This window comes from Hyla sarda, chromosome 5, assembly GCF_029499605.1.
Source record: "Hyla sarda isolate aHylSar1 chromosome 5, aHylSar1.hap1, whole genome shotgun sequence".
Lineage (NCBI taxonomy): Eukaryota > Metazoa > Chordata > Amphibia > Anura > Hylidae > Hyla > Hyla sarda.
The window spans coordinates 96,272,768-96,849,483 of NC_079193.1; the positions used below are offsets into that span (position 1 = coordinate 96,272,768).

Here is a 576,716-nt window from a genome sequence, read left to right on the forward strand (position 1 = left end):
GGAAAAGGCATCAGCAGTACACAAGAGGATTTCATAACCCCTAAGATTGAAAGATCAATGTTGAAATGTCAATTGAGCATGTATGTAAGCTAGCGCAAAACATCCAAAAATGTAAGGCCCAAGCCCAGAAGCATCAATAAGCCAAGTAGTTCCTGAAACACACAGTCAGGCGCATGCATCAGCAGTATCCAAGAGGGTTTCATAACCCCTTACATTGAAAGATCAATGTTGAAATTTCTATTAAGCATGTATTTAGCTCATGCTAAACATCCAAAAAATGAAGGCCCAAGCCCAGAAGCATCAATAAGCCAAGTGGTTCCTGAAACACACAGTCAGGAGCAGGCATCAGCAGTACATCAGAGGGTTTCATATCCCCTTACATTGACAGATCAATGTTGAAATTTCTATTAAGCATGTATTTAGCTCATGCTAAACATCCAAAAATGTAAGGCCCAAGCCCAGAAGCATCAGTAAGCCAAGTAATTCCTGAAAGACACAGGAGCTGTCAGGAGCAGGCATCAGCAGTACACCAGAGGGTTTCATAACCCCTTACATTGAAATATCAATCTTGAAATCTCAATTAAGCATTTATGTTAGCTAGTGCTACCAGAACATATTTGGAGTTAATATCCCAGCCCCAGTAGTACCAGAAAACGATAAATTGGCTGAATTACACAGCCTGGAGGTAGGGAAAGCATAAGGAGCCCATATAGTGTCTTAATGGTACAGCCTGAAGGTGGCTGAAGCATGATGAGACCATAGAAATACAAGAATATTAAATAGAAATCTAAGATTTTGAAATTGAATTTGATGATTTTGAAATTTAACTGTTAGCTCCCAAGTTTTAGCGGCCTGGGCCCCGGCGTGTGGGTACAAAGGAAATAATCTAACAAGGAGTCCCATGGCACATTTCTGCACAATGACAGAGCCTGAAGGTGGCATCAGTGGGAGGAGACCACATAGTGTCTGAATGGCACAGCCTGGAGTTGGCTGAAGCACGAGGAGATCCCAGTGCTTCACAAAAATTGTCAGAATACCACCTGACATTCAAAATTATAAAATTATAGATACGTTCTCTGAAGAAAAGATCCTTCATTAGATGACAATATGAGTATTGTGTGTTCCAGTGACATTAGCTCATGGAGGAACAGGAAAACATGATACAACTTAATTCTGCAACTGAAGAACCACAACAAAGAATGAACAAATTAAAGCCTACTGGAATTGAGAAACTTCAAAATGGTAAATCTACCACCTGGGATAGTCAGTCAATTCCAACAGCCGGTGCTCGGTATTCACAGTTCCCTGTTTCTGCTAGTCCTTGGCAATATTCCTTTTATTACTGGTCTGGTATCAACATGACAATAATGCTGGGGGTGTAAATCATGGATAGCCACATGTTTCCCACAATACACAGTCAATATATGGAGACCATGTAGTGTCTGAATGGCACCGCCTGGAGGTGGCTAAAGCATGAGGATACCATATAGTGGCTGAATGGCACAGCCTGGAGGTGGCATCAGGAGTCCTGAAAGTGACCCTAATGCAAGGAATTTCTGAAACTGGGGACCAGCACCTTAATTATGTTTTGCAGTATCCATGGCAGCACAATGAGAGAGCCTGGAGGTGGTAGCATCAGCATGAGGGGACAATAGAGCAGCACAATTATAGAGCCTGGAGGTGGCAACATCAGCATGATGAGACCATAGAGAAGCACAATTAGAGATCCTGGAGGTGGCAGCATCAGCATGATTAGACCATTTGATGGCACAATGACAGTGCCTGGAGGTGGTAGCATCAGCATGAGGAGACCATATGGCGGAACAATGACAGAGCCTGGAGGTGGTAGCATCAGCATGAGGAGACCATATGGTGGCACAATTATAGAGCATGGAGGTGGCAGCATTAGCATGAGGAGACCATAGAACAGCAGAATGATAGAGACTGAAGGTGGTAGCATCAGCATGAGGAGACCGTATTGCAGCACAATGACAGAGCCTGGAGGTGGTAGCATCAGCATGAGGAGACCATATTGTGGCACAATGGCAGAGCCTGGAGGTGGCAGCAGCAGGATGAGGGCCATGCCAACTGAGGGTTGAGTGTGAGGAACCCACTGACTGTTGACTGGGGGTGTCGAATGTCACTTGAGATGAAGTGGATGACCAAGTGAACCGATCATTCACAGTTGCTGGTCGCGACATGACTGCTAGCTGACACAGGGAACTCAGACCTCTTGCTGCGACTCCTGCTAGCACACACCCCTACTCTGCTGCGACCTGTGGCTGCGCCTGATGAATTTAGGCCTCTGCCCCTCCTCTGTGCACGTCCTGGCAATACTCTTCCTGACATACTTATTGCGTATATGAGGGGAGTACAATACACTTCACTACACTTAATACAGTATTTGTGTAGAACAGCAGCAGGTGTGCACTATTGGCTGTCCTTTCACAGTTTCTAGGCCCTTGACAGATTTACAAGTACAAAATAGTACACTACTTAGATGTATGTATGTGGTTTGCACTGATGAGGGTAGAAAAATACACATTAAAAACTAAGGCGCTACAATACACATTAAAAACTTTGTATATTTGTAAAACACAAGCCGGTGAGTACTATCGCCTGGACTTTCACAGTATGTATGCCCTTGACAGATTAACAGGTGCAAAATGGTACACTACGTAGATGTATGTATGCAGTTTGCACTGATGAGGGCTTACTTTTGCCTGGACTTTCCCAGTATCTAGACTTGTTACAGATTTACAGATACAAAATAGTAGACTGCTTTGATGCAGGTATGTGGTATGCACGTATGAGGGCAGACAAATGCACAACAGTCCGCTGAAAAAACATATTTTTGCACAGCAGCAGGACACAACAGTGCAGCACCACAAAAAAATAAAATAAAAGGGGGGATTAAAACCTAAATTGCACTCTGTCACAGAGTGTTAAGAATGGTGTGAATTGGTTTTTTTACCGTCTACAGACTAGTGTAAGCAGCAGATTATTTATAGTGGAAAAAATACACAGAATTGCGCTGAAAAATCATTCCTGCCTCCTGTGATACGGTTCATGAAGTTTAGGCAGCTTGTTGATATGTATGAGGCAACGAAAAGCCATCTGCCCCTCTGATAAAATGCTGAATGAAGTGACTGGGAGCTTAATGGCAGGTGTCAAAATCCTTCTCAGTGACAACAAGCAAAGCACTGCACTGCTCTCTGTCCACAACACTGATGTAACTAGCAGTTGGCAGTGGAACGCTGCCGTATGATCAATTCAGCGTCTCTGTGTAACACACACAGACATGCAGTCCATCCTATCTCTGCAGTGTATATGGCATGAAATGAGCAGCCGCAAAATGGCTGCTGATTATATAGGGCTGTGACATCACAAGGGTCAATGAATGCTGATAGGCTGCATCCCGCATGTGATTCAGGGTCATCACGCCTACCTCCCTTCCCACCTCACATTCCCGCCTTCCCAGCATCCTCTGCCCCATGCAATGACATGTGGCTCCGCCATTTTAGGTGTCCTGGAGCCTGGAACGCTGTAAAATGCAGTTTAATGAAGCGATTTGCGCAATAGAATCGCAGCAATATTTGCATTCGTTGCTGATCGAATAAATACTGAAATTCGTAGCGAATTTGGGTTCGTCTGCCTCGATTCGCTCATCTCTAATTATCTCCATACATATTACCGCCATACTGTTAGTGACCATATCTAACCAAAACTAAGACCAATCACGGGTGGACTGACAGTTAGGGCACTCGGACACTGTCCGAGTGTCCGCTCCTGAGTGAGGGCCCGTAGCGGACAGTATTTTATATATTTATCTTTTTTAATGCTAGATCTTCCCCCTGCATCATGCAGGTCTTGGTCGGCAGTCGCTAAGAAGAAGGCATCTCCACACACAACATAATGGAAGTGACTGCCCAACCATGACCTGCTCTGTACCTTACGAATGCTGGATGTCTCAATCATGGGACTTGTGGGGGCGGAGCTAGCTAAAAGTTGTGCTATCTGGAGCAGCCAGGAGAGATGTGTGCATGGGGAGTTCTTCCTGCAGCCTGCAGTTTGACTGTGTATGAAGTCACTGTAAAGAGCAGTGTTTCCTAACCAGGGCGCCTCAAGCTGTTGCAAAACTACAACTCCCAGCATGCTGGAGGCACTCTGGTTGGAAGACACTGATATACAGCATATACATCTGTTACACTGCAGAGATGCACTCACTATTCTGCTGGTGGGGTCACTGGGGGAGATTTATCAAAACCTGCCCAGAGGAAAAGTTGCCCAGTTGCCCATAGCAACCAATCAGCTCGCTTCTTTCATTTTTAACAAGGCCTCTGCAAAATGAAAGAAGCGATCTGATTGGTTGCTATGGGCAACTTTTCCTTTGCACAGGTTTTGATAAATCTCCCCCAAGGTGTACATACATTACATTACTTATCCTGAGTTATATCCTGAATTATACTCCAGAACTGTACTCACTATTCTGCTGGTGAGGTCACTGTGTAAATACATTACATTACTTATCCTGCACTGATCCTGAAATATATATTGTATTATACTCAAAAGTTGTACTCACTATTCTGCTGGTGAGGTCACTGTGTGCATACATTACATTATTTGTCAGAGTCATGATGTCATGGAATGATGTCAGCTGTGGTGTCAGTGAGCACTCAGGGGGTTATGTAAGGGGCGATGTTAGGGGCAATATCAGTGGTGATGTCAGGGGGAGATGTCAATGAGCACTCAGTGGTGATGTCAGAGGGTGATGTCACGGGGAGGGATGTCAGTGTGTACTCAGTGGTGATGTCAGTGAGCACTCAGTGGTGATGCCAGGGGGTGATGTCAGTGAGCACTCAGCGGTGATGTCAGGGGCTGATGTTAGTGAGCACTCAGTGGTGACGTCAAGGGGAGGGATGTTATTGAGCACTCAGTGGTGATGTCAGTGATCACTCAGTGGTGATGTCAGGGACTGATGTCAGTAAACACTCAGTGGTGATGTCAGGGAGTGATGTCAGTGAGCATTCAGTGGTGATGTCAGGGGCAATGTCAGTGAGTACTCAGCGGTGATGTCAGTGGTGATGTCAGTGAGCACTCAGCGGTGATGTCAGGGGTGATGTCAGTGAGCACTCAGCGGTGATGTCAGGGGCAATGTCAGTGAGTACTCAGTGGTGATGTCAGTGGCGATGTCAGTGAGTACTCAGCGGTGATGTCAGGGGTGATGTCAGTGAGCACTATGTGGTGATGACAGGGAGTGATGTCAGTGACCACTCAGTGGTGATGTCAGGGTGGGATGTCAGTGTGCACTCTGGTGATGTCAGGGAGTGATGTCAGTGAGCACTCAGCTGTGATGTCAGGTGGTGATATCAGTGAGCACTCTGTGGTGATGTCAAGGGTGATGTCAGTGAACACTCAGCGGTGATGTAAGATTGTGATGTCAGTGAGCACTCAGCTTTGATGTCAGGGGGGATATCAATGAGCACTCAGCTGTGATTTCAGTGATCACTCAGTGGTGATATCAGTGGTGATACCAGGAGATGACATAAAATATATATATATATATATATATATATATATATATATATATATATATGTATATATATATATATATATATATATATCTCAAAGCCCAGAATTGCTGATTTTTGGTCATGTCATATACCATAAAAAATTTAAAGATTGATCACAAGTTCCCATCTTAACAAAAATGAAACTGATAAAAACTACAGATCACTGCACAAAAAATTATCCTCGTACATCTCTGTGGCCGGAAAAATCTCAGTGTTATAGGGGTCAGAAGAGGACAATTTTATGCATGTCAATTTTCTCACAAAAAGTAGCAAAATAAAACAAAACCTACATAAAGTGGGTATCATTGTAATCATATGGACAGTAAAATATACTGTGTAGAAACGATCCCCCCCCCCCCAAAAAAAAAAAAAAATGGGGTTATTTCTTTTCAATTTTATTAATTATTTTTCTATATTCACTTTATGAATTTAAATATTTATTTATTGTATATGGGTGTGGCTTACACATGGGTGGGTGCTTGGTGGGCCCCATGATCCTCTATTGCCGGGGGTCCCTTGAGCTGTCAGTCCACCCCTGAGACCAATATTACCAATAATACCAGTACATAAAAAATGTTCAGCATCTCCAAACAAAATGAAACATGTGCACACATGCTAGTTTTGTGTGTTGCCAGTAGGAACAAATAATACCACCATAAAATGACCACCACCACCATTACCACTGACCAATAACACTATATTTGTTACTGAATAAAATAAACTATACAAAAGACAATATTCCCAAATACATTCACCATACAGAGGTAGATACCTGCTGTACACAGAATCTGTAAACCATGTGAGTGATTATATACAGGACCTTATAGTGGTAGATACCAGCTGTACACAGGATCTGTATACCATGTAAGTGATTATATACAGGACCATATAGAGGTATATACCAGCTGTACACAGGCTCTGTATATCATCTAAGTGATTATATTCAGGACCATATAGAGGTAGATATCAGCTGTACACAGGATCTGTATACCATATAAGTTATTATATACAGGACCATATAGAAATAGATACCAGTTATTCACAGTACAGAAAGACAAAAAAAAGTAACAGCACAACTCCAAGGTTTCAAATCAGGGATGAAGATTCATTGCACCTAAAACAAAGCACTTTATGTTATATGGTGCAATAAATCTACAGCCTTGATATGAACACTGAAACCTTGGAGTTGGACTCCATAAGGGATTAAGGGAACGTTCACACCTGCATATTTTCTGCTGGAGATTGGCTGTAGCAGTTTTTCCTACCGCTTAAAGGGGTACTCCGCCCCTAGACATCTTATCCCCTATCCAAAGGATAGGGGATAAAATGTCAGATCGCCGGGGTCCCACTGATGGGGACCCCGGGGATCTCTGCTGCAGCACCCTGCTATCATTACTGCGCAGAGCGAGATCGCTCTGCACGTGATGACGGGCAATACAGGGGCCGGAGCATCTCTACGTCACGGATCCGCCCCTCGTGACGTCACGGCCCGCCCCCGTCAATACAAATCTATGGGAAGGGGGCGTGGCGGTCATCACGCCCCCTGCCATAGACTTGCATTAAGGGGACGGGCCATGATGTCATGAGGGGCGGAGCCATGACGTCATGCTGCTCCGGTCCCTGTATCGCCCGTCATTACGCGCAGAGCAAACTCGCTCTACGCAGTAATGATGGTGGGGTGCTGCAGCGGCGATCCCCGGGGTCTCCAGCAGTGGGACCGTGGCGATCTAACATATTTTCCTTTGGATAGGGGATAAGATGCCAGGGGCGGAGTACCCCTTTAAAGTCAGTGGGCAGAAAAAAATCTACTAAAACAAATCTGCCTCAGAAAATATGCCTGTGTGAACTTAGACATTAAATTACATCTAGGGACTCACAGATGGTGTCTTTTCTGATCTTCTGCATTCGGATCAGACCATCATGACGTCTTCTTCCAGTGATCTCTCATCTGCAGGACAAACATGTTAGATTTCGCATTTTTCCGGTGCCCTCCAATGCCAGTGCCCTGCACTACACAATCTCCGCATCTATAGGCCTCCATACTATAAAAACTGCTCCCTTGGTGTCCTGCTCAGTAAACATGGGCACATAGGTAGCTAAGTAGTCAGGTATGTAGGTAGTCAACTAGCCAGGTAGTTAGGTAGCCAGTTTTTTTTTAGGTAAGTAGATAGGTCGTCAGGTATGTAGCTAGGCAGGTAGATAGGTATGTATGTAGATACAGTGGGGCAAAAAAGTATTTAGTCAGCCAACAATTGTGCAAGTTCTCCCACTTAAAAAGATGAGAGAGGCCTGTAATTTTAATCATAGGTATACCTCAACTATGAGAGATGTAATGAGAAAAAAAAATCCATAAAATCACATTGTCTGATTTCTAAAGAATTTATTTGCAAATTATGGTGGGAAAAAAAAGTATTTGGTCACCTACAAACAAGATGTCCGGCTCTCACAGACCTGTAACTTCTTCATTCAGAGTCTCCTCTGTCCTCCACTCGTTACTAGTGTTGAGCGGCATAGGCCATATTCGAATTTGCGATATTTTGTGAATATATGGACGAATATTCGTCACATATTCGCTAAATTCGCAATATTCGCGTTTTATTTTCACATATGCGAATATTTACATATGTGAAAATTAGCATAAGCGAAAATTTGCATATGCGAAAATTAGCATATGCACATTTTCGCATATGCGAAAATTCGCACGTCAGTCTCACACAGTAGTATTAGAGCCTTGTTTACACCACACAAGCTGGAAGCAGAGAGGGGTGATCACTGTGATGTTTACTGTGAAAAAAATAAATGAAAAAAATAAATAAACGAATACTCGTAATTACGATCGTAATATGCGATATTCGCGAATAAAATTCGCATTGCGAATATTCGCGAGCAACACTACTCGTTTCCTGTATTAATGGCCTTAGGTCATGATGGTCATTCAGACCGGCTGTACATAATGCGTCCAGTCTGAGAATCCTTTTGGTTTCATTTTGAAGTAGCGTTTTATGTCGGTCAACTCCGTATTTCCGGCAGTCCACTCTCTACAACCCGGCAAACTTAAGGTATGTTCCATCACTTCCGTGACATTCACGGACATGCGCAATAAGTCTCGGGACTTCTTTGCCCGTAATGATGGATCTTAAGTGTTTGCATACTCATATATAGGCAACTGATGGTATTTCCTACGTATACAAGTCCACATGGGCACATATGAGCACATAGACCACAAAATTGGTCTTACAGGTGATGAACTGATAAACTGTATGCGTTATGCCTAGGGATGAGCGAATCGAATCTGACAAATCTGAATTTGTTACGAATTTCTGGAAAAATTCCATTTGCAACGAATGTGAATATCGCCCCGATTCGATCACGCGAATCACTTCATTAAACTCCATTTCGTGCTGTCCCGGCTCCAGGGCATCTAAAATGGCGGATCTACATGTGAGGACATGGGGCAAGGAATCCTGGGAAGACGGGAACAAGGGTAGGCAGGATGACCCTGAATCACGCGCAGCATGCAACCTATCAGCAGCCAGCCACCACTGAGATATCACAGCCCTATATATAATCGGCAGCCTTTTATTGCAGAGAGAGAGAGGGAAAAACAGCATTGTGTGTTGCACAGAAAAGCATTTTTACAGCAGCGATTCACTTCCCAGTCACATCAGCGTTCTATTGCAGAGAGGGACAGAGAGCAGTGTGTTGCACAGAAAAGCTTTTTTACAGCAGCACCTCAAGCCCAAAACCAGCCTAGAAGCACTGGTAGGGAAAGGAGTGAGATTGAGAAAGAGAATGCAAATTTGAGTGTAGTACAGAGCGACTGTGTGCTGTAGCACTGGTGTGTACAACAAATGAAAAGCTAATAGTTGCCAGTCAGTAGGGGTGAGCAGAGCACTAAAAGCATATTGTCCTCTATTAAGTGTAACCTGTGCGTACATCTAAGCGGTGTATCATTTTGTTCCTGTTAAAGTCTGAAGGGCCTAGATACTGTGAAAGGCCAGGCAAAAGTACATACCTGCTGGTGTTGTAGACAAATACTGTTTTAAGCATAGTGGAGCGCATTGTCCTCCCCTCATAAGTGCATACCACATGCGTACATCTAAGGGGTGTACTATTTTGCTCATGTTAAAGTCTTAAAGGGATACTCCACTGAAAAACTTTTTTTTCTCTAATCAACTGGTGCCAGAAAGTTAAAAAGATTTGTAAATTACTTCTATTAAACAATCTTAACCCTTCCTGTACTTAGCTGCTGTTATGATCCACAGGAAGTTCTGTTCTTTTTGAATTTCCTTTCTGCCTGACCACAGTGCTCTCTACTGACAGCTCTGTCAATTTTAGGAACTTTTCAGAGTTGGAGCAATTCCCCATAGAAAACCTATTCTGCTCTGGACAGTTCCTAAAATGGACAGAGGTGTCAGCAGAGAGCACTGTGGTCAGACAGAAAGGAAATTCAAAAAGAAAAGAACTTGGCAGCTGGGTGCAGAAGGGGCTTCATTGTCATCAGGAGAAGAGGGTTGCAGGTTGCCCGGGAGGCAGCTGCTGAGCCAGCAAGGTGGTAGCATGGTTGGCAGTCAGCATGGTGGCAGAAGTGGAAAGTCTGGAGTCAAATGTGCCCGGGGAGACCACATGTTTTGTGGCAGCCAACCTTCCTGGAAGGTAGTGGAACAGGGGTTCCTGGAGTCGACGGCAGTAGCAGTCAATCAGTGCGGACTGTTGACGGGAAAATCAGCTACTAGACGATGTGGCAGTTTTTCCATCAATGATGATGTCCCATCCCGGGAGCTGTGCATGATGGGAGAATATCCCCATAGGAACTGCACAGCTCCCGGAACGTGACATCATCATTGAGCAGTTAGACAGAAAACAACAACTCAACTTCAGAAGCTAATAACTATTGGAAGGATTAAGATTTTTTAATAGAAGTAATTTACAAATCTGTTTAACTTTCCGGAGCCAGCTGATATATAAAAAAAGTTTTGGCCTGGAATACCCCTTTAACCTGGCCACATGCAAGATGTGTCGGCAGAAGGTGAAGCGTGACCAGGGTCCCAATATTGGCACTACGGCCCTGCGTCAATATATGCAGCATCACCAAAAAGCAGCCTGGGAGAAACGTGGCTCTGATGTGGTGGGCCAGCCTGCTGTATCACCAAGTGGCACGTTGCTCCCTGTTTCAGCCAGCCATAGTTCCACCACCTCAGCCGAAGGGAGCTGTGTGTCACACCCATCATCTGTTGCTCCAGATGCTCCTGGTACTCCTACTTCGAGTCAGTCATTCTGCCTGCAATCCATCGGTGAAGCCATGTTCAAGAGACAACTGTATGCGCCCAATCATCCAATGGTGCAGAAGCTGCATGTGCTCCTGTCTAAGTTGCTGGTGTCTCAGTCCCTCCCTTTTCAAGTGGTGGACTCTGCACCTTTCAGAGAACTGATGGCTTGTGCTGAGCCGAGGTGGAGAGTCCCAAGCTGTCATTTCTTTGCGAAAAAGGCAGCACCAGCCCTGCACAATTTTGTGGAACAGAAGGTTGATCAGTCCTTGAGCCTGTCTGTGTGTACTAAAGTGCAGGAGATGTAACTATGATTAGGGACAATACATGTTCTTTATGGCTCACTGGGTGAATGTGGTTCCTGCACAGCGACAACACCAACTTGGACAGGTCACACCGCTTCCACCTCCACGTTCTCAGGCCGTTGGTCCTGTGACAGTGTGCAACGGTGGTGTCACACTGTTTTTCACATGGTTTGCCTTGGCGAATGGAGTCACACACTGCTAAAATTCATTCATCAAGAAATTGAATCATAGCTTGCTCCACAAAAACTGTAAATGGGAACCATGGTGACCAACAATGCTAAGAACATCTTGTCTGCGCTGCGACCAGACCATTTTTTGGAAATTTCCACATTTTTTGTATAATTACCTGTTGCCTGGGTCGGGTCCGCGCTGCTTCAGGCCTTTGGTGTGCGTCCCCTGCGTCGTTGCTATGCGCTGCGAGACAAAATGACGAGTGACGTGCAGCGCATAGCAACGACGCAGGGACGCACACCGGAGGCCTGATGCAGCACGGACCCGACCCCGGCAACAGGTAATTATATAACCGGGGATGGGGGAGGCAAGGGGGCAGCAGCGTCGGCAATGGGTGCTGCTGCCCCTTCTCTCCCCATGTCTGTTGGCGCCGCTGCCCCTTTGCCGGCACAGCTTCTCTCCCCCTGGCTATCGGCGCCAGCAATGGGGCAGCGGCACCGATAGCCAGGGGAAGAGAAGGGGCAGCGGTGCTGATAGCAGTGGGAGAGAAGCGGCGGCAGCAGGGCTCTAGACCCCAGGAAAGGCAGGGGGAGAGAAGCGGGCAGCGACGGCCTCTCTCCCCTGCCTTTCCTGGGGGCTTCTGTGGGGTCAGAAACAGTGTATCGGGGTATACACATGCACACACACGCACCCTCATTTTACCAAGGATATTTGGGTAAAAAACTTTTTTCACCCAAATATCCTTGGTAAAATGAGGGTGCATGTTATAGGCCGGGGCGTGGTATACCTCGATAAATACGGTAAGTATTGAGGATATGCATTTCCTAAAACTTAACTTTTAATAATATTCTTAGGATAAAAATAAAATATATGTACCCTAAATTTTTTTGAAATCAAACAAAAGGAAAGGTGTGCAACAAACACCATGTGCCAACTACACCACCAAGTATTGATGTGATGCAAAAACCTCTAAAAGGTGGAAGGGAACAACGCATGGTTCATTGTAACCGGTTGGGGTAAAAACCTCCCCTGTAAGGCCCTACTCTCGCATTATTAATTCCCTTCTTGGCAAGTGTTACTCGCCCTAAAAAACAGCAGCCCCACACAGGAGCCTCTCCCTATTTCCCCCTACAAACACTGCCATTTCCCAGGGTTTTTAGGTAGAAAAAGAGAGGGTTTCCTGTGTGAGACGGCCCTTTTTAGGTTGAGTAACACTAGCCAAGAAGAGAATTAATAGGGCGAGAGTAGGGCCTTACAGGGGAAGTTTTTACCACCACCTGCTACAATGGACAATATGTTGTTCCCTTCCACCTTTTCGTGGAAAGTGGTACTCGTCTTAAAAAGGACACACAGGAACCAATCGCTATTTCCACCTAAAAACCCTGAGAAATGGCAGTGTTTTTAGGTGGAAATAGGGAGAGGTTTCTGTGTAGGGCCGCCCTTTTTAGGGCGAGTAACACTTGCCAAGAAGGGAATAAATAATGCGAGAGTAGGGCCTTACAGGGGAATTTTTTACCCCCACTGTTTACAATGGACCATACGTTGTTCCCTTTCACCTTTTAGAGGTCTTTGCATCACATCGATACTTGGTGGTGTAGGTGGCACATGGTGCTTTTTGCACACCTTTCCTTTTGTTTTATTTAAAAAAAAAATTGGGTACCATATATTTTATCCTAAGCATATTATTAAAAGTTACGTTTTACGTAATGCGTATCCTCAATACTTACTTGTGCACACTAACACTTTTACAAAAGAGACTGTTTTCTTATGCCTAATTGCCTCAACTACTATTCTGATCCTGACACCTGCTTGATGCCACACATCTGATGCCAAGTTCTCCATTTTCACCCACCTTCATCACCAGGTACTGGTATTGCCACCCACCCCACCAATCTGTCACTGGGTCACTTTCAGGACTCCTGATGCTGCTGCCACCTCCAGGCTGTCTCATTCTGTCACCATATGTTCTCCTTGTGCTGCCACCAACTCCAGGCTGTGTCATTCAGCCACTATATGGTCTCCTCATGCTGCCGCCAACTCCACACTGTGTCATTCAGCCACTATATGGTTTCCTTATGCTGCCACCACCTCCTCACTGGGTCATATAGCCACTATATGGTCTCCTCATGCTGCCGCCAACTCCAGGCTGTGTCATTCAGCCACTATATGGTCTCCTCATGCTGCCGCTAACTACAGGCTGTGTCATTCAGCCACTATATGGTCTCCTCATGCCGCCGCCACTTCCACGCTGTGTCATTCAGCCACTTTATGGACTCCTCATGCTGCTGCCACCTCCACGCTGTTTTGTTTAGCCACTATGTGGTCTCCTCATACTGAAGCCACCTCCAGGCTCTGTCATTGTGCCCCTCTGCAACAGTGATTCTAATAGCAATGCCTCTAATCTGCATGTCATACTGAATAACAGTCTTATTTCACTAACCCAGCATACACCCCATGCACGCTACAGCAAGGCAAAGTGTTCTTCGCCCCTATTGAGGCTCTCTGTAGACCAGAAATAGTCACTTTCAATAGTGATTCACTGCAAATAAATTTGGACTGAAACTAATTTTGGGGGGAAATTGTGCCAATTGGCCGAATCAAAGTTTTTTTTTTACAAAATCGCTCATCTCTAGTTATGATCCCACTTTTCTGTTCTAGTGAACAGGTTTTCTGGCCACTGATATTTTCCCTTCGGTGTATAAGTATCCTGCCAACTTCCATTATTTTTCATGCTAGCAGCAGCATATCTCCTGAAAATGTTGCCTAGTATAGTGCTTCTCCTGTATGTAATGAAGGGTTGGTTAATAGCTATATCAGAAATTAAAGGATCTTTCTTGAGCATGTACCAGTTGTGTATTATGGCAGTGTTAATTATAGTATTCATGTTGCTGTTAGCAAACACACAATGAAACCGTTTCTGTGTGTTGGTGGCATATGTCTTGTTCTTTTTCTTAGACAGAAGCAGAAAAGACCTGTCTACTGTTTCAACACTTTCAAAGCATGCATCAATTAGCTTTGCTGGAAATTGCTGTTCCAGGAATCTGTTCTTCAGTTCAACAGCTTGCTCATAGTATATATTAGGGTCATCATTGATTCTTTTAAGCCGCCAAAATTGGCTGTATGGAATTATGTTATGGACATGCAAAGGATGAGAGCTGTTGATGTTGATTATAGAATTCCTTGCGATATCCTTCCGATATCCTAATGTAACAAGACTATCATGTTGTACTTGAATTTTAACGTCTAAAAAATCTAGAAATTGGTATCCATACACAGAAGTAAATAACATATTCATTATATTAGACGTATTCAAGTATTCAACAAACTGTAAGAACTCAGTTTTCTCCCCCTCCCAGACCAACAAAATGTCATCGACCTAGCGCAGGAACAATTTGATGTTGTTAGCGAACGGATTATTGGATGTAAAAGTGTATTTATTTTCAAAATTGGATAAGAAAAGGTGTGTATATGTTGCATGAGATTGGAGTCCCCATGGCTGTTCCCCCTATCTGTTTGTACCAAGTGTCATCAAAGATGAAGGTGTTTTGGTAAGGACCAATCATAGGGACTCACAGCTAAAATTGTTGTAGGCTTGAGTGTTTTCATTATGAGAAAGAGACTCTTTGATAGCCTGTAAACCCACATCATGTGGGATGCGGGTGTAAAGGCTCTTAATGTCCACAAATGCAAGGTGGTACAGTGGGGATCAAAAGTTTGGGCACCCCAGGTAAAAATTTGTATTAATGTGCATAAAGAAGCCAAGGAAAGATGGAAAAATCCCCAAAAGGCATCAAATCACAGATTAGACATTCTTATAATATGTCAACAAAAGTTAGATTTTATTTCAATCATTTACACTTTCAAAATAACAGAAAACAAAAAAAATGGTGTCTGCAAAAGTTTGAACACCCTGCAGAGTTAAAGGACATCTGCAGTGCTGGGCAAAAAAACTTTTTTTTACCTCATTTAATAGGTCTTTGAAAGACCTTTCCAACGATGTCCCCCCCATCAAAATTGGCCCAGTCTTTCTCCCGTTATCAGCACACGAATTACGGAGGAGAAGTGAAAACAAAACTACATCTCCCATCATGCCTTGTGCTTACTTCCTGTAAGCTGCTGCCCTCCCCCTGTTCTATCCCCCCGAGCAAATTATTATATTGTTACGCCCACATCTCCCTTCCCTATGCATACACCCTCCCCTTCTGCTCATCTCCCCCTCCCCATGCTGGCTCTAGGCCAGTGATGAAGCAGCTGCCTCCGTGCTCACTGTAGTGTGGGCACTGGAGAGTGAAAGTAAAAATGGTAAAAAAAAAAACATAATTGTTTGTCTATAAAACTGTCCTGATAGGGGTCCCTCCATCTTTTTCACAACTACAACTCCAAGCATGCCCAGTTATTTTATATGCTGTTCGGGCATGCTGGGAATTCCAGTGGTGCCTCCAGCTGTTGCAAGACTACAAATCCCAGCATGCCCTGTCAGCTTTCTGCTGTATGTGCATGCTTGGAGTTGCAGAGGTGACTCCAGCTGTTGTAAGACTATACATCCAAGCATGCCGTGTCAGCTTTCTGCTGTTTGAGTGTATAAAGGAGTTGTAGTTCACCAACACCGCTACTGTATCAGGAGACTCCTGGGAGTTGTAGTTCACCAACACCTCTATTGTATCTCTGTAGTCTCCTGGGAGTTGTAGTTCACCAACACCTCTATTGTACCTCTGTAGTCTCCTGGGTGTTGTAGTTCACCAACACCTATATTGTATCAGGAGTCTCCTGGGAGTTGTAGTTCACCAACACCTCTATTGTATCTCTGTAGTCTCCTGGGGGTTGTAGTTCATCAACACCTATATTGTATCTCTGTAGTCTCATGGGAGTTGTAGTTCACCAACACCTATATTGTATCTCTGTAGTCTCCTGGCTGGGAGTTATAGTTCACCAACACCTGTATTGTATCTCTGTAGTCTCCTGGGAGTTGTAGTTCACCAACACCTATATTGTATCTCTGTAGTCTCCTGGCTGGGAGTTGTAGTTCACCAACACCTGTGTTGTATCTCTGTAGTCTCCTGGGAGTTGTAGTTCACCAACACCTCTATTGTACCTCTGTAGTCTCCTGGGTGTTGTAGTTCACCAACACCTATATTGTATCAGGAGTCTCCTGGGAGTTGTAGTTCACCAACACCTCTATTGTATCTCTGTAGTCTCCTGGGGGTTGTAGTTCACCAACACCTCTATTGTATCTCTACAGTCTCCTGGGGGTTGTAGTTCACCAACACCTATATTGTATCTCAGTAGTCTCCTGGGTGTTGTAGTTCACCAACACCTCTATTGTATCTCTGTAGTCTCCTGGGAGTTGTAGTTCACCAACACCTCTATTGTACCTCTGTAGTCTCCTGGGTGTTGTAGTTCACCAACACCTATATTGTATCAGGAGTCTCCTGGGAGTTGTAGTTCACCAACACCTCTATTGTATCTCTGTAGTCTCCTGGGGGTTGTAGTTCACCAACACCTCTATTGTATCTCTGTAGTCTCCTGGGGGTTGTAGTTCACCAACACCTATATTGTATCAGGAGTCTCCTGGGAGTTGTAGTTCACCAACACCTCTATTGTATCTCTGTAGTCTCCTGGGGGTTGTAGTTCACCAACACCTCTATTGTATCTCTGTAGTCTCCTGGGGGTTGTAGTTCACCAACACCTATATTGTATCTCAGTAGTCTCCTGGGAGTTGTAGTTCACCAACACCTCTATTGTATCTCTGTAGTCTCCTGGGAGTTGTAGTTCACCAACACCTCTATTGTACCTCTGTAGTCTCCTGGGTGTTGTAGTTCACCAACACCTATATTGTATCAGAAGTCTCCTGTGAGTTGTAGTTCACCAACACCTCTATTGTATCTTTGTAGTCTCCTGGGGGTTGTAGTTCACCAACACCTCTATTGTATCTCTGTAGTCTCCTGGGGGTTGTAGTTCACCAACACCTATATTGTATCTCTGTAGTCTCCTGGGGGTTGTAGTTCACCAACACCTATATTGTATCTCAGTAGTCTCCTGTGAGTTGTAGTTCACCAACACCTATATTGTATCTCTGTAGTCTCCTGGGAGTTGTAGTTCACCAACACCTCTATTGTATCTCTGTAGTCTCCTGGGGGTTGTAGTTCATCAACACCTATATTGTATCTCTGTAGTCTCCTGGGAGTTGTAGTTCACCAACACCTATATTGTATCTCTGTAGTCTCCTGGCTGGGAGTTATAGTTCACCAACACCTGTATTGTATCTCTGTAGTCTCCTGGGAGTTGTAGTTCACCAACACCTATATTGTATCTCTGTAGTCTCCTGGCTGGGAGTTGTAGTTCACCAACACCTGTATTGTATCTCTGTAGTCTCCTGGGAGTTGTAGTTCACCAACACCTATATTGTATCTCTGTAGTCTCCTGGCTGGGAGTTGTAGTTCACCAACACCTGTATTGTATCTCTGTAGTCTCCTGGGGGTTGTAGTTCACCAACACCTATATTGTATCTCTGTAGTCTCCTGGGAGTTGTAGTTCACCAACACCTATATTGTATCTCTGTAGTTTCCTGGGAGTTGTAGTTCACCAACACCTATATTGTATCAGAAGTCTCCTGTGAGTTGTAGTTCACCAACACCTATATTGTATCTCAGTAGTCTCCTGTGAGTTGTAGTTCACCAACACCTATATTGTATCTCTGTAGTCTCCTGGGAGTTGTAGTTCACCAACACCTATATTGTATCTCTGTAGTCTCCTGGGAGTTGTAGTTCACCAACACCTCTATTGTATCTCTGTAGTCTCCTGGGGGTTGTAGTTCATCAACACCTATATTGTATCTCTGTAGTCTCATGGGAGTTGTAGTTCACCAACACCTATATTGTATCTCTGTAGTCTCCTGGCTGGGAGTTATAGTTCACCAACACCTGTATTGTATCTCTGTAGTCTCCTGGGAGTTGTAGTTCACCAACACCTATATTGTATCTCTGTAGTCTCCTGGCTGGGAGTTGTAGTTCACCAACACCTGTGTTGTATCTCTGTAGTCTCCTGGGAGTTGTAGTTCACCAACACCTATATTGTATCTCTGTAGTCTCCTGGCTGGGAGTTGTAGTTCACCAACACCTGTATTGTATCTCTGTAGTCTCCTGTGGGTTGTAGTTCACCAACACCTATATTGTATCTCTGTAGTCTCCTGGGAGTTGTAGTTCACCAACACCTATATTGTATCTCTGTAGTCTCCTGGCTGGGAGTTGTAGTTCACCAACACCTCTATTGTATCTCTGTAGTTTCCTGGGGGTTGTAGTTCACCAACACCTCTATTGTATCTCTGTAATCTCCTGGGAGTTGTAGTTCATACACCAGTGTTTCCCAACCAGGGTGCCTCCAGATGTTGCAAAACTACTACTCCCAGCATTCCCTGGTTGGGAAACACTGGCATACACACACACATAACAGGGACTACAACTCCCAGCATGTGTTATTCAGTAGTCCCCCCCCCTCACACACAGAATCATCTCCAGTATGATATTTATTCCCTGTAGTCTATACACCACCAGCCCGTGCAGTGTAATATGTCTCCTTCACACACACGTCCTCCCCCCTCCCTGCTCTGTGGTTTGCTCTGTGTTTCCCCCATTAAAACTTGAATCCTCCCCGTGATAAGTGAGGTCCTATGTAGACAGAGCAGGGGAGGGGGGAGGAGCTGTGGACGTCCTCATTCTCCCCCTGCTTGAATCTTACAGATAGGGGCGTTTCTGAGGATGAGCCTATGGCTGCCTCAGAAAGCACCCGCTCATGCATATGCATAAGCAGGGAGGACCTGACAGAGGCTAGGGGGAGCACAAACACTGCTGGGAGGAAGAGATCTCCGTCCCCAAGATGGCGGCTGCAATGTAATGAATAGGGGACGGACGCAGGACTACTGGGCTATGCTGGCAACTCTAATATCTCAGAAACGGCTGCATATAGGTAAATAGAAATAATTCTCTGAATTGTATAACTTTTGTTTGGGGAACATTTGGGCAGGGATTTTTGACCACTACAGTTGTCCTTTAATATCTTGTACTGCCCCCTTTGGCAAGTATCACAGCTTGTAAACGCTTTTTGTAGCCAGCCAAGATTCTTTCAATTCTTGTTTGAGGTATCTTTGCCCATTCTTCCTTACAAAAGTCTTCCAGTTCTTTGAGATCTCTGGGCTGTCTATCACGCACTGCTCTTTTAAGGTCTATCCATAGATTTTCAATTATGTTGAGATCGGGAGATTGTGAAGGCCATGGCAAAATCTTCAGTTTATGCCTCTTGATAGAATCCCCCGTGGATTTCGAGGTGTGTTTAGGATCATTAGCCATTTGTAGAAGCCATCCTCTCTTTAACTTCAGCTTGTTCACAGATGGCATCAAGTTAGCATCCAAAATGTGCTGAAATTTTATTGAATCCATTTTTCCTTCCACTTGTGAGATGTTCCCTGTTCCACTGACTGCAATAAAACCCCAAAGCATGATTGATCCACCCCCATGCTTAACAGTTGGAAAGAGGTTCCTTTCATTAAATTCTGTTCCCCTTCTTCTCCAAACGTACCTTTGCTCATTCCGGCCAAAAAGTTAATTGGTCCACAGAACTTGTTTCCAAAATGCATCAGGCTTGTTTATATGTTCATATATGTTCATATATATTTCTTAATTACATTCCAAACAGAGGATATTGACATCTGAAAACGTTTTGCTATCTTCTTATAGCCTTCTCCAGCTTTGTGAGCATCAGCTATTTTCAGTTTCAGATTTCTCTCGACAAATGCTTAGAAGAACCCATGGTGCTGATTGTTGGGGCAAGGTCAGATGAGTCTGGACATTTAAAACCTTTGAGATTGACATCACCTTCCCAGATGATGATTGAGAACAATCCATGACACTGGCAGGTCTCATCTTTGCAAAGGGGGCAGTGCAAGCTATTATTTCTGCAGGGTGCCCAAACTTTTGCAGACGCTATTTTTTTTGTTTTCTGTTATTTTGAAAGTATAAATGATGGAAATAAAATCTAACAATTTTTGACATATTATAAGAATGTCTAATCTGTAATTTGATGCCTTTTGGAGATTTTTCCATCTTTCCTTGGCTTCTTTATGCACATTAATACAAATTTTCACCTGGGGTGCCCAAACTTTTGATCCCCAATGTAAGTGGAATGCCATGTGAAATCAGACAGATGTTGTAGGACAGGGGTCCTCAATCTATGGCCCGCGGACCATATGTGGCCCGCGGAGTGCATTTACCTGGCACGCCGGGTGTTTTTACCTTGGGACTTCCCTGTGTTCCGAAAGATGCTTTCGGAACACAGGGACACCTCTGTAATGTCCCTGCGGCCCCACATTTTCTTTAAAAACGCGTGGACTGCCGGGAGCTAGCGCACGCCGGGTCGTTGCTGATGTCTTATGTGTGTGCGCATAGCAACGGAGCGCGGAGGAGCCGGAAAGAAGGACGTGCTGGCAGTTGGTGAGTGTTTACAAGCGGCGCGTCAGCTTCAGTGTTCCTACCACCGATTCTCCGGTCCTGCTATGGCCGGAGCGGTGGGCGGAACACTGAAGTGCGGGAGTACACAGGCATACAGCCTCCAGCCATACTGTATCGCTGGAGGCTGGAGGCCTGTGGGGGAACATACTGCCAGCCTAATATAGGGGGACTATATTGCACCTAAAGTGGGGGAACATACTGCCAACGTAATGTGGGGGACTATACTGCCAGCCTAATGTGGGGGACTATATTGCACCTAATGTGGGAGGACTATACTGCTAACGTAATGTGGGGGACTATATTGCACCTAATGTGGGGGAACATACTGCCAGCCTAATGTGGGGGACTCTATTGCACATAATGTGGGGGGGACTATATTGCACGTAATGTGGGGCACCTGTACTGCCAACGTAATGTGGGGGACTATACTGCCAGCCTAGTCTGGGGGACTATATTGCACCTAATGTGGGGGGACATACTGCCAATGTAATGTGGGGGACTATATTGCACCTAATGTGGGGTAACATATGGTCAACGTAATGTGGGGGAACATACTGCCAGCCTAATGTGGGGGACTCTATTGCACATAATGTGGGGGGACTATACTGCACCTAATGTGGGGGAACATACTGCCAACGTAATGTGGGGGACTATACTGGCAGCCTAATGTGGGGGAACATACTGCCAGCCTAATGTGGGGGACTATATTGCACCTAATGTGGGGGGACTATACTGCCAACGTAATGTGGGGGAACATACTGCAAACATAATGTGGGGGACTATACTGCACCTAATGTAGAGGAACATACTACCAACGTAATGTGGGGGACTATATTGCACCTAATGTGGGGGAACATACTGCCAGCATAATGTGGTGGACTATATTGCACCTAATGTGGGGGAACATACTGCCAGCCTAATGTGGGGGACTATATTGCACCTAATGTGGGGGGACTATACTGCATCTAATGTGGGGGAACATACAGCCAACGTAATGTGGGGGACTATATTGCACCTAATGTGGGGGAATATACTGCCAGCCTAATATGGTGGACTATATTGCACCTAATGTGGGGGAACTACAACCTAATGTGGGGGAACTACAACCTAATGCGTCCCCGCATTTGCTTTAAAAACGCGGGGACTTCCGGGAGCTAGCACACGCCGGGTCGTTGCTGATGTCCCATGCGTGCGCGCATGGCAACGGAGCGCGGAGGAGCCGGGAAGAAGTAAGAAGGACGCGCTGGCAGTTGGTAAGTGTTTACCAGCGGCGCGTCAGCTTCAGTGTTCTGACCACCGATTCTCCGGTCCTGCTATGGCCGGAGCGGTGGGCGGAACACTGAAGTGCGGCAGTATACAGGCATACAGTCTCCAGCCATACTGTATCGCTGGAGGCTGTATGCCTGTGGGGGAACATACTGCCAGCCTAATGTGGGGGGACTATATTGCACCTAATGTGGGGGAACATACTGCCAACATAATGTGGGGGACTATACTGCCAGCTTAATGTGGGGGAACATATTGCCAGCCAAATGTGGGGGACTATATTGCACCTAATGTGGGAGGACTATACTGTCAATGTAATGTGGGGGACTGTATTACACCTAATGTGGGGGAACATACTGCCAACATAATGTGGGGGACTATATTGCACCTAATGTGGGGGAACATACTGCCAGCCTAATGTGGGGGAATATACTGCCAGCCTAATGTGGGGGAACATACTGCCAGCCTAATGTGGGGGACTCTATTGCACCTAATGTGGGGGGACTATACTGCACCTAATGTGGGGGAACATACTGCCAACGTAATGTGAGGGACTATGCTGCCAACGTAATGTGGGGGACTATACTGCCAGCCTAATGTGGGGGAACATACTGCCAGCCTAATGTGGGGGACTATATTGCACCTAATGTGGGGGGACTATACTGCCAACGTAATGTAGGGGAACATACTGCCAACGTAATGCGGGGGACTATACTGCACCTAATGTAGGGGAACATACTGCCAACGTAATGTGGGGGGCTATATTGCACCTAATGTGGGGAAACATATTGCCAGCCTAATTTGGGGGACTATATTGCACCTAATGTGGGGGGGATTATACTGCACCTAATGTGGGAAAACATACAGCCAACGTAATGTGGGGGACTATATTGCACCTAATGTGGGGGAATATACTGCCAGCCTAATATGGCGGACTATATTGCACCTAATGTGGGGGAACATACTGCCAGCCTAATGTGGAGGAACTGTACTGCAAACTAAATGTGGGGGAAATATACTGCCAACCTAATGTGGGGGAACTACAACCTAATGCGGGGGGAACTATACTGCCAATCTAATGTGGGGGGTCTACAACCTAATGTGGGGGAACTACAACCTAATGTGGGGGGAACTATAATGCCAACCTAATGTGAGGGGAACTATACTGCCAACCTAATGTGGGGGAACTACAACCTAATGTGGAGGAACTACAACCTAATGTGGGGGCAGCTATACTGCCAACCTAATGTGGGGGAACTCTACTGCCAACCTAATGTGGGGGGAACTGTACTGCCAACCTAATGTGGGGGGGGGGGGGAATTATACTGCCAGCCTAATGTGGGGAACTATACTGCCAACCTAATGTGGGGGAACTATACTGCCAACCCTAATGTGGAGGAACTACAAACTAATGTGGGGGATCTATACTGCCATCCTAATGTGGGGGGAACTATGCTGCCAACCTAATGTGGGGGGAACTGTGCTGCCTACCTAATGTGAGGGGAGCTGTGCTGCGTACTTAAAGGGGTAGTCCACTAATAAGAAATATAAGTGTGCATAGGAATTTGTTCATATTTATTTTATTTATTTTTTAGCTATAGTCCGGCCCTCCAACGGTCTGAGGGACCGTGAACTGGCCCCCTGTTTAAAAAGTTTGAGGACCCCTGTCGTAGGAGATGGTTAGTATCTTTCAGGTAGGTGAGAACTGATGGTAATAGTGGTCTGAGCACCCAGTCGATGTATTGTGATAAGGATTCGGTTGCAGTGCCAATCCCATTAAGGCGGCCAGGAGGTCGGCTCTGTGATCAGTAACACACTACGTTGCCAGGGACCCAAATCATGCAGTGCCAGACGTGTCCCCCTGCTTAAGCCTGTACATTTCTGGGCCAGTCTGAATTTTGCTAGAGAGCATTTGGATGATCCAGAAGAGTATTGGGAGAATGTCATATGGTCAGATGAAACCAAAGTAGAACTTTTTGATAAAAACTCTACTCGTCGTGTTTGGAGGAGAAAGAAAGCTGAGTTGCATCCAAAGAACACCATACCTACTGTGAAGCATGGGGGTGAAAACATCATGCATTGGGGCTGTTTTTCTGCTAAGGGACAAGGACGACTGATCCATGTAAAGGAAAGAATGAATGGAGCCATGTATCGTGAGATTTTGAGTGAAAACCTCCAAAGTCATTGAAGATAAAACGTGGTTGGGTCTTTTGTAGCATGACAATGATCCCAAACAAACTCCCCAGGCAATGAAGGAGTGGCTTCGTAGGAAGCACTTCAAGGTCCTAGAGTGGCCTAGCCAGTCTCCAGATCTCAACCCCATAGAAAACCTTTGGTGGGAGTTGAAAGTCTCTGTTGACCAGCGACAGCCCCAAAACATCACTGCTCTAGAGGAGATCTGCATTGAGGAATGGCCCAAAATACCAGCAACAGTGTGTGAAAACCTTGTGAAGACTTACAGAAAATGTTTAACCTCTGTCATTGCCAATAAAGGATTGAGATTAACTTTTGTTATTGACCAAATACTTATTTTCCACCATAATTTACAAATAAATTTATAAAAAATCAGACAATGTGATTTTATGGATTTTTTTTCTCATTATGTCTCTCGTAGTTGAGTTATACCTATGATGAACATTACAGGCCTCTCTCATCTTTTTAAATGGGAGCACTTGCACAATTGGTGGCTGACTAAATACTTTTTTGCCCCACTGTAACTTAGGTAGCCCGGTATGACAGTGGGTTCTTTCAGCTGTTGAAAAACTATAACTGTCAGCATGCTCAAATAGCCTTTGGATACCTAGGCATGCTGGGAGTACTAGTTTTGTAACACCTGAAGGCACTCTGGTTGTGGAACACTGCCTTGGAAGCCTTTCAATGCAGTGTTTTTTTTTATTTTTTAACAACCAAGGTGCCTCTAGATGTTGCAAAACTACAACTCCTAGCAAGATCAGTCTGGGCATGCTGAGAGTTGTAGTTTTCCTACATCTACAGGTTGCAGTTCCCCCACAATAAGTAGGCAGCATAGTTCCCCCACATTAGGTAGGCAACATAGTTTCCCCACATTAGGTAGGCAGGATAGTTTCCCCACATTAGGTAGCAGTTTCCCACATTAGGTAGCAGTTTCCCCACATTAGCATAGTTTTCCCACATTGGCATAGTTTCCCCACATTGGCATGGTTTTCCCACATTGTGTAGCAGTTTTCCCACATTAGCATAGTTTTCCCACATTAGCATAGTTTCCCCACATTAGGTAGCAGTTTTCCACACATTAGGTAGCAGTTTCCCCACATTAGCATAGTTTTCCCACATTAGGTAGGAGTTTCCCCACATTAGCATAGTTTCCCCACATTAGGTAGCAGTTTCCCCACATTAGCATAGTTTTCCCACATTGGCATAGTTTCCCCACATTAGGTGGGCATAATTTCCCCACATTGGGTGGGCATAATTTCCCCACATTGGATAGCAGTTACGCCACATTAGCTAGCAGTTTCCCCACATTACCATTGTTTCCCTACATTAGCATAGTTTCCCCACATTAGGTAGCAGTTTCTCACATTAGGTAGCAGTTTCCCCACATTAGCATAGTTTTCCCACATTGGCATAGTTTCCCCACATTGGCATGGTTTTCTCACATTGTGTAGCAGTTTCCCCACATTAGCATTGTTTCTACACTTTAGCATAGTTTCCCCACATTAGGTAGCAGTTTCCCCACATTAGCATAGTTTCCCCACATTAGCATAGTTTTCCCACATTAGCATAGTTTCCCCACATTAGGTAGCAGTTTCCACACATTAGCATAGTTTTCCCACATTAGGTAGGAGTTTCCCCACATTAGCATAGTTTCCCCACATTAGGTAGCAGTTTCCCCACATTAGCATAGTTTTGCCACATTGGCATAGTTTCCCTACATTAGGTGGGCATAATTTCCCCACATTGGGTGGGCATAATTTCCCCACATTGGATAGCAGTTACGCCACATTAGCTAGCAGTTTCTCCACATTACCATTGTTTCCCTACATTAGCATAGTTTCCCCACATTAGGTAGCAGTTTCCCACATTAGGTAGCAGTTTCCCCACATTAGCATAGTTTTCCCACATTGGCATAGTTTAGAAGGAAGGATTGTCCGGCACCAGGTATGCTCTAAAAGATTTCTTTTATTCAAGCCATAGCAAGGAAACAGACATCACAGGACTGTAGTAATCTGAGATTACTACAGTCCTGTGATGTCTGTTTCCTTGCTATGGCTTGAATAAAAGAAATCTTTTAGAGCATACCTGGTGCCGGACAATCCTTCCTTCTATACGCTGTTGAAGCCGGGGCGGGACCGGCGGGTCCGTGACAGCACAGGTGTGCCGGAGATTCGGCTCCGGAGGTGAGCGGACACCATTGCATTTGGACATTGGCATAGTTTCCCCACATTGGCATGGTTTTCCCACATTGTGTAGCAGTTTCCCCACATTAGCATCGTTTCTACACATTAGCATAGTTTCCCCACATTAGGCAGCAGTTTCCCCACATTAGCATAGTTTTCCCACATTAGCATAGTTTTCCCACATTAGCATAGTTTCCCCACATTAGGTAGCAGTTTCCACACATTAGGTAGCAGTTTCCCCACATTAGCATAGTTTTCCCACATTAGGTAGGAGTTTCCCCACATTAGCATAGTTTCCCCACATTAGGTAGCAGTTTCCCCACATTAGCATAGTTTTCCCACATTGGCATAGTTTCCCCACATTAGGCGGGCATAATTTCCCCACATTGGGTGGGCATAATTTCCCCACACTGGATAGCAGTTACGCCACATTAGCTAGCAGTTTCCCCACATTACCATTGTTTCCCTACATTAGCATAGTTTCCCCACATTAGGTAGCAGTTTCCCCACATTAGCATAGTTTCCCCCCATTAGGCAGCAGTTTCCCCACATTAGCATAGTTTCCCCACATTGACATAGTTTCCTCACATTAGGTAGCAGTTTTCCCACATTAGGTAGCAGTTTTCTTATATTAGCATAGTCCCACCCATCACCCCACCCCCAACGCAGACACACACAGAAACACAGACAGACACACACAGAGACACAGACAGACACACAAGCCCACAGACACACTCACCTGGCTTATCTCCAGCAGCAGCGGCCTGATGAGTGACGTAACTGATGTCCTCCTGCGCAGGTCTGCAGAGGAAGGTCCCTTGCGTGACGTCCCACGTCAGACCCGGGCCAACCGGTGGGCTCACTATTTTACCCCTTAAGGACTCAGCTCATTTGGGCCATATGGACTCAGCTAATTTTATTTTTGCATTTTAGTTTTTTCCTCCTCGTCTTCAAAAAATCATAACTCTTTTATATTTTTATCCACAGACGAGTATGAGGGCTTGTTTTTGCGCGACCAGTTGTCCTTCACTCACTTTACCATAAAATGTATGGCACAACCAAAAAAATACTATTTGTGTGGGGTAATTTATGAAAAAAAATGCAATTCACACTGAACAATTTACTGTACAAATTACATGTTTCCTTTATTCTGTGGGTCAATATGTTTAAAATAATACCCATGATTACATACTCTTCTATTATTGTACTGCTTTAAAAAATCTCAAACTACCGCTTTAAAAATATCTCAAACTTTTTAACCAAATTAGTGCATTTAAAATCCCTCTACGACACCATAGCAGCATGGCTTTATGAGGGATCGGTCCTGTCAAACTATCCTGATCAGCTTTTATGAGGAGGTGAGCTCCAGACTGGACAAGGGGCAATCGCTGGATGTCGTATATCTGGATTTTTTCAAAGCATTTGATATGGTGCCACATAAAAAGATTGGTGCATAAAATTAGAAGGATTGGGCTGGGGGAGAATCTGTGTAAGTGGGTAAGTAAATTGTTCAGTGATAGGAAACAGAGGGTGGTGACTGGTACTAGTGGGGACCCCAGGGGTCAATCTTGGGTCCTGTTCTATCTAATATATTTATTAATGACCTTGTAGAGGGGTTAAATAGTAGCAATCTTGGCAGAGGATACTTATCTCTATAAAGCAGTAAACACATTAGAGGACAGTGCACTGTTACAAATGGATCTAGATAGGTTGGAGGTTTGGGCTGAGAAGTGGAAGATGAGGTTCAACACTGATAAATGTAAGGTAATACACATGGGGAGGTAAAATCTGGGACAGGGTTATATATTAAATGGGAGAACACTTGGGATGACCTACGTGAAAAAGGATTTAGGGATCTTAGTTAATAGTAAACTTAGCTGTAGTGACCAGTGTCGGGCAGCTGATGCCAAGGCAAATAAAATCACGGGGTGCATCAATAGGGGCATAAATGTCCACGACAAACAAATAATTCTACCGCTGTACAAATCACTAGTCAGACCACACATGGAATACTGTGTACAGTACTGGGCACCAGTGTACAAGAAAGATATAGTGGAGCTGGAGAGGGTTCAAATACGGGCAACCAGAGTAATACGAGGAATGGGAGGACTACAGTACCCAGAAAGATTATCAGAATTGGGGTTATTTAGTTTAGAAAAAAGAAGGCTTAGGGGAGACCTAATAACTATGTATAAATATATCAGGAGGCAGTACAGAGATCTCTCCCATGATCTATTTATACCCAGGACTGTATCTATAACAAGGGGGCATCCTCCACGTTTAGAGGAAAGAAGGTTTGCACACCACCACAGACGGGGGTTCTTTACTGTAAGAGCAGTGAGACTGTGGAATTCTCTCCCGGAGGAGGTGGTCATGGTGAACTCTGTAAAAGAGTTCAAAATGGGTCTGGATGCATTTTTGGAGAATAATAACATCCCTGGTTATGTATACTAGATTTATAGGGACAGGACGTTGATCAAGGGATCTATTCTGATTGCCATATTAAGAGTCGGGAAGAAATTTTTACCTCTAGTATGAGTGTTTTTTGCCTTCCTCTGGGTCAACTCAATAGGGACTCATTAGGGATATAAGTTGAACTAGATGGGCTTTTTTCAACCTTATGAACTATGTTACTATGTTATTTTGATGACCTAAAACTCTTTTATTTTTCTGTGGAGTGGAGGTATGAAGGCTAATTTTTTGTGCCATGATCTGTACTTTTACGTGATACCACATTTGCATATATAAAATTTTTCATTAATGTTTTATTCTTTTTATTTTTAGGTTTGCTATGGGGATTTGCTCCTGCTCTGGATATGCCCTAACATGGTCAGAAGTGTCAACAGAGAGCACTGTTGTCAGACAGAAAAGAGATTCAAAAAGAAAAGAACTTCCTCTGTAGTATACAGCAGCTGGTAAGTACTGGAAGGATTAAGATTTTTAAACAGAAGCAATTTACAAATCTGTTTAAAGGGGTACTCCGCCCCTAGACATCTTATCCCCTATCTAAAGGATAGGGGATAAGATGTTAGATCGCTGCGGTCCCGCTGCTGGGGACCCCGGGGATCGCTGCTGCAGCACCCTGCTATCATTACTGTGCAGAGCGAGATCGCTCTGCACGTAATGACGGGCAATACAGGGTCCGGAGCATCGTTACGTCACGGCTCCGCCCCTTGTGACGTCACGGCCCGCCCCCATCAATATAAGTCTATGGGAGGGGGCGTGGTGGTCATCACGCACCCTGCCATAGACTTGCATTAAGGGGACGGCCCGTGATGTCATGAGGGGCGGAGCCATGATATCACGCTGCTCCGGCCCCTGTATCGCCCGTCATTACGCACAGAGCAAACTCTCTCTGTGCAGTAATGATGGCGGGGTGCCGCAGCAGCGATCCCCGGGGTCCCCAGCAGCGGGACCACGGCGATCTAACATCTTATCCCCTATCCTTTGGATAGGGGATAAGATGCCAGGGGTGGAGTACCCCTTTAACTTTCTGGCACCAGTTGATTAAAAAAAAAAAAAAAAAAAAAAAAAAAAAATATATATATATATATATATATATATATATATATATATGTTTTCCACCCGAGTACCCCTTTAATGTTTATGATCCATGATACATTAGGGATAGCCATTACTAATTGCTGAATTGACCTGTTAAATATTTGCTGATGATTCATTTTAAAGTAGATAATTACATTTTATTCATTGTTTTAAATATATTTGTAGTGGCCATCAGAAAGTTCAGAATCCAACCAGCAAGTACATTATACCAAGTAATAAAATTCTAATTAACAAGTTCTTTACATTTACTAAAGCGACATATAAACTGTTTGGCATTCATATTAAGCCTTTGGTAACCTAAGGCAAACGGAGTCTGTGTTCTCCAAAATGATCTTTTAGAATTCTGCTTGGATGAGCAGATTTATAATGAATAGATGTTTAGTGTTTTTAGTCTGCTCCTTGCTTATCAGTCAAATATCACCAGTGATTGATGTTCTTATTGAGTTATATAAATCAATTTACTTTTAACATTATACTTGTCATGGAGGTAATGGGTTTTTACAATAACCATGATAGATATTTTGTTGTACATTTTACTGTAGAGGAACCAAAAGAATGATAATTTTTCCAGCAATAATTTAGTACATTATTCATGTTATTTTAGTATTTAAATTCTATCCTTGTGGTTATTAGAACATATAGAAACCTAAAAGATTGTTGCCAAAAAAGACCCCCTGCTTCACTTAGTCTGCTTTTATATTATTTCCTTTTCATTTGTATCTCAGGATAGATATTTGTTTATTGCAGACATGCTTACATTTACGTACTGTGAATTTACAGACCTCATCTACTCTTTTAGTAAAATAATATTTTCTCATGTTGCTTCTGATCTTTCCACCAATCAACCCCTTCCTGACATTTGATGTGTATGTATGTCAATTGTCAGGTCAAGATGTAGTGGGTGAGTTTCAACTGCTAACTGCAGCTGACACTCGCTGTTAGCAGCCAAGATTGGAGTTAACACAGATCCCAACCATCTAATTACCCAAGATGCCATGACCAATTGTGACTGTGGAATTAAGGTTCATGTCAGGCATCTATTACACACTCACTGGGTGTCAACAGGCTGTCATGGAATTTTTCTGCTGCAGCAAGAGGTTAAAAAATCAAAGCTAAGTTCTGTCACACAAAGCCTCTTTAACCCCTTAAGGACCCAGCCAATTTTCACTGTAGGACCCGGCCATTTTTTGAACATCTGACCACTTTCACTTTAAGCAGTAATAACTCTGGGATGCTTTTACCTTTCAGTCTGATTCCGAGATAGTTTTTTCGTGACATATTCTACTTTATGTTAGTGGTAAAATTTTGTCGATATTTGCATAATTTCTTGGTGAAAAATTCCAAAATTTTATAAAAAGATTGAAAATTTTGGATTTTTTTTTTACTTTGAAGCTCTCTGCTTATAAGGAAAATGAATATTCCAAATAAATTATATATTGATTCACATACAACATGTCTACTTTATGATTGCATCATAAAGTTGACATGTTTTTACTTTTGGAAGACATCAGAGGGCTTCAAATATAGCAGAAATTTTCAAATTTTTCACAAAATTTTCAAAATTGAAATTTTTCAGGGACCAGTTCTGTTTTGAAGTGGATTTGAAGGGCCTTCATATTAGAAATGCCCCACAAATGACCCCATTTTAAAAACTGCACCCCTCAAAGTATTCAAAATGACATTCAAAGGGTTTGTTAACCCTTTAGGTGCTTCACAGGAATAGCAGCAAATTGAAGGAGAAAATTAAAAATCTTCATTTTTTACACTGGCATGTTCTTGTAGACCCATTTTTGGAATTTTTACAAGGTGTAAAAGGTGAGAAATCTTCCTAATATGTGTAACCCAATTTCTCTCGAGTAAGGAAATACCTCATATGTGTATGTCAAGTGTTCGGCGGGTGCACTAGAGGGCTCAGAAGGGAAGGAGCGACAGAGGGATTTTGGAGAGTGAGTTTTTCTGACATGGTTTTTGGGGGGCATGTTGCATTTAGGAAGCCCCTATGGTGCCAGAACAGCAAAAAATACACACATGGCATACTATTTTGGAAACTACACCCCTCAAGGAACGTAACAAGGGGTCCAGTGAGCCTTAACACCCCACAGGGGTTTCACAACTTTTCGTTAAAGTTGGATGTGTAAATTAATTTTTTTCCACTAAAATTCTAGTTTTCCCCCAAATTTTACATTTTTACAAGGGTTAATAGGAGAAAATTCCCCCCAAAATTTGTAACCCCATCTCTTCTGAGTATGGAAACACCACATATGTGGAGGTCAAGTGCACTGCGGGCGCACTACAATGCTCAGAAGAGAAGGAGTAATATTTGGCTTTTGCAAATCAAATTTTGCTGAAATGGTTTTGGGGGGGCATGTCCCATTTAGGAAGCCCCTATGGTGCCAGGACAGCAAAAAATCCCCCACATGGCATACTATTTTGGAAACTACACCTCCCAAGGAACGTAACAAGGGGTACAGTGAGCCTAAACACTACACAGGTGTTTCATGACTTTTCGTTAAAGTTGGATGTGTAAATTATTATTTTTTTCACTAAAATGCTAGTTTTCCCCCAAATTTTACATTTTTACAAGGGGTAATAGTAGAAAATGCCCCCCAAAATTTGCAACCCCATCTCTTCTGAGTATGGAAACACCACAAATGTGGATGTCAAGTGATCTGCTGGCGCACTACAATGCTCAGAAAAGAAGGAGTCATATTTGGCTTTTGCAAATCTAATTTTGCTGAAATGGTTTTGGGGGAGCATGTCCCATTTATGAAACCCCTATGGTGCAAGGACAGCAAAAAAAAAAAACACATGGCATACTATTTTGGAAACTACACCCCGCAAGGAACGTAACAAGGGGTTCAGTGAGCCTTAACACCCCATAGGTGATTCACGACTTTTCGTTAAAATTGGATGTGTACATGATTTTTTTTCCCACTAAAATGCTAGTTTTCCCCCAAATTTTACATTTTTACAAGGGGTAATAGGAGAAAATGCCCCCCAAAATTTGTAACCCCATCTCTTCTGAGTATGGAAACACCACATATGTGGAGGTCAAGTGCAAAAAAAGAATCTGGGTAGTAGGCGATGAACTGCCTGGCATACAGATTCGTCTGCTCCACCATTAGATTGACCAGGCTGTCACTGAAAAAATAACTGAAATAGTGAAATTCAGTGAACCCAGCCGTGTCAACCCGTGGCTGATAACCCTCTGGGGGTCTCCAGACAGGTTCACCGGAAGGGAGCTCCGGTAAAATCGCCTGGGGGGTCGGACTCCTAGTACGAGTGGCATCACCACTCGCACTAGTGCCAGCCACTGGGGCACTTTCATGGGGATTGTGTTGCCTCGCCTGGTGGCGTCTCCGTGGGGGGGGGCTTTGGAGTGTGTAGTGAGTGCTTGGTGTAACTATGTATAACAGTGTGTGATCAGTAATCACACACCGTTATATGGAAAAAAAAAAAGAAAAACGCTGTGGCCCCCCAAGAAAGGGGGGGGGGGCAAATCGCAGCGCCCTGAACCCCTAATAGGGCCCGGGTCACACTAAAAAAAAAGTGGCATACTCTTAAGCCCTATTAGGGGGTCGTGGAGGTTACTTTTTTTTTTTTACTTTACTGCATGGATTTCCCTACCTTTCCCTCTGGTGGATTCTGTCCCTGATCTAGGGGATCTTCGGGTCTCCTGAGGTGATCCGATGGGTGCAGAGGGGAGGTCCCTGGCTCCTCTTGCAGCTCTGACCGCTGACTGAACCCAGCTAACGGTCAGTGCTGCAGAGGATGCCGTTTGACCCTTCCCCCGCCGCCTGCTATTGGCTGGACGTCCAGCCAATAGCAGCTCTCCTGGGGGGGGGGGGGATCGCCACCTCCCCATAGATACAGTAGGTGATTGGGGGTGTATAGGGCTCTATGACATCCCTCTACTAAAGCTTACGAAGATATGTCTGTAGTCAGTTATTTGCATGTTTTGAAAATGTAGAACAGGGTTATACAGAAAAACCAACATCAGTAATATGATTAATTGCTAATGTTTTTTGTGCAAGATAATATAACACAGGACATTTTTAGAGGTCTTGTTAAGTCCATGCCTTAAAGGTTTAAAGCTGTTCTATGATACTATGATACACTAATAAATTATATGATATACCAGGGATGACATGTGGTATCATAGCTTTAAAACCAGCATGAGACCTACTGGACATGACATAAACAACACATCAATCCATATCAAACCATATAACCAGACTGAAACAGACTGGACAAGACCGAGACACCAGGAAAGTTACATCACTAAACAATAAATCCAGCAATATGGCCAGCCCTGAAAAGCAGTACAATGATCTATTTTATAAACAAAGGAATCACCTAAAGAAAAAAAAACTGTCATGGACCAAAACTGATGCCAACAAGTGAGTAGACATAAAAGCAGAAGAAGATGACATGGCAGAACAATTTCTGACATGTGTAACAAGAAGTACCCACTAAAAATAAGAACATCTTAAAATATCATTCATTTCATTGTATATTTCACTTTCTGTTATGTGAAGCAGAAAAACCTTTCAAAAAGTCAATTATATTATACTTTTTTTTGTGGCTTTGCAATAACATGACCTTAAGACACATATTTTTCCACTCTACAATTTACCGTATGCCAACATGATTTAACTAAGTGAATTAACTTAAACAAAGAGCTCCTTAAAAGAATATAGAAAGTTAAGCATGTGCTTGGGGGATATTGTTCCAGCCAACACAGAAATGCAGTTTTAATTATGTTGTCATTTATTTAGAGTAGATAGAGCTGAGCCAATATTTCAGATTAATTTTCAAAAAGAGTGTTATTTGTGTATGTCTGCAATGATTACAAACTTTCTCTTAATTATATTGTTTAATTACCCTTAAAAGTGGTCAATTGCTCCATTTTTTACAATTAAATATAGATAAAAGATTCATGAGTATTAAGCCATAGCAACCAACATTGTTGATGAAAAATGTCTTCAAAACAGAAGAATACCGGAGAAAGCGATGAGAGAAAATTGGCTGACATTCTGTATAAACATCATTTTCTAAATAATTCTTCTGATATAAAAGTCAGCCCACATTAAAACAGAAATGGAAAATAATATATTTTGCTTACAAATAAAGGAGATAGAATCATGGATAACAAAAATGTAAAGATAGTCAATGAGACATTAAATATGTTTTCTTTTTTTTATGAATTTTATATATTGGCCATTTATTTAGAGTGCTGGGTTTTCTACCAGTTTAAAATGTTATTTCAGACTTGCAGGATACCTGTCTACTTACGATAGGGATTCACAGATTTACAAGTTGGGAAAACTTTCTGATCATCAGGGAAAAGGGGTGTGTCTCTAAAAAAAAACTACATTTTCTGAAGAATATTACAAATTTACTAATGTTTCCACATAAAATTTTGTGGATTTGAGCTTTGGAAAAGCAAACAGCTCAAAGCATGTGTTAACAGAGCAAAATGTAGGGAAAATTACCAAACACAAGATAAAATAGTAAATATCATGGAAAAATACCTGTCAGAAACAAAAACTTACAAAGAAAACTACACTCCACTCTTGGTAAATGAGGCCCACTATGCGCCAAAATAACTTGGAAAAACCTGACTAAAACTAGTGAGTTTTAGCTTTGTAAATGAGGCTCATTGTTTACTACAACATGGTGATATACAGTACATGATAAAACAGGTGACATAAGTTACTTAAAACTGAAGCTGTTGTTTTCACAACTGAATATTTGGAATACATGGAAAAAATTTTAATGGTAAAAATCTAATTATAAATTGTAATATTACTACTGATTTATAAATGATATCATCTTGATCAAAAAAATACATGGTACCCATTACAAAGCAATTGGTATAGTTAGCGGGAACGGGGTGGGGGACTCTTACTGGTAAAGTAAGCGCTACAGGCGTTCGTTCTGGGTGGCCAATCACATCTGGCAGGTGTAGATAAGTTAATTAAGTTTCAATAAAACTAGGAATACATACATATAACATACATTTTAACAATCCTTTACTGCTTGTAATAACAAAGCTAACTAGGAAACTAGTATTAGAAAAAAAAAAACTATAAAAATGTATAAAATAATTACAGTAATATTATAGTTGTGATAATAAAATAATAACCCTCTAAAAGCAGAGACCTAACATTAAGTTTGTACAGACATTTAAATGCTGGTACAGTCTAATGCATTGTGGCATTCGTATGAAACAAAGGCCACTAGAAGTGGCCTTAGCAGCAAGATATTTTACACAACACTCCAGGGGCAATGTATTTCAGTATTTTTGCTTATAAGGGTTTGTGCAGACAAATTAGTGACTTTGTGATGTCTTATATCGTTTTCAAAAGTTAAAAAAAAAAATAGATGCGGCTTTACAAGAGGGGTGTGGCCTCTGCGACCCAAGAAATTTCCTTTAATTTGTTCCAAATAGTAGGCGTGAATTGGCAAAATCTATGCCAGATTGCAAAGTAAGAATAATGGACTGAAAAGAGGTCCATGGGAAATTTTGGTCTTTAAAAAACTCTTCCTAATATGTACACCAAACAGCCAAAACTGTAATACCTCATATTGTGATGTTACCCCTTGTGCCATAAGTGCAGCTCCTACCCATCAGTGCATGGACTGCACAAGCCTTCTGGAGATATATTGTGGTGTCAAGATGTTAGCAAGAAGTCAATTAAAAGTGTATTCCCAATTTGAACATTTATTATTTATCCACAGTATATACAATAAAAGTCTAATAGATGCTAGTCACAGAGGTGGGTTGGCACTTACTGTATGTAAAGAAGAAGGGTTTTGGACTCCTGACCTGCCTCCTAGTGAAAAGGCCACTTGTAGCCTTCTCAAGGCAGACAATGAATAGAGATGTAGCTATGCATGTGTTCTTCTCTTTCCATTAACTTTGGACTTGTTCTTTTATTATTTCATATTGACATCTTTAAAGTTTAACCCGTGGTCGGATATTAACCTCTTAAGGACCAGGCACGTATGAGTACGTCCCTGCACCCTGGGTCTCAAGGACCAGGAATGTACTCATACGTCCGTGGGAATTTCGGTCCCTGCCGCACGCTGGGCGGGGACCGGACCGGGGTGACTGCTGATATCTATCAGCAGGCACCCCGTGCAAATGCCTAGGGGGGTCATCAGACCCCCCCATGTCTGCGATCAGCGCAAATCGCAAGTGAATTCACACTTGCGATTTGCGCAATTCCGGGTCATTACGGGTCTATGGTGACCCGGAATATAAGGGGGATTGCGGGTGTCTAAGACACATACAATCCCCCTGAAGAGATAGGAGTGAGGTGGCAGGAGTGCCACCCCTCCTATCCCTGCTATTGGTGGTCTAGACGCGACCACCAATAGCAGATCAGGGGCGGGGGAGTTAACTTTAGTTTTCCCCGTCCTGCCCACCCACAATAGGCGGGGCAGAACGGGTAAACGACGGGGATCGGCGCCAGAGTCCACTTACCGATCTGCGGAGGCTGCGGGCGACGATCGGTGTCAGAGATCGGCGGGCGGCGATGTCGTGCAGAAGGCTCCCTGGATCCGAAGGAAGCCGGTAAGTTGCCTAGCAACATCTGGAGGGCTGCAGTCCGAGACCACTATATAGTGGTCTCTATACTGTAGCACTCCAGATGTTGCAAAACTACAACTCCTAGCATGCCCAGACAGCTGTTTGGGCATGCTGGGAGTTATAGTTTTGCAACAGCTGGAGGGCTACAGTTTGAGACCACTATATGGTAGTCTCTGAACTATAGCCCTCCAGATCTTGCAAAACTACAACTCCTAGCATGCCCACACAACTGTTTGCTGTCTGGGCAAGCTGGGATTTGTAGTTTTGCAGCATCTGAAGGGCCACAGTTTGCAGTGGTCTCTATACTGTAGCTCTCCAGATGTTGCAAAACTGCAAATCCCAGCATGCTGGGAGTTGTAGTTGCGATCCCTCCAGCTGTTGCATAACTACATCTCCCAGGATGCCCTTCGGTGATCAGTACATGCTGGCAGTTGTAGTTTTTTAATATTGAGGTTTTCCAACCAGTGTGCCTCCAGCTGTCGCAAAAGTACAACTCCCAGCATGCATGGTCTGTCAGTACATGCTGGGAGTTGTAGTTTTGAAACAGCTGGAGGTTTGCCCCCCCCCATGTGAACGTACAGGGTACATTCACATGGACAGGCTTACAGTTAGTTTTCTAAGTATGATCTACGGGAATTTTTTTGCCGCAGCGCAAACTCCTAGCAGGGAACTCACTGTAAACCTCCGCCAGTGTGAATGTACCCTAAAAACAATACACTACACTAACACATAATAAAGGGTAAAACACTACATATACACCCCTTACACTGTCCCCCCCCCCCCCCCCCAATAAAAATGTAAAACGTATTGTACGGCAGTGTTTCCAAAACGGAGCCTCCAGCTGTTGCAAAACAACAACTCCCAGCATTTCCGGACAGCCACTGTTTGTCCAGGCATGCTGGGAGTTTAGCAACAGCTGGAGGCACCCTGTTTGGGAATCACTGGCATAGAATACCCATATGCCCACCCCTATGCAATCCCTAATTTAGTCCTCAAATGCGCATGGTGCTCTCTCACTTCGGAGCCCTGTCGTATTTCAAGGAAACAGTTTAGGGCCACATATGGGGTATCTCCGTACTCGGGAGAAATAACACTACAAATCTTAGATTTTTTCTCCTTTTACCCCTTATGAAAAGGAAAAGTTGGGGTCTACACCAGCCTGTTAGTGTAAAAAAAAAATGTTTACACTAACATGCTAGTGTTGCCCTTTACTTTTTATTTTAACGACAGGTAAAAGGAAAAAAAGACCCCCAAAATTTGTAACGCAATTTCTCCTGAGTACGGAAATACCCCATATGTGGGCGTAAAATGATCTGCGGGCGCATAACAAGGCTCAAGAGTGAGAGCGCACTATGTACATTTGAAGCCTAAATTGGTGATTTGCACAGGGGTGGCTAATTTTACAGTGGTTCTGACATAAACGCAAAAAAATAAATACCAACATGTGACCCCATTTTGGAAACAACACCCCTCACGGAATGTAAGAAGGGGTATAGTGAGCCTTAAAGGAAATCTGTCATCAGAATCACCCGCACTAAACCTGTTACACAGGCTTGTAGTGCGGGTGATCCTGATTAAAACGCTCCTTACCTGGTTAAAAATGGTTCAGCGCTTCTTAAGATATCTATATTTTTAGTTTTCTGTTATTCCCTGGCTTGGGACTCAGTGGGAGGTGTTATCATCTGGGACTCGGCCACACGTCATTCTAGCTGGGCGGAGCTGCCGCCCGGCTCATGAATATTCATGAACTTATCCTCCTGGTCTAATTCTTCTTTCTCGGTCTGTTTGTGAATAAATACACCCTCCGTCCCTCCCTTCCTCCCACCCCCGGCTTTTCACTTATGCAGCCCGTCTTCTTACTTGTATAGGGCCGCAGCTTGAGTGAAGCCAGGGGGAGAACGCCGCTTCCGGGTGTACGGAACGCGGCGCATGCGCGGCCCTCCACACCAGACCGAGAAAGAAGAATTAGACCAGGAGGATAAGTTCATGAATATTCATGAGCCGGGCGGCAGCTCCGCCCAGCTAGAATGACGTGTGGCCGAGTCCCAGATGATACCACCTCCCACTGAGTCCCAAGCCAGGGAATAACAGAAAACTAAAAATATAGATATCTTAAGAAGCGCTGAACCATTTTTAACCAGGTAAGGAGCGTTTTAATCAGGATCACCCGCACTTCAAGCCTGTGTAACAGTTTTAGTGTGGGTGATTCTGATGACAGATTTCCTTTAACACCCCACAGATGTTTGACAAATTTTCGTTAAAGTTGGATGGGAAAATGCAAAAAAATATTTTTTTTCACCAAAATGCTGGTGTTACCCGAAATGTTTCATTTTCACAAGGGAAAATAGGAAAAATGCCCCCCAAAATTTGTAACCCCATTTCTTCTGAGTAAGAAAATACCCCAAATGTGGATGTAAAATGCTCGGTGGGCGAACTACAATGCTCAGAAGAGAGGGAGCGCCATTAGGATTTTGAAGAGAAAATGTGTCCGGAATTGAAGGCCATGTGTGTTTACAAAGCCCCAATAGTGCCAGAACAATGGACCCCCAACATGTGACCCCATTTTGGAAACTACACACCTCACGTAATGTAATAAGGGGTACAGTGAGCATTTACACCCCACAGGTGTCTGACAGATTTTTGGAACAGTGGTCCGTGAAAATGAAAAATTTAATTTTTCATTTGCTCAGCCCACTGTTCCAAAGATCTGTCAAATGCCAGTGGGGTGTAAATACTCACTGCACCCCTTATTAAATACTTTTAGGGGTGTAGTTTCCAAAATGGGGTCACATGTGGGGGGTCCACTGTTCTGGCACCACGGGGGCTTTGTAAACGCACATGGCCCCTGACTACTATTGCAAACAAATTCACTCTTCAAAAGCTCAATGGCGCTCCTCCTCTTCTGAGCATTGTAGTTCGAACGCAGGGCACTTGACGTCCACACATGGGGTATTTCCATACTCAGAAGAAATGGGGTTACAAATTTTGGGGGGTATTTTCTACTATTAACCCTTGCCAAAATGTGAAATTTAGAGGGAAACACATTTTAGTGAAAAAATCTTTTTTTTGTTTTTTTACATATGCAAAAGTCGTGAAACCCCTGTGGGGTATTAAGGCTCACTTATTCCTTGTTACGTTCCTCAAGGGGTCTAGTTTTCAAAATGGTTTGCCATGTGTTTTTATTTTTTGCTGTTACGGCACCATAGGGGCTTCCTAAATGCGACATGCCCCCCGACCAAAATTTGCTCTCAAAAAGCCAAATATGACTCCTTCTCTTCTGAGCATTGTAGTTCACCCGTAGTGCACTTCAGGTCAACATATGGGGTACCTCCATACTCAGAAGAGATGGGGTTACAAATTTTGAGGGGTATTTTCTGCTATTAACCCTTGCAATAATGTGAAATTTGGGGGGAAACACATATTTTAGTGAAAAAAATATATATTTTTTTACATATGCAAAAGTCGTGAAACATCTGTGGGGTATTAAGGCTCACTTAATTCCTTGTTACGTTCCTCAAGGGGTCTAGTTTCCAAAATGGTATGCCATGTGTTTTTTTTTTTGCTGTTCTGGCACCATAGGGGCTTCCTAAATGCAACATTCCCCCCCCAAAAAACCATTTCAGAAAAACTTACTCTCCAAAATCCCCTTATCGCTCCTTCATTTCTGAGCCCTCTACTGTGCCCGCCGAACACTTTACATAGACATATGAGGTATGTGCTTACTTGGGCTACAAATACAAGTATAAATTTTCTCCTTTTACCCCTTGTAAAAATTCTAAAATGGGTCTACAAGAACATGCAAGTGTAAAAAATGAAGATTGTGAATTTTCTCCTTCACTTTGCTGTTATTCCTGTGAAACACCTAAAGGGTTAAAACGCTGGTCAAAATGTCATTTTGAATACTTTGGGGGTGCAGTTTTTATAATGGGGTCTTTTATGGGGTATTTCTAATATGAAGATCCTTCAAATACACTTCAAACCTGAACTGGTACCTGAAAAATAGTGAGTTTGAAAATTTTGTGGAAAATTGCTGCTGAACTTTGAAGCCCTCTGGTGTCTTCCAAAAGTAAAAATTTGTCAATTTTATGATGCAAACATAAAGTAGACATATTGTGTATGTGAATCAATTTTTTTTTATTTGGAATATCCATTTTCCTTACAAGCAGAGAGCTTCAAAGTTAGAAAAATGCAAAATTTTAAATTTTTTCGTAAAATTTTGGGATTTTTCACCAAGAAAGGATGCAAGTTACCACAAAAATTTACCACCATGTTAAAGTAGAATATGTCACAAAAAAACAGTCTCGGAATCAGAATGATAACTAAAAGCATTCCAGAGTTATTAATGTTTAAAGTGACAGTGGTCAGATGTTCAAAAAACGCTCTGGTCCTAAGGTGTAAAATGGCCTGGTCCTTAACCCCTTAATAGCAGAAAATACCCCCCAAAATTTGTAACCCCATCTTTTCTGAGTATGGAGGTACCCCATAAGTTGGCCTGAAGAGCACTACGGGCGAACTACAATGCTCAGAAGAGAAGGAGTCATATTTGGCTTTTTGAGAGCAAATTTTGCTCTCCTATGGTGCCAGAACAGCAAAAAAAAAAACACCACATGGCATACCATTTTGGAAACTAGACCCCTTGAAGAATGTAACAAGGAATAAAGTGAGCCTTAATACCCCCACAGGGGTTTCACGACTTTTGCATATGTAAAAAAAAAAAAAAAAATTGCAGAAAATACCCCCCAAAATTTGTAACCCCATCTCTTCTGATTATGGAGGTACCCCATAAGTTGGCCTGAAGTGCACTACGGGCGAACTACAATGCTCAGAAGAGAAGGAGCGCCATTAAGCTTTTGGAAAGAGAATTAATTTGGAATGGTAGTCAGCGGCCATGTGCATTTACAAAGCCCCCCGTGGTGCCAGAACAGTGGACCCCCCCACCTTTGACCCTATTTTGGAAACTACACCCCTCACAGAATTTAATAAGGGGTGCAGTGAGCATTTACACCCCACTGGCGTTTGACAGATCTTTGGAACAGTGGGCTGTGCAAATGGAAAATTAAATTTTTCATTTTCAAAGATCACTGTTCCAAAAATCTGTCAGACACCTGTGGGGCGTAAATGCTCACTGTACCCCATATTACATTACATGAGGGGTGTAGTTTCCAAAATGGGGTCACAAGTGGGGGGGGTTCATTGTTCTGGCACTATGGGGGCTTTGTAAACACAAGTGGCCTTCAATTCCGGACACATTTTCTCTTCAAAATCCCAATGGTGCTCCTTCTCTTCTGAGCATTGTAGTGCACCAGCAGAGCACTTTACATCCACATATGGGGTATGTTCTTACCCAATAGAAATGGGGTTACAAATTTTGGGGGGCTTTTTTCCTATTTTCCCTTTATGGGAAAATTTATGGGTAACACCAGCATTTTAGTGAAATTTTTTTTTCTTCTCATTTTCCCATCCAACTTTAATGAAAATTTGTCAAACACCTGGGAGGAGTTAAAGGAGAAGTCCCATGTAGAAAAAGTGTTGTGTTTTAAATACAGAAGCAAAAGTTATATCACTTTGTAAATCACTGACTTTACCCATCTTGTAAGTAAAACCTGTTTTTCTAGCTTCTTTGTTCAGAGAGGAAGTTCAGCAGCTCCCTGTTCTGATGACTTGCGACCCCCCCATTGAGCTGCATTATGCTGGGGGCCGTGATGTCACAATTTCCCATAGTTCTGCAGCTTAGCCAGCTCTGTGCACGGCAAGGGAACCTCCCAAGTGCAGCTTCAGCCAATCATAGAAGCCCCAGTGAGCTGAGCAAGCGTCTTCATCTCCTCAGCAGGGAAGCATCTGACAGCCAGCTCAGTGTTTATAAGAGCAAGAACGATGTCCCAAAGTCCCGAGAAGAAGTAGAGGGGGAGGGGGAGATCCCTGCTTTCCCCTGCACTGATCACAATCTGACAGCAGGTCAGTCTGAAAGAACAATGTCCTGAGAATAGAAGCAGGGAGAGGGGAAACACTGAGCCTGCTGTTAGGAAAGTGATCAGTGTCTAGGTCAGTGTATCCCAATCAGGGTGCCTTCAGCTGTTGCAAAACTAAAACTCCCAGGCATGCTGGGAGTTGTAGTTTCACAACAGCTGGAGGCACCCTGGTTAGGAAGCACTGGTCTAGGCTGGGCTACTTCTATGATGAACTGAAAGGCATTATGGGAGACAGGAAGTAAGGGACCTCCATGGACCAGGAAGTACTAATCTTTCAGAAGGGATTGCAGGAGAAGGGAGAGGGTGAGATACATGAGGAGCAGATTGTCAGAATGGTGAGCTGATGCACTTTCACATGATATAAAAAAAAATGTGTGACTTGGTCCATGATACTTCTTCTTTAAGGCTCACTATACCCCTTGTTACATTCCGTGAGGGGTGTAGTTTCCAAAATGGGGTCACATGTGGGTATTTTTATTATATACATAGTGCACTCTCACTCCTGAGCCTTGTTGTGCGTCCGTAGAACATTTTACACCCACATCTGGGGTATTTCTGTAAAATTTGGAGGTCTTTTTTTGCTTTTATCGCTTGTGAAAATAAAAAGTATGGGGCAACACCAGCATGTTAGTGTAAAAAAAAAAAAAAAAATTTCAACTTTTCCTTTTCATAACGGGGTAAAAGGATAAAAAGCCCCCCAAATTTGTAGTGCAATTTCTCCCGAGTATGGAAATACCCCATATGTGGCCCTAAACTGTTTCCTTGAAATACGACAGGGCTCTGAAGTGCGCATTTGAGGACTTCATAGGGATTGCATAGGGTTGGACATAGGGGGATTTTATGCCAGTGATTCCCAAACAGGGTGCTTCCAGCTGTTGCTAAACTCCAAGCATGCCTGGACAGTCAGTGGCTGTGTGGGCATGCTATCAGTTGTAGTTTTGCAAGATCTGGAGGTGCACAGTATAGAGATCACTGTGCAGTGGTCTCAAACTGTAGACCTCCAGCTGTTGCAAAACTGCAAATCCCAGCATGCCTTAAAAGCTCTCTGGGCATGCTGGGAGTTGTAGTTTTGCAACATCTGGAGGGTTACAGTTTAGAGACCACTATCATGGTCTCAGATTGTAGCCCTCCAGATGTTGCTAAGTAACTCACCGGCTTCCGTAGGATCCAGGGAGCTGCATCGCTGTCCTCTTCTTCAACCGATCGTCGCCCGCTGCCGCCGCCGATTGTCGCCCGCTGCTGTCGCCGATGGGTGAGTGGACTTCGGCGCCCGGTGCCTGTCGGTTTCCCCGTCCTGCCCCGCCTATTGTGGGTGGGCAGAACGGAGAAACCGAAAGTAAAGCCCCCGATCTGCTATTGGTGGTCGCGTTTAGACCACCAATAGCAGGGATAAGAGGGGTGGCACCCCTGCCACCTCACTTTTATCTCTACAGGGTTATCCTGGGTGTCATGGACAACCGCGATCCCCCTTCTATTCCGGGTAACCGGGTCACCATAGACTCGTATGACCCGGAATGGGCGCAAATCGAAAGTGTAAATTCACTCGCGATTTGCGCCGAGAGCCGCCATGGGGGGGTCTTATGACCCCCCTCGGCAATTGCACGGCATGCCTGCTGAAGGATTTCTGCAGGAATGCCGTTCCGATCTCTGCCCAGCGGGCGGCAGAGACCGGAGAAACACCAGGACGTCCAGGGACGTCCTTGGTCCTTAAGGCACAGGATGCCAGGACGTCCCCGGACATCCTTGGTCCTTAAGAGGTTAAGGGGTTAACCCCTTAGATCGCCGCTGTCAAAGTTGACAGCGGCGTCTAAAGGTGTCTGTGTCCCGTCCCTGGCTGTCCAGTGGAGTGGATCACCCCCCCCCCCCCCCCCCACAGCTGCGCGATTGCAGGGAGGCGATCCACTGCTGAGGTAGCCTAAGGGCTTACCTCTCCTTCTGCGGCAGCTCCGATGCTCAGAATGATAAAACCTGGCATGGCCAGCCTTTATCAATCAAGCGCAGAGCACAAAGATCAATGGGATTGTATGTAACTCCATTGATCTGTATGAGCAATCTAATGAATCTAATGATTCCTCCTAAAAGTCCCCTAAGGGGACTAAAAGTGTAAAAAAAAAAAAAAAAAGTAAAAAAAGTTTAAACACACACAACCCCTTCTTATTAAAAGTTTAAATCAGACCCTTTTCCCAAATTCCATATCAAAAATAGATTTTTGGTCACTTTTCATACCATAAAAAAGCAATAAAAAGCGATCAAAATGTCCGATCAAAACAAAAATGGTAGCAATTAAAACTTCAGATCACGGTGCAAAAAATTTGCCCTCATACCGCCCCGTACCTGAAAAAATAAAAAAGTTATAGGAGTCAGAAGAGGACAATTTTAAATGTATTAATTTTAGTGCATGTAGTTATGATTTATTCCAAAAGTACGCCAAAATCATATGGACCTACAGAATAAAGATAAAGTGTCATTTTTACCGAAATATGTACGGTGTAGAAACGGAAGCCCCCAAAATTTACAAAATGGTGTTTTTTTTTTTCCACTTTTGTTGCACTATGATTTCTTTTTCCATTTCGCCGCATCTTTTTGGGTAAAATATCTGATGTCATTGCAAATTAGAATTGGTGGCGCAAAAAATAAGCCCTCATATGGATTTTTAGGTGCAAAATTGAAAGGGTTATGATTTTTAAAAGGTAAGGAAGAAAAAACGAACAGAAAAACGCTTGGTCCTTAAGGGGTTAAAAGCGAATTCCTTGAACTGTCTGACATGTTTCTAAAACTTTGTATCTAAAAGTGCACTGCTAGTAGGGAATATCATTGCAATGGGTGTATTTGGGTGTATTTGATCTATTTTTTTTTTTAGGTAAGTGAATGCCAAGAACTATGGTTCCTGGGCTGGAGATTGCTAAGGGCATCAAACTGTTAATTTATGACTTTCCCATAATACATTCTGGTGTCATACCTTTCCCAGCTGAGGAATGAGGAATGAACATGCACCAGGCTATCCACATAATATAATATAAAAGGTTATTTATCAGGCAAGGTCATCTTCTTCTACTTCTTTATGGTCCAGTTGTAATTAAAGGTGTTATCCGGTAAAAAAAAAAAAAAAAAAAACTGGCACAGCATTGATCAGTGTATGCAATCAAAAGATTGCCTGGTATAGCCCCATATGGGCACAAAAAAAGTGTTAACCCCTTCCTAATAAAAGTTTGAATCCCCCCTTTCCCATTTTTAAATAAAATAATAAAATAAAAATAATCACATGAGGTATCTCCGCGTATGTAAATGTCTGAACTGTTCAAATATAAGTTTAGTTAAACTTGGTGTACAGTGCACGTGAAAAAAATATCAAAGTCCAAAATTGTGCATTTTTTGGTCACTTTAAATACCATAAAAAAAATCAAAAATCCCATCAAAACAAAAATAGCACCAATAAAAACTACAGACCATGGCTCAAAAAATGTGCCCTCATATAGCCCTGTATGCAGAAAAATAAAAAAAGTTATAGGGGTCAGAAGATGAGAATGTTAAACATGCAAATTTTGGTGCATGTAGTTATAATTTTTTTAAAAGTAGTAAAGTAAAATAAAACCTACATAAATTGGGTATCCTTGTAACCGTATGTATCTACAGAATAAATACAGGTGTCACTTTTACCAAAAAATTGCACTGCATAGAAACAGAAGCCCCCAAAAGTTACAAAATTGTGTTCTTTTTTTATTTCAATCCACAAATAAGTTGTTTTTTTTCTACAGATTATGTTATAAAATAAATGATGTCAATACAAAGTACAATTGGAGATGCAAAAAACAAGCCCACATATGGGTCATTAGGTGGAAAATTGAAAGCGTTATGATTTTTAGAAGGGAAGCTTTCACGCCCCATCCCATAGGCTTGCATTGAGGGGCGGAGCGTGACTTCACACGGGGGCAGAGGTGTGACGTCACACGCCGCCTGCCCAGTGGTCGCTGGTAATCAGACACGGAGCTCCGGAGACTGATTTTAACAGGAGTGCTGCGTGCAAGATCACGGGGGTCCCCAGCGGCCAGGCAACTTATCCCCTATCCTTTGGATAGGGGATAAAATGTCTAAGCGCCGGAGTACCCCTCTAAGGTCATAATGGGCTTCGACCCCAAGGGGTTAACAGGTGAAACACTTTGACCTCTTCAGGACGCAGGGCATATTCATACGCACTGCATCCTTAGTCCTTAAGGATGGAGGGCGTATGGATACGCCGTGGGATGTCCGGTCCCCGCCGCTAGCCAGACGGGGACCGGACCGGGATGACTGCTGATATCTATCAACAGACATCCCATGTATATGCCCAGGGGGGTCCTGAGACTTCCCCATGTCGGCGATCGCCGGAAATCACATGTCAATTCAAACCGACAATTTTTGGCGGATCCAGGTCATACTGGTGTCCAGTGACCCGGAAAATCAGGGGTGTCCAAGACACCTCTGCTCCCCCTGAAGGGATAGGAGTTAGGTGTCAGGGGTGCCACCCCTCCTATCCCTGCTATTGGTCATCAAGAAGCGACGACCAATAGCAGATCGGGGGTGGGGGGTGGGGTTAAAGTTTTGTTCCCCCGTTCTGCTCACCGACGGTATATATACAGTGGTCTCTAAACTGTAGCCCCCCCCCCAGATGTTGCAAGGCAACTACTCACCGGCTTCCGTAGTCTTCACCAGGGAGCCACACGTCATCGCCTCCCGCCGCCGCCGGTCACGCTACAGTCGCTACAGCAGACAGCCGTTTGGGCATGCTGGGATTTGTAGTTTTGCAAGATTTAGATGGCTGCAGTTTGGAGATCCCTGTGCAGTGGTCTCTAAACTGTGGTCCTCCAGATCTTGCAAAACTACAACTCCCAGCATGCCCACGCAGCAGTTTGCTGCCTGGGCATGCTGGGATTTGTAGTTTTGCAACATCTGGAGGGCCACAGTTTGGAGATCACTGTGCAGTGCCCTCCAGATGTTGCAAAACTGCAAATCCCAGCTTGTCCAAACAGCTGTTGTAGTAGCATACCTCCAGCTGTTGCACAGCTACATCTCCCAGCATGCCCTTCATGGCGATCAGTACATGTTGGGAGTTGTAGTTTTGCAACAGCTGGAGGCATCTTGGTTGGAAAATACTGAGTTAGGTAACAGAACCTAACTGAAGGTTTTCCAACCAGTGTGCCTCCAGCTGTTGCAAAAGTAGTTTTTAGGTTTGCCCCCCCCCATGTGAATGTACAGGGTACATTCACACAGGCAGGTTTACAGTAAGTTTCCTGCTTCAAGCAGCGCAAACTCCTAGCGGGAAACTCACTGTAAACCTGCGCCAGTGCAAATTTACCGTAAAAACACTACACTAACACATAATAAAGGGTAAAACACTACATATACACCCCCTTACACTGCCCCCCCCCCCCCAATAAAAAAAAAAACATCATGCTGCAGTTTTTCCAAAACAGAGCCTCCAGCTGTTGCAAAACAACAACTCCCAGCATTTCTGGACAGCCACTGACTGTCCAGGCATGCTAGGAGTTCAGCAACAGCTGGAGGCACCCTGTTTGGGAATCACTGGTGTAGAATACTCCTATGTCCACGCCTATGCGATCCCTATTTTAGTCCTCAAATGCGCATGGCGCTCTCTCACTTTGGAGCCCTGTCGCATTTCAAGGAAAAAGTTTAGGGCCACAAATGGGGTATTTCCGTACTCGGGAGAAATTGAGTTACACATTTTGGGGGGCTTTTTCTCCTTTTACCCCTTATGAAAAGGAAAAGTTGGGGTCTTCATCAGCCAGTTAGTGAAAAAAAAAATTACACTAACATGCTGGTGTTGCCCCATACTTTTTTATTTTCACAAGAGGTAAAAGGAAAAAAAGACCCCCCCAAAATTTGTAACGCAATTTCTCCTGAGTACTAACATACCCCATATGTGTCACGATGCCGGCTGGCAGGTAGTGGATCCTCTGTGCCAGAGAGGGATTGGCGTGGACCGTGCTAGTGGACCGGTTCTAAGCCACTACTGGTTTTCACCAGAGCCCGCCGCAAAGCGGGATGGTCTTGCTGCGGCGGTAGTGACCAGGTCGTATCCACTAGCAACGGCTCACCTCTCTGGCTGCTGAAGATAGGCGCGGTACAAGGGAGTAGGCAAAAGCAAGGTCGGACGTAGCAGAAGGTCAGGGCAGGCAGCAAGGATCGTAGTCAGGGGCAACGGCAGAAGGTCTGGAAACACAGGCAAGGAACACACAAGGAACGCTTTCACTGGCACTAAGGCAACAAGATCCGGCAAGGGAGTGCAGGGGAAGTGAGGTGATATAGGGAAGTGCACAGGTGAACACACTAATTGGGACCACTGCGCCAATCAGCGGCGCAGTGGCCCTTTAAATCGCAGAGACCCGGCGCGCGCGCGCCCTAGGGAGCGGGGCCGCGCGCGCCGGGACAGAACAGACGGAGAGCGAGTCAGGTAGGGGAGCCGGGGTGCGCATCGCGAGCGGGCGCTACCCGCATCGCGAATCGCATCCCGGCTGGCAGCGGAATCGCAGCGCCCCGGGTCAGAGGACGTGACCGGAGCGCTGCCGCGGGGAGAGTGAAGCGAGCGCTCCGGGGAGGAGCGGGGACCCGGAGCGCTCGGCGTAACAGTACCCCCCCCCTTGGGTCTCCCCCTCTTCTTAGAGCCTGAGAACCTGAGGAGCAGACTTTTGTCTAGGATGTTGTCCTCAGGTTCCCAGGATCTCTCTTCAGGACCACAACCCTCCCAGTCCACTAAAAAAAAATTTTTCCCTCTGACCTTTTTGGCAGCTAAAATTTCTTTGACCGAGAAGATGTCCGAGGAGCCAGAAACAGGAGTGGGAGGAACAGATTTGGGAGAAAAACGGTTGAGGATGAGTGGTTTGAGAAGAGAGACGTGAAAGGCATTAGGGATACGAAGAGAGGGAGGAAGAAGAAGTTTATAAGAGACAGGATTAATTTGACACAAAATTTTGAAAGGACCAAGATAGCGTGGTCCCAACTTGTAGCTAGGGACACGGAAGCGGACATATTTAGCGGAGAGCCATACCTTGTCTCCAGGGGAAAAAACGGGGGGAGCTCTTCTTTTCTTATCCGCGAACTTCTTCATGCGTGATGAAGCCTGTAAGAGAGAATTTTGGGTCTCTCTCCATATGATGGAAAGGTCACGAGAAATTTCATCCACAGCGGGCAGACCAGAGGGCAAGGGAGTAGGGAGGGGGGGAAGAGGGTGACGGCCGTACACCACGAAAAATGGGGATTTGGAGGAAGACTCAGAGACCCTGAAGTTATACGAGAATTCGGCCCATGGGAGGAGATCTGCCCAGTCATCCTGGCGGGAGGAAACAAAATGTCGCAAATAATCACCCAAGATCTGGTTAATCCTTTCTACTTGTCCATTGGACTGGGGATGATATGCAGAAGAAAAATTTAATTTAATCTTGAGTTGTTTACAGAGAGCCCTCCAGAATTTAGACACGAATTGGACGCCTCTATCCGAGACAATCTGCGTAGGCAACCCGTGAAGACGAAAAATGTGTACAAAAAATTGTTTAGCCAACTGAGGCGCAGAAGGAAGACCAGGAAGAGGGATGAAATGTGCCATTTTGGAGAATCGATCAACGACCACCCAAATAACAGTGTTGCCACGGGAAGGGGGTAAATCAGTAATAAAATCCATACCAATCAGAGACCAAGGCTGTTCGGGGCCAGGCAGAGGATGAAGAAAACCAGCGGGCTTCTGGCGAGGAGTCTTATCCCGGGCACAGATAGTGCAGGCTCGCACAAAGTCCACAACATCCGTCTCCAGAGTCGGCCACCAATAGAAGCGGGAGATGAGTTGCACAGATTTCTTGATACCCGCATGACCTGCGAGATGGGAGGAGTGACCCCATTTGAGGATTCCGAGGCGTTGGCGAGGAGAAACAAAGGTCTTTCCTGGAGGAGTCTGCCTGATGGAGGCAGGAGAAGTGGAGATCAGGCAGTCAGGTGGAATGATGTGTTGCGGAGAGAGTTCAACTTCTGAGGCATCCGAGGAACGAGAGAGAGCATCGGCCCTAATGTTCTTATCGGCAGGACGAAAGTGAATCTCAAAATTAAATCGGGCAAAGAACAGAGACCACCGGGCCTGGCGAGGATTCAGCCGTTGGGCAGACTGGAGGTAGGAGAGGTTCTTGTGGTCGGTGTAGATAATAACAGGAGAACTTGATCCCTCCAGCAGATGCCTCCATTCCTCAAGTGCTAATTTGATGGCTAGAAGCTCTCGATCCCCGATGGAGTAGTTCCTCTCCGCTGGAGAGAAGGTCCTAGAGAAAAAACCACAAGTGACAGCATGCCCGGAAGAATTTTTTTGTAGAAGAACAGCTCCAGCTCCCACTGAGGAGGCATCAACCTCCAATAGGAAGGGTTTGGAAGGGTCAGGTCTGGAGAGGACGGGAGCCGAAGAAAAGGCAGACTTGAGTCGTTTAAAGGCGTCTTCTGCTTGAGGAGGCCAGGACTTGGGATCAGCATTTTTTTTTGGTTAAAGCCACGATAGGAGCCACAATGGTAGAAAAATGTGGAATAAATTGCCTGTAATAATTGGCGAACCCCAAAAAGCGTTGGATAGCACGGAGTCCGGAGGGGCGTGGCCAATCTAAGACGGCAGAGAGTTTGTCTGGATCCATCTGTAGTCCCTGGCCAGAGACCAAATATCCTAGAAAAGGAAGAGATTGGCATTCAAACAGACATTTCTCAATTTTGGCATAGAGTTGGTTGTCACGAAGTCTCTGAAGAACCATACGGACATGCTGGCGGTGTTCTTCTAGATTGGCAGAAAAAATTAGGATATCGTCCAGATATACAACAACACAGGAGTATAACAGATCACGAAAAATTTCATTGACAAAGTCTTGGAAGACGGCAGGGGCGTTGCACAGTCCAAAGGGCATGACCAGATACTCAAAGTGTCCATCTCTGGTGTTAAATGCCGTTTTCCACTCGTCCCCCTCTCTGATGCGGATGAGGTTATAGGCGCCTCTTAAGTCCAATTTAGTGAAGATGTGGGCACCTTGGAGGCGATCAAAGAGTTCAGAGATGAGGGGTAAGGGGTAGCGGTTCTTAACCGTGATTTTATTAAGACCGCGGTAGTCAATGCAAGGACGTAGGGAGCCATCTTTTTTGGACACAAAGAAAAATCCGGCTCCGGCAGGAGAGGAGGATTTACGGATAAAGCCCTTTTTTAGATTCTCCTGGACGTATTCGGACATGGCAAGAGTCTCTGGGGCAGAGAGAGGATAAATTCTGCCCCGGGGTGGAGTAGTGCCCGGGAGGAGATCGATAGGGCAATCATAAGGCCTGTGAGGAGGTAGAGTCTCAGCTTGTTTTTTGCAGAAAACATCCGCGAAGTCCATATAGGCCTTAGGGAGACCGGTTACTGGAGGAACCACAGAGTTACGGCAAGGGTTACTGGGAACCGGTTTTAGACAGTTCTTGGAACAAGAGGACCCCCAACTCTTGATCTCCCCAGTGGACCAATCCAGGGTAGGGGAATGAAGTTGAAGCCAGGGAAGTCCAAGGAGAATTTCCGAGGTGCAATTGGGGAGGACCAAAAGTTCAATCCTCTCATGATGAGATCCGATGCTCATAAGAAGGGGCTCCGTGCGGAAACGTATGGTACAGTCCAATCTTTCATTATTTACACAATTGATGTAGAGGGGTCTGGCGAGACTGGTCACCGGGATGTTGAACCTGTTGACGAGAGAGGCCAAAATAAAATTTCCTGCAGATCCTGAGTCCAAGAAGGCCACTGTAGAGAAGGAGAAGGCAGAGGCAGACATCCGCACAGGCACAGTAAGACGTGGAGAAGCAGAGTAGACATCAAGGACTGTCTCACCTTTGTGCGGAGTCAGCGTACGTCTTTCCAGGCGGGGAGGACGGATAGGACAATCTCTTAGGAAGTGTTCGGTACTAGCACAGTACAGGCAGAGGTTCTCCATACGGCGTCGTGTCCTCTCTTGAGGTGTCAGGCGAGACCGGTCGACCTGCATAGCCTCCACGGCGGGAGGCACAGGAAAAGATTGCAGGGGACCAGAGGAGAGAGGAGCCGAGGAGAAGAAACGCCTCGTGCGAACAGAGTCCATATCTTGGCGGAGTTCCTGTCGCCTTTCGGAAAAACGCATGTCAATGCGAGTGGCTAGGTGAATAAGTTCATGTAGATTAGCAGGAATTTCTCGTGCGGCCAGAACATCTTTAATGTTGCTGGATAGGCCTTTTTTGAAGGTCGCGCAGAGGGCCTCATTATTCCAGGACAATTCTGAAGCAAGAGTACGGAATTGTACGGCATACTCGCCAACGGAAGAATTACCCTGGACCAGGTTCAACAGGGCAGTCTCAGCAGAAGAGGCTCGGGCAGGTTCCTCAAAGACACTTCGGAATTCCGAGAAGAAGGAGTGTACAGAGGCAGTGACGGGGTCATTGCGGTCCCAGAGCGGTGTGGCCCATGACAGGGCTTTTCCGGACAGAAGGCTGACTACGAAAGCCACCTTAGACCTTTCAGTGGGAAACAGGTCCGACATCATCTCCAGATGCAGGGAACATTGGGAAAGAAAGCCACGGCAAAACTTAGAGTCCCCATCAAATTTATCCGGCAAGGATAAGCGTATCCCAGGAGCGGCCACTCGCTGCGGAGGAGGTGCAGGAGCTGGCGGAGGAGATGACTGCTGAAGCTGTGGTAGTAACTGTTGTAGCATAACGGTCAGTTGAGACAGCTGTTGGCCTTGTTGCGCTATCTGTTGTGACTGCTGGGCGACCACCGTGGTGAGGTCAGCGACAACTGGCAGAGGAACTTCAGCGGGATCCATGGCCGGATCTACTGTCACGATGCCGGCTGGCAGGTAGTGGATCCTCTGTGCCAGAGAGGGATTGGCGTGGACCGTGCTAGTGGACCGGTTCTAAGCCACTACTGGTTTTCACCAGAGCCCGCCGCAAAGCGGGATGGTCTTGCTGCGGCGGTAGTGACCAGGTCGTATCCACTAGCAACGGCTCACCTCTCTGGCTGCTGAAGATAGGCGCGGTACAAGGGAGTAGGCAAAAGCAAGGTCGGACGTAGCAGAAGGTCAGGGCAGGCAGCAAGGATCGTAGTCAGGGGCAACGGCAGAAGGTCTGGAAACACAGGCAAGGAACACACAAGGAACGCTTTCACTGGCACTAAGGCAACAAGATCCGGCAAGGGAGTGCAGGGGAAGTGAGGTGATATAGGGAAGTGCACAGGTGAACACACTAATTGGGACCACTGCGCCAATCAGCGGCGCAGTGGCCCTTTAAATCGCAGAGACCCGGCGCGCGCGCGCCCTAGGGAGCGGGGCCGCGCGCGCCGGGACAGAACAGACGGAGAGCGAGTCAGGTAGGGGAGCCGGGGTGCGCATCGCGAGCGGGCGCTACCCGCATCGCGAATCGCATCCCGGCTGGCAGCGGAATCGCAGCGCCCCGGGTCAGAGGACGTGACCGGAGCGCTGCCGCGGGGAGAGTGAAGCGAGCGCTCCGGGGAGGAGCGGGGACCCGGAGCGCTCGGCGTAACAGTATGTGGGAATAAAATGCTCTGCGGGTGCACGACAAAGCTAAGTATGGGATAGGTAGCTGGTAGCTACAGAAAAAATGGCGGTTTTTAGTGGAGGCGCTGCTGTATGTGTATGAAAGGACGGAGAGACTCAAGCCAGCACAGGTAAAACTTGTTTATTTTGCAAAAAGGAGTGGACAACGCGTTTCGGCACACTCAAGGTGCCTTCCTCAGGTCCAAAGAGTACAATACTCAGAACCTTGTCCCGTCCTGACTGTACAGTAACAAGTGAGGGGTGAGATAGCCAACCCGTGGGCGCGCTGCGCGTCATGTGATACGGGAAGCACGTGCGGAGAGCAGGCCCCTACACACACAAATTTAACAAAAAGTCGTCAAACACCTGTGGGGTGTTACGGCTCATTGGACCCCTCGTTACGTTCCCTGAGGGGTGTAGTTTCCAAAATAGTGTGCCATGTGGGTGTTTTTTGTTGCTGTTCTTGCACCATAAATGTGCCATGCCCCCCAAAACAATTTCAGAAAAACTCACTCTCTAAAATATATAGTGCACCCACAGAACACTTCACATCCACATATGAGATATTTCCTTACTCGAGAGAAATTGGGTTACAAATTTTAGGAAGACTTTTCTCCTTTTACCCCTTGTAAAAATTCAAAAACTGGGTCTACAAGAACATGCGAGTGTAAAAAATGAAGATTTAGAATTTTCTCCTTCATTTTGCTGATATTCCTGTGAAACACCTATAGGGTTAACACACTTACTGACTGTCATTTTGAATACTTTGAGGGGTGCAGTTTTTATAATGGGGTCATTTTTGGGATATTTCTAATATGAAGGCCCCTCAAATCCACTTCAAAACTGAACTGGTCCCTGAAAAATTCTGATTTTGAAAATGTTGTGAAAATTGGAAAATTGCTGCTATACTTTGAAGCCCTCTGATGTCTTTAAAAGTAAAAACATGTCAACTTTATGATGCCAACATAAAGTAGACATATTGTACATCTGAATCATTGTCCATTTTCCTTATAAGCAGAGAGTTTCAAAGTAAAAAAAAAAAAATGCAAAAAAACTATCTCGGAATCAGAATGAAAAGTAAAAGCATCCCAGAGTTATTAATGCTTAACCTCTTAAGGACCCAGAGTACGCTCCCGATCTATAACGCGGGGCCACGGCGTGTCATAGCGGGTCGTGCCCAGCCTCTAACAACGGCTGTGACCCGTGGCTAATTGTGCGCGGCATTGATTGCGCTGCCTCGCGCTATTAAGCCTTTAGACGCGGCGTTCAATGTTGAATGCAGCATCCCGAACAGCTTACAGGACAGCTGGAGGGTCCCTACCTGCCTCCTCGCTGTCCGATCGCCGAATGACTGCTCAGTGCCTGAGATCCAGGAATGAGCAGTCAAGCGGCAGAATCATTGATCACTGGTTTCTTATGAGAAACAAGTGATCAATGTGAAAGATCAGTGTGTGCAGTGTTATAGGTCCCTATGGGACTTATAACACTGCAAAAAAAAAAGTGAAAAAAAAGTGAATAAAGATCATATAACTCCTCCCGTATTAAAAGTTTGAATCACCCCCCTTTTCCCATAAAAAAAAAAAAAAAACTGTTTAAATAAAAATAAACATATGTGGTATCGCCACGTGCGGAAATGTCAGAATTATAAAAATATATCATTAATTAAACCGCACGGTCAATGACGTGCGCGCAAAAAAATTCCAAAGTCCAAAATAGTGCATTTTTGGTCACTTTTTATATCATGAAAAAATGAATAAAAAGTCCTTTCAATGCAAAAATGGTACCACTAAAAACTTCAGATTACGGCGCAAAAAAATGAGCCCTCATACCGCCCCATACGCGAAAAAATAAAAAAAAGTTATAGGGGTAAGAAGATGACAATTTTAAACGTATAAATTTTCCTGCATGTAGTTTTGATTTTTTCCAGAAGTACTACAAAATAAAACCTACATAAGTAGGGTATCATTTTAATCGTATGGACCTACACAATAAAAAGAAGGTGTCATTTTTACCGAAAAATGTACTGTGCAGAAACCGAAGCCCCCAAAAGTTACAAAATGGCGTTTTTTTTTTTCAATTTTGTCTCACATTGATTTTTTTCTTCCGTTTCGCTGTCGATTTTTGGGTAAAATGACTGATGTAATTACAAAGTAGAATTGGTGGTGCAAAAAATAAGCCATCATATGGATTTTTAGGTGAAAGATTGAAAGAGTTATGATTTTTTAAAGGTAAGGAGGAAAAAACGAAAATGCAAAAAACGGAAAAACCCCGGGTCCTTAAGAGGTTAAAGCAACAGTGGTAAGATTTGCAAAAAAAGGCCTGCATCTTCAAGGTGAAAATGAGCTGCGTCCTTAAGGGGTTAAGAATGTTTTTCCTCTTTTAAAAACACATTTGCAATACTGTAGCACATCACAAAAGTGTGGCGATTTAAAGTAAAAACTGTTTTTACAGTGTAGCTTTTCTGTGAACAGCACAATGCAAAGAAATGTGAAGAACACAAACAAATGCACCATATGAGCCCCACCATGTCAATGTGGTATCCCGGTGCCGTATTGCATACCGTACCTTGGTTAGGGGTCCCCAAAGTCAGAGTTCCTAGTAACTGTGGAGTTCCGCTTCTTTAGTCATCCTCTAGTCACCCCTCATATAGTTAATATATTGCTAAAATAAATGTAAATACTGTATAGAAAGTGTATACTTACCTTGCATAGCGTTGCAGAACCTGCGGGTCATGTGACTGTGGTTTAGTCTCTATGGTAGGTAAAAGGATCTTTGGAGTTTCATGGGTCAGGTGATTACCCACAATGCCTTGTAAAGCTGATTGACAGATGGTGTGGACCAATCCTAAAGCAGCCAGCCCCTGCCCATATAAGGGAGCTGCAGCCAATAGACGCTCTCTTGTTCCGTGCTGCAAAACAAGCAGCATCTCTTTGCTCTTGGGTTCCGGATCGTTGGAGAGTCAAGATATGCGCAACTTACAACGACAAATACTAGGCCACAGCCTGCCGGCCTCGGCCTGAAACAAAACAGTAAGTTCTTATAAACTTCCCCGCTACTTCTAGCAAGGACCCTGGACCTAAACATAACCCTAAATCCAGCAGATCTGTGCATACTAAATCCTACTAAGCTAAAGAACTTACAAAAGTACCAACCATACGACAATCTCAGCTAAGCTGTTCATTGACTCTTTTACAAAGACTGTTGCTTATGTTCGCAAAGCTCTGGTTGTGGACAATACTTTATTCTGCATCTAGCTATCGCTCTTGGAAAGGGGGTCAATAGGCCAAGCCGTACAGCATTTAACCCTCACCCTGGCATCACAACTGACAAGAGTTAATTATAACCGTGATATACCTCACAGCAGCACCCCAACTGCCATACACCCCCTTCAAGGCACCACATCAATGAATTGGTTTGTTGCTACTGATGATTCTTATTATTAACATAAGTAAGGCTGGGTTCACATAAATCAGTTGTCTGGCACAGTTTCACTACGGCGTGCACCAGAGGGAAACCAAAGGTAGAATTGATCCCATTCATATGAATGGGACAGTTCACAATCATCCAGCATCTAAATTTTGCTTGGACACGCCGGAGGGCACCGAACAAGGGAAAGAAGCTTGCTGTGGTTCCCTATCCACTGAAAAGAAACAATGGATGCCGGATGCCATCCAACTGATGGCAACTGGTCATCAGTTGTGGCATCAGTTGCGTCGAGATCAAGAATGATTTCACCCATGCCAGATGCAAGACATATGTGATCCCAGCCTAACTGAGCAATGTATCAAGTACATATTCTATAATGTTAGAGAAAAAAATTAAATTGCTATTGACTTAGTTTTCTTCTTTGTATAAATTTTATACACTGTTGTAAGTATAAATGCTCTGTGGAAGCTTCCACCTCAGCTCTACCTTGTCATTGATCATTGTGAGATAACTCATCTCATACCTGATGAATCTATTTCTATGTCTGTACTATCAGTTTTATGAGCAGACCCAAAGTGTGTGTCTATACAAAATACCAAAACGAAGAATTTACATACTCTATCTTATTGATCTACAATCAGGAAACCTCAAGACTCTTGTGATCTGCTGAGGTTATCAAAATGTCTTTATTCTGACTGATAAACTAATCAATTTAAATTGAAGCACAAAAATTCTATATATTTGCACAAGACCAGGAACAAAAAAATAGAAGTGAGATTTCTCAGATTGAAAAGTCATAAGTAGATTTTCTGGGGGAGATTTATCAAAACCTGTCCAAAGGAAAAGTTGTCCAGTTCCCCATAGCAATCAATCAGATCGCTTATTTCATTTTTCACTGGCCTTCCTGAAAATGAAAGAAGCGAGCTGATTGGTTGCTATGAGCAACTGGGCAAGTTTTCCTCTGCACAGGTTTTGGTAAATCTCCCTCAGATCTGTGTGTATAATTTGGTGTCTGTTTTTCGGAAGGTTCCCTACCTTTACACTAACATTTCATTTTATAAACCTTTCTACAAATTCCCATTCGAGGTACATGCACACATACAGTATTCTGCACATATTTGATGTGTAGGATTTAAAGTATCAGATTTATTGTGCAGATTTCAATGTAGACTAGTTGACTGCACATCAAATGTGCGCAAGATACTGTATGTGTGAATACACCCTAAGGATAGGGTCACACAGTGTGCATGTACATGTTCCAGATTATCAAAGATTCTGTATTAGGGCAGGGTCACATGGGGCGCATCCTCAGCTTTTTTCATGCTGCGGATGTGCCAGCAGCAGTCACAACGGGACTGCGGAGCAAGCTCCCTGCTGCGGCCTGTAGCTCTATGTGTCCGCTTGTAGCGGCAGATTTCAAATCCGCCACTACAAGCGGACACACCGAGCTTTCTCTGCAGTCGGTGAAATACGCTGTGGATGTGCCCTGCATGACCCTGCCCTAATATAAATGTCCTGATAATCTGGAGCCTGTACTTTAAATCTAACACAAGTTAGGTAATACTTTGATCCAGTATACTGTAAATATAAACTATATTTACATATTAAAATGACAGCAAAAAATATGATTTGAAATATGTGTTTTAAAACAATACGAGCCATAAATAAAAGTGTAAAAAAAAGTTCATAAAAGTGAACTAACCCCTTCCTAATAAAAGTTTGAATTCCCTCCCCTTTTCCCATTTTTTTCATAAAATAATGTAATAATAAAAAAAATCATATGTGGTACCACCGTGTGTGTAAATGTTCTAACTATTAAAATATAAGGTAAGTTAAACTGCACGGTCGATGGTGTACACAGAAAAAGAAAAAAGTAAAAAATTGCTAATTTTTGGTCACTTCTAGAGATGAGCGAATCGAAGCTGATGAAACCGAATTCGTTACGAATTTCAGGAAATTTCAGGAGATTTGCAAAGAATGCGAATATCACCGCAATTCTATGGCCCAAATCACTTCATTAAACTCAATTTACTGCGATGCAGGCTCCAGGGCATCTAAAAGGGCGGATCCACATGTCAGTACATGGGGCAAGGAACGCTGGGAAGGCGGGAAGGCAAGGCGGGAAGGGAAGTAGGCGGGATGACCCTGAATCACTTGCAGGATGCAGCCTATCAGCAGCCAGTCACCCCTGTGATGTCACAGCCCTATATAATCTGCAGATATAATTCCGGCTCCTCACTTCATTACCATACACTGCAGAAGGCTCATAGGGCGCAGAGCCTGTGTGTGTGTGTGTTACAGCAGAGAAAAGTGCAGTCCAGCAGCGTTTAATATCCTACTAGTCACATCAGCGTTCTCGTGGACGGAGAGCATTGTTTTTTTTCACTGAAAAGGATTTTTACTGCAGCTGTGTGTTGTCTCATACATTTCAACAAGCTGCCTCAACTTCATAAACCTTAGCAGAGGAGGCAGGAATAATTTTTCAGCACAATTCTGTGTCTTTGTTCCACTAAAAATCATCTGCTGTAGACATCTGCTGTAGACTAGTCTGTAGAGGGTATAATATCCAGCAGTGCATTCCTAACAGTCTGTGACAGAGTGCAATATTGTGTTTAGTACACAGCTTTTTTTTTTGGCTGCAGCACTGTTGTTTTTCACTGGTGTTTTACAAAAATATGTTTTTTAAGGGTACTGTAGAGCATTTTTGTGCCCTCATAAGTGCATACCGCATACGTACATCTAAGTAGTATACTATTTTGTACCTGTTAATCTGTCAAGGGCCTACATACTGTGAAAGTCCAGGCAAAAGTAATCATCGGCTGATGTTTTACAGCAATATGTTTTTTTAAGGGTACTGTACCACATTTTTCTGCCCTCATAAGTGCATACCACATCCGTACATCTAAGTAGTGTACTATTCTGTACCTGATAATTTGTCAAGGGCCTACATACTATGAAAGTCCAGGCAAAAGTAATCACTTGCTGGTGTTGTACTCAGATACTTTTTTAAGTGTACTGTAGAGCATTTTTCTGCCCTCATCAGTGCATACCACATACCTACATCAAAGTAGTGTACTATTTTGTACCTGTTAATCTGTCAAGGGCCTAGATACAGTGAAAGGCCAGCCGAAAGTGCAAACCTGCTGCTGTTCTAGATAAATACGGTTTTAAGTATACTGAAGCGTATTGTACTCCCCTCATATGCGCACTAAGTATGTTAGGCAGAGAAATTCCAGGACGGGCACAGAGGAGTGGCAGAGGCCTAAATCCTACAGGCAGAGGTCACAGCAGACTAGGGGCGAGTGGCAGCAGGAGTAGCAGCGAGAGGCCTGAGCTCCCGTTATCAGCTAGCGGTCATGTCTCGACCAGCAACCCATCTGCTGTCGTTGATTGGTTAACACGGTCATCCGCATCATCACAAGTGACATCTGACATCCCTAGTCAACAGTCGGTGGGTACCTCAGACACAACCCTCAGTTGGCATGGCCCAAGAGCAGTCCCTTTCCTCCCATTTCCTCCTACGCTGTTCCCTCCCCTAAAGAAGTATCTTTTGCTGTGGGTTCCGCTCTACTTTGCAGTGAGGACGATCTAATAGAGAATAGTCAGCAGCTACTGCCCAGCCAAGAAGTGGAGGAGACATTTGAAAATTCCCCCGCTAGGCGGGCAAGTAGTGATGAAGAGAGGGACGTGGAAGCTGGTTTTGCCAGCATTCAGGGTCCTGAAGCAGACACAGTTGAGGAACCTGAGAAGGACATCAGTGATGTGCAGACATTTGTTGATAATGATGAAGTCGATCGCAATTGGGAGCCGGGTGCAGAAAGGGCTTCATCATCATCAGGAGAAGAGAGTTGCAGGTTGCCCATGAGGCAGTAGCTGAGACAGCAAGGTGGTAGCATGTTTGGCAGTCAGCATGGTGGCAGGAGTGGAAATTCTGGAGCCAAACGTGCCCGGGGTAGACCACCTGCTTTGCGGCAGCCTACCTTCAGGGGAGGTAGCGGAACAGGGGTTCCTGGAGACAGCGGCAGTAGCAGTCAATAGTGCAGACTGTTGGTGGGAAAATCAGCTACTCGGCGGTGTGGCAGTTTTTAATCAAGCATCCGGAGGAGGTACACATAGCCACATGCAAGATATGTTGGCAGAAGGTGAAGCGTGGCCAGGGTTTCAATGTTGGCACCACGGCCATGCGTCAACATATGGTTTGCCACCATAAAGCGGCCTGGGAGAACCGTGGCTCTGATGTAGTGGTCCAGCCTGCTGCATCACCCAGTGGCCCGCCGCTCCCTCTTTCAGCCAGACAAGGCTCCACCACCTCAGCCGAAGGGAGCTTTGTGTCATACCCTCCTTCTGTTACTCCAGATGCTCCTGCTCCTCCTACTTTTAGTCAGTCATTCCGCCAACAATCCAACAGCGAAGCCATGTCCAAGACAAAACAGTATGCGGCCACTCATCCAACGGCGCAAAAGCTGAATGTGCTCCTGTCTTTGGTGCTGCAGTTACTCCCTTTTCAAGTGGTAGACTCTGGACCTTTCAGAGAACTGATGGCTTGTGCCTAGCTGAGGTGGAGCATGCCAAGCCATCATTTCTGTGCGAAGAAGGAAGTACCAGCCATGCACAATTTTGTGGAAGAAAAGGTGATCCAGTCCTTGAGCCTGTCGGTGTGTACTAAAGTGCACAACAGTGCCGACATCTGGAGCTGTAACTATGGTCAGGGATAATACATGTCCTTTTCGGCTCACTAGGTGAATGTGGTTCCAGCACAGCCACAACAACAACTTGGACAGGTCACGTCGCTTTCTCCTCCACGCTCTCAGGCCGTTGTTCCTGTGAAAATGTGTGACCCCGCCTCCTCATCCTCCACTGTGTCCTCAGCCTCCACTGCCCAGACATGTCTCAGTGGCCCTTCAGCATACCATATGTGCAGGGAACAGCAGTGTCACGCTGTTCTTCACATGGTTTGCCTTGGCAAAAAGAGTCAAATAGGGAAGGAACTGCTAAAAGTAATTTGTAAAGAAATCGGAGCATGGCTTACTCCACGAAGACTGGAAATGGGAACCATGGTGACTGAAAAAGGGAAGAACATCTTGCATGCACTGCGACTGAGAAGGCTGAGCCATGCACCTCTCATTTGCAAGTCATTCTAACAATGGGAAGGAAACTTTGCATGCACTTCAGCCACTCGTACACCGCAAAGCACACCCTCCTTGAGCTGCAGCATCAGAACGGTATCCCCCAACATAGTCTGATTTGAGATGTTGCCACACGTTGGAATGCCACCCTCCATATTTTGGAAAGACTGGACGAACAGAGAAAAGCCATTACCGATTTCTTGATGATCCTAGCGAATAGGGGTACTCCCCTGTGTAACTTCAATGTGAACCAGTGGCAGCTCATACGGGATACCTGCCGTCTGCTCAGGCCCTTTGAGGAAGCCATATTATTAGTAAGTCAACAGGATTACAGGATGAACAATGTCATTCTACTTCTTCATTTCTTACAACACGTGTTGGAAATGATGGCTGGTCAGGGCACTGGAGACGTGGCGCCTACATCTCACGGCCACATGAGCCCTGTGGGGGCTGAACTGGAAGAGGAGGGGGAGGAGGGGCACAGTGGAGCACCGTTTAGGTTTCTCCAAATGGGCGGTTTTCCTAATAATCTGACAAGAGAGGAGGAGCAGGAGAAGTCAGAGGAGCTTGAGGGTTATGAAGAAGGCAAGACAGAGGACCCAAACACACCGTGGCAGTTTGCAGTGGAGATGGAGGCAGGAAGTCACTCCGAGTCACTTGCACAAATGACACGATGCATACTCACTTGCTTGCGTAGTGACAGCCGAATTGTCACCATTCGGCAGCGGGATTACTTCTGGATTTTCACCTTATTGGACCCTCACTATCGCCAAGAAATAGGGGCCTTTTTTACATCCACTGAGAGGGAGGACAAAATGTCCTACTACAGAGGCAGTTGGCGACATCGTCCATCCTTCGCAGGTCTGAATCGGACAGCCCCCTGTGCTTACCTTCCATTGCCATGGCTGCTGGGGGGGGTCGAGTAGCTTTCTTCACCCGCATAGTGAAACAACTCATCAGCAGCAGGTACACCTGGAGCAGGACCTGAACCAGCAGGTGGTGGCATACCTTGACATGCTCATGCCAACACACCTTGAAGATCCGCTGGACTTCTGGGCAGCCAAACTTGATTTGTAGCCGCAATAAGCAGAGTTTGCCCTGGAAAAGCTGTCCTGCCCGGCCAGTAGTGTGCCATCAGAGGGGGTGTTTAGAGTGGCGGGGGCCATAGTCATCCCAAGGAGAACTCGTCTGTCTAGAGACTGACCTTTATGAAGATGAATCAGGCATGGATCAGACAGGATTTCCAGCCACCAATGCCTGATGCATCAGAGTAGATTGACCTTGGTGCCACACCAACACTTCACAAATATGGATAGTGCCAAACAGATTTAAGAATGTTTTTCACCCACCTTCGTCACCTGGTACTGGTATTGCCACCAACTGCTCCACCCTTTCACCGGGTCCCTTTCAGGACTCCTGATGCTGCTGCTGCCACCTCCAGGCTGTCTCAATCAGCCTCTATATGGTCTCTTCTCATGCTTCAACCAACTCCAGGCTGTGCCATTCAGACACTATATGGTCTCCCCATGCTGCCACAAACTCTAGGCAGTAATTGAGCCACTATATTGTCTCCTCATATTGATGCCACCTCCAGGCTGTCTCATTCAGCCACTATAAGGTCTCTTCTCATGCTTCAGCCAACTCCAGGCTGTGCCAATTAGCTACTATATGGTATCCTCCTACTGATGCCACCTCCAGGCTCTGTCATTTAGCGGCCATGTGACATGTGACTCCTTGTTAGATTTGGTCCTTTGTACCCACACGCTGGGACCCGGGACATTAAAACTTGGGAGTTAAAAAATCTTAAATTTCTGTTTAAAAAATATTTAAATTTCTATTTAAAATCTTACATTTCTATTTAAAAATCTTCAATTTCAATGGTCTCCTCATGCTTCTGCCAACTCCAGACTGTGCCATTCAGACACTATATGGTCTCCTCATGTCTCAGCCACCTCCAGGCTGTGCCATTCATATGGTCTCTAGTGTTGAGCGACATAGGCCATATTCGAATTTGCGATATTTTGCGAATATATGGACGAATATTCATCATATATTCGCTAAATTCGCATATTTGTAATATTCGCGTTTTATTTTCGCATATGCGAAAATTCGCGGATGTGAAAATAAGCATACACTAAAATTTGCATATGCGAAAATTAACATATACAAATTTTCGCATATGCGAAAATTCACACACCGGTCTCCCACAGTAGTATTAGATCCTTCTTTACACCAAACAAGCTGGAAGCAGAGAGGGATGATCACTGTGATGTGTACTGTGAAAAAAAAAAAAAAAAAATTCGTAATTACGAATATATAGTGCTATATTCGCGAATATTCGCGAATAAAATTTGCATTGCGAATATTCGCAAGCAACACTAATGGTCTCTTCATGCTGCCACAAACTTCAAGCTGTGCCATTCAGCTACTATATGGACTCCTCCTACTGATGCCACCTACAGGCTATGTCATTGTGCTGCAATGTGAAATGTGACTCCTTGTTAGATTTAGTCTTTTGTACCCACACCCCAAGGCCCGGGACACTAAAACTTGGGAGTTAAAAGTTACATTTCAAAATCCATAATTTCAATTTCAAAATCTTAATTTTAAATTTAAAAATCACAAATTTCAATGGTCTCCTCATGCTTCACCCAACTCCAGGCTGTGCCATTCAGCCACTATATGATCTCTTCATGCTTCAGCCAACTCCAGGCTGTGTCATTCAGACAATATATATTTTAATTATTGCTGTTGGGCATGGGTCTGGGCCTCAAAAAATTTTATGGTAGCACTAGCTACCCTAAATCTTCAATTTAAATTTCAAAATTTGTCCTTTAGTCTTAGGAATTGTGAAGCCCTGGTGTCTACTCATGCAGCTGCCAACTCCAGGCTGTCCTATTAAGACACTATATGGTCTCCTCATGCTTCAGCAAACTCCAGGCTGTGTCATTCGGCCAATATATGGTTTACTGATGCTGCTGGGCTTGGGTCTGGGTATAAAAATTTTGTTATGGTAGCACTAGCTACCCAAAATCTTCCGTTTAAATTTCAGAATTCATCTTTTAATCTTAGGGATTGTGAAGCCCTAGTGTCTACTCATGCTTCTGCCAACTCCAGGCTGTGCCATTAAGACACTATATGGTCTCCTCACGCTGCCAGCACCTCCACTCTGTGTCATTCAGCCACTATATGGTCTCCTCATGCTGCCAACACCTCCACGCTGTGTCATTCAGCCAATATATGGTCTCCTCATACTGATGCCACCTCCAGGCTCTGTCATTGTGCCGCTCTATGACAGTGATTCTAAAAGCGATGCCTGTAATCTGCATGTCATACTGAATGACAGCATTATTTCACTACCCCAGCACACTCCATATGCGTGTTAGAACACAGCAAAGTGTTATATACCCCTATTGAGGCTCTCTGTAGGCCAGAAATAGCCTTTTTTAATATAGATTTGCCGTGAATAAATTCGGATCAAACCAAATTTGATCGGCCGAATCAAAGTTTTCAAAAGTTCGCTTATCTCTAGTCACTTCATATACCCAAAAATTTTTTTTTTTAAATAAAAAGCGATCAAGAAGTCCCACCAAAATAAGAATTGTATCAATAAAACTACAGATCACAGCACAAAATATTAGCCCTTATATGGCCCCGTATGCAGAAAAATAAAAAGTTTTAGTTGTCAGAAGATGACCATTTTAAACGTACTAATTTTGGTACATGTAAAGTGGGGATCGAATGTTTGGGCACCCCAGGTAAAAATTTGTATTAATGTGCATAAAGAAGCCAAGGAAATATGGAAAATTCTCCAAAAGGCATCAAATTACAGATTAGACATTCTTATAATATGTCAACAAAAATTTTATTTTATTTCCATCATTTACACTTTCAAAATAGCAGAAAACAAAAAAATTGTGTCTGCAAAAGTTTGGGCACCCTGCAGAGTTAATATCTTGTACTGCCCCCTTTGGCAAGTATCACAGCTTGTAAACCCTTTTTTGTAGCCAGCCAAGAGTCTTTCAATTCTTGTTTGAGGTATCTTTGCCCATTCTTCCTTACAAAAGTCTTCCAGTTCTTTGAGATTTCTGGGCTGTCTGTCACACACTGATCTTTTAAGGTCTATTCATAGATTTTCAATTATGTCAAGGTCAGGAGATTGTGAAGGCCATGGCAAAACCTTCAGTTTATGCCTCATGATGTAATCCTCCGTGGATTTTGAGGTGATTATCCATTTGTAGAAGCCATCCTCTCTTTAACTTCAACTTTTTCACAGATGGCATCAAATTAGCATCCAAAATTTGCTGAAATTTTATTGAATCCCTTTTTCCTTCTACTCCTTCTACTGATTGATCCACCCCCATGCTTAACAGTTGGACAGAGGTTGTTTTCATGAAATTCTGTTCCCCTTCTTCTCCAAACGTACCTTTGCTCATTCCTGCCAAAAAGTTCAATTTTAACCTCATCGGTCCGCAGAACTTGTTTCCAAAATGCATCAGGCTTGTCTATATGTTCATTTGCAAAGTTCAAACGCAAATTTTTGTGGTGAGGACGTAGAAGAGGTTTTCTTCTCATGACTCTTCCATGAAGACCATATTTGTACAGTTATCTCTTTATAGTGGAATAGTGTACCACAACTCCAGTGTCTGCCAGATCTTTCTGGAGGGATTGTGCAGTCAAACGTGGGTTTTGAATAGTTTTTCTCACAATCCTGCAAACTGTTCTGTCTGATATTTTTCTTGGTCTTCCAGATCTTGCTTAAACTTCCACTATTCCTGATGACTGACATTTCTTAATTACATCTGAAAACATTTTTCTATCTTCTTATAGCCTTCTCCAGCTTTGTGAGCATCAACTATTTTCAGTTTCAAATTTCTAGACAACTGCTTAGAAAAACCCATGGTGCTGATTGTTGGGGCAAGGTCAGATGAGTCTGGGCTTTTAAAACCTTTGAGATTTACATCAGCTGGTCTTCCCAGATGATGATTGAGAACAATCCATGACACTGACAGGTCTCAGCTTTGCAAAGGGGGCAGTGCATGCTATAAATTCTGCAGGGTGCCCAAACTTTAGCATTTTTTTGTTTTCTGTTATTTTGAAAGTGTAAATGGAAATAAAATCTACCGTATATACTCGAGTATAAGCCGAGTTTTTCAGCAAGATTTTTCGTGCTGAAAACACCACCCTCGGCTTATACTCGAGTGAACTCTCCGCCCTCAGTGGTCTTCAACCACTGGGAGTTGTAGTTTTGAAACCTCTGGAGGTCCGCAGGTTGAAGACCACTGCGGCCTTCGACATCATCCAGCCCCTCTCACCCCCTTTAGTTCTGTACTCATCTCCCCTCGGCGCTGGTCCGGTGCTGCAGGACTGTCCGGTGGGGAGGTCGTCCGGTGGGATAGTGGTTCCGGGCTGCCATCTTCATCGGGGGGGGCCTCTTCTCCACGCTTCGGGCCCGGAATAGTCACGTTGCCTTGATGACGACGCAGAGGTACGTTCATTACCAACGTCCCTCTGCGTCATCGTCAAGGAAACGCCTCTATTCCGGGCCCGAAGCGCGGAGAAGAGGCCCCCCGGTGAAGATGGCAGCCCGGAACCACTATCCCACCGGACGACCTCCCCACTGGACAGTCCTGCAGCACCAGACCACCGCCGAGCGGAGGTGAGTACAGAACTAAAGGGGGTGAGAGGGGGCTGGATGATGTCGAAGGCCGCAGTGGTCTTCAACCTGCGGACCTCCAGAGATTTCAAAACTACAACTCCCAGCAAGCCCGGACAGCCGATGGCTGCCCGGGCTTGCTGGGAGTTGTAGTTTTGAAACATTTGGAGGTCCGCAGGTTGAAGACCACTGTATCAGACATTGACAAGCGGTGATGATGATGACATGTGGTGATGATGACAAGGGGATGATGAAGGGGGGTGTGGGATGATGACAAGAGGATGATGAAGGGGGTGTGTGGGATGATGACAAGGGGATGATGAAGGGGGGTGGGGATGATGACAAGGGGATGATGAAGGGGGTGTGGGATGATGACAAGGGGATGATGAAGGGGGTGTGTGGGATGATGACAAGGGGATGATGAAGGGGGTGTGTGTGGGATGATGACAAGGGGATGATGAAGGGGGGGTGTGGGATAATGACAAGAGGATGATGACAAGGGGATGATGAAGGGGGGTGGGGATGATGACAAGGGGATGATGAAGGGGGTGTGTGGGATGATGACAAGGGGATGATGAAGGGGGTGGGGATGATGACAAGGGGATGATGAAGGGGGGGTGTGGGATGATGAAGGGGGGATGATGACAGGCGGTGATGATGAAGGGGGGATGATGAAGGGGGGATGATGACAGGGTGATGATGATGAGGGTGTTAATGATGATGACAGGGGGGGATGATGTATTTCCCACCCTAGGCTTATACTCGAGTCAATAACTTTTCCTGGGATTTTGGGGTGAAATTAGGGGCCTCGGCTTATATTCGGGTCGGCTTATACTCGAGTATATACGGTACTTTTGCCTGGACTTTCACAGTATGTAGGCCCTTGACAGATTAACAGGTAAAAAAATAGCACACTACTCAGATGTACATATGTGGTATGCACTTATGAGGGCAGAAAAATGTGCTACAGTGCGCCTAAAAACTCTGTATTTTTGTAAAACAGCAGCTGGTGATTACTTTTGTCTGTCCTTTCACAGTATGTAGGCTCTTGACAGATTAACAGGTACAAAATAGTACACTACTTAGATGTACTTATGCAGTATCCACTGATGAGGGCAGAAAAATGCGCTACAGTATGCCTAAAAACTCTGTATTTTTGAGAAACACCAGCCAATGATTACTTTTGTCTGTCCTTTCACAGTATGTAGGCCCTTGATAGATTAATAGGTATAAAATAGTATACTACTTAGATGTATGTATGCGGTATGCACTGATGAGGGCAGAAAAATGTGCAACAGTGCTGCAGCCAAAAAAAGCTGTGTACTAAACACAAAATTGCACTCTGTCACAGACTATTAGGAATGGACTTCTGGGTATTATACCATCTACAGAATAGTATAACCAGTAGATGATTTTTTGTGGAACAAAGACACAGAATTGCACTGAAAAATTATTCCTGCCTCCTCTGCTAAGGTTTATGAAGTTGAAGCAGCTTGTTGAAATGTATGAGGCAACACACAGCTATCTGCCCCTCTCTGTAATACTATGTCGAATAAAATGACTGGGAGGTTAATGCCTGCAACTTCAGTAAAAGTCCTTTTCAGTGAGAAAAACAATGCTCTCCGTACACGAGAACGCTGATGTGACTGGAGGATGTTAAACGCTGCTGGACTGCACTTTTCTCTGCTGTAACACACAGGCTCTGTGTCCTACGATCCTTCTACAGTGTATTATAATGAAGTGAGGAGCCGGAATTATGGCTGCAATTATATAGGGCTGTGACATCACAGGGGTGACTGGCTGCTGATAGGCTGCATCCTGCATGTGATTCAAAGTCATCCCGCCTAGCCTTCCCGCCTTCCCAACGTTCCTTGCCCCATGTACTGACATGTGGATCTGCCCTTTTAGATACCCTGGAGTTTAAATGAAGTTTAATGAAGCGATTTGCACAATAAAATCGCGGCAATATTCTCATTCGTTGTAAAACTAATATTTCCTGAAATTCGTAACGAATTCTGGCCCATCAGCTTTGATTCGCTCATCTCTAGTTAAGGGGTTAAGGCTATTTTTATTTTGACAAAACCTGAAATCCATAATGAAATTATGTTTACATTAAACCCTATGCAGTTTTAATATTGTAGAGGTTGTAGCCATTTTTGTTTGATTACTGTTCATATCAGCATTTAAAAGCTACAGTCTAGAATGGCACAGAATCATTATACTTTAATAAACATATCTCAGATAATTTTTTAATTGAGCAAAAATGTGCCATTTGTGGAAACTGAATTTATACAGGAACAGTAATTGATGTGGTTCAACTACTGCATACTGTAGGTTTAAAGTGTCGATAAAAAAATATATATATTGACATCTCAAAAGTTCTAAGGACATGTCAAAAGTTTTTATCGGTCAAGGTCTAAGTGTTCTCTCCCCATTCTGTGTTTATGCACCCCCAAAGACTTAAAGTGAAATTGTCATCAATATTTACCCCCTAAAGCTATTCACAGCATGTAAACGCAGTTATGGAGACATATCTTTCATTGCGTAATCATTGGCTTTATGACTGTAAAAACTGCTTTTAATCAGTCATGTTGGAGAGGCGTGGCAGGGGGTCTGCAAAGCAATGCCTCTCTTGAACACAACATCTCGGCCATGTAAGCGATATATATATATATATATATATATATATATTTATATGGCTCCTCCTCGCATGGTCTCTGCCCAATAGGAGCAGACGTTGCATGCGCGGAGGAGCGGTATATCGCTCACATGGCCGAGATGCTGCAATGTTGTTCAATAGAGGCGTCATTGCTGACCCCCCACCACGCCTCTCCGACTGTGCATGAGTCTTTCTACAGTCATAAAGCCAACAATTACTCAATAAATGGTATGTCTCCTTTACTGTGCTACACAGCTTTTACGTGCTGTGAATAGCTTCAGGGGGTAAATATTGATAACAGTTTTGCTTTAAATTATGAGTCTATTCAGATCAAGTGACACAGATCCGGGAGAGAATGCACTAAGCTATCAAAAGTTTTTCTCTTTATTTTCATGACGGTGCCCATTTAACACTGACCGAATATTGCTATGTGTATCTAGAGACCTATTAAAAAATCTGACATTGTTCACAAAGTGTAAATGTTATGTCCAACTGTGAACACAATCGTAAAATTCTGGAGACTGTAGCTAAAACCTACCTAAAAATCTGAGCAGCTATGAAAATACTTAGCATTACTTATTTTATACCAGTGCTGCAGAGTTACAGCCTGCTTGATGCTAGAAGAAAAAGGCATCTAGCTTGTTGTCTGACACAACCCCTGGGAGCTCAGCAGAGCAACTACAATGCAGAGAGGCATTTCTTATTTCCTACAAAAGATTATTGTACAGTTTAAAGTCTTGTTTCCCAGAATGCAAATTACCAAAACAAGCTCTGTACAGACACTTTTCCCACATGGAATGCTTGAGTATTTTCTTGCTGGATCCTGGAATCCATGCAAGATAAGTAAAGCAGTGTATTTACAAAGTTATATATAAAAAAAAGTTTTGGATAAGAAAATGCCTTGTGTATGCCTAGCTTTAAAGGGGTACTCATTTTTTATACAGATATATATATATATATATATATATATATATATATATATATATATATAATTTGTCTCTTCCGGTGCCTCTGGTATTGCTGCTCCTGTCCCCGGTGCGATCCCTTTCCTGATGCCAGGGTTTTATGCGTCATAGTGCAGCAAAACAAGTCGCTGGTATCAGCAGTGTTTCACCTTTGCCAGAGATTGGCTGAGCAGCAATTTGACATATTCAGCCTAGGCACCAGGAAAAGAATAATGGCCAGGGCTCAGTATGTCACATTGCTGGACACTGCTTTGGCCAGCGATTCTCTGAGCTGCATTGTGATAAATCGACCTCCGGCACCAGGAAGAGGACTGTACCAGGGACTGGAGCAGAAGGACCAGAGGCACTGGGGGAACACAAAAGTTAAGTAAAGGCTAGGATTTTTTCTTTTTTTTTTTCCTTTTTTTATTTAAAGGAAATAGGCTGTGCATCTATATATATATATATATATATATATATATATATATATATATATATATATATAAATATATATATATATATATATATATATATATATATAACACGCTTCCGCTGCAAGTCTGCAATATTAGATATTAAAGGAATTGTCCGAAATTACAAACAGCATCCCTGTTGTTTATAGACTAGTCAGGGATTGCAACTCAGCCACATGGAAAGGAGATGAGTTGCAATACCAGACACGGCCCATAAAAAAGAAAAACCCTTTGTGCTCACTCTCAGACAACACCCCGTCTTGTTTTTTTTTTGTTTTTTGCAATTGTCAAGGCTGGGATAAAACATTTTGAAAAAATTGCAGTATTTGCCCGATTCCCTATTGCTGCTGTTCTGAGGTTGCCGATCCCTCTTTGCTCATCACTTCCTGTATTTTATATTAACACATGGTAGTGCCCACTCAGCCAATCTTTAGCTGTAGCAGTAACCCATCTGTAGCCACTTCTTTGTGTTAAGATGAGGACCAGGAAGGGTCTTATACCATAGAAAGTCAGTGATAAGAGCTCAGGCAGGTGAGTACAGATTTTATTTTTTTTGTGCCAGTTTTGACCATTTGAAGCAAAACAAAAAAATGCTGGACAACCCCTTTACATCTACATGTAACATACATATAAATAGGCTTTGTAATTGCGTTTTCTGTTTCATAAATAGACATGAAATTATTTATTTCACTCATATATTTTTATTTTTATTCTATTACAATAAATTATCCCTTTGTATCATCTTCTTAGAAAACAAATATTTTTTTATTGAGACGAATAGATTGAAAATTTAAAGGAACCATTTTTAAAAAGCAAAAAAAAAAACTATATATAACTATTTTGAGATAACAGGAATATCTTTAAACATGGAATGTATTTTCATTTAAACATATCCCTTATGACAGTTACATTGCACTGTTTCCCTGTTAAGAATCTTTTAACAATGACCTGATTAACTCCCACTATGGAAAGCTAATGTAACAGCTCTTCAGCTTTAAACCCCATAGAATATTCATTAGAAGCTTGTACCAAGAAAATTTGAGCAGCAGAAATAGTCTGTGCATTAATACAGAGAACAATCACATACAGAGTTTTTTTTTTTACATTACCCATACATTTATGGCACATATAATACATTACATACTGTATTTGATTGTTTATCAAAAACCCAGAATACAGCAGTAAACATATTGAGAAAACACTACATTTCCTTCCCTTTTAAAATATTAAATGTCCTGTATCAAAGTGAAACATAAAAATCTCCCACAACAATAGTTGGCAAATTTTCGGTTTTGCTACCAATTGTGGTGAGCATGGTCTTTGTGTTTTCTGTCTCTTGAGTCTAAACAAGAACAATGTATAATTTTTATGAGATATCCACAGTATGAAATGATTCGGAAATACCCAGTTTGCGCTTTTTGTGTGAACATGGAGCAGGGTGTTATTCACAGTGTTTCTGCTGTGGTTTCTTTATCTTGTTTAACTGTAATATGTTTAAACCTTATATGGCTGTTTATATGCTAGCATTTTTAAGCTCCATTTTTTTAAGGACAATGACTAAATTTTCCCTTGGGAAACATTTTATTTTCCTCTTTGCTGAAATACAATATCCATGTGAAACCTCAAAGGAGCATCTTATGGGAAAACCTCAGCCCTACTTGCTATAGATGCTCCTACCTGAACACTGGCCTGTGTAAAGATGCCAGCAAACAGGAGGCGAATGAGAAAATGTTTATTTGTCAGCTAAACGCATATTTTATGCAGCCATTTAAATAATTGTTATCAACTGCACATCGACCTATATAGATGGGTGATGTTTGGCTAACAATTAAAAGGGTTATCTGGGGACCAGAGATGGTGGTGACTTGGTTGAATGATGCTAGAAAGGGGGCATGTATTACAATACACTTGATCTGACCATAAGGGGACAAAATATTAATAATTTTTGCTATATGGAGTACCACTTTAAGTTAAACTTCATCTGTCACCTAAAATAGGCTTATGCACACACAGCGTAGTAGGGCTTCACAAGCCTTCTCTAGCCATTACTGTGCTGAGAAGTTAGACTGATTTATGTCCAATTAAAAATCATTTTGTAACTCATCTAGGAGTCAGCCAAACAGTAAAGAGGCAGATCCAGGGGTCTGCTATACTTCAGGCCTGCAACACCTTTTTCTGGCTACGTCACGCCTGCTCTTCACTGGTGCATGTGTGGTGTAAATGGAAAGAAGAAACAGACATGACGTAGCTGAAGGAAGGCATAGAAGTCCCGAAGCATAACGGAACCTGGGCCCCACCTCTCTGACTGTTCGTCAGACTCCTGGACAGTTGCAAAATCATTTTTGATAGATATACAGCATCCTAAATTCTTAGCACAGGTGCGCTACTGCATTGTGTGTGCAGTTTCACTTTTGTGTGTGTGTGTGTGTGGGGGGGGGGGGAAGCAGTTTCTTTTGAGTTTTAATACTTAGATAAATCAAACAAACTACATATATACTTGCGTAAATATCTTTTTTTTTTTTTTCTTTTCAAACAGTTATTTACTTGGAGCATATATCCGATATTGGTCTGGCACAGGTTACCTGTTTAATTGTCCCAGAAACTGAGACTTGCTAACTGCTGAAGCGATAAGGATACAGATTTGCAGGAAGTCCCATACAAGTCTATGGGTCTTCCAACAAATCTATATCCTAAATACTTTAGTTTTTGGCAATAAAGTTGCCGGAAGATACAAACAGGTAACCTACTGCTGGCCCAACATTGGAGTTATGCTTTAAATGCGGAAGTGGGTTACTTCTCCACATTCTTATAGGGGGACATTTATCAAAGCATTCAGTGGCTTTTTTTTTGCTCAAAATTGTCACAAAAAGTCTCATCTAATTTTTGTGCGACTTTTTGTGCAGTTCCCTAAGCAAAAATAAAAAGAAACTTTCTTACCAAAGCAAAAAGTGACTTTTGACTTGCAGTGGTCAGAGATTTATCAAGTGAGAAAGTCGCAAAAAAGTCACAAGAAAAAACCTACAAAATTTACTCCAGCTCAAACATGGAGCAGAAAAAGCCACTACCAAATCAAAAAAAAAATAATAATAATTGCTTACGAGTAAGAAAAAAAAGAACTTAAAAAAGGAGTACATAAGCAAACATTGATAAATGTCCCCCATAGTGTCTTTTGACAATATTTTTAAAAGGTAGGTTTTAAAGAATTCAGCAAATATGTCATATTCAGATGTAATATCTCTGGCAGAAATGTTCTGAATGCTCTCGATCTCCTGAACTTCCTACAATGGCCCTGATTAACTATTGTAAACCTGACCTGTTTAAGTGAGTTGTGTGCCAAAATGTGCCACAGTGCACCACAAAATGTGTCTGTGCCAGAATTTGCGACCAAAAAAAAAAAACCCGACCGAGTCCTGATTTTACTTAGAGGACCCAAAAAGAGCGTGTCCACTGTGGCCTCAGCATTTTCAAAAAAATCCCCAAATATTTACTAATGTTTCCACATAAAATGTGGTGAATTTGAGCTCTGTAAACCCCCAAAGCAGTTGTAAAAATAAAAAGGTAGAGAAAATCCTAGGGAAACATTAGTAAATACAGAGGAAAAATACCTGTCAGGAATCAAAACCCACAAAGAAAACTTCACTCCACTCTTATTAAATCAGGGCCAATGTCTTTCTTTTCCTGATGAGACATCTGAAATTGACCCCACTTGCCATTTGTTGAAATTCCTGGCTCAACATTATATTGGAAGCGTGACACTTCCTCCAGAAAAGGTGAGAAATGGAGCTTAAAAAAGCTGGTCTGGACAAACCCTAAACCAAAAGTTTACAGAATAATGTTTTGTATGTACACTTGAAATGTATAATGCCCGTAACAAACTTTACAAGGATGGGATGCTGGAGGTTGTCTCATGTAATTTAAAGGGGTATTCCAGGCAAAAACTATTTTATATATATATATATATCAACTGGCTCCAGAAAGTTAAACAGATTTGTAAATATATACTCGAGTATAAGCCAAGTTTTTCAGCACAATTTTTCGTGCTGAAAACACCCCCCTCGGCTTATACCCGAGTGAACTCTCCACCCTCAGTGGTCTTCAACCTGCAGACCTCCAGAGGTTTCAAAACTACAACTCCCAGCAAGGCTTGCTGGGAGTTGTAGTTTTGAAACCTCTGGAGGTCCGCAGGTTGAAGACCACTGCGGCCTTCGACATCATCCAGCCCCCTCTCACCCCCTTTAGTTCTGTACAGTACTCGCCTCCGCTCGGCGCTGGTCCGGTGCTGCAGGACTGTCCGGTGAGGAGGTCGTCCGGTGGGATAGTGGTTCCGGGCTGCCATCTTCACCGGGGAGGCCTCTTCTCCGCGCTTCGGGCCCGGCCCCAGAATAGTCACATTGCCTTGACGACGACGCAGAGGTACGTTCATTACCAACGTCCTTCTGCGTCATCGTCAAGGCAACGTCACTAGTCTGGGGCCGGATGAGGAGAAGAGGCCCCCACGGTGAAAATGGACAGCCCGCAATGACTAATCCTCCCCTCCGGATGGTCCCTGCAGCATAGATGGCCCGGACAAGCTCACCCTAACTTCCCGCCGAGGGGAGGTGAATACAAAACAAAAGGATGGAGGGCGGGGATGGATGATGATGAAGTCTGCAGTGGTCTTCAACCTGCGGACCTCCAGAGGTTTCAAAACTACAACACCCAGCATGCCCGGACACCTGATTGCTGTCCGGGCATGCTGGAAGTTGTAGTTTTGAAACATCTGGAGGTCCGCAGGTTGAAGACCATTGATGAAAGGATTGACAGGCGGTGATGATGAAGGGGGGGGATGATGATGGGGGTCTGGATGATTACATGGGGAGATGATGTATTTCCCACCCTAGGCTTATAGTCGAGTCAATAACTTTTCCTGGGTTTGTGGGGTAAAATTAGGGGCCTCGGCTTATATTCGGGTCGGCTTAAACTCGAGTATACACGGTACTTCTATTAAAAAATCTTAATCCTTACAATAGTTATTAGCTTCTGAAGTGGAGTTGCTGTTTTCTGTCTAACTGCTTTCTGATGACTCACGTCCCGGGAGCTGTCTAGCTCCTATGGGGGTATTCTCCCATCATGCAAGGGATATTCCCCCATTAGGCACAGCTCCCGTGACGTGACATAATCATTGAGCAGTTAGACAGAAAACTTCAGAAGCTAATAACTATTGGAAGCATTAAGATTTTTTAATAGAAGTAATTTAGAAATCTGTTTAACTTTCTGGGGCCAGTTGATATATAAAAAAAAGTTTTTGCCTGGAATACCCCTTTAAACTACAAAAACATCTGAACTGATGGGGGCTCTTGGTGATCCTAGCTGTACTAAGATAAATTTGTAATATATATATATATATATATATATATATATATATATATATATATATATTTTTTTTTTTTTTTTTTTTTGTTTTTTTGTTTTTTTACTAAGCAGCAAATATTTATTTTTGTGTCTTTAAAGAATTGTCACAGATGAAATAACCCATTCCTGCAGTTGTCTAGGGAAGCACGAAATGAATAGGGAGGACATTAATGGATAAATGTTTTATTAACATTAACAAACAGTGAGACATCTGCCTGACGTCACAACCCTTATATGCTACCACCGAAATCTTATAGATCTGGCCAGTGGCACATGAGCAGTGAATGCCAATCCTTCCCATGTAGTGCTAGTCATGTAGCGATAGGTGATTTTCTTTAGTCACAACAATAATACAGCAGAATTACTTTACACAAAGTAATGCTTTCATTTAGGAAATAACAACCGTTCTTGTCTCCAGCAGTTTTAACTATGAAAAATTTCTGGCTTATGTTTATCTCAAACTAAAAATAAACACTGCATAGTTCTTTTATTTCTTTATTTGTGTCTTTTTTTATTTTGTTTTGAAAAAAGAAATTATTGCAGTACAACTATCCCTGCTTAGTGTTCAATAAGGAGCAAACAATACAGGTGTGTGGGTGGTCCGTATTGGCCCTGGAGCTGGCCGCAGAAGTGCTGAATGAAGTGCTGAAGTCTGAAAAAGCGTAGCTGCTGATGTAGTTCGGAGATTAAATGGTGAATTCACAGCAACTGCAGCGGCTGCTGCTGCCGCCGCCAAAGGGTTTGGTAGTATCTGTGTAGTTAATGGCTTTAGACGTTGTTTAGAAAAGGCTAATTTTATCTGTGGAAGGAAAAGGACATACAGTTTAATAGTTTGTTATGCATACAAGAGTTTATAAAAAAAAATTAGTCAGTGCTAATAAAGTTTAAATGCCAGAAAATCAAACAGATGTGTAAATTACTTCTATTAAAAAATCTTAATCCTTCCAGTACTTATCCATTGCTATATGGTCCACAGGAAGTTCTTTTCTTTTTGAATTTCCTTTCTGTCTGACCACAGTACTATCATGCTGACACCACTGTCAGGAACTGTCCAGAGCAGGATAAGTTTGCTATGGGGATATGATCCTACTCCGGACAGTTAATAAAATGGATAGAGGTGTCAGCAGAGAGCACTGTGGTCAGACAGAAATGACATTCAAAAAGAAATGAACTTCCTCTGTAGTATACAGCAGCTGATAAATACTGGAAGGATTATGATTTTTTAATAGAAGTAATTTACAAATCTGTTTAACTTTCTGGCACCAGTTGATTTAAAAGAAAAATGTTTTCCAGCCGAGTACCCCTTTAAGACCTACATCAAAGGTCTTTCTCCCAGCCAGACAATACACTGATCTGCAATAATGATGGGCTTAACCCCTAAAACTGCTATCTTCACATGGGTTCTCTTTCTATTGGAGAAGATTTTGGTTAGGCTTATAATGCCCTCCCATGTTTTAAGGCTCTTTAAGGGGTCAAGCCAGGGGTCAAGTCCTGGAAAAAAAAGTGTGGGAACTTCTTTTCTTTTTGAATTTATTTTCTGTCTGACCACAGTGCTCTCTGCTGTCACCTCTGTCCATGAACGGTCCAGAGCAGGAGAGGTTTTCTATGGGGATTTGCTCCTACTCCTAGTAGTTCCTGACATGGACAGAGGTGTCAGCACAGAGCACTGTGGTCTGACAGAAAAGACATTTAAAAAGAAAAGAACTTCCTGTGGAGCATGTAGCAGCTGATAAGTACTGGAAGGATTAAAATTTTTAAATAGAAGTAATTCACAAATCTGTTTAAGGGAGTACCCCTTTAATCCCTGGGTCAAGCATTGTAAGGTAATATTTCTGCAAAAAATGTGGAACTAATTTTTGCTTCTACAACTATTTTGCATCTACAGGAGATCTAGAGTACTGTATATACTTATTTATCCCCCAGGAAGCATTGCTTGGCCTAAAAGACTTTGTTATCCAGCTTGGTGATCTTCCCTAAGGACACATATCTTCATTTAATGGATGTGGACTGCAAACAGAGGTGTAGCTTGTAGCTTATGGACCCCGATGCAAGATCTGCAACAGGGCCCTAAATGCCAATACTACTGGTCTCTTATGGGGCAGATGTGTTTTGGGGCCCCCTTAGGCATCAGGGCCCCGTTGCGACTACTACCTCTGCTACCTCTATAGCTACACCCCTGACTACAAACATATAGTGTAAAAGTTAATGCAAAAATTGTTTATTATTTTAAAGGGTACCTCTCATCAAAAAAACTTTTGATATCTTATAGATTAATGTATGCAGAATAACTTTACAATTGCATGTTATTAAAAAATATGCTTCTTTCTATAAAATTTTCCACTTTGAAGAAATTACCACTAGGGGTCTCCCTACCAGTCCTGGCAGCAAGCATTTCAGACTCATGCTGGAGTCCTAAACACTACGAGCTGCCAGTCTGCTTTGTTCACAAAGGAGAACACTCAGAGCTGCCAGCCTGCTTTGTTCACAGCCTGTTTGACTGTGAACAAAGCATGCTGGCAGCTCTGAGTGTTTAGGACTCCAGCATGAGTCAGAAATGCTTGCTGACAGGACTGATCAGGAAAAATACAATAGAAAGAAGCATATTTTTCATTAACATGCTATTGGAAAGTTATTCAACATTCATTAATCTAAAATATATCAAAAGTTTATTTGATGAGAGGTACCCTTTAAAACCAGCTAGATCCAAATACTAAGCAATGATCATGGTTATACAACAAGAGTTTCCATTTAGTTGATCATCTATACAAATGCTTAAGAAAATGACTTACAGAATGGTTTTAGTCTTTTAGTAAAAAAATTGTGTGCAATATCAATCTGCATTAGTCATTTTTTTTTATATATGGACCATAATGCCCTAAATACAGTAGTGAGGACTGAAGAGTTTGTGGCATTTGTTCCTAGATGAAAACACCCAATGAGATATGGCGTTACATTTTTCTGAAGTAGGGGAAAAAATGTTGCAAAATGAAAACGCTCATGTAATCTATCAATAAATAAAATGAGTATTCTACTAAACCTTCACTTCACCTTCACAAGCATTATATTAATTCTTAATTCAAGGAATACATAACATTTCTGCACGTTATATTATTATGAGTTCATTCTGACTACACACTTGCTTAGTTGGCATTTAAAAATATCCGACTTCTGTTAACAAATCTAGTTCTTTACTCATTGCACAGAGGTGGAATAAGACTTTGATAAATTTCTTATGTTCTCTAAGATTAATGAACAATTTAGAAGAAGTAAAAGGAGCAACACTAGCGAATAAAACTAATAAAACACTGAGAATAAAAATAAAGAGAGTGTAAACTTGAACATGGAATTCTCTGGTTCTAGGCAAGAAAACTTTATAAACTAATAAGTACTGTATGTCTTAATTATTAGATTGTTTAATGAATTTACATGTATAATAGAATATAAATAAGTTCAATAATAATGTATATCAATATATATGTTTATTCCTTTGCAGCAGGCATGCTGTATTTAGATAAGAGAAAATGGTTTTATGGAGAGCTTATCTCAATTTTACAGTGAAACACCCTGGAGGACAAAATCCATTCTTCTAAGCATGTTTTAATAGCTGTAGTTACAGTACTTTCATGGAATGACAGAGAACATTGAAAAGATGTTCTTTCAAGATAATAATTTCTATCAAAGGAGCTGCTAATTTCAAGAAAAACAAGCTTACAAACAATTACAGAAACTCAAGTGGAGTTAACCAAAGACACTGCTGGAAACTAAATGGTAAAAAACATAATGCAATATTTATACATACTGAAGTTGGCTTATATTGTAACCTCATCCCAGTAACGGAGATATATGAACCATAGGCGTAGCTTGTATCTTCCGGGTCCCAATGCAAAATCTGCAACAGGGCCTTATGTGCCATTTATAATACAGGTTTCTTATGCGGCAGACATGCTTTAAGGCCCCCCTAGGCACCAGGGCCCCTGCACGACTGCTACCTCTGCAACCCCTATAGCTAAGCCCCTGGTATGAACACATATTAATGAATTAATCTAATGCTGCCATTAGTTTAGCCCTGAAATATTATTTGTTTATTAACAAAAATATATCATTGTAAAAAAAATAATGAATTAACAGTTATAGGGCTGGGTTAACATAACACATTTAAGTTTATGCATCGATTTTCCCAGAAAATGTGCAGGGCACTTTTTCCAGGACAAATGGTGCAAATATGCACCACATTTTAAGCTGTGTGAACCCAGCCTGCCATTTAAGGGGTACTCTACCCGTGATATCTTATCCCCTATCCAAAGGATAGGGAATAAGATGTCTGAGCATGGGGGTTCTGGCCACTGGGACAGCTCATTATCTACGGGTGGCAACTGGCATTCTAAACATTTTTGTTCAGAACGCTGGGTTCGGGCGGCCGTGGTCATGATCCCATGCCTCGCCCCCCCATTCCTGTTTATGGGAGGGGGCATGATGAGCCCTGCCTCCAGACAGCTTATCCCCTATCCTTTGTATAAGGGATAAGATTCCAGGGGCGGATTACCCCCTTAAGTTCATTTTCAAAGATCATTTAACAAACATCAACAATCTTTTGGAGTAAGATTTTACTGTGTGGTATGTACTTCCAGGTGTAGGTGTACCAAAATAGGAACAATTTAAGGCTATGTTCACTCAGTCTCAAACAAATAAATCCAAAATGACACCTCCTACTATTTATCATCACATATCCATTGTGTCTATCATGATCATATATATAATAATAGGGGGAACTCTATGGTTAAATATACACACTGAAAAACTGAGTTCTAAGAAACCACTTGTATAATAAAATAAATTACACTTTATTTAAACATTACTCATACTGATCATGTTTCTCTGCACCCCTATGCCATTTCGTGTTGCCACTGAGCGGCCCCTTGAGAAAGTGGCAACACGAAATGGTGTAGGGGTGCCAAGGAACACAATCAGTATGGGTAAGCACATAGGCACCTTATGACTTGTATTCACATATGCACTTAAGGTGTTTCCCCTTTGCCGACATGCAGTAGTTTGCCTGCATACTATGTAATAATTGAGTCTGGTCGGAATAGCATACCGATAAGAAGATATTAATGCAACCCCACTGATGGGCGAGAACCCCAGACCCTATACCAGTTATCACATTATTGGGAGGATTAAGAAATGGTTGGTTACTGTTTAGAATAAGAGTGCTCTTAGCTGTAAATGATTCCTCTCTGGCGGCCCTGACTTTGCCCTTGAAATGTGTCCAGATTTCGAGTGCTGTTTTTTCAGAGAATGTTTCAATAAAGTGTTATTTATCATATTATACAAGTCGTTTCTGAGAGCTCAGTTTTTTCAGTGTGCATATTCTGTTCACACAGTGTAAAATGAATAGCAAAATCCGTAAAATGCGGATCTATTTTTAATCTAATAATGTTCACATCGAAAGTCTATGTAAAAGTGACTCTCATTGCACACTGTTTAAAAAAAAAAAACATCCATTATTTCAATGTAAGAATTACAGAAGCTTGTTAACCCCCTTCAGGACATCTGGGTTTTTTAAATTTGCCACTTTCGTTGTTTCCACCTCATCTTCTAAAAATTATAATGCTTTCAATTTCTAATTAGGTTTAAAATTCTAACATAGTCTCAGCATGGTTCCATAAACATAGTCTCAGAATGGTCCCATAATATTTCCAGAAAGATAGTTTGATCATGTATGACCAGTTTAAAAAACTTTTAACACCCAATATAGACTCATTTGTGTATGGCTGTATCTGGAAAACGTTCCCCAGACAATAGATTGTTCAACAGTTGTTCAACTAACAATCTACTTTTATCTAATGTGTACAGATTAAAACACCCTTGTCTCCATGTTGGAAGTTTTAGTCTGGATTAGAAACCTGGTAATGTTGTCGCCGCCCAGTGCTACGCCATTTTATGCTAGGGATGTTAGGGAAAAACTCTAAATAGGTGGCCTTGACGTGGCGAGTGGACTTGTACTTTTTTGATCAAAATGTATACTAACAACCTGTTAGTTTTTGAATTTATGGCTGAGAAGCAAGTAGATCAAAATACAAATTGTGGATTTGCGTCCATGTCTGTTTTCTTCACTTAAATTCACATTGTGATCTCTATAGTTTGCTTGCATGATCATGTCATATTGTCAATTTTAGCCTGTTGATTATTATTAATCATAATGCACTGCATATATTACACACCAGTCACCATATGTAGCCATCTCTATATATAAGCTCCTAATAGAGGGTGTTGGCCAATCATAAATGCAGGACTCAGCTCAGATCCTCCATAGAAGTTGCCATTGGGTTTTTTAGGCATTTAGGAATAAACCAAGGCTTGCATGACAGTTTTCTTGTGTGCAAAGGTCACAGATGTTTGCAGAAGCCTAATTTTTCTCAACATTTTTAAAATTATCCTCAAGAAATGAGAGCATTTAAAACTTATGCCAGTTCTCTTGTGGAAATATTCATAAATTCCCCCTTAGTGCCTCTTGTTAGTCTCTTTGAAAAAGTTATGCATTTTTTTAGCAACACTGTGGGAAAACATTTGATTTATTTTTAGTTCATACATTAAAAGTTCAACTTTATTTATCCTCTATCCACTTCAGTGAATTATCAATTTATCTAGGGACCTTTGGTTGATTCATAAGCTGTGAGTTCTCAAATGCTGTATGTGTTCCTATCTGAAAGGTATATTGTATGAGGGGTATATAGGTAAACTGTGCTGCCAATACTCTTTTGACCCAATTTGTATAATCTTGTACTAAAGTGCAATTTTAGTATACATTTTCATTTAATTTTAATATTTCATTTCTATCTAAGATTTACACCACATTACAACATTTTGATGATTGGAAACATAGGCTTAATGTAATAGTTTGGACAAGTATGAGCTCAAAATATTATTACCCAAGTGACCTGTAGTAACTACTATTTACAAATCTCAAGCGCAAAAGTTTTGGTAAGTTTATTTTAAAGGGATACTCCACTGGAAAAAAAATTTTTTAAATCAACTGGTGCCAGAATTACTTCTATTAAAAAATCTTAATCCTTCCAGTACTTATCAGCTGCTGTTATGATCCACAGGAAGTACTTTTTGAATTTTGTTCCTGTCTGACCACAGTGCTCTCTGTTGACACCTCTGTCCATTTTAGGAACTGTCCAGAGTAGGAGTAAATCCCCATAGAGAACCTATCCTGCTCTGGACAGTTCCTAAAATGGACAGATGTGTCAGCAGAGAGCACTGTGGAAATTCAAAAAGAAAGGGACTTCCTGTGGATCATAACAGCAGCTGATAAATACTGGAAGGATTGGAATTTTTTAATATAAGTAATTTGCAAATCTGTTTAACTTTCTGGCACCAGTCGATTTAAATTTTTTTTTCCAGTGGAGTACCCCTTTAACCACACACAGTTTTGTGAGCTTTTTTTTCCCCATAAGGTTTTTTGGACATCTTGTGCATATGTCTTTTATTTTATTTTTTTGTTAGTAGCGTATGGCTTAAAATGAGGCTCACAAAATGGTGTGTGAACATAGTCTCATAATAATTCCTAAAGAGGATGATAAAATAAGAAATACTGGCATAGCCCCTCCCTACCAACCCCTGTTTGGTCTATTCCCTTGTTCTTATTGCACGCTGCTTATGGTGCATATTATTCCTGTTTGTGTTTCGGACCTCGGTCCACTTTGCATTTTTAATACATTTGCTTCTCCTGTTTCTATTTGTGTTTCTTGAAATAAAAAACTGTTAAAGGGGTACTCCAGCCCTGAGACATCTTATCCCCAATCCAAAGCCGCTGGGGACCCCCGCAATCTAGTATTCGCCACCCACCTGTTTGAGCTGCATGCCGCGGTGCCAGCTCCCAAACAGCTGGGTAGCCACCATGGGGCCGGAGTATCATGATGTCACGACTCCGCCCCTGTGTGACGTCACCCCCCGGCCCCACTATGCAAGTCCATGGGAGGGGACGTGACGGCCGTTACGCCCCCTCCCATAAAATTGCATAGCAGGGGTGGAGGCAGGGGGTGATGTCACATGGGGCGGAGTCGTGACGTCACGATACTCCGGCCCCGTGGTCGCCATCCGGCTGTTTGTGAGTTGGCACCGCGGCGTGCAGCTCAAACAGGATACAAGATTGCGGGGGTCCCGCCGCTGGAGACAAGATTGCGGGGGTCACCAGCGGCGGGACCCCCGTGGTGAGACAGCTTATCCCCTATCCTGTGGAAAGGGGATAAGATGTCTCAGGGCCGGAGTACCCCTTTAATGAGAAATAAATACTGGCATATCTGGTACACATTTGAGAATCACATTGAGGGACATTTACTATTCTTTGACTATGTTTTTACCCTTTTTTTTCTACTTCATTTTTGCTTACGTGCGACAAATTTACTAAATTGTCGCACGGCGTTAATTAATTTGTCGCACGTAGTCAAAAGCGGGAAATTTACTTCATGTAGTTGAAAAAATTGTCATTTACTAGTTTCTGCTGTATGACTTGGTCAGGCAGTCTGTTCTCTCTCTGGACTTTCTTTTTTGGTGTAGATCTCTGTTTTTTTTTAACCCATTTTACTCAATCTACTACAGGCTTAATTAAATGGCTCATATTAGTGGGAAGCGTAAGTCCAAAACCCGTAATGTTGCTCAACCTACTGCTGCTGAGGTATTATTGGAAAATATGTCTGGCACAACTGTTAATCAGGATTTTGATGCTGGCTCTTCGCTTCCCCCTTCCTCTGAAGTTTCGGATGGTGAAGGCTCAGTGGCGCCCGCAATGCAGCGTATGCATTTAAAACAACTAAACGCACACTTGAACAACAACCTTGATTGCTATGGTTTGTGCATAGAGCTTTTACCTATAAAAAAGGGCGGCGATGTTAACCATCACCGGATCTTCTGAGTTTTGTTACTTTATAGCCCACCAATTTGCAGATATTCCAATTTTGCAATTTTTGAAGCACGTAAGATTGCAATGCCCATTCCCTCTACGGGAAACTGCTGTAATTTTAAAAAAGCAAACCCAAAGAGGATGTTGTATTCGAAAAGTATTGACCCTACTGTTTTAAGTTTTCCTTAAACCAAAAAAAGCAATGAACCAAAAAGGAGAAAAAAAAGGTAAAATCACTTTTGCTTTATTTAAGAGTTTCTGACAGCAGATTATTTCAAACTATACATATGTGTTTAAATTTGAAAAATAAACAACATTTTTGTTTACAAAAATGCACAACGACTAATGGCCTATTCTTTGCTTACATAGTTCCGTTTAGTATTCCAAAACTTTGGTGGGGTACATTTAGTCAAGTTTTTTAGCCTTTGTGACTTTTTTGCGACTGTCGCAGTTAATAAATTCGTGACCACTGCAAGTCAAAAATCCAAACTAGCTTAACCCCTTAACGACGCAGGACGTAAATGTACGTCCTGGTGCGGTGGTACTTAACGCACCAGGACGTACATTTACGTCCTAAGCATAACCGCGGGCATCGGAGCGATGCCCGTGTCATGCGCGGCTGATCCCGGCTGCTGATCGCAGCCAGGGACCCGCCGGCAATGGCCGACGCCCGCGATCTCGCGGGCGTCTGCCATTAACCCCTCAGGTGCCGGGATCAATACAGATCCCGGCATCTGCGGCAGTGCGCGATTTGAATGAATGATCGGATCGCCCGCAGCGCTGCTGCGGGGATCCGATCATTCATAACGCCGCATGGAGGTCCCCTCTCCTTCCTCCGTCCGGCTCCCTGCGTCTCCTGCTCTGGTCTATGATCGAGCAGACCAGAGCAGAAGATGACCGATAATACTGATCTGTTCTATGTCCTATACATAGAACAGATCAGTATTAGCAATCATGGTATTGCTATGAATAGTCCCCTATGGGGACTATTCAAGTGTAAAAAAAAATTTAAAAAAATGTAAAAGTAAAAGTAAAAAAAAAGTGAAAAATCCCCTCCCCCAATAAAAAAGTAAAACGTCCGTTTTTTCCTATTTTACCCCCAAAAAGCGTAAAAAATTTTTTTATAGACATATTTGGTATCGCCGCGTGCGTAAATGTCTGAACTATTAAAATAAAATGTTAATGATCCCGTACGGTTAACGGCGTGAACGAAAAAAAAAAAAAAGTCCAAAATTCCTACTTTTTTAATACATTTTATTAAAAGTTTTTTATATGCAAATGTGGTATCAAAAAAAAGTAAAGATCATGGCTCAAAAAATGAGCCCCCATACCGCCGCTTATACGGAAAAATAAAAAAGTTATAGGTCATCAAAATAAAGGGATTATAAACGTACTAATTTGGTTAAAAAGTTTGTGATTTTTTTAAGCGCAACAATAATATAAAAGTATGTAATAATGGGTATCATTTTAATCGTATTGACCCTCAGAATAAAGAACACGCATCATTTTTACCATAAATTGTACGGCGTGAAAACGAAACCTTCCAAAATTAGCAAAATTGCGTTTTTCGTTTTAATTTCCCCACAAAAATAGTGTTTTTTGGTTGCGCCATACATTTTATGATATAATGAGTTATGTCATTACAAAGGACAACTGGTCGCGCAAAAAACAAGCCCTCATACTAGTCTGTGGATGAAAATATAAAAGAGTTATGATTTTTAGAAGGCAAGGAGGAAAAAATGAAAACGTAAAAATTTAATTGTCTGAGTCCTTAAGGCCAAAATGGGCTGAGTCCTTAAGGGGTTAAATCAAGCGGGGAAAAAAAAAGTGCTCTTCAAGCTCTTCCGAGAGAAAGTTACACGAAAAATTGCGTAGTCGCAATAGCGACAATTTAGCGACAAACATAGTAAGAAAAAAATGACTAAACCCATTAGTAAATGTCCCTCATTGTTGTGCTATTCTGTCTTTGTTTATTTACTCTCTATTGATGACATATTACATTTGAGTGTGTATGATATTTCCATGTTTATACTGCATTGCTTAGTTTTTAACTTACCCCAAGCGGAGAGGCTGTTTTCTGGATTTTATTGTAGGGGCTGTATTTAGGTTTTGGTGGTTTTCCAGCAGCTCTGTCTTTGTGCCTTCGACTACTTATGTGCTGCAAGAGATGAAAAGATAAAGAATGTTGCTATTCATTTTGTTAGGATTATTTATTATTTCTTTAAGCTTTTTAATTACAAAACTGGTCTTGTTGCCCATAGCAACTAATCACAGTACAACTTTTTTTTTCAAGGCAGTTTAAACAATGAAAGCTGAGTTCTTATTGGTAGATATGGACAAAAAAAGGTTTTGTGAGGAGAAATCATATATATATATATATATATATATATATATATATATATATATATTTATATTTACTAGAGATGAGTAAATCTCCTGAGATTCATGTTTAGTCCAGTTCAGTGAATCTGTCAAAGGCCGGAGTACCTGCTCCAGTACAGTGCGCTGAGCATCTGCACCTAGCCCAGGAAATGTAGTAATGTAGTGATGCATATGCTAACCTCCGGGACACTGAATACAAGAGCTGGAATGAAATATATCCAAAAGAATAAAGGTAGCATGCTTAAGGAGGTACTCTACTTGTTTAAATCAACTGGTGGCAAAAAATTAAAAAGATTTGTAAATTACTTCTATAAAAAAAAATCTTAATCCTTGCAGTATTTATAAGCTGCTGTATACTACAGGAAGTTGTGTAGTTCTTTTCTGCCTGACCACAGTGCTCTCTGCTGACACCTCTGTCCATGTCAGGAACTGTTCATAGCAGGAGCAAATCCCCAGAGCAAACCTATCCAGCTCTGGACAGTTCCTGACATGGACAGAGGTGTCAGTAGAGAGCACTGTGGTCAGACTGAAAAGAAAAAAAAAAAAAAAAAAGAATTTCCTCTGTAGTATACAGCAGGTAGTCCTGGAAGGATTAAGATAATTAAATAGAAGTTATTTACAAATCTGTCTAACTTTCTGGCACCAGTTGATTTAAAAAAAAATATTTTCCACTGGAGTACCCCTTTAACTCCCTGGCTCACAGCATTCTATGTCCTGCTTCACTAGACTTCTAATTGGGCCACAGGGTGTAGATTGCTGCATGTCAGGGAGTAAAGTGGAACTACCGTTTGCTTTTTCTTGCTTCTTCTGATTGGTGGGGGGTCTCACCACTGAGACCCCAACTGATTAAAACTTTTTACATGTTCCTGTGACATGTCAAAGGGCATTTTAAACATTTCTGTACAGTTTGGGTGCAGTGTTATTGTTGTATGTGCTGCTTGTACGGTACAAGGATGTGAGGAACCATTGGAGATACACAAAAGTATAAAAATGCATGGGATTTGATAGTTTCAGTGAATATTTTTATATTAGCATAGAAAATATTCTCGCAAATCTTGAGAACAGCATTTATGAGTTCATGCAGCCGTATCATTGTGTATTCCCATACATTTTATAATATAAAGATGAAATTTCTCATGGGCAATCACAATGCATTGATACATACAGGTATAAATAGTTACTATCACAGTTCCTCTATCTGTAGCATTACAAATCTTTTCTGAGGCAATGTTTCCAATGAACCCTGTTAATGAAAACTTTAGAGGTTTGTGTGCCTACACATCTCTATAGGAAAATGTTATGTGGAGGATCTCCTGCATGTTATAAGACAGGTTCAGGGAGCCCGAAGGCACAAAATAATATGTGAATATCAAGCTTAGACTACAGTGAGAAAAAACAACAGGATTTATATCCAGCAGTTTCACATTATTAGGATTGCTGTCTTTCTGCCTTAGAGCTGAGTTTAGTGGTGCCTAAAGAATGCTGGCATTAAACCTATAAAGAGTAAAAGGTGGTAAATTATAGCTAAACCTCTGCCGTAGCTACAGAGAAAACTGCTAAAATGTACACTGCTTTTTAACAATGTATTTCCATTCCACAACTACAAAGATAAAACAAACAAAAAAGAAATAATATAAACAACTAAATAAATAACTTCTGAAGCTGTTGTGTTTGGTAGTCATCTTCTATCTTTACAATTAAATTTCCATCACTGGATTAACTATTGCAAATGTAAGAAATGTCTGGCATAATTTTCTTAAATGACTTAAGTCACATTTATTATGACATCCAATTAAAAAGCAAGACTTGTATAATACAATTTAAAAATCCAAAAGCATAAACCGTCAATAAAAACATACAGTGAAACTCTGACATGTTTCAAGCTGAACATAGCTATGTTTAGCTTAAAACACCATAGACTTGCATTGAGGGGGCAGTGTGTGACATCATGAGGGGGTGGGGCTATGACATTACAAGCTCCCGTTGCCGGCTCCAGCGTTCAGAACAGTTTGTTCCAAACGCTGAGCAACGGATTACCCCTTAAATGCATTGGTCACGAATTGCGGCCAACCCTGTATTCGTTGTTTCTCCTCCTTCATGATTGCTTCTAATCCAATTGGGGACAGGTCCGACAGCAAAACCACCCATCTTTTAGACTGTTTATGATGGACCCAATCTAACATTAATGTAAAAGTTGCAGCTTCGTGATACCTCCTAAGATCAGGTAAACCCACTCCTCCCCACTCTTTCTTTTTAGTCAGGGTACTCCATTTAATTTTTGATTTCCCTTTACGCCATATAGTCTATATAAAAGAATTAGACAGTTTTAGTAAATGTAGGCCTATGTGTCCATAAAGAATATTTCTGTTGGAACACTGAAACATTCTATTGTAAAATAGCGAGACAACATTGGTACTCTACAACTCTCTCTAAGAAAAAACATATATATATATATATATATATATATATATATATATATATATATATATATCCGTATATATACCCATACCTACTTTATTGTGTATATATATATATATATATATATATATATATATATATCACTCGCCATTTATCTTATAAGTTCCCTTATTTTCTTCTTAAAACCAAACAATTCAACATTTATGAGTTTGCTCTATCCATCAATATAAGGGGCTTAACACAATTTTCTCCAGTAGAGTAAATAATAATTAATATATTCAGAGTAAGAAAGAATTGTCAGAGTGAGATATATATTTGCCCAAAAGGCACACTAAGGTTTTTGCCTCCTCATCTGCTGCATATTATAGGATAACAATATTCACAGCTGTTATACACATGAATAGACAATAACTATGCACCACTGCTCCCCCCCCCTGTTTCTTTCTTCTTCACTTGTTTCTTAAAACTCAGCTTGATCTGTGAACTTTTTGCACAACCTAAAAAGCTGACATCAATCACAAATCTCTGAGATTTTATTTTGCGATCACTTTCTTCTCTAAGTGTTGTTTGGTGTTTATAACATTTTTAGCTATTTTAGTATTAACAATGTATTAGTGTCTTGGCCAACACCTGTTCCAGTCTCTCCCATGCACAGCATACTTCAGCTCAAGAAGTTACATGGTCTGTAGATAATTCTAGCTTAGGTTAAAATAAAACCTGGGCCAGACTTTTACACATTTGAGTCTAGTTCTGTTTGTAGACAGTAATTCCCATACATTGGCATACATTTTGATATGTCTGAGCACATTCAATCCAACAGTTACTAGTTCACGTTGGCATTACTGCCTTATCTAAAGATTTTTTTCATTATTGACCTCATGAGAATGTATTGAGGTTCTCAACCCAATATTATTTTTGCAGAAGTATTTATCACAACAGTAAGATTTAGAGAATGGAACAGCTAATGTGGCTGAGACACCTTGCCTCTTCTCTGTCTTCACTTCAATGCTAATCCTTGGATAGACTGGTTTCTAGGGATGTACTGCTCGACAACCCTACAAAGAGTATAGGGTTGATATGCAGTAGATTCCTGGCAACCAGACTGCCAAACACAAGTTTCATTTAAAAGCTGAATTGGAATTGTCCTGGCAAAGTAATAGGTAAAGCAGTTTGGCTACAATTCCAATGACATTCCCCATCTAAGGATTAGAAATGAACCATATATTAAATAAATACATTATTGCTTATATAACACTTTGCATGCAAATTAACTATTTTATACCAGCCAAACCACAATCATGTCCAAAATGCATCAAAATTAGCAAAGATGTATCCGAAAATGAAATAATTCTACCACTGTACAAATCACTAGTCAGACCACACATAGAATACTGTGTACAGTACTGGGCACCAGTGTACAAGAAAGATATAGTGGAGCTGGAGAGGGTTCAAACATGGGCAAACAGAGTAATACAGGGAATGGGAGGACTACAGTACATGATCTATTTCTACCCATGACTTTGTCTATATCAAGGGGGCATCCTCTACGTCTAGAGGAAAGAATGTTTCTACACCAAAACAGATGAGGATTCTTAACTGTAAGAGCAGTGAGACTTTAAAACTCTCTAGCAAAGGAAGTGGTCAAAGTGAACTATGTCTCAGGTACTTTTTTTTAGGTGCAAAGCTACACCACCTACCAGTAGGCATGAGAATAATTTATACCTTCCACAATTCAACATTTAACCTCTTGTGGATGACAGCGTCCCACTCCCTTTCTATGAAACGTGCTCAGGAGCTGAGCGCGGGTCATAGCTGAGTGGTCCTGGTGGCTATCTGCCACCAGGATCCGTCTCTAATGCCAGACATCACCAGTCACGGTGATGCCCGGCTTTAACCCCTTAGACACCGCAATAAATTTGATTGTAGCGTCTAAAATGCAAGTAAAAATGTCCCGGCAGCTCTGTGAAATTCTTGATAAATAAGATGCATGCTAGTCAAACCCACCACTCAAATAAACGTGGGATCACCACAGCAGTACCCATAGGGGAAATGACTCAGAGTCCGTTTCTAACAGTCTTCCAGACCCCAGACTAGAAGCATCTGTTCCCATTGGTGCTGTTCCATTGTTGCCATAGTACTGTGTCTGTGGGGGGAGGGGGGGGGGCGCAGTCCATAGCCAGGTACAAGGTTGAGCAGTATTAAGAATGCTCAGACATTGTTTTTTACCCCCAATGGGCAATGGTGGTGGTTGCTTCCCAGCCATATGCCATTTTAAGTTAAGGACCTGCTTTATCCAGGTGGCCGTGATGTGGTGAGCGACTACATTTTTATCATAATGCACCATGACCTGTTAGTTTTATAAATATGTTAAGGAGCAAATGATTTTGCTTAGGGTTTTTTCCTTTTTTGTTTGATGAAATAATAATTTGTAAAGATGTATGAAGAAAGAATAAAGATATCTAAAATAAAAAATTAAAATAAAAAAAGGAGCAAATTATTTCTATACAGGATGTGGATGTGCAGCCTTGTCTGGTTTTCTACATTTGTGTCACATATTTTGTAAGCTGTTACCTGTTTGAGCTGTGTCTCAGAGTTAACATGGACATCACAAATTTCACAGTGAAAAGTTTTGTTCTGAAGACCAGTATTCCCCTTAGTTAAAGGTCCCCTGCCTTTTACACCTGCTCGAGGAAAGGCTTTAATTGTTCCGCTTCCATTCCTGGCCTCCACCATTGTTTTGTGCTTTGTACCTGCAGTTATTCAGATATAAAAAGGAAATGTCTGTCACAATGCTTGTGTAAAGCTGTTTATTTGATGAAATATCATCCAACACATTTTCACATTCTAAAAAGTGCAGCATTTTTTGTTCAGTTATGAAAGAAGTTAAGTTTACACAGGAGAATTCTTTTATGTCAACCTTAACCCCATGAGGACGCAGCAATTTTTCATTTTTGCATTTTCATTTTTTCCTCCTTGCCTTTAATAGCCATAACACTTTTAGTTTTCCACCTACATAGCCATATGAGGGTTTGTTTTACGCAGAACCAATTGTACTTTGTAATGACATCACTTATGTTGCCACAAAATCTATGGAGAAGCAAAAAAAATTATTTGTGGGGTGAAGTAATAAAAATGTGGCATCTTTTGGGGGATTCTGCTTCTACCTAGAACACTTTATGGTAAAAGCAACATGTTATCTTTATTTTATGTCATTGAGAAAAAAACTAAATTTCTGATATTTGAAACGACCAGAAATGACCAATTCTGGTGTTTTTTCATTTTTACTTTTATACCATTTATCATGTGGTTTCAATAAACCAAACAGTGAGCACGCTTCATACACTCGGACCATGACCAGGGAGTATCTTTACACCCTTTATTGCTAACAGGGGTATCCTGTCACAAAAAATACACCCAAAAAAGTGGAGTACATTATATTGATACTACATATCCTTATCTCTGTGCTCCCAGACCATTGTCAAACATATGTCAAAGAATGTTTTTTGTGTATATTTAGCCTGTATACATATTTGAATAAACTGCTGCCTCGAGTTTTCTGGACTTTACTTTACAATACAATTATATGCAAAAATATATGAAAGTTATATAATAATTCTTCATTTGAAAATAATTCTTCATTTGATTTAATCTTCACTTCATACTTTTTGTTTCAATCATAGATTTTAAGTTCATGTGAGCAGGGCCCTCACTTCTCTTGAATCGATACTTAGATTGTTACTGTGTAATGTCTTATTTTGTTAGTAATCTACGACTGATTTGATTATTTAGGAGAAAAATACTACACCTCAGATGAAAAGGGATTTATCATACTGTTAAATAATGTTGTACTCTGCGGCTGAAGCTCAGTATAAACCAGTAATGTAGAAACAATAAATCTTATTAAGCACCAAATGGCAAAGTATTTATCAGAACACAGGTCTACAATAGATTGGATTACATAGGGAGATTAAATATTTGACACAGAGTTGTTTATATGGCAGACAGGTTGTAAATATATTCTTACTGCCCACACTGAACCTGACAGTTTAGAACACTTGGAATAAATGGTACAGTAAAATTTAACTCTGAGATGCAGTACAACACTTGGGCTGCATATTTTTCGTACTGGTTATGCAGTGTTCTATATATATTGTTTACATAGAAAATACACCAATCAGCCATAATAGTCCACTTGCCAATTATCATGTAGATTCTTCGTGTGACATCAGAGCAGCCTTAGACCATTAAAAGAATGTCAAGACCTCCAAATGTGTCCTATGCTATCTGGCACCAACACGTTAGCAGTAGCCTCCAAAGTTAGAGTTGCTGTTTCTTTTATTTATTTTTTTAACACATCCCACAGGTATTTGTCATGACTTTTTAATATCATTCCCTCATAGTAGGCTACCAATATCTGAGTGGTGGGGTACAAACACCTGGACTTTGGGCTGCATTCACTGTGTACTTCTTGGCACAATGGAACCGATGGACAGTTGGTTGGCAGGGACATTGGGCGAGGGAACCCCACCAATCAGAAATTAGCAGTATAGAGTAAAAAAATTATTGATACCGCTTTAAAGTCTGTGAATTTTAAAGCCAGGTCAACACTTCTGATTCTCACCTAACCATATTTAATGCTTTGGGCAGCAAACAGGAGTCAGAATGGGCATGATTGGTCTGCAGCTAATAGTGTCATATGTAGAAAGTAAGCATTAACTTGTTACCTATATTTGATACAATAGGTGTTTTGTGGGATTGGATTAGGTGAGCTAGCCTTTGCCCTCTACAGGCAGCAAAAATTCATGCACCTGTTGTTCCTTGGGTCACTTAGGTGGGTACTTATTACACAAGAGTGGAAACACCCTGCAGGACCTGCTGTTTCAGATATGGTCTCTGATTGTCTGGCATTTATAATTTGGCCTTGTCAAAGTTGCTCAGATCCTTATACTTGCTCAATGTTTAACTTCCTGCCTTTATCTCATAAAGATGAGATAATTAAGGTTATTTACTTGACCGGTGATTTTAATGCCATGGCTGATCGCTGTGCATATATACCATATTTATCGGCATATGAAACACACTTTTTAAACTAAAATATTAAGCTAAAGCCCTACCTGCGTTATATGCCGATAAATCCTACTCCGGTCATTGCAGACGCCGCTGGTCACTGTTTTAAAGTGGCATTGGCCGGACTGTAGATCCTGAACAAACAGCCGGTGCATTTCGGCAGGCTCAGGTTCTGCTGGCATCTGGGGCTGACAGGTGATGTCCCTGATGCCACACAGAGGACATCACCCGTCAGTGCGCAGTCTGCCCCAGATACCACCGGAACCTGAGCCTGCCAGAGCGCACAGGCCAGGTAAGGGGTAAAAAACCTAAATACAAGTGGGGGATCAGTGGGGGTAGATGTCCTGACAGCCATCGCCGGTCAGTGATTTAGAGTGGTCGCAGCACCGGCTGTTTGTTCAGGATCTGCAGTCCGGCTGCTTTAAAACAGTGGTGGCTACAATGACTGGAGCACGCAGACCAGGTAGGGGAAAAAACAAAATACAAGTAGGGGATCAGAGTGGTACAAATGATGTGGTACAATCAGCTGGGGGAAAGATGTGTGAGGAGTAAGATGTGCTGGAGATCAGTGAGGGGAAAGATGTGTGAGGAGGGGGGATCAGTGAGGGCAAAGATGTGTGGGGGGGATCAGTAAGGGGAAAAATGTGGGGAGCATTGAGGGGAACGATGTGTTTGGCACAGGGATAATCAGAAGGAGGAAAATTATGTGGCGCAGAGCCTGATAAAGGGGTAGGTCAAGTTTAGAGTTTCCAAGACATTTATGTTAAATTATGTTTAAAATAAGGGTGCGTGTTATATGCCAATGCGTGTTATATGCCGATAAATACGGTAAACAGTAAGTCTCCAAATATATAATGGTTATCCAGCAACTTGACTTGTATATTAAGTACAAAAATAGCTAATGTTTTTATCCCTCTGGCATACATTTTGGCAAGACAGAGAAAAATACTTTTGGCTAGAAGGTTGTGTCATTTTTTCCTTAAATAGGCTTCCAGCTGAATTTAGAAATATTAATGATGTGTTTGATAACACAGTCCAAATCCTTGTGTTCTGAGATGCTGAAAGCAATAATGTTCCTTCCTTTTGAGATGATGAAACATGCAGCGTTTACAAGCAGAGGCCAAGCTGTATTTAGGGTGAATATGAGGATGGAGGCTATAAAGTAGCAGAAAGCTAGAGCCCTCATATGGCAGATACTAAGGTATTTTAGAGGAATGGATGAAGGCTTTGCTTACAATTACATTATGGCTTCTGTGTAAAATTAAATCTGTTGGCAAGTCCAAATGGCAATTGATGTAATCCTCTAGCCTGGGATCCATAGGATCCATTGTGGTGACAGAAACTCAGACAAAATTATTGACAGAATGTCAAAGCATGAATGAAAGGCCTATATTAATACTTTTCTCTATACAAGTATAGCAGGGGACTATCTTTTTGTAAACTGTAAAATGCTAAAGCGATCACTGATGATCTCATATAATAGACTATATTATGACCTTTATGATGCCACTACTGGTCAATAATTAAGGAGCCATATAAGTGACACAATGGTAAAATATGGCACACTGAGTGTAAAAATTCCTTGATAAGCTGCACTGACCGGAACCAGCTCAATAAAATGGTACGGTCCTGATCCATTGTTAGGACAGACAGAGGTCTCCTACCTGGCCTCTTCCTGCCCAATTAAAACTCTATCTGTGCGGGATGCCTTGGCAGCCTGCACAAATAAAGTGCCAATAACACTGATCAATCACAGTGTGTTGCATATTTTGTAATCATATGGCCCTACAGAATAAAGATAGTGTGTAATTTTCTATTTCATCCCTTAAATATATATATATATATTTATTTTTATTTATTTTTTTTTTTTTCTGGTTCAGGTGGCAAAATTAGTGAGTTCATTACAAGCACTGTATAATTGGTGGCAAAAAAAAAAAAAAAGCCGTCATATGGCTCTGTAGGGGGAAAATGTAAAGCATTATGGTTCTTAGAAGGCGAAGAGGAAAACTTGTAAGTGCAAAAAGGAAAAATCCCTGCATTCTTAAGGGGTTAAATTAGGACCTTAGCTCAATTGCCAAGAATATATTTTGTGTAGCGTGTGGAAGAGCTGTGTAAAATGTCATCCACTCTACTGGTACTGTAATATACTGCTGAACTTGCAAAATAAAGACACCAACATAAGGGCGCTGCATGGCATAAAAAAAAAAATAAAAAAAAACTACCTCCTCCTTTTTGTCATAGCCATAAAAGGAGAGGTAATGTGAAAGCACCAGCAGGGGGAGGGTCCTGGTCAAATTTGCAGCAACCTTGTTATTTTCATCATTTTCATTTACAATTATAAAAAAAATTCTGACAAATCAAAAAACTAAAAAGCTCTAAAAACATACACATAAAATTAAAACAGTTATCAGACTCTTATTCATGTCAATTGCTAAACCATGTGCTTAGGTACCATTTTTCTTTGTAAATGTTCGGTAGTCCCGGAAGTTTTATAATAATTTTTAATGAAAAAAAAGTAGCACATTCCCTGTATTATTCAAGTGTCTGTCACCATTAGAATAATATTTTATAACTTTTTTTTTTCTGATGAGGGACATGTAATGAACTAGGGTCCTCGATTTATACTAATGGACTCTGTAAAGGACTATGTAAACTGTCAGTGTAGTATTTAGTCACCTTTGTCTCCCTATACCAAAATTATATGGAAATTACATACATAATGGAATAGCAAGAAAATTGCAGCATCTTACCACTGTTGTGAGCCTCCAGCTGGGAGGCAGAGTTGACAGCGACTTTGCATAGTGAACAATAAAGAAGTCTTTTAGCCTTTTCCTCTTCCGTCTCCCCTGAAGGGCATATATTGCTGCTGGATACCAGAGTGATTTTCTTGTCAACTTTTGCTGTGGTCTCTGTTGTCATAACACAGATTTTCTGGATTTGCAATGTGGCACTGGTTGATATTGTTGGAATTCCTGTAGCCAATTCTGAAAAAAATAAAATAAAAGCAAAATGTTTACTAGAATCAAAAATGAAATTATTTATTGCTTCACAGTATGAAGAAGGTGGGCTGATATTGCCTAATGCTTATAATGGGAACAGTTCTCTTGCTATTATACTTTATTTAGCATTGATGTTCTGTTTTCACCTTCCTTGTGTATACCTCTTTGCTCTTACTTCTCTTTTTACTTTAGGTTTGTTCATACCAGATCTCCATGCGTTACACCAATATGTTGCTGGTATACATCAGAAACCTTTAAAAATTAGATTGCTGATACATACCACAATGTTCTTGCAATGGACTCATTCACACTAACAATCGTGCCTTCCCTTTACCTGTCTGTACTTTAACTGCCCCATAACTGCTGAAGGTTGGAAAAACCTTCTCATAACCCCTCCCCTCCCTCTCTGGCTTTGCTTGATTGACAGTAAGCTGGAAGCAAAGCCCCGTTTCCAGATACTGTGCCTGAGCACAAATTGTGAGCACAGCAAAGGAAAGAGATGGAAACAAACAGGATGTAAATCTAGAAGGGACAGGGATGGAAGGGGGCATGAGGAGACGTTCCAGCACTCAGCTGTTTGACTTTTTGAACATGAGAATCAATGCATTTTTCTATGCTATAAAAGCATAGACAGATACATGAAAGGCAACATGTGTCTCCTTGTCCCAACAGCTATCTAACAGTGTCAGAAGTATGGAATGCAGATTTCCTTATAATATGACCTTAACCAAGCTTCACTAAACTTTTTGTAAACAAAGCACTTCAAGGAAACCATGCAATCCAAAATAAGAATGCTACAAATAAATCTTGTCCACAATTTTCATGATTTTTTTTTTCAGTAGGACATCTGGAAGTATTTTTGGATTTTTTAATATCTATTTCAAACTCTGAGAACAAACTAAGATGAAAGTGGATTGCAATAGGAAGGTCAGCATATAATAAGGGAATGACAAAGTAAACTGACAAAACAGATGAAAATGTCTACACAGGCCCAGATTTATCAAAGTATTTCTATGGTAGAGCTATTATCCCACGTTTATTTGTGCGGTGGATTTGACTAGCGTGCATCTTATTTATCAAGAAGCAGCAGGATGATACATTTTGTGCAGCTCTGCTGTGGTGGGAAAGGCTCTACCACATACACTTTTTCTAGATGCTTGTGAGGGAGTGAAGTAGATACTTTCCGGGTCCTGAATTTGGAAGGTTAGGTGTTTTCACTTACTTTCACAGAGCTGCCAGGACATTTTAGATGCTACAATCAAATTTGATTGTGGTGTCTATGGGGTTAAAGCCAGGCATTACCGTGATCAGTGATGTCTGGCATTAGAGATGGGTCCTGGTGGCAGATAGCCGCCAGGACCACCCAGCTATGACCTGCGCTCAGCTCCTGAGAGTGTGTCATAGAAGGGGAGTGGGACGCTGTCGTCAACAAGAGGTTAAAGGATGAATTGTGGAAGGTAGAAATGATTCTCATGCCTACTGGTAGGTGGTGTAGCTTTGCGCCTAACGTCGCAAATTATAAATACGCCACCACTGCATGGTCAAAAAGAAAAAGTTCTGCAGGTAGGCAAAAAGAGTGAAACTCTCTATATCAAAAGACGCATAAAAGTCATTAAATATGCGGCTTGCTCATGAACTGCACCAGAATATAGACAAAAAAATGCTCTAAAAGCAATGATAAATCTCCCCCATCACTTTTTGCTGGCAGATGCCTGCCAGGGTTAAAATGCACTGGCAATAGCTTTTTTCAAGTGTTCCAAAAATTCTTCTTTTTTGGGAGTTACAACAGGATTGGTGTCCCAAAATAGATAAAAAGAAATAGCCTTAGTATGAAAAGCCAAAAAAAAAATAATTATCCCTTTTTGGCGATGTGTTGCATTTGTGCAGGTCTGGCCTGTAGTAGCAGCCGCAAGTGTAGTGATAGATGCAGATAGTGGTGGACTTGTGGGAGTTGGAGTAGCCAGTGGACAAGACAGAAGGCAATGGTGGACTGCTCAGTATACAGGAGCAGAGACTATTGTCAAAATAACAGGGGTTCTTATTCCTTCACTCCTATTGATCTGTTAATACTCGCTAGGCCAAGGGCAGAGCACCGGACACAGTTAGCATCAGAGTGTAAGTGGCATCGCCATATAACTCCAGGTAGCAAACAGTCACCGGGCCAGGTGCTATTCACACTGCATGGTAAATATGTAATGGGCAGCAGGCATACAATGTATGCCTTACAGCTCAGTAAGTTAAAAGAAATCTGTCATCAGTTTCACCTGCCCCAACCTGTCAGTACAGACAGGTAGTGCAGGTGACACTGATGACATCAATACCTTCCTGGTCCCGTTCTGTGCACCGGTTCTCCGGCTATCCTCTTTGGTATCTTGCGTTCTGGGACCAACTTGAAGCATGGGCGAGGCTTCATGACGTAACTGCTGCTGTTTGATTGCAGCAAGACCTAGCAGAGAACAGCAGAGAACAAGACCCAGGTGACATGACTAAGCTCCGCCCATACTCCAAGTCGGCCTCGGCACAGAAGATACTGAAGAGGATAGCTGGAGAATCGGATCACGGAACCACACCAGGTAAGTATCGTTGTCACCAGTGTCACCTACATTGTACCGACACGTTAGTGCAGGTGAAACTGATTACACATTTTCTTTAAGGAGCATTAAGTATAGGAGCAATTAGTTTTTGACATTAGTCTTACTCCTAAATAGATTCACCGAAAGCAAATATATAGACATTTGGATTTAGACAAATCTAATATTTGTGCACTATTTTGAACCAACTTGATTTGTTCTGAATGGATCTGCTCAAATGTAGTCATAGGATTCCAAAACATAACTGCATGTATCATCCGCATTTATGGTAGGAATGTTTAGCATGGCATTAGATTAAGTATTGGTCAAATAATATACCTTATATGAAAAATGTATTGTCCTGGTATGTGTTAAGCTAACTTCTAAAACAACAATGATTATGTATCAAATTCTGTAGTATTAGATCGGTGGATAGATATTGATATGGCACTATATTATGGTAATGGCTTACAACACAGAAATAAGAAGGGTGTTGTTTAATTAAAAGCAGACTTAATTTGACTTGTTATCTAACGTATAGGATATTTTAATTAGTGTCCAGAAATCAACATATTCATTACTTTAAATAGAAATGTACTTAGAAGAATGCTTGTGTGAAGTACTTAAATCTGGCCATAAGAATGATATAGCTGTATAGCACAGGATACATAATCACTTAAATTATAATATTAAAAACATTTATCTATAGTTTTTCCGCTGTTCAGCTCTGCTTTCACATTCCATTGTGAAGATAAAGGGCACACAATAATTCATTAAAATACACATTAATGTCAAATTTCCAGCACAAATATAGTTGAGAAGTGTACAGCTAAATAAAATATAATTTTTGGGCCTACAAAATACATTTAGAACTAATATGCTAATATGTCATATTAGCGATTTCTCGTGAAACCACATTATGGTACTATAGAGTAAGAACAATTTCCAACAAGACAATCTTTCTATTTCTCACATAATTCAACCTATTTTAAATTGTATTTTTCTCTATATTTCCTAAGAGGCTCAGTACAATGTAAAAAATTAAATACCCTAATAAATGTCAATTTATTAAATAATAGTCTGTAACATTTAATAGTCTTTTCTACAAAGTTAATTATTTCTCATTGGACATTTTACCATATCAATTGAAAAACTGGGGGGTAAAAAAAGTTATTAAAAGTTAGATATTTATAGCTAGAATCAGAAGTGTAACTTATTGATCCTGGACCTCTATGCAATATCTCTAAATCTCTTAATAAAATGCAGCAGTCATCAGTTGAAAAAAGGGCAGCTTTGGGTGCTCTCAGGCACCATTGCCCTGATGTAGCACCTCCCTATTGCTATGTCTGAGGTCAAGATGACCCACAGTACTGTACAAAAATTGCCACCGTTAATATCAGCCCCTGTCCTTATTGAGGCTTGTAATTTGATTTCCTTACCAGACACATACTAGGGCAATTTTATAGGAAGTCTATTAGCTTGTGTGAAGAAGTCAGACTGCCCTAAGAAAACCTACTCAAATGTACAAACCCCATGGAGATGTTACACTTGGTTAGATCTCAGTGTGACTACAATCTCTGTAACACTTACAGCTGCTTCATGAGTCTTAGAGTCTTGGATTGTTTTAAACAGAACAGAAGGTCTTCCTGCTTTCAGAAATGATCTTTGTGATATATTTCACACAATACATTAAGTTACTGAAGTAACTGTTCCCTTAAACGTTAATGTTTTCAGTGAAATCATTTGCATTGTATTTTTGAAGTTTAAAGAATACTTTATTTCCAGACTTCTAGATACATTTTCTAACCATTATAAATATATTTTTTTTATTTTTTTTTGTCCAGTAGTATGTGCAATAGTCTGAATAAGATGTAATAGGGACAGTAGTGACCAGACACATAGCTAGGTTTGGGCTGAAATGGCATCTTCTTTGGGTCACTTTCCATTGTCCAGATGTCACGTCCAGGATAGGGATCAGCGCAAACTAGTGCTCCCCCCAAACACTGCACTTACCTACTTGGGCAACCTTCCCTAAACAACGGCCCCCAAATGGGCAATGGTCCCTATACTCACTAAGTGCACAGGGCATCAGAGATATCAGACAGGTCAGGGGGAATACACACACTGGGAATATGGTGGTCAGAAATGCTGATGTCGGGTCAGAATCTCAATCATGGACCACTAAGTGAGCAGCCTGTTTAAATCTCCTGCTTCAGAGAGATGTAAATGCCGGTGTTGCAGCTAATTGGCCCAGCGCTCCTACCTCCTGTTAGGCTGGACAATCTGCCCACTTGTGAGTCCTACTTTGCATGGAGTTCAACCTTGGCTCACACCATTCTCACTTTCCTTTTATGTTTTGCAAACACATTCATTTCACTTTAGTGCAGAAAAGAGCTAATGCACAGATCCTGAACAGAAGCACCCAGAGTCCATAAGGGTCTGTGTTATGTTATATGTTGTCTCCAAAAGGCAGCTTATTTTCATTTAGAAAACATATACCTCCATAATAACATTTTGAAACAAAGTGAATTTATTTTGAATTAGAAATAAATCCACTTTTTTTTTTTTGTGATTTCCTTCTGGGGTGAATCTGTACATTAGCAGTCACAGAGCATTTAGTGAGCATCACCCTTGCATGCCAACACCCCCCGCTCTATACTATGTATTGCTGCTTATTGTTCTTGGGCACATAGTGATAAGTCATACTATAAGTTGTCACCAAACTCTTTACACAATAACATTGAGCTGGAGAGTTATAATGTATGCCTCCTGCTCAGTGCGTAGTTTCAATGACACTCTATAATTTTGATAAAATTCCCTACAGTAAGCAGCTATATGCTATGCATTGCTGCTCCCTGTCTACCTGTGTGGCCCAAGAAGGTAAGTAGCAATGTTGTCCACTCTGCATCTGGCTTCATGGAGGTAGGATCAAATCTGAATGGAGAATGGATTATGAGTGAACTCAACAACCGATTTGGGACAAACCTACTGAAATAGTTTTTGGGAGCTTTGCTCTAAGATGGGATATATTTAGGGGAATTTCCTATCTGTTAAATGGTTTTCCAAACAATAGAAGTAATCACCCTCCCAAAGATAGTTATAAGTTCCATAGAGAGTAAATGGAGTGGTGTTTGAGCATGTGTGCTGCTGTTCAATTCACCTAAGAGTCAAGAGACTCATTTTTATTATTTGGGCCCCCACAGATTTATCTTGTTTTAACTATTTTAAGCTGTGTTCTACATTTGTTTTAGTTAACTGAAATTATTAACTTATACTAAAAGGTTAGCAGAATCCAAAAATATAAACAAATTTTATTTACTTTATAACTATACCAGGCATTTAAAGCATAAGTGTCCTATGTGCTGTATGAAAAGAAAGAAAACATTATATTCATAGCTTGAGATTTTTTGAACAGGTAAAACCTGCCAGAACAGCCATTTGTTAGAGATGTCTCCACTTTCTTACTGAGGCAGAAAATGACCTTCTTTACAAAGTACCCGGGCAACGTGGATGAATAATGATTTGGGCACTGTCCTATATGTAACATGTCTACAACACTTGCCTCCGAGCCATAAGACGTGTCCAAAAAATAATGAAAAACTTCTTCACATTACTGTGATACAATATCATGTGTGCTATGGGCGACAAAAGAAACATCGATATTTACTGTGTTATTATGATTATAGAAGTTTTCTGTAAACCTAAAAGGTTTCACAAAAACATAAGAAGGTTTCTGTAAACCATTAAATTAATCAAAATGACTCTAAATGGTAGATAATATTGAAGCTAAACTCACAATGCTTTTTTTTAATTATTATTTCTTTTTATACAATACCCTTGGTTCCAGTGCACCTTACGTTTGATAAGAGTTAAAACGCATAAAACAAATGCAGGGACAATGAACATGACACACATTAAAGGGGTACTCTCCCCCAAGACATCTTATCCCTATCCAAAAGATAGGGTATAGAGTGTCTGATTGTGGGGGTCCATCCGTTGGGATCCCCCACAATTTTAGGGTCTGGAAGGGTTTACAATCTAAAAGGAGAGAGGAAGGAAACAGTAGTTTAGGAGGTTAGCTGGTCAATTACTCAAATGGTTGATACTTTCTACAAATAAAAACATATATCTATATTGGTGTTGACTAACCCGGAGAACCTCTGGCTCTCCGGGCATGCTGGTAGTTGTAGTTTTGCAAGAGCTGAAGGCACCCTGGTTGGACAATACTGATTTATATAATATATATTATTGTAAAGCAAAATGTATAAAAAATGTTTTATTGTTTCCCTTGTGTGCTCAATATCTTTAAATGCCTAAGCTTTTTTTCCCCCCTTTGTTTTGCTTTCATTCTCTTCCCTTTCCTCTGATAATTTTCCTCACCTGTTCTGCGACATTAAAATAACTGCTCAGTTTCCTTCTTCTCGGAGCATTTTATGGCAATTGAATCCACAGAATTCTTGTCGATTCGCCAAATATGATCAGTCATTCACTTCTACTGATTTGGAAATGACAATTGGAACGACTACATTTTCGGACTGATTAAACTGGCAATGTATCACATCACAGAACAAGTTCTACCGGCTGACACATTTATTCTAGCCGTTCTAGGCAGCAAAATGTGTTTTAGTTTAGCAAATATTATTGTCTGACCTTTACTTTCAGAGATGTAACTGTGATGTATTCAGATCACACATCATCTTACCAATTTACATAACATTTCTGCAATGTAATCAGACTTCTATGAAATGGGAGATTTGTAAAAAGAATTGTATCTCTGGTTTTATTTACTGTGGGACTGTGATGGCTCTTTTTCGTCTTTATATCTTTGTTTTGTTTGTATTATAGTGAGAGGAAAATGCATTCAGTGTTTATATCAGCATTAAATGGCAGCAATAAGTAGTAGCAATTGTGGTAAGATAATATTCTTTCTATATGCCATTGCAAAAATGCAACTCTTAAAGAGTTAGTCAGCCTCTGCACCGACGGCAGGATACATTTACCATCAGACACTATTGAACTTCCCAGAATCCATCTGATAACGAGTCTCGGAAATTTACCCCTTAAAGGGGGTACTCCGGTGGAAAAAAAATTGAAATCAACTGGTGGCAGAAAGTTAAACAAATTTGTAAATTACTTCTATTGAAAAATCTTAATTCTTCCAGTACTTATCAGCTCCTGTATGCTCCAGAGGAAGTTGTATTTTTTTCTTGAGTTCTTTTCAGTATTACCACAGTGCTCTCTGCTGACACCTCTGTCCGTATCAGGAACTGTACAGAGCAGGAGAGGTTTGCTATGGGTATTTGCTTCTACTCTGGACAGTTCCTGATACAGATGGGTCAGCAGAGAGCACTGTGGTCAGACTGAAAATAATTCCAGAAAGAAATGCAACTTCCTCGGGAGCATACAGCAGCTGACAAGTACTGAAAGGATTAAGATTTTTAAATAGAAGTAATTTACAAATCTGTTTAAATGTCTGGTTACAGTTGAAATAATTTGTTTTCCACTGGATTACCCCTTTAAGGACATTGGATGTAATTATATACGTCCTAGTGCCCTGACACTTAACACACCAGGACATACATTTTTGTCCTTAGTTTAATTCTGACTATAAAACAAGGGTAGGAGCTGTACTTGCTTCTTAGACTGTCAGTGATCATTGCTATCAGCAGCCGTGCACTCACAGTCAATGATGGACATCTGTCCCACTGTTATCTGTCATTAACCCCTTAAGTGCCATGATCAATAGCAATCATGACACTGAAGAGCTGAAACCCCCTAACCGATCAGCACCCTATGTAACATGTATGTGGGGGCCTTTTTAAATATCCACCGGGGGTCTGTTCGCTTGAACCATGTGGATTCCAGATACAGTCTGCTGATAAAGCTCTATTAACATTATCAGTGAAGAAAATATAGGGATACAGTACAGTGTTATGAGGTCTGATTAGACCTAGCACAGACCTGACAGCTCCCCAGCAGTACTTTTTTGAAAGCTAAATGTCTGATTTATTTAAAACTTGTAAGAAAAGACAATGAACCTGATTAACATGAAACTAGACAGTTTAAAGGTGTTTTCCAGGAAAAAAAACGTTATATATATATATATATATATATATATATATATATATATATATATAGTGTACATCCTTGATGTCGAGGAATTAACACAGTGTTAAGTGACATTGAAGCTGCACTCGCTTCATAGTGGTGAGTGTTAGCTATTATCAGTAACCCTTTAGACACTATGAACAATTCCCATCTCTGTACTTAAAGGATTAAATCATACATCCTGGCTAGCTCAGGGGACTCTTTGGAAATGGCCACAGAGGGTCTTCTTACCACCACCATATCACAGATTCACGGATGCAGCCAGGCTGTAGTAGTGGAGCACCAATCTCCCTGTATAATGCGATGCAATATATTTATTTAGTAACCTGGTACCCTCATTCTAAAGGAGAAAGGATGATCTGCCAAGGGTTAGGAACAACATATCCAGAGATCAAAAACAGATCAGATCTCTGACTTTTGCTAAAGGTTTGAGTAATACATTTTGTAAACTTGTGGCAGAAAACAATGTCTTGATAATGATGTACTAATGCTTAAATTCTTAAATTGATACTGGAAGGCAACTGTTGCATAACATCATGATTTGCAATGCCTTAAATATCTACAAGCTTTGCACAATATATGATTAATAACCCCCCACCCTGCAGTACTTGTCTAAACATATTACATCTGCTATTGGAAAAGAGGAGAGGTAAAATATTTATCCAAATGCTGAACTAATGGAATTCAGTAATATAGTCGCAGCATGAAATGCATCAGCTCTTTGCCAACTGGTAATTTTTTTTTTTTTTTTTGCTTTAGCTAATAAAAGAAACCTATTGTAGTTCCTAGAAATTCCAATCAGTACCAGTAAGAAAGACCACATTATAATTGAGAGCTTTAATATTTCAAAAATGTTTATGGTAAAATAATATTTTTGTTCATTAAACCAATAAATTAAACCTGTCCACCATGTGATTAATATTACCCAACTTTGGCCATGGTCAGTCATACACTACAGATGTGCAAAGCATGATGCTATGCAGAGGGCTCTGGACTAGTAATAATACAGATTCTGACTTTGATTTAAGACTATTTTGAGAAAAAATATTACAGTATGTAAATCTTTCAATATGTTCCATGAGCATAGAAGCTCCAATACAATCTTGTATGACAATGTTCTACAATGTGGATCCACTATAATAATGTAATGCTTTAAATTAATATTATATTTTACCATTTCTTAACCCATTGACTAACTCTCCTCCCATTAGTTACAGTAAAGGTATGGGCCTAGATGTCCTTGTTTTTGTCCTTTCATTGTCAATAAGGCTAGGGCTACATGGCGACTTTAGTGTGTTAGTGAACTGGACCCGTTTGCGGGATGCAACATATCGTGACTATGAAACAGCAATCACAATAAATCCATTTCAATGTGTTGTCATAGGTATTTTAGTTTCACAACTTTCTGTCATGTGACTCGTCTTGTAGCTCTAGTCTAAGGTCAATAATCTTTGCAACAGGCAATTTTTGTAGAAAGTGGGATACAGTTACTTTTAAAGCTGTCAGTAATCTCTATAAAATACACAAAACACTATACGCAAAATTACACTTGAATGAGTCAATAGCTTTAAGTTGGCTGCCCTACTGAGCTGTATAGAAAATCAGTGAAACGCTATTTTAAAGGTGATTTGTAACATTCTAATTTTCTTTCTTGTTAACAGGAAAGGCAACATTAGAGAAAATGAGTTTGCAAAAAAGTTAAGGCACTTAAGTTATAAAAAGTTCTCTTCCCCTCTATTCTTGTGCTGTTCCCTCATTCTGGTTCCAGATGGTGCTCTGGTCTCTTTAGGAGGGGAGTATTTTTATGAAAAAACAGAGGTATGTCCAAAATACACAAAAGGTGAAAATCTTTACAATATTAGTTTTAGTAAATTCATTTGGTTTCGGTAACCAAAATGCAGTGAGTGCACAATGCCTCCGGGTGTTTTTACAGCCTAATTTATGGCTCTTTGCAGCCCAAAACTGACTAGTAAGAAACAAAAAAAAGAAAAAACTCAAAACTGGGTGCTAACTGGAGTTATAACATATAACATAATACCTCCACCACAAGCCAAGTGCTCACTGAACTCTGGCAGTGCTTCCCACAAATTATTTTCTACTCCTCTCACCCTGCTCTACCAATGGTGATCGTGAATACAGAAGTGCCAAGGACAAAAAACATGCAGGTTTCAAACGGGAGCCTTTTTTTTTTTAACCATAAAATGCAAAATGAACTAGATGTTTTCAGTGGTAAAATTCCTGAGGTCCGGAATATACTGTCCAAAAAACAATCATTGTAACAATAACCACATGTGAACTAATTCAAATAAATATACAATTATAGCAACAAGAAACCCTGCATAAATATATTTATCCTATAAATATTGTGTCCTATAAAAATCTAAAAATGATGGCATGGAAAAGCATATGACCTAATACAAAAACACTCATACCTACATGTCTATAAAATGTATTAAATGAGGTAATGCCAGTGGACCACAGGACACTTAAAGTCATCAAAAGGTATCGTTGTAATGGTTGAACATTCTGAATATCCTGGGTCAGACTTACAAAAAATTAACTAAGAAAAAGGGCCAAAAAAGGCCTTAACCTGCCAATGTGGAAACATTCAACCCACAAAGAAGTTTCCACAAGGAGAGAATGCTTTCTTAGGCTATGTTCACACAAGGGAATTTCTGTGCGGAATTCTGCATTGGAATTCTGCATGGAGATTCTGCAGCTGTAGCAGGGTACCATTGATTTCAATGAGATTTTGCTGCGCTGTTCTCATAGCAGAATTTCTGTGCTGGAAACACATCGCATGGAATTTTAAAATGAGGTTTCCTCACAAAGAATAGACATGTCTATTCTTTCTTTGGACAATGCACGGAATGCATTGCCTTCTATGCGACAGCACATTCCCGATTGGTCCTATTGCTTTTAAAGGGGTACTCAGGTGCTCCAGTGTTCTGAACATTTTGTTCAGAACACTCAGAGCTAGAGGCCGTGATCGTGACATCACGCCAAGCCCCCTCCATTTATGTCTATGGGAGAATGCGTGTCGTCCGACAAACATAAGGTGCTGCACCGGGTGCTACGGGCGATCGTGGGGCCCCAGCAGTGGGACCCCCACAATCAGACATCTTATCCCCTATGCTTTGGATAGGGGATAAGATGTCTAGCAGTGGAGTACTCCTTTAAAGATATCAAATAAGGCTATTTGTTTTAAGGCATCTCTACAGCTGGAAACCTTTGTTTGTTCTCTGCTATTGCTATGGTCTTGCTCCAGACCATCTGTGCAGGCGGATCCTTCCTAACTCAGGCGAGAGCTGGTTTAGGATGAGTTGATGGTGTGCTTTGGGATGAGTAAAATTGCATGGTCAATATCAATCTGACTACTGCTTTCTTTTGCAATAAACTGGCAAGTTGGTTTGGCTTTTATGTTGCCTGTGGCAAGTCATGTGATTATAAGAAATCTGGGCAAGGGTGGAACCAATAAGAAATATTCAAAAGCACCTACTTTGTAAAAATATAAAGATACATTTCAGCTTACCATAAGTTACTAACAGATATAACACAATAGACCACATCATCACAGAAAACACAATAGACCTTAACATACTGTTTAATTTTATGATGCATAGTCCAGAAAAAGAATAACTGCATTCTGTTGACAGACGGTCTTCAGATATTTGTGTGATGAGTAATTTCACCAAAGTAAAGCCTACAGTCATAAACTTGGTAACATCTTAAAGAGAAATCTTGTAACAGAAATTGTGGCAATAAGTCACTTTGACTCAGGTGTACCCAATGCCAAACAGTAGATTCACTTTTTTTTCAAACAAAATAAATGTTAACATCTTCATTGTAACTTAATGCTAGCAGTAAAAGGTTCTACATCACAATATTTCAATTTTCTCTACATGCATCATTTTCCCACTTAACACAGTGCCAACATACAGGTATTTGTCTGAAGAATTTGATATGCAAATGGAGCAGCTTGTCCACAGCAGCAACATTGTGCCGGGTTTTACATTTCATATAATTACAAGCCAAGAGAATCTATGCATTTGTAAATTGCATTAAATGAGGGTTAGCTTAGCTAACATCATCTCCTTCGATATTCATATTACCTGCTTGGGCTCTAGATCACATCTGCTCAGACATTGCCGACTACCATCTCAAATGTAAAAACGCATCAGTATATGATTATGAGAAAATATAAATATGCATAATGCTTTTTAGTGGGAATTTGTCAAGCAATAAACAAAGCTCATTTTCATACGCTTAAACTACTTAACAGCCACCAAATCTCCTTTTGTATAGTATTTAGATCCAGAAAATATAACTTTTAATGCAGTAGTTTTCTGCTAGAGTAAAGACTAGGCCATAGGCCATAACTTGTTATCACAGTAAATACTACTTGTGATGTCTTCCCTGCAGGAACAAACTATGAGAATTAGATACTGATGCATATTTATTTCACAGTACAGCAACTTCCCAATGTTCAAGGAAACAAAGCTCTGGCATATAGAACCCTTTTGAGGATAACTAAAGTATTTTATATGGTTTAATTAGAGAAGGGCAATTTTTTTTAAATTCGATTTGGCCGATTCGGCAAATAAATAAAAAAATCCATTTCATCCGAATAAATCATCGTCAAATTTTTATATGTATTTTTATTAATGTGTTTAATAAAGTGTGGGTGTTTCACTTTTTTCTCTATTTTTTTATTTATTTTTAGGTAGTACTACTACTCCCAGCATGGAACAAACTGTTCCATGATGGGAGTAGTAGTACCTTTGCTAACAGACAGATATCCCGGGTGTCACTCCTGACACCCGCTGCGATCGTCCTGTATAATGTATAGATGTAGGCGGTTTCTCGCATCTAGATAGGATGATTGCTTTGGGTGTCTGAAGCGACACCTGCTGTGATCTGTCCTCAACTGCAGGTACTACTGCTCCCAACATGGAGCAGACTCTGCTCCATGCTGGAAACTGTAGTACGTGCATTAATAGACAAATCACAGCGGGTGTCACTTCTAACACTCAATGCAATTGTCCTGTATACTGTATAGATGCGGGCGGCCGGCCTCTCTTCACTGGTCCCACTGTAGTTTGAATATATGCCATATATATATATATATATATATATATATATATATATATATATCCATCTGGAACCATCTGGCCAATCATAGCTCTCTACGGGAAATATGACTAAGTGATGTGAATTCTATTCACATCACTGGCCGGCCAGAGTATAGTGCAGAGATGAGAGCACAGGAGAAAGCTGCTTCATCTCCGCAATAGGAAGGACAATCGCCTCGGGTGTCAGGAGTGACACCTGGGGAGATCGGTCTATTAGTACAGGTACTAGAAAAATAGTGAATGTACAGGGAACCTTAAAACTTAGCTTTTATTATACTTGTAAAATATGCTTGTACAATATGCTTTATTATGCTTGTATAAAATAGCAATAATGTGTCAAAAATCAAGAAAAAAAAGCAAAAGACATAAAAAAATATTTCAAATCTGATAGGTCACCATCAGATTTCTGTCCTTCATTTATAGCAGTGCATCCATCTTAGGATACCAAAGTCTATGGATGCTTCATTTATAGAATATGTATGGCTCAGCACAAGTTCACACATTAAGCATCACCACTTAGCTTGGGGATCCATTACTGTTGCGTAATATCCGGATCCATCCCTATGGAGAAGATTTTCTACAATTGGCAAGACATAATTTGCACAGGATGCACTGTAATAGTCCTACTGTAAATACATCAAGTATATATCTTCTAGTGCCATTTACAATGGCATGATGATGCCTGGATACAATTCACACTGATATTGCATTTTCTATTATTTACTCATGCTAGGTAGTTCCGTTCACAGATTCCAAACACAATCCACACTACCAATGCATTGATTATTGCAATGACCACAGCATATATTATCGACACAGTTTACACTGATATAGCGTTTTCAATTATATGGTGATATTATGTTATTTATCTTCACAACTTATAGAAGTAGTACACACTGCCGAAATATTACCGCAATAAACACTCAGGATATAGTTCACAGTCTGTGCTTAGCGTAGCATGTACTTGGAGCATAATACATACAGATATTGCATTTAAATAAGATGGCCACAGCATATATATGTTGAACACGATTTTCACTGACATAGCGTTTCCAATTCTAAGGTGATGTTATGTATTTTTATTATTATTCCCCCACTCAATACGTAATTCACACTGCTGCTCTGTCAGTGCTTTCACTGACCACATTATTTACTCCGAGATAAGTTCTCAGTCTGTGCATAGTATCGCATATACTCAAGGCATAATTCACACTGACCTTGCATTTGAATTCAAAAGTAGAAGTATTTACAATCACTGTTGGTGAATTTTAAATACTTACAGTATTTAACCCCTTAATGACCACGGACGTAAATGTACGTCCTGGTTTGGCTGGACTTCCCGCACCAGGACATACATTTACGTCCTGTGTATGACCGCGAGCATCGGAACAGTGCTCGCGTCATACACAGCAGCCGGGGACCCGCTCGTAATGGCCGACATCCCTGATTGCGCGGATGTCCACCATTAAACCTTCAGATGCCGTGATCAATACAGATCACGGCATCTGCGGCATTGGGGTACTTTGATTGGATGATCGGATCGCCCGCAGCGCTGCCGCGGCGATCTGATCATCCAGCATGACAGCCAGAGGTCCCCTTACCTGGCTCCGGCTGTCTCCTGGAATCTTCTGCTCTGGTCTGTGATCGAGCAGACCAGAGCAGAAGATCACCGATAATACTGAGCAGTGCTGTGTCCTATGATTAGCACTGCACAGTATTAGCAATCAAAGGATTGCTATAGATAGTCCCCTATGGGGACATAAAAAGTGTTAAAAAAAAAGTTGAAAAATGTAAAAATAAAAAGTTTTAAAAAAGTGAAAAATCCCCTCCCCCAATAAAAAAGAAAATTGTCCTTTTTTCCCATTATACCCCCAAAAAGCGTAAGTTTTTTTTAATAAACATATTTGGTATTGCCACATGTGTAAATGTCCGAACTATCAAAATATAATGTTAATGATCCCAGAACGGTGAATGGCGTAAACGTAAAAAAAAAAAAGTTAAAAAATGCTGCTTTTTCGTCACATTTTATTTAAAAAATTTTATAAAAAATGATCTAAAAGTTTTATATAAGCAAATGTGCTATCTAAAAAAAAGTACAGATGACGGAGCAAAAAAAGAGCCCTCATACCACCCTATATACAGAAAAATGAAAAGGTTATAGGTGGTCAAAATAGGGCGATTTTAGATTACTGATTTTGTACAAAAAGTTTTAGATTTTTTTTAAGCAGTACAAAAATATAAAAGTATCTAGCCATGGGTATCATTTTAATCGTATTGACCCACAGAATAAAGAACACATGTCATTTTTACCGTAAAGTGTACAGTGTGAAAACAAAACCCTCCAAAATGTGCAAAATTTGGGTTTTCACTTTAATTTCCTCCCTAAAAAAATCTTTTTTTGGGTTCGCTGTACATTTTTTGGTAAAATGAGAGGTTTCTTTACAAGGTACAATTGGCCACGCAAAAAAAACAAGCCCTTATATGGGTCTGTAGATGGAAATATAAAAGAGTTATGGATGTTAGAAGGCGAGGAGGAAAAAACGAAAAAAAAAAAAAAATTGACCTGGTCCTTAAGGTGAAAATGGGCTTGGTCATTAAGGGGTTAAAATTCACCAACAGTGATTGTGAATACTTCTATTTGAATTCAAACACAAGATCAGTGTGAATTATGCCCTGAGTATATGCTATGCTATGCACAGACTGTGAACTTTTCTCAGAGGATATTTTTGAAAAATGTCGGCCAATTCGCCAATTCGAATTTATTTGCGGTGAATTGCTATTAAAAAAGAGCTATTTCTGGCCAACAGAGAGCCTCAATAGGGGTGTAGAACATTTTGCCTTGCTGAAACACACATAGGGAGTGTGCTAGGTTAGTGAAATAATTCTATTATTCAGTATGACATGCAGATCAGAGGCGTCGCTATCACTGTCGCAGAGCAGCACAATGACTGGAGGTGGCATCAGTATGAGGGGACCATGTAGTGGCTGAATGACACAACGTGGATGTGGCAGCAGCATGAGGAGACCATATAGTGGCTGAATGACACAGCGTGGAGGTGGCGCCAGCATGAGGAGACCATATAGTGGCTGAATGACAGTGTGGAGGTGGCGGTAGTATGAGGAGACCATATAGTGGCTGAATAACAGTGTGGAGGTGTCGGTAGTATGAGGAGACCATATAGTGGCTGAATAACAGTGTGGAGGTGGTGGTAGCATAAGGAGAACATATAGTGGCTGAATGACACAGCGTGGAGGTGGTGGCAGCATGAGGAGACCATATAGTGGCTGAATGACACAGCCTGGAGTTGGCGGCAGCATGAGGAGAACATATAGTGGCTGAATGGCACAGCCTGGAGGTGGCAGAAGCATGAAGAGATCGTATAGTGGCTGAATGACACAGCTTGGAGGTGGTAGCAGCTGAGGAGAACATTTAGTGGCTGAATGACAAAGCCTGGAGTTGGCGGCAACATATAGTGGCTGAATGACACAGCTTGGAGTTTGCAGCAGCATGAGGAGACCAAATAGTGGCTGAATGACACAGCATGGAGGTGGCGGTAGCATGAGGAGAACATATAGTGGCTGAATGACACAGCGTGGAGGTGGCAGCAGCATGAGGAGAACATGTAGTGGAGGAATGACACAGCCTGGAGTTTGCGGCAGCATGAGGAGACCATATAGTGGCTGAATGGCACAGCTTGGAGGTGGCATAAGCATGAGGAAAACATATGGTGGCAGAATGAGACAGCCTGGAGGTGGCAGCAGCAGCATCAGGAGTCCTGAAAGTGACCCGGTGACAGAGCGGTGCGGTGGATGACAATACCAGTACCTGGTGAAGGTGGGTGAAAAAAGGAAAACTTGTCATCAGATGTGTGGCATCAGGCGGGTGGCAGGATCAGAATAGTAGCTGAGGCAGGTAGGCAGAAGAAAATGGTCTCTTTTGTAAAAGTGTTAGTGTGCACGAGTAAGTATTGAGGATATACATTACGTAAAACTTAACTTTTAATAATATGCTTAGGATAAAATATGTGGACTCCAAATTTTTTTTGAATAAAGCAAAAGTAAAGGTGTGCAAAAAACACCATGTGCCACCTACACCACCAAGTATTGATGTGATGCAAAGACCTCTAAAATTTGGAAGGGAACAACGTATGGTACATTGTAACTGTTGGGGGTAAAAACTTTCCTTGTAAGGCCCTAATCTCACATTATTAATACCCTCCTTGACAAGTGTTACTCGCCCTAAGAAGGGCGGCCCGACACAGGAACCTCTCCCTATTTTCACCTACAAACATTGCCATTTCCCAGGGTTTTTAGGTGGAAATAGGGATTGGTTCCTGTGTGGGGCTGCTCTTTTTAAGAAGAGTAACACTTTCCTCGAAAAGCTGGAAGCAAACATCGTATTGTCCATTGTAGCAGGTGGGGGTAAAAACTTCCCCTGTAAGGCCCTACTCTCACCCTATTAATTTGCTTGGCAAGTGCGGGCAGCCCGACACAGGAAACTCTCTCTATTTCCACCTAAAAACCCTGGGAAATGGCAATGTTTGTAGGGGGAAATTGTGAGAGGTTCCTGTGTGGGGCAGCCCTTCTTAGGGCCAGTAACACTTGCAAAGAAGGGAATTAATAATGCGAAAGTAGAGCCTTACAGGGAAAGGGTCACGATCACACCCTATCGGTCCAGCCAAGACGCTAGAGAGAGTGTGATGGTGCAAGGGTTAAGGCCACCAGACCTCTGGGTATACACTGTTAGTCCCAGCAAGTCACCAAATTAACCCTTAAATAAACGTGTTTTACCAGAGCCTCCTTCAGAAAGGTGAGCTCATATATTTAGAGATCAAAGACCAGAGCTGATTAATTAAACATTTAATCTGATAAAAGGTATCACAGTGCTAAATATATAAAAATACAGGAACAAATGACATACAGGTATAACAATATATAAAAGAGTTTAGCAAGGCAAGTTCAGAAAACAAAAGATGAACTTCTTACAGCATGATGGTACCAGCCCATGAGAGTGAGTTCCAGCTGTTCTTAGGATGGTCTTGTCAGCTTGTAGCACAGCCTTGAACACCCTGAGTCTAGCATTGTTTTTTAAATATCATATCTGCTTTCTTGGGAGGGAGACTCCATTCCCCCCTCCCCTCTGATCCCACCAGGGGGTCTTCTCTCTCCCTGGCCCCTTATCTGTTTGATTATAGGATGGCACCAGAGTGCATGACTTCAAAAAAGTCTTTGACTTCAAAGGAGATGTAAACAAACAGTCAGACCCCCCAATAAAATACAATACACAAACCCACAGTCTGAATGACCTCTCACCCATGGCTTGGATAATACATCACACAGTTATAATTATAATACACATATAGGTTATTAATAATCAGGGCTTGGGCCTGACAGAAAGTTTTTACCCCCACCTTTTAGAGGTCTTTGCATCACATCAATACTTGGTGGTGTAGGTGGCACATGGATTTTTTGCAGACCTTTCCTTTTGTTTGATTTAGAAAAGATTTTGAGTAAATATATTTTATCCTAAGAAAAGTTAAGTTTTAGCTAATGCATATCCTCAATACTTACTTGTGGTCTGATGGCGAGGAATGTCTGTAACTGGGGAGCAGCACCTTAAATATGTTTTGCACTATCCATATTTGTGAAGTGTTGGTGTGGCACCATGGTCAATTTACTCTGATGCTTTAGGCATTGGTGGGTGGAAATCCTGGCTGATCCATGCCTGATTCATCTTCATAAAGGTCAGTCTCTCCACATTTTTCATGGACAGACAAGTGCTCCTTGGGGCTACCATGGCCACCGCTGCACTAAACACCCCCTCTGATGGCACACTACTGGCCGGGCAAGACAGCTTTTCCACGGCAAACTCTGCTAGTTGCGGTCACAAATCAGGTTTGGCAATCCAGAAGTCCAGAGGATCTTCAAGGTGTGTTGGCATGAGCATGTCAAGGTATGCCATCACCTGCTGGTTCAGGTCCTGCTCCAGGTCTACCTTCTGCTAATGAGTTGCTTCACTATGCGGGTGAAGAAAGCTACTCATCAGTGACTGTAGACTCAGGCTGCTGTTGATGGAGCTGGTACTGCTCCTGCCACCCCACCCCTCCCCAGCAGCCATGGCAGTGGAAGGTGAGTGCAGAGTCAGACCTGCGAGAGTATGGATGATGGCGCAGATAGGCATTGGCAAACTGACTATGTAGGATGTCTCTGTAGTAGATCAGTTTGCTCTCCCTCTCATTGGGTGTAAGAAAGAGCCCCATTTTGTGCCGGTAGCGAGGGTCCAATAAGGGGAAGAGACAGAAGTCATTCCGCTGCCGAATGGTGATAATACAGCAGTCACTACACAAGCATGTGAGTGTGCATCGTGCCATTTGTGCAAGTGACTCGGAAGGACACACTGCCTCCATCTCCACTGCATACTGCCTTTTTGAGTCTGGGTCCTCTGTCTCGCCTTCCTCATAACCCTCTAGCTCCTCTGTATGCTCCTGCTCCTCCTCTCCTGTCAAATGACTATAAAAACCACCCATCTTGTGAAACCTAAATTGTGCTCCATTGTGCCTCTCCCCCTCCTGCTCCAGTTCAACCCCCACAGGGCTCATGTGGCTGTGAGATGTAGACACCATGTCTCCAGTGCCCTGACCAGCCATTTTTTCAAACACGTTGTATAGTAGATAAAGCAGTGGAATTACGCCATTCCTTCTGTAATCCTGGCGACTGACTAATAATGTGGCTTCTTCAAAGGACATGAGCAAACAGCAGGTGTCACGTATGAGCTGCTACTGGTTGACATTGACGTTACACAGGGGAGTCCCCCTATCCGCTTGGATCATCAAAAAAACAGTGATGGCTTTTCTCTGTTTGTATAGTCGGTCCAACATATAGAGGGTGGAATTCCAACATGTGGAAACATCGCAAATCAGACTATGTTGGCGGATGCCGTTCTGATGCTGCAGCTCAAGGAGGGTGTGCTTTGCGATGTACCAGTGGCTGAAGTGCATGCAAAGTTTCCTTCCCATTGTTAGGATGTCTTGCAGATGGGGGGGGACACTTCAGGAACCGCTTGAAAAACAGATTGAACACATGTGCCATGCAGGGCGCATGGCTCAGGCTTCCTTGTCGCAGCAAAGACAAGATGTTCTTCCCATTGTCGGTCACCATGGTTTCCATTTCCAGTTTTCGTGGAGTAAGACATGATTCTATTTTTTGATGAACGACTTTTAGCAGTTTCTCCCCGTGTGAATCCATTCGCCAAGGCAAACCATGTGAAGAACAGAGTGACACCACCATGCCCTGCACACATGGTATGCTGGAGGGGCACTGAGACTTGTCTGGGCAGTGGAGGCTGAGAACACGGTGGAGGATGTGGAGGCCGAGTCTCACACTGTCACAGGACCAATTGCCTGAGAGCATGGAGGCGGAATCAGCGTTACCTGTCCAAGTTGCTGTTGTGGCTGTGCAGGAACCACATTCACCCAGTGGGCCCTAAAGGACATGTATTGTCCCTGTCCGCAGTCACAGCTCCACATGTCGGCTCTGCCGTGCACTTTGGTACACACCGACAAGGTCAAGGAATGGCCCACCTTCTGTTCCACAAAATTGTGCAGGGCTGGTACTGCCTTCTTCATAAAGAAATAATGGCTTGGGACTCTCCACCTCAGCTCGGCACAAGCCATCAGTTCTCTGAATGGTGCAGAGTCCACCGCTTGAGAAGGGAGGGACTGCAGCACCAGCAACTTAGACAGGAGCACATTCAGCTTCTGCACCATTGGATGAATGGGCTCATACTGTTGTCTCTTGGACATGGCTTTGCCGATGGATTGCTGGCAGAAGAAGAAGGAGAAGAAGGAGCATCTAGAGTGACAGAAGATGGGTATGACATACAGCTCCCTTCGGCTGAGGTGGTGGAGCCTTGGTTGGCTAAAACAAGGAGCGGCGTGCCACTGGTGATGCAGCAGGCTGGACCACCACATCAGAGCCACGGTTCTCCCAGGCCGCTTCATGGTGATTCTGCATATGTTGATGCAGGGTCGTGGTGCCAACTATGGGAGCCTGGCCACGCTTCACCTTCTGCCGACACATCTTGCATGTGGCCATGTTAACCTCCTCCGCATGCTTGATGAAAAAGTGCCACACCGCCGAGTTGCTGATTTTCCCACCAACAGTCCGCACTGATTGACTGCTACTGCAGCCGACTTCAGGAACCCCTGTTTCAATAGCTCCCAGGAAGGTAGGCTGCCGCAAAGCAGGTGGTCTACCCCGGTAACGTTTGGCTCCAGACTTTCCACTTCTGCCACCATGCTGAAAGTCAACCATGCAACCACCTTGCTGGCTCAGCTGCTGCCTCATGGGGAACCTGCAACCCTCTTCTCCAGATGATGATGAAGTCACTTCTGCACCCAGCTCCCAAGTGCGATCAGCTTCATCATTATCATCGAGTTGTGTCTGCATGTCACTGATGTCCTCCTCAGGTTCCTCAACAGTGTCTGCTTCAGGAGCCTGAGCGCTCGCAACACCACCTCCCACGCCACTCTCCACATCACTACTTGCCCGCCTAGCAGAGGAAGCAGCAGATGTCTCCTCCACTTCTTGGCTGGGCAGTACCTGCTGACTTTCCTCTAGATCGTCCTCACTAAATAGTGGAGCTGAACCCACAGCATAAGATACTTCTGTGGGGGAGGGAACAGCATAGGAAAGAGGCAATGGGAGGACAGAGACTGCTCCCGGGTCATGCCAACTGAGGGTTGTGTCTAAGGAACCCACCGACTGTTGACAGGTGGTGTCAGATGTCCCTTGTGATGAAGTGGACGACCGTGTTAACCAATCGATGACGGCAGATGGGTTGCTGGTCGAGACACGCTGTTTGTCCCTATCTATCTCTCTGCAATGAAAGGCTGAAGTGACTATATAGGGCTGTGACTTCAAAGGGGTGACTGGCTGCTGGTAGGCTGTATGCTGCATATGATTAAGGGTCCTCTTGCCTACCCTTGTTCCTGCCTTCCCAGGATTCCTTGCCCCATGTCCTCATATGTGGATCTGCCATTTTATATGCCCTTGAGCCTGGACTGCACTAAATGGAGTTTAATGAAGTGATTTGCGCAATTGAATCGCACTGATATTCGCGTTTGTTGCGAATAGAATTATTCCTGAAATTCTTAACTAATTCAGATTTGTCAGACTCGATTCGTTCATCCCTAACTGTGGTAATTAAATGCACTGACAGAGTAGCAGTGTGAATTACGTATTGAGTGGGTGAATAATAATAAAAATACATAACATCACTTTAGAATTAGAAACGCTATGAGCTTGCTCTTTCTGAGTGTTGCTGTGTAAGAGGGGGCGTGAAAGAGGAGTTTCAAAAACTGTGATTATCTGTTGTGCGGAGTGAATCTGTGGAGTGGGTGCGACTGCCTATAGCCCACATTCATATTTTGGGGGGAGGAGGAGTAGATTGGGCACAGGTGTATAAATCTTAGCTTGGGACTCTTATTGAGAGCTTGCTCTTTCTGAGTGTTGCTGTGTAAGAGGGGGCGTGAAAGAGGAGTTTCAAAAACTGTGATTATCTGTTGTGCGGAGTGAATCTGTGGAGTGGGTGCGACTGCCTATAGCCCACATTCATATTTTGGGTAAGTTTTTCTCTTTTGCACATAGTGGGATAACTGTTAGAGTTTAAACACCCTTTTTCATTTTTTTTTTTTTTTTTTCTCTGTTCCACCTCTAGGGGGAGGAGGAGTAGATTGGGCACAGGTGTATAAATCTTAGCTTGGGACTCTTATTGAGAGCTTGCTCTTTCTGAGTGTTGCTGTGTAAGAGGGGGCGTGAAAGAGGAGTTTCAAAAACTGTGATTATCTGTTGTGCGGAGTGAATCTGTGGAGTGGGTGCGACTGCCTATAGCCCACATTCATATTTTGGGTAAGTTTTTCTCTTTTGCACATAGTGGGATAACTGTTAGAGTTTAAACACCCTTTTTCATTTTTTTTTTTTTTTTCTCTGTTCCACCTCTAGGGGGAGGAGGAGTAGATTGGGCACAGGTGTATAAATCTTAGCTTGGGACTCTTATTGAGAGCTTGCTCTTTCTGAGTGTTGCTGTGTAAGAGGGGGCGTGAAAGAGGAGTTTCAAAAACTGTGATTATCTGTTGTGCGGAGTGAATCTGTGGAGTGGGTGCGACTGCCTATAGCCCACATTCATATTTTGGGTAAGTTTTTCTCTTTTGCACATAGTGGGATAACTGTTAGAGTTTAAACACCCTTTTTCATTTTTTTTTTTTTTTTCTCTGTTCCACCTCTAGGGGGAGGAGGAGTAGATTGGGCACAGGTGTATAAATCTTAGCTTGGGACTCTTATTGAGAGCTTGCTCTTTCTGAGTGTTGCTGTGTAAGAGGGGGCGTGAAAGAGGAGTTTCAAAAACTGGAGTTTGAAAGCAGGAGGTTGAGATCGCTGTGAGTTTTAATTTTTGAACCCACAAGGTCTACAAAAAATTTTAAGTGTAATTTTGACTGTCTGTTTTTTCCTATACATTTGTGAAATCCCCATAATTAGATGGCCTCCATGTTGGAAAATGCAGTCCAATGTACATCCTGTTCAATGTATGCAATCCTTGAACAACAGTTTGAGGGTGCATATTGTTGTGCGAGATGTGTGCTAGTTGTCCGTTTGGAAGCCCAGATCCTGCATCTAGAGGGGCGACTGGCAACAATGAGAAGCATTAACAACATGGAGAGGAGTCTCCTGCTCACTGAGCAGGCACTCTCGGGAATAGAGGTGGGGGAGGACAGTGGGACGGAGTTGCAGGACAGTCAGGCAGTTAGCTGGGTTACAGTTAGAAAGAGGGGTAGGGGAAAAAGTGTCAGGGAGGCTAGTCCTGAACTGGCACACCCCAACAAGTTTGCCCGCTTGGCAGATGAGGGGGATGCCATTACAGAGCTAGCAGAACTGCAGCAGGATACCGCCTCTGACCGCCAGGGTGGTGTCTGCTCCAGTAAGGAGGGAGGGAGGAGTACAGGGCAGGCCAGACAGGTACTAGTGGTGGGGGACTCAATTATTAGGGGGACAGACAGGGCAATCTGTCACAAAGACCGGGATCGCCGAACAGTGTGTTGTCTGCCTGGCGCACGAGTTCGGCACATCGCGGATCGGGTTGACAGGTTGTTGGGCGGGGCTGGAGAGGACCCAGCAGTCATGGTACATATTGGCACCAATGACAAAGTAAGAGGTAGGTGGAGTGTCCTTAAAAATGATTTCAGGGACTTAGGCCGCAAGCTTAAGGCAAGGACCTCCAAGGTAGTATTTTCTGAAATACTACCAGTACCACGAGCCACACCAGAGAGGCAGCGGGAGATCAGGGAGGTAAACAAGTGGCTCAGAAGCTGGTGTAGGAAGGAAGGGTTTGGGTTCATGGAGAACTGGGCCGACTTCGCTGTCGGTTACCGGCTCTACCGTAGGGACGGGCTGCACCTCAATGGGGAGGGTGCAGCTTTGCTTGGGGAGAAGATGGCTAGAAGGGTGGAGGAGTGTTTAAACTAGGGACTTGGGGGGAGGGAACCTACAGCAAAGAGGGGGAAGATAGTGTAGATAGAGAGGTGGGAATTATAAATGTACCTGGGGGTGGAGCGGAGGGAGGGGTTAGAATAGTTAATAGGAATAGGCTTCATAGGAAAATAAAACTTACACCCTTGAATCCCATTAACCCCAATAACATAAAGGATGGAAATGTAAAGTGTATGTTCACAAATGCCAGAAGCCTAGCAAATAAAATGGGGGAGCTTGAGGCCTTGATACTGGAGGAACATATTGATATAGTTGGGGTCACTGAGACATGGCTGGACTCCTCGCATGACTGGGCTGTCAATCTGCAGGGGTTTATATTGTTTCGCAAGGATAGAATGAACAGAAAAGGTGGTGGAGTCTGTCTGTATGTAAGAAGTGGTATGAAAGTCAATGTGAACAATGCCATAGTGTGTGATGATTCTGAGGATGTGGAATCATTGTGGGTAGAATTACAAAAGGAGGGAAATACTGAAAAAATTGTATTTGGTGTAATCTACAGACCCCCTAATATCACTGAAGAGATAGAAGTTCGGCTTCATAAACAAATAGAGAGGGCCGCCCGGGCAGGTACAGTGGTAATAATGGGAGATTTTAACTATCCAGATATAGATTGGGGTCCGGGGTTGGCTAAAACTACAAAGGGGCGACAATTCCTAAATTTATTGCAGGATAATTTTATGGGCCAGTTTGTGGAGGACCCAACAAGAAGTGATGCCTTGTTGGATCTGATCATTTCCAACAACGCAGAGCTGGTTGGTAATGTAACTGTGCGGGAAAACCTTGGTAATAGCGACCACAATATAGTTACTTTTGACTTAAAATGTAGAAAACAAAGACAGGCGGGGAAGGCAAAAACATATAACTTTAAAAAGGCAAATTTCCCTGGGCTGAGGGCTGCACTACAGGACATAGACTGGGGGGAGGTGTCGTCAAATACTGATACAGAAGGTAAATGGGACATCTATAAATCAACTCTAAATAACTATACAGCTAAATATATACCAATGGGGAACAAATATAAACGATTAAAATTAAATCCTACATGGCTGACAAATGAGGTTAAAAGAGCAATAAACAACAAAAAAATAGCCTTCAAAAATACAAATCTGATGGGTCAGCTATAACATTTAAACAGTACAAGGAGCTTAATAAAATCTGTAAAAATGTAATAAAAACAGCAAAAATTCAAAATGAGAGACAGGTGGCCAAAGAAAGCAAAACTAATCCTAAATATTTTTTTAGATATATAAATGCAAAAAAAACAAGGACAGAGCATGTAGGACCCCTTAATAATGATAATGGGGAGGTTGTCACAGGCGATCAAGAGAAGGCGGAGCTACTGAATGGGTTCTTTAGTTCTGTGTATACTATGGAAGAAGGAGCTGACATTGGCCAGGTCAGTGCTGGTAACACATCATGTAATGTACTGAACTGGCTTAATGTAGAGATGGTACAAGGTAAGTTAAGTGATATAAATGTAAGCAAATCCCCAGGACCGGATGGACTACACCCAAGAGTTCTTAGAGAGGTAAGTTCAGTAATATCTGTACCCCTGTTCATGATATTTAGAGATTCTCTGGTGTCTGGTATTGTGCCAAGGGACTGGCGCAAGGCGAATGTGGTGCCAATCTTCAAAAAGGGCTCTAGGTCTTCCCCAGGAAACTATAGACCGGTAAGTTTAACGTGCATTGTGGGTAAATTGTTTGAAGGACTTATAAGGGATTACATACAGGAATACATAGGGGATAATTGTATTATAAGTGATAGCCAGCATGGGTTTACTAAGGATAGAAGTTGTCAAACCAATCTAATTTGCTTTTATGAAGAGGTGAGTAGAAGCCTTGACAGAGGAATGGCTGTGGATATAGTGTTTCTGGATTTTGCTAAAGCATTTGATACTGTCCCTCATAGACGTCTGACAGGTAAGTTAAGGTCTTTGGGTTTGGAAATTTTAGTTTGTAACTGGATTGAACACTGGCTCATGGATCGTATCCAGAGAGTGGTGGTCAATGATTCGTACTCTGATTGGTCCCCGGTTATTAGTGGTGTACCCCAAGGTTCAGTACTGGGACCGCTGTTGTTTAATTTATTTATCAATGATATAGAGGATGGCATTAACAGCTCTGTTTCTATCTTTGCAGATGACACCAAGCTTTGTAGCACGGTACAGTCTATAGAGGATGTGCATAAGTTACAAGATGACTTGGATAGACTAAGTGTCTGGGCATCCACTTGGCAAATGAGGTTCAATGTGGATAAATGTAAAGTTATGCATCTGGGTACTAATAACCTGCATGCATCGTATGTCTTAGGGGGGATTAAACTGGCAGAGTCACTGGTAGAGAAGGATCTGGGTGTACTTGTAGATCACAGACTACAGAATAGCATGCAATGTCAGGCTGCTGCTTCCAAAGCCGGCAGGATATTGTCATGTATCAAAAGTGGCATGGACTCAAGGGACAGGGACATAATACTCCCCCTTTATAAAGCATTGGTACGGCCTCACCTGGAATATGCTGTTCAGTTTTGGTCACCTGTCCATAAAAGGGACACTGCGGAGTTGGAAAGGGTGCAGAGACGCGCGACTAAACTAATATGGGGCATGGAACATCTTAGCTATGAGGAGCGATTAAAGGAGTTACAATTGTTTAGTCTTGAGAAGAGACGTTTAAGGGGGGATATGATAAACGTATATAAGTATATTAATGGCCCATACAAAAAATATGGAGAAAAACTGTTCCAGGTTAAACCCCCCCAAAGGACGAGGGGGCACTGCCTCCGTCTGGAGAAGAAAAAGTTAAGTCTCAAGGGGCGACACGCCTTCTTTACCGTGAGGACTGTGAATTTATGGAACGGTCTACCTCAGGAACTGGTCACAGCAGGAACAATTAACAGCTTTAAAACAGGATTAGATACATTCCTGGAACAAAATAAGATTAATGCTTATGAAGAAATATAAAATCTCATCCCTTCCCCAATATCGCGCCACACCCCTACCCCTTAATTCCCTGGTTGAACTTGATGGACATATGTCTTTTTTCGACCGTACTAACTATGTAACTATGTAACTATGTCAGTGTAAATTGTGTTCGACACTTATACGCTATGGCCATCTTATTTAAATGCAATATCAGTGTGTACTATGCATGCTACGCTAAGCACAGACTGTGAACTATATCCTGAGTGTATATTGCGGTAATATCTCGGCAGTGTGTACTACTTCTATAAGTTGTGAAGATAAATAACATAATATCACCATATAATTGGAAACGGTATATCAGTGTAAACTGTGTCAGTAATATATGCTGTGGTCATTGTGGAGTGGATTGCGCTTGGAATTTATTTACAGAACTACCTAGCAGAGTAATTAATAGAAAATGCAATATCAGTGTGAATTGTATCTAAGCATCATCTTCTATAGTAAATGGCACTTGAAGATATATACTTGATGTATTTACAGTAGGACTATTACAGTGCATCCTGTGCAAATGAAGTCTTGCCAACTGTAGAAACTCTTCTCCATAGGGATGAATCCGGATATTACGCAACAGTAACAGATCCCCATGCTAAGTGATGATGCTTAATGTGTGAACTCGTGCTCAGCCCTTCATATTCTATAAGTGAAGCATCCATAGACTTTGGTATCCTAAAATGGATGCACTGCTGTAAATGAAGAACAGCAATCTGATGGCAACCTAGTCTGAATATTTTTTTATGTTTTTGCTATTTATTCTTTATTTTTGTAACATTATTGCTACTTTTATACTAGCATAATAAAAACTAAGTTTTAAGGTTCCCTGTACAGTTACAATGTTTCTATTACTTTATCTAGGAGACCTAATTTACCTATCTAGTAATATCAGTGGCCCATATTAGTACAGGTACTACAGCTCCCATCATGGAACAGTCTATTTTACTTAAAATGTTTTTTTTTTTTTTTTAAATAGAGAAAAAAAGTGAATCACATACACACACACTTTACTAAACAGAATATTAAAATACATTACTAATTAAAAATATATACTACAAATATTATATTATTTTTTCGTTTAAATGGCCCCTTTCTACATTTTTATTATTCTTGGCTACATTTTTTAGGTCCCTGCCTGCCCACTTAAATTGATCAATGTTTACAATTTAACATTAACATTTTTTTTTTTTTTTGTCTTTCAATTTTCAGGAGTGGGCAGGGACCAGAAAATTCAGTGCTCAATGTTAAAAATGAATGAGGAATTTTTTTTTCTAGTTTTTGTTCTAAATCATAACTTTTTTTATTTCACTTAACTTTTTTAGCCCCATTTATTGAATTTTTTTGCGCATTTAGATGTGCTGCTATGAATAATTGCGGGGGTCAGAAAGGAGCCGAGGACAGGGACATCAGTAATATGTATAATACAGTAGGCAAAAAAAAGTTTCCATAATTTACCAAAAATCCATAAATCCAAAAATCAGAAATCAAAGCTTCTTCAAATTGTAATTTGCAGAGGCAGATGGCCAGGTCAATAATTTATGTATTTAATGTAATTGTGAATTACAATGACATCGTCCTTCACAATTACATTAACTACATACATACATTATTGTCCCAACCATCTGCCTCCGCCTTTTTTTTGCCTACTGTATTATACATATTACTGATGTCCCTGTCCTCGGCTCCTTTCTGACCCCCGCAATTATTCATGGCATCACATCTAAATGTGCAAAAAAATTCAATAAATGAGGCTAAAAAAGTTAATTGAAATAAAAAAAATTATGATTTAGAACAAAAACTAGAAAAAAAAATATGAAATGCACTCCTCAATAATTTTTAATATTGAGCGCTGAATTTTCTGGTCCCTGCACACTCCTGAAAGTAAAAAAAAAAAAAAAAAAATGTTAATGTTAATTTTTAACCCCTTAACCACTTAAGGACGCAGGGCGTATGGATACGCCCTGCATCCCGAGTCCTTAAGGACGCAGGGCGTATCCATACGCCCGTGGGAATTCCGGTCCCCACCGCTAGCCGGTTGGGGACCGGAGCCGGATGCCTGCTGAAATCTTTCAGCAGGCATCCCGGCATATCGCCCAGGGGGGTCATTATGCCCCCCCATGTCGGCGATCGCCGCAGATCGCTGGACAATTCAGTCCAGCGATCTGCGGCGATTCCGGGTCAATCGGGTCTCCAGTGACCCGGTGACCCGGAATAACTGGCTGTTCGGGGCCGTCTCTGACGGCCCCGAACAGCCAGAGCCTGCAGGGGTGAGGTGGCACTTGTGCCACCTCACGATCGCCCTGATTCGTCGGCCGGATTACCGGCCGACCAATCAGGGCGCCTGCTGCGGGTGTCACTCCCGCACCCGCTCCGCCCCTCTTCCGGAGGGCGTGAGCGGGTGCGGGAAGACGACCCCGGGTGCTGGGGACCCCGATCCCCGGCGTTAATGTTGGGATCGGGGCCCCAGGAGCGACGGCGGCGGCGTGGGACAGCCTGCGATGGAGCAGCAGCAGGAGGTGAGTTACAGCCTCCTGCTGTTGCTTAGCAACAGCTCCCAGCATGCAAAAAGGGCATGCTGGGAGCTGTAGTTATGCAACAGCAGGAGGCAGACCACCACAACTCCCAGCATTCCCTTATGGGCATGCTGGGACTTATGGTTTTGCAACAGCTGGAGGCACATTTTTTCTATGGAAAAGTGTACCTTCAGCTGTTGTATAACTACAACTCCCAGCTTGCACAAACAGCTAAAGTGCATGCTGGGAGTTGTAGTGGTGCATCTGCTGGTTGCATAACTACAACTCCCAGCATGCCCGTTGGCTGTCGGTGACTGCTGAGAGTTGTAGTTTTGCAACAGCTGAAGGCACACTGGTTGTGAAACTTAGTTTTTTTTTACCTAACTCATTGTTTCACGACCGGTGTGGCTCCAGCTGTTGCAAACTACAACTCCCAGCAGTCACCTTACACGATGCACCGTACATGCTGGGAGTTGTAGTTTTGCAACAGCTGGAGGCACACTGGTTTTGAAACACTGAGTAAGGTCACAAACTCCGTGATACATAACCAGTGTGCCTACAGCTGTTGCAAAACTAAAACTCTCAGCATGTACAGTCTCTCAGCGCATGCTGGGAGTTGTAGTTTTGCAACAGCTGGATGTCCCCCCCAATGTGAATGTACAGGGTACACTCACATGGGCGGAGGCTTACAGTAGGTATCGGGCTGCAAGTTTGAGCTGCAGCAAATTTTCTGCAACAGCTTAAACTGCCAGCGAGAAACTACTGTGAACCCCCGCCCGTGTGACTGTACCCTAAAAACACTACACTACACTACAATAACAAAAAATAAAATAAAATGTAAAAAACACTACATATACACATACCTTTATACAGCCCCCCTCCCCTCCCCAATAAAAATGAAAAACGTCTGGTACGCCACGGTTTCCAAAACGGAGCCTCCAGCTGTTGCAAAACAACAACTCCCAGTATTGTCGGACAGCCGTTGACTGTCCAGGAATGCTGGGAGTTTTACAACAGCTGGAGGCACCCTGTTTGGGAATCACTGGCGTAGAATACCCCTATGTCCACCCCTATGCAATCCCTAATTTAGGCCTCAAATGCGCATGGCGCTCTCACTTTGGAGCCCTGTCGTATTTCAAGGCAACAGTTAAGGGTCACATATGGGGTATCGCCGTACTCGGGAGAAATTGGGCTTCAAATTTTGGGGGGTATTTTCTGCTTTAACCCTTTGTATAAATGTAAATTTTTTGGGAAACCAAGCATTTTAGGTACATTTTTTTATTTTTTTTTACATATGCAAAAGTCGTGAAACACCTGTAGGGTATTAAGGTTCACTTAACCCCTTGTTACATTCCCCGAGGGCTCTAGTTTCCAAAATGGTATGCCATGTGGTTTTTTTTTGCGGTCCTGGCACCATAGGGGCTTCCTAAATGCGGCATGCCCCCAGAGCAAAATTTGCTTTCAAAAAGCCAAATGTGACTCCTTCTCTTCTGAGACCTGTAGTGCGCCAACAGAGCACTTTTCACCCCCATATGGGGTGTTTTCTGAATCGGGAGAAATTGGGCTTCAAATTTTGGGGGGTATTTTCTGCTTTAACCCTTTGTATAAATGTAAATTTTTTGGGAAACCAAGCATTTTAGGTACATTTTTTTATTTTTTTTTACATATGCAAAAGTCGTGAAACACCTGTAGGGTATTAAGGTTCACATTACCCCTTGTTACGTTCCCCGAGGGGTCTAGTTTCCAAAATGGTATGCCATGTGTTTTTTTTTTGCTGTCCTGGCACCATAGGGGCTTCCTAAATGCGGCATGCCCCCAGAGCAAAATTTCCTTCAAAAAAGCCAAATGTGACTCCTTCTCTTCTGAGACCTGTAGTGCGCCAGCAGAGCACTTTTCACCCCCATATGGGGTGTTTTCTGAATCGGGAGAAATTGGGCTTCAAATTTTGGGGGGTATTTTCTGCTATTACCCTTTTTAAAAATGTAAAACTTTAGAGAAACCAAGCATTTTAGGTAAAAAAAAAATATATTTTTTTTACATATGCAAAAGTCGTGAATCACCTGTGGGGTATTAAGGTTCACATTACCCCTTGTTACGTTCCCCGAGGGGTCTAGTTTCCAAAATGGTATGCCATGTGTTTTTTTTTTGCTGTTCTGGCACCATAGGGGCTTCCTAAAGGTGACATGCCCCCCAAAAACCATTTGACGCTCCTTCCATTCTGAGCCCTCTACTGCGCCCGCCGAACAATTAACATAGACATATGAGGTATGTGCTTACTCGAGAGAAATTGGGTTTCAAATACAAGTAAAAATTTTCTCCTTTTTACCCCTTGCAAAAATTCAAAAATTGGGTCTACAAGAACATGCGAGTGTAAAAAATAAAGATTGTGAATTTTCTCCTTACAAACAGAGAGCTTCAAAGTTAGAAAAATGCAAAATTTTCAAATTTTTCATCAAATTTTGGGATTTTTCACCAAGAAAGGGTGCAAGTTACCAAAAATTTTTACCACTACGTTAAAGTAGAATATGTCACGAAAAAACAATCTCGGAATCAGAATGATAACTAAAAGCATTCCAGAGTTATTAATGTTTAAAGTGACAGTGGTCAGATTTGCAAAAAATGGCCGAGTCCTTAAGGTGAAAAAGGGCTCAGTCCTTAAGGGGTTAAGGACTCAGCCCATTTTGGCCTTAAGGACTCAGACAATTTAATTTTTACGTTTTCATTTTTTCCTCCTCGCCTTCTAAAAATCATAACTCTTTTATATTTTCATCCACAGACTAGTATGAGGGCTTGTTTTTTGCGCGACCAGTTGTCCTTTGTAATGACATCCCTCATTATATCATAAAATGTATGGCGCAACCAAAAAACACTATTTTTGTGGGGAAATTAAAACGAAAAACGCAATTTTGCTAATTTTGGAAGGTTTCGTTTTCACGCCGTACAATTTATGGTAAAAGTGACGTATGTTCTTTATTCTGAGGGTCAATACGATTAAAATGATACCCATTATTACATACTTTTATATTATTGTTGCGCTTAAAAAAAATCACAAACTTTTTAACCAAATTAGTACGTTTATAATCCCTTTATTTTGATGACCTATAACTTTTTTATTTTTCCGTATAAGTGGCGGTATGAGGGCTCATTTTTTGCGCCATGATCTGTACTTTTTTTTAATACCACATTTGCATATAAAAAACTTTTAATACATTTTTTATAATTTTTTTTTTAATAAAATGTATTAAAAAAGTAGGAATTTTTGACTTTTTTTAATTTTTTTTCGTTCACGCCGTTCACCGTACGGGATCATTAACATTTTATTTTAATAGTTCGGACATTTATGCACGCGGCGATACCAAATATGTCTATAAAAATTTTTTTTACGCTTTTTGGGGGTAAAATAGGAAAAAACGGACGTTTTACTTTTTTATTGGGGGAGGGGATTTTTCACTTTTTTTTTACTTTTACTTTTACATTTTTTTACATTTTTTTTTACACTTGAATAGTCCCCATAGGGGACTATTCATAGCAATACCATGATTGCTAATACTGATCTGTTCTATGTATAGGACATAGAACAGATCAGTATTATCGGTCATCTCCTGCTCTGGTCTGCTCGATCACAGACCAGAGCAGGAGATGCCGGGAGCCGCACGGAGGAAGGAGAGGGGACCTCCGTGCGGCGTTATGAATGATCGGATCCCCGCAGCAGCGCTGCGGGCGATCCGATCGTTCATTTAAATCGCGAACCGCCGCAGATGTCGGGATCTGTATTGATCCCGGCACCTGAGGGGTTAATGGCGGACGCCCGCGAGATCGCGGGCGTCGGCCATTGTCGGCGGGTCCCTGGCTGCGATCAGCAGCCGGGATCAGCCGCGCATGACACGGGCATCGCTCCGATGCCCGCGGTTATGCTTAGGACGTAAATGTACGTCCTGGTGCGTTAAGTACCACCTCACCAGGACGTACATTTACGTCCTGTGTCCTTAAGGGGTTAAACAGGGATCAATTTATGTGGGCAGGCAGGGACCTAAAAATGTAGCTGACAATAGTAAAAATTTAGAAAGGGGCCATTTAAATGTAAAAATTATATATTTTTTATAATAAATTTTTTATTTTTTATTAGCAATGCATTTTAATATTGTGTTTAATAAAAAGTGTTTCACTTTTTTCAAATTTTTTTTTTTTAAGGTAGTACTACTACTCCCAGCATGGAACAGACTATTCCATGATGGGAGCTGAAGTACCTGTCCTAATAGACAGGTTGCCCCAGGTGTCACTCCTGACACCCGATGCAATTGTCCTTTCTATTGCAGAGGTGGAGCGGCTTTCTCCTGCGCTTGCATCACTGCACTATACTCCTGCTGGCCAGCAATGTGAATAGAATTCACATCACTAATTCATATTTCCTGAAGAGCTGTGATTGGCCAGATGGTTCCAGCCACTCACAGCTCTCTGCAGGAAATATGAATATTAGGTATATATAATAGGTATATATGCGGCATATACTCATACTACAGTGGGAACAGAGAAGAGCGGCCGGCTGCCGGCATCTATACATTATACAGGGCGATCACATCAGGTGTCAGAAGTGACACTCGTTGCGATCTGTCTATTAATGCAGATACTACAGCTCCCCACATGGAGCAGAGTGTGCTCCATGTTGGGAGCAGTAGTATCTGCAGTTAAGGACTCATCACAGCAGGTGTCACTCCTGACACCGGCTGTGATCGTCCTATTAATTGCAGAGATTCGAGAGCAGGAGAAAGTCACTCGCATCTATACATTATACAGGAGGATCGCAGGGGTGTCGCTAATTAAGAAATTCATTATTTCGAATCAAGTTGAAGTCCGGATTCGGTCCGAATCACATTTTTCATGAAATATGGAATGAATTTGACTTCTTCCGATTCGATTCGCTCATCTGTAGGTATAATGGACAATTAATGCATTTAGATTTTTTTTAAGTCTAAGATAGAAGTCACTGGGTTAATCCTAATAAGTACCCTAACTCTTTTGTATGGTGGGAAATATCACACACTTTGAATTGCCCCAACCACTGTGACCCATACCCCTATAAGGCAGTACAGCATGTAACTGATGAGTCCTTTTGGTTTCTGTTTACAGGTTTAGTTTTATTTTTTTTATTTTTTTGGCAAAGTAACTTTGGTAAAGCTTTTTATAGTCACAGTGTTTGTGGCCTACAAAAACAAACAAGCAACCCAAACATTCCTTGGACTCACCAGAGGAAATTATTCTAATGGTCAGTCATCCTCCCTTAAAGAATATACTGTAGGCATATCCACAATTTACTGCATCATAATCTTTATTGTTATTACCATACACACAGGATATATATGTAAATTGCCCTCGCTGCTAAAATAAAAAGGTTGTTAAATACATGTAGTTTCCAAAGACCAGCAGTTCTCCAGCTATCACCTCTAACATTTACCATGAGTTCACACCTACTTTATTACTTAGGAATACTTCCTTAAGTAGTTCTTTTAGATAAGGGTAAGCATGTGCTACTATTATATATGCACTGCACACTGATTGCCAATGCTGTTGTGCAAATGAAACAGACAATAGGTGGAAATTATAAACAATTAGCAAGACACCCCCAATAAAGGACCACTTCTCAGTTCCTATGCTTCCTGGCTGATGTTTTGGTCACTTTTGAATGCTGGCAGTGTTTTCACTTTAGTGGTAGTATGAGACAGAGTCTACAACCCACACAAGTGGCTCAGGTAGTGCAGATCATCCAGGATGGCACATCAATGCGAGCTGTGTCAAGAAGGTTTGCTGTGTCTGTCAGCGTAGTGTCCAGAGCATGGAGGCGCTACCAGGAGACAGGCTAGTACATCAGGAGACATGGAGGAGGCCATAGGAGGGCAACAACCCTGCAGCAGGACTGCTACTTCTGCCTTTGTGCAAGAAGGATCAGGAGGAGCACTGCCAGAGCCCTGTAAAATGACATCCAGCAGGCCACAAATGTGCATGTGTCCACTCAAATGGCCCCCTCCATTCATATCTATGGGAGGGGCATAATGGCGTTACACCCCCTCCCATAGACATGAATGGAGGGGGCACGGAGTGACGTCACGAGGGGGGCATGGCATTACGTCATGTCTCCAGTCCCGGTAACCAGAGGTTTCCGAAACTGGAGACGCAGCTCCGCATACAATGCGAGTGGTGCAGCGAGATCAGGGGGGGGGGGTTTCCAGTGGTCAGACATCTTATTCCCTACCTTTGGATGGGAGATACAATGTTAGATCTCAGAATACTACTTTAAGGGTGGCTTATACCTGCCCCATTGGCTTTAATTGATAGATCTCTCCCTGAACCAAACAGTGAGAGATATGTAAATAAAGGCTTGCAGAGGTGTGGAGAAGCCACTGAGGCCCAACGTGAAGACTCATAGTTCAGGCAGCATGAAAGTAATGACAGATTCCCTTTAACAATCAGAAAATAGAAAGAGAATGTTTTGCTCGAAGCCATATTTGGCTATTTATATATTTGTTAAGCAAAATGCCTTTTATTAACAAAAAATATCCTCACAATAAGGTAAAAAGGTTATCTGTGAGTCAATCGGTCAGAAAGAGACCTGACTGAAAAAATTTTTTGTTTAAAAGTAAGCTCCATATGGGGTTGTCTTATGCTAAAAGTTTTGTGCTTTTCATGGTGAGGGAACCTGGGACCACCTATGACCATAGTCATAACAAAATACAGTTTGACAGACACTGCACAAGCTCTTTGTATTCAGGAACAATGAAGCAATACATTAATTTATACTATTTTAGTATATTTTGATATGCTTGAACAACTTTTCTCTTATTCATAAATCGACATGGAATAATTAATGATTTGCTGAGAAAATACTTTTCATGATGACAGACAATTTAGTAGTATTAGGTACCTTCAAGAACTTAAATACCAGGCACTTTTTTGTTGCTACTGGAAATGTAAACATGGCTACCAAGTTGTAAACAACCACTAAGGGTCTGACTAAATCAGTCAGAATTTAAATAAGAAAAGGCATGGAATCTTACTGACATTACACAAAATAATTTCCTTCTTTATTTCAGTGCAAGGCTAGCTACAGCTGCAATAAAATAAAACAAACCTTTTTATAAATGTGAAGCTACAAACAGTAGACTAAACTTGTGGATGGGATGAGTTCTCCAATAGGGAACAGAAAACCTCAAATAATAGCAAATGTGGCTTTCTTGGCTAAATTCTGAGGTACAAGTGCTACAGATATTTTTGTACAATCCTTTATGCAGATGTTATTAACATTTGAAAGCCCCCATTTTGTTTATTAAAACTGTATAAATGTTTTGTCTACTTTTACTTTGTTGTTTCCTAAAATAAAAATATAAAATATAGGTACTTAAGCTTATCCTCCTTGGGTGAAATGTTACAAATTCTAATAGACAAATTCTTACAATTATTTCTAGGAATGTTAGTGGTTTCCAGTGTTAGACTACAGTTACATCATGATTTTGCCATACTGCTTTGAATCGGTTTTTGTTTTGGAAAACGTATACCACAAAAACTGACAAAACAGAAGGTTTATTATCATTTCCACTCAATTGGTAACCTAGTTTGATATTACTATTTTTAGATAGATGGATCTTATACCTGTCCACTTCTGTGGCCTTTTTTGTGTTATTTGTATAATAGCTAAAACTTTGTTCACGAGTTGTTGGAAAACTGCTCTTTTATCCTCCTTGGACATTTTGATCAATATAATTAATACTACATACTTTTACAAGAAGATATTAGCTTTAGGTTCCGGTACTATGGGAAAATGTTCTCACAGATGGGAGTTATGGATATCTTCCCCATTATGCAAGGATATATAATTTGATCTATCTTTACTCTCCTTCACCATGTTAGAAATCTATGCACTATGGCCATATTGTATTGCATTTATATTTTTCATCCTGTTTTCTAGCACAGGTGATACAAACTTTCTCAGATGTCCACATTTGAAGGCATTGTCTTGATTGTCCATGTTTGTGCTCTGTTATTCCTCCATATGTGGATTACAGTTTGTTTTTCCCATTGGTATTTTGGTTCAACGCCTGCGTTGCCCTTACTTATTCTGTTATGACAGCTGTGACTGTCAATATTTTTGTTTTACTTCTTTAAACGCAAAAAATTTTAAAAACATGAAAACTGACAAAACTGTATGCAATTGTGTGCTTCTTACAGTTTCCATTAAAGGACAACTACGGGATTGAAAATTTTATCCCCTATCCTAAGGATAGGGGATAAGTTTCAGATTGCGGGCGGTCCGACCGCTGGGGCCCCCCACGATCTCCCCTACGGGGCCGCGGCTCTCTGCATAGAGAGCGCGTGTTGACCATCGCACGAGGTGGCGGCTGACACGCACCCTCCATTTACTGCTATGGGAGAGCCGAAGCGCTGCCTTCGGCAATTTCCGGCTCTCCCATAGCAGTGTATGGAGGGGGCGTGTCGGCCGCTGCTTTGTGCGGTGGTCAACACGCCTTCTCTAACCAGAGAGCCGGGGCCCCATACGGGAGATCGCGGGGGGCTCCAGCGGTGGGACCCCCCGCGATCTGAAACTTATCCCCTATCCTTAGGATAGGGGATACATTTTTCAATCCCGTAGTTCTCCTTTAACTACAATGTTATAAAGACTGCATGCATTTTTTTTAAATAATGGACACAAAACCCTTTATAAACAGGAAAACAGGATACAACTAGACACAAAACCGTGGTTGACTGCAGTTTTGCGCATGGCAAAAAAACTAACAAAATTGCAAAAATACAGAAACCAACACAACATAAATCATGATGTGTACATCTTTGTATGGGAGGTCAATGTATAGGGTTTGCTATAGGGTGGTTGTGTGCGGTTTTCCCCCAAAAAAGTATGAAGTGTTTTTTCTTAGAATGTCCTTGTAAAAAAAACTTTTGTCACAGAGACATATGAAGTATTTTGATTGATCAAGGTCTCAGTGCTCAGTAGAATGAGCAGGGAGAAGCGCGCATCACTTATAATGGCACCAAAGGACAGATATTGCTGCAAGCTGGGGAGTGAAGCACACTACAGGGCTTCCCACTCGTTCTACTGATCATGGGGACCCCAATCTCAGTGTCAATTGGAAAATATTACACATCAGTCAGAAAACTTCTGGATTGGTTGGCATTCTTGAGATAATCACAACTTTGCCACACATTGCTTTCACACAAAGAAAAACTTTTGTTTCAAACTGGCAATGGGTTTCCTGCTGTGAGTTTGAAGGGGCAGGCTCTCCGGAGGCTGCCCACAGCTGATTTTCAGCAGCACAATCTCCGCTGCGAAAAATCCGCCACAGACCCCATTGAAGTCGATGAAATGAAATGCTTATGCTTATGTTAATGAGCCCTAACAATATTTTTACCAAGATCATTGCTATGGAATTTAAGCCCAAAAAAGATTTATCAATGTCATCTAGAAAAGCTGGTTGAAATGTTGGAAAGGGATTGCATTTTGTTATATTTATCTCTTCATGCAGATAGGTTAAAAACTGAGTTTTTGATTTGTTTCATAAAATAACTTTTGGTCTATTCCTCAATCGTCTTTTTAGCGTTTAAAATAGTCTACTTCCCAGCACACAAATTTTGGAGGACTACACCCAGCACAAAAGCAGATTTATTGCTAAGCTCTAAGGATCCATATAAATATATCTTTAGAGGGCTTGTTATTTTTTGTGACTGCTGCAAGATGCAAGAATATTAATACTGGGAGGAGGTGTTTCTTAAGGACAATCAATTATAGACATTATGAAGTGTGGACTGTTCTCACAGACATAGTCCATCTCTGTAATACATGGATAAAATTTACTTGAATGATCACTGCAGATGATATGTATTGCTAGTCAGGGTTTATACTATATAATCCAATTGATCAGCATGGATATAGGGGAGTCTACCAGGAGACAGAACCATGAACAACATGAAATCCAGGCAGGTTTCCTTGTGAATCCTCCAATGAAGCCACCTACAGCAAAATGTTCACTAATACGGTGTCCATGTTAGGACATCGTCAGTCATCAGCCGTAACTCCGTCCCTCCTCCCCCTTTGGACCAATCTCCATCTGGCATCAGCCGCAACTCCCTCCTCCGTCATCCTAAACTCCCCAATCCCTCAAAAATCTTGCTGCCGTGTAGCAGAGCCAAGTCAGTGTCAGCTCTCTGCTCTATGGGTTCTGCTGTACGTGTTATTCAGTGGCGGCTCTGTTATACAGACTCTGTAACACATATAGTGTCTGTAGTACACGTGGAAGTTTCACAGTTTTGACTGCTATACATGCTGTGCAGCGTCGGCTCTGCTATGCGAAAGGACGTTGCACCTGAGGGAGAATAATCTGAGGCATGACAGCGCTTTGAAAGAGTGAGTTGTGGCTGAAGGATGACAGCGATTGGTGTGAGGGAGGAGGCTGGACGCCGTTTCACCTGACGGGGGAAGGAGTTATGGCTGACGAATGACGATGTCCTAAAATGGACGCCGTACATTAGGTTTGTATACATGGGTTGATTTTGCACATAGCTTACAACTCCATCTTGTTTTCCTTGGGTTATTTTATGGCAGGTTTTGCTGATGTTGATGCTATTTCTTTTCTGGGTCACTATGTTTTGCATTTTTGTGCCCTGTAGGAATTACTTGTAATATCTGAATATATATTATTATCTACATCTCCTCATTAAATATTACTATTTTTTTCCTTAGGAGTCATTGTATTTGTGGACTCACCTGTGTGTACTTTCCACTCTGTGCTGGTGTCTTTATTTTTTATGAGATGTTTTTATAAAAATATTGATTTCTTGTTAATAAAGACTACAATATTATATGATATTTTGTTTATTGTGTATAGTTTTGGGGATTTAGGTTTAAGGCTACACTGTAACCCTATAATATATCTACCTTTTCGATTACATATGGTAGGCTCCCTTGTAACTAACAACTATTTGCATCACATCTGAATGCATAAAGAATAAGTGTAATACTCTTCCCACTGTTTTTAAAGGGAATATACTCCATCATTCACATTTTGAATTTTGACCCACATTTCTAACACTCATTTGAAAGGTGCTGATGTGTGATAAAGTTTGGTAGCCAAGACACAAATTAGCCCCATTGCATGGGAGTAATTTATGTCCAATACTGTACTAAAATATGCACCATGTCCCGTATGGGCAGGGATACAGTTTTCTGTAGTTTCACTCAGAACCCCTGTCCCTGCCTAGTGTGTAGTTGCCCTTAAACGGTCACTTCACAACTTGAAAACAAACTCTACTCTGAACAAGTGCTGGGTCGTCACAGGTCAAAATGACAAACTACAATAACACAGGTCAGGAAGACCATTAAAACACAAAAAAGTGGACATGCACTAACACATTATAACCATAGAGACAGACAAACAGAGAGGATTGGCAGCTAGCCAAGTCAGAAGCCAAGAGGACAACAAATGTACAAAATCAAGTATAAGAGAAAATAACCAAATACAGAGCCAAAGTCACAAAACCAGATTAACAGGATAAGATGCAGATGCAGGAGAATGCTAGCTACAGAGACAAGCTCTTTCAGAGGCAAAGTCTAAGATACAACTGGGAGCTTAAATAGCCAAGCTGCAGGGTATATACTCAAAGAGGACACATAATTGGCAAGAGAAAAAAAAAACAGACAGGATAGGCCAGGGCATTGTCACAGCAACTTCAAGCTTTGTCAAAAACTAGAAAGGTTTAACCCTTTGGACAAAATTGGGTTGAGTCATCACACACCAAAAGAAAGTGAAAAATGTGGCTGAATTCTCAGAGTTTGTGTTAACTTAGCCTTATAAAGATACACTATAAATGAATTGGCATGACACTGATTTTATGAAAATAAAGCGATATGTGCACTTGATTATTTTCTCACAAGATATATTTATAGAGTATTTTCTATGTTTTTCTTTTATACAGCCAATAAAACCAGATACACACACAGATACACAGATTAGCTGTTGATGGAGTTTTTTCTTTATTTCTACAAATCCATTTTCTGTCTTCTACTGCATTTTACACATTCCGTGTTCTATATTTTTGTTCTCTAAACTGAAGTCACACTGTTCATTTAAGATAAAGTCAAATACAGCAGTTTAAGAAAATTATTACTTTGCTTTACTTCTGTCTTAGAAAAGCCAGTCTACCATGCTGAGGCTTCTGAATGTACAAAATACAGTAATAAAAGGAGAAAGGATTTGTGGGGGGGGGGAAAAGAAGTAAAAATAAATCATCAATAGTTAATGTGTTAACTGACAGGTAAAGTGAATGCTATTGATTATCTCTTCACAATGGTGGCTGCCGAAGGCTGGGATATAAGAGACAGCAAGAGAACAGTTAGTTCTTGCAGTTGTGTTGGAGCCAGAAAAATTGGTGTAAGGAACTGAGTGACTTTGACAAAGGCCAAACTGTGATGTCTAGACAACAGGGCTAGAGCATCTATAAACTATTATGGGGTGTTCCCGGTATTCAGTGGTTAGTATAGGCCAAAAGTCATCTAGGAAAGGACAATAGGTGAACCAGCAACAGGGTAAATGGAGCCCAAGACTGCTTGAGCTGTGTGAAGAGCAAAGGCTTGCCTGTGTAGTCTGAACCTACAGAAGATCTTCTCTGCCAATAATTTCTAAAAAAAAAAGTTAATATTGACCAAAGGTGTAAGAACACAGTGCATTGTGGTTTGCAGTCTGGCCCATGCTGACTCTTAAACAACATTTGCTCTTACAGTATATCATATGCAGGGGAAGATACAGGTGCATCATCTACCTAAGAAGAGAAAGCACCAAAATACTAAATAGAAACATGTTAAGCTGCCAGTGGCAGTGAAATGATCTGGGCAATGTTCTGGGAAATATTGGGTCTTTGTCATTATGTGGTTGTTATTTTTACATGTACCACCTACTGTACTTAAACATTGTTGGAAACCAAGTATATCCCTTCAAGACAATAGCATTCCTTAAAGGCAGTGGCATTGCTCAGCAGGATAATTTGACCTGTCATCGTATTGTGGAATTGTTTGAGGAACATGACAAAATTTTATTGGGCATTTTTTATATTTGCTGAAAAAGTCCAATCCATGAATAACACACTTCCCAACCTTACACAACTTTTGTTCTGCCTTTTATGGCCTGAAAAAAGCCACAAAAAACTGCCACCTTTTTTTTTCCCTTCATCATGCAGCTTTTGTGGCGTTTTTCTAAAAATAGTGTGAATTTGCTTTTTTATGGGTTTTTTTTCCACCTGCGTTTTTAAAAGCATAATTTTTTTAAACCTATAGAAGTCTGGGGGCACAAAGGCACTACTAAAGGGTGAAAAAATGGCACAAACAAAAACGCCATGTGGGTATGGCTTTTCATATTTTCCTACTAACTTTCAACTAACATCTGTTCGCAGGGCTTTGACACAAAAAATGCTACTCAATGACAATGTTTTTTTTGTTGTTTTTACATAGAACAACTTTGATTTTACCCTTAATGGCTCCACTGCTAATGAGTGGTTGGCAGATACCACAAGACACCTTCAGAGGTCTTTTGGAGTCTGTGCCTTGAAGGATAAGAGCTGTTTTGGTAGCAAGAGGGGACCTACACAATGTTTTTGATGATCTATGCACATACAGTATCTAATATTTACTACAGTCCCTTGTTAAATTTGTCCCCAGAGATTTTACATTACCTAGTCTCATTCAAGATACATCAACTACCATAAATGTGTGGGCACTATGTATAATAAAGAAAGGTACCAAATTATCAAGCTTTTACTCATCATGGGTTATTCAGGTTTCATATTAAAAATGTTGCAATTTTATAATGTAAAGTTTTTAGAATTTTTTAATTTACATTATATTTTAACTCTTCCCAATTTCAAGGCCAGTGTTTAACATTTTCAATCTTCAGGGGATCAACAATTATTCCAGGTTTAACATTCTTCATTGACTATTTGCTACAAGAGTATCCAGTCCTTGCAAATAAATAGCCTTGGCAGTTAAACAGACTGACCTTCAGGCTAATGCATTTCACCAACACTAATGCAAATTAGTAAACTATCTGTACATTGAGGATTGTAAAAACTAAGCTAATAGAATGCTGCATAACTTTTAATTATATAACGAATTAAAGGGGTACTCCGCTGGAAAAAAATGTTTGTAAATCAACTGGTGCCAAAAAGTTAAAGGGTACCTTTCATCAAAAAAAACTTTTGATATATTATAGATTAATGTATGCAGAATAACTTTCCAATAGCATGTTATTAAAAAATATGCTTCTTACTATTTAATTTTCCACTTTGAAAAAATGACCACTACCAGTCCTTTTTTAATAGATTTCAGACTCATGCTGGAGTCCTAAATCTCAGACTGCATCCGGGACACAGACAAGCTCAGCATTGCTCCCTGGCAATGAGCAGTGGTGAGTTTGTGTGTGTTCCGGATAGAGTCTGAGATTTAGGACTCCAGCATGAGTCTGAAATCTATAAAAAAAGGACTGGTAGGGAGACCCCTAGTGGTCACTTTTTCAAAGTGGAAAATTAAATAGAAAGAAGCATATTTTTTAATAACATGCTATTGGAAAGTTATTCTGCACACATTAATCTATAATATATCAAAAGTTTTTTTGATGAAAGGTACCCTTTAAACATATTTGTAAACTACTTCTATTTAAAAAATGTAATCCTTCCAGTACTTATCAGGTGTTGTATGCTTTTTTTTTTTCTGTCTGACCACAGTGTTCTCTGCTGACACCTCTGTCCATGTCAGGAACTGTCCAGAACAGTAGCAAATCCCCATAGCAAACCTATCCTGCTCTGGACAGTCCCTGACATGGACAGAGGTGTCAGCAAAGAGCACTGTGGTCAAACTGAAAAGAAATGAAAAAAGAAACTTCTTCTAGAGAGAAGTGCGGCTGTACAGAACACTGGTGAGGCCTTACTTGTTTTGTGCGCAGTACTAGAGGCCGTATCTCCTAAAGGATATAGATACTCTAAAGAGGGTTCAGAGAAGAGCTACTAAACTAGTACATGGATTGCAGGATAAAACGTACCAGGAAAGGTTAAAGGACCTTAACATGTATAGCTTGGAAGAAAGAAGAGACAGAGCAGATATGATAGAGACATTTAAATACATAAAGGGAATCAACACGGTAAAGGAGGAGAGCATATTTAAAAGAAGAAAAACTACCACAAGAGGACATAGTTTTAAATTAAAAGGGCTAAGCCACATCTTCTGGTACTGCCCAAAATTGGAAAAGCTAAAATGAGATGTTGACACTTTAATAAAGATGAATTTCAGACAATCACACATATCTCAAGAAGGAACTGGCTTTATTTAAAATATAGGTTTACAAAAAGTACACATGGCATTCAGAACACCAATTTGTCATATTACCACAACCTATAGAATGAAGATAGCTTCTAAATGGAAGACGGCAGAGATCCCTTCTATTTCAGAAATGATAGAAGCAGTCTCAGTAAATTGTACACATGAGAGGACATACACATGGAAGGAACAGAGAGGGCCTCAATGTAGCCTGAAATGGAGAAGCTGGCTAGACCATTACTGTACATACAGCTTATAATAGCATTCTTTGTTATCAGAACTGGATCTCCTTACACATAAAGAGGAGGGGGGAAGACTCCGAACTTAGAACTTTGGTTCCTAAAGTTTGAAAATTAACCAAAACATTAACAATAATAGCTGAAGAATATGTGTATGTATATATACATATATGTATTCTCCTCAGAGAGTTTAGGTGAAACACCAACCTTTTATGTTCAATAATTATCCAACGCTGTGAAACATTGAGTCAGAACTGGATACAATTTTCTAAGTTAGTATACCTTTTATGATTCTGTTTTTTTATTCTATCTATTTCCATTGATAGTATTATTTGTTACCTTTCTATGTTGTAAATTTGAAAACCCAATAAAAATATTTGAAATATAATATAAATTAAAGGGGCACAATTTAAAAGTAATATCAGGAATGATCACTGCATCATTGCACATCACTGCTCACAACAAAAGAGCAAGGACTCCTGTAAAAATGACAGGAGTCCTTGTTTGTCTATGTAGGTCACAACAGAGCTGCAGAGGAAAATGCTAGTCTATACCTGGCCACAAACTCTTTACACTACAGCTTAAATGGCTAGGCAGTCTCAACAAGTGCAGGTAAGGAATTCCTGTATTTGCATATTATTGTAAGTAGCCCTCCCCTTCTTATTGTACTCTGCCTCTGTGGAAGCTATGCACCTGTTATGCATGGTCACATGCCAGGTACCCAATTGTAGCCCCTCCTTTGTCCAGTCCTAACATAATTCCTTTGGTCTCTGATGGAGATGTTCCTTGACTAAGGGAGAAAGCATAATTTAATGCTGCATTTTTGAATGGGCCTTGGATTGCCAATATCCTAGTGCTAGATTTATTTTACAATAATGTTTTGTCATGTCTCCTGATTTACTATACCCATCTGCGCTCTGCAGTTCATGTAGCTCCAGTAATCCCTTAATCCTACCTAACACAGTAGATTAAATGATTTAAAAAGTGATTTAAGTGTCCTCAGATCACAAGAATCAGTCTGAATAGCCTATTTCCACACAGCACATAATGCAGTTGTATTATATTAAATATAACACTTTCCTCATCTATTAGGATAATTACAAGTTGTTTGTTGAACACAGTCATTTATAGAAACATAGAATGTGTCGGCAGATAAGAATCACTTGGCCCATCTAGTCTGCCCAATAATCTGAATCCTATCAATAGTCACTGGCCCTATCTTATCTGAAGGATAGCCTTATGCTTATCCCATGCATGTTTAACCCCTTAAGGACCCTTGACGTACGCGTACGTCCCGACACCCTGGTACTTAAGGACCCATGATGTCATGAAGAATTCCGGCCCCTGCCGCGCGCCGGGCAGGGACCGGACCGGGATGCCTGCTGAAATCGTTCAGCAGGCATCCCGTGCAAACACCCAGGGGGGTCATAAGACCCCCCCATGTCGGCGATCACGGCAAATCGCAAGTGAATTCACACTTGCGATTTGCGCGATTCGGGTCATTACGGGTCTATAGTAACCCGGTGACCCAGAATATAAGGGGGATTGCGGTTGTCTAAGACACCCACGATCCCCCTGAAGGCATAGGAGTGAGGTGGCAGGGGTGCCACCCCTCCTATCCCTGCTATTGGTGGTCTAGACGCGACCACCAATAGCAGATCGGGGGTGGGGGGGTTAACTTCCGTTTTCCCTGTCCTGCCCACCCACAATAGGCGGGGCAGAACGGGGAACAAAAGGAGACCAGCGCCGAAGATCCACTTACCGATCCGGGCGGGCGACGGAGGCTGCGGGCGACAGAGATCGGCGGTCGGCGATGACGTGCGGCTGGATCCGAAGGAAGCCGGAAGCTAGCAACATCTGTAGGGTACAGTTTGAGACCATTATACAGTGGTCTCTAACTGTAGCTCTCCAGATGTTGCAAAACTACAACTCCCAGCATGCCTAGACAGCTGTCTGGGCATGCTGGGAGTTGTAGTTTTGCAACAACTGGAGGGCTACAGTTTTAGACCAAAAGCTCAAAAGCTCCTTCTCTTCTGAGCATTGTAGTGCGCAAGCAGAGCACTTGACATCCACACATGGGGTATTTCCATACTCAGAAGAGATGGGGTTTCAAATTTTGGGGGGCATTTTGTCCTATTACCCCTTGTAAAAATTTTAAATTTGAGGGAAAACTAGCATTTTAGTGAAAAAAAAATTAAAATCATTTACACGTCCAACTTTCACGAAAAGTCGTCAAACACATGTGGGGTGTTAAGGCTCACTGGACCCCTTGTTATGTGCCTTGAGGGGTGTAGTTTCCAAAATAGTATGCCATGTGTTTTTTTTTTTGCTGTCCTGGAACCATGGTGGCTTCCTAAATGGGACATGCCCCCCAAAAACCATTTCAGCAAATTTTGCTTTTCAAAAGCTAAATCTGACTCCTTCTCTTCTGAGCATTGTAGTTTGCCCGCAAAGCATTTTCCATCCTAACATGGGGTATTTCCATACTCATAAGAGATGGGGTTACAAATTTTGGGGGTCATTTTGTCCTATTATCCCTTGTAAAAAAATTTAATTTGAGGGAAAACTAGCATTTTAGTGAAATTTTTTTTTATTTTCACGTCCAACTTTAACGAAAAGTCGTCAAACACCTGTGGGGTGTTAAGGCTCACTGGACCCCTTGTTATGTGCCTTGAGGGGTGTAGTTTCCAAAATAGTATGCCATGTGTTTTTTTTGCTGTTCTAGCACCATAGGGGCTTCCGAAATATGACATGTCCCCCAAAAACCATTTCAGAAAAACTCACTCTCCAAAATCCCACTGTCGCTCCTTCTCTTCTGAGCTCTCTACTGCGCCCGCCGAACACTTGACATACACATATGAGGTATTTGGGTTACACATTTTAGGAAGATTTCTCTCCTTTTACCCCTTGTAAAAATTTAATAACTGGGTCTAAAAGAGCATGCCAGTGTAAAAAATGAAGATTTTGAATTTTCTCCTTCAATTTGCTGCTATTCCTGTGAAACACCTAAAGGGTTAACAAACCCTCTGAATGTCATTTTGAATACTTTGAGGTGTGCAGTTTTTATAATGGGGTCATTTGTGGGGTATTTCTAATAAGAGGGCCCTTCAAATCCACTTCAAAACAGAACTGGTCCCTGAAAAATTTCGATTTTGAAAATTGCTGCCATACTTTGAAGCCCTCTGATGTCTTCCAAAAGTAAAAACATGTCAACTTTATGATGGAAACATAAAGTAGACATATTGTATATGTGAATCAATATATAATTTATTTGGGATATTCATTTTCCTTATAAGCAGAGAGCTTCAAAGTTAAAAAATGCTAAATTTTCTATTTTTTCATTACATTTTGGAATTTTTCACCAAGAAATAAGGCAAGTATCGACAACATTTTACCACTATCATAAAGTAAAATATGTCACAAAAAACATTCTCGGAATCAGAATGAAAGGTAAAAGCATTCCAGAGTTATTAATGTTTAAAGTGACAGTGGTCAGATGTGCAAAAAATGGCCGTGTCCCACAGTGAAAATTGGCTGGGTCCTTAAGGGGTTAAACTCCTTCACTGTATTTGCCGTGACCATCTCCACAGGAAGGCTATTCCATGCATCCACTACTCTTTCAGTAAAGTAATACTTAACCCCTTAAGGACCCGGGGTTTTTCCGTTTTTGCATTTTTGTTTTTTCCTCCTTACCTTTAAAAAATAATAACTCTTTCAATTTTGCACCTAAAAATCCATATGATGGCTTATTGTTTGCACGGTATGAGGGCTCATTTTTTGCGCCCTGATCTGAATTTTATAGCGGTACCTTTTTTGCAGTGATAGGACTTATTGATCGCTTTTTATACATGAACACATACAGGAATTTTTACTACAAGAAAACACTGAAATCATGCACATGGAAATCTGGGCCTTAATGAGAAGCTTGATTTCAGTGTTTTCTTGTAGTAAAAATTCCTGTGTGTGTTCCTTTCACAAATAACTTGCTGTGATGCAAATGTTTTTAGAAACTAAGTTTGTTGTAATTTTGTACATTGTATTTGTATGTTTGTATCTATTCGCTCTGGTGTGAACACAGTGCTATCGATGGTTGTAATAAAATGTTTGTAAACCTGAATTCCCCTCCCTCGGCTACGTCACCAGGTGAGAGCTATATATTGGTGGCTTACCTAAGAGAGGGGAGGGTCTGATGAAGTGTGCTTGGGCACGCGAAACAGCTGTAACCCGCAGTATGGACTGATCCACAAGTCGCGTCCTGACATGCTGTTTGCTTTTATTGCACTGCCGAAATAAACGCAGCGTCAAGCTTTTGTACCTGATCCATGTTAGTGCGACCTTCATTCTTTCTGCTGGATGTACACATGAACTTTGTTCTTTGGGGAACGCACCACTGCTGAGGTAGTTGGACACGCCTATACTTCCCGAGGCTGTATGGAGTCACTGGTGGACTGGTTGTCCACACTATAGTCAGAGAAAGAGAGGGGGGAAGGTGCTGATCTTTTTTCTTAACTTCTTAATTAACTATATATTTTTATAATTCGGACATTTCCGCACACGGCGATATCACATATGTTTATTTTTATTTACACTGTTTTTTTTTTTTATGGGAAAAGGGGGGCGATTCAAACTTTTATTAGGGGAGGGGTCTAATGATCTTTATTCACTTTTTTTAAAACTTTTTTTTTGCAGTGTTATAGCTCCCATAGGGACCTATAACACTGCACACACTGATCTTTTACATTGATCAGTGGTTTCTCATAAGAAACCACTGATCAACGATTTTGCCGCTTGACTGCTCATGCCTGGATCCCAAGCACTGAACAGTCATTCCGCGATCGGACACCAGGAGGCAAGGTAGGAGACGCTCCTTGTGTCCTACAGCTGTTCGGGACGCCGCGATTTCGCCGTGGCGATCCCGAACAGCCCCCCGAGCTAGCCGGCAGTGATTTTGTTTCACTTTAGACGTGGCGTTCCACTTTGAACGTCACGTCTAAAGGGTTAATAGCTATTAGCCATGGGTCCCGACCGTTGTTTGAGGCCGAGCCCGACCCGCTATGACTCGGGCCACCCCGCGTTATAGAACGGGAGCGAACTCAGGACGTACAGGTACGCCCTGGGTCCTTAACAGGTTAATAACTTTTCTTTGATTACAAGGAGGTAAGTGGATTTGCTTTTTGCCCTACCCAGAAAGTGTTTACTGAGAAGAATACTGACAATGGCCCTCATTTACTATTGCAAACTTAACATGTTTTGTCGGGTTGTGCGCCAGATTCTGTTGCATTGCCCAGGAAATTCTGTCTGTACCAGAATTTGCGCCAGAATTGAAAAAACCCAGACTAACTCTCCATTTTGCAAAGAAAACACGAAAAAGGGGGCGTGGTCTCTGAAAAAGAGCGTTTTCCCGACATTTTCACAAAAACCCAACATATTTACTAAGGTTTCCACATAAAATGTGGTGGATTTGAGCTGAGGAAAACCCTACAGATCAGAGCAGGTGTAAAAAAAAAAAAAAAAAAAGCAAAGTGTAGGGAAAGTGGAAAATGTAGGGAAACCTTAGTAAATACCGTTTAAAATAAATTGTAAGGAATTAAAACCCACAAAGAAACATACACTCCACTCTTAGTAAATAAGGGCCAAGTAAGAAAAATAATTGTGATTAGGGGAGTACAAAAACAAAAGATTGGTCTCTTATTTTTGTTTCTGGTCTAGTTCAGTAGAAGAGCAAGTTGTTTTTGTACAAAATACACTTAAATGGGCACTCTCATAAAATTTTTTTTGCTATTGCACTCCTTATGGTAAATAACAAATATTTCTAATAAACTTTGTTTAAAAAATGAAGTTTTCTGTTTTATTTGTGCTTAAAAAAGCTCAAGAGCACATTTTCCCCCATCTCATACACAGACTTTGGACCGAAGCCCAAACGCAGGATGTGCAGCCTGAAGTGCTGAAGGGGGTGTGTCCAACCAACAGCATGTGGCAGTTAAGTGTGAGAGGAGCTATGATTGAATGAGGATGGACGCACTCCAGGCTGCACTTCCTGCATTTGGGCTCCTTTTTTTTTTTTGTGCTGAAAACGCCTCCCTCGGCTTATACTCGAGTGAACTCTCCGCCTGTCAATCCCTTCTCATTGGTCTTCAACCTGCGGACCTCCAGATGTTGCAAAACTACAACTTCCAGCATGTGGCTGTCCAGGCATGCTGGGAGTTGTAGTTTTGAAACCTCTGGAGGTCCACAGGTTGAAGACCACTGCACGGGCCTTCACCATCATCCAGACACCCCCTTTAGTTTTCTACTCTCCTCCCCTGGGTGGGAAGGAAGGGTTCATTATGTCCATTATGTCCATGACAATTCAGTCCAGCGATCTGTGGCGGATTCCGGGTCAATCGGGCCTCCAGTGACCCGATGACCCGGGATTACTGGCTGATCGGGGCCGTCAGAGACGGCCCCGAACAGCCAGAGCCAGCAGGGGTGAGGTGGCACTGGTGCCACCTCACGATCGCCCTGATTCGTCGGCCGGATTCTTTCTATGGAAAAGTGTACCTTCAGCTGTTGTATAACTACAACTCCCAGCTTGCACAATCAGCTAAAGTGCATGCTGGGAGTTGTAGTGGTGCATCTGGTGGTTGCATAACTACAACTCCCAGCATGCCCGTTGGCTGTCGGTGACTGCTGAGAGTTGTAGTTTTGCAACAGCTGAAGGCACACTGAGTTAAGTAGCAAACCAGTGTGTCTCCAGCTGTTGCATAACTACAATCCCCAGCATCCCCAGCCAATGTAGTATGCCTCCGGCTGTTGCATAACTACAAGACCCAGCATGCCCTTCCGCTGTCCGTACATGCTGGGGGTTGTAGCTTTCGCAACAGCTGAAGGTACACTGGTTGCAAAACACTGAGTTTGTTACCAAACTCGGTGTTTCACAACCTGTGTGTCTCCAGCTGTTGCAAAACTACAACTCCCAGCATGAACTGATAGACCGTACATGCTGGGAGTTGTAGTTTTGCAACAGCTGGATGTCCCCCCCCCCCCAATGTGAACGTACAGGGTACACTCACATGGGCGGAGGATTACAGTAAGTATCCGGCTGCAAGTTTGAGCTGCGGCAAATTTTCTGCCGCTGCTCAAACTGCCAGCGAGAAACTACTGTGAACCCCCGCCCGTATGACTGTACCCTAAAAACACTACACTAACACAAAATAAAATAAAAAGTAAAAAACACTACATATACACATACCCCTACACAGCCCCCCTCCCCTCCCCAATAAAAATGAAAAACATCTGGTACGTCACTGTTTCCAAAACGGAGCCTCCAGCGGTTGCAAAACTACAACTCCCAGCATGCACTGATAGACCGTACATGCTGGGAGTTGTAGTTTTGCAACAGCTGGATGCCCCCCCCCCCAATGTGAACGTACAGGGTACACTCACATGGGCGGAGGATTACAGTAAGTATCCGGCTGCAAGTTTGAGCTGCGGCAAATTTTCTGCTGCAGCTCAAGCTGCCAGCGAGAAACTACTGTGAACCCCCGCCCGTGCGACTGTACCCTAAAAACACTACACTACACTAACACAAAATAAAAAGTAAAAAACACTACATATACACATACCCCTACACAGCCCCCCTCCCCAATAAAAATGACAAACGTTTGGTACGCCACTGTTTCCAGAACGGAGCCTCCAGCTGTTGCAAAACAACTACTCCCAGTATTGCCAGATAGCCACTGACTGTCTAGGCATGCTGGGAGTTTTACAACAGCTGGAGGCCCCCTGTTTGGGAATCACTGGCGTAAAATACCCCTATGTCCACCCCTATGCAAGTCCCTAATTTAGGCCTCAAATGCGAATGGTGCTCTCACTTTGGAGCCCTGTGGTATTTCAAGGCAACAGTTAAGGGCCACATATGGGGTATCGCCGTACTCGGGAGAAATTGGGCTTCAAATTTTGGGGGGTATTTTCTGCTATTACCCTTTTTAAAAATGTAAAATTTTTGGGAAAACAAGCATTTTAGGTAAAAAAATAAAAAATTTTTTTTACATATACAAAAGTCATGAAACACCTGTGGTGTATAAAGGGTCACTTAACCCCTTGTTACGTTCCCCGAGGGGTTTAGTTTCCAAAATGGTATGCCATGTTTTTTTTTTTTTGCTGTCCTGGCACCATAGGGGCTTCCTAAATGCGGCATGCCCCCAGAGCAAAATTTGCTTTCAAAAAGCCAAATGTGACTCCTTCTCTTCTGAGACCTGTAGTGCGCCAGCAGAGCCCTTTTCACCCCCATATGGGGTGTTTTCTGAATCGGAAGAAATTGGGCTTCAAATTTTGGGGGGTGTTTTCTGCTATTACCCTTTTTAAAAATGTAAAAATTTGAGGAAACCAAGCATTTTAGGTAAAAAAAAAAATAATTTTCACATATGCAAAAGTCGTGAAACACCTGTAGGGTATTAAGGTTCACATTACCCCTTGTTACGTTCCCCGAGGGGTCTAGTTTCCAAAATGGTATGCCATGTGTTTTTTTGCTGTTCTTGCACCATAGGATCTTCCTAAATGTGGCATGCCCCCAGAGCAAAATTTGCTTTCAAAAAGCCAAATGTGACTCATTCTCTTCTGAGACCTGTAGTGCGCCAGCAGAGCACTTTTCACCCCCATATGGGGTGTTTTCTGAATCGGGAGAAATTGGGCTTCAAATTTTGGGGGGTATTTTATGCTATTACCCTTTTTAAAAATGTAAAAATTTTGGGAAACCAAGCATATTAGGTAAAAAATTTTTTTTCTTTTTTACATATGCAAAAGTCGTGAAACACCTGTAGGTTATTAAGGTTCCCATTACCCCTTGTTATGTTCCCCGAGGGGTCTAGTTTCCAAAATGGTATGCCATGTTTTTTTTTTGCTGTCCTGGCACCATAGGGGGCTTCCTAAAGGTGACATGCCCCCCAAAAACCATTTGTCGCTCCTTCCCTTCTGAGCCCTCTACTGCGCCCGCTGAACAATTAACATAGACATATGAGGTATGTGCTTACTCGAGAGAAATTGGGTTTCAAATACAAGTAAAAATGTTCTCCTTTTTACCCCTTGCAAAAATTCAAAAATTGGGTCTACAAGAACATGCGAATGTAAAAAATGAAGATTTTGAATTTTCTCCTTCACTTTGCTGCTATTCCTGTGAAACACCTAAAGGGTTAATACACTTACTGAATGTCATTTTGAATACTTTGGGGGTGTAGTTTTTATAATGGGGTCTTTTATGGGGTATTTCTAATATGAAGACCCTTCAAATCCACTTCAAACCTGAACTGGTCCATGAAAAATAGCAAGTTTGAAAATTTTGTGAAAAATTTCAAAATTGCTGCTGAACTTTGAAGCCCTCTGGTGTCTTCCAAAAGTAAAAACTCATACATTTTATGATGCAAACATAAAGTAGACATATTTTATATGTGAACCCAAAAAAAAATTATTTTGAATATCCATTTTCCTTACAAGCAGAGAGCTTCAAAGTTAGAAAAATGCAAAATTTTAATTTTTTTCATCAAATTTGGGGATTTTTCACCAAGAAAGGAAGCAAGTTACCATAAAATTTTACCACTAAGTTAAAGTAGAATATGTCACGAAAAAACAATCTCGGAATCAGATTGATAACTAAAAGCATTCCAGAGTTATTAATGTTTAAAGTGACAGTGGTCAGAATTGCAAAAAATGCTCTGGTCCTTAAGGTGAAAAAGGGCTCGGTCCTTAAGGGGTTAAAGGGGTTGTGCGCTGCCCTGACTTTCGGAGCTCCGCTCACAGTGTCCGGAAGTTCATTACTCCGAACGCTGTGTGCGGGCTTCCGTGTTCGCAGCAGCCGGGCGTGACGTCAGCCGCCACCGGGCGTGACGTCATGAAGGGGAGGGCAAGGGGCCGGGCGTGACGTCACGCGAACACGGAAGCCCGCACACAGCGTTCGAGTAATGAATTTCCGGACGCTGTGAGTGGAGCTCTGAAAATTAGGGCAGCACACAACCCCTTTAAGACTAAATTCATACCAAAGTTGCAGCAACATGTGGTAACCCACGGTAACTAACAGCTTGTTTAAAAACACACTGCACAGATTTTGCTTTTTAACATTAAAATACCAGTGCATAAAATATCTCTTTGTTTTTATGTCTACCGGTGTTAAAATGCACACAGAGGTGTTGAAAGATGCAATGGCTTTTCCCAAAAGTTTTGCTACAGGTTTTGAGGCTGGCAAGTGAAGATGCAATTAGTTTTTCCAAGCACTCCAAACATTCTCCCTTTTGGGAATTGCACTTTTTTATGAAAAGCATTATCCCTGCTTTGGGGATCATGGGCTGTGTGTGTATGTGTCGGCCTAGCTGATAGTAGCAGCAGCAAGGGTGGTAGACTAGTGATAGTTGCAGCAAGTGGGCAGCAGGCCGTGGTGGACTGTTGGTAGTTGTAGTAGCCATTGGATAGCAGGCATTTGTGGACTAGTGATAGTTGTAGCTAGCGGATAGAAGGCAGTGGTGGACTAGTGGTTGTTTTTATATCCAGCAGACAGCAGGAAGTGGTGGACTAGTGATAGTTGTAGCCAGCGGACAGCAGGCAATGGTGAAATGTTGGTAGTTGTGGTAGCCACTGTTCAGCAGGCAGTGGTGGGCTAGTGATAGTTGTAGCCAGAAGACAGCAGACAGTGGTGGACTTGTGGTAGCTACAGTAGCCAGTGGAAAGCAGCCAGTGGTTGACTAGTGATAGTTATAGCAAGCAGACAGCAGGCATTGGAGGACTGATGGTAGTTGTAGTATCCAGTGGACAGCAGACAGTGCTGGACTTGTGGTAGTTGTCATAACCATGGACCACAGAACACTCAATCTGATGCTACACTGAAATTTTTTGTTTTGTTGCTATGTTTCTCCAGAAAATACAGGTAAGGTGACGTAATAGGCTTAATGAGTATTCACCGTTAGAAATGTATTTTTTTTTGGGTTAAACCCAGCTAGAGAGGTTAAACCTAGAAAATACAGTAAACATGGTATAATAGGATTCATGAACTTTCACCACTAGAAATATTAAACCCAGCTGGAAATGCTATATATTTGGTTTAATCCAGAAAATACAGGTAAAGTGATGTACCAGTCCCAGGGAACCTTTACTCTCATGGCCACAAATGTTTTATATCTTTGGTAAACCTAGCTAGAAATGCTCTATATTTGGTAAAACCCAGAAAATACAGGTAACACAGGTCAGTCCACTGCACAATGCTTTGCTCACATTGCTTTTTGTTGTAGTGTGATAGCTTTCTATGGGACCAATCTGTAGTCACACTACTGGGATTAGGGATTAGTAGTGCAACAACTGGACACAATAATGCAGATCCCTGAGGTCAGCCCACTGCACAATACTTTGCTTTATATTGTAGAGTGAGAGCTGCGGTAGCCCAGTATGGGATGGTGTTGCCCCGTACCTTTTCTGCCCTGTTAGGCAGTGTCCCTCTGTGTCCCAGGGCCCCCTATAGTTGTTTCCCCTTTTGTATATATGGTGTATATTAAAATATGTTATGCCTTTAATAAAATGTACCATTGGGGGCCAATGACAGTCACATGGTACATTTTATTAAAGGCATATCAGGCATAACGAAGGCATAACAAAGTGGTCACTTCGGTCCTCCGCCCTCCAGAACTGGGCATCGAGGACGATTGTAATTAAGAGGGGGAGTTTGTGGTGGCCGAGTACGGGATGGTGTTGCCCTGTAACTTACCTGCCCTGTCAGGTACCAGTGACCAGCTGACCCCAAGGGTGAGCTATGGGCTCCCTGCTAGTCTTCCCCATATAAGCCCTATGTGGAGCTAGCTTCTCTCCCTGCTGAGGTCCATTAAAGTCATGCCTGGAGTGTGTGTCCAGAGTAGTGGAGGCCTCAAGTCAAGTCCTGCAGCCACAAGTCAAGTGCAAGTAAGCTAAAGTCACCGTCCTGTCACAAGTCAGTCAAGTCAAGTCATCTGTCTACCCAGCGTGGCCTGCACTAAATTCTCCAGTCCAACTATAAGTCCCAGCAAACCTGCGAGGTCTCTATGTCATTGGTCACCTCCTTGGGCCCTGGCTGTACTGCATGGACTGTTCCTACTGTTTATCCTCAGTAAAGCTACCGTTGTCCGTAACTTGGCGTTGGTGTCTTCATTGCCCCCGTGCCTAGCCCAGGATCCAGGGGTATACCTTTGGTTGGTTAAGGATAAACTACGCCCTGTCATCACAAACAAGGGGTTAATGCCATCTGCCCCTAGAGTAATTACATCTGCCCTGCACCTCACACACCACCATTACCACAGAACTTTCTGGGTTCAGTAGTTCTGCAGTGAGTTGGTTTGTGCACCGCTTAGCTTTCTCTCCAAGATGGCAGTCACAACACAATACATGAGGTTTTATCAGTTTCTTAGACCGATACCGATGTTGTCATCTAATTGGACTGGGAACTGTATGCAAGCATTGATTGGCTAACATGGGGTCATGTGATCTTGCTGCAAAGTGTTTTGTGCATACTGATTATTATTCCAATAGACAACTTCTATAGACTAATAAGGAAGCCTATTAATACACAATGTTCCAACCGGCTATACTGCTTACGCCCACTTAAAGTAATAAGCCTATTGCTGGGTAGTGTTGAGCGGCATGGGCCATATTCGAATTTGCAATATTTCACGAATATATGGACAAATATTGGTCATATATTTGCTAAATTCGCATATTGATAATATTCGCGTTTTTTTCGCATAGGAGAAAATTCGCATAGGCAAAAATTAGCATATGTGAAAATTTGCATATGTGAAAATTTATGAACTTTATATGTATGTTGCTAATCTCAGACAACTGTATTTGCATCATTCTCATTGGCCCACAAGCTAAAAAAAAGGGAGGGATCAATATTCGCGAATATTCGCATATGCGAATATTCGGATATGCAAATTATTCGCCCGGCGGTCTCACACAGTAAGTAGTATTAGAGCCTTCTTTAGACCATACAAGCTGGAAGCAGAGAGGGATGATCACTGTGATGTGTACTGAAAAAAAAAAAAAGCGAATATTCGTAATTTCGAATATATAGTGCTATGTTTGCAAATATTTGCGAATTCGTGAATATGCGATATTCACGAATAAAATTCTAATTGAGAATATTTGTTAGCAACACTATTGCTGGGCTATATAATAAGGACTAAGACAAAGCTAAATCAATGGAAAAGCTTCAAATACATAAACTACCCAAACACAAATGAGCCATTTCTTCATTTAAAATTTTTAATTCATCTTTATTTTGCAACTTATCAAAAAATCTATAATAACATAATACCAACAGCCAAAGATCATATACATAAACAAACCAGATGGGCACCAGAGTGTAACAAAATAAATACTAATAAGTTACAGACAGTAAAATATCACCTGGGGAGACATCCCATATTGCACAAAGAAAAGTATATAAAAATATCTCTAGGGCACATATAATACCTGTGACTTTACTCTGTAAACCATAATAGGTTAAGGCACAGGAATTCCCCAACTATCCCTAAACAACCTACTCTTTGGCCTAATAGCAAGTATTATTGCACACATCCCTATTCTGTTATGAATCACTCATAGGAATGTGTGGTGCTGGCACTGGTCCCTGCTCCTTCAGGGGGCTATTGTCTATGTGTATGTCCCGTTCTTATAGAGGGAAAGCTATGGCCTTCCGGTACGCTGATCCTGTTTCCGTCTGTGCGCAGTAATGAAGCCTGTGTAGTGCAACTGGACAGAGATCACAGAGAGCAGGGGAGTAAAGAGCACAGCCATGTGCTTCTCACTATTCTTTCTAATGATCATGGTTGTCTCAGCACTGAGACCCCAACCGATCAAAAACTTTGACTTGCCTCTATGAAATGTCAAAATGTTTTTTAAATGACATGGACACTTTGGTGGAAATACTGTATACTAAGTACAGAATCTTCATATGCCAGCCTAATGTGAATCACTATCAATGCTACCTACGCTGAATTATCTGAGAGGCCAATGTACCAGGTAGAGAAATCTTAGACAGTTCAGAGCTGGTATAAATTTTTGTGACAATTTACAGCACAAATTATGGCACAAATATTGGTAAATGTGGCGTGTGCTTAGGCCCTTTTGGCATGAATGGCACACGCTGCAAAATGTTACAAGATTTTTCAAATAAATGGGGGGTTTGTGCATAAAAAATTGTAACTTTTTACAGTCCCTCTTAAGTTTAGTTTTGAGTTCTGTAAAGCACAACTTTTCATTCTGGACTATGTTGAGCACCCAACTCTTAGACCTTCAACAATTTAACCATCTCATATTTTCCGGCTACTTTAATGTAGAACAATCCAATGGATTTCTCAATCAGGCTTTAGCACCATGGCGACATCTGTTTGCCTGCGAGACACTGAAGAATTAGAACACTACTGCAGCTTACTCTTGACTTCTATGAGGAAATTCTTGAGATTTTCTTAAAATTGTCATGTAACTTCAGAGACCAACTGAGGCTGTGTGTGAGTCATGGCAATACAATTATTAAAATTAACACGACATGCAGGACACCAGATGTGGAGTCCAACCATCACTATGGAAAGTGTGGGAGGAACACAGTGGCTCAATGGTTAGCACTGTTGTTCTGTGATCAATTCACACCATTCAAAACATCTGTACAGGGTTTGCATGGTCTCTTTATCTGAGTTATTTCAGGATACCCTAATTTCTTTTCTCACCACCAAATTGCATTCATTATACAAAATGCCATACAAAATAAGTACTAGTGAGTGTGCTTAAAGTGTACCTATCGTTTGCAAATTTTTTTTAGAAAATGTAGATATAATGCAAACCGGACTGCAAGGTTGTCTTAAAAATAACTCTAAATCAAGGCAAATATTAGTGAAATGGTATACTTGATATGCTTAAAACTTAATGTTTAATATGATAATAGTAAAATATGTCACCAGAAAATATAAAAAGAAGGTGCCAAAATCAGCACTCATCAACAACAAAGTGCCACAATCAGCACTCAGACAGAACCATGTATAGGAAATATAACCTTCTACTGCTATGTCTGCAGGCTAACTGAGGATGATACAAAAATTCTCCATCAGGTTAAAGTATAGAACAAAATACAACAAGTAGGGCTCTGTGCAGGCTCCTGGCTTGTCAGTCAGCCTGCTGTGTGAGCCTGGGGCATGTGACAGAGTCTCACTGCTTGTCCTCAGTGCACAGAGCCCTGCTTGTCCTCACTGTATGATCCCCACTAGTCCTCAGTGAACAGAGCCCTGCTTGTCCTCAGTGCACAGAGCCCTGCTTGCCCTCAGTGTACAGAGCCCTGCTTGTTCTCAGTGCACAGAGCCCTGCTTGTCCTCAGTGTACAGAGCCCTGCTTGTCCTCAGTGCACAGAGCCCTGCTTGTCCTCAGTGCACAGAGCCCGGCTTGTCCTCAGTGCACAGAGCCCTGCTTGTCCTCAGTGCACAGAGCCCGGCTTGTCCTCAGTGCACAGATCCCTGCTTGTCCTCACTGCACAGAGGCCTGCTTGTCCACCCACACTTTCTGTATTTTGTCTCTGCACAGACACACAGGCAATAACTGCAGGGACAAGAAAGGATTTTTTTTTACCCAAAAATATACAAATTTTTTAACCAATGTTTATTACAAATATAGGGAGAGATTTATCAAAATCTGTGCAAAGGAAACGTTGCCCAGTTGCCCATAGCAAACAATCAGATTGCTTCTTTCATTTTACAGAGGCCTTGTTAAAAATGAAAGTGCACAGAACCCTGCTTGTCCTCACTGCATGATCCCCACTTGTCCTAACTGCATGATCCCCACTTGTCCTAACTGCACAGAGCCCTGCCTGTCCTCACTGCACAGAGCCCTGCTTGTCCTCAGTGTACAGAGCCCTGCTTGTCCTCACTGCATGATCCCCACTTTTCCTCAGTGCACAGAGCCCTGCCTGTCCTCAGTGTACAGGGCCCTGCTTGTCCTCACTGCACAGAGCCCTGCTTGTCCTCAGTGTACAGAGCCCTGCTTGTCCCCAGTGCACAGAGCCTAGCTTGTCCTCAGTGCACAGAGCCCTGCTTGTCCTCAGTGTACAGAGCCCTGCTTGTCCTCAGTGTACAGAGCCCTGCTTGTCCTCAGTGCACAGAGCCCTGCTTGTTCTCAGTGTACAGAGCCCTGCTTGTCCTCAGTGTACAGAGCCCCGCTTGTCCTCAGTGTACAGAGCCCTACTTGTCCTCAGTGTACAGAGCCCTGCTTGTCCTCAGTGCACAGAGCCCTGCTTGTCCTCAGTGTACAGAGCCCTGCTTGTCTTCAGTGTACAGAGCCCTGCTTGTCCTCAGTGTACAGAGCCCTGCTTGTCCACCCACACTTTCTGTATTTTGTCTCTGCACAGACAAACAGGCAATAACTGCAGGGACAAGAAAGGATTTTTTTTACCCCAAAATATACACATTTTTTAACCAATGTTCATTACAAATACACATATAAGGGGAGAGTTATCAAAACCTGTGCAAAGGAAAAGTTGCCCAGTTGCCCACAGCAACCAATCAGATTGCTTCTTTTATTTTACAGAGGCCTTTTTAAAAATGAAAGAAGCGAGCTGATTGGTTGCTATGGGCAACTGGGCAAATTTTCCTCTGCACAGGTTTTGCTAAATCTTCCCCATAATGTTATTATCATCATTGTATAAAAAGGTTTTTGCAAATGACAGGTATGCTTTAAGATAGGGAAATTAGATTGTGAGTAATACATTCTTTGTATAGAATTGCAGACTAAATTGGTGCTATCTAAGCATAGGAAAAATTTTATTACTATCTCTTTTGCCGGTATATAGAGATACATTTATTAAAAATGAATCTTAACTTACATAATTGTTATGCATAACTATTATGTTGTGTATAAAAACTTTTACCATGTGAAAAAGTGGAATTGAGGTCATGGGTCAAAGCTAGAGATGAACGAAATTACAGTTATTCGATTTGTCACAAACCTTACGGCTCAGCATTTGCTGACTTTAGTCTGCATAAATTAGTTCAGGTTTCAGGTGCTCTGGTGGGCTGCAAAAGGTGGATACAGTCCTAGGACAGAGTCTCCCACCCTTCGGATCACCTGAAACCTGAACTAAATTATGCATGCTAAAGTCAGCAACTGCCGAGCAGAGAAGTTTGTGACGAATCAAATTACTGTAACTTTGTTAATCTCTACAGCTAGAAAGCTATATGAATAGTTGAACTCAACATGTAGATAAAATGTAGTGGTAGTAACAGAACAAATATTAGACCAGAATAAGTACATGCTGTCAATATTGGATTAGAAACCTAAGTCATTTTAGTTTTCAACATTTACATTTTGAGTGGTAAGCGGGAAAAGGGAATTGTTTCTAAATGGCAGGGTTACCATAGCAACAGCAAATTACTGTGCAAGTAGTATGTTCAGAAAGGTTTATGCTACTGTAAATCTCTCCGTAAATTCCATTATTGCTGATATTACTTTAATCATTGCCCATGTACAGATGAAGGATTATCTCTTTCTGCTTTAGGAATAGTCTAACATTTTGAAATATGTTATTCTGCAGACAGATAATAAAGAACGGTATATGCTGGTATTAGATATGACAGTATTTGTTTTAGGACAGTGAAACCTCTGAGCCCTCATACTAGTACTAACAGAGGAAAACATCTGCATATAATTAGAAATAGATACTGTTTGCTAAATGGGTTATTCTATTTACATAGACTTATGTAATTTATTAAATTGGACCAGGGATACATGAAGCAGACCACAATCACAATGCAGCAGCAAAATAATATATTTGTAAGCATTTGGGAGTCCTGGAAAAACTAATGATTTTAAGAGGAAAAAATATAAACTTATTTTGCAAATTAAAGGAGTATTCTGGGGACTATCTTTATGAGTAATTATGCTCATTTTAGGGGATATAAAAAAATGTACTTACCTTCTCCCTGCTGTTCAGAACTTCTTCGTGTTGGTATCAAAGAGTAGCCAATCACTGCAGCCAACACCAAGAAGTGCTAAACAGCAGGATCAGGTACTAACAGAATGCTGGGCAGCAGAAGATCAAGGAATGTGATTAAAGTTTTTATTTTTAACCTCAAATTAGTATAATTTTTTTTTTTTTTTTTTTTTTTTACTGACTGTGTCCAAAAAAACACAAAATTTGAATGCTTAACCGGTTAGTGCACTGTGACTTAATAGTATGTCACAGACCACCTTACATTGAGATACTATGTATTCCAAAGTGGTCAAAAAAAATAAATACAGCCTGTCCTATAAACAATACACTCATATGGCTACATTACTAGAAAAAATAGCCAATTTATGGGTCTCAGAAAGTGTTGACACAAAAATTACTATGTTTCATAAAGTTGCTTTTTATTTCTTTGTTCAGCAGTAGGCAGTTAATAAAATTAACTGTCTAATAAAACCAAAACACACCACGTAGAAGAATGTAAGGCTGGGTTCACGCCACATTTTTGCCATACTGTTTTCAATCAGTTTTTCTAAAGAAAACCATATGGCAAAAAAATGGATGGAACCGTGTGGGAAAAAGTAAACCATATGTGTTTTTAAACCGTATACTGTTTTTAAAAGTGCATATGGTTCCATCCATTTTTATGAAAAAAAAACATTTGTTTTTGAAAATGTTGTCAATTTGCAACCTCTTTTGGGGACGCAGGGCGTATGCATACGCCCTGCATCCCCGATCCTTAAGGACTCAGGGCGTACCTGTATGCCCTGGTCCTGTTTACGGGTTTAAACCGTTCTCACCAGCAGAGAATGGTTTAAACCCGGTGGGTCCCGGCTGCTTTGGGCAGCCAGTACCCATGGCTAATGCGGGCACGGCCGATCGGGCTGATATCCAGCATTAAATATCTAGACGCTGCGATCAAAGTTGACTGTGGCGTCTACAACGAAAGTAAAAGAAACCCGGCAGCTCAGTGGAGCTGATCGGGACTATTGCGACAAAATCGCAATGTCCCGATCAGCTTACCAGACCCGATCGCGATGTCCCGATCAGCTCTGCCTCTCCGTTGTCCGATTGGCAGCAGGCAGGAGCAGCAGAGCGCCTGTTACACTGATCAGTGCTTTGCAATGGCAGTGTATGCAATCAGAAGATTGCATATTGTAGCCCCCTATGGGGGCTAAAAGAAAAAAAAGTGTAAAATATTTTTCTATTAAACTTCATTAAAGGGGTACTCAGGCTCTAAGACATATTGGATAAGATGTCTGATTGCGGGGGTCCTGCCGCTCGGCACCCCCATGATCTTGCATGCAGCACCCCGTTATAATCAGTCCCCGGAGCACGTATCCGGGTCTGATTACTGGCAATCATGGGGGCCGGAGCATTGTGACATCACGGCCCCAAAAGTAACAAAATGGCATTTTTTTTTTTATTTCACCCCACAAAGAATTTTTTTTTTTGGTTTGGCCGCAGGTTATATTCTAAAATAAGTGATGTCATTGCAAAGTACAATTGGTGACGCAAAACACAAGCCCTTAAATGGGTCTGTACTTGCAAAATTGAAAGCGTTATGATTTTTAGAAAGGAAGGAGGAGAAAAGCGAAAATGCAAAAATGAAAATTTGCTATTTGCTGAGTCCTTAAGGTGAAAATAGTCCCTAAGGGGTTAATGGGAGGGGTGTTGTATGGGGACTTTAGGATGCAAATGCGCATGTGCTAAGTAAAAATCATATACGGATTCCCGCATGCCATATACCTGTGCGTTTCCCATTGACGTCCATGTTAAAAAAAACGTATGCGGTTGCAGTACGGTTTTTAAACCGGGGTCAAAACCGTGGTTTACAGGAGGGGGGCTAAACTGTAAATAACCCAAACTCAGGTATACTTTATGTAGTTTTAAGGATTTGAGTTTTTTCAGCAGTTTTTTTCAGCTAACTAAAAAAATACTAAATCCAAACAAAAGAAACTATTATGCTCAAAATATTTTCCCTTATTCTTTTCCTGTTTTAAAAAAAAGTTGCATAAGAGACCTGACACATCAGTGTTAATACATATTATTATGTGTCTCTAACAGTCATCTTAGAAATACATGAAAATGGTCAAACAAATCAATACAGTGAGAATGATGAAAGAAATGTGGATGAGTACAAGAGGCACAAAACCAGACATATAGTTAAACAGTCAACAAACAAGCAAAGAGATTATTGCTTAACCTGTTTTCTCAGAGCTGCCATTGATGGTATTAGTAGGGATGGAAGTGAAGACAGTCTTTGTGTTGTCCTTGATAGCAACAGACTTCTGCTTAATTTTCATGGCTTCCAGTGCTTTGAGCTTCTTGGCATGTTTAGTGCCTTTGTAGTGGGCCGCAGACTGGCTCTACAAAGGAGAACAAAATGAACCGTGCTATCAGGCTCATTTCTAAACTGGCAAATGCTGTATTATTACAAATACAGACAAGCTTTCAATAAAGGGTACCATGTCATATTTATGCAGTAGATCAGAAAATACATTGCGTTTGCATAGATATAAGTTTTGCTTCCTTGAAGTGGTGAGATCGCTTTTTACAGTTGATCACTAAATTTACCATCCACTAACTAGAATATACAACGTAAAACATAACTTTTAATTTGCCAGCTGTTAAAATACTCAAACCAAACAGTTAGGTCTCATACATAATATCACAGTAATTTGTAACCGATACAGCATGTAGCTACATGCTAATATAGTGAGACCACAAGCTATTGTTACGGCTGCAGTCCACAACTAATAGGATTAGATATCTTATGGACCTAACTGTTGATTTTAATAAACTATATACACATCGCCCCCCCCCCTCCCTCCCGACGTTTTGCCACCAACAAGTGGCTTTATCAAGGGCTATAGGGAAAATGGCGTGTATATGAGCCAACCTTGGATTTATATTCATTTCACCCTCCAAACCATCTCATTAATGAGAGAGTGGATAGACAGCAACATCAGCCAGGGAGGTTTTAACCCACCGATGATGTTAAATTAACCCATTATGCTCCTTCATTTGTTTCCACAAATGACAGGCTGCTGAGCCAATCATGGATCTATTTCTTACCGACTGTGTCTCCTAATGGCTGACAGGAATACTTACGTAGCTGCACAAACACATCTGAGCTATAAAATAGACACCGCTACGATTGCGGACACTCTCCGACTGTGCCTGCGTGCATGTTTTTGTTTACATATGGTACTATTGGTCCATTCTTCGGATGATGCGGTCGCCCATCATTGACTCTCCATTTCTCTGACGTTCCTAATCTCTATTGGTTCAATATCCCTAGATGCGCAGTAAACTCTGCGCCAACAGATTCATTTTGACCATAATTATCAATGTTGTTTAATATAGGGTCTCTCAATAGGGATATATATTTAATTAATGAAGAGTAGGGTCCACAACTAAAGTCCATCAAATTATATCATGTGAAATAGTATAATAAATAGTACAATAGATCGGAATTGGGGGCAGGCAGAAAAATGATGAGAGAATAAAAGATGGACATAATGGCTGGTATATACATCATAATTATCAGTGATATACATCAATTGTACAGTTGACTATTAGGAAGGCATCTCACATTTAATTCTCACTGATGACAGCAACAAAAAACATAAGGCTCAATTTGGGCAAAACAATACAAATATTATTACAAATTGGTACAAAACTGCAGGTTAAAAATTACTTAGCAAAAATGCTGAGAAGGTAAATCCATCATTTAGACCACTGGGATTTTTCGTTTGCAAGCAGTAAATCTACCACACTTTCTCTTTTAATAACTTTTTATTTAGATTCCCACTTCTGGGTCCTAACTTGCAATGAGTAATACCCCAAAATTGCAAATTGAGAGGATTCTCCACATGTACTTCTCTCATATGCATGGAAATAGGTGTATCTGAACAGGTATTAACCCCTTAAGGACTCAGGGTTTTTCAGTTTTTGCACTTTAGTTTTTTCCTCCTTACCTTTTAAAAATCATAACCCTTTCAATTTTCCACCTAATAATTCATATTATGGCTTATTTTTTGCGTCACCAATTCTACTTTGCAGTGACATTAGTCATTTTACCCAAAAATTCACGGCAAAACGAAAAAAAAATCGAAGAAGAAACGCCATTTTGTAATTTTTGGGGGCTTCCGTTTCTACGCAGTGCATATTTAGGTAAAAATGACTCCTTATCATTATTCTGTAGGTCCATACGGTTAAAATTATACTGTACTAATATAGGTTTGAGTTTGGCGTACTTCTGGAAAAAATCATAACTACATGCAGGAAAATGTATACGTTTAAAAATGTCATCTTCTGACCCCTATAACTTTTTAATTTTTCCACGTACAGGGCGGCATGAGGACTCATTTTTTGTGCCGTGATATGAAGTTTTTATTGGTACAATCTTTGTTTTGATCGGACTTTTTGATCACTTTTTATTCATTTTTAATGGTATAAAAAGTGACCAAAAATACGCTTTTTTGGACTTTGGAATGTTTTTGCACGTACGCCATTGGCCGTGTGGTTTAATTAATGATATATTTTTATAGTTAGGACATTTACGCACGCGGCGATACCACATATGTTTATTTTTATTTTTATTTACACTGTTTTATTTTTTTTATGGGAAAAGGGGGGTGATTCAAACTTTTATTAGGGAAGGGGTTAAATGACCTTTATTAACACTTTTTTTAAACTTTTTTTTGCAGTGTTATAGGTCCCATAGGGACCTATAAATATACGTCCTGCATCGTTAAGGGGTTAATGGTGCTGATATGTTTTTGTAATTAGAGATATATTTTTTGTAATTCCTTAATAGTTTTCCCAATATAGAGCTTGGGACAAGAGCATTTTGCTGCATAAATAACCCCTATAGTACGACACTTTATAAAGTCTTTTATTGTATGTGTCTGATTGTCCACAGGATTCATGAACTGTTTTGTACTGGACATGTAGCGGCAAAAACCACATCTTCCACAAGGATGGGAACCCTTAATCGACGACTGTAACCATCATGCTCGTGGTTGTTCCTGATAGGAACTCTTAACCAGTTGTTCCTCAATATTGCGTCATCTCTGGTAAGTTAAATAGATTTAAAGGGGTACTCCGGTGGAAAACTTTTTTTTTTTTTAAATAAACTGGTGCCGGAAAGCTAAACAAATTTGTAAATTACTTCTATTAAAAAATCTGAATCCTTCCAGTTCTTATTAGCTGCTGAATACTACAGAGGAAATTATTTTCTTTTTGAAACACAGAGCTCTCTGCTGAATCACGAGAACAGTGCTCTCTGCTGACATCTCTGTAAATTTGCAACATATGATGCTCTGGACAGTTCCTAAAATGAACAGAGATGTCAGCAGAGAGCACTGTGCTCGTGATGTCAGCAGAGAGCCCTGTGTTCCAAAAATAAAATAATTTTCTCTGTAGTATTCAGTAGCTAATAAGTACTGGAAGCATTAAGATTTTTAAATAGAAGTAATTTACGAATCTGTTTAACATTCTGGCACCAGTTGATTTAAAAAAAAAAAAAAAAGTTTCCACAGGAGTACCCCTTTAATTCAACATCAGCTGTTAATACTAGCCAGACTCTTCTAAGGATCCCAAATATTCTTTGGTTGTTTTGGTCATAGGTTCCAATACATCTAATTAATGTGTCCTCAGTGCTCTTGGGTTTTTCTTGTAATAAAGCTTCACGGGGAGTGAGCCTTGCCCTGGCATATGCCTTATATAATACTTTTTTAGGGTACAGAATGAATGAAACGACAATACAGAAGATCCCACTCCTCCTGGAATTTGTCAACATCTGAACAGTTTCTTCTGGCCCTAAGATATTGGCCAGTTGGTATTCCCTTTTTGAGGGGTTTTGGATGGTAACTCTGCCAGTCTTAAAAATTACAATATATTTGTGTATGTACCTGTCCTAGATCATCTAGGATAATAGTCAAATCCAAGAAATGCAAATGAGTATCGTGAATTTCAGAAGTGAAGTGAATACCTATATTATTTTAATTCAGTGTCTCTACAACAAATTGAAATTGTTGTGAAGTGCCTCCCTCCCCCCCCACCCAAAAAAAAAATCTAAATTTAGTGGGATCTTCTGTATCATCGTTTCATCTCACGTGGCTACCCTAAAAAAAGTATTACATAAGGCATATGCCAGGGCCAGGACGACTCCCCGTGAAGCTTTATTACAAGAAAAACCCAAGAGCGCTGAGGTCACAGTGATTAGATGTATTGGAACCTATGACCAAAACAATCAAAGAATACTTGGGATCTTTAAAAGATTCTGACCAGTATTGACAGCTGATGTTGATTTAAAAGTGGTTATTACATCTACACCATCTATAACTTACTGGAGAGGACGCAATATTAACCCCTTAAGGACCGGGGGGTTTTCCGTTTTTGCATTTTCGTTTTTTTGCTCCTTGTCTTTAAAAAATCATAACTCTTTCAATTTTGCACCTAAAAATCCATATGATTGCTTATTTTTTGCGCCACCAATTCTACTTTGTAATGAAACGGGAAAAAAAATCATTGTGTGACAAAATTGAAAAAAAAAACGCTGTTTTGTAAATTTTGGGAGCTTCCGTTTCTACGTAGTACATTTTTCGGTAAAAATGACACCTTATCTTTATTCTGTAGGTCCATACGATTAAAATGATACCCTACTTATATAGGTTTGATATTTTCGTACTTCTGGAAAAAATCATAACTACATGCAGGAAAATTAATACGTTTAAAATTGTCATCTTCTGACCCCTATAACTTTTTATTTTTCTGTGTATGGGGCGGTATGAGGGCTCATTTTTTGCACCGTGATCTGAAGTTTTAACGGTACCATTTTTGCATTGATAGGACTTATTGATCGTTATTGATCACTTTTAAATGATATAAAAAGTGACCAAAAATGCACTATTTTGGACTTTGGAATTTTCTTGCGCGTACGCCATTGACCGAGCGGTTTAATTAACGATATATTTTTATAATTCGGACATTTCCGCACGTGGTGATACCATATATGTTTATTTTTAATTTTATTTACACTGTGTTTTTGTTTTTTTATGGGAAAAGGGGGGTGATTCAAACTTTTAATAGGGGAGGGGTTAAATGATCTTTATTCACTTTTTTTTTCACTTTTTTTTGCAGTGTTAAAGCTCCCATAGGGACCTATAACACTGCACACACTGATCTTTTACATTGATCACTGGTTTCTCATAAGAATCCAGTGATCAATGATTCTGCCGCTTGACTGCTCATGCCTGGATCTCAGGCACTGAGCAGTCATTCGGCGATCGGACAGCGAGGAGGCAGGTAGGGGCCCTCCCGCTGTCCTGTAAGCTGTTTGGGATGCCGCGATTTCGCGATCCCGAACAGCCCACTGAGTTAACCGGCAGCTTTTACTTTCACTTTTAGCCGCGCGGCTCAGCTCTGAGCGTGCGGCTAAAGGGTTAATAGCACGCGGCGCCGCGATCGGCGCTGCGCGCTATTAGCGGCGGGTCCCGGCTTCACTATGACGCCGGGCCTGCCATGATATGATGCGGGGTTACCGTGTAACCCCGCGTTATATCAATGGAGCAGGACCAAGGACGTACCTGTACGTCCTTGGTCCTTAAGGGGTTAATGAACAACTGGTTAAAAGTTTCTATCAGGAACAACCACGAACATCATGGTTACAGTCAGCAATTAAGGGTTCCCATCCTTGTGGAAGATGTGGTTCTTGCCGCTACATGCCCCGTACAAAACAGTTCACGAATCCTGTGGAAAATCAGATATATACAATAAAAGACTTTATAAATTGTCATACTACAGGCTAAATAATGTACTACAGACTAAATGCGGCAAAATGCTCTTGTCCCAAGCTCTATATTGGGGAAACTATTCAGGAATTGCAAAGACGTATCTCTAAGCACATCAGCACCATTAATACTGATGCTGATACACCTATTTCCAGGCATATGAGAGAAGTACATGTGGAGAATCTTCTCAACTTTCAATTTTGGGGTATTACTCATTGCAAGTTGGAACCCAGATTTGGGCATCTAAATAAAAAGTTATTTAAAGAGGAAGCACAAACGAAAAATCCCAGTGTTCTAAATGAAGGATTTACCGTCTCAGCATTTTTGTAAAGAGTTTTGTAGCAATATGTAATAATATTTGTATTGTTTTGCCCAAATTGAGCCTTATGTTTTTTGTTGCTGTCATCACTGAGAATTAAAATGCGAGATGCCTTCCTAATAGTCAACTGTACAATTGATATACATTACTGATAATTATGATGTACATACCAGCCATTGGCCCTTATTTAGAGTGGAGTGGAGTTTTCTTTTGTGGGTTTTAATTCCCTACAATTTTTTCCCATGGTATTTACTAAGGTTTCCCTTCCACTTTCCACTTTCCCTACATTTACACATGCTCTGATCTGTAGGGTTTTCCTCAGCTAAAATCCACCACATTTACTGTGGAAACCTTAGTAAATATGTTGTGTTTTTGTGAAAATGTCGGGATCACGCCCCTTGTTCGGTGACCACGTCCCCTTTTCCCGACAACCATGCCCCTTTTTTGGGTTTTCTTTGCAAAATGGAGAGTTAGTCGGGGTTTTTTCAATTCTGGCGCAGAATCTGGAGCACAACCCGACAAAGCATCGTTTGGGTTTGCAATAGTAAATGAGGGCCATTATGTCCATTATGTATCTTTTATTATCTCTTCATTTTTCTGGCTGCCCCCAATTCTGATATTATACTATTTCACAAAATATAATTTGATGGACTCGAGTTGTGGACCCTACTCTTCATTGATTAAATGTGAGAAAAAATACTTGCCTGAGGCTATATATATCCCTATTAAGAGACCCTATATTAAACAACATCAATAATTGTGGTCAAAATGAGTCTATTTATTGGCGCAGAATTCACTGTGCATCTAGGGATATTGAACCAATAGAGAACAGGAACATCAGAGAAATGGAGAGCCAATGATGAGCGACCACGTCATCCGAAGAGTGAACCAATAGCAGCATATGTAAACATAGACATGCACCCAGGCACAGTCAGAGAGTGGCCGCCATCACAGTGGTGCCTATTTTATAGCGTAAATGTGTTTGCGCATCAATAGATAAACCCCTATATTTTGGGAATTGAGGGACACAGCAAGAATGTAAAAACACTGTTGGTATCAAGGAACATGAGGTTACAATGTGTTATGAAAATTTTAATGTTTTAGACTGACCTCTTTAAGTAACCATTTTATAATTATGGTAATGAAATAATTGGTATCCACTGATGAAAAAAGGGCAGTGATGCATAACAATTTTGTTTGTTGCAAATCTTTTATTGTATACCTCACACCCACAAGCATCCTAAAAGTAAAATATATTAGAACCATCACGGAAAAGGATCTAAAATAAATGTACAGGACGTAAATGTACGTCCTGGTGTGCTAAGTACCAGTGGATCAGGACGTACATTTATGTCCATTGTTGTTAATGGGTTAATGCTTTGTATTATATGTATTGTTTTTATTTTCTTGGTCTTCTATTGATCCTACATTCAATTTGTGATACTCCCTTTAACTTTTCACTTGTTACCTTCAGTGATCCCTGCTTGCACTTTACCTCTGAATGGAGGTGTGCTCTTTGCTAGAAAAGTTGATTATGTATTCTAATTATTATTATTATTATGATCATTACTATTTATGCATTTATATATATTATTTTTACATAGTATGGTTGAAAAAAGTCCATTACTGTATTTTTCGCTGTATAAGACACACTTTTTCTTCCCCAAAACTGGGGGGAAAAAGTTGGTGCGTCTTATACGGCGAATACACACCTATCACGGCGGTCCCTGCGGCCATCAACGGCCAGGACCTGCGGCTAATACAGGACATCACCGATCACGGTGATGCCCTGTATTAACCCTTCAGACGTGGCGATGAAAGCTGACCACCGCGTCTGAAGGGAAAGTTACATTAACCCGGCTGTTCGGGACCGCAGCGATGAAATCGAGGCGTCCCAAACAGCTTACAGGACACCGGGAGGGACCTTACCTGCCTCCTCGATGTCTGCTCCGTGCCGGGATCACGTAAGCCGTCCCGTCATCCAATAGGAGCGGCGTGCACAGCGACGTGATGACGGTGACGGAGAGCGTGGATCCCGGGGAAGAAGACGTCAGGAGCGTCGGGGACACCATGGGGACGCGGCGACAGCTTTGGAGCGACATCCATGGCAGTGGTGACGGGTCCAGAGCAGCGGGGACACCTGAGCATTGCCTCCTATCCAGTGGTCTTCAACCTGCGGACCTCCAGATGTTGCAAAACTACAACTCTCAGCATGCTGGGAGATGTAGTTTTGCAACATCTGGAGGTCCACAGGTTGAAGATCACTGTTGGGTTCAGAATCTTTTTTTTCTAGATTTGTACCTTTAAAATTCCGTGCGTCTTATATGCCAGTGCCTCCTATAGGGCGAAAAATACGGTGAGTTTTACCAAGCTGAACAAAGTTGGGGGAGAAGAAATGAATAAAAAGGAGGATTAAAGGAGATATGTGGCAGGAAAAAACATATCCTTTACCTGCAGGACCCCCTGCGATCTCCCGTACGGGGTCCCGGCTTGGCCCAGGCTCTGCTTCTTTAATGTTGTGTTGTACCTAGCATGGAGGCTGGTCAAAACACGCCCCTTTTATTCATTTCTCATAGGAGAGGCGGAGACCCATGAATGCTGTGTCTCCCCTTCTCTCATCTCATAGAGATGAATAGAGGGGATACGTTTTTTTTCTGCCACATATCTTTTTTAACTTTATTTTGCTCGAAGAATTAGACTGTCTTTTTTTTTTTAAGCCCACATGATATATGTTATCCATTTATATTATTAGTACAACAAATATATTTACATTTTTAGATATTTATGGGGTGTTATACAATTAAGCTTAAAATTGATTTTGATGTCCACTGAAAGGTGATGTATAGATACCAGTAAGTACCAAGCAATGGATACCAAGCAGTTCAGAACATTGGACAGGTGTCAGGGAAACAGCAAGAACAAATATATTGAGGCTGTATGTTCAGAATGCATTTTACCAAAGACATGTTGCTAAAAGTGTGCTACAACATGCAGTACAATAAAAGTATAGTATGATAAAGCAATCTATAACCAATTACCAGTTGCATGTTAAATATAGCAGGTACCCTTATTGAAAAAACACTGGATGGTTAATAAAATACATTTGAGAATAACATAAATGGGAAGCATGCACAGTTCACAAATAAAAGCAACACAAACTGATAAAAATAAAGCAGGTTTTGTTATTGCAAATGTCAAAGATCTCTACTAGAACTGTTTTACATAACAGAAGACAAGTGACTAAATGCCCTCATGAGCAGCAAATTTTATGCATGAATAATATTGCTTATGTCAAAGCCTGCTTAGCACGTACAGAAAAGAACTGCAGGGCCATCAGCAACATTATTATCATCTGGTCTTATGGGTAGAAATTAGAGATAGTAGAATTCATTCACTATCAATCAATTTGCATTAAATCTAAGCAATTCACATTTGGAGAATAAATGTGGAGCGGAGCTTTTAAAGGAATATTCTCATTCAGCAAATAAAAGTTATTTACTGCATAATGAAAAGTTATTATTATTATATATATTTTTTTAAACAGTATTCTAGATCTATACTTATAGCTACTGAATAAAATCCTGCTCTGGTTATGTACTGAACATACAAGTGTGTTATGTATGGTGTATTTGGTATATTTATCAGAGCTCTGTCTTACAGTGAGTCATGTACTTGCGTAAGCAACAAATGACTAAAGACTGATTTTCATCCTCTGGAAGCAAAAAGTGAAGACTTCCACTTAGTGAGCGGAGAAATCTTGAAGACTGGAAGGAAATGATAAAGTATATAAAAGAGCATTACAATATTTTTCATTAAATATGCCTTAGTTTCTGAAACCGGCTAACCTTTGTATTAATTTCCAGTAGAATATATTGATTTATTATTGTATCAACACAAAAATGACCTTAGTTAGACCTAAGATCAGATTTTTTTGCTATTATTTTCTTATTAAAGCCTCTATCTATTAATAAACATTTGATTTATGTAAAAGATAGATGGTTTCAGTTACTGTTTCATGCCTCCTCCTGATTCAGAAACTGTCCTCCAGCCTTTATCTGTCAACCAAATGATTTTTAAAGTGAGTCTGACTTGTTCACCAGCAATACACCCAATAAACAGTTTTAAAGTGCAGGTTAACCTGATAAAAAGAGGTATAACTCACCAAGATCCGTGTTCTGGTTCGGAGATCCAGGCTGCATCTAGGCACCACTGCTAATCCCTCTGTGCAAATGAAGGTGGGAACCTGTATGCAAAGCTTCCCTGCCTCCGTCCCCTTCTGCTCTCATATGTTCATCAACCTCATAAATATTCCTAGATAGTGTTGAGCGGCATAGGCCATATTCGAATTCGCGAATATTCGCGAATATATGGACGAATATTCGTCATATATTCGCGAATATTCGCATATTCGTAATATTCTCGCTTTATTTTCGCGTATACAAAAATTTGCATATGCGAAAATTTGCACACCAGTCTCACACAGTAGTATTAGAGCCTTCTTTACACCACACAAGCTGGAAGCAGAGAGGGGTGATCACTGTGATGTGTACTGTGAAAAACAAAAACAAAAAAAAAACGAATATTCGTAATTACGAATATATAGCGCTATATTCACGAATATTCGCGAATTCGCGAATTTGCGATATTCGCGAATAAAATTTGCATTGCAAATATTCGCGAGCAACACTATTCCTAGACCCTTCACTCATATGAGCACAAGCTGGCCGGGCATATGGGAGCAGAAAGTGACAGAGGCAGGGAAGCTCTGTGTACTGGATCCTGCCTCCATTGCACAGGGGATAATGGCAATGGTGCCTGTATACAGCCTTGATCTCCAGAACTGAACCACAGATCTGGGTGGGTTATGCCTCTTTTTAATCAGGTTCAACTGCACTATAACCCTATATATTGGGTTAAATGCAAGTGAACAAGGTGTCAGATTTGTTGTAAGTTTTGTAGAAGATAGGAATGGAGGGCAGCAAAATAGAAAAACTGTTATGTAGATGGAGCTAAGGGTACACTCCTTGTAAAGCTGATGTTAGCTGAATAAATGATTTATGCACAGCTTAACTAGAAAGACAATGGTATGGTGGAATAAAAAGTTCTTCACTGAAATACTGGGAAGTTAGACACTGCATTCCTAGAAAAGAAGATATTTTAGCCTCAAAAATTTTAATTAAGTGGAGAGAGCCTGGCAAATCATTCTCTTTAACAATTGTGGCTAATAATCTAAAACCAGCGCGGAGAAGAGCTTTTTTTTTTATAAAACTGTGAATTGCATACATATTTTCCAGACCTTTAGTTCCTCTGTAGTGTAGGGTATGGAAACACAAGCTTTATAAGGGATGTAACCAGGAAGAATACAAAAGTACAGCAAGTAGTGGGATGAAAAAGCACACCAAAAATATCTTGGCCATCATTATGGCAGGTGCCCAGAAGGCAGACTCTTCTTCATCATGTATTGATTGCTGCATTGACCCCTCCTTTCAAGCTATAATTAACAGTTCTAGCTGCCTCCTAATTGGACACTAGAGTTGTCCAATCAGGAGGGGGTGGGACTTGATATAAGAAGCTCTATATGACTGAAGCCCACTGATTGTGTTGCTCTCTCCTCTGTGCACCACTTTTCTTCTGTTCTCTCTTTCTCTCTGTGCTCTCTACCCTCTTCCTGGACCTTCCTATAACTATTGTTTTCATTTAATATTTACAGGTATTTGGGTACCCTGCCTACTTTCAGTACTGACCCGAGCAATGTGCAATGTTACCCGCTAAGAACACTCTCTTTGTTCAACTCTACATCTGCCTATGTTACCTCTGATTCTCATTTGTCTCCTAGTAGACTGATAAGATGTTCTCTCTTTTTAGCAGACTCCTTTTCCTCCCTGCTTTTGTATACTATGCTCTTGGAAGACGGGTTCTTTTTCTTTGTGTCTGTGATTTTATGTCCCCATCCCTGCTTCTCTTCTGCACCCTTTGTTTTTGCCTGTTTCTTCAATAAAGCTTTAGAATATAAAAAAAGAAGCTCTATACATCTAAGCAGAAAAGCCCAACTTCTGAACACCTACCATGGTAGCCAGGACAGTAAACAACTTTTTCTCAGTGATGCAACTCGCACCACTGAGTAGATATTGTTACACCCCATTCTTTGACCCCTGTGTAGGGTATACACATATATTCTTTTTAAACAGAGATGGTCAAAGGAAGGAATTAAAAGACTCCACTCCTAAATGTTAATGACATATATCAATGCTTTTGGGATTTTTAAAGGGAGGGATGAATAGTATGGCACCCATTACTCATAAATAAGGCATTAACCTCTTTTCTTTTTTTTTTTTTTTTTTTTGGGGGGGGGGGGGGGTGTTGGGGGATTGTGATGGAATATGGACATATAAATTACTTCTGAAAAGCGAATCAGTGAAGTACATTTCCATAAACACTATTTTTAGATACTTTATCTGAGGTATTATAAAAAAAACATAATCTTTTTTGCTGTAAAAACTGTTTGTGTTATCCTCATTTATGAGATGTAAATGATAGCTAGCGAATTAGAACAAAACAGGAACTCACTTGCATAGTAAGCAAGCTCATCATCAATCATGTACTACATATACCTTACACTCAGTGAATCTGTATTCATTATTTCCAAACTGTAATCAAAATGTAATCTATCAGTCTTTTGCACAAATTAATGTAAATTGTTTTGAGCATCAGCAGCAAGTTGATTACTCTTTTCGGCTGTGATGCAAAGTGATAGTTACATTATGTTATGTCCTATTGTCTAAGTGATTGGTGAATTAAGTGACATTTATGCTCACTAATAATTCCTCACTCATTCCAATACAATTTGCATAACCTTTTATCAAAATTTAAAATAGCACATGAACAAGCAACATTTTTGTCTGCAAACTCGTATTGGTGTTTTATAATTTAAGTTATAAAAAAATAAAAGAAACAAAAGCTCAGGTCATAAAAGTGTGAAAAAGAAAAGTGACTTTTGGAAAAGAATACTGACCACTACTTAAAGGGGTATTCCGCCTCTAGACATCTTATAAGATATCTGATCGTGGGGGTCCCGCCACTGGGATCCCCGCAATCTCTGTGCAGCACCTGGCGTTCTAAACAAATATTGGGTTCCGGCTGCAGTGGTCGTGATGTCACGTTCCACCTCCTCATGATGTCACACCATGCCCCCTCAATGTATGTCTATTGGAGGGGTGCGAAGGGAGGGGGATAAGATATCTAGCGGCGGAGAACCCCTTTAAGATTAATAGACTATATTCATACATGGTGTTGCTATACTACCTTATCTAGGCATCCAATTGTACTAATAAAGCTCTCATCTGTCATTAAATACTCTGTCACTAAGAAAATGGGGCTCTGTTAATGTAAAAAAAATGTTAAAAATGTTTTCATAAATGTGAATAAGTCCCTCCTTAAAAAAAAAAGAAAAGGAAAATAATCCCTTCTTCATTTTACAAATAAAAAATGTATGGGGTGATGGTAGGGCAGATCAACATACTGTAAAGAGGCATGTGATCTGCCTTCCCCTACGGAGTCTATACATATGAGTACATTGTGTTTTTAGAAAGGTCCTCTTTAAATCAATACAATAAGATTACTGAACTAAGATTATGCATTTATTTTGGTGTCTAATATCACATTTTGTTTACATTGTACACTAAAGAAACACCATGTAGAGTATATGATTCTACCAAAAATATTAACATTTTTATTGTTTAAAATACAAAAACAACACTATTAAAATATTACAGGCAGGATTTCCCACTAATTGTGAGGCAGTATTGCACAGACACGATTGGGTGATATGCATACAATACCTCATACACAACATGGAGATCACAAAAAACTACATTCAGTTTAACAGTACTGTCATATATAGCTGGGAGATATAGCTATTGTTGTGGCTCAATGCTTGCAGTGTACCTCAGCTAGTTTATATCCCTGACATTCTAAGTCCAGCATAAACAGAATGTGGTCCCATGTATAATATTACCACACATATAGGGCATCATGTATATAATAGTTTCTGTCAGGATCCGGACTGGTATGCGGGGAGGACACGGGTGGTGGATCCTCTGTGTCAGTGAGGTGATGGCGTGGGCCTTACCAGGGGAACGGAATCTAAGGGGTTACTGGTTTTCACTAGAGCCCGCCGCAAAGCGGCATGGACTTGCAGCGGCAGGTAACCCCCAGGTCGTTCCACCCGATAGCGACTCAACCTCACTGACAGCTGAGACAGGCGCGGTACACAAGGGCAAGGCAAGAGTAAGGTAGGACGTAGCAGAAGGTCTGAGCAGGCAGCAACGGTTCGTAGTCAGGGGCAACGGCAAGGGTCTGGATACACAGGCAATGGAACACACAGAACGCTTTCTCAGGGCACAAGGCAACAAGATCCGGCAGGAACAGGAAGGGGAAGTGGGTTTTTATGGTGTGGGGAGTGCTTGGAACTAATTGGACCAGGCACCAATTAGTGGTTGTTACGCCGAGCGCTCCGGGTCCCCGCTCCTCCCCGGAGCGCTCGCAACACCCTCGCTACGGCAGCGCCCCGGTCAGATCCTCTGACCGGGTGCGCTGCGATACCGCCTCCAGCCGGGATGCGATTCGCGATGCGGGTGGCGCCCGCTCGCGATGCGCACCCCGGCTTCCGTACCTGACTCGCTCTCCCTCGGTCCTGTCCCGGCGCGCGCGGCCCCGCTCCCTAGGGCGCGCGCGCGCCGGGTCTCTGCGATTTAAAGGGCCACTGCATCACTGATTGGCGCAGTGGTTCCTATTAGTGTTTTCACCTGTGCACTCCCTATGTATACCTCACTTCCCCTGCACTCCCTCGCCGGATCTTGTTGCCCTTGTGCCTAGTGAAAGCGTTCCCTTGTGTGTTCCTAGCCTGTGTTCCAGACCTCCTGCCGTTGCCCCTGACTACGATCCTTGCTGCCTGCCCCGACCTTCTGCTACGTCCGACCTTGCTTTTGTCTACTCCCTTGTACCGCGCCTATCTTCAGCAGTCAGAGAGGTTGAGCCGTTGCTAGTGGATACGACCTGGTTACTACCGCCGCAGCAAGACCATCCCGCTTTGCGGCGGGCTCTGGTGAACACCAGTAGTAGCTTAGAACCGGTCCACTAGCACGGTCCACGCCAATCCCTCTCTGGCACAGAGGATCCACCTCCTGCCAGCCGGCATCGTGACAGTAGATCCGGCCATGGATCCCGCTGAAGTACCTCTGCCAGTTGTCGCTGACCTCACCACGGTGGTCGCCCAGCAGTCACAACAGATAGCGCAACAAGGCCACCAGCTGTCTCAACTGACCGTGATGCTACAGCAGCTACTACCACAGCTTCAGCAATCATCTCCTCCGCCAGCTCCTGCACCTCCTCCGCAGCGAGTGGCCGCTTCAGGCCTACGACTTTCCTTGCCGGATAAATTTGATGGGGACTCTAAGTTTTGCCGTGGCTTTCTTTCACAATGTTCCCTGCACTTGGAGATGATGTCGGACCAGTTTCCTACTGAAAGGTCTAAGGTGGCTTTCGTAGTCAGCCTTCTGTCTGGAAAAGCTCTGTCATGGGCCACACCGCTCTGGGACCGCAATGACCCCGTCACTGCCTCTGTACACTCCTTCTTCTCGGAAATTCGTAGTGTCTTTGAGGAACCTGCCCGAGCCTCTTCTGCTGAGACTGCCCTGCTGAACCTGGTCCAGGGTAATTCTTCCGTTGGCGAGTACGCCATACAATTCCGTACTCTGGCTTCTGAACTATCCTGGAATAATGAGGCCCTCTGCGCGACCTTTAAAAAAGGCCTATCCAGCAACATTAAAGATGTTCTGGCCGCACGAGAAATTCCTGCTAATCTACATGAACTCATTCATCTTGCCACTCGCATTGACATGCGTTTTTCCGAAAGGCGTCAGGAGCTCCGCCAGGATATGGACTTTGTTCGCACGAGGCGTTTTTTCTCCCCGGCTCCTCTCTCCTCTGGTCCTCTGCAATCCGTTCCTGTGCCTCCCGCCGTGGAGGCTATGCAAGTTGACCGGTCTCGCCTGACACCTCAAGAGAGGACACGACGCCGCATGGAGAATCTCTGCCTGTACTGTGCCGGTACCGAACACTTCCTGAAGGATTGTCCTATCCGTCCTCCCCGCCTGGAAAGACGCACACTGACTCCGCACAAAGGTGAAACAGTCCTTGATGTCAACTCTGCTTCTCCACGTCTTACTGTGCCTGTGCGGATATCTGCATCTACCTTCTCCTTCTCTACTATGGCCTTCTTGGATTCCGGATCTGCAGGAAACTTTATTTTGGCCTCTCTCATCAACAGGTTCAACATCCCGGTAACCAGTCTCGCCAGACCCCTCTACATCAATTGTGTTAACAATGAAAGATTGGACTGTACCATACGTTACCGCACGGAGCCCCTTCCAATGTGCATCGGACCTCATCATGAAAAAATTGAGTTCTTGGTCCTCCCCAATTGCACTTCCGAAATTCTCCTTGGACTACCGTGGCTCCAACGCCATTCCCCAACCCTGGATTGGTCCACAGGGGAGATCAACAGCTGGGGTACCTCTTGTTTCAAGGACTGCCTTAAACCGGTTCCCAGTACTCCCTGCCGTGACCCTGTGGTTCCCCCTGTAACCGGTCTCCCTAAGGTCTATATGGACTATGCTGACGTATTTTGCAAGAAACAAGCTGAGACTCTACCTCCTCACAGGCCTTATGACTGTCCTATTGACCTCCTCCCGGGCACTACTCCACCCCGGGGCAGAATTTATCCTCTGTCTGCCCCAGAGACTCTTGCTATGTCCGAGTACATCCAGGAGAATTTAAAAAAGGGGTTTATCCGCAAATCCTCCTCTCCTGCCGGAGCTGGGTTTTTCTTTGTATCCAAAAAAGATGGCTCCCTATGTCCTTGCATTGACTACCGCGGACTTAATAAAATCACGGTAAAGAACCGCTACCCTCTACCTCTTATCTCGGAACTCTTTGATCGCCTCCAAGGTGCCCACATCTTTACCAAACTGGACTTAAGAGGTGCTTACAATCTCATCCGCATCAGGAAGGGGGACGAATGGAAAACGGCATTTAACACTAGAGATGGACACTTTGAGTATCTGGTCATGCCCTTTGGCCTGTGCAACGCCCCTGCCGTCTTCCAAGACTTTGTTAATGAAATTTTTCGTGATCTCTTATATTCCTGTGTTGTTGTGTATCTGGACGATATTCTGATTTTTTCTGCCAACCTAGAAGAACACCGCCAGCATGTCCGCATGGTTCTTCAGAGACTTCGAGACAATCAACTTTATGCCAAAATGGAGAAATGTCTGTTTGAATGTCAATCTCTTCCTTTCCTAGGATACTTGGTCTCTGGCCAGGGACTACAAATGGATCCTGACAAACTCTCTGCCGTCTTAGATTGGCCACACCCCTCCAGACTCCGTGCTATCCAACGTTTTTTGGGGTTCGCCAATTATTACAGACAATTTATTCCACATTTTTCCACCATTGTGGCTCCTATCGTGGCTTTAACCAAGAAGAATGCCAATCCTAAGTCATGGCCTCCTCAAGCGGAAGACGCCTTTAAACGGCTCAAGTCTGCCTTTTCTTCTGCTCCCGTGCTCTCCAGACCTGACCCATCTAAACCCTTCCTATTGGAGGTAGATGCCTCCTCAGTAGGAGCGGGAGCGGTTCTTCTACAAAAAAATTCTTCTGGGCATGCTGTTACTTGTGGTTTCTTTTCTAGGACCTTCTCTCCGGCGGAGAGGAACTACTCCATCGGGGATCGAGAGCTACTGGCCATTAAATTAGCACTTGAGGAATGGAGGCATCTGCTGGAGGGATCAAAATTTCCGGTTATTATTTACACCGATCACAAGAATCTCTCCTATCTCCAGTCTGCCCAACGGCTGAACCCTCGCCAGGCCAGGTGGTCTCTGTTCTTTGCCCGGTTTAATTTTGAAATTCACTTTCGCCCTGCCGATAAGAACATTAGGGCCGATGCTCTCTCTCGTTCCTCGGATGCCTCGGAAGTAGAGCTCTCTCCGCAACACATCATTCCTCCTGACTGCTTGATCTCCACTTCTCCAGCCTCCATCAGGCAAACTCCTCCAGGGAAGACCTTCGTCTCTCCACGCCAACGCCTCGGAATCCTCAAATGGGGTCACTCCTCCCATCTCGCAGGCCATGCGGGCATCAAGAAATCCTTGCAACTTATCTCTCGTTTCTATTGGTGGCCGACTCTGGAAACGGATGTTGTTGATTTTGTGCGGGCCTGCACTGTCTGTGCCCGGGATAAAACTCCTCGCCAGAAGCCTGCTGGTCTTCTTCATCCTCTGCCTGTCCCCGAACAGCCTTGGTCTCTGATTGGTATGGACTTTATTACTGACTTACCCCCATCCCGTGGCAACACTGTTGTTTGGGTGGTCGTTGATCGATTTTCCAAGATGGCACATTTTATTCCTCTTCCTGGTCTTCCTTCAGCGCCTCAGTTGGCTAAACAATTTTTTGTACACATTTTTCGTCTTCACGGGTTGCCCACGCAGATCGTCTCGGATAGAGGCGTCCAATTCGTGTCAAAATTCTGGAGGGCTCTCTGTAAACAACTCAAGATTAAATTAAACTTTTCTTCTGCTTATCATCCTCAATCCAATGGGCAAGTAGAAAGAATTAACCAGGTCCTGGGTGATTATTTACGGCATTTTGTTTCCTCCCGCCAGGATGACTGGGCAGATCTTCTTCCATGGGCCGAATTCTCGTACAACTTCAGAGTCTCTGAATCTTCTTCCAAATCCCCATTTTTCGTGGTGTACGGCCGTCACCCTCTTCCCCCCCTCCCTACTCCCTTGCCCTCTGGTTTGCCCGCTGTGGATGAAATAACTCGTGATCTTTCCACCATATGGAAAGAGACCCAAAATTCTCTCTTACAGGCTTCATCACGCATGAAGAAGTTTGCTGATAAGAAAAGAAGAGCTCCCCCCATTTTTTCTCCCGGAGACAAGGTATGGCTCTCCGCTAAATATGTCCGCTTCCGTGTTCCCAGCTACAAATTGGGACCACGCTATCTTGGTCCTTTCAAAATCTTGTGCCAAATTAATCCTGTCTCTTACAAACTTCTTCTTCCTCCTTCTCTTCGTATTCCTAATGCCTTTCATGTCTCTCTTCTTAAACCACTCATCATCAACCGCTTCTCTCCCAAACTCATTTCTCCTACTCCTGTCTCCGGTTCTTCAGACATCTTCACCGTAAAGGAGATACTGGCCTCCAAAAAGGTCAGAGGTAAAACTTTTTTTTTAGTGGACTGGGAGGGCTGTGGTCCTGAAGAGAGATCCTGGGAACCTGAGGACAATATTCTAGATAAAAGTCTGGTCCTCAGGTTCTCAGGCTCTAAGAAGAGGGGGAGACCCAAGGGGGGGGGGTACTGTTACGCCGAGCGCTCCGGGTCCCTGCTCCTCCCCGGAGCGCTCGCAACACCCTCGCTACGGCAGCGCCCCGGTCAGATCCTCTGACCGGGTGCGCTGCGATACCGCCTCCAGCCGGGATGCGATTCGCGATGCGGGTGGCGCCCGCTCGCGATGCGCACCCCGGCTTCCGTACCTGACTCGCTCTCCCTCGGTCCTGTCCCGGCGCGCGCGGCCCCGCTCCCTAGGGCGCGCGCGCCGGGTCTCTGCGATTTAAAGGGCCACTGCGCCACTGATTGGCGCAGTGGTTCCTATTAGTGTTTTCACCTGTGCACTCCCTATGTATACCTCACTTCCCCTGCACTCCCTCGCCGGATCTTGTTGCCCTTGTGCCTAGTGAAAGCGTTCCCTTGTGTGTTCCTAGCCTGTGTTCCAGACCTCCTGCCGTTGCCCCTGACTACGATCCTTGCTGCCTGCCCCGACCTTCTGCTACGTCCGACCTTGCTTTTGTCTACTCCCTTGTACCGCGCCTATCTTCAGCAGTCAGAGAGGTTGAGCCGTTGCTAGTGGATACGACCTGGTTACTACCGCCGCAGCAAGACCATCCCGCTTTGCTGCGGGCTCTGGTGAACACCAGTAGTAGCTTAGAACCGGTCCACTAGCACGGTCCACGCCAATCCCTCTCTGGCACAGAGGATCCACCTCCTGCCAGCCGGCATCGTGACAGTGGTGCACTGGCCCTTTTAACCCCTTAAGGACCAAGGGCGTACAGGTACGCCCTTGGTCCTGCTCTCCTGACATATCACGGCGGGCCCGGAGTCATAGTGAAGCCGGGACCCGCCTTTAATAGCGCGCAGCGCCGATCGCGGCTAAAAGGCTAAAAGCGAGACCGAAAGTGGCCGGCTAGCTCAGTCGGGCTGTTCGGGATAGCCGCGGCATCCCGAACAGCTGACAGGACAGCAGGAGGGCCCCTACCTGCCTCCTCGCTGTCCGATCGCCGAATGACTGCTCAGTGCCTGAGATCCAGGCATGAGCAGTCATACAGCAGAATCGTTGATCACTGGTTTCTTATGAGAAACCAGTGATCAATGATGAAGATCAGTGTGTGCAGTGTTATAGGTCCCTATGGGACCTATAACACTGCAAAAAAAAAAGTGGAAAAAAAAAGTGAATAAAGATCATTTAACTCCTCCCCTATTAAAAGTTTGAATCACCCCCCTTTTCCAATAAAAAAAAAACACAGTGTAAATAAAAATAAAAATAAACATATATGGTATCACCGCGTGCGTAAATGTCCGAATTATAAAAATATATCATTAATTAAACCGCTCGGTCAATGGCGTGCGCGCAAAAAAATTCCAAAGTCCAAAATAGTGCATTTTTGGTCACTTTTTATATCATTTAAAAATGAATAAAAAGCGATCAATAAGTCCTATCAATGCAAAAATGATACAGTTAAAAACTTCAGATCACGGCGCAAAAAATTAGCCCTCATACCACTCCATACACGGAAAAATAAAAAAGTTATAGGGGTCAGAAGATGACAATTTTAAACGTATAAATTTTCCTGCATGTAGTTATGATTTTTTCCAGAAGTCCGACAAAATCAAACCAATACAAGTAGGGTATCATTTTAATCGTATGGACCTACAGAATAAAGATAAGGTGTCATTTTTACCGAAAAATGTACTACGTAGAAACGGAAGCCCCCAAAATTACAAAACAGCGTTTTTTTTTTCAATTTTGTCGCACAATGATTTTTTTTTCCGTTTCACCGTAGATTTTTGGGCAAAATGACTGACGTCATTACAAAGTAGAATTGGTGGCGCAAAAATACGCCATCATATGGATTTTTAGGAGCAAAATTGAAAGAGTTATGATTTTTTAAAGGCAAGGAGCAAAAAACGAAAATGCAAAAACGGAAAAACCCACGGTCCTTAACGGGTTAATCTGAGAGACCCGGCGTGCGCCAGGACTGAACAGAAGGACGGGGCCGGTGAGTGACCGGGGCGCTGCAAGCAGGAATGTAACGCCGCGAGCGCTCCGGAGGAGAATCCCGCCTTAGTCTTCCATTGTTTACATTGTAGAGATCCTTCCGTGGGATTAATATGCAAGAAGAAGGAACATCTGGATCGGGACAAATACTTTCCCATGGTACTCTTATGTTATAACTCATTTTAAGTATGTCTGTGGTCAGTTTTGTGGTAACTAAATCTATATACACTGTGTTTTAATAATAGATAAACTAGTCAATACTTTCTTAAGAATAGGGTACCATTTTTTTTTATCATATAATTTTGGAAAATAAATAAATAAAACAATGAAACTGGGAAAAATTTGTATAACTTTTCTTTTTTATGGCTTGACTATTTACATTACATGTATAGGTATAATATTTATTTAATTTTTATAGTACACAAGACATTTTCTTTCTTTCAATAACTTTGTAGAACTATTTTGGCTATAGCTTGATCCAAAGGAATTTATTTTTACTTCGAAACTCTGGCCATATTTGTATGGCTAATAAACAATTTATTTGGCCTGCATAATAGCCAGATGACATCAGCAGCATGATGGTTACACATCATTTGCAAAGGATAAGCTATGGAAGGGGCTGCACAGTAACAGGCATTAACCAGCCTGGCAGCTGATTTTAGTCAATTTATCATTGTCTGTTGCTTCAGTTGCTTAGCAGCTGTAATGCTTTTGGGGTACTCCGAACATAGAAGCAATGTGGTCAATATTACTAAAGCAAACAGTCCATAACGGATGGTTTGCACTAGTGTTCACATAAGTTTAATAGAAAAATCACAACATTTGTGTTTTCCTGATGCATACGCCACAACATGGATAAAGCTGAAAATATGGAAAATGTTTCTCCAGCAGTTATGGGATTATGATGTTCAGAAAATAACTTTACAGCAACCACTGATACGTATAAACCATGCATCATTTCACCGTTTACGCGTAAGAGCTAAATTTCCAATGCCTCTGTCTTACTTTCTTTGCTTGCTTGAATTTCCATCTCTATATAAATTTGGTCAAACATCAGGTTTTTTTTATTTTTTTTTATTTTAATAGGGAACAGAAGATTTCAGAGTAACCCTTAGGCTTGGAGGTGGCAACAAAAAAATATAAATATGCTGCTTCTGTATGAGATACCATACAGAGGTACAAAATGGCAGTAAAATGGCTTCAATGAATTCAGTTCTTATGGAATTTATTTTTAATGAATGCTTAAAAATAAGACCCTAAAGTTATTCATCTATGTTTCTTCTTATCATTTTTGTGATTTTTTTTGTTAGTTTTTTCCTTTTTTTTACATTTTTTTTTTTGTAAGAAATCTACGTTACCTTTACTTGGTCTACCCAATCCTCTTACACATTTATCTAGACTATTTTATATAAATAACAGTCAATAAATAAATCACCTTAATATGACAACCAATAAGATTTCTATTTTAAATTCATTGTACACACGTATTGTTCAATACATAAAGATGATACGAGTGCTATAAATCTTTTTGTTCTCTTCAAAATACATCAATCATGCCGTTGGTGGAGCAAACAGGGAAGGGTAAATCATTGCCAATACAAAGGATAGCTGCCAAAAGCAAGAGGAATTTTAATATGCTATTGACTGTAAGTGTTGACTGTAACGTTTTTGAGTGCATCATTTATCTGGTTTTGAAAGCTTTATTTTTTATCAAGTAAACACTCTTGAAGTTTATATACAGTACAATGCCTTGTTTTATACTTGTAACATAGTAACATAGTTCATAAGTTTGAAAAAAGACCAGAGTTCATCAAGTTCAACCTATAACCCTAATGAGTCCCTACTGAGTTGATCCAGAGAAAGGCAAAAAACCCTCATACTGGAGGTAAAAATTCCTTCCCGACTCCAAATATGGCATCAGAAAAGATCCCTGGATCAACGTTCTGTCCCTATAGATCTTGAATCCATAACCTGTAATGTTATTATTCTCCAAAAATGCATCCAGACCCCTTTTAAATTCTTTTACCAAGTTAGGGTTCGTTCACACAAGCGGACCCACAGCATATTTTACACTATAGATCCGCCGCTGAAGGACCGCTGCATGGTGGCTTTACATGTGCCTCCTCGGAGCAGCAATACGCCACTGTGAGCAGATATACACTGCGATGTGCGAGTTGCCGTGCATGTGCGCTGTACTCGCACACATGGCGGCCCTTCACCAGGGGATCTTCAGCGTAAAATTTGCGCACTGTGAACGTACCCTAAACCATGACCACCTCCTCAGGCAGAGAATTCCACAGTCTCATTGCTCTTACAGTAAAGAATCCCCATCTGTGCTGGTGTAGAAACCTTCTTTCCTCTTTTAAAAAAAAAAATCTATTTGATCCGAATAAATTCTCTGCAAATTTTTATTAGTAATGTATTTTAATAATGTGTTTAACCCCTTAAGGACCCAGGTCATACAGGTAAGCCCTGTCATCCTGGGACTTAAGGACCCAGGGCGTACCTGTACGCCTGTGGGAATTCCTGTTCCTGCCGTGCGCTGGGCAGAGACTGCACCGGGAAATCATTCAGCAGGCACCCTGTTGCAAAACACTGAGTTTGTTACCTAACTCAGTGTGTTGCAACCATTGTGCCTCCAGCTGTTGCAAACTACAACTCTCAGCATGCACTGATAGACAGCACATGCTGGGAGTTGTAGTGTTGCAACAGCTGGAGGCACATTGATTGTGAAACACTGAGTTAAGTAACAAACTCTCAGTGTTTTGCAACCAGTGTGCCTCCAGCTGTTGCATACCTACAATACCCAACATGCGCTGACAGACCGTACATGCTGGAAGTTGTAATTTTGCAACAGCTGGAGGCACACTGGTTGTGAAACACTGAGTTAGGTAACAAACTGAGTGTTTTGAAACTAGTGTGCCTTCAGCTGTTGCAAAAGCTACAACTTCCAGCATGCACTGACAGCCGGAGGGCATACTGGGACTTGTAGTTATGCAACAGCTAGAGGCATACTCCTAACACTCCCAGAATGCTCATCTCTGCACTATATTCCGGCCAGCAAGTAATGTGAAGAAAATTCACATCACTTATTCAGATTTCCCGCAGAGAGCTGTGATTGGCCAGATGGCTGGAACCAATCACAGCTCTCTGCGGGAAATATGAATAATAGGTATATATACGGCATATACTCCCCCAAGCCTTCTTTTTTCTTAACTAAATAAGCCCAATTCTGATAATCTTTCTGGGTACTGTAGCCCTCTCATTCCCCGTATTACTCTGGTTGCCCGTCTTTGAACCCTCTCCAGCTCCACTATATCTTTCTTGTGCTCAGTACTGTACACAGTATTATATGTGGGGTCTGACTAGTGATTTGTACAGCGGTGGAATTGTACTTTACACCCTTTCCTTTTCAGCCTTTAAATTGTTAGAACAAGAGGTTTAAAAGATTTGTCTGAGTACAAGCCATACAATATTCAACACACAAAACTATCACTACTTTGGTGGTTTATACTAGGACCAAAATGATTTAATTTGGATGTTTTTGCTGGTAGTCCCTTTTTGGGACATTGTGTTATGACAATCCTTTGTGCCAAACAACATATGTGCAACTCATCAATAGAATACCAGACTAATTTAAGTATTAATCCCTATAGACATCAATTAAAAGTCAGCTGATCCCACATATTTTTACTGGACCAGTCAACTCTCTAATGTGTATGGGAGCCTCCTGACCCTTCTTTGACCAATTATGCCAGGGTAGAGATGGATCTGGGAAGTGGAATTTCATTGCTCAGCCCATTTGTTTTCTATGTGATAAGCCACCAACAGGCTTACCTACTATCTCTTCATTCACAAGACATAAACTGAATCTTTATGTGTATGGGGAGAACAGTAGAGATAGATAATAAAGATGTAAGGACAACTTTATAGATTGTGGCAGAGGTTGAACTGATCATTTTGCTAATGTAACTTGCATTGTTTACCTTATGCAGGGTTGTATTTCCAGCTCATGTTGCACTAGGAACTCCGCCTGAATTAACCCTATTTGGGTGGTGATTCCACATGCGTCAAATTTTTTCATACAGTTCTTTGACAATTTTGCAGCAAAAGCTGCATGTGTTAGGCTGGGTTCACTATGCTGAACGCTGGACATATGTGAACCCAGCCTTACATGCAGATTTTGTTGAATTTACTGTGCTGCAGCTGCAAATCTGTAGGTAAATTTCACAACAGTTCTGACCCATGTGGGTTTAACCAAAGGGAGGAAAATAGTTTTTTTTCCCTCCATGCCATAGCATGGTGGTAGCAACTACATCTAAAGTATTTATCTTTATTTTTTATTTTTTTGTACTCCCTCAACACTGCTGAGGCACTGAGTAGTCTAATGGTAAATTTGGTCCTGACCTTCTTTTATTCATATCTAGGAAAAACAAATAGATTTAATTTATTTTTTTAAAATTTGTTAAACCGACAATAATAAAGCATCCAACCTCCAAGATTTAGGCAAATGTCAGCGCAATTTAGGAAAACCTCATCAATAAATAATTAAATTTAATATATACTGTTTCATTAAACGTAATTATTATTTTTTTTTTAATCAGATATTTCTATTAAGATTTTAAACATTTTTAAACATACAAAAACATTTCCCCAACAGTAAACCCCCCCCCCCATCCGCCCCACCCACCGTACAGACAAACATTCTGTCTCTTCCCTCTGTAGCATCAAGAATATGCACAAGTAGTAAACTAGACGTTTGAATATACTAATATCCCAATGGAAATACTTCCTTACTCCTTGCACACATAACCCTAGCAAGCGGTACCTACAGGCACTCCAACAAAGCCACCAGAGGAGGAAAGAAATAAAAGGGCAGACAAGGAAAAGAGGGAAGCCACATACAGAAATCCCCAGAATATAAGCCAATCATACCAGGGTCCCCAAATACCATCAAATTTCCGTTCAATTTTACGTTTCATATATATATCCCTTTCTCCAAGCGCATTATCTGCCATAATCTTTTAATAAGATCAGTGACACCCGGAGGAGACGGTCTTATCCAGAACTGCGCAATTAGCTCCCTGGCTTGATACAGCATATGTAAGATCCCCACCTCTCTCATGGAAGGTTCCTTATCACATCCAATAAGGCCAAGTAGGCATACCTTAGGTTCTCTAAGCAGTGTAACCCCATAAACATCCCTGATAAGGCATATCACATCAGCCCAATAGGCATCTAAAATGGGGCACGCCCACACCATGTGAAGCAGGTGAGCCTCCAACTCACCACACCTAGGGCAGGCAGAGTCATACCGAACACCAACCTTATGTAAGAACAGTGGGGTCTTATACAGCCTGTGAAAAAAGAACAACTGTGACAGTCTGTTAGACTCTGACAGGGACAATGACGGGTCAGCGACAAGACTATAGACCATTCCTCGTCACTCAGCCCACCAAGGTCTATCTCCCACTTAGTTCGAACTGTCAAGGGGAAACGTTCATGGTTAAAACTGAAGAGCTCTCCGTACAGCCAAGAAATAACTCCCGCAGATTCCCTTTTCATAACTAGAGATTCTAGGACCCTGTTAGTTTGCACCTCCATCAGCCGCAGCCGATTCTGAGTTTCGTACACATGACGGAGTTGCAGGTATCGATTAAACGATGAGCGCGGTAAAGCGAACTCCTCCTGCAAGTCCTCAAAAGATCGGGCTACCCCCTGTACAGCCAACTGCCCACTTCACATAGTTTCATCCTCTCCCAATAACCAGCATCCACAAAAGAACAGAAAACCGGCAAGCCTGGGTTACGCCACAGCGGTGTACACGATATGAAACTTGTAAGACCCAGTAACTTACTCGCGTGGCCCCAAAGCTTGCAAAGGAGTTGGGTAGTGGGAGAGGAATCCGGAGGTCTGGTAAGGGCTCCAATCTCTAAAATATGCAATGGCACTCTCCCTCCATGTCTGGCCATAAACAATCGACCCGTAGGACCCAGGAGAGATATCTTCGCCCACCCTCTAATCTGATGTAGTTGCTAGGCAAGATAATACAGCCAGGGATTAGGTAACGCCAGCCCACCTGAAGTTTTTCCCCTTTGTAATGTCTCAAGTTTGATCCTAGCAGTCGCCCCCCCCCAACCCCCCCCCCCCCCCCCCCCCACACACACACACCAACTGTCTGAAAAGCCGCTGTATCCTATGAAAGTAAGTCATGGCTATTCACACTGGTGAGTTCTGCAGCACATATAATAACTGCGGCATTAGCACCATTTTTGCTAGATTAGTCCGGCCTACCACTGAGATCGGCAATTTACACCAGACAGCTACCTTCTGAGAACTCTTGTCCAGCAGGGGTGTCAGATTCCGGGGCATAAAATCATGTAAAAAGGGTGTGATGTTAATACCTATATAGAGGGCTTTCTGAGAATACTAGGCAAAGGATCCAGGGACATCAGTACCGACTTATCCCAATTAATGAGCAGGCCAGAGTAGGTACCAAACTCGGTAATAATAGACATAGCAGGGGTTAGAGACCTAGCGGTATCACCCAAAAATAGCAACATATCGTCTGCGTACAGCGCTACTCTCTCGTCCATGGAGCCATAACGGAATCCAATTATATCAGGTGAGGACCGCAGGAGACAAGCCAGCGGCTCTATAGCTAATGCAAAGAGTAAAGGCGACAGGGGACACCCCTGCCGCATACCTCTCCTCAACTCAAATGATGGGGAAAGCCGTCCATTAACCCGAAGACGGGCAGTCGGGCAATGATAAAGGAGTTTAATATAAGAAAGAAACCTGGGTCCGAACCCCATAGCCCCCAGCACTCCCCACAGATAGTTCCATTCAACGCTATGAAATGCCTTGGCAGCGTCCAATGAAAAAATTGATCTAGCCCCTGCGCCCTCCTGTGTCATCTGCAAATTAAGATACACTCTCCTAATATTATCCACTGCAGATTTACCTGGCATAAAGCCAGTCTGATCCCCATGGACTAGAGATAATACAACTTTAACTAATCTGTTAGCGAGTACCCGGGCCAGCAACTTCACGTCAGCACACAGTAATGAGATCGGTCTGTAAGAACTGGCACATAAAGGGTCCTTTCCCGGTTTAGGTATAAGTACTACGATGGCCTCCATCATGGAACGAGGCAAATTATTATTTTTACAAGATCAGATTATTTACAGATTCCAAATTAGTGTTAATTTTTAAGGGGCCTAAATAAGTAGAAATAAATAATCAAAAAATATAAACATAAAAAACATACAATTTACAAAATTTTTAGAGATTCTGAGGACTAAAAATGTGAGGACGGATATGGTAATTATTGTAAGAATCTATTTTAGCTACAGTTGTCATAGAAACAAAAATACATGAATTATGCAATCAGCCAGAAAGTTGATTTGCCTTGTCACTCGAACATTTAACTTAAGAATTCATTTTCAACAGGATGTTTTGTGAATAATGTCATAAAGTAATACTTTGCTTGTGAAATCACAAAATCCAAATTATTTTAGAACCTCATGTCAGCTACAGTAGTTCTGTGCCAGAAATCTTGTCAAAGTAGTAATCACTGCATAGTAATTAAAGGGGTATTCCGGGCAAAAACATCTTATCCCCTATCCAAAGGAAGCTGCTGGGACCCCCCCCGCAATCTCCCTGCTGCACCCGCATTCTATGCGGGGCTGTGTCTCTAGTTTCGGAAGCCTACGGGTTTCCGGTACTGGAGACATGACATAATACCTCGCCCCCTCCATTCATGTCTATGGGAGGGGGCGTGATGGCCACCATGCCCCCTCCCATAGACATGAATGGAGGGGGCGTGGCATGACGTCACGTCCCCAGTCCCAGAAACCTGGAGGTTTCCGAAACTAGAGGCGCAGCCCCGCATAGAATGCGGGTGCTGCAGGGAGATCGCGGGGGGTCTCAGTAGCAGGCCTCCTCCCCCACGATCAGACATCTTATCCCCTATCCTTTGGATAGGGGATAAGATGTTTTTGCCCGGAATACCCCTTTAATGAAAAAAAATACATATTGATATATAATATTTATGTTGAAGATAATTTTCAGTGTTGTAGCCAAAACATTTTAACTCTAAGACTATGTTTACATGACCTAAAATGTGCAGAATGTATGCCCAAAAATATGGAAATAAGCACATTTGCTTAACCCCTTCCCGCAGAATGTCATATATAAACGCCGGGTTGTGCAGTGCGTTCGCGCATCACGGCGTTTATAAATGACATTCAGTTAACCCGGCGATGCGCAGCATCGCACGGGTTAACTGGCAGAAGTCCCGCTGTTTCCAGCAGGGGACAACTTCTGCAACACCCCCAGGACCATCCATTGATGGTCCTGGTCAGCGATCTCTGTGATTGGTCCCTGTGGACCAATCACAGTGATCTAGGGTGAAAGTTCAGATCCCCCGCACTGCCCGCCCCTGGAAGTCGGGCAGAACGGGGGACGATGGCTGCGGGGGCTCGCGGGGACCTGCGGCGTAGAGGGGGAACACGAGGGGACCGGCGGCCTTACCTGGCGGGACCGAGGAGCAGCGGCAGGACCGGCCATGTGGACGAGCAGCGACGGGACCGGCAGGTAAGTATATGGTCCTCAGAAGCAGCAGTGAAGATCTTCACTGCTGCTTCTAGGAGTCTGAAAACTACAACTCCCAGCATGCCTAGACAGCCTTTGGCTGTCTGAGCATGCTGGGAGTTGTAGTTTTGCAACATCTGGAGGGCCCCAGTTTGGACACCATTGTATAATGGTCTCCAATCTGTGCTCTTCCAGCTGTTGCAAAACTACAACTCCCAGTATGCACTGACTGTCCAGGCATGCTGGGAGTTTTAGTTCAGCAACATCTGGCCCTTCAGATGTTGCCGAACTACAACTCCCAGCATGCCCTTCAGCTGTCTGGGCATGCTGGGAGTTGTAGTTTTGCAACAACTGGAGACACACTGGTTGGGAAACATTGTCTGTTTCTAACTCAGTGTTTCCTAACCTGTGTGCCTCCAGGTGTTGCAAAACTATAACTCCCAGCATGCACTAACAGACCATGCATGCTGGGAGTTGTGGTTTTGCAACAGCTGGTGCACCCCCCCCCCCCCCTATGAATGTACAGGGTACATTCACATGGGCGAGGCTTTTACAGTGAGTTTCTCGCATCTTGAGATGCAGCAAATTTTGCGCCGGGAAACTCGCTGTAATCCCCCGCCCATGTGACTGTACCCTAAAAACACTACACTAACACAAAATAAAATAAAAAGTTAAAAACACTACATATACACATACCCCTACACAGCCCCCCTCCCCCAATAAGAATGTCCGGTACGCCACTGTTTCCAAAGCAGAGCCTCCAGCTGTTGAAAAACAACAACTCCCAGTATTGCCGGACAGCCTTGACTGTCCACGCATGCTGGGAGTTTTGCAACAGCTGGAGGCACCCTGTTTGGGAATCACTGGCGTAGAATACCCCTATGTCCACCCCTATGCAAATCCCTAATTTAGGCCTCAAATACGCACGGCGCTCTTACTTTGGAGCCCTGTCGTATTTCAAGGCAACAGTTTAGGGCGACATATGGGGTATCGCCGTACTCGGGAGAAATTGCGTTACAAGGTTTGGGGGGCTTTTTCTTCTTTAACCCTTCATGAAAAGGAAATGTTGGGGTCTACACCAGAATGTTAGTGTAAAAATTTTTTATTTTTTACACTAACATGCTGATATTGCCCTATACTTTACATTTTCACAAGAGGTAAAAGGGAAAAAAGCCCCCCAAAATTTGTAACGCAATTTCTCCCAACTACAGAGATACCCCATATGTGTGTGCAAAGTGCTCTGGGGGCGCACAACAAGGCCCAGAAGGGAGAGCGCACCATGTACATTTGAGGTGATTTGCACAAGGGTGGCTGATTGTTACAGCGGTTTTGACAAACGCAAAAAAAAAAAAAACACATGTGACCCCATTTCGGAAACGACACCCCTCACGGAATGTAATGAGGGGTGCAGTGAGAATTTACCCCTCACAGGTGTCTGACGGATCTTTGGAACAGTGGTCCGTGAAAATGAAAACTTGTACAGCCCACTGTTCCAAAGATCTGTCAGACACCAGTGGGGGCAAATGCTCACTGTACCCCTTGTTACGTTCCTCAAGGGGTCTCGTTTCCAAAATGGTATGCCATGTGGTTTTTTTTTGCTGTTCTGGCACCAGAGGGGCTTCCTAAATGCGATATGCCCCCCGAGCAAAATTTGCTCTCAAAAAGCCAAATATGACTCCTTCTCTTCTGAGCATTGTAGTTCGCCCATAGTGCACTTCAGGTCAACTTATGGGGTACCTCCATACTCAGAAGAGAAGGGGTTACAAATGTTGGGGGGTATTTCCTGCTATTAACCCTTGCAAAATGTGAAATTTGGGGGGAAACACATTTTAGTGGAAATTTTTTTATTTTTTTTTACATATGCAAAAGTCGTGAAACACCTGTGGGGTAATAAGGCTCACTTTATTCCTTATTACATTCCTCAAGGGGTCTAGTTTCCAAAATGGTATGCCATGTTTTTTTTTTGCTGTTCTGGCACCATAGGGGCTTCCTAAATGCGACATGCCCCCCGAGCAAAATTTGCTCTCAAAAAGCCAAATATGACTCCTTCTCTTCTGAGCATTGTAGTTCGCCCATAGTGCACTTCAGGTCAACTTATGGGATACCTCCATACTCAGAAGAGAAGGGGTTACAAATATTGGGGGGTATTTCCTGCTATTAATCCTTGGAAAAATGTGAAATTTGGGGGGAAACACACATTTTAGTGAAATTTTTTATTTTTTTTTTACATATGCAAAAGTCGTGAAACACCTGTGGGGTATTAAGGCTCACTTTATTCCTTGTTATGTTCCTCAAGGGGTCTAGTTTCCAAAATGGTATGCCATGTGAGGGTTTTTTGCTGTTCTGGCACCTGTTCGGGCTTCCTAAATGCAACATGCCCCCCAAAAACCATTTCAGAAAAACGTACTCTCCAAAATTCCCTTATAGCTCTTTCCCTTCTGAGCCCTCTACTGCGCCCGCCGAACACTTTACATAGACATATGAGGTATGTGCTTACTCGAGAGAAATCGGGCTACAAATATAAGTATACATTTTCTCCTTTTACCCCTTGTAAAAATTCAAAAATTGGGTCTACAAGAACATGCGAGTGTAAAAAATGAAGATTGTGAATTTTCTCCTTCACTTTGCTTCTATTCCTGTGAAACACCTAAAGGGTTAAAATGATGACTGAATGTCATTTTGAATATTTTGGGGGGTGCAGTTTTTATAATGGGGTCTTTTGTGGGGTATTTCTAATATGAAGACCCTTCAAATCCACTTCAAACCTGAACTGGTCCCTGAAAAATAGTGAGTTTAAAAATTTTGTGAAAAATTGTAAAATTGCTGCTGAACTTTGAAGCCCTCTGGTGTCTTTCAAAAGTAAAAACTCGTCACTTTTATGATGCAGACATAAAGTAGACATATTGTATATGTGAATAATTTTTTTTTTATTTGTAATATACATTTTCCTTACAAGCAGAGAGCTTCAAAGTTAGAAAAATGCAAAATTTTAACATTTTTCATCAAATTTTAGGATTTTTCACAAGGAAAGGATGCAAGTTACCACAAAAATTTACCACCATGTTAAAGTAGAATATGTCACGAAAAAACATTCTTGGAATCAGAATGATAACTAAAAGCATTCCAGAGTTATTAATGTTTAAAGTGACAGTGGTCAGATGTGCAAAAAATGCTCTGGTCCTTAAGGCCAAAATTGGCTTGGTCCTGAAGGGGTTAATTCAGCAGCATTAGGGCCACTCGGAAATGCGGCATCTTTATAGATGACAATCCATTTCCGAGCAGAATCTACAGAAACATTGAACAGGTTCAATGTTTCTGCAGATGCCAGAATCAGGAATTCTATTGTGTGCACAGTGCAGCAGAATCCCATTGAAATCAACTCTGCTGGGACTCTGCTTTCAGCTGAATATTTTTTGTTTTACACTAATTGTAAAATTGTAATTGTCACTTTTGTCCACCTTTTAGGATGTCAATCCAATTCCTTCAACCCAAAATTGGAATCACTTTTCATGGCTTGTAAAAGGCCACTTCTTCACTTTCCAGGCACAAAAATTGTTGCTACTCCAAAAAAGGGATACTTTTTACTTGGAAAAATCACGGCTTATACAAATACCTCTGTGTGCATATACACTCAGACAACAGCAAAATGAGCACATTTTTAAACATTGATTATAAAGATTATACTGTTAGTTACTACCGGGTACCATTTATTCACATATATGTTACCATCACTTGAAAAGTAACATTGCCTTAACGATCACGTTCACTGATCACGTTCACTGTTGTACCAGTGCCACCATATGGCCCATCTTACATGCACATGCCTTCACTATAAACACTCATTCATTGCCAACTTATTTTTCAAAACTTATTTTCTTGACCTATCTTCTCATCAAACATATGTGAAAGCGGTCAAACCAAACCCATTGAAATATAGTCCTTTGATGTGGTTGCCTTCCAATGCTGTCCTGCATGTTTTCTTGTTTGTAATAATCAGAACCTACTGTTAGACTATTTACATGTGGGCAGATTTATTAAGCCATGCAAACAGTTTTCTCCTTGCTCTCTATGAATTTCAACAAGAAAAAAGCACACATGAAATACTCAGTAAATCTGGCTATTACAGAGCTGCAAAACATACATAACACAAGCTTTCATGGTTCGCTGAATTCATGTTTTAGAAAAAGAGGAAAGTGCTGGGAGCTAGGAAAATATTAATACAGGATTACTTTCTGTTTGGTTCTGGGTCAGGGACTCAGTTCCAGTGATCAATAAAATAAATAATCAAATTCTTATTTCCAACTTGAGTAAAGTTTTTAAACTTCATATAAAATAGTTTCTGATAGAAACATAACAGTCACAGTGAAATAGTATCAATAACTAAGTCTTCCATGGACAGTGATCCCTCAACATACCCCCCCCCCCCAAGTGTTAACTCAAAACAGAACATAAGGAATAGAGGTAAATAAGTACAAATATAGTACTGATAAGACAGCATGTTCTGCTAGGGTTATTCCAGCACTAACATGCCACCTATACAGTAGTTTAGGATAAAAGTTTTTAAGTGTTGGAATACCCCTAGAAGAAATACTGCTTCACACAGCTGCAAGGAGAACTATAAATCGCGGGAGGTCTTGAAGGTCTTCATGGCATGCTGGGACAAATTGTTTTCCAAAGCAAGAGTACAGAAAAACACTAGATTGGGTGTATTGAATGTTATGTGTGAAAAAATAGTATAAATGCCTGTACATTTTACTGGGATTACACACTTTGGTAGTAGTGCACACTTAACTGGGACTGCACTGGAACAATCTAGGAATCTACACTTCACAATGACTTCTAGCGACTGAAGAATGGGGAAGGGTGGAGCAGCAGCTTATTATAGGGTCTGAGTCCTGGGACCTCCAGCATGATAAGAAAGGGGGAAAAAGCTTGTGTAGGACTGTGTCCCCTTATGAGTTTTTTCTGCAGAAAGCTGTCTCCAGGCACCAGTCTCTGAAGGGGACTGTAGCGCATCCTTATTAATGTAAATTCTACCAGTTTCACTTCCTTTCACAGTCAGGTGACTAGGAGAACCAGTTTGCAGGAAAACAACTTTGCATTGCATCCTTTCTTGTTCTCATGGTCAGAGTCCCAGAGATAAAAAAAAATATGTAGATAAAAACACAGGAGTGTGTGGGGTCAGAATAGAAAGAACTTGATAAAGATAATAGAAAGGTAATTATAAATACCCAAACACCCTCAAGAGTTGTTTGCTGAACATTTTTTGTGTCTCCATATACACCCTCACACATGGACTGGGAATAACTGAACAAGAAAAGGACCCAGGCTATCAGTGGAGTATATGCCCTATTACTGTGTTACTGTATTTGTGAGTTTCAATAGAAAGCAGTAGAGTTGAGTCAAAATTTTGAATCTTGCCATTTCCAGCTCACGCAAACCTGGCAATGTCAGGGGGAGCTCTGCTTGCAGCTGATAGCACTAGTTAACTTCTTGGGGGGGGTTGTATACATTATACAGTCATCCGTATGGCTGTATAATGTATACAGTGAAGATACTTAGTGATACTTACCATCTCATTGCTGGTCCAGACGTCTTGTTGTGTAGCTCCGCCCTGTCATCACAAGAGGCAAGGCTATACAAGATAAGGCCCGAACTAGCGATGAGATGATAAATATCACTCTCTTCCCTGTATACATTATACAGCCATATAAATTTTCTGGTTTACTGTGACTAAAGATCTAAGCTACGCTGCGTAACAGCACAACATAACCCTTTCACTGCTGTTTTGCCACGAACCAAACACTTTCAAGCTGAACTTCCAGGAAGCTTGCTCATCTCTAGAAACCAGTTTATTCTAAATAAATTACCAAAATTGAGTAACTATAAAGGGTTGTGTCAGAAAGTTCCTTTAAATAAAAGAGTAAAAGCAATAACCACATCATGATCATATATAATTTACATATTTTGCATTCTCAATGTAATAAGGGTTACTGAAATTATTTTATGCAGTTTAGTCCCATACAAATACTTCATATGGATTATAAATGCAGTTAACTATGGAGAAACCGACTGAAATGAAATGGGTTTCTTCAAGATACTGGTATTTTCATTTTCACAAAACACAGAAAAGATGCAATTAAATGTCACATTCTTGAAGAAAATGAGCCACAATGATGATCATTTACCAATCTTGTTTAAGGTTAGCAGAGCTCAGATTATCGCATATAGGGGAACTGACTGTAGAAAAAAATTGCCATTTGCTGTTTGATTTGATTCCCTTGTGAAATAGACCAGTAGAAGCAAACTATGCAAATGCAAGGGGCATTATGTGTGCATGGTAGGGAAATTGAAATATAAAAATTTCATAACATACATCCACTTGGAATTACAAAAGAAAAGCTTGGTCAGGCAATACACAGTCTAGAAAAAGAGCTGTATAGCATTTTAACTGTGTTTTGTATGACAAGAGAGCTAGTACAGGGTTAAAATACATCACATATTAACAATTATAATACAGTATTTCCTTATAGAATTATTACTATCTCAGCATGTTACTCCTTTAACACCAGATAGGGGATAGCATAGTCCATGCTGTAGAACAGAGATGAAATGTCCTTGGGAATATAAGGAGTGCACTATACATATATGAGGATTCCAAAGCCTGAGCTTGGCTCTCCATTTATTTCCAGAGACATTTCACCTCTGTTCAGCTTGTTATCCATTAACCACAACATGCTGACATAGGAATACTCCTTTAAGTACTCATTTTGTGACTCCAGATTTGCTGGACATGCTGAGTTTAGGCAACAGCAGATTCAAACTCTTGTATTGGTTGCTGATGTCATTTTTATTGGGGGGAAGGGGGGGGGGTTGGGGAGATTGAAATGCTATTTTTTTTTTTTTTTTCAAAGTAAAATTTTTTATTTTCAAAAATAGCAGACAAGACACTAAAAACAACAAAAGCATCTTACAGGGAGAAAGGATGATATGAGTGACTCTCTTCGATACGCTCATGGGACGGCCAGTTCAATATCATAGAGGTGCTTCTTACAGCATGACAATGGTTAATTCAATTCAATATAACAGTGCAATTCAGAGAGAGCATGAGAATAAACACAGTAACTGGAATGTAAATCTCAATAAGGGTGTAGGCCAGGTGTAGGTAAGGGCCGTCAAGTTATGGAAGATATAAGCACAGTCACATAGATCAAGAGAGAAGAGAGAGAAGAGAAAGGAAAAAAGGGGGGGGGTGGGGGGGTGGGGGGGAGGGGGGGGGGATGGATCAAAGTAGAACAAGGACAAGAATGTGAGATGAATGTTAGAGAGAAAAGAAGGAATAGGGAAGCAGGCGAGCTAGGGAAGGACGTACCTCATGAGTCTGGCAGGTCCGGCCACCTCCAGATCCGCGGCCACCAGGGTAGTACTGAAAAGATTGGCAGCTGAGCACAGATGTATCACATTATGCCTCCAAGTGAAAGGACTCAAATTCCCCAGAAGACATAAAGGCAAGCCAAGGACCCCAGATATGCTGGTATTTGTCAATCTGTTGTTCCGATACTGCCATCAGTTCCTCCATTCTACAAATATGTGATATTTCTTGGAGCAAGGACGAGAGGGTTGGAGGTCTGGGAGATCTCCATAGCCTGGGGATCACCGATCTGGCAGCCATCAACACGTAGTGTAGAAGGCGGGTCGAATGTTTAGGAAGCGATGGGGGCAGGATGGATAATAAAGTCAGTTCCGGGGTCTTGGGGAATGTGCAGGAAGTTAGCTTGGACATGAGTTTTAATGTGCCCGTCCAATAGGAGTCAAGTGATGGGCAGGTGAACCAAATATGGGTCATATTACCTCTCTCAACTCCACATCTCCAACACATCTCCGAGACCCCAGGATATATATGGGCCAACAAGGATGGGACTCTATACCATTTGGTCAGCACTTTGTAGTTGGTCTCTTGCGTTCTACAGGAAATCGTCATTTTGTGACAAACTGATATCGCCCTGGTCCAGTCTGTATCGCTAATCGTGTGTCCCAATTCAGATTCCCATGAGGACCTAAATCTAAGTGGGGGAGAGGCAAAGCTGCCTAAAAAGAGGGCGTATAGCATCTTAATTTGACCCCTGGAAGGGTGCGATTCAGCACAAAGGCGCTCGAACGATGTCAAGGGACGATTGAAAGCCAAGCTTTGTTTATTGGTGCGGTAAAAGTGAGATAGCTGGGCGTATTGGAACTGATATAATGGTGTAGTCGGGCTATTTGGGCAAAGTTCACTAAAGGTTTTCAGATCCCCATCACGCGTGAGAGTATGAAAGGTTGTGCCTTCAGAGCGAGGTAGGGTCAGAAAGGTACGAGCTCTAAAAGCTGGTGGGAATGCTGCATTACCAAAGAGCGGAGTGAGCGGTCCGTCAGAAGAGAAAAAGGGAGAGCGTCTTAGGTAAGTCAGGCGGGCACGTATAATGGAGGCATATATGGGGGGTCTAGGGAGGGGGGAGGTCATGTGTGTATTCGTCCATAAGATAGCTCTAATATCTCTGCCAGATAGAGCACTTTCTAGGGAAACCCATTGTTTCCTATCAGTTGTACGGAACGAGTCCAACACTCTAGAAAGGATCGCCGCAAGGTAGTATGAAAGGAAGTCAGGAAGAGCCAGTCCTCCGTCTTTCTTACGCCTAATAAGTATGTGTCTAGCTAATCTGGGATGTTTATTCGCCCATACATATCTAGTTTGTAGGGAGGACAATGCCTGGAAGAAGGTTCGAGGGATATGAGTGGGTATACCCGCGAACAGGTAGAGGAGTCGTGGGAGTACATTCATTTTAAATATGTTAATTCTACCTAACCATGAGACATCAGTTTTATCCCACCTCGACAGGTCCGACTTCAGGGCGCATAGTAAGGGGGGAAAGTTGAGAGTGTAGATGTCAGCAGGGTTAGCTGGGACACGAATGCCTAGATATTTTAGGGATTTCGATTGCCATTGAAAGGAATAGGAGTCCCGTAGTGTCTTATCCGTCATAGGGGGGAGGTTCACATTAAGGGCCTCACTTTTGGAAGTATTCAGTTTATAATTACTGTAGGCAGAGAATCTGCGTATAGAAGCGAGCAGAGAAGGGAGAGAGGTGACAGGTGAGGAGAGGAAGAGAAGAAGATCATCTGCGTATGCCGAGCATTTGCAATGGCCCGAGGATAGTGAGAGGCCTGTGATGTTCGGATTCTGTCTAATATCTACAAGGAGATGCTCCATACAAAGCACGAATAGAAGTGGAGAAAGAGGACACCCCTGTCTCGTGCCATTGCCAATGTCAAAGGGAGACGACAGATGACCATTTATCTTAATTTGGGCCTGAGGGTGGGAGTAAAGTGCCATTATGCGCGACTTCATGACTGCACCCAGTCCAATTTGGGAGAGGGTGGCATGCAGGAATCCCCAGTCCACCCGATCAAAGGCTTTTTCTGCATCTAAAGAGAGCAGACACAATGGGATATCATGTGATCGTGCACCGTGGAGAACCGAGAACACCCTTAGGGTATTGTCTCTGGCCTCCCTCCCCCTTATAAAACCTACTTGATCAGGGTGGACGAGGGATTGCATGTGATCCGCCAACCTATTCGCAATAAGTTTTGCAAACAGTTTAGCATCACTGTTAATTAGAGAAATAGGTCGGTAGCTGGGGCAGAGCAAAGGATCCTTACCCTCTTTTGGGATGACAGTAATGAAGGCGCGCAGGAAGGAGGCAGGGGGTGGGGTGTCTCCTGAAATGGAGTTAAAAGCTGAGAGTAATGTGGGAGAGAGGTCAGTACCTAGTATTTTGTAGAACTTGGCAGTGTAACCATCAGGTCCCGGGCTCTTACCGGCCGCTAAGGAAGATATCGCCCCCATCAGTTCCTCTGAGGAGAATGGAGATTCTAGTGACTGGGTCACTTCTTGGGGAAGTTCAGGAAGTGCCGTTGATGCTATGTATTGCTCTAAAGAGGGAGAAGCCTCTGCAGAAGAGGCCGGGACCTGAGGTTTTGGCAAGTTGTAAAGAGCAGAATAGTAAGAACGGAAAACAGAGAGAATGTCTGGTGTAAGAAAAGAGGTGGAGCCCACAGCGGTGCGAATCGCTGGGATGAATAATGTGGACCTTTTCGCTTTAAGGGCAGTAGCTAATAGTCGACCCGCTCTATTACCCCATTCATAAAATGTTTTCCCCGTGATCTGTCTATAGTAGCAGTATCTGTCATTGAGGTGGGAAAGTAGATCATGGCGTACTTTTATCAGTTCCCGAAAAGTGCTCTCTAGTTGGGTCTGTTTGTGTTGGGTTTCCAGTATCTGTAGGGTTCGAATAAGTTCCTGAAATTTAGTCGCCTTTTCCCTCTTAAGTCTTGCCCCATGGGTCATTAAAACACCTCTTAATACACATTTAAGGGCTTCCCATTTCACCATAGGTGATGAGGGGTCATTTTCATGATCTTGCATGAAGTGAGATACCGAGTCTTTCAAGTCCTTGAGACACAAGGCGTCAAGAAGGAGAGACTCATTCAGTTTCCAACTAGGTTGAGGTTTGTCATAAGAGGGAAGAGTGAAGGTGCAGAACACAGGGGCGTGATCCGAGTGCGTAACTACTCCAATATTGACAGATAAGACTGAGGGTAGGAAATTGTGGGGGCAAAATATATAATCTATCCTACTGTAGGACCGTTGGGGGTGGGAGTAGAATGTATAGTCCCTATCTTGGGGCCGGAGTGATCTCCAGATGTCACTAAGCTGGAGGGAGTGTAATTTACGTCTGAGGGCACGAAGTTTGGCATGTGAAATATGGGAGCATCCTGAAGATGTGTCAACAGAGGGAAAGAGGGGCAGGTTGAAGTCTCCACAAAGAAACATCGGGCCTGTGGCAAAGGATGCTAATCTGTCAATGGTCTTTATGAGAAAGGGAATCTGTCCCTGGTTGGGAGCGTAAATTGAGGCTACCGTTAGTCTGCGACCAGCTATCTCACAATTAGCGAACACGTACCTCGCCTCCGAATCTATGAGTGATGAATGTATAGTTACCGGCAAGGACCTATGAAATGCGAGCGAGACACCCTTCGTCCTTGCTTCAGGGTTAGTGCTGTGTATCCATTGTGAATAATATCTATCAGCGATTCGTGGAAGATGACCCTCCTTGAAGTGGGTTTCTTGTAGTGCTATAATCTGAACTTTTTGTCTGTGTAAGGAATATAGTATCTGTGCCCTTTTTTCTGGGGTGTTGAATCCCTTCACATTGAATGAGGCTATTTTTATCTCAGCTGCCATGTGGATATGAGAACATGGGTCTACACTTACCACACGATCTGGAGGTCACCGGAGCGCCCAGCCCACGAGGTTCAGGTGTACTGGGTAGGAGAGGCCTGCTAAAGACAAGAAAAGGAGAGTGAATGAGGAGAGAGGAAAGATGCAGTGAGTAAGAGAGCAACCATATAGACATGGGAGCAAGGGAGCTAAGAGATATGGCCATAAGGGCCAGCACTATGATCGGAACCAGTCCGATCTGTGACCTAGTGGGGGATACGCAGAAGGCACGCCAGGAAGCAAGCTGCTTCACGGCAAGCCAGTACAGGATAGATATAGAGAAAACTATCAATAACATGTAGCAGGGAACATAAGGGCCATTAGGCATATAAAGGAAGTCTCCACACCCATGTGGGCATGAAGGCTCTAATTAAGGTGGGCTAATGAAAAAATAAAGGGGGCTAAAGCGCCCTCTGACTATCAGTGGATGGGAGGCAGTAAACTATGTGTAAACAAAAGATATAGCACACAACTGGTGGGTGAGGAAGAGAAGTGGGGACAGCGATCCAAATGTCATATCAGAGTTGAAAATTAGGAATGACATCTGAACCCTACGGGTATTATCCCGATAACGGTAGAACACATTCAGGTAATACAAAAAAGAACAACATCTCTACCGACATTGAACAACTCCGTCTGAGTTGGCCCCAGGACAAACGCGCCATGAGGGGGTCAAGTCATCAGGACAGGGTTTAAAGAGAAAAAGTATACTTAGAGTCCATAACAGAGTCAGGTCTTCTTCTTCTGTCGCTGTGGTAGCGATCTTGGTAGGCTGGCATCTTCAACACCCTCCGCCAGAGTGCGGTATGGTTGTGATGTCAATGGAGGTATCATAGGCAGTCGGAACATGCTGACCCATTCAGGTAGTTGTACGGGAGGGAGGCGGAAGGTCATCAGGAATCCCTGGAGATCTTCAGGTCTGCGAAGGATAGCTGTCGTCGATCCGTGTCTTGCAATCAGAGCGAATGGAAACCCCCATCTGTAGGTTATTTGAGCGTTCAGGAGTAATTGCAGGAGAGGTCTCAGAGTCGCCCTAAGTCTGAGGGTGCGGAGTGATAGATCAGGATACAGCCGGACTTCGGAACCATTATAGGCAATTGTCTTCAGGGAGCGCGCTTTGCGCATAATCTCTTCTTTCTGCTGAAAGTGATGTATTCTACAGATCACATCTCGAGGGCGCTTGGGGTCTGGATCTTTAGCTTTGAGAGCCCTGTGAGCCCTGTCCATTTCGATTGGGTTATCAGGTGGTTTTTGAAGTATTTGGTTAAAGAGTTTCTGTAAGCAGTGAGAAATCTCCTGAGGGGGGACAGTTTCCATTAGTCCTTTGATTCTAATATTGTTTCTTCTGTTTCGGTTATCTATATCGTCCAGGTGTTCAATGGTAGCAGCCTGTTGGTCAGAGAGCGATTTTGTGGTTTGCTGCAGGGCTTGGACTTGAGAAGAGATTGTGGAGCGGAAGATCTCAAGTTCCTTCACTTTGGTCTGCAATTCAGAGACATCGGTCTTGACCGGCTGGAGGTCTTGTTGCCACGCCGATTTTAAGTCAGACGCCATAGAGAGTAGATCGTTCTTGGAAGGCAAAAAAGTCAATAGAGCTTGCAATTCAGGAAAGCTTTTCAAGGTATTAGCCGCCATTTCAGGAGATGGCAGGATGGGCTCTGGGGACATTCGCACAGGTTCTTGAGGTCTCATAGGAGCGATTCTCGGTTTGTGTGTAGAGGAGTGACGCTTCTCAGATCTAGTACGTTTCTGTAAATCATCCGAGGACGATCTTAGAGTATCAGGGTCCCGGTGAGCAGGGTACTTCAGTGGTGTCTTAAAGAGCTTCTTCTTAGCAGGGGGGCTATCTTCCCAGAAACCAGGCGAATCACTACCCTCTGAGGAGTCCTGTGAGCTCTGAGCAGACTTATCATCAGAGTCCATTTCCGCTGCCCAGTCAGTGACCACTTGTGCTGGTGGGCCTGGTACAGGGGCCATGTGGACAGACACAGTCTTATCAATTACTGCAGGGGATGTTGAGAGAGATGGTGCAGAACAAGCTCCTGCAAAACTGGGAGAGGAAGGGTTAAGTGCAGGTCCGGGATCTGAATCTTCCTCCAAGGCAGCAGGGTGGTGGTTTAGCAGTGTCTCAGCTGGGGGAAGAGGTGAAATGTCCTCCATTGTGGCATAGGGAGGTGCCGCAGCACCAACAGGGGTCTGGGTGTCCATCTTCTGGGCCCCCCTATCATTTGTTAGGGTCATCATCTGCGGTTGTTGCATGGGTAGGACGGTCCACTCACCCGATGGTCGGGGCTCAGGGAAGGCCTCCTTCTGCTGTCTGTGGAGTCCTGTACGCTCCGGAGCCGGCAGGTCTCGCGTGCGCACCCTATTCAGCGCCGCTGGGGATCCGGTGTGGGTCTCGGGGTGACGGCCTCCAGTTGCAGGTGACTGTGGAGATGATCTTGTCAGTCCCTTACTCGCTGCGGGGAGTTCAATTGCCGTTGGGCAGGAGTTTGGAGGAGCCGGAGGTTTCTCCCGTAATGGCCGCGGTCCTTGCACTGTCAGGGCCGCGGTCGGCGGTACCGGTACAAAATAAGCCGGTATTCGGCCAGTAGGAGCACTGTGGTGTGAGGGAGCCGAGCGTGCTTTTCTGGCTCTGGATCTGCCTCCCATAGCCCGATTTTAGCCTGTTAAGATTCGGCCCGGCCCGGAGCTCTCACACACTGCTGCCTGTCTCCAGCGTGCCAAGCCACGCCCCCCCCTGAAATGCTATTTTTGTCTTCAGGTTTATCTAAACAAATAAAGCCTCCAAATTGGCCAAATGACTAGGTTTCAACCATCCTGTTCTTGCAAGTTATCCTGGTGTAACTGTTTTACCAACATTAAATAAAAGACTTGGTTGTAAGTCTACAAGTGAGTGCTGGTCCCTCTACATACCAATAGAGATTTATCAAAGACGATGGGACCAGGCACCTGTGAAGGATCATCTTATGTATATTAACATTGGAACTTATTGCAACCTTTTCTTCTATATCATCAAAGGTAATAATTAGAACATGTTGCCTATAATACAAATTACTACTGTGTATTATGAAGAAATTCCCAAAAATGCAGCACCATAACATACCAATGGGCATTGTACTCAATATTTTTTGTTCAACATAACAGTAACATAGGTTGTAAGGCTATATACAGCCATTTATCCATTTTAGCCTATTATCCTGCAGTGTTGATCTTCTGAAAGGCAAACACACAAAAAAAAAAATCGTTGACAAGGTAGGAACCAATATGGGACCTGCACCTATTTCAGACTCAGGGCTCCCCAGCATCTGCTGGAGCTGGTCAGGAATCAAAAGATAGCCAAAGTGGGCAAGTTTTCCAATTTGCATAACTTGTACTTACTAGAAGCTACACTGTGGGAGTTACAGAAACAGCAACTTTGGGCTACGCCATTTCTGCATCTCCCATTAAAGTAAAGGGGAGTTATGCAAATTGCATAACTCACCTGCTTCCCAACCTCCTCCAGAAGCCGCAAACAGGTCAAAGTGGGTCGGGAAGCTCTTGATGTGAAGATAGGTAAGGATCCCAGAGGTGGGACCTGCTACTAGGAGATATTTATGGCATATCCAGATAAGTATACTCCTTTAGGGTACGTTCCCACACGGCGTATTTGCTGCATATTTGCTGCTGCGTATTTTATTTTCCCTGTTGAAGTCAATGGGTAGGAAAATACGCAGCACCAAATACGCAGCAAATACGCAGCAAAATACGTTGTGTGGGAACGTACCCTTAAGGGAAATTCCTTCCTGATTCCTGAATGAAATGAAACTTCTCCAGAATCTAGTAACTGAAGCATATTATAATAGTTCATTCCAAAAATTAATCTAGGCCCTTTTCGAACTCTTTTTTGAGTTCACCATGACCACTTTCTCTCTTTGAGAGTTTTTATGATCTCACTGCTCCTACAGTTAAAGGGGTACTCCGGTGTACAACAATTTATTTTAAATCAACTGGTGCCAGAAAGTTAAACATATTTGTAAATTACTTCTATAAAAAATCTTAATCCTTCCAGCTGCTGTTTACTACAGAGAAAGTCATTTTTGAATTTCATTTCTGTCTGACCATAGTGCTCTCTGCTGACACCTCTGTCCATGTCAGGAACTGTCCAGAGCAGGACGGGTTTGCTATGGTGATTTGCTCCTGCTCTGGACAGTTCCTGACATGGACAGAGGTGTCAGCAGAAAGCACTATGGTCAGACTCTATGACCCAGGCTGCTGCTAGGGCTAAGCTCACTGTGCCCTATCAGCAGGCATGTAGGATATGATTAAGGAGTGGAGTAGGGAGTATGGGAAGTCCTTCTGCAAGCGCTTCTGCAAGGTACCTAAAAAAAATCTCAGATGGAAGTTAGAGTAGGAGCAACCCCAGAGCTACAAACCATTGTTACAGACAGATGACCTGCACTGCTAAATAACAATGGGCGGTCATTAAGTAGGTTCATCCCATCAGGGAATTCAGGACTCCTGCTAATGCGAACAGTGTTCCTGCTGCGAAAAAAGTGAAAAAACTCAGTCCCCACACGTTCCTGCAGGACTTGAGCCCTGGACGGCCATCATTCATTTCATTTACAGTACTTGCATTAAACACAGGGGAACGTATGGCTGCTTCTAGCATTATCAGTTCCATTATACAACCCCTTTAAAAAGAACCTGTCATATGAGTGACAAACTAATAGAGTTATACAAGTGGGTACAATGGTGTACATTATACAGCACCTCTTAAGACTGTCCCTAATTTGGACCCAATGGGGGGATTTATCAAAGGATTTAGACTATTTTTTCCCATCTAAACTTGTCACACAGAAATTTGCAGTCTAAATACGTGCAACTTTTTTGTGACTTTTTCTTTAGAGGATTCTTAGTACATAATGCATTCTAGGCTATTTTAGATGGAAAAATGCATTAGTGCTGAATTTATCAATAGCGACTTTTCGGTGAAAATTCGCATCAGGCAAAAATACGCTGAAATGTCAGACCATGCTGAAGCAGGTTTAAATACAGTCTAAACCATAGATCCCGAAGTCCATGCGCAGAATTTATCAAGTGTCGTGCGACTTTTGATAAATTAGGCACACAATAGACCGGTCTAATGCTCTGTAGTTTGGTCTATATTGATGCAGGGAATAAACAACTTTGATACATATCCCCCAATGTTTCTGTTTCTGCTTTCCTCTTTTGGACCTAATTGATATATTTGCAATAATAACTTTACTTCATACATTTCTAGGACAATGGATACACAAAATCCAGTGATAAATATGTTTTATTGTGTAAAATATCAACATTTTCAGGTATGGCCATGTGTCACTTATTTATATGAAATATAGGGAAGTAGGGTATTATTATAATGCACTTTAATTATGACATTCACTATTTGAAGGCTTTACTAATTTAGCTTGAGGTACAAAGGTTTATGTTCAAACTATATGTAGGGCAATGAGCTGGCTAGTAGAGATGCTCTATTTAATTTGTGAATCCAAGACTACATTATGTATCACTTGGGAAATATCTTTTCCTAAAAATAATTTATAATTGCACAGACCGCAGCTCAACTGAGCCATATCTAAAATAAATACCCATAAAGCCACTTTGTGCCAGTTTCTGCACAGTAACCTATTATGATAATTGGCATATTTTTGAAATAGGTGCACCTTATTGCCTTTCACAGATTACTTTACTGGCTATTAAGTTGCTATAAAACATGTTCATCCACTTTGGACTATTTTTTGTATTATCATGTAACAATACTTATGTAAATCTAAATGTTACCGGTAATTATATAATAAAAAAGTTAGATGAAGTAAAAAATACTCGTTACTGTTAAACCAAAAACTAATGAATGCTTATTTCGGAAAACAGTGTCACCCTGTACACAGATTGTTTGTAATATTCACCTCAATGGTACTCAGCCGCAACGTAGGCAAAACTTATCAACAGGTGTGATGCTGTTTTTGAAATAAAACTGTCATGATTTTCAAATATAGTATGCCAACATCTATGGGTTACAAGAACAGGGTTATGCTATTTTAGCATTATATTGGAGAGTCACCTGAAAATGTATGGCAAACATTTGACACCATACAAAATGCATAGGTAATAGCTCATACCATCCTCCCATTGTAATCTAGTAGCCGTAACAGGGATGTGGGAGGACAAGGAAACCCTGCAGGCTCTATACGAAATATAGCCTTTTATCCAGCATTTCCCCATATAAAATCCTTGGCTTGTTTGCTTCCTACTGAAGGTTTATAAGATTGGTATCAAAGATACTTATCTGATTTGATCCGACACTTTCCTAATCAAACCATTCATTGGAATATGGCTTTATTATTTTTAAATACACAAGTGGGAACTAATATTGTGTGGGGGGTACAAAGTGCGCACATTGGGAAAAGTGTTGGTGTAAGTGCTCATTACGCAAAGAAAATATAATTTTGGGTAGGTACAAATGGGACACTATTACTTTTTGAATGACACTGTTATTTTATGTGGAAGATTACTACTTTCAGGGGCACAAAGGAGAATTATTTATTAGTATAGAGGCATACAGAAATTATTAATGCTGTATGAGACACAATGGGAGTATTATAATGGTGGGACATAAAGGGGAGTTATTACTATGTGAGGGCAAATATTACTTTATTGGGGACACAAAGAGCTATTATTACTAATATTACTGTGGGCTAATTATTATTTTGTGGGGCATAAAAGGGAGTATTTTTACTGTGTGAGGGCCACACTGAGAGGAATTGGGGATAGTAATAGGATGAGAAGTCTACAGTATGTGCAGAATCGTGCTGACTGGAAGAAGAGGTCATGGCAGTCTGGGTACATATGGAGGAAAAAAAATGGAAAAGTGAACAACAACCACCAGAAAGGATGTAGCCTGTGAGTCAATGGAGGTAACGACAATGTACTAACTTTTCAATTTTGCTAAACTTTTTTTTAGATCTTTATTGTTAATTGCAATACTTTTATTTTATTTTATTTATTTTTTTGGGGGGAAGGGGTGCGTTGGAACATATGTCTTGATTGAGACTTTATGGATTTATTTCCTTTGAGACTGAAGCAACAACGCTGTTTTCTTTAATCTTCTTTTTCCTTAAAATTCATCCTGAAATGTCAGCATGGTATTAAGATAAAACCAGTGAAAAATGTGCCATTTATAAATGTTTTACAGATTCTATTTGTTATCATTGTAAATTAACAATATCCCAAGAACAAAAAATATAACCTAAGTAATGTGTGTCATTTACTAACCTCAACACAAAAAAGAAGAATGCGGGTGTTAATGCAAGGAACAAATTGTGACATACTGAAATAGTTCACCACCAAACCTTACAAAACTTAATGCATCCCATAAAATGTAATGTTCTTCATAGGGGAAATGTTATCGGAAAAAATAAAGAACAGCCCCTTCTATTCACCACTGGGACATTATTTGGCATTTGTTTGTTAGCAGGGATTTAATTAAAAACAGATTTTACAGTGCAATGTGAATAGCATATACTTAATCTCTGCTGGTTCTAGTTTATTTGACAACAGCTGGTCCACAATACTGCAAGAACTAAAAATGTTTCTGAATATGGCCAATGAAGAAATTGTATGGAAGGATGAATATTATTCAAGTAAATTCCAATACAGATGCAGCTAGAAATACAACATTTCTCAGAGAGAGGTTTTCTATATAATTCAAACTTTATATATATATATTTTTTTTCTTACAAAAGATCATAAAATTCAGATTAGCTAATGGCTTGGAAAGTAGTAAAGACATTTTAATAGTGACAGAAAACTGATAATAAATGTTACAGCAAATGACTGAACATAAACCTAAGTCAAAACTTGCTTGTTTAGATAGGATAAGCTGACTTTATGTATTGTGGCCTCCCAGCTTTCCCTCTATACCATATATCGAGGAAAAGAAGGATCAGGCATCATAAATTCAAGATCCTTAATTCTCATTGGAGATAAGAACCAAAGGGATCTTGCAGTGGCTTATTCCCCTCTACTTACAAAAATAAACATCCACACTTAGGTAAACCAAGCATGCATGTTAGAGGAGGAGAGAATAGCCAAAGACATAACTAGAGTCCTATAGGCTCTCTCAATATTAGAGAAATATTAGTAACTAAATATTACCACCATACTATTACTACCCAAGCTCTGCAGACCCTATTAACAATTACAATACCATCCAATCAAACATCTTTGGATCCTTACTTTTTAGCACCATCCCTACCTCTTTCCAACCTATAGTGTCCCAAAAGGCAACAGTGCCCCAAGAAGCACTGGTTACTTGAGTCCAGCTAGGGGCAGAGACAGGGCGGCAAAATGTGGCCTGCAGCATACACGTACAAGTCACTGGGCAGTAAGTCAATGGTTTTCTGCTCTGTGAGAGTGATAGTTGTAAGCTATGTTGGTGTCCTGGAGTTGCAGATACAGTTTAAAGCAGTGCCTGTCTAAAGAGAGCATAAGCATGGAATCCTTGGTAAGGTCTCTCTTCTCTGTCAGGCCCAGAGGCGGTCGCATCATCTGTGACTGCAATTGTTACACCCCTGAGAATACCATTCAGCCATCAGTTATTTTGAAGTATACAACAACCTTAATTTGTGTTCTAATTTGGAAGATCAATAAAGCCCTTATAGGGAATGCCAAGCAGTATCCAGTAGGCCCTTTTTAGCCCATGCAGCTTTAATACTTATATAATGTCACAGAACAGAATATATTTGTGTACTGTATATAAATGCCATCCCTACTCTCTACTCCTGTGTGTTTGGAGATCAGATGGGTTAATATACCGTGATACCTGTTATGTGTAAATAATGTTTTATGATAACAATAGCACTGGGTTTAGTGTGTACAGGATTATATAGCAGAAATCAGCAGACCAGAACTGTCAATCACTATAAAGTCCATACTTTGTACACAATAGTTTAGATTAACTGTTGTAATTTATGGCATATAGACAATTCCTTGTATGCTCAATTAAATATTAATATATAGCAGAAACAGGTTCTATTCAGCACCGCTCACACAGGTGGATCTCTTAATTGCATAAGCTGGATCCTATACACCTTCAGACAAGCTAACCCCTGTTGGCTTAGAAGAATAGCAGTGCTTCACATGTCAAAAGTGGAGTAATCGGCACATATATACTTCCATAGAAAGAAAACCGGAGCACATACCAATTCTGTTGATAGCTGTGTATTCTTTATTGCATAGCTTCAATGTCGGGATATGCAGTAGAGGGTGAGGGGGGGTGGACCCGCAGCAGGAAGGGGAGCATCAGGCAACGGTCTGTGTCACGCTGGAATGGGCTTCGTCAGGCCCTGAGGGCCTGACGAAGCGCATTCCAGCATGACACGGACCGTGATTTTTAGGGTGTTATTACAAATTTACATTTTTAATTGCAATTATAAAAAAAAAGTAGCCAGAAAGAGATCAGAAATAGAGGACATGTATATAGGAAAGACAGACACCCCTCTTATTTCCAAATCCATTCCCTGCTTTGTATTTAATATCTGCAATTACAAACCTGAACATGTTAACACACCCTTACAGTGGATGATCATAAATACTAGCTAGTTTCTCTCATCAGCTAGCCTTCAACAATTTCATCAAGAACTATGAAAACATGTTAAGTTTATGGGGCCTCTCAGTATTATGATCAAATATCTCTGTACAATCTTCAGTTTTCCTTAGGATAACTGGAAGCCGCGGTTTTGCCATCTTGACATATACAGGGAGCTGAAATCCAACTGCCAGCAAAATGGATGGTCAAACTCTCAGAAGGTGTTGAGGCCCCCATACATATTAGAAAAATGTATCACAAGCTTTCAATGTGCTAGCTGATGCCTAAAGGGTGTTACAGCCACTTTCCCTCCTTTCTCCCTTCAGAATACATGAACATTCATGTATATGGTGGGATGGGGAAACATAGCTGTTAACCAAGAGAACATTCAGCTGACAGCTATTACATGTTATGGTCAGCTTCAGAGAAGCCAGGTCTGTGACAATTATCTGAAACCTATTATATTGAAAAAATTCAGGAATCAGTGTTCTTATCTACTACAGTCAGATGACAAGTTTTATGTACCCGAGATACAAATTTATAGGATTCATAATGGCCAGAAATTAGCGCTTATGATGTCACAATTCCTTATGATTTGTTATTTTTCCACATTAAATGGGGGCCCATTGAATGGTGGCCATCAGCTTTGCCTTTTCTGACTAGTATAAGGCAATGGAAACAAGAAAAAAAAAAGTCATATTCTGTTTGTCATAGCTTCTAGTTTTTACAGGATCATGATGGATATGACAGATCTGTTATGATTTGTGTAGTGAACCAATTGTAAATCAGAGGACATTTCTTCCCATCCATAATGCTTCTGTCAAGTATTGTTTTTTTACAGAACAGCCCAATCTGCTTTGCTATCTGACCATAAAAACATGACAGAGTAAAAGTAACAGAAGTGTTAACATACAGCATACCAATAATAGCTGAAAAATTGATCCAACCCCATTCTCATGACCACCAAGAGTTAAGAGCAAAAGGTAAATGTTCTTTTTTTTTACCAAACATTAAACAAACACTGACATATGAGAATTAGATGGGTAACTGTTTTAAATCTAATCTAGCTTGCCTGTCCTAAACATATTGTAAGGCAATTCCAAGTAGGCTAGGTCCCACAGGATATGCTTGAAAACAAATGTAACCTTACGGAACACTCATTTCCTTCATAAAGTTAATCAGTTCCATAAATAAAGAATGTGTTTTCTATAGACAGGTCAAATGTCCATTTGATCTTAATTATTCTTCTGCTACAATGTATCTTTAGAAAATATATAGCTATTCACCAAACAATGTTGGGTCTGAGGCTTTGTAGAGCCTCTATAAGAAGCAGCTGAGCTTTATTACGAAATATATATATATATATATATATATATATATATATATATATATATATATATATATATGTCGCTCACTAAGCTTTAAAATAGTGCAGGAAAAATGCATTTGGTTTTATATTCAGAATCTCTTTTGAAAGTAAACAAAAGTAAACAACTCTTTCCTTCTCAAAAATTAGTTTTTCATCAATATTTTCGATGTTTAAATTGATTTATATGATGTAATTGAAAACAATCCTGGATTATAAATTTAAGTAGATTATTTCAGTAGAATGAAGCAAAGTTTTCAAAGATATAAAAGTAATTTTTCATTGGCTTTACTGATGATTTCGTTGATCCATTCTTTCATGCTACTCTACTATTACCTTGTCTCTAACCATTCCTTACTGAACCTTCACCTAACAGATACAGACACTTTTGTAACCTAAATTAAATATGAAGAAACTCTACAAATAGTTTTTTTGTGTCTAAATGTCTATTTTCAAAAAAGAGTAAGCCAGCACTAAAAAAATGGAATTGCTATTCCTGTAGGATCAACTACAATTTTATAGCATGTAAAGTAAAGAAGTATGTATGCAAAAAGCCCTTAAAGGCATGGTTCAAATAGGGCTGTCCCTGCTACAGACTATAACAAAGGACATGATATTATGGAAGGGACTTTACTTTGCTAACCTCTTATGTGAACCAAAATGGGGAGCCACTAAGAAGCAGCATCTTGCTCTGACAGAATCAAACTGCCAATATATTACACAGATCTCTATTCATATAAAAAGCTACCACAAAATATTACATTTCATTTGCTGATGGTGTAAGAAAGGAGACATATGGTGATGAGATGATTGTGACTGCTCCTCCAATATGAATGGAATTGTCTGTGAGGAATTGTCTGTGACATTTTTATTTCACTGGTCTTGACTCCTCTATTTTATGTTATTCTGCTAAGTTCAGTTGGAAATGGGCACTCATTAAAAAATATCACTAAAATATTTGTTTAATAAAAAATTTATTTCTAACACTTTTTTTGTGAAACCTGTGAAATCCTGACCACTAGGTGTCTCCCTACTGGGTCCAGGATGCTTTTTGGACCCCTCACGTATAGCACGTTCGGACCACTGCTGGGCTAGGCAGTGGTCCCATCAGAGGAAATCACATCTGCGCTGCTGCTCGCTCTCTGCCTATATGAAACAGGCAGAGAGCATGCACGTCACACACCTAATTTAAATATGCCCGCCCCCTGCGTCTCCCCCTTCTCCTCCTTTAACTTTCTCCTCCATCCCACTGTGCGCAACTCCAGTGGAACGCGAGTGGCTGTACAGAGAGCTGTGTTTCTATCTTATACACATTTATACTGGGCTGCTTTTATATATTGCACCCCTTCTATTTTGTAACTTATGTAGTGAGTGATGAAAATTGGATTTTCTTATATACAAATAAACATTTGGATAATGCATCCCCCATTGCTTGCAGGGCATGGCAGCTCTATTCTCTGATCTCTCTCCTCTGTGTATGGCATGTGCAGCTCATAACAGGGAGGAGGAGATTCAGAGCTGCCGTGTCTGCCCTCTGCTAAGCCTCTATGAGCACATAGAGCATAGAGGACGAAGGGCGGAAGTTAGCCCAGTGAGGATTCATGTGACGTCAGGCCTGCCAGGCCATGCCCTCTTCATCTCACACTGACTGCCTGCAGCATGAGCAGAAGAGCTCAAAGGAGATAAGGTGTTTAGGGAAAGATTAGTTTATGATAGGTACTCTTTAAGGATTAGTGACATACCTACCAAAGAAGCCAGGCATGAAACCATAATGGAATGGCAACACAGAAGGAACTGCCTCTTGGGTTTCTTATAAAACAGTTATTTTAGCTTCCAGCAACAACCACTAAGGATTTATAGTGCTGTCATTGAGTTTATTTCTAGCTCTAGGCTTCTTATGCAGTTAGCTCCAGCTAGAATTGTATTATTATAATTGTATTATGTATAAGAATTGTAAAATGCTTTTTATTCACTTCCATCTATGGGCAGCTGTTAACTGATTTCTCAGTTTCAAAAAGAGTTCAGGTTACAGCTGCATATAGATATCTGTGAAAAGGGGAGGAGGGAGGATGAAGTAAATACAGCGAGAGAAACAAAGACAAAGATTTTGCTTTCTTTCTGTCACAACCCTGTGCAGAATTTACAGCTACACTGATTACTGCAGTAAAATGAACATTAGGTTGGCTGAATTAAGGAAAAATGCCATATACAAGTTACATAATGACCAGGAATTCTCTCACCACACACAGTTTGTTGTGAAAGTAAACTGAAAGTACAGGTGGCTTTAACCCCTAGAGGACATGCAGCATACATGTACATCCCTATGGTCACAGCGATGTACATGTACATCACGGGTTTCTGTCACAGGCTTTTATAGTTTGCTATACCAAAGTCCCCTGTGGGGACCTAAAAAACAAGCATAGTATTTTTTTTTTAAGGGAATAATCCCCTGAAAGTACAGGTGGCTTTAACCCCTAGAGGACACACCACGATCATGTACGGCACTGTGTCCTGGTACTTATCGCACAGCGTGGTACATGTACATCACAGGCTTCTGCCATGTTTGAAAATGTCTAAACTATTGAAATATATTGTTAATAAAACAGTACAGTGAACTGTGTTAAAGGGGTATTCCCCTGGAAAACATTTTTTCTTAAATCAACTATTGCCAGAAAGTTAAACAGATTTGTCAGTTACTTCTATTAAAAAATCTTAATCCTTCCAGTATTTATCAGCTGCTATATGCTGCACAGGAAGTTCTTTTCTTTTTGAATTTCCTTTCTGTCTGAACACAATGCTCTCTGCTGAAACCTCAGTCCATTTTAGCAACTGTCCAGAGCAGCATATGTTTGCTATGGGGATTTGCTCCTAGTGGACAGTTCCTGACATGAACAGAGGTGTCAGTAGAACACTGCAGTCAGACAGAAAGGAAATTCAAAAAGAAAAGAACTTCCAAACAGCAGTTGATAAGTACTGGAAGGATTAACATTTTTAAATAGAAGTAATTTACCAATCTGTTTAACTTTCTGTCACCAGTTGATTTAAAAAAAAAAAAAGTTCTCCAGTGGAGTACCCCTTTAAAAAAAAAAAAAGTACCAAACTCCAAACTGCTGATTTTTGGTCACTTTATATCCAAGAAAAAATTTAATAAAAAGTGATCAAAAAGTCAAATTTATGCAAATGTTTTACCAATAAAAACTACAAATCACATAAAAATTTTGCCCTCATACAGCTCTATATACAGAAAAATGAGAAAGTTATAGGGGTCAGAAAAGGAAAATTTGAAGCATACTTATTTTGTTAAAAAAGTTTGACTTATTTTAACCCCTTAAGGGGTTTCAATGCACCTAAAAATGCATATGATGGCTTATTTTTTGCGCCACAAATTCATCTTTGTAATGATGTCAGTCATTTTACCCAAAAATCTAAGTTAAAACAGAAAAAAAATCATTGTGAGACAAAGTTGAAAAAAAAATGCCATTTTGTAAGTTTTTGGGGCTTCCGTTTCTACACAGTAAATTTTTCGGTACAAATTACACCTTCTCTTTATTCTGTAGGTCCATACGATTAAAATGATACCCTACTTATTCAGGTTTGATTTTGTCATACTTCTGGAAAAAATCATAACTACATGCAGGAAAATGTATACGTTTAAAATTGTCATTTTCTGACCTCTTTAACTTTTTTATTTTTCCATGTATGGGGTGGTATGAGGGCTCATTTTTTGCGCCGTGATCTGAAGTGTTTTTGTGGTACCATTTTTGTATTGATCAGACTTTTTGATCGCTTTTTAATTTTTTCATATTATTAAAAAGTGACCAAAAATACACTATTTTGGACTTTGGAATTTTTTTGCGCGTACGCCATTGACCGTACGGTTAAATTAATGATATATTTTTATAATTTGGACATTTCCACATGCGGCGATACCAAATATGTTTATTTTTTTTATTTACACTGTTTGTTTTTTTTTATGGGAAAATTGGGGTGATTCAAACTTTTATTAGGGGAGGGGTTAAATGATCTTTATTTACTTTTTTTTCACTTTTTTTGCAATGTTTTAGCTCCCATTGTGGGCTATAACACTGCACACACTGATCTTTTACATTGTTCAATGGTTTCTCATAGGAAACCATTGATCAATGATTCTGATTCTTGACTCCTCATGCCTGGATCTCAGGCACTGAGCAGTCATTCGGCAATAGGACACCAGGAGGCAAGGTAGGAGACCCTCCTCGTGCCTTACAGCTGTTCGGGATGCCGCGATTTCACCACGGCGATCCCGAACAGCCGCCTGAGCTAACCGGCAATGATTTACTTTCACTTTAGACGCAGCGTTCAACTTTGAACGCCGAGTCTAAAGGGTTAATAGCGCGTGGCACCACGATCAGTGCCGCTCACCATTAGACTCGGGTGGTCCCGCGTTATAGAACGGGAGCGAACTCAGGATGTACCGGTACGTCCTGGGTCCTTAACAGGTTAAAAGCAGTACAATATTAGTACAGCATATAAACATGGGTATTATTTTAATCATAATGACCCACAGAATAAAGAGAACATGTTAGTTTCACTGTAAAGTGCATTGCATAAAAATGAAAGCCCCCAAAAATTGCTGTTTTATTTTTAATTTCCCATCACAAATACCGTATTTATCGGGGTATACCACGCACCGGCCTATAACACGCACCCTTATTTTACCAAGGATATTTGGGTAAAAAAAGTTTTTTACCCAAATATCCATGGTAAAATGAGGGTGCGTGTGTGCGCGTGTATACCCCGATATACCCCGAGGAAAGGCAGGGGGAGAGAGGCTGTCGCTGCCCGCTTCTCTCCCCCTGCCTTCCCTGGGGTCTAGAGCCCTGCCAGGGGGAGAGAAGGGGCAGCGGCACCCATTGCCGCTGCCCCATTGCCTTCCCCATCCCCGGTGGCATAATTACCTGGGTCGGGTCCGCGCTGCAGCAGGCCTCCGGCGTGCGTCCCCTGCGTCGTTGCTATACACTGACGTCATGCGCCACGCCGTGCAGCGCATAGCAACGACGCCGGGGACACACGCCGGAGGCCTGCAGCAGCGCGGACCCGACCCAGGTAATTATGCCACCGGGGATGGGGGGAGGCAACGGGGCAGCGGCGCCGGCAATGGGTGCCGCTGCCCCTTCTCTCCCCCTGGCTGTCGGCGCCGCTTCTCTCCCTCTGGCTATCGCCGCAATGGGGCGCCGGCACCGATAGTCAGGGGGACAGATCGGGCAGCGGCGCCGATAGCCAGGGGGAGAGAAGGGCCGGCAGCAGGGTGCTAGACCCCAGGAAAGGCAGGGGGAGAGAAGCGGGCAGCGACGGCCTCTCTCCCCCTGCCTTTCCTGGGGGTGTATCGGCGTATAACACGCACATAGACAATAAATACGGTAATATGTTTTTTGGTTGTGCGTTTTTAAGCAAGCTGTTATTTATTACCATGTACTATCCGTTTACTCATAGTCATACACATTGCTGTACCTTTCAAGTTAACTTTGCCTAAAGACAGGTCAAACTTACTTAGATACACTCTTAGGTGACTTAACAATGTTATGCAGGGCTTGTGGGGCTCTAAAACATTAGCCCTGATTTACTTAGCGTGGAGTGTAGTTATCTTTGTGGGTTTGTTTCACGGCAGGTATTTTTCCACGGTATGTTTTCTACATTTTGCACTTTTCCCTACATTTTGCTTTTTATTTCCAACTGCTCTGAGCTGTGAAAAACCTTAGTAAATATGTCGGGACTTTTTGAAAATAGCGGTGACACACCCCATTTTTGCCAGCTACACACATTTTTAGGCTTTCTGAGTAAAATGGATAGTTGGTCGGGTTTTTTACTTTTTCGTTCTGGTGCAGACCCAATTTGTGGCGCAATGCCCAAAATTCAGACGCACAAGCTGACAAAATGGGTCGAGTTTACAATAGTAAATCAGGGCCATTATTTTTTGGTTATTGGTGGATAACGGTTTTGACAGAAGTGGCAAAGAGTTCAGTGAACCAGAATTTTTTTTTGGAAAAGGTAGCTCATCTGTAAGTGCCAACACCATGACATTTCTTTAATGTTAAATGAAAGACAAGAGTGGCACTAACAACATCACTACATGTAAATGAATTTGACATAGATGCAAAGAGAGGGAATTAAGTAATATTACCAGCCACTTTACATATATACTAGGAAAAAGCTGAGAATAGATTTAATTTACAAGAAAAAAACAAATCAATACCAGAGATCAACTACAGATGGAATTGATGGAATGCAATTACAGAGGGTTTTAGTTTAAATGAGGAGTTTAAGATAAAATGTGATAGTCAAGTGTAATCTATAAGATACATGGGAACTGGAGGAGGCACGTGACTGGTATGTACAGTAGGTATATAATAATAATAATAATACTAATGCAAATTATAATAATAAATAAGTTGACTCATATTTTTAAATAGAAGTATATTTTCTTTATGTAAAACTTGAAATGGAAACGTGCTTTAAGAACTGAAGGCACATAGCAACACAACTCTCTAGCATGTTGTTATTCCAGTGTTTCAGGTCATGCTAATGATGCCTGTGGCCTTTGAGATTTACCTTTTATACAACATTATATAATAGATGTGTTAGATAAAACATATCTCCTATCCAAGTGTATAATGCACGGTGCTTTGCTCACATTTTTTTTTGTAGTGTGAAGGTTTAAAGCAGTCACACTGCTGTGATTTTTAGAGCACCAGAATCACTGGACACGCTAATGCACACCAGCCCAGGTTACTGCACAATGCTTTGCTTAAAGCGTACCCTTCATATCCAACAAAAAACATCACTCAGTACCAAATCCTGACCATGTACATCTCATTTTTATGTGTCTAGTACCTTTATTTATTTTTTATTACATTTTTAATTTAGCTCACTAGTCTGAATTCCTCTCAAAGGGAGGGACGTGGCCTCAATGCAGGTCTCCGCCCCCTCCCTTAGTATGCTGTCTGCTCACATCTCACCTAGCATTAGCAAAACTACAACTCCCAGCTTGTCCTCACTGACAGTAGCGGGACACAAGCTGACAGTAAGAGGATTTTTCCTCCAGCTGTGAGCCCTTCACTCACAGCTGTCAATCAAGGAAGTGTGTCCATGACAGCAGGACTAGTATGTGCCCAAGCAGGCAGGGGGGCAGTTGTTTGACTGTCTTTTTCAGTATGAAATACTGAAAAATTTCTAATGAAAGCTATTGTAAAACCTATTGGTGTTGCATGCTTTCCAACATATCAAAAGTTTTTGTATCTGACAGAGCCCATTTAAATTGCTTTATGTTGTACTGTAATAGTTTTTTGCTGGACCCTGTACTTTCACAGTGAATTCCGTGTGTGATTTTTCATCCATGATAGCGGCCGCAACGCAGTATTTTATTAATCCATTTAGACTCACCCCATGATGTCTCCTGATTGGTCTGGGTGGTGTATGCAAGCAATGTGATCTTGCTGACAGCTGTAAAGCATTCTAGGTTACCTTGACATCTCCTCAGTGTTTCTACTTCCTCATCCCATACACTCAAGTGCCCAAACACCATGTGTTCCTCATCCCTTCTCCTATTATAGTGCCATTGCCAGGCACATACAAAGTGAACCTTTCAAAGTTCTGATGTTTGCTGTACATTTTTGTTTTGATGGAACTTTTTGATCGATTTCTATAAATTTTATATTTTATAAAGGTATGCAAAGTGACCAAAACTATGCAATTTTGGACTTTGGTATTTTTTTTACATAAACTCCATTGACTGTGCGGTTTAATTAACATTATATTTTTATAGTTCGGACATTTGCACACGCAGCGATACCACATATGTTTATTTTTAATATGTTTACATATTTTTATATGGAATTTTGGAAAAGAGGGGTGATTCTTCTAATATGGAAGGGGTTAATGGTTGTTTTTTTTAATATTTTTTTTTTTTTACACTTTAAGTCCCCTTAGGGGACTTTTAGTAGATTCCTCATACAGATCAATATGGTTACATAGAACCACATTGATCTGTGTGCTCTGTGCTTGATTAATAAAGACTGGTTCAGCCAGGCTCTATCAATCACAGAGCAAGGACAGCCATAAGAGTAGAGGTAAGCCCTCTGGCTTCGTCCACAGTGGATCGCTTGCCACCCCACCCCCCTCGCGATGCGATTGCACTGCAGGGGGGTGTTCCACCCTACCGGACCCCAGACTGGACTGGTTAAAGGTCCCTTTAGACACAGCTGTCAACTATAACAGCGGCGATCTAAAGGCTTAATAGCCTCCCACGGGGAACGCTGCATGTTGGCTGGAGGCCGTTATGACGCGGGTTCGAGTCAGGAGCCTACACCATACACCACTTTCAGTTGTAGAACGAGATTTCTCATTCTTAGATGGCAACTGGTTAATTTAGTGACAAAGGAGCAGTAAAGAATCCTAAAGTTACACATATTTGCAAAGTCATTATTTAAAAATTTTGATCTCTTCTGTTGTTACAGAAGACAAATTTTTATATCGGTGAAATAGGTAAGAACAAAGAAACTAAATAACTATGTCCTTATTTAGCTATACTCATACCCTCTGAGAAATACACATTAAGATTTGTAATTGAAACCTAAATCAAAAGTAATGGACTAAAACTGCAGTATCGTGAGGACCCTGCAGCTACACCATATTGTCTAAATCACAGCATTTTACTTTGATTACAAAAACAATTACTATTTTACATTGTTTCTAATTTCCAGCAACAATAGTATGCTTATTGCACGAAACATTTTCAGGGCCTGACAATACCAACTCTTAATATGTAATCATTGTATAATCACATATGACAAGAATGCATTATAACTAGAGATGAGTGAATTGAATCGAACAAATTCAAATTTGTACCGAATTTCATGAAAAATAACTAATTTCTTCATTAGCGACATCCCTGCGATTGTCCTGTATAATGAATAGATGTGAGCGGCTTTCTCCTGCGCTCGCATCTCTGCAATAGATGGGCGATCGCAGCAGGTGTCAGGAGTGCTGTGATCTGTCCTCAACTGCAGGTACTACTGCTCCCAACATGGAGCACACTCTGCTCCATGCTGGGAGCTGTAGTGCCTGCATTAATAGATTGCATATGCACCTATAATTGTCGCCACAAAAATGACTACCTTAAATTGCAAAAATAGATAAACTTTATTAATAGAAAAAATAGAGAAAAAATATATAATAACAACTGGACAGACAACCCCTAACCCATAAAATACATATACCCCAAAACTTGCATGGGATCCCCGGTAACATCAAACATAATAGTGGAGTATGCCAAATAACAAAGATACCTCCTCCATACAACACTGTAAGGTAATGTCAACCATAGACCCTATAAGATCAAAATAATACATCAGATCAGTACATTACCTGTGACAGGCATACTTCCAGTGACCATCAGGGCACCCCGTGCAACCTCAACAAACGTTGTTTGTTGATTGCAGCGGGTGTCACTTCTGACACCCGATGCAATTGTCCTGTATAATTTATAGATGCGGACGGACGGCCGCTCTTCTCTGGTCCCACTGTAGTATGAGTATATGCCATATATATATATATATATATATATATATATATATATATATATATATACCTATTATTCATATTTCCCGCAGAGAGCTGTGATTTGCTGGAACCATCTAGCCAATCACAGCTCTATGCGGGAAATATGAATAAGTGATGTGAATTCTATTCACATCACTGGCCGGCCGGAGTATAGTGCAGAGATGCAAGTGCAGGAGAAAGCTGCTCCATCTCTGCAATAGATAGGAAAATCGCATCAGGTGTCAGGGGTAACACCCGGGCGACCTGTCTATTAGTACAGGTACTACAACTCCCATGATGGAATGGTCCATGCTGGGAGTAGTAGTACTACCTAAAAAATTTAAAAAGTAGAGAAAAAAAGTGAAACAATTTATAAAACACAATGTAAAAATACCTGACTAATAAACAATTAAAAAAATATATATTATAAAAAATAGATTATTTTTACATTTAAATAGCCCCTTTCTACATTTTTATTATTGGCGGCTAAATTTTTAGGTCCCTGCTGGGCCCACATAAATTGATCCTGTTTAAAAATTAACATTAACATTTTATTTTTTTTGTCTTTCAATTTTCGGGGGTGGGCAGAGAGCAGAAAATTCAGTGCTTAATTTAAAAAATTAATGAGGAGTGCATTTCATAATTTTTTTTTCTAGTTTTTGTTCTAAATCATATATTTTTTTTTCACTTTCCTTTTTTTAGACCCATTTATTTTATTTTTTCAGACATTTAGATGTGCTGCCATGAATAATTGCGGGGGTCAGAGAACAGCCGAGGACAGGGACATCAGTAATATGTATAATACAGTAGTCAAAAAAAAAAAAGGCTGAGTTTCCTAATTTACCAAAAATCCATAAATTTAGAGAGGTCTTCTATCAGAAATCAAAGATACTTCAAATTGTAATTTGCGGAGGCAGATGGCCAGGACAATAATGTATGTATGTATTTAATGTAAATGTGAAGGATGATGTCATTGTATTTATTAATATGGGGTATTTCCGTACTCGGGAGAAATTGCACTACAAATTTTTCTCCTTTCGTCCCCTTATGAAAAGGAAAAGTTTGGGGCTACACCAGCCTGTTAACATAAAAAAAAATATATATATATATTTCTACTAACATGCTGGTGTTGCCCCATACTTTTTATTTTCACAAGCGGTAAAAGGAAAAAAAAAGACCCCACAAATTTGTAACGCAATTTCTCCTGAGTACGGAAATATCCCGTATGTTGGCGTAAAATGCTCTGCGGATGCACAACAAGGCTCAGGAGTGAGAGCGCACCATGTACATGTGAGGCCTACATTGGTGATTTGCACAGGGGTGGCTGATATTACAGTGGTTCTGACATAAACGCAAAACAATAAATACCCACATTTGACCCCATTTTGGAAACTACACCCCTCATGGAATGTAACAAGGGGTATAGTGAGCCTTAACACACCACAAGTGTTGTAAGAATTTTCATTAAAGTTGGATGGGAAAATGCAAAAAAAAAAAATGTTTTTCACTAAAATGCTGGTGTTACGCTAATTTTTTTTATTTTCACAAGGGAAAATAAGAAAACAGTCCCCCAAAATTTTTAACCCCATTTCTGAGTAAGAAAATACCCCATATGTGGATGTAAAGTACTCTGCGGGTGCACTACAATGCTCAGAAGAGAAGGAGCGCCATTGGGCTTTTGAAGAGAAAATGAGTCTAGAATTGAAGGCCATGTGTCTTTGCAAAGCCCCCATAGTGGACCCCCATAATATCTGACCCCATTTTGGACACTGCACCCCTCATGTAATGTAATAAGGGGTACAGTTAGAATTTACGCTTCACAGGTATCTGACATATTTTTGGAAAAGTGGTCCGTGAAAATGAAAAATTTAATTTTTCATTTGCACAGCCCACTGTTCCAAAGATCTGCCAAATGCTAATGGGGTGTAAATACTCACTGCACCCCTTATTATATTCTCTGAGGGATGTAGTTTCCAAAATGGGGTCACATGTGGGGGGCTCCACTGTTTTGGCACCACGGGGGGCTTTGTAAACGCACATGGCCCCTGACTTCCTTTCCAAACAAATTCTCTCTCCAAAAGCTCAATGGCGCTCCTCCTCTTCTGAGCATTTTAGTTCACCAGCAGAGCACTTCTGGGGTATTTACACATACTCAGAATGGGGTTACAAATTTTGGAGGTCATTTTCTCCTATTACCCCTTGTAAAAATAAAAAATTTGGGGAAAAACCAGCATTTTAGTGAAACATTTTTTTTCTCCATTTACACATCCAACTTTAACAAAAAGTCGCAAACACCTGTGAAATGTTAAGGCTCACTGTACCCCTTGTTATGTTCTTTGAGGGGTGTAGTTTCCAAAATAGTATGCCATGTGTTTTTTTTTTTTTTTTGCTGTTCTGCGACATGCCCCCCAAAAAACATTTCAGCAAAATTTGCTTTCCAAAAGCCAAATGTTACTCCTTCTCTTCTGAGCACTGTAGTTCGCCCACAGAGCATATTACGTCCTAACATGGGGTATTTCCATACTCAGAAGGGATGAGGTTACAAATTTTGGGGGGCATTTCCTCCCATTACCCTTTGTAAAAATTGTACATTTTGGGGAAAAAATGCACTATAGTGAAAAATTATGTTTTTTTCATTTACACATCCAACTTTAACAAAAAGTCGTCAAACACCTGTGGGTTGTTAAGGCTCACTGTATACCTTGATACATGCCTTGAGGGGTATAGTTTCCAAAATGGTATGCCATGTGGGGGATTTTCTGCTGTTCTGGCACATTAGGGGCTTCCTCAATGTGACATGCCCCCCAAAAACCATTTCAGCAAAATTCACTCTCCAAAATCCCATTGTTGCTACTTTCCTTCTGAGCCCTCTACTGTGCCCGCCGAACACTTGACATTCACATATGAGGTATTTCCTTACTCATGAAAAATTGGGTTACAGATTTAGTGGGGCTTTTTCTCTTATTACCCCTTGTAAAAATTCAAAAACTTGGTCTACAAGAACATGCAAGTGTAAAAAATGAAGATTTTGAATTTTTTCCTTCAATTTGTTGCTATTCCTGTGAAACACCTAAGGGTAAACACACTTGCTTAATGTCATTTTGAATACTTTGAGGGGTGCAGTTTCTATACTGGTGTCATTTATGGGGTATTTCTAATATGAAGGCCCTTCAAATCCACTTCAAAACTGAACTGGTCCCAGAAAAATTCTGATTTACATAATTTTGTGAAAAATTGGAAAATTGCTCTTGAACTTTGAAGCCCTCTGATGTCTTCCAAAAGTAAAAATATGTCAACTTGATGATGCAAACATAAAGTAGACATATTGCATATGTGAATCAATATATCATTTATTTGGAATGTCTATGTTGCTTACAAGCAGAGAGCTTCAAAGTTAGAAAAATGCTAAATGTTAAATTTTTTCATAGCATTTTGGAATTTTTCACCAAGAAATGATGCAAGTATCGACAAAAATTTACCACTAACATAAAGTAGAATATGTCATGAAAAAACAATCTGGTAATCAGAATGAAAAGTAAAAGCATGCTTTTACTTTTCTTAAATGCTTAAAGTGACAGTGGTAAGATGTGCAAAAAATGCTCCGGTTCTTAAGGTGAAAATGGGCTTGGTCCTTAAGGGGTTAAACACATTATTAAAATACATTACTAATAAAAATTTGCCGAGAATTTATTCGGATCAAATTTATTTATTTTTTTATTCAACGAATCGGCCAGATCAAATTTTTAAAAAATGTGCTCATCTCTAATTATAACTTCATAATCAACTGGATTTTGAAATAGTCCTTCAAATCACTATATATAATCATTTTAGTATACTCATTGAGAATACTGCAATTTTAGGCTAAATCTAAAAAGTCCCACCCGACCCTATCAAAAGCCTTTTTGGCATCAATAGAAAGTAGACAAACAGGTAAATTGCGGGATCTGGCAGCAGTGATGAGGGAAAATATCTTCAGGGTATTGTCCCTGGCTTCCCTACCCGAAACAAAACCAACATGGTCATTATGAATCAGGGAGGGAAGCAAGGGACCCAAACGAAGGGCCAAAATGTTAGAGTAGATTTTACTGTCCAAGTTCAGTAGCGATATAGGACGATAGTTGCTACAGGAGGTGGGATCCCTACCAGGCTTGGGGATCACTGTGATATGAGCCATGAGAGCCTGAGGAGGAAAAGAGGCACCATCTACAGCAGAATTGAAAGCCCTCAACATAGGAGGGTAACAAGGTCGACATACTTCTTATAGAAATGGGCCATAAACCCATCGTGCCTAGGACATTTCCCATTTTTGAGACCCTTAATAGCCTCCTGAATCTCCTCAGGCTCCAACAGACGATCAAGGCGCTCCCAACGCTCCGGTGGCAAACAGGGGAGACTGTGTTTTGAAAGATAATGGACAATCTTTGCCCAGAAAACAGAAGGGGAGAAGTCTGCATATTAGGTATAAATGGATTGGTAATAAGAGTGGAGCTTGGAGACAATCTGCTGAGTGGTATGAATCCTGCCAGAAGCAGGCAGAGTTAAGAGATAGAATGTATGGAGAAGAAGTCTTAGGAGGTAGGGCTCTAGATAGCCAGGTGCCACTCTTGTCCGCATATTCCTAATAGCCACGGTGTGCCCTCTCCTGATAACAGAACGACTGTTGGTCAAGACAACTGAGCACAGAGCTGCCTCACGGTGGAGATCTGGGCTTGAGTGCTCTCAGAGTAAGCTCACTTATTATACGCTTCTAAGGAAGCTAAGGCTGCAAATAGATAGCTCAATTTCTGACCATTAGCTTTTTTAAGATGAGCCCCATGAGACATCAAAATGCCGTGTATCGTACATTTCAAGGCTTCCCACTGGGTGGGGTATGGAATGGGGTCAGAGCGATGTATCTCCAAAAATTATGAAATAGTACGAGTGACCTCAGATGAGCATAAGGTATCTCTCAGCAAATTGTCGTTCAGTCGCCAGGAGAAGGGATGGGGACCACTATCAGCAAACTGAAACCGAGCTAGGACAGAGGCGGGGTCTGACCAAAGAATGGAGTCAATGGAGGAACGGGGGGAGGCAGAGAGAAGGGAATGACTAACAAAAATCATATCAAGCCAACTATAGGAGTTGGAAACACTACTTTTGAAGCACAGAGCATCACTGAAATATCCCGTAGCAATGCTGGTATGACTCGGACGTAATCCAGTGCTCTCACAGGTGCGCACCGATTAGGCAGTGCCATCTGCACCTTCTGACTGTGTGTGCATTTATAAAAATGCGGAAGTTGAGCACTTTCTGTAACATCATGTGAAAAACACATGGGTAGATTCACCATATCAGACAAGCAGATTCCAATTTGTACTGTTCTCTTCTTTTTTGTTACTTCAGTTAATACATATCATCAACTGAATGAATATGAACTAAACCATCTGACACGCACACACAAAAAATGTAGTTACAAGTATTAGAAAAATGCTTGTTTAAAAAAAAAAAATCTTCTCTACACGAAACTCACGCAAGTGCCAGCAGAACCCTTTCTACCACTATGACAGAGCCGCAAAGAATTATGAACAGTACAACTCAAGAGAGACTCTGGTCACTCACATCATTATGAGCATCAATAATGGTTGTGCTCCTTTCCCCTAGATGCTCAGATAAGTGCTTGTTAGCCTGTTGTACTTGATGAGCAGGTGTCTTTTTTCACCCATACTAACTATGCAACTATGTCATGTTGAGATTTGAGATGAGATGACAAAACATTAAACATTAAACTTCTGCTTAGACTGTCAAGTTTAAATTTGTAGGCATAGGACAGAAAATGCCTTTTTCCAGTGATCTCAGCAGGATACTAGAATGTGGATGCAAATAGTTGTAGTTGCTTTACCACAATTCTGCATAACCACACAAGACTTGTGGCAGAAAAATTAAACACAAAATGATATAGTTGTGTGCAGGAGAGGTTGACTCTAAAGGAGTATTCTAAAAAAAAAAAAGATTACATGAACTTGTATCAGAATCGTACACATATTTGTAAGTTACCTTTATTTAAAAATATCAAGCTTTCCATTACTTATCAGCTGCTGTACGCCCTGGAGAAAGTTGTGTAGTTGTTTCCAGTCTGATGTGGCGCTCCCTGCTTCCACCTTCATCCATATCAGGAGCTGTCCAGAGCAGAAGAAAATCTCTGCAGCAAACCTCTTTTTTTTTCCTGCTGTGAACAGTTCCCAACTTAGCTTACTGAAAGGTAATGAACAACACGGCACCCAAACCTCTACTCCAACTTGCTGCTTTATTGCCACTGGCAGGGCTTATAACGAGGATGCACTACACCAACAACTTAGACAGAGTTGGTAGCATTGTGTTGGATTGGAAAGAACTACATGACTTTCATGAACTACAGTATCTGATAAGTACCAGAAGGTCTGAATAGTATGAAAATTTACAAATTTTGGATAACTTTTTTGCACTAGTTATTTTGAAAATACTTTTTTTTTCTTGAGAATATTCTTTTACACATACAGTATCATGCACATATTGATGCTGCAAATAGCAAAGTAAACTAAATGACTAAACACAGCTTAAAATCCTGCACATCAAATATGCAAAGGATACTGTACGTGTGAATAGACCCTTAACCCCTTGAGGACGCAGTACGTAAATGTACGTCCTGGTGCGGTGGTACTTAACGCACCAGGACGTACATTTACATCCTGTGCATAACCGCGGGCATCGGAGCGATGCCCGTGTCATGCGCGGCTGATCCCGGCTGCTGATCGCAGCCAGGGACCCGCCGGCAATGGCCGACGCCCGCGATCTCGCGGGCGTCCGCCATTAACCCCTCAGGTGCCGGGATCAATACAGATCCCGGCATCTGCAGCAGTGCGCGATTTGAATGAATGATCGGATCGCCCGCAGCGCTGCTGCGGTAATCCGATCATTCAGAACGCCGCACGGAGATCCCCTCACCTTCCTGCTTCCGGCTTCCGGCGTCTTCTGCTCTGGTCTGTGATCGAGCAGACCAGAACAGAAGATCGCCGATAACACTGATCTGTTCTATGTCCTATACATAAAACAGATCAGTATTAGCAATCATGGTATTGCTATGAATAGTCCCCTATGGGGACTATTCAAGTGTAAAAAAAAATGTAAAAAAATGTAAAAGTAAAAAAAAGTGAAAACTCCCCTCCCCCGATAAAAAAGTAAAACGTCCGTTTTTTCCTATTTTACCCCCAAAAAGCGTAAAAAAATTAATTTTATAGACATATTTGGTATCGCCGCGTGCGTAAATGTCCGAAATATTAAAATGTTAATGATCCCGTACGGTGAACAGCAGCATCGTGGTACTTTAAATGGATGATCAGATCGCACACAGTGCTGCCGTGAGGTCCCCTCACCTTGCTCCGGCCATCTCCCGGGGTCTTCTGCTTTGGTCTGAGATCGAGCAGACCAGAGCAGAAGATGACCGATAATGCTGATCAGTGCTGTTTCCTATACATAGCACTGAAAAGTATTAGCAATCGAATGATTGCTATAAATAGTCCCCTATGGGGACTATTAAAGTGTAAAAATAAAAGTAAAAAAAAAGTAAAAAATAAAAAACATTGAAAAACCCCCTCCCCCAATAAAAACGTAAATTGTCCCATTTTCCCTATTTCACCCCCAAAAAGTGTAAAAAAAATATTTTACATACATATTAGGTGTCGCCGCATGTGTAAATTTCCCAACTATTAAAATAAAATGTTAATGATACCGTACGGGGAACGGCGTGAACGTTAAAAAAAAAAAGTCCAAAATAGCCACTTTTTTATAACATTTTATTCCCAAAAAAATTAATAAAAATATTAAAAGTTTTATATAAGGAAATATGGTATCAATAAAAAGTAAAGATCACGGTGCAAAAAATTAGCCTTCATTGCGCCGCATATACGGAAAAATGAAAAAGTTATAGGTCTTCAAAATAGGGGGATTTTAAACGTACTTATTTGGTTAAACAGTTTGTGATTTTTTTTAAGCGCAACAGTAATAGAAAGTATATTTTCATGGGTATCATTTTAATTGTATTGACCCAAAGAATGAAGAACACATGTCATTTTTACCGTAAATTGTATGGTGTGAAAACGAAACCTTTCAAAATTAGCAAAATTGTGTTTTTCTTTTTAATTTCCCCACACAAATAGTATTTTTTCGATGTGCCATCCATTTTATGGTAAAGTGAGTGATGGCATTACAACGGACAACTGATTTTTGAAGGCGAGGAGGAAAAAAGGAAAACGTAAAAATAAAATTGTCTGCGTCCTTAAGGCCCAAATGGGCTTCATCCTTAAGGGGTTAAGCATAGCATAACCAACACAGTTATTAGGTTCTTGTACAAAGATATAAAACAAATTATAAAAACAAAAATTGAAAGGCGTAAGGAGAAATGGCGTTAGTATTGTTTACCATCTTAAAATCTAAGCCACCAATTAACTACTGAAAGACAAAGCCTACATGCATTCAAAACAGAAAAGCATTATGGTCACACAAAAAAAAATGAAGAGCTTTTTTGGCGTAGAATGAAAGACTGTCATTCATTTGCATCACCATTCTTGAGATGGAAAGTTGACCACAATCCAATGGTCTGACACCTGACCAGGACAGATGTCACCTCACCTCTGCCAGCTCTTGTCTACTCTAACAGATTTGTAAACACAGTCAAATGTTCAAATTGGACCTTTTTCTATTATCATAGATTAAAGTCCCAGCGCAGCAATTATTTGCATTTCTCACAGTTCTCTAAAGTAATTTTTTTTTATCCTTATTTAAGTCTAGCCAAAAAAAACTCTAATTATTTGGTTTTGGTGTCGGATAAAATGACTATGATCACAGTAATCACATAATTACCATAAGATTAACTGAAAAAAACAACAACTGCCTTCTGCTCCTGTATCACATAAACACTGCCCTTTCTCACTGATTCTTTTTTATTGCCAATACAGAGTTTATCAGGACCAAGAAATGATAAACTTACTTCAGAATTAAATTTCAGTTGACATATATTGCAGGGGGAGATTTGCTTCCTTCTCTGTGGTAAGGGAGCCCCAAATGTATGATTTATGACTGCTTTTTGAACTGGGTCCATCTGCAATAGAAAGACAGAAATGAGTCTTGTTTAACCCAGATGTATCTTCATATGATGAAGATGGTAGCAGTGGTGAGCCGTATGGCTAAGCACTATATGTAAGGCAATAAATTAACATGCCTTAGTAAACTACATATTTATGTGTGTTTTACAGTAAATTTCTTCTGCTTTAAATTATTATTATTTTTAATATTATTTTTAATCACATAAATGCAGAGACTTGGCTTAAATCTCTTGGGTCCTAGTGCAAATCATGGCCCTAAAACAAATATTTGCTATTTATAAGACTAGTTTATTCTTATGGGACAAAGGGGACTTTGTTGACCAGCGCCAAGATACAGTCTTTGGACATTATATATATATATATATATATATATATATATATATATCTCAAAAGCTGGACTGAGAGCCGCTCACCATTAGCACACCCACCTCTCCACCTGTGTCACGGGCCTACTGGTACCGCCTCCGGCTAATGTTTGTGCGAGAAAAACAATGAGGTCCGGCACTAGGTGGTTGCAGGTAAAAACAGTTTATTGCTTTATTGAAGATATCGCAGTACAAAGCTGGAAGTCTGACGCGTTTCGCAAAGATGCTTAATCGTAGACTGCCAAACAATCCCAAAATACAACTTAAAATACAAAAGGTACAAGTCACATGACTGTCCTCGTCATCATTAGAATCATGCACATGTAAAACCCGGAATTGGAATCCATTATATCCTCACCCTATGATGTCTGTTCACATTGAACAAACAAAATGCGCTGCGTTTAATTTTCTATGTCTATAACATTATATAATCGATATCCGAACCGGAAAAGGGTTATTTCTTGTAATACATATATATATATATATATATATATATATATATATATATATATATACATAAATATTTTTTTTTATATATATCTCCTTCTACCTTTTCTTGTTATTAATGTAAAAACCGCAGTGCAAATAGTCTCAATGTGAACTAGACATATGACTTACATACATTTCTATACAAGTTGGGTCACCAAGTGGAGAAGATTGCATCAGTTGTTCATAGTGTTATGTGCGGGAAAGATGTATACATATTATTCTAGAATTGTAAAAAGAAAAAAGAGGAAACATTTCTGTCTAATACTAGAAGCAAGATGTAATTTATATAATTTATATTTTTTGTATATTAAACCTCTTAAGAATTTTTTCCGATGGTAAGTTGTTGTTGCCAGTTATAGTTCTTTATTATTGTTTCAATTATTATATTATGCTATTATTACTAATTTATTATTAACTTATATTCTGTTGTTATATGTTTATTAATTTAGTTTTTTATTTTATTTTTATTTTGTTATTGATTATTTTTTGTTTTTTGTTAGTTAATTATTTTATATTTTCTTATTATTTATTATTTTTGTATTATTTTATATTCTCTTTTATTTTATTTTTATTATTTTCATTATTATTTTTTATAAATTTTTTGTTATTTTATATTACTTGCTTATATTTTTTGTTTATCGTTATTTTATTATTTTTTATTTGTATATATATATATATATATATATATATATATATATATATATATATATAGCCATTTCTATTTTAAGGGCAAGTCAAAAAAATATCCATTCTTTTATTTAATCCCTCTGTGTATCTAGTTCCTAAAAGAAACATCCAGTGGGTTTCACATTTATACATTCTACTTTTGAGGTCACCACCCCTTGGTCCCAGGGATATTTTTTTTCTTTCCCTGATACACGGAGGCTGGTCACGTCTCTGAAGTGACGAGACAACATGGAGATGCCCGGTAAATTACTTCTAATATCTGACACATGCTTACAGACTATCATCTTTAATGTATTGCCTGAACAACTAATGTATTGTAATTTGCAAGATGTACATGTTGCTACATATACAATATTTTTTGTATTACAATTTATATAACTCTGTATGTTATATGTCTTTCCCGTGGTACATGATGTCACCCGATCTGTGACATCTATGTACTCACACGTTAGGCATCTATTGTGTCCACATTTCCGATTCCCCTTTGAGCTTAACCACGTTTGACCACTTGCTGTCTTGTTTTTGCTCAAAAAAAGACTTGGAGATATTTTAGATCCTATGGAGGGGCCCCTCCTGGATACTACAGCAATACCGTCTGCCACAACACTTCTTGAAACTGGATCTGTTTCGAGGACTGGGATATACCTATTTATGATACTTTTTATTTTATTAAACTGGATGCTATACGGTGTTACAAAATATGTCTCTTGTTTTTAAATCTACTTGTTTTCCCTCCTGCATTATATTCCCTCCTGTACTTGTCGACTCCTGGAATATGTCACCAAGTCTCTCCGATCTATTTCATTGACCTTTCTATGTGACTGGTTCAAGATTCTGTCATTTTAACCTCTATTCTTCAACCTGTCACATTGGTCCTCTGCTGCTTTACTGAAAACATCATCCCTGGAACAGTTGTGCTTTATTCTACAGAGTTCTCCAAATGGGATATTGTTTAGCACATGCTTTGGGTGGCAGGAGGACGCTCTTAAAATAGTTGGTCGCCGTTTCCTTCTTATATGGAAGGATTTCAATAGTATTCTCCCTGCCAACCAAAGTAAGGTCCAAGAAATTAATATTGTTTTTATTGTACAAAGATGTAAATCCCAAATTGAAGTCATTTGACCCGATGTACTCTACAAATTCCCTAAACTCCTCCTCTGTGCTTTTCCAAATCAATAGAATATTGTCTATAAGATGCCCTATCCAATGGATGCTGTTCAAATATGGATTCTCATCATTAAATATGAAATGTGATTCCCAATGAAACATAAAAATGTTTGCAAAGGATGGGGAGTACTTGGCCCCCATAGAAGCTCCCCTGGTCTGAAGGAAGTAATCGCCATCGAACATGAAATAATTGTGTTTAAGCAAGAATTCCGTTGTGATGGCGATGAATTCCTTCAGACCAGGGGAGTACGTACTGTACCCGTCCATGTGTATTGACAAGGCTTCTACGCCTTTAGACCAAGGGATGGATGGGTATAATCCTATGATGTCACAAGTTGCCCATGACAACCTGCTGTTCCAGGTGATGTCTTCTAAAATGTTTATAGCATGTTTTGAATCTTCAATGTAAGTGGGTGTTATTTTAGTAAGTTGTTGCAAATAGTGGTCCACCCACTCCCCAAGGCGCTCTAGTAAGGACCCAATACCTGCGACAATGGGCCTTAGGGGAGGTGGAAAAACCCCTTTATGTACCTTTGGGAGTGAGTGGAACACTGGGATTATAGGATGAGTCACAAAAAGATATTCCTCCAACTTTGTATCCAAAACACCCAGCGCCACCCCTTTCTCCAATATCTTTCTGAGTTTCAGTTGAAATGGTTTAGTGGGATCACCACTCAATTTCTTATAGGTCTGTGTATCTGACAATATTTCCATGTTAAGTTTTTTTTTATATAAGCCGGCATCCAGCACTGTAATATTTCCGCCCTTATCGCCATTACAAATAACAATGGAATTATTGTCAATTAAATCCTTCAATGCTTTACGTTCATTTTTATTAAGGTTATCATGCATGTTTGCAATACAGGATTCTTGTTTTAACTTAAGCAAATCTCTCTCTACCAACTCCTGGAATCTATCCAGGGCCTCCGACTGGGAGGCCACAGGATAGACCCAGGGTTGGCAGAGAGATAAGGCTTATCCAGTTGGTCCCCACAAGCAACATTTTCCATCTGTAGACTGGTTAATTCTAACATGGTTATTTGGTCCTGAAAATTAGTACATACACTTCTCTCTCACTTGTATAGAAATATATGTAAGACATATGTCTAGTTCACATTGAGACTATTTGCACTGCGTTTTTTACATTAATAATGAGAAAAGGTAGAAGGAGATATATAAGAATATAAATATATATATATATATATATATATATATATATATATGTGTATTACAAGAAATAACCCTTTTCCGGTTCGGATATCGATTATATAATGTTATAGACATAGAAAATTAAACGCAGCAAATTTTATTTGTTCAATGTGAACAGACATCATATGGTGAGGATATAATGGATTCCAATTCCGAGTTTTACATGTGCATAATTCTAATGATGACGAGGACAGTCATGTGACTTGTACCTTTTGTATTTTAAGTAGTATTTTGTGATTGTTTGGCAGTCTACGATTAAGCATCTTTGCAAAACGCATCAGACTTCCAGCTTTGTACTGCGATATCTTCAATAAAGCAACAAACTGTTTTTACCTGCAACCACCTAGTGCCGGACCTCATTGTTCTTCTCGCATATATATATATATATATATATATATATATATATATACTCTCTTGGATGAATATATAGATCATATAACAGGGTCAGCAATACTTCAATTGACAAAGATACAAAATCTTTTCAGGTCTTCTATTTTTCTCAGTTTATCATTCAAAAAAACATGATCCCAGACTTAAGGACTTAAAGAATTCTGTTGTCTTCCTCTGGATTCACTTGCAAAGAGACAATTTTACTTGTGTATGGTAGTGACTGTTGCTAAACTATGACAAAGAGGCCTTGCTTTTTGTGAACAAGTATAATTTTATCACCACAAATCCTTAAGTTATCTTGTTTTTCCATTGAAGGGCCCATGTTAGTGGAAAAAAAAAGAAGGAAAAAAAACTAAATATGTAAAGTAAACCTAACCTACCTTACACCTAACAGTACCTTACACCTCAAGCACATTATCACTGAACTGATAATTTTTTTGAAAACAATTATAGTGACTGACATAGGTGACATGATGGGAGATGGAAAGACAGCTCAGGGAATATACTGTAGTTGTTATCTGATAAAGGAGACTGGGAAATTAAACTGGATTTCTAAATTTTTGAGAAAAATACTTCACACACTTAGTACAGTACATACAGTTATAGAGCACTGCTAAATTTTCATTTACAGTGGTAGGTATGCTTCCTGGACATAACTTATCATGTATGCAATGGTAACTAAGATTATATTTAATTGAGTATATCATATATATTTTCATCTCTGCGTTGTTACTGCAAAAGTTATCCTGTAAAACATCATTGTATTCTGTACTATGTTTACTACTATGTTCTACTATTTTGAAGACTCTGTTAACATAACTTTCATTGCTGCCATTTTGCACAGAATCTATGTGTAGTTGCAGCCTAGGGATGACGTGTAAAGGGTCTACTGATGCTTGTAGTTCTTCTCTCATAACAATTACATTACACTTGGCTTTAGATGTTTCTGGACCCTCTCTAGACCTTCCACACAGTGGTCAATGAAGGGCCTGCACTTAGATGGTACTGTGGAGGGGGTTTCCCTGGGGCATACCCCAATACTGTGGTTGACTTACTGCTGGCTGGTAGAAGTTGGACTGCCCAAAATGGTATAGGTACAGGAATACCAGAGACATGTAGATGAGGAGGTGCAATAGGTCTTTACTGGAGGACTTAGAAGCAGTCTTGGTGGCTTTGAAATGGTTACCTATATACAAGAGAAGAACTGCTGCTTTAGTGTATTTAGTCCTGTTAGTTAATGTTGCTTTCATAAGGGTGGTGTGTACATGTCCCTTGTTGGCTCCCAGAAGTCTCATGGATTTGCATTGCAATACACTTGCAATGTAAGCTTTGGGACTTCCAGCATTTCCCTGGAATCCTTGGGAATTTAAAGATAGGATCCTGCTGCTACAATGAAAGGAGAGTTTGAAAAGTTCAAGTTGTTTTATATACTTTTATATTTGAAAATGTATGATGGAAAAAGCATTGGGTTAAAAGAAAAGCTCACAAAGATTCAGAAGTGGTTGAACTTGACCACTATGTGTCCTTTGCTGGCTTTTCAATTCAACCTCCCTTTCTTCACACTTGACACCAAATGTATTATTTACCTCAATGCAGTTTCTAGCCAGGAACATACAGTATAAAAAAAACCAAAAAACTAAAAGCATACTGCAGAATCCTGATCCCCGGGGTTGTTACACAAAGATAAATTGAATCCGATTTTTTTTTTTTTTTTTAGAGGGACAAAGGATATTAGGTAACTGAGCATGAAAGATGTGCTGTATTTGATCAAGAAAAAAGAGCAGGCTATTTTTAATATTGAGGTTAATTACTTCATTAGAATATCACCCATGAGAGGTGACAACAGAGACTGAAGCAAACGTTGTAGAGCTCATTAAAACATTCACTCAATCGAAATAGTAATAAAATGTGAAGCATAATATGCATTAGTCATTGATCTTTAAACATTGTTTCTTTGTGAAGACATCATTTACATCTGTAGCAGGTTCGGAATTGAAATGCAAGCACCATACCTCTGTAAGTTGTATGCATGCCTCCCAAGGTCTAGAGAGGTGCATCTACTCTCTTGCTTGTTGGCTAATTATTAATCACGGTAATGTGGTTTTAATTACTGACACTTTACAACTAAAGCAAATAAAAGTCATACACAATTCCAAGATGATAATGAATGTTTCTGTGGATGGATATTTTCAAGTTTGTTTTCTGACTTTAGCAATATGTTATAACAAGACAACTAGGTTACAGTTACGTCAATTGTTCTATAAAAATCATTAAGTGGATCTGACCTTGGCATTTTTATATAGTGAGAACATATGGAATGCTTCATCACTTTACTTATCACTATTTATCTATTTATTTATTTATCACTCACATTGTATATTGGTTAATAATCTATCAGATTTTTACACGTTAGCACTGAAGAGTGACATAACTATAGGAAATGCAGCAATGCTAGCTGGACTCTAGACTTGGAGCCTGAAAGAACCCAAAGTTTCCCTTTTGTAAACATTAGCGGGGACATTTATCATCAATGCTTTGGTGAGCGAGTTCTGTAGGCATTTTATTCTTGCTTTTGGTTTTGCTTATGTGTGACATATTTATCATACTATCACAGGGGGCTGATATATTTGGCTCACATAAGCAAAAACTATAAATCACTTTTGAAAATCATTTTTTTTTTTTAGCAAAAATAAATATATGACTTCAGTACACCACTTTGTAACCCAGGCTCAAGTCGCAGCTGTGAAAAAAAATGATTTTAAAGTGAAAAAACAGTGATCTTTATTCACAGTTTTTCACTTTAAAATCGTTCCGCTTTTTGCCTTTTTTGGATATATATATATATATATATATATATATATATATATATATACATACTGTATTTATCGGGGTATACCACGCACCGGCCTATAACACGCACCCTCATTTTATCAAGGATATTTGGGTAAAAAAAGTTTTTTACCCAAATATCCGTGGTAAAATGAGGGTGCGTGTGTGCACGTGTATACCCCGATATACCCCCAGGAAAGGCAGGGGAGAGAGGCCGTCGCTGCCCGCTTCTCTCCCCCTGCCTTTCCTGGGGTCTAGAGCCCTGCTGCCGGCCCTTCTCTCCCCCTGGCTATCGGCGCTGCTGCCCATTCTGTCCCCCTGGCTATCGGTACTGGCGCCCCACTGCCGGCGCCGATAGCTAGGGGGAGAGAAGCGGCGCCGACAGCCAGGGGGAGAGAAGGGGCAGCGGCACCCATTGCCGGCGCCGCTGCCCCGTTGCCTCCCCCCATCCCCGGTGGCATAATTACCTGAGTCGGGTCCGCGCTGCTGCAGGCCTCCGGCGTGCGTCCCCTGCGTCGTTGCTATGCACGGCGCGGCGCACTGACGTCATGCGCCGCGCCGTGCAGTGCATAGCAACGACGAAGGGGACGCACGCCGGAGGCCTGCAGCAGCGCGGACCCGACTCAGGTAATTATGCCACCGGGGATGGGGGGAGGCAACGGGGCAGCGGCGCCGGCAATGAGTGCCGCTGCCCCTTCTCTCCCCCTGGCTATCGGCACCGGTACCGATAGTCAGGGGGACAGAACGGGCAGCGGCGCCGATAGCAAGGGGGTGAGAAGGGCCGGCAGCAGGGCTCTAGACCCCAGGGAAGGCAGGGGGAGAGAAGCGGGCAGCGACGGCCTCTCTCCCCCTGCCTTTCCTGGGGCGGTATCGGCGTATAACACGCACATAGACTTTATGCTAAAAATTTTAGCCTAAAAAGTGTGTGTTATAAGCCGATAAATACGGTTTATATATATATATTTATATATATGTGTGTGTGTTTATTATATTTACTTCTTACCCCTAAATGTACTAATCCATTTTTTGTTGTTGATGTTGGGGAGTGTTTTTTTTTTGGAATAAACTTTTTTAACCTCTTAAAGGGATACTCCCGTGGAAAACTTTTTTTTTTTAAGTTAACTGCTGCCAGAAAGTTAAACAGAATTGTAAATTACTTCTATAAAAAAAATCTTACTCCTTCCAGTAATTTTTAGTGGCTGTATACTACAGAGGAAATGCTTTTCTTTTTGGATTTCTCTTCTGTCACGACCACAGTGCTCTCTGTTGACCTCTGCTGTCCATTTTAGGAATTGTCCAGAGCAGTATATGTTTGCTGTGGGGATTTTCTCCTGCTCTGGACAGTTCCTAAAATGGACAGCAGACCTCAGCAGAGAGCACTGTGGTCATGACAGAAGAGAAATCCAAAAAAGAAAAGCACTTCCTCTATAGTATAGAGCCCCTAAAAATTACTGGAAGGATTAAGATTTTTAAACAGGAGTAATTTACAAATCTGTTTAACTTTCTGGCACCAGTTGATTTAAAAAAAAAAACGACTCAGCATTTTTCAGTTTTTGCATTTTTGTTTTTTCCTCCTTACCTTTTAAAAATCATAACCCTTTCAATTTTCCACCTAAAAAATATATATTATCTATATTATGGCTTATTTTTTGCGTCACCGATTCTACTTTAATGACATTAGTCATTTTACTCAAAAATCTACAGCAAAACAGAAAAAAAAATAATTGTGCAACAGAATTGAAGAAAAAAACGCCCTTTTGTACGTTTTGGGGGCTTTCGTTTCTATGCAGTGAAAATTTTCGGTGAAAATCATACCTGATTATTACTCTGTAGTTCCATACGGTTAAAATGATACCCTACTTATATCTGATTTTGTCGTACTTCTGGAAAAAATCGTAACTACATGCAGGAAAACTTATACGTATAAAAATGTCCTCTTCTAACCCCTGTGACTTTTTTATTTTTCTGCCTATGGGATCTATGAGTGCTATTTTTTTGCTTCTTAATCTGAAGTTTTTATCTGTACCATTTTTGTTTGGATTTTATAAATTTTTTAATGGTAGAAAAAGTGACCAAAAATATGCTATTTTGGACTTTGAATTTTTTCACGTGTACGTCATTGACCGTGCGGTTTAATTAACAATATATTTTTATAGATTGGACATTTACGCATGCGGCAATACCATATATGTTTATTTTTATTTACACAGTTTTTTTTATGGGAAAATGGGGGTGATTCTGATTTTTATTAGGGAAGGGGTTAAATCACATTTATTAACACTTTTTTTGTGATTTTATAGCCCCCATAGGGGGCTATAACATTGCATACGCTGATTTCTTACACTGTTCACTGCCATGCAATAGCATGGCATTGATCAGTGTTATCGGTGCTTGACTGCTCCTGCCTGGATCTCAGGCACAGAGCATTCATTCGGCGATCGGACACACAGGAGGCAGGTAGGGATCCTCCTGGTGTCCTGTAAGCTGTTCGGGTTGCCACAATTTCACCGCGGCAGTCCCGAACAGCCCGACTGAGCTGCCGCAATGCTTTCAGTTTCACTTCAGAATGGTCAATATTGGGCATGTCCGGTATTAGACACTGGTCCCGGCAATTGATGGCCGCAGGGACCGACCTGATATGGTCACCGGGCTTAGTAGTGAAAGCCGCCTTATAGACGGAATCCATTACTAAGCCCGGGCTTAGTGTTAGCCCCAAAAAAGCTAGCACTAACCCCTAATTATTACCCAGGTACCCACCGCCACAGGGGTGCATTATTTAGGCTGGGGAGGGCTAATAACAATGGACCTTGCCCACCCTGGTAACGTCAGGCTTATGCTGCCTGGTTGGTATTTGGTTGAGAATGAAAATACAAGGAACCTTGTATAGAAGGATCCTTTCAGTGAGGACATGCTGGGAGTTGTAGTTGCTGGGCGAGTGGGCCGGTGGAAGATGTAGGCTGGCCGGCTCCCCGGAATATGAAACTACAGTGTAATTTCATATTTCCCTGTCTGAGTTGTGATTGGCTGGCCGGTCTCGGTCAATCACAGCTCAGACCGGGAAATATGAAATTACACTGTAGTTTCATATTCTAGGGAGCCAGTCGACCAGCATCTACCACTGGCCCACTCGCCGCTGCAACTACAACTCCCAGCATGTCCTCACTGAAAGGACATGCTGGGAGTTGTAATCCTTCTAGCGGCGGGGGAGAGATGAGCAGTGGCGGCAGGGAGTAGATGGGCGACGGCGGGGAGAGATGAGTAGCAATGGGGGGGAGATGAGCAGCAGTGGGGGGAGATGAACGGCAGCGATGGGGGGGTGATGAGCAGGGGGGAGATGAGCGGTGGTGGGGGAGAGAGATGAATAACGGCGGGGGAGAGATGAGTGGCGGCGGGGGAGAGATGAACGGAGGCAGTGATTTTTTTGTACTCCAGGTCAGACCTGGAGTGGACTTGCAACTTTTTGAAGGGGGTTTGCAACTTTTTTTTTGCCTACGTGTGACTTTTGCACATTATAAATGCCTGACCACTGCAAAATGAAAACTGAAATTTGCTTAGGTAAGGCTGTTTGCAACTTTTTGCTTACCCACAAAAGTCGCACAAAAAAAAAGCTTAGGCGCATGTGCGACTTTTGTAAGCAAAAGAAAAAAAAGGGTCTAAATACCTTGATAAAGGTCTCCCTAGAAGAACAGTTCAATAAATGTGTGATAGTTGTACCTTCCTTTTATAGATCTCTTATTTGGTACCCAGTCACTGACTCAACAAACTTTGCGTAAACCAATGGTACAAGCAAATATCAGAAACTTTGTAAAATTATTTATAGGAGAAAAACAAAATTCCACTTTTCTCCACTTTCCTTCTCTCCTCTCTCTCTCTACCTGCATCTGCAATGATGGAAGCAATGACTGCTTTAGTAGAGCAAATGCAGGGATTAACCCATTTAGTGCAATCTCTTGCTGAGAGGGTTCAGGCTCAGGAGACAGCTAATGGTCAGTTAGTGGTCTGTCCTCCAGCTGTTTCAAGTGACCCTAAAATTAATCTTCCTGACCGTTTTTCAGGTGACCGAAAAAAAATTGTTGTCTTCAAAGAGGGTTGTAAGCTATATTTTCGCATGAGACCACCTGTCTACTATCACAGAGGATCAGAGAGTAGGACTTATATTGTCTTTGTTGCAAGGAGACCCTCAAGAGTGGGCTTTCTCCTTACCTTCCTCAGCTCCTGAATTAAGTTCAGTTGATGCTTTCTTTTCTGCTTTGGGCCTTCTTTATGATGAGCCAGACCGTGCAGCCTTTGCAGAATCGCAGCTAGTCAATCTTAAGCAGGGAAAGAGAACAGCAGAGGAGTACTGTGCAAATTTTCGGAAGTGGTGCACGGCTTCGGGTTGGAATGATCCAGCCCTTAGGTGTCAGTTCAGACTAGGATTATCTGACGCTATTAAGGATGCTTTTGTAAATTATCCATCACCTGACTCATTAGAACAAGCCATGACATTAGCTATACGACTTGACAGATGTATGAAAGAAAGAAATCGAGAGCGGACTTTTAATTTTGTTCCTCACTCTCCTTGCTCCATGTTTCCTTCTTTTCCTGTCCCTCGTATCTCTGCTGAGGAACCTATGCAGATAGGGAAATTTTCCCCTCAGCAGAGAAAATCCATTCGGAAGAAAAGCACATGTTTCTTTTGTGGAGACGAAGGACATCGGTTCCAGAATTGTGTCAAACGCCAGCGTCTAAATGACAATCAGTGAGGTTATTTAGGCGCACAGGTACCTTCGAAATTATCTTCAAAAATATTGTTACCAGTGCAAATATGTTTTCAAAAGAGAAAAATATTTGGTAAAGCTTTTGCTGATTCTGGTTCTGCTGCTAATGTTGTGGATCTAAAATTTATTAAGTCTTTAAATTTACCTTTGAGAAGGTTGGAGGACCCAATTCCCATTTCTGGAGTGGATTATACACCCTTGTCAGGAGGTTGTGTCAGTTTTTCTACTCCCAAAGTGGGATTATTGTTCGGTTCTACGCATTTTGAAAAAATCACCTTTTTTGTTCTTAAAAATTTGTCTGTAAATGTGATTCTGGGTTTGGACCTCAGGGGAACTTATCAAGTGGGGATCTGAGTGTTCTAACAAATGCATTACCATCTCTCTTGCTACTCTCGGTGTGGGTAAAAGTATTCAACCCAAATTTATTTCAGATTTTTGAGACATTTTTTCTGAGGAGGCCTCCTCTGCTTTGCCCCCACACCGAGATTATGTCTGTGCTATTGAACTTTTACCTGATGCCTTGTCTTGAAGTTTCAGCGCTTCTCAGCCTATAGACTCTAATCCTGAGACTATTCTTCCAGAAGGTGTGGTTATCTCTGCAGTATCTGCCTATTTAACATCGGAAATTTTCAGTAATCAAGGTTTGGTTCCTCCAGAGACTCCTAGAGGCAAAATCTTTGTACCTAGTCAGTTTCGCCTCCGTGTAATCGAGAAATCTCATTGTTCTCCATTAGCAGGTCATCCTGGTATCCATGGTACAAGGAGATTGCTTCAAAAGAGATTTTGGTGGTCAACCCTGAACAGGGATGTGAAAGCTTCTGTTGCTTCTTGTGATGTGTGTGCCCGAGCTAAGACTCCTCGGATTCGTCCTGCAGGGGAGCTGTGTCCATTATCTATTCCTAAGAGACCCTGTACCTATACTGATAGTGATAACCCTGAGGTCAACACCACTGTGAGTAAACTGTGCACAGTTTGGGCTCAGGTTCAGAAGAACCTGGAAAACTCCCAAGTACTACAAAAGAAATCAGCCGACAAGAGACATACTTGCGGCATAAAATTTAAAGTTGGTCATAAAGTGTGGTTATCTACGAAAAATCTTCGTCTCAAGGTTCCATCTAAGAAACTGGCATTTAGGTTCATTGGACCTTATGAGGTAATTGAAGTTATTAATCCTGTGAGTTACAGATTAAAATTACCATCTTCTTTTAAGATTTATAATGTGTTCCATTGCTCCTTGTTAAAACGCTATGTGCCTACTCAGTCTCCAGTCCTGAGTCCGCCTCCTCCGCTTTAGGTTGACAGAGAGCTTGAGTATGAGGTCGCTAGAATACTGGATAGTAGAAGGGTACAGAATTATGTCAAGTACTTAATTCATTGGAAAGGTTATGGTCCGGAGGAGAGATCGTGGGTTCCGGCCTCTTCTGTCCATGCGGCCACTTTATTTAAGAAATTCCACGGTTCTCACACAGACAAACCTAGACCCAGTTTTAAGTGTCCGGTGGCCCCTCTTAAAAGGGGGGGGGGTACTGTCAGCACCAGCAGGGTTAACAGGTGCTTACAAGGTGTTGTTGCAAGGTTGCCGGGCTACGCCCTGCTGTCTGAGTGGCTAGCTACTGATTGACCACATGTGCATCTCCCTATATTACCAGGCATCAGACACTGGGAAGAGGCCTGTGAAAGCGGTCATTACCCGAGTAGCTAGCAAACCCTTATTTTCTTGTATACCCGGCAACTTGACTTCTGGCTTCTTATCTGACTTCTCTTTTGTTATAGCGATTCGGCACCTCTTCCCACTCCTGGCTAGACTCGGTTTGACTGACATTGACTTTATATGTGTATGTTTAGTTTGTCTTTGTTAGTTGCTTGTTTCCCTGTTGCTCCTGACAACTGACAGGATTGTATTTTATTGTGTTGACATTTGACTCCCCTCACTTATTTAGGAAGGGATTGTCGACCAGTTTCCGGTCTATCATTTAGGATAGGCGGACATGTAGGCAGGGACAGGGGCACGGGTGAGCTTTGCGAGCACCCCTTGCCTGCCCATACGTGACATTACACTGACTGACTTGTCAGGGCAAAGTGCAGATAGTCAACCAAATAGTAAAAACAACGTAACAACAAAATAAAAACAGGTCTAACCTCATGTCCCTTCTAACCTTATCATGTCATTTTATAAGTTAGTAACACTCAATTTTACTGTAGGCTGTAGTCCATACAATCTAATACCTATTGTTCAATGTAATGAATTACATGATTATACATAAATAGACATGCCACGTGTGAACAATTTTTGCAGAAACACCAAACATCTAACTTAAATATTCTAAAGATGTTATTTTCTATATGGAGCCTTAAATAAGGAGTTTTAATCATCTGCATATGAATGTGGTTTAGAGCAACACAATGCACTTGGATTAGACAGTCCTGTTGGGGATGACTCCACAATGAAAATGTGTCCCAATTTCACCATATTTGATGGTCTTATAACCCAGAAAACAGCGAGTGGTTTCTTCTTTACACAATTTGTTCCTGCTTTCACATGTAAAGAGTTAAGATATTATTTGCCAGCACTTGGACTAGTATTTCATTTTGCACTGCAAAGATTCACATCATATGTGACATATTGGGTTATGAAAAAGTCTAATTATTTTCTGTCAAGAGCTTTAAGATCAGAGTCAGTCGGTGATTAAATTCCTCTAACCTTTGCACCACATGATCACGTGATTCCCAAAGCAACATAACTTAGTTTATACTGCAAGATGGGAAGTGCACCTGCATTATCTATCTCTTATTTTTCTTTCTTTCTCTTTCTTTCTTTTTCTTCTTCTTCTTCTTTTTCTTTCTTTCCTTTTCTTTTTCTTTATCTTTCTTTCTTTTTCTCTTTCTTTCTCTCTTTTTCTCTTTCTTTCTTTCTTCTTTTTTTTTTCTTTCTTTCTTTTTCTTTTTCTTTATCTTTCTTTTTCTCTTTCTTTGTTTCTCTCTCTTTCTTTCTTTCTTTCTTTCTATCTATCTATCAAATATCCTTATGAATACATGTTATATTAGTAACTATATGCTAAGATCTTTTTTATTTATTTAACCCTATATATCCAAACTTAAGTTACATAGTTAGTTACATAGTTAGTATGGTTGAAAAAAGACATACGTCCATCAAGTCCTTCAATTCCCTGGTTGGACTTGATGGACGTATGTCTTTTTTCAACCATACTAACTATGTAACTATGTAACTTAAGTTTGAATATATAGGGTCCATGAGTTAAATCATTTCCCTGTACAGTATAAGCAAAGCATATTATGAGGCAAGCATTATGCAGTGACGCAACAATTGTGGTCCCCGAGCGAGTGCAGCTTTTAATTGTGTGTGGGCATCATTAAATAGTATGTGAGGACAATGTATGGGGCCTAAGTAGTATACGGGGACAGTGTGTGTGGGGGGTCTGGCTACTATATGGGACAGTGTGGGTAGACTAATATATATATATATATATATATATATATATATATATAGGGACAATGTGGGGGTCTATCTACTACATGAGAATAATGTAGTGTCTTAACTGCTATAAGCAGACAATGAGGGGGTCTGAGTACAATATGGGGGGAGTGTGGAGGCCTAACTACTATATGGGGCACAGAGGGAGCCTAATACCTTATGGGAACAATGAGGGGCCTAACTATCATAGAGGAGCAGTGTTATACACACAGAGAAGTTGTAGTATAGATGTGATGGGGTGTTGGAATAAGGAGCCTTAAAGGGGTACTCTGCTGTAAACATCTTATCCCCTATCCAAAGGATAGGGTATAAGATGTTAGATCACGGGGGTCCCGCTGCTGGGAACACCTGCGATCTCTGGGCCAGAGGCAACAGCATCCAGAACACAGAAATTTGCAGCTTCCACGTTCAATGTCACGCCACATCCCCTCCATTCATGCCTATGGAAGGGGGCATGATGGCTAGTACAAAGCCGTCACGCCTCTCCCCATAGACAGGATGGAGTGAGCGTGGCGGCCGGCATCACCAGTCATTGGACACAGAGCGGAGTGAGCTCCGAATGACAGGGGTGCCGCCGTGGAGATCACGAAGGTTCCCAGCGGCGGGACCCCAGAGATATAACATCTTATCCCCTCTCCCTCTTATCCCCTTTGGATAGGGGATAAGATGTTCACAGCGGAGTACCATTTTAAATGTATGTCCAGCAGATTCTGCAAGAGGGCGAGTCATGGCAGGAAGGAATCTTTATGTTGCCCTGGATCGGATGAGGAAGTAAAAATGTAAAAGTGAATGACTCCAGAGAAGACGTCACCTGTGAGTTATTACATGTAACTGTATATGATCCCTAATATGGTCTGCAGAGCATGAAAAGTGCTGGTATCTACCTTTATATGGTAAGTGTGTAGGAGAATCTTGTCTGCTTAAAGTGGATATTATTCAGTAACAGTATAGTTGTACTATCAAGTCACTATGTGGTGTTATGGTAGGGGTCATGGTATGGTGGTATTATGTGACCCTTTTATAGGGGGATTATGCAGCTTCAACATTTGTCCTTGGGCCCACAGGACTCTAGTTATGCCTCTGCTTTTGTGGTTTAAAATAAGCAAATTTTAAGTCTTCCCGTGAGGAGTACTACCTGCCTATTGTGCCTACAATACATAAGAAATATGGTCAAAACATCACGCATTATTTCAATGCCGATACTAAGTGTCGGTTCCAAACCTAATTTTACAAATCTGAATGAATGATAATTCCCCCCATAAAGAACACGTTGGTCAAGTTCAAAACACATGAAAGGGTAAACAAAAATAAACAGATGCATGAAGCCAATTAGGCAAATTTTATTGTAAAGATTAATATTAAGCACATGATTAATGATATACATCCTAATATGAGAGCAAACAAAATTACAATAAAATAATTGCATGCTATTTATAATATAATTGATAGGCAGCTAAGTAAACAAAAAAACTGTCACATTATATTGTTTGGTATAATTGAAAGATGTACACAGAAATACACTAATAGGCTTTCACACTGTAAATAGAATAGTAAGCCACTAAAAACTATACCGAGTAATCCGTCTGTGCTGATTAATGCTATCTGTATTTTTGCCAAGTATACTCTAAGTAGATAATCATATCAGAAACACAATCATCATTGCTCTACTGCACAAAAGATAAAAAGGAAATTTGTAGAAAACATTACTGTAGAGCCCGCCTAGGTATACTGTTGGATAAAATACAGATAAATTGTTTATCAGTAAGTAGTTTATCCAAAATTACTGAAGCAAATGCTTTACATTTCAGCTGACCATCTGGTACTTAATATAGGCAAAGGATATTTATTTAGAAAGCTTTATAAAAAATAAAAAAAAGAGATTTAAACAATAATTGAATTACTTAGCTTAAATTTGTGATTAGTTTTCCAGTCTTAAATATTAGGTCGAAAAGACAAAGTTATAAAATAAGGTTATTTTCACTATTTTCATTGTTATTTTAGCCATTGTTATTTTTGTACCAAAATATTTGGTAATTTTACAGTTCAAAAGATGGCCACAAATCTGACATTGTGTCTTTTTGAGTTCAGTGGTACTCAATAGTAAAAGGTCGATAATGTACACATTGGCCCAGATTTATTGATTTACCTAAAATCAAAACTGTCTGGTTTTGCAAAAACCAACCAATCACAGCTCAGCTTTTATATTACCAGAGCTCATTAAGATATAAAAGCTGAGCGGTGATTGGTTGTTAAGGAAAAACCAGACAGTTTTACTTTGAGGTAGATTGATAAATTTTGACCATATTTTAATAAAAACAATGGCAGCATTTTGAGAAAAAAAAACAATGATGTATTGGCTTTTTTATGGGTCTACCATCTGTAATTGGCTTAAAAATCCCTCTGTTCTGCTGCCTACATTTTCTGACATACACTGCTCAGGAAGAGGCATGTCCAAAACTGAGTTTGCTCTCACTCACCATTCATTCACTTCCTCCCTGAGTCTGCTATGCTGTGCTGGGTCTCTTTATACAATCTCTGCAGGCGACTGTGTTAACTTCTCTCATAGACAGAACAGGAGTGAGTACAGAGAAGGGCTAGTCCCATCCTCACTTCCTGGACTTTTTCCCAGCCTGTGCTTCAGCTGGGACACAGATGATGGTGCAGGATCATGTTCTGTATGGTATGGGGACCCCTAATGGTCTTTTTTTATAAGCCATGATTTCTATATTTTTTATGAATTATATTAGACAGGTTAAGGTTTTGCCAAGATGTACAAGATATAAAATATTTTTGAATCTTACAGTGCACTTTTAAAGGTCTTGCTTTATTAGCCAAATGTGTCTCTCACTAGCAGTCCAATCATTTTAAGACAATGTGTAATGCTTAATTTTCCCTTTGGGAGTGCTGCAGGGAACTTGCATCACTAAAAACACATAATTTGGTATTGCAAATATTAGAGCCAGAAAAACATGTAACACTTTTTAACCAATGACTATGGGGGAGATTTATCAAAACTTGTGTAGAGGAAGAGTGCTTCTTTCACTTTTCAGAGGCCTTTATAAAACTAAAAGAAGCAATCCAATCGGTTGCTATGAGCAACTGCAGCACTCTTCCTCTACACAGGTTTCAATGAATCTGCCCTTGTAAGTTAAATGAAAATGTAAACCTAATCAGCAATTAATGATATTTAACATAATGATAAGATGAGATAAAATGAAACACCAGAAACTACAGACAGTAAAAATGTTGTTATGTATACAACATAAATATATAGTCACCATTAAAGAATATGTTGGTTTCCTTTCATTTTTGGATGTTTAGTCAGAAACATAAATCCTTGAAATCAACTACCGTATATACTCGAGTATAATTTCAACCCAAAAACCCAGGAAAAGTTATTGACTCGACTATAAGCCTAGGGTGGGAAATACATCAACCCCCCTGTCATCACCCCCGGTCGTCATCACCCCCGGTCGTCATCACCCCCGGTCATCATCACCCCCCGTCATCATCACCCCCCCGTCATTATCACCCCCCGTCATTATCACCCCATTAATCATCACCCCATTCATCATCACCTCCGGTAGGGAGGGTTAGTCATTCCGGCCTGTCCATTTTCGCCGGGAGGCCCTCTTCTCCGCTCCGGGCTGGCCCTGGACTAGTGATGTTGCCTTGCGCATGGCTGCGCATGGACGTCCCTGTGTGTCGTCGTCAAGGCAACGTCACTAGGCCGGGGTAGGAACGGAGCGGAGAAGAGGGCCTTCTGGTGAAAATGGATAGGCCGGAACGACTAACCCCCCCCCCCCCCCCCACGAACGGTCCCTGCAGCATAGATGGCCCGGACCAGAGGTCTGGGCCTTCATCATCATCCAGACCCCCCTTTAGATTTCTACTCACCTTCCCCCGGTGGGGAGGAAGGTGAGTAGAAATCTAAAGGGGGATCTGGATGATGACGAAGGCCCGACAGTGGTCTTCAACCTGCGGACCTCCAGATGTTTCAAAACTACAACTCCCAGCATGCTGGGAGTTGTAGTTTTGCAACATCTGGAGGTCCGCAGGTTGAAGACCACTGAAAGGGATTGACAGGCGGAGAGTTCACTCGAGTATAAGCCGAGGGGGGTGTTTTCAGCACGAAAAATCGTACTGAAAAACTAAAAAACGAAAAACTCGGCTTACACTAGAGTATATATGGTAATGGCTTTTTAATGTATCACCAGACAGTTTTATTTAACAACAAAGTTATGGAGCAGGTAGAGCTTTTGAGATTATGCAGCTGAAAGAACAGACACTAAAGTTAGTCCTCATACGGAACAAATCAATCCATAGAGCATATTTTGACTTTAAAAACTCCTATATTACTCAGAATGGCTATTTGTCTGTGACGAAAAGGTGCCATACACCAAGATTGATGTTAGAGAACAGAACTTGGATGATATGTACAAGTGAAGTGCTGATAGGGACAATTCTCAAACACAAGTCAAACTCTAACACTCACACACATTAGATTTTTTTTTTTTAAAAAGTGAAACGTGTAACAAAGCATGAACGCTTAGTCATAAATTAACCCCAAACTTTGGCCAAGCTTGAAAAACCACATAGTTATGCCAGCTAATTGCTTCCACATATCTCGGCTCAGCATGAACACTCTCTAGTTCAACGTAAAGGGCTTAGACGTGATGTGACATAAAGAGAAACAAAGTGAAATATGGATCATGAAAGGCAGAAAACTGTTAACACTAGGAAATAACCTGAACATGTACAGAGTGTTGAAAGTTTTCCCGGAATGTAGAAAAGACAAACTTGGTAAAACATGTTTGGCTGTACCATAAAACAAGGAAATTATTCTGAGAATTTAAGTATTTTTCACAATAAAAATATAATTTATCTATGGAACATAGTGATCTAAGAGTGGTCTTAAACAAAATGAATTGGCTTGGTCCTGAGAGTTGTTTTTAAAAGTTTACAGATGTAATGTCCTAACATAAGGCTATATGCATACATATATATCCACATTAAGTCCCCTGTTTTTCGAGTCAAAAAACAGTATCATTTTGGCTTATCCTTTCTGTGACACTTTTAGACTTTTGGGAAGGATTCAATCAATTTCTTTAACCCCTTAAGGACCAGGCCATTTTACACCTTAAGGACCGGAGCGTTTTTTGCAATTCTGACCACTGTCACTTTAAACATTAATAACTCTGAAATGCTTTTAGTTATCATTCTGATTCCAAGATTGTTTTTTCGTGACATATTCTACTTTAACTTAGTGGTAAAATTTTATGGTAACTTGCATCCTTTCTTGGTGAAAAATCCCAAAATTTGATGAAAAAAATGAAAATTTTGCATTTTTCTAACTTTGAAGCTCTCTGCTTGTAAGGAAAATGGATATTAAAAATAAAACATTTTTGGGTTCACATATACAATATGTCTACTTTATGTTTGCATCATAAAATTAATGAGTTTTTACTTTTGGAAGACACCAGAGGGCTTCAAAGTTCAGCAGCAATTTGGAAATTTTTCACAAAATTTTCAAACTCGCTATTTTTCATGGACCAGTTCAGGTTTGAAGTGGATTTGAAGGGTCTTCATATTTGAAATACCCCATAAATGACCCCATTATAAAAACTACACCCCCCAAAGTATTCAAAATGACATTCAATAAGTGTATTAACCCTTTAGGTGTTTCACAGGAATAACAGAAAAGTGAAGGAGAAAATTCACAATCTTAATTTTTTACACTCGCATGTTCTTGTAGACCCAATTTTTGAATTTTTGCAATTGGTAGAAAGGAGAAAATTTTTACTTGTATTTGAAACCCAATTTCTCTCGAGTAAGGACATACCTCATATGTCTATGTTAATTGTTCGGCGGGTGCAGTAGAGGGCTCAGAAGGGAAGGAGCGACAAATGGTTTTTGGGGGGCATGTCACCTTTAGTGCCAGAACAGCAAAAAAAACCACATGGCATACCATTTTGGAAACTAGACCCCTCGGGGAACGTAACAAGGGGTAAAGTGAACCTTAATACCCCACAGGTGATTCACGACTTTTCCATTTGTAAAAAAAAAAAAAAATGTTTTACCTGAAATGCTTGGTTTCCCAAAAATGTTACATTTTTAAAAAGGATAATAGCAGAAAATACCCCCCCAAAATTTGAAGCTCAATTTCTCCCGATTCAGAAAACACCCCATATGGGGGTGAAAAGTGCTCTGCTGGCGCACTACAGGTCTCAGAAGAGAAGGAGTCACATTTGGCTTTTTGAAAGCAAATTTTGCTCTGGGGGCATGCCGCATTTAGGAAGCCCCTAGGGTGCCAGAACCGCATAAAAACCCCACATGGCATACCATTTTGGAAACTAGACCCCTCGGGGAACGTAAAAAGGGGTAAAGTGAACCTTAATACCCTACAGGTGTTTCACGACTTTTGCATATGTAAAAAAAAAAAAATTTTTTACCTAAAATGCTTGGTTTTCCAAAATGTTTACATTTTTAAAGAGGGTAATAGCAGAAAATACCCCCCAAAATTTGAAGCCCAATTTCTCCCGATTCAGAAAGCACCCCATATGGGGGTGAAAATTGCTCTGCTGGCGCACTACAGGTCTCAGAAGAGAAGGAGTCACATTTGGCTTTTTGAAAGCAAATTTTACTTTGGGGGCATGCCGCATTTAGGAAGCCCCTATGGTGCCAGAACCGCAAACAAAACCACATGGCATACCATTTTGGAAACTAGACCCCTCGGGGAACGTAAAAAGGGGTAAAGTGAACCTTAATACCCTACAGGTGTTTCACGACTTTTGCATATGTAAAAAAAAAATTTTTTTTTACCTAAAATGCTTGGTTTCCCAAAATTTTTACATTTTTAAAAAGGGTAATAGCAGAAAATACCCCCCAAAATTTGAAGCCCAATTTCTCCCGATTCAGAAAACACCCCATATGGGGGTGAAAAGTGCTCTGCTGGCGAACTACAGGTCTCAGAAGAGAAGGAGTCACATTTGGCTTTTTGAAAGCAAATTTTGCTCTGGGGGCATGCCGCATTTAGGAAGCCCCTATGGTGCCAGAACCGCAAAAAAAAAACCACATGGCATACCATTTTGGAAACTAGACTCCTCGGGGAACGTAAAAAGGGGTAAAGTGAACCTTAATACCCTACAGGTGTTTCACGACTTTTGCATATGTAAAAAAAAATTTTTTTTTTACCTAAAATGCTTGGTTTCCCAAAATTTTTACATTTTTAAAAAGGGTAATAGCAGAAAATACCCCCCAAAATTTGTAACACAATTTCTCCCGAGTACGGCAATACCCCATATGTGGCCCTAAACTGTTGCTTTGAAATACGACAGGGCTCCAAAGTGAGAGCGCCATGCGCATTTGAGGCCTAAATTAGGGACTTGCATAGGGGTGGACAAAGGGGTATTCTACGCCAGTGATTCCCAAACAGGGTGCCTCCAGCTGTTGTAAAAGTCCAAGCATGCCTGGACAGTCAGTGGCTGTCTGGTAATACTGGGAGTAGTTGTTTTGCAACAGCTGGAGGCTCCATTTTGGAAACAGTGGTGTACCAGACATTTTTCATTTTTATTGGGGAGGGGGGCTGTGTAGGGGAATGTGTATATGTAGTGTTTTTTACTTTTTATTTTATTTTGTGTTAATGTAGTGTAGTGTTTTTAGGGTACAGTCACACTGGCGGGGGGTTCACAGTTGTTTCTCGCTGGCAGTTTGAGCTGCGGCAGAAAATTTGCCGCAGCTCAAACTTGCAGCCGGATACTTACTGTAATCCTCCGCCCATGTGAGTGTACCCTGTACATTCACATTGGGGGGGGGGGGGAACATCCAGCTGTTGCAAAACTACAACTCCCAGCATGTACGGTCTATCAGTGCATGCTGGCAGTTGTAGTTTTGCAACAGCTGGAGGCACACTGGTTGTGAAACACAGAGTTTAGCAACAAAGTCAGTGTTTTGTAAAACTGTTCTTAACATTTATCTGGGTTGCATACAGTTATGGAATAAACTCTCAAAGAAAAAAAAATCTACTCAATTCCCCAATTCATATTTCACCAGGAAGAGGAGTTAAAATGGTGTATAATAAACATTATATTAATAGTAGAACATCTAAAGATGGTGAGTTTCAAGGATAAAACCCCTTGATCAGAAAATGTTTAGAATTTGGTGGTTTATGATACAGTATGTATTCAAAGTTATGTATCATATCCAGAATGACATGAGATCTATTTATCCCAACAATGACCTGACTTGGCCTGTGAAAATTTGCCTGTTGATTCTGTACTTTGCTGAGAAGTGACAAGCAATGTAGCACATTCTATTCCTCTTTTATATTAAGTTAACTAATGAAAACATTTAATGTAGATGCCAGCTTAGTCTGAATCTTTTAATAATCCTCTTTGAGTGTTATGTTTGTGAACAGCAAAGGACTATATTGTGATTTATGCTCCTTTCCTAAGAAGGAATGGTGAACATTTCCTATAAGATGCATGAATAATCGAGTAAAACAATCCACTCATAAAGCCTTATAAAACCAATGTTATAAGTAAACAATGCTTATGGAAGTAAAGTGCCTTTGCATATAACAAATTAACAATGATGACCATATATTTCTTTCTTTACATTATATCCATCACTATATTACACACATGACAAAATGTTGATCATTGGAGATTGTTTAACCTATGTTTATAATGACAATGTGGAGGTGAAATGATTACCTATTTATAAATTATTTATAAAGTAATGTACTGTGCACTAAGAATGTGCACAGTACATTTTCAAAGGAAAAGAAAATGATGCTTATATATGTTACTAACTAGGTCATGCAGTCTTTTTATGTGTCTAGCTTCTATATTTGGCTCACAAATACCTCTTTCTGTGGCTCATTCACAGAAAGGGGCATGTCCCAGGCAAGCACTGAGCCCGCCCTCACTCACCGTACATTCACTTCCCCTCTGAGTCTGTTGTGCTGTGCTGGGTCTCTTCTTCCAATCACTGCAGACTGCTCTGTAATCCATATGCTCTCTATCATGCTTCAAAGCCCAAGTGTTAAAGAGGTCATGCTGAGCACCATGCATGCTTCCTCTCTTAACTTCTCTGTCTTGCCTGGTGTGTATGGCTCAGTGCTAGAAGAGGAGCCCTGTACATCAATCATTCAATTCAGAGAAAGGTGGGGGAGGGAAGTGGTATGCATCATGGGGCTTAGCACAGGCTTTTTGAAACTTGAGCTTTGAGCATGATCTAGAGCTGACAGATTCCCTTTAAAAAGGCCATTAGGGCAGACATGTTGCACTAAATGGTAGGTGAATAAAGGTTCTACAGAGATGTCCATTTTCTTCCAATCCTTAATGCTAAACTAAAAAAAAAAAAAAAAAAAAAAACTGTTGCCATTTCATGCGGACTATAGAGAAGTCCACTGATTGCTATATATAGCCAGACGAAGCAGGTGGAAGCATGTGTGGTAGCTCTTGGGGGGTGTATGGTAGGGATGGTAGGATGTTGGTATATGAGGGGTTAATATTAACCCAGTCACTCGTAACGCCAGGGTGTGGGCTGGTATGCTGAATCTATGTTCCGGCCTATCGCCACCCTTCCCAGAAGCGATAGGTTCAATGAAATGACTGAAGGTCCACAAGCAGATTTAACTTGAACTTGAATAACTTTACTACAGTGCTTGTAATATCCAATGCGTAGTAACAGTCTCATATACAGTTCTTAGGTTGCTTAGCGACTGGCAGAAGTTGCGGACCTTGCATTAAACTTATAGTCTCTGAATTTAGGGAGTGATGTGCAGATCCGTCTGGATTTAAAGGAAATATTGGGTCCGGTGATACTGCAGAGTGCTTAGGGGATGACACACTCTATAATTTAGATCATTCAGCAGTTGCCGCAAGGCTCAGGCCTAACTCACTGCGATTACTGCTATACAGGTCTTGCTTGCTTGCTGTCCCAGAAACAAGAGAGCGATAAGATTGCCGCCGCTCCCTTATATGGGCAGGGGGCATGGCGATTTTGATTGGTCCGAATGTCTGCCACTCACTTTACATGGTATCATGGGATTGCTTATATCACAGGATCTATATACATTGCAAAAACCCAAAATGATGCTAGAGATACCAAAGTGAGGCCTGGAAAGCATCCAGAATGAGGCTTGGAACGCATCACATGACCCGAGGGCCCTGCGACACCATGGAAACAAGTAATTAACCATTTATATGCAGAAATAATACTATATACATTATTCTATGGATAAATTAGAAATCTATACACTATAATAGAGGCGACTAGAGGCGGACTGACTAACAGATATTACTAAGTCCTAGGGACTCTGGCTACGGGGACCCATAGATAAGTAAGTACCGAATGAAATGCGGTACTGGGACACCACACATACTTCTCTCCCCAGCTTGGCGCTAACCATAGAGGACAGGCTCCATTACAGTGTATGGAACCCATCATCTGCAAAGTGACAGATTGAGCGCTCCCAGGCACTTCACTCAAGTAGATCTGGTGATCCTGGGCGTCTCCAGTGTCTGTATTAACTGTATTTACATGTCTGCTTTCAAGAATGCATTATAGGGTTGAAGCAGAGGTTTCAGTAGCAGTAGGGGAATTCTAGGGCTATTTCCTATAGCCATTAAAAAATTTTTAACATTTCCTTTGATCTTGTTGCAGTGGCTTGCATTTTAAATGTTGCTCAATACCAGTTTTAAGCACTACCTTTAATAGTGTTTAATGTCAACCCCTTTAATCAGATAATCAATTTAGTTCCATTTAGATCACACTAGCTCAATGATTAAAGCCAAATGTCCTTTTCTATTAGGTTAAATAACCATCTGCAAAGAAGTATCATTTCATTAGAATGTTTATCTTCTTCCCATAAAGGAGAAACACAGAATCTTGAGAATGATAATGTACTCTGAGGCAGGAGATCAAATTTATATTGACTCCAACTGAGTTAAATCTATATCATGTGAACACAAAATGGTTCTGTCAAGTGCAATTTATACATTCAAGGAAATTATACAAAGAGATTTATATATCATTTCATGAATACATTGTTATGTAAAGTCTTAAAGGAGAATTTTGAAAAGTTATATTTATTGGGAAAATACAAAATTCATGATACTGACCATCGAGTACGTGTGAATATGTAAGTACTTAAAAAACAGATAAAAATAAGGTGTTTACAAACAAATGGTCCAAATTGTGGTAAAAATGATGCTGGAGATTTATAAAACCTGTGCAGAGGAAAAGTTGACCAGTTGCCCATAGCAACCTATCAGCTCGCTTTTTATTTTATTTATAAAACGACCACTGAAAAATTAAATAAGCATGCTAATTGGTTGCTATGGGCAACTGGTAAATTTTTCTTCTGCACAGTTTTTGATCAATTTCCCCCTATGTATTTTACAGTAATTTGCATACTCACAGTAAATATTCAGTCATTTTTGCTGCTTCAGTCATTTGTGCCAAAAAACATGTTGCAGTACCACTACTTAGCTGCAACATTTGAACACAGGCTGAATCTCTGACCACATGAAGGATGACATCTGCTTTTTTATCTTCAGCAACCTGGCAACATACCTCATGCGGTATCTGATTGAGTGATCATATTGGACCCTGGTTACTATCTCCACCTTTCTATGCATGGTGACTAAATATTGTTATATGTGTAGTCCTGTTTATTGAGTCCCCTGATGAACCCCAATATGTATCTGATGGAGGAAACACATTGGCACACTTTTAACATGAATTGTATTTATGTTTATTGATCAAGCTCCCAGTGCATGTATTGTAGGTATTTGACTGAAATAGCGTCACTTTTTTACATTTTTATTTTTTTTAATTTAGTTAGGGTTAACTTTACATGTACTCATTGGTATTTCAAAAAGAAAAAAAATCATATTATCTTTTCAGACACACTAAGTTTAGAGCTTTTTTTTCTGTGATGCTAATTTACTCTGCTCAGGGACATATATCTATACCATACAAATTTTCTGTGATTTCATGTTTGAACACAGCCTCAGGGAATCTTTAGGAGCATACCCCAATGAAGAGCCTCATCAATTAGACAGACTGGAGAATGGCTACAAAAAGTGCTCTGAGGGTGCATTCACACGGGCGTATTTGTCAGCGGATCCACAGCTGCGGATCCGCTGACAAAGGCCCCTAAAGTGCTGCCCTCTTTGTGCCTGCTAATAGCGGCGAGTCGCAGTGTATCCGCACATCCCGCACATTGCGGCTGCTCCCCCGGCTCCCTGAGCTACACATAGATTGGCCGCGATGTGGGCGAGTACACTGCAGGGTAATTTGCACATCGGAGTGTGTCTGCTGGTAACAGCGGATTGCCGCTATTAGCAGGCACAAAGAGGGCAGCACTTTAGGGGCCTTTGTCAGCGGATGCGCAGCTGCGGATCCGCTGACAAATAAGCCCGTGTGAATGCACCCTGAAGGACCTGATATATCCATACATTTGATTAACAGCCTATTTATCTCAAGGAGATATGTGTAATACTTTCACCTGTAGAAGCACTGCAGAGAAAATATTGTGCTCCACATCCCCTCAGATTACAGGGGAAATTGGAGGCCCTCGATGCAAGTAACCTTGTTATTAGTTTATTATTCAAATTTTTCCTCTTTAAACAAACACTTTAGGCAAAAACAATGTTCTGTGTATGACTAGTGCGGGTCTGAGGGGGTATAACCATAGATTTTAAACCATTCACTAAGGCTATGCAGACTGTAAAACATAGTGTAAAAGTTGGGCCAAAGTGGTACTTTTAGCATCAGGAAGCCTTGGGATCAGTCATCCTGGGAAATTTTGATACTACATTCGTATAGAGGCAAATAACCAAGACCCTTTTAAGAGAGAAGAACACACGCTGAAGCTCTGACCACATGAAGGATGATATTGCTTTTTTCATCATCCCCAACCTGGCAACATACCTCATGTGGTATCTGTTTGAGTGTTTCTATTGGACCTGGGTTACTATATCCCCCTTTGTATGCATGGTAACTAAATATTATACCATGCCAATATTGTTATATGTTTGGTTCGGTTTATCGAGTCCCCTGATGAACCCCAATATTTATTTGGGGGGGACGGGACATTTTGGGACACTTTTTAAATTTTAAAACAAACTCTGGGGGTTGATATATCCATGCATTTGATTAACAGCCTATTTATTTCAAAGAGATCTGTGTAATACTTTCTTTCACCTGTAGAAGCACTGAAGTGAAATTAACACCTTAACTACCATAGAAGTGTACATACGTCCAGGCAGGATGCACATTCCCGCACCAGGACGAGAATACACGTCCATGGTTCTCGTGGGTGCTGCCCAGTGCACCCACGAGATCGCGGCAGGGACTCGGCTGTAACACACAGCCGGGACCCTGCCGCAATGCCAGGTTCTGGCATTTTAACCCTTACAGCCTTAGTCGGAATTGACCGCGGGCTGTAAGTGTTTTGACAGAGGGAGGGAGCTCCCTCTGTCTTCACTGCAGCACCCCGTAGCAAGATTGTGGGGTGCTGTATGTGATCCCTGGCGGGTGGGACCCTGCCGAACTGCCAGGACCAAAGTAAACTTTGGGTCCCGGCAGTTTAACCCTTACAGCAGCGGTCGTAGCGACCGCGAGCTGTAAGGAGTTTTGGCAGAGGGAGGGCGCTCCCTCTGTCTCTCTCCTGTAGTACCCCGCGGGGTGCAGCATGTTATCTGGTTAGTCGGGGTCTTTAAAATGACCCCCAGGCCAGAAGCACATCCTGATATGCTGCCTGCCAGTGTAAAACTAGCAGGCAGCATATAACTGCAATGCTTTGGAATACTAAGTATTGCAAAGCATAAAAAAAAATGTAAAAAAAAAAGTATAAAATAAATAAAAGTGTAAAAACAATGAGGGGCATTTACTATTCCTTGACTATGTAGTCTGGTTTTTACCCTTTTTTTTTAGACTACATTTTTGACTACGTGCAACAAATTTACTAAATAACTAAGTGAATTTGTTGCACGTAGGAAAAAGCGGGAAATTTACTTCATGTAATAGAAAAAAATAGTCATTTACTAGGTTCTGCTGTCAGGCTTGGTCCAGCAGTCTGTTCTCTCTCTGGACTTTCATTTTTGGTGGTGCTCTCTGCTTTTTTGACCCATTTTTTGTTACTCTACTAATGGATTATTAAAATGGCTCAAATTAGTAGGAAGCGTAAGTCCAAAACTGTTGGGCAACCTACTGCTGCGGAGGTCTTATTGGAAAGCATGTCTGGCAACAACTGTTACTCAGGATTTCGATGCAGGCTCATCGTTACCACCTTCCTCTGAAGTTTCTGATGGTGAAGGCTCAGTTGCGCCCGCAATGCATAATTAATGTATTTATATATTATAATATACAATATTATATAATCAATAATAATACACATCAATAATAAATAACAATAAATATACAATATATAAAAAAAATATACAAGCGTAATTAATGCTTTACAATGTGCCGAACTTTGTGAAACGCAGCCTCCTTTTTGCTGCATTTTCGCCCGTATGCGGTTTCCCGACCGTAGGCAAAAAAGCGCTTGACTACGTTTTTGACTGCAGACGGCAAACTGCATACGGGTGAAAATGCAGCCAACCAGAGGCTGCATTTCACTACGGTCGGCAGATTGAAAAGCATGAAATACGGTTTCAACACCCTCCCCCCCCCCCCCCCACCAACCATCTCCCGAAATTGTCTTTACAAAAGGTAGTGTGAACCCAGCTTTAAAAAGGTAAAGGTCAGCGTTTTTGACCCTTTTAATTTTGTGACTTTAAAGAATTTTTTCCAAAAAAAAGAACATATCCGCAGATGTCTCAAACAGAGCGAGATCCAAAATGGCATGATTTCCCAATGGGGCACTATCTCTGCCCATCTTTCAAGCTGTAGAAAACTGAACTCGGCGCAGGGATTGCTTAAAGCGATCAAATCACTAAATTTTGTCCAAAAAACTGTTTGAAAAATCAGACAACGTACTTTCTTCTTTGTCGGACAATGTCTTTAATTAAAAAAGGTGGAACACAGTTTCAAACTTTGGGTACTGAACTAAGGGATAGAGGTCTTTGGCTTAGAACCTTAAAGTATGATGGCTTGATAAAAACTTAACCTTTTGTTTGGCAATATTTGGTTAGACACCTTGGAAACAACTGGCCGCAGACCTGAAACTAAACCTGTATTGCGGTGGTTTGTGCATACAGCTTTTCACAGTAAAAATATGGTCCATAAACTATTTGGTCAGAAATTATAAATATATGCAACCTATTAGTGTTAAAAAAGCAATAAATAAGAATGAAAAAAGGTAAGAATATGGCGAATTAGGAAAATAAATATGAAGACAAGGTCATGAATGTTTAAAGAAACCAGGGAAATAAAGGGGATAAATATATACTCACCAAAAAGATTTCATGATTTTTTGCATTGTAAAATAAACAAACTACAAATTACAAACTATACAAATTATATCTACATATACTTTTACTATGTACATGATGGACAACTTGTGACAAAAAAACAAAGTTAGAATTATCATGATTGTCAAAAGATTACCAGAGTTATTCTCTAATAAAGACATACATCCCCAATTTGAAAAAACAGGCCTGGTCTTTCAGGGGTGTAGAGGTTTACTTGTATTGGTCCTTAAGGTGTTAAATATTGTACTTCTCACCCCCTCAGATTACAGGTGATCATTGGAGGCCCTAGATGCAAGTAACCTTGTTATTAGTTTGTTATTCAAATTGTATATCTTTAAATAAACACTTTAGGCTAAAAAATGATGTACTGTGTAAGACTAGTGTGGGTCTGAGGGGGTAATGCATAACCATAGATTTTAAACCATTCCCTCAGGCTGTACACATTGTAAAACATATTGTAAAAGTTGGACCAAAGTGGTACTTTTAGTGTCAGGAAACATTGGGTCCAGTCATCCTATGAAATTATGATACTGCACTCATATAGAGGCAAATAACCAAGACCCTATTAAGAGAGAAGATATATGGCACTCCACAGTAACAGATGTAACTCAGTAAATACAATGTAAATGTTAGTTTATGCATATTATTATCACTGTCATCATTATCATCACTGTTAATATCTTTATTGTCATCATCATCATGGTCGTCTTTCTTGGCTAACTGACAGTTTGCCAACATAATGACATGTAAATGAAATGCAAAATGAGCATTCAAATTAAGCCTTTTAGTGTGAGAGAAAGGAAGAGGATTACAAACAGCATGTACTTCAGCTTATCTGAATATGATTTGCATTCAATTTTAACTAACGTGAGATTTTGGTAATCCTTCTGTTTTAACTTTGCGTTAACCTGGGATAAAGCTACCTTATTATCATTCTTTAACATCTCTAATAGAGTTAGGAGTGCACGTTTATACATGGGGAGAGCTTTAGAAGTTACATTTTGTGTGCTCTGACCGTATAAACACCTTATTAGTGCTAACCACATGACTCTCAAGTGACTTCAGGTATCATTGTAACCTTCAGTATACGATATTGCTATTCATCACTGAGTCCTGTAATGACCGAATGTACCATCCTAATCACATTCAGACATATGAATAAGTTTAGTAATAATAAATAAATCATATTAGTCAACAAAATGCCTCCTGTTAAAATATGGCCCTCAAGAGCTCTTACTCAGAAGAAGACAAGTCAACAGGAAATTCTTGTAAAGCTCTAGTTTACCATTTAACAATCACTAGACATAAATCTTTATTGCACAATTTATTATTTGCCCAGTGTTCAGGAAAACAGTTGTTGCATTTCTTGTATCAAGGGAATGTATCAAGTATTACATTTGTTCGCCTAAATGATGGACACCATAATAGAACACGTTGGTGGAATTGTTGGGTGCTGATGGAACTGGTGAGAGATGGATCCTGCCACATGCCGTGAATGCAATAAAACAACTATAAATGTATAAGCAGAGCCAAGTCTTAAAACATGAATTATTAGGTTTGTTCCTTTTTTCAAGTTTGGATAAACTGCCTTAAGGCATCCATATTGTAGGCTCACACTTTCTTTCAAAATATTAATAGGCTACTACAGCCTCAAGGAAGTGATGAATTACGGACCCTTCCTCTAGACACAAGGGAGTGAAAGGGCAAGTGCATACAGAGGCTTAGCTGTGTGCAATGTGGAACTATCCTTTTTTACCTAGGCCTCCACAAAAGGAAAGGTGTGCAAAAAACACCATATGTCCCCTACACCACCAAGTATTGATGTGATGCAAAGACCTCTTTGCAAACACTGCCGTTTCCCATGGTTTATAGGTGGAAATAGGGACAGGTTCCGGTGAGGGGCCACCCTTTTTAAGCCGAGTAACACTTTCCTCGAAAAGGTGGAAGGGAACAACGTATTGTCCATTGTAGCAGGTGGGGGTAAAAACTTCCCCTGTAAGGCCCTTCTCTCACCCAATTAATTCCCTTCTTGGCAAGTGTTACTCACCATAAAAAGGGCGACCCCACACAGGAAACTCTCTCTATTTCCCCCTAAAAACCCTGGGAAATGGCATCATTTGTAGGGGGAAATAGGGAGCGGTTCCTGTGTGGGGCCACCCTTTTTAGGCCAAGTAACACTTGCCAAGAAGGGAATTAATAATGTGAGAGTAGGGCCTTACAGGGGAAGTTTTCACCCCCACCAGTTACAATGGACCATACATTGTTCCCTTCCACCTTCTAGAGGTCTCTGCATCACATCAATACTTGGTGACGTAGATGGCACATGCTGTATTTTATGCACCTTTCCTTTTGTTTAATTTCAAAAAATGTTTTATCCTAAGAAAAGTTGAATGGGCACTGTCAGATACAAAAACTTTTGATATGTTGTATAGCATGCAAAACCAATAGGTTTTGCAATTGCTTTCATTAGAAATTTTTCAGTATTTCGCACTGAAAAAGCCAGTCAAACAACTGCCCCCCTGCCTGCTTGGACACATACTAGTTCTGCTGTCATGGACACACTTCCTTGATTGACAGCTGATAGCGCAGGGCTCACAGCTGGAGGAAAATCCTCCCACTGTCAGCTTGTGTTTTGCTACTGTCAGTGAGGACAAGCTGGGAGTTGAAGTTTTGCTAATGCTATGGGAGATGTGAGATGACAGCATACTGAGGGAGGGGGCGGAGACCTGCACAGTGAGGTCACGCCCCCTCCCTTTGAGAGGAATTCAGACTAGTGAGCTAAATTTAAAATGTAATTAAAAAAATAAAGGTGCTAGACACATAAAAATTAGATGTATATGGTCAGGAATAGGTACTGAGTGATATATTAAAAAAAAAATGTTTTTGTTGGATCCGACGGGTATGTTCAATAAGTCCTATCAATGCAAAAATGGTACCGTTAAAAACTTCAGATCACGGCGCAAAAAATGAGTCCTCATACCGCCCCATACACGGAAAAATAAAAAAGTTATAGGGGTCAGAAGATGACAATTTTAAACGTATTAATTTTCCTGCATGTAGTTATGATTTTTTCCAGAAGTACGACAAAATCAAACCTATATAAGTAGGGTATCATTTTAATCGTATGGACCTACAGAATAAAGATAAGATGTCATTTTTACCGAAAAATTTACTACGTAGAAACGGAAGCCCTCAAAAGTTACAAAACTGACATCATTACAAAGTAGAATTGGTGGCGCAAAAAATAAGCCATCATATGGATTTTTAGGTGCAAAATTGAAAGAGTTATGATTTTTTAAAGGCAAGGAGCAAAAACGAAAATGCAAAAACGGAAAAACCCCCGGTCCTTAAGGGGTTAAATATGTTTAGCGCTATCCATATTTGTGAAGTGTTGGTGTGGCACCATGGTCAATCTATTCTGATGCATCAGGCATTGGTGGGTGGAAATCCTGGCTGATCCATGCCTGTTTCATCTTCACAAAAGTCAGTCTCTCCACATTTTTCATGGACAGACACGTTCTCCTTGGGGTTACTATGGCCCCTGCCACACTAAACAACCTCTCTGATCGCACATTACTGGCCGGGAAGGACAGCTTTTCCAGGGCAAACTCTGCTAGTCATGGCTGCCCAGAAGTCCAGCGGATCTTCAAGGTGTGTTGGCATAGTCATGTCAAGATATGCCATCACCTGCTGGTCAAGTTCTGCTCCAGGTCTACCTGCTGCTGATGAGTTGCTTCACTATGCGGGTGAAGAAAGGTACTCATCAGTGACTGTAGACTCAGGCTGCTTCTGATGGAGTGGAAGGTAAGTGCAGAGGACCCCCCGAGTCAGACCTGCGAGAGGATGGACAATGGTGCAGAGTGGCATCAGCCAACTGACTACGTAGGATTCCTCTGTAGTAGATCAGTTTGTCCTCCTTCTCAGTGGGTGTAAAAAAGACCCCCATTTTATGCCAGTAGTGAGTGTCCAATAAGGTGGAGAGCCGGAAGTAATCCTGCTGCCGAATGATGACAATTCGGGGCGGTAACTACGCGAACAAGTGAACATGCATCTTACCATTCGTGCAAGTGACTCAGACGCCCTGCCTCCATCTCCACTGCATACTACCACTGTGTGTCTGGGTCTTCTGTCTAGCCTTCCTCATATCCCTCTAGCTCCTCTAGCTGCTCCTGCTCCTCCTCTCCTGCCAGATGACTAGAAAAAACACCCATCTCATGAAACCTAAACTGTGCTCCAGTGTGCCCCTGCTCCTCCTCTAGTTCAGCTTCCACAGGGCTCATGTGGCTGTGAGATGTAGGTGCCACGTCTCCAGCGCCCTGACCAGGCATCGTTTCCAGCACATGTTGTAGTAAATGAAGCAATGGAATGACGTTGTTCATCCCGTAATCCTGGCGACTGAAAAATAATGTGGCTTCCTCAAAGGGCCTGAGCAAACGGCAAGTATGAGCTGCCACTGGTTGACATTGAAGTTACACAGGTGAGTCCCCCTATCCGCTTGGATCATCAAGAAATCCGTGATGGCTTTTCTCTGTTCATATAGTCGGTCCAACATATGGAGGGTGGAATTCCAACATGTTGAAAAGTCGTAAATCAAACAATGTTGGGGGATGCCGTTCTGACGCTGCAGCTTAAGAAGGGTATGCTTTGCCGTGTACGAGTGGCTGAAGTGCATGCAACGTTTCCTTCCCATTGTTAGGATGTCTTGAAGATGGGAGAAACTTGACAACCAGATTGAACATGTGTGCCATGCAGGGCACATGTCTCAGGCTTGTAGTTCCTCCCCTGTGTGACTCCATTCGACAAGGCAAACCATGTGAAAAATAGCATGACACTGCCATGCCCACACATGGTGTGCTGGAGGGGCACTGAGACTTTCCCATGCAGTGGAGGCTAAGGACACATTGGAGGATGAGGAGGCGGAGTCGCACACTGTAACAGGACCAACGGCCTGAGAGCGTGGAGGCGGAAGCGGTGTGACCCGTCTAAGTTGTTGTTGTGGCTGTGCAGGAACCACATTAACCCAGTGGGCCGTAAAGGAAATGTATTGTCCCTGACCATAGTTAAAGCTCCACACGTCGGTGCTGCGGTGCACTTTGGTACACACTGACAGGCTCAATGACTGGTCAACCTACTGTTCCACAAAATTGTGCAGGGCTGGTACTGCCTTTTATTTGCAAAGAAAGGACGGCTGAGGACTCCCACCTCGGCTCGGCACAAGCCATCAGTTCTCTGAAAGGTGCAGAGTCAACCACTTGAAAAGGGAGGGACTACGGCACCAGCAACTTGGACAGAAGCACATTAAGCGTCTGCGCTGTTGGATGAGTGGGCGCATACTGTCGTCTCGAATGACTGACTCGAAGTAGGAGGAGCAGGAACATCTGGAGAGACAAAAGATGGGTATGAAATACAGCTCCCTTCGGCTGAGGTGGTGGAGCCTTGGCTGGCTGAAACAGGGAGCAGCGTACCACTGGGGGATGCAGCAGGCTGGACCACCACATCAGAGCCACGGTTCTCCCACCCCATTTTATGGTAATGCTGCATATATTGACACAGGGCCATGGTGCCAACATTGGGACCCTGGCCACGCTTCACCTTCTGCTGACACATCTTACATGTGGCCAGGTTAACATCCTCTGGATGCTTGATCAAAAACTGCCACACCGCCGAGTAAATGATCTTCCCACCAACAGACCGCACTGATTGACTGCCACTGCCACTCACTCCAGGAACCCCTGTTCCACTACCTCCCGGGAAGGTGGCTGCCGCGAAGCAGGTGGTCTACCCTGGGCACATTTGGCTCCAGACTTTCCACTTCTGCCACCATGCTGACTGGCAACCATGCTACCACCTTTCTGGCTCAACTGCTGCCTCACGGGCAACCTGCAACACTCTTCTCCTGATGATGATGAAGCCCCTTCTGCACCCGGCTTCCAAGTACTATCGACTTCATCATCATCAAGTTGTGTCTGCACATCACTGATATACTCCTCAGGTTCCTCAACAGTGTCTGCTTCAGGAGCCTGAACGCTTGCAACACCACCTCTCACTCCACTCTGTTCCTCACTACTTGCCCGCCTAGCAGAGGAAGCGGCGGATGTCTCCTCCACTTCTTAGCTTGACAGTAGCTGCTGACTCTCCTCACTAAATAGTGGAGCTGAACCCACCGCATAAGATAACTCTGTTGGGGAGGGAACAGCAAAGGACAGAGGCAATGGGCGGACAGGGACTGCTTCTGGGCAATGCCAACTGAGGGTTGTGTCTGAGGTAACTAACCGACTGTTGAGATGACACTTGTGATGAAGTGGATGACTGTGTTAACCAATCAATGAGGCAGATGGGTTGCTGCTGGACACAAGACCGCTAGCTGATACCGCGAGCTCAGGCCTCTCGTTGCAACTCCTGCTGCCACTGGCCCCTAGTTGGCTGTGACCTCTGTCTGATGAATTTAGGCCTCTGCCTGTCCTCTGTGCATGTTCTGGCACTTCTCTGCCTGATATACTTAGTGTGTATATGAGGGGAGTACAAAATGCTTCACTACGCTTAAAACAGTATTTGTCTACAACACCAGCAAGTGTGTGTACTTTTGGCTGGCCGTTCACAGTATCTAGGCCCTTAAAGGGGTACTCCAGTGGAAAACAATTTAGTTTAAATCAACTGGTGCCAGAAAGTCAATCAGATTTGTAAATTACTTCTATTAAAAAATCTTAATCCTTCTAGTACTTATCAGCTGCTGTTTACTACAGAGAACATTCTTTTATTTTTGGATTACTTTTCTGTCTGCCCACAGTGCTCTCTGCTGACACCTCTTTCAATTTTAGGAACTGTCCAGAGCAGCATATGTTTGCTATGGGGATTTTCTCCTGCTCTGGACAGTTCCTGACATGGACAGAGTTTTCAGCAGAGAGCACTGTGGTCGTGACAGAAAATGAATCCAAAAAGAAAAGAATTTCCTCTGTAGTATACAGCCGATAATAAGTACTGGAAGGATTAAGATTTTTAAATAGAAGTAATTTATAAACCTGTTTAACTTTCTGACACCAGTTGATTTAACCCCTTAAGGACTCAGACAATTTTATTTTTACGTTTTCGTTTTTCCTCCTCGCCTTCAAAAAATCATAACTCTTAGATTTTCATACACAGACTAGTATGAGGGCTTGTTTTTTGCACTGCCAGTTGTCCGTTGTAATGCCATCACTCACTTTACTATAAAATGTATGGCGCAACCAAAAAATTACTATTTGTGTGGGGAAATTAAAAAGAAAACCACAATTTAGCAAATTTTGGAAGGTGTAATTTTCACGCCGTACAATTTACGGTAAAAATGACATGTGTTCTTTATTCTTTGGGTCAATACAATTAAAATGATACCCATGATAATATACTTTTCTATTACTGTTGCACTTAAAAAAAAAATCGCAAACTGTTTAACCAAATTAGTACGTTTAAAATCCCCCTATTTTGAAGACCTATAACTTTTTCATTTTTCCGTATAAGCGGCAGTATGAGGGCTCATTTTTTGCGCTGTGATCTATACTTTTTATTGATACCATATTTGCTTATATAAAATGTTTAATACTTTTTTAATAATTTTTTGGGGAAATAAAATGTTATAAAAAAAAGCAGCTATTTTGGACTTTTTTTTTTTTAACGTTCACGCCGTTCACAGTACGGAATCATTAACATTTTATTTTGATAGGTGGGATATTTTCACACGCGGCGATACCAAATATGTATTTAAAATATTTTTTTACACTTTTTGGGGGTGAAATAGGGAAAATGGAACAATTTATCTTTTTATTGGGGAGGGTTTTTTTCACATTGTTTTACTTTTACTTTTATTTTTATACTTTAATAGTCCCCATAGGGGACTATTTAAAGCAATCATTCGATTGCTAATACTGTTCAGTGCTATGCATAGGACATAGCACTGATTAGTATTATTGGTCATCTTCTGCTCTGCTCTGTTCGATCGCAGACCAGAGCAGAACACCCCGGGAGATGGCCGGCCGGAGCAAGGTGAGGGGACCTTCGGCCGCCATGCTGGATGATCGGATCGCCGCAGCAGCGCTGCGGGTGATCCGATCATCCATTCAAAGAACCGTCATGCTGCAGATGCCATGATCTGTGTTGATCACGGCATCTGAGGGGTTAATGGCAGACATCTGCGTGATCGCGGATGTCCGCCATTACGGGCAGGTCTCTGGCTGCTATCAGCAGCCGGTACCTGCCACGCATGACGTGAGCATCGCTCTGATGCTCGCGGTTATGCATAGGACGTAAATGTACATCCTGCTGCGTTAAGTACCAGCTCACCAGGACGTACATTTACGTCCTGCGTCGTTAAGGGGTTAACAAAAAGAAAAGCTTTCCACCGGAGTACCCCTTTAAGACATTAACAGGTTCAAAATAGTACACCACCGAGATGTACGTATGTCGTATACACTTATGAGGGGAGGACAATGTTCTCCAGTATGCTTAAAACAGTATTTGTGCGGGGGCGTGGCTTGGCGCGCTCGGGGGCGTGGCTTGGCGCGCTGGCGGTCGGCAGCGGTTAGTGAGAGCTCCTGCTGGGACTACTACTAAATGGGCTTCTAATGTGAGATGGGAGGCAGAACCAAATCCAAAAAGAAGCACCCTGATACCAGAACACCCAGAGACTCGGCTGGCTCAATTGCAGCTTTCTTTGTGCCCCGGAGAAGTGCCGAAGCCCCGCAGACGCAGCGGCCCTCTAACAGCCGGACTCCGAAGCCTCACCGGAACACAGTGGCGCCGGCTCACATACCCGCCACTACTATAGCACACTTCCCAGCCACCATGAAGGTGCACAAAGGATCACCCACCTTACAGAGTGACTCCTCCGATCCACATCTGAGTGACCCGCGCGGGGAACCGGGAGCTGGAAACATGCAGGTACGCTCTTCTCCCCCGCTGCAGCCTCAATGCGCACCGCTGCGCACGAATGCGAACAAGCCTCCTGCCTCGAGAGGGGATAATAGTCAGACGCCCCACTTTGAGGAGGCCTCTATCACTTCAGAGGGGGCCGTGTCCGATGACTGGTATTCACCAGGAGCCCACACTCCAGCAATACATGCAGCAGCGAACCCTGCCACCCTTACTACAGCTCCTGCCGCAACCATAATCCCTGAGCCGTCCCCCCTCCCAGATGACCCTGGACCTACCACGGCCTCCATCTTGGCCTCATCTAAGCCTGTGGGAAACCGTGTATGCGCGCCTGCCCTACATGACTCTGGCCCCTCGTCTCAGATCCCCTCCTGCCAAGACGCTTGGGCTCTGGGGCCTCCAACTCGCCCGGTCACTGACTGGGCTGATGATATGGAATCTGATGATACGCCACAAGAGCAGAGCCCTCATGGCTCCACGGATGGGAGCGACACTCCAAGATTCTGGGAGGATAGTCCACCAGCTAAAAAGAAACTCTTTAAGACTCCCCTGAAACATGCTGCCCACCTGGCGGCTAATAGGCACCATTCCTCTTCAGACGATTCCCAAGAGGGGGGCAAATCCGTTCGGGACCGCTCTATCCCCCGCAAACAACCTGTCTCACATACATCATATCCAGACCCGAGACAGATGACGCCTGCCCCCCACCTGCCATCACTTGAAACGGCTGCAAACACCCTTAAGAACTTTCCTGAGCTGCAGGCACTACTGGCATTCCTACCTTCTAAAAACGACCTGCTCACATTGGCCTCTGACCTGAAGTCTGCGTGGCAGCAAGATCTGAAACCGGTTAAGACTGATGTCGCTGACCTACAGACTCGAGTTCAGGGACTTGAGGACTTTCGCTCTTCAGTAAATTCCCAGGTACAGTCACTACAGCAAACGGTCCAGGCCCTCTCGCTCCAGCAGGCGGCAACGGTGGAGCATTTAGATGACATGGATAATCGCAATCGGCGAAACAATATTAGGATCAAAGGCTTACCAGAAACTGTACTGCCCCAGGAGGTTACTGGCACGGTGCAAAGAATCTTCAATGAGGTGTTACAAAAACCGCTTGACAGTCCCTTAGAGTTGGATAGAGCGCACAGAGCCCTCAAGGCGAAAAATCCGGATCCCAAAAGGCCGAGGGATGTTATATGCCGTGTGCACCACTATGCGCAGAAGGAACAAATCATGCGAAAAGCACGTGCTTTAAAGAACCTTTCCTATAATGGAACTGCTATACAACTGTTCCCAGATCTCTCCCTTCGCACTCTGAAACTAAGGGCTGCCTTACGGCCCCTCCTACACCTGCTCCTCAACGCACAGATCACTTACCGATGGGGCTACCCGTTTTCTCTTGTGGCCAGGCACGGGACTACCACGGCCACGTTGCGTCGCCCCGAAGATGTCGCAGGTTTCCTCACGACTTTCCGTCTTCCTCCTGTTCAGCTACCAGACTGGGAGAATTTGTTTCGGCTACCTCCACCTCAACAATTGGTGACCCCACAACGCCATCACCTCCCAGAAGATCGACGACCTACCCGACCTTCACTGTCTCAACCGCAGCAGCAAAAGAGGAAGACTTGACTCCCCACGGGACTTTAAGTATCTTTTGACACTTCTTATTTTACCCGTGTGGTCTTCCCCTGCGAGGGAGCCCCCTCTCCAAAATACGGGCCTTGTGCCTGGGGACTGCCTCGTTGGGGAACGTTCCGCATTTCAGCCCAGAATTGAGCTGGACCCCCCCGAAACCCGTGTTGCCTGTACTGGATGTCATCAGCGATACTGATTTTGGGGGGCTCTTACTTACCCTGCCCCCATGTTCTACATTTACTGATGTGTTCTATGCATTTTAGTTAACTATGTTGCTCACAGTATTTCCACTACTGCTACTTGCAGTGGTTCTGCCTCCCACCCCTCTTTTTTTATTTTTTTGTTGTTCCAAACAGCGTTTGAACCATAGCCCTTTATACACCGCTCCTCCCCGCCTATAGGGGCCGGGAGGATCCCATAGCTTAATTAGGTCCCTAGCTTGTACCTGTCCCTGACACGCCGCCTACGTGACTCCCCTTCTGTGCCTGATAATGGATTCGCTCCCTGTCTGGCGCTCCTTCTACGTTACCCCCAATAGGTCACAGTGCCGGCTGGTCCCGTCACTGAATTTGGCCCTTATGGCCGCTTCTTTTAGTCCCTTTGCCTCCACCTTTCATTGGCTGCTTTTCCCTCTATTCTCCCACTTACCCTTGTATCACACTTTTTCTTCTTCTTCTCCTTGCAGGTCCGCACCCTCTCCTCCATCTCTGCCTTGTGGACCGGACGGCTCGATGTCCTCCAGGTCGGTCGGTAAGTACAGCCCAACACCTCACTGTCACAATGGCAGCTGACATTAAATTGATGTCCCTAAATGTGCAGGGTCTCAATACTCCGGAGAAAAGGGCCCAACTACTCTATTCCCTACACAAACAAAGAGTACACATATTGGCTCTACAAGAGACGCATTTCAAGACAGGTCATCTCCCAAAAATTAGTGATAGGTACTTTTCCCAATGGATACACAGTTCCAATCCAGACGCACGGACGAAAGGAGTTTCCCTGGCGTTTCACCGGTCCCTACCTATTATAGTTACTTCCTCACTCATTGACCCACACGCTAGGTACATATTTGCCAACTGTGAACTTGCGGGACAGAAACTGACGATAGCGTCCATATATGCACCCAACCGAGACCAAGTCCCCTTTATCATGAAAACCCTAGAAGCCCTCTCCTCGTTTGCGTTAGGCCCAATTTTTTTTATGTGGAGACTTCAACCTCCCACTGTCCCCTACTGCGGATACCTCATTAGGACGTTCGTACATTTCTCACAATAAGCTTCGTGCCTTAAAACGTAAACTGCACTCCCTTCAGCTTAGCGATGTCTGGAGGGCTCTTCACCCCCAAGGGCGTGACTATACCTTCTACTCTCACCCCCAACAATCTTATAGCAGACTTGATTATATTTTTTGTCCTCATCACCTCCTCACCTCTGTTCTCTCTTCCACCATAGGGATAATTACACATTCAGACCATGCCCCTGTGTCCTGTACATTTGCCCTTCCCCCTTTCACTAAACCGCATTCCACATGGCGTTTAAATGAGTCCCTCCTCAAGGATTCCCTATGTCTCCAGGAACTCAAGGACTCTGTCGCCCACTTTCGTCAGGACCACCTCACTGACCCAACATCCCCCATGACTCAATGGGAAGCCCTCAAATGTGTCTTAAGAGGGGTCCTGATGAAACATGGAGCGCGACTGAAGAGGGAGTCGTCGGCCAAACTGCTTACACTTACAAATCTATTACATACTTTGGAATCCCAACACAAACAGTCTCAACTAGATAGGGTTTATAGAGAGATAATCAAAGTCCGACACGACCTCCTTGACCACTTAAATAATAGCCACAGATACTACAAACAGATCACAGGCAAACTATACTATGTCTGGGGCAATAAGTCCGGACGCCTCCTGGCTAATGCCCTCAAAGTGAAAAAATCTTCCCTATATGTGCCTGCGATACGCACCCCCTCGGGTTCCACTTCCCACCTCACCCCTGACATCCTGTCCGCCTTTCGTGACTACTACGCCAGTCTTTATAACCTACCAGGCCCTCGGGTCCCGGTCTCGACCACTGTGGCCTCACCCTCCTTAGAACAATATTTGAATTCTACCGCGCTTCCTCCGCTCTCCCAAGAAGCGATCCAATCTCTTGAGGAGCCGTTCTCACAGGAGGAGTTACAGATGGCGATTTCCTCCCTGCCGGGTGGTAGAAGCCCGGGACCCGATGGATACACAGCAAAATTCTACAAATCCATAGGCCCAGATCTATCCCCAGTCTTGCTTTCTGCTTTCAACTCCATTACTACTGACTCCCCACCACTACCTTCCTCGTTTATGCGTGCCTTCATAACGGTCATCCCAAAAAGCGGCAAAGACCCCTTGCTATGCCCGAGTTATCGTCCAATATCGCTGATTAACAGTGATGCTAAACTATACGCCAAATTAATAGCCAATAGATTGTCTGAACACATGAGATCCCTAGTCCACCCAGATCAGGTGGGTTTCATACGGGGAAGGGAGGCCAGGGACAACACGCTCCGGACTTTCTCTATCATACATAATGCTCGTTCTCGTAAACTTCCTCTGTTCCTACTCTCCTTAGACGCTGAGAAGGCGTTCGATCGCGTGGACTGGGGATTTCTTGAAGCAACACTCTCTCAGATTGGCTTGGGTGCCGTTATGAGGTCACGCATTATGGCGCTCTATAGACACCCTCAGGCTCAAGTCAGGATCAATGGTCACTTATCCCCCCCTTTCGACATTTGCAATGGCACGAGGCAGGGCTGTCCTCTCTCCCCACTCCTATACGTGTTATGCATGGAACACCTACTAGTGGCTATTCGACAGAACCCTGACATCAAAGGGCTCCAACTGTCCTCGTGCCATTGCAAATGCTCGGCTTATGCCGACGACCTCCTACTCTTCCTTTCCTCCCCTGTTACTTCCCTACCCTCCCTTATGGCCACGATTCGTCTCTTCTCATCATATAGCAATTATAAACTTAATCCCTCCAAAAGTGAAGCTCTCAATATAACACTCCCATTGAATACTGTCCAACAGCTTAAAGCATCATACCCCTTTCAATGGCAATCACACTCACTCACATACCTAGGTATCCAAGTACCAAGAGATCAGGATGACACGTTTCGCTTAAATTTTCCTCCCCTTCTACGTATCCTAAAGTCGGACCTCTCAAATTGGGAGAGAAAAGATATCTCTTGGATAGGTAGGATAAATGTTTTCAAAATGAACGTGCTCCCGCGTCTTCTTTATCTCTTTGCTACAATTCCCACACACGTGCCCCGCTCCTTCTTCGCTGAAATCTCCTCCATACAGAGAAAATATGTCTGGGCTCAGAAACGTCCTAGACTGGCGAGGTCTGTTCTCATTAGACGGAAAAAAGAGGGTGGACTGGCCCTTCCAGATGTCCTGTCCTACTATTTGGCGGCGGTCCTCACCAGAGTACTGGACTCCTTCCACGGCGCGGATAGTAAACCGTGGGTAGCTTTAGAACATGATATTTCGGGTAGAGACCCTAGAGCGGCCCTATGGTTGACGGCCAATACCCTATACCCTCAAGGCTCATACAGTTCCCCACCTATAGTGGCTTCCATCCTCAAGACCCGCGCCACCTACCTCACTCGCTCCTCTGTAGTACCGCCCAACGGACCACTCACACCCCTATTCGACAACCCGGCCTTTACACCCGCACTCCACACCCGCACCTTTCTCTCCTTTCACCGTTCAGAAGGTACAGTCTTTCATTCACTACTAGATACTACAAACCTGAAACCCTTAGAAGATCTCACTGTTACCTCTCCCCCCACACAGTACCAAATCTTTCAATATGCGCAACTCCGACACTTCTATGATACTAACAAACGCTCACTCTCCCTTCATCGGCCTCTGACGGATTTTGAGCGCCTTTGTATATCGTCATCTCCACCCCCCAAGCTGATTAGCGCCCTTTACGCTCTTTTCCTAAATGACTTTGCCACTCCCCCACTTCATTTCCGCTCCTCATGGGAGAATGAACTGGGACATCCCATCCTAGATGAGGAGTGGAGAAAGGCGCTCTCTCTCTGCCATAGGACGACTGTCTCAAGTAAGGCTCACGAGACTAATTACAAAATACTGACACGATGGTACAGAGTCCCGTCCTTGTTGTCTCAAATCTACCCGGGGGCTTCGGATGTGTGCTGGAGATGTGATGAAGGGAGAGGCACGATGACCCATATTTGGTTCGCGTGCCCGAGACTTGATCGATACTGGAGTGAGGCGCTTGCCCTCATGTCACGCATGGTCTCCAGCACGCTCCCGAGGACCCCTGAACTTGTCCTCCTGTCGATACTCCCCAGCACCCTTCCTAGGGCTTCCGCTAGCTTACTACACCACATGCTGATAGCAGCACGCACTGTGATTCCAAGACTATGGCGCTCACCCCAACCACCCACCTTCTCGTCCTTACTTCAGGAAATTTCCCGTATATGTAGGTTAGAAGAATTGCTTGCTGACTCTAAACATCAACACGACAGATTCCGGGCCGTCTGGGGCCCTTGGCTCTCGTTTCTAACATCGCCGGAGTTTGATTCCCTGCACTTGGGACACTAACGTGACCTACCTGACACCATAATGAACTGCTCTTTTCATGACCGTTGGTGCGGCCGACCTGGGCGGAGGACCGAGCTGTTCCGGTCCGGGAGGTAAGTGTCTCCAAAAGTGACCTGCTCTTTCTTCCTTCTCTCTTTCCTTTCTTCCCCCTTCTCTCCCCGTCTATTCCTTTTCCTCCTCTTTCTCTTCCCCACTTGTTGTGCTGCATACATCTCTCTTCTCCTTGGTAACTGGGATTAGAATATAACACCCCAAATCCTGAACAGCTTGGTTTGGTACCCATGTGATCCCTGGAGAGTGTACACCATTCGCAATGTTATCCCAGCTTTAAAATGGCGAGATAGTTTTATTTTCTTTTTTTTCTCCCATGGCTTTCTCTCGCTCTACATGGATACATAGATCGAACTAGAGAGATTGTTCTACATGGCTTTACTGTTATGTGATTGTTCTACATGGCTTTACAGTAATGTGATATTTGTTACTATATATCGCCATATTGCCTTGCCAATTGTTTTTTCATATGTTAAAAACAATAAAACTTTACTTTGAAAAAAAAAAAAAAACAGTATTTGTGATCGGGGCTCCATACGTGTACTAGTGACAGGAAAGATTGCCTACATACCTATACAAGATCTTACCCTAGCATAGCGGTCTGAGTTGTGCCATAACCGCGCAATGAGGGCACGCCTATAGAGGGCATGCACTATAGTGAAGGAATAAGAAAAGGGAGGGTTGGGAGGGTTCCACAAACGACTCGTGCTCCGCCCCTGTAGGAGAGGGGGAAGTTATATACACACGCCCCCACCTGTTCCCAATGAGCCCCACCTGGAAGTGCAGGGAGCGATAATTACTTCCGCCCCTCGCACAAACACAGCCCATCAGGCTTTATACTTGTCTATAACACCAGCAGGTGTGTACTTTTGGCTGGCCTTTCACATTACCTAGACCCTTAAGACTTTAACAGGAACAAAATAGTACACCTCTTAAATGTAGGTATGTGGTATGCACATATGAGGGGAGGATAATGCGCTCCAGTATGCTTATAACAGTATTTGTCTACAACAGTTTCTGTGTACTACACCCAAAATTGCATTTTCTCTCTCAATCTCACTCCCTTCCCTATCAGGATGGATTTGGGTTTGAGGTGAATCGCTGCTGTAAAAAAGCTTTTCTGTGCAACACACTGCTCTCTGTCCATCTCTGTAATAGAACGCTGATGTGACTGGGAGGTGAATCGCTACTGTAAAAATGCTTTTCTGTGCAACACATACTGCTGTCTGTCCCTCTCTCTGCAATAAAAGGCTGAAGTGACTGGCCACAAGATGGCTGCTGATTATATAGGGCTGTGACATCACAGGGGTGACTGGCTGCTGGTAGGCTACATGCTGCATGTGATTCAGGGTCATCTCGCCTACCCCTGTTCCCACCTTCCCAGGATTCCTTGTCCAGTGTCCTCACATGTGGATCTGCCATTTTAGATGCCCTGGACCGCACTAAATGGTGTCTAATGAAGCAATTTGCATGTTTAAATGAAGGGAATGTTCGCCTTCGTTGCAAATCGAATTTGTCCTGAAATTCATAAGGAATTTGGATTCGTCAGATTCGATTCGCTCATCCCTAGTGATTTAGTTTACATTGAAATCTGCAGCAGAAAATCCTACGCATCAAATCTGCACAGAATACTGTACGTGTGAATGGACCATAAGACTGTAAACTCTCACTAAAGCCGCCTGTCTGCTCCTGATGTATTCCAGTCTACACAACAAAGTTGAAGAGTGAACTGCAGAAAACAGGAAACATCAGCTGATCTTAGCTGCCAGTGGAAAAGCTTAATACATATAAGTAAATAAATAAATAAATAAATAAGTAGTGTAAAATAAAAAAATTACTTAACCAGAGTTTAAAAACAAGTAAAAAATTACAAGAATCCTACAATGAAATGTTATTATGAGTAAAGGTCTTTTACGAATAGCCTTTGCTAAAGTTTTTAATATTTTAAATTTAGTTAAAGATACATGATTTTAAGGGCAGCCTACATATTTTATCTACCCATCATATTGTTTAACCCCTTCAGGACCAAGCCCATTTTGGCCTTAAGGACCAGAGCGTTTTTTGCACATCTGACCACTGTCACTTTAAACATTAATAACTCTGGAATGCTTTTAGTTATCATTCTGATTCTGAGATTGTTTTTTCGTGACATATTCTACTTTAACATGGTGGTAAATTTTTGTGGTAACTTGCATCCTTTCCTTGTGAAAAATCCTAAAATTTGATGAAAAATTTGAAAATTTTGCATTTTTCTAACTTTGAAGCTCTCTGTTTGTAAGGAAAATGTATATTCCAAATAAAAAAAATTTTTATTCACATATACAATATGTCTACTTTATGTCTGCATCATAAAAGTGACGAGTTTTTACTTTTGGAAGACACCAGAGGGCTTCAAAGTTCAGCAGCAATTTTCCAATTTTTCACAAAATTTTCAAACTCACTATTTTTCAGGGACCAGTTCAGGTTTGAAGTGGATTTGAAGGGTCTTCTTATTAGAAATACCCCACAAAAGACCCCATTATAAAAACTGCACCCCCCAAAGTATTCAAAATGACATTCAGTCATCATTTTAACCCTTTAGGTGTTTCACAGGAATAGAAGCAAAGTGAAGGAGAAAATTCACAATCTTCATTTTTTACACTCGCATGTTCTTGTAGACCCAATTTTTAAATTTTTACAAGGGGTAAAAGGAGAAAATGTATACTTATATTTGTAGCCCAATTTCTCTTGAGTAAGCACATACCTCATATGTCTATGTAAATTGTTCGGCGGGCGCAGTAGAGGGCTCAGAAGGGAAAGAGCGACAAGGGGATTTTGGAGAGTACGTTTTTCTGAAATGGTTTTTGGGGGCATGTTGCATTTAGGAAGCCCTTATGGTGCCAGAACAGCAAAAAACCCTCACATGGCATACCATTTTGGAAACTAGACCCCTTGAGGTACGTAACAAGGAATAAAGTGAGCCTTAATACCCCACAGGTGTTTCACGACTTTTGCATATGTAAAAAAAAAAATTTTTTTTTTCACTAAAATGTGTGTTTCCCCCCAAATTTCACATTTTTCCAAGGGTCAATAGCAGGAAATACCCCCCAATATTTGTAACCCCTTCTCTTCTGAGTATGGAGGTACCCCATAAGTTGACCTGAAGTGCACTATGGGTGAACTACAATGCTCAGAAGAGAAGGAGTCATATTTGGCTTTTTGAGAGCAAATTTTGCTCGGGGGGCATGTCGCATTTAGGAAGCCCCTATGGTGCCAGAACAGCAAAAAATACCCACATGGCATACCATTTTGGAAACTAGACCCCTTGAGGAATGTAATAAGGAATAAAGTGAGCCTTATTACCCCACAGGTGTTTCATGACTTTTGCATATGTAAAAAAAAAAAAAAAAATTTCCACTAAAATGTGTGTTTCTCCCCTAATTTCACCTTTTTGCAAGGGTTAATAGCAGAAAATACCCCCCAAAATTTGTAACCCCATCTCTTCTGAGTATAGAGGTACCCCATAAGTTGACCTGAAGTGCACTATGGGCGAACTACAATGCTCAGAAGAGAAGGAGTCATATTTGGCTTTTTGAGAGCAAATTTTGCTCGGGGGGCATGTCGCATTTAGGAAGACCCTAAGGTGCCAGAACAGCAAAAAAAAAACCACATGGCATACCATTTTGGAAACTAGACCCCTTGAGGAACGTAACAAGGGGTACAGTGAGCATTTGCCCCCCACTGGTGTCTGACAGATCTTTGGAACAGTGGGCTGTACAAGTTTTCATTTTCATGGACCACTGTTCCAAAGATCCGTCAGACACCTGTGGGGGGTAAATTCACACTGCACCCCTCATTACATTCCGTGAGGGGTGTCGTTTCCGAAATGGGGTCACATGTGGGGTTTTGTTTTTTTTGCGTTTGTCAAAACCGCTGTAACAATCAGCCACCCCTGTGCAAATCACCTCAAATGTACATGGTGCGCTCTCCCTTCTGGGCCTTGTTGTGCGCCCCCAGAGCACTTTGCGCTCACATATGGGGTATCTCTGTAGTCGGGAGAAATTACGTTACAAATTTTGGGGGGGCTTTTTTCCCTTTTACCTCTTGTGAAAATGTAAAGTATAGGGCAACATCAGCATGTTAGTGTAAAAAATAAAAAATGTTTACACTAACATTCTGGTGTAGACCCCAACATTTCCTTTTCATGAAGGGTTAAAGAAGAAAAAGCCCCCCAAACCTTGTAACACAATTTCTCCCGAGTACGGCGATACCCCATATGTCGCCCTAAACTGTTGCCTTGAAATACGACAGGGCTCCAAAGTGAGAGCGCCATGTGCATTTGAGGCCTAAAGTAGGGATTTGCATAGGGGTGGACATAGGGGTATTCTACGCCAGTGATTCCCAAACAGGGTGCCTCCAGCTGTTGCAAAACTCCCAGCATGCCTGGACAGTCAACGGCTGTCCGACAATACTGGGAGTTGTTGTTTTTCAACAGCTGGAGGCTCTGCTTTGGAAACAGTGGTGTACCGGACGTTCTTATTGGGGGAGGGGGGCTGTGTAAGGGTATGTGTATATGTAGTGTTTTTAACTTTTTATTTTATTGTGTGTTAGTGTAGTGTAGTGTTTTTAGGGTACAGTCACATGGGCGGGGGATTACAGCGAGTTTCCCAGCGCAAAATTTGCTGCATCTCAAGATGCGAGAAACCCACTGTAAAAGCCTCGCCCATGTGAATGTACCCTGTACATTTACAGGGGGGGGTGCATCAGCTGTTGCAAAACCACAACTCCCAGCATGCATGGTCTGTTAGTGCATGCTGGGAGTCATAGTTTTGCAACAGCTGGAGGCACACAGGTTAGGGAACACTGAGTTAGAAACAGACAATGTTTCCCAACCAGTGTGTCTCCAGTTGTTGCAAAACTACAACTCCCAGCATGCCCAGACAGCTGAAGGGCATGCTGGGAGTTGTAGTTCGGCAACATCTGAAGGGCCAGATGTTGCTGAACTAAAACTCCCAGCATGCCTGGACAGTCAGTGCATGCTGGGAGTTGTAGTTTTGCAACAGCTGGAAGAGCACAGATTGGAGACCATTATACAATGGTCTCCAAACTGAGGCCCTCCAGATGTTGCAAAACTACAACTCCCAGCATGCCCAGACAGCCAAAGGCTGTCTAGGCATGCTGGGAGTTGTAGTTTTCAGACTCCTAGAAGCAGCAGTGAAGATCTTCACTGCTGCCTCTGAGGACCACATACTTACCCGTCGCTGCTCGTCCACGTGGCCGGTCCCGCGCTGCTCCTCGGTCCCGCCGCTGGATCAGGTAAGTCCGCCGGTCCCCTCCTGTTCCCCCCCGTGTGCCGCAGGTCCCCGCGAGCCCCCGCAGCCTTCGTCCCCCGTTCTGCCCGACTTCCAGGGGCGGGCAGTGCGGGGGATCTGAACTTTCACCCCAGATCACTGTGATTGGTCCACAGGGACCAATCACAGTGATCGCTGACCAGGACCATCAATTGATGGTCCTGGGGGTGAAGCAGAAGTTGTCCCCTGCTGGAAACAGCGGGACTTCTGCCAGTTAACCCGTGCGATGCTGCGCATCGCCGGGTTAACTGAATGTCATTTATAAACGCCGGGATGCGCGAACGCACTGCACAACCCGGCGTTTATATATGACATTCTGCGGGAAGGGGTTAAAGATAATTTTTAGGGGAAAAAAAACTCACCTATCGTTGATGTTTTCTTGGTGACTATGGGGGAGGTTCATCAAAACATGTTTAGAGGAAGAGTGGTGCAGTTGTCCATAGTAACCAATCAGATTGATTCTTTCATATTTCACAGGCCTCTTTGAAAATAAAACAAGCAATCTGATTGGTTGATATGGGCAACTGCACCTCTTTTCCTCAGCACAGGTCTTGATGAATCTCCCCCTATGGTTCTGGGCTGATTCCTCACAGTTCTCATGGTTTTCCCATATTATTCTGTCCCTCACTGTTCAAATAAACCAGCCATTAACCCCTGAAGGACACAGTCCATTTTGACCTTTAGGATGCAGGCAATTTTTACTTTAGCATTTTAGTTTTTCCAAGTCTTAACCTTTTAGGAGGCATGATATTTATTTTTCCATCTTTAGACCCATATGAGGGGTTTGTTGGTTTTTCTGCAACAAATTTAATTTTATAATGACATCTTTCATTTTACCATGAAATGCATTTCGAAAAAAAAATAATTTTTGGGGGGAAATAGAAAAGAAAACTGCAATTTTGCGACTTTTGGGGGATTTTTACACAGAGCACTATATGGCAAAAATAACATGGTCTCTTCATCCTGTAAGTCAATACAATTAAAAGAATACCCAATGTATACAGTTTTCCTATTATTGTACCACTTAAACAAAATCAGTATGCTTAAAATTGTCCTCTTCTGTAACTTTATGCTAATTTTATGCTAACTTTATGCTAATTTTTAAAAGCTTTTCAATCTTTTTTTTTCTGTTATATAATATGACCAAAAATCTGCCTTTCTGACGTTTGATATGTTTTAACGTTTATGCTGTTCACCGTGCAAGATCATTAAGATTATATTTTATTTTTTTGGAACAATGTTGCATGCAGCAATTCCAAATAAATACATTTTTTTTTTTTTTTTTTTTTGTATAATGGAAAATAGAATGGTGATTTCATTTTTTTTAAGGTGGGGGGAGGCTTTAATATAATTTTAGAAGCAACAGTAGATTGCATTCACTGTATAATGCTATGCCTAAATCATAGCATTATACATTGTGATCAGCGTTCCACTTATACAGCCTGGCTACATCATTGGATTGGTGATCCAACATTGAGTGGCAGGTAAGGGGACCCTCCTCCGCTATTTTAGCTCATTGTATTTTCGCTATTACATTGCAGAGTCTGGCGAGCCACCTGATCTAATCGACATGATCAGCATTGGTCACAGTGTTTAAAGGTTTAATGACAAGGAGAGGAGATTGTGGCTAACACTTACCACATAGCCAACACTTACCACATATAAAATATACATTTATGCCCTGATGCGTTAAGTACCAGGCGGAAAGGGCGTACATGTATGCCCTGCATTGTTGAGGGGGTTAGAATTGTAGACTAATCATTTCTTTGTCAATAGGGGTTAAAATATTTTTTTCCTTCACTGTGCATGCCTCCTGTAATTTTTTATTGGAAATTCAATTCATATAACATGATTGAATTTGTATTTAATAATTCTAGGTACTTATCATTTAATGACAACCTAAAGGAGCTCCCAGAGACACCTCTCGCCCTGGAGGACCCAGCACATCTGTGCATTACAGCCCATTGATTTTATTGGGAACTGTAAAATGCCTTATTTCCCCAGTACTGGAATTGCAGGGAGTTACACACTAGTAGATTATCTCACAGATTACATCTGCTCTCTGGTTGTGCCAGCAACTGCATATTATTTAGTAGCCCTCAATAAAAAATAAAAAAAAGGATTATTTAGATTTGCCAAGCCGTATAATCTTTGGCCCCACTGTATAGATCTCAGAAAAGCTATAACACTGTTTTCACATGGAACAAGCTCAGATTATTTCTGTGACTGCTTACATCCTTATGTATTATTATAAAATTCATAATACTTTAAACTTCATATCATCTACAGTGCCTATACATACATGTATATCAATCAGGTTTAACAGATAATTTGTTATGAAGTTTGCTGGCATCAGGTGACTATTTCTTTTTTGTCTTTGATTGTGGCATTGTCAACTTTCAAAGCCCTGAATATAAAACCAGCTTGTCTGAATAGAAAAGAACAAAATAACACAATTTACTTTGGCTACTAGAGAAATCAAGCAGCTAAATAAGTTCACAATTACTAATAGATACTTTAACTATGGTTTTAAGAAGAAAAAAAATTGCCTTATTGTAAGCCTGAAGCAATTTTCTATTCTGAAATTTTCCAAAAAGCGTCCGTTCTTGATAGAGGCTCAATACAGCATGCTATTTATACAGGTTTTTATAAATCCAAATTACATAGTCTGGCGCAAGAAGCCAAGTCTTTTAAAAGCATGCAGCTCGATGAAGGGCAAAATCACAAAAAGTACTTACTTTAATGCACCATAAGCTGCATGCGAACAGTGCTAATGGTACCCAATTACTATGCAAATACCCTATAATTGCGCTAATCAAAACTGAAATGTAAAACACATGAAATAGGAAAAAGCAGAGCGCATCTCATATTTTGAAGAAAGCATGCAATATGACAAATATCATACTGTTCAGATAAACAGGGAAATGTACCGCACATATTCATTATGTCTCATTCCAAGCTTCCCGACTAGATAAAAATACAAGGATTTTGGCAATGACTGCAGACCATGCTTTTCTCTAATTTGGCTTTTACTGTCTCAGATTAATCAAGCAAGTTAATGATGCAAAAAATTACATTTATAATCTATCCTGAATGCAGCATTACTGGAAACTCCGCTCAACACTCTGGAGGTAAATTGGATTAATGGACTGTCCCTGGTAATCTTTATATCTATTGGTTACTAATTAACATATTTCTTTATAGAAGAGTCATCTGAACGCACAAAAAAATAACACCGGAATAAAAATGCAAAGCTTTTCAATAGGCATTATCATTACAGGCCAGTCATGCAAACACCGGCCTCGACACTGGGGTCATTACAGCTGTAAATAGGCGACTGGCAGCTGGCACTACAGTCAGCGAACTCTCATTCTAAAATCACTAAAAATCTTTAATGTCAAGCCGTTTGTTTCATGCTGCAGCAAATTAATAGTAACAAGCATGCCATTTAAATTAAATACCCACTTTAACAAAAACGTTGAGTTGGGAAGAACAAGCTATTAAACTGCACTGACATAACCGGATATTATGCCCAAAAGGGCAGAGGGTTTTAAATGGCAATGCAAGTATCAGCGTTCCAGACACTTATTGCAAATGTTCTTAATGTACAAGGAGCCATCCATTAGCAGGTGAGATGATTGAAGATGTGCAGCTTTTATGCTAATAGGTCATTGTATAATTTTGCCTTCATTAAAAGGGAAACATACATTAAATTGCAAATATAGAAGAATGGTAATTGTGGTAATGTATCACAATTTCACGATGTATTATGTATGGTCTTCCACAGGATTACATATTTCCCTCTCTTACAGAAGTTGTCTCACCAATGCCACTTGGCTCATGTAGGATCATTTCAAAAGGACAGCTTAATGCATTAATAGTCCTTACTCTAAACGTGTAAAGAAGAAAAATTGCAGCACTCAATGGCCTTTTCAGTCTGTTACTTCCTAGAGAAATGGTTCCGCATCTCAGTTCGGGATGTTTATTTATTAGCCAGAGCAAAGAGTGGTTACAAAGAGTGCTTGTTGCTCTTGCTTTGGTGCAACCAGCATGGTAGTGCATATATTATACAATTAATCACATTTTATAGTTATTTTTTGGGGGGGATGTGATGTGTCCAAAAAAATCAGCAATTTTGGACTTTGGTATTTTATTTTTTTTTTTACATTTACGCCGTTTACTTGTGAGGGATATTGGTAATCTACTAGTGTAGTCTGTTAGAAGGCTAATCCCTGGATCAGCCATGGGGCAGATGAGCAGAGCTCCAACCGCCATCTTGACTCATCCAAGCCCAGCTATCACGCTGCTATGGTCCCATGATGGTCCCTTTCTTTTCTGACCAATCTAGGCACAGCACAGCACATCATCTCCCCTCTGCTATGCCATGACATAGTGGTAGTGATAATGCACTGAACTGCACTGGACTAAATGTGGCGGCTCTGTGTTGGAGGGTGATTTCCAAAGTGGACTATTAGATATGTGGGGGTAGAACTCCTTATTGATGGACTGGCTCTGCAAGGTGATATGTAAGTAGGAAGGAAAAATACAACAGCAGCACAGCAAGGGAAGGCTAACACTTATCACTAAACTGCTACTGCTGAGAAGCCAAAATAAGGGGGAGTAGGGTACATTGCAGTACATTACTATTTACACAAAGGGCAGATGTCTAGAGCTTAATGGGTGAGGTGAGAGATGAGGTGGAAGCCTTGTTTTACCTTTCAGGAACAGTGTTAATCACCTTTAGCAGGCAGGCAGGCTCAACAGGTACACAGCACAGGTTTCCCCCCACTCTCTACTGCTCAATAGAACATGATAAACCCCACCCCACGCCTTGATCAAGCTGTAACTAGAGAAATATTCCCCCCCCCCCCCCCCAAAAAAAAAAAAAAAAAAAAAAAAAACAGGCAGTGGGACAGCATGTAGCAGGGAATGGATACACTTAGTGGCCAAGATCTAAGACTGTTCTTCCCAGGTAGAAGTCATTTTTAATAAAGTGGTTTACAAATATGTTAGAAATTACATAGGCTATGTAAATGGAAGGAATTTGTTTGAAATGACATTAGAAATGACCACTTAAGTGGTTAAATATATTGATAGGCATAGTAAGATATAATGTTTTTGATAGAATCCTGAAAACATAATAATGTAAATATATATTAATTTAGTCGTATGCTACAACAATAATACAAAATTGCATACATTTTTAGTTCATAACATACTTACATTTTTTTTCTTGCTACCTCTCCCATATACTTTACAACAATGAAATGAAAATTATGCATCTCCTGTCATAACTAAAGTATACATGTTGACACCAATGGGTAACTTTTAAAAATGGCATATTACTAGTCAAATATTACAAATGTCACATGTACAGTAATACTACTGTGAAACTGACAGGCATAATAATTCCAAATGAGAGTAATGATCTAAGACTCTTTATATGTTTCAGCAAAAGCCATTGCAGAGCTAATGTTTTTGAATATTCAAGTGGAGAGGGCTTATAACTTCCACCTAAATTGGAGTCTTGATTTAGCACTTATACCAGTAATGCATTTGTCTTTCTTTTTAAGCATAATTGGGCAAATGGGACTCATTAGTCTTAGATGGCAACTCATCTAAGACAAATTAAATTAACCTACAGAAATGCAACACTTTGTTCTCAATGTTCTGTGATATGTTTAAACCAAAAACCTGTCTTGCTTTCACAATGATAACTACGTTCACTACAATTCCCGCAATTTGTTCAGTTGTGTCTTGGTTATTTATAACATTGCTTCTAACTGAGACTAAGTTCAAATCAGCAAAATGGATCAGTGGTTTGCAACAATGTTGGTTTGCACAATTGAGATTCTAAGATTGAGGTTGACATGGAATAATATATGCATGGCATTTGAATGCTCCCCCAATGTTTGCATTGTTTTTCTCCTAGTTCTTTGGTATCCTTCCAGGCTCTAAAAACATACTGGTCATTAGGTACATTGGCATGGGTTTTCCGTAAATTATATTGGGGCTGATATGAATACCACCAATCTTTATGCAGTGGTGCAGGATATGCTGGCACTATATAATTCACTTAAAAGTATTAGTCCATCAGAATTCAAAATGACAACCTACATATTCCCTTTTACAGTATGTTTACAAGTACATAATCAGCTGAGGAATTTCAGATACAGAAATTACAATGTTACATTTTTCAGTGGATTTTCTGCAATGGAAAATCTGCAGGAAATTAGGTTACTACGCACTATATACAAAACACAATGGCCCTAAACAAGTGGTCACATGTGTCACATGTGTCATTCAAAATGGCTGATTTCAAAATGGCCACCATGGTCACCACTGATCTTGAAAAGTTCCCCCCCCCCCTCACATATACTAATGTGCCACAAACAGGAAGTTAATATCACCAACCATTCCCATTTTATTAAGGTGTATCCTTATAAATGGCCCACCCTGTATATATATATATCCCCCCCCCAACATTGCAACATAGCATAATGAAATACAGCTGGTTCATATCTGCTTATGTCTTTCAAAATCAAACTTCATCTGCTACCCTTCACAAAACGCACAAGAATAATTGATATTCTGTTCGATTTCGAAAGGGAGAGGGCAAGAAACTGCTGACAGACACCTGAGACAACATCTTATCTATAATATAAAATCTAACATGCCTGATGTCTCTACTACTTGACAGCAGTAATAGTCTGGAGGCCCCCAACACATAACATTGTTGTTTGACCCTGCTGATCCTGCCTGGCTTGTATAGCAAGTGTGTGGACAGACATATGAGGTGTTCCCATCTGGAGCCTTTGTGGCATGTCTGTGATAAGTCATAAATTCCTGATGTGGGTACCATCCCAGAGATTCTCACCTATCTAAAGAACCTTGACCTCTGTTCAAAACTTCAAGAACCTTCCTATTATGCATCACGTTCAACAGAAAGGTAGAGTGCTTGTGTATGGCTCTCTCCTTTCAAGTCTATGGTGATTATGGAAGGAGCCAAGCAAACAGTATGAGTTAAATTCTAACTTCTCAGATTTGTTCTGCAAAAAAAAGACAAAGAATAAGCTAAATACTAACAGATCATCGTTGAGAATGCCTTCTTTGGTATATTCATGCCTTAAATGACCTATGAGCCATCAAAACTTCTAATACAGTGGTTCCTCAACATACGATGTTAATCCGTTCCAAATTAACCATCGTTTGTTAAAACCATCATATGTTGAGGGATCTGTGCAATGTATAGTAAAGGACAGTGGTCTCCAACCTGCGGACCTCAAGATGTTGCAAAACTACAACTCCCAGCATGCCCGGACAGCCGTTGGCTGTCCGGGCATGCTGGGAGTTGTAGTTTTGCAACATCTGGAGGTTCGCAGGTTGAAGTCCACTGGTATTGGAGGTTATACTCACGTGTCCCCGCCGCTCCGGACCGTCACCGCTGCCCTGGATGTCGCCCTCCATCGATGTCACCGCGTCCCCGTGGTGTCCCCGACGCCTGAGGTCTCTGCTGCCTGGGAATGTTGCTCTCCGTTGCCACCATCACGTCGCTACACACGCTGCTCCAATTGGATGACGTGATGACGAGGAAGGACAGCGCCGGCGATGCAGGGGATCCCGAGGAGTACACAACAGAGCCCTAAGGACAGGTGAGTGATCGTCAGCGGACCACACGGGGCACCGTAAACGTAAAGCATCGTATGTTGATGCTGCCTTAAACATGCGATGGCCTCTGAGAGGCCCCATCGTATGTTGAAATGATCGTAGGTCGGGGCGATCGTAGGTCGGGGGGGTCACTGTAGATCCTTATAGAGGTCAGGGAGAGAGATCCATACACACACATGTGTTCTTGGTCATGCAGCCTGCATGACCAAGATAAAGGTTATTGAAGCTCCCATATGCTCTCACAGCAATTACCCAGAGGGTGGGCTCTTTTTAGGTGCATTCTTGCACCCTCTTCTCGGCTAAAACTGATAGCTCAATTGATGTCACTGGACACTTAAGCTATAAGTCATAGCTTAGAGGCAGGTTAGGAATGCTTCCAAAACAGAGTGCTCTGGGCACATAAGAAGTACTTGCCCCCTGGGCACTTGCGGCTGAGGTTGGGTGGGGGTGGGGGGATTTTGACAAGATTATCTTGGTCATACAGGCTGCATGACCAAGGCCAAACATATGTATGCACCCCCTCCACAACCTCTTTATGGGCCTGTCAGTGGTTTTATAGCTTAAAACTGCTAACAGGTCAGCTTTAAAGGGATTCTCCGGTGCTTAGACATCTTATCCCCTAGCCAAAGGATAGGGGATAAGATGCCTGAACGCGGGAGTCCCGCCGCTGGGGACCCCCGTGATCTTGCTGCGTGTTCGCTCCGGGTCTGATTACGGGCGACCACAGGGCGGGCGGTGTGTGACGTCACGCCTGCGCCCCCGTGTGATGTCACGCTCCGCCCCTCAATGCAAGCCTATGGGAGGGCATGCATTGAGGGGCGAAGCATGACGTCACACGGTGGCGCAGTCGTGACGTCACACTCCGCCTGCCCTGTGGTCACCCGTAATCAGCGTTTTCGCTCCGGGGACTGATAACAAACGGGGTGCCGCATGCAAGATCACGGGGGTCCCCAGTGGTGGGACTCCCGCGATCAGGCATCTTATCCCCTATGCTTTGGATAGGGGATAAGATGTCTAAGCACCTGAGTACCCCTTTAATAAATGTTGACAAAATCAAAATAAATAAAATTATTAATATAGTTAGTTATATAGCTACTGCACTAAATGTTCATCATTCTAATTATCTATCTTATGTAGCTGCTTTATTTTTCATTTATATTTGGGACTGAGAAAGATTTGAACCTGGTGCACGTTGCACCATGGCTTGTGTTGTTGTTGTACCTTAGCTGTAGACCTACCTGTCTACCACTCATACTCTTGTCACATTAGCGCTCCGGACTGCGATACTAACCAGTACGGGCTCTGATGTGTAAAACTACACACGCCCTCTGTGTTTGCGTCGACCGGGGGGCGGGGCCAAGCGCATACTTAGTCGTGACTGGGAGCGGATGTGACGTCAGATGCCACACACTCGCTGGAACCCACGAAAGAGCCGGTAATCCCCGGCTCCCTGCTGGATGCAGGTGTCTCATGTCGATCTACTGTATAACCACAGTAACCGTGAGTACACAGACTGTCGCTGCACAGACCTATAAATATCTTCTCTTCACAGGAAACATTGTGAGTGGACCTTCTTTATTTTCTTTTTTTAGGTGACCTATACCAGTGGCATCTGAATAAATCAGCCCAGGGAGAAAAATGCCCATGTGCTTCTTTTTATTTTCTCTCTACAGGACCGCTACAGTGCAGACCTAGCCCTATTATTGGCATGATACATGTTTCTGTTTCTTTAGGTCTTTGGGCAACAAGTTATAAAGCAACCAATGGAAGTAATAGTAATCAGGCTTCCCTACATTGTTAAATAATATGCTGGTAGTTGCTTATTTGCATATCTTGTGGTTCCATTGTATGACATTCTGGGCTATTTGATGAGTTACGACTGTTTATATTATATATGCCTCCCTGATGACACTACCGAGACTGGTGGTAGAAACGCGTTGGTGGTATAACTCTCTTAGCTTTGATACTGTTTTCTTTTAACAGTCAATTGCGGTACCGTGTGTGGCTGGGCCCAGCCACACCGAGTCAGCGTATACTCTATTATTTTTGTCTTGCCACCGTGCAATCATTTATCTACACTAAGAAAAAATATACCTTTTAAGATATATATAATAGTAAAAGTTACGTTTTATGTGCACATCCCGAGAATTCTTCTATCTTTTTCAATAATATTGCTGGATGATTTTGGCATCTAATTTGGTGGCTTACGTAAGACCACCTATACTTATTCTTACGTTATTTGATTTATTTTTCATTTATATTGCTTTTAGGCACCCACAAACGGACTTGAAATGTACCCATATATTGTTTTTTGTTTTTTTATTCAATAGGAGACATATGAAAGAGGAGTGACATCTTTGATAGGTTATTATTATTCAGGAAAAGACAGTTCTGCTTAGAAAGATTTTACAATCAGTTATTAATCTCTCATGATGAAAAGCTTTATTGACATTTACATAAACCTAATTTATCAATTACTTGCGCATTTACTTTGACTCGAAAATCTGACAATAATTTATATTCATACCCAAGCTTCTGTAGGGATTATTGTTGGAATAACATTTTACCTATATAAAGAATCTAAAGCAGGAGACATAACAAAAATATAATTTCTGAGAATCATCAACTCTGAAGAGTTATACATCTGTGTTCCCTGCTTCACAAAACAATTCATTCTAAGGTTATCTCTGTAGGTCAAACAATACCCTCAAACCCTGGGGTTCCTTTAGTCAGATTCTTAAACACATTATTCTGAAGGAATACTGTACCATGCCTACAAAGGAGTCTTCCACCCAAAATTTGAGCATGTGTGGTCCCTTAGTAGCTTTGGCGAAAAGGGACCTGGAACCTTACAGGAACCTTTTGGTCCGGAGGCAAAGGGTAAGGTTTGTTGGGGGCGTCTCTCTTAACAGAGAAGGGCTTGCGATAGACCGCATCCTTTGTGCACTTTTTTAGTGTAACACGTTTGCACTTTTTCTTGCACTTTGGGTGATTCGAGAGCACGTTCCTCCTCCACCCCAAATTTAACACATCTTGCCTGTCTCATATTTGGCTCTGCAAGGTAGAATTGTGGTGCACATTGTCTTACATGACTTGTTCCACATTTTAAAAGTGATTTAGACTTTTGCTCCTTTTTTGATTTAATATTTCAGGAAAGTGGGTATGGTTCCCCTAACTAGAGGTTGAATGCACCAAAAACATGCTACATATTGGCATACATTTTTGGCATGAACCCTTTACCTTTAGAAATTAGTCAGGAGCACAACTTGAGGCATACTGATTTAGTGCCCAAAATGAACCATGAACCTTTCTGAAAACTGGTGTATATGGTGGCATTGAGGCATTTAACACTTGCTGGTTCATGCTGATTAGCTTATGTTTCTTGATGCATCTAAACAATGCTTACTTTCATTTAATTAATTTATATTATAAAGGTATTACAGTGATCCCTCAACTTACAATGGCCTCAACATACAATAGTTTCATCATACAATGGTCTTTTCTGTACCATTGTAACTTGAAAACAGACTCAACATACAATATCAATGACTGGAAGATCTGACCAATTACATTAGGCATTTTTCTGGTAAAACCCCTGTATTACTGAAGGGCATGCACTGACTGGCTGTCTGGTAATGCCCCCTACAGTACAGGGTGGTACTACATGTTCTGTACTACTCTTTACCTGTGCCACAGTTAGCTGCTCCTTTGGCCACCAGGTGGGGGCAGCTCCATTTTACTCTTTTTGGACATTGTGTGTACTGTACAGGACCCTAATGAAGCTCCTGTCCTCTACATAGACAGTGATTTACAGCTCCCAGCAGATCTTTCTTACTTTTATATGTAAGGATTTGCTTTATCTGTATTATTTATCTACTTAGTTTTCTTTAATCCTCACTTTTTTCTATTTTTGGATGACATTTTGGTGGCTTCAGAACCAATTACCAGGTTTCCATAGAGTTATGGTCTCAACATACAATGGTTTCAACATACAATGGTTGTTCTGGAACCAATTAATATTGTAATTAGAGGGACCACTATAAACACTTTGATAAGTCATTTACTGTCATTACATGGTTGTTTCTTCTATTACTCTTAACAAATGACTAAGTGAAATTCAAAAAAGTAGTAAGACTTTTTTTAACATGTTCTATTTTTCGTCTTGTAAAAAAGCTAACTGGAGAATATAATGTTTTTTTTTTTTTTTTTTTTTTTAGAAGTTTCTACATGACAGCAGCAGAAATTATCTTACATATACATATATTGACCAAATTTCCTCTTTAAAGATAAGGTGCATTATATCAGAACAAATATGCATTTTGTAAAGTTATATTTTAAATTGAAATATATCATAAAATGAAAAAAGAGAGAAATAAACACAAACAGAGAGAGATGACTGAAATGGCTTCTAACGGTACTGTAAATCTTGAAAACAGTACTACAGTGTCTCCTTCAGCACACAGGTGTATTTTACATCTAGAAAGTCTACACAGATTAGAAAATTAATGACATGAATCGCAAAGCAATATTAAATCCAAGGACAGATCACTCCACATCTGGTGCATGTAGACTTATTGCACTTTTGGGGTTGACTCAGATCAGGATGCGCCCTACCAATAGGTTGTGCAAGAAACAGTTGTCTTCAGTTTTTAAATCTATAGCACAATCTCTTAGCATTATGTGCAATACATACCTGTGAACATAAATTTAGGGATTTCCATTGAGCTTAAAGGGGTACTCTGGTGAAAAACTTTTTTTTTTTTTTTAATCAACTGGTGCCAGAAAGTTAAACAGATTTGTAAATGACTTCTATTAAAAATTCTTAATCCTTCCTGTACTTCTTAGCTGCTGAATACTACAGTGGAAATTATTTTCCGTTTGAAACAGAAAGCTGTCTGCAGACATCATGAGCACAATGCTCTCTGCTGACATCTCTGTCCATTTTAGGAACTGTCCAGAGTAAAAGGAAATCCCCATAGCAAACATATGCTGTTCTGGACAGTTCTTAAAATGGACAGAGATGTCAGCAGAGAGCACTGTGCTCGTGATTTCAGCAGACAGCTCTGTGTTTCAAAAAGAAAAGAATTTCTGCTGTAGTATTCAGCAGCTAAGAAGTACAGAAAGGATTAAGATTTTTGAATAGAAGTAATTTACAAATCTGTTTAACTTTCAGGCACCAGTTGATTTAAAAAAAAAAGTTTTTCACCGGAGTATCTCTTTAAAGGGGCTGTGTTTTTTTGTCTCACAGAACTATTAAGACTCTATTTCTATAGTTTTGGAGAACTGTTGTATTTATATGCAGAGGTGAATATACACTTTTTTTTACCTTTTTTCAGTGCTCAATTTGCAGTAGATCATAAGATCGAAAAAACACCAAAGTTAATTAAGTTCAACCTATAACCCTATTGTTTCCTTACTGTTTTGATCCAGAGAAAGGAAAAAAAAAACCTTATGAGGCTTATGCCGATTGCCACATACTGGGGGGAAAAATCCTTCCTAACTCCAATATGGCAATCAGAATGAGTCCCTGGATCTACATTCTTTCCCTATAAATCGATAATGTTATTACTCTCCAGAAATGTATCCAGGCCCCTTTAAAACTATTTTATTGAGTTCACCATGACCACTTTCTCTGGCATTTCCATAGTCTCACTGCTCTAACAGAACCCCTGTCTGTGCTGGTGTAGAAACTTTATTTCCTCTAGACCTAGAGGATGCCCCTTGTTATAGATACAGTACTGGGTATTAATAGACCATGGGAGAAATCTCTGTACTGCCCCAGATATTTTTATTCATAGTTATTAGGTCGCCCCTAAGCCACCTTTTTTTCCTTTTTAACCCTTATTCTGGGTTATGTAGTCCTCCCATTCTCCTTATTATTCTGGTTTCAACATTTGTGCCACAAGTTGACTTCCTCAGAAAAAAAACATGATTTATGCTATGTACGTGCAGCTTGAGTTCTGTACCTTCTCCCATTTAATTGAATTATTATAATGAGAAAATAGAACTTACTAAACTCAAGAATAGGTAAGCGTCAACAGATCGGTATTTGTTGTTTTTGCGTCAAAACCCCTGTAGATTTTGTCTCTGTGAACATGCCCTTAGGAATATGATTGTTGAAGGATTCTTGGCAAGGACTTACTCGGAACAGATTACATCAAAATCTCAATAACATCTTCTAATGGTCTTTTCCAACATGTCTGACACTGAATTTTCAATGATTAATATAATGAAAATAGTTCTAAACTGTTATAGTAGTAATTATTGTTAAATACTAAAGGGAATATCCATTTTTAAAGGGGTATGCCTACTTGCAATGTTATCCCTTATGTATAGGACCAGGGATAGCAAGCTGATTTGTGGGGGACTGACTGTACAACACTTGGTAATGTTTAAAAATAATGGGGCCCTGGCCATGCTGGTGGGGACAGTTTTTCTCTGTTTTCATGATCAATGGGGTTCTCAACTGGTATTAGGAACTTAATTTGTGAGTTACGAATACCCCCATAAATTCAATTGTTACATTTTACCCAACCAACAATTATTTTGGTTTAAGTTATTCACTTTCATCAAGTGTAAACTAAGTTATATGGGCACCTTAAGGCTCCATGCAGGGAGTCTTGAAGTTGAATTTTGTACAGCAGCTCATGTTAAGAAGTCTACATATTAACTTACCCACGTTTGTATCTTGATCAGCTATGATTTTATGCATTCCAGCATATTATTCTTTTCAGCAACTGCCTGACACCTGCCATTCACTCTACTGTCTATTATTAACGCAAACTCTGTTTCCTTTTTAAATTTCCTCAAGTAAATCCCATGTATGTATAAGGAACATCTGTTACATCAAAAATGTGCATAACCTTAAATGTAAATATTAAATTTCATCTTTCCAAATCACTCATTTTTGTAGTGTAATACTAAAGAACACTGTCTAGTGTTATGCTATTTGCTTTTGAGCTAAATATCCCAAATATGTTAGTGTCATTTGCACATGAGGAAACTTTTAACATGTTCTATATCAATTACTTATTAAAAGTGTTGAAAAGTGTTCAAGTATGATCCACCTGTTTCTCTCTGGAAAATGTAATCCATTCTGCCTGTGGCTGGTTTAAACTATTTAAATATATTACATATATTATTTTGTTATTCTAGATAGTTACTCACAACCTTGAATGTCGACAGTTAAACATAATTTTATTCTGTTTTTATATTGTTCAATTTGTTGTTTAAAAAAACGTTTGACATGTCACTAAGGCATGGCAAAATTTTATTTCTTCCAGAAGCTTTACTTCACCAATAGCCCAAAAACATGTAAATATGAATATGTCTTAAGAGCCCTAAAAGCCTGTATAATACTATTAGGAGTGTATGTTTGTACTTCTGGGCTGTTTAAGACAAAGATCCTTTTAAAGTTACATCAGTATTTGTATCTTTGGTATAGTTTTTTTTCACATATCACTGACTTACCAGTGAAGCTGTCTGACTAAACAGGGGCTTAGTGTTAACCTAAAAGACACCTAACAATAACAGCCTTAATTTTACACCACCACCAGCGCTACTAGAGGGACATCTAAAATGATGCTCCGGCGCTGGGGCAGCTACAAGCTGGTGTTGTTAGGGTAGGAAGGGCCCAAAAGCCATGGCCTTTTTTAACCTGGTAATACTAGGCTGCTGCTGGTGATCCTATCTGGCTGGTCAAAAAAATTATGAAAAAAAGGAGGACTAAAAAAGAGGGAGGGTTGGGTCCCCTAGTTTTTATAAGCCCTTTTACCTTCCTCATTTTACCTACTACCAATTGTGATTACATTGTGTCTGTACAGAGTAATATTTTTGATTATATGTATTTACTTTTAAAATGCTTGATCCTTAATGCAACAATTAAGCTACAGACTATGTAAACACATATTTATTAACTCAGATTCCAATCACCCCACAATCAAGAGTGTTCAACTGAACCACATATGCTCCCCTTCAAAGAAAATTGAAACCGGGAGGATTACTGGTGCCAAAAAATCTAATCCTGCCAGAGATGATGAGATTTGCCAAGAAAACTTTAATGTGTATAAGCAGTTTAAGTATCTAAATGTCACCACAGCTTAGAATTAAAATTGGTAAAGGAAATAAATAGGAACTATTCAGACTTATTTATATGAACAAAGATAGCTTCAATTTACGTCGACTGCTTCTTCCAATCTTTGCAATGGCTGCAATTTGAATGAAAATAAGTAATCTCCATTTTTATAAGAATTTGAAAGGCCCAAGTAAATAATCCTGGATGTATGTGCATTGGCAGACAAATTATTGTGCATATTTGTATCAGCTAGATTTGCATTATGTAAACTGTGCCCCAGCCTCACTGTGTAATAATAAGACAGTGCGAGAGTTGGAAATCCCATTTCTGTAGACTCAGTGTTAAACATTTTAGAGTACTCTTTCTTATCTAAATGCAGATAAGAATTTGTAAAAAGAGAATTAACATAACAGTGATTGTATGCACCGTTTTTGAAGCAAGCAAGGGCTCTTTTGAGAATACTGTGTTGAGAAAGAATGAATGCATGAAAATACAAAGTAACACAGCTGGAAATCATTTTCATAAGACAACGTGTTTGTATCATTGTTTGATAAATATTTTGTAGAGTTGTTCCCTTTGACGGAAATACAAGTAGTTCAATTCTCTTTCTGCTCTTTGAAATTGTTATTTAAATGGAAAGTATAGCACAATGAAACATTGGCTGCCTTGGGTAAAGCAGTCATGACTCAAAAACTCTAAACAGAGACAACCCTGAGAGTGGCACAAATCTCAAACTTGTTTTTCTGACGCTGCTCTAAGTTTGACATGTTTTAGCACTGCCCCCACTATAATCTCTACTTACTGTGCATACTTAAATAGGTACTCCAGCATATAACAACATATTCCCTATGCACTGGGGGGGGGGGGGGGGGATTGGCTATGTAGTATGTTTAGCCTGTACCACACTCTTCAACCATGTTTTAATGCTCTGCTTCTGATCTTCCACATTATATTGCAGTTCTGGCTATGAACACAAGTTAAATTAACAGACTTTCTGGATCAATAGATGCCAGATTATTTCACTGTAGATAATATAGAATTTATGATAAAGGTAATTATATTAAATATGGTTGTCCACTCTAACAGTAACCCAGATAACTCAGTTATGTGTACTTATACTCACAATAAAGGTTCATTGACTATTTATAACTCCACTTATAGAAACAGTGGCCTAAAACATAAACTTTAATACTCAAATATAAAAATTGTGTATCACAGCTGGGGGAAAAAAAAACAGCAAACTATTGCACCATGCGCCAGGCCAAAAGAGAGAAAAGAGATTGTGCAATATGCAGTCTCAGAATCAAGGTGATGAAGTAGATTAGTTAATGTATACTCCAACACCAAGGAAAATTGTTTAGGTCATTCTCCCGACACCTGATGGATGTGTAATACTGTTTGGTCACTCGTGAGCTCTTGCCCTGATATCTCACTATATTGTACCCTCCACATGGCACTGGGCCTAATAAAAGTAACTGTAAACCTTGTCCCTACAATCACCCTACATTGGTCCTAGCAAAAAATGTATTTAGTAATCACATATGAAAAAAAGTTTGCAAAGATTGCTACCAAATCTACAGCCAAATATATGTTTTTGCTGGGGTGGCCAGTTTTATCAGTGGAACAGGAAAGCAGCAGTACTCCACCTCTACCGCTAGACATGTTATCCCCTTTCCAAAGTATAGGGGATAACATGTATGATCGCAGGGGACCCGGCTGATGGGACCCCCCGCAATTTTCGTGCTGGTGCTGCAGCATTACAATCACAGAAGCCTGGGGCTTCCATGATCGCGATGTCAAGCCCCACTCATGCCTATGGGAGGGGCCATGATGGCTAGTACACAACTGTCACGCCTCCTCCCATAGACATGATTGGAGGGGGCGTGGTGGCTGTGATCGCCCATCATCTGGCATGGAGCGGAGTTCGTGCCGTGCACTAGATGACTGGGGGGCTGTGGCTGGGGATCCCCGCGAGCAGACATGTTATCCCCTATCCTTTTTTTAGGGAATAACACATCTAGCTGCGGAGCACCCCTTTAACCCCAGTAAGGACACAGGCCATTTTCATTTTTGTGTTTTGTTTTTTTACCTTAGCCTTTTAAGAGCCGTAACTCTTTAACTTTTCAATCTACAGTCCAATATGCAGGCTTGTCTTTTGTGTTACTAATTGTTTTCTGGCTTCACAGTACATTTTATGATTAAAATAAAAGTTGTCATTACAAAAAAATATTATACATAGGGGAAATGCAAAATAAAACCGCAATTTTCCAACTTTTGGGCGGTTTTGTTTTTAGGAAGTGCCCTTTTTTTACGTTTAGTATTTTTTACATTTATACTGTTTATCATGTGGGATTGTTAAACATCATGGGGGCATTAATCATTGTAGGTATAGGTGAAGTATTTTTGTACACTTTTTTGTGTGCTGGTAATTTGCCAAATGTATTAAATGAATGCAGGGCATTTGATAGATTTTGTGCAAGTACTGAAATTTTCTGAAATTTCCCTCTACACACACACACACACACACACACAATAAAAAGCTAAGCTAAGTTTCAGCTGTTGTATTTTTTTGACTTTTTGGTGGTTTTTGCTCAAAAATGTGCGACTTTTAGAAAAAGTTGATAAATTCATTACCACTGCAAAAGACTAACTTAAACAGCTGGTCTGTACACACTGAAAATGTGTGAACCAAAAAGTAAAAAAAAAAATCTGAGACACTTCTGCACACATTGATATCAAATCTATTTATTTATTTTTTAAATAAGAAGTAGCCGTCACTCACTGCCTATAAAGCGAGTGATTGGTAGTTAAGTTCCAGACTGCAAGGGTGTACTTATAATTAAAGGGCACTGTTTCTATTAGTGGATTATGAGTTTTCTACTTTATTCCCAATTTAAACAGTTCTGGGTTGTGGTATACTCATTGACTCCTTATATTGGTAGTATTGCTCATTTCATTACTGTAAACAATAAAGGAGGATGCTTAGTTTATTTTTACAGTTTAATTGGTGCTGAATCTGCTGACTTGGATAACTCAAAAGGGCTGTGGTCAGCAGTTTAAAGCCCGGCGATCTATAATGTAATCTGCCTTTCTACCGTTCTGTAAAACGTCTTCAGGGTCTTGTGCCAGAACGGGCTATTTGTGCTAATAAATCCTATTCCATTCATACATAATTTGCCTCATTGTTTGTAAATACGCTGCTAAATTATAAGGAAGCAAGTGGTCTCCAAGGAAAGACTGCAGAAATTGTAAAGCAATTAAATCATTTTAATGCTAAAGACTAAGGCATATTTTATTATTTCCAGCATTTTTCCTTTTTTTTTTTTCCGGACTCTACAACTGTGCAAACTCATTGATCCCAAGGATTGTGAAATATATATAGCTAAGCATTTGTTAATTAGTGTTGAGCGGCATAGGCTATATTCGAATTCGCGATATTTAGCGAATATATGGATGAATATTCATCATATATTAGCAAAATTCGCATATTCGTAATATTCACGTTTATTTTCACATATATATGAAAATTTGCATAACCGAAAATTCTCAGACAGTAGTATTAGAGCCTTCTTTACACCACGCAAGCTGGAAGCAGATAGGGATGATCACTGTGATGTGTACTGTGGAAAAAAAAAACGGGTATTCGTAATTGCAAATATATAGTGCTATATTCGAGAATATTCGCGAATTCGCAAATATGCGATATTCGCAAATAAAATTTGCATTGCGAATATTCGCGAGCAACACTATTGTTAATATTTGTATTTGACTTATAAGAGGTGTCCAGAGTTAGTACCAGCTATTGATTACTTTGGTACAGTGATGTTGACTAATCTCTCTATCATGGGACCCAGTAGCCAGTCTCTAGCCAGAGAATGACATCATCACTGTGGTATAGAAGTATACTAGAGTTTTAGTAGGAAGTCAGAAACATGTGTTCTGGAATTTTTCTAAAGGGGAGTACAGGGCTTTGTTATTTTTATTTTAAGCTATGTGTAGCCTATTGTTTTGTTAATCCATTTAAGTAAAACATGAAAAAATTTTAACAACAATGTACTATTGTGATCTATTGCTGAACATATCCCAACATATGTATCATAAGATGACCAATTTTGAAAAAAAGCAAACAAAACTAAAAAAAAATTAAATTGCATTGAAAACTTTATCGGAAGATGTATATGCAATTTCTGACTTTGATTTTCAGGGACAGTCTGGCAAAGGCAGTATACAAGGGTACAAGAATAAAACAAATCACAATACTCAAGTGCTACATGGATTTTTATGAGGTCTCCAGTAGGCCCAAGCAGGGTACTTCCATGCAAAACAGCATTCACTCTCTTAGGCCCCTTTCACAGTGCCATTGCGCCCTGTCAAGAACAGGTGTTAAGTAGTAATTTTTCTCCCACTATTCTCCCCTGATTTTCTGACGTGCGCTGCACTGCCGTGTGACAATAGCTTTGTAAAAGGAGCCTAAGTAAGGTAAAATTTGGGGCAACAGCAGCCACCAGTGGCCAAGTGTAACAGAGCTAATTTTTCACAGTAACACAGCGGCCACTAGTGGTGAGAGAAACAACATAATCCTGACTATTATTTCTAAATCTGCCATTTTATCTCATTTTTACAGTCTCCACTACTGTTTTTAGCTGTTGACACAATACACAGTATACATAATATTGCTCCTCTGTTAATTAAACCATTATGATGTATATGCAAGACTGTCATTTTCCTAAAGACTTGCTACGAACTTCGGGCCCAAAATGTGTTGTCAACCTGAAATAAACATCAATTTCAAGTATCTACTAGGGATGAGAAAATCAAATGTGACTAATCCGAATTCATCACGTATTTCAGGAAAAATTCGATTCGTAACGAATGTGATTATCGGCAGGATTCGATCACGCAAATAGCTTCATTAAATTCCATTTAGTGCAGTCCAGGCTCCAGGGCATCTAAAATGGTGAATCCACATATGAGGACACGGGGCAAGGAATCCTGAGAAGGCGGGAACACGGGTAGGTGGGATGACCCTGAATCACATGCAGCATGCAGCCTATCAGCAGCCAGTCACCCCTGTGATGTCACAGCACATTGGGACAGGGAGGGACAGAGAGCAATGTGTTGCACTGTGTGTTGCACAGAACAGCAGTGATTCATCTCAAGCACAAATCCTGCCTAGAAGCACTGATAGGGAAGGGAGTGAGATTGAGAGAGAAAGTGCAATTTTGGGTGTAGTACACTGTTTGTTGCAGTACTGGTGTGTACTGCTGGTGTTGTACACAAATACTTTTTTAAGCATACTGTAGAACATTGTCCTCCCTTCATAAGTGCATACCAAATAAGTACATCTAAGTGATGTATCATTTTGTTCCTGTTAAAGTCTTAAGGACCTAGTTACTGGGAAAGGCCAGCCAAAAGTACACACCTGCCCAAAAGTACACACCTGCTGGTGTTGTAGACAAATACTGCTTAAAACGTACTGGAGTGCTTTGAACTCCGCTCATAAGTGCATACCATATATGTACATCTAAATGTACCATTTTGTTCCTGTTAAAGCCTTAAGGGCCTAGTAACTGTGAAAGGACAGCCAAAAGTACACACCTGCTGCTGTTCTAGACAAATACTATTTTAAGCGTAGTGAAGCGTATTGTACTCCCCTCATACACACACTAATTATGTCAGGCAGAGAAGTGCCAGGACAGAGGAGTGGCAGAGGCCTAAATTCATCAGGTGCAGGCAGAGGTCGCAGCAGACTAGGGGCAAGTGGCAGCAGGAGCCAAAGCGAGAGGCCTGACCTCTTGGTATCAGCTAGAGGTCGTGTCTCGACCAGCCACCCATCTGCTGTCATTGACTGGGTAATTCAGTCAACAGTTGGTGGGTTTCCTCAGACACAACCATTAGTTGGAATTGCCTGGGAGCAGTCCCTGTCCTCCCATTACCTCTGTCCTATGCTTTTCCCACCACCATAGAAGTATCGTATGCTGTTTGTTCAGCTCCACTTTTTAGTCAGGACGATCTACTAGAGGACAGTCAGCAGCCCAGCCAAGAAGTGGAGGAGACATCCACCGCTTCCTTCGCTAGGCAGGCAAGTAGTGATGAGGAGAGTGGTGTGGTAGGTTGTGTTGGGAGCGTTCAGGCTCCTGAAGCACACACTGTTGATGAACCCTAGGAGGACATCAGTGACGTGCTGACACAACTCAATGATGATGAATCCGATCGTACTTGGGAGCCAGGTGCAGAAGGGGCTTCATCATCAGGAAAAAATGGTGGCAGGTTGCCCATGAGGCAGCAGTTGAGCCAGCAAGGTGGCAGCATGGTTGGGAGTCAGCATGGTGGCAGCAGTGGGAAGTCTGGTGCCAAACATGCCCAGGGTAGACCCCCTGCTTTGCGCAGCCTACCTGCCCAGGAGGTAGTGGAAAAGGGGTCCCTGGAGTCGTGGCCAGTAGCAGTTAGTCAGTGTGGACTGTTGGTGGGAAAATCCGCTACTCTGCGGTGTGGCAGTTTTTCATCAAGTATCCGGAGGATATTAACATGGCCACATGCAATTTCCGTCAACTCCAGGCTAGGTCATTCTTTCACCATATGGTCTATTCTTGCTGCTGCCACCTACAGGCTTGGTCCTTCTGCCACATTTTGGTCTCCTCATTCTGGTGTCACCTCCAGGCTGTGTCATTTTGCCACCATATGGTCTCCTCATGCTGCTGGGACATTACCTAAATATTTTTATTGTAGCACTAGCTATCGTAAATCTTCAATTAAAATTAGAAAATGTATCTTTTAATCTTTGGAATTGTGAGGCGCTATGGTCTCCTCATGCTGCTGCCCCCTCCAGGCTGTGTCATTGTGCCACTATATGGTCTCCTTAAGCTGTTGGCACCTTAGATTAAACCTTTAGAAGTTTCATATATCTAAAATCTTCAATTAAAATTTTCCAAAATATCTTTCATCTTTTTTCTTGTGGTCTCGTTGGGCTGCTGCCACCTCTAGTCTCTGTCATTGTGCCGCCATGCGACTCCTTGTTAGATTGGGTTTTGTGGTCATACAGTATTAGTTCAAAGTAAATGCCGGGACATTAAACTTGGGAATCTAATATAAATCTTAAATTTAAATAAATTGATGTATTCTTTTCAAGACTGAGGCCCTATGGTCGTCGACGTCATATATTACCTGTGGAATTACCATAAGAATCCAATGAAACAGGTTGGAGCAATAACAATTGCAAATAGAATGTAGAATTAGTAATGGATCTACACCAACCCAATATAGAACCCCACAGACAAGAAGACTTAGAAAGAATATAAATATTTGGGGTGTCGCTAAAATATATTGTTTATTAATGTTCCTTTAACAATCACCAATTGAAGGAAAGTGAAAATCCCAAGTAAAGTATGTAGGGATATACAGTATAAGGTGCAGACCTATCCATGATGGATAAGCAGGAATAATTAGTATGGACCTCAACTCAAGTAGTTATAAGGATGTTAGACTCCTTCCTCATAACACTTCATACATCACACTTGATAATATACACAACCAATATGTAATCCCTTAAGGTATGCAATTGTTCCCAACGCATTTGCACGTGTGGCTCAGTGGAGACTGCGTCTGACTCTGATATCCATACTTCCGGCTTGAGATGTCAGAAGTTCGGATGTCAGACGCCGGCTCCACTGAGCCACACTTGCAAACCTTTTGCAGTTCCAGAGACCTACCGTCGCTGCCCGATTCTCTGCACCTGCCTGTCCTGGGGTCCAGAGACTGCCGACACCGCTGCTCCATTGCCTCCCCCATCCCGGTTTTTCTGACCCCGCAGAAGCCCCCAGGAAAGGCAGGGGGAGAGAGGCCGTTGCTGCCCGCTTCTCTCCCCCTGCCTTTCCTGGGGTCTGGAGCCCTGCTGCCGCCGCTTCTCTCCCCCTGGCTATCGGCGCCGCTGCCCCATTGGCGGCGCCGCTGCCTCATTGCCTCCCCCATCCCCGGTTTTATGATTACCTGTTGCAAGGGTTGGGTCCGTGCTGCTTCTGGCTCCTTTGTGGCGTCTCCTGCGTCGTTGCTATGCGACAGCCTCTCTCCCCCTGCCTTTCCTGGGGGCTTCTGCAGGGTCAGAAATAGTGTTTTGGGGTATACACATGCACACACACGCACCCTCATTTTACCATGGATATTTGGGTAAAAAACTTTTTTAACCAAAATATCCTTGGTAAAATGAGGGTGCGTGTTATAGGCCGGTGCGTAGTATACCCCGATAAATACGGTAAAAAAAAATTACATTAAAAATATCTTTGTTCTCTTCAATTTTGAAGCCATATGGTCTCCCTGCTGCCACATCCAGACGCTCTGCCTGTAATCTGCATGTTATATTGAACAACAGTATTATTTCACTAACACAGTACACTCCCTATGCGTTTTAGGGCAAGGCAAAGTGTTCTACACCCCTATTGTGGCTATATGTTCTCCTCATGCTTGCGCCAACTCCAGGCTGTGTCATTCAGCCACTGTATGTTCTTCTCATGCTGTCGTCACCTCCACGCTGTGTCATTCAGCCACTATATGTTCTCCTCATGCTGCCGCAATATGGTCTCCTCATACTGATGCCATCTCCAGGCTCTGTCATTGTGCCGCTTTGCGACAGTGATTTTAAAAGCGGCACTTCCAATGTAGTGCTTGTAGGGCCACACCATTGGGTGAGTGCATTGCTGCTCTTTTCTCTATAAATCTTGTGGTTAAAAAAAAAACACACTTCTCTATTTCCTTTTTTCTATACATATTAGCTTTAAAAGAAATAAAGAATAATAATAATAAAAAAAAAAACTATATAGTTTGCCTCTTTATCACCCTGCTTAAGAAAAGACCCAAGTAGCCTATAGGTTTGCTGCTTCCTCATCCTGATCTGTGTCAATTTAAGAGCAAAGAGAATAATAACAATTGTGTGTGCTTTGCTTTACCTGATTTTTTCTGCTTTGGCTGGATGGACCAGGCCTGTCCTTACCTAGAACATGTGTACTTCTATACATAAGCTTAGCTATACCTCCAGCTATCAGTTTGTGTATCTTTGACTCTTATTAACAATTGGTTGCACATTGTACTGTCCTGTGGCTTTTACAGCAAAACGTAAAAATTATTTGTATTGGATTTATTTTTTTAATGGCAAATACAATTTATTTCCAATTATTTAGCCATTGTTAGCCTGTTTTACTATATGTTTATCAGATAGTATACCATATTTTTATACAGTATTGAACCCACTGACATTCCCCTTTTAATTATTAAAGTCAATTGCTTACTCTGGGACCTCCTGTGCTTTAAAGAGGCTATCCAGCTTTTCAAAACTGGTGACCTATCCTCCAGATTGGTTATTAATATTAAATCAGAAGTCTGACTTCTGGCACCCCCACAGATCAGGCTCCGTTCCTGAACTCTTTATACTTTTAGAATTGGCAATGCAAGTAACTACAGCATTGCCTTGTTAACTTGAAAGGGAAGACATTGCAATTCTTCGCAGTACCATAGTCTTTTGTTGAAAAATGGTTCTTTCCTATAAACTTGATTACTTTGTATTTAAATCACATAGGGTTCAATGATCGCTATGACACATAATGTAATGTGCGTAACTGCCTCTGCTTCAAGCAGAAGGGTTCATTTTTCTGGTATTTGGCTTTGGCTGCAGTCATTGCCATGACAACACCCAGGCCAATCAGAGGGTGTGGACGAGGAACCAATTACATCCTGGCCTATGCGGCCACGACTGGTCAGCCTTTTTTTTCACATTGCCTGTGTTTGTGGTCTTTACCCTTTACTAGTGTTCTGTTTGTATATTCTGCTGATCCGACCTGTTTAACCTGACCATTGCCTGTGACCTGACTATCACTTTGTCTAACACTCTGTACATTTGCTGACTTCTAGGTTGCTGACTCTTGTCCTGTTTTTGTTTAACCCTTCCTTTGCTGTTTTGATATCTTTTTGACTTGAACTGCCTGAACATTCTTGATGCTCCTTCACTTAGTCTACTTAGGGATTGTCACCCAGTCGGGGGCCACCATTTAGGGCAGATCTTCCAAGTAAGTAGGGATAGTAGTTTGGGCTAGCATCAGGGCTGCACTGCTCCCTAGCTAGGCTGTGACATTGCTTCTGTTCCAATTCCATTTAAACTCTATGGGGTAGATTTATCAAAACCTGTGCAGATGAAAATTTGCCCAGTTGCCCATAGTGACCAATAAGCTTGCTTCTTTCATTTTTAGGAAGGCCTGTGAAAAATGAAACAAGCAATCTGATTGGTTGCTATGGGCAACTGGACAACTTTTCCTCTGCACAGGTTTTGATAAATCTCCTCCTATGTACAGACCAATTACGTCAATGACATTGTACCCAGAGGAGTAAGCCTACAGTATTTTAAACCTATTCACCTGTACTCCATCTATTTTTTCAACCACATAAAGATAAAAGCACAGATAAACAATGCACATAAAGAAAGAAAGCAGAACACAAAGGCTTTTTTACTGCCTAAAAGTAAAATTATAGTAAGTATAGTTACAGCTGTGCTTTTTATTGCTAATCAAGGAGACATCAGCACTTATTTTCATTGAGGAAGATATACAGTAATAAGTAAAAATCCCATAATTCTAGCCTGTGTAATACAAGTTCATGACTTTTCAGTATATATGCTTTCCGATCAAACATGCTTCATTTCTTTACACCACTGCAATTCAATACAAGTTCTTTCTTGCTGTGAACCAAACCCTTTGGGGATAGTCTATTAGCAGAAACTGCTGTCGCCAAAAACCAAAATAGCTCAGAGCTTGTACAGTTTGCCAGTTTCTCAAGAGGAAAGTTAATAGTGAAACAAGGTGTATGTAATATACATTCTATGGACTTATTTTCAGTTATGAACTGTAACCCGAAGCTGATACAAATTGAGTGAATTGGGATATAAAGTGAAATGCTAATCATTCCTGGAATCTAACAAAGATTGCAGTACTCTGAGATTTATAGTCAGGGCCAGCTAGGGCAAAAATGTATGAAAATAAAGCAAGAAGGGGAGGAAAATATGTAAAAAAAAAAGTATAAAAAAAAATATGGAACAAATACAGCGAAACCTTTACTTAAGCAACCTATGTGCCATAACCTAACAATATATGTTCTGCACTCAATTCATTCTTTATGGGGACACTGAGTTCAGTGTTCATAAATGTTCAACAAACATGCACAATTATGTCCCCCACCAATTTGCTTTTTATTCCCCTGAATAAGGGATAACTTAAAGAAGTCCAGTGCTAAGCAATTAATCCCCTTTCCACAGGATAGGGGATAAATGTCTGATTGTGAGGGATTCGACTTCTGGAATCCCCCGTGATCCCCCCTTATGGGGCACCGCCTCGGCCCCGACTGTGCTGCTAGAGCACGTTTTGTACCCAGCAGGTCAGATGGGGTGTGTTTGTACCAGCTGACCTGCTGTGTGCGAAATGTTACACAGCAGCTCAGCCACAGTAGAGTCAGGCTCCGTACGGGACCCAATGTTCGGACCCCTTGCAATCATTTTCTAAATTGCTTAGCACTGGACATCTTCTTTAATGAGATGGGAAACCCGTTTATCATATACATACATGTATATATATATATATATATATATATATATATATATATATACTAGCTGAGTACCCAGCGCTGCCCGGTTTTTCCTACCTAATCCCTGGGGGAGAGAAAAAGCAATGAAGGAGGAAGCTTTTGTCCTCATATCCTGTCCTCAAATCCTGACTCCATATCCCCTCCTCATATCCCAACCCCAAATTCCCTCCTCATATCCCCTCCTCATATCCCCTCCTCATATCCTGTCCCCATATCCCATCTCCATATCCCGTCCCCATATCCCCATATGCCGACCTCCTATCACGTCCTCATATCCCGTCCCCATATCCGACCTTATATCCAGACCTCATATCCCATCCCTATATCCCATCCCCATATGCCATCCCCATATCTTGTTCCCATAACCCGACCTCATATTCCGTCCCCATATCCAACCCCATATCCCTTCTCCATATCCCGACTTCATATTCCGTCCTCATTTCTAATCCTCATATACTGTCCTCAGGTGGGGCTGAGTTGTGATGAAGATATTGTAAAATGAAAATAAAAGGTGTGTGGCTTAAAGGGTGCGTGTGTATTTGCAAGATGGGGCATGGAATGTGAGGAGGGTGTGGCCTGCCAGCCAGACTGACACATTCACCAGGAGATGCAAAGCGGAGCTTATGTAGTAAGGTACCAGACTTTCCATATACTTGTATGGGACTTGAAACAAAAACCCCATCCTTCAAATATGGAGGTAGGTTAGAGGTTAATTTAACTATCATATTTTTATTTGACATATAAGTAACATGTGACCAAGTATTATCAAAATATCTCCAGCCGTACGGAAGTTATGCTGGAACATACATTTCCCATAAATTTGCACTGGACTTTAAAAAAAAAAAACCCGACCCTCGTAGATGAGGGTAGTTAAGGGTTAAACTAACTATCCTGTTTTTTTTTAGTGGACATATAAGTAATATGTGACCGAGTATTATCGAAATATCTCCAGCTGTTTAGAAGTTATGCAGTAACAAATATTTCCCATAGACTGGTATGGGACTAAACAAAAAAAAAACACCCTCGCAAATGGGGTGGCTAAGGATTAAATTATATATCCAATGTTTGTTGTTGACATATAAGTAACATGTGTGCCAAGTTTCATGGTAATATCTTTAACCATTTGAAAGTGATGCTGGATGATTGCAGCCACTCCTGTACAGAACCACTCCGCATCTCTGCAATAGATAGGACGATCGCATTGGGTGTCAGGAGTGACACCTGCTGTTATCTGTCCTTAACTGCAGGTACAACTGCTCCCAACATGGAGCACACTCTGCTCCATGTTGGAAGCTGTAATACCTGCATTATTAGATAGATCGCAGCGAGTGTCACTCCTGACACCCGCTATGATCTTCCTGTATAATGACAAAACGAGGGCCGCTGTGTTTTTAAAGGGAACCTTACAGACAGAACAATCTGCTGTTTCTGAGGGCAGCACAATATAGACAGATGTGCGACCATGTCTGTTTCTTCTGCCTGAATTCACAATATAGACAGGGATGCTGTTTCCAGCGGTCTGCCGCTTCTGCAAGTATGTACAGTAGTTTAGTCAAACTTACATACAGCACTGTGAGAGAGGAGTCCAGCATATTTATTAGGCACCGCTGCCCTGCTCATCTGCTGATGACTAGTGTTGGGCGCGAATATTCGCATTTCACTTTTTTTCCGCACATGCGCATATGCATTTGAATATTCGTATATGTGAATGCTCGGAAATTCCTTCTTTTCACTTGTGGGCCAATTAGAATGATGCAAATACACTTATCAGAGGTTATCAACCACATCCCTAGCAACCAATAGTAGAGTTGCCCACCCCTCACTGTTTTCTTCCTCGAATACGCCAATAAGCGAATATTCGCATATGCGAATATAACCAATATGCGAAATTCGCGAATGTAAGACGAATATTCGTCTATATCTTCACAAAATGTCGCAAATTCGAATATGGGCAATGCCGCTCACCACTACGACTGACAGGCCTCACTCTAAGCACAGTGAATGGGAGAATCCGAATGAATACATCAGATTCATCACTTGCCGCACTGGGCGCATACTTCAGACTTCAACATGTACTATGTATCTGCATATGAAAAACCACTGGAAACAGCATGTCCGCAACTGTACCATGCTACCATGCTGTTTCCAGCGGTCTTTCATATGCAGATACATAGTACATGTTGAAGTCTGCATATTTTCCACAGAGACTTGTGATCGGCTGGAACCATCTGGCCAATCACAGCTCTCTACAGGAAATATGAATATATTTAATCAATTTCAATTAGTACAGGTACTACTACTCCCATCATGGAACAATGTGTTCCATGCTGTCAGTAGTAGTACTACCTAAAAAATGTAAAAAACAAAGTGAAAAACACACACACATACTGTGTATTGTCAGCTAAATTTTTAGTGCCCTGCCCGCACACATAAATTGATCCCTGATTAAAAATGTATAAAAATGTAGTTTTAAAAAGATAAATTAGGTTAAATACAATTTTTTCCATCACTACTGTATCTTTTTTATATATTTTTTTTAATGGTACCCTATGAAATTTTATTTAAAAAAATTATCTCCATCACTTTTTTGGATCGCCAAAAACCGCTGGCAAAAACAGTAAAATTAACATGGAAGACACCACAATTTCTGTGCAAAAAATGCCAAACTAGGATTTGGAGGGCATTTTTGAAAACTAGCCTCTGAACCCAAAATTGCTGAAAAATGCCCAAAGGGTTAAAAAAAAAACGCCAAACTGAAAAACGCCAAGACTAGCAGCTAACATCTGGACACTGCATTTTTTCACGGAAAAACACCATGCACCAAAATGGGTGGTTATAATGGCGTTTTTGCGTGAAATTCCTCAGTGGAACTCCAGCCTAATAGCTGGAATGATGTATGACAATAAAGAAAATATCTAAGAATAGAATCCAAAATCCATAAAGAAGAGAAATGTCTAAAGGTAAGACTAAATGAAGGATAGTCCATCTAAGCCAATCTTGGCATGAGCAAATCCGTGCCCATCTAAAGAGTTGCGGTCAATGGGGATTTACATTATGGTTCCATGGACTTCAATGGGAGCTTCAGTTTATAACCATGCAGAGAAGTGACATTTATACCATTTTAATGCAACTCCCTACCTCCCATTACTGGCAGTGAGGGTATCTATGGGGACACTGTATGGTTTACTCTGTGAAAAGCTGTGCAGTTTCTGCATCAAAAACCAAATGTGAACACAGCCTAATAGGTATCATTTGAAAATTCAGGAACCGAGGCTGGTGAGGCACACCCTGAACACTGCCCTGGGCACCAAGCAGCAGTATAGAATTTTTTGAATGCATTCAATTTTGTTCCTACCCTCTCTGTTACATTTGCATTATAGGATTTTAAAAATAAGATACTTCCGTTATCCCAATGCTAAAAAGAATATTCCCCTCTTTGACTCTTTAATACTATGCAGTTAAGATAATAAATATTAAATGAAGATGTTCAGTTCACTGAAGAGAGTAAATGGAAAAACGGGCACTAGTCCAGGTCTGAGAGAAATACTTGACTGACATGTATGCAGTAATAGTTGAGTCAATAATAGGGGAAAAAAAAGAAGACAATACATCATTTTAGTAAGATTCCCAAAAAAGGGAATGATAGACAAATGAGTAGATTTATTTCCACAAAGAATGAATAATAAGTGCATTTAAATACTCTTCGTGAATAAGTGGCAGTCAATGGAGTAAAACTGAATGGAAATGGAACTCTTTTATATTGAAGTGAAGATATGCCAAAAAGGAAATGTATTTGGTACCTTTTTTAAAATATTGTGGTTCTGACTAGAGATGAGCGAACTTACAGTAAATTTGATTCGTCACGAACTTCTTGGCTCGGCGGTTGCTGACTTTTCCTGTATAAATTAGTTCAGCTTTCAGGTGCTCCCGTGGGCTGGAAAAGGTGGATACAGTCCTAGGAGACTCTTTCCTAGGACTGTATCCACCTTTTCCAGCCCACCGGAGCACTGGAAAGCTGAACTAATTTATGCAGGAAAAGTCAGCAACCGCCGAGCTGAGAAGTTTGTGACGAATCGAATTTACTGTAAGTTCGCCCATCTCTAGTTCTGACTTAAAATATAAACTCTAGTTCGGCCATACATGGCATTTTTTGTGCAATTTTAGATACCAGTGTGGACAGAAAACATTTTGGAGCTTGAATAGGTTCAGATAGGCAACCATAGTAATTAATTAAATGTGTACAAAAAGGATTAATGGTGTACTCCGAAGGAAAAAAAAAAATTTCAGATCAACTGGTGCCAGAAAGTTAAACAGATTTGTAAATTACTTCTAATAAAAAATCTTAATAATTCCAGTAATTATCAGCTACTGTATACTACAGAGGAAGTTGAGTAGTTATTTTCTGCCTGGCCATAGTGCTCTGACACCTCTGTGCATGTCAGGAACTGTCCAGAGCAGGAGAGGTTTGCTATGATCCATGATCCGTAGTTTTTAACTGTACCATTTTTTTAATCACTTTTTAATAATTTTTGTAACCAAAAATGTGCAATTCTGGACTTTGGTATTTTTTTTCCTTTTGCGCCATTGGCCATGCAGTTAACATATTTTAACCTCTTCAGGACACAAGGCCCTGCATTACGAGTCCTTAGGGACCGAGGGCGTATCCATACGCCCGTGGGAAATCCGGTCCCCACCGCTAGCCGGTTGGGGACCGGAGCCGGATGCCTGCACCCTGGCACATCGCCCAGGGGGGTCCTGAGACCCCCCCATGTCGGCGATCGAAGAAAATCGCATGTCAATTCAGACATGCGATTTGCTTTAATTCCGGGCTGATCGGGTCTCTGGTGACCGGATCACCCGGAAAATAGGGCTGATCGGAGCTGTCAGCAACAGCCCCGATCAGCCTAAAGGATAGGAGTGAGGTCACAAAGCTGCGATCTCCTCCTATCCCCTACCATTACTCAGAATGGAGTTCTGACCAATGCCAGCGCAGGACAGGGGGTTGCCATGGCAACCCCCCGTTCTGCCCGCCCCTGGATGTCGAGGGGCTCTGGGAAGAAGATGGAGGCCGTACCTGCAGGGGAAGATGCCTGGGGACCTGGGATCTTCACTGGAGCCTGCTGGATCTTTGCTCAGGTAGGGAATCGACAGTGGGGGGGGGGGGGATTGAAAGGGAAAGTAAATCGATCTTTACTGTGGCAACCACTAGGGGGGCCAAACTGCAACTCCCAGCATGCCCAGACAGCCAAAGGCTGTCTGGGCATGCTGGGAGTTGCAGTTTTGCAACATCTGGAGGGTCACAGTTTGGAGACCACTGTTACAGTGGTGCCCAAACAGTAGCCCTCCAGATGTTGCCTAACTACAACTCTCAGAATGTCTCGACTGCCCAGGCATGCTGGGAGTTGTAGTTCTGTAACATCTGTCCCTTCAGATTTAGCAATTTTCATGACATTTTTGAAAATTGCTGCTCTACTTTGAAGCCCTCTAATTTTTTCAAAAAGCAAAAGTATGTCCATTTTATGATGCCAACATAAAGTGGACATATTGTATTTGTGAAGAAAAATAGAAAAATACAATTTATTTGGAATATCCATTTTCCTTACAAGTAGAGAGCTTCAAAATTAGAAAAATGCTACATTTTTAAAATTTTCATGAAATTTTGGGATTTTTCAGCAAAAAAGGATGCAATTAACGCCGAAAATTTACCACCAAAATAAAGTAGAATATGTCACGAAAAACTATCTCAGAATCAGAATATTCGGTAAAAGCGTTTTCGCGTTATTAATTCGTAAAGTGACGGTGGTCATAATTGCGAAAAATGCTGAGTCCTTAAGGTGAAAAAGGGCTGCGTCCTTAAGGGGTTAATAATAATTATATTTTAATAATTCAGACATTTATGCATGTGGTAATACCACATATGGTTATTTTATTTTTTTACATTATTCTATTTTAAAAAAAATGGGAAAAGGGGGTGATTCAAACTTTTATTAGGGGGAGGGTATAAGTACATTTATTACATTTTTTTTTTTTACATTTTGTTTTAGTCTTATTTAGACTATTACATGGAATCTCTTGATTCCTAACACTGATCAATGCTGGGCTATTACATAGAAATGATCAGTGTTATCTATGCTCTGTTGCTCTAGCCTGTCAAAGCAAGCTAGAGCAACACAAAAAAGATCGGATGGCACAAAGGAAGGTAGGGGCCCTCAGGCCATCAATTAAGATGATCAGGACTGTGCGATGGTGGTCCCGATCATATTTAGCAACCAGCTGTTGATTCCAGCCAGGGGCCACGTGGTACGGAGCGGGAGGACATCACAATCCAGCTCCATAGCTGCCCCCCCTTCCCAGGATGTACCCATACATCCTGGGGAGGGAAGGGATTAATCATTGGTGCACCACTCTGCTCCCTTCAATCTATTCCTTTAGCAACACCTAGAAAAGACTGTGATGGCCCTCAGCCTCGACATAAGAAATGCCTGGCATGATAAAGAAAAAGACACCAGCATTATTTTTGTATTAAGATACAATGCATTATTCAAAATGGGAAAAGCTCTGGGAAAGGGATGATATGAAAGTATTTTCTTTTTTTTTTGAATGGTAGGTTTGAAATCCTTTCAGCCAAGCAAACAGTGCCGGGTAATTCCCATAGCTGCTGAATTAATGTATTTTAAGCCTTGACAGTTCACTTTATTTTACTTAAAAAAAAGAGCTCATCCGATTGATTTTAGTGTCACGAGTGAGAGAGGTGGCCAATCTGTCTAATATAAATTTTTATAGCAAGAGTTTCCCCAGATGTTGTTGTCCATGTGTTAAAATCTAAATATCACATTTGCTTATATATACCATAGAGCAGCATGTTAAGTCATTGGTTATAGATTTACATCATAATCATGCAAAGGTGCATACTTCATAGTTTTCTGTTACATGGACACTGTCAGATCTAAACAGTTTTTTTAAATGTTGTCACTGATGATAATTAAAAACCTATTGTAATGTGGTTGTTTAAAATGTTTTGACTATTTAATAGAGAAAATGACCCATGAAAATCCCACCACTAGGGGTCCCCATACCTACTGGGGCACGAACCAGTCCAGCAGCAGCATCAGGCTTGTCCGTGAGTCATGGACAAGAGATGAGTCATGGACAAGGCTGCATTAGCAGACACATCAATCACCTCCCACAACCAAAAAGGAGGGACACGCCCTCTTCCCCTAAAAGGATTTCTAACACTGTGAGTTAATGAACATATATATTTTTAAAATAAATATACTCATATATTTCAAATATTCAAGGGATGACATAGCATATGTGCAACCTGTGATACTGTTCCTAGACAATAATAATAAATAATTAATTTCTCTATTAACCTCCACTACAAGTCAACTCTCCACTCCCTCTGCCAGGACTACTCCTGCAAGAGGCAGGAGAAGTAGCAGTAGCAACAGCAGCAGTGGAATCTTTATATTGCAGAATATTACAATAAAGTATTTATAACCGGTATTCCCCCTGACACAAATCATTTTCAAAGGGATGTGCACAACCACCTAAACAGCCAGGTTAAGACATACCTTTGCTTTCCCTGACAGACACGATGAGCTTAGAGCCCATGGACTTCTGGGTCTCTAGATTAGACCATTAGCCAGAACTTGCCCTCCAGTGTAGCATTAGACAGAATTTTAGGACACCAATTTTGTTGAAACTCCTAAATGGGAGAATTTTTTAAAATCTTTGTAAGTGCCATAACATTTTCCTATACATCCATGTACATTGTAACACTTGCAAGCATTTGCCAACAAAAAGCATAACTTTTTTCACCTTTATTTTAGTGTTATAAAGAATACAGAAGCTGAAGCTAATATTTACCATTGTTACATGCACGTTGTTGTAACTTTAAAATTAACTTAGCCTTAAAACCACTTTAAGGGTGTTTTCACTCGTACAGCATCCTGCGCATATTTGATGGTCAGGATTTAAAGCTGCAGATTTTATGCTGCTACAAATATGCGCAGGATATTGTACGTGCAAATACACCTTAAAACTATTTGAATACATTCGACAAACCAGACAAAATCTTGCACATTTCTTATTAAGAAACAATCTGATTGGTTGCTATGGGAGTCACCAAATAGTAGACAATATAGGTATAGGAGGTCACCAAACAAGGGTACCTCTGATCTAAATTACTGATATAAAACTTAACTTTTAATATGTATAGCTAAAATGTCATACACTAGAGATATCCAAGATGAATAATGAAAAAATGCACTCAAAACATGGACTCTGGAGTGTTTCCTTAGAGATGTAAATCGGTACAGATAGATGTGTCCCTTGATATAGCTGGGGGAAAGTAGATGGATGGATAGCTTCCCTTAATAATCCTTTTGGCAGGGATATGTTGGAAAAAGAGAGGGGTTTTGTGCCCTCTAGTTCTAAAGGTGCCCGTACTTCTGTCCCTGCCTCTTGAGGGACCCACCTCCTTAACAGAGTGGCTTCAACCACGGTGCCGGTCCTAAGTGAGGGATAAAACAACAACAAGTAGAATAGAGATAATAGTGTTAATGTAGGAAACACTTCAGAGTACCAACCTGGATGCCTAAAATCCCCAAAAATTACAAACAAGTGATCATACAATGTGACATTAAAAACACAATTCCCAATTCCGACATGTTTCACCTGCCTAATATTTGCAGGATCATCAGGGAATGCAAAATGTAGATAGTCAAATAAAACATAATATCAAAACATCAGTAGGCATATGGTAATGCATGGGGTTAATGGTACCACCCTGGCCAATACAATAAACAAGTAAAAAGCTAGTTTATTGGATGGATAATGCTGCCTTGTAGTCCCATAAGCCACAATGTCATAACAGCTATGTGATAGATGAATTGCACTGCCCTCAGGCCACAATGTTATGACAGTAGTGCAAACACACACTAGGCAGGTGATATAAATGCCTAGTTATAACTAGATACTAGCAAGGGAAACAAAATACATAGTGTGCAATGGCACACTAGGAGAGGTACTCATCCCCATTGGGTAGTGACAGGCATCGTCCCAGTCAGCCGATGTAGAGGTTCCTGGAGCGTGAGGTCCCTGTTTTATGTAGTGGTTGCTATGGACAACTAGTAAGTTTTTATAAATCCACCCCCCCCCCCCCAACTGTTACTGTTATAGCAAGTAATGATAATTGACAATAAATGCAGAGACTAGGACATAGGGGTAAATGGTGAATCATACAGGGTAGTTAGTACAGGTGGGATATACTGTATATGCGTTATGTTGAATCTGTCATACATGTTGCAGGCTGATGTATTAATTTTGAAATGTTCTACCTTTGTAAACCTAAAGCTTCTAGTACATGGATTACAGGATAAAAATTACCAGGAAAGGTTAAAGGACCTTAAAGGGGAACTCCGGTGGAAACAAGTAGAAAACAAATGTTTTTAAATCAACTGGTGCCTAAAACTTAAACATAATTGTAAATTACTTCTATTAAAAAATCTTAATCCTTCCAGTACCTTTTAACTCCTTTATAAAACAGTGAAATTTGTGAATTTCTTTTCTGTCTGACCACAGTGCTCTCTGCTGACACCTATGTCCGTGTCAGGAACTGTCCAGATTATAATCATATCCCCATAGAAAACCTCTCCTGATCTGGACAGTTCCTGACACTGACAGAGGTGTCAGCAGAATGCACTGTTGTCAGGCTGGAAAGAACTTCACAAATTTCTCTGAAGTATATCTGTAGTATACAGCAGCTGATAAGTACTAGAAGGGTTAAGATTTTTAAATAGAAGTGATTTACAAATCTGTTTAACTTTCTTGTACCAGTTCATTTGAAAACATTTTTTTCCCACCGGAGTTCCCCTTTAACATGTATAGCTTGGAAGAAAGATGAGACAGAGGGGATATTATATAAACTTTTATATACTTAAAGAAAATCAACACAGGAGAGGATATTTAAAAGAAGAAAAACTACCACAAGAGGACATTGTTTTAAATTAGAAGGGGGAAGGTTTAAAGGGGTACTCCTCTGTTAATGTGGTTTTATGTTTTTTGTTTGTGTATTGTTTGGTTGTCTTACCGTCAGTTTTGTTTCCAGTTTGTGTCTCTTTTGCTTTCTTTTTCTGCTGTTGTCTTGGTGTCCCTCCATTGGTTTTCTTTCTCTCCCTTCCTGTTTGGGGCATATTAGAAACTACATTTCCCATCATGACTGTGCGATTAGTTTTGGGTCTTTAGTGTCCGCCCTGTTTGCGTCTTTGGCCTTTCCCACTACTTTTTTTGTGTCCGCCCCTGCCTTGCCCTCCTTCATTACTTATTCTGACCCATTCTGTCTTCTTTCCTCTTCAGTGCCGGTAAGTAAAGTTCAGAGAGCGCCTGCGCAATCAATGCAGTTGTCAAGTACCGTTGTTGAGGACACTTACCAGCTGGTCCAAAGTAGCAAAACAAAGGAAGCTAACAGGAAACAACTGTGTGAACCTGCACATGCGCAAGCTCCGCAAGATCATTTAGCCACATCAGGAAAGCAAAGTCATATGATGTCCCCCGAGCCTAATTGATGCAGCCACAATGGGGCCGACAAATCACATGACTTATCCACAGCCTCATTGGTCCAGCCATATCGAGGCTGAAAAAGTCACCTGACAAAGGCCCAAGCACCAAAAGGAGTGTCCCTCCCAAAAATCATGCATATTCAAAAGATGGGCAGCGGAACGCGAACCACAGGAAGACGGGTCCTCCAGGATGACGTCACGATCACTGCCTCGGAGCTCAAAGAAACAAAGAAAAAAAATGTTGTCACCATAGCTCAGAACGGCGGAAAAACAATACTTCCTCCCTCCAGAAAAATTAAGAAAGCAAGATAAGACACACAGGTAAGAAAAAAAACACAGCATGGCCAAACACAACATAAGGGGATAAAGCGCAAGGGTCAAACAGTTCCGCCAGGGAGGGGTATTCCGGTGGAATTTTTTTTAATTAAATCAACTGGTGCCAAAAAGTTAAACAGATGTAAATTATAAATTGCAAATTACTTCTATTTAAAAATCTTAATCCTTCCAGTACATTTCAGCTGCTGTATGCGCCACAGAAAGTTCTTTTATTTTTGAATTTCTTTTCTGTCTGATCACAGTGCTCTCCGTTGACACCTCTGTCCATGTCAGGAACTGTCCAGAGCGGGAGCAAATCCCCTCCACAATGCTGACCATTGAATAGGGGATAACATGACTAGAGGGGGAGTACCCCAGGCTTCCCAGCCCAGAGATTGCAGGGGTTCCCAGCGACCGGACCCTCCACGATCAAACATGTTATCCCCTATCCTTTAGACATGGGATAACATATCTAGGGGCAGAGTACCCCTTTAAGTAGGCATGGCATAGACATAAGGCTATCCTTTATATAAAATAGGGACAAGGTCTATTTCTAGTATTTAAAAATATTGGGAAGACTAGATGGGCCACATGGTTCTTATCTGTCAACACAGTCTATGTTTCCAGGCAATCCTTTCTGTCTCCATGGTTGCAGACTACAAACAAACCGGTTTGCAGTCCGATTCTGCAATCATATGTTAGGTCCCACAACATAAGGTTATTAACACAGGCTGATACTTCTCTGTGTAATAGGCCCATAGATCAGCCGATGAATGAACAAGTACGCATTTTGTCAGCTGATTTTTTTGTCAGTGCATTTTTTTAAGCAGGTTTAAAGGCCATTATTTTTCAATCACACATCCACCCATGTAAAGGGGATGTGTGACCAACAATGATGGAAGTAAAAGGCTCCAGCAACTGTTTGTGCGTTCCTACCTGCACAATAATCATACCATGTAATAGGTTCCTTAAATGAGTGCAGATCTATCTGCTTGGCACTCACATCACGGATCTGCCCATGTAACACTGCCTTTACTTCTTTCCATTGAATACTGTTTATTTCATATATTCCTGACTATAATTGTTCATTAGAGACTCCTTCAGTTTTAACAGCACTACAGACAGCATTTACTCTGTTGATGTCCACGCTCAAGTAATGGCAAAGTCAACCATTTACTTAACAATATTTTTGATATATCACCAGCACTTCGACCAATGATTTTCCCCTGCCACCATTGCCATTCATCCAACATTTCATAAAGAGGCTGTAAAGACAAATCATGTCATCTTGCCAAAGATTTTTCGGAAGTATGTGGAGACTGGCTCTAGTGAATTCATACATCGCTTTTTTTTAATCATTGTTTGAAACACTAGTTTTTTTAATGTACAGCAAAACTGTGAAAATAAATATGTTAATAAATGTATCAAACATTTATCACCCGGCAAAACAAACCTCACATATAACTTTAAACATTGTTTTTTAACTGTATTTTGATTTTCCTCTGGAGCCGCGCAATGCTACCGGAATAGACTTGCTCAGTTTAAGTGTCTCTTTTCTACCAAGTGATTCCCTCAGGAACGCTTTCATTTGATTCAATGTAATTCAGTAATTATTTATACTGCTAAAATCTTCCAAAATTAGCATAGTCAAGATTAACCGTGAACATAAAACTCACCATGCTCCAATGACTTTTCTTAAGAGTTTGGAATTCAGCCCTTTACTCTACTCTAAATAGAACATTTTTATTGAACTAAAGGATATTAGTTGGGCCAACTATTCATTTGTCCGTGATTTTACTTAGTTAATTAGATTGTAAACTCCAATGAGAAAAGGACCACACTGAGCAGCTTCATATTATACAACACTGAAAGATACAGTTATGGCCATAAATGTTACAATGGCACCCCTGAAATTTTCAAGAAAATGAAGTATTTTTCACAGAAAAGGATTGCAGTAACACATGCTTTGGTACACACATGTTTATTCCCTTTGTGTGTATTACAACTAAACCAAAAAAGGAAGTGAAAAAAAATTAGACATAATGTCACACCAAGCTCTAAAATTGGTCTGGTCAAAATTATTGTCAAAATTATTGACAAAATTATTGTCACATGCCTGATGAAGCTGCGCATGCGCAGCAAAACGCTTTGCATCTAATAAATCCATTGATTTTATCTGGCTCCCTGATGGTTCCTCTCTGCGCCGGACTAACTCCTGAACTTACGGTCACCCTGTTTTGATTCTACTTCTACCCAGGAGGGCTGCAGTGGACCTATACTTATATTCATTCTACACTTTACCTTGTTGTGTGTGGGCGCACAACCAACTTTGGTAAGCAGCTTGGGAATTACCATCCCCCACTAACAAGATCTGCTGATCCCGCACATGAGGCGCCTTCCTTCCTCTCTCTAGATTGGACAAAATTATTGGCACCCTTAGCTTAATATTTGGTTGCACACCCTTTGGAAAAAAATAACTGAAATCCGTTGCTTCCTATAACCATCAATAAGCTTCTTACACCTCTCAGCCGGAATGTTGGACCTCTCTCCCTTAGCAAACTGCTCCAAGTCTCTCTTATTGGTAAGGCGCCTTTTCCAAACAGCAATTTTAAGATCTCTCCACAGGTGTTCAATGGGATTTAGATATGGACTCATTGCTGGCCACTTCAGAACTCTCAAGTGCTTTGTTGCCATCCATTTCTGGGTGCTTTTTGATGTATGTTTGGGGTCATTGTCCTGCTGGAAGACCCAAAATCTCAGATGCAAACCCAGCTTTCTGACACTCGGCTGTACAGTGCGAGCCATAACCCATTGGTAATCCTCAGATTTCATGATGCCTTGCACACATTCAAAGCAAACAATCTCCAGACAGCAAGGCGGGATGGATAGGAGCCCTGAGACAAGGTAGAAGTTAAAATGGTTTATTTCCCATCATGCAACGCGTTTCACGGTTACCCGCTTCCTCAGGCATATTGGGTTAAGCAGATTACAAGGTATTTATAGGGAAAAGAGGTTAGCCCCTTAAAGGAGGAAACATTTTAGTTAACCCCTTGAGGGGCCAAGCCCTTTAAACCCCTTACAACAATATAAAAACACATAATAATATCACAAAAATCCTATCCAATAAAAGAAATGCACCGACGGTCGGTGGTCGCTGGCCCTATTACAGTGATATTGACCTTTTGTAGCCCATAATCTCACAATTTAATAACAATATGCCCACCAAAAAAGCAAATATTACGTTTTTCAATAATGTTTGCCAAAGTTGAATAAGTACTCACTATCACTAGTTGTAAAGCGACATTTAAAAGGGTACTCCACTGGAAAACATTTTTTTTCTTAAATCAACTTGTGCTAGAAAGTTAAACAGAAAAAAACTTCCTGTGGATCATACAGCACCTCATAAGTTCTGGAAGGATTAAGATTTTTTTTAAAATACGTAATTTACAAATCTGTTTAACTTTCTGGCACCAGTTGATTTAAAAAAAAAATAATGTTTTCCAGTGGAGTACCACTTTAATTTATCCCTACAAAACTGCATCCACAGGAACTTGGTCATGTGATCACTAGACTGACTCTCCAAACCTTCCAGTGCTTAATGTGTCAGAACATGATGTCCGTTCTGGGTTCTGACTTCCTGTGAACCACAGGATGACATTATCACTAGAGATGAGCGAATTTACAGTAAATTTGATTCATCCCAAACTTCTCGGCTCGGCAGTTTATATCTTATCCTGCATAAATTAGTTCAGCTTTCAGGTGCTCCGGTGGGCTGGAAAAGGTGGATACAGTCCTAGGAAAGAGTCTCCTAGGACTGTATCCACCATTTCCATCCCACGGGAGCACCTGAAAGCTGAACTAATTTATGCAGGAAAAGTCATCAACTGCCGAGCCGAGAAATTCGTGACGAATCGAATTTACTGTAAATTCGCTCATCTCTAATTATCACCTACCAGATCCACTATTACTAGTTCTCAGACCCCATCGCTCACAGCTTCATCTGCTATATCCATGGGTTATGGATATATAGTAGTTATACTCCTCTCCTAAGGCTGTGTTCACAGAAAGATTTCAAATTTTCATGAAACACCTCAATTGTGATTTTAGGTAAAATCACTTTCACCTGATGGCAATATTTTTTATAAAACTGCACATTATATAAAAAAAAAATATTTACCTATTTATATATTTAATGCCAGCATTCTGGGAAGGATGTTAATAATTGAATAACCCATTAATGACACAGCCAATTTAGATTTTTGCATCTTTTTTCCTTCTTGCCTTTTAATAGGCATAAGTCTTTTTTTCACTATTTTTCATCCCCATCGGGAACTGTTACATGTAATATTTTGAGTGCAATCTCTCATTAATGCGGTGCTGTAGCATAGTATTGTTTAGAGTTATCGGCAGTGCGATATTGAATGATTATATCAAATTTATAAAAGTGTTAGTACATTTTGAGCAACAACTTTCATATACCATTAAGGTCTGCAAATTGAGACTGTAAGACTGGAAGTTGGGCTACTGGGAGGACACTACAGATCACAGTTGTGTAGGAGAAGAATACTGTTCTGAATGCATCTAGCATTTTTAAATCAATTTCTACAAATGCAAGATAATTTTCTATCTAAGAATACAAGGTCTAATTTTACAGAATAGGCTTCTGACATGATATGTGTATGGTGAAAAGCACTGGTAATTGTACGCTCCCTAAATTGACTACTACTTATCTCCGGAGACATTGCTTTCAATCTCTATATGAAAATACAATTTCAGTCCTATGAAGGAACTGTGTGTGCATTGGATATTTTTTTTATATTCTTATTTTTTTGTATTTACTTGAAGAGAGGTATTTTAATCACAGCTAACCTTACATGCCTTTCTTCTTATGGACAGACAGAATCACAAGCAATAATTATACAGAATTAATGACAAGACTGCATGGTATCATACTTGAGATACAAATCACAAGTGTAGATAAGATACAAGATGTCACAACAAAGCATCAAAGCTAAATATGTCTATTTAAATACAATAGAAAAAAATTAATGCAATGTAATTTATATACCTCCGGTGTAATTATAGGTCTATGGAAGCGATCCCTGTCAGTCACTACCAATATGCGCCATAATTGTGGTAATTTTTAGTCATTTGTTTCCATTTCTCATAAACTCAGCCTATTTCTGTCATAGATCTAAGCGCTACATCTAAACAATCCTTCACTCAAAGCAGAACCCTAGGATAAGGGTAAAGCTTTTCCTTCTTTGCAGATCTATAAGAATATTTGTGATTTCTCCAACTTATAAAAACAGTTTACCACACACATGAATGCTTAGTTTAGTCCGCCAATAGCCTATCCCCCAATCTAACTGCCTCCGGTGTAATGAGTGATGAGCTACGTTCAGGCATCTGCAGACTTATGTACCTGTGAGGTCCCCTGCTGCAGCCATTGATCTTTACTATGTAACAATACTAAATCTGTTCTACTCCAGGGAGGCAGGAAAGCCAGACTTGGAGCTGGCAGTTCTCGAGCTACAATGCAAATCTGGACATAGCTAGGGTTAGTAAACCAATTTATATAATAAATAATTAAACATTAATTAGTCAGATACAGTATGTGGTAGACACATATAGAGTCCTGACAAATAGGGAGGAAGGGGTAAATACACTCTCCTGCAGTCATAAGTTTACTCCTCTTATCTTAAACTTGTGTGACCTCGCCACTGCTGTCAGTAACTGCACACCTCCCCCACAATACTTTTTACACAGACCTCCATGTACTACTGAGCATAGGAGCAGTCAGCAGGTCAGGAAGAAGCAGTCAGACTTGGCAGTCAGCATGATGTGGGGGGCTTCTGGGCCCCCTGGCTTTATGGTCCTGTTACAACTGCGACCTCTGCGTCTCCTATAGCGGTACCACTGTTTAAAAGGATTGGTCTACTAACAACAGATATACAGGATAGTGGATAAGTGCATGATTGCTGCAGTATGCCCTCTGTACTGAGTGTTGTACTAGGCTTTCTTCAGCAGTTCTATAGGCAGTAAATGGCGTGGCAGCACTCATGCGTGACTGCATCTCCATTCCCACAGGAGACGCTGGAATCCTGTTTTCAAGATTGCTGGAGGTTACAGCCGCAGAAGGTGGCAGCTGTTGGACTCCCAGTGACCATGCACTTATTCCCTACCCTGTGGATAGGGACTCTTTAAGGGCTGAGTTGTAAGTACACATAATATGATACCACAGGTGTTCATATGCTTCTATATTCTCATAAAGGCATAATGAAATCACTTTAGGTAGAGTTATACAGTATTGCTTGATAAGGAGAAGAATCTCTGTTATACAGTGTGGAATGGCACCATAGTACAACACCCACTGTATATTACTTAAAGAGTAGCTCCCACCTTCCCTTTTTTTTCTTTCTGTCCCTGCCTATTGCCCATCTATCCCTAACCACCTCCCTGCCTTTACATTTTTTTTTTACTATATTAAAAATCCTTTTTTTTTTGCCTGGTAGTGTGCTCACTACCAGGCAGACTTCCCCGGCAGGCATGACGTCACTGACGCCTCCTGGGGGGCCTGACTTCCGCCCTTAGTTCAACTATACAGGGTGCCTCCAGCTGTTTCACCACTACAACTCCCAGCCTGCCCTGACATCTATTGGCTGTCAGGGCATGCTGGGAGTTGTAGTGGGGAAACAACTGTAGGCACCCTGTGGTGAAAACAGTCTCAGCCGCAGCTGCCACAGATCCCGCTCCCCCAGGCCCCGCCGCGCAACACCCCCCACCCTTCTCCCTCCGCCCGCCCGAAAAAGACATTCCACTCCCCCAAACTCCATCACCCCCAGACCCCGCCGTGCAACAACTCCCTCCCTCCAACCGCCCGAAAAGAAGACATTCCGCTCCCCTTATAAGACCTCAGATCAGACTTGCCCATCCGGAGGATCAGCGCAGCAATGAGTGCGCGCGCTGCCTCCGGACAGGGTAAAGGGGGCGGGCGGGGCCGCGTGCGAGGCTAGTGGAGCAGCCTGACAGTGGGCAGTGCAGCCCCAGCTATCAGCGTGCTCGCTCTCGCCTGTTTGATTGACAGGCGGGAGCGAGCACCGCAGTGACTGGATTTCGACTCATTGCCAGGCTGAAATGAGTCGAAATCCAGTAGTGACGTCACTGCTGAATGCATTCGGCCACTAGGAGGGCGACCCCCTAGTGGCCGAATTTAAAAGTGATTTTAAACTTGTTTAAAATCACTTTTTTTAATTAAAGTATATTAGAGATATGTTGTAGTACTTAAGTACTACAAAATATCAATTTTTTTACTTCATGACAGTGCCCATTTAAGCCTTTATATCACAGAGTCATAGGGAAATCTTTGCATCAGTGTACAGGCTAAATAGGCATGGCCTTATCTGTGCATGAGGTTTCAAATAGCCCAGATTGATCAATCTATCTGAGACAACCATGTGTCAGATTTTTGTCTCAAACTGGTAGCAACCAATCATAACTCAGCTTTCATTGCTCTGGTAAAAAATTAGACATATTTGTGTTTCAGAAAGGTTAATACATTTGGGTGAATGTCCCCAGATTTAGGTATAAATTGAAGTGTTTAATCCTGTTTTAAAAGCTACATCTGGGCCCATCAACTAATCAGTAATAATTGTGAACTCCACAATTTTTGATCACATGGTAGTTTATAATATCTTTACCAAATAAAAAAAAAAAAAAATATATATATATATATATATATTTATTTCTATAGTAAGAGTTCTCAATGGAAATACAGTATCCCAGGACATTAGCATGTCATTACATGATTCTAGAATCAGAAGCTAATGGGATCCAAAGAAGAGAGACAGATAATAGAGGAAGAGAGACAGATAATACATTGGGAGTTGCCCCATTTTTTGAAGCTCTTGAGGCACTTGGATTTCTATTGGGAGGATCACTTGATTTGGAAATAGAATTAACAAAAACATTCAGGTATTCAAGAATTCTTGCAATTGGCTTGTTTGAAACTAGAGCAGTATATTGTCCAGAACACTGGATGTTTTTACAGCCAAGGAAGCAGTATTTTCTGGCAACATCTAACCAGAATTCTTCCCCAGCAACAGTGTCTCAATGGTCCAATTCATTTCCTTACCAGCAGATTAGCCAAAGACATATATCTCTTTGTTAAACATTTAAATAATGCCAGCAGTGTGAAGAGTAATGGCATTGCTTTATTTAAACTTTTCAACCCAAGCCATTAAGTGGTTATATGAACAGTGTGAATGTGTGATGAGATTCTCAGGCACATGATATAAGATAAGACCTAAAAAAAATCAATAATTTATTTCACCAATATTTCAGCTTTAAAGAATTCATCATTATGGCTTGTACATTCAGATCACAGTTATTACTTCCAGAAAAGGCTTTGTGAGTAGAATGCTGACACATTTCTATTAATTCGATGTTTTTAATGATGTAGTAATGGAAACTAATGAAAAGTTTCTGATGATTAAACAAAGAATAAAAGGGAAGAAAATGATCTTGCCTTACACTGAACTTATAGTAGAGTTGCTAACGCTCTACAATATTGGATACATTGAGTCACAATCATATCAATGTTTCTCTCCAAAATAACTATTTCCTGGCAAATAGCAGCAAAATTCGAACACCACGCCCTACAGCTGCCATGGTTTCATATCGGCACAATGCAATATCTGTTCATGTAAAAGCCTAAAAAAATTTAGTATAGTCAAATATTTCCTAAACACAGATTTAGAAATATAACTATGCATTCTAAAATGGAATATGAAAATTTTTGTTGGCATGGTAGAATAAACACTGTTGCATTGTAGCACTAAGATCCTGGATTCATATACGAGAAAGGACAACATCTGCTTGGGGTATGAAGGTTCTACTTGTGTTTGCACGGGTTAACTACGGGTACTATGGTTTCCTATTAAGTTCCAAAAACATGCTGGTAGGTTTTGTAAGCCCCAGTGGGGACAGTAACTGATGAGTGATGGTAGTCTATGTTTAGTGCTTTGGAATATGTTAGCGCTATTATGGGCAAAATTGTTTAGATATATTACACATCAATATTTAAAATATCGGTCATCATAAAAACATTTGGCATATGCCCTACAGTGTGTCCTCTGAGCGTTTAGACCCTGACCGATCAGTAGAACAAGCATAAGAGTACTGTACTTCTGTTACGCCGAGCGCTCCGGGTCCCCGCTCCTCCCCGGAGCGCTCGCTACACTCTCCTCACTGCAGCGCTCCGGTCAGATCCACTGACCCGGGGCGCTGCGATACCGCCTCCCGCCGGGATGCGATTCGCGATGCGGGTAGCGCCCGCTCGCGATGCGCACCCCGGCTCCCGTACCTGACTCGCTCTCCGTCGGTCCTGTCCCGGCGCGCGCGGCCCCGCTCCCTAGGGCGCGCGCGCGCCGGGTCTTTGCGATTTAAAGGGCCACTGCGCCGCTGATTGGCGCAGTGGTTCCAATTAGTCTCATCACCTGTGCACTTCCCTATATAACCTCACTTCCCCTGCACTTCCTTGCCGAATCTTGTTGCCATCGTGCCAGTGAAAGCGTTTCCTTGTGTGTTCCTAGCCTGTGTTCCAGACCTCCTGCCGTTGCCCCTGACTACGATCCTTGCTGCCTGCCCCGACCTTCTGCTACGTCCGACTTTGCTTCTGTCTACTCCCTTGTACCGCGCCTATCTTCAGCAGCCAGAGAGGTTGAGCCGTTGCTAGTGGATACGACCTGGTCACTACCGCCGCAGCAAGACCATCCCGCTTTGCGGCGGGCTCTGGTGAAAACCAGTAGTGACTTAGAACCGATCCACTAGCACGGTCCACGCCAATCCCTCTCTGGCACAGAGGATCCACTACCTGCCAGCCGGCATCGTGACAGTAGATCCGGCCATGGATCCCGCTGAAGTTCCTCTGCCAGTTGTCGCTGACCTCACCACGGTGGTCGCCCAGCAGTCACAACAGATAGCGCAACAAGGCCAACAGCTGTCTCAACTGACCGTCATGCTACAGCAGTTACTACCACAGCTTCAGCAATCATCTCCTCCGCCAGCTCCTGCACCTCCTCCGCAGCGAGTGGCCGCTTCTGGTCTACGCCTATCCTTGCCGGATAAATTTGATGGGGACTCTAAGTTTTGCCGTGGCTTTCTTACCCAATGTTCCCTGCACTTGGAGTTGATGTCTGACCACTTTCCCACTGAAAGGTCTAAGGTGGCTTTCGTAGTCAGCCTTCTGTCTGGAAAAGCCCTGTCTTGGGCCACACCGCTCTGGGACCGCAATGACCCCATCACTGCCTCTGTACACTCTTTCTTCTCGGAAATCCGAAGTGTCTTTGAGGAACCTGCCCGAGCCTCTTCTGCTGAGACTGCCCTGTTGAACCTGGTCCAGGGTAATTCTTCCGTTGGCGAGTATGCCGTACAATTCCGTACTCTTGCTTCAGAATTATCCTGGAATAATGAGGCCCTCTGCGCGACCTTTAAAAAAGGCCTATCCAGCAACATTAAAGATGTTCTGGCCGCACGAGAAATCCCTGCTAATCTACATGAACTCATTCACCTAGCCACTCGCATTGACATGCGTTTTTCCGAAAGGCGTCAGGAGCTCCGCCAGGATATGGACTCTGTTCGCACGAGGCGTTTCTTCTCCCCGGCTCCTCTCTCCTCTGGTCCCCTGCAATCTGTTCCTGTGCCTCCCGCCGTGGAGGCTATGCAGGTCGACCGGTCTCGCCTGACACCTCAAGAGAGGACACGACGCCGCATGGAGAATCTCTGCCTGTACTGTGCTAGTACCGAACACTTCCTGAAGGATTGTCCTATCCGTCCTCCCCGCCTGGAAAGACGTACGCTGACTCCGCACAAAGGTGAGACAGTCCTTGATGTCTACTCTGCTTCTCCACGTCTTACTGTGCCTGTGCGGATATCTGCCTCTGCCTTCTCCTTCGCTACTATGGCCTTCTTGGACTCCGGATCTGCAGGAAATTTTATTTTGGCCTCTCTCGTCAACAGGTTCAACATCCCAGTGACCAGTCTCGCCAGACCCCTCTACATCAATTGTGTAAACAATGAAAGATTGGACTGTACCATACGTCTCCGCACGGAGCCCCTTCTAATGTGCATCGGATCTCATCAAGAGAGGATTGAACTTTTGGTCCTCCCCAATTGCACTTCTGAAATTCTCCTTGGACTTCCTTGGCTTCAACTTCATTCCCCTACCCTGGATTGGTCCACTGGGGAAATCAAGAGTTGGGGGCCCTCTTGTTCCAAGGACTGCCTAAAACCGGTTCCCAGTAACCCTTGCCGTGACTCTGTGGTTCCACCTGTAACCGGCCTCCCTAAGGCCTATATGGACTTTGCGGATGTTTTTGGCAAAAAACAAGCTGAGACTCTACCTCCTCACAGGCCTTATGATTGTCCTATCGACCTCCTCCCGGGCACTACTCCACCCCGGGGCAGAATTTATCCTCTGTCCGCCCCAGAGACTCTTGCCATGTCGGAATACGTCCAGGAAAATTTAAAAAAGGGCTTTATCCGTAAATCCTCCTCTCCTGCCGGAGCCGGATTTTTCTTTGTCTCCAAAAAAGATGGCTCCCTACGTCCTTGTATTGACTACCGCGGTCTTAATAAAATCACGGTTAAGAACCGCTACCCCTTACCCCTCATCTCTGAACTCTTTGATCGCCTCCAAGGTGCCCACATCTTTACCAAACTGGACTTAAGAGGTGCTTATAATCTCATCCGCATCAGAGAGGGGGATGAATGGAAAACGGCATTTAACACCAGAGATGGACACTTTGAGTATCTGGTCATGCCCTTTGGCCTGTGCAACGCCCCTGCCGTCTTCCAAGACTTTGTTAATGAAATTTTTCGTGATCTCTTATACTCCTGTGTTGTTGTATATCTGGACGATATCCTGATTTTTTCTGCCAATCTAGAAGAACACCGCCAGCATGTCCGTATGGTTCTTCAGAGACTTCGTGACAATCAACTCTATGCCAAAATAGAAAAATGTCTGTTTGAATGCCAATCTCTTCCTTTCCTAGGATACTTGGTCTCTGGCCAGGGACTACAAATGGATCCAGACAAACTCTCTGCCGTCTTAGATTGGCCACGCCCCTCCGGACTCCGTGCTATCCAACGTTTTTTGGGGTTCGCCAATTATTACAGGCAATTTATTCCACATTTTTCTACCGTTGTGGCTCCTATCGTGGCTTTAACCAAAAAAAATGCCGATCCCAAGTCTTGGCCTCCTCAAGCGGAAGACGCCTTTAAACGACTCAAGTCTGCCTTTTCTTCGGCTCCCGTGCTCTCCAGACCTGACCCATCCAAACCCTTCCTATTGGAGGTTGATGCCTCTTCAGTAGGAGCTGGAGCTGTCCTTCTACAAAAAAATTCTTCCGGGCATGCTGTTACTTGTGTTTTTTTTTCTAGGACCTTCTCTCCGGCGGAGAGGAACTACTCCATCGGGGATCGAGAGCTTCTAGCTATTAAATTAGCACTTGAGGAATGGAGGCATCTGCTGGAGGGATCAAGGTTTCCAGTTATTATTTACACCGATCACAAGAACCTCTCCTACCTCCAGTCTGCCCAACGGCTGAATCCTCGCCAGGCCAGGTGGTCTCTGTTCTTTGCCCGATTTAATTTTGAAATTCACTTTCGGCCTGCCGATAAGAACATTAGGGCCGATGCTCTCTCTCGTTCCTCGGATGCTTCTGAAATTGAACTCTCTCCGCAACACATCATTCCTCCTGACTGCCTGATTTCCACTTCTCCAGCCTCCATCAGGCAAACTCCTCCAGGAAAGACCTTTGTTTCTCCACGCCAACGCCTCGGAATCCTCAAATGGGGTCACTCCTCCCATCTCGCAGGTCATGCGGGCATCAAGAAATCTGTGCAACTCATCTCTCGCTTCTATTGGTGGCCGACTCTGGAGACGGATGTTGTGGACTTTGTGCGAGCCTGCACTATCTGTGCCCGGGATAAGACTCCTCGCCAGAAGCCCGCTGGTTTTCTTCATCCTCTGCCTGTCCCCGAACAGCCTTGGTCTCTGATTGGTATGGATTTTATTACTGACTTACCCCCTTCCCGTGGCAACACTGTTATTTGGGTGGTCGTTGATCGATTCTCCAAAATGGCACATTTCATTCCTCTTCCTGGTCTTCCTTCAGCGCCTCAGTTGGCTAAACAATTTTTTGTACACATTTTTCGTCTTCACGGGTTGCCTACGCAGATCGTCTCGGATAGAGGCGTCCAATTTGTGTCTAAATTCTGGAGGGCTCTCTGTAAACAACTCAAGATTAAATTAAATTTTTCTTCTGCATATCATCCTCAATCCAATGGACAAGTAGAAAGAATTAACCAGGTCTTGGGTGATTATTTACGACATTTTGTTTCCTCCCGCCAGGATGACTGGACAGATCTTCTACCATGGGCCGAATTCTCGTATAACTTCAGAGTCTCTGAATCTTCCTCCAAATCCCCATTTTTTGTGGTGTACGGCCGTCACCCTCTTCCCCCCCTCCCTACCCCCTTGCCCTCTGGTCTGCCCGCTGTGGATGAAATTTCTCGTGACCTTTCCATCATATGGAGAGAGACCCAAAATTCTCTCTTACAGGCTTCATCACGCATGAAGAAGTTCGCGGATAAGAAAAGAAGAGCTCCTCCCATTTTTTCCCCTGGAGACAAGGTATGGCTCTCCGCTAAATATGTCCGCTTCCGTGTCCCTAGCTACAAGTTGGGACCATGCTATCTTGGTCCTTTCAAAATTTTGTGCCAGATTAATCCTGTCTCTTACAAACTTCTTCTTCCTCCTTCTCTTCGTATTCCTAATGCCTTTCACGTTTCTCTTCTTAAACCACTTATCATCAACCGTTTCTCTCCCAAATCTGTTCCTCCCACTCCTGTTTCCGGCTCCTCGGACATCTTCTCCGTCAAAGAGATTCTGGCTTCCAAAAAGGTCAGAGGGAAAACCTTTTTTTTAGTGGATTGGGAGGGTTGTGGTCCAGAAGAGAGATCCTGGGAACCTGAGGACAATATCCTAGACAAAAGTCTGCTCCTCAGGTTCTCAGGCTCTAAGAAGAGGGGGAGACCCAAGGGGGGGGGTACTGTTACGCCGAGCGCTCCGGGTCCCCGCTCCTCCCCGGAGCGCTCGCTACACTCTCCTCACTGCAGCGCTCCGGTCAGATCCACTGACCCGGGGCGCTGCGATACCGCCTCCCGCCGGGATGCGATTCGCGATGCGGGTAGCGCCTGCTCGCGATGCGCACCCCGGCTCCCGTACCTGACTCGCTCTCCGTCGGTCCTGTCCCGGCGCGCGCGGCCCCGCTCCCTAGGGCGCGCGCGCGCCGGGTCTTTGCGATTTAAAGGGCCACTGCGCCGCTGATTGGCGCAGTGGTTCCAATTAGTCTCATCACCTGTGCACTTCCCTATATCACCTCACTTCCCCTGCACTTCCTTGCCGGATCTTGTTGCCATCGTGCCAGTGAAAGCGTTTCCTTGTGTGTTCCTAGCCTGTGTTCCAGACCTCCTGCCGTTGCCCCTGACTACGATCCTTGCTGCCTGCCCCGACCTTCTGCTACGTCCGACTTTGCTTCTGTCTACTCCCTTGTACCGCGCCTATCTTCAGCAGCCAGAGAGGTTGAGCCGTTGCTAGTGGATACGACCTGGTCACTACCGCCGCAGCAAGACCATCCCGCTTTGCGGCGGGCTCTGGTGAAAACCAGTAGTGACTTAGAACCGATCCACTAGCACGGTCCACGCCAATCCCTCTCTGGCACAGAGGATCCACTACCTGCCAGCCGGCATCGTGACAACTTCTACACACTTCTCTACTCACTCTGTGTCTATGTGAGCAGGATGGTTCATAACATTTGCAATATGAGTCAGTCCTGGTCATGTGACCTGGAGAAAATAGTCTACACTACAACCAGAAGTAGACTGGTTACTGGTCTTAACACTCAGACCCCAATAGATAAGACGTTTTGACATGTCCCTACTAGATGTTTGGGGATAGAAAATTGATCCAGGGATTTATTCTGATTGTCATATTGGAGTGAGGAAGGAATTATTCCTCTGTCATGGGGCAATTTTGTGTCAGCCTCATGGGAGGTATATGACTTCCTCTGGATCAACACAACAGGATTATAGGTTGAACTTTATGGACTCATGTCTTCAACCTTTTACCAAACTATGCCTATGATGTATCAGATTTTTTCTTTATAATGACAGGTACACTTAAACTACTAAGACAGGTAGTAGCAGTAAAGAAACACAAATATACAGCAACATCCTCTGGCCACCAAGATATTTATAGCCATTTATTGTTTCCATTGCCTTAAACTGCATTGGTTTCATGATAACATGCCTATAATTCAGACCAGCTTTATCTTTCCTTGAATTTAGTTAAGGATTACAATCCCTCATTATACAAATTCAATGCAATATCATGAAATGCAAGCAAAACACTCAATGTAGACTCATATGGCATACACATTCATCAAAAGAGAATTGTGAAATCATGTTTTTCTTCTAAGCTTAGTCAATCAAAATTTCTACAAAGAACCTTAACATTATAAGTTTTGTAAATGTAATGTTGATGCAATGTAAAATAAGTGGTGCTCTTACATCTTTGTGTTGTTTGCTTTTGCATTGCAGTCACGGCAGGTTTGCACCGACCCATGTATTGTTAGGAGGTGCTAGCACCCTAGTACATGTGTTATAGGCAATGTTGATAAAATGTATTGCAGAGGATATTTTATAACCTAATCTATTTATTCGTAGTGATAATTTTTTAAGAAATCATGCGGTATGTAAAAACCGTTTGGAAATGCACTAGATAATGGCACTCTTATTTGTCCTTTGTGTTATTTAAAAGGTAAGCAGGGGAGGGGTTTTGCGAGAAGAAATTTAGAGAAATGACTTATGAGTATATGAGTTTATGATAAGCGTTCTTCAAGATGTTAGACTTCAATATGCTTGTGTTGTTGTAACTGTATGTGGAGGGAGATTCTACTCTTTTTAATTATATTTTAACACTCTTGTTTGATCCATTCGCCATTTCATAGTCTGTGTTTTCAGAAGCAGATGCGAGTTTTGGTCTATTGGGAGGTAAATATCTTTATCTCACTCATCTGCTGTTAGATCTGATGGGTACTTACAGGTTGTTATGTGAGAAAGGAACATGAAACGCTTCATCAAAATATATACTATGATACTCAATTTGTGAAGAAGTTCCAAAACAGCTAACCTCGGTATACATGATAGTAGATATTGTTTAGTAGAATATACTGTAGTATCCAGTGACAAATTAAAAATAATGATATGCTCCTTACCAAGTATTATACGATTTGATGTACTTAATTTGGGTTGGTAAATTGTATTTGAGAACAACTTATATCTTAAACTTTAAAGAGGTATTTTTTTTTTATTTCAGTTGCACTTAGCAACATAGGCCCATAGAGAATGATAGGGCTACAATTGTACATTCTAGGGATCTTCAGGGGTCCAAGCAGTCAGACCCCCACTGATCCACAAGTTATTCCCTATCCTGTGGATAAGGGATAACATGCTGAAATGAGAATATTCCTTTAAGGTGACTTTAACTCAATAGAGTACTTGAATTGCTCAAATGTTTAAGATGTCCCTGCTAGAATCGGTCTCTGAGAGCCACAACGAACATAGTTTGTCAAAATCCATAGAATATTTCAATAATATTTAAAAAATTAGTATTTAGACTTAATTCTATATTTTTGGTATACTTACTGCAGTTATGTGTGGAAATAGGTTAATTGCCGTTGCATTGTCCAAAGAAAATGGAAGGAACTGTTTTATATCCAGTGGTGGTTGCAATGTTGGTAGCGGGGGGCGCATCAGCGCAGAAAGAGCTGGGCTCTGGCATGTACCACCTAACAGAAAAAGAAAAATGAAAAGTGGTTAGGTATTTATTTATTTATTTATTTAATTCATACAGAATAAAATATAAATCTTGAAAAGTCAGATTAGAAAATTAGATTTGTCACAACTTGACTTAATATTGGTGCCATGTTAAGTTATGTAGACAATTCATTATTCTGTCAGGTGTCAGTCAGTAAGCTATCCTGAATACCCCACACTTTCCAGATTTGAAAGAAAACTGTGAATGTTTTACAACTGAGCCAAACAATTTCTGTTTTTCCACAATTCATGTGGGCCTTCTAAGATCAGCCTATTGGGGGTACTATTATTTTGCAGGGGGTACAGGGTGACGTGACTCTGTAAGCCAAGTCAGCCTTTCATGGTATATACACATTTTATATATATATATATATATATATATATATATATATATACCATTACATGATCATGAAGATATATAATCGTGCATGAGTTGCATGTTAAACATGGGAGGATGTTATTAAAGTCTGCACCTAGCACAGATCAGCAGAAGGTTGCAGATATTGCCACTTTTTGCCAGCCAAGTTGTTGGGGCTTGATGCAGAGGTAGCATGGTCGTGTGTGAAGGGGGCAAGGCAATTATTATAATTTATGCCTGCTATCAGGGGTACATTGCAGTTGAAATCTATGCCAGCTCCGAACTAGTGTACATTTCTATAGCTGCTGCATGGACAGCTTCAAATACTTTGTATGCCCCTCCTGATAAATCTGGTAAAATCCTACACAGGTGGGGGTTTACTCAGTCTTAGTAAATTCCCCTCTTCAAGACTAACAATAAAAATGAAGGAAAAAAACACCACCAAATTTGTGAATACTTGTGTAGCAGAAAATTGAGTTGATTGAACACCAGGAGCTAGTTAGATAAAGGGTTAATAAAAAAAAAAGCTGAAGTCCATAAAGTATCTTTCATTTTTATAAAACCCAATTCATCCACAGGAATGCAAAAAAAAAAAAAAATTTTTTTTTTTTTTTAATGGCATAAGAGTATGAAGTGAAAAAATACCCTTCCTAGAGGCAACTGGACAGATCCACGAATTATCATCAGCATTCATACCAATAAACTTCTGTTTTTCCAGGAAAATGTCTAAGGATCCTTTTATATGTGCAGACCCATACACAATACGAGTACCTATCTAGCAGATTTATTCAGCCTTTTACATGGTTACATGATTGTGGGGCTCTTCCCATGCATCACTGTAGGCTGCAAATTCCATGTTTACACTGGGAAAAAGGCAGCCAATCAATGATGATTTTAGGACCGCACCATCTTAGGAACCAACCAACAAATGAGCTACTATGTTTGCCAGATAATTGCAGAGAGTTTCTTATTTAGAAACAAGCTCCCAAACTTCTAAAATTTTGTCTGTACTCATCCCCTAAATAATGTGATTTAATAACTGTAAAACCGTAGTGTTCATTTGTCCTCCTGGTGAGTTGGATCCTATAGATAAAGTTATATCAATACTACAAACACCTAGCCATCTTTACTGTACACAAATGAACTCCATTTGATCTCAATTAAAGGGGTACTTCACTGCTCAGCATTTGGAACAAATTGTTCCGAACGCTGGAACTGGCACCGGGAGCTCATGACATCATAGCCCCGCCCCCTCATGATGTCACTCCCTGCCCCCTCACTGCAAGTCTATGGGAGGGGGCGTGACAGCTGCCATGCCCCCTCCCATATACTTGCACTGAGGGGGCGGGGAGTGACATCATGAGGGGGCGAGGCTATGATGTCACAATACAAATCACGGCATCTGCGACAGTGCGATCCCTAAAATGGATGATTGGATCACCAGCAGTGCTGCCCGGAGATCCAATCCTCCAGAATGGTAGACGGAGGTCCCCTCACCTGCCTATTCTGCCTTCCATGCTGGGTCTTCTGCTCTGGTTTGAGATTGAGCAAAAAGGGAGCGGAAGATGACCGATAACAATGATCAGCGCTATTCCCTATGCATAACACTGAACAGTATTAGCAATCAAATGATTGATATAAATAGTCCCCTATGAAGACTATTAAAGTGTAAAAATAGAAGTAAAAAAAAAGTAAAAATGTAAGTTAAAAAAATTTGAAAAATCCCCTTTCCCAATAAAAATGTAAATTGTCAGTTTTTCCCCATTTTACCCCCAAAAAGTGTAAACAAATATATTTTTAATAAACATATTTGGTATTGCCGCGTGTTTAAATATCCGAACTATTAAAATATAATGTTAATTATTCCGTACGGTCGTACTGTGAACGGCGTGAACGTAAAAAAAAGTCAAAAATTGCTGCTTTTTTAGAACATTTTATTCCAGATAAAATTGATAAAAAATGTATTAAAAGTTTTATATGTGCAAATGTGGTGTCAAAATTATAGATCACTGTTCAAAAATTTAGCCCTCATACCGCCACTTATATGGAAAAATGAAAAAGTTATAGGTCAGGAAAATAGAGGGATTTTAAATGCACTAATTTGGTTAAAAAGTTTGCTATTTTTTTAAGCAGTATAATAATACAAACGTATGTAATCATGGGTATCGTAATCATTTTAATCGTATTGACCCACAGAATAAAGAAAACAGGTCTATGTTACTGTAAAGTCTACAGCATGAAAACCAAACCTTCCAAAATTAGCAAAATTGCGGTTTTCTTATCAATTTCCCCACACAAATAGTATTTTTTGGTTGTGCCATACATTTTATGCTAAAATGAGTGATATTATTACAAAGGACAACTGGTTGCACAAAAAACCTTAGGGCTCAAATGGGCTGAGTCCTTAAGGGGTTAATTGTACTACATGTAGATCATTTTGTAGACATAATTTTTTTCTGTTGACCACTGCAAAAAAAAAAAAAAAAAAAGCCCAAATAAATACACCTAGCTTTAATACTGTTATGCAATTAAACATTGATTTTATACCCCCTGTATTTATATTATTGGAATGATACATTTTCCTGGTAGGTAAAGAAAGATACCTTTTTTAAGGAACAGATTTTGGAAATCACAGACAAACATTTATTACATAGTCAAATAAGGATATTTTCAAACACAGAACATTACAGTCTATAACCTGGGGAAACATTTCACCGTGGGCTTTTAAGAAGCACTTGTCTGTTCTCATCCACGCTTGTTGTAAATATTATTGCAGTGAAAACAATCTCCACAAGTGTCTCCTCTCATTGTCAACAGGTTGGCTGACAATCTCATAACACAATATGTTGGCCTATAATATATTAATTCATCAAAAAGAACATCTTGTAGCACAAGTTGAAAATGAATTACTCCATGGTATAGCTGAATCTGGATATTTTGTAAACATCGGCATTCTTTGTTTGCCTTTATTTGAATAGCCATTAGCAATCATAATAACCAATTTCACAGTCTGCTATGCAGCATATTTAAATAATAGGTGATGCATTATAAAATCTGCACATTTAATTCCCTGTCATAAAAGTGTTATTTTATAAAGTTCTTCTAGAGGAATAACAACAACTATGATTGACATTTGATCAAATTATCATTTTGCATTGCTTCCTTAAAGGAGAACTTAACTTTTCCCCTATCCACAGGATAGGGGATAAGTAGCTTATGGCAGGGGATCCCACAGCAGGGCCCCCCGCGGTTTCCGGAATGGGACCAGCAAGAGCTCCATTCATTGATATGGGAGCGCCAAAAAGACACAAATACAGCACTCAGGCATCATCGGCGCTCCCATATAAATAATTGGAACATGTGCCGTCTACTGGTAGATGACACGTGCTCCTCACTGAGAGAGCCGCGGTCCTGCCCCAAAGATTGCGGGGGGGGGGGGGGATTTCCAGTGGCCAGGTCCCCTTGCAATAGGTTACAGGATAGGGGACATAAAGGGGGTATAATGCTTCATGTTTTTATTGTATACTCCACCCCAGAAATATGGAGGGGCCTGGAGGGGACCGTTGTCTCTTGTATGTAAGTTATACTGTGATGTAATCCTGTGATGTTAAGGAGAAGACTGCTAACTCTTTATAAAACTAAAATTGTCTGCTTATTATTAGGGTTAGTAGCCAGAATAAAAAACTGCAGGATGTCAGGTCAATTTTATAATATAGATAATAATAAAATAGATAGTAATAAGGCGATGTGTGAAACTTGATATTGTTTTCAAAACTCAATAATTAAGTTTTGAAAATAATATCAATTAAATGATTAATGAAAGATTTGCAAGTTGGAAGCACACAAAGAGAAAATGTCAATATTCCAAATGTTTTTTGGCAAATCTTGGCATGGGGAATAAGTGGAAAAAGGAATGACTACAGAATAACAACAATAATAGTGTGTGTCTAGAGATAAAAAGCAAGATAAAAAGGAATATATATGTAAAAAGTGTGTATATATATATATATATATATATATATATATATATATATATTTTATATATATATATATATATATATATATATATATATATATATATATATATATGTTAATGATTCATGAGTAACCTAAAAGTAAGTGCATATTTTGAACAGCACTGTAATAATAACCATAAGCATTAAAAAACATAAATAAATAAAAAAAAAACGTAAAAGTTAACTAAGAATATTAACCTGTGTCTATTATCTCAAATATAAAGGAAACTGTGACAATTTGATCTAGAATTTTATGTGTTAGAAGCCACTTAATTCTCCTAATACCTAATTTTTCCAATGGCACACTGCTGCACATTCACTTTTTAAAAGGTGCACACCCCTAATACTTCCTCCACATATCCTGGTTCATTAGCACCTATTTAAGTGTCAACATTCTGTACCTGAGTGTTCTTGGTTGCTTGTGTTCCTAAGCGAAAGTGTTCTGCCCTAATCCTGACATCCAGTGTATTCTGACCCATGCCTATTTCCTGATTTCTGATTTCACCAGACCCATTCTGTATTATTTTGACTCTCCTTTGGCTAAACCTGATTGATGACCTTAACCCATTCCATCTGTCATGCCTAGTTGTCTTTATATCTGCCTCAGCCATGGATACTGTTTAGACTCTCCTGTGCATTACCTGGACCGATGACTATACTTACTAGCCATACTCACTGGTGCCTCACGCTGAACCAGCCGCTATTACAGTCTATATGTGTTCTCTTGACTCCTGACAATTGGAGTCATCTGCCAGTTGTGACTTTGGTTTCTGACCTTGACTGTTCGACCCCCTCCGCTAACCTCCTTGGTTTTATAAGTTTACTTGTGGCGTATCACACTCTGCAAACAAAACCTGGGTCCCTGGCTGCCAACTCTGTCCAGCCTCACAGAAGGCTCTGATGAATTCACAGAGGAAGTCTTAGATCTTCTAATCAAATTGGTGTTGAATACTGGTAGCTTCTTTGAGTCCTTCTGGCTGCCATTCTATCTGAAGATAAAGAGTTCCTTTAAGTCTCTAGATATCAAAGTATACTGTAGCTTCACTTTAGAGGGCAAAGCTGTCCACTATATAGTATCATATTTTTATTGCTTTCAATAGGAAAACTACATATGCTTGCCCACCTAACGTAAAACATGTCAAAACTTATGCCCATACTTATCAACAAGCAACTACTGAATCCTGCAAGTAACTTAGAGAATTGTTCCTTCCAGTAAATAATTTTATGATACTACTTTTTCACACATAAGAAAGTCAATAGCACTGTTCTTCTCCAGTGTGCATTAAATCTGTTGACACATTTTATGGGGATCCTTTCATCTAAGACTCAAACTAAAATGACTTAACTAAAGTGCACACATACACACTTCCTATTTACAATTCAATACATCTTGCTTCATGTCTAAAAATCCAACAAACATTCAATGTATTACAATCTAACTACAACACATGCTCTTATATTCTGAACACAATGCTTGAGCTGAGAAGAAGAGTTAAAATGGAGTTTGAAGCATAGAACATTATGTCAGTGAGATATCCTTAGAAGGATGCTGAGCACATTCGATTTAAATCTGAAGAAATGTCATGCCGCTCTCAGACACGTTTGCATTGACAAAGTCAAACTTTAATAAATAGGTGTTTGGTGATCCTCTAAAACCTATTAAATTAGATGGCAAGTTCCACTAAGAAAAGTTTACTTTTATAAGACTGAACTTTTAAAGAGAACTAAGCTATTTGCTTATTAAAGGCTTTATGTTTATAATGGCACAGACCATCTGATTTATTACTAGTTTTACATTTACAGTTAATAAATGTGCAAGATACAAGATATCTAAAATAAGTTTTTATATTCAAATACATCAATGTTATTTTTGTAGGCATTCATTTGGTAGTTAAAACTATCAGCAGTCAGGGTGCACTAAAAATAAGAAAAAGCATACCCAGTTACCCTGATCCCCCTCCGCTGATGTTTTGAAGGTGCCCAGTCCCTGCTGCTCTCCACTCCTTCCTGCTTCCTCTGACATTTGACCTTGCAGGTAATGGTCACTTATCTAGTCACTGGTTGCAGTGGTGACCTGCAGGGAAGTAGCGGGGGCTGGGCACTGTTAGAGCACTAACAGCAAGAATCAGTTATGCTTTCTTTATAGTAAATATTCCTTCCCTTACTCACTTTTATTTTTATTTATTTATTTAGTGCCAAAATACCACTTCAAGCACTGATTGTATATGTTAAGGATAGGCTTTTAATGTTACCACTGGAATGTTCAGACCTCTAGTACCCAACTACTACCCAACTAGCTTCACCTTCACCTTGATTGATTTCACAGCCCTGAACATATAATAGTGACTGTTCCTCAGTACTGCAGCTCTGTCCCATTTACTTGAAGGTCATTAGAGAAGGTCTTGACAAACATGGCTTACACTAAAAATCGAAGGCACCATATAGAATATGGGTGCAAACTTAAACTAGACAGAATATGCCAGATTTTGAAACAGTCTGAAGCACTTTTATAAATCATTGATCTGAGGAAGAGGGGAGCCCCCCTCGAAACGCGTCATCCACACTTTTCTTATTTTTATTTTGAAGAAATAAAAGGTTTATATTCATCTGAGGTTTACTATTAGCCTTCTTTCTCCGCTTCTGATGACCACACGAGAAGCGCCAGTAATTCAAAGGTCTTTTTCTCTGTATTTGGAAGCTTTGATACATACTGTATATTCTTATACAAATAAAAAACAAACATCAAAATGGGCAAATGTTAAATTGGTATTATAGTGGAGATAAAGGATATGAACTGGGACCATTTATGTGACTAAGCACAACATTCATTTAATGTCATTTAATGTCTTTATTTGTATGGTCTAGTTGTATCTGGCTAATGTTAGTTACAAAGAAAAATATCTATTAGAATTGTAGAGTTTTTATTTTGTCTTTCCAACAACTATCATTTATATTGATACGGAGACGAACTCGGGATTATTATATGGAGACCTTTACTTTTTCCTTGACAGCATTTTCCATTTGGCAAAAGATTTCAAATGAAATTTCAAAACAGCTCAGCTATTAGACTGAAATTACAACTGCTTCGTGTTGACAACTTTAACGTTAATATTTTATCACATGACTTAATTATACGGCTCTCCGGGGCACATTCACAAGTTGTCAGATAATGGTGCAATTCAGAGTGAGTCCTGTAGAAAATGTGCAGACGGTAATATGAACATTTTCTAGGTCACAACTAATCAAAATGTAATCAAGATTTTTTTCTTCTTTGAGATGCAACATAAAATAAGCCAACCTTGTCCTGAAATGTTAAAGAAGATTAATGAAAAGCAAGAATTCCTTCATGTTGAAGAATGATGTTAAAGGGGTATTTCGTGAAAAAATATATTTTTTTCCATATTAACTGGATTAAGATTTTTTAATAAAAGTAATTCACAAATCTGTTTACCTTTCTGGAGCCAGTTTATATGGAATTTTTTTTTTTCATGAAATACCCCTTTAAGGATTTTTTTTTTCCACTGAACTAAACATTTATGGATATTGGCATTGTATTATGCTTGTTTTAGATGCTTGTTTAATATTTTAGAATATTGTCTACAAGGAGAAACCTAAAATTTTAGATTTTAATCACAACAAATGCCTGTGATAGATTGGATAGGTCTACAAATTATTGTTTGTCAGCAGTACATCTCCCCATGTAAACAGGGGAAGCACTGCTGACAATAATGAAGTCAATGATCGCATGAATGATCCAGCTTTGTGTCTGCTCTATACTCCCAATAATTGGGTCTTAATAGATTGGTCTAAGCATCTTAATAGTCCTTTCAACATGAACTGATTTACTTGCACATAGTCAATTGGTGTTCAAATCGGGCAGTGTTCTAACTATGTAAGAGGACACTAAGTCTTCTAAGGGCTATTGACCCATAGATTTATCCTGATTGACAGATTTTGAATCAGGGAGGAATAATTTTTTTCTAGGAAAAGTAAAATTGGTTTCTACCTAACTGAATTTTGCCTTTGCCTGGACCAGCACTGCAGAATTATATGATGAAATCGATATGTGCAGGATCTTTATTCAGCATTACAGCCTATGTTATTGTGTTCCTATTATTATCTTGTTTTATTATTACATTTTATAGTGATTTTCTGTACTAATTTTTATTTACCAGAGCACTGCATTCCAATATAATACATTGGGTTCACAAAACATTTCTTACAAGGTAGAATATGTGCAAAAAAATACCAGAACTATTTGTCTCCTTTGCTTTCATGTTATGATGCTTTTAGACTGTCAAGTTGTCTATATCCATATAAAATTTGCGAGTAAATACTATTGCTTTAAATATTGTGCTTAGATTTTAAAGGGCATTGCCAAACAATACAGAATGAAAGAAGGGCTAAAGGTTAACCTACCTATTTCGCACCTACAGTCAAACCACCTCAAGCATATTGGGCATTAAACATAAATCATGTGCATCTTATCAAACTTTACTGATAACACCTTCCAAAAAATTAAAAACACAGAAAACAATAGAACCCCATAATAATACAGCTATTTAGAAAAAGGCATAAACAGTATTATAGCTATAAAATATAGAATAATAAATATTATGAGCAACGACAATAAGAACCCAAGTGCTGGCTGCCTCAAGAAAAATTTATAAAGAGGCACATACTCACTCGACAAATAAAGATACCGAACAAAAAATATTTTATTGCCAGATACACATATTGTGGATCCAACAAGGAACCTCAACAGGTTTCACTCCATGGATTGATCAGGGGTTCTGACATACCCCTTACTGTATACATACTTTTTGATAATCCTAAAAGGGACTGCAGAAAACTGAGCCATTAGCAAGGAGTGAACTTGTCTCCACATGTGTAATGCAGCAAGGTGTACTCTCCTTGTCTTCATTTGTGCAATGTGCATGCGCCAAAGGCTGTGGTATTCTTCTAATTAGTTAAATGTTAAGTAATATAAGATATCGGGATTGGGCAGGCTTCATAGGAGAAGTTTTTGGATACTAAACCCCAACTACATAAAAATATGTTGGTGGTTTAGTGTTCCAAAATGTGGTGACAAGGTTCCCTTTAAAGCTTAAAGGGGTACTACCGTGGAAAACTTTTTTTTTATCAACTGGTGCCAAAAAGTTAAACAGATTTGTAAATTAGGTTAAAAGGAGGATTTGGAGTGGCTCTTTGTTCTCACCGTAACCAATAGCAACCCGGGCTACCCAAAAAATATCACCTATACCCAAGGTGAGTGAAAATAGTGCTATTTTATAAGATAGGATTGGGGCTCAGGGTAAATGATGTATGGGCACAACTGGCTGGATATGTTAAATAATGATATTTATTATTAATAATAGTAATCAAATTGTTTGTAAGACGTGCTTACCACGTCTTACAAACAATTTGATTACTATTATTAATAATACATATCATTATTTAACATATCCAGCCAGTTGTGCCCATAACTCATTTACCCTGAGCCCCAATCCTCTCTTGTAAAATAGATTTGTAAATTACTTCTATTAAAAAAATATTAATCCTTCCAGTACCTTTTTTGGGGCTGTATACTACAGAGGAAATGTTTATCTTCTTGGATTTCTCTGACATCACAAACACAGTGCTCTCTGCTGAAATCTCTGTCCATTTTAGGAACTGTCCAGAGCAGCATATGTTTGCTATGAGGATTTTCTCCTGTTCTGGACAGTTCCTAAAATGAACAGCAGAGGTCAGCAGAGATCACCGTGGTCGTGACATAAGAGAAATCCAAAAGATAAACATTTCCTCTGTAGTATACAGCCCCTAAAAAGTACTGGAAGGATTAAGATTTTTTAATAGAAGTAATTTACAAATCTGTTTAACTTTCTAGCACCAGTTGATAAAAAAAAAAAAAGTTTTCCACGGTGCTTTTTTAATCCCTTAAAGGGGTACTCCGCCCCTAGACATCTTATCCCCTATCCAAAGGATAGGGGATAAGATGTCAGATCGCCGGGGTCCCGCTGCTGGGGACCCCGGGGATCGCTGCTGCAGCACCCCGCTATCATTACTGCGCAGAGCGAGTTAGCTCTGCGCGTAATGACGGGCAATACAGGGGCCGGAGCATCGTTACATCACGGCTCCGCCCCTCGTGATGTCACGGCCCGCCCCCGTCAATACAAGTCTATGGGAGGGGGCGTGGTGGTCGTCACGCCCCCTGCCATAGACTTGCATTAAGGGGATGGGCTGTGATGTCATGAGGGGCGGAGCCATGATGTCACGCTGCTCTGGCCCCTGTATCACCCGTCATTACGCACAGAGCGAACTCGCTCTGTGCAGTAATGATGGCGGGGTGCCGCAGCGGCGATCCCCAGGGTCCCCAGCAGCGGGACCGCGGCGATCTAACATCTTATCCCCTATCCTTTGGATAGGGGATAAAATGCCAGGGGCGGAGTACCCCTTTAAGGACTGAGCGATTTCACGTTTTTTGCATTTTTGTTTTTTCCTCCTTGCCTTTAAAAAATCATAACCCTTTCAATTTTGCACCTATAAATCTGTATTATGGCTTATTTTTTGCACCACCAATTCTACTTTACAGTGACATTAGTCATTTTACCAAAAAATCCACGGCAAAACGGAAAAAAAATTAATTGTGCGACAAACTTGAAGAAAAAATGCCATTTTGTAAATTTTGGGGGCTTCCGTTTCTACGCAAGAACATTTTTCGGTAAAAATGACACCTTATCTTTATTCTGTAGGTCCATATGGTTAAAATGACACCCTACTTGTATAAGTTTGATTTTGTATTACTTTAGAAAAAAATCATAAATACATGCAGGAAAATGTATACGTTTAAAATTGCCATTTTCTGAGCCCTATAACTTTTTTATTTTTCTGTGTTCAGGGCGCTATGTAGGCTCAGTTTTTGCAACGTGATCTGAAGTTTTTAGTGGTACCATTTTTGTTCTGATCAGACTTTTTGATCACTTTTTATTCAGTGATCACAGTTTTAAAAGTGATCAGAAATGCGCTATTTTGGACTTTGGAATTTTTTTGCCTTGTGCGTACTATTTTGAACATGCGGTTTTAAAAGCAGTATATTTTTATAATACGGACCTTTCCGCACATGGTGATACCACATATATTTATTTATATTTACACTGTTTTATTTTGTTGCTAGGAAATGCCGGGTGATTTAAACTTTTAATTCAGAAGGGAATACCTGAAAGGGTTAACTTTTTTTTACACTTTTTTTTTGCGAGCTCATAGTTCCTATAGGGACCTATGAGCTTGCAATGGCTGATTGCATACACAAATTGTTGCCTTGCCGTTGCATGGCAACAAGCTGTGTAATCGGCGGTTTATTGCTCCAGCCTGTAACTCAGGCATGGATCAATCAGAGCCGGAATGCCGACGGAAGAAGGTAGGGACCTTCTTCTCTCCGGGTAGCTGATGGGAGCATCGCGATTTTATCGCGATGACTCCAATCAGCCCGACTGAGCAGCCGGGAAGCATTTACTTTCACTTTCGATGCGGCGCTCAGCTTTGAGCGCTGCATTGGAAGGGTTAATAGCGCATGGCCGAACGATCGCGGCCGAGACCCCGCGTTATAGACAGGGACCGGACTTAGGACGTACTCATATGTCCTAAGTCCTTAAGTGGTTAAGTTAAGAACCTATTGTACAATTATAAGCTTGCATTCTAAAGCCACAGTGTCATATTGTGGATGTGTGATATGGTCAAGTAATTCTATATACCCATAGAATGCCTTTACATGCCTCCGGTTTTAAAAGGAGATGAATTGATGGTTCCTTATGCGGTCCCTCGGGACTGTACACAAGGCTTTGCAATACATAAAAAGCCTGCATGTATGTGCTTGTGCTTTTACTACTTGGTATTAACCTCTTTTTTTTTTTTTTTTTTTTTTATATGTTTCTCATAAAAATAAGGGATATCTATAAAATATTATAGGGATGTGACTAAGCATTTAACTGCACATTTATTTATATGGACAGATACTTTGCTTTAACCTAAAAAGTGAGTATAGGTGATAATACAAAAAAAAAATTATTCTAGGATTTCCTATCACTATTTTCTAAAATGGTTAAACTGGGAGACTTAGATTTACTGGCTGATCAAACACTTGAAAAAAAAAGAGAGAAAAAAAAATCTTGTATATTTGCTTACACCATCCACCAACTAGTTGAAGAGCATAGCATGCTTGAAACAACTCGCCTGCTGAAGCAGATGAAAAGGATCAGGAAGCAATTTATAAGGACCACAGTCACCATAGCTAAGACAGCAAACACATTTAGATTAATTTAGCACCTCTGGTGACACAGCAGGATACAGAGGACATCAAATATTTCAGCTCGGAAACCAACAAAATACAATTAAATATCTTGAAGGAGGTCTTGGTCCAACAAAATTCAGTTCCTTGCATAGAAATGAAGAAAATCATAAGAGACGTATATGTAGTGATAGATGTCAAGCGACTATTTATATGTAATTATTTGTAATTTATCTGAAATTACCATTTTTTTTAAGGCATGAACACGTGGCCCTTATATGGTTAATATCGCTTTAACCTTATTAATTTGTTATGGTCAATGGGCATGTTAATGGTGATATTAATTGAAGTTAATGCATTTTTAAATGTTTCATTATGACACGCATTAACCTTGCGTCGTAGTAACGTGCATATGGTATAAATTTATAACGTGCTACAATACATAATAGAACAAGTATAAACAATAATCTCCTCTAGACCCAAACACGTATTAAAAGCTGATAATTATTCCCATTACTTACAGGGCCGTTCACCTCTCACTATACCGCAATTATGTATAATTCTTAGCTGACGATCACAGATAACATGAAGCAGTACTGACATGAATTGTCAGTAAACAGAATTAACCACTGCATACTGGGAACATCCCAAAGTCATGGACATTCACAGAATTGTATTCAGGGGGGGGGGGTCATAATTTTATTGTCATTCATGCCTTACCTCTTTTTGACAATTTCATGAAAGGGAGGAGCATAGTCAGTATCGCATAAATGCAAAGGGTTTAGAGACCTAAAGAAACAAGCTGCCATTGTCTGATTTGAGGGTTGCAATTTGTTATCTGTTTATATATTTACACTTATAAATCCACAAAAAATTTATCATTGAAAATGCATGAGACTGTGTTTAAGTTATGTACTTTTGATTGCATCCAGTAATTTACTTTTAAGTTTGAGTATATCCAGTTATAGACTTTTGACTTTTGAGTCTGAGTGCATTGACATACCTGCAGGCCTGGCTGCTTGGCTATTTAAGAGTTACTGGCAGGTTCAGCTTGGTGCAAGCAGATTAAGAGTTAAGACCACCATGGGGAAGACGTGATGTTGATGCAGGCTGCAGTTTTTCTGCTGACCTGCTACTGCCCATTGGCAGTGCCAACATTACTCACTGCTGTCAACGGCATAGCTTACCGCCTGGTATGAGATTCTGCCGATGCTGGACTCTTGCAGAGGATTCTCTCTTTTTTTTAAAGGAGCCGAGCTGCCAGTAGAGCATAAGCTAACCCTCAAATACGTCCCCCAACTCAAAAAAATAAAAAAAATAAAACCATTCACGAGACTGCTAGCATGAAATGGACATGGTGAGCACTGATAGTGCCAGGACCATGAACTCGTGCATAGAGCCTTTCCTTGACCCCTCCCCGTGCTGATGCACATGCCCACAGGATCATCTGGTTTTGAGATAGTCTTAGCCAGTCAACAAGGCATTAGGCGTGTTATTGTACCAGCTTCAAGGAGTAGAAGGATCTAGTAAACACTGACAGGACCAGGACAACAGCAGGATCAAGTAAAATCAGGTTTATTATCCAGAATGCAACACGTTTCACTGCGCAAGCGCAGCTTCATCAGGAAGTTAAACGCATTGCATTCTGGATAATAAACCTGATTTTACTTGACCCTACTGTTTAGTGTTGGGCGCGAATATTCACATTTTAAATTTTTATCGAGAATATCTCAAATTCGAGAATATTGCGAATATATTCGATATATATTTGAAATTACAAATTTTCACTTTTTTCCACATTTGCGCATGTTCGCATATGTAAATATTTGTAAATATATGTAAATATATTCGTCTATATATTCGCGAAATATCACGAATTTGAAAATGGGCAATGCCGCTCATCCCTACTGCTGTTGTCCTGGTCCTGTCAGCACCTACTAGATTCCACTACTCTTTGAAACTGGTACGATAACACGCCGATCTATCTCGAGGGAGGGCTGCAGATGGACCTATTCATACCACGCAGTTTCCTTTGTTGTGTATGCTGTTACACAACTACCCAGGGTGAGCGGCTTGTATCTTTCCTAAATTTCCACCCTGTCTCCTGTGTTATTTACCCTATGGAGCGCCTTCTATCTCTTTCCTAAACTATTCATTAAGAGCACTTCAGAACACTCAAAAACAAAGCAAAAAATTACTTGTTCTGGTATTACTAAGTCCCATTTCTCATATTCTCCATTTAGATAGGATAAATTAAAAATATTAACCCCTTAAGGACATAGGGCGTATCCATACGCCCCCGTTTCCAAGTCCTTAAGGACAGAGGGCGTATGGATACGCGCTGAGCATTTCCGTCCCCCACCGCTAGCCGGAGGGGAGCCGGAGCCGGATGCCTGCTGAAATCGTTCAGCAGGCATCCCGGCATATCGCCCAGGGGGGTCATTATGTCCCCCCATGTCGGCGATTGCCGCAGATCGCTGGACAATTCAGTCCAGCGATCTGCGGCGGATTCCGGGTCAATCGGGTCTCCAGTGACCCGATGACCCGGAATTACTGGCTGATAGGGGCCGTCAGAGACGGCCCCGAAAAGCCAGAGCCTGCAGGGGTGAGGTGGCACTGGTGCCACCTCACGATTGCCCTGATTCGTCGGCCGGATTATCGGCCGACCAATCAGGGCGCCTGCTGCGGGTGTCACTCCCGCAACCCGCTCCGCCCCTCTTCCGGAGGACGTGAGCGGGTGCGGGCAGAAGACCCCGGGTGCTGGGGACCCCGATCCCCGGCGTCCCTGTTGGGATCAGGGCCCCAGGAGCGACGGCGGCGGCGAGGGACAGTCCTGCAGTGTGGATTGTTGGAGGTGAGTGACAGCCTCCTGCTGTTGCTTAGCAACAGCTCCCAGCATGCAACAAGGGCATGCTGGGAGCTGTAGTTATGCAACAGCAGGAGGCTGACCACCACAACTCCCAGCATGCCCTTATGGGCATGCTGGGACTTGTAGTTTTGCAACAGCTGGAGGCACATTCTTTCTATGGAAAAGTGTACCTTCAGCTGTTGTGTAACTACAACTCCCAGCTTGCACAATCAGCTAAAGTGCATGCTGGGAGTTGTAGTGGTGCATCTGGTGGTTGCATAACTACAACTCCCAGCATGCCCGTTGGCTGTCGGTGACTGCTGAGAGTTGTAGTTTTGCAACAGCTGAAGGCACACTGAGTTAGGTAGTAAACCAGTGTGTCTCCAGCTGTTGCATAACTACAATCCCCAGCATCCCCAGCCAATGTAGTATGCCTCCGGCTGTTGCATAACTACAAGACCCAGCATGCCCTTCCGCTGTCCGTACATGCTGGGGGTTGTAGCTTTTGCAACAGCTGAAGGCACACTGGTTGCAGAACACTGAGTTTGTTACCAACTCCCAGCATGCACTGATAGACCGTACATGCTGGGAGTTGTAGTTTTGCAACAGCTGGATGTTTCCCCCCCCCCAATGTGAACGTACAGGGTACACTGACATGGGCGGAGGATTACAGTAATTATCCGGCTGCAAGTTTGAGCTGCGGCAAATTTTCTGTCGCAGCTCAAACTGCCAGCGAGAAACTACTGTGAACTCCCGCCCATGCGACTGTACCCTAAAAACACTACACTACACTAACACACAATAAAATAAAAAGTAAAAAACACTACATATACACATACCCTTACACAGCCCCCCTCCCCTCCCCAATAAAAATGAAAAACGTCTGGTACGTCACTGTTTCCAAAACGGAGCCTCCAGCGGTTGCAAAACTACAACTCCCAGCATGCACTGATAGACCGTACATGCTGGGAGTTGTAGCTTTGCAACAGCTGGATGTGTCCCCCCCCAATGTGAACGTACAGGGTACACTCACATGGGCGGAGGATTACAGTAAGTATCCGGCTGCAAGTTTGAGCTGCTGCAAATTTTCTGCTGCAGCTCAAGCTGCCAGCGAGAAACTACTGTGAACCCCCTCCCGTGCGACTGTACCCTAAAAACACTACACTACACTAACACAAAATAAAAAGTAAAAAACACTACATATACACATACCCCTACACAGCCCCCCTCCCCAATAAAAATGAAAAACGTCTGGTACGCCACTGTTTCCAGAACGGAGCCTCCAGCTGTTGCAAAACAACTACTCCCATTATTGCCAGATAGCCACTGACTGTCCAGGCATGCTGGGAGTTTTACAACAGCTGGAGGCCCCCTGTTTGGGAATCACTGGCATAGAATACCCTTATGTCCACCCCTATGCAATCCCTAATTTAGGCCTCAAATGCGCATGGCACTCTCACTTTGGAGCCCTGTCGTATTTCAAGGCAACAGTTTAGGGCCACATATGGGGTATCGCCGTACTCGGGAGAAATTGGGCTTCAAATTTTGTGGGGTATTTTCTGCTATTACCCTTTTTAAAAATGTAAAAATTTTGGGAAAACAAGCATTTTAGGTAAAATTTTTTTTTTTTTTTACATATACAAAAGTCATGAAACACCTGTGGGGTATAAAGGTTCACTTAACCCCTTGTTACGTTCCCCGAGGGGGTCTAGTTTCCAAAATGGTATGCCATGTGTTTTTTTTTTGCTGTCCTGGCACCATAGGGGCTTCCTAAATGCGGCATGCCCCCCGAGCAAAATTTGCTTTCAAAAAGCCAAATGTGACTCCTTCTCTTCTGAGACCTGTAGTGAGCCAGCAGAGCACTTTTCACCCCCATATGGGGTGTTTTCTGAATCGATAGAACTTGGGCTTCAAATTTTTGGGGGTGTTTTCTGCTATTACCCTTTTTAAAAATGTAAAAATTTTGGGAAACCAAGCATTTTAGGTAAAAAAAAATAAAAAAATTTCACATATGCAAAAGTCGTGAAACACCTGTAGGGTATTAAGGTTCACATTACCCCTTTTTACGTTCCCCGAGGGGTCTAGTTTCCAAAATGGTATGCTATTTGTTTTTTTTTTTTGCTGTTCTGGCACCATAGGGGCTTCCTAAATGCGGCATGCCCCCAGAGCAAAATTTGCTTTCAAAAAGCCAAATGTGACTCCTTCTCTTCTGAGACCTGTAGTGCGCCAGCAGAGCACTTTTCACCCCCATATGGGGTGTTTTCTGAATCGGGAGAAATTGGGCTTCAAATTTTTGGGGGTGTTTTCTGCTATTACCCTTTTTAAAAATGTAAAAATTTTGGGAAACCAAGCATTTTAGGTAAAAAAAAATAAAAAAATTTCACATATGCAAAAGTCGTGAAACACCTGTAGGGTATTAAGGTTCACATTACCCCTTTTTACGTTCCCCGAGGGGTCTAGTTTCCAAAATGGTATGCTATTTGTTTTTTTTTTTGCTGTTCTGGCACCATAGGGGCTTCCTAAATGCGGCATGCCCCCAGAGCAAAATTTGCTTTCAAAAAGCCAAATGTGACTCCTTCTCTTCTGAGACCTGTAGTGCGCCAGCAGAGCACTTTTCACCCCCATATGGGGTGTTTTCTGAATCGGGAGAAATTGGGCTTCAAATTTTGGGGGGTATTTTCTGCTATTACCCTTTTAAAAATGTAAAAATTTTGGGAAACCAAGCATATTAGGTAAAAAAAAATAATTTTTTTTTACATATGCAAAAGTCGTGAAACACCTGTAGGGTATTAAGGTTCACATTACCCCTTGTTACGTTCCCCGAGGGGTCTAGTTTCTAAAATGGTATGTCATGTGTGTTTTTTTGCTGTCCTGGCACCATAGGGGCTTCCTAAAGGTGACATGCCCCCCAAAAACCATTTGTCGCTCCTTCCCTTCTGAGCCCTCTGCTGAACAATTAACATAGACATATGAGGTATGTGCTTACTCGAGAGAAATTGGGTTTCAAATACAAGTAAAAATTTTCTCCTTTTTACCCCTTGCAAAAATTCAAAAATTGGGTCTAGAAGAACATGCGAGTGTAAAAAATGAAGATTTTGATTTTTCTCCTTGACTTTGCTGCTATTCCTGTGAAACACCTAAAGGGTTAATACACTTACTGAATGTCATTTTGAATACTTTGGGGGGTGCAGTTTTTATAATGGGGTCCATTATGGGGTATTTCTAATATGAAGACCATTCAAATCCACTTCAAACCTGAACTGGTCCATGAAAAATAGCGAGTTTGAAAATTTTGTGAAAAATTTCAAAATTGCTGCTGAACTTTGAAGCCCTCTGGTGTCTTCCAAAAGTAAAAACTCATTAATTTTATGATGCAAACATAAAGTAGACATATTGTTTATGTGAACCCAAAAAAAAATATTTTGAATATCCATTTTCCTTACAAGCAGAGAGCTTCAAAGTTAGAAAAATGCTAAATTTTCATTTTTTTCATCAAATTTGGTGATTTTTCACCAAGAAAGGATGCAAGTTACCATAAAATTTTACCACTAAGTTAAAGTAGAATATGTCACGAAAAAACAAAAAACGCTCCGGTCCTTAAGGTGAAAAAGGGCTCGGTCCTTAAGGGGTTAAGACTCCTTAAAAAAAGTGATTTTTTTCTAGACCTTGTCCAGTATTCTGAGTGATTGCTTATACTAACAGAAGTCAACAGTAGACTCCATCAATGTCCCAGATGTCTATTAATTAAGTCAAGAATGTTGATATAAATAAAAAAAACATTAACTGAAAGTGATTTGAGCTCCTAGTTATATATTATGTATACCCAGTAGAAGTACATAATACCCAAATATAATACCCAAATATACCCAGTAGATGTAGTGGAACTTCTGACGCATATCCAGATGACAGAACTTCTGTAGTATGCACTGAGCAGCAGAATCCATGAGATCAATGGGATTCTGCAGTGTTTGCTCAAAACTAATTCCGTCCAGAATATCCGTATTGTGCATAGGCCTTACAGTCAGGATCTTGTATGGATTTTTATAGTCCTCCCTTTTAAATGTAAATATAAACTATACATTTTGATCCTATTGTAACCCTACAAGTATACATGTTTATGCTAGCTCTACCATCACTATATGGTTACATGTATCTGTGTATGTTGGCTATAGCATCATTGTATAGCTACATGTACCTGTGTACTTTGGTTGTATCATCATTGTTTGGCAACAAGTACCTGTATACACTGGCTATACCATCATTGTATAGATAAAAATACCTATGTATAATAGTTCTACTATCACTTTATGGTTACAAGTATCTGTGTATGCTGGCTATATCATTACCGTATGGCTACACGTTCCTGTGTACGCTGGCTATACCATCATTGTATAGATACATATACCTATCTATAATAGCTCTACTATCATTATATGGCTACAAGTACCTGTGTATGCTGGCTATACCCTTACTGTATGGCTACAAGTACCTGTGTACGCTGGCTATATCATTACCGTATGGCTACAAGTTCCTGTGTACGCTGGCTATACCATCACTGCATTACTACATGTTCCTGTTTACACTGGCTGTATCCTTTTGCTATGCATTAAAATCTCCCTTAGTGGACACCTCCCAATAGGGGACACCTCCCAATAGCAGCCAGTTTTTAATTCCTCGGCAGAGTCTCATAAGACTTAATGTATCTGCACCCCCTCAATAGGGGACATTCCCAATAGCAGACACGGACACACCGAAAGGGGACAAAACACTGCCATTAGGGGACAAAATACTCCCAATAGGGGACAGTGGGGGAAAAAACACTCCTATTAGAGGACAAAACACTCCCAATAAGGGACAAAACACTCCCAATAGGGGACAACCAGGCTTATGTGCCGGTCCAACCTTGTACACAGGGCCGCCATTAGGGGGTACAGCCAACACCCCAGTAAGGGGCCCAGTCCCCTAATGCACCCCCCTGCAGAAGCCCCAGCACAGAAACAGAAGACTGCTGTTTATACAGTTGTCTCCTGCTACTGTTTGTCTGCTGGCCAGATCATTCACCTGTGCTATTTCATACCCCTTTATTACCCTCTGTGCAAATTCATCACCCTCTTTTTACCACCCCCCTTTATTCTCCTGTTTCACTTCATAAAGAGGGGGGTGATGAATTACAGAGACGGTAATAAAATGGAATAAAATGGCACAGGGGGATCAAGGGTAAATGATGAGGCACAGAGGGGTGATGGGGGGGGATAATTTGGCACAAGGGGAAATAAGTTAGCACAGGTTATAAAGGGGGATGAAATAATACAAGGGAGGGATAAGGGGCGATTAAACGGCACTGGAATATTCTACTGTAATATTTCTTTTTATCATGTTTTATAGGTAATTACACTGTAGAGTGAGTACAGTACAGTATTCCGACATTTCAAAAGATTTTTGAGCATTTTTTCCCAATAGGGGACATCTCTCAAAAGTGTACACTTTTTAAAAAATATATACAAAATGGATGAAAAAATGATTGGATGCCCCAAGGTTACTTTACTGAAATCCATTATTCTTATTATTCTTATATACATATGTTCCACGTGTTGTTCACTGAATGATGGCGGATGCATTAAACGAAGCTTGTTTTCTAGCCTTGTCATAAGTCAGTGTACCAGAATAATGGAACATATGCACCGAAAACACAGAAAATACAATAGACAAGCAGTGAAAACAGCAGAGCAGAAGAATGGCCCGGCTTTACAAGTTGTTTATGCCTCATATACACTAAGTCAGCAAATCCATTGCAGCTCTATTGCAGTTAGTTGCTTCCATTGTGCAGTATGGTAGAAGCAATTACATTTTACAGTTCACATTCAAGTGTGTCCTATGCAGCTGTTGTATAACATAACCGTCCCAAAACACCATGTATTGCAAGTCAGTCCAGCAAATTTTTAGTGGGTACTCGCTCACCACTGAGATCAATGAGCTCTATCATCGTAGTTGTTTGCATTTAATTCTCAGTACAGTGCATGCTGCCAATTGTAACAAGCTAGAAGGCAATTGATTTACATATATACATTATAGAAATGCTCACATACCATTGTCCCACACACACACCTTAGCCCAGTGTTTCCCAACCAGCGTGCCTCCATCTGTTGCAAAACTACAACTCTCAGCATGACCAGACAGCCGCAGGCTGTCCGGGCATGCTGGTAGTTGTAGTTTTGCAACAGCTGGAGACAAACTGGTTGGAAAACACTCACGTAGCCAATGCACAGAGATTGCAAGAATTTGAGAAATTCCCCAGCTGTGCGATGACTGTCATAAAAGTAATAGAATCTGTAGCTGGACGATCATCAGGTAACTACTGTAGTCAATTTACCACGACCTTTAGTCAGCACAGGAGGTGGGCGGCCACAGAAAATCTGAATATATAGTAACTGAAAGCCCAGTTATCTTTTTTTTTCATGTATAAATGTTTATTTTTTAAATATTAAAGAGTACCTGTCACCAAATAAAACTTTTAAATATAGTGTTGATTGTGTAATTAGCAGACACTTTTCAATTCACTTGCTTTTAAAATTATCAACATATATATGTTTAAAATGTAATGGAATAAACTGCCACTAGGTGGCTCTGTTCTGTTCCCTGCCACAATGAATATAGTGAGTTTGGTCTCCTCCTAGCCTGGCAGGAGTACAAACTCAGGAAGTGTTTCTCTGCACAGAGCTTGATTGACAGCTGCACAGAAAGTGAAAGCTCCACAGATTGTCACAGAGAGCCACACAGACTGACAGCTGCAGGAGAGCCTCACTGATAGCAACACAGACTGAAACATGCACAGAGCCTGAGGTCTTCTATTCATCACAGCACTGCAACCATGTGAGGGCGGAAGTGGTCCCCCAGCAGGTTTCAGTGATGTTGTGCTTGCTGGGAAATGCCCACTTTCTCCTGCTATGAAATTGCACAATGCAAAGAAGAAAAAAAGTAAGTTACATGGATTTTTAAAGCTCTGAAATTGATTTTAAGGGCAGAGGGATGTTAGGAGTAATTAGGGAACATAGCCTTAGGCAGTTGAGAACAGTTTATTTGGTGATAGGTTCTTTTAAAATATTTGCTTGTTCATTATAAAAGGAATTCTAAGGCCAAGTTCATGCGGCATAAAATGTGCGGATTTTCCGCACGGAAAGCCTGTTTGGAAATTCTGCACATTTGAATAATCTGGTGAGCGTTAGGACCGCACGGAAATGCACCGTCACATAGACGACAATTAATTCCCGAACAAAATTTCCCAAAAAAATTGTTGCGCCGGAATCAGCCATGGGAATTACACCGTTTTCACAGTGCAGTAGGATCCCGTTGAAATCAATGGGAATCTGCTGCAGTGGAACGTCTATGCGGAATATTCCAGCGGAATTCCGCACGAACATTCAGCCGTGTGAACATACCCTAAGGCAGCTTCCAAAATCTGTTTAAAGCAGTGTTTACCAACCAGGCTTCTTCCAGCTGTGCACGGTCAGTCCAGGCATGCTGGGAGTTTTTGTTTTGAAACAGCTGGAGGCACAAAGGTTGGGAAACACTGAGTTAGGGTCTGTTCCCTAACTCAGTGTTTTTCCAACCAGGGATGCTTCAGCTGTTGCAAAACTACAACTCCCAGCATGCCTGGACGCAAACATGGTGGGAGTTGTAGTTGTGAAACAGCTGGAGACACTCTGATTCGAAAACGCTGCTACATAAACAGCCAGGGGCCCAGAGGATAGCAGTAGTTAGTCTTTTATCTTTCATAGTTACTTAAGTTGATAGTTTATTCAGGATATATATATATATATATATATATATATATATATATAATGCTTGTATATGTTGTGTTTGTGCTGGTTGATCATTGCAAAAGCCTCCAGCATTGTACAACATAGCTTTCAAGGCAAGAAACATATACACACACATGGGATATGATGACATACAGCCATCAGCATTTCCAAAATAAATAGTCTTCATACACGTATACATATGTGTGATTGTGAAAACGATAGGCTGAATGCTGTGATCTTACAAGCCAGTACTGCGCCATAACAGAGCTGTCAGTTACACTTCATTGACAGGCACACTGAGCTGCTTCACAGTATAAACAACAGGAGCAACACAGCGGCGACCGGGAGAGAACGCAGAAATCCATGTGAAAAACTTCATGTGAAAAAGGTCTAGCATAAAGCACCATTAGAAGAAATAGTTACTTACAGAATGTTGTGGATAAATAACATTAACCTTTCTAATATACTTTATAAGAAAATGTCCTTTTATATAGAAATCTTGGCCTATAAAAGACACCCCATACCATCCAGAATACAATCCTGCCAGGATGCAGCATCATCTTTGTCAAGGCTGAAGCACTGGCATGGACAAAGTCCAGTAAGTGAGGGTGGGACTAGCACTCCTCTGTGCTCACTCCTGTCCCATCAGACTGCAGCAGAGAGTAGGGGGATAAAGAACAGCCTGCAGTACCTGGATGAAGAGATCCAGCACTTAGGGAGTAAGGTGAGTCATGAGGAGTGAGGACACGGTCCCTCCAGAGCACAGAATGGCAAACCAAGTGAGCAACAGAAAGAACAAATGTGAGAAGAATATAGGTTCTAAACACATAAAAATGACATGTACATGATCAGGATTAGGTACTGAGTAACACATATTTTTTTCAAGGAATATGACAGGTACTCTTTAAACAATGAAGAACAAGAGCAATAAAGACTAATATAATGGGTTATAGGTATGTTCACATGTGCGTCAAAGCAGAAGAATGAAAACAAACAAACATAGTGGATCCATCTCACAATGGACACCAATGGAACTTGACAGGCCCCACAAACTTTCATGGGGCCTGCGGGGTTTCTGTCATTTTCTTAAAGTTACTGGACAAAAAAAAATACTGCTTATTCAGTTTTTTGTTTTTTTTTTGCTTGATCTTTTGGGGACCAAAAGAGTCCCCAATGCAGATGTAAACATAACATTAAAAGAAAGCTTCAAAACCAATGTAATGCAAAAATGAAAAGGATTAAACATGACCCTATGACCCTATGTACCTTATGTACATTCTGTGGGAACCTTATTCCAAGATAACACAGTGGGGCAAAAAAGTATATAGTCAGCCGCCAATTGTGCAAGTTCTTCCACTTAAAAAGATGAGAGAGGCCTGAAATTTTTATCATAGGTATACCTCAACTATGAGAGACATAATGAGAAAAAAAAATCCATAAAATCACATTGTCTGATTGTTAAAGAATTTATTTGCAAATTATGGTGGAAAATAAGTATTTGGCCACCTACAAACAAGCAAGATTTCTGGCTCTAACATACCTGTAAGTCTCAAGTCTCCTCTGTCCTCCACTCGTTACCTTTATTAATGGCACCTGTTTGAACTTGTTATCAGTAGAAAAGACACCTGTCCACAACCTCAAACAGTCACACTCCAAACTCCACTGGAGCTGTCAAAGGACACCAGAAAAAAAATTGTAGACATAAACAAGGATGGGAAGACTGAATCTGCAACAGGCAAGCAGCTTGGTGTGAAGAAATCAACTGTGTGAGCAATTATTAGAAAATAAAAGACATACAAGACCACTGATAATCTCCCTCGATCTGGGGCTCCACACAAGATCGTAGCTGGGTCTTTCAGCATGACAGTGATCCCAAACACACCGCCCGTGCAATTAAGGAGTGGCTTCATAAAAAGCATTTCAAGGTCCTGTAGTGGCCTAGCCAGTCTCCAGATTTCCACCTCATAGAAAACCTTTGGAGGGAGATGAAAGTCTGTGTTGCCCAGCAACAGCCCCAAAACATCAATGCTCTAGAGGAGATCTGCATGGAGGAATGGGCCAAAATACCAGCAAGTGTGTGAAAAACTTGTGAAGACTTACAGAAAACGTTTGACCTCTGTCAATCCCAACAAAGGGTATATAACAAAGTATTGAGATTAACTTTTGTTATTGACCAAATACTTATTTCCACCATAATTTGCAAATAAATTCTTTAAAAATCAGACAATGTGATTTAATGGATTTTTTTCCTCATTACGTCTCTCATAGTTGAGGTATACCTATGATGACAATTACAGCCTCTCATGTTTTTAAGTGGGAGAACTTGCACATTTGGTGGCTGACTAAATACTTTTTTGCTCCACTGTAGATATTCATTTCAGGATATTTACTTTTTAAGCAGATTTGTATATAAATAAGCACAGTAAATACATTTATTTAAATAATAATAATAGAGAGCGCTGTTGATTATTTGTTTTAAAGTGAATCAACTATTTTTATAGAGCATGCAATAAATACACACACATACCTGTATCTGAAATAGATGAATGAGTGACTGTACATGTAGATTCAAAAAGTAGGGGTAGTGTCAGACAGTGTGCTGGAAAAAGGGGTAAAATAACTGTTAAAAATCAAGGATACCTATTTTATCCCTCTGCTGCTAAAGCTATGCATATGTTTTAAATAAAAACCTGGATGCTGTTTAGCTTTCCTGCGATTTTCCTGCATTTTTTCTGTAGTGTAGGGATGTGCTGGCATTCCAGTTTACGTGTGGGTCTGGTACAAAGGAAGCAGCGGGAGACCACCCTGGCCAGAGGCATCTCTACCAAACTGCATGCAACTTCAGAGTCGCCTGTTGGAACCGACGTATGATAGTGACATCACTAACGGTGGCTCCTGAGGTCCACAATACCATGCAACGCATTTAACTCCTTTGCAGTTAACCCTTCGTATACTGCACCTGTGTTATGGTTAATTTTCTCTCTTTATTTTAATATTTCTTATTGTTTGCTAAAGTAACCCTCCATGTGCCTATCCTCATGTTTTAGTTGTCATGTTTTAGTAAATCTTATGACTTGAGCTTTAGTTTTGTTTCTTTTATTTACATTTTTTTTTTTTGTTATTTATTGTTTTGTTGTTCAAGATATCTTGTGCATGTTCATGGCAAATAAAAAAAAATTCTAATTCTGCATTCAGAAGAGTGGAGTCATAGAGTTGAGATTGAATATCCACCTTGATTCTGCTTTCGACAGTTGCGCTATGTAGTTGCCTTCTCTCCAATGTCGGGGAATATTTTCAATTCCAAAAATTCCATGACTGTGCTTCTCCTTGTAATGTAAGGGCAAAGGATGCCCCTCGTATCCAAATTGGATACTATATACGTGTTCCGACCGTTACTTTTAGTTTTCTCTTAGAGCGCCCTATATATAGCTTCCCACAGGAAAGGAGATTCCATATATGAGACCTGTTATTGCACAGTGAATGTGATCTTTAAAGGGGTATTCTGGCTTTATACATTCTATAAGATGTCTGATCGCGGTGGGCCCGCCACTGGGACCCCCTGCAATCTCCCTGCAGCACCCGCATTATGTGCGGAGCTGCGTCTCCAGGCTCAGAAACTAGAAGTTTTCGTGGCTGGAGACCTGAGGTAATGCCACGCCCCCTTGTGATGTCATGTCACGCCCCTCGATTCAGGTCTATGGGAGGGACGTAATGGCCATTACACACCCTGCCATAGACATGATGGGAAGAGGCATGATGTGACGTCACGAGGGGGGTGTGGTGTTACGTCACATCTCCAGTCCCGAAAACTTCAGTCTAAAGCTGGAATACCCCTTTAATTTTATATTCCACCTTTTCCTTCCGATCTTTAACAATTGATATGGGTGTGTTATTGTTCATCATTTTACATGCTTTTCACTGCTTGCAGTTCAAGCATGTAAAATGATGAACAATAACACACCCATATCAACTGTCCAAAATTGGAAGGAAAAGGTGCAATATAAAATTAAAGATCACGTTCACTGTGCAATAATTGGTCTCATATATGGAATCTCCTGTCCCTGTTTGAAGCTATACATAGGGCGCACTAAGAGAAAACTAAGAGTAAGGAAGTCGAGTAAGGATGTCGGAACACATTTATAATATCCAACGTGGATACAAGGGGCATCCTTTGTCCTTACATTACAAGGAGAAGCACAGTCAATCAACCAAGGATTCTACTTTTCTTTGGAATTGAAAAAACTCCTCGACATTGGAGAGGAGGCAACTTCATAGCCCAACTGTCAAGAGCAGAATCAAGGTGGATATTAAATCTCAACTCTATGACTCAGCACGGGCTTAATGCAGAATTTCACATTTTCATTTTTTATGAACATGCACAATATATGTTGAACAACAGAACAATAAATAACAAAAAATAAACTGAAAAAGAAAAAAAGAAAAGAAACAAAACTAAAGCTCAAGTTGCAAAATTAACTAAAACAGGACAACTAAAACATGATGATAGGGTTAATTTAACAAACATTAAGAAATAAAACTAGATATTATAATACAGAGAGAATCTGAATACCATAATACAGGTGTGGTATACAAAGGGTTAACTGCAAAGGAGAAACGACCGAAGGGTATAAATTACATACTGAGATCCTGTACATGCCAGCCTAGACAAAGTAGAACGATTCTAAGTTTCCGAAACACATCACATGGTATTGTTTACCTCAGGAGCCACTATTAGTGATGTCACTATCGTATGCAAGTTCCAACAGGCGACACTGACATTACATGAAGTTTGGTAGAGATGCCACCGGCTGGGGCGATCTCCCACTGCTCCCTTTGTACCGGACCCACACGTAAACCGGAATACCAGCACATCCCTACACGACAGAAAAACTGCAGGAAAATCGCAGGAAAACCGCAAGAGCATCCAGGTTAGGACAATATTCGGGAACCAAATGAAACAGGTATCTTATGAATGTACTGAAATATAACAACGCATTGTAATCAGTAACTGTGGATTGCACCTAACAAGTGCATACTAACTTCTAGAATATTAGAGGAAATATTGGTGATCACTGACTACAGAGGATCTCCATATCAAGGTATCCTTGATTTTTAACAGCTATTTTACCCCTTTTTTCAGCACACTGTCTTAAATTGCCCCTTCTTTTTGAATCTACATGTACAGTCACTCATTCATCTATTTCAGATACAGGTATGTGTGTGTAATTATTGCATGCTCTATACAAATAGTTGATTCACTTTAAAACAAATCCTCAACAGCGCTCTCTATTATTATTATTTATTTGCCTTCATTTTTTGGTACAGTATACTGGGATTGGTACCTATAGTTGAGCAGCAGGAGAGGTACTTTTGCACAGAGACCCATCATTTGCACGAGTGATCATTCTTTTTTAATTGTAGTCCATTCAAATACATTTATTTGATGAGGTACATTACTTTTCAAAACGGATACCAACAAATAATGTTCAGTTCAATTTTTTCAGTCGTTGAATTGTTAATAAACAAATCAAATTATTGCCTAATCTAATCAGTAAATTGGGTAAAGTTCTGGAGAACAATATTTTCCTGATTAACGACAACAAATGTGATATCTTGACAAACATAAAAGGCTTCAAGTAACAACACTAACCCACACAAATCATTAACAAGGTTTGAAAAGTTGCCTAACCATCTGGTAAATAGCACATAGGGATTGAATATAGCTGTCCTTGGGGACATATAACTGTTATTATTGCAGCTTTCATAATTGTATATCTTTTTATTGAAGCATACTATCTGTCAGGACACCTTGCTCACTGAAATCTGCAAGCATTTTACAAAAACTAAAACGGATCATAACAAGGCACTTTTCACAGCTTTGAGAAAAACTGTTCTTCTATATAGACAGCTGTGCGGCACTTATTCTGTAACTGTAGTAGAAAACTAACAATTTCTTTAGTAAGTGTTTTTGTGTTAATTGTAACACATACAAATCCATGGATTTGACTTTAAATACAGGAATGTATCCCATAATCCTATACTTCTATAGTCCGTTACCACATAAAGACACCAGCAGTATAAATAGCACATGGTTGGTGGGTTACCCATTACAGATTTTGCATTGGGATCCTGAAGATTCAGGTTATACCTCTGTTGAAATATATATGTATGCCTAGAACCTGAGTGGACCACCTCTACTGTAATGGCTAAAAAAAATGTGTCCCTTGCTCATAAGAGAATCCACACATGCTTAGATGGTGCAGAAACTTGTTCACTGAACCAGTTGTAATATAAAATGTTAATAGTTCTATCTTCATACATTCGTGAGGCACAGGACTTTGTTCAGTACATAATACCTGTTCACAATTCCCAAAATTCAGAGCTGTTAGGCTGGGTTCACATATGTCCGGCTTCCAGCTTAGGTGAACTCAGCCTAAATCTAGAAGCAACTGATGCTTCAACTGATGACAAGTGTCATCAATTGTATTGCATCTGGCATCCATTGTTTTTGCACAGGGGAAAGGGGAACACAGCTAGCTTCATTCCCCTGTCCGGTGCCCAACCATCTGGCATCAAAATTGAGACGCAGGATAATTGTGAACTCTCCCATTCCGATTTCTTTACAAATGACTTATAGCAGTTCCTCCCCTGCGTGACTCCGTTAGCCAAGGCAAACCATGTGAAGAACAGCGTGACATCGCTGTGCCCTGCACACATGGTATGCTGAAGGGCCACTGAGACTTGTCTGGGCAGTGGAGGCTGAGAACACTGTGGAGGATGAGGAGTCAGAGTTGCACACTGTCACAGGACCAACGGCCTGAGAGCGTGGAGCAGGAAGTGGCATGATTTGTCCAAGTTGGTGTTGTGGCTGTGCAGGAACCATATTCACCCAGTGAGCAGTAAAGGACATGTATTGTCCCTGACCATAGTTACAGCTCCAGACGTCGGCTCTGCTGTGCATTTTGGCACACACCGACAAGCTCAAGGATTCGACTACCTTCTCTTCCATAAATTGTGCAGGGCTGGTACTGCCTTCTTAGCCTCCTGCTAAGAAATTACGGCTTGGCACTCTCCACCTCAAGTTGGCACAAGCCATCAGTTCTCTGAAAGGTGCAGAGTCCACCACTTGAAAAGTGAGGGACTGCAGCACAAGCAACTTGGACAGGAGCACATTCAGCTTCTGTGCCATAGGATGAGTGGGGGCATACTGTTGTCTCTTGGACATGGCTTCACCGATGGATTGTTGGCAGATTGGCTGACTAAAAGTAGGAGGAACAGGAGCATCAGGAACGATAGAAGGAGGGTATGACACACAACTTGTCACTGGCGTGTCACTGGGTGATGCAGCAGGCTGGACCACTACATCGGAGCCACGGTTCTCCTAGGCCACTTTATGGTGGTGAAGCATATGTTGAGACAGGGTCGTGGTGCCAACATTGGGACCCTGGCCACGTTTCACCTTCTGCCGACATATCTTGCATATGGCTATGTGAACCTCCTCCAGATGTTTGATGAAAAACTGCCACACCGCCGAGTAGCTGATTTTCCCACCAACAGTCTGCACTAATTGACTGCTACTGCCGCCTTCTCCAGGAACCCCCATTCCACTCCCTTCCGGGAAGGTAGGCTGCCGAGAAGCAGGTGGTCTCCTACGGGCACATTTGGCTTTTTTGTGAACACCTTTCATTTTGTTTGATTTAAAATAAAAATTTGGGTGCATATATTTTATCCTAAGAAAAGTTACATTTTAGCTAACGCATATCCTCAATAATTACTTGTGGTCTGATGCGGAGGAATGTTTGTAACTGGGGAACAGCACCTTAAATGTTTCATATTTGTGAAGTGTTGGTGTGGTACCATGGTCAATCTACTCTGATACATTAGGCATTGGTGGGTGGGAATCCTGGCTGATCCATGCCTGATTCATCTTCACAAAGGTAATTCTCTCCACATTTTTCGTGGACAGACAAGTTCTCCTTGGGGTTACTATGGCCCCTGCCGCACTAAACACCCCCTCTGATGGCACACTACTGGCCGGACAGGACAGCATTTCCAGGGCAAACTCTGCTAGTTGCAGCCACAAATCAAGTTTGGCTGCCCAGAAGATCAGCGCATCTTCAAGGTGTGTTGGCATGGGCATGTCAAGGTATGCCACCACCTGCTGGTTCAGGTCCTTCTCCAGGTCTACCTGCTGCTGATCAATTGCTTCATTCTGCGAGTGAAGAAAGCTACTCATCAGCGACTGTAGACTCAGGCTGCTGCTGATGCAGCTGGTACTGCTCCTGCCACCCCATCCCCCTCCCCAGCAGCCATGGCCGTGGAAGGTGAGCGCAGAGGGCCCCCCGAGTCAGACCTGTGAGAGGATGTCTCTGTAGTAGGTCAGTTTGTCCTCCCTCTCAATTGGTGTAAAAAAGGCCCCCATTTTGTGCTGTAGTGAGGGTCCAATAAGGTGGAGAGCCAGAAGTCATCCCGCTGCTGAATGGTGACAATTTAGCGGTCACTACGCAAGCAAGTGAGCGTGCATTGTTCCATTTGTGCAAGTGACTCAAAGGGACTCCCTGCTTCCATCTCCATTGCATACTGCCTCGATGTGTCTGAGTCCTGTGTATCGCCTTCCTCATAACCTTCTAGCACCTCTAGCTGCTCCTCCTCTCCTGTCAGATGACTAGAAAAACCACCCATTTATCAAAACCTAAACTGTGCTTCACTGTTCACCTCACTCTCCTCCTCCATTTCAGCCCCCACAGGGCTCATGTGGCCATGAGATGTAGGTGTCACATCTCCAGTGACCTGAGCAGCCATCATTTTCAATGTGTATTGTAGTAAATGAAGCAGCGGAATGACATTGTTCATCCCTTAATCCTGGCGACTGACTAATAATCTGGCTTCCTCAAAGGGCCTGAGCAAACGGCAGGTGTCACGTATGAGCTGCCACTGGTTTACATTGAAGTTACACTGGGGAGTTCCCCTATCTGCTTGGATCATTAAGATATCGGTGATGGCTTTTCTCTGTTCGGCCCAATATATGGAGGGTGGAATTCCAACATGTGGAAACGTTGCAAATCAGACTTTGTTGGGGGATACCATTCTGACGCTGCAGCTCAAGGAGGGTGTGATTTGGGGTGTACAAGTCGCTGAACTACATGCAAAGTTTCCTTCCCATTGTTAGGATGTCTTGCAAATGGGGGGAACACTTCAGGAACCGCTTGACAACCAGATTGAACATGTGTGCCATGCAGGGCACATGTCTCAGGCTTCCTTGTTGCAGCGCAGACAAGATGTTCTCCCCTTTGTTGGTCACCATACTTCTGATTTCCAGCCATGATTTGATTTCTTGATGAATTACTTTTAGCAGTTCTTCCCCTGTTTTGCTCTGTTCGCCAAGGCAAACCATGTGAAGAACAGTGTGACACCACCATTCCATGCACACATGGTATGCTGGAGGGGCACTGAGACTTGTCCGTGCAGTGGAGGCTGAGGACATGGTGGAGGATGAGGAGACAAATCCGCACACCGTCACAGGACCAACGCCCTGAGAGCATGGAGGAGGAAGCAACATGACCTGTCCAAGTTGCTGTTGTGGCTATACAGGAACTACATTTACCCAGTGGGCCATAAAGGACATGTATTATCCCTGACTGTAGTCACAGCTCTACACGTCGGCACTGACATGCACTTTGGTACAAACCGACAGGCTCAAGGACTACAGTGAAGCGAATGAGAATATAAACCGCATGCGTCTCTTGCAAAGAGAAGCATATTGGATAACTTACCTGGAAACGATTTCCCCATCAGGCTTGAATGAAGTCTGTAGTTTGAAAGCTTATCTTTGAATTATATTTTAATCCACAATAATTTGTATAATGCACACCACATATAAATTTTAATATTTTTCAGTTGTATCAGATAATTGTAAATGTTCCTTTAAAGAAAACCCTTGATTGAAACAAGGTGTGCATTCTACTTCAAATACCTTGGAATTCCAGACTCTAGTACACATGAGTAAGGGGGTGTTCCCCCGAAACATCGTGTCAGACCCAGATGGCTCACGACTAGTGAATATCATCTCTGCTGGGACGGTTGTGTGCAAGCTTCGAAATGTTACAGTCCTGAATTTTTACGCAAACAGTCGAATAAAGAAAGAACAGTTGCAAAGCATCTAACAGTGAGTGTCTGTATATTTAATTGGAAGCATTAGCTGTATAGCTCATGGTATTACTTACTAAGACTTGCATTGGGGAATACCCACACCTGAGCACAGCCTTGGAGTCTACACAGGACTTTTTCTTTACAAGTGCTTAAAACCGTATTTGTCTACAAAACCAGCAAGTGTGTACTTTTGCCTAGCCTTTCAAAGTATCTAGGCCCATAAGACTTTACCAGGGACAAAATGGTCCCACCACTTAGATGTATGTATGTGGTATGCACTTATGAAGGCAGGACAATGCGCTCCAGTACGCTTAAAACAGTATTCGTCTACAACACCAGCAGGTATGTACTTCTGCCTGGCCTTTCACAGTATCTAGACTTTAACAGGAACAAATTGGTACACCACCTAAATGTACGCACAGGCTACACTTAACCTGTTCAGGACGCAGGGCGTATGCACACGCCCTGCATCCCGAGTCCTTAAGGATATAGGGCGTATGGATATGCCCGTGGGAATTCCGGTCCCCGCCGCTAGCCGTCGGGGACCAGACCGGGATGCCTGCTGAAATCATTCAGCAGGCATCACGGCACATCCACAAGGGGGTTCCTGAGACCCCCCAATGTCGGCAATCGCATGAAATCACATGTCAATTCAGACATGTGATTTTCTGCTATTCCGGGCTGATCGGGTCTCTGGTGACCCGATCGCTTGGAAAATAGGGATCAGAGCAAGGTTTAGGAGCAAGGTTGCAGTGGTGCCACCCCTCCTATGCCCTGCCATTAGTCAGCAATGAGTACTGACCAATAGCAGTTGAAGACGGGGGTTGCCATGGAAACCCCCTGCTCTGCGCACCCCGGATGTCGGCCAGAACGGGGGGAGAAGATGGCAGCCGGTACCTGGGGAGCAGATGCGGTGGGTACCGGCGATCATCGGTGGCATCAACGGAGATCAGCGGCGCAGGTAGGGAGGCGATGGTGTGGAGCATCAAGGAAGGTGGCAGTAAAGCGATCTTTACTGCTGCCTTCCTAGTGGTTGCCAAACTGCAACTCCCAGCATGCCCAGACAGCCAAAGGCTGTCTGGGCATGCTGGGAGTTGTAGTTTTGCAACATCTGGAGGGTCACAGTTTGGAGACCACTTTTACAGTGGTGCCCAAACGGTAGCCCTCCAGATGTTGCAAAACTACAACTCTCAGCATGCCTAGACTGCCCAGGCATGCTGGGAGTTGTAGTTCTGTAACATCTGTCCCTTCAGATTTTGCAATTTTCATGAAAGTTTTGAAAATTGCTGCTATACTTTGAAAAAAGTTTTCAAAAAGTAAAAATATGTCCAGGTTATGATGCTAACATAAAGTAGACATATTGTATTTGTGAATCAATATAACATTTATTTGGAATATCCATTTTCCTTACAAGCAGAGAGTTTCAAATTTAGAAAAATGGTAAATTTTCTAAATTTTCATGAAATTTTGGGATTTTCACCAAGAAAGGATGCAAGTAACGATGAAATTTTACCACTAAAATAAAGTAGAATATGTCACCAAAAAACAATATCAGAATAATCGGTAAAAGCATCCCAGAGTTATTAATGCATAAAGTGACAGTGGTCAGAATTACAAAAAATGGCTCCGTCCTTAAGGTGAAAATGAGCTGCATTCTTAAAGGGTTAATAGAGGACAATACGCTTTTAGTACTCTGCTCACACTAACTGGCTGGCTTCCATTAGCTTTTCAGTTGTTGTACACACTAGTGCTTCAGCACACAGTCACTGTGTACTACACCCAAAATTGCACTTTCTCTCTCAATCTCACTCCCTTCCCTATCAGTGCTTCTAGGCTAGATTTGGGCTTGAGGGGAAACACTGCTTTAAAAAAAAAAGCTTTTCTGTGCAACACACTGCTCTCTGTCCCTCTCTGCGATAGAACGCTGATGTGACTGGGAGGTGAATCGCTGCTGTATAAATGCTTTTTTGTGTAACACACACTGCTGTCTGTCCCTCTCTTTCTGTAATAGAACGCTGATGTGACTGGCCGCAAGATGGCCGCCGATTATATAGGGCTGTGACATTACAGGGGTGACTGGCTACTGATAGGCTGCATGCTGCATGTGATTCAGGGTCATCCCGCCTACTCTTGTTCCCACCTTCCCAGGATTCCTTGCCCCATGTCCTCACATGTGGATCCGCTATTTTAGATGATCTGGAGCCTAGACCACACTAAATGGAGTTTAGTGAATCGATTTGCACTTTCGAATAGCGTCGATATTCCCATTTGTTACAAATCAAATTTTTCCTGAAATTCATAACGAATTTGGATTTGTCAGATTCGATTTGCTCATCCCTAGTCTTTACATAAAACATGGAACATGGCAATAAAAACACCCCAGGGGATGACGCCTCTACTTCTTACATGAATAATTGTTAGATCCTGTTGTGAGGCTTCTTCATTTTTAAAAGCATTGTATGTATGGCAAGTGTCATATAGATATATGATGTGATAAAAAGGGAGACATAAGGACACCAACCCTGTCGCTAATTTATTGACACCATAGGTATTCTTCTTCACTTTCCAGGTTGCTGTTGCTACTTTCAAAAAGTTAATACTTTTTGGACCCCCTAGGAAAAAGCCATTGCTTCTTCCGATAACTCTGTGAACATCAGTAGACATCTGCCATCAAAAAGGCACGGGCAATAGCTGTCACCCAGCTTGATTTGATCTGTGGCATCCTAGTCCGGTTGTACATGCTGTACCTATTGTTTGTACCGAAATAAAGAAGAATCTACTTTCACACTGTACTGGTGAGTGCTGCCCATTTCTTTTTAGATGTGATTAGTTTGAACAATATTTACCTTTAACCCCTTAAGGACGCAGGATGTAAATGTACGTCCTGGTGAGCTGGTACTTAACACATCAGGACGTACATTTACATCCTAAGCATAACCGCGAGCATTGAAGAGATACCCGGATCATGCACGGCAGGTCCCGGCTGCTAATTGCAGCCAGAGACCCGCCGTTAATGGCGGACATCCGCGATCGCGTGGATATCCGCCATTAAACCCTCAGATGCCGTGATCTGCAGCATAGCGGTCACTAAAATTAATGATCGGATCGCCCGCAGCGCTGCCGTGGCGATCCGATCATCCAGCATGGCAGCCGGAGGTCCCCTCACCTGCCTCCACTGCCTTCCCGGCACCTCCTGCTCTGATCTGCCTTCCCACAGACCAGAGCAGAAAATGACCGATAACACTGATCAGTGCTATGTCCTATACATAGCACTGAACAGTATTAGCAATCAAATGTTTGCTATAAAGTGTAAAAATGAAAGTAAAAAAATAAAGTAAAAAAATTTGAAAAACCCCCTCCCCCAATAAAAACGTAAATTGTGTCATTTTCCCTATTTCACCCCCAAAATTTTTTTACATTTTTTTTATATACATATTTGGTATTGCGCGTGCGTAAATATCTGAACTATGAAAATAAAATGTTAATGATACTGTACGGTGAACGGCGTGAACGTAAAAAAAAAAGTCCAAAATAGCTGCTTTTTTATAACATTTTATTCCCAAATTTTTTTTTTATAAAACATTGATTCAAAGTTTTATATAAGCAAATATGGAATCAATAAAAATTACAGATCATCGCCGCTTATACAGAAAAATGAAAAAGTTATAGGTACAAATTTGGTTAAAAAGTTAGCGATTTTTTTAAGCACAACTGTAATAGAACAGTATGTTATCATGGGTGTCATTTTAATGGTATTGACCCGAAGAATAAAGAACACATGTCATTTTTACTGTAAATTGTACGGCGTGAAAACGAAACCGTCCAAAATTAGCAAAATTGCGTTTTTCTTTTTAATTTCCCCACACAAATAGAATTTTTTGGCTTGTGCCATACATTTTATGGTAAAGTGGGTGAGGGCATTACAATGGACAACTGGTCGCACAAAAAAAAAAAAAAAGCCATACTAGTCTGTGGATGAAAATATAAAAGAGTTATGATTTTTTGAAGGCAAGGAGGAAAAAACGAAAACGTAAAAATAAAATTGTCTGAGTCCTTAAGGGGTTAAGAATCTCAGATATGACAAGCCATACAACGTACCATACAATAAATTCACGTACAGTACAGGACTTGTCCATGAAAAGTTACAAACCTTACTTACCTACATCTTGTTTTTTGAGTCTCGTAATAACTAAAGATTCATTTGTTTTAGGAGTATGCTTGACGTGTTGGAACAAAGACACAAGCACAAAGCCAAAAATTCTGCAGTTTCTTTTCATGTGCTGCTGGATGCTTTGCCTTTCAACCCCTACTGCTGAAGAACTTGCTGTTCGTAGCAGAACAACTTAACTTTAATAAAAAGAAAACAAAGATGTGCTGTGTTGTGTTCTCTGCAGATCAGGCACTATTGTGGCGAAATCAAACATTAGTGTGACCCTAACAAATTTGTCTATCGACATATAACTAATGGTTCTTAAGCACAGCGGTCATTTATTGAACACACAGCAAACTAGATACAAGTTTACTTCCATCATCGGATCTATAATGCACACAAGCTAATTCTGCACTGTGACATTTACATAAAAGGTTATTGTAGTGGTGTCAGATGCAACTGAGAGGTAATAAAATCAAGATCTTTTTAGCAAAGAAAAAAAAAAGCTTGTTTATTCAATAGATGTTGCTATATCAATAGGAAAACATTGAGAGGCTTTCCATTGATCTACAGTTTCCAGTATCTGGTCATCATTACTCCTAATTGGAAGGGACAGTGTTCTAGAATATGTGCTCTTTGAAGAGTGTATACTTGGAAAATGCCCTGATTTTTAAAGCTGCAAATACAGACAATGTACATAGCAAAATGTATATATCCAGAGATACTGTCACCAGTAAAGACCCTGTTAAAATATATCAATTTTACCCTCTAATCAGCCCCTTTAGGCGTCAATCAGAAACCAAAATACAGTGCACTATAAATGCTTATTATCATGCATTTGTCATGATCCAGGACTCGGTTCAACCAAATAAGAAGGTTTAAAGGGGTATTCCAGGCAAAACCTTTTTTTATATATATCAACTGGCTCCGGAAAGTTAAACAGATTTGTAAATTACTTCTATTAAAAAATCTTAATCCTTCCAATAGTTATTAGCTTCTGAAGTTTTCTGTCTAACTGCTCAATGATGATGTCACGTCCTGGGAGCTGTGCATGATGGGAGAATATCCCCATAGGAACTGCACAGCTCCCGGGACATGAGTCATCAGAGAGCAGTTAGACAGAAAACAACTCAACTTCAGAAGCTAATAACTATTGGAAGGATTACGATTTTTTAAGAAGTAATTTACAAATCTGTATAACTTTCCGGAGCCAGTTGATATATAAAAATAAGTTTTGGCCTGGAATACCCCTTTAAAGAAATTACCAAGTATGTCCTCTGAGTACTGTTGACTAGCCAAAAGGACTCCCTGTGGGATCTCACACACATAGTGTGTTCAATTAAAGCTTCCTGACTGGTGTGTAATTCTAACATTATTATAGGATCTTAAAGAAGAAACCAATATACTTCTCTCTTTTTTGGTTTTAGGCTGTATCAGCATACAGGTACTTACTGTACATATTAGAATAAAAATGCCAACCGCAAATAATGAAGGTTAATGCACATGAAAAAGCTCAGATCACAGAGCATGTACAAGAATGAACTGAAGTTTTATACTGTAACTCTTTAGTGCAGAGCTGTAAATCCCTTGTGCCCTATTGTACAAGTTGTGTATGAACAAAGTAATTTCCATCTAGAAATAATACTTATTGAGAATAATGAATACCTCTATGCTATGTTCAACAGTAAAAAGCTCTGCACAGTGGCACATAATCTTCCGAATGTGGCTAAGTGTAGCAAACACTGGTTCTTTCAGGTTAGGTTGGTTAAAAAAATCAGCATGGTGGGTCAAACTTTTGGCAGACATAGATCTGTCATCGACCATCATGTACATAGTAACATAATTCATAAGGTTGAAAAAAATCTAATGTCTATTAAGTTCAACCTAGTTCCCTGCTGTGTCCTTACAGTGTTTATTCTGAAGAAGGCAAAAATCCCTTATGAGGCTGATAGCAATTGCCTCATATCAGGGGGAAAATTCCTTCCTAACTCCAAATACGGCAACAGAATAAATCCCTGGATCATTGTTCTGTCCCTATGTATCTAGTATTCATAACCAGTTATTACTCTCCGGAAATGTATCCAAGCTCCTTTTGAACTCCTTTATTGAGTTTACCACAACCTGGCAGAGAGTTTCATAGTATCATTGCTCTTACTTAAAGAACTCCCCCTCTTCGCTGGTGTAGTGACCTTCTTTCTTCTAGATGTAGAGGATGCCCCCTTGTTATAGATACAGTCCTGGGTACAAATAGATAATGGGAGAGATCTCTGTACTGCCCCCTGATATGCCCCTTAGCCATTCTGATAATCTTTCTGGTTACTGTAGTCCTTCCATTTCACATATCTCTCTGGTTGATTGTCTTTTAACCCTCTTCAATTTCAGTTTCTTGTACACTGGTGCCCAGTACTGTTCACAGTATTCCATGTGTGGCCTGACTAGTGATTTATACAGTTTCTACATTATTTACATATGGTCAGCCTAGGCGGAAATGTATATGCTGACTCCACCCAGTGCATGGTAGGTAAGCATAACACAAGCAGATAGGAAACATTAATGTATGTATAATAAGTCAATATATTCAGAGTCAGTAAATATGTTATCTGAAATTACTTTATTGTATATTTCTATTTTCTATGCAGAAAATCCAAAGAAATATGAAGGCTAAAGTTGCAAACTAAACCATAAATGCTGGACCCAATTTTTTATTATGTGATAATGCACAAAGGGAGACAATCCACTCCACTGGAAATTACGTGATTTACTGCAGTATAAGCTAAAAGAAAGGCAAATTAGAACAAATATAAAGAAATCAAACGTATCCAGTGAAACATAACCTGGGAAGGTTAGAGAGAGAAACTACTTATAGATTCTTAGTCTTCAAGTCTAAAGAAGGTTGATTAGAAGAGAAAGTCTCCAGACAGAGAATACTGTATTGAAGGAAGAAATGAGGACACCTTCTGAGATGAGGTGGGGATAGTGTCATTACAGATCAATGCAGATGGCGCTTTCCACAAGAGCCAGGTGCAAAGCATTTTATAACAATATCTTATCTAGACTGCAGGATACGCGATGGAGGTTCACAGGAAGTGTCATAACTGTCTAATAGGTGAGGATAACATTTCTGGGGTCCTGTCATGGTTGTGCTTTATTCTTTCCAAAACTACCATACATTTTATGGGTGTTTTCTAGGGACAAACTTTTTTTTGGGAAATGACCCTGGATGTTGCAAAAAACAAACAAACAAACAAAAAATATCTATAGTCCCCTATTCATATCCATTGTAATAGTGCCTGGTACCTGGTCCTCTCAGCTTATTGCTGCGTCTTATGATTAACCTTTACCTATAGGGTACTGCCTGTTTTCACTGTTTCCTAGTTATGCCCATCACTTGAATGGGCATGTTTTTCATGCTGGGATATAGATTTTGCAACCTCAGGCAGCTTTCACACTATAAAAATTCCTCCGTTATAAACGTCCGTCATAAAAATCTTGAAAATCAGCCGTTAAACGGCCGATAGAAAATTCATAGCGGCCGTTAGAAAATCCCATTATAGTCTATGGGATTTTTCTAATAGCCATTTTAACCCATTACTGCCCTCTATTAACCCCTTAAGGACTCAGCCCATTTGGGCCCTAAGGACTCAGACAATTTTATTTTTAAGTTTTTCGTTTTTTCCTCCTCGCCTTCAAAAAATCATAACTCTTTTATATGTATATCCACAGACTAGTATGAGGGCTTGTTTTTTGCGTGACCAGTTGTCCGTTGTAATGCCGTTACTCACTTTACCATAAAATTTATGGTGCAACAAAAAAATACTATTTGTGTGGGGAAATTAAAAAGAAAACCCCAATTTTGCTATTTTTGGAAGGTTTTGTTTTCACACCGTACAATATACGTTCTTTATTCTTTGGGTCAATACGATTAAAATGATACCCATGATAACATACTTTTCCAATACTGTTGTGCTTAAAAAAAATTGCAAACTGTTTAACCAAATTAGTACGTTTAAAATCCCTCTATTTTAAAGACCTATAACTCTTTCATATTTCCGTATATCTTTGCGCCGTGATCTGTACTTTTTATTGATACCATATTTGCTTATATAAACCTTTTAATACTTTTTTTATAAAAAATTTTTGGAATAAAATGTTATAAAAAAAAGCAGCTTTTTGGGACTTTTTTTTTTTACGTTTCTGCCGTTCACCGTATGGTATCATTAACATTTCATTTTAATAGTTGGGATATTTGCACACATGGAGATACCAAATATGTATATAAAATATTTTTTTACACTTTTTGGGAGTGAAATAGGGAAAATGGGACAATTTATGTTTTTATTGGGGAGGGGTTTTTTCAAATTTTTTTTACTTTTTTAAAAACTTTTTTTACTTTTATTTTTACACTTTAATAGTCCCCATAGGGGACTATTTATAGCAATCATTCGATTCCTAATACTGTTCAGTGCTATGCATAGGACATAGTACTGATCAATATTATTGGTCATCTTCTGCTCTGGTCTGCTCGATCGCAGACCAGAGCAGAAGACCTGTGGAAGGCAGCGGAGGCAGATGCTGGATGATCGGATCGCCACGGCAATGCTGCAGGCGATCCAATCATCCATTCAAAGTACCGCAATGCTGCAGATGCCGTGATCTGTATTGAGGGGTTAGTGGCGGACATCCGCGCAATCGCGGATGTACGCCACAACGGGCGGGTACCTGGCTGCTATCAGCAGCCAGGACCTGCCGCGCATGACGCGAGCATTGCTCTGATGCTCGCGTTATGCATAGGACGTCAATTTATATCCTGGTGCGTTAAGTACCAGCTCACCAGGACGTACATTTACGTCCTACGTCTTTAAGGGGTTAAAGGGGTACTCCGCCCCTGGCATCTTATTCCCTATCCAAAGGATAGGGGATAAGATGTTAGATCACCCGGGGATCGCTGCTGCGGCACCCCGCCATCATTACTGCGCATAGCGAGTTTGCTCTGTGCGTAATGACGGGCGATACAGGGGCCGGAGCAGCGTGACGTCATGGCTCCGCCCCTCATGACATCACGGCCCTTCCCCTTAATGCAAGTCTATGGCAGGGGGCGTGACGACCATAGACTATAATGGGAATAGGGGGAGGAAAGGAACTATGGAAATTGTTGTTCTTTACAGGGCAATCCCATCCACAATAAACCCTTGCAGCATCAAAACATAGGTGCTATTGAGGTAAAAAAAAAAAAAAACTCTTGTGAGTTATAGGGACATAACCTGGTGAACATTAAGACGCTACTTTTCAAGTTCAGAATATCTCTATCATCTTTCTGATCATAGACATAATTGAAATATGTTTTCTTAAAACTTTTCTTCATGGTTCTCTTTCATAAAAAATCACTGCCATGAATATTGCAGGAGATCTTCTCTTCTAATGAATTTTTAATAACCATGCCTCCTACAATAAATAGACAATCATTGGGGAAAGACCTTTATAGCTGAAGACATGAAACAGTTCGCACAGAGTTATGCACGAATACAACTGAGGTATAAGAAGCTTACTTTAAATGTGTCCATGTCTCTAAAGCTAGGTCTTTAAAAAAAATGTGTAGAGTAGGGATGTGCAAATCGAATCTGAGGAATCCAAATTTGTTAGGAATTTCAGGAAAAATTGGTTTGGCAACTAATCCGAATATTGCGGCGATTGTATCGTACAAATCATTAAACTCCTTTTAGTGCAGCCCAGGCTCCAGGGCATCTAAGATGGCAGCTCCACATGTCAAAACATGGGGCAAGGAACTCTGGGAAGGCAGGAACATGGGTAGGTGGGATGACCCTAAATAAGAGGTCGCAGCAGACTAGGGGCGAGTGGCAGCAGGAGTCGCAGCAAGAGGCCTGAGCTCCTGGTATCAGCTAGCGGTCGTGTCTCGACCAGCAATCCTTCTGCTGTAATTGACTGGTTGACTCAGTCATCCACTTCATCACAAGTGACTTCTGACACCTCCAGTCAACATTCGTCGAGTTCGTCAGACACAACCATCAATTGGCAAGGTCCTGGAGCAGTCCCTGTCCTCCAATTGCCTCTGTTCTATGCTGTTCCCTCACCCATAGAAGTATCCTATGCTGTGGGTTAAGCTCCACTTTTTGGTCAGGACGATCTACTAGAGGACAATCAGCAGCTACTGCCCAGCCAATAATTGGAGGAGACATCCGCCGCTTCCTCCGCTAGGAGAGCAAGAAGTGATGAGGAGAGTGGCGTGGTAGGTGGTGTTAGGAGCGTTCAGGCTCCTGAAGCAGACACAGTTGAGGTACCTGAAGAGGACATCAGTGACGTGCAGACACAGCTCAATGATGATGAAGCCGATCGCACTTGGGAGCTGGGTACAGAAGGGGCTTCATCATCAAGAGAAGAGGGTGGCAGGTTGCCCGTGAGACAGCAGTTGAGCCAGCAAGGTGGTAGCATGGTTGCCAGTCAGCATGGTGGCAGCAGTGGGAAGTCTGGAGCCAAAGGTGTCTGGGAAAGACCACCTGCTTCGCGGCAGCCTACCTGCCTGGGAGGTAGATGAACAGGGGTCCCGGAGTCGGCAGCAGTAGCATTCAGTCAGTGCGGACTGTTGTGGGGGAAAATCAGCTACTCTGCGGTGTGTCAGTTTTTCATCAAGTATCTGGAGGATGTTAACATGGCCACATGCAATTTAAAAAAATATCTTTAATCTTTTCAATTGTGAGGCCCTTTGGTCTCATCAGGCTGCCGCCACCTCCAGGCTGTGTCATTCAGTCATCATATGGTCTCCTCTTGCTGCTGCCACCTCCAGGCTTGGTCATTCTGCCTCATTTTGGTCTCCTCATGCTGGTGCCACATCCAGGATGTGTCATTGTGCCGCCATGTGGTCTCTTCATGCTGCTGGCACATTACATAAAAATATTTATGTTAAGCTATTTAAAATCTTCAATTAACATTTTAAAATATATCTTTAATCTTTTTAATTTTGAGGCCCTATGGTCTCCTCATGCTGCTGGCAGATTACATACATTTTTTTATGGTAATCTATTTAAAATCTTCAATTAAATTTTTTAAATATATCTGTAATCTTTTCAATTGTGAGACCCTATGGTCTCCTCATGCTGCTGGCAGATTACATACATTTTTTTATGGTAATCTATTTAAAATCTTCAATTTAATTTTTTAAATATATCTGTAATCTTTTCAATTGTGAGGCCCTATGATTTCCTCCTGCTGCTGGCACATTACATAAAATTTTTTATGTTAATCTATATAAAATCTTCAATTTAAATTTTAAAATATAGCTTTAATCTTTTTGATTGTGAGGCCCTATGGTCTCCTTTTGCTGCTGCCACCTCCAGGCTTGGTCATCCTCATGCTTCCTCCTCCTTCAGTCTGTGTCATTCATCAAGAAATCGAATCATGGCTTACTCTAAAAAAACTGGAAATGAGAACCATGGTGACAGACAATGGGAAAAACATCTTGTCTGCGTTTAGACAAGAAAGCTTGAAACATGCGTCCTGCATGGCACACGTGTTCAATCTGGTTGTCAAGCAATTCCTGTGTTACCCCATCTGCAAGACATCCTAACAATGGGGAAAAAAAACTTTTTTTGCCCTTCAGCCACTCGTACACTGCAAAGCACACCCTCCATGAGCTGCAGCGTCAGAACGACATCCCCCAACATAGTCTGAATTGCGACATTTCCACACGTTGTAATTCCACCCTGCATATGTTGGACCGACTATACGAACAGAGAAAAGCCATCACCAATTTCTTGATGATCCAAGTGGATAGGGGGACTCCCCTGTGTAACTTCAATGTCAACCAGTGGCAGCTCATACGTGACACAGGCATTTGCTCTGGCCCTTTGAGGAAGCCACATTATTAGTCAGTCACCAGGATTATAGGATGAATGAAATCATTCTACTGTTACATATCCTACAACTCGTGTTGGAAACAATGGCTGGTCAGGGCACTGGAGATGTGGGGCCTATATCTCGATGTTCACCAAAATGGGTCCTCAAAAAAGGATAGAATTTTTTTTTAAATAAATTAGAATTAAATAAAAATTGCATAAAAATATCTCTTTAATCTCTTCAATTGTGATGCCATATGGTCTCCCGACCCTGCTGCCACATCCAGACACTCTGCAGCAGTGATTCTAATAGTGATGCCTGTAATCTGCATGTCATACTGAATAACAGTGTTATTTCACTAACACAGCACACTCCCTATGCGTGTTACGGCAAGGCAAAGTGTTCTACACACCTATTGAGGCTCTCTGTAGGCAAGAAATAGCCGTTTTTAATAAAGATTTGATGCAAATAAATTCGGACCGAAACTAATTATTTTGGGAAAATACAGCAAATCGTCCAAATCGAATTTTTCTAAACTTCGCTCATCTCTAGTGTAGAGCTTAAAGAATACCTAACATATCACAGAAAAATAATGCTTATAAATGTCACTCACTAGATCATGTGGATTCTTTACATGTCTTTTTTATGTGTCTAGCTCCTGTACTTGGCTCCCAACTCCTTCTGTTCTGCTGCACACTCATTCTGACATCCACTGCTCAGGAAGGGGAGTGTCTAAGGCAAGCACTGAGCGCACCCTCAGTCACCATGCATTCACTACCTCCTTGAGTCTGCTGAGCTGGGTCTTTTTATTCAACAACTGCAGGCTGTTCTGTAACCCCATTATCTCTGTTTTCATGCTGCAGTCTAATAGATAGGACAGGAGTGAGCACAGGGGAGTGCTAGTCCCACCCTCACTTAATGGACTTTGTCACACTCTGTGCTTCAGCTGGGACAAAGATGCTGCTGCAGCTGGACAGGATTATGTTTTGTCTGAATCCTATGGGGATCCTAGTGGTCTGTTTTTTATAGAGTATATTAAATAAGTTAATGTTTTGCCAAGATGTACAACATATAAAAAGTTTTTTTGTTTCTGACAGTGCCCATTTGTTTACCTAAATGTAAATCTTTAAAATCATTTCCTAGATCCAAGAAATAGATAAAGTTGAATGCACAATGGGCCAGATTTTCTAAAACTGTCTAATTCTGACTAGACAAATTAAACATGTACTAGATTTATTAAGTGGCTAAGGATATTTGATAAATATGTCACATTCTTTAATTTTCTAGTCTAAGTTTAGACTCCCTATTACCCCACTAGGATTTTGCTTCAGAATTTTGGTGCATTTTTGTGGCATAGTGTCACATCTTAAAGGAGTAAAGGTTTGTGCATCTCCAGCTCTCCTATAGATATGCATGGAGGGGACGTGTTGGCCACAGTTTAGTGCCATGTGCAACACACTTCATGCAGGGAGAGGGGCACCTGGCGAATAGGTGATACATTTTTTGATACTGGATAACTAATAAGGATAGTATATGTGTTATATTTTTTCAAGGGAACTATGGAGATATATGAAATACATTTGCAATCCTAACCTTTTTTTTGATCCTAATAAAATCATGAGCAGTTCTATTGTTTTTTTCCCAGAAGAGCACTTTAGAGGTTTTTCAAAAGACTAAGGCCCAGATTTATCAAACTGTGTGAGAAAAAAAGGTGGAGTAATTTTCCCTCAGTAACCAATCACAGCTCAGGTTTCATTTTATCAGAGCTCGTTAGCTGAGCTGTGATTGGTTGCTGTGGGAAAATCACAACATTTTTCTCTCACTCAGTTTGGTAAATCTGGGCGTAAATCTCTTTAGCAGGAAGACAAGCTGATGTTACTACACCTCCCCCCAACCCTAACAGGGGAATTGAGTGGCCAGGTTCCTGTCACTGAACCCTAGAGATTAGAGAAGTTGTACCCATGGTGATCAGCTGGGACAACCAATAAAAATCATATAATTTGGTTATTGGAATCCTCTCAGTGACAGAGCAGTAAAGCTGTGAGGGATTTCTTCCCTACCATGCCTTGTGAATTAATTAATACAGTATAAAGAATATAGGCTGCTGTTCATATTAGCCTTTGCCATGATACCAATGTGAAAACTATATTATGGATTCTTATAAAAAGCAAGTTTTAGATTTTTTTTTTATTGACATCTCTGGAAATAATATTTGTAAAAACATTGTATTCCGACGTGGGAATCTGACCATTATACAGAGACGCAAGTCACTTCAAAGGTGCTGCATATCTTTACCTCTAAGTAAGGTCTATGGCACATTGCTTTTATAACAGGTTCCCTCTGCCAACCACAACCAAGTAATGCCAACCACAACCATCCCAAAACAAAATACAACGTACTGGCATTTCTCCGGTGTCTGAGGTATAATGCACATTTGCTCCAATAGGACTTTTGAGGCTCCTGAGCCAAATAAGAAAAGAAAGTTAAAAAAGGAAGTAAAAGGTGTCACGTACTGGTAGAAGTTTCTTTCCTGTTTAACCCCATTCCCCTCCTGCTGTAATGTTATAAGCAAACAATAAAGTAAAGCAAAAACTTTCACCAGTGACCACATTTAATTCTCTTTAGGGCATTTAGTGAGACTATATTACTATCCTAAAAATTAGGTCAGTACTTTTGGTTTTGCAAAAATAAAAAAAAAATAAAAAAAATATGCTCACCAATTTAATCCTTGCAATGTCCAAAGCCACCATTTCCTGTTTATACGGTTGCAGCAATGACTCCCACGTCACTGCTGTCTTGTGCCCTATACAGTGACCACCTGACCTACGATGGCCCCTACATACGATCATTTCAATATACGATGGCCTCTCAGAGGCCATCGCGTGTTGAAGGCAACATCAACATACGATGCTTTTGTATGTCGGGGCCATCGCATAAACGGCTATCCGGTGGTGCAGACTGTTTCTGGCGCCATCGGATAGCTGTTTACGGTGCCCCGTGTGGTCCGTTGATGATCACTTACCTGTCCTCGGGGCTCCGGCGCGTCCTCTTCGGGATCCCTGCATCGTTGGCGCTCTCCATCGTCGTCATCACGGCGCTGTGCACGCCGTCCCGTCATCCAATAGGAGCGGCGTGCATGGCGACGTGATGGCAGCGATGGAAAGTGAGGATGCCGGGGAAGCAGAGGCCTTGCCGGAGAATCAGGAACGCGACAGCGATGGACGGCGACATCCAGGGCAGCAGTGACGAGCGGTGTCGGTCCGGAGCGGCGGGGACACGTGAGTACAACCTTTAATACCAGTGGTCTTCAACCTGCGGACCTCCAGATGTTGCAAAACTACAACTCCCAGCATGCTCGGACAGCCGTTGGCTTGTCCGGGCATGCTGGGTGTTGTAGTTTTGCAACATCTGAAGGTCCGCAGGTTGTAGACCACTGTCCTATACTTTACATTGCACGGATCCCTCAACATACGATCGTTTCAACAAACGATGGTTCATTTGGAACGGATTACCATCGTATGTTGGGGGACTACTGTACTTTGCTATTGAATATAGCTTCATTTTTTAATGAACACAGTCTAATTTTGTGCCCATATTTGAAAATAAGTTGTAAGCCCCTTTAAGAAACTGTGTTCTTCAGCAGCTGCAGTATATATCATACAGTAATGAGCCCTAGATGATGAAGAACACATTACTGCTGTACACCTTCTTATTTTTTGAAGGTTCAAGTTTCCTACCTATTACTAAATGGATGACCGAAAGCAACCCTATGTCCTAAAGACATGGACAAAATTGTCGCTACCATGTTACAGGCAGAAAAAACCCCAATGCCCCTTGAAATAACTTGAAACTGACAAAAGTAATATTGAATAACAATTTACTGAAAATTAGACATTGCTTTGAAATTGTAGTTCAACAGAATCATTTTGAAAAACAAAATAATGATACTGGCATAGACAAGAATGATGGGTCCCTGAACTTAATATTTTGTCCATGTTTGTATGTTATCAGAAACAGGACCTACTGTGACCTATATAAATGTATTTTGTTCTTTTATATGGCCAGGGTATACCTTGATGACTGCTAATATTCATATAATCATTTTATTTATAATATTTTTGGAATACTACTATTTTATAAAAGATTGTTTTTTGAAGTTGTTACCCCCCCCCCCTTACCTTTATCATGTTTGTATTTTTTATAGGTGTTTTAGATGCTATATTTTATAAAGACTACTAAGTATAACCCATGAGTATAAAGTTTGACAGATTCAGCTATCCTCGGTGAAGACAAGCCTACCATATTAATTACTTTTACTAAGCTTTGAAATAGGCAACACAACCATCCCAGATAAGTAAACACAATAGACGAAGGCAGCTGGACAGGGGAGTTTCACTTGCATATTAGTATATTACACCAGAAGCATTAGCTAAAGGTATATATCTTTTTATATAATTCATTGTAATAAACATTAAGTTCTGAGATGAAAATTATGGTGCAATTATGGTGCACTTTAAAAGTGTATTCCATAAAAAAAAAAAAAACTTACTCCACCCCTAGACATCTTATCCCCTATCCAAACGATAGGGGATAAGATGTCTGATTGCGGGGGTCCCCTCGGCTGGGGAGCCTCGCGATCTCGGCTGCGGCACCCCAGACATTCTGTGAACCGTGTGAACTTTGCTCCGTGCCGGATGACTGGCGATGCGGGGCAGATGCTTGTGATTTCACAATCATGACGTGATGTCATGGCCATGCCCCCTCAATGCAAGTCTATGGGATGGGGCGTGACATCACGAGCTGGACGCAGCCACTGCACCCAACGCTCTAAATGAATGCCAGGTTAAGCAGTGAGATTTCCCCGGTCCCCAGTGGAAGGACCCTCGCGATCAGACATCTTATCCTCTATCCTTTGGATAAGAGAAAAAATGTCTAGGGCTAGAGTACCTCTTTTATGAAGTAGTAGTAAACACATCATTCATTCTCTTTGGAGACACCGGAGCACTGTACTTGGCTATCTCCAGTGGCTCCATAGAGAATAAAGGGAGCAGCTGGGTGTGTGGGCTGATCTGCAGCTCCATTCTGCAGAGAGAGGCAGATCCATTTTTGTGGGGGTCCCCCACAATCAGACATGAATCCCCTATCCTGTGTATAGGGGATCCAAAATGTGATTCCAACAGATTTATAATTCTTTATTAAAAACTGAAAGCTCTGGTTGCAAAATTAAAAAGGACACATGAATGTTCAGTTCTGATACAACCAAAGAGGAGAAATTGTCTCAATAGCTGAAAATGCAGCTGTAAAGACCTCAAAGTGAAATGGCTGTCTGCTAAATATATTTCATCTAGAAATATGTGGATTTGGGGTCTCTTAAAAGATTTGAGCTATTTAATAATACAACTAATATTCAGTTTGCTCACAGAGGAGGACTGTAACCATAATGGCCTCTGCTTGTTAATAAAAGTTTACTTTTCTCATTAAAATGCTTTACGGCCCTATAAACCAAGAGCACTGGGATGAGGGAGGACAGAAAGAATACAGTACACTTACATCTGTAAATCATTCTTACAAAGATAATGCTACATAAAAGGAAAGCAAAGGTATCCAAAAGTGACCTTTGTTTATGATTCCATATTTTTTTCAATTATTAACCCCCGATCTTACAAATAAAAGACTTGAATATAATGCAAATAACTGTTAAATTTTGGGTTTCGTTGTAAAATAAATAAATGAAAAGTGAGGATTATTGTGTTCCACAACCAATAAATTATTATTATTATTATTATTTTTTTTTTTGTAGATACAAACCAAGAAAGCATTTGAAACTGTGCAGGAACTCCAGAAACCTGATTGACCATGGGGCATGATTAGGGCTCCTATAAGGCCTTTGTGAATCAATATGATATATCTTGAGTAATTAATAGAGTGAATATAGAGTTAGTGTGTCACAAGCCAAAGTGAATTTTTGAAATAAAGACCCATTTCCTGGAAAAAATATTAATGTTAAATAGTAACTTATGTACCAACACAGCCAAATGTTTTGGTGTTAAACAGATTAATTAAATCATTTAACAACCCATGACTTGTATACATGTAAGGGGGAATGGTGCCTGACTTGATCCCGAGCCATACTGTGTATTTCAGTAGCAGGGGGTTGCTGCTAATCTGCTAATAGCTGGCATGAGGCAATTGCCACTGTTGAGGTAACAGGAGAGTGAACAGGGGTGACCATGGGTGACAGGGGGGTGGACATGGGTGACAGGGGGGGTGAACAGGGGTGACAGGGGGGGTGGACATGGGTGACAGGGGGGTGGACATGGGTGACAGGGGGGGTGAACAGGGGTGACAGGGGGGGGTGGACATGGGTGACAGGGGGGTGGACATGGGTGACCAGGGGATGGACTAACTGGCCATGGTGTGGGATGAGCATGGACTGGATCGGTGCTTCCCAACCAGAGTGCCTCCAGGTGTTGGAAAACTATAACTCCCAGCATGCCTGGACAAACTTAGGCTGTCCGGGCATGCTGGGAGTTGTAGTTTTGCAACAGCTGGAGGCACCCTGGTTTGGAAACACTGGACTGAGTATATTGCTATATTTACATCCAGAACTGCCAGAGTAACACCACTTACATGGCCCTGATCCTCAATGAGCCAGCAGGGCTCCAAGGGGTCTCCCAACACCACATGAATGGCCATGGGTGACAGGGGGGGGGGATAGACATGGGTGACAGGGGGGGGTAGACATGGGTGACGGGGGTGTAGACATGGGTGACGGGGGGGGGTAGGACATGGGTGATAGGGATGACAGGGGGGGTGGACATGGATGACAGGGGTGGACATGGGTGACAGAGGGGGTAGACATGGGTGACAGGGGGTGGACATGGGTGACAGGGGGGTGGATATGGGTGACAGGGGGGTGGACATGGGTGACAGGGGGTGGACATGGGTGACAGGGGGTGGACATGGGTGACAGGGGGGTGGACATGGGTGACAGGGGGTGGACATGGATGACAAGGGGGTGGACAGGGGTGACAGGAGGGTGAACAGGGGTGACAGGAGGTTGACAGGGGTGACAGGAGGGTGAACAGGGGTGACAACAGGGGTGACAGGAGGGTGAACAGGGGTGACAGGGGTGAACAGGGGTGACAGGAGGGTGAACAGGGGTGACAGGGGGGTGGACATGGATGACAGGGGGGTGGACATGGGTGACAGGGGGGTAGACATGGGTGACAGGGGGGTGGACATGGATGACAGGTGGTGGACATGGGTGACGGGGGGTTGACATGGGTGGCAGGGATGACGGGGGTGGACATGGGTGACAGGGATGACAGGGGGGTGAACAGGTGTGACAGGAGGATGAACAGGAGTGACAGGAGGATGAACAGGGGTGACAGGAGGGTGAACAGGGGTGACAGGGGGGTGGACATGGGTGACAGGGGGGTGGACATGGGTGACAGGGGGTGGACATGGGTGACAGGGGGGTGAACATGGATGACAAGGGGGTGGTTAGGGATGACAGGAGGGTGAACAGGGGCGACAGGAGGTTGACAGGGGTGACAGGAGGGTGAACAAGGGTGACAACAGGGATGACAGGAGGGTGAACAGGGGTGACAGGGGGGTGGACATGGGTGACAGGGGGTGGACATGGGTGACAGGAGGGTGAACAGGGGTGACAGGAGGGTGAACAGGGGTGACAGGGGGTGAACAGGGGTGACAGGAGGGTGAACAGGGGTGACAGGAGGGTGACAGGAGGGTGGACAGGGGTGACAGGAGGATGAACAGGGGTGACAGGGGGGTGAATAGGGATGACAGGGGGGTGAACAGGGGTGACAGGAGGTTGGACAGGGGTGACAGGAGGGTGAACAGGGGTGACAGGAGGGTGAACTGGGGTGACAGGAGGGTGGACAGGGGTGACAGGGGGGTGAACAGGGGTGACAAGGGAGTGAACAGGGGTGACCGGGGGTGGACAGGGGTGACAGGAGGGTGAACAAGGGTGACAGGGGGTGGACAGGGGGTGGTGTACACACCTGACATCCTAACTGGCCGTGGTGTGGGATGAGTATGGACTGGATCAGTGTTTCCCAACCAGGGTGCCTCCAGCTGTAGCAAAACTACAACTCCCAGCATGCCTGGACAGACTTAGGCTGTCCAGGCATGCTGGGAGTTGTAGTTTTGCAACAGCTGGAGGCACCCTGGTTGGGAAACACTGGACTGGCGGGGGTTTGAGGGGGGATAGACATGGGTGACAGGGATGGACCGGGAGGTAGACAAGGCGGACATGCATGACAGGGGGGGTGGACATGTGTGACGGGGGGGGGGGTGCAGAGGGTGGACCTGGGTGACGGTTGGGGGGGGGATGGACAGGGTTGAGAAGGGGTAACAGGGGGGTGGAAAGGGTACGGTACCTTCGGAAATCTGACCTCACACCAGTCCGCGCAGCTTGCAGTTCCACGGCAGTCCGGCACAAATGCAGCTCGCTCCGCAGTCCGGCACCATTTTCGGCTCACTGTGCCGCAAGGGGGAGGGGGAGGATCACGCAGGAGGACTCTGTGTGCGCAGTGAGCACTCAGGCTTCCCTTCCCCCCTGCGCGCAGGCCAGGGCGGGACATTTGAAAAAAAAAATTTCGCCAATATCACAGCTCTAACTACATGATTTAGGCGGCCGCGAGGCCCCTTTTAGCGCGAGGCCTTAGGTGGCCGCCTAAATCGCCTATTTAGAGAGCCACCTCTGGAAAAAAAAGGTTTAACACACTACATAAATCTTATCTATATTAAAAGATTAAATCAACCCACATTTCCCATTTTTTCCTATAATAAAATGATACCATATTAAAAATTAAGATATTTTGTTTGTATTGCTGCTTGCTAAATTGTGAGACCTTTTAAAATACAGCATCATTTGTCCCATATAGTAAATGGTGTAAATGTAAAATAAATAACTATCCCCTAGAATTTAGTTTTTTTATTAACTTCAAATGCGATAAAAAGGGATAAAAAAAAATCTGATCAATACTAAAATGGATCCAATAAAAACTAAAGATACTAGCACAAAAAACAAGCCCTCATACAGCCCCATATGCAGAAAAAAAGTTACAAAATGACAATAAATAAAAAATTTGGAAAAAGTTTAGAATTTATTAAAAGTAGTAAAACTTGATGGAAACTATACAAACTTGGTATTGTTGTAATCAAGCTGTCCTAAAGAATCAAGATAAAATTTTATTAACGACGAGTTAACGACTTGAATAAGCTCCCCACCCCCAAAAAAAGTGCAAAATATGATTTTTTTTCTTTAATTTCACTTTAAAATGATATATATAAATTCCTCCTTCTTCCTTTCTCCACGACATATGTTCCAAAATAAATGAATATATATATATATATATATATATATATATATATATATATATTCATTTATTTTGGAACATATGTCATGGAGAAAGGAAGAAGGAGGAATTTATTACAAAGTACAATTGGTCCCGCAAAAAAAAAAATCCTCATTTGTGTGTGTAGATGAAAAATATAGAGTTATGACTATTAAAGTGAGAGGAGGAAAAAACTAAAGCGCAAAAACAAAAATTGGCAAGGTCCTCGAGGGCTTAATGAGATACTGATTCAACAATGTATCTCTTCAGCAGCTCAATATTTTGTCACATAACCATCTTTGAACATCCAGCACTGAAAATTCTTCTCATTAACCATTTTCTCCTCATCTTTAAGGAGAAGAAAAAGCAGCTTTCAAAATCAGTATTCATCATATTCTGCTCTGGAATATTGCCTTTAATATTGGGCACCCCTCCCCCTCCCCCCCAAGGTGGGAGCATCATAATAAAAAATAAGCTGTATTTCATTTGTTTTAATTTACAAACGTACTATCTGGGTTCATTTACATTTTTATATTGGTGATAGGAAAACAGAGAAGTCAACTTCTATTTACTATCACCTGCTTTAACCCCTTGGGGATGGAGGGTTTTTCCGTTTTTGCACTTTCATTTTATCCTCCTTAGCTTTTAAAAATCATAACCGTTTCAATTTTGCACCTAAAAATCCATATGATGGCTTATTGTTTGTGCCACCAATTCTACTTTTTAATGACATCAGTCATTTTATCCAAAAATCTACGGCAAAACGAAAAAGAAATCATTGTGCAACAAAATTGAAGAAAAAACGCCATTTTGTAAGTTTTGGTGGCTTCCGTTTTTACGCAGTACATTTTTCAGTACAAATGACACTATACCTTTATTCTGTAGGTCCATAAGATTAAAAGGATACCCTACTTATATAGGTTTGATTTTTCCTACATCTGGAAAAAATCATTACTACATGCAGGAAAACTTATACATTTAAAATTGTCATCTTCTCACCCTTATACCTTTTTTTTATTCTGCATACGGGGCGGTATTAGGGCTCATTTTAGCGGTACCATTTTTGTATTGATGGGACTTATTGATCGCTTTTTATTCATTTTTTCATGATATAAAAAGGGAAAATGTTTTGCGCGTACGCCATTGACTGTGCGGTTTAATTAACTATATATTTTTTAATAATTCAGACATTTCTAAATGCGGCAATACCACATATGTTTATTTTTATTTTACACAGTTTTTTTTAAATGGGAAAAGGGTGTACAGGTGATGGGAAAAGGGTGATTCAAACTTTTATTAGGGAAGGGGTTAAATGATCTTTATTAACGTTTGTTTATTTTTCACTTTTTTTTGCAATTTTATAGCCCCCATAGGGGGCTATAACACTGCACACACTGATCTTTTACATTGATCTTTGTTATCCCATAGGATAACATAGATCAATGATTCTGCCACTTGACTGCTTATGCCTGGATCTCAGGCACTGAGCAATCATTCGGCGATCGGACACCAGGAGGCAGGTAGGTGGACCTTCCTGTGTCCTACAGCTGTTCGGGATGCCGCAGCAATCCCAAACAGCCCACTGAGCTAATCGGCAGCAGTTTAATTTCACTTTAGACATGGCGATCAACTTTGAACGAATCGTCTAAAAGGTTAATAGTGGGCGGCACCACGATCAGTGCCACGCGTTTTTAGCCACGGGTCCCAGCTGCTATGACGCAGGGCCACAGCATGACCCCGCGTTGTAGAAAGGGAGTGGGAAAAGGGTGTACAGGTATGCCCTTCGTCCCCAACTGGTTAAACTTGAAAGCTCAATTGAATAAGCATTAAACAGTAGATTAAAGCCAAAAAGGCTTAATAAGTATATAATAGACTTTTATATATCAAAACAATTACAACTGTTATTGATGGCTACCACTGACATCATCCAATTGCTCTTTAAGTTCTTGAGTATTTTAATACATAAATATACAAGGCACCATCTGTATATTATATAATAGTATTGGAAAGGGAAAAAGTATCACTGCAAAGTGTCTTTTTAAAAGGGAAACCCAAAAGACTAATGCTTGTATTCATCTTTAAATACACCCTTAGGGCTTGTTCACACAAGCAGATTTGATTGCGAACTCACAGCGGGAATTTCCACTGCAGAAAATCTGCCCTGGACAGCTATAGAGATCCCATTACATTCAAACTTGCACCAGGAAACGAATAGCGAATTTGCAATCAAACCCACATGTGTAAATTAGTCCTTAGGGATGTTCACATGTGCAAATTGTGCTGCAGATTTTAAGCAGACAATTTGGCTACCCATTGAGCTCAATGGGTTGCAAACTCAGCTGCGGAAAATCTGCCACAGAATATGCACGCGTGAACATACCCCAATAGCCAGAAATCAATCCAGGATAATTGTCTAGTTATGGTTGCGGCCACTTGCGAGTCACAATGCAACCCCATCCACCTACATCAGTGTAATGTAGATCATTCAGGCAGAGCAGCAGCAGAGCAGACCCATATCACAGCTAAGGCTGGGTTCACATCATGTTTTTGCCATACTGTTTTTAATCCGTTTTTCTAAAGAAAATCGTATGGCAAAAAAACGGATGGAACAGTATGGAAAAAAGTTAACCGTATGCGTTTTTAAACAGTATACTGTTTGTAAAAGTGCATACAGTTCCGTCAGTTTTTATAGAAAAAAAACCCATACGTTTTTGAAAATTTTGTCCATTTTTAATGGGAGGGGTCTTGGATGGGGACTTTAGGATTCAAATGCGCATGTGCAAAGTAAAAACCTATACGTTTTTCCCGTATGGAACCGTATACATGTGCGTTTCCCATTGATGTCCATGTTAAAAAAAAAACTTATGCAGTTGCAGTACGGTTTTCAAACCGGAGTCAAAACCATGGTTGACCAAGATTTTGTCTCCGGTTTAAAAACCGTACTGCAACTGCATAATTTTTTTTTAACATGGACGTCAATGGGAAACGCACATGTATACGGTTCCATATGGGAAAAACGTATACGTTTTTACTTTGCACATGCGCATTTGAATCCTAAAGTCCCCACCCAAGACCCCTCCCATTAAAAATGGACAAAATTTTCAAAAATGTATGTTTTTTTTTTTCTATAAAAACTGACGGAACTGTATGCACTTTTAAAAACAGTATACTGTTTAAAAAACGAATACGGTTTACTTTTTTCCATACTGTTCCATCCGTTTTTTTTGCCATACGGTTTTCTTTAGAAAAACGGATTGAAAACAGTATGGCAAAAACGTGATGTGAACCTAGCCTAAGGTGGCTGTTTAGTCCAAGCCTTGAGCTTCCGAAACATCTAAGGAACATACATGCAAAAATACTGAGCCAGCAATAGAAGTAGAATGAGGTCTGAAGGCGGAATTGTGAACACATATTTGAACTAAAACTTATAATGCCACTTAGAATGACTATGGTATAGGTAAACAAATGGTTTGTAAAGTTATTTAATTTGATTATGTGAACCATTCCTAATTTAAATGTAAAATGACGTTGAAAAGCAGATCTACCCTTAAACTTCAGCAAGCACTTTTTGCTATTCTGTCAGCATCTAAGACTTTTATTAATAATTTAATAATAACTATAACCTTTATCTCTATAATGCAAACATATTTTCCAAAGCTTTTCAATCAGGCAGACAATATAATGCACAATCTAGGTATGAAAAGCAATTAAATCCCGACAAAATAAACAAAAAGGATAACGTAGTTTAGTAGGACTTCCAACCTGCCCTATCTGTGTAATATATGATTTATGTGAAAAATAAGATAGTAATCTAAAATTGGTGAGACATTACAAATGGAAAAGCAGGAATTCCTAATTTACATATATTGGCATTGTTTAAGGGGGGGGGGGGGGGGTTATGTGAATATTATATTGTAGCCAATACATATGATCACAAACCTGGGATCCCATGACTAGCAAAAATGCTAAGGGTTGCAAACCACATTTGGCTCCCAAGTCACTGGTTGGAGACTACTGTATGTAGAGGATGCAGCAGACACAGTTTTCCTTGATTTCATGATTTACAATTACTCTAAAATATAATTCAAAGACCAAATTGTAACACAGTATATGTCACGATTCGGCTTCCAGGTAGTGGATCCTCTGTGCCAGAGAGGGATTGGCGTGGACCGTGCTAGTGGACCGGTTCTAAGCCACTACTGGTTTTCACCAGAGCCCGCCGCAAAGCGGGATGGTCTTGCTGCGGCGGTAGTGACCAGGTCGTATCCACTAGCAACGGCTCACCTCTCTGGCTGCTGAAGATGGGCGCGGTACAAGGGAGTAGGCAGAAGCAAGGTCAGACGTAGCAGAAGGTCGGGGGCAGGCGGCAAGGTTCGTAGTCAGGATGGGTAGCAGAAGTTCAGGTACACAGGCTTTGGACACACTAAACGCTTTCACTGGCACAAGGCAACAAGATCCGGCAAGGGAGTGCAAGGGAGGAGACTAGATAAAGGCAGGGAGCAGGTGGGAGCCAATTAAGCTAATTGGGCCAGGCACCAATCATTGGTGCACTGGCCCTTTAAGTCTCAGAGAGCTGGCGCGCGCGCGCCCTAGAGAGCGGAGCCGCGCGCGCCAGCACATGACAGCAGGGGACCGGGACGGGTAAGTGACCTGGGATGCGACTCGCGAGCGGGTGCGTCCCGCTGTGCGAATCGCATCCCCAACGGCCAAAACAGTGCAGCGCTCCCGGTCAGCGGGACTGACCGGGGCGCTGCAGGGAGAAAGACGCCGTGAGCGCTCCGGGGAGGAGCGGGGACCCGGAGCGCTAGGCGTAACAGTACCCCCCCCCTTAGGTCTCCCCTTTTCTTTGACCGGCAACTGCCTCCCCTGGGATGAGGACCCCGGGAAAGAATGGAGGGTTTCCTCAACGGCAGGCAGTACAGCAGGAGTGGGAATGGGGAGGGAGGGCAGAGGGCGAAGCCGGGCACGGGGCAGTGTGACACCAGGACGGGGGCCATGAGGAGGCACAGAGGTTTGCCTGACGGGACTGGGAGGGGGGGAGAGGCACTTCCTATGGCAGGCAGAGTCCCAGTTCTTTATCTCCCCGGTGGTCCAATCAAGGGTGGGGGAATGAAGCCGGAGCCATGGCAGACCGAGGAGGACCTCAGAGGTACAACTGGGGAGAATGAAGAACTGAATCCTTTCGTGGTGGGGTCCGATAGACATCAGGAGGGGTTCTGTGCGGTAACGCACGGTGCAGTCCAATCTGGCTCCGTTGACCGCGGAAATGTAGAGCGGTTTGGCGAGACGGGTCACCGGGATGCAGAATTTATTGACAAAGGACTCCAAAATAAAATTCCCGGAGGCACCAGAGTCCAAGCAGGCCAAGGCTGAGAGGGAGGAGTTGGCTGTAGGAGAAATCCGCACGGGCACCGTGAGACGTGGAGAAGAAGATTTAGAACCAAGAGATGCCACACCCACGTGAGCTGGGTGCGTGCGTGCGTTTCCCAGGCGTGGAGGACGGATAGGGCAATCCACCAAGAAATGCTCGGTACTGGCACAGTACAGACAGAGATTTTCTTCTCTACGGCGATTCCTCTCTTCCTGGGTCAGGCGAGACCGATCCACTTGCATGGCCTCCTCGGCGGGAGGCCCAGGCATAGACTGCAAAGGATGCTGTGGGAGAGGTGCCCAGAGATCTAAGTCTTTTTCCTGGCGGAGCTCTTGGTGTCGCTCAGAAAAACGCATGTCAATGCGGGTAGCCAAATGGATGAGTTCTTGGAGGTTGGCAGGAATCTCTCGTGCGGCCAGCACATCCTTGATGCGACTGGATAGGCCTTTTTTAAAGGTCGCGCAGAGAGCCTCATTATTCCAGGATAGTTCAGATGCAAAAGTACGGAATTGTATGGCGTACTCGCCAACGGAAGAATTACCCTGGACCAGGTTCAGCAGGGCAGTCTCAGCAGAAGAGGCTCGGGCAGGTTCCTCAAAGACACTTCGGACTTCAGCAAAAAAGGACTGGACTGTGGCTGTGGCAGGATCATTGCGGTCCCAGAGCGGTGTGGCCCAAGACAAGGCCTTTCCTGAAAGAAGGCTTACTACGAACGCCACCTTAGACCGTTCTGTAGGAAACAAGTCTGACAACATCTCCATATGCAGGGAACACTGAGACAAAAATCCACGGCAGAGTCTGGAGTCCCCATCAAATTTGTCCGGCAGGGACAAGCGGAGGTTAGGAGCGGCCACTCGCTGCGGAGGAGGTGCAGGAGCTGGCGGAGGAGATGGTTGCTGCTGTAGCAGGGGCAGAATTTGCTGTAACATGGCGGTCAACTGCGACAGCTGCTGTCCTTGTTGGGCAATCTGCTGCGATTGCTGAGCGACCACCGTGGGAAGATCAGCGAGACTTGGCAGCGGCACCTCAGCGGGATCCATGGCCGGATCTACTGTCACGATTCGGCTTCCAGGTAGTGGATCCTCTGTGCCAGAGAGGGATTGGCGTGGACCGTGCTAGTGGACCGGTTCTAAGCCACTACTGGTTTTCACCAGAGCCCGCCGCAAAGCGGGATGGTCTTGCTGCGGCGGTAGTGACCAGGTCGTATCCACTAGCAACGGCTCACCTCTCTGGCTGCTGAAGATGGGCGCGGTACAAGGGAGTAGGCAGAAGCAAGGTCAGACGTAGCAGAAGGTCGGGGGCAGGCGGCAAGGTTCGTAGTCAGGATGGGTAGCAGAAGTTCAGGTACACAGGCTTTGGACACACTAAACGCTTTCACTGGCACAAGGCAACAAGATCCGGCAAGGGAGTGCAAGGGAGGAGACTAGATAAAGGCAGGGAGCAGGTGGGAGCCAATTAAGCTAATTGGGCCAGGCACCAATCATTGGTGCACTGGCCCTTTAAGTCTCAGAGAGCTGGCGCGCGCGCGCCCTAGAGAGCGGAGCCGCGCGCGCCAGCACATGACAGCAGGGGACCGGGACGGGTAAGTGACCTGGGATGCGACTCGCGAGCGGGTGCGTCCCGCTGTGCGAATCGCATCCCCAACGGCCAAAACAGTGCAGCGCTCCCGGTCAGCGGGACTGACCGGGGCGCTGCAGGGAGAAAGACGCCGTGAGCGCTCCGGGGAGGAGCGGGGACCCGGAGCGCTAGGCGTAACAGTATATATCACAAAGTTCAAGCAACAGATGTGATAATGTTTTATTATATAAATGTTATTTGGATAGAGGTTGATTGACTGCCAATTTTCTTGATCCTGTGATCCTGGTGGATACATGTATTACTTTGAGGCAAACCTGTACCCCATGATTACAAAATAAACCACTTACTCTGTTAGGCTTCTCTCATTATAGTGAGTTCAAATAGAGAAAACAGACATGGTCACACATCCACAACATGCACCCTGATCAAATGCTTTTCAGCAACATTTATTAAACTAAGAGGTCATTAGTGTGCTTTATGATCATGAAGTGCAAGCCTGCTAGCCACATCACGACCACCTGTAAGTAGTGGGTCCCTAATGTCCCTAGCATAAAATGGCATAGCACTGAGCTGTGACCACCACCGCTGCAACACCAGTGCCCACAGGGGGAGCGACCCACTGGCAGAGCAACCCCAATGCCACTCAAACCAGTCCCTGGGCCGCGCCTTCCCCCAGACACGGCGTCGCTGCAGCAATGGAGGCCGCACAGCACCACACCAGTGTGAACAGGTGTGAAAGCTCCCTTACCATGTGAGGGGGAGGGGCAGAATGCTGACCAAGTAAAAAAAAAAATAAGGGGGATAGAAAAAACAATGTGAATTTGAATAGAGAAAACAGACATGGTCGCACATACACAATGCATCCATTCTAATCATTTTATGCTAGGGACATTAGGGACTCGCTACTTACAGGTGGCTATGACATGGCTAGCATGCTTGCACTTCATGATCATAAAGTACACTAATGACTCATAGTCACAATAATGACTAGTTTAATAAATGTTGCTGAGAAGCCTTAGATCATTTTGCATATAGTAGATGTGCGACCTTGTCTGTTTTCTCTATTTGAATTCACATTGTGTTTTCTATCCCCCTCTTTTTTTTTTTTTACTTGGTCAGCACTCTGACCTCCCCTCAGCCCAGGCCTACATAAATTTGGCAGGAAGCTGCATTGGGGCTGCTCTGCCTGTGGGTCGTTCCCCCTGTGGGCACTGGTGTTGCGGCAGTGGTGGTCGCCCCTCAGTGCTAAACCATTTTATGATAGGGACGTTAGGGACCCACCACTTACAGGTGGCCGTGACGTGGCTAGCGGGCTTGCACTTCATGATCATAAAATACACTAACGACCTGTTAAATGTTGCTGAGAAGCCTTAGATCATTGTACATGTTGTGGATGTGCAACCATGTCTGTTTTCTCTATTTGAATTCTCTCATTTTGAATTAACCCTTTACATAATTCCCCTTTACACTATGACCGCCATATACTCTATCTCTTCTTTTATTTATTTTTCCCTTTTATTTATCCTTTAACAAACTATACAATTATATTATTGACACCCGAGAATTTCTGTTATCTTACCTTACTTTGACTTTAATTAAGAACTTAAGTCAGGTGCACTCTCTTAAAGAGAGTACTACCGATCTCAGCATGTTACCTGAATGAAAGAGACCTATCCAAAGAAGTTATCAATCAGATTCCAAACTCTCCACCATTGCTAAAACAGCTGTCCAAAGATGCCATGGACAATATTTTAAAACTACAACAGGCTGGAATGGGTTACAAGACCATCATCAAGCAGCTTGGTGAGAAGTTTACAACAATTGTAAATGGAAGAAACACAAAACAACTGTCATACAACTGAAACTAAGAACAGATAGTTCGGCACTGCCAATGCACAATCCGACATTAAACTGAACAGTTAAAGGAAGTCTTCAATAGCTGTACGATACATGGTGCTCTGGCATCCAACAACAGGTAACTTCCACAAATCAATGAAAGATTGAAATAGCCGGCACTCACCATAATACTTCAGCTTCTTCTTTATTAGAAAATTATACTCACATATTACAAAGGGGGTAGACGCAAACAGGGAGGTACCACAAGGCTACAGCAGCCATTTTGCACCTCTTAGTGCTTCATCTGGCCAGATGAAGCACTAAGAGGTGCAAAACGGCTGCTGTAGCTTTGTGGTACTCTCCTGTTTGTATCTACCCCCTTTGTAACATGTGAGTATAATTTTCTAAGAAAAAAAAGAAGCTCAAGAACTATCGTGAGTGCCGGCTATTTCAATCATTCATTGATTTGACAAAATAACTGTTAATTTCCCTTGGTCGGGGGCTCAATGCAAAATCTCACCTTGTAGAGTTTCAATGATTATGAGGATGGTGAAGAATCAACCCCTAACTACACAGTAGGATCTTGGCAATGATCTCAAGGCAGTTGGGACCATAGTCACCAAAAAAACAACTGCTAACTCACAATGCCATGAAGGACTGATATCCTAAAGCTGTTACAAGTTCTCTCTTCTTAAGAAAGCACATGTAGAGGCATGTCTAAATTTTGAAAATGAACATATGAATTATTTGGAGGAAAACTGGGTAAAAGCATTGTGAACATCAAAATCTAGCTCTTTGACATCATCTCAACTCACTGGCCCTCATTTAGTAAGAGTGGAGTGTAGGTTTTTTGTGGGTTTTAATTCCCTACAATTTTTTTCCACGGTATTTACTAAGGTTTTCCCACAATTTCCTTTTTTTTTTTACATGCTCTGATCTGTAGGGTTTTCCTGAAATCCAACACATTTTTTGTGGAAGCCTTAGTAAATAATTATGTTGGGGTTTTTGTGAAAATGTCGGGAATACGCCCCTTTTTCCGGTGGCCACGCCCCCTTTCCGGGTTTTCTTAGCAAAATGGAGAGTTAGTCTGGGTTTTTCAATTTTGGTGCAAATTCTGGCGCAAAATCTGGCACAGACAGGATTTCTGGAGCAATGTGAAAGAATCTGGCGCACAAACCGACAAAACATGTGGGGTTTGCAATAGTAAATGAGGGCCACTGTGTTTGAAGAATGAGCAATGTTGCCTATGACCCCAAGATAACCCCTGTCAAACAGGGAGGTGGAAACAACATTTTAAGTTATTTTATATTTTTAGTATTTAAAGTTTTTGAGTGTTTTCTGCTAAGGGGCAGGACAACTTTACCACATCAAATGCACAATGGATGGGACCATGTATCGTCATATCTTGAGTGAGAATGTCCTTCTATCTGCCAGGGCATTGAAATGGGTTGTGAATGGGTATTCCAGCATGACAATCATCCAAAACATGACTAAGAAAACAAATGAGTGTCTCAAGAAGGAGCACATAAAAGTCCTAGAGTGACCTAGTCAGTCTCTAGACCTAATCCCATAGAAAATCTGTGTTGGTAGGTAAAGGTTAGAGCCAGAGGCGTATCTTGTAGCTTCAGGGCCCTGATGCAAAATCTGAAATAGGGCCCCAATGAAGTATGCCAATTAGAATACTGATATCTTGTGGTGCAGATGTGCTTTGTGGCCTCCTAAGGTACCAGGGCCCAGGTGCGACTGCTACCTCTGCTACCTCTATACCTATGGTTAGAGATAAATGCAAGCCTTGAAACTTTAAGAGGAATGTGACAAAATCCCTCCTGAAATGTTTCCTTCACTGTATGTCAGCTATGTGTGTATCAGCTACTTCAATTTACATCATCATGAATTAGGGGACAGATAAAAATGTTGTAAATAAACTGGAATTCCCTAATAATTTCTGGAAAATAAAACTACTTTTTTTTATTGTTTCATAAAATCACTAAGTAAAAGTAAAATAGTCAAGTTATGAAAAAAACATGAATTCTATATCCAGGTATTTGTAGTTAGAATGCTTAAATAAACACATATGTTATTACAGTAGGAAACAGGCTGACATAAGCAACAAATTAAGAACAAAATGCCAGTTTGTATTATGGAATAAACCCCCACACAAATGTTACTTTTTGCTTTGTGCGGCTTCATTGCTTTGTTTTACACCTGCTATGGTTAGGCGTTTTCTTCTTTCTTTTCTATAAAACGGGAATAATTGCCACCCACCTATACTTTCCCTGAACTGTTTGTAAATGTGTACAAATAATAACAGGCTTCTGCAATCTGTCTTGATGTTTAACCTCCAAACATCAATAGGAGAGCAGGAATCTATATTAATAAAATATTTATTTTCATGGGGTATCAATATTTAAAGCCAAGGGGTCGAATAGTTTGATTGTGTAGGCTAGAAGTAGAATTATAACTTAGGAAGAAATGTAACTCCTCTATTTAAAATTTATATTACAATAAAGTACAAAAGTTCAACAGTAAAAAGTGTGAAACAAAATATTGATATAGAGTATTTTACCCGTGTGCAAATTTTATTACTGTTCTCCATAGGGACTGTTTATTCAAAACCTTTATTCTCAATTCAAAATAAACTAGTCCAAGGAAAATAAAACCTGTCAGCTTCTTTCTGCAAGTATATATTTTACTATAACTGCTTCCTATATACCTATGAGGGCTTAGTATCACGTGCACATTGTAAATGAATGAATAATAAATGAGTCTGTTTTTTATTTCATTCAAAGGAATAAAAGATATTTTTATTTTTTTATCTTTTTTTAAATGAGCCAGAAATGGAGAAGAAAGTAGACTCGGAAGTCACAGCCTGCTTCTCCTAGGTCCACTGGAATTGAATGGTCTCGCCCTATTTGCTATATCAAGAGACCTGTCAATCAAGGCCAGAGGGGTGGAAGGAAGCTGGCAGAGACTCATTTTTAAGGTATGAATTCCATGAAATCCTGTTGGATTCATAGTAAATCTAATGGGTTGTAATAAAGGAGCTTGTCATTGGTTCATGCTGCCAATGGCTCGAGCTGCATGACGTCCTTCATAGGCTCTGTTTTAACCCCTTACTGCAAAATTACATACATTTATGTGTTTAGTGTGGTCGGGAAATATAGTTTGGGTCTAAGGGATGATTGATTCCTCTGTTGATTAAAAGAAAAACAAAAAAAAAACCTTTATGGGCAAGATGTCAACATACTCTTGCCATATACCTGGGGAAGAATACCTGCTCAACTACAAAAATGGTAAAAATAAATCAGTATATCAACAGTGGCACGTTTCTTGCACAGAACTTCTATTCAGCCCTCAGGGAGGCGTCTCTCAGCGGCCAGGAACGGACTGCCCCAGTAAGGGATGAATATGTTCTGAAGATGTCGCATTGGGCATGTTACCTGCAATATCATTGCATCGGGGGAATATATTGTTCTTTGTCCTGTATACTGCACTTTTGTATTAAGTGAATACGTTTTTGGATAAATTGGACATTTAAACGCAATGCCTGTGAAAGTGTTGTTTTTCTACATGTGAACTGGTTTATACAGCTGGGGAACACAGAGCCTCTAGCCAGACACAAGGGAGACACCCAAAGGTGCTTTATGCCTGCTGTCCGTTTATATATGTTTACATCTGGGTATAAAAAGATCACTAGAAATATTTCTGTACTGTCTATTCATGTTTGTTCACTATGTTCAAATCACCCCTAAGACTTCTCTTTTATGTTATAAAGCAGTGGGCACAACCCCATAAACTATGTAATTGGGCATCTAATAAACAATTTAAAAAAAGCCATGGATTACATATCATTAAGCAGCATAGGTAGATAATTTTAACTTACAGTTATTTTAAGACCAAGCTTAGCTCTAGTGACCCTGAAATTGAGAATCTGATTTTTTTGTTGCATAGAAGACTTCTTTTTTAACCTGTCAAATTTATTCCACCATAAAGAACCGCCTGTGCTGTCTTTTCCTTCCTTTTAATAATCTATTGATTATTGACAAAAAGAAGATACAGAATTAAGAGGATATGACTGGAAGATCAGACCACTCAAAGAATTTGTTTGTAGTCTGTAGCCATGACCACATAAAGGTCTTCATTATAACACAATACCTAAAGAGTACATGTCATATCCCACAAAAAATCTTATATGTTACTCTGTACTTCATCCTAATCATGTAGATATAATTTTGTATATGTCTAGCACCTATATTTCTTTCACAAATATCTTCTATCTGTTGCACACGTAGTTTGTCATTTTATGATTTAGAGGGATCTTGTCCTCACTATTCATTTATCTCCCTTAGTCTGCTGTGCTGTGTTGGGTCTCTTCATCCAATCACTGTAAGCTGCTCTGTAACCACCTCTTCTCTGGTTTGATGCTACAGTCTGATAGGACAGGAGTAAGCAGAGATTAGTGCTAGTCCCACTATCACTTCTTGGACTTTGTCCCAGCCTGCAGGAGGGGTGTCAGCCGCAGCATGACGTTGCAGCCGACATGCCCCATCCATGTAGTTCTATGGGAAAGGCAGGGAGGTAGCGTTCGTGCCTCCCCACCTCTCCCATAGAGCTGTATGGAGGGGGAAATGTCTGTCCGACTCAGTGAGCATACGCTACACGCATTAGCAGGCGCACAGTAGGGCAATGCCGGGGGCCTTGTTCGGGAGATCGCAGGGGGTTCCAGCAGTCTGACCCCCCGCGATCAGACACTTATACCTTATCCACAGTTGTGGATTTTTCTCTGCAGATGTCCTTTAAATGAATATGGGCACAATTAGTTGTAAAGGGTGACTATTCTGTTCGAGAAACTGCAATTTTGTAAAAAAAACAAAACAAAAAAAAACACTAAATTGTTTTCCACAATTGATTCTGCATTTCTCAACGTGTTGTGAATTTTAAATGCATATGGCATACCGCATTTAAAAGTCTAACACTTAATCCCGTAAATGTATTTCAGTTATTTGTCCATTTTGAGTATAAGCCCCAAGATTCTGCAATGCAATTAAGTCTTCAAAGTTCACTGGATACAGTCAATTTTGTTGTCTACCACCTCAGTTACTGTGGAATACGTATGTGGGTCACTATGTCCCATTTATCGGTAACCTTCTCCCATCTGCCACTATCCACATAGTTAAACACATTCACTGGCTCCTGTGGTGAAAAGTTATTGGCTTTAAAAATATTTGAGGTGTTATTGACCCAAATGTACCAGCACAGAGAAATAAAGCACACAAACAAGTTATCGGCAGGAAGACACAGTAAGGAATGCACATGAATGAGTTTCTTACCCAGTGTTACAAAGACACAGCAGAATCCTGACTTTAGTGAATGCTCCTGACTTATATTTTTGTCAGCAATTTTCCTAAAAGTACATATGCGAGACTTTAAGAACGATAGGTAATTTGCATATTTTTAAAAATAAAAGAAGCTTCAAATAGCTCAGAGACCATTTTAAGGTTTGGCAGTTCTTTAAATTATTTATTCTTAATGCTTTCTCATGAGATTTGTAAGTACAAAGGTGTGAACTATAGTATAATATTATATGCATGTATTAAATATATTTTTTTGCTTTTACTGCAAAATAACCCATATTCTAAAGCAAACACATTTAACTATCACTATTATAATAAAAACTGCGTAAAATCAACCGTGTGTCAAGGAAGCAATGGTACCTGCTCCAATCCCCTATCCACAGCATAGGGGATAATTGTTTGATCGTGTAGAGTCCAACCATTGGGACCCCCCACAAGCTCCTGCCAGGCATCCTTGCTCTCCTCATGCATGGAGCAATCTCCATTTCATTGCCGGATTGCTGTCAACCACTGCATGAAGTGATGGCCGACACACCCCCTCCATGTATCTCTATGGGAGAGCCAGAGATATAGCACTCGTGTATCTTCCCTTTCTCATTGAGATACATATGGGGTGGGATGTCTGCCACCACTTTGTGCAGTGTTCAACAGTAATTCTGTGCACAGAGCAGAGGTCACTCCATGCAGGAAGAGAGACGGAGTGCAGGGCAGGATATCGCGGAGGGTCCCAGTGGTCACACCTCCAATGATCAGACCCTTATCCCCTATGCTGTGGATAGGGTATACAAACTATTGTACCAGAGTTCCCCTTTAAATCATAATACTGCTCTTAAAAGACTGTAAGTTTGCCACTTTAAGAATTAAGTTGAAGTTAAGAATATAAGAGCTTTCCAGGTTTTTGCCCTCATTCTCCTACCAGTTTAGATTCTGCTGCAATGGATTCTTTAGACCACAGCTTCTAATTCATCACAGCTTTGGTTATAGATATAATTGGGAGATGGTCATGAAATTTGGTGAAGAACTAGACATCATGATAACTGACAGATGATATCAAAAGCAAGCATCTTCCTCACCCAGGTATAGAAAAGGAGACAACCCGAGTTTAAAAGAGGCCATCATAAGGTCAGGGTTTTGCTATGACATGCAGTAGAGGGCAAGGACCTTACATTTATCAGTGTTGAACCTCATCTGCCACTTTTCAGCCCAAACCTCCAACCTATCCAGATCCATTTGTAACAGTGCACTGTCCTCTATTGTGTTTACCACTTTACAGAGTTTAGTATCATCTGCAAAGATTGCTACTTTACTATTCATGCAGGGGGCGTGTTGGCCGGCACTCTGTGTGGGGGTCAGTATGCCCCCTTCCAGCAGACTACCAGGGCCCAATTCAGGAGATTGTGGGGGCTCCAGTGCTCAGACCCCCCTATAACTTACCCCCTTTCCTTTGGATAGGTTATAAGTTATTTTCCACCACAAAACTCCATTAAGTCATCTAGGAGTGTATCTATGTCCGTATTTTCCAACAAGGGGGCCTCCAGTATGTACAAAATTACAACTTCCAGCAGCCCAGACAGCCTTTTGCTATTATCCCTTTTTAAGTAGCAACAGGTTTTGTGCCTGGAAAGGCTTTGGATTGGCTTCCTAGCAAGTGCACAAAAGTGACACAAAATCCTCTATACACTGCTTTTTCACAATAAGTGTAAAACAGAACATGCACAACATTCTCTGTAGTGCTGCTTTATTACAGTTATTGTATATGTGTAGTCCTACTCCTATCTGTTTACTGCTTAGTGCCCCTCACAGAGATCTTCACCTAACACTAGCTATCTTTAAAATGGCTGCGAAAGTTATGTGCATAGGATTATATAGTGGCATTGAAATCACCCGTACACTGCCTCCTGATTGGCTGGTAGAAAAGTTTTGGCTTTCAAAAGATCATGTGATCCTTCTTGAGTTCTAGCCTAACAAAAATTTTAGCAAAGTTCTGACCAAACTCGGGTTCTATAAGTTTGGTTTGCTTATCTCTAAATGTGATGGAGCAAAAACTGTTGAGAAACAATAACCGTGCAGCTCCTGACAAACATTAGAATGGAGTTATAAGCCTTCCCTAGCCACTAGGATTATTGATTCAGGTCCCTAAAATAATTTCTTGTGATTAATTATAGTGATAAACTATAAAAAGTTGGATACTACATATCTACCAGACACAACTGATAAAACAGGGTAATTAAAAAATATGGTGCAAAATGATAGCCTCTGTATTCTCTCGGTAACCAAGAGAACCGATAGAACCAACATATTCTTAGATATGTGCTTCACTGTTTCAGTGATGTGTTGTGAGGGAGGAAGAGGGCAGGGCAGACACATTGAGTCCCTGAGTCCTTGATGTAGTACCACAGAAAGAAGTGTCAGGGTATTAGAACTGGCAATCGTAAAAACCAATACAACAATGATGAAATGTTGTTTCTGGTACAGCTGGTCCAACTTTCAGCAGATTTTTATTAAGGTATTGGCGGACATCCAAATGGCATTTTAGCTTGTCATCTGGTTTCATCTCCTGCAGAAGATGTTAACTGTTTGGCTTTCAATGGAGATGTTTTTGTAAAAGACTCTATACTGTGGTTTGTGGCACCTGCAGTTTCATAGTACTCAGCCTAGTAGCTGCCTCGTGCATGACTTGTATCCTTTTTACTGTCTCTCTATACACCTTTGGGCGGCCCATGACATAAGCATCCAGTGGTTTTGAATTGCTTCACCTAACATGAAATGCAGTTTCTATGCAGAGTTTATTTTAAAAGTTTCACTGTACTGTCAGAATGGAAGCTTTTTCCTCTTTTGATATCAGTATCGTATGTCACACTATGTAAGCACACTTCAAATATAGCTCTTAAAAAGGAAAGCTGTGCTTAAATTTTCGGTCTTTGGCCATTCACCTATAATGTTACTTTACCTACAACTCTTTTTGCACATCATTTTTCACTCAAATGATATCATGATGTATAATGGAGTAGCATGATGTATAGTGGAGTATAATGGTGAGGCTATCTAATAAAAGTGAAAGGTGTTCTTTAAATTCTTTAAGAAAAAGACAAAAATGCAGCCCACTATAGCACAACAGAAACTTGGCAAATATTTATAGTACAATATAGTAAAAATAGAACCCTGGCACACAGCCCATATAATCTTGGCATTTAGCCTTTTAACAATACAAAGGAGTCTTGCTTGAGACAATTATCAGTGCAGCTGAATGTAACACAACCCAAAAATCCTGCAGCAATTGAGAGGTCAGATAAAGCCTATCTATCTATCTATCTATCAATCAATCAATCAATCAATAAAACATCTATCTATTTATCTAATCTATCCATCTATCTATCTATCATCAACCTATCTAGCTATTTATCTATCATCTATCTATCTACTTTCTATAGCACTGCTTGGGAGTGAATAAAGAGCATTCTTTTTTTTTCTTTCACATTTTGGAGTGCCACCGCTTCTTCTTTGTATATCTATCTATCATCCCTCTCTCTATCTGTTTGCCTGTCTATCATCTATATGTTGCTGTTTATAAAATATACAAATTGCTTGCTTTAAAACATTTACTAGGTAAAACAAATCATCTTGAAGTTGGAGACATTTTTTATTAATGTTCCCTTGTGAACACCCCAAAAACTATAAAACTCAAGTAATTTGAAAGAACTTAAAGGAAAACTTTCATCAGTGTCACAGCACAAACCTGTTGGTGCAGGTGTGTATTGTGGTTGACACTGATGATAACCATACTTACCTGTCCCCGGTCGGTGGTCCAGTTCTCCCACTATCTTTCTCTATTTCTTCAATTAAAATGGCAGGCTTGGGGGGGGGGGCAGAGCTTCCTGATGTTAGCACTGCTATTTCCCCTGGCTTGCTTGCAGCAGAGGAGCAGAACTGGTGATGTCCGGAAGCTCTGCCTATGCCCTAACCCCGCAACCGAAACTGAAAAAACTGAGGAAGTTAGTGTGAGAACCGGACCACGGATCAGAGACAGCTTAGTATGGTTATCATTAGTGTCACCCACACTACACACAGTTTTCCTTTAACTTCCTTTACGTACATTTCACCAATCTCAAAAGTATTTATGATTGAGCCCCAACCAATCTGGAGAATGAGCCAAGATAAGCGGGCAGTAGCGCTCTTTACTCCCCAAATCTGTGATCTTTGTCTTGTTGTTGACTTTTAATAGAGCAGCAAGACAATGATCGCTGTGAGTCGGGGAATAAATTGCACAACTGCCATGGCATGCCTATCCCACTGATTCTACCAATCAAAGCTTTATAAATGTCAGGGACACTGACTAATAAAGATACCGAATAGATAGAGAGATAGATAGATATCAAGATAAATATACAGCATCATACCCTGCTACCACTACTACTACTATTGCCATAACAATAATTTACGTTATATGTCCTCATAATGATGAGAAACTGGAAAGAAATAATCATATAAATAATATAAAATTGAAATTGTTAATACTTTTTCAACAATAGAAACATGTACAGTGTAATCTGAATATTGTCACAGCTATTTACAGTAAAGTAACTGTTTATTATGCTTATTGCAGTAAAGACTTAATAAAGCCCTTTCCTACCTGTTATATTATTTTATGCAGGAAGTTATCATTACAGATGTGTCCTTCCTTACTTTTCCTCATTGATGGCTCAACATATCCCACAATATGTGTCATAAGATGACTGGCTTACAATGGAGAGCTCACACTACTCTGCCTACTGATGTATGTTCTATATATCTGTGGCCACCCATTGGTTGTTGTGCATATTGCAGCCTGTTGAAGGCTTTTCTTGCATGTTGTGACAAGGTATTGATTTTTATCTTGAAAAATAAGGAAATCATGAGTCATCAATTTCAATTCAAAGAAAGTTAAGGGTAGACACATCAGTACTTTATAAGAGAGGTCTTTTTATTCACACAAAGACGTATGAATACTATTCACAATTATCTACAATAAAATCAAATCCGTTATGTCACCTTTTTATAGTAATAGACTAAGATAAAGCCTTTATATTGATTTAGTTTCAAAACAACTATAAAATATATCAATTATGTAGAATTAGAAAATTTTGCATCACACTGAGCACTGAGTATGTAAACTAAAGATTGTAGCAGATACAAATGTACATTAGAGGGTTTCTGTATGGGATGAGATTCTATAGGCCAGTGCAAATAGTTGCTAAGTAAAAGTGTCTCCAACTGATCCGTGTACATCCCTGTCCTATATAATTGTATAGAGAGACATCTTTATGTAAAGTTTGGGCCATCGAATACTTCTAGGAGAAAACTCAGCACTGCATGCAGGACTATACAGCAGAGCTAAAGATATGTTATGCATGACAGGACAATTTTTGCCATGTTCTCAGTGCGGGCAGCTGCCAGAGTAATGGATGTCATGTTTTTATAATGTTTGGCTTGAAGTGTTGTTCTTGTTCCCTCAGCTTATACAGTGCCTTGCAAAAGTATTCACCCCCTTGACTTTTTTCGTATTTTGGTACATTTCAGCCTTAAGTTCAATGTTTTGTTAATCTGAATTTTATTTGATGGATCAGAACACAATAGTCTAGGTTGGTGAAGTGAAATGAAAATAATATATAAATAAAGCTATTGTTTAAAAATAGAAAACAGAAAATTGGCATGTGTGTATGTATTCACCCCCTTTGTTAGGAAGCTCATAAAAAAGTTCTGGTGCAGCCAATTACCTTCAGAAGTCACATAATTAGTGAAATGATGTTCACCTGTGTGCAATCTAACTGTCACATGATCTGTCATTACATATACAAACCTTTTTGAAAGGCCCCAGAAGCTGCAACACCTAAGCAAGAGGCATCAGTAACCAAACACTGCCATGAAGACCATGGAACTCTCCAAACAAGTAAGAGACAATGTTGTTAAGAAGTACAAGTCAGGGTTAGCCAGGAGCACCATCAAATCTATCATAACCAAATGGAAAGAACATGGCACAACAGCAAACCTGCCAAGAGACTAATTGACCGGGCAGGGAGGGCATTAATCAGAGAGGCAGCACAGAGACCTAAGGTAACCCTAAAGTAGTTGCAGAGTTCCACAGCAGAGATTGGAGTATCTGTACATAGGACAACAATAAGCTGTACGCTCCGTAGAGTTGGGCTTTATGGCAGAGTGGCCAGAAGAAAGTCATTACTTTCAGTCAAAAACAAAAAGGCACATTGTGAGTTTGCAAAATGGTATGTGGGAGATTCCAAAATGTATGGAGGAAGGTGTTCTGGTCTAAAATGTTACTTTTTGGCCATCAAAGTAAATGCGCAAACCCGACACATAACATCACCAAAAGAACACCCTCCCCACAGTGAAACATGTTGGTGGCAGCATCATGCTGTGGGGATGTTTTTCAGCAGCCAGGACTGGGAAACTGGTCAGAGTTGAGGGAAAGCTGTATGGTGCTAAATACAGGGATATTCTTGAGCAAAACCTGTACCACTCTGTGCATGATTTGAGGTTAGGACGGCGGTTCACCTTCCAGCAGAACAATGATCCCCAAACACACTGCTAAAGCAACACTTGAGTGGTTTAAGGGGAAACATGTAAATGTGTTGTAATGGCCTAGTCAAAGCCCAGATCTCAATCCAACAGACTTTTTCTGTTATTTTGTCCTATTTGTTGTTTGGTTTAAAAAAAAAAAAAAAAACATCTTCAAAGTTGTGGGTATGTTCTGTAAATTAAATAATCTAAATCCTCAAACAATCCATGTTCATTCCAGGTTGTGAGGCACCAAAATACGAAAAAAGTCAAGGGGGTTGAATACTTTTGCAAGGCACTGTATAATAGACATATATCTTATTTGGAGTTGCTGGTTATATTGATTTAGTTAGTATTCTGCTGCCATGTTCTGTCAATGTCTTATCCAGTCTTTTTATGAGCGTTTTAAGCATTTGATTTTGACAGCTTTTTTTTTTATTACAGAATTCTGCCTATTGAGTTTTCTGATTCAGTTCTTGTCAGTCTGTGTTGTCCTGTTGATTTTTTGTTGTTTGCACTTAATCTGGGCTCCATACACAACTACTTCCACCTGGCAGACTGCTATTCCCTGCCAGACTATTACTTCTATTGTCCACTGAGATCAAATAGTAGGGAGTTTGTATAAACTTCCAGCACTACTGCTTAATCAAACTATAGTGCCCTACCATGAGTCCTACGATATCTGAGCACTGGAAGCCATTGTTAGGACCCAGAAAGGCTGTTGATGGAAACCTGGTTGTTGAGTTGTCCCATTGTGTAGGTTGCATGCATGAGGCGGGTGCTCCTTGCTCCATGCTCCTTTTAAAAATACGGTATGTTTTTGACATATTCTTCTCCCAATGCTTTTATATTCTCTTAAGTGTCCCTGTAATTTTTTTTTGTATGTCACAACGACATGTCAAAAGTTTATACCAGACAATCTTTAAAACAAGCAGGCTTAAGCATATAGTAGGCCTATTAGGCTTCGACAGGCATATGCCTGATGAAAAGGTTGTAGTGACATGGAAAAGTGTTGCATTGAAATATATAATATTCTTACCTCAAGTTTCCAAATTGTTCTGCACTGTAATGATCCTGTTGGTAGATGTGTATTCAAAGTACCTATGTTGTCTTTGACATCAGGATCCATTCATGTGCTATGACAGTGTTGTGCGATTCTAACCTACTTCGATTTCATTGCAGTAAGATACCTACACTATGGAGTGCTTTTGTTGTGTTTTATAAGATTCAAAGTGTTAAACAGGACAGAGATCGCTAAGAGCCAGGGGGTAAAGTGCACTACCACACGTTTCTCCCCACTTGTTCTAATGATTGGTGGGGCATCAGCACTGACACGCCAACTTTTTAAAATAAATTATAGGTACATATTATAGAATATGATAGCATTTGAAGAAGTATATGACAAAAACATTGGCCATTTGTAAATAATTAGATAACAGTAACGTTAGTTTGTCTCTAGAACATTCACGCAATTTATATTTTATGGTCAGCAATAAAAACTTTTCGAACATATCGTGTTCTGTACCCACAGGTTTCTATCGTCCAAGCTTGTGCCAACACAGTTTTCTTGTGGCATATGTTTGACAGCTTAACATCTGGATAGTGTTTCTTAGCAGTACTGAAAAGCATAATCTACTGAAATATTTCATACCGAAAAATTTTAATTCAGGTTGTACATTTAATCACATTGAAATTGGCATACAGTGGCATACAGTTTTTGTATATAGATGAGTACACATTTTCAAAGCAAATAAAAAGTTCTTAATTGTATGTCCCAGAGGTGGTGTGAATAGCATCTAAAGCTCTGTTCCCACTAGACGTGTTATATGCTTCATGGCTCCTGTACTAACAAAAGTCATGATGACTATAATGAGTTTTATGGGAACAGATGAGGTAAAATCCAATTTACTTGCAATGGGTTTACTGGACATAATGGTGCAGCAGATATACAATATCCTGCAACTTTTCTGTTTGCTTTGGTGCAGCACAATCTGAGCACACACCTATACCTACCTTTTGTAGATAGCAGGGAGTTGGCTCAACTAGCAGTGGTCTTTCGTAGACAACAGTGGGCAGGGAGGGGAGTTAAATAGTTGTTAAGCAGAGGAGAGGGCTTATGAGAAGGGGTCTGAAACATTCACAGCTAGGGTCACACATTTACAGGTTGTAATTATTGCTGCCAAATATGCAGGGCCGACCAGAGACATTGTGCTGCCTGGGTCCAAGAGTGAAATGCTGCCCCACCCCCCAAAAAAGATTTCGCAATATGGTAAATCTGACATGCTATCTTTAATCTATGGGTAAGTACGATTCGAATGATACCAAACATGGATAATTTTTATTTAGTTTTAAGGTAAAAAATAGAAAACTTGAAAAAGAAAAATAAAGAATGTTTTTTCAATGCAATGTTCTGACCTCTACAACTTGTTTTATTTTTCCACCTATGAAGCTATGTTATGGTTTATTTTTTTACACCATGAGCTGAAGTTTTTTTACTATACCACTTTTGCCTATCTATGACTTTTTGATCACTTTTTAAAAAAAAACATTCTGGAACATGATTTTTTTGTGTTTGTCATTCACCATGCATGATCAGGAACACCACAATTTAATAGTTCAGACCATTATGCACGCGACAATACCAAATATGTTTTTTTTTGTTTTGTTTTGTTGTTTTTTTTTTACAATGTTTTATTTAGGAATGGGAAAGGGTTGATTTCAACTTTTATTGGGGGGATTTTTTAAACATTTTTTAAAAACATTCTTTAATTTTTTTTACACATTATAATAGATAGCTTGCATAGATAAATGTAATGCTATTGCATTACATTGATCTATGTTTTCGGTGCTCGATTGCTAGGGGCTGCCTAAGGCTGCCTTAGTCAATTGCCGATCCCTGGAGCATCGGGAAGGATGGGTAAGTCCCCGTTGTTTCCCAGCAACCCGTCTGCAGCCCGCATTTATATTGCGGAGCTGCAGATGGGTTCCCTAGACTCCAGGGATTACCTGCATTTAATGTTTAAATGCCAAGTTCGCTATTGATCACATAATTTAACCATTTAAATTGCAGACATCAGAGCCAGCTCCAATGTAACTCATTGCCATCAGATGACAGCTGCTGATAGCAGCGGGGATCTGCCGGTTATGATGCGGACCCGACCAGGGGGCCCACACCATATTCCCCTCACCCGACCCATGACATACCGATATATCATTGGTCGGGAAGGGGTGAAAAATCTTCTTGGGGTGGCAATTTGCCACCCCTGAGAAGGTGCCGATTGGGACTAATGGACCCAGTGGGACCCATTGTAGGGCCAGCCGTGCAAATATGACAGGAAAGTCTGGTGTGAATCCTCACTAGGCTCCCACTGCTGACATCTACATTATGCTTTATGGAGATCTGTGGATGGTCCCTGACTCCTTCAGGGAACTGGAGATATTATTTGAAAGTGGAATAGTGGTTTGATGCCTGCTGTGTGGAATCTGTCCTGTGAGCTGCCCCATTGTGGATGCTAAAGGTTGCCACCTAGGGCAAGTTGTTCACAATGCCTCTTGGAAGGTTCACCCCTAAAGAGTCTAAAATGTTGACTTGGTGCATATAAATAACATTGTGGCATATTTAGCAACACTGTTTATCAACATGGAACATATATTTGATAAATGTGGTACAACTTCTTAGCTATGCCAGGCTTTTTCATGTATAAGAAATGGTGGTGATGGCTTTGCCTGGTACATGCATCATGAAAAATAAAGCAAGAAACATAAACATTGTAAATGACCCAAATTTTTTGGAGGGGCTTGAGAAATATGGTGCCCAGACATTCTCTTTAATGAAATTGTCTGTAAGTCTGTCTTTACCTTGAACTGCAGTTCAATTTACTTACACAAGACCCTTTTTTTTCCTATAAACTATAGTACAGCAAGAATCTATATCTAGAGCTCCCTAGATCAGTCTTGTAGTTCATTGTTTTGCTCCAAATTAAAAGATCTGACCAATAAACTATAAAACAGTTGGATGTTCATCTGTAGCCATGGTAGTAGTAGGGCAGAGTTAAGGGGCAGGATGCCCCTTTAATTGAACCTTCATACTTAGTAACCTCAATCTAATACTCTCCCAAGTAAATGTAGAAAAATGTAGCTACGTCTTCCTGTTGTTTATATTATAATGTCTGCACATGAGTCTATGATAAGCTTGTAAAAAGATAAAATAAAAATTCCAAATACTTTAACTTCATTACAGCTGCTGCAATCCTATTGTGCTGCCAAGTGTTCTGAGCAGTGAAGAGTCATTCCATTTTGGCCAGAGAGAAAGAAGGAGAGTATAAAAAAAAACTCCTATAAATTTCATTTGCCATTTTCTTAAAAGCTGCCATAAAACCATCATTCCTGTTGGGGGAAAGCCATTATACTCTCTATAGCATCTACCATAGATTTTATACAAGTGGGCAACATTCCCATAAATGAGCATTTGTGCATTTGTTGTTTCGTTTAAATAGACTGACAAACATTTTTATTTATTTATTTTTATTTTTTTAAAGTGCTATTCAATTTGACATATACGGGATTAATTCTTCATTTCCATATATTGCTTATATTCTGGTTAAAATATCAAGCAGCTGATCAAATAGAAAATTCCAGCAGCACATGTGTCTAAACCCAGAGCTTAAAGGAGTTTGTTCACAAATTATATTTATATCTAATAGATGGGGCACTACCACTGGGACTTCAACCAATTAGAAGAAATAGGGTCCCTTGAACCCTGATCTGGAGGCAAGAGGTGGTTGCTGCAGTTCTTTCAATTCAATTCTAGTAATAGGAGTTATTCAGGTTTAGAAAAAAAAAAATAGCTGCTTTCTTACAAAAACAGTGCCATACCGGTCATCAGACTGTGCATGGTATTACATGTCAAATTCCTTATTTTTATTGGAACTGAGCTGCAATACTAAACACAAACTGAGGACTAGAGAGGTGATGGTTTTGGAAAGAAACAGCTATGTTCTTCTAACCCTGGATAACCCCTTTATGGAAACAGCTTGCTAAAAAGGGAAGGGCAGGAAGGAGAAGGTGCTTAAAGGGACATACTAACACAGAATTAATGGGGTTGTCTAAAGTTAAAGAAAGAACATTATTTTATTTTTCTTCTTATTTATAGGCTGTGTTTGGAATTGTATCACAGCTTCATTTGAGGGAATGAGGATAAGCTGCAATACTAAATATAGCCTATAGGGTAACACAGTTTTTTTTTTTTTTTTTCTTTTCATTCCTGAACAACCACTTCAAGCTGATTACAGGCAAAAAACATAAGTGCTATAGATTATAGTAAACGTCATTGGCTTTATTTACTTTTTTAACAATAATGCAGCAAGTATAGAAGAGACTGTTCTGTGACAAGCCTTATGTAGCATGAAACATCCCAATCCTGTGAATTTCAACATACTTTTTTCTAAAACTACAAAAGTGTAAAATAAAAGTAAGAAAACCTGCTTTAGAACACTTGAATGAATCTTTTATAGGAAATGTTATTTATTTCATAAAATCATCAGAAATTGCCCACAAGGAAGGTCTACAAATCTCTAGATCTTCTATTTTTCAACCGTTCCCTATGGCCTCCAGTAACCAATATATCATGAACGCTATAAAAACAACTCCTACCTGTGATAAGAAGCAACATTCTCAGAATCTTATGTATGATGAAACAAAAGTGTCTCATAATGTAGGTATTATCTCCCAGGGGAAAGAAAAACAACCGACCAATACACAGATCTAGTTACATGCTTGAATCCAGAGTCGATCACCATCTGACAAGTTTAATAAAGTGTCCTAACTTAAACCTTGGCTTTTAGAGGTGTAACACTCTTAGTCCATAAATCAGTACACCACTAAACCATAAATGTGAATCTTCATTGTGGTTCCATTACTTTAAAGAGAACAACCCACAATGTGGAAAGTGGAATTACACTTTATGTCTGCCATAAGTCTTGTGACAGCAAAACATAAGCTGGTTTTACTGTTCTATTAAGAATGTTTACACCAACTTGTATTTTTTTTTCTAGTTTTCTTTTATGGCAACTTTAACAATGAGAGTGATTCAAGGGACTGTATATAAGTTATATTTTGAACTATTGGATAATATGGTCATTATGCTCTATACCACTTGTTAGCAGGTCTAGGCTCACTCTGGTTTCCAATTATATGGGGATTAACTCAAATGGTTAATCCATTGAATTATTTAGAAAATGAGTTTATAGACTACATTGTCATATACTGTAGATATCATTGTTTAAGCAATACTGATCCACTGTGTGTAATGATTAGTATCGACAGAACCGATATTAAGAGAATTGATTTATAAAGTGCAATTCAGCATTTTCTGGATATGACTTTGGCAAAACTCCCATAGCATTAGTTAATTACAAAATGTTCCATCCATTCTGCCTTATATATGTCTTATAGCACCTGCACTATAGTTCCTGACAGAATTCAGAAATAATTGCTCTAGGATGCTAGTGAAGAGTGAGAAATGTGACAATTAGAAGATATGTACTTCATGATGGATCTTTATGCAATGGGCTCAAGCAGAAGAATGTGAATGTTTCAATCCACCCTTCATTTGCCCTTCAGTGACTCACATTCAATAGTGCTATTACGAAAAATCCCATCATAAACATATTTCCATGTTTGTCTATATACCTTCCGCTGCTATTGTTTGCCAATAGAAATCCTCAACTCCCCCCCCCCTTTATTGTTGTTCTATAGTTCTAAAGTAACGCTTGGATGTAGATATAGTCATTATCAATAGAAATAATTCTTAATGGCAAATACTTGTAAAGGACATGGCATTTCTGTAACATTCTGCAGGAACATGATGTTTTCCTAGAGAAGACACAATTGATCGTTCCTATTGCTCTAGCTGTTGAATTAGATAATTTACAAGCTTAGAGTGCCCGGTATATAATAGTATTGTTAAGTATGGCACTGCGTGGCACAATTGACTCATGCTAGCTTTTCAATGTGAATACTCTCAACTTAATCTCAGCACTGACACTTGTAATCATTTAACCATGCCATGTATTCTTATCATATAAACATTATCTGTATACAACTGCATAAGTTATATATGGGGGTTAACATATCTTAAACATAAAAGATCAAATGTATACAAAATTATGAAATGTAATTCATATTTATCATCACAATCCAAATATGCAATACCAAATCTTGACAGCCATGTCTGATCCCACTAAAAAGTGGGACATTACTTATCAGTTATTATGATAATGCCCTATCACCTCTGTATCTCAGGTACTGACACTATAATGGTAGCGTAAATGTACGACACTAACCGGTTACCACAAGCTTTCCTCCAATTCCATGTAACAAAGTCATGAACTGCCATAAATATTTTCACAAATATTATGTAGACTAGGCTTTGTTTTATAAACAACAATATTGAAACAAACCTCTCATTCTATCTTCTAAACTACAGACTGTGTGACGGTACCTCCGGATGTTAGAAAATAAGTTTTGCATTGACTTTATCTTAGTTAATTATATTAAAATGTAAATGCATCAGTAACTGCTCCGAGGGGCTCGTATTCATTATTTTGTGGTTCACTTTTTTTTCTGCACAAATACATCACTGTTCGCCATATGTTGCTTATTGAGTAAAAACATGACCATGCTTCATAGAATGAAGTTCTGTTTTTCATAGAAAACAAATATTTTCAGCATCAAAGTCCTATGAAAGGGGCAATATTATTGAAACAAGTAAAAAAAAAAAAAATTATAGAAAGGGTTATAGATTCTTGGAACACATTGATAGATAAGCAGAACCTAATCTGGATCTCTTGTATGTAAGCAGTATAGTATGTGGCTACTATTAGGGTCTGGAGTGACAAGCTAGAATATAGCTCAGTGGTCCCCAAACTGTGGCCCTCCAGATGTTGCAAAACTACAACTCCCAGCATGCCTGGACAGCCGTTGGCTGTCCAGGCATGCTGGGAATTGTAGTTTTGCAACATCTGGAGGGCCACAGTTTGGGGACCACTTATATAGCTCATAACTAACATCAGAATACTACAGCATGTTGTCTGCGAGCAGGTACAGCATACAGTACCATTCTGTAAAGCTATTTCAGAACTAACATGAAACCTAACTCCTTCCAAGCACATTATGTCAAAAAACAAAAAACAGAGAGCCCTCTATGGACTCATTATATATAACAAGTAATGTATTTTATGACTGTGCTTGTAACCAGTTCCTTGAAGGAACTCAGATTACCCTGCGACACAATACAGTGAATGTAAGGAACATAAGGCAAATGACAAATAAAACATTGAACTGTGACAACTTTTTCTAGTATCCAAGTGAGGGTTAAACAGAATGTAACCTAAGTTCATTGAAACAGTCATTGGGACTGCTGAGTGGAATCACTGCAGATCAATTCGTGCTTAGATGGGGGGTAAGGGGAAGGGCGATAGGCATTAGAACTATATGAGACACAAAGAATATATTATGCATATGTCAAAACAGCTGCTTTGCATGGACAAGTTGAAACACAATGAGCAAAAGGCACTTACCAAAATACATAATGTTTCTCATTCCAATCACAATCCCTGCTGCTGTGTATTCTGCATTAACTCCAGCACCAGCCTGTCATGTGAAGCAGGGAGATCTCATTCTTCAATAGGTGGAAATGAAAGCAGCCCTGTAACAGTGATGATGAGTGCTGCTTGTGTTTAGGATGAGTGCTGTGCTGTACAGTCTTATCCCTGTTCCAATCCCCTGTCTCATCTAGCACTCACTCTGCCTGCACACTGCACTGCCCATTCTTACAGTAATCTGACTCCTCCTTGTGATGTCCTTGCCTTGCATGTGACATCAGTTCTAAGAGTACTACAGAAGGATTTTCCTCACTTCGCCTTTAGATAAAGCTATTCGGGTTAGGAAAAAATATATATACAGTATATCTTATCAAACCTGGTTCTTATTTGCCAGCACTATTATTTTTTCCACTATTCCAGACAATGCCAGCGCTGTCGTTGCTGATCAGCTGGGAATGTATTCCGGGGAAAGTTGATAAGATAAATAATGCAATTAGCTGATAGGAACATTGCACAATAGAAGCAATTGAAATAACACTTAATATAGAATGATGCATGAGTTAGCGATTTATTGATTGGTTATCTTTTACATACGGTTAGAGCAGCGTATTTGCTTTTTCACACACTGTTACTTATGCATTTTTGATGCAGTTTATTGCCTACAGTGTGAACATAGAACTTGTGGCAACGTCTGTAAAGGAAAATAAAGGAGACTAGATGCTGGATGTTAATCACAGCTGCCGCGTTTGCCAGAGGGGACAATGGTTCCAAGATTACAAGGGATGTGGTTTAGATTGCATAACATTGCTTAAAATTGGATGCTTAGCTTTAAATGGGTATTCACATGTCAGACATTGTATATGCCATAAATATCTAATAATTGTGGGTCCCTTTATTTAGCCTGGTTGAGGTGGGTGGGATACCAAAAAAAACATGAATCTTGTTTTTCTCTGTTTTTGAATCTTTCATAGACGTAAGTGGGAGTTGCGGAAACAGTGTAGCACAACAAGTATGAAAATTTAGATATATTATTATGTTATCAGGGGGGGGGGAGGGATTCAATACATTTTGGAGGAACAGTGGAGCAGTTGCCCACAAGCTATATAAAAATAAAACAGCAATCTGATGGGTTGTTATGGGCAACTGACCACCATGTCCAAAATGAATCTAAGACTTCCTGTTCTGTACAGATCACTATCCAGCAGTGTCCTCTTATCCTCACAGACAAGAATATAGTAAAAGGTGACACCAATATAAAGATAAGACACTATTCACAGCAGATGAAGTGCAAGGTTTGAAAAATCTTCCCCTTTTGAGTTAAAGGAATACTGTAGTGGAAAATAACTTATCTTCGTGGGGGGGGGGGGTCTGATCTGCATGGGGCCCCAACTCTGCCGCAGGAAGGGAGCGTTCTGTCCCAACATTTCGCGGTGGGTGACACCCCCCCTCCATTTATCTCTATGGGATACATGGGAGGGGGGGCATGATGGCCGCTGCTTCATGCGGGTAAGGACATGCCCCCTTTCTGCTGACTGCCAGGGCCCCGTACAGAGGAACGTGTGGGGGGGGGGGAGGTCCCAGCAGTCGAACCCCCCGCCATTTATAACTTATCCCCTATCCTTCCACTACAGTATTTCTTTAAACCCCACTAGAAAACATTTTTTTTCATCAACTGATGCCAGAAAGGTAAACTATTAACCCTTCCAGTACTAATCAGCTGCTGTATACTACAGAGTAAGTTCTTTTCTTTTTGAACTTCCTTTCTGACTGACCACAGTGCTCTCTGCTGAAACCTCTGTCCATGTAAGGAACTGTCCAGACCAGGAGAGGTTGGCTATGGGAATTTACTCCTACTCTGGACAGTTCCTAAAATGGATAGAGGTGTCAGCAGAGAGCACTTGTGGTCAGAAAGAAAGGAATTTCAAAAAGAAAAGAACTCCCTTTGGAGCATACAGCAGCTGATAAGTACTGGAAGGATTAAGATTTTTAAATTGAAGTAATTTACAAATTTGTTAAATTTTTTTGGCACCAGTTGATTGTTATTATTATTTTTTCAGTGGAGTACCCCTTTAACATTGGGGTCCTTCACAGAGAGGAAAGTGGTCCCAAATGGTCCCAAAGAGTCTCTCCTGCTGGAGGACTTGACACTTCTGTGCATTACATGGACAGCACATATTTTGCCTTAGAGAACATGTAATACTTATTTTGCCCTGTGGTGGTGCTGCAGGAGAAACTGACATGCTGCAGGAGAAACTGACACCTGCAATTGTGTTCCTCCAAAAATTTGAGTGGATTTCTAGGAGGTTTAGCAGTGGGACATACTGTAGTTGTTGCAACTGTGACAACCAGAAGATTAGAGCAAGATACTGAAGATTGTTCTTGTTTTCCAATCTGATTCCATTTGTTGATTGCAATTTTTTATTCATATTTTTTGTACATTATTATAAGGGCAGTCAGACTGAGCTGTTGTAACTACATTTAAATATTTGCTTAAAGGAAAACGGTCATACTATTTACCCACACTAAACCCAATACACAGGGTTATAGTGTGGTTGAACAGGAGACCGATGAGGGGTTACTGACTGCTATACATACTGCACCCTGCAGATTTGTCCCTCGGAAGATCTTCATCCATCTTTCGTGAATTGCGCGCTGGAGACGGCCCGCCAGCTCGATTTCAATATTCATTGTCGCGGGTCACGTGAGAACAGCACAGACTGAGAGCTCACATGACCTGCAACAATGAATATTCAAATTGTGCCGGAGGGCCCACCTCCAGCGCGCAATTCACGGAAGATGGAAGATCTATGGAGGGACAGATCTCCAGAGGGAAGGTACCTATAGCAGTCAGTGATCCCACACCCGTCTCCTGTTCACACACACTATAACCCAGTGTATTAGATTTAGAGTGGGTGAATAGGATGACCATTTTCCTTTAACAGCACGTCCCATGGACATAAGAACAATAAACTGGACCAGATTCTATATACTAGAATGAGAGTGTTTAGTACTCTGTGACCTGTGTCATTATACAGGGAGGGGAAGCTAAACTGTGAGCATCAGCTTCTGTGTATAGTGTCTTATCTTTATATCTGTGCCACCTTGTCACGATGCCGGCTGGCAGGTAGTGGATCCTCTGTGCCAGAGAGGGATTGGCGTGGACCGTGCTAGTGGACCGGTTCTAAGCCACTACTGGTTTTCACCAGAGCCCGCCGCAAAGCGGGATGGTCTTGCTGCGGCGGTAGTGACCAGGTCGTATCCACTAGCAACGGCTCACCTCTCTGGCTGCTGAAGATAGGCGCGGTACAAGGGAGTAGGCAAAAGCAAGGTCGGACGTAGCAGAAGGTCGGGGCAGGCAGCAAGGATCGTAGTCAGGGGCAACGGCAGAAGGTCTGGAAACACAGGCAAGGAACACACAAGGAACGCTTTCACTGGCACTAAGGCAACAAGATCCGGCAAGGGAGTGAAGGGGAAGTGAGGTGATATAGGGAAGTGCACAGGTGTAAACACTAATTGGGACCACTGCGCCAATCAGCGGCGCAGTGGCCCTTTAAATCGCAGAGACCCGGCGCGCGCGCGCCCTAGGGAGCGGGGCCGCGCGCGCCGGGACAGAACAGACGGAGAGCGAGTCAGGTAGGGGAGCCGGGGTGCGCATCGCGAGCGGGCGCTACCCGCATCGCGAATCGCATCCCGGCTGGCAGCGGAATCGCAGCGCCCCGGGTCAGAGGACGTGACCGGGGCGCTGCCGCGGGGAGAGTGAAGCGAGCGCTCCGGGGAGGAGCGGGGACCCGGAGCGCTCGGCGTAACAGTACCGCCCCCCTTGGGTCTCCCCCTCTTCTTGGAGCCTGAGAACCTGAGGAGCAGACTTTTGTCTAGGATGTTGTCCTCAGGTTCCCAGGATCTCTCTTCAGGGCCACAACCCTCCCAGTCCACTAAAAAAAAATTTTTTCCTCTGACCTTTTTGGCAGCTAAAATTTCTTTGACCGAGAAGATGTCCGAGGAGCCAGAAACAGGAGTGGGAGGAACAGATTTGGGAGAAAAACGGTTGAGGATGAGTGGTTTGAGAAGAGAGACGTGAAAGGCATTAGGGATACGAAGAGAGGGAGGAAGAAGAAGTTTATAAGAGACAGGATTAATTTGACACAAAATTTTGAAAGGACCAAGATAGCGTGGTCCCAACTTGTAGCTAGGGACACGGAAGCGGACATATTTAGCGGAGAGCCATACCTTGTCTCCAGGGGAAAAAACGGGGGGAGCTCTTCTTTTCTTATCCGCGAACTTCTTCATGCGTGATGAAGCCTGTAAGAGAGAATTTTGGGTCTCTCTCCATATGATGGAAAGGTCACGAGAAATTTCATCCACAGCGGGCAGACCAGAGGGCAAGGGAGTAGGGAGGGGGGGAAGAGGGTGACGGCCGTACACCACGAAAAACGGGGATTTGGAGGAAGACTCAGAGACCCTGAAGTTATACGAGAATTCGGCCCATGGGAGGAGATCTGCCCAGTCATCCTGGCGGGAGGAAACAAAATGTCGCAAATAATCACCCAAGATCTGGTTAATCCTTTCTACTTGTCCATTGGACTGGGGATGATATGCAGAAGAAAAATTTAATTTAATCTTGAGTTGTTTACAGAGAGCCCTCCAGAATTTAGACACGAATTGGACGCCTCTATCCGAGACAATCTGCGTAGGCAACCCGTGAAGACGAAAAATGTGTACAAAAAATTGTTTAGCCAACTGAGGCGCAGAAGGAAGACCAGGAAGAGGGATGAAATGTGCCATTTTGGAGAATCGATCAACGACCACCCAAATAACAGTGTTGCCACGGGAAGGGGGTAAATCAGTAATAAAATCCATACCAATCAGAGACCAAGGCTGTTCGGGGACAGGCAGAGGATGAAGAAAACCAGCGGGCTTCTGGCGAGGAGTCTTATCCCGGGCACAGATAGTGCAGGCTCGCACAAAGTCCACAACATCCGTCTCCAGAGTCGGCCACCAATAGAAGCGGGAGATGAGTTGCACAGATTTCTTGATACCCGCATGACCTGCGAGATGGGAGGAGTGACCCCATTTGAGGATTCCGAGGCGTTGGCGAGGAGAAACAAAGGTCTTTCCTGGAGGAGTCTGCCTGATGGAGGCAGGAGAAGTGGAGATCAGGCAGTCAGGTGGAATGATGTGTTGCGGAGAGAGTTCAACTTCTGAGGCATCCGAGGAACGAGAGAGAGCATCGGCCCTAATGTTCTTATCGGCAGGACGAAAGTGAATCTCAAAATTAAATCGGGCAAAGAACAGAGACCACCGGGCCTGGCGAGGATTCAGCCGTTGGGCAGACTGGAGGTAGGAGAGGTTCTTGTGGTCGGTGTAGATAATAACAGGAGAACTTGATCCCTCCAGCAGATGCCTCCATTCCTCAAGTGCTAATTTGATGGCTAGAAGCTCTCGATCCCCGATGGAGTAGTTCCTCTCCGCTGGAGAGAAGGTCCTAGAGAAAAAACCACAAGTGACAGCATGCCCGGAAGAATTTTTTTGTAGAAGAACAGCTCCAGCTCCCACTGAGGAGGCATCAACCTCCAATAGGAAGGGTTTGGAAGGGTCAGGTCTGGAGAGGACGGGAGCCGAAGAAAAGGCAGACTTGAGTCGTTTAAAGGCGTCTTCTGCTTGAGGAGGCCAGGACTTGGGATCAGCATTTTTTTTGGTTAAAGCCACGATAGGAGCCACAATGGTAGAAAAATGTGGAATAAATTGCCTGTAATAATTGGCGAACCCCAAAAAGCGTTGGATAGCACGGAGTCCGGAGGGGCGTGGCCAATCTAAGACGGCAGAGAGTTTGTCTGGATCCATCTGTAGTCCCTGGCCAGAGACCAAATATCCTAGAAAAGGAAGAGATTGGCATTCAAACAGACATTTCTCAATTTTGGCATAGAGTTGGTTGTCACGAAGTCTCTGAAGAACCATACGGACATGCTGGCGGTGTTCTTCTAGATTGGCAGAAAAAATTAGGATATCGTCCAGATATACAACAACACAGGAGTATAACAAATCACGAAAAATTTCATTGACAAAGTCTTGGAAGACGGCAGGGGCGTTGCACAGTCCAAAGGGCATGACCAGATACTCAAAGTGTCCATCTCTGGTGTTAAATGCCGTTTTCCACTCGTCCCCCTCTCTGATGCGGATGAGGTTATAGGCGCCTCTTAAGTCCAATTTAGTGAAGATGTGGGCACCTTGGAGGCGATCAAAGAGTTCAGAGATGAGGGGTAAGGGGTAGCGGTTCTTAACCGTGATTTTATTAAGACCGCGGTAGTCAATGCAAGGACGTAGGGAGCCATCTTTTTTGGACACAAAGAAAAATCCGGCTCCGGCAGGAGAGGAGGATTTACGGATAAAGCCCTTTTTTAGATTCTCCTGGACGTATTCGGACATGGCAAGAGTCTCTGGGGCAGAGAGAGGATAAATTCTGCCCCGGGGTGGAGTAGTGCCCGGGAGGAGGTCGATAGGGCAATCATAAGGCCTGTGAGGAGGTAGAGTCTCAGCTTGTTTTTTGCAGAAAACATCCGCAAAGTCCATATAGGCCTTAGGGAGACCGGTTACTGGAGGAACCACAGAGTTACGGCAAGGGTTACTGGGAACCGGTTTTAGACAGTTCTTGGAACAAGAGGACCCCCAACTCTTGATCTCCCCAGTGGACCAATCCAGGGTAGGGGAATGAAGTTGAAGCCAGGGAAGTCCAAGGAGAATTTCCGAGGTGCAATTGGGGAGGACCAAAAGTTCAATCCTCTCATGATGAGATCCGATGCTCATAAGAAGGGGCTCCGTGCGGAAACGTATGGTACAGTCCAATCTTTCATTATTTACACAATTGATGTAGAGGGGTCTGGCGAGACTGGTCACCGGGATGTTGAACCTGTTGACGAGAGAGGCCAAAATAAAATTTCCTGCAGATCCTGAGTCCAAGAAGGCCACTGTAGAGAAGGAGAAGGCAGAGGCAGACATCCGCACAGGCACAGTAAGACGTGGAGAAGCAGAGTAGACATCAAGGACTGTCTCACCATTGTGCGGAGTCAGCGTACGTCTTTCCAGGCGAGGAGGACGGATAGGACAATCTCTCAGGAAGTGTTCGGTACTAGCACAGTACAGGCAGAGGTTCTCCATACGGCGTCGTGTCCTCTCTTGAGGTGTCAGGCGAGACCGGTCGACCTGCATAGCCTCCACGGCGGGAGGCACAGGAACAGATTGCAGGGGACCAGAGGAGAAAGGAGCCGAGGAGAAGAAACGCCTCGTGCGAACAGAGTCCATATCTTGGCGGAGTTCCTGACGCCTTTCGGAAAAACGCATGTCAATGCGAGTGGCTAGGTGAATAAGTTCATGTAGATTAGCAGGAATTTCTCGTGCGGCCAGAACATCTTTAATGTTGCTGGATAGGCCTTTTTTGAAGGTCGCGCAGAGGGCCTCATTATTCCAGGACAATTCTGAAGCAAGAGTACGGAATTGTACGGCATACTCGCCAACGGAAGAATTACCCTGGACCAGGTTCAACAGGGCAGTCTCAGCAGAAGAGGCTCGGGCAGGTTCCTCAAAGACACTTCGGATTTCCGAGAAGAAGGAGTGTACAGAGGCAGTGACGGGGTCATTGCGGTCCCAGAGCGGTGTGGCCCATGACAGGGCTTTTCCGGACAGAAGGCTGACTACGAAAGCCACCTTAGACCTTTCAGTGGGAAACAGGTCCGACATCATCTCCAGATGCAGGGAACATTGGGAAAGAAAGCCACGGCAAAACTTAGAGTCCCCATCAAATTTATCCGGCAAGGATAAGCGTATCCCAGGAGCGGCCACTCGCTGCGGAGGAGGTGCAGGAGCTGGCGGAGGAGATGACTGCTGAAGCTGTGGTAGTAACTGTTGTAGCATAACGGTCAGTTGAGACAGCTGTTGGCCTTGTTGCGCTATCTGTTGTGACTGCTGGGCGACCACCGTGGTGAGGTCAGCGACAACTGGCAGAGGAACTTCAGCGGGATCCATGGCCGGATCTACTGTCACGATGCCGGCTGGCAGGTAGTGGATCCTCTGTGCCAGAGAGGGATTGGCGTGGACCGTGCTAGTGGACCGGTTCTAAGCCACTACTGGTTTTCACCAGAGCCCGCCGCAAAGCGGGATGGTCTTGCTGCGGCGGTAGTGACCAGGTCGTATCCACTAGCAACGGCTCACCTCTCTGGCTGCTGAAGATAGGCGCGGTACAAGGGAGTAGGCAAAAGCAAGGTCGGACGTAGCAGAAGGTCGGGGCAGGCAGCAAGGATCGTAGTCAGGGGCAACGGCAGAAGGTCTGGAAACACAGGCAAGGAACACACAAGGAACGCTTTCACTGGCACTAAGGCAACAAGATCCGGCAAGGGAGTGAAGGGGAAGTGAGGTGATATAGGGAAGTGCACAGGTGTAAACACTAATTGGGACCACTGCGCCAATCAGCGGCGCAGTGGCCCTTTAAATCGCAGAGACCCGGCGCGCGCGCGCCCTAGGGAGCGGGGCCGCGCGCGCCGGGACAGAACAGACGGAGAGCGAGTCAGGTAGGGGAGCCGGGGTGCGCATCGCGAGCGGGCGCTACCCGCATCGCGAATCGCATCCCGGCTGGCAGCGGAATCGCAGCGCCCCGGGTCAGAGGACGTGACCGGGGCGCTGCCGCGGGGAGAGTGAAGCGAGCGCTCCGGGGAGGAGCGGGGACCCGGAGCGCTCGGCGTAACACACCTTTTACTGTTATCCTGCCTCTGATGATAAGGAGGACACTGCTGGAAAGAAATCTGTACAGAACAGGAAGTCTCAGCTTAGTTTTAGACTTGGTGGTCAGAATGAAAACTGCAGGATTTTGGGAATGGATAAGGTGCATTGAATTTCAGGAAGAGGCGTCTTGCAGCAACATTTTGAGGGAACCTGAGATGGAGACTCCATCTGAGGTGTGAGTGAACTCAGTCTAAATAAAAGAATAACAGTGTGATCATAAGGCAGGGAGAAACTGGAGGTAAACTAAATACATATACATATGTATGTGTATATATATTTGTAGACGGTGCTCAATCTTATAGCGAGCCTACCTAACTGAACCTCTTACTAAACTCCTGTTCCCTACTATCCTGTAACCTATCTAGGCAGTCTGAGTTATGCCATATACTGCCGCGTAGGAGTACACCTGAAAAATAGAGGGCATACCCTGATGTATAATGATAGCCATGGCGTGAAAAAGTTGAGGGAGGGTTGGGTGGGATGTGACGAACCCGCGGCGGCAAGCACAGGTACCGCCACGGGTTCTTATAGCGAAATCCCGCCCCTCCCACAAATGCAGGCTTAATAAATTAGCCTTAACACTTGTAGTCGGTGCTTAATTGTATAGCGAGCCTACCTAACTGAACCTCTTACTAAACTCCTGTTCCCTACTATCCTGTAACCTATCTAGGCAGTCTGAGTTATGCCATATACTGCCGCGTAGGAGTACACCTGAAAAATAGAGGGCAAAACTCATAATCAGAACAAAGCACTATTAACTCATGCAACAACCCCGTGACCAATGACGGAAATGCACCGACTATGGAATGGAGGTATAGCGCATGTAGGTACTGGCTCCCCAGCACCCCTATTACCTAACCACGTATGCTGGCACACCATGATGTGACGCCGGTGCAGCAGGCCTAATGCTAAGGGAATGACTGGATATAATGGACGGATTGCTATAAAGAATTAACAAGAATACGAACATGCTTGACAAACAACTTGCAGTGAGTGCCGTCCCCTAAACAATGGCATCTGCTGACCCTATTGGACCCTGACATGCGGAAGCGAAGATTGCAATACTCAGCTGAGCATCACTTGTTGGACTTGAGAAAATCCCGTATGATAGTAACCTGACAATAACATTCATCTGCTATGCAATTTCAATAAGTAATTATTTACATCCCTGTAAAGTTCTTGTAACTACGGCCATGCACCTGCATGTAATTCTTCTAACCTTACGAAACCATGACAACTGAAGGACAGCGCGTTAAGCCGTCCTGATGTTCCAATGGAGAATTACCTAGATGTCAGCTAGCCAACTAACTAAGCCAGCTGCCAGGGCTGATGGCTAGAGGGGCTGGATTCAAAGATGAGTGGCAAAACTCGAATGCAAGTAACAATAAAATGCACTTGAGACATCCTCTGAGTGTCTGTCGTAAACATAGTGTAGGTATTCCAGACTGCTTGTTAGAAGTCTCAACAGGGAACAACCCTATGCCCGTATGCATAACTCCAAGTGCTAACAACGTGCATACGCAAATGACCACCAAGTCACTAACCTAAACCTGTGTCAGGCTACCACTGTGACCAACCTGTGGATGTGACCGGCAATGAAACCACTAATGCAGCAAACATGACGATGAAACTCAACCAATACGTGATTACTAACGTCAACCTGAAGCCGAGACAACAAAACCAACCACACAGAGCCAAGTCCCTGTATGCCCAACCCAAATGCTGAGTAGGCCTATGGAGCCAACCTGAAGTCGTGTCAGGTTGCAACTGAACAGACCTGTAGATGTGACAGGCCGAAAATAAATGGCAATCAACAACGAAAAATAAAGCTATATCCCTGTGCATGACCCAACGGGTGAATAACATGACGTATGTAATGACACTGTCGCCAACCTGAAGTCGTGTCAGGTTGTATCCAGACTGACCTGTAGACGTGACTGGTCCAGCCGAACCTAAAGCCTGATCCAAAGTATGTGACTAACCAGAAGCCAAGATAAGACGTGACCATACTTAGCCTGTCGACTAGGCAAATAACCAACCGAACCCCAGATATATATATACGTATGCGATATATATGTATGCGCAGCTAAAAAGGATGGCCCACCAAATTATCCATGCACAGGTTCTCCCAATGCCATGAAACCTGCGCAGAGTCAAAGACATGGATGTATGGACTAAACACCATAACATAACAAAATATCATGAAAACCTATGTACCTAATAAACCTATGAATGTATACCGAATATGAATACCATACCATAAATGTAAGCCTAGCATGACCCCTATGCAGACCATGATCATATGAACGTAGGTCCAGCATGACCAACAAGGCCATATGCCCCCTTACTAACACCACGACCGCATGCTCAGCAATCTACGACCATATGCCCAGACAAACTGTATGGGTGTATATACAAACTGAGCGCGTGCACCGAACAACTTATGAACGTATGGCTAGAATGAACTGCATGAGCGAATATGCACTGAATCAACTATATAAGCAGATACACAGACCAACTTGTACACACATGGCACGTACGAGTAAAATAATTGCATTAAGCACTAATATATAATACAACACATGAATTTAAATACCCGATGTCTGTCGCACTGTACGATACCTACACCTATGTGTTGTGTTATTATTGTTCTGAAAATGTGTCAGTAACAACAATAATGCAATAAATCCCCCTGCAGATGTGGCAGGTATAATGGGTATACACCACCTATGTGTCAAGTTATCGTTCTTCTGAAGACGTGTCAGTAACAACAATTGCGCAATGTACCCCCCCCCTGCAGACGTGGCAGGTATAATGGGTATACACCGCCTATGTGTCGTGAGGCTGTTGCAGAGGAAACGTGTCAGTAATAACTACTGAGTCCCATCCCCTGCTGACATAGTAGATATGAGGCCCCGACCGCAACAGCTGTATAAACACTTAAGTGTGGAACGCATGTGCCCCAATGCTATGCAACTATATGCACTGCAGACACTACAATGCACCTACAATAGTGCATCGATAAACACTATAACGTGTGAACTACATGAAGTAATCATTAGCATGAACCCTGAGCGTATAGACCGAATGAACTGTGTGTGCGTATATACAAATGAACTATATGAACAAAAGCCCACTGTAAATGCTACCATGTCAATAAACACTTGTCCATAGTATCGAAGTAACAAGCGGATAACATGTGACAGCACCAGCGGATCTGTGGGCGTACGTATGTGAGAGTGTTACGTACAGTATGCATCCTACGAGCATATGAATGACATGAACCCTACAAGCGTGTGTGCAGTATAAGTACTACCAGCGAGTGTACAGCATAAACCTTCTGAGCGAATGTACAGTATAAACCTGCGGGCGTATATACTGCATCAATCCTACGAGCGAGTATACTGTATAACCCCTATGAGCATGTGGGAAGTATGAATACTACTAGCGAGTGCACCGTATGAACCCTGAGCGTATGTGCAATATAAATCCTACGAGCATGTGTACAGTATAAATACTACCAGCGAGAGTATAGTATAAACCCTCTGAGCATACGTACAATGTAAACACTATGAGCGTGTATACTGTAAAACCTATGAACATGTGAACAGTATAAATCCTGCATGCGTGAGTACAGTACAAATCCCACGAGCGTGAGTACAGTATAAACCCTGCGGGCGTGAATACAGTATAAACCCTACAAACATGTACAGTATATATCCTGTGAGCGTGAGGACAATGTACACGTACTCTTGAGTGACCCTTCAACTACCATGGACCAACCTAGCTGACAAAGTGTTTGTCACAGAGGATCGATTATTTTATTTATTTATATGTATATATATATATTTTTTTTTAACTACAACATGAATCTATGAGTGTATGTATGTGAGTGTTATGTACAGTATACTTCCTACGAGCATATGTATGACATGAAACCTACTAGCGTGTGTACGGTATAAATACTACCAGGGAGTGTACAGTATAAACCCTCTGAGCGTATGTACAGTATAAACCTGCGAGCGTATGTACAGTATATAAACCTGCAAGCGTATATACCGCATGAACCCTACGAGCGAGTATACTGTATAAATCCTACGAATGTGTATACTGTATAAACGCTACGAGCAAGTACACTGTATGAATTCTACGAGCGTATATAATGTATGAATCCTACCAGCGTATGTACAATATGAATCCTACGAGCATGTATACTGTAAAAACCGATGAACGTGTATACGGTATAAATCCTGCGACCGTGAGTACTGTATATTTTTTTTTTATGTAGCTGAACCTACCTAACATCCTGACATGAATAATTAAGTACGTATATGATGTGCTCGATCATCTGATAGCTAGAAGAACCCCCCCTTTAACTTTATATTATTATTCTACCTGTAAAGAGAACATATATATCACAAACTTTCATAACGTAGTCATGCATGCACTGCATGTATATGACAAAGCCCCTGCAATGTGTATGAGCTAAGCAGCCAGAGAGCGTGCTGGCATATGATCAACCCCTGCTGTAAAGTGCAGAGCTGAGCAGCCAAAAAGCATGCTGGCACATAATTAACCCCTTACAGTAATGTGCAGAGCGGAACAGCCAGAGAGCGTTCTGGCATATAATTAAACCTACTGTAAAATGCGGAGCAGCCAGAGAGCGTGCCGGCATATGATTATCCCCTACTGTAATGTGCAGAGCTGAACAGCCAGAGAGTGTGCTGGCAAATAATTAACCCCTACTATAATGAGCAGTGTGGAGCAGTCAGAGAGCATGCTAGCATATAATCAACCCCTACTGTAATGTGCAGAGCAGAGCAGTCAGAGAGCGTGCTGGCGTATAATTAACCCCTACTGTAATGTGCGGAGCAGTCAGAGAGCGTGCTGGCGTATAATTAACCCCTACTGTAATGTGCAGAGCGGAGCAGTCAGAGAGCGTGCTGGCATATGATTAACCCCTACTGTAATGTGCCGAGCAGAGCAGTCAGAGCGTGCTGGCATAATTAACCCCTACTGTAATGTGCAGTGCGGAGGAGTCAGAGAGCGTGCTGGCATTTAATAACCCCTACTATAATGTGCAGAGGGGAGCAGTCGAGAGCATGCAGGCATCTGATTAACCCCTACTGTAATGTGCAGAGCGGAGCGGTCAGAGAGCGTGCTGACATATAATTAACCCCTTATAGTAAAGTGCAGCGCTGAGCAGCCAGAGAACGTGCCAGCATGTAATTAACCCCTTATGGTAAAGTGCAGAGCTGAGCAGCCAGAGAATGTGCCGGCATATAATTAACCCCTACTGTGATGTGCAGAACGGAACAGCCAGAGAGCGTGCTGGCGAATAATTAACCCCTACTGTAATATGCAGCGCAGAGCAGCCAGAGAGCGTGCTGGCATATAATTAACCCCTACTGTAATATGCAGAGTGGAGCAGTCAAGAGCGTGCTGGCATATAATTAACCCCTTACTGTAATGCACAGAGCGGAGCAGTCAGAGAGCGTGTTGGCATATAATTAACCCCTTATAGTAAAGTGCAGTGCTGAATGGCCAGAGAATGTGCCGGCATATAATTAACCCCTTAAAGTAAAGTGCAGAGCTGGGCAGCCAGAGAACGTGCCAACATATAATTTACCCCTTATAGTGAAGAGCAGAGCTGGGCAGCCAGAGAACGTGCCAACATATAATTTACCCCTTATAGTGAAGTGCAGAGCTGAGCAGCCAGAGAACGTGGCGGCATATAATTAACCCCTTAAAGTAAAGTGCAGAGCTGAGCAGCCAGAGAACGTGCCGAAAAATAATTAACCGCTCATAGTAAAGTGCAGAGCTGAGCAGCCAGAGAACGTGTCGGCATGTGACTAATCCCCCACCACACCGTTGTGGACCCGGTAACCAACACACAATAGACACTACGTAACCATGACAGGCGCCGGGGGTATGATGATAGCCTGTAAGCTCCCCCAATACAACAAGCAGGGGCCAGTTACCAGGCAGAAAACCTGAGGTGACAGCACCAACCCGGCTGTAGAAATGCCGGTTCCACACTGCCACAGGGGTTCGTGGGGGAGCGAGGACTCGTGCAGCCATCCCCAGACAACAGCAGCGTGCCCCCGTCACAAGTCCCACTGCCGGTGGGGACTCGTAATACACTGCCGTGCCTGACCGGCCGTTAGCAGAAAACAGGCCATGTGGGACGCGTGTCCCCCTGTTGCTGAAACTGGGGCCGGGGCCTGGACTAGGGTACACCCCCGGACTCCGGCTTACCTCCAGAGAGGTGGCTGCGAAGAAACGCCACCACCCAGGCCAGCCCTGGCCACTTACCCGTACCGCACCACTGGAGACAGCTTCCGGTCAGCTGACTTGGTGTGTCAGCTGACCACTCATCACGTGACAAACCCGCGGCAGCAAGCACAGGTACTGCCGCGGGTTCTTATAGCGAAATCCCGCCCCTCCCACAAATACAGGCTTAATAAATTAGCCTTAACACACACACACATATATATATATATATATATATATATATATATATATATATATACATATAAATGTGTGTGTGTGTCACTTGACAGTTGGTGTTTTAAAGTTCATACATGTGCCTCTGATTTCTAATCAATATTTTTATTAACCCCTTAAGGACTCAGCATTTTTCGTTTTTTGCCTTTTCGTTTTTTCCTCCTTACCTTTTTAAATCATAACCCTTTTCCACCTAAAAATCCATATTATGGCTTATTTTTTGTGCCACCAATTCTACTTTGCATACCCTACTTATATAGGTTTTATTTGTCGTACTTCTGGAAAAAATCATAACTACATGCAGGAATATTTAAATGTTAAAAAATATCCTCTTCTGACCCCTATAAATTTTTTATTTTTCCGCATACGGGCAATGTATGAGGGATAATTTTTTGTGCCGTGATCTGAAGTTTTTATCGGTACCATTTTTGTTTTGATCGGACTTTTGATCGCTTTTTATAAATTTTTTAATGGTATAAAAAATGACCAAAAATACGCTATTTAAGATTTTTTTTTTTTTTACATGTACGCCATTGACCATGTGGTTTAACCCCTTAAGGACCCAGCCCAAATATACCTTAAGGACCCGGCAATTTTTTTAACATCTGACCACTGTCACTTCAAGTATTAATAACTCTGGGATGCTTTTACCTTTCATTCTGATTCCAAGATTGTTTTTTCGTGACATATTCTACTTTATGTTAGTGGTAAAATTTTGTCGATACTTGCATCATTTCTTGGTGAAAAATTCCAAAATTTGATGAAAAAATTGAAAATTTTGCATTTTTTTAACTTTAAAGCTCAATGCTTGTAAGGAAAATGGATATTCCAAATAAATTATACATTGATTCACATATACAATATGTCTACTTTATGTTTGCATCATAAAATTGACGTGTTTTTACTTTTGGAAGACATCAGAGGGCTTCAAAGTTACATAGTTACATAGTTACATAGTTACATAGTTAGTACGGTCGAAAAAAGACATATGTCCATCAAGTTCAACCAGGGAATTAAGGGGTAGGGGTGTGGCGCGATATTGGGGAAGGGATGAGATTTTATATTTCTTCATAAGCATTAATCTTATTTTGTTCCAGGAATGTATCTAATCCTGTTTTAAAGCTGTTAATTGTTCCTGCTGTGACCAGTTCCTGAGGTAGACCGTTCCATAAATTCACAGTCCTCACGGTAAAGAAGGCGTGTCGCCCCTTGAGACTAAACTTTTTTTTCTCCAGACGGAGGGAGTGCCCCCTCGTCCTTTGGGGGGGTTTAACCTGGAACAGTTTTTCTCCATATTTTTTGTATGGGCCATTAATATACTTATATACGTTTATCATATCCCCCCTTAAACGTCTCTTCTCAAGACTAAACAATTGTAACTCCTTTAATCGCTCCTCATAGCTAAGATGTTCCATGCCCCATATTAGTTTAGTCGCGCGTCTCTGCACCCTTTCCAACTCCGCAGTGTCCCTTTTATGGACAGGTGACCAAAACTGAACAGCATATTCCAGGTGAGGCCGTACCAATGCTTTATAAAGGGGGAGTATTATGTCCCTGTCCCTTGAGTCCATGCCTCTTTTGATACATGACAATATCCTGCCGGCTTTGGAAGCAGCAGCCTGACATTGCATGCTATTCTGTAGTCTGTGATCTACAAGTACACCCAGATCCTTCTCTACCAGTGACTCTGCCAGTTTAATCCCCCCTAAGACATACGATGCATGCAGGTTATTAGTACCCAGATGCATAACTTTACATTTATCCACATTGAACCTCATTTGCCAAGTGGATGCCCAGACACTTAGTCTATCCAAGTCATCTTGTAACTTATGCACATCCTCTATAGACTGTACCGTGCTACAAAGCTTGGTGTCATCTGCAAAGATAGAAACAGAGCTGTTAATACCATCCTCTATATCATTGATAAATAAATTAAACAACAGCGGTCCCAGTACTGAACCTTGGGGTACACCACTAATAACCGGGGACCAATCAGAGTACGAATCATTGACCACCACTCTCTGGGTACGATCCATGAGCCAGTGTTCAATCCAGTTACAAACTAAAATTTCCAAACCCAAAGACCTTAACTTACCTGTCAGACGTCTATGAGGGACAGTATCAAATGCTTTAGCAAAATCCAGAAACACTATATCCACAGCCATTCCTCTGTCAAGGCTTCTACTCACCTCTTCATAAAAGCAAATTAGATTGGTTTGACAACTTCTATCCTTAGTAAACCCATGCTGGCTATCACTTATAATACAATTATCCCCTATGTATTCCTGTATGTAATCCCTTATAAGTCCTTCAAACAATTTACCCACAATGCACGTTAAACTTACCGGTCTATAGTTTCCTGGGGAAGACCTAGAGCCCTTTTTGAAGATTGGCACCACATTCGCCTTGCGCCAGTCCCTTGGCACAATACCAGACACCAGAGAATCTCTAAATATCATGAACAGGGGTACAGATATTACTGAACTTACCTCTCTAAGAACTCTTGGGTGTAGTCCATCCGGTCCTGGGGATTTGCTTACATTTATATCACTTAACTTACCTTGTACCATCTCTACATTAAGCCAGTTCAGTACATTACATGATGTGTTACCAGCACTGACCTGGCCAATGTCAGCTCCTTCTTCCATAGTGTATACAGAACTAAAGAACCCATTCAGTAGCTCCGCCTTCTCTTGATCGCCTGTGACAACCTCCCCATTATCATTATTAAGGGGTCCTACATGCTCTGTCCTTGGTTTTTTTGCATTTATATATCTAAAAAAATATTTAGGATTAGTTTTGCTTTCTTTGGCCACCTGTCTCTCATTTTGAATTTTTGCTGTTTTTATTACATTTTTACAGATTTTATTAAGCTCCTTGTACTGTTTAAATGTTATCGCTGACCCATCAGATTTGTATTTTTTGAAGGCTATTTTTTTGCTGTTTATTGCTCTTTTAACATCATGTGTCAGCCATGTAGGATTTAGTTTCAATCGTTTATATTTGTTCCCCTTTGGTATATATTTAGCTGTATAGTTATTTAGAGTTAATTTAAAGATGTCCCATTTACCTTCTGTATCAATTTTCAGCAGCAATTTTCCAATTTTTCACAAAATTTTCAAAATCGGAATTTTTCAGGGACCTGTTCAGTTTTGAAGTGGATTTGAAGGGCCTTCATATTAGAAATACCCCACAAATGACCCCATTATAAAAACTGCACCCCTCAAAGTATTCAAAATGACATTCAGTAAGTGTGTTAACCCTTTAGGTGTTTCACAGGAATAGCAGCAAAGTGAAGGAGAAAATTCAAAATCTTCATTTTTTACACTCGCATGTTCTTGTAGACCCAGTTTTTGAATTTTTACAAGGGATAATAGATGAAAAATCCCCCCAAAATTTGTAACCCAATTTCTCTCGAGTAAGGACATACCTCATACGTGTATGTCAAGTGTTCGGCGGGTACACTAGAGGGCTCAGAAGGGAAGGAGCGACAATAGGATTTTGGAGAGGGAATTTTGCTGAAATGGTTTTTGGGGGGCATGTCACATTTAGGAAGCCCCTATGGTGCCAGAACAGCAGAAAACCCCAACATGGCATACCATTTTGGAAACTAGACCCCTGAAGGCACGTAACAAGGGGTCCAGTGAGCCTGAACACCCCACAGGTGTTTGACTACTTTTTGTTAAAGTCGGATGTGTAAATGAAAAAAAAATGTTTTCACTAAAGTGCAGTTTTTCCCCCAAATTTACCATTTTTATAAAGGGTAATGGGAGAAAATGCCCCCCCAAATTTGTAACCCCATCTCTTCTGAGTATGGAAATACCCCATGTTAGGACGTAAAATGCTTTGAGGGCAAACTACAATGCTCAGAAGAGAAGGAGTCACATTTGGCTTTTTGAAAGCAACTTTTGCTGAAATGTTTTTTTGGGGGCATGTCGCATTTAGAAAGCCCCTGTGGTGCCAGAACAGCAAAAAATACCCACATGGCATACTATTTTGGAAACTACACCCCTCAAGGAACGTAAAAAGGGGTCCGCTGAGCCTTAACACCTCACAGGTGTTTGACGACTTTTCGTTAAAGTTGGATGTGTAAATGAAAAAATATTTTTTTTTTTACTAAATTGCAGTTTTTCCCCTAAATTTTACATTTTTACAAGGGGTAATAGGAGAAAATGACCCCCAAAATGTGTAACCCCATTTCTTCTGAGTATGGAAATACCCCATGTTAGGACGTAAAATGCTCTGCTGGCGAACTACAATGCTCAGAAGAGGAGGAGCGCCATTGAGCTTTTGGAAAGAGAATTAGTTTGGAATGGTAGTCAGGGGCCATGTGCGTTTACAAAGCCCCCCGTGGTGCCAGAACAGTGGAACCCCCCACATGTGACCCCATTTTGGAAACTACACCCCTCGCAGAATTTAATAAGGGGTGCAGTGAGTATTTACACCCCACAGATCTTTGGAACAGTGGGCTGTGCAAATGAAAAATTTTATTTTTCATTTTTACGGACCACTGTTCCAAAAATCTGTCAGACACCTGTGTGGCGTAAATTCTCAATGTACCCCTTATTACATTACGTGAGGGGTGTAGTTTCCAAAATGGGGTCACATGTGTCGGGGGTCCATTGTTCTGGCACTATGGGGGCTTTGTAAACACATGTGGCCTTCAATTCCGGACAAATTTTCTCTACAAAATCCCAATGGTGCTCCTTCTCTTCTGAGCATTGTAGTTCGCCCGCAGAGCACTTTAAATTCACATATGGGGTATGTTCTTACTCAGAAGAGATGGGTTTACAAATTTGTTGGGGCTTTTTTCCTATTTCCCGATGTGAAAATGAAAAATTTAGGGTAACACCAGCATTTTAGTGAAAAAATAAAATTTTTTTCATTTTCCCATTCAACTTTAATGAAAATTCGTCAAACACCTGTGGGGTGTTCAGGCTCACTATACCCCTTGTCACGTTCGGTGAGGGGTGTAGTTTCCAAAATGGGGTCACATGTTGGTATTTATTTATTTTTTTTGCGTTTGTCAGAACCGCTGTAAAATCAGCCACCCCTGTGCAAATCACCAATTTAGGCCTCAAATGTACATGTTGCGCTCTCACTCCTGAGCCTTGTTGTGTGCCCGCAGAGCATTTTACGCCCACATCTGGGGTATTTCTGTACTCAGGAGAAATTGCGTTACAAATTTTGGGGGTCTTTTTTTTCCTTTTACCGCTTGTGGAAATAAAAAGTATGGGGCAACACCAGCATGTTAGTGTAAAAAAATAAAAAATTTTACACTAACAGGCTGGTGTAGCCCCCAACTTTTCCTTTTCACAAGCGGTAAAAGGAAAAAAAGCCCCCCAAAATTTGTAGTGTAATTTCTCCCGAGTACGGAGATACCCCATATGTGGCCCTAAACTGTTTCCTTGAAATACGACAGGGCTCCGAAGTAAGAGAGCACCATGCGCATTTGAGGACTAAATTAGGGATTGCATAGGGGTGGACATAGGGGTATTCTACGCCAGTGATTCCCAAACAGGGTGCCTCCAGCTGTTGCTAAACTCCCAGCATGCCTGGACAGTCAGTGGCTGTCCAGAAATACTGCGAGTTGTTGTTTTGCAACAGCTGGAGGCTCCGTTTTGGAAACCGTGCCGTACAAGACGTTTTAAATTGTTTATTGGGGGGGGGAGAGTGTAAGGGGTGTATATGAAGTGTTTTACCCTTTATTAGGTGTTAGTGTAGTGTAGTGTTTTTAGGTTACATTCACACTGGCGGGTTACGGTGAATTTCCCGCTAGGAGTTTGCAAACTTGAAGCAGGAAATTTACTGTAAACCCGCTTATGTGAATGTACCCTGTACGTTCACATGGGGGGGCAAACCTCCAGCTGTTTCAAAACTACAACTCCCAGCATATACTGACAGACCATGCATGCTGGGAGTTGTAGTTTTGCAACAGCTGGAGGCACACTGGTTGGAAAACCTTCAGTTAGGTTCTGTTACCTAACTCAATATTTTCCAACCAGTGTGCCTCCAGCTGTTGCAAAACTACAACTCCCAGCATGTACTAATCACCGAAGGGCATGCTGGGAGATGTAGTTATGCAATAGCTGGAGGTACCCAACTACAACTCCCAGCATGCCGAGACAGCTGTTTGCTTTCTGGGCATGCTGGAAATTGCAGTTTTGCAACATCTGGAGAGCTACAGTTTTTAGACCACTGCACAGTGATCTCCAAACTGTGGACCTCCAGCTGTTGCAAAACTACAACTCCCAGCATGTCCAGACAACAAACAGCTATGTGGGCATGCTAGGAGTTGTAGTTTTGCAACATCTGGAGGGATATAGTTTAGAGACCACTGTATAGTGGTCTCAAACTGCAGCTCTCCAGCTGTTGCAAAACTACATATTCCAGCATGCCCAAACAGCTGTCTGGGCATGCTGGGAGTTGTAGTTTTGCAACATCTGGAGGGCTACAGTTAGAGACCACGGTCTCAGACTGTAGCCCTCCAGATCAACTTACCGGCTTCCGTAGGATCACGGCAGCCGTCCTCTTCAGACGCACGTGACGCCGCCCGCCGATCAACGTCGCCGCAGCCTCCGGACGGGTAAGTGGACGTCGGCGCCCGGACCCCTTCTGTTCCCCGTTCTGCCCCACCTATTGTGGGTGGGCAGGACGGGGAAAACGAAAGTTAACCCCCCCGCCCCCGGTCTGCTATTGGTCGTCGCCTCTAACGATCAATAGCAGACCAATAGCAGGGATAGGAGGGGTGGCAACCATGCCACCTCACTCCTATGCCTACAGGGGGATCGTGGGTGTCTTAGACAACCGTGATCCCCCTTCTATTCCGGGTCACCGGGTCACAATAGACCCGTATGAGCCGGAATCGGCGCAAATCGCAAGTGTGAATTCACTTGCGATTTGCGCCGATCGCCGACGGGGGGGGGGTCTGATGACCCCCCTGGGCATTTGCACGGGGTGCCTGCTGATTGATATCAGCAGTCACCCCGGCCCGGTCCCCGCCCGGCGCGCGGCGGGGACCGAAATTCCCACGGGCGTATGGATACGCCCTGGGTCCTTAAGTACCAGGACGTCAAGGCGTATCCATACGCCCTAGGTCCTTAAGTGGTTAATTAGCGATACCACATGTTTATTTTTATTTAGATAGTTTTGTTTTTTGGGACAGGGGCGTGATTCTGTGGTAAAAACACATTTATTAACACATTTTTCTCACTTTTTTTTGCAATGTTATAGCCCCAATAGGGGGCTATAGCATTGCACACACTGATTTTCTACACTGATCACTGCCATGCATTAACATGGCATCAATCAGTGTTACTGCACGGAGCAGTCATTTGGCGATCGGATATGCAGGAGACAGGTAGGGATCATCCTGGTGTCCTGCAAGTAAAATTGGAATATCTAGTGTGGCTTCCATATTAGTTACATAGTTACATAGTTAGTACGGTCGAAAAAAGACATATGTCCATCAAGTTCAACCAGGGAATTAAGGGGTAGGGGTGTGTTATTAAGGGGTAGTTCATTAGTTATGTAATCCTTCTAATGTATTCATACATCAAAGTGGTACCAAAGCTAAGATTTAGTGTTACTTCAGGCTTGAATCAGAGTATGTACATTTGTTCCTTGATAAACAGATGTTTTCCATTTTGAGCAATTGTGCTGGGTCTGTTTTTATAAAAAAAAAAAAAAGATATATGCCAGAGATCCAGACTTAATGTGATTGTTCTGTAGGATAAAGAGCAGAAGATCAGAAGTGTTCATCCAGAAAAGAAAAAAAACATAATTAGGGTTAAATAAAACAGGCCCAATGTGGAATGTGATATTTAAATGTTATTAATTTGATGTTTTCTCCTTTTTTTTTTTTTTTTTGGCTACTGCAATGTTTTACAGACATATGCAGAACCAAAAATGTCGTTTTTTTTTTTTTTGGTTTTGTTCGTTTTTGTTTTTAAAACATTTTCGGTTCTGTGAATATTCGGAATTCTGTGCATTCGTCATATTCGGTTTTCGGATGCATCCGCGAAAATTTTTTTAGTTTTCGGATGCATTCGTCAATAACATTGAATACATTCGTTAATTCGGATCTTTCGTTATATCTGTAAAATTCGTTACATTTATCATTCGTTACTGAACAAAATGCACATTAGTTTCACTTGATGATCCTCTTTTGTAATAAATAGCAGGTGTTACCTTAGGATTCTTGTTGTTTTCACCTTTTTTTGCAGTTTTCTCTGTGTAGGAAGGCAAGTTTTCCTCAAGTAAACCCAATGAAAAAAATCTAATTCATTCCTTACATTCGGTTTACTGATAACGAATGCATTCCTTATTCATTAACATGCCTTATTCGTTATGCGTTACTTAACGAATGCATTCGTTAACTGTATATTCGTATTCGTATTCTTTTTCGGAAATATTCAATTTTTTTTTCCGTGCATTCGGATTGTAACGAACACCCGAAAACGGGAAAATTCGTTAAGTTTAGTATTTGTTCTGAAACGAATTGCACATGTCTAGTGTTTTAGTATATGCATATTTTATAAGGAACTGCCTATAGTTGTATTTATTTTGTCATTACATAAAAATTTTAATATTTTTAAATGTAGAGGTATGAATATATAACCTAATGTTAAAGGTGACTGAACTGCTTAAGGTATTTTGCCAATAGATAAACTCTTTGGTTTGGTGAAGGTGTAACTACACGTGCCCAATATCTGTTAAAGAGGTACTCTGGTTGAAACCTTTTTTTTTTTTAATGAACTGGTGCCAGAAAGTTAAACATATTTGTAAATTACTTCTATATAAAAATCTTTATCCTTTCAGTATTTATTAGATTATGTATAACACAGAGGAAATTCTTTTATTTTTTAATTTCTTTTTTGTCTTGTCCATAGTGCTCTCTGCTGACACCTCTGTCCGTGTCAGGAACTGTCCAGAACAGCATAGGTTTTCTATGGGAATTTTCTCCTGCTCTGAACACTTCCTGATATGGGCATCAGGTGTCAACAGTGAGCACTGTGGACAAGGCAAAAGAGAAATTCAAAAAGAAAAAATGTAGTATACTGTACAGCTGCTAATAAGTGCTGGAAGGGAAAAGATTTTTTAATAGAAGTGATTTACAAATCTGTTTAACTTTCTGGCACCAGTTGATTTGAAGAAAAAAAAAGTTTTCCACTGGAGTACCCCTTTAATACAGGTCTCCTATTTACAAGATTAAATAGTGAATTAAATAGGCAGAAGCTGGCTAGGCTTATGGTCTGGTGGACCTAGCAAGGTTATGAATTACATGGCTAGACCAACAATTTCATTGGGCATACAGTATGTTATACTTGGTTTTTCCTCCAGCAATGGAAGGCCATTTCCATTAAAGGAGTTATCCATAGAAAAAACGTATCTCCTATCCTCAGGATAGGGGATAAGTGTCATATCACAGGAGGTAAGGCCCCGGGGACTCCCACAATCTTCTGTCTGGTGCCCTGAGAGGCATGAATGAACTGTGTGGACCACGGCACGAAGAGGTGGACGACACTCCCCCTCTGTACTTTTCTAAAGGGAAGCCTGAGATCCATCTAAGGGCAAGTTATGTGTATTTTGGGGTTTAATTAAACATGAAGCATTTCTGTCACCATAAGCTGACCCTGAACCACGCATTTCTAGCATTGAGAGTAAAAAGCTAACAATTCACCCTAAAAAATCATAATAACTAGAGATGAGTGAATTGAAGCTGACGAACGTGAAGTTGTTACGAATTTCAAATATTCGATTCGCAAGGAATGTGAATATCACCGCCATTCACAGAAAAGCTTGTTGCAGCAGCATTTCCCCTCTTAGTCACCTTAGCCTTCTGTAGGACACAGAGCACAACGTATTTGCACAGAAATGAATTCTTACTGCAGCGATTAACCTCTCAGTCTCTGTGAACACCATTGTAATATAGAGAGGGGCAGGGAGCTGTGTGTTGCCTCAGCTGCAGAAACTTTTTCACAGAAGGGATACATAATTTCTTCTGTGTCTTTGTTCCACAACAACTGGTCTGCTGGTTTAACTAGTCTGTAGACGGTATAATCCATACCCAGCAGTCCATTCCTAATAGTATTTGGGAGAGAGACTTTTTGCAATTTTGTGTTTCGTTCACAGTGACTGTGTGCTCCAACATTTATGTATACTGCTGGTGCTGTGGGCAATTTTTTATTTAATTTTTTAGCATACTTTAGCACATTTTTCTGCCCTCATAAGTGCATACCACATAACCTACATCTAAGTGTTGTACTATTTTGTACCTTTTAATCTGTCATGGGCCTACATACTGTGAAAGGACAGCCAAAATTAATCACCGGCTGATGTTTTACTCCAATACGTTTATTGTAGTCTGATTTGTGATGTTGCCATACTTTGGAATTCCACCATCCATATGTTGGACCGACTGTACGAAAAGAGAAAAGCCATCACTGATTTCTTGATGATCCAAGCCGATAGGTGTACTACCCTGTGTAACTTCAATGTGAACCAGTGGCAGCTCATACATGACACCAGCCGTTTGGTCAGGCCCTTTGAAGAAGCCATATTATTAGTAAGGCGTAATTTCACTGCTTCATTTCTTACAACACGTGTTGGAAACGATGGCTGGTCAGGGCACTGGAGACGTGGCGCCTACATCTCACGGCCACATGAGCCCTGTGGGGGCTGAACTGAAGGAGGAGGGGGAGGGGCACAGTGGAGCACAGTTTACAGTTTGCCAAATGGGTGGTTTTTCTAGTCATCTGACAGGAGAGGAGGAGCAGGAGCAGCCAGAGGAGCTAGAGGGTTATGAGGAAGGCGAGAGAGAGGACCCAGACACACCGTGGCAGTATGCAGTGGAGATGGAGGCAGGGAGTCCCTCAGAGTCACTTGCACAAGTGGCACGATGCATGCTCACTTGCTTGCGTAGTGACTAGAGATGAGCGAACTTTTGAAAAATTTCATTTGGCTGATTCACAAAATTTTCCGGAAAAATTTGCTTCGGGTCACTACGTGGCTGAATGACACAGCATGGATGTGGCTAAAGCATGAGGAGACCATAAAGTGGCTGAATGACACAGCGTGGAGGTGTTGGCAACATGTGTTTCCCAAACGCTGTCCTCAAGCACACCCAACAGGTCATATTTTCTGGATTTCCTTAGTCTTACACAGGTGATATAACTGTGGTGATGGATGCCTGATTCACTGACCAAAATTATATCACCTGTGAAAGACTAAGGAAATCAAGAAAACATGACCTGTTGGGTGTGCTTGAGGACCGCGTTTGGGAAACACTGATATAGTGGCTAAGTGACACCGCGTGGAGGTGTTGGCAGCATGAGGAGACAATATAATGGCTGAATGACACAGCGTGGAGATGTTGGCAGCATGAGGAGACCATATAGTGGCTGAATGACACAGCATGGAGGTATTGGCAGCATAAGGAGACCAAATAGTGGCTGAATGACACAGCGTGGAGGTGTTGGCAGCATGAGGAGACCATTTAGTGTCTGAATGACACAGCTTGGATGTGGCTGAAGCATGAGGAGACTATATAGTGGCTGAATGACACAGCATGGCGGTGTTAGCAGCATGTGGAGACCATTTAGAGGCTAAATGACACAGCGGGGGGGTGTTGGCAGTATGAGGAGACCACATAGTGGCTGAATGACGCATCATAGAGGTATTGTCAGCATGAGGAGACCATAAAGTGGCTGAATGAGACAGCTTGGATGTGGCTGAAGCATGAGGAGACCATATAGTGGTTGAATGACACAGCATGGAGGTGTTGGCAGCATGAGGAGACCATATAGTGGCTGAATGACACAGCATGGAGGTGTTGGCAGTATGAGGAAACCATATAATGGCTTAATGACACAGCATGGAGGTGATGGCAGTATGAGACCATATAGTGGCTGAATGACACAGCGTGGAGGTGTTAGTAGCATGAGGAGACCATATAATGGCTGAATGATACAGGCTGGAGGTGATAGAAGGAGGAGACATTAGGGCCTCACAATCCCTAAGATTAAAAAATGAATTTTGAAATTTAAAATGAAGATGTATGGTAGCTGTTACGCCGAGCGCTCCGGGTCCCTGCTCCTCCCCGGAGCGCTCGCGGCATTCTTCTGCGCGCAGGGCCCCGGTCAGACCCGCTGACCGGGAGCGCTGCTGTCAGGCCCAAGGCCTGATTATGGAAACATACATGTGTTTTATAATTGCATCTATGTATAAACTAAGACCTGGGGGGTGAGGTCTTTTGTGTATTGCAGTTAATTGGGGGGGGGGGTCTGGCTGTGTGTTTACATCTTCTTTGAAGTCATGCACGCTGGTCCCATCATATAATCAAACAGATAAGGGGCCAGGAAGAGAGAAGACCCCCTGGTGGGATCAGAGGGGAGGGGGGAATGGAGTCTCCCTCCCAAGAAAGCAGTTATGATATATTTAAACAATGCTAGACTAAAAGTTGGGTGTTCAATGCTGTGGAACAAGCTGACAAGACCATCCTAAGAACAGCTGGAACCTGACTCTCTCTCATGGACTGCTAATATCATCGTGATGTAAGAACTTAATTTTTGCTTTCTGAACTTGTCTTGCTAAACTCTTTTATACATTTTTGTAACTGTATGTCATTTGTTTATTTTTATGCATAGCACTATGATACCTTTTATCAGATTAAATGTTTAATTAATCAGCTCTGGTCTTTGATCTCTAAATATATGAGCTCACCTTTCTGAAGGCAGCTCGGGTCAAACACGTTTATCTAAGGGTTAATATGGTGACTTGCTGCGACTAGTAGCGGATACCCAGAGGTCTGGCGGCTTTAACCCTTGCACCATCACACTCTCTCTAGCGTCTCGGCTGGACCGATAGGGTGTGATCGTGAGGAACAACTTATTGCTGATCTTGTGGAGTATGATGCCCGTGCAGAAGAGCTGAGTTACATCAGACAAAGTCCTACAGCTGGAACTGCCATCCAAGGACTGATATCTCCTGGGGAATACAACATTACTCCCCATCAGGACAGTACTCCACATGAGGCCTTGGACTCTTATATGCGGACTGCCTTACAACACCTTGGGAATGTGGATGCCAATATGAAACTCCAACTGCTTCTCCAGTACCAAACTGCAGAGAGAGAGGCACGAGCTGCAGAGAGAGAGGCACAGAAACGGGCTGCAGAGAGAGAGGCGGCAGAAAGAGAGGCCCAGCGGAGGCATGAACTGGAGGTTCTGAGGCTGAGAGGGGATGCTTCATCCGCACGGAGTAATGTGCAGGACCAAGGAGACCACAAACCCCGCTTGGAACATTTCTTCATGTTGCAGAAAGATGGTGATCTGGATGTGTTCCTGAGGGGATTTGAAAAGGTTTGCCGGCAGTTCCATCTACCTAAGGAACAGTGGGGACGATATCTAACCCCACGGTTGCGAGGGAAAGCTCTGGATGTGTTTGCTTCGCTTCCCTCTGAGAGTGACCAGGACTATGAGGCAATAAAATCTGCCCTGCTAAAAAGTTTTAATCTGACTCCAGAGGCTTATCGGAAAAAGTTTTGGACTTTGCAACAAAGTGCCACAAAAAGCTGCACTGAACATGCAGGTCAGCTAAGGACTGCATTCAGGCAATGGTCTGGGGGCCTAAAAGTCACTACCTATGAGGCCCTGGAGGACTTGATGGTCCTGAATCAGTTTCTCCAAACACGGAGCTTGAAGCCAGAGAGTGGATTTTGGACCGCAAGCCCAAGACCGCCATGGAAGCAGCAGAACTAGGAGATGACTTCGCCAACAACCGGGCACCAGCAGCAAAGAGTGGATCTGCACAAGCTGGAGCAAGTACCTGGAGGGGAGGCACACAACCACAAAGCACCCCCAGGTCAGCCAGGAAATTCTTGCCATCATTCCCAGAAGCAACAGGAGCCACATTGGGTCAGGGGGACACCCACCGATGTTACAGATGCAATAATATTGGGCACCTGAGTGCCACTTGCCCCAACAAAAAGAATTCTCCACCAGTAGCTGGAGGACACACAGGCGTCCTTCTGGTGTCCGGAGCGGTGGAGAAAAGAGCGGATAACCTGCAGAGTGTAACTGTGGGTGACCGGGTTACCGTGGGTTTGCAAAATTCTGGAGCCTCCTTTACCTTGGTGCGACCTGAAGAGGTGGATACAGAGGACATCATCCCTGGAAGAACCATTGCTTTAAAAGGAATTGGAGGTGTGCGGCCTGCTGTGCCCATTGCCCGGGTGTACCTGGATTGGGGTACAGGCAAAGGTTTGCGGGAGGTGGGGGTCTCGGAAGACATCCCTGTAAATGTTCTGCTGGGGAATGATTTGGGTCGGATGCTCTGTCATTATGCTCCGGAGGACACTACCTGCACACCAGATGGGCTAGGAGAGAGCCCTGTTCATTCTGAGGTACTGTGCGAGACTTTGGGAGACATTGTGAAATGTGGTAACTGGGAGGGGGTGCAGGGTATTGATAATTGTTTACCTGTGACTGAACCAGCAATGTTTTCCAAAAGTGGAATGGGGTGTATAGTGAAATGTGGTGACAATGCATTTCCAATGCCAAAACCTAGTGGAGATGGGCTAGGGGGAGGGGTTGGTGTGCCTCTGGTGACATGTAAGGATGAGGGACCAGCAGTGAGTGATATGTCCCAATCCTGTGAGCCTAAGGAGGAGGAGAGAAAGAGTGATAGCCCTGTGTATGCTGTATGATGCCTGTATTGTTATGTCTGGAACTGAGGGGGAGGAAAGTAAACCCCAGGGAGGGATACCAATGGTGGCAGTGGTAACGCGTCAGCAGCATGCCAGGGCTGCAGCTTTAACAGGAAGGGAGGATGGTGATGCAAGGGGCAAGCTGTGTGACTTGCAAGCCCCAGCAGAGGAAGGTGGCGATGCTAGCTCACCTGGGGGAAATGTGCTCCCTGATACCACGAGATGGGGGGAGAGAAATGAGCGTTTCCGGGGAGCTCTGCGCAGTGACCCTTCCCTTGAAGGGCTGAGACAACGTGCTAAACATACAGGTGTTGACACAGATGGGCATCGGGTATATTGGGAAAATGATATCTTGTACTGGGAGTCCCTTTCCAAAGGCATGCTAGGGGCCCAGGAGAGAGAAAGGCAGTTAGTGGTTCCTAGGCCGTACAGGAAAGAGCTGCTGTGGTTGGCCCATGAGACCCCCCTGGCAGGACATTTGGGAGTGGCCAAGAAAAAGTCCAGGTTGGCACACAATTTCTACTGGCCGGGTATGGGTACTGCTGTTGCCAATTACTGTAGATCTTGTCAGGTCTGCCAGAGGGTGGGTAAGTCTGGGGATGTTACTCGTTTTCCCCTATTGCTCCTACCAGTCAAATCTGTACCCTTTGAACGAGTGGCAGTGGATATTGTGGGACCTCTAGCTATACCCAGCAGCACAGGGAAACAATTTATTCTTACTGTGGTAGATTATTCAACTAGGTACCCTGAAGCTGTTGCCTTATCCTCTGTCTGAGCAGATAAGGTGGCAGATGCACTGATCAATATATTCTGCAGGGTGGGGTTCCCCAAAGAAATGCTCACTGATCAGGGCACCCAGTTCATGTCCAATCTCATGCAAAGCCTCTGTAAGAAGGTGAATGTAGAGCACTTGGTAGCAAGCCCATACCAACCCCAAACAAATGGTATTTGTGAGAGGTTCAATGGGACCTTGAAACAAATGCTGAAAACCTTTGTAGAATCAGAGGGCAGAGACTGAGGAAAGTATTTACCCCATCTGTTATTTGCTTACAGGGAGGTACCCCAAGAATCTACAGGTTTCTCGCCCTTTGAATTATTGTATGGTCACAAAGTGCGGGGACCCCTAGATTTAGTTAGGGGAGAATGGGAAGGGGGCTACCTGCCCCTGAGACTTCTGTGGTGGAGTATGTTCTGAGATTCAGGGACAAGAGGCAGACATTGACGGGGCTGGTACAGGACAACCTCACAGCAGCACAGTCCAGGCAGAAGTACCAATATGATCACAATGCAAGGGACCGGGTCTATGAAGTGGGACTGAACGTAATGGTTCTGAACCCCAACAGGCAAAATAAGTTGCAGGCTGCCTGGGAGGGTCCCTTCCCCATTTTGCAGCACCTAGAACCCACCACAAATGTAGTTGCCCTTGATGAGAAAGGTCAGAGGCAGAGACAGTACCACATTAATATGGCATACTATGACCCTGAGGAGGTGGTACTCAGTGTATGCAGTGCACCAGAGGAAGGGCTGGGTAGTGATCCCCTACTGGACCTAGTGGAGGAAGCTAAGAGCCAGGGATCCCTTCAGCATGTGGAGATCAATCCACAGCTCTCAGATGAAAGGAGGAGGCAGCTTAATCAGGTACTAGGCCCCTTCAGTGCGATCTTTGCCTGGGAATGCATCAAGAAGAGAAATAGATGGTTAAGGGAGACAGATCTATCGGCCTGGAGGGCCAGATCTCTCTGTCTCCATCTTACGGGGGAGGTGTCAGGCCCAAGGCCTGATTATGGAAACATACATGTGTTTCATATTTGCATCTATGTATAAACTAAGACCTGGGGGGTGAGGGGTCATTCAGACGGTGTATCCTGTGTTTTTTGTGTATTGCAGTTTATTGGGGGGGTCTGGCTGTGTGTTTACATCTTCTTTGAAGTCATGCACTTTGGTCCCATCATATAATCAAACAGATAAGGGGCCAGGAAGAGAGAAGACCCCCTGGTGGGATCAGAGGGGAGGGGGGAATGGAGTCTCCCTCCCAAGAAAGCAGTTATGATATATTTAAACAATGCTAGACTAAAAGTTGGGTGTTCAATGCTGTGGAACAAGCTGACAAGACCATCCTAAGAACAGCTGGTACCTAACTCTCTCTCATGGACTGCTAATATCATCGTGCTTTAAGAACTTAATTTTTGCTTTCTGAACTTGTCTTGCTAAACTCTTTTATACATTTTTGTAACTGTATGTCATTTGTTTATTTTTATGCATAGCACTGTGATACCTTTTATCAGATTAAATGTTTAATTAATCAGCTCTGGTCTTTGATCTCTAAATATATGAGCTCACCTTTCTGAAGGCAGCTCGGGTGAAACACGTTAATCTAAGGGTTAATTTGGTGACCTGCTGGTACTAGTAGTGGATACCCAGAGGTCTGGTGGCTTTAACCCTTGCACCATCACACTCTCTCTGGCGTCTTGGCTGGACCGATAGGGTGTGATCGTGACAGCTGCTCTTCTATCACCGGCGGGGATGCGGTCCACGTGGCGGGACGCACTCGCCCGCGGGTCGCATCCCAATCCTCTCACCTGCCCTGTCCTCCTGCTGTCCTGTCCTGGCGTGCGCGGCCCCACTCTCTAGGGCGCGTGCCGGCTCTCTGAAATTTAAAGGGCCAGTGCACCACTGATTGGTGCCTGGCCCAATCAGTGCTAATCACTTCCTACACTATATAACCCCACTTCCCCTTCCTGTCCTCGTCGGATCTTGTAGCCTAGTGCCAGAGAAAGGGTTTCTTGTGTCCCTTTGCCTGTGTATCCAGACCCTTTGCCGTTGCCCCTCACTACGAACCGTTGCTGCCTGCCTTGACCTTCTGCTACGTCTGTCCTCGCCTTGCCTTGTCCATGTGTACCGCGCCTGTCTCAGCTGTCAGTGAGGTTGAGTCGCTATCGGGTGGAACGACCTGGGGGTTACCTGCCGCAGCAAGTCCATCCCGCTTTGCGACGGGCTCTGGTGAATACCAGTAACCTCTTAGATTCTGTTCCCCTGGTACAGCCCACGCCATCGCCTCACTGACACAGGGGATCCACTCCTGTGTCCTTTCTGCATACCAGTCTGGATCCTGACAGTAGATCCGGCCATGGATCCTGCTGAGGTGCCACTGCCAAGTCTCGCTGACCTCACCTCTGTGGTCGCCCAGCATTCCCAGCAGATTACCCAACACCGCTTTGGGACCGCAACGATCCTGCCACTGCTACCATTCAGTCCTTCTTCAATGAAGTACGCAGTGTCTTTGAGGAACCTGCCCGTGCGTCTTCCGCTGAAACCGCCTTACTTAACCTCGTCCAAGGAGACTCTACAGTGGGCGAATATGCCATACAGTTCCGCACATTGGCCTCTGAGTTGGCCTGGAATAATGAGGCTCTCTGCGCGACCTTTAAGAAAGGTTTATCCAGCCACATCAAGGATTGTCTGGCCGCACATGAGATACCCTCCTCCCTGACCGAACTCATCCACTTGGCTACCCGCATTGATATGCGCTACTTTGAAAGACGCCAGGAGCTTCACCAGGAAAAGTATCTTATTCGCACCAGGAGTAATCTGCGCCTGGCTCCTCTCTTACAGCATCCATTGCAACCAGTTCCTGTGCCTTCCGCCGAGGAGGCCATCCAAGTGGATTGGTCACGCCTGACTCAACAAGAGAGAACTCGCCGTAGGAACGAGAACTTATGCCTGTACTCTGCGAGCTCCGAACATTTCTTAAAGGACTGTCCTCGTCGTCCTCTGCGTCAGGGAAACGCACGTACCTAGTGAACGTGGGAGAGGCGTTACTAGGTGTGAGTTCATTTTTATTCCAGTACGGATTTCCTTGCCCACTAAGTCTTCTCTGGTTCTCTGGTTCTACGGGAAACTTCATTAAAGCCTCGTTGATCAATAAGTTCAACATTCCGTTGACCCGTCTCCTCAAACCATTCTACATTTCCTCCGTTAATGGTCAAAACCTGGACTGTATCATGCGCTATCGCACTCAACCCTTGCGCATGGGTGTTGGTGACCTCCATCACAAGGACATAGAATTTTTTGTACTTCCTAATTGTACCTTGGAAGTCTTACTTGGCCTGCCGTGGCTGCAATGCCACACACCTACCATAGACTGGTCCTCTGGGGACATTAAGAGTTGGGGTTCTTCCTGTCTCAAGCGATGTCTGAAGTCTCTACCCATCTGTCAAGTTTCCATCTCTACACCTCTGCCAGGCTTACCTAATGCCTACTAGGATTTCTCCGATGTGTTCAGTAAAAAGCAAGCCGAAGTCTTACCACCTCACAGACCTTTTGACTGTCCTATTGACTTGCTTCCTGGTGCTACTCCACCCCGTGGCAGAATTTTCCCTCTTTCCGCTCCAGAAACGCAGGCCATGTCTCAGTATATACGAGAAAACCTTGAGAAGGGTTTTAGAAATCAGAAAATCTTCATCTCCTGCAAGAGCAGGTTTCTTTTTTGTCGCCAAAAAGGATGGTTCTCTACGTCCTTGCATTGATTTCCGCGGTCTTAACAACATTTCTGTAAAGAACAGTTATCCTTTGCCTCTCATCTCTGAACTATTTGACCGTCTACGGGGAGCAAAGATTTTTACCAAACTCGATCTTAGGGGTGCCTATAATCTCATCCGTATTAGAGAAGGTGACGAATGGAAAACCGCGTTCAATACTAGAGATGGTACCTTTGAGTATCTTGTCATGCCCTTTGGTCTTTGCAACGCTCCTGCAGTCTTTCAAGACTTTGTCAACGAGATTTTTCGGGACATGCTGTATTCCTGTGTGGTAGTCTATCTTGATGATATCCTCATATTTTCCTCCAACCTAGAGTAACACCGCCTCCATGTCCGTCAAGTGCTCCAGCATCTACGCAAAAACCATCTTTACGCCAAAATTTAAAAATGTCTCTGAGCGTAGCAGCCTACCCTTCCTGGGATACATAGTGTCCGGTCAGGGCCTTCAAATGGATCCCGACAAGCTATCTGCGGTTCTAGATTGGCCACGCCCCTCTGGTCTACGAGCTATCCAACGCTTTCTCGGATTTGCCAATTATTACCGTCAATTTATTCCTCACTTCTCCACCATCGTTGCTCCTATTGTAGCATTAACCAAGAAAAATGCTAATCGGAAGTCCCAGCCACCGCAGGCGGAGGAAGCCTTTAACCATCTCAAGGCTACCATTGCCTCTGCTCCTGTACTGTCCAGGCCTGATCCTCTGAAGCCTTTCATCCTTGAAGTTGATGCCTCATCTGTCGGAGCTGGTGCTATTTTAATTCAAAAGAAAACATCAGGAAAGACCCTAATCTGCAGTTTTTTCTCCAAAACCTTTTCTCCTGCAGAGAAAAATTACTCGATTGGCGACCGAGAACTCCTGGCCATCAAATTGGCACTTGAGGAGTGGAGACATCTCTTGGAAGGATCCGTTCACCCCATCATTATCTATACCGACCATAAAAACGTATCCTATCTTCAATCTGCACAGCAATTGAATCCACGCCAAGCTAGATAGTCGTTGTTTTTTGCTCGCTTCAATTTTGAAATACATTTTCTTCCTGCCGACAAAAATGTCAGGGCTGATGCTCTATCACGTTCCACCGATGTCTCCGAATCTGAAACTCCTCCTCTACACATTATCCCTCCTGAGTGCCTTATCTTCTCTGCTCCTACCACCCTTGTGCAAATTCCTCCTGGTAAGACCTACGTACCACCACGCCTTTGGCCCAAAATCCTTAAATGGGGTCACTCATCTCATTTGGCTGGACATGCTGGTGTCAAGAAGTCTGCGCAGTTAATTTCCAGACACTATTGGTGGTCTTCCCTGGAAAAAGATGTGTCTGATTTCATTCAGGCTTGTACGGTTTGTGCCAGTGATAAAACCCCACACCAGAAACCTGCAGGTCTTCTTCTTCCTCTGCCTGTGCCTGAACAGCCATGGTCCCATATAGCCATGGACTTCATTACTGACCTACCACTTTCTTACGGCAATACAGTCATTTGGGTGGTCGTTGATCGCTTTTCTAAAATGGCTCATTTTGTCCCTCTGCCTGGTCTGCCTACTGCGCCTCAATTGGCGAAACAATTTTTTCTTCCTATTTTTCGCCTCCATGTGCTTCCCACGCACATTGTCTCTGACAGAGGTGTGCAATTTGTTTCCAAGTTCTGGAGAGCCTTATGTAGTCAAGCAAAATTAAATTAAATTTCTCTTCTGCTTACCACCCTCAATCCAACGGTCAAGTGGAAAGAGTTGATCAAATTCTCGGTAACTACTTACATCATTTTGTCTCCGCCCGTCAAGATGATTGGGTGGACCTTCTGCCCTGGGCTGAATTCTCGTACAATTTCAAAAATTCTGAGTCTTCCTCCAATTCTCCATTTTTTGTGGTGTACGGCCGTCACCCGTTTCCCCCCTCCCCATTCCCACTTCATCTGGAGTTCCTGCTGTAAATGATTTGACACAAGACTTCTCCTCTAACTGGAAGGAAACTCAAAAGTCGCTCTTACTGGCCTCATCTCGCATGAAGAGACATGCTGATATAAAGAGAAGAATTCCTCCTGTCTTTGCCTCCGGTGACAAAGTGTGGCTCTCTGCCAAATACATCTGTCTCCTACAAGCTCCATCTTCCTTCTTCTCTTCATATTCCCAACTCTTTCCATGTTTCTCTTCTCAAACCTCTTATACTTAACCTTTATTCTCCCAAGGTCACTGTTCCTGCTCCTTATTCTGGCTCCTCTCATGTCTTCTCTGTCAGAGAGATCCTCGCCTCCAAGATCGTCTGAGGTAAAATATATTTTTTTAATTGATTAGGAGAATTGTGGTCCAGAAGAGAGGTCCTGGGAACCTGAGGCCAACATTCTGGACAAAGAGCTTGTCTGCAGATTCCTGGGCTCCAAAAGGAGGGAGAGACCAAAGGGGGGGTACTGTTACGCCGAGCGCTCCGGGTCCCTCCTCCTCCCCGGAGTGCTCGCGGCATTCTTCTGCGTGCAGCGCCCCGGTCTGACCCGCTGAGGAGGCGGGGATGCGATCCGCGTGGCGGGACGCGCCCGCCCGCGGTTCGCATCCCAATCCTCTGACCTGCCCCGTCCTCCTGCTGTCCTGTCAATGGTGCACGCGTCCCTGCTCTCTAGGGCGCACGCGCGCCAACTCTCTGAAATTTAAAGGGCCAGTGCACCACTAATTGGTGCCTGGCCCAATCAGTGCTAATCACTTCCTACACTATATAATCCCACTTCCCCTTCCTGTCCTCGCCGAATCTTGTTGCCTAGTGCCAGAGAAAGCGTTTCTTGTGTCCCTTTGCCTGTGTATCCAGACCCTTTGCCGTTGCCCCTGACTACGAACTGTTGCTGCCTGCCTTGACCTTCTCCTACGTCTGACCTCGCCTTGCCTTGTCCTTGTGTACCGCGCCTGTCTCAGCTGTCAGTGAAGATGAGTCGCTATCGGGTGGAACGACCTGGGGGTTACCTGCCGCAGCAAGTCCATCCCGCTTTGCGGCGGGCTCTGGTGAATACCATTAACCTCTTAGATTCCGTTCCCCTGGTACGGCCCATGCCATTGCCTCACTGACACAGGGGATCCACTCCTGTGTCCTTTCTGCATACCAGTCCGGATCCTGACGGTAGCTAGTACTACCATAAACCTTTTAACATAATATCCCAGGCCCAGCAGCATCACTAAACAATAAAGTTGCTGAATGACACAGCCGGGAGCTGACTACAGTATGAGTAGACACTAGGGCTTTACAATCCCTAAGATTAAAAGATGCATTTTGAAGTTTAAATGAAAGATTTAGTGTAGCTAGTGCTACCAAAAAATTTTTTAGGCCCAGGCCCAGCAGCATTAGTAAACCATATATTGGCTGAATGATACAGCCTGGAGGTGGATGAAGCATGAGGAGAACATGCAGTGGCTGAATTGCACAGCCTGGAGGTGGCGGAAGCATGAGGAGAGACCATATAGTGGCTGAATGGTACAGCGTGGAGGTGTTGGCAGCATGACGAGACCATAATCTAGCAGAATGAAACAGCCTGGAATTGGAATTCCAGCCCAGCAGCATCATTAAACCATATAGTGGCTGAAAAGCACAGCCTGGAGGTGGCTGAAGCATCAGTAAACCATATATTGGATGAATGGCATAGCCTGGAGGTGGCTGAAGCATCTGTATACCATATATTGGCTGAATGACACAGCCTGGAGAATCATGAGGAGACCATATAGTGGCTGAATGACTGCCTGGAGTTTGTGGCAGCATGGGGAGACCATATAGTGTCTGTGTGGCACAGCCTGGAGTTGGCTGAAGCATGATGATACAATATAGTGGCTGAATGGCACTGCATGGAGGTGGCTGAAGCATTAATATACCATATAGTGTCTGAATGGCACAGCCTGGAGGTGGCTGAAGCATGAGGAGACCACATAATGGCTGAATGGCACAGCCATCAGGTGGCTGAAGCATGAGGAGACCATATAGTGTCTGACTGGCACAGCCTGGAGGTGGCTGAAGCATGAGGATACCATATAGTGGCTGAATGGCACAGCCTGGAGGTGGCTGAAGCATGAGGAGACCATATAGGGTCTTAATGGCACAGCCTGGAGGTGGCTGAAGCATGAGGAGACCATATAGTGGCTGAATAGCACAGCCTGGCGTTGGTAGCAGATGAGGAGACAATAGGGCCTCATAATCTCTAAGAATAAAAGATGAATTTTGAAATTTCTATTGAAGATGTATGTAAGAAATAAGATAAAAAAAGAGGGAACGTGCCCCTAGTGAAGTACAGTCAAACAATGATTTAAAAGAAAATGGTGTGATTCTCACTCACCATGTACTGTTGCACTCAGAGCACAACACCTTTATTCGCATGGTCTTTGGATTCTGCAGCTTGCAATCCCTCCGAACACTCACTGGAGTCATCCGTAGTAATAATGCAGATTGATAAAAAAGGAATTTTTCTTGCAGCGCTGGACCAAAATGAATGTAAAGAGACAAGGCTCTTGAAGAAAAAAATTGAATGGCGTTTATTAAAAGCACGTCAACGCGTTTCAGGCCCGGAGTGGGCCCTTCATCAGGACAAGGTGCTGGTATAAAAGTTGAAGGGATACCATTCTGAGGCTCCAGCAAGGACCGGAATTAGGGCGGGGGAATCCGGGAAATTGCCCAGGACCCCCATCCTCCAGGGGCCCCCCTGCAGGCTGCTCAGTGGTGGATCCAGGGGGGGTCCACCACTGGGCAGCCCGCAGGGGGCCCCGTCACATTTGGGACATCCCTCTATCTCGAAAGATCTTTTCAGGACACAAGGATGTCCTGGTTACCTTTCTGCGGCCCCTTGTTAACTTTAAAAACGCAGGGGCCGCCGGGAGGTAGCGCACGCAGGGACGTCACTGACATCCTGTGTGTGCGCCAATAGGAATGGAGGAGCGGAGCATCGCAACATCGAAGAGGACAAATGCTGGCCAGCATGGTAAGTTACCAGCATGTTAGCTTCGGTGCTCCGACCACCGCTCCTCTGGTCCCGGGACCTACTGTTATGGCCTATAGGCCATAGCAGTGGATCGTGACCCCGGAGCAGTGGACGGAGCACTGAAGTGGGCAGTACACAGGCATACAGCTTCCAGCCATATACTTATATGGCTGAAGGCTGTATGTCTGTGGGGGGAACTATACTGCACCTAATGTGGGGGGAACTATACTGTGCCTAATGTGAGGGAACTATACTGCGCATAATGTGGGGGAACTATACTGCACCTAATGTGGGGGAACTATACTGCACCTAATGGGGGGGGGGAACTATACTGCACCTAATGTGGGGGAACTATACTGCACTTAATGGGGGGAACTATACTGCACCTAATGTGGGTGAACTATACTTCACCTAATGTGGGAGAACTATACTGCACCTAATGTGGGGGGAACTATACTGCACCTAATGTGGGTGAACTATACTGCACCAAATGGCGGGAACTATACTGCACCTAATGTGGGGGGAACTATACTGCACCTAATGTGGGGGAAACTATACTGTATCTAATGTCGGGGAACTATACTGCACCTAATATGGGGGAACTATACTGCACCTAATGTGGGGGAAGGGAACTATACTGCACATAATGTGAGGGATTTATACTGCACCTAATGTGGGGGAACTATACTGCCAACCTAATGTGGAGGAGCTATACTGCCAACCTAATGTGGGGGAACTATACTGCCAACCTAATGTGGGGGAACTATACTGCCAACCTAATGTGGGGGAACTATGCTGCCAACCTAATGTGGGGGGACCTATGCTGCCAATTTAATGTGGCGGAACTATGCTGCCAACCTAACGTGTGGGAACTATGCTGCCAACCTAATCTGGGGGGGGGGGCGACCTATACTGCCAGCCTAATGTGGGGGAATTACAACCTAATGTGGGGGAACTATTCTGCAAACCTAATATGGAGGAACTATACTGCAGCTAATGTGGGGGAACTGTACAGCCAACCTAATATGGGGGGGGGGACCTATACCGCCAACCTAATGTGGGGGACCTATACTGCCAACCTAATGTGGGGGAACTGTGCTGCCAATCTAATGTGGGGGAACTACAACCTAATGTTGGAGAACTATACAAAAATATAAAATTGTACTATTCTGATCCTTATAACTATTATTTTTCTGTAGATGGGGATGTATGATGTTATTTTTTTTGCACTGTGATTTGTAGGTACCATTTTTGTTTTGATGGGACTTTTCAATTGCTTTTTAGATATTTTTTTTATCATATTTGAAGTGACCAAAAATGTGCAAATCTGGTTAGTGCACTATTACGACTTATGGGGCCCCTCTTTTGATTTTGCCCAGGGCCACGCTAAGCCTAAAACCGGCTCTGGCTGCAGCTCAAGAAGGGTGTGATTTGTGGTGTACGAGTGGCTGAAGTGAGTGCAAAGTTTCCTTCCCATTCTTAGGATGTCTTGAGGGGGAACACCTCAGGAACTGCTTCACATTCAGATTGAACACATGTGCCATGCATGTATTGCAGATGCAATACGTTTGTCCCTTTGTTGATAACCATGGTTCCCATTTCCATTTTTCGTGTAGTAAGCCATGCTCCGATTTCTTTAAGAATAACTTTTAGCAGTTCCTCCCCTGTGTGACTCCGATTGTCAAGGCAAACTAAGTGAAGAACAGCGGGACACCGCTATGCCCTGCACACATGGTATGCTGAAGGGCCACTGAGACTTGTCTGGGCAGTGAAGGCTGAGGACATGGTGGGGGATGAGGAGGCAGAGTCGCACACTGTCACAGGACCAATGGCCTTAGAGCGTGGAGGAGGGAACGGCGTGACCTGTCCAAGTTGCTGTTGTAGCTGTGCAGGAACCACATTCACCCAGTGAGCTGTAAAGGACATTTATTGTCCCTGACCATAGTTACAGCTCCAGACGTCGGTGCTGACGTGCACTTTGGTGCGCACCGACAGGCTCAAGGACTGGCCCACCATCTCTTCTACAAAATTGTGCAGGTCCGGTACTGCCTTCTTCGCAAAGAAATGATGACTTAGCACTTTCCACCTCGGCTCGGCACAAGCCATCAGTTCCCCCGGGCACGTTTGGCTCCAGAATTTCCACTTCTGCCACCATGCTGACTGCCAACAATGCTACTGCCTTAAAGGCAACCTGCAACTCTCTTCTCCTGATGATGACTAAGCCCGTTTTGCACCCGGCTAACAATTGCGATCGGCTTCATAATCATCAACAAGTGTCTGCATGTCACTGATGTCCTCCCTAGGCTCCTCAACAGTGTCTGCTTCAGGACCCTGAACCCTGGCAACACCGCCTCCCATGTCACTGTCCTCATCAATACTTGCCCGCCTAGCGGGGGAAGCGGCAGATGTGTCCTCCTCTTCTTGGCTGGGCAGTAGCTGCTGACTGTCCTCTTTTAGATCATCCTCACTGAATAGTGAAGCTGAACCCACAGCATAAGATTCTTAGATTCCTAGATTACCCTAGCAGTGTTACTCAGGGCTTTAGAGCTCTAAGGCAATGTTGTACATGTGTTTTTAAAGGGGTACTCTGGTGGAAAACTTTTTTTTTTTTTAAATCAACTTGTTCTAGAAAGTTAAACAGATTTGTAAATTACTTCTATGAAAAAATCCTAATCCTTCCAGTACTTATTAGCTGCTGAATACTACAGAGGAAATTATTTTCTTTTTGGAACACAGTGTTCTCTGCTGACATCTCTGTCCATCTTAAGAACAGCATATGCTTGCAATGGGGATTTTCTCCTGCTCTGGATAGTTCTTAAAATGGACAGAAATGTCAGCAGAGAGCACTATGCTTGTAATGTCAGCAGAGAGCTCTGTGTTCCAAAAAGAAAATAATTTCTTCTGTAGTATTTAGCAGCTAATAAGTATTAGAAGGATTCAGATTTTGTGATAGAAGTAATTTACAAATCTGTTTAACTTTCTGGCACCAGTTGATTTGAAAAGAAAAAAAATTCCACTGGAGCAAATAAAAAAAAAAAAATTGGATAAAGGCTAAAAATTAAGGTAAGATGCAGGGGCAGAGTACAAGAGGGTCATGCTAGATCTTAATACCAGGTTAAGATATTTTTTGGGTGGGTGGGGCTCCTCCTCTCTAGGGAAAGGCTGGATTTTCAGTAATAGAGAAGAAACAACCCTTTTAAATTTTATCTTTTGGAACAAGCACTTTTACTATATCACAGGCATAGACTGACTATGTCATCAAAGCCTCTTCAATAAATCATGTTTATTTTTCTTTTAGAACAATTCTCTCCTAAATACAGTACATACAATGCTCAGTTCTTAGCAATGTCACTGAGCAATGTCATGGAATTCTAACAGCAATGCTAAAAAATGCGCCTGACATTTATGTAAGAACATAGGCATATTTCTGCTATGTTCCTCTTTTATAAGCTAACTCTGCATTCTATTTGCTGCAGTGTTTGTGAGGTGTGGGCATTTGTTGTCTGTAGCAATGCACAGTTTCCATTGTGTTCTACAAAAAATGGAGAAGAAAACTTAAGCTGAATAGTCAATTAAAGAAAAAAGTTATTGTGCATTGTTTGACGTTATTTTAACAAAAGCGTTGTCTAGCAGACTTAATTCATTGTGAGTGGTTTGTTTAGGAAAGTCTGCACTTGGGGTTTTTACCTATGTGAATAGGTAGAGAGATCCATAATTGAAAAAAAACTTTTTTTAAAGTAGAAACAAGAGCGATGTGTTTGCAGAAGGTGTCTAGCTGACTTTCAAACAGATGTACGGCACATGGGGAATGTTGGAAGTGATCTCTGAAAATATTAGGAGAAATGTGCTCACATTTAATGGAAAATCAAACACAAAGGCAATAATTATACAAATATATCAATGAAGAAATGATAATTACTGCTCTTCTAATGTTAGGGTGGGTTCACACTACGTTTTGTCCCATACGGGAGCGCATACGGCAGGGGGGAGCTAAAACCTCGCGCTCCCGTATGTGACCGTATGCGCTCCCGTATGTCATTCATTTCAATGAGCCGACCGGAGTGAAACGCTCGGTCCGGTCGGCTCATTTTTGCGCCGTATGCGCTTTTACAACCGGACCTAAAACTGTGGTCAACCACGGTTTTAGGTCCGGTTGTAAAAGCGCATACGGCGCAAAAATGAGCCGACCGGACCGAACGTTTCACTCCGGTCGGCTCATTGAAATGAATGACATACGGGAGCGCATACGGTCACATACGGGAGCGCGAGCTTTTAGCTCCCCCCTGCCGTATGCGCTCCCGTATGGGACAAAACGTAGTGTGAACCCAGCCTTAGCTATGATTTTACCCATCGATGGTTTTAGCTGTAATATAGGTCGCTATTTATTGACATTAATCTTACATTTTCTGCAGAGACATTTATTTAAAGAAAAAAAAAACTGGAGCTATTTCAGGTGCTTCAATTATTTTGAAATTATACAATGCTCCCCTTGTGTGGCCTGGAGGGCTTTAAAAAGAAATCTGGACGAGTACAACAGTGAGCTCTTTTTACACCCAAGCAGAACAAGCAGAATACACAGATAATATTCATTTTTCCCATAAATCTAGACTACATAGAAATTAGCTGACTGCTGGTATCAGATTTAAGACATTGTGGTAAAAGTGGTAAAGCTGCAAAACCGATGAATGTGGCATCTTATTCCTCACTTTGGCATTGATTGGTATGCAATGTTTTTCCCCCCCAATGTCATGACTCGTAGTCACCTCATTGACTAAACCCATTGTACCACAACCATTGGATGAAACACAATGGAAAATCAATATGACAGTCACATAGAAAGACATTTTGCTGTATGGAACAAAAATAAGAAATGGCGAGTTTTCACATCCAATGAAATTTACCTTGAAGTTCTGAGTGATAACATTTTCAGAATCCATTAAGAAAATTAATTCCTATATAAATTTCTAGGCAGCTCTTGATAACTACTGGTTTAAACCTAAACATACAGCTCCGTGAAAGAGCTAGCTATGTGAAGACCAATGGACTTCTGAAAGTATAACTTTGACAGTGGTGTGGCAGATCCCTTTACATTTCTTTTGTATTAATACAGAGAATATCTACCTCACCAAGCTTGTCTACACTTGTGATATATTTACTTTATTTCTAATGATCTTTTCTCTTCTTTAAAGCCAAGGCATAACAAATGCCTGCAGTAATATGGGAAAACCATGTGGGAAAAGCTTCACACATTTCTTATGTCTCATTATATTATTTATATATCATATGTTATAACTAATATATTTCACAATGAAAAGAAGCTCCAGCAGTTTTTTATTAATGTTGCACCTAACCTATTCTTAAAACGTGGAACATGGCCCCCAAAGGAAGATTATAGGGAGCACATGCATCAGTTATAGAATGAAACTCAAAATAACTCAACTTCTGTACTTTCTTTATTTCATTCTTGTTTACCAACCTGCTCAACAATGATACTGGAACAGAAAAATATATCTAGATTGAAGCATACCAGCATATTTAGATACCATTGTTTTCCCAGTGTCAAGAAATAAAAGCTTCTTTTATGTATAATTGATGTGAAGACACTTAACATATAAACAACTGGGCAACACTTAAGGAGAGAATTAGAAATAACATATTGTTAAAAGTATTCATTTTCTCATATTAACAATCAAGATGTGATTTTTTTAATTTGCTCTATATAAAGTATCTCCTGCTTGTTTCTTCACCTTAACCTTCAAAGTATGCACCGACAATTAGTCTGAACAGCAAAGAATTAGGAGTGGTGTCTTCAGAGTACTAGATATTGCATCTACATGTTGGGTGAGTGGACATCATGTTTAGGGCACTCTGCCCCCACCCTCAAATGAACATGTGCCCAAATCCCTCCCAAGCCATTTCCAGCTCTTTACATGTCCATTTCTATGTAACATATATTACTATATGGTAAGATAATTGGGAGGATTTACCAAACCTTGCACAAAGTAACAGTGAAGTAGTTGCCCATAGCAGCCAATCAAATTCCAGCTTTTATTTATTTTTTTAAAGATCTCTAAAAAATGAGCATAGGGTATTAACGGCAACTGCTCCACTTTTCCTCTGCACAAGGTTAGATAAATCTGCCACAATATGTTCTGTCTTCCCCAAGTAGATGGATGCCTTTTAGAGTGGTCACTTCTTTGGAAATGGCAGAGTGTGTTAATGTTATGCTATATTCACATCAGATTTGAAGCCGTTACTTGGTGTATACAGTATGTTGGGAAATTATCCTGGTGTACATATGCCAAACATATCCATAGTGATCACAACTAGTTCTGTCAGATCCAGATGTTACTTTATTTTACTTTTAATTGATTTCTTAGACCTAACACACTGCCCCTGATTTTCTATTTAAACCCTTAGCAATGGACCACAAGAGCAGGCTCTGCCCCCAGTATCTATGCATATCTGCATTCAGGGGTTGAGCATCATCTGCCATCTGATATCCCGTCAATGTATTTGTTCAAATTCCATACTAATGCGCCTTTATTATCATTTTAGGTAGCATTAATTCTTACCTGTGAGGCCGGCAACTTATCAGCCATCTTGGGTGGGGTTTATAGCTTGTCTCCCTCCTCCTATTGTATGTGTCTAACCACCCCGGAGGTAACCTGGGAGCAGCCTGTGAGTCAGATCTAACACTGCTGTTGTCACGATGCCGGCTGGCAGGTAGTGGATCCTCTGTGCCAGAGAGGGATTGGCGTGGACCGTGCTAGAGGATCGGTTCTAAGTCACTACTGGTTTTCACCAGAGCCCGCCGCAAAGCGGGATGGTCTTGCTGCGGCGGTAGTGACCAGGTCGTATCCCCTAGCAACGGCTCAACCTCTCTGGCTGCTGAAGATAGGCGCGGTACAAGGGAGTAGACAGAAGCAAGGTCGGACGTAGCAGAAGGTCGGGGCAGGCAGCAAGGATCGTAGTCAGGGGCAACGGCAGGAGGTCTGGAACACAGGCTAGGAACACACAAGGAAACGCTTTCACTGGCACGATGGCAACAAGATCCGGCGAGGGAGTGAAGGGGAAGTGAGGTGATATAGGGAAGTGCACAGGTGTAAACACTAATTGGAACCACTGCGCCAATCAGCGGCGCAGTGGCCCTTTAAATCACAAAGACCCGGCGCGCGCGCGCCCTAGGGAGCGGGGCCGCGCGCGCCGGGACAGAACTGACGGAGAGCGAGTCAGGTACGGGAGCCGGGGTGCGCATCGCGAGCGGGCGCTACCCGCATCGCGAATCGCATCCCGGCCAGAGGCGGTATCGCAGCGCCCCGGGTCCGTGGAACCGACCGGAGCGCTGCAGTGAGAGGAGTGTAGCGAGCGCTCCGGGGAGGAGCGGGGACCCGGAGCGCTCGGCGTAACAGTACCCCCCCCCTTGGGTCTCCCCCTCTTCTTGGAGCCTGAGAACCTGAGGACCAGACTTTTGTCCAGGATATTGTCCTCAGGTTCCCAGGACCTCTCTTCTGGACCACAACCCTCCCAATCCACTAAAAAGAAGGTTTTCCCTCTGACCTTTTTAGATGCTAAGATTTCTTTGACGGAGAAGATGTCCGAGGAGCCGGAGACAGGAGTGGGGGGAACAGATTTGGGAGAGAAACGGTTAATGATAAGTGGTTTAAGAAGAGAAACATGAAAGGCATTAGGAATACGAAGAGAAGGAGGAAGAAGAAGTTTGTAAGAGACAGGATTAATCTGGCGCAAAATCTTGAAAGGACCAAGATAGCGTGGTCCCAACTTATAGCTAGGGACACGGAAGCGGACATATTTAGCGGAGAGCCATACCTTGTCTCCAGGGGAAAAAATGGGAGGAGCTCTTCTTTTCTTATCCGCGAATCTCTTCATGCGTGAAGAAGCCTGTAAGAGAGAATTTTGGGTCTCTCTCCATATGAAGGAAAGATCACGAGAAATTTCATCCACAGCGGGCAGACCAGAGGGCAAGGGGGTAGGGAGGGGGGGAAGAGGGTGACGGCCGTACACCACGAAAAACGGGGATTTGGAGGAAGATTCAGAGATTCTGAAATTATACGAGAATTCGGCCCAAGGTAGAAGATCTGCCCAGTCATCCTGGCGGGAGGAAACAAAATGTCGTAAATAGTCACCCAAGATCTGGTTAATTCTTTCTACTTGTCCATTGGATTGAGGATGGTATGCAGAAGAAAAATTTAATTTAATCTTGAGTTGTTTACAGAGAGCCCTCCAGAATTTAGACACAAATTGGACGCCTCTATCCGAGACGATCTGCGTAGGCAACCCGTGAAGACGAAAAATGTGTACAAAAAATTGTTTAGCCAACTGAGGCGCTGAAGGAAGAACAGGAAGAGGGATGAAATGTGCCATTTTGGAGAATCGATCAACGACCACCCAAATAACGGTGTTGCCATGGGATGGGGGTAAGTCAGTAATAAAATCCATACCAATCAGAGACCAAGGTTGTTCGGGGACAGGCAGAGGAAGAAGAAAACCAGCGGGCTTCTGGCGAGGAGTCTTATCCCGGGCACAGATAGTACAGGCTCGCACAAAGTCCACCACATCAGTCTCTAGAGTCGGCCACCAATAGAAGCGAGAGATGAGTTGCACAGATTTCTTGATGCCCGCATGACCTGCGAGATGGGAGGAGTGACCCCATTTGAGGATTCCGAGGCGTTGGCGTGGAGAAACAAAGGTCTTTCCTGGAGGAGTTTGCCTGATGGAGGCTGGAGAAGTGGAAATCAGGCAGTCAGGAGGAATGATGTGTTGAGGAGAGAGTTCAATTTCAGAAACATCTGAGGAACGAGAGAGAGCATCGGCCCTAATGTTCTTATCAGCAGGCCGAAAGTGAATTTCAAAATTAAATCGGGCAAAGAACAGAGACCACCTGGCCTGACGAGGATTCAGCCGTTGGGCAGACTGGAGGTAGGAGAGGTTCTTGTGATCGGTGTAAATAATAACTGGAAATCTTGATCCCTCCAGCAGATGCCTCCATTCCTCAAGTGCTAATTTAATGGCTAGAAGCTCTCGATCCCCGATGGAGTAGTTCCTCTCCGCCGGAGAGAAGGTCCTAGAAAAAAAAACCACAAGTAACAGCATGCCCGGAAGAGTTTTTTTGTAGAAGGACAGCTCCAGCTCCCACTGAGGAGGCATCAACCTCCAATAGGAAGGGTTTAGATGGGTCAGGTCTGGAGAGCACGGGAGCCGAAGAAAAGGCAGACTTGAGTCGTTTAAAGGCGTCTTCCGCTAGAGGAGGCCAAGACTTGGGATCGGCATTTTTTTTGGTTAAAGCCACAATAGGAGCCACAATGGTAGAAAAATGTGGAATAAATTGCCTGTAATAATTGGCGAACCCCAAAAAACGTTGGATGGCACGGAGTCCGGAGGGGCGTGGCCAATCTAAGACGGCTGAGAGTTTATCTGGGTCCATTTGTAGTCCCTGGCCAGAGACCAAGTATCCTAAAAAAGGAAGAGATTGGCATTCAAACAGACATTTCTCAATTTTAGCATAGAGTTGATTGTCACGAAGTCTCTGAAGAACCATACGGACATGCTGGCGGTGTTCTTCTAGATTGGCCGAAAAAATTAGGATATCATCTAGATATACAACAACACAGGAGTATAACAGATCACGAAAAATTTCATTAACAAAGTCTTGGAAGACAGCAGGGGCGTTGCACAGGCCAAAGGGCATGACCAGATACTCAAAGTGTCCATCTCTGGTGTTAAATGCTGTTTTCCACTCATCCCCCTCTCTGATGCGGATGAGGTTATAGGCGCCTCTTAAGTCCAATTTAGTAAAGATGTGGGCACCTTGGAGGCGATCAAAGAGTTCAGAGATGAGGGGTAAGGGGTAGCGGTTCTTAACTGTGATTTTATTAAGACCGCGGTAGTCAATGCAAGGACGTAGGGAGCCATCTTTTTTGGACACAAAGAAAAATCCGGCTCCGGCAGGAGAGGAGGATTTACGGATAAAGCCCTTTTTTAGATTCTCCTGGACGTATTCAGACATGGCAAGAGTCTCTGGGGCAGAGAGAGGATAAATTCTGCCCCGGGGTGGAGTAGTGCCCGGGAGGAGGTCGATAGGACAATCATAAGGCCTGTGAGGAGGTAGAGTCTCCGCTTGTTTTTTGCAGAAAACATCCGCGAAGTCCATATAGGCCTTAGGGAGACCGGTTACTGGAGGAACCACAGAGTCACGGCAAGGGTTACTGGGAACCGGTTTTAGACAGTCCTTGGAACAAGAGGGCCCCCAACTCTTGATCTCCCCAGTGGACCAATCCAGGGTTGGGGAGTGAAGTTGAAGCCAGGGAAGTCCAAGGAGAATTTCCGAGGTGCAATTGGGGAGGACCCAAAGTTCAATCCTCTCGTGATGAGATCCGATGCTCATTAGAAGGGGCTCCGTGCGGAAACGTATGGAACAGTCCAATCTTTCATTGTTTATACAATTGATGTAAAGGGGTCTGGCGAGACTGGTCACTGGGATGTTGAACCTGTTGACGAGAGAGGCCAAAATAAAATTTCCTGCAGATCCAGAGTCCAAGAAGGCCACTGTAGAGAAGGAGAAGGCAGAGGCAGACATCCGCACAGGCACAGTAAGACGTGGAGAAGCAGAGTAGACATCAAGGATTGTCTCACCTTTGTGCGGAGTCAGCGTACGTCTTTCCAGGCGGGGAGGGCGGATAGGACAATCCCTCAGGAAGTGTTCGGTACTAGCACAGTACAGGCAGAGGTTCTCCATGCGGCGTCGTGTCCTCTCTAGAGGTGTCAGGCGAGACCGGTCGACCTGCATAGCCTCCACGGCGGGAGGCACAGGAACAGATTGCAGGGAACCAGAGGAGAGAGGAGCCGAGGAGAAGAAACGCCTCGTGCGAACAGAGTCCATATCTTGGCGGAGCTCCTGACGCCTTTCGGAAAAACGCATGTCAATGCGAGTGGCAAGGTGAATAAGTTCATGAAGATTAGCAGGCATTTCTCGTGCGGCCAGAACATCTTTAATGTTGCTGGATAGGCCTTTTTTAAAGGTCGCGCAGAGGGCCTCATTGTTCCAGGATAATTCAGAAGCAAGAGTACGGAATTGTACGGCATACTCGCCAACGGAAGAATTACCCTGGACCAGGTTCAACAGGGCAGTCTCAGCAGAGGAGGCTCGGGCAGGTTCCTCAAAGACACTTCGGATTTCCGAGAAGAAGGAGTGTACGGAGGCAGTGACGGGGTCATTGCGGTCCCAGAGCGGTGTGGCCCAAGACAGGGCTTTTCCAGACAGCAGGCTGACTACGAAAGCCACCTTAGACCTTTCAGTGGGGAACTGGTCCGACATCATCTCCAAGTGTAATGAACATTGGGAAAGAAAGCCACGGCAAAACTTTGAGTCCCCATCAAATTTATCCGGCAAGGATAGTCGTAGTCCAGAAGCGGCCACTCGCTGCGGAGGAGGTGCAGGAGCTGGCGGAGGAGATGATTGCTGGAGCTGTGGTAGTAACTGTTGTAGCATAACAGTCAGTTGAGACAGCTGTTGGCCTTGTTGCGCTATCTGTTGTGACTGCTGGGCGACCACCGTGGTGAGGTCAGCGACAACTGGCAGAGGAACTTCAGCGGGATCCATGGCCGGATCTACTGTCACGATGCCGGCTGGCAGGTAGTGGATCCTCTGTGCCAGAGAGGGATTGGCGTGGACCGTGCTAGAGGATCGGTTCTAAGTCACTACTGGTTTTCACCAGAGCCCGCCGCAAAGCGGGATGGTCTTGCTGCGGCGGTAGTGACCAGGTCGTATCCCCTAGCAACGGCTCAACCTCTCTGGCTGCTGAAGATAGGCGCGGTACAAGGGAGTAGACAGAAGCAAGGTCGGACGTAGCAGAAGGTCGGGGCAGGCAGCAAGGATCGTAGTCAGGGGCAACGGCAGGAGGTCTGGAACACAGGCTAGGAACACACAAGGAAACGCTTTCACTGGCACGATGGCAACAAGATCCGGCGAGGGAGTGAAGGGGAAGTGAGGTGATATAGGGAAGTGCACAGGTGTAAACACTAATTGGAACCACTGCGCCAATCAGCGGCGCAGTGGCCCTTTAAATCGCAAAGACCCGGCGCGCGCGCGCCCTAGGGAGCGGGGCCGCGCGCGCCGGGACAGAACTGACGGAGAGCGAGTCAGGTACGGGAGCCGGGGTGCGCATCGCGAGCGGGCGCTACCCGCATCGCGAATCGCATCCCGGCCAGAGGCGGTATCGCAGCGCCCCGGGTCCGTGGAACCGACCGGAGCGCTGCAGTGAGAGGAGTGTAGCGAGCGCTCCGGGGAGGAGCGGGGACCCGGAGCGCTCGGCGTAACAGCTGTAATTGCCCAATGACCCCTGGTTTTGCTTATCCTGAACAGGTAGGTTAGTGTTAGGTCCCGTGCCACTTGAGAAACCTTGGCGTTGGTGTGCGGGCTCAGGTATGTCCTTCATCTAAGGATATACTGGCTAATGTCTCAATTTTAATATCAGTTTTGAGGGTTAGCCATTGTCACTGTTACATCCACCGCAGTAGTGCACCTATATTCCATATAGATTATTTTTATTTTTTTTCACATCCACACCTATTTTTCTGGTGCAGGATGCAATTGTGGTTCTTGTGGTCGCTTGCAGGCATCCTTCATTGTACGCATTTATTGCTGGTGATTTCCCTTAGCAACAGACCACAAGAGCAGGATCTGCCCCCCAGTATCTATGCACATCTGAATTCAGGGGTTGAGCATCATCTGCCATCTAATACCACATCAATGTATTTGTTCTATTGGAAACCTGACATGCTTTGTTGGGTTGTGTGCCAGATTCTGGCACATTGCGCCAGAAATTCTGTTTGCGCCCGAATTTGCGTCAGAATTGGAAAAAAACAACAAACTCTCTATTTTACTCAGAAAACCCCAAAAAGGGGCGTGGTCATCAGAAAAAAGGGGGTAAGGCCACCAAAAAGGGGTGTATCCCTGACATTTTCACAAAAACCCAACATATAAGGTTTCCGCAGAAATGTGGTGGATTTGAGCTGAGGAAAACCCTACAGATCAAAGCATGTGTAAAAAAAGGAAAATGTAGGGAAAAGTTCTAAATGTAGGGAAAACTTAGGAAAAAAAATTGTAGGGAATTAAAACACACAAAGAAGCCTAAACTCCATTCTTAGTAAACCAGGGCCACTGTGTCCAAACCAGGAAATATTTCAATAGCACTTCACAGAAAGTCAATTTTGCTACTCACAGCATTGCCTCAGAGGTCACGAGGAAGCGCCCTGTGTGGCGTAAAACGGCCCATCAGCCATTGCGTCTGAGACTCATGCTGTCTGAATAAAATAAGAATATACTATGCTTTTTTGCCATTTTTTTACGTCTTGTATTTATATTATATTACTTTTAATTGATTTCTTAGACCTAACACACTGTGTAAATATGGTTGGTTTTTATTTGCCAATATAAATAGTGTCTGAAATTCTACCAATCTAAAACATTCTGAAAATTGTATAAATAGCATCTGAAAATCTGTCATGATGGCAAGGGCCATTTATTTTGGACATTACCAACCTTATAATGGCAACCTGCCACCACCCAATAAAAATGAACAGTTATTGTACTCATTTTAGAAAAAAATTAGATAGCTACTGCTACTAGGCCAAAAATAAGTTAAAGAAAATACACACAAGGTTTAAAAAAAAAAATCATTGAATTAAAAACACTAGGGGACATTTGCTTATGTATTCCTTTTTTTAGTAATTTTTTCCTTACTATTTCTTTGCTTATGTGGGACTTATTTACCAACTGGTTTCATCCTGTTGATAGGTTTCTTTCCCATAAGCAATTAGAATATTTTTTTTTGCTTCGGTAGTGGCTTTTTATTTAGCATTGTTAGTAGGTTTTTTCTTGCAATGTGACTTTTTTGCGACTTTCGCACTTGATAAATCTCTAACCACTGCAAGTGAAAAATCACTTTTTGCTTTGGTAAGCAAGTTTCTTTTTCCTTTTTTTTTTTATTACTTAGGGCACTGCACAATCAAATAGTCACACAAAAAATAGAGTAGACTTTTTTGTGACAATTTTAAGCAATTTTAAGCAAAAAAAAAAAAAAAACTAATAAATGCTTTGATAAATGTCCCCCACAGAGTCCCCTCATTAACCCTCTAAAAATAAATCATCTTTCTTCAAAGAAAGAAAGAAAGAAACAAAAATAAAAATAACATCCAACCATGTCTACTTCTCCAGAGTCTGTATGTAATGTGTAAACTGTATGTAAGCAGGTTTGGCCAAAGAAAACCGGCCAATGTTCGCCTCTGGGCTCTACATTTTTTTTTTTTTTTTTTTTTTTAACCCAATAATAATTGTAATCCCTTTTAACATGCCCAGCAGCAACATATTTATTTTAAGATAAAAATAAAAAAAACATAAGGGTAGACTAGGTGAACTATGTGCACTCTTTGCTGACAATTTTTTTTTAATGTTTCACTTACCTCTGTCCCTAATAAACATCTCAAAATGACTTCAATTGACTTGAAGTAAACACGGAAACATGAAGCGTTGAAAGCAAAATTATTCTTTATTTTATTATTCTTTACAAAGTGCTTTTGATTGGCTGATAGTGTGGCACATAGAATGGATTTTTACTATTGGTAATGCTTCTTGTAAAATATAATAATCACCTTTAGTTTTCTAAGGAAAACAGGATTTACAAAATGGACACTTCCTGTGAAAGATGTAATATGGAATATACATTCATTCTCCTAAACAACAACAAGGGGTCAAATGAACTGTTGAACCATTAAAACCTGAAAGCTTTAATATAACATGCTATCTGTCTGTCCAAGTTCCATCTCAGTGCTCATACTCCCTGTGGAAGTTATTTTAATGTTTTCGAGATTACAACAGTAAAAGGGAAAAATGTGGGAACTGCTCCAAGAATAAAGGGAGTTGGGTTGGACTTTTGTGTTAGTATTTTGTTTCCTTTGCAAAAATTAGATGCAGGTTTTAACACTACACCCACAAAGTGGTTCATCTACTGTCATGGTGTTCAATGTCTTTCAATTCACCAGGTAATGACTGACAGTCATAATAACAAATATTATCTCAGAGTTATAGAAAATGATCAGCTTTTCCAAGAATGAATATTACCTTTTGTCCAAAAATCCAGACAAGTGTTACAAGAAAAGTATAAATAGTGTCTGAAAATCTGCCAAAGCCAAATGAGGAAAAGCTTATTCTAAAGTCACAGAACCTACAGAGTTTTTGCTTATAAATTGTATTGCTCTTTTGTTCATAAACACAAAGTAGGCATAGGACTGCCAAAACCGAAAATGCAATAAAACTGGTTTCATATATAAAGTCGTGGCCAAAAGTTATGAGACTGACACAACTTTTAGTTTTCACAAAGTTTACTGCTTCAGTGATTTTAGATCTTTTAGTTTAGTGGTTTATATGGTATATTGAAGTACAATTATAGGAATTTTATAAGATTTTAAGTTAAATTTGTTACTCACACCGACAACAATGACATTATCTAAACAATTTCAAGATACCAGAATCCGATTTGTTTTGGTATGTGTTACAGAAGGACATATTTAGGGATTCCTCAGTAATTCTTAAATGGACACTGTCAGAATCAAATACTTTTTATATGCTGTATATCTTGGCAAAACATAAAGGGGTACTCCTGTGGAAAGCATTTTTTTTAATCAACTGGTAACAGAAAGTTAAACAGATTTGTAAAATACTTCTATATAAAAATCTTAATCCTTCCAGTACTTATCAGCTGCTGTATGCTCCACAGGGAGTTCTTTTCTTTTTGAATTTTTATTCTGTCTGACCACAGTGCTCTCTGCTGACACCTCTGTCTATGTCAGGAACTTCCAGAGCAGGAACAAATCCCCATAGCAAACCTATCCTGCTCTGGACAGTTCCTGACATGGACAGAGGTGTCAGCAGAAAGCACTGTGGTCAGAGAGAAAAGAAATTCAAAAGGAAAAGAACTTCCTCTCTAGTATACAGCAGCTGATAAGTACTAGAAGGATTAAGATTTTTAAATATAAGTAATTTACAAATCTGTCTACTGTTCTGGCACCAGTTGATTTAAAAAAAATGTTTTCCACTGGAGTGCCCCTTTAACCCCTTAAGGACTCAGCCCATTTTGGCCTTAAGGACTCAGACAATTTAATTTTTACGTTTTAATTTTTTCCTCCTCACCTCTAACTTTTTTATTTTTCCGTATAAGCGGTGGTATGGGGGCTAATTTTTTGTGCCATGATCTGTACTTTTTTTTGATACCACATTTTCATATAAAAAACTTTTAATACATTTTTTATAAATTTTTTTAAATAAAATGTATTAAAAAAGTAGGAATTTTGGACTTTTTTTTTTTTTCGTTCACGCCGTTCACCAAACAGGATCATTAACATTTTATTTTAATAGTTCGGACATTTACGCACGCGGCAATACCAAATATGTCTATAAAAAAATTTTTACGCTTTTTGGGGGTAAAATTACTTTTTTATTGGGGGAAGGGGATTTTTCACTTTTTTTTTACTTTTACATTTTTTAACATTTTTTTTTACACTTGAATAGTCCCCATACGGGACTATTCATAGCAATACCATGATTGCTAATACTGATCTGATCTATGTATAGGACATAGAACAGATCAGTGTTATCGGCTATCTTCTGCTCTGGTCTGCTCGATCACAGACCAGAGCAGGAGACGCCGGGAGCCGGACGGTGGAAGGTGAGGGGACCTCCGTGCGGCGTTCTGAATGATCGGATCCCCGCAGCAGCCCTGCGGGCGATCAGATCATTCATTCAAATCGCGCACTGCCGCAGATGCCGGGATCTGTATTGATCCCGGCACCTGAGGGGTTAATGGCGGACACCCGTGAGATCGTGGGCGTCGGCCATTGCCGGCAGGTCCCTGGCTGCAATCAGCAGCCGGGATCAACCGCGCATGACACGGGCATTGCTCCGATGCCCGTGGTTATGCACAGGACGTAAATGTACGTCCTGGTGCGTTAAGTACCACCGCACCAGGACGTACATTTACGTCCTGCGTCCTTAAGGGGTTAAAGGAGAAGTATTATGGATAACAATGTATCCCCTAGCAAAATGATAGGGGATACATTTTAGATTGCGGGGGGTCTGACCGCTGGGGCCCCAGCTCTCCCCGGAATCAGTGCGTCATGACCCCCCACACAAAGAGGGGGCGGCCCCCTCCTTATATCTCTACCGGGTTGCCAGAGAGAGATTAACGGCTCTCCCATAGAGATATTAGGAGGGGGCATGGTGGATCCAAAGAAGGTACAGGACAAGAGATCGTGAGGGGTCCGTAGAAGAGATCACAGGGGGTCCGACCGCTGGGGCCACCCACAATCTAAAACTTATCTCCAATCCTTTAAATAGGGGATACGTTTTCCCCATAATATATCTCCTTTAACCTTTCTAACATGCTTCATAAAAAATTGCATCTGCTCTTTGTATTAATCATGGTTTATAAAAAAAATAAACACCACGAGGGGTCCCCATACCATCCAGAACAAGATTCTGATTCAAGTCCAGGAAATGAGAGTGGGCCCAGCACTCTTCTGTGCTCACTCCTGCCCTGTCTATCAGCATGAAAAAAATTTAAGCAGGAGGTTACAGAGTAGCCTGCAATAATTGGAAAAAGAGCCATGGCACAGCAGACACAGGGAAGAAGTGTATGCATGGTGAGTAAGGGCAGGCTCAGTGCTTCCCTCCGACACACCCCTTCCTGAACAGTGGATGTCAGAATGAGCAAGGAACAATACAGAGGGAGTTGTGAACCAAATACAGAAGTTAGAAACATGCAGAGGCTGATCGGGACAATCCTGGTGAAACCCTTAACTGCCTCCTCGCCATCTGATCTGTGGCTCGATATTTCAGTCTGCCATGGCAGGCTGGAGCAGTCAAGAACAGATAACACCGATCAATGATATGCTATGGCATAGCAGTGAAAAGTGTATGCAATCTAATGATTGCATGTTACAGTCCCCTATGGGACTATAAAATTGTGTAAAAAAAAAGTGAAACGGTCAGGGTGGCTTGGGTGGGGGGAGGTTAGGATGTTGATTTATTTAAAGTGGAATTTGGTATTGTGTGTATTAATAAATTTTTTACTTTGTATATTTTGTGTAAATTCGATTAAAAAGTGAAAAAAGTTAATAAAAGGGTTTTAACCCCTTCCCTAATAAAAGTTTGAATCACTCCCCTTTTCCATAAAAAAAAAAAAAATATATATATATATATATATATATATATATATATATATATATATATATACCGTATTTATCGGGGTATACCACGCACCGGCCTATAACACGCACCCTCATTTTACCAAGGATATTTGGGTAAAAAAAGTTTTTTACCCAAATATCCATGGTAAAATGAGGGTGCGTGTGTGCGCGTGTATACCCCGATACATCCCCAGGAAAGGCAGGGGGAGAGAGGCCGTCGCTGCCCGCTTCTCTCCCCCTGCCTTTCCTGGGGTCTAGAGCCCTGCTGCCGGCCCTTCTCTCCCCCTGGCTATCGGCGCCGCTGCCTGTTCTGTCCCCCTGACTATTGGTACTGGCGCCCCACTGCCGGCGCCGATAGCCAGGGGGAGAGAAGCGGCGCCGACAGCCAGGGGGAGAGAAGGGGCAGCGGCACCCATTGCCGTCGCCTCCCCCCATCCCCGGTGGCATAATTACCTGGGTCGGGTCCTCGCTGCTGCAGGCCTCCGGCGTGCGTCCCCTGCGTCGTTGCTATGCACGGCGCGGCGCACTGACGTCATGTGCTGCGCCGTGCAGCGCATAGCAACAACGAAAGGGACGCACGCCGGAGGCCTGCAGCAGGTAATTATGCCGCCGGGGATGGGGGGAGGCAACGGGGCAGCGGTGCCGGCAATGGGTGCCGCTGCCCCTTCTCTCCCCCTGGCTATCGGCGCCGGTACCGATAGTCAGGGGGACAGAACGGGCAGCGGCGCCGATAGCCAGGGGGTGAGAAGGGCCGGCAGCAGGGCTCTAGACCCCAGGGAAGGCAGGGGGAGAGAAGCGGGCAGTGACGGCCTCTCTCCCCCGGCCTTTCCTGGGGCGGTATCGGCGTATAACACGCACATAGATTTTAGGCTAAAAATTTTTGCCTAAAAAGTGCGTGTTATACGCCGATAAATACGATATATATATATATAAAGACCAAAGTTCTGAAAAAATACGATATATATATATATAAAGACCAAAGTTCTGAAAAAATGGAAGCGTAATGATTTTTAGAAGGGGAGGAGGAAAAAACAAAAGTGCAAAAATGAAAAATGGCCTGGTCCTCAAGGGGTTAAACTGTATTGCTGGAGAGACTACTTTTTATGTACTTCCTTCTGTTTTAAAAGCAACTTGACTTTCTTTTTCATGTACCCATTCTTGACCTTTCTCTTTGGCAGGTGATTAGACTTTAAAGCATGTGCTTGAATTGCTCTATAGTGACAATAAACTGTATTATTCAATACCCAAAATGTGAAATACATCATATAACAAGAATCTATTACACCTGCAATTGCATTTCCTTAAGTGACTGTAATACATTAAACATTACAGTCAATTATATACTTATATATTGTGCTGAATAATATTATTGCCATTAAACTCTGCTTAACAACCCCATTCCCTTCTGTATTTATTACAGTTACTAATATGTATTTCTTTTTTTAATTTTTTTTTTTTTTTAGCTCCATAATACTATTCAGTGTTGTTTCATTGCTGTCATGTTGTCCTTAATTAAGCCCCTGATGTGCCATGTGTAGTTATTTTACTATTACATCTGATGTGCCATGTGTGTGATATTTTTCCATGTCTCATTTTTTTTCCATCTGGAGCAGTTTATGGAAATGTGAAGGTCGTGTCATTTGTGCCATTTTTCTTTTATTTTCATGTGCCTGATTTCTTTATTTCTTCATGTTATAATGGATACATGTATGGATTAGGCGGATTAGCATACCATTATTTTAAAACATTTTTAGATGATGGATGGAATGTAGCATGCTTTCTACACAGAAAATAACATTTTGCAATAATGTGCCTGAGTCTACATAAGAAAGCATGAAATAAGCTAGATATTATAATGTCTATAATTATAACATGCCAACTGGAAATATTCTTCGCTTATGTACAGAAAATATAAAATCCACTACAATAGCCAAATTTAGACATGAGCGAATCGAATCGGACTAAGTCGAATTCGTTCCGAATTTCATAAAAAATTTGATTTGGACCGAATCCGAACTTTGATTTGATTCGAAATTACGAATTTCTTCATTAGCGAAACCCGTGCGAACATCCTGTATAATGTATAGATGCGAGCGGCTTTCTCCTGTGCTCGCATCTCTGCAATAGATAGGATGATGGCATCGGGTGTCAGGAGTGACACCCGCTGTGATTTGTCCTTAAAGGGGTATTCCAGGATTTTTTTTTTATTTGACTATGCTACAGGGGCTGTAATGTTAGTGTAGTTCATAATATAGTGTCTGTACCTGTGTGTGACAGTTTTCTCACAATTCTTCTGTGATTTTCACCTCAATATTTATTTTTAACAACATACAAAATTACTTTTGTCTCAGATTTTCCCCAGGTTGCAATGCAGCCGAGACCTGACTCACTAGTCAGCTGATGACAGGGAGCCTGTCTGCTACAATGGGTGTGATGATCACTTGGTGGGAGAGAGATCAATCTGAAACTAATGCAACAGTTGTAGGCACCCTGATAGAAAACTACAGGTCTTTTGAATGGATGCAGCTCATTTATGTTTCAATGGGTGGGGTGGCTGATGAGTGGGAGGGAGAAAATGGAATTATGGGATTTGTAGTCAAAAAAGAAAAACTCAAACAGGAAATACCAGTTCACAAAAAGCTAGCCACAATGTTATGGTAATCTCACAACATAGCCATTTATCCCCAAGACAAGCGCAGATCCTTCCTAAGCATGTCCATTATTGTCTGGCAGGCATGTACTAAAAGAACCTTATGGTTGATAACCCCTTTAGCTGCAGGTACTACTGCTCCCAACATGGAGCACACTCTGCTCCATGCTGAGAGCTGTAGTACCTGCATCAATAGAGAGATTGCAGCTGGTGTCCCTTCTGACACCTGATGCGATCGCCCTGTATAATGTATAGATGCAGGCAGCTGGCTGCTCTTCTCTGGTTCCACTGTAGTATGAGTTTATGTCATATATACCTATTACTCATAGTTCCCGCAGAGAGCTGTTACATAGTTACATAGTTAGTACGGTCGAAAAAAGACATACGTCCATCAAGTTCAACCAGGGAATTGAAGGGTAGGGGTGTGGTGGGATATTGGGGGAAGGATTAATGTTATTTTGTTCCAGGAATGTATCTAACCCTGTTTTAAACGTATTAAACGTTCCTGCTTTGACTAGTTCCTGAACCATCTGGCCAATCACAGCTCTCTGTGGGAAATATGAATAAGTGAAGTGAATTCTATTCACATCACTGGCCTGCCGGAGTATAGTGCAGAGATGCGAGCACAGGAGAAAGCCGCTCCATCTCTGCAATTAATAGGACAATTGCATTGGGTGTTAGGAGTGACACCCGAGGCGATCTGTCTATTAGCACAAGTACTACTACTCCCATCATGGAACAGTTTGTTTTATGATGGGAGTAGTAATACTACCTAACAAATATTTTTTTTAAATAGAGAAAAAAAAGTGAAACACACACACACACTTTATTAAACACATTATTAAAATACATTACTAATAAAAATTTCGTATCGAAACATTTTTTTTTTAATTCGGCGAAACGGTTTAATCAACTTTTTCAAAAATTAGCTCATCTCAAGCCAAATTCTTACACCACGTCAGAGGATGAGTAAAGACCTTGACCACTACAATCAAATAATCTTCTTCACACTTGCTAATGGTTTATTTTATTGTACTGAATACATTCTTTTCATGTGAATTGTTTTTATAAGTAGCTACTGAATTCCATCTACCAGAAACAGAGTAATTCAGGTTTTGTTGCTGTTAATTGAAATGAGACAGATTGCATACGTTCAAGATATCAAGGTTGGTGCTCAATACATTTACTACAGATACATTTTATCTATATACATTATTTATGTATATATGTGTGTTACATAAAATAAAACAGGGGCAGCACTCTATGTGCAAAAAAATTTCATGTGAATTTATTGACTCATGACACAGCAACGTTTCAGTCCCTCACTGTGACCATTTTAAAGCTCAATGAAAAATATTACTTAAAGGGATACTCCGGTGGTTAATTTTTTTGATTATATGGCATCTTGTAAGTTTAGTTTTTTTGCAATATACATGTGTTATATGCTTTGGCAGCATGTGTGTGTTTTTCTTACCTGTTTGTTGAGCAGGAAGCTCTGTAGTTCAGAGTATTTTCTTTTACTGTTGTCCACAGTCGGCCATGTTCTAAGTCTGAGGTGGACAAGATGTCATAGCTTTTTTTTTTCTTTCTCTGTCTGCATGAGAGAAATAAGCCATGTCCCCTCATCTCATCCAGCTGAGTACACAGCTCCTCACCACCCCTTCCCTCCCCCTGCTCTGTATTCTAAGGATGCAGGTCTGCACAGGAGAAGAAACACAGAGAAGATAAGTGTTATCTGAAGGGGAGGATGACAAGGTACACGGACTGGGGTATAAATCTCATACTGGGGATGATCTCTATATGTGAAGGGGGAGGGGGGGACTCCTGAATGACACATGCTGGGAGTTGTAGTCCCTGTTGTGTGTGTATGCTAGTGTTTACAAACCAGTGTGCCTACAGCTGTTGCAAAAGTACAACTCCCAGCATGCCCTGACAGACTTTGGGCATGCCGGGAGTTGTAGATTTGCAACAGCTGGAGGCACACTGGTTGGGAAACACTATTCAGCATACACATCATGTTACACCAGTGTTTCCCAACCAGTGTGCCTCCAGCTGTTGCAAAACTACAACTCCTAGCATGCCCAAAGGCTGTCAGGGCATGCTGGGAGTTGTAGTTTTGCAACACCTGGAGGCACCCTGGTTGGGAAACACTGGTGTATGCCCTACAGAGGTGTGGTGAACTACAATCCCCAGGAGACTGCAGAGGCAGCATGCTGGTGTTATACTGAAGACTCCCGAATGACACATGCTGGGAGTTGTAGTCCCTTATGTGTGGTTATGACAGTGTATCCCAACCAAGGCTGATTTATATTAGTGTGCTGTGCATAAGGGGGCCGACCCAGGAAAATAGTGGGATGGGTAAAGGGCGGAACAAACAAAAAAAAAAAGTAGCCGCCCCAAACCAGCAAGGCATGTGGCATGCTGGGATTTGTAGTTTTCAGCACAGCAAGAAACAAGAAATAGAAGCAAAAATAGGAAAAGAAAGTGGGGGATAAAAAGACAACAAAGAACGGAAATAGAGTCGACTAAACAACAAGAATAGAAATTAAACAAAACAAATAGGGTAAGTCAAAAACGGAAAAACACGTTGACCACCGGAGTACCCCTTTAAATGGGCACTGTCAGATGCAGAAACGTTTTATATGTTGTACATCTAAAAACATTAACCTTTCTAAGGCTGCATTATTATATTACTGTTTTCTATCTAGGAAATTGGAAATACTTTTGCATACGTTTACATACGTTTTGATTATAAAACAATGTATGCGGTTTTAGCTTTGTCTTCACTTTTTAATAAAGTTCCATATGTTCCATTGAAATTCCAAGGAAAAGTGGGAGGGGTTTTTCATGTGTTTTGCCTTGCTATATTGGAGAGAGTCAGGAGAGCAGGTTTTTTAGAGCTCAGTGATTTCTCTTGCGTTTAAGCTTCTATCGTGATGATTGCTGCGCCAATTTTGTGCTTGCAGATGTTACAGCTGCATAAGCATGAGAGGGAGAGGAAGAGGCATAGATTGTGCCGTCGGTTCTGGGTTCATCCTGTGAATGACATTCGGCCACAGCATGGCGCCTTCCACTGTCTCTCGATTAGGCAGTATCCAGATACATTTCAGTTATCTACAGATGTCTCCTTCCTTCCTCCTTTGATATTTTGGTGAATCTGGTGCGGGAGGACATAAAGCGACAGGACACGCACTTTCGGCTTGCAGTTTCTCTGGAACAGTGTCTGGTTGTTACCCTCAGGTAAAAAAACATTTTACAGCCCCTTAACGATGCAGGACATAACCCAAGATGTGAAAGATAATTTACCAACTTTCACCTAGTACCTTTAGATCGCTTGCCTCTGCTAATGTTTTGAAGGTCAAGAGTGTTAGTATCCAAAAGGCTGTTTACGTCCAGATTTGAAGGTAGAAACCAGACTCTTGGATACTGGACACTCTTTGTCTAAGAAAAAAGAGCCGAAGTACACTGTAGACATGCTATGTAAAGGAAAAATATGATCTTCCATATTTTAAAGCTTTGGCCCCAATTTAAATTTAGGAGAAAAACCTTTAAATATATACTCTCAGACAGAAAGCATTTTTAAATTTGGTTGGCAAATTCAACCATGAAAGTGGAGGTTATATCTGGCAAAGACAAATACACAGGTCCTTTTGTGATTTTCTATTCAGTCAAGTTTTAATTAAAGGGTACCTCTCATCAAAAAAAAAACTTTTGATATATTATAGATTATTGTATGCAGAATAACTTCACAATTGCATGTTATTAAAAAGTATTCTTCTTTCTATTTAAATTTCCACTTTGAAAAAATGACCACTAGGGGTCTCCCTATCAGTCCTGGCAGCAAGCATTTCAGACTCATGCTGGAGTCCTAAACACTACGAGCTGCCAGTCTGCTTTGTTCACAAAGGAGAACACTCAGAGCTGCCAGCCTGCTTTGTTCACAGCCTGTTTGGCTGTGAACAAAGCAGGCTGGCTGCTCTGAGTGTTTAGGACTCCAGCATGAGTCAGAAATGCTTGCAGACAGGACTGATCGGGAAAAATACAACAGAAAGAAGCATATTTTTCATTAACATGCTATTGGAAAGTTATTCAACATTCATTAATCTAAAATATATCAAAAGTTTATTTGATGAGAGGTACCCTTTAACTTACTTTATTGTCCACAGACCAGTGTTAGTACTAAGTTCTAATTCCTTTATAGATACCTTTAGACAAGAAAAGCCTTCATCGTCCTGTAAAATCCGAAATGTTAATATGTTTTGTTTTTGTGTATGTGGGTGCAAAGAAACATTTGGAAGCGTGTTTCGAAAACCATACAAAATTTACTATAAAAGTAATAACTACCCCAACAAATGTTGGAGTATTAATTTACAAGTGGCATGGCCCACCTAAAAATTTACAAAACTGTGTAACATAGTAATACAAACAAACATAAATAAAAAAATCATACATGCTGATAGACTTGCCCATACTCTGCCTCATATCTGTCCTCATACCGAACTTGCTGGTAAGGGTATGGAGAATGGTAGGGTCAGCGTCAGGGCTGCTGGACTGAGAGGGAAGGTGGTGGATAATTTTGAGATGGGGGGATTAAGGCACTCATGGGTTAGCCGGAGGATCTTAGCTTTGTAACTAACACAAGTTGCTCTTCACTCATCTTCTCCATGGCTGGCACAAGAGTGAGCAGAAAGTCCCTACATGGACTGGGTGGTGGGCCAGTGACTAAGCCCTCACATCTAAGTGTAAAAATTTGGAGATGCAGGTCTCCTCCAGCTCCTGAAGGGTTTCCAGAAATAATTGCTCCTGCTGTGAGTCGTGCTTTTTCCTTCATAAATATTTTTGCAACATTTTGTGCTGCAGGCTTTTGCTTATTGGGGTTAGGGGATGGCTATCTCCCTCTACATCAGTCTGGTGCTCCTGGACAGCTTCCACCACAATGGGCTCTTGTATTGGTGCGGCAGTATTAGAAGTGGTTCTGCAAAAAAAAAAAATTATATATAAATACCAGTCCTCAAGAACACTGGGGATGTGTAGATATAAGTAGGAAAAGAGAGACAGTGAATCTATTACAATATATTTATTAATACTAGTATATGGATGGGTGGCCAATCCCTCTGCAGGGCCCTTGCAGAGATAAATTGGTAAAAATACAGGTAAAAATATGAATAATAATTAAATAAAACTAAACAAAAATGCACCAATAGTTGTCAAATAATGTTCACTATAGTGGTTAGCAACGTGTCTCTTTAGCGGCAGTTGATATGTCCAGAGATGTCCAATATTATATATGAAACTCACAGTTCTATATGGGAGAATCACAGTTCAATATTGGAAAATCACAGTTCTATATGGGGAAATCACAGTTCAGTATTGAATGAATTCCTGTGAGGTCCAGTGAGTCATACAAATTACAGTAGCAGTTGTAGTAATAGTAGCAGTCGTAGCAATTGTAGCAGCAGTTGTTGTAGCAGCTTTGTAGCGATTTTGAAATACAAAGTGTCAGTGCACAGCACCACTCACCCTCCTTTCCCGGCAGATAGCGATCTTGGCAGGCAGCGATACTCACGGCTAGCGATCTCAACAGACCGCGGTGACCTGTGGATGATACGAGCTGTCTGTAATGCCGGTCTGGATGTCGCCTGGGTGAGTGGTTCTCCGGTGGGCTGTCAGTATCCTGGGCTGGCACGGAGAGGCGTCCGGCCTGTGGAGAAGGTGTCCAGGAACTTCGCCGCCCGGGGCTGTGAGTGAAGTGCTGGGAGCAGCTGCGTGTCTGAATGATGCACTAGCTTCACACGTATTGCGGTGGTCCCAATTCTGTATACATCCAGCAGTTGCTAGCCACAATGTGTGGATATGGTATCTTTGCAAGTGATATACACTTGAATGGTAAGGTGCTTATGCTGGTCAGATGCGTTTCAAGGCCTGCAGGCCTTTTCTTCAGTGACAATAAGGTATATGTGTCTGGTGATAAGGTTTATATTTATAAGGTCTACATTTAGTGATGTCATGTTAATTAAGGTGGCTACTAAAACATGGAGCCTGGCTAATGCAAGTTTGATGTAAAATCAGAGATGGATCCAATAGAGTAAATAAAAGTATAGAAATAGAAAGAAAGAGAGAAGGGATATAATGAACAGTATATGGATGGATGAGTATATATAAAATACCTATATATATATTATTTTATTTTATTTACTTTTATTTACTTTTACTTTTATTTACTATTCATCCATGCATCATTCAGACACGCAGCTGCTCCCAGCACTTCACTCACAGCCCCGGGTGGCGAAGTTCCTGGACACCTTTCAATACTGAACTGTGATTTCCCCATATAGAACTGTGATTTTCCCATATTGAACTGTGATTTTCCCATATAGAACTGAGTTTCATATATAATATTGGACATCTCTGGACATATCAACTGCCACTAAAGAGAAACGTTGCTAACCACTATAGTGAACATTATTTGACAACTATTGGTGCATTTTTGTTTAGTTTTTTTTAATTATTATTCATATTTTTACCTGTATTTTTATCAATTTATCTCTGCAAGGGCCCTGCAGAGTGATTGGCCACCCATCCATATACTAGTATTAATAAATATATTGTAATAGATTCACTATCTCTCTTTTCCTACTTATATTTACACATCCCCAGTGTTCTCGAGGGCTGGTATTTATATATATATATATATATATATATATATATATATATATATATATATATATATTTCCTAGATTTGATTAGGCCTGATTGGGTGAAGGAAACACCTTTAACCTCGAACACTTACTTCTCTCCTATCTCTAAGTGAGCTACACATCCTACTAATTATATTTTTCAAAATAAAAAAATTACTAAATACCATGGCAGATGAAAAGTCATGGTTTTGCCTCTAGAAATAAAATGGACAGTTATCTTAAAATTTCAAACGGCCAGTAAAAGTGAGATAATCAATTTGTATCATTGCTATGGGCAACTGCATGAGTCAAAAAATTCACGTTTTATTTTTTGCACATTGGAGTGCTGGACAATGTTTTGCTATTTGGATGGACTTTGATGGGGTCTGGGGCGCTGACACCTTACACATGGACTAGAGTAGTGCTGCATTGCTTTTGTGTGTGTGTGTGTGTATATATATATTTTTTTTATTTATTTATTTATATTTTTTTTTTGAACATGTTGTCTGCACTCTTCCCCACCCCCTCAACCCAACCCTATATAAGTAGTAGTTAGCTACACATGGGCCTTTTCTTTCCTGGCAGCCTCCCAGTTTGACTGGGAGAGCATGGTAAGTGTGCTGTAACAACCTGTTCACACTGTTGTGGTGCTGTGCGGCATCCATTGGTGCCGTGGCGCCGTGTCTGCGGGGAGGTACCATGGACTGGTTTGGGGGGCAATTGGGGCCGCTCTGCCAGTGGGTTGTTCCCCCTGTGGGCACTGGTGTCGCGGCGGTGGTGGTCGCGCGCCCAGTGCAGCGCCATTTTATGCTAGGGACGTTAGGGACCCACTCTAAATAGGTGGCCTTGACGTGGCGAGTGGGCTTTGTACTTTTTGATCATAACGTATATACTAACAACCTGTTAGTTTTTTAAATTATGCTGAGAAGCAATCAGATCATTGTGCAAGATTGTAGATGTGCACCATGTCTGTTTTCTACCTGAATTCACATTGTGTTTTCTATCCCCTCTTTTTTTTTTTCGTTTGAACATGTTGTCTGCACTCTTCCCCACCCCCTCAGCCCAACCCTATATAAGTAGTAGTTAGCTACACATGGGCCTTTTCTTTCCTGGCAGCCTCACAGTTTGACTGGGAGAGCATGGTAAGTGTGCTGTAACAACCTGTTCACACTGGTGTGGTGCTGTGCGGCGTCCGTTGCTGCCGTGGCGCCGTGTCTGCGTGGAGGTGCGACCCATGGACTGGTTTGGGTGGCATTGGGGCCGCTCTGCCAGTGGGTCGTTCCCCCTGTGGGCACTGGTGTCGCGGCGGTGGTGGTCGCCGCCCAGTGCTGCGCCATTTTATACGCAGATCATTGTGCAAGGTTGTAGATGTGCACTATGTCTGTTTTCTATCTGAATTCATATATATATATATATATATATATATATATATATATATATATATATACACAACTCCTCCTGTACTGGAACCAAGGGCACTTAAAAACTAAATAGTAATAATATAATAAAATAATAATAATAATTATTATAATAATAATAATATCTGGGATATCACATTCAAGAAAACCACACATCAGCTAGGCGGCAGAAGTCCCCCACATCAGCTAGGTAGCAGAAGTCCCCCACATTAGCTAGGCAGCAGAAGTCCCCCCCACCCCTTAGCTTGGCAGCAGATGACCCCAACATTAGCTAGGCAGCAGATGACCGCCACATTAGCTAGGCAGCAGAAGTCCCCCACATTGATTAGGCAGCATATGTTCCCCCACAATTAGGTTAGGCACCAGATGTTCCCCCACAATTCGGTTAGGTGGCAGATGTTTCCTCACAATAGGTTAGACGGAAGATGTTCCCCCACAATAGGTGAGGCAGGGTTTGGCAGGGTGAATCAATCACTCACCGGAGGTATGCAGAAGCAGGAGACAGCTGTTTAAACAGTGGTCTTCTGCATCTGTGCTGCAGCTGCCATAGGGGGGTACTGGCTGTACTCCCCGACAGCAGCTGTGGGGCTGGAATTTTTTTTTTTTTAATGGGGGGTGGGCCAATTGCCCTGTTGTGCCCACTACACCCCCACACCACTGATATGTGTGTGTTTTTTTCCACAGCAATACTTTTTGTTTCTTTTTTTCAATACATGCATTTTTTTTTTTAAAGTTTTATAGTTAATGGAGATTATTTACTAAAGTGATCCCGACAGTTTTTCCTTGAGTTTTGTGCCCAAATTGTGTCGCATGCTTAGTACAACAGAATTTACAATCAAATAATCCCCAACAGCGCTGCCAAGAAAATGAGACACAGTCGCACAAAAAGGGCATGTCCACAACAAAGCAACAACAGCACAACAACAGCATGTGAAATTGATTGTCAATCAGTGTTGCTTCCTGAGTGGACAGTGTGATTTCACAGAAGTGTGATTGACTTGGAGTAACATTGTGTTGTTTAAGTGTTCCCTTAATTTTTTTGAGCAGTGTATATATATATATATATATATATATATATCTTGGAGGATAGGCCATTTTGCCTGCAAGAGAAACTTCCTGGGCTTGATGGAGCATGTAACAGCAATTAGTCCGGCAAATGCTACAGGGAGGCACAGGGCATATATTAGAAAGTGTCACCTCATTCCAGCTCTAGCCTCTAGGGCACAATTTTATAATTTATTGGATAGACTTCCAAGTCTTCCATTTGTAATGATATAAATAAATTGTCTCCTATGTAACTGTTTTGGAAGAAAGAATTGAGATGACAGAAGCGGAAAGAAGGTAGAAAAAAAGCAAACAAGAAGTAAAATGGCTTAGCTAATTGACTGGAAATGTGAGGCAAGAGAAAAATATGATACATTTGTTGGAATGAGATATTATGGGAGGTAACGCACTAATGAACTTTTCTAAAAATGTAAAATGTAAAGTTGATAATGGGCATTGTTATCTATGTTTGACCGCAAATTTGATATCTAAGGCTCTAATATACGAGCATGTTAGTGGTTGTCTGTCCAGTCAGAGAAAATATATGGAAAGTAAATGCCTCTTGAACACAGACAAGAATTGATAGCAGTTTTTATCCTTCACTGCTGACAGAGGTTAACTTGTCTCATTGATAGGATCTTGACTGTTTTCTTCCTCTGTCCCATGTCATTATATCTTTCATTCAGTTTGTAATAGATAAGACTATATCTGATTTCTTTTGGTGACTCATCAGTGATATTTACCTATAGGATCCCACTTTTTTCCTCATGGCCCCTGGAATTCAAAATTGCTTTATCTTGAGTTTATTTTTTGGATACACTGCATCCTTCGATAAGATGAACAGTTCAAATTAATCTGAGCAAGTATTCCTGGTAGCAACTGGTGAGGTCTTTACCATTGTATGTGCTAAACAGTAGGAGTAAGTAAAATGGGAATAGACTGGAAAGGAATGTACGAGTAGGTAGAGCCAGTAAAAAAATAGAGTCAGATAAAACAGAGTATAGTATGTTTTAAAAGAAGTCTTACAGATTCTACTTGGGTATTTGTTCAGGTGGTGCCCAGCATATCTACATGTGCCCTCTGAATCTGGCGTGCTTTGTAAGTACAAAACCGGAGCAATTTATTAAGGTGGACTTCTACAATAGACTGCTGAAATGCAGCCAAGTAGGTGTGCTACTTTCTTGTTTAAATACTTAATGCGCATTGTGCTCAAACACGCATGGCACTTTCTCCCTAATGAGCCCTGTCGTATTTTAAGGCAAATGTTTACTGCCACATATGGGGTATTTCCGTACTCTGGAGAAATTGTGTTCCAAATTTTGGGGGAGTTTTCTCCTTTTATCCCTTATGAATAGGAAAAGTTGGGGGCTACACCAGCATGTTAATGTAAAAAAAAGTCCTTAAAGGGGTTCTCCGGTGGAATTTTATTTTTTCAAATCAATTGGTGCCAGAAAGATAAACAGATTTGTAAATTACTTCTATTAAAAAATCTTAAATCGTCTAATACTTATCAGCTGCTGTATACCACAGAGGAAGTTGAGTAGTTATTTTCAGTCTGACCACAGTGCTCTCTACTGACACCTCTGTCCATGTCAGAAACTGTCCAGAGCAGGATAGGTTTGCTATGGCGCTTCTACTCTGGACAGTTCCTGAGATGGAGAGAGGTGTCAGTAGGGAGCACTGTGTTCAGACAGAAAAGAACAACTCAACATCCTGTGGAAGGATTAACATTTTTTAATAGCAGTAATTTGAAAATATGTTTAACTCTCTGGAGTCAATTGATATGAAAAAAAAAAAAAAAAAGAAATGTTTTCCACCGGAGTACACCTTTAAGGGCAAAATGGGCTGTGTCCTTAAGGGGTTAAAGAGATTGTAAATTCTATTGTACTGCCATGCCTGTGAATGCTTTATTCCATTAGGTCAGACATAAATGTGAATTGTGATTTGAGCATTATTTTTAATCAAAATTTCTCACTTCAAGCATTAATGAAAAGTGGTACTACTAATAGAGAAATCTGACTTATGTAACACATTTAGTTTTTTTTTTTAGCAAAAAATAACCTTTAACCTTAAATATGAGGCAGTTTTGCAGTACTTTATTATTAATAAGATACAGCAAAGAGTTTTTGCTACCTTGATTTTAATGTTGCTCCAATTTCTACTTTTCAACTTCCCAATGTTGTGTGATTACCATCTCATCATTAGTACAAAAAGAGGGGGGCTCACCAAATCATACAATGGGTGCTACTGCTCAGTAAGCAAAAAATGTGCTATACAAGGATAAGGATTACTGTAAAGAGTGCACACTACAAGATCAATATTCATATATATAACAAATTTTTATTAGGTATCACATGAAAATTGCAAAAAAAGACAAAAAGGGCTAAAATCACTTAAAAAGCTCTAAATTGAGCAATCTCTGCAACATGGGAGAGGGGCCATGATCCCCCTTCTCACCAAAGTCCCGTCCCTCTATGATAAGATATAATGGCTCAAGAAGTGGTGCTAGCTGATAAAATGATACACATGCAACATTAATCTTTTCACCAAATCAAATAGACTTAACACCAAATGAAATGGAATACACAATGTGCAAAGAAAAAATAAGTAATAGATTCATATCACCAGTGCATAGCGACCACAGAACAAAGGAGCAAAAGTAGTAAATGGCGGGACGGGACCCATAAGCCCCACGCGTTCTGTCACCGTTTGTGACTTCCTCATCATAGCAAAGTGCATTGTGGGAAATACAACAAATTAACCCAGAAGAGTTTAAAAAAAAGGCCTCTATATTGCATGTGTCACACTAATACTAAAACTTAACTTTTATTTTAACCAAATAATAGGATAAGTGAGAAATCAAAAAGTATTAAAAACACAATTCCACTGCTATCGTAGATATGTATGATTGTGCCTAGATCCTGTGTTGGTCATCCCATGCTGGTGAGTCAATTGCTCAGACTCAAAACTCCTATTTCAGGTTTATAAGTGAGGTATAGACTTAAAGTTTCTGGGGAAACTTGATATTACCCAGATTGAGATAAATGAACTCTCTACTGTATAGTTACTTATGTATGTGACATTTGGTCAGAGTTTACACGCACTGTATATCAAAGATTTTGTGACCACTTATCATCTCGCACCTGCGGTGCACCGCAGGCGTGAGCTATTCAGCCTGGACCTTATTTATTGTCTAGTATTAAGCATAGACGGCAGTGGAGTTGCTACTTAAAATACAATACTGTCCCACCCTGACATGTTTCACCACTAAGTGTGGCTTTATCAAGGAGACACTGACAGTCCAGGCATGCTGGGGATTTTGCAACAGCTGGAGGCACCCTGTTTGGGAAACACTGCCGTAGGGTAATTTTGGTATCTGAGGGAAGTCTAATTCTTGCATCCGGGTCTGTCCCTATGCAAAGGCCAAATTTAGGCCTCAAATGCTCATGGTGCTCTCTCCCTTCGGAGCCCTGTCATATTTCAAGGCAACCGTTTAGTGACACATATGGGGTATTTATGTACTCGGGAGAAATTGCCTAACAAATTTTGGGGGGCTTTTTCTTCTTTTACCTCTTATGAAAAGATAAAGTTGGGGTCTACTCCAGCATGTCATTTTTCCATGGTATGTATGCATTTGCTGCTGTACTCACTAAGTAAAGGTAACAGGGAGAACCCCATAGTTTGCCTGTTCCAGAAGTATATGGTAGGGTTAGTAGCAATCAATTGTACTCACTCAGCATGTTATTGTAAAAAAAAAACACAAAATTGTGTTACAATATTTGGTATCACCGCATGTGTAATTGTCCAAACTTTTATAAAATTATCATGTTTCCAATCCTGCACAGTGAATGGCGTAAACGCAAAAAAAATCTAAATGCCAAAATTGCAAATTTTTAGTTACATTACATCCCTTTAAAAACTACAGCTCATGGCGCAAAAAGCAAACCCTAAAACAGCTCTGTAGGTGGAAAAAGAAAAAAGTTTTAGGGGTGAGAACATGGTAATGAAAAATGTTTTTGGTACATTTGTAGGTAAAAAAAAATTTTAACATTTAAAATGAAATAAAAACGATTCTAATTTGGTATCACTGGAATCGTACTGACCCATAGAATAAATATGGATTGTCAGATTTACCATATTTTGAACTCCGAAAAAATGATTGCCCTACAAAATTGTGCAATTCCATTTTTATTTTTATTTTGCCCTGCATATAATTTTTTTCTGGCTTGGTAATACATTGTAGGATAAAAGAAAAATATTGGAAAGTCCAACTCTTCATGCAGAAAATAAGCCATAATACAACTTTGTCAGTAGAAAAACAAAAAAGTTATGGTCTTAGAATGTAAGGAGGAAGAAAACATGAGTCAGAAATAAAAATTTGCTGGGTCATGAAGGGGTTAAAGATGAAGTTACAGGTCTGTGATATCCACAAATCTTGTTTGTTTGTAGGTGACCAAATACTTATTTTCCACTATAATTTGCAAATAAATTATTTACAAATCAGAAAATGTGATGTTACAGATTTTTTTTCTCTAATAGTTGAGGTATACCTATGATGAAAATTTCAGGCCTAAGTGGGAGAACTTGCACAATTGGTAGATGACTAAATACTTTTTTTGCCCCACTGTGTATATATATATATATATATATATATATATATATATATATATATATATATACATATCTATACACACAAACATGACCACACACACACACACACACACACACACATATATATATATATATATATATATATATATATATATATATATATATATATATCAGCATCCAGGGCCAAGCCAGGCACTAACCACACAACTAATCCCTATAATTAGCTTAATATATAATAATAACTCTTATCAGTATGTTTTTGAAGTGTGGGAGGGAACCGAAGTACCTAGAAGAAACCCACGCAAACTCTTTGCAGATGCGACCTTGTTTGGTAACTGTGATTTATGACCTGGAATATATGACGAATTATTAAAATAGCTGTAACCGCGTGAGTCTTGGAAAAACTAGGGATAATTAGAATTTCAAAAGGCAAGAATAGTTGAACCCTGGGAGGTTTAGCCAAATAGTACTATATGGTGCAGCCAAATAGCAAAATATTAACTGCTAGGATGTACTTAATATTGTTTGTTCCTAACTGGGATGATTTCATTGGAACTCTGAAACATTGACTGTGCAACTTATGAATGGACAGTATTTTCTATAGAGATTTAATTATAAGTACAACTGCATTATCCCAATGAGTTATAACCACATAAGGCTGGTAGAAGGCAGACCAGAGAATAAGACCCTGAAAGAGTGCCAAAGGCAGGTGAGGGAATCTCGGTACGCCATCTTGGCTGACCGGATCACCCTGGTCATGCCTCATTGAAGTAGATGCCGTGATCAGTACTGATCACGGTATCTTATGGGTTAATGGGGGACATCAGTGCAATCCCTGATCTCCGCCTTTACCAGGGGGTCCTTGGCTGCTGATAGCAGCTGGGACTCGCCACGCATGAAGTAGGCGCTGCTTCTGTGCTCGCTTCATGTATAGGACATAAATATATGTCCTGGTGCACCAGGACCTACATTAACATCCTATGTCTTTAAGGGATTAAAGGCCATGAATTACATTTAAAAAAAAAACTCACCAAAGTTGGTATGAAAGAAAAAATACTATACTGGCACTGAATGGTCTAATCCAGGATGGTTCAGCAAAACTGCCTAACTTTTCCTAAATGTTAGAAACCATCATACAACTATTTTCAAATAGGCAAATATGAGATTTATTAAACAACAATTTCAGAAAGTATAAACATTCATATTGTGTTCTAATATGAATTCACATATGCTGAAATATGCCATTAGAATTGTTGCTTTTGACTAAAGGTTGAACATTCATATCGTGTTCTAATAATTCAAGTATGCTGAAATATGCCATTAGAATTGTTGTTGACTAAAAGTTGAATGAAAGTTTATTTGAAAGTAGGAAGAATTTCAGGCTTTTCTAAAAAGAAGTAACAGCTGGAATACATATATTTGTGACAGAGGGAAAGAAGTCAGTGAGAATTTAAATGTGTGGTGTGGGAAACTTATAAAAGATGGTACCATGGAAATCACAGTCTATATAATTTCCTCTGATAGAAAATATGTGAGAATAGATAAAAGCAGCAAGACATCCGAAGTATGTAGAAACAAAGTAGAATGAGAGATATTGAGAAGCCTTATTTATCGCTGTCCAACTAATAGGCACGCTAAAACCAATGGAGAGAGATGAAACTGGATAAAATATAAAGGGAGACAAAATACATTTATGATCTTATTAAAATGGAAAGACCTAAAGATACTGAATTTGAAAGCCACCTTTTATATCCTCCTAGTCAATAGTTTAAGCAATATCTCTGGCTTCACTGTTTTTACATGTTGACAAAAAAATTACAGGAATTTAAGTGGAAATGAAAAAAAAAATTCACAATTGAATATTTGCCCCATTTAATTAAAAATCTAATCTAAATGTCTAAATGGATTTTTATGGTTTTATTTAAGTAAAAGCTGAAGATAAATCATGGAGCAAAAGCTGAAAATCTATAATGAAGAGTAAATACCATATAGGTGGCATTTACAGACACATGGGGAAATAAAGTATTCTCTTCTTTAAGTATTTTTTTTTTAAATGTATTAATCTTTAATTTTAACATACAAAAAACATCACATAATACATCCCCATTATATCATCATACCATCAAATTTACCAGCCCCCCCCCCCCTCAGCAGGTAGAAGAGAAGGGGAAAAAAAGTGTTAAACACCTATCTATTCAGTTAATTTCACAGTCCTTCCAGATATTTTAATATTTTACCATCCTTCTAGGGGTTGAACAGGCCCGCAAGAATTCATATTTTTTTATATTTACGTTCAATAGTTTTTTATAGAATTTTTCAGAAATAAATAACAAGAACAAACATTGTCAATAACAGAAAGGGTACATAAAGAGTAGTCGTAGCTACTCCAACATTCGGTAGATTGTATTAACATTCATTCACAATGTAACAAAAGCGGTGTAACTGACATATTAAAGTGAAGGCTCTGTTACACAAGATGTGTTTGTTGGATATAAAGCCAGATTGTAACATCGCATTAGAGTAAACAGAGAATGGGTGAGAATGTGCAAACTCAAACATGAAGAACCTATTCTCATTGGGGTAACAACAGGACCGTGTGTATCTGCGACTACAGTTGTCCGTGACGGTGGAAAAGTGCGAGGCTAGGAAAATACCTGAAAAACCCTTTGACTCTGTGGAATGAAAATGAGGGTATGAAAGGAGTGTCTGCTCGCTGTCTGCATGAAGTCTGACTACAGTTTGGAATGGTGCGTAGGTAGGTGAGTGTATGGTCTAAGCTATGAGCAATAGGTAACTAAGAGTGGCCAATAATCTCTTGCGTAATAGTGGTAGAGACAATAAAGGGGAGCTTAATATTTTCCAATGTACGGAAGGATTCCCAAGGGTGCAATTTCCTGGAAAATTTCAGCATGGTGTTTGAACCTCTGGCAATAATGTATTCAAAAGCATAAGTGGTGTGAAGTTTCTGTAGTACAATATCCAGAGATGGAACTATGGAGGTTTTCCAATTTGCAGTGAGAGCAATTTTTGCTATAACTGAAACTAACCAAAACATGTCTCTGTGTGTCGGAGGAATCACAGATAAATCCAGCAATAAGAGTAGGGAATGAGGTGGCCAATCAGAAGTGCATGGCATAAGGGAATTAAGTAGATTATTAACAGCCGACCAGTATGGAGTTACCAAGAAACACGCCCATATAATATGAGCTAATGTGCCTCTCTGACCACAGCCTCTCCAGCATCTGACCCAGGGTACATTTTGGACAGTCTGTCAGGAGTAAGGTACCATCTCATTAGCGTCTTGTATGCAGATTCTAGGTGGGTCGCACAAAGGAAGGCTCTTTTAACATGGCGAAAACTTTTGCCAGTCAGAATCAGAAAAGGAAATTCCAAGATCTCTCTCCCAATGCTTCAAGGGGTACGATTTAGTGAAGTTGTCAGAATTGGTGTAAGCTATATATATCTGAGAGGATGTCAGAAAGTGAGCAGTATACCTGTCAATCGCTATTTTAGAGGGAGTTTTAATTTGTAAATAAATGTAAAAATCTTTGGGGAGCAAAAATTCTGTAGTTAAATCTGCGTAGGATTTAATACCATGTTCACCCATAAGTTGGCTCACGGTATTGACACCATGTTGATGCCAGCTCCTCAAGTCCATATTTGGTATGACTGATTGGATAATGGCGAGGGGCATATCTATTGTGATCTGCGATCCACTTGGAGTGGTAAGTGTGAGGTATCTTTTCCAGGCCTGATATGATGCATGAATTAGTGGGTGTGAGAGAGGGGGGTCTGGGAGACACCAAAGAGGGTAAAGCATGATGTCTTTTAGTGACAGGGGGTGGATAGAAGAGGATTCTAGCTGCACCCAAGTGGAGTGGGGGTCCATCACTGTTTGAGTAGGGATACTAAAGTTGCTGTATAGTAACCTTTGATATCTGGGCTTCCCAGTCCACCCATCTCTTGTGATTTAATTAGTAGGGAACTAGCTAATCTGGGGGTCTTACTTGACCAAGTGAAATCAGAGTATTTTTTGGGCAGAACGAAAAAAGGATTCGGGCAGGGAGATGGGAAGGAAGCAGAACAGAAACAATATTTTGGGGAGCAGGAACATTTTAAAGGTTGTGATGCGCCCTGTCCAGGAAATCTCCGATTTAGAAAGATGCAATATGTCTGTTTTTAGTTATTGTATTAGGGGCTCATAATTGAGTGTATACAGGGAGGCATGGGGGTAGGAAAGACGGACTCCCAAGTAAGTGATATCCTGGGCTCTCCAGTCAAAGGGGTAAGTCAATTGGAGGGAATCCAAAAGAGAGGGGGGAGGTTAAGGGGAAGGGCTTGTGTTTTGGAGTCGTTCATGGAGTAGTAGGAGTAGTAGGAGAGACGACCAAACACGGAGATCGTGTTCATTACTTCTCGGAGAGACCTCTGGGGATCTGTTAGCATCAATATAACGTTGTCTGCATAGAGGGAGACTACATGTTTCCAGCCTCCCACCACCACTAATATCATTCGTCCTCTAAGCCTGCAAAGCCTGCGCCAAGGGCTCGATGGAAAGGATATAAATTAAAGGGGAAAGGGGACAGCCCTGATGGGAGCCATTGGTGATCTGGAACTCCTCAGACAAGGCCCCATTGGCTAACATACGGGCAGAGGGATGGGTATAGAGAGCTTGAATAGCTGTTAATATGGGACCACAGAAACCCATCGGCCGAAGGGCCGAGAAGGCAAACAACCAGCAAAGCCGGTCGAAGGCCTTCTTGGCGTCAAGGGCTAGAAGCAGCGCTGGAACGTTGGAACACTCCACATGGTAGAGGATATCCAACAAGCGGCGAGTGTTGTCCTCTGTCTGTATCCCCATTACAAACCTGCACTGGTCCGAACTAACCAGGTCTGGGAGAACAGAGGCGAGGCGCAAAGCTATAATCTTGGCATATATTTTGATATCCTGGTTGAGGAGCGAGATTGGGCAGAAGTTTTGAGGGAGGGTTGTGGGCTTTCCTGGCTTGGGTATAGTTGTGATTAGGGCCTGGAGATTTTCACTAGGGAGGGTGCCGGTCGACATTGCTTCGTTGTAAAAGTTAGATAGGCAGGGGGATAGAGGGGTGGCAAGGAATTTATTATAGGAACTGGTATAACCGTCGGGGCCAGGTGCCTTGTTTAACGGTAGGGAACTTATAACTTTCCGGACTTCTGATTCTGTTATAGGAGTATTGAGAGCAGTGCATTGTTGTGTGGGGAGGCATGGTAATTTGAGGGATTTAAGGTAATGTGTGATAGAGGATAAGTGGTTGGGGAGGGGTACTAACATGTCTTTCAAATTATACAGAGAGGCATAGAAGCTAGAAAAGCCATTAGCTATGTCTAAAGGGGAGAACAATTTGGTTCCTGTAATGGGATGTATGAGTATAGGGATACGAGATCTGAGTTGCCTGGCTTTCAGCCTTTGTGCGAGCAACCTACCTGCTTTCTTGTCTTAAGAATAGTAGCGAGCCTGGGTCTTCTGATACACTTTTTCATATGAGGTAAGCATGAGGAGTCCAAGATCTCTGCGTAGAGCATGGAGTGCAGCTGCGGACTCAGGGGAAGGGTCATCCCTATTGGCTCGTTCCGCAGTCTGAAGCTGTGAGAGGGAGAAAAAATCTGCAACATCCTCTTTGAGTTATCGTGAGTATTCCTGGTGAGACAGCAAGAAGGGGCTAAGGCGCCATATATATGCATTTGATGTGGATATTTTATCCTTAAGGGATAATATGAAAGGGGAATGATCCGACCACGTTATTGGTGCAGTAGTCGCATCTACAATAGGGGATAATAGAGATCTGTCAACTAGCAGCATATCTAACCGGGAATACTAGTTATGGCCTTGAGATAGGAAAGTGTAGTCCCTTTCCTCACCATGTCCTAGACGCCAAGTATCATATAATTCCTGTTTCCAAGCCCAATCAGATAGAGACATGGATTGGGTGCGGGAGTGGGCAGAGGAGTCTACTGTGGGGTCCATTACTAAATTAAAGTCCCCGCCTATGACTAGGGCACCCCAATGGCAATTACGTGCAATACGGATGACTCTGTTAAGAAAACGCAATTGGTTGCGATTGGGGGCATAGATAGAAACAATGGTCAATTTAAGAGCATTCACTACGCAGCAGAGTATTAAAAAACTTCCCTGGGGGTCTGTGATAACCTCCTTCAGTGAAAAGGATGCAGAATTGTTGACAGCTATAAAGGTGCCTCTAATTTTAGAAACATGATGGGAATGGAAAATGTGGGGGAAGGAAGGAAGTTTAATCCTAAATGCATCTCTTTCTAACAGATGTGACTCCTGTTCACATAATATATCACATTTGAGAGAACATGCTTCTCTCCAGAGGTGGGAGTGCTGTGGGGAGAGTTTAGACCATTTGCGTTAATGCAAGCAATTTTGATTACCATAATATTATAATATTAAGGGGGGGGGGAAGTTGAGTGAGATATAGTCAAGAAGTATTCGGTGAGGGTGCGTGCCTCCCAGCCAGCACACGCCCCCTCTGCAGTAGGCAAGCATGACACGTCAGGGTTACAGGTTAGAGAATAAAACGTTAGACTAAAGACAGTAAGCACAGTGAAATTAGATTCGCAGGTACACACAAACACAAACAGAACAAACAAAATACAAGGAAAAGAGCTGCCACAGTGGGAGCTTGCTGTATGGAGTGGGGTATCAGTCCACACTGTAACCAGAGAACATCAGCCAGTGACAGGAGACCAGAGTTCGTTGTTGGAGCAAGTGAAAAAGGGGGTACCACCAACTTCAGGTTGTGGACCATTCTTTGGTCATCCGGGGAACCGGTGGATCTGAAGATCTCAACTTCTGAGAGACCTCGGGGATGCCGTGATCGGAGAGAAAGGAAAGTCCTTCGGTAAGAGAGCTGATCACATACAATGAGTTATCTTTCCGAATCAGGAGACGTAGGGGGAACCCCCATCTGTAGGGAATGTTCGCTGAGCGGAGAGCCTGCGTAACTGGTAGGAGGGACCTTCGGGCTCAAACGTAGCTGCTGAGAGGTCGGCAAACACAGCCACTTTATGAAAAGGAGCAGGGAGTCCTCCATTTTTCCTTGAAAATTCCATTACTCTCTCCTTTATAGTAAAGAAATGTACCCTGGCTAGGACATCTCTAGGAATGGTGTCATCAAGGTGTTTCGGTCGAGGGACCCTGTGAGCCCTGTCCACTTCCAGCTCATGCGGGGTGCAAGCGGGTAGAACTGCCTTAAGCAGGGAGTGAACATATTGAGGAATGTCTTTAGGCAGAATTGACTCAGAAATTCCTCTCAGTTTAATGTTATCCCACCTGCTTCTGTCCTCCAAATCAGCAATTTTAGCTTTGAAGGCATCTACTGTGTCTTCAAGGGAGTTGTGAGAGTCTATAAGTGTGTTATGGGATTCTGAGAATTCCTCTATCTTATTCTCTAGATGATCCACCCTGCCTCCCAACTCATCCACCGCAGCATTCACAGGCCCCAACATATTATGAATGTCCCCCAGGAACGTTTGGCGGAGAGCCATAAGCATAGCTTTCATAGTTACGTCAGTCAGCATTTGGCCTGACACAGCAATATCAGTTAAGGAGGTACTCACAGACAGTAAGGGGGTGTTGGGGTCTCCCCTGGAAGAAGCGGCCTCAGCTTCGGCATCGGTGGTGAGTCGCGGCCTTTGCTTTTCCGGGCTGGCAGAAGGTGAGGTTGATGCAGGAGACGCCGTCATATTAGGAGAGCTAGAGGAGGCTCCATCCTTCTGCAGCTGAAGATCCTCAGTGTTGCGGGCCGCGGAGGGTGAACGAGCAGACGGGGAGAAAGGCCGGGTGAGCTGTGAGGCAGAGGCGAACAGCGCCGGTTCTGAGCAGGAGCGACTGGGGCGCAGGGAGGAGGGCGGGTGCGACTCACTGAGCAAGAAGGGGGAGGCAGTGTGTGAGGTCGGCTCAGTGCCATCTTGACTTCCGCGGCTTGCCCGGGTGAAGCTGAACTTCTGCAGAGTTCCCTTCTTCGGAAACCGTTTTCTGCGGCCAGCCATGATCCTGAAGGCTTCAACTCTCGGTAGGGACCAAGTTAGTGGTGGTAACTGCTGGTAAATGTCATTGTAGAAGGTCTCAAGCACGGAGCTCCCGCACTAAGCAGCCAGTGTCCTCGGCAACCAGGCCAAGCCCCCATTTTTTTATATTTAGCACCAAATTTCCCCACTTTTTATCCAAATGATATGCAAAAAATCAGATTCTTCAGCCAAACATCTGGGGCAGTGATCTTCATCTTTATAAACAAAAAACAAGCTTCATCTGCTTAGAGGAGATATAAGTCCTATGGATAATTTTTATCTGAATAAGCTACTATTAATAGAGATATTTCTAACAATTTTCAACTTTTTGTCCCATCTAATTTCACTGATTTCCCCTACTTAACTTGACCAGCGGTTTCTAAGATTGCCATAATACATTGGTGAAACCTCCTGTATTATCCCTTTAAGGGCCCAGCCAATTTTCACTGTAGGACACGGCCATTTTTTGCACATCTGACCACTGTTACTTTAAACATTAATAACTCTGGGATGCTTTTACCTTTCATTCTGATTCCGAGATTGTTTTTTCGTGACATATTCTACTTTATGTTAGTGGTAAAATTTTGTCGATACTTGAATCATTTCTTGGTGAAAAATTCCAAAATTTGAAGAAAAAATTTAAAATTTAGCATTTTTATTTTACTTTGAAGCTCTCTGCTTATAAGGAAAATGAATATTCCAATAAAATTATATATTGATTCACATATACAATATGTTTACTTTATGTTTCCATCATAAAGTTGACATATTTTTACTTTTGGAAGACATCAGAGGGCTTCAAAGTATAGCAGCAATTTTTCGATTTTTCTCAACATTTTCAAAATCGAAATTTTTCAGGGACCAGTTCTGTTTTGAAGTGGATTTAAAGGGCCTTCTTATTAGAAATACCCCACAAATGACCCCATTATGAAAACTGCACCCCTTAAAAGTATTCAAAATGACATTCAAAAGGTTTGTTAACCCTTTAGGTGTTTCACAGGAATAGCAGCAAATTGAAGGAGAAAATTCAAAATCTTCATTTTTTACACTCGCATGTTCTTGTAGACCCAGTTATTGAATTTTTACAAGGGTTAAAAGGAGATAAATCTTCCTAAAATGTGTAACCCAATTTCTCTCGAGTAAGAAAATACCTCATATGTGTATGTTAAGTGTTCGGCGGGCGCAGTAGAGGGCTCAAAAGGGAAGGAGCGACAGTGGGATTTTGGAGAGTGAGTTTTTCTGAAATGGTTTTTGGGGGGCATGTCACATTTAGGAAGCCCCTATGGTGCAAGAACAGCAAAAAAACACATGGCATACTATTTTGGAAACTACACCCCTCAAGGCACGTAACAAGGGGTCCAGTGAGCCTTAACATCCCACAGGTGTTTGACGACTTTTCGTTAAAGTTGGATGTGAAAATGATTATTTTTTTCCCACTAAAATGCTAGTTTTCCCTCAAATATTTTTTTTTACAAGGGGTAATAGGACAAAATGCCCCCCAAAATTTGAAACCCCATCTCTTCTGAGTATGGAAATACCCCATGTGTGGACGTCAAGTGCTCTGCGGGCGCACTACAATGCTCAGAAGAGAAGGAGCGCCATTGAGCTTTTGGGAAAAAAAAATTTGGAATGGAAGTCAGGGGCCATGTGCGTTTACAAAGCCCCCCCGTGGTGCCAGAACAGTGGACCCCCCCACATGTGACCCTATTTTGGAAACTACACCCCTCACAGAATTTAATAAGGGGTGCAGTGAGTATTTACACCCCACTGGCGTTTGACAGATCTTTGGAACAGTGGGCTGTGCAAATGAAAAATTACATTTTTCATTTTCACGTACCACTGTTCCAAAAATCTGTCAGACACCTGTGAGGCGTAAATGCTCACTGTACCCCTTATTACATTCCGTGAGGGGTGTAGTTACCAAAATGGGGTCACATGTTTTCTGGCCTAGCGTGTCTTTGAAAGTTGCGCAGATCCGTCCTGCTAGTCCGGCATTCACGAGAGCAGCAACCCAAGAGAACGATAATTGGCTAGAGCTCCCTTATATGGGCAGGGGCTGGACTAGAGCTGATTGGTCCAATACTGCTGTCAATCACCTTCACACAGAATTCTGGGTAGCATGTGACCCAAGGACCTCCAAAGGTCCTCTAACATACCACAGAGGATTTAACATGGTCACATGACCGAAGGTCCTGCGACGCTAACAAGGTAAGAATACTATACATTATATTAAATATACATTATTATTATTATTATTATTATTATTAATAAACATGTACATATAGAAACATCATGAAATTAGAGTGGAAAAGAGGCGACTAGGGAATGTCCCACCTGAGGGACCCTACCTGAGCGTAGTTACTCTGACTTTGGGGACCACCATACTAGGTACGGTATGCAATACGGTACCGGGACACCACACAGTGCTATAGTGTCTGTACTAAATAATGTGCAATATAAACCTACTTTAGAGTTAATACCTTGAGTAATAATTTTAACAATCCTAGCAATGTAATATAAGCTGAAATTTGGCAAACCTCCTCCAACAGGAGCGCACCAAGTTTCATATTTCAGCCAAGGACGTTTCCCACCCCATATGAATTTATTTAAGATTCTATGCAGCCTATTGAACCAGACTTGGGGAATCCACATCGGGGCAGCGTTAAGATAAAACAGAACCTAGGGCAGTATTATCATTTTTATTAAAGCAATGCGATCCGCCATAGAAAAAATATATTTAGACCATATTCCTAATTTATTTTTAATTCTTCCTACCGGGGGCTTGAGGCTATATTCTGAATATTTATTTGGGTCTGCTGCGATAGCTACCCCCAAATAATTTAACCTGCATCCATATCTATTATTTGAAACAGAGTCTCTGCCTCGGCCAGTGTATTCGAAAGGGGGAGGGTGTAAGATTTACCCCAATTTATCTCCAACCCTGAGTATTATCCAAAGTCAGAGAAATCCTTAATAATTATTGGGGCAGTTTTAACCGGGTCTTGTACAAATATCAGCAGGTTGTCAGCATACAATAAAATGCTACTCTCCATGTCTTTATGGATGAACCCCCTAATCCCCTCTAACCTTCTGATCAGAACAACCAAAGGCTCAATGTACAGAGCAAAAGTACCCCTGGACATCTTGAAAAAGCCAGAATGCAAATTTTCCAAAGATATACATGCTTTTGGGGTGCAATAAACTGGTTGGATCCATCTAATAAATGGCTCCCCAAACCCAAACACCTTGAGGGCCACTCAGAGGTACCTCCACTCCACCCTGTCAAATGCTTTAGTAGCATCAAGGGATAGGATGGAGCAGAGTTCCCCCTCCCCACTCTGAATACCCACAAATGCCCTCTTGATTTTTGAGAATAATGTTCTATGGGTAATAAAACCTCTCTGGTCCTCCGTTATCTATTACTCTACTCAATCTTTTCGACAAAATTTTTGCAAAAATTTTAACATCTGAGTTCAAAAGGGATATTGGGTGAAATGACTAGACTTTAGTAGGATCTTTATTTTTTTTAAGATCAAGACTATATAATCGTCAATCATAGACTTTGGGAGACTACCTCCCTCACAGGATTCATTAATTTTCTCTAATAATATTGGAGCCAACACTTCAGAAAATCTTTTAAAACCCCCAAAAGGTAGTCCATTGGGGCCTGGAGAGGATCTATCTGATGCAGTTTCAATGGCAGTCCTGATCTCCCCCATAGAGATGGGAGAGCTCTATGGGGGAGATCAGGATTCCATAGAGCTCTCCTATCTCTATGGGGGAGATCAGGACTTCCATTGAAACAGCGTCAGATAGATCCTCTCCAGGCCCCAATGTACTACCTTTTGTTTTTTTTTTAAGATTTTCTGGTCTTACCTCCAATATTATTAGAGATAATCAATGAATCCTGTAAGGGAGGTAGTCTCCCAAAGTCTATGAAACAGCACCAGATATATGCTGAAATATGCCATTAGAATTGTTGTTGTTGACTAAAGGTTGAATGAAAGTTTATTTGAAAGTAGGAACAATTCTGGAGATGGTGTGATGGGATGGGGTCGAGAGTGCAGGCTTTACATAAAAGAAGTAACAGCTGGAAAACATATTTTATGACAGAGGGGAAGAAGTCAGTGAGGATTTAAATGTGTGGTGTGGGAAATGTATAAAAGATGGCAGCATGGAAATCACAGTCTATATACTTTCCTCTGATAGAAAATATGTGAGAATAGATAAAAGCAGCAAGACATCCAAAGTATGTGGAACCAAAGTAGAAGGAAAGATATTGATATGCCTTATTTCTCACTTTCCAACTAATAGGCACGCTAAAACCAATGGAAAGAGATGAAACTGGATAAAATATAAAGGGAGACAAAAAAACATTTATGATCTTATTAAAATGGAAAGACCTAAAGCTACTGAATTTAAAAGCCACCATTCATATCCTCCTAGTCAATAGTTTAAAGGGGTATTCCAGGAATGTTTTGTTTATTTGACTATGCTACAGTGGCTGTTAAGTTAGTGTTGTTCATAATATAGTGTCTGTACCTGTGTGTGACAGTTTTCTCACAATTCTTATGTGATTTTCACCTCAATATTTATTTTTAACAGCATACCAAATGACCGTTGTCTCAGATTTTTCCCAGGTAGGCAAAAGAAGAAAACTCAAAGAGGAAATATCAGTTAACAAAAAGCTAGCCACAATGTTATGGTAATCTCACAACATAGCCATTTAGCCCCAAGACAAGTGCAAATCCTTCCTAAGCATGTCCATTACTGTCTGCCAGGTACGTACTAAAATCACCTTATGGTTGATAACTCCTTTAAGCCATATCTTTGGCTTCACCGTTTTACATGTTGACAAAAAAATTACAGGAATTTAAGTGCAAATAAAAAAACAAACAAAAAACAAAAACAAATTCACAATTGAATCGTTGCCCCGTTTAATGAGAAATCTAATCTAAACATCTAAATGGATTTTTATGGCTTTATAGAAATAAAAGCTGAAGATGAATCATGGAGCAAAAGCTGAAAATCCATAATGAAGAGTAAATCCCATATAGGTGGCATTTACAGACACAGGGGACATAAAGAATTCCCTTCTTTAAGTCTTAGTATTTTTTTTATTAGTGACTTAATAACAGTGACATGGTCCTTTTGACCAATGCCTGTAAACAAATAACTTATGGTTACGACAACAGCAACAAAAAACAGATTTCAATATGTACTCATATAATACATATTGAAATACTTAATAAAAGGCACACAATGGGGGAGATTTAGCAAAACCTGTCCAGAGAAAAAGTAGCTGAGTTGCCCATAGCAACCAATCAGATTGCTTCTTCCCTGTAAAAAATGAAAGACAATTTGATTGGTTGCTATGGGCAACTGCACCACTCTTTCTCTACACGTTTTGATACATCTCCCCCAATTTGCTTATTATTAAGGCTCTTTAAAACTTGTCCAGAGGAAAAGTTGCCCAGTTGCCTATAGCAGCCAATCAGTTTGCTTCTTTCATATTTAACAAGGCCTCTGCAAAATGAAAGAAGCAACCTGATTGGTTGCTATGGGCAACTGGTCAACTTTTCCTTTGCACAGGTTTTGATTATTCTCCCCCAGGCAGTTCAAGATTGTGCAAGATTTTTAACATTGGCTTAGGCTGTTTGAGCTGACTAAAGTTAACACCAAGAATTGTTTTTGGCATGTTTTAGGCCCCACTTTAAAAAGTGGCACACATGACGTAAACATGGTGAAACTTAGGCACAAAATTTTGTGACACTTTTTCAGGAAATCTGTCAAATTTACACCCAAAAAATTGTTGAAACAAAGAATGGGGTAAAAGTTATCTGACACAATGCAAGAGGCTGATAGACTAATAGGGCTCTACATGTTATTGATTTATAATGTGTTCTTATCTTTGCCTGGATGGTTTCTGAAAGGTGGTTTATTTATGCATGTGCATGTGTACAATTTCATAGAGTTGGTCTTTATAGTATATCAGATTGCATATGGAACACCATATTAGATAAAGCTTCACTCTAATTCACAAGAACAACCTACAAATAGAGGGGGCTAACAGCCAATAATTTATATTAATATGTAATCTTTAGTAAATAAAAAACATAAAAATATGTTATAATAATGTCAATATACAGTAAAGTTAAAAGATTGGTACTGGGGACTTTTGGGAGATTAATTAAAACCTGTGTAGAAGAAGAGTGGTGCAGTTTCCTATAGCAACCAATCAAATTGCTTTTTTCATTTTTGAAAATACCTCTGAAAATGAAATAGGCAATCTGATTGGCTGCTAGCAATACACGCTCCGCTCGGCCAGTATTCGCCCCCAGAAGTAATGCACATCATACCATGACACCATGATAGGAAATGCTGCGCAGACCTGACTTATGATGAACCCTGTGTACAGCACAACTCAAGGTCCATATACCATGAGGCTGGTGAGAGTGGTTGTTCCAACGCCACTGCTGAACACGAGTACGGACATCCTTCAGGAAGTCCTTATACCACTGTATAAATACATGTGACTATATTCTTTAGCAGTTATTTTACCTTGTCTTTTTAACTTTCACTCGAAGCTCTAGGTTACTTTTAACCCTACTACATCAATATTGATTATGGCATCTGAAGGGTTAATGGCAGGCATCAGCGTGATTACTAGTAGTTGATAGCAGCCGAGAACTGCTGTCTATGAATCCAGAGCAGCACCTGATCTAGCTTCATAGTCAGAATGCTCCTTAGGATGTAAATGTACAGGACGTGCATTAAGTAGCATGGTACCAAGACGTTCATTTATGTCCATTGCCATTAATTGGTAAATGTTCATTTCTGACATTTTAATATAGCTTATTGTCTGCTAGCACACTTTATGATGCTTCAGTGATAGTGCTGGTCTTCTCACATAGGAAAGAGAGACCCAATGGGCCAAGGATTGGGTGCAACTGCACTTTCTACACCACTTATAGTTACTACCCTGATGGTGCCATATTTTACCATTTTAGCCTTGATTACTTTATGCTTAAAATTAAAAAAGGCTTGAAACAGGCAATTCTGCCTAAACATTGCACGCTTGGGTGGATACAATAAAAATATAGCTTTAAGTAACTTTTGGGCCTTGACTTGCTGTGACTGTGATTCATACTTGCAATTGGCAACATCTGTAATGTCACTTAAGCAAATCTTCACAGTTTAGAATTTACAGCCAGCTTAGTCCGATAATACTTTTAAAGAGAACCTGTCAAATTGTTCATTTAGTCTGATCTACCAGGGGTAGGTGTGTGTGTGTGTGAATATATATTTGTGTGGGAAAAAATAACTTGTCAGTTAATAATCAAAATCTCTATTGATTGAAATCATTTCATGCTTAGGAGTCTACTGGGTGGTCCTATTTCCAAGTAACACTGTACACCGGACTCCTTAAAACGGAAAGAGCAAGGATCTCAGTCAATAAGTTACAAGTTATACTAAACCTTTTCCTAAAAAGATATATATCACAAATGGTCTGCTCAGCTGTTTCTGCTTTATAACCTGATGCCGATATATTACATAACATTTTGCATGGTGACGGGTTCCCTTTAAGTGAAAATATGCATTATAATACATATAAACCTCTAGAATTTCTGCTCACTGGTGCCTTACAATATCGGTCATCATAGTTTGCAAAGTGATTCTTTATCAAGGAAAAAATATATATAAAAAGAATACTGGCTTCATTTTTACCAAAGTTTTCCCATGCAAAATAAGTATTCTCAGCTGTTCAATAACTTATAGCTGTCAAATTATTTTGTCTCTAGTAAAAAGTAAATGTGTTGAGTAGAAAATAGTGAACATCTTGTTTACTATAGAAACATTTAACATAGCTGCAACACACAATGCAACATTTGTAACAACATATCTATCGTATTGCAGTCTCTTAGGCCCTTGCATGTTCAATTACCTATGTGGTGGCCCAGTACACGAGATGTTACTCCGTACCCTTGCTGTCCTGTCAGGCAGCCTCCTTCAGTGTCCCAAGGGCCCCTTGCACCTGTTTCCCCCCTGTACATCTGTTCTGCAGTGTATTGTATTATAAAATGTGTTGTTTCTTTAAGAGTTATGTCATGTGATTGTTAACCATGAGGTACCAGTGACCAGGTGATCGGTGATCCCAAGAGGGACCTATGGGCTCCCTGTTAGTCTCCCCCAGATAAGCCCTGGGTGGAGCTATATTCTGCCTTTCTCTCTTAGCTCTTGCTTCCTGCTGAGGTCTAGTGCAGTCGTGCCTAGTGTGTGTGTCCAGAGTATTGGAGGCCTCATAGTCAAGTCCTGCAGCCACCATCAATTCAAGTAAGCTAAAGTCACAGCTTGATGATTCAAGTCAAGTCAATCCCTGTCATCTGTCAAGTCAGCGTTGTCTGCATTCAATTTTCCAGTCCTACTACAAGTCCCAGTAAGCCCTTAAGGTCTCTGCATCACTTGTCACGTCCTTGGGCCCTGGCTGAACTATATAGACTTTACTAACTGTCTACCCTCAGTAAAGCTACTGTTGTCCTTCTGACTTGGCACCAAAGTCTTTATTGGCCCAGTGCTTTGCCCAGGATCCAGAGGTATTTCTAAACCTAAACCACGCCCTGGCATCACAAATACAAGGGGTTAATGCCCTCTGCCCCTAGGGTAAGAACATCTGCCCTCATCACACCCTGCTACCCCACCTAATCTTCACTTATTATTGATTCATCAATCTGCCCGAAACTCTAATTGTCTGTTTTTTCCCATAGCATCCAATCGCAACTCAACTTTCACTTTTCAAGAGCTTAAGATATGAAAGTTGAGCTGTGATTAGTTGCTATGGAATAAAACAGACAATTAGGGTTTCAGGCTGATTGATTAATCAGGGCCATTATCTTTGAAATTGATTTAATTAAAAAGAAACAACTTCCAATACAACAACACATTCATTATATGCATAGATTCCCCATTACAAGATAAATATGCCTTATTATACTGTGAAACATTACAAAATCTTGCCGTTTTAAATGGAAATATTGGTAACATTCCATGGAGACCTTGTTTAAAGGGCTCTATTAATATCAGTCAGTACTGTACAGAGTAATACAGCCTTTCTGCATAGATTGTGTTTAGTGCTGCACCAATGCTTTTAAGTGGTTTATCCATCTTTTTATGCTTAACCCCTTAACCGCCATGGACGTAAATGTACGTCCTGGTTTGGCGGGACTTCCCGCACCATGACTTACATTTACGTCCTGTGTATAACCGTGAGCATCGGAAGGGTGCTCGCGTCATACACGACAGGTTCCGGCTTTTAGCAGCAGCCGGGGACCCGCCCGTAATGGCCGATATCCGCGATCGCGCGGATGTCCGCCATTAACCCCTCCGATGCTGTGATCAATACAGATCACGGCATCTGCGGCATTGCGGCACTTTGATTGGATGATCTGATCGTCCGCAGCACTGCCGCGGGGATCCGATCATCCAGCATCATCCTGCGTTTGAGCAGACCAGAGCAGAAGATCCCCGATAATACTGAGCAGTGCTGTGTCCTATGCATAGCACTGCACAGTATTAGCAATCAAAGGATTGCTATAGATAGTCCCCTATGGGGACATAAAAATTGTAAAAAAAAAAGTTGAAAAATGTAAAAATAAAAGGTAAAAAAATGTGAAAAATCCCCTCCCCAATAAAAATGAAAATTGTCAGTTTTTCCCATTTTACCCCCAAAAAGCGTACATTTTTTAAAATAAATATATTTGGTATTGCCGCATTCATAAAGGTCCGAACTATCAAAATATAATGTTATTGATCCTGAATGGCGTAGACGTAAAAAATAAAAAAAAGTCAAAAAATGCTGCTTTTTTGTCACATTTTATTTTAAAAAATTAATAAAAAATGATCTAAAAGTTTATATATGCAAATGTGGTATCTAAAAAAAGTAAAGATGACGGCGCAAAAAATGAGCCCTCATACCGCCTATATACGGAAAAATGAAAAAGTTATAGGTGGTCAAAATAGGGCGATTTTAGATTGCTGATTTTGTACAAAAAGTTTTAGATTTTTTTAAGCGGTACAAAATTATAAAAGTATCTAGCCATGGGTATCAATTTAATCATATTGACCGTATTGACAGAATAAAGAACACATGTCATTTTTACCGTAAAGTGTACAGTGTGAAAACAAAACCCTCCAAAATGTGCAAAATTTTGGTTTTCATTAAAATTTCCTCCCTAAAAATATTTTTTTTGGGTTCGCCATACATTTTATGGTAAAATGAGAGGTTTGATTACAAATTACAATTGGTCACGCAAAAAACAAGCCCTTATATGGGTCTTTAGATGGAAATATAAAAGAGTTATGGATTTTAGAAGGCAAGGAGGAAAAAATGAAAATGCAAAAATAAAATTGGCCTGGTCCTTAAGGTGAAAATGGGCTTGGTCATTAAGGGGTTAAGACTAGAGATGAGCGAATTTTTGAAAAATTTGATTTTTCCGATTCGTCGAAGTTTCTGAAAAAATTTGATTCGGTCCGAATTTATTCACGGCAAATCTGTATTAAAAATTGCTATTTCTGGCCTACAGAGAGCCTCAATAGGGGTGTAGAACACTTTGTCTTGCTGCAACACGCATAGGTTGTGTGCTGGGATAGTGAAATAATACTGTTATTTAGTATGACATGCAGATTAGAGGCATTGCTATTAGAATCAGTGTCGCAGAGTGGCACAATAGAGACTGGAGGTGGCATCAGTATGAGGAGACCATATAGTGGCTGAATGACACAATGTGGAGGTGGCGGCTAGTGATGAGCGGCAGGGGCCATATTCGAATTTGTAATATTTTGCAAATATATCGACTATAATTCGTACTATGTTCACGAAATTAGCATATTCGCTATGTTCATTTTTTCAGTTTTTTTTTCAGTTTTTTTTTCATGCGAAAATTAGCATAAACATTTGCATTAAACTTTGCATGTGAAAAAAAACACAAAAAATGAATATGCGTCATTATGAATATATAGCACTATATTCTAAATATTCGTGAAATTCCAAAGTGCCGATATTCGCGATAAAAATTAGCATTACAAATATTCTTGCTCAACACTAGTAGCGATATCATGAGGAGACTATGAATTGCCTGAATGACACAGCGTGGAGGTGGCAGCTGCATGAGGAGACCATAGAGTTGCAGAATGAGACAGCATGGAGGTGACAGCAGCATGAGACAACCTGAGCTGGCATCAGCATGAGGAGCACATATGGTGGCAGTATGAGACAGCCTGGAGGTGGCATCAGCAGCATCAGGAGTCCTGAAAGTAACCCGGTGACATAGTGGGGCACTACCAGTGCCTGGTGATGAAGCAGGGTGAAAAAAGGAGAACTTGGCATCAGATGTGTGGCATCAGGCAGGTGGCATGATCAGAATAGTAGCTGAGGCAGGTAGGCAGAAGAAAACAGTCTCTTTTCTTAAAGTGTTATTGTGCACAAGTAAGTATTGAGGATATGCATTATGTAAAACATAACTTTAAATAATATTCTTAGGATAAAATATATGTACCGTATTTTCTGGCGTAATAGATTACTTTTCAATCCTAGACAATGTTCCCAAAAGCCAGGAATCGTCTTATACGCCGGGTGTTGTCTTATACGCCGGGTGCTGCAGTCGGCCAGGACTACCGACTGCAGCACCCACCCCGTTGCCCCACCCCCAGATTAATTTCCTCCGTCACATTCAGGACATCCCTGTGTCCCAAAAGATCTTTTCGAGACACAAGGATGTCCCGGATACCTTTCTGTGTCCCCGCGTAACTTTAAAAACGCAGGGGCCGCCGGGAGGTAGCGCACGCAGGGACGTCACTGACGTCCCGTGCGTGCACCCATGGAAACAGCAGAACAGAATGGAGCAGCGAGGATGCGCGCATTGTTAGTTACCTGCTGCAGGTCATTTTCAGTGCTTCGACCTCCGGTCCTCTGGTTCCGGGACCTACTGCTATGCTGGTACTGCCTTCTCCACAATTAAGTGACTGCTTGGGACTCTCCACATCGGCTCGGCACAAGCCATCAGTTCTCTAAAAGTTGCAGAGTTCCTCACTTGAAATGGGAGGGACCGCAGCACCAGCAACTTGGATAGGAGAACATTCAGTTTCTGTGCCATTAGATGAGTGAATGCATACTGTTGGCGGAATGACTGACTCGAAGTAGGAGGAGCAGGAGCATCTGGAGCGACAGCCGAGTAGCTGATGTTCCCACCAACAGTCCGCACTGATAGACTGCTACTGGCTCCGACTCCAGGAACCCCAGCTCCACTACCTCCTGGGAAGGTAGGCTACCGCGAAGCAGGTGCTCTACCTGGGCACGTTTGGCTGCAGACTTTCCACTTCTGCCACCATGATCACTGCCAACCATGCTACCACATTGCTGGCTCAACTGCTGCCTCACGGGCAACCTGCAACCCTCTTCTCCTGATGATGATGCCCCTTCTGCACCCGGCTCCCAAGTGCGATCCGCTTCATCATCATCATTGTGTCTGCACGTCACTGATGTCCTCCTCAGGTTCCTCAACAGTGTCTGCTTCAGGAGTCTGAACGCTCGCAACACCACCTCCTACGCCACTCTCCTCATCAATACTTGCCCACCTAGCGGAGGAAGTGGCGGATGTCTCCTCCACTTCTTGGCTGGGCAGTAGCTGCTTACTGTCCTCTATTATATCGTCCTCACTAAACAGGGAAACTGAACCCACAGCATAAGATACTTCTGTGGGGGAGGGAACAGCATAGGACAGAAGCGATGGGTGGTCAGGGACTGCTCCCGGGCCATGCCAACTGTTGGTTGTGTCTGGGGAACCCACTGACTGTTGAATGGGGTGTCAGATGTCACTTGTGATGAAGTGGATGATCGTGTTAACCAATCAATGACGGCAGATGGGTTGCTGGTCTAGACACAACCTCTAGCTGATAATGGGAGCTCAGGCCTCTTGCTGCAACTCCTGCTGCTACTCGCCCTAGTCTGCTGCGACCTGTGCCTGATGAATTTAGGCCTCTGCCACTCCTCTGTGAACTTCCTGGCACTTCTTTGGTGCACCACGTAGATGTAAGTAGGTGGTATGCACTTATGAGGGGAGGACAATGTGCAGTACACTAAAAAAAACTGTATTTGTCTACTACAGCAGCAGGTGTGTACTTTTTGCTGGCCTTTCACAGTATCTAGGCCCTTAAGACTTTAACAGGAACAAAATGGTGCACCACTTAGATGTACGTATGTGGTATGCACTTATGAGGGGAGGACAATGCGCTCCAGTACGCTTAAAACAGTGTTTGTCTACAACACCAGCAGGTGTGTACTTCAAACTGGTACACCACTTAGATGTACACACAGGTTACACTTAATAGAGGACAATACGCTTTTAGAACTCAGCTCCTTCTAACTGGCTGGAAACTATTAACTTTTCAGTTGTTGTACACACCAGTGCTGCAGCACATAGTCGTTGTGTAATACACCCACACACTTTATCTCTCAATCTGACTCCCTTCTCATCAGTGCACCGAGGCTGGATTCGGGCTTGAGGTGAATCGCTGCTGTAAAAAAGCTTTTCTGTGCAACACACTGCTCTCTGTTCCTCTCTCTCTGCAATAGAATGCTGATGAGACTGGGAGGTGAACCGCTGCTGTAAAAATGCTTTCTGTGCAACACACTGCTATCTGTCCTTCTCTCTCTATAATAGAAAGCTCATGTGACTGGGAGGGGAATCGCTGCAGTAAGAATTATTTTCTGTGCAACACACACTGCTCTCTGTCCCTTTCTCTCTCTGCAATAGAATGCTGATGTGACTAGCTGCAAGATGGCTGCTGATTATATAGTGCTGTGATATCACAGGGGTTGCTGGCTGCTGATAGGCTGCATGCTGCATGTGATTCAGGGAACTAAATTAAGTTTAATGAAGCAATTCACGCGATCAAATCATGGCAATATTCGCATTCATTACAAATCAAATTTTTCCTGAAATTCGTAACTAATTTGCATTTGTCAGATTTGATTAGCTCATCCCTCCTTATGACTAACCCTATAAACCCCTCCAGTGAGCAAAGTCATATTGGCTCGCATGCTGCCAACTTTCTGAGATACACCATCTGTATGAAAACAATTCTAAAGATAGGCGTCCAAACCTGAGCTTAGACGCCTATTGCATGCCATTTATACATTGAACTTTGTAATAAATCTGCACACAGTAAGCTCACGCACTCCCTTTAGTGATGGCTGTAGATAGAATTTGATTATTTCAATCAATGATTGGGTGAAAGAAAGGAGGAGACTTAAAGGTTTATTTTTTTATGTTTATTTTATTTTAACAACTAGCTGAGAATCCAGAGTTGCCCGGTTTTTCCTTTCTAATCCTTGTTGTCGAAGAAAATCAACAGAGGAAGCTTTTGACTTCATATCCCGTCCTCATATATTGTTGTCATATCCCGTCCTCATATCCTGACCTCCTATCCCGACCTCCTATCCTGACCTCCTATCTCAACCTCCTATCTCGTCCTCCTATCTTGACCTTCTATCCCGACCTCCTATCCTGTCCTCCTATCCCGTCCTCATATCCCGACCTCCTATCTCGACTTCCTATCCCGACCTCACATCCTGACCCGTAATATGTGTACCAGGTATTGAAATATCTCCAGCCATTTGGAAGTTATGCAGTAACATATATTTCCCATAGACTTGTATGTGACTTAAACAAAAACACCGACCCTGACAAATGGGGGTGAGTAAGGGTTAAATCACCTATCCTATGTTTGTTGTTGACATATAAGTAACATGCGTGCCAAGTTTCATGTTCATATCTTTAGCAGTTTGGACGTGATGCTGGAACATACACACATACACACATTGGCCCTCATTTACTAAGAGTGTTGTGTAGGTTTCTTTGAGGGTTTTAATTCCCTACAATTTATTTTCCACAGTATTTACTAAGGTTTCCCTACATTTTCCACTTTCCCTACACTTTGCTTTTTTTATACATGCTCTGATCTGTCTGGTTTTCCTCAGCTGAAATTCACCACATTTTCTGTGGAAACCTTAGTAAATATGTTGCGTTTTTATGAAAATGCCGGGAACATGCCCCTTTTCGGAGACCACGCCCATTTCCCTGATGACCACGCCCCCTTTTCACATTTTCTTAGCAAAATGGAGAATTAGTCTGGGTTTTTTTCAATTATAGCCCAAATTCTGGAGCAAAATTATGGCGCAAAATCTGGCGCAGACAGAATTTCTGTCGCAATGCGGCAGATTCTGGCGCACAACCCGACAAAACATGTCGGGTTTGCAATAGTAAATGAGGGCCATTGAGTTTTATATATATATAGAGATTATAAAAAAATTATTTGTAGAGGCTAAGATAAAGGATTAATTTCATTGCACATTTACACCTTGCTTTCCAGTTTAACTTTCTAACAAATTGTGGGGGCATGGCTTTGATGGAATAAGTACATCCTGCATGACAGAAACCTGTAGAAACACCTTACACCTTTGCAAAATGTATTTGTTTTGTGCAGGATGTCTGAAATTCATGCATGTGTGATTAGAAGGGGTGTACTTTCTTTAGGGCATGGATTACTTTTTTTATATTATTTTTTTTACATTTTTATTTGTTCTCATTTTATAAATAATTTTTACAAATTACTTTATTTAACTATTATTTTTCTTTATCATGGGGGCACATGTCCTATGTGTAGCAGGGAACACATATCCTTTATGTTCCCTTATGTACATGTATGTAGATCACCGATAACATTGACTTAAAGGGGTATTCCAGGATTTTTTTTTTATTCGACTATGATACAGGGGCTGTAAAGTTAGTGTAGTTCATAATACAGTGTCTGTACCTGTGACAGCATATAAAATTACACAGGTCTTTGGATTTCCAAGGTGGCAGTGTGTTGAGACATGACATCACAAGTCAGTTTTGCAAAGGGAGCTAGTCCTGCTTCAAAGTGTGGAGCGACCACTGGGTGGGAGAGAGATCATGGTTAAAAAAACACTGGCTTTTAAATGGATGCAGCTCATTTGTGTTGCAATGAGTGGGGTGGCTGATGTGTGGGAGGGAGAAATGTAACTTCACACTTACAAGCATGGAACTATGGGACCAAACTATGAACAGAAAATATCCAGTTCACAAAAAAATAGCCTGGCAGGTATGTACTAAAATCACCTTATGGTGGATAACCCCTTTAATGGAAACAACCCATTAGATCACTGTTACCAGTTATAGGCAGGCATGAAGAGAAGCCACGGATCGCTTATTGTCTGTATGACTCTAGACTAAAGATGGGCACATTTTTCAAAAATTCGATTCGGCTGATTCGCCCAATTTTCCCAAAAAATTTGTTTTGATCCGAATATATTCACAGCGAATCGCTATTAGAAATGGCTATTTTCGGGCTACAGAGAGCCTCAATAAGGGTGTAGAACACTTTACCTTGCCATAACATGCATAAGGAGTGTGCTGGGGTAGTGAAATAATACTGTTATTCAGTATGACATGCAGATTACAAGTGTCGCTATTAGAATCACTGCCACAGAGTCTGAATGTGGCGTGACAATTGTAGAGATTTTTGAGATGTCAAGTGAATAGTTTAAAGAGCTTAACGAGTTTAATATGCCACCAGCAGCATGAGATCATATGGCGGCACAACGACGCAGTCTGAAGGTGGTGGCAGTCTATGTAGGCCGCAGAATGGCACAATAATACAGTGGTATGTCAGTTTGTCCTCCCTCTCAGTGGTGCAGGCTTGACCCGGAAGGGATACTGGGTAGATCCTGCCAGTACCATGTGCTTGTCTAAAATATTAACCCCTTAAGGACGCAGCTCATTTTCACCTTAAGGACGCAGGCCGTTTTTGCAAATCTGACCACTGTCACTTTAAGCATTAATAACTCTGGGATGCTTTTACTTTTCATTCTGATTCCGAGATTGTCTTTTCATGACATATTTTACTTTATGTTAGTTGTAAGATTTCGTCGACACTTGCATCATTTCTTGGTGAAAAATTCCCAAATTTGGTGAAAAATTTCAAAAAATTTTGAATTTTTTTTACTTTGAAACTCTCTGCTTATAAGGAAAATGGACATCCCAAATACATTTTATATTGATTCACATGAACAATATGTCTACTTTATGATTGCATCCTATAATTGATATGTTTTTACTTTTGGAAGACACCAGAGGGTTTCAAAGTTCAGCAGCAATTTTCCAATTTTTCCACAAAATTTTCAAAATCAGAATTTTTCAGGGACCAGTTCAGTTTTGAAGTGGATTTGAGGGGCCTTCATATTAGAAATACCCCACAAATGACACCATTATAAAAACTGCACCCCTCAAAGTATTCAAAATGACATTCAGTATGTTTGTTAACCCTTTAGGTGTTTCACAGGAATAGCAGCAAAGTGAAGGAGAAAATTCAAAAACTTCATTTTTTACACTCGCATGCTCTTGTAGACCCAGTTTTTGAATTTTTACAAGGTGTAAAAGGAGAAAAAATCTTCCTAAAATTTGTAACCCAATTTCTCTCGAGTAAGGAAATACCTCATATGTGTATGTCAAGTGTACGGCGGGCGCAGTAGAGAGCTCAGAAGGGAAGGAGCCAGGGGCGGACACAGACAGCAGAGGGCCCCTGTGCAAAGAATATGCCTGGGCCCCCCAGGTAATATGTTTGCTAGGTAAGCGGGTAGTACGTTTGCAAGTAGTACATTTGCTAGTTAGGTAGGTAGAACATTTTCTAAGTAGGTAGACAAGTAGTAAATTTGCAAGATATTTAGGCAGTTAGTAAGTTCAGTTGGTAGTAAGGCAGGTAAAAGGTTTGGTGCTAGGTAGGTAGGCAGGTATAAGTTTGGTTGGTAGGTGGGTAGCCACGTAACTTTTGGTAGGTAGGCCCTTAGTCCAGTGTTTTCCAAACAGGCTTTGGCTGTTTGGGCATGCTGGGAGTTGTAGTTTTGCAACAGCTGGAGGCACCCAGGTTGGGAAAGAATGGACTAAGGACCTACCTACCAAACCTGAGTGCCTCCAACTGTTGCAGAACTAAAACTCCCAGCATGCCTGGACAGCTAAAGACTGTCCGAGGAATGCTAGGAGTTGTAGTTTTGCAACAGCTGGAGGAGCCCAGGTTGGAAAATACTGACTAAGTAGGTGTTTTCAAAACAGTGTCTCTCCAGGTGGTCCAAAACTACAACTCCCAGCATTCCTGGACAGTCTAGTGAATAGTGAGTACAGCTCTGGAGTATAATACAGGATATAAATCAGTACATAAGTAATGTAAAGTGACCCTACAATCACCGCAATAGTGACATTTTGTACAATGTGTGGTACCCATTGTGCAAAATCTAACTATTGGAATAAATGAAGGCTCACTTTACATTACTTATGGTGGAAGCAGCAGGTCACTCACCTCGTCTCCTAAGGAAACTTTTAGATTCCACTGTTGTGATGCTCCTCAGGTTCTGTTATATGAATGGCGGCTCTGGAGTATAATACAAGATACAACTCAGGATCAGTACAGGATAAGTAATGTAATGTATGTACACAGTGACCTCACCAGCAGAATAGTGAGTACAGCTCTGAATTAATACAGGATACAACTCAGGATCAGTACAGGATAAGTAATGTAATGTATGTACACAGTGACCTCACCAGCAGAATAGTGAGTACAGCTCTGGAGTATAATACAGGATATAACTCAGGATCAGTACAGGATAAGTAATGTAATGTATGTACACAGTGACCCCACCAGCAGAATAGTGAGTACAGCTCTGGGGTATAATACAGGATATAACTCAGGATCAGTACAGGATAAGTAATGTAATGTATGTACACAGTGACCTCACCAACAGAATAGTGAGTACAGCTCTGGAGTATAATACAGGATATAACTCAGGATCAGTACAGGATAAGTAATGTAATGTATGTACACAGTGACCTCACCAGCAGAATAGTGAGTACTGCTCAGGAGTATAATACAGGATATAACTCAGGATCAGTACAGGATAAGTAATGTAATGTATGTATACAGTAACCTCACCAGCAGAATAGTGAGTACAGCTCTGGAGTATAATACAGGATATAACTCAGGATCAGTACAGGATAAGTAATGTAATGTATGTACACAGTGACCTCACCAGCAGAATAGTGAGTACTGCTCAGGAGTATAATACAGGATATAACTCAGGATCAGTACAGGATAAGTAATGTAATGTATGTATACAGTAACCTCACCAGCAGAATAGTGAGTACAGCTCTGGGGTATAATACAGGATATAACTCAGGATCAGTACAGGATAAGTAATGTAATGTATGTATACAGTAACCTCACCAGCAGAATAGTGAGTACAGCTTTGGAATATAATACAGGATATAACTATTATAATTACTAGGTTCACACTGAAAAATCTCCAGACAGCAATGCATTTCTGAGCGGATCTGCAAAAAGATCTGCACGGTCCTAGCGCCACCCAAAGGGATCGCTTCTGGAGATTCATCAATGTGAACCAAGCCTTATACATGTGAGAAGGGGATTATACATGTGAGCAGGAGATTATTATAATCCTCCACTCACATATATGTAACATCTCCCCCTCACATGTATAATCTAATAATTTCCTCCTCACATTTATAATCGCAAAATCAGATTATACATGTGAGGAGGGGATTATACATGTCAGGAGGGGATTATACACATTAAAGGATTATTATAATCCTCCCCTCACATATATTTATCATATCTCCCTCACATGTATAATCTGATAATGCCCTCTCATGATAATCCCCTCACATATATAATATCATAATCAGATTATATGTGAGGAGGGGATTATTATAATCCTCCCCTCACATATATGTATTATCTCCCCTTTACATGTATAGTCTGATAATCCCCTCCTCACATTTATAGTCCCCTCACAAGTATAATCTCCTAACAAGATTATATGTGAGGGGGTTATCAGACTATACATGTGAGGGGGAGATTATACATACATGTGAGGGGAGGATTATACATGTGAGGAGGGGATTATACATGTGAGGAGGGGATTATACATGTCAGGAAGGGATTATAAATGTCAGGAGGGGATTATACATGTCAGGAAGGGATTATAAATGTCAGGAGGGGATTATAAATGTCAGGAGGGGATTATAAATGTCAGGAGAGGATTATACACGTTAGAGGATTATTATAATCCTCCCCTCACATATATTTATCATATCTCCCTCACATGTATAATCTGATAATCCCCTCCTCACATTGATAATCCCCTCACATATGTAATATCATAATCAGATTATATGTGAGGGGATTATACATGTGAGGAGGGCATTATTATAATCCTCCCCTCACATATATGTATTATCTCCCCCTTACATGTATAGTCTGATAATCCCCTCCTCACATTTATAGTCCCCTCACAAGTATAATCTCCTAATAAGATTATATGTGAGGGGGTTATTAGACTACACATATGAGGGGGAGATGATACATACATGTGAGGGGAGGATTATAATAATCATTATTATCCTCCACTCACATGCATAATTTCTTCTCCCCCCCCCCCCCCTCCCCACACACACAATCGCAACCCTGCACCCCCCCCCTCCAATCCTCACCCCCCCCTGTCAAACAACCCCCTACCCCTCAACTCACATGTAATCCAGATGATATACCGGTCCATCTGGCGGTGAGTGACGCTGCAGCATGGAGGCCATGTGGGGGCTGTAAATCACTGATCGAGAGGACTCCTCTCTGCTCCGCTTCTCTCATCTCTATGATGCCCGCCGTGACGTCGCACGTCACGTCAGCGGGCGTGACTATTTTCCAGACAGCCACAGCGGTCCTGGGATAGTGGCTGCCTGTGAAAGATTGACAAGGGAGGCGGCTGCGGCAATAAGTTAAAAAAAAAGGTAGCGGGCGGCAGCAATGAATTAGAAAAAGGCCCCCTCCCTCCCGAAAAAGGTAGCGGGCGGCGGCGGTGGTGGGCCCACTACCTCCCTTAGTCTAAAATTTTGACGCCTAGCCCGCCTGTCATGTCCAGGGCCCCCCGTGGGGCAAAAGGGGCTAGCTGCTTTTGGGCCCCCAGGAATGAGAGGGCCCGGGGCAGCTGCCCCTTTTGCCCAGCGTTAAAGATGGGCCTGGCCCCAGCGGTCAGTGAGTGACTGTCACTCACTGACTCGCTAACAGTTTCAGTTCCGGATGGGCCCCCCTGGGCTCCTGGGCCCCTGTGCAGCTGAACAGGCTGCACATATGGTATGTCCACCCCTGGAAGGAGCGACAATGGGATTTTGGAGAGTGAGTTTTCTGAAATGGTTTTTGGTGGGCATGTCACATTCAGGAAGCCCCTATGGTGCCAGAACAGCACTGGCATTTGACAGATCGTTGGAACAGTGGGCTGTACAAATGAAAAATTACATTTTTCATTTTCACAGACCACTGTTCCAAAAATCTGTCAGACACCTGTGGGGGGTAAATGCTCACTGAACCCCTTATTACATTCCGTGAGGGGTGTAGTTTCCAAAATGGGGTCACATTTTTTTGCGTTTATGTCAGAACCGCTGTAAAATCACCCACCCCTGTGAAAATCACCAATTTAGGCCTCAAATGTACATAGTGCGCTCTCACTACTGAGCCTTGTTGTGCGCCCGCAGAGCATTTTACGCCCACATATGGGGTACTTCTGTACTCAGGAGAAATTGCGTTACAAATTTTGGGGGTCTTTTTTTCTTTTTACCTCTTGTGAAAATAGAAAGTATGGGCCAACACCGGCATGTTAGTGTAAAACATAATTTTTTTTTACACTAACTGGCTGATGTAGACCCCAACTTTTCCTTTTCATAAGGGGTAAAAAGAGAAAAAGCCCCCCAAAATTTGTAGTGCAATTTCTCCCGAGTACGGAAATACCCCATATGTGACCCTAGACTGTTTCATTGAAATACGACAGGGCTCCAAAGTGCATAGGGGTGGACATAGGGTATTCTGCGCCAGTGGTTCCCAAACAGGGTGCCTCCAGCTGTTGCTAAACTCCCAGCATGCCTGGACACTCAGTGGCTGTCCGGAAATGCTGAGAGTTGTTAATTTGCAACAGCTGGAGGCTCCGTTTTGGAAATACTGCCGTACAATGTTTTTTATTTTTATTGGGGGGGGGGGGCATTGGGGGGGTGTATATGTAGTGTTTTACCCGTTATTTTGTGTTAGTGTTGTGTAGTGTAGTGTTTTAAGGGAACATTCACATTGGCGCAGGTTTACAGTGAGTTTACCGCTAGGAGTTTGCGTTACATAGTTACATAGTTACATAGTTAGTACGGTCGAAAAAAGACATATGTCCATCAAGTTCAACCAAAAATTTTCTGCCGCAGCCCAAACTTGAAGCAGGAAACTTACTGTAAACCCGTCCGTGTGAATGTACCCTGTACATTCACATGGGGGGGCAAACCTCCAGCTGTTGCAAAACTACAACTCCCAGCATGTACTGACAGAACGTGCATGCTGGGAGTTGTACTTTGGCAACAGCTGGAGGCACACTGGTTGGAAAACCTTCAGTTAGGTTCTGTTACCTAACTCAGTATTTTCCAACCAGGGTGCCTTCAGCTGTTGCAAAACTACAATCTACTGATCATCAAAGTGCATGCTGCGAGATGTGGTTATGCAACAGTTCGAGGTGCGCAACTACAACTCCCAGTATGGCGAGACAGTTGTTTGCTGTTTGGGCATGCTGGGATTAGCACTTTTGCAACATCTGCAGTGCCACAGTTCAGAGACCACTGCAACGTGATCTCCAAACTGTGCCCCTCCAGATGTTGCAAAACTACAAATCACAGCATGCCCAGACAGCAAACTGCTGTGTGGGCATGCTGGGAGTTGTAGTTTTGCAAGATCTGGAGGGCTACAGTTTGGAAATCACTGCAAAGTCATCTCCAAACTACCTAACTCCTTTCCCTTCAGGGGGACCTGGGGTGTCTTGGACACCCCCGATCCCCCAGATTTTCCAGGTCACCAGGTCATCGGACACCGTATCACCCGGATCCGCCGAAAATCGTCGGTCTGAATTGACCGCCGATTTCCGGCAATCGCCGGCATGGGGGGGATATCAGGACACCCCTGGGCATATGCACGGGATGCCTGCTGATAGATATCAGCAGTCATCCTGGCCCAGTCACCAACCGGCTAGCGGCGGGGAGTGGAATTCCCACGGGCGTATGCATACGCCCCACGTCCTTAAGGACTCGGGATGCAGGGCGTATGCATACGCCCTACGTCCTTAAGAGGTTAAGCCATGCACGTGTAAGTAAACATGGCCTGTACTGTGAAACTATGTATGACTCTGCGAATGTGTCATTTAATCAGTTATGGTTTATTTTCATTGCTCCAACCTGTTTCCTTGAATTCTTATGGTAATTCCAGACCTAATATATGACGACAAGCAGCTTAAATGGGCACTGTCAGAAACAAAAACTTTTGATATGTTGTAAAGCATGCAAAACCAACAGGTTTTGCAATTGCTATCATTAGAAAATTTTCAGTATTTCCTACTGAAAAAGCCAGTCACACAACTGCCCCCCCCCCCCGCCTGCTTGGACACATACAGTACTAGTCACCTAGTCACCTATGCCATGGACACACTTCCTTGATTGATAGCTGTGAGGGCAGGGCTTGTGTCCCGCTACTGTCAGTGAGGACAAGCAGGGAGTTGTAGTTTTGCTAATACTAGGGGAGATGTGAGCAGACAGCATAATGCAGGAGGGGGCAGAGACCTGCACAGTAAGGCCACGCCCCTCCCTTTGAGAGGAATTCAGACTAGTGAGCTAAATTAAAAGTGTAATAAAAGAATAAAGGTGGTAGACACATAAAAAAAAAATTGTTGGATCTGACGTGTATGCTTTAAGGAGGGTGTGCTTTGCAGTGTACCAGTGGCTGAAGTGCATGCAGATTTTCCTTACCATTTTTAGGACGTCTTGCAGATGGGTGGAAGACTTAAGGAACCGCTTGACGACCAGATTGAACACGTGTGCCATGTTATGTTTTTTTTTTATCGCTCCAACCCGTTTCCTTGGAGCCTGGATGTGGCAGCAGCATGATGAGACCATAGGGCCTCACAAGTGAAGAATTGAAAGAGATTTTTTAATGTCAATTAAAGATTTTGAAGAGATAACAAGTTTAATGTGCCATCAGCATGAGGAGATCATATGGCGGCACAATGATAGAGCCTGGAGGTGGCAGCAGCATCAGAAGTCCTGATTGTGACCCGGTGACAGAGTGGGGCGGTGAATGGAAAAACCAGTTCCCGCTGACGAAGGTGGGTGAAAGAAATCAGCACTTGGCATCAGAAGTGTGGCATCAGGCGGGTGGCGGGATCAGAATAGTAGCTGTGGCAGGTAAGCAGAAGAAACTGGTCTCTTTTGGTGTTTGTGTGGCAACATGGACAATCTAGTCTGATGCATCAGGCATTGGTGGGTGGAAATCCTGGCTGATCCAAGCCTGATTCATCTTGACAAAGGTCAGTCTCTCCACATTTTTGGTGGACAGGCGAGCTCTCCTTGGGGTTACTATGGCCCCCGCTGCACTAAACACCCTCTCTTATGCCATACTACTGGCCGGGAAGGACAGCTTTTCCAGTGCAAACTCTGCTTGTTGCGTCCACAAATCAAGTTTGGCTGCCTAGAAGTCCAGCGGATCTTCAATGTGGGTTGGCAGGGTCATTAGTTGCTTCACTATGCGGGTGAAGAAAGCTACTCATCAGCGACTGTAGACTCAGGCTGCTGCTGCTGATGGAGCTGTTACTGCTCCTTCCACCTCCCCAGCAGCCATGGCAGTGGAACTTGAGCACACAGGTCCCCCTCCCCAGTCAGACCTGTGGGAAGATGGACGATGGCGCAGATAGGCATCGGCCAACTGACTAAGTAGGATGTCTCTGTAGTAGGTCAGTTTGTCCTCCCTCTCAGTGGGTGGAAAAAATGCCCCCATTTTGTGCCGGTAGCAAGGGTCCAACAAGGGGGAGAGCCAGAAGTCATCCCGCTGCCGAATGGTGAAAATTCGGCAGTCACTACACAAGCAAGTAAGCATGCATCGTGCCATTTGTGCAAGTGACTCGGAGGGACTCCATGCCTCCATCTCCACTGCAAACTGCCACAGTGTGTCTAGGTCCTCTGTCTCGTCTTCCTCATCCCCCTGTAGCTCCTCTGGCTGCTCCTGCTCCTCCTCCCCTGTCAGCAGAATATAAAAACCACCCATTTCACTACACATTGCCTGTGCTCCACTGTCCCCTTCCTCTTCCTCATCCAATTCAGCCGCCACAGGGCTCATGTGGCCGTGAGTGCCCTGACCAGGAATTGTTTCCACCATTTGTTGTAGGAAATGAAGCAGTGGAATGATGTCGTTCATCTCGTAAACCTGGCAACTGACAAATAATGTGGCTTCCTCAAAGGGCCTGAGCAAACGGCAGGTGACACGTATGAGCTGCCACTGGTTGACATCGAAGTACCCCTATCTGATTGGATCATCAAGTAATTGTTGATGGCCTTTCTCTGTTCGTATAGTTGGTCCAACATATGGAGGGTGGAATTCCAACTGGTGGAAACGTCGCATATCAGACTATGTTGGGGGATGCCAATCTGATGCTGCAAATCAAAGAGGGCATGTTTTGCCGTGTACGAGTGGCTGAAGTGCATGCAAAGGTTCCTACCCATTGTTAGGATGTCTTGCAGATGGGGGAACACTTTAGGAACTGCTTGACAACCAGAGTAAACATGTGTGCCAAGCAGGGCGCATGGCTCAGGCTTCCTTGACGCATCACAGACAAGATGTTCTTCCCATTTTCGGTCACCATGATTCCCATTTTCAGTTGTCGTGGAGAAAGCCATGATTTGATTTCTTGGCAAATCACTTTGAGAAGTTCCTCTCCTGTCCCCCCTGTGTGACTCCGTTTGCCAAGGCAAACCAGGTGAAGAACAACGTAACTCTTGTTATGCTGGAGGAGCACTGTGACTTGTCTGTACATTGGAGGCTGAGGACATAGTGAAGATTGAGGAGGCAAGGTCAAACAATGTCACAGCACCAACGACGTGAGAGCATGGAGGAGGAAGTGGCGTGACCTGTCCAAGTTGCTGTTGTGGCTGTGCAGGAACCACATTCACCCAGTGGGCCGTAAAGGACATGTATTGGTCCTGACCGTAGTTACAGCTCCACACATCGGGACTGCCGTGCACTTTGTTACACATCGACAGACTCAAGGACTGGCCCACCTTCTGTTCTACAAGTTTGTGCAGGGCTAGTACTGCCTTTTTCGAGAAAAAAAATAGGGCTTGGGATTCCCCACCTCGACTTGGCACAAGCCATCAGTTCTCCGAAAAGGGAGGGACTGCAACACTAGTAACTTGGACAGGAGCAAATTCAGCTTCTTCGCCTTTGGATGAGTGGGTGCATACTGCTATCTCTTGGAAATCACTTCGGTGATGGATTGCTGACGGATAGACTGATGAGAAGTAGGAGGAGCAGGAACATCTAGACCAACAGAAGATGAGAATGACAGACAGCTCCCTTTGGCTGAGGTGGTGGAGCCTTGGCTGGCTGAAACAGGGAGAGGACTTGCCCCTGGGTGATGCAGCGGATGCTGCAGCAGGCTGTGCCACCATATCGGAGCCACGGTTCTCCCAGACCACTTTATGGTGACACTGCATATGTTGATGCAAGGCCGTGGTGCCAACATTGGGACTGGAGATGAGCAAATCGAATCTGACCAATCCGAATTTGTTATGAATTTCAGGAAATATTTGCTTCATTAAACTCCATTTAGTGCGGTCCAGGCTCCAGGGCATCTAAAGTGGCGATTGCACATGCGAGGACATGGGGCAAGAAATCATGGGAAGGTGGGAACAAGGGTAGGCCCTGAATCACATGCAGGATGCAGCCTATCAGCAGTCAGTCACCCCTGGGATGTCACAGACCTATATAATCGGCAGCCATATTGTGGCCAGTCACTTCATCCTTACACTGCAGAGAGATATATAGGGATAAACAGCCCTGTGTGTTACACAGAAAAGCTTTATCCAGCAGCTATTTACCTCCTAGTCAAGTCAGCGTTCTGTTGGACAGAGAGCAGTTTGTTTGTCACAGAAAAGCATTCTTACTGCAGCGATCCACCTCCCAGTCACTGTCTACAGCGTTCTATTATATAGAGGATCAGAGAGCAGTGTGTTGCACAGAAGAACAGCAGCGATTGAGCTCAAGCAAAAATCCTGCCTAGAAGCACTTATAGGGAAGGGAGTGAGATTGACAAAGTGCAATTTTGGCTGCATACCAAATACGTACATCTAAGTGTTGTACCATTTGTTTCCTGATAAAGTCTCAAGGGCCTAGATACTGTGATAGGACAGCAAAAAGTACTCACCGGCTAGTGTTGTAGACGAAAACTTTTTTAAGCGTTCTGTAGCGCATTTTTCTGCCCTCATGTGTGCATACCACATAAGTACATTTAAGTGTTGTACCATTTTGTTCCTGATAAATAGAGATGTTGCGAATTGTTCGCTGGCGAACAGTTCCCGGCGAACTTAGCATGTTCGCGTTCACATCGCCGGGCGAACATATGTGAAATTCGATTCGCCCCCTATACTTTAACCCTGTGAGTCAGAGTCAGCAGACACATTACAGCCAATCAGCAGCAGTCTCTCCCTTCCAGACCCTCCTACCTCCTACACGGACGCCATTTTACCTTCATTCGGCATGCTGCAGGATTAGAAAGTGGAGGGACAGAGAAGCTGCTCCTGCTGTAATAGGGAAAGCGATAGCTAGGTTGCTGCTAGGTGGTGTATTCAGGGTCCACTTTACTCCTAAAGCACTAGTCTAACATCTGCTTTAAGGACAGCACCCAAAAAAGCCCTTTTAATTATCAGTCCGTGTGTCTTGCAATAGCTGGAGGCACCCTGGTTGGGAGGGAACCACTGGTTAAAAGGGGTAATCTGGTGTAAAACTTAATTTCCTTCAAGCAACTAACTACAATATTAAAAGGGCTATAAGTTCAGTCCGTGTGTCTTGCATCAGCTGGAGGCACCCTGGTTGGGGACCTCTGCTAAAAAGGGGAACTCCGCTGGCAACCTTTTTTGCTCATTGTCACACTAGTGCAAATCACATTTGGTGTGACAGTTGTTCAAATAAAATAAAAAAAATACCTTTTTTGGCTGTGAAATAAAACCAGTGCTGCCTAAAGGGGGGCTATAACTATGTGCTGCGTAACATGGGGAAATCTATGTGCTGCCTTGCCTAAAGGGGGGCTCTATGTGCTGCCTAAAGGGGGACTCTAACTATGTGCTGCCTAACATGGGGGAATCTATTTGCTGCCTAAAGGGGGATTTAACTATGTGATGCCTAAAGGGGGATCTAACTATGTACTGCCTAAAGGAGGCTCTATGTGCTGCCTAAAGGGAGGCTATACCTATGTGCTGCCTAAAGAGGGGCTCTAACTATCTGCTGCCTAATATGGGGGAATCTATGTGCTGCCTAAAGGGTGGATCTAACTATGTGATGCCTAAAGGGGGGCTCTATGTGATGCCTATAGGGGGGATCTAACTATGTGATGCCTAAAGGGGGGCTCTATGTGCTGCCTAAAGGGGGCAAAAGCATGTTATTCCAAAGAATTTAGTAATAATAGGTGATTTATGCCGTTTATGGATTAAAACCAGACTCTGAATCAACTATGTAATTTTCCATGGGAGTTTTGCCATGGATCCCCCTCCAGCACGCCACAGTCCAGGTATTAGTCACCTTGAAACAACTTTTAAATCACTATTGTGGCCAGAAAGAGTCCCTGTGGGTTTTAAAATTCGCCTGCCCATTGAAGTCAATGGCGGTTCGCCCGGTTCGCGAACATTTGCGGAAGTTGCGGAAAATTTTATGTTCGCGACATCACTACTGATAAAGTCTTAAGGGCCTAGATACTGTGAAAGAAGAGCCAAAAGTACTCACTGGCTGGTGTTTTTCACATACTTTTTTAAGCGTACTGTAGCGCATTTTTCTGCCCTCATAAGTCTATACCACATACGTACATCTAAGTGTTGTAACTTTTTGTTCCTGATAAGGTCACAAGTGCCTAGATACTGTGAAAGGACAGCCAAAAGTACTCACTGGCTGGGGTTGTACACATACTTTATTTAGCTGCATTTTTCTGCCCTCATAAGTGCATACCACATAGGTACATCTAAGTGTTGTACCATTTTGTTCCTTATAAAGTCTCAAGGTAGATATTGTGAAAGGACAGCCAAAAGTACTCACTGGCTGGTGTTGTTAACAAAACATTTTTCGAGTCGAATTTATATAATTTCGGGTCGAATTTATCTGTGGCGAATCTGTATTAAAAACTGCTATTTCTGGCCTACAGAGAGCCTCAATAGGGGTGTAGAACAGATTGCTTTGTTCTAACATGCATAGGGAGTGTGCTGTGTTAGTGAAATAATACTTTTTTTCAGTATGACATGCAGATTACAAGCATTGCTATTAGAATCACTGCTGCAGAGCGTCGATGTGGCAGCAGAGAGACTACATGGTGTCAAAATTGAAGAGGATAAATAGATTTTTTCAAAACATTTTTATTTAATTTAATTAGAATTTATTAAAATTTTTGGGGTACCCATTCTGGTGATCCTCTGCCAGGAAAGATACCACCTGTTCCAGCCCTTGCCTCTCAGCGCCCTCCTGACTATGAAAGTGCAAATGTTTCATTTAATCAGTTATGGTTCAATTTTATCGCTCCAAGCTGTTTCATTGGATTCTTGTGATAATTCCACAGGTAATATGTTGACGACCATAGAGCCAAAGTCTTGAAAAGATGACATCGATTTTTTTAAAGTTAAACTGTCAGCTTGCTTCCCCCACACTAACCAGTGGTACTAGCTGGTAGTGCAGGGGACGCTGATCAGTTAGATGGTTACTGTGCCCGGATCTGCCCCACCATTCTGCCGTAATCTTCTATTTTTGATACATGCTAATTAGGTGCAAACTGGCATTCTGACGTCAGCGATTTTCGCCGCAGCGCCACCCAGCTCATCAATATTTCTCCCCTCTCTCTCTTCATTACAAAGCGGGGAGAAGAGGGAGAGGCAGAGGGAGGGGAGGAATATTGATAAGCTGGGCAGCGCTGCGGCCAAAAATGCTGACATCAGAGTGCAGTTAGCCTGGCGGATGCAAGTTAGCACCTAATTAGCATATACCGAAAATAGAAGATAATGGCCCAAGGGCGGGGCGGATCCGGGCAAATTTAAAATTTATATTAGATTCCAAAGCTTAATGTCCCGGTGTTTACTTTAAACTAATACTGTGTGACTACAAAACCCAATCTATCAAGTAGTCACATGGCGGCACAATGACAAAGGTGGCAGTGGCATGAGGAGACCATAATCTGGCAGAATGACACTGCCTGGAATTGGGATTTAAGTTAATGTCTCAGGCCCAGCAACATCACTAAACCATATAGTTGCTGAATGACACAGCCTGGAGCAGGTGGCAGCATGAGTAGACACTAGGGCTTCACAATCCCTAAGATTAAAAGATGAATTTTAAAACTGAAATTGAAGAATTATGTTAGCTAGTGCTAGCATAAAATATTTGTCCCAGTAAACCATATATTGGCTGAATGACACAGCCTGGAGGTGGTGAAAGCACGACGAGACCATATAGTGTCTGAATGGCACAGCCTGGAGTTGGCTAAGGCATGAGGAGACCATATAGGGGACATTTATCAAAGCATTTAGTAGTTTTTTTTTTGCTTAAAATTGTCGCAAAAAAGTCGCACGTGTGCCTACACTCTTTTTTCTGCCTCTTTTTGCTTGTTCAGTGTCCTAAGCAATAAAAAAAACAATCTTGCTTACCAAAGCAAAAAGTGATTTTTGACTTGCAGTGGTCAGAGATTTATCAAGTGCGAAAGTCGCAAAAAAGTCGCATCGCATGAGAAAAGCTACTAAATTTACTCCAGCTCAGACATGGAGCAGAAAAAGCCACTACCCAAGCAAAAAAAGAAAAATTGCTTACGTGAAAGAAATTTATCAACAGGCTGAAAGCAGTTGATAAATGAGTCGCACATAAGCAAAAAAAATTGTAAGAAAAAAATTACTAAAAAAAGGAATACATAAGCAAACATTGATAAATGTCCCCCATAGTGTCTGAATGGCACAGCTTGGAGTTGGCAGAAGCATGAGGAGACTAAAAAGATTTTGAAACTTAAAATTTTGAAATTGAAATTTAGGATTTTGAAATAAAAATTTTAGCTAACATTCCCAACATTCCTAACATTCCCGGCATGTGGTTACAAAGGCCCATATCTAACAAGGAGCCACATGTCACATGGCTAGAATAAGAAAATATTCACAGTCCTCAGTGTTCTACCCACTAGGGGCATATGATGGAAATCAATGCAAGGATGGTGAGTGTAAAAGGAAATTATTGATTTCTCTCCTCCAAATAAAACTTAAATCACATAAGTAGACATAAAATATTAAAATATTTTACGCAGGGCCCATTGAAGCATTTAAATTTGATTCCGAATCTGAGACACAGACAAGACAGTAACATTCAAAAATACAGACAGGTCCTTCATTGATGCAATTGTTTGATAAACTATGAAATATCCTCTCTAAAAGACTTAGAAATCAATGGGAAGTACGTAGTTTGTCCCATCTTCTGGAAATTAATGTGGTACCAAAGGGGTTAAGTTTATCCAAAACCCCCACTGGAGATTTACTAGGTCCAGCATTTAACCAGAAGTGGGACAACACATTGAGAGAACAATCAAAAGTTCTGGTCAAACTAATTATAGAAAGAAGGCAGGAATTAATCCATGAACTAGATGTCACACTTGAAGGGATCAAAAAGGAACTAGCAGGTTTTGAAAAGAATGACCACTTTTTGAAACAGCAGGAGTCGATTTGTAGACAATTAGATAGACTTGAGTCAGAAATAATGAGGAGAAAAACAAAAAAATTCAATTGGCAGAAAACTAAATATCTAACGAACAAAATGGAAACCCACCAAGAAGGTCACACTCAGACACAGAACAATTTTCCCACCGAGAACAATTTTTTTGGGGATGGACAAAGTCACAAAGATGCCCCACAGGCAAATCACAGACACAGGAAAGACAGTTATCAATCATATCATCAACCACCCAGGTACCAGAGACAATCACGCAACTTTTCCCCTCAACGTCACTCGAATTTTAACTTCCCACACAGGTATTCACAAAGATATCCACATCATTCACCATACCCACAACAACCTATGCACCATTCCTACAGAAGACAATCCCCTCCCAGATACACCAACAGGAAAAAAACACCTCCCAGATACACCAACAGGAGACAATCACCTCCCCGACACAATACCAAACTATATCCACGAGAATTCAATCAAACTTATGCACAAGTCACAGCCACATACAGGCCATATCAAGGCCCCACAGCACAAGGCCCCCAGAAGATGACAATGTACCACAGAGAAATCACTCACTACCACTGAGAGAAGGGATGATTCCCAACTCTATGCAAAGACCCAGAAAAAAAGGATTTGCAGACGAATTAGACGAGGTTGAAACACACAGTCAACCACCACAAAAAGTAGGGAAGACACAATAGAACCCACTCAATCCACTATTATTAATTTAAGTAGTGTAGAATTAACTTCGGCCCAACAGTCCCTACTAAATAAGGGTTTAAAATTTGCCCCAGATTATCCTGCTAATAAATTTGATATCTATATGGGATTAGAGAAGTAAAATTCAATATCTATATGGGATTAGAGAAGTATGTGAGAAATATCTGTTTAAAAAAGTATTTAATCCGACACCCATTAGATCTCCACACTTCCATTTCAAAATTTACAAATACAGATTGCAAGCCAAAATCATGGCTCTATCCAAGATCGGAGATGGGACCCGATATAATTTCTTTCAAAAAAGCAGTAGAGGGAGACCTAAGGTCCTTCAAATTTAAAAAACAACGACAATTTAATATCAGTTTACAGGAGAAAAAAGCGGTTAAAGAATTACAGAGTAATGATGTGATCACAATTCGTCCCGCTGATAAAGGCGGGGCAATTGTTATCCTAGACACAGTTGATTATAATAATGAATGTCTTCGACAATTACAAGACACTAATACGTATATTAAATTAGGTTCAGATCCCACATTAGAATTCAGGGGACAGTTGCATGTTCTGTGTCAAGCAGCCTCAGAGGCTGGGATCATTAATGAGATAATGAGTCCAGATTAATTTTGAGTACCCCAGAGAGAACACCCGTGTTTTACTGTTTACCAAAAACCCACAAAAATCCCCATCACCCGCCCGGTCGCCCCCTAGTATCGGGCATAGGATCCATAACTTCAAACTTATCTCAATATGTGGATCGTTTTCTGCAACCATTTTGCAGAAAGTGGATTACTATTTGAAAGACCCCACTCAAATAACATCCATTATTGAACAGTTTAAATGGTCAGATGAGCATTGGTTAGCTACACTAGATGTTAGCTCATTATACACTATAATAGAACATCAACACGGTTTAGCTTCTATACAGAAATTTTTGGAAAAAGGGGAGATTTTGGAGGACCAGACATCGTTTATTTTAGATGCTATTACATTTATTTTGACACATAATTATTTTTATTTTAAGAATGATTTTTATTTACAACAAACAGGGAAGGCCATGGGTACTAGGTTCGCGCCGAGTTACGCCAACTTATTTATGGCGGCATGGGAGGCTAGTACCATCATTCCCATCCTCGGTGCGAACCTGGTACTATGGCGTAGTTACATAGACAACATTATTTTAATTTGGAAAGGTCCCAGGGTGGGTCTGAAGTTCTCATTGATGATCTCAACATCAACAATATCAATTTGAAATTCACATCAACCATCAGCCAAGAGAAAATAGAATTTCTAGATATAGAGATGTTTCTGGTACATGACAGTCTACACTGTAAAACATTTATAAAACCTACAGCACGCAACAGCTTTATTAGATTTGAAAGCTGCCATCTACCACGATGGTTATTAAACGTCCCAACAGGACAATTCAGAAGGTTGAAGCGCAACTGCACAGCTGAATCTCAATTTCAAAAAGAAGCAATAACCCTAACTTCACAATTTACAGATAAGAACTACCCCATAAAACAGATACAACAATCTCTCAGTAAAGTCAATAGATAGGAAGACTTTTTTGAACCCAATTCTAATTCTGAACCGCAGGTTGAAACACACTCCAATATAATATTACCCTTCAATAAAAACTTCAAGCAGATAGAACAGATTTTCAATAGGCATTGGAACCTCATTAAACAGGATAAAGTCATTGGGGACACTCTTCCTGCTAAACCTAAACTGGTTTACACTAAGGCTCCCAATTTGGGGTTAGCTGTGGTACTCACTATAAAAAAAAACATAAAAATTCAAATCCAGATTCATGGTTAACTTCAAAAGTTTTTTTTAGATGTGGTTCTTGCACCAATTGTAATATCTCAAAGCGACCTAGAAAGGTATCGGAGGTAAAATCCACCATAAATGATTTTTCATGGAAAATAAATTACCGTATTTATCGGCGTATAACACACACTTTTTAGGCTAAAATTTTTAGCCTAAAGTCTATGTGCGTGTTATACGCCGATACACCCCCAGGAAAGGCAGGGGGAGAGAGGCCGTCGCTGCCCGATTCTCTCCCCCTGCTTTTCCTGGGGTCTAGAGCCCTGCTGCCGGCCCTTCTCTCCCCCTGGCTATCGGCGCCGCTGCCCGTTCTGTCCCCCTGACTATCTGTACCGGCGCCCCATTGCCGGCGCCGATAGCCAGGGGGAGAGAAGCGCTGCACGGCGCGGCGCATGACGTCAGTGCGCCGCGCCGTGCATAGCAACGACGCAGGGGACGCACGCCGGAGGCCTGCAGCAGCGCGGACCCGACCCCGGCAACAGGTAATTATGCCACCGGGGATGGGGGGAGGCAACGGGGCAGCAGCGCCGGCAATGGGTGCCGCTGCCCCTTCTCTCCCCCTGGCTGTCGGCGCCGCTTCTCTCCCCCTGGCTATCGGCGCCGGCATTGGGGCGCTGGTACCGATAGTCAGGGGGACAGAACGGGCAGCGGCGCCGATAGCCAGGGGGAGAGAAGGGCCAGCAGCAGGGCTCTAGACCCCAGGAAAGGCAGGGGGAGAGAAGCGGGCAGCAACGGCCTCTCTCCCCCTGCCTTTCCTGGGGGTGTATCGGGGTATACACGCGCACACATGCACCCTCATTTTACCTTGGATATTTGGGTAAAAAACTTTTTTTTACCCAAATATCCTTGATAAAATGAGGGTGCGTGTTATAGGCCGGTGCGTGGTATACCCCGATAAATACGGTATCTTATCACCTGTAACACAAAGGATGTTATCTATATATTACAGTGTACTTGCAATAAGCAACACATATCAACAATATAAAGAAGGGAAACTTAAAACACCCATTATCATTACATTTTACAAAAATACATAACAAAGACACTACTAATTTCAGTTTTGTAGGTATTCAGGTGGTTAGGAAGGATTGGCGAGGTGGAAGTTTTATGGTGAAGATGTCCAAGGTAGAAACACAAAAGATTTATGAGTTTGAAAGTTTAGAACCAAGGGGACTCAATGCAAGCTTGGAAATTTTTGTTTTTTTGTAGTGGATGGTCTTGTCCTGGGGGTACAGCCCCGTGGCTTGACTTCTGTGGCCGACCCCTCCAGCACGATTACCACCAGTTCCTCATCCTTTTCCTCATCCTCATTTCCCTTCTCCATTTTTATGTTTAGATAAATTTTTATTTCTATTTCTATTTTTATTTATTTTTATTTTATACTTCTTATTTCATTTTTTTCTTATTTTTATTTTATTTTTTATTTTTATATTTACTTTTATTTTTATTTTTAACTCCATTTCTACTTTTATTTTTATTCTTTATTTTTTATTTGCATTTCTACATTCATTTCTTAGTTTTATGTCTACACTAACATGTATTTTATGTATTTATTGGTATGCTGATTTGGATTTCATTTTTTCATGTGGCATGATATTTATTCTTTACAATATTCCTGAAGATGCCTAGTACGGTGCTACATTGAATATTTGATACAATTTTTAAGGGTAATGTTCACACCCTCTAAGTTTTATACATCCAGGAATGACCTTTAGAAATTCCTTTTGCCTTCTTTTTTCTTTCTCTTGGATCCACACGAGTTTTTTTGGATTTCTTATGCAAATGTAAACCTGATTGACTGAGGAGGGTATAAAATGTATGCCATGCTAGATTTTCACTTTTATACCACTGAGGAAGAGGTTCTGACTTCACTCCCAATACCCCGAAACGCGTTTGATGAAATAAGTTTGCTGCAGCTACTGTTTTGGTTCTTAAACGCTGTTCATATTGTGCGTTTTCATTCTGGATGCCCAACTTGGATGCCAAGGGCTAATCATCTCCTTTACCCGTTCTATCAGAGCTTTGGACAAAAGGAAAGCCATATCCTCCCACCAGCTACATCTTTCCACTATCAAGGTCCGTTGCCATTGGAGACCACCATCTCTAATCACAAGCCATTCTCACCTGACAGAACGATCATTTTCCATGTGACGGAATGTCCCGATCAGCTGACCTGCAATCAGCTGACCGCAGACACCGGAAGCTCACCAGCTCACAGCCGTGAGTTACATCTGAGACGCCGGCAGGTGAACGGCTGTCTGAAGACACACTACTGCTGGTTAGAGCTCCGGTACAGGACCCCCAGCCCCGGCGTGGAGCGGTCAGTTGCACATAGTGCCAAAACTAGGTTGTTTCTGCTATAGACTTGTGTTTTATCCATCAATTCAGCGAGTTGAATAGTGGCTACTGGTGGGACTTACTTACATATTTACATTCATCTCTGTTGTTATCTATACGGGACGATCCTGACAACCTGCTATTGACACAACGTGTTATTGAGTGATCGAACTTTATCCTATAGACTCGAGCTGTTTTTCATTAGGTGGACTACTCCAGTTGTTTTTCTATAGGTGGATCCTTTCAGGTGGATGTGTATATCTTATATTTCAGGTGGACACATCATATATACATATCTTCTTTTTTAGACAGACACCTTGATTATATATTGCCACATTTTATGATCCATGTATGTTTGTGGTCTATATTGATTAACCCCTTACGTACTAAGCCCATTTTGGCCTTAAGGATGCAGAAAATTTTATTTTTACGTTTTCATTTTTTCCTCCTCGCCTTCAAAAAATCATAACTCTTTTATATTTTCATCCACAGACTAGTATGAGGGCTTGTTTTTTGCGCGACCAGTTGTCCATTGTAATGCCATCACTCACTGTACCATAAAATGTATGGCGCAACCAAAAAAATACTATTTGCGTGGGGAAATTAAAAAGAAAACCGCAATTTTGCTAATTTTGGAAGGTTTCGTTTTCACACCGTACAATTTATGGTAAAAATTACATGTGTTCTTTATTCTTTGGGACAATACGATTAAAATGATACCGTGATAACATACTTTTCTATTACTGTTGCGCTTAAAAAATCACAACCTATAACCTATAACTTTTTCATTTTTCCGTATAGGCAGCGGTATGAGGGCTCATTTTTGTGCTGTGATCTGTACTTTTTATTGATACCATATTTGCTTATATAAAACTTTTAATACATTTTTTATAAATTTTTTGGGAATAAAATCTTATAAAAAAGCAGCTATTTTGGACTTTTTTTTTTACGTTCACGCCGTTCACCGTACGGTATCATTGACATTTTATTTTAATAGTTCAGATATTTACGCACGCGGCAATACCAAATATGTATATAAAATATTTTTTTTAACACTTTTTGGGGGTGAAATAGGGAAAATGGGGCAATTTGCATTTTTATTGGGGGAGGGGGTTTTTCACTTTTTTTAACTTATTTTTTAAACTTTTTTTTACTTTTATTTTTGCACTTTAATAGTCCCCATAGGGGACTATTTAGAGCAATCACTCGATTGCTAATCCTGTTCAGTGCTATGTATAGGACATAGCACTGATCAGGGTTATCGGTCATCTTCTGCTCTGGTCTGCGGGAAGGCAGATCAGAGCAGAAGACTCCCGGAAGACAGCGGAGGCAGGTGAGGGGACCTCCGGCTGGCATGCTAGATGATCGGATCGCCGCGGCAGCGCTGCAGGCGATCCAATCATCCAATTAAGTGACCGCGATGCTGCAGATGCCGTGATCGGTATTGATCACGGCATCTGAAGGGTTAATGGCGGACATCCGCGGGATCGCGGGTGTCCGCCATTACCGGCGGGTCCATGGCTGTGATCAACAGCCGGGACCTGCCGTGCATGATCCGGGCATCGCCCCGATGCCCACGGTTATGTTTAGGACGTAAATGTACGTCCTGGTGCGTTAAGTACCGCATCACCAGGACGTACATTTACGTCCTTCATCATTAAGGGGTTAATCACGCAAGGGCCCTGCGTAAAACATTTTAATATTTTATGTCTACTTATGTGATTTAAGCTTTATTTTGAGGAGAGAAATCAATAATTTCCTTTTACACTCACCATCCTTGCATTGATTTCCATCATATACCCCTCGTGGGTAGAACACTGAGGACTGTGAATATTTTCTTTTTCTAGTTATTTTCTTATTTTTCCCTCTTGGGTGAGAGGGTCACAGTTAACCTCGTGTTGAGTGTTTTGTGAGCTCCACTCCCCTATACGTATTTTATTCTACATGTCACATGGCAGCTGAATGACAGAGCCTGGAGGTGGCATCAGTATGAGGAGACCATATAGTGGCTAAATAACTGCCTGAGTTTGTGGCAGCAGGAGAAGTCCATATAGTGTCTGAATGGCACAGCCTGGATGTGGCTGAAGCATTAGGAGAGACCATATATTGGCTGAATGGCACAGCCTGGAGTCTGTGGAAGCATAAGTAGACTATATAGTGTCTGAATGGCACAGCCTGGAGGTGGCTGGAGCATGATGAGACCATATAGTGTCTGAATGGCACAGACTGGAGGTGGCAGAAGCATTAAGAGACCGTATAGTGTCTGAATGGCACAGCCTGGAGGTGGCTGAAGCATGAGGAGAACATATTGTGTCTGAATGGCACAGCCTGGAGGTGGCTGAAGCATCAGGAGACCATATAGTGGCTGAATTGCACAGCCTGGAGTTTGTGGCAGCATGAGGAGACCATATAGTGTCTGGATGGTACAGCCTGGAGGTGGCTGAAGCATGTTGAGATCAAGTAGTGTCTGAATGGCACAACCTGGAGGCCGCTGAAGCATGAGTAGACTATAGGGATTCACAATCCCTAAGATTAAAACATGAATTTTAGTTCTAGTGCTACCATAAAATATTTTTAGGTTATGTCCTAGGCCAAGCTGCATCAGTAAACCATATAGTGACTGAATGGCACAGCCTGGAGGTGGCTGAAGCATGAGGAGACCATATAGTGGCTGAATGGCACAGCCTGGAGTTTGTGGCACCATGAGGAGATCATATAGTGTCTGAATGGCACAGCCTGGAGGCAGCTGAAGCATGAGTAGACAATAGGGATTCACGATCCCTAAGATTAAAAAATGAATTTTAGTTATAGTGCTACCATAAAATATTTTATGTCCTAGGCCAAACTGCATCAGTAAACCATAAACTAAACCATAAAGTGGCTGAATGGCACAGCCTGGAGTTTGTGGCAGCATGAGGAGACCATATAGTGTCTGAATGGTACAGCCTGGAGGTGGCTGAAGCATGATGAGACCATATGGTGGCTGAATGGCACAGCCTGGATATGGCTGAAGCATGAGGAGACCATATAGTGGCTGAATGACACAGCCTGGAGTTTGTGGCACCATGAGGAGACCATATAGTGTCTGGATGGTACAGCCTGGAGGTGGCTGAAGCATGTTGAGATCAAGTAGTGTCTGAATGGCACAACCTGGAGGCCGCTGAAGCATGAGTAGACTATAGGGATTCACAATCCCTAAGATTAAAACATGAATTTTAGTTCTAGTGCTACCATAAAATATTTTTAGGTTATGTCCTAGGCCAAGCTGCATCAGTAAACCATATAGTGACTGAATGGCACAGCCTGGAGTTGGCTGAAGCATGAGGATACCATATAGTGGCTGAATGGCACAGCCTGGAGTTTGTGGCAACATGAAGAGACCATATAGTGTCTTTAAGGGGTACTCCGGTGCTAAGACATCTTATCCCCTATCCAAAGTATAGGGGATAAGATGCCTGATTGCGGGTGTCCCGCTGCTGGGGACCCCCGTGATCTTCCATGCCGCACCCCGTTAGTATCAGCCTCCGGAGCATGCTCACTCCAGGTCTGATTACTGGCGATCACGGGACGGAGCATAGTGATGTCACGGCTCCGCCCCCGTGTGATGTCATGCTCCGCCCCCTCAATGCAAGCCTATGGAGGGGGCGTGACAGCTGTAAAAAAAAAAATTTAAAAGCCGCAAAAATAGAGACAGAAAGACTTATTGCCAAAGAGAGTAAAACTGACCCCAAAATGTTTTTTTAACTATATAAATAGCAAAAAGGTTAAAAATGAATGTGTTGGCCCTTTAAAAAATGATTAGGAAGAAATTGTAAACGGGGATCAGGAAAAAGCAAATATGTTAAACAAATTCTTCTCCACTGTATTCACCGAGGAAAAGGGTAAACTTCCCAGTACAGGTCACCTGTCTAACCCAGGAAGAAGTACCGTGCCGCCTACAAAGAATCAAAAAAAAAACCCTGTGTTCTAAAGGAGTTAAATAATGTAATAGACAGACCCCTATTTTAAATATTCAGGGACTCTATAAGTAACAGGGACTGTTCCCCAGTAGTGATGAGCGGCATAGGCCATGTTCGAATTCGTGATATTTCGCGAATAAATGGACAAATATTCGTCATATATTCGTGAAATTTCAAATATTCGTTATATTCGCTTTTTTATGCGCATATGCGAAAATAGCTGCGCATATGCGCATATTCGTGAATATTGAGCCCTCCCTTCTTTATAGGGAACTTATGGGCTAGTGCATTAACTCTGTGATGTTTTTCCCGCTGAAACCAATTGGCCCATTGTGGTCTATGGGGGTCTCACGGTATGTAAAACTGTAAGATAAGCAGGAGGGTTTCGGCAGTACAGTGTATTGCAGACCATGCCGTGGATCGAGTCCCGGGGTGGGACGGAGTGTTACAGTGTTGTGGTTAAACTTTACTTTCCTGGAAAAGCTGCTGAGTTGCCCTTAGCAACCAATCAATCGCTTCTTTCATTTTTCACAAGGCCTCTGCTAAATGAAAGAAGTGATCTGATTGGTTGCTATGGGCAACTCAGCATATTTTCCTGTAAAAGCTCATGAGTTGCCCTTAGCAACCAATCAGATTGCTTCTTTCATTTTTCACAAGGCGTCTGCAAAATCAAAGAAGTGATCTGATTGGTTGCTATGGGCAACTGGACAACTTTTCCTTTGAACAGGTTTTGATAAATCTCCCCCTATGGGGGAAATTCAACAAAACCTGTTCAGAGGAAAAGTTTCTGAGTTGCCCATAGCAACCAATCAGATCACGTCTTTCATTTTTGAAAAGGCCTCTGAAAAATGAAGGAAGCGATCTGATTGGTTGCTATGGGCAACTCAGAAATTTTTCCTCTGGACAGGTTTTGATGAATACCCAGCCTTACACATTACATCCAGTTTCAATTAACCCCAACACCCATATTTGGTACCCCCATTAACCCAGTTCCCACGGTTAAAACACTCAGTTGATTGCCAATTGACCTAGTTCCCATGGTTCAAAGGCTTTCTTAATTACCAATTGATCTACATTTGTCAATCACGAGTAAAAAAGTTAAACCACAACCCTGAAACACTCTGTCCCACCCCGGGACTCGAACCAAAGCCCTCCTGCTTATCTTACAGTTTTACATACTGTGAGAGCCCCATAGACCACAATGGGCCTATTGGTTTCAACGGGCAAAAAAATTACAGAGTTAATGCACTAGTGCAGTGGCCTCCAACCTGCGGACCTCCAGATGTTGCAAAACTACAACTCCCAGCATGCACAGACAGCCAACGCCTGTCCGGGCATGCTGGGAGTTGTAGTTTTGCAACATCTGGAGGTCCGCAGGTTGGAGACCACTGCATTAGTTCTCTATACCCCTATACTTTGGGGCTCAATATTCGCGAATATGCGCATATTTGAAGAGCAAAGACGGATGATCGGTGATCACTGTGATGTGTTCTGTGAAAAAAAAGCTAATATTCGTATGGCTTTATGAGGGATCGGTCCTGTCAAACTAACCTGATCAGCTTTTATGAGGAGGTAAGCTCCAGACTGGACCTGGGGCAATCGCTGGATGTTGTTGTCACGATCACACCCTATCGGTCCAGCTAAGACGCTAGAGAGAGTGTGATGGTGCAAGGGTTAAGGCCACCAGACCTCTGGGTATCCACTACTAGTCCCAGCAAGTCACCAAATTAACCCTTAGATAAACGTGTTTCCACCAGAGCTGCCTTCAGAAAGGTGAGCTCATATATTTAGAGATCAAAGACCAGAACTGATTAATTAAACATTTAATTTGATAAAATGTAACACAGTGCTATATATATAAAAATACAGGAACAAATGACATACAGGTACAAAAATATATAAAAGAGTTTAGCAAGACAAGTTCAGAAAACAAAAGATGAAGTTCTTACAGCATGATGATATAGCAGTCCATGAGAGTGAGTTCCAGCTGTTCTTAGGATGGTCTTGTCAGCTTGTTGCACAGCATTGAACACCCTGAGTCTAGCATTGTTAAATATTATATATCTGCCTTTTTGGAGGGAGACTCCATTCCCCCCTCCACTCTGATCCCACCAGGGGGGCATCTCTGTTCCTGGCCCTCTTATCTGGTTGATTATATGATCTGACCAGAGTGCATGACTTCATGCTGCTTCAAAAGTGCCTTTTACTTCAAAGGAGATGTAAACAAACAGCCAGACCCCCAATAAAATGCAATACACAAACCCACAGTCTGAATGACCTCTCACCCCCGGGTCTTAGTTTATACACAGATATAATTATAATACACATGTAGGATTTTAATAATCAGGCCTTGGGCCTGACAGACAGTCGTATATCTGGATTTTTCCAAAGCATTTGATACGGTTCCACATAAAAGGTTGGTGCATAAAATTAGAAGGATTGGACTGGGGGGAAATGTGTGTAAGTAACTGGCTCAGTGATAGGAAACAGAGGGTGGTTATTAAAGGGGTACTCCGGTGTAAACCGTTTTTCTTTTAAATCAACTGGTGGCAGAAAGTTAAACATATTTGTTAATTACTTCTATTAAAAAATCTTAATCCTTCCTGTAATTATTAGCTGCTGAATACTACAGAGGAAATTCTTTTCTTTTTGGAATGCTCTCTGATGACATTACGAGAACAGTTCTCTCTGCTGACGTTATAATAATAATAATAATAATAATAATAATAACACTTTATTTATTGTTGTCCTTAGTGGGATTTGAACTCAAGTCCCCAGCACTGCAAGGCACTGAGCCACCATGCTGCCCTTAGCATATATCTGCTATGCATGGTTGCTAAAATGGACAGAGATGTCAGCAGAGAGCACTGTGCTCGTGATGTCATCAGTGTTCCAAAAAGAAAGGAATTTCCTCTGTAGCATTCAGCAGCTAATAAGGACTGGAAGGATTAAGATTTTTTAATAGAAGTAATTTACAAATATGTTTAACTTTCTGCCACCAGTTGATTTAAAAGAAAAAAGGTTTTCACCGGAGTACCCCTTTAATGGTACTTATTCTGATTGGGTGACTGTTACTAGTGGGGTACCACAGGGGTCAGTCTTGGGTCCTATTCTTAGTGCTCCCTATTAGCTTTAACCAGAACAAAACGTAGAACTGCAGAGTGTTTATATTTTTCACTTTTTTTTACAGTAATACACCCCAAAACGGTTGCAACAGAAAAAAGCGCACTCTCTCTCTTTCTGAACTGTCCTTGCCTGCACTATGGTTGCTTGTAGTTTTTATATGGGGATTGCTCCCAGTTCTGAACTCAATTGGCAGACTCTGAAATAACTTCTGGACTGTCCCTGCCTGCACTATGGTTGCTTGCAGCCTTTGAATGGGGAGTGCTTTCTGTGATGATCTCAATTGGCAGACTAAGAAATGACTTCTAAATTCTCCCTACCTGTCTGCAGTGATGCGGGCTTGATGTCAATGGATTTCCCCTGTGCTGATCTGTATTGTCAGTAATGCTGATTAGTGTCCACACAGTGTCTGCTCTCTCTCTAGCCAGAATGAATGCAGGCTTGAGGTGAATTAATTAGCAGCTGTAAAGATCTGTATTGTCAGTAATGGTGATTAGTGAGCACACAGTCTCTGCTCTCTCAGCGTCTTCGGCAATGACTGCCGAATAGATAGTGACATCACAGGGCTTGCTGGCTGCTGATAGACTGCGATATGTGATTCAGGATGATCCCGCCTACCTGCCTTCCCACCTTCCCTGCCTCATGTCCTCACAAGTGTAGCCACCATTTTAGCCCCCCTGCACGCACAAAATGTAGTTAGTGAAGCAATTTGTTACAACGAAGTGCGAGGAAATTTGAATTCGTTCGGAATCAAATTTTTCATGAAATTTGGAACAAATTCAACTTCGTCAGCTTCGATTCGCCCATCATTAATCTAGACCCCTCTGCTGAGGGAAGCCATGTGATGTCATACTGAGCGCTGTGCTCACGGGTTTCCAGTGAACTTAATTTTTCAGTCTCTTGTCATAGTACAGGATTTGGCTGTCACTACAACAGCCCAATCCTGCTAATATCTCTGTGTGCAAGCGTCCAGAGCTTTCAAACAAACCACATTAAGTAGGGGTCTACAGGCAGAAGAGTCAGTTCTTCAACTCTTTTATTATTGTGGTTTAGTCACCATGGGGTTAAAAAGCCTTGAAATGTGACTAAGTCCTGTGCACACTAAAGAATCTGCAACCAGAAAATATTCATCTGGAGATTCTGAGTGCGGCCAGCACCGACTGAATTCCTAAGGATTCCCCAAGAACATTTAGCAGGTTCAATGTTCTGGTGGCATTTTTTGATCAGAAATTCCGACCATAAAATTCTGCAGTGTGAATGGGTTAATCGAAAACTCACTTACCTGCATGTTACCTTCATGCAGAAGAATTTCCAACCGAAATTCCTGAGCGAAAGTCTGGTTAGAAATTTCGTAGTGTGAATCAGGGGTCTAGCTGAGCCAGAATCTCTTACAAAAGGAGGAAGACCCATCTATAGGCAGACCCATCTGCAGGGCTCTTGGCCCTCATCAGTACAGAGCAGGTTGCTGGTTGACTGCTAGAGAAGCCTTTGGGCTTCAACCTCAAAAGAGTTGACTACAGATTAGTATATTTCCTTCTGGATGAAATTCTGGCTTTGCTTTTTGAAAATGAAAAATAAAATAAAATGCATTAATTCTGTGATTCTCACAGAAAAACAGAAACAAATTCAGAAAAAAATAGTATATCTGCTTTAGTGGTACCATGTTGTTTTCATTTCTGTCTGACAGTTTTGCATGAAGGTGTAAACTAAAGCATTTTCACACCTCAGTCATTTTTTCCAAATAGTGATTCAAGATACAGAGTCTAGAGGCTAGTAAGACATAACATTGGCTTCTGTTCACTTGGATTTCAAAAGGTTTTCAAAATAATATTTATTTTCTGTTTTCCCTGATAACAATTGTTGTGTTTAGCTCTGAAGCCAGCAATGGAAAGTAACCTCAGCAATCCTGTTTATTTATGTATTTCTTTACTCAGGTTATCAGCTTTAAAAATATTCTATATTTTCACAATTATATGTGCTGTGGTTATTCACTGTTAAAATATCCTTTTCACACCAAATAAACCTTAATATGTAGCTTTACCCTTGACTCAAAAATGTCAGCTGCAGAAAACTACAATATTTGTCAGAATAAATACCATTTAACTGCAGCTGCACCCAAAGGAACTAAACAGAGGTGCACGTGAATCCAGCTAGAGGAACTTAATTAATCTTGCTGTCACTTCCTTGATGCTTTTCATTAGTTCCTCTGCTATCTAATCTACTGGACTCTTCTCTATTGGAAATGGCTAGGAAGAAAATTCTGCTTCTGGATTTCACAAACATAGTTGATTATGTGTTTAAAGACATATGTACCCTTTTAATATGTATGTATATTTTACCTTAATGACACACACACACACAAACACACACACACACACATATGTGTATATATATATATATATATATATATATATATATATATATATATATATATATATATATATATATATATATAATTACATAAAATAAAAAAAAGATATAGGTTTGCACACCTGGATTTGGGGATTTTCTGCAATTTTTCTCTGCACAGCCTCTGTTGGATGGACAGCCATTTTCAAGTCTCTCTAGAGATGTTTGACTGAGTTTCAATCAGGGATCTGGCTGGACTACTGTACGACCTTTATAAATTTGTCCCTAAGCCACTCCTGTGTTGTCTTGGCTGTGTGCTTAGGATCATTGTCTTGTTGGAAGGTGAACCTTTGGCACAGATTGAGGTTCAGAGGACTCTGGATCAGGTTTTTATTAAGATTATCTCTGTACTTTGCTCCATTTAGCTTTCCCTCAATCCTGACCACTCTCCCTGTCCCAGCCTCTGAAAAACACTCCCCAGGGTATGGTATTGGGCAGGTGATGAGCATTGCCCAGTTTACTCCAGACATGCTCCTTTAAAATGAAGATCAAAAAGCTTAATTTTGGTTTCCTTAGACCAGAGAATCTTGTTTATCACAACCGGAGAGTCATTTAAGTGCTCTTATTGCAAATTCTAGGTGGGCTTTAATGTGTCTTTTTACCTAGGAGAGTCTTCTTTCTGACATCTCAGCTATAAAGTCCAGATTGGTATAGTGCTACAGTGATAGTTGACCTTCTGGATGTTTCTTCCATCCTTATCCCAGAGTGACCTTTGGGTTCTTGTCGCCTTTCTTACCAAGGCCTTTCTCCCCTGATTATTTAGTGTGGTGGGGTTGCCAGCTCTAGGAATAAAAATTATGGAGGTCACTGTGCTCTTGAAAACTTTTAGTGCAGCATACATTTTTGTAACCTTCTCCAGATCTATGTCTCTCAGCTCTACAGACAGTTCTTTCCCTTCATGGCTTGGTTTGTGCTTGAATATGTGGGGTGTGTGGGTCTGAGTGTATGTGTGTGGGGGGCTTAAATTTAACCAATTGCTCTTGGGGGGCTTAAATTTAACCACTCCAAGAAGGGGTATAGTAGTTGACTTCCAATATTGAGTTAAAACTAACTTTGTTACTTTGGTCCACATCTATCTAACAATAGAACAATTCTATGAGAAGGACTAATCAGGTGTATGTCTACTAGCACTAAGGCCAAACACAGTGTTATGGGGGGAATCATCATAAACATTTTTGAAACATGTTGTAATCAGACTTTTTTAAGATTTGGGGAAAAAATAAGCTAAAGTTTTTATGCCAAAATGGCTAAACATTTTCTGGAACAACTGTAGTTAAACCCTCCTTGGAGATTAATTTTTCCTATATGAAAACCTGCATGCTTTGCTTAACAAAAATAAGTTCCCAAAGTGGAAAGAATTGGAAAGCAAAGATTACTGCTTACTGAGAGAACATAAAGGCTTATTTTATCTTTGCCAGAAAAAAAAAATATATTTTTTTAGAACACAAGTCCTGTTACATGTGGCGTAACACAACAACCTTCAATAAGACTATCATAGCCAGTCAAACATGGTAGAGGTAGTGTGATGGATGATAGTGCTTGGTTCTCCAATGTCTGGTCATCCGTATGTGATATGGATCTCACACTTGGATTTTGCATCAAGACAAAACAGCTCAGACCTGTGAATAGCTCAAAAGAAACAAAATAAACATTTTGGAATTTCCTAGGTCAAAGCATCAACTTTGGATGTGCCATTGAAGGACCTTGTAAAAGTAGTTAATGCTAAAAGCTCTCAAATTTGATGATATATAAGACATTCTCCAGCGTTTTGTGCTTAGTCAGATGTCCTTATCTTGTATTAAAGTCTACTCAGATGAACACAATTGTTATTATCAAAATAAGAATAAAAAAAAACTATCATGAATAACACAGTGCCTTAAATGGGCACTCTCATTAAAACTAATTTTTGCTATTGCACTCCTTATGGTAAAGGAAAATTATTTCTAATATACTTTGTTTAAAAAAATGAAGTTTTCTATGTTTTATTTGAGCTTAAAAAAGCTCAAAAGCACATTTTCCCCCGACTCATACACAGACTTTGGACCAAAGTCCAAACACAGGAAGTGCCGCCTGGAGTGCTGAATTTTTTTTAAACAAAGTATATTAGAAATATTTTTCATTTACCATAAGGAGTGCAATAGCAAAAATTAGTTTTAATGAGAGTGACCCCTTAAGGACTTTAAAATTTTAAGCTACACAGAAACATTAAATAGACTAAAGATATTTAATGATGATGATGTTTGAAGATATGGTAACTAAGTAGATTTAACCCCTTGTGGTCTGCTGCAAGTGCCCTTTTAAGACTAGGTGTCCACTAAGTTTTTTAGGGGGAAAAACGCCAATAAAAACGTCCATTCTGCCGCATGGCGTTTTTTTTTTTTTTTTTTTGTGAAAGACGCTGCGGCCAGATGTTAGGTGCAAGTCAACAGAAAACTGCAAAAAGCCATATCCACTTGGTATCTTTTAGATTTTAATACTTTTGATGTTTTTCAGCTATTTTTGGCTCCTTAGCAGTTTTTCAAAAACGACCTCTTGTTGAAACATTGGTGTTTTTTTTTCTTCAGGAAAATCTTGGCGTTTTCCTCCCATAGAAGTCTATGGGAGTGAAAAAGACGTCAAGAAAAATGCCATGCGGGTTTTAACTTTGGTGTTTTTGCAGTCGTTTTTTATTCTTTTTTTGGACTTTAGCAATCCAAAAAAGGGTTGGAGATACCTTTTTTATTAATTAATTTCTTAGGGTACCAAATACAGAATTGATGGAAAAAATTGTATTCAATGAAATGTATATCTTTTTTTATACTGAAATTTTTATAAATTTTTAAGAAGGGATCAATTTATGTGGGTGAGCAGGGAACTAAAATGTAGCCAACAATGATAAAAATGTAGAAAGGGGCCATTTAAATGTAAAACAGTAAATGCATTAAATGAAAAATGTATTTTGTTAAACTTTTTATTAGTAATGTATTTTAATAATGTGTTTAATAAAGTGTGTGTGTGTATGTTTTTAACTTTTTCTTTCTTTAGTTTTAACTTTTTTTTAGGTAATGCTGCTACTCCCAGCATGGGACAGACTGTTCCTTGATGGGAGCAGTAGTACCTGTACTTATAGACATATTACCACAGGTGTCACTTCTGACACCCTTGTGATCCTGCTATATAATGTAAAAAAGCGGGTGGCCAGCCACTTCTCTGCTATCCTGCACTGTATTCTGCGATGTGAATTCATGACAATTCATATTTCCTGCAGAGAGCTGTAATTGGCCAGTTGGTACCAGCCAATCACAACTCTCTGCAGGAAATATGAATAGTTATTTATACGGCAGTGCAGGGGACCAGAGAAAAGCTGCCCGGCCGGATCTATACATTATACAGGACAATTACAGTGGGTGTCAGGAGTGACACTTGCTACGATCTGTCGCTTACTGCAGGCACTACTGCTCCAAAAATGGAGCACACTCTGCTCCATGCTGGGAGCTGTAGTACCCGCATTAATAGACAGATCGCAATTCTGACACCCGCTGCAATCTGTCTATTAGTACAGGTACTACAACTCCCAGCAACGAGCAGAGTGTGCTCCATGTTGGGAGCAGTAGTACCTGCAGTAAGGGACAGATCACAGCAAATGTCACTCCTGACACCTATTGTGATCCTCCTGATGTAAATTTCGGGACTCAGCTGTGCTCAAGGCTGCAGGGCCGGGAGAACAGCTGACACGTTGTATATCTACTGCCCAGAAAGAACTTAAAGTGAGCCTGCAATGTGTATATGTGTATACAGTATACACATTGCTGGCTCACTTAACCCCTTGATGAGCTGTGCGCTATGCGCCAGTCCAGCAAGGAAAGAGTTAACTTACACTGCTTGACACTGTAGGTTTACCCTTTGGGTGGTATACAGAATATACAGCTATCTATAGATAGCTGTATAGAGTGTATACAGAAGAGGAGATCCCCTTACCTCCCTCACTCCCTGTCGGGTCCGTGAAGCTCTGCCCCCTAGTGATGATGTCATTAGGAGGCGGAGCTACAAACAGGAGGCAGAGTGGTAAGTACGAGGCTCTGTTCACATTGTACGCTTTGTATAATGTGAACAGACCCTTCTGGCAGTGTCTTCCCAGACAGGGAGACTCTGGCTGTTGCTAAACTACAACTCCCAGCAAAGGTTATCTGGACATGCTGGGAGTTGTAGTTTTGCAACAATTGGAGGCTCTTTGTTTGGGAAGACATTGCACTATGGGCGCACTATGTCCTAACCCATTTTTTGTGTTTCTCTTTTCTTCTCGTTTCAGTTCCGTGTATGCAGAGGATTGCGGCGGATTCGGTGGATTACTGCAGATAAACTAGATTTTTTTTTTATAAAATGGCTAACGAGGACTGTGGGGGAGTGTTTTAAAATAAAATAATGTTTCCAATGTGTCCTGTTTTTTTTAAATTGAATTTTCAGGCTTATTGACGGAATCCATTACTAAGCCAGGGCTTAGCGTTAGCCCCAAAAACAGCTAGTGCTAACCCTCAATTATTACCCCAGTAATGGCTGTCATTGTTTAGGCTAGGGAAGGCCAGTAACAATGGTCCTCGCCCACCCTGGTAATCTCAGGCTGTTGCTGCTTGTTTGGTATCTGGCTGAGAATAAAAATCCGGGGAATCCTATGCATTTTATTCATAGATAAATAAAAAAAAAAAACACATAGGGTTCCCCTTATTTTTATTCTCAGCAAGATACCAAACAAGCAGCAACATCCTGATGTTACCAGGGTGGACGAGGACCATTGTTACTGGCCCTCCCCAGCCTAAATAACACCAGCCTGTTACCGCCTGGGCCCAGGAGCACCATTTTTGATGCTCCGGGCCTGTTGGTCCTGGATCTTCCCGGCACCCCTGTGGCGTTGGACACCCAGGTAATAATTGGGGGTTAGTGCTAGCTGTTTTTGGGGCTAAAGCTAAGCCCCAATGCTAAGCCCCGGCTTAGTAATGGATTCCGTCAATAAGAATTCAATTTTTAAAAAACACGACACATTGGAATAAGTATTTTATTTTAAAAAACACTCTCCCACAGCCCTCGTTAGCCATTTCATTAAAATTAAAAAATCTAGTTCAATCACAGTAATCCACCGAATCTGCCGCAATCCTCTGCACACATGGATCTGAAACAAAAAGAAAAAAGAAACACAAAAAATGGATTAGGACATTTGTTGGCGCTCTCCGCTGGGGAAAAATGAATGTATTAACGATAAGTATGTATTAAAATCATATATTTTACTATAAATATCTACATTAAAAAATATAATAAAAATAGATACCGCAGCCATCTTGAAAGCAAACAGAGAATCCGACTCCCTCCAGTTTGAAGGCAACCCAGTCCTTATCTTTCAAGATATAGCACCATCTACCCTTGCCAAGCGTAGACTACTTAACACGCTCCTACAGAAGCTACGTGAACGCCGCATCCCCTATATGTGGCTATACCCCTTTGGATTCTCCATTCTGAAGGATGGCAAGCGTCTTTCTATCCAGCACCCCGAATAGTTAGACAAGGTGTGGGAATTTACAGGAATTGAGCCGGTTTCGATCTCCTCGTGGCTGCCGGTCGATATGTGCCATGCCTTACCTCCGCTACCCAAGGTATCGGCTGACCATAAAGGCGACAAGCTGAAGTCAACGAAGACGCGAAAACAGGCGGCGAAAGCCCAAAAGCAGCTGGAAACCACCTGAACAGGGGGATTGCCGCACCTACAAACTAAGTAACCCTCCTGGTTCTTCATTCTTGGATTACACTAAATGTGTGTTGTAGCAGTTCATGTTATACCCATGTTGGACTTTGACTTCCTCCCCTCCGTAATGAACGGTGAGGTGCACCTTTGATACCAGTGACTCATGCCTCCCCTAGTACGACAGATATACTCGTTGGATCCAGTAAAATGCCCTTCTTATCTACCTGCCCTCTATGTGGAACTGGTTGACTGGTTACTTTGACCGCATTACTGAATGTATTCCCGGCTACCACCCTACCTGTTCATCCCCTCTCCTTCCCTACCCCGAGAGATATGGCCCTGCCTCCTAGCTCTCAACACCTGGAGCACTCTGCATTGCTACCTGGATTGCGGGACTTCTTCGGCAGTGTGTGACTATGCTGGAGATTTTCTGTAATGTCCATCTACTGGAGCGACGGCCCTACCACACAGTTTCCTAGAAGCGCCACATCTCAGAGTTCTTGCATCCTCTGTCACTTTCATCTGGGGCACCATGTATTGCTATCTGGAATATGGAACTGTATCGGTGGAGGATGTCTCACTGCGTTGTGAAAACGGGCTGGAGATTTTCTGGTGAAGCGATTGCCCTCTGGTGAAGCGATTGCCCTTTCATGCCGTTTTGTGGATGAGACCATGTCTCAAAACTTCCATAAAAGTCTCCTCTCATTCCACACCCCCCCTCACCCTTTCTCCCCACCCCCCCCCCCCCACCCCTGTAGCCAAGACAGCCCCGATGACAATTTATTCTTTGATTTTTCTGTATAGACATCCTCTCTGGGACGCTATGCTGACCTGTCTATCCAGTGACATTTATGCTGCATCCGCTTGTCCTTCCACTGTGTGCTTTGGCACGCAAGGAGCAAGCCATTCCTGGGATTTCATTGTGAAAGTAACCTTTTGTCTTCTCTTTTTCATATATCCTCCCTCTTCCCCTCCCCAATCTCCCTTCATTCCCCACTCCTTCTTACCCCACCTTATGTTGAAATGACATTGCCTCTCACTGTTGTAACACCATTTGAGGTTGGCCTGCAGCCGACCCAAATGATTGCCCAAATGACACTTTAAGGTCCTTTCCTTTATCTACCGCTTTAATAACACTTTGCTACTATACCTCTAGAAAGCCATTTCTCTTTACTCTTGTCTCTACCTTCTCCTATTTGATTCCAGCTTTCTCTCCCGTCCCTCTCCCCCCCCTTCTTTGTTATCTCTGTGTCTTACCTAGTGTCTTACGCCTTGTGTTCTCTCCTTCTCCTCACTCACTTACCCTATTACACTTCCCCTCTTTCCCCCCTTTTTGCAGGTAACCCTCCTTTTAACTCGGATGGCAGACCTTAAGTTTCTCACCTACAACCTGAAGGGATTTAACTCCCCTTGTAAGCGACATAACATCCATTTCTGTAGCTTTTTTACAGGAAACGCATAAAAAAAAGGGAGAATCCCAAAACTACCGTTAAACTATTTTTCCTCTTGGTTCCACAGCGGGAGTACCAATTCCTCATCCCAGGGAGTCTCAATCACCTTGCACAGAGATGTTCCATTTACTTTGACAGACATGTACGACTCAGCAGATGGTCGCGCCATTTTCATCAAAGGTAAGATCAGTTTCACACCATACACCCTCGCATCACTGTACACTCCTAATAAACATCAAGTCAAATGGTTGCTGAGAATCATTGAGAAATTGCGAGCATTTGCAGAGGGCTCCATTATCCTGGGAGCAAACCTCAATGTCACATTAGATCCCTTAGTGGATTCCTCTACAGGGAAATCGGCGATTTCCTCGGTGGCTCTCAGCACCCTTATTAACACTCTCGGGGATTTAGGCCTTTTGGACTCATGGAGACTTCTCCACCGAGGGGAGCGACAGTATACCTTTTTCTCTGCCCCTCACAGTTACTCACAACGCCTAGACTATATTTTCTGCCACGAGAGACTGGCACCTTCTCTCCACCAATCAGATATTGGCCCACAAACTCTGTCAGACCATTCACCGGTCAGCTCCACCTTTTCACTTCAACACCTCTCTAAACCAGACTGGACATGGCGACTTAACGATACTCTTCTCTCGAACCCCACACATGTCTCTACTTTGACGGCCCAATTGCAGACTTTTTTGACATTAATTTGACTCCGGGGGTCTCCTGGCTGATAGTGTGGGAAACGCACAAGGCTTACATTCAAGGGCTCTTGATAGCATTGGGCTCTAAAACTAAACAGGACCATATCCGGGCTATTAATTCACTACTGTCTCGCTTGACAGACTTGGTGAGGCGACGTGATTCCCGAACTGACCATGCTGTCAGCCAGGAGATAACCTCTCTCAGAGAACAACTGAAGGACATGCTTAATAGGAAATACGCAGATCAGGTAGTTCCCTTCCGACAGAAGTTGTTTCTACATGGTGATAAAGGTGGCCGTCTAATGACTGCCATGATTAAAAAACGCAGAGAAAAGACTTTTATACGGACCATCAAGACACCAGGGTCTATATGGTACACGACTCAGCGACTATCGCGACAGCGTTTCAGGCTTATTATGCTGACTTGTACAATATTCCACCTGATATTCCAGATGACACACGCAGGGCTGAAGCTATCGACCGCTTCTTAAGCTCCCTGAACTTACCGACCATTACGACTGACGGAGGGTTGACTTTGATGGAACCATGCACTACAGCGGAAATTAGTAAAGTACTGTCCTCGTTTCCTATGGGGAAGAGTCCTGGGCCTGACGGGCTCAGCATGTCCTATTATAAAACATTTCAAGAGACGCTCATACCTCGAATAACTGAGTGGTGCAATGCACTTCTTCAAGGTGCGTCCCTCCCCCCCACAGGCCCTTGAAGCACATATAACCATTTTACCAAAGGAGGGTAAGGACCACACTCTGTGCTCAAGCTATAGGCCCATTTTGCTTCTTAACCTAGACATCAAGATTTGGGCCAAGGTTTTGGCACTGAGAATGGGACACCTTCTTCCACACCTGATACACCCAGACCAAACAGGGTTCGTTAAAGGAAGGGAAGGTAAACATAACGCTCTCAGAGTCCTACACGCTATACATTACGCGACACAAAATCCCCGCTCCTCCTCCTCAGTACTGACGCCGAGAAGGCTTTTGATAGGGTCTCTTAGGAATATCTCAAACACACTTTAGTCAAGTTAGTAATACCCTCCTCTTTCACGACCGCTATACTTTCACTCTATTCCAAACCCAGTGCTCGCATCAGGATAAATGGTACCCTATCTCCTTCCTTTATGATTAAAAACAGTACACGCCAAGGGTGCCCTCTCTCCCCGTCCTTATATATATAATAGTCATGGAAACGCTTCTCCAGGCAAAACCCGAAAATACACGGCCTAAACGTAGCAGACCATACACACACAACTGCAGCATGCGCAGATGATTTGTTGGTCCTAATCACCAACCCCAAAATAGCCCTGCCTGAGCTCCAGGTCCTTATCGAACGCTATGGAACATTATCCAACTTCAAAGTAACTATTCTAAATCAGATATATTGAATGTGTCCTTGCCCCCTCAGAAACTTGTAGCCCTTAAATCCAACTCCCCTTTCGCATGGCCGAATCGTTACATCACTTACCTGGGCATAGCGCTCCCAGGCTCGCTGGGTGATCTGGTCCCACTTAATTACACTCCCCTACTCCAAAAAATGAGGTCACGACTAGATTCCTATCATATACCTTTTTTGTCCTGGATGGGTAGTAAGAACTTACTACAAACTTATATATTGCCGTCGATCCTGTATATCCTTCACATGATCCCCATTCAACTACCCACCGCATATCTTCTTCAGTGGAGAAAACTATTCACGTCATTCCTGTGGTCTGGGAAAAAACCCTGTCTGTCATATAGCTTACTCATTAAGAAACGACAACAGGGAGGCTTGGGACAACCAGATGTTGAACAATGGTACAAGGTGATACATCTTCAAAGGTGGACAGAAGTTCTCTCCTCCACCAGCCTGCTACAAGGCAATTCGTTAGAAACCATACAATTAGCTACTCAATCTGCTGACAAAGACCGCGCGGTCTGGCTCCCCTCCAAATTAATCTTGTCTGCCATCACTAACCCACTATTGCATGGAACGCTTTCGCTCAAGAAAGCATACAATAAAAGGGTTTCACCTCACCTATCCTCCCAAACTTTCCCCAGCACACACCAGCTCATTAATACCTTACATCCTCCACCCTGACCAACATATGACGACGCCTGGACGCTACTAAAAAATATACCTCTGAAAGACCTTTGTAAGAACGGACAACTCAAGCCCACTTGCAGACGCTCATACCTCACGCTCCTCTCAATTTTCTCCAATCTCACATGATCAGGCTTTCTTACACTTCACTGTTAAGGGTGTATGGTGTGGACGATGACCTAGCTTGGCTTAAAAAATTGGTTCTTGGCAGTACCCTTACAGCGACCAAGCCTAGATTAGCGGCATTCCACATTCAATATTTGAGGGACCTAGCGCAAACTCCCCCTCTCTTCCTCCTCTCATGGGAGAAGGAGTTGGGACTTTCACTCACTACGGAAGAAAGAGAAAAGGTCCTAGCGAACTCACATGGATTTTCCAAGTGTGTTCGTCTACAAGAAGGTCATTATAAACTGCTTACCCACTGGTATCTTACGCCCGAACTGCTGCATTCATGGGGATTGACCCCAGATGCGCTTTGCTGGAGATGTCGGGAGGGAAAAGGCTCTATTTTTCACATCTGGTGGGACTGCAAAGTCATAACCTCCTTTTGGAAAGAGATTAATAAAACAATAGTTGAGATAGTGGGGTCCCATGTACTTCTGACCCCATCTCAGGTCTTTCTTGGCCTGTCCAACCCAACATGTCAGTTCTCTAAAAAAAACGCTGGTAATGCACCTTGTCACAGCGGCGAAAGCCCTGAATCCACTACATTGGATGCAGACCACACACCCCCTCTAAACAAGAGTGGATGAATAAAGTTTCCCACATATATAGAATGGATGAACTATCCAGCTGGAGTACACACACACATGCCCAATACCAGCTTACCTGGGCACCCTGGTTGTACTATAGGAATTGTTTGACTCAGTTGTAGGTTCATTAAGGTTGTATCAGCAACAATGTGCCGGCTCGGTCTGATAATCTTGCCTAGATCCTTACGAGCTAAGGATGTCACTAAGCATCGTGGTACTTAAATGGATGATCGGATTGCCCGCAGCGCTGCCACGGCGATCCGATCATCCAGCATGGTGGCCGGAGGTCCCGTCACCTTGCTCCGGGGTCTTCTGCTCTGGTCTGCGATCGAGCAGCCCAGAGCAGAAGATGACCGATAATGCTGATCAGTGCTGTGTCCTATACATAGCACTGAACGGTATTAGCAATCGAATGATTGCTATAAATAGTCCCTTATGGGGATTATTAAAGTGTAAAAATAAAAGTAAAAAAACATTGAAAAACCCCCTCCCCCGATAAAAACGTAAATTGTCCCATTTTCCCTATTTCACCACCAAAAAGTGTAAAAAAAAATATTTTATATACATATTTGGTATCGTGGCGTGCGTAAATATCCCAAATATTAAAATAAAATGTTAATGATACCGTACGGGGAACGGCGTGAACGTAAAAAATAAAAGTCCAAAAAAGCTGCTGTTCTATAACATTTTATTCCAAAAAACAAAATAATAAAAAAAGTATTAAAAGTTTTCTATAAGCAAATATGGTATCAATAAAAAGTGAAGATCACAGTGCAAAAAATGAGCCCTCATACCGCCGCTTATATGGAAAAATGAAAAAGTTATAGGTCTTCAAAATAGGGGGATTTTAAACATACTAATTTGGTTAAACAGTTTGCAATTTTTTTTAAGCGCAACAGTAATAGAAAAGTATATTATCATGGGTATCATTTTAATCATATTGACCCAAAGAATAAAGAACATATGTCATTTTTACCGTAAATTGTACGGCGTGAAAAGGAAACCTTCCAAAATTTGCTAAATTGCGGTTTTCTTTTTAATTTCCCCACACAAATAGTATTTTTTTGGTTGCGCCATACATTTTATGGTAAAGTGAGTGAAGGCATTACAGCGGACAACTGGTCGTGCAAAAAACAAGCCCTCATACTAGTCTTTGGATGAAAATATAAAAAAGTTATGATTTTTTGAAGACGAGGAGGAAAAAACTTAAGGCCAAATTGGGCTGAGTCCTTAAGGGGTTAAAGGGGTACTCCATCCCCAAGGATGTGTTTACACGGCTGTCATGCACCCTCCTATCTACTTGCATTGAGGGGGTGGGGCGTGACATCATACGGGGGTCGGAGTTGTGATGTCACAATACTCCGGCCCAGTGGTCGTCACGCTGCACACTCGGAGCCTCAAGCACTGCGGAGAGCTTGCAAAGGTGGGTGCTGAATGACAGATTGCAGGGGGGGATAAGATGTATTAGGGTCGGAGTACCCCTTTTAAACTAGTCAAAATGAGGCTCAGTAGTGTTTGTGGCCTCCACCTGCCCTTATGACCTCCCTACAACGCCTGGGCATGCTCCTGATGAGGTGAGCTGAATCGGATTCAGGTCTGGGGAACAGGCGGGCCAGTCCATAGCATCAATGCATTCCTCTCTGGACACACTCCAGCCACATAAGTTCTAGGATTGTCTTGCATGAGGAGGAACCTAGGGCCTACTACACCAGCCTATGGTCTCACAAGGGGTCTGAGGATCTCATCTCAGTACCTAATAGCAGTCAGGCTACCTCTGGCAAGCACATGTAGGGCTGGGCGGCCCCCAAAGAAATGTCACCCCACACCATTACTGACCCACCACCAAACTGGTCATGCTGAAGGATGTTGAAGGCACTAGAACGTTCTCCACGGTGTCTCCGGACTCTGTTACATCTGTCACATGTGTTCAGTGTGAGCCTGCTTTCCTCTGTGAAGAGCACAGGGCGCCAGTGTCAAATTTGCCAATCTTGGTGTTCTCTGGCAAATGCCAAACGTCCTGCATGGTGTTGGGCTGTAAGCACAACCCCCACATATGGACGTCGGGCCCTCATACCACCCTCATGGAGTCTGTGTCTGACCGTTTGAGTGGACATGTGTACATTTGTGGCCTGCCAGAGGTAATTTTGCAGGGCTCTGGCAGGGCTCCTCCTGCTCCTCCTTGCACAAAGGTGGACGTAGCGGTCCTGCTGCAGGGTTGTTGCCCTCCTACGGCCTGCTCCATGTATCCTGATGTACTGGCCTTTCTCCTGGTAGCGGCTCCATGCTCTGGACACTATGATGACAGACACAACAAATCTTCTTGCCACAGCTTGCATTGATGTGCCATCCTGGATGAGCTGCACTACCTGAGCCACTTGTGTGGGTTGTAGACTATGTCTCAAGCTACCACTAGAGTGAAAGCACTGCCAGCATTCAAAAGTGACCAAAACATCAGCCAGGAAGCACAGGAACTGAGAAGTGATCTGTGGTCCCCACATGCAGAACCACTCCCTTATTGGGGTGTCTTGCTAATTGCCTATAATTTTCACATGTTGTCTGTTCCATTTGCACAACAGCATGTGAAATTGATTGTCAATCCGTGTTGCTTCCTGAATGGACATGGGGATTTCACAGAAGTGTGATTGACATGGAGTAACATTGTGTTGTTTAAGTGTTTCCTTTATTTATTTATTTTTGAGCAGTGTACTATCCTATGATATATTTTCAGTTTTTCTTAAATTTTTCATTTAAAAAAACTTTTATTAAAATTTATAGAAACATAGGAATAAGCTAGCGAAACGCAATCAAATAAAAGACAATTAGAATGTAAAAAAAACAAACAAAAAAAAAAAACACATGATCCTGAAAGGTTACCAATAGTGATGTCGCGAACATAAAATTTTTGTTTCGCATTGACTTCAATGGGCAGGCGAATTTTAAAACCCACAGGGACTCTTTCTGGCCACAATAGTGATTTAAAAGTTGTTTCAAGGGGACTAATACCTGGACTGTGGCGTGCTGGAGGGGGATCCACGGCAAAACTCCCATGGAAAATTACATAGTTGATGCAGAGTCTGGTTTTAATCCATAAAGGGCATAAATCACCTATTATTCCTAAATTCTTTGGAATAACGTGCTTTAGCCCCCTTTAGGCAGCACATAGAGCCCCCCTTTAGGCATCACATAGTTAGATCCCCCCTTTAGGCAACACATAGATTCCCCCATATTAGGCAGCACATAGTTAGAGCCCCCCTTTAGGCATCACATAGTTAGATCCCCCCTTTAGGCAGCACATAGATTCCCCCATGTTAGGCAGCACATAGTTAGAGCCCCCTTGAGGCAGCACATAGAGCCCCCTTTAGGCAACACATATTTAGATCCCCCCTTTAGGCAGCACATAGATTCCCCCATATTAGGCAGCACATAGTTAGAGCCCCCCTTTAGGCACCACTGGTTTAATTTCACAGCCAAAAAGGTATGTTTTTTATTTTTATTTGAACAAGCTGTTGCAAGACACACGGACTGAACTTATAGCCCTTTTAATACTGTAGTTAGTTGCTTGAAGGAACTTAAGTTTTACACTGGAGTACCCCTTTTAACCAGCGGTCCCCTCCCAACCAGGGTGCCTCCAGCCTCCAGCTGTTGCAAGACACACGGACTGATATTTGAGCCCTAAAAAGGGCTTTTTGGGTGCTGTCCTTAAAGCAGATGTTAGACTAGTGCTTTAGGAGTAAAGTGGACCCTGAATACACCTCCTAGCAGCAACCTAGCTATCGCTTTCCCTATACAGCAGGAGCAGCTTCTCTGTCCCTCCACTTCCTAAGCCTGCAGCATGCTGAATGAGGCAAAAATGGCTTCCGTGCAGGAGGTAGGAGGGTCTGGAAGGGAAGGACTGCTGCTGATTGGCTGTAATGTGTCTGCTGACTCTGACTCACAGGGTCAAAGTTTACTGCAATGTTAAAATATAGGGCGCAAATCGAACTTCACATATGTTCGCCCAGCGATGCGAACGGGAACATGCTAAGTTTGCCAGGAACTGTTCGCCGGCGAACAATTCGCGACATCTCTAGATACCAACAAGATGAGCTAAGGTCCATTGTGGTTTGTGCTGGAAAGATACTCTGAGCATCTCAGGATTGCACATATCTGTGCAACTTGAAACTTGAAAAATGAAAAGCAGACCATATGACTTAGCAATATTATACCTTAAGTGTTGTCTATGCCTTATTAGTAATAGTCTTCTTCACAAAATAGTCATGCTACAAATCCATTTTAACATGCTCATATGAAATATTTTTTCACGGTTGCTTTATCACAAGTACTTTATGCGGATAAATAATTGAATGCAATGGGAGATGTTGTCTGATAACAGCCGGAGTGCCCCCTTTGGACTTGTAGAGTCATTTATTTTAACAAAATGCTCTAATTTATAGTAGCTTTGTGCTTTCGATTATACAAATTTTTACTTTCTTGTTCTATTGTCAATTACAGGGTCAAGCATTATATAACATTCTAAAAGGCTTATCAAATAATGACATTTTCTACAAAAGGCCTGAGTTTTTGATCATGTTTTGCTTACAACTGTTTAAACACAGTTGGACCTATATTTCCTCTTCATCGTCATAAAAAATACCTTTGCCATAGCTTATGAAATAAATAATATACTCTTTTATGAGAACAGTATGGACCCGAAGAAACATAAAAAAAATGCTTTGTCTTTTGAATAAAGTACTTTTTAGCTAATATGTGTCAGAACTTATAGGGTTAAAATGTTCTGACAGATTCTTTGTTTATTTTGTTACCGGGTCACACCTAGCTGTCTAGCTAGTCAGCTGACCGCTTGATGTGAGCACCTGTGAGTTGCCTATTTAACCCAGCAGTTGGCTCTCAGTCAGCACCTGTGAAAGAGTCTTTTTGCTCCAGTAGCTAGCGTGTATTCCCTGTTTCCCCTGTATAACCCGACAACCTTGACTTTTGACTTTCATCTCGACTTATCTCTGGTATTAGCAAATCGGTACTTTGACTTCTTGCTTTGACGTGGTTAGTTGACTCTGGACTATTGTGTGAGTGTATAGTCGTATTATCTGTCTGTTATCCCACAGTCCCCGGACCTAGTCAGTGTCATTGTAGTTTACTATTTTGACAATTACGCCCCTCACGTATACCGGAAGGCACTGTCTTCATGGTTACAGACCTGTCGTTTAGGGCAGGTACGTAAGTAGGCAGAGATAGGGGAGTGGGCGAGATTAGTGTGTACTCCTTTCCAGACCATATGTGACATTTTCACAGGACCAAATATACCTGCATCTGCTAAGATGGAAGCAATGATGGCTTTGGTAGAGCAAATGCAGGGATTAACACATTTAGTGCAATCCCTTGTTGATAGGATTCTGGCTAAGCAAACAGCTAATGTTCAGTCAGTGGTCTGTCTTCCAGCTGTTTCGAGTGAACCTAAAATTAATCTTCCTGACCACTTTTCTGGTGACCAAAAGAAATTTGTTGTATTCAGGGAGAGTTGTAAGCTGTACTTTCGCCTGAGACCACAGTCTACTAGCACAGAGGTCCAGGGAATAGGACTTATAAAGTCTTTGTTGCAAGGAGATCCCCAGGAGTGGGCATTCTCTTTACGTTCCTCAGCTAGTGAATTAAGTTCTGTGGATGCTTTCTTTTCTCCTTTGGCCTTCTTTATGATGAACCTGACCGCACAGCCTTTGCAGAGTCGCAGCTGGTTAATCTTAAGCAGGGACGGAAAACAGCTGAGTAGTACTGTGCTACTTTTCGGAAATAGTGTACTGCGTCTGGTTGGAATGATCCAGCCCTTAGGTGTCAGTTCAGACTTGGTTTATCTGATGCTATTAAGGATGTTCTTGTAAGTCATCCATCACCTGATTCATTAGAACAAGCCATGACTTTAGCAGTACGACTTGACAGACATATGAGGGAAAGAAGTAGAGAATGGACTGTTTCTTCTGTTCCTCACTCTCCTTCCTCCACGTTTCCTTCTTTTCCTACCTCTCATGTCTCTTCTGGGGAACCCATGAAGATAGGGAAGTCATCCCCTCGGCATAGAAAACCCATTCGGAGGAAAAACAACGTGTTTCTTTTGTGGAGAGAAGGGACATTGGATCCAGCAGCCGGGAAACGCCAGTGCCTAATTGACAATCTGAGAGGTCATTTGGGCGTACAGATATCTCCGAAATCATCTTCTAAAATCTTTTTACCCGTTCAAGTATGTTTTCAAAAAAGAAAAATATTTGGTAAAGCGTTTGTTGATTCTGGTTCTGCTGCTAATTTTGTTGATCTGAATTTTATTAAGTCTTTAAATTTACCCTTGAAATTGTTGGAGAGCCTGATTCCCATTGCTGGAGTGGATTATACACCCTTTTCTGGGGGTTGTGTTTATTCTTCCACTCCAGAGGTGGGATTACTGGTGGGTTCTCTGCATTTGGAAAAAAAATCACATTTTATGTTCTGGAAAATGTGTCGGTAAATGTGATTTTGGGATTACCTTGGTTAAGGAAACATAATCCTGTTTTTGATTGGTCCTCTGTGGAAATCATCAAGTGGGGGGCTGGATGTATAAATAAATGCATTACTATATCTGTTGCAACTCTCGGTGTGGCTCAAAGTAATCTACCTAATTTCTGATTTTTGTGATGTTTTTTTCTGAGGAGGCCTCATCTGCTTTGCCCTCACACCGAGATTATGACTGTGCTACTGAATTTGTACCTGCTGCCAAGTATCCGAAGGGGCAAATTTATATTTTATCTGATCCTGAAAGGGAAGCTATGAAGGACTATATTCAGTCAAGTTTACAAAAGGATCATATTCATCCATCTGTTTCTCCCATGGGAGCAGGGTTCTTTTTGTAGCAAAGAAGGAAGGAGGGCTTAGGCCTTGTATTGATTATCGGGGTCTAAATAAGATCACAGTAAAATATCAATATCCATTGCCTTTAATTCCAGACTTGTTTAATCAATTACAGGGGGCATGTTGGTTCACTAAACTGGACCTTCGAGGGTCTTATAACTTGATCAGAATAAAAGAGGGTGATGAATGGAAGACTGTTTTTAATACCCCTGAGGGCCATTTTGAGTATCTGGTAATGCCTTTTGGTCTCAGTAATGCACCTGCAGTCTTTCAGAATTTAGTCAACAATATTTTTCGTGAATTTTTGGGTAAATTCCTACTAGTTTATCTAGATGATATTCTAATTTTCTCTCGAGATTGGTCATCCCATGTGGATCATGTACGTTCTGTTCTCCAGGTGCAAATTGTTTGTTAAACAGAATAAGTGTGTTTTTGGTGTCAAAGAGGTACAATTTTTGGGGTACATCTTAACTCCAGGACATTTTAAAATGGATCCTGAGAAGGTTAAGGCTATATCTGACTGGGTGCATCCCACTTCTTTAAAGGCACTACAAAGGTTTTTGGGCTTTGCGAAGTACTATAGAAAATTTTTCAGCATTTTTCAGATTTTTTTGTTGCAAAACCATTGACTTATCTGACTCATAAAGATGCAGATCTGGTTAACTGGTCTTAGGAGGCGGAAGCCGCTTTTGAACATCTTAAGAGATGCTTCATTTCTGCTCCGATTTTAGTTCAACCAGATCAGACCAAGCCCTTTATTGTTGAAGTAGATGCTTCTGAAGTTGGGGCTGGAGCAGTTTTGTCACAGGGAACTGCTTCTTTGACTAAATTACGTCCTTGTGCCTTCTTTTCTCGTAAATTTCCCGCAGCTGAACAAAACAATGATGTTGGAAACCGAGAACTTTTGGCAATCAAGTGGGCTTTTGAGAAATGGAGACATTTTCTCTAAGGGGCAGTTCATCAGGTCACTGTAAACACTGATCATAGAAATTTTACCTTCCTGGAATCTGCCAAATGTCTCAATCCTCGTCAAGCCCAGTGGGCCTTGTTTTTTACTCGGTTTGACTTTGTTATTGCTTACCGACCGGGTACTAAGAATGTCAAGGCTGATGCCTTATCTCGAAGTTTCAGTTATTTCTGCAGTGTCTGCTGATTTAACTTCTGAGATATTGGGTAATCAAGGCTTGGTTCCTCCAAAGATTCCTAGAGGCAAGATCTTTGTACCTAGTCAGTTTCACCTCTGTATAATCGAGGAGTCTCATTGTTCCCCATTAGCAGGTCATCCTTGGATCTGGGGTACAAAGAAATTGCTTCAAAGAAAATTTTGGTAGTCAATCCTCAACAGGGATGTGGAAGCTTTTGTTGCTTCTTGTGAAGTTTGTGCCCGGGCAAAAACTCCTCGGACACGTCCTGCAGGGGAGTTGTGTCTATTGCCCTTCCAAAAAGGCCCTGGACTTATATTTCTATGGATTTTATGACTGATCTGCCTCCTTCTGAGGGAAAACTGTTCTATGTGTGGTGGTGGATAGGTTTAGTAAACAGTGTCATCTCATTCCTTTGAAAAATCTCCCTTCGGCCTAAATTCTTGCTGACTTATTTTAGAGACATGTTGTTCGATACAGTATCATGGGGTTCCAGAAAATATTGTATCTGATCGAGGGGTACAATTTGTTTCTAAATTTTGGCAAGCTTTTTGTAAACAGTAGGGTGTTCAGTTATCTTTAACATCTGCTTTTCATCCTCAATCTAACGGTCAAACTGAAAGGTTGAATCAAAATGGGGAACAGTACCTTAGATGTTATGTAGCAAATAGACAGGATGAATGGGTATCTTTCCTGTCTCTTGCTGAGTTTTCCTTGAATAACCAAGAGAATTCTTCTACTGGTACGTCACCATTC

At 41.9% G+C, this 576,716-nt stretch overlaps 2 protein-coding genes across 3 annotated transcripts; one reads left to right on the forward strand and one right to left on the reverse strand.

Moving 5' to 3' along the window:
* Nucleotides 1-78,906: 78,906 nt before the first annotated feature.
* Nucleotides 78,907-428,935, reverse strand: ZNF385D (zinc finger protein 385D). 2 transcript variants are annotated; one of them, XM_056519969.1, is made up of 8 exons: nucleotides 428,713-428,935; nucleotides 344,458-344,600; nucleotides 237,989-238,099; nucleotides 167,211-167,373; nucleotides 100,347-100,580; nucleotides 95,101-95,279; nucleotides 89,786-89,887; nucleotides 78,907-79,623 (listed from the first exon to the last, which is right to left on the reverse strand). In XM_056519969.1, exons 1-8 carry the CDS (start codon nucleotides 428,732-428,734, stop codon nucleotides 79,390-79,392), a joined length of 1,188 nt encoding a protein of 395 aa, XP_056375944.1. In that variant the 5' UTR covers nucleotides 428,735-428,935; the 3' UTR covers nucleotides 78,907-79,389. The 2 variants fall into 2 exon arrangements, with proteins under 2 accessions (XP_056375944.1, XP_056375945.1); XM_056519970.1 differs by lacking the exon at nucleotides 237,989-238,099 and having other exon boundaries at nucleotides 428,713-428,933.
* LOC130273348 (uncharacterized) lies at nucleotides 123,741-126,608 on the forward strand. Its single transcript, XM_056519971.1, has 4 exons — nucleotides 123,741-124,028; nucleotides 124,124-124,314; nucleotides 124,408-124,598; nucleotides 124,692-126,608. The coding sequence occupies exon 4, from the start codon at nucleotides 124,942-124,944 to the stop codon at nucleotides 125,923-125,925; it is 984 nt and encodes a 327-aa protein (XP_056375946.1). The 5' UTR covers nucleotides 123,741-124,028; nucleotides 124,124-124,314; nucleotides 124,408-124,598; nucleotides 124,692-124,941; the 3' UTR covers nucleotides 125,926-126,608.
* Nucleotides 428,936-576,716: the final 147,781 nt, after the last annotated feature.

Excerpts from the sequence above, each read along its gene's own strand:
- LOC130273348 (XM_056519971.1), top strand. The coding sequence starts at position 124,942 with ATGGCCTCCATGTTGGAAAATGCAGTCCAATGTACATCCTGTTCAATG.
- ZNF385D (XM_056519969.1), bottom strand. The coding sequence starts at position 428,734 with ATGAGAAACATTATGTATTTTG. Across the intron at positions 238,100-344,457 it reads TATTTCCACACATAACTGCA|ATGGACCCAGTTCAAAAAGC; the intron begins GTAAGTATACCA and ends TTTCTATTGCAG. Across the intron at positions 95,280-100,346 it reads GCTGGAGGCTCACAACAGTG|GTACAAAGCACAAAACAATG; the intron begins GTAAGATGCTGC and ends GAATAACTGCAG.